Source organism: Rhineura floridana, chromosome 8, assembly GCF_030035675.1.
Source record: "Rhineura floridana isolate rRhiFlo1 chromosome 8, rRhiFlo1.hap2, whole genome shotgun sequence".
NCBI classification, from domain to species: domain Eukaryota; kingdom Metazoa; phylum Chordata; class Lepidosauria; order Squamata; family Rhineuridae; genus Rhineura; species Rhineura floridana.
The window spans coordinates 123154700-123598008 of NC_084487.1; the positions used below are offsets into that span (position 1 = coordinate 123154700).

A 443309-nucleotide genomic window follows, 5' to 3' on the forward strand; every position below is an offset into this window, starting at 1 on the left:
CATGCATGTGCAGTCACTACACATGTGACCCAGCTCACTTGTGATGTAGAGGAATCTTTTACATGGGTCTATCGCACACTGCACTGAGACTATATCTAAGATGTTCAGAACCCAGGAATTGACACCCACAATAACGCAATTTAAATAGTATTTATTACAGCAGAGGTGCAGGGAAGGAGAATTCAATTACAAGCTAATCAATGTTATGCAGCATATAAACAAATTCACAGGTGTATTTAATTCTAATACACTGAGGCACTCATAACCCTAAACTAAAGAATAAAATAAGTTCTTTTAAAAGAATAAAGGAAACAAAGGGATTGTTATACAGTATTAACAAAATGAAAGAAAAGGGATAGGAGCATGCCCATTTGACATTAAAACTCCAGAAGATAGAACAGAAATAAGACAAATCCAGTGCCTGAAAGAGCTCTTGCAGTTGTTAACAATGTCTTGTATATGTGCACGCTGAAGCCAGGACCAGAAGCTGAAAACAAGAATTCTATGCCTTAAGTGTTTCAGCTCTTTTGGGATTCATGAGTCCTGCCTCTGCAATTACTCTGAGTTGCACTGAGGCAACAGGATCCTTTACCTAGAGGCTTCTTTGTGATGTTTCTTGATGTGTAGAGTCTGCAGGGCTGGCACCAGACCACAGCAGGCCCTTGGGTGCCAGCCTGCAGTGGGGCCCCCAACTCCTGTTTGTGCACACTTAAATACACCCAGTTGCACCACCTCTTGCATCATTGTGTCATTGCATCAGTGCACATGCCCACCATCACCCAAGATGGCAGCGGGGACATGTTGGCGCCTCCACTGCCATCTTGGGTGATGGTAGGCATGTGTGCACAGTGCACTGATGCAGCGATGCAAGAGATGGCCTGGCCTGGTGTATCTAAGCACATGTGTGAAGGGATGGTGTCCCTGAGAGAGTGGAGCTTCTGCTCTGTGATCTGCGCCACTGTCCTATTTGCTATCATGCTCTGCGACACAATGCTGGCAAGGAATGCAGAGTGGGAGCTCCACCCTCCCAGCCCCAGCTGCAGGGGCCTCAAGGACCCTCAGCCAATGCCTGACCTGGATACCTGCTGGTGCTGGGCCTGAAAGTCTGGTAGACAGGCAAAGGGTTGTGTGTGTAAGGGACCGAAATCGACTCTTTTTCTAGGATTTTGGTACCTGAGATAGAGGGGGAAGGTGAAGTGAGGGGTAAAGAGGAGTTTTCTCCATCTTTCTAGAAATGAGGAAGAATCTTCACTACAAGTTAAAAGTTAGAATGAACTTAATTAGTACTGTTATGTCTCAATGAGATATTTCTGTGTTGGTTCCTGGTTATCAGGAAGTTTAGGGAAAACAGATATTGTCCTGTTTGCCTAGGAATGTAAAAAGTTTGCATCACAGTGAATTCTGCATTTGGTGAGAAAGAAAATTCATTTCCTGAGGTGATGGCATTACCTACTGGAAGGTCAACCATTGTTTTGCCATTGCATTGTCATTGCAAATTCTTATTTTGGTATAGCAGTCAAATAGTCTGGTTTTAAACTAGAGGTAACGGACAGAAAGGTGAAGGAGGGATGTTTTCCCAGCATGCCTAACTAGTCTTGCCAACTTGTAAATCCAGTATATGGAACCAAAGATTAGGCAATAGTGGGTTTGCCATGTTAAAACCCCAACATCTCCAGTTGAAATTATTTCACGTAGAAGGACCCACCTCTAATATCGTTTGTATTTCACCTTATTCTGGAGGACAGCACATGTTTTGCAGGCCCCAGGTTCAATTTGTCAGACATCTCAGGTAGCAGGCCTAGAAAATCCCTGCCAGCCAGAATAGACAACACTGGGCTAGATGGACCAATGATCTAACTCAGCTTCCTGTATACATGTTTAATAAAATCTATACTGACGTTGAGCGAATTCAGATTACCATTTACCACGTGGTAATGTAGTACTGCTTACATGACCACTTGCTAAAACTGGTCATCCGTATTGGCCTGCCAAATCTTATCACACTTCTGCACCTGTTGAGAAATCCAAGGAAGCACAAGAATGATGTAAAATATCCCCCACGATTTGCAAGGACAATACAGAATATCGAATTAAATTGGTACATGCACACAATGACATGTTACCATTCAGCAGTTACTTTCTGTGTTCACCTTTCTGTGTGGTAATTTTGTAAGTTGTATTCTGAAACTATTAGCATATCTCCACATAAATACATTGCTTGCAGTAACAACTTGACTTTATATTTATTCTCAACACTTAGGTTGCTTCCAGATGCCCTGTTTACTGAGCATTCATCCTCTGATAGTTATCCCACATTTTCCAGTGCTTTCCTCCATCATTTTTCTTACTGCTAAAAGTTTGATTTTTTAAAAGTGGATTTGTTGTGCAAGGGCTCATCCAGACGACTGCAAAATGTGTGACACACCCGCTATGTATGTCCATTATTTTTCGGTCGTCCAAATGATGTCTCGCGCTGTTACGCATTTTCGCGGGTTAAATCTGCTCCTTGCAATACTGGCAAAATGTGATTTGCTCTTTAAAATTGGGAATCATCCGCTGTGCCTTCAGGAGTTAGGATGCAATACCGCAGACTTTACAGCTGATGGGCAGTTCTTGGGCGTTTCCCCTTGCCCCTTCTCCTCATTCCAGCCAATCACGTATCTGCACTTTTGCGCATGTGCGAGAATAAGCCCGGGAAACTTGAACCAATCATCGCAATGGTGGGCTGTTGGGGCGGGTCTGCAACTACTGTGCAGATGCATTTAATTTTTTGCCAGCCTGCAAACTGGGCGGCCGCTCTGAGTGAGATCTGCAATGCACAGCAAGCGAGAAAGGGGGTGGTGGTTTCAGCCTGCCTCCGAAAGCTTTGTCAATTTCATTTAACTTGCTCGGGTTTTTGCTTCAAATCAGAAAAGCATACATTCGTTTAAGTGTAATATCGCAAATACAAACAAGAAACGGGCTTCTGGTTGGTTTCAAGCCTGCTCCGGAAAGCTTTGTCAATTTCATTCTCCGTGGGAAGGAAAGGGAGAAGGAGGGGTGTGTGACACCTTTCTTGCTTTTTTGGAGAAATAAGTGCAGTTGCCAGCGTGTGTATCTCCTTAAATATCAATAAAGGGAGAAAAGCATACATTCATTTAAGCATAATATTGCAAATACAAACAAGGCAGGCGTGAAACCGACCAGCAGCCTTTCCTTCGAGGCGAGAACTCCTTTACAGCCATATTGTGCTTCGTTGCAAAGGGGGAGAGGAGCATACGTAATTTTGTTGCTGACCAATTGGTTGATAGGGGGAGGTTTTAGAGGCAGAGCTTGGAAAAAGCGAAAAGAATGTAGGGGTCTTACCGCTGCGTGTGCGGGTGCAGAAAAGCATTTTTTTTAATTGGGAAAGAACTAAAAGGCAAAGTGAGGACTATCAGATGACAAACCAAATATGGAAACCGTGGATTATCCCGCTCCGTTTGGATAAGCCCCAAGAGTGCTGTAGTGCCATTATTACTTATCAATGTATCCACTTTCTTGGGAATTGGCTAGAAAGGTGCACTTTATTGTGTGAAGGACATATATAGGAATCTACTTGAATAAGTGATCCACACAAAAGTGCTGACAGTCTAGGAGCAACCTTGGTTTCTTGATAACTGTACACCTAATGACTGGCAGCTGAATGTGTGAATATACTCTGCTTTTCAATAAAAGTAAATCGAAGTTTAAGGAATTTCAGAATGTGATCATTGAAGAGTTTCCAAATGAATGAAAATAAATAAATAAAAATAATTTTCAGGTGCTGTGAGGGCATGACATTTTTAACAGTATTATTATATCAGTTATGGTCCATTCATACATGCAAGTCTTCACAATGTTTCATTTCAATCCTAAATCAAATAAATCTGTTGTATTCCAATTAATATGATTAGCTTTGAGTAAATGTGCTGTAAGATGAGAGTTAGTAGCAGAGGAAAACAAATGGTTTTGATGCATGTCGGTAATATAAGAAATGTTAGTTTGATGAAGTCTGGGCCCAAAATGTTATGTTGCTGAGCCATAGGGTAGCCACTGAAAAGTTATTCTCCCGCTATTTGGTTCCATGCTGTCTTGGTAATATACAGGCATACCCCACTTAACGTCGCCTCGCTATAACGTGCATGCTCCATACGCCACCGTACCCCGCTTAACGTACGCACGCTTTGTAATTACGGACACTTAATGGCATGACGCCGCTGCCATCTAGTGGTGATAGCAGTGCAGTACATTGCTTCACTTTAAGTACATTTTCACTTTACATACACGCTCCGGTCCAATTGTGTATGTTAAAGCAGGGTATGCCTGTACAGAAATTCTGTTGGTTTGCTCTGATCATGTTATTGCTTCCTCTGCCAGTGTTTCTGGACCGGATGGAATTAGTATGATCTGGGTGATCAGAATTTCCATAAGTTACCAAGGTGGAGCAAAACCACTCCTGATGAAATGATCGATGCAGTTTTAAAACTGTTTTAAAGCTCAGTTCACAAGCTCAACAGCATGAGCCGCAATTTCAAAACATCCTCCTGTCTACCGATGGGCAAATCTGTCAATTTCTGTTTCTCTCATTTTTCCAAACTTAAGTGTGGATTTCCACATTTCCACAGCAGTTTGCAATTAAAAAAAAAAAAAGCCCTCATGAAAATTCATCAGTATTTTAGTGTGAATTTATCCTACAGCGATCCTAGTCCCCTCCCCCAGCTTTGCTGTTGGAGGGGGGGATCACTTTTTTGCACCTGGCCCAACTCTGATGGGGCAAGATCTCTTGTGCCGGGTACAGATATTTAGTTTGTCTGGGGGCCGTGTGCAAAGCTGCCTGGTTGTCTGGGTTCACGCCTTTCCCCTTTCCCTGCTCATTGCCAGGTTTGGTGGTACCCGCCCAACCATTGGTTTTTAGTGTGGGCTTTGCTGGTTGCAAAGGAATTTTTCCTTCCAGAAGTCTTTTTGACAGGGAGGTTGTTTTGCCCGTGTCACACTGGGGGACAACGATGGGTTGGAGTGATTTTTAAAAAGGTTTGGCAGGGTCAGTGCGGGGTTTGGGTAAAAGGGGGTAAGTGGCAAAACAAATTGGTGAGAACCTTGAGGCACCTTCTAGAAGGTGAAAGGGGGCTTCCTCAGACCTATCCATCAAAGCCTCAAAGCCAGCTGCTGGGGACAGGAGCCCTCCTTGAGGACTGCCCAGATCACAGACTCAATGCCTCAAGGCTGGAGTCGAGGGTGAGATGGACATGACTCCCTCGGCACAGTTAATGTGCTGGCAATGAAAGGCCAGGAGTAGCTAGTTCACTACTCTGTGGCCTGGAGACAAGGTTCTTCGCTCAAACATCTGAGCTGCTGGAATTAAGTTTCATAGCACTCAGATGTACAGAAGCCCGGACTTATCTTTTTAAATGATCTAGGTTCCTCCGTAGATCTCAATTTGGACGATTGGCTTAATTTGGTTTCCAGTTCCTATCTGGTTTAATTGGCTTATTCCTTAAGAAGTTATTGGCTTTAATTGGTTTACTTGGGTTTAATTGGCATTAATAAAATGTTGCCCATTCCTAATCCATATACTTGGGGTCTGCCTCATCATTTTGGGTGGGTCTGGGTGCAAATATGCACATTGTTATATGCAATTTTGCCTAATATACACGTTTTTGCACAGTTGTTTTCCCTAATATAAAGTGAGTTTGTATGATAGTTTCACTAATATATCCATTTATATGAACACTGTACATATATACATTTTTGTAACAAAAGTTTTCTGACTTTTGTAGGTAAACAAGCATTATGAAGCTGCAAACGCCTGTCTATTTGCTCAGTAATAAGCTCCACTGAATGGAAGGCAGGAGTGAATATATTACTTTTAAGAATCTGTGTATGCTATGAGGGAATGTATAGCCTGCCAAAAGTAAGACTGCTTCTAATAACTCTGCATGAGTGTTTTTTTCTGAAACGCAAATTATACAAATAATTATTGGACAATAACACTGGCTTTCAAAGTTTCCAAAATGTTGTATGCACTATCTATTTTTTATGTATGGCTTGGCTTTCAGAAGTTATTACATTCTGAAATGACAAACTATTATTTCCTCTTTTCAGTCACTTTTCCCCATCAGTACAAAATGTACAGTCAAGCATTATTTGCTAGGAAAATGCCAAAGACCGACTATCAGTGAGTGATGTACAATGGGTGCATGTTCTGAGGAACGCGGAAACTGCTTTGAAAAATGTGCAATGAAATGCCTCTAGCTTTCTCTGGCTGGCTAAACAGGCCCACGCATAGACGTGGCTAAATGGCTTGGAGAACATCAGTGGAAGAACTTACGTGTTGAGCTGGTTTGTAAGGACAGGGTAAAAGGAACACAGAATATGTTTTGAAGCTAGGAAAAGGGTGAATGCAGAATCATTTTTCTGCATCTAATCTGGGAGTCATGCAGGGCTGGCCCTACCATAAGGCAGGGCAAAGCACAAGTGGCCACCCATGATCTAGCTGTAGGAGAATGAAACAGGAAATATGGAATCTAGAAGCTGTCTCCTCTTAAGGCAAAGAGAGCTCACTTTGGCTAAAAAGAAAACATCACAGTAGGTCTAGAGAACGATAGGCGGTTAAATGAGAAGAGGTCCCAAGAGAGATGGCAGATAAGTGGCATGAAGCCCAGAGGTAGAGTCAGCAGTGGACCGAGAGATGGAAACTTGAGGAAAGCAGCCCAACTGGCAGGGAAAACAAGGAACTGAGGAAAGGACGAGCTACTAGGAAGACCAAGCTTTCACAGGCCAAAGGAGTGGCAACTGTATGTTGCTGGCAGGCAGGGAGTCAAAGTGGCTGAAGGGAGCAGACTGACTGAGACAATCCCAGACTCACTTAGACTGCCCCAGAAAAGGACCAATCTGTTTCCAAGCAAATTGACTAATTTCCCATGCCAACCTGAAAAGCTCAATAAAGACACACATCCCTCTCGGACAGCAGCAGACAGCAAGATGTGCTTTAATTTATTTAATTGTATGTTTCCCAAAGAAGCTAGCTTATGGTGCAACACTAACAAATATAAACAAAGAAACAATGAGTGATAGAAGCAAGGTATTGAATAAAGTGGAGAGCAAGAGCCTTTAACGTGGTGAGGGGGGTTGAGTGTGTTGAAGAAGCTGAGAGCAATGCCGTCAGGAGTCCAGACCAAGAGGCTAGACTCCTAGCAGGGGCACCCAAGGCGGAATGGTCCAAGCTGAAACACCAAAGATGCATCCAAACTCAGAGGAAGGCAATGGTAAACCACCTCTGAATATCTCTCACCACGAAAACCCTATGAACAGAGTATCCAAAATGCAACACGAGATAGTGATGGAAGATGAGACCCCCAGGTCAGAAGGCATTCACTGAGCTACTGGGGAAGAACAAAGGACAAGTACGAGTAGTGCTGTGACTAATGACACAGCTGGGTCAAAGCCGAAAGGAAGCCGAGAGGTTAATGCACACAGATGTGAAAGGAGAGTCCGGAGTTGTATGATGCACACAATAGGAACATGGAATGTGAGAAGCATGAACCAGGGAAAGTTAGAAATTGTCAAGCAAGAAACGGAACGTCAACATTACAATACTTGGTGTGAGTGAATTAAAATGCACGGGAATGGGACATTTCCAATTAGGCAACTACAAAATATTTTATGCAGGAAACGAGAAATTAAGAAGAAATGGGGTTGCTTTAATAGTGAGAAGTGATGTAGCAAAAGCAATTAGGAGCTACAACGCAAGGTCTGAGAGAGTGATATCAATGAGATTAAACAGGAAAACTATCAACATAACCATCTTCCAAGTCTGTGCTCCAACGGCAAATGCAGAAGAGGAATTGGAGAGGTTTTATGCAGAAGTACAGTAAGAAATTGATCACACACCAAAACAAGATGTGCTGATAATCATGGGGGATTGGAATGCAAAATTAGGGAACAGAGAAGAATTGGGAATTGTGGGGAAATGGGGTCTAGGAGACAGAAACGAAACAGGAGAAAGACTTACTGAATTCTGTGAAGCCAATAATTTGTTTCTTGTGAACACATTGTTTGAACAACCGAAAAGATGACTATACACGTGGACATCACCAAATGGTCAATATAGGAATCAAATTGATTATATAATTGGTAGCAGAAGGTGGAGAAGTTCCATACTTTCTGCAAAAACAAGACCAGGAGCAGACTGCGGTACAGATCATTAACTGGTCATATCGAAAATCAGAGTAAAGCTAAAGAAGACCAACAAAGCAATCATAATGCCAAAATACAATTTAAATAACATCCCAGAAGCATATAAAGATCAAATAAGGAACAGGTTTAAGGCTTTAAACTTAGTTGACAGAGAACCAGAAGAACTATGGAATGAAGTCAGAGATGTTATCAGAGAAAAATGTAAAAAGACAATACCTCCAGTTAAAAAGAGAGAAAGACCCCAATGGATGACTGAAGAAAGTCTTCAAATGGTTAAAGAGAGAAGGAAAGCAAAAGCAAAAGGAGATAGAAACACAGTCAGAACCCTAAATGGAACAATACAGTGACTAATACGTAGGGACAAAGAGAACTATTACAATAGTTACTGTATAGAAATAGAAGAGGACAACAAAAAGGGTAGAACAAAAGCCCTGTTCCAAAAGATTATAGAAATGAAAGGGAAATTTAAACCAAGAGTAGGGATGTTGAATAATCAACAGGGGAACACACTGACTAACCAAGATGAAATAAAAGGAAGATGGAAGCAATACACTGAAGAACTCTATAAAAGAGATGCCAGGATGACAGATTCATTCACGGAGGAACCATATGATGAAGAACTAGAAATTTTAGAATGCAAGGTGAAAGCTGCTGTTAAAATACTTGGAAGAAACAAATCACCAGGAACAGATGGCATACCAATAGAGTTGCTACAAGCTACTGAGACTGAATCTGTCCAAATTTTGACAAAAATATGTCAAGAAATATGGAAAACTAAACAATGGCCCACAGACTAGAAGCATTCCATATACATCCCAATTCCAAAGAAAGGGGATCCCAGGGAATGCAGTAATTATCGAACTATTGCCTTAATATCCCATGAAGGTAAAGTAATGTTCAAGATTCTACAACAAAGGCTCTTACCATATATGGAGCGAGAAATACCAGACATGCAAGCTGGATTTAGAAACGGAAGAGGCACCAGAGATCATATCACAAACATACGTTGGATAATGGAACGGACCAAGGAATTTCAGAAGAAAACCAACCTGTGCTTTATAGATTACAGCAAAGCCTTTGACTGTGTAGATCATGAAAAACTATGGGATGCTTTAAAAGAAATGGGGTGCCACAGCATCTGATTGTTTTGATGTGCAACCTATACTCTGCACAAGAGGCTACTGTAAGGACAGAATATGGAGAAACCGATTGGTTCCCCATCGGAAAGGGTGTGAGACAGTGGTGTATTTTATCACCCTATTTATTTAATCTATATGCAGAACATATCATACAGAAAGCAGGATTGGACCAAGAAGAAGGAGGTGTGAAAAAAATATAAATAATTTAAGATATGCAGACGATACCATACTACTAGCAGAAACCAGTAATGATTTGAAACGAATGCTGATGAAAGTTAAAGAGGAAAGCGCAACAGCAGGACTGCAGCTGAACGTCAAAAAGACTAAAGTAATGACAACAGAAGATTTATGCAACTTTAAAGTTGACAATGAGGACCCTAGGTTGAAAACAACAGAATGAAATTTAACAGGGATAAGTGCAAAGTTGTACACCTAGGAAAAAGAAACCAAATGCACAGTTATAAGATGGGGGATACTTAGCTCAGCAATACCACACGTGAGAAAGATATTGGTTTGTTATTGATCACAAGCTTAACATGAGCCAACAGTGCGATGTGGCTATAAAAAAAGCAAATGCTATTTTAGGCTGCATTAACAGAAGTATAGTTTCCAAATCAAATGAAGTACCAGTTCCTCTATTTGGCACCGGTTAGGCCTCATCTTGAGTACTGCGTCCATTTCTGGACACCACACTTTAAAAAGGATGAACTGGAACAGGTTCAGAGGAGAGAAACAAGGATGATCAGGGGACTGAAAACAAAGCCCTGTGAGGAGAGAATGAAAGAAGTGGGCATGTTTAGCTTTGAGAAGACTACGAGATATGATAGTCAAGTACTTGAAAGGTTGTCAACAGAGAGCCAGGATCTCTTCTTGATCATCCCAGAGGGCAGGATGTGGAATATACAAAAAGCCTGATTTCAGCCAAACATCAGGAAAGATTTCTTCAAAGCGGTGTGAAAATGGAACCATTTACCTAGTGAAGTGGTGGGCTCTTTAACACTGAAGGCATTCAAGAGGCAGCTGGACAGCCACCTGTCAGGTATGCTTTAAGTTTGATTCCTGCATTGAGTAGGGGTTTGGACTTTATGGCTTTACATGCCTCTTCCAACTTTACTATTCTATGATTCAGCAACAATCACACATGTCCATACCCTCCACCATTTCATGGAAATAGGGACACTTGGGTAGTTGCAATCCCGTTTTCACTTGCAGAACCATTTAGCTCTACTCCAAATGTTGTATTACTTTACTTAAAAAAAGAAAAGCTAAGGATATTAAACAAACCCGTTCATATTAAAAGCAACTAGTATAAGCATCATAATGCATGTGTGAATGTAGGTTACATCCTCATCTCAATAGTTTGGACATGTGGAAATCAGCTTCTGCATGCAGAAAGCTGTTTGCCCGAATCAGATCACTCTTTTAAAATATTTTATTCTTATAATAGTCACTCATTTAGAACCAAAATAGTCAAAAAAATAAACAAGCACGCTATTAACTTACATACCTTGTGATTAAAATTAATCCCTAATTAATAACCGACAGCTTTAGTTGCTTAATCTAAAAATGAATGTTTGAGGCCCAAATTAAGTAGTAATATTTACATTGGTCACATGTTTATTATTTTCTAGAAAATATAGATTAAAAATGTAAACTTGAAGCACAAGCCTATGCACTATATCCACTGGGGCTTACTCTCCGGTAAATGTGCATTGGAAAGTGATTACCTAAAGATACCTTTTGAATAAAGCAAGGCAGTGAAATCAGAGGAGGTAAGTGTGGCATATTCATCATAAATAATGTGACACTATGCTCACTCTACAACAATAAAGAGCCATAATATATCTAACAGTGTAATCCTGTGCAAGCTTACTCAGAAGTAGGTCCATTACGTTCAATGGAAGTTACTTCTGAGAAAGTTTGCAAAGGACTGCAGCCAAAATGATGTAACTGGCATTCAAAATATAATTTTTTTCTGTGAATGTGTTGACCGTAAGAGCTTGATCTTATATTTTCTGAAATTCAGCCTGCTGTTTTCATATTTCTGATGTGCTTAAGACTGCTGCTTAAAAACAACAAGCTGTAAATGTTTGCTAAAGTCATAGGAACTGTTCCATAAAATGGAGTATTTTTAATCATTGTCTGATTAATTTTTTTTCTATCTCCATCTTCTCTTGATTAGGGAATATGGTACCACATATATGCTCAATAATATTAAGAGCTAGACAAAGCATTTGCTTGAGGGAGGAGATGAAGGGATTCAAGAGACAAATATATCATAGACTAACCTCTTTGCTCTGCACATTCAGAGGAAGACTGGCAATTATCACTCTGTGTGCCACAGCCAGGACCAGTAAGTCTGAAAGAGCAGAAGCCCCAAGGACTGTAGAAATTTAAGGTATGCAGTTCTGTTTTATAAAATCATAGTTTATAATTTCCCCTCCTTTACATTTGGTCAGTCCAAGGATGCTGGCTGCCATATTTTTTTTTAATAACAGAGGCCATATATTGAATTGAGCAAGGGCCAATGGCCTGAAACTTGGTTCTAGCTAATTACTGACTCCCACATGAGCTGAGAAATGGGAAAGGGCTCTTTAGCCCGTTGCTCTGCAATGTAAGCAACTTTGGCTGGGTTCTTGCATTATTATCTATCTCAGTCATTCCCAGACCCAGGAATGGCATTTGCTGAACATCTTGTTGTTGAGCTGATCCACACTTTTTTTCTAAACGCTGTCTTGATGAGCAGTATTATTTTGCCGATTCTGCTAAAAATGCCAACAATCTTGCATATCATACGCATTATTACCACTACTTTGATATGTTTAATATTATATGCTTATTATACACATACACACTTCAGGTTTCCTAAAGCGACCAGCATATACATAAACAGATACATACGACAATGTATATATAACTGTAAAAACACTTACGCATTAATACTTATAAAACTAACACTTATTATGGGGCTTAACTCTTTTATACATATTTTAACTCTTTTATACATATTCGGTGTGTAATGTATGTTTTTTTCATAATTAGTCTTTTACCCACAACGCACAAATGGCTCAGAAACAAGCAGACGTAAGTGAGCACTTTATGTGGGCAAAGCATGATCAGGATTGGAACTGCCAAATTCCATGTGTAAATTCATTTGGAAAGGATTCCATCTCTACCCAGACATAAAAAGGTCCTTTTGCGTGTGGCTTGTGTAGAAGAAAGCAGTGGAGGTGCATCAAAAGGGAACAAGGTCTTATGAACTGAGGGCTGTTCCTGGAAGCCAGATGGGAAATCCCTAGGATCTGAACTGAACTGAGGAAATATTTGTGGATTTTCCCCCTTTTCATTCTAAAAGACAGTATAAACCAGGACATCACTGAAAATGAATGTGCATTTTCTGCTTTACCCTGAGATTTCAAAACCACCCTCTTCAATTGTGTAAACTCTACATACAGCTCTGGAAGTATGATAATAACCAGCCATGTGACATACTGTGCACATGGATTAACAAATCCCTTCACCCACATAATAAGAGCACCACAGTTTCACAACACCAGTATTTAGGTTGAGGATGTCAGACAATCCTTTTAAAGCCTTCTGTCAAAGCATGTGAAGGAGTACAGATTGTATAGCTTATTAAGATGTAAATAATTTAAGAAGGTTTTTGGCCAGAGTTAAAATGAAGATCTTTGTATGGCTGAAGTTCATTCAGAACACCCTGCAAAAGCTAAAAAGTCACTTATGTTTACTTGGTGTGAATACCAGATACTAGGGGCAAACAGAAAAAGAGGTCTGTTTTCAAATCATGGTTTTGAACTCTTCAAGGGCATCTAGATCACCACTGTTGGAAGCACAGTGCTGGATTTGGTGTACCATGATCTGATCCTGCAAAGGTCTTATGTTCTTAGTCCTGTGCCATTACCAGCAGCACGACAGTCTTCCATGGCAGGCATACACCTCAAGACTGTATTACTGCAATGTACTCTATGTGGGGATTCCCTTGGGATTAATCCAGAAGCTGCAGTTGCTGCAGAATGCGGCTTGGTCATTGACTGGGATATCTTGTCAACACCATGCTGCGGAAGCTCCACTGGCTGCCAATATGCTACTGGCCACAGTTCAAGGTTTTGTTTTTAAGTATTTAATGGCCTAAACAACTTGGGGCCAGGTTACTTAAGGGACCACTTCACCTCATATATCCCTGCCTGGCAACTGCACTCCTCAGTTGGGGTTTAGTTTGTATTGGAAATCTGACTTTTAGTGTTGCAGCTCTAGCCCTCTGGAATCAACTACAAGCTGGAATTAGATAGACGCTGAACATTTTGATGTTTAGTTGGCTACTGAAAGTGTTCTTAGGGCTTTTCCTGAAGTGTGACCCCATCATTTTATGGAATATTAATTGTACATCTGTAGAATTGGTTTTGTTTTAGAGTTTGTATTTTATCTCATTTTACCTAGTTGTACACCATTCAAAATCTGGACTTATCTGAAAAACAGATGAATTCCATGTTAGGGATCATTACAAAAGGGATTGAAAATAAAACTGCCAATGTCGTAAAACCTTTGTGCAAATCTTTGGTGCAACCATACTTGGAATACTGTGTAGAGTTCCTCACCTCAAAAAGGATCTTGTGGAGCTGGAAAGGGGCAAGCAGAATGATCAGGGAGATGGAGCAACTCCCCTATGAGGAACATTTGGGGACTTTCAGTTTAGAGAAAAGGCAAGTAAGAGGTGACATGATAAAGGTGTATAAAATTATGCATAGTGTTAAGAAAGGGGATAGAGATAAGTTGTTCTCTTTCATAATACTAGGATTCAGGGACATACAATGAAGCTGAAAGCTGGACTATTCAGGACAGACAAAAGAAAGCATTTCTTCACATAGCACATAGTCAGAGCTTGGAAAAGTTACTTTTTTGAACTACAACTCTCATCAGCCCCAGCCAGCATGGCCACTGGATTGGGCTGATGGGAGTTGTAGTTCAAAAAAGTAACTTTTCCAAGCTCTGCACATAGTTAAATATGGAATTGGCTCCCCCAGGAGCCATTGATGGCCACCAACTTGGACTGCTTTATAAGAGGATGAGACAAATTTATGGAGAATTTATTTATTTATTTTATTTATTTATTTATTGCACTTGTATACCACCCCGTAGCCGAAGCTCTCTGGGCGGTTTACAGCAATCAGAAACATGAAAACAAATATACAATTTAAAACACATATTTTAAAAACAATTTAAAACACATATTTTAAAAACAATTTAAAACACATATTTTAAAAACAATTTAAAACACAATTTTAAAATTTAAAGCAATATAAAACAATATAAAAACAATTGCTAAAGAGCTGCAAATTTCCAGGACAGTGCCCTTACATGCTCCACTGGGTTGTGGATGATTGTGTTGCCTCGATGCAGTCATTCAAACTTTTGTACCTGCACTGTCAGAGGCAGCATGCTTCCAAATACCCAGTAATGGGAATTGCTAGTGGCGAGGGTGCTGTTGCACTCAGGTCATGCTTGCGGGCTTCCCATTGACATCTGGTTGGTCACTGTGAGAACAGGATGCTGGACTAGATGGGCCTTTGTCTGATCCAGAATGCTGTTCTTATGACCTTACTACAAGTTTTTATACCCCACCCTTCGGTGGAGCACAGGGCATATTACAACACAACCTACTTTGTGGCTGGGGCTGATGGGAGTCCAACAACATCTAGGTGCGTATAGGGGGCCCAAGCTGTGAATACACTAGTTGCCTACAGCAAAGCATTTCCACCACACCTGGAGGGGGAACGGGTGGATCTGCCAATCAGTTGCAAAATCTCTTTGAAGCTGAATTTTTTAAAAATGCAGTCAAGCTGATCCCACCAGGTTTTACAGTAAAAAAAAGGTGGGGCTTGACTACCATCATGTGCCCCTATTTTCAGAAGAGAGAGATGGAGTCGGCAGAACAGTAAGTGTGTTTGAAGCTATATTATACAGCCACGAGAGTGGCTGTATACTATAGTCAGCACGGATTTTTCACATTCCGCAATGTTAAATGGAAAATATCCCCCATGCCATTCTGAGGCTTCCCATAAGCTCATTTCAAAACAAAATCTTACAAAACTTACAGTTCTGAACTCAGAAACACTTGCTTAACAACCCTGTCAATTTTCATGGCGATACACAAAACAGTCAGAGAGAATCGATAGTTCAAAGTCTAAAGAGAGAAACCTCAGAGCCCTTTTGGACTTTTTTCTGCGAGTTCTCATAATCTGTTGAAATTCATTAAAAGTCAGCCATGTTCACAGAGTACGTGTAATCCTAATACTAACCTTGCCCCATACTCTGACCTTCATCTACTGCAGTTTAAAAGTTAAAAAAATGCCTGGTTGATTTTTAATTAATTTAAGAAATTTTGGCTGGAAGCCTATTATAACGCGGGGCATGCTCAGTAAGGACCAACTGTCAGTGTTCTAAAAGCCTCACAGCTGCTGGGCTTGGCTAATAAGAAGGCCACACCCACACCAGACTTGATTTCACTTGAGACAGTCATGGCTTCCCTCAAAGAATCCTGGGAAGTGTAGTTTGTGAAGGGTGCTGAGAGGAGACTCCTATTCCCCTGAGAGAACGGTTAACAGTCAGCCACTTTGATTGAAGGTCTGTGAGAGGAACAGGGCATCTCCTAGCAACTCTCAGCACCCTTCACTAACTACACTTCCCAGGATTCTTTGAGAGAAGCCGTGATTGGCTTTGAGCCATGGCTTTGAGAGAAACCATGATAAATTGTTTTAAATTGTTTTTAAAAGATGTGTTTTTAAATTTGTATATTTGTTTTTAATGTTTTTAGTTATTGTAAACCGCCCAGAGAGCTTCGGCTATGGGGCGGTATATAAATACACTAAATAAATAGATAAATAAATAATGATTGTCCAAAGTGTAATAGAAGCCTGGTGTGGATGTGGCCAGGGACAGCTTTGTTTTAAATTTTGGTGGGAGGTAGGGTTGCCAGGTTCAGGGCCTGAGACTGATCCTGTATCTTTAGGAGAAGAGAAACTCAGCCAAGTGCCGGTGTTCTTGCAACATTGTAATGGGAAAAACCACAACGTAGAATTGTCCCTTCCCCCTGCCCAACTGTGAAAGATACAGAAGACGTCTTGGTTGGCAGGCCCAGCCTGGTCAGTTTTACCTATCCTAATCATGATTGCATAGGAGTATATCCGATTCAACTCAATAATCATACAAATGATCAGACCTACCTTTTCCCTCCTTCCCCTTTCCTCTCCCTTTCGCCTCCCTTCTTCCGCCTTCCTTGCCCACTCCAGCCCTCCGTCCCTCCCCCCAGTCAGTTTTACCTATCCTAAGCATGATTGCACGGGAGTAAATCCCACTGAACTCAATAAACATGCAAACGACCACATCTGTCCTTCTTCTCCCCTCCCCCTCCTGCCTGCTCCCATCCCAGTCCTTCCCTCTGCCTTTCCACCCCTCCCTCCTCTCCCTCCTCCCATCCCAGTCCTCCCCTCTGCGTTTGCATTTTGACAACTTTGTAGGGCAGTACAATATCTCAGACAGGAGTTCAGGTCTCCTGCTCCCCTGGTGCATTCACTATAGCTGCCCAATTTCCCTGCTTTTTAAAGTTTGGTAGAAATATCTGTGGGCTATAGGTACATTCTTAAACTGCAAGGTTTTTTGCCTATTAGTGAATAATGATTATTAAGGACTTTAGGAGGTGAATGTATAATCTGAATCAGAAGCAGAAATATATTTGTTTCATTTTATTTAACAAGGTTTATAAACTGCTTGATTGTAATAAGTTTCCAAATATATGAAAGGCCTTTTTGTGTGTTAATGCTTGCTTCATGAATTCTGTAGTTTCATTACTTGTACTGTCATAAGGGATGAACTGAACAGCCTATTTCCCTCCTGTTGCAGTCTCACTGGTGTTCAGTCATTGGTCTGTTTCATCCTTTTTTCTGTGGGTTGTTTGAAAGGACACAAAAGTCCACTTTTAAATTGTATGCACTTTTTACAAAACATACATGCTTTTCAATGCATTTACCCGTAAAATATGCATTTTGCATGCATCTTTTATGTAAAATACATAGTTTGGTGTGCACTTTTTGCACACTGAAACGACATGGCAAAATCATTAGAAGTGCATAATCGAACAGGGAATTGTGTTTGATCTGCAAGTTTGGGTAATAGGATTGGGTCGGGCCATTGCAAAAAGTAGACTGAATGAGTTCCTTTCCTATCCTTAATTTTCAAAAGCTCAGTGTGGTTAAAAAGTAGACAGTTGAAAGCTTTTTGCATACAGAATTTATTTTTGATATTTGTACCCTGGCGTTTGGGATAACTCCTTACAAGGCGGTTTACCAAAATTTAAAACAATGAAATATCACATAATCAATGCAATCACATAATAAAACAATATTGCTAAAAAAATGTATATTTCTATAACCTCTCTTCAGGTGATTTTTCTTAATAATTCATAAACTTAGTTATGAGCCAAAAAAGTATGGATAACAAAGACATATCCTGAAATAAGAAAAATGCGCTAATGGCAAAAATTGCTTTTTACATATTTTACTGTGTTGCAAAGGGCAACACGTTCTTTTATAAGGCCAGTGCTTCTACATTACTGAAAAGAAATATGCACAATAAGATTTATGCCTTGCAAAGATACAACATCTTTCTTCATGTTTCTGCACAAATGTTTGGAAACTAAGTAATAAGATACTGTGCAACAAGACTGATGCACAGTTTTCTTGGGATACAGCTGTGGGTAATAGAACTCTGAGTCTAGGCAAATGAACACCACATCTCTTTTTATTGTTAGTAAGGCAAGGTTTTGCTGTTGCTTGTGCTGGTGAAGGAATTATGATGCACTTTATCCTAACTCCTAGGTTTGTTATCTTTATTCACACAACCCTTTCTGTTCTAGTAACTGATTCCCTGTGCTGATAGCAAGTTGCAGCTATCAAATCTAGAAATGGATATGCGAGGAGTAGCAGAACCTACAGAACTCAGTATGCACATATTTTTAAAGCCAAATTGCCTTTCAGAGCAGCTGGGCAGGTTGCGGTGGGGTGGCTGCGAGTTAGATTGGAGCTATGGCATTGGGCATTAGAACACTCTCCCAGAAGAGATTCGGCAAGCTCCATCTGTCGCATGCATAAAACAGAGCATCATGTAAAATGTAAGCCTCCATAAGGGAGCCCGCTGTGACTGTATTTGTTGTCTTGTAGATGATTTTTGGGAGAATGTACAGATACAGACTTTCACCCTAAGGAATGGAGCCAAATAGATAATAAGTGGGAAACTCACACACCGGCTAGCAGGCCAGCTCCAGATGTATTGGCAGCTGCCTTCTGGATTTAGCCTGCCAGGGCTGATTTCAGTTTCTGCAAGTTTCAGCTGACATATCCTTGTCCAGGTTTTTGTATCAGATCAGAACTGATCTCCTAGGGGGTTAGTTCTATTATCTCTCTAAAACAATGGTAGCATCTGATTTATCTTAAAAAGAAAATAGTCTTCACAATAGTGACAGGTAGCCATCTTTTTATTACGTTGCTCATAATACAGTCTTTACAAGACAGCCACCCCTATACCTTTCTACCTAATAAAAATCATACATAGCATCTTTGTAGCAACCAGGGCTATTTTAGTATGCTTTTTGAAATTTTAATTTTGTTGGGTAGGAAAATTATACTTTCAAAGGGAGACAGGTACACAGTTCTAGAACTTCTCAGTCTAAAAACCACTCTATTTGCTTCAGTCTTTCCCCTTTTTCTAACATCACCGCAAAGAGAAGTGGCAAATGTGCAGTTAGAGGAATAATGCTAAAGGGGTTAATTGGAATTGTGTTTGAATAGAAAGAGGAAAAAGTCTGTTTCAAATCCTAACAGTGCCTCATTCATGTTTCTATTTCTATGCTTCTCTCTTTGGATATAGTTTGTTAACTGTTCATTTAAAGGTTTTGCTTTTTAAAGCAAAACAACAATAAAAATGTAACTCCCTTCTCTACAACACCTGGTGTGCAGTGTGATCATAGACTGCTTCCATTCTGGGCCCAATTCAAGATGGTTACACTAGTCTTTAAAGCTCTAAACGCCTTAGGCCCCAAATATCTGTAAGACCACCACTTTCCCTACAGACCCTTTTGGGTGTTCCGCCACCCTCAGAAACTCAGGGGGTGGTGGCCTGTGAAAGGTTATTCTCTGTGTTAGTCACTAAGGCGTGGAACTCCCCACAGAGGTGGAACCTAGACCTTGTGGGGCACCTATGAAATCACACAGGCGAAGCCTATTAGGTCACTCCTTGTGAGTTCTCCACATCCTCCTCCCTTGCAAAAAAAAAACCAGTAAACACTTAAGCAGTACAGCTGTACAAATACATCGCTCCAAAAGGTGTCTTACCTTGACACATCATTCACCAAGGTAAAATTATAGCAGTTATCCCGATGTCATACAATGAGCTTCGTGGCTGAGTGGGGATTATGAACCCTGGTCTCTCAGGTTCTAGTCCAACACTCTACCATTAGACTACACTAGCATATGACATGGTTAGGATTAAGCTAAATGAAACACTACCGGCTGGCAAGATGATCAAAGGCTGCAATGGGTTTAATCAGTTGATTCCCAATGCAAAACACAGTTCCTAGCAGTGAAGTTTTAATCCTATGTACATTTATATTAATAATGATCATTGTTTTTATTACGTGCATAGGCCCTGTGGCAGTGGTAAGCCTGGTTGCGGAGCGGGGACTACTTCTGGGGTTGCCAGAACACAGTATGCCCCCCACCTCTCTGCTGGAAAAAGCCAAAGGTCAATCTAGTACTGCATTTTGCTTCCCACAATGGAAACTAGATGAAGCCCACAAGCAGGGTTTGATGTCAATCATGCTTTTCTGTTGTTTGCTTCCATCAGCATATTCAGAGGCAGACTGCCACTAAACTGGAAAAGGAAAGATATCTGTCAATGTATGGCTTCATGGAGCTTCCAGCTTCAGAGGCAGTCTACCTCTGCATATGCTGAGGTTGGAGAGAATATGCTGAAGTTTGGTAAGGGGGGGTCTGCATGAAGGGGGAGTTTGTCCATGTGTGTGTGTGTGTGTGTGTGTGTGTGTGTTGAGGCCAAAAACACACACACGCATGCATACACACAAAAAAATCCCCCTTCAAGCAGCTCTCCTACTCACCAAACGTCTCTCCACCCCAGCAATACCAAGCAAGAGACACACACACACACATTCTCCCCACCACCACCAATGCCTCCCCTTACAGCTCTCAGACGGCAAGGAAGAACCAAGAAGGAATAATAAATAATAATAATAATTTAATTTCTGTGTCGCCTATCTGGCCAATGGCCACTCTAGGCGACGTACATGTAAACAGTTAAAATACAATGTGATAAAATACAATAATACAATATAAAACAATACAGCAGCAACAACAGCACTAATGCAGGGTAAGAGGCATTACAGTCATAACAGTTAACCCTCCCCGGAAATCCCAAAGGCCTGTTGAAAGAGCCAGGTCTTTAAGGCTTTACGGAATACATTTAGGGAAGAGGCGTGCCGGAGATCTTGTGGGAGGGAGTTCCAAAGAGTGGGGGCCGCCACTGAGAATGCCCTCTCTCTAGTACCCGCCAATCTAGCTGTTTTTGTCGGCGGGATTGAGAGAAGGCCCTGTGTGGCTGATCTTGTCGGGCGGCATAATTGGTGGCGTTGAAGGCACTCCTTTAGATAAACTGGGCCGAGACCGTATAGGGATTTAAAGGTATACCAACACCTTGAATTGGGCCCGGAAGACAACTGGAAGCCAGTGAAGATTGAACAACACTGGAGTGATGTGATCCCGGCGGCGACTAATGGCAGTACTTCCCCAAATCAAGCAAATAAATAGCCTCGCTCTCAGACCCCATGCAGCCAAGGAGGAGAGATGTGCTGTATCTGCATAAATTCGGTAGCCACCATTCTCTCCCCCACCCCAATAAAAACAAGGGCTTACTCCATCCTCATGCAAGGACACCTGCGCTGTCTCTGATCCTCATACACATAAAACAAGTAAACTCAATGACTTCTGCCACACCCAGTTTTTTTAACTCAGCTGCAAGTGTGTGTTGAAAGTGCGGGAAGGAAATTATGCAGAGCTCAGACTGGGAAAGAGTGCAACCGCAGGAAGATTGCACGGTCCTGATTGGCTGGGGGGAGCATTCAAAGGTTCACCCGGTTCCCTCTTTATTTGCCGAGTCTTTTGGTATGGGAATGAGCCTATTAGCTACTAAGAAAAAAGAAGGGGGGGGATGAATGACCACTTTGACTACTGCTCTCCCTAACCAAGCCTTCTGTAACCATGCTTGGTTTTTTTTAACTGATTCCTTCCCAGGAGACAGAAGGTAAGTGCACCCAGCTCAGTCAATGGAAATGTATTAATATTACTGTGGGTGTCAGAGAAAGACTGGCCTATGGCTTTGGAGGTTTTTGAGGGTTCAGAATTTTGGGAGGGCGCCACCCCATTTTGTCTGATAAAGCAGTCTCCTCTAGTGTCTAACAACTTCATTATACAGTTTTTGGCAAATGCTGAGGGCACACCTCTTTACCCTAGTCTTTGACACCTGAGATATATATATTTTAGGACCCTCCTTATTTTTTTTGTGGTGTTGTGATTTTAGGTTTGTTTTGTTTGCTGCACTTATACCCCGCCTTTCTTTCACCATGGAACCCAAGGCGGCATACATGTGGTTCCCCGGCAGTCTTCCATCCAGGCACTGACCAGAGCCAGACTTGCTTAGCTTCAGCAAGGTGGTGGCCTCGTGTGTTTTCAGACCATAGCCTGGGACATAATCAGGTTGTTTTTAACTATGTTTAATGATGTATTTTAAAACTGTTGTAACAACCCACCCTGTGTGAAGGACGGGTAATCAATTTAAATAATAACGGTAACAACAACACCTTCTGATCATACCCATGTCCACCCTCAATCGAGATACTCTCTACAAGAAAACCTAGGATAGTATCTTGTTATAACAACATTAAAAATCAGGCAAATAAATAAGAAGATATGAAAAGGAAAGGAACACCTTTTATTTATCTAGTCACTTTTCCTCTCTGCTGTTAGTGCATCTCCTGTATATGGAAATGGACTGTCTTCAAGTTGATTCCGACTTATGGGGAACCTATGAATAGGATTTTCATGGTAAGCGGTATTCAGAGGTGGCTTACCACTGCCTTCCTCTGAGGCTGAGAGGCAGTGGCTGGCCCAAGGTCACCCAGTGAGCTTCATGGCTGTGTGGGGATTCGAACCCTGGTCTCCCAGGTTGTAGTCCAACACCTTAACCACAATATATATTCCTGCTCAAAATATTAACAACTGCAGCACCCGTATCATCTCCCTTATTGTTCATTCTTTAGCTTGTCACATAACTAAGCAGATAAAGCTTTAAATGGCTGCTATTCCTTGAAATTACCAATGCAGTTCTATAAAGAAAGATCAAATAATCCACTTTCCAAACCAGGGACTCTGTCAAGCCTTAGAAAGGGTCACGTGGTTGGATTCCAAGATGGGGAGAGGGGAACTGAGCCCTGGCCGGAAGTAAGCATGTGGTGCAAAGCATTCCAAAGCAGTAGTAGAAGATCAATGTGGCCAGAAGCAAGCACATTATCAAAACCTGTCTGGGGTTGAGATCCAGTGCAGCAATCAACAAAAAAAGAGAAGGAATGGAGGTAGGCAGTATTGTCACACACGAGACAGACTGGAGAGGACTCTGAGACTGCTGGTCAGACTGGCCCTTGGGATCAGCTGACTGTAGCCTGGATGGCCTCCTTCAAGCACAGAGCTCATTTGGCCAGGCAAGCAATGGAAATGGAACCCAGGGTCAGGGTTGGTACAAGTAACTGTGCCACCAAAGGCAGGTTCTGCTGTCACCCTCCACTTTGTTTATTCCTTTCTCACCCCCTTGTCATTTGCTTCACTGCTGCTAATTTGGCAGCAGCAGTGGCCATACCTTGTCTTTTGGCATAAGAACTAATATTTCCAAGTGAAGCTTAGGTGCAAATAATTGCCCTCATTTCCATCATTTACTGGCAAAGGGCATTTGCCATCATCTAACTGCAAATGTTAAGAACAAGCCTTGTGATTCATTTACTGATATTTACCAGTATACATTTCTAGACCCACCAGATGTCTTTAAGAAATGAAGTGATTTCATTCCCATTTCCGTAATTGCCAGTAATTAGCAATTTTTAGTAGGCTGGCTTTCAGATTCATCAATGAATGTCAACATCTTGGTCAAGAATGTGTCATTGCACTAGCTATGCTTGCTACATAGTATTAATTGTTGTTGATATATGCCTTCAAGTCGATTACCACTTGTCCTTTTTGGATGTATTCTTAGGGTTTTCATGGTAAGAGGTATTCAGAGGTGGTTTACCATTGCCTTCCTTTAAGCCTACAGCACCCTGTATTCTGAGGCGGTCTCCCATCTAAGTACTAACCAGGCCTGACCCTGCTTAGCTTCTAACATCAGACGAGATTGGACTTGTTCAGGGTTGTATGGCTGTAGAGTATTGACTGTATTAGCTTCTAATTTTTTGCTCATTTGACCGACTTATATTTAGCCTTTAACAGTACCAAACTCAACAGACCTTAGCTGTGAGATAATGCAAGGTATGATCAATAACTCTGGAAAAAATCCAAGTTAATCAACCTATATATACAGCCAAATCTTCATCGTATTTATTTGAGGAAAAATCGCACTGATCTCAAAGGATACTTTCATATAATAATAATAATAATAAAATTTTATTTGTTAGTCGCCTATCTGTCCGACTTAACAGACACTCTAGGTGACTTACATAGAATAAAATATACAATATACAATATACAATCAACACATTCAGCAATTTAATCTAACACCAAAAACAATAATTAAAACATCAAGAAAAACTAATCCCCCCAACGTTCTTAAAGGCCTGCCTGAATAGCCAGGTCTTCAAAGCTCGATGGAAACTCATCAGGGAGGAGGCATGTCGGAGATCGTAAGTGAGGGAATTCCAGAGGGTGGGGGCCACAACCGAGAACGCTCTCTCTCTGGTCCGCACCAGCCTAGCTGTTTTGACTGGTGGGACCGAGAGGAGGTCCTGTGTGGCTGATCTTGCAAGGCGGCCTAATTGATGATACTGGAGGCGGTCCTTCAGATACATTGGGCCGAAACCGTATAGGGTTTTAAAGGTCAACACCAACACCTTGAATTGGGCCCGGTAAACCACTGGTAGCCAGTGTAGATCTATCAACACCAGGGTGATGTGATCCCAGCGGCGGCTCTGCTTAATCAAGCGTGCCGCCGCATTCTGTACCAGCTGAAGTTTCCGGACCATTTTCAAGGGTAACCCCACATAGAGCGCATTACAATAGTCTAAGCGAGAGGAGACCAGGGCATGTATCACTCATGGGAGCAGATGTACAGGAAGGTAGGGTCGCAGCCTTTGTATCAGATGAAGTTGATACCAAGCTGCCCGGCTCACTGCCGAAACCTGAGCCTCCATGGACAGCTGGGAGTCAAGAATGACCCCTAGGCTACGGACCTGGTCCTTTAGGGGTAATCTTACCCCATTAAGTATCAAGTCGATGTCTCCCAACCCTCTCTTGTCACCCACGACCAACACCTCGGTCTTGTCGGGGTTCAGCTTCAGCCTATTTTCGCCCATCCATCCACTTACGGACTCCAGGCACTTGGACATGGTCTGCACAGCCAACTCTGGTGAAGATTTAAATAAGAGGTAGAGCTGAGTGTCATCCGCATATTGGTGACACTGCAGCCCAAAACTCCTGATGATGGCACCCAGCGGTTTCACATAGATATTAAATAGCATGGGGGAAAGGATAGAGCCCTGTGGCACTCCACAATTAAGAGGCCAAGGGTCTGAAACCTCATCCCCCAATGCCACCCGTTGGTACCTGCCTGAGAGATAGGAATGGAATCACTGTAGAACAGTGCTCCCTATTCCCAATCCCTCCAGGCAATTTAACAAGATACCGTGGTCAACGGTATCGAAAGCCGCTGAGAGATCTAGGAGGACGAGGAAGGTATATTCTCCCCTATCCAACGCCCTCCTCATATCATCTACCAGAGCGACCAAGGCTGTTTCAGTTCCATGTCCAGTCCTGAAGCCCGATTGGAAAGGATCTAAATAATCTGCTTCATCCAAGTGTGTCTGTAGTTGCTTGGCCACCACTCGCTCTATCACCTTGCCCACGAATGGTAAGTTGGATACTGGGCGAAAGTTGTTCAACTCTTGGGGATCCAAGGAGGACTTTTTCAAGATGGGCTTAATCACTGCCTCCTTGAGGGCTGATGGCATTGCACCCTCTTTCAAGGATGCATTTACCACTGCCTTGATCCCTTCGCCCAGTCTTTCTTTGCAGCTCATAATGAGCCACGAAGGGCAAGGATCCAGCAGACAGGTGGTTGGCTTCACAGTACAGAGCACCTTGTCCACTTCCTCAGCGAGGAGAGGCTGAAACCGATCCCAACAGACCGGACTGCAACTGGCCGTCTCTGGCCCACCTTCTGTATCCACGGCGTGTGGAATCATGCTCTTCAGGCGCTCGATTTCATCAGCAAAGTGTTTAGCAAATGTGCTCCATGGGTTCCTGAGCAACTGGACCGACCAGGCTTCGGACCACTTGGAACAACCTCCTGGGACAACACTCTGCCGACGCAATAGAGGCAGCAAAGAATTGCCTCTTCGTTGCCTTTGTTGCCACCTGGTAGGCCGCTATTGCTGCTCTAACCAGTGTCCGATCATCTTCGGTGCAAGATTTCCGCCACCGGTGCTCTAGTCGTCTCACCTCCTGTCTCAGACCCCGCAACCGTGGTGTGTACCAGGGTGCCGTCTGAGTTCTATTCATGGGGAGAGGATGTTTTGGTGCCACCCGGTCTATTGCCCCAGTGATCTCCCTATTCCATTCCCCCCACCAGGGTTTCGACCAGGTGACCTTCAGTCAGCTCCAAATCCCCCAGCGCATCCAGGAATCCTTTAGATTCCATTAGGCGTCTGGGGCGGACCATCTTAATGGGTCCTTGACCCCTGCGGAGGGTGTGCGGCATTGAGAGGTCTATATTTACCAGATAGTGATCTGACCATGACACGGGGTTAGAAGAAACAGCCCCCATTTTCAGAGCACTTCCCTCACCAGCCGAGACAAACACAAGGTCAAGAGCATGACCGGCTACATGGGTGGGCCCTATATTACTAAGGTGCAGTTCCCAAGAAGTCATGGTTTCAAGGAAATCCTGAGGGGCTCCCGTGAGAACGGCCTCAGCATGCACGTTGAAGTCCCCCAAAACCAATAGGCTTTCATGTTACATATGCATAGGAGAGTAGCCTTAGAAGTATACTGGAGTAAAGTTTTGTGGCTGTAGTGATAAAAGAAGTACAGTTATTAGTGCAACATTGCCCCTTGACCCTTTGTGGTAGAAGAAATTATATTTAAAAGCAAAAGAGTGGCTGAATAAATCTGCATTCTTAGTTCCTATCCACAGAACATGAAGCTACTGCTTATAACTCACCACATCATTCTATGATGTGTTATAATTAAACATCAGTCTTTAATCATTAAATGTTTTTTAAAACTGTTTTTTCCCCAGGGATGAAGCATGCAACTAGAATCAGACAAAAAGGGAATGTGATCAGAAAATGTTTGATAGAAAAACACGATATTCATCAGGACAATTTTGTTTCCAGTCTCACAGCAAAAATGGTTTTTGAAAACTGGAGTAAAGAATTTGACCAAACCTTCTTCTTTTTTAAAATTAACAGTTTATTTCATTTCTCCCCATAGTATAACAAATAATATTTTATCACAAACTTCAGTGCCTCCCTATTCTCCCTGTTTACCTGTTCCTTTACTTATCATCTGTGCCCATTTACAAAGTGGACATGACTTAAAGAACAGTGTCAGTTACATATGCAGTGCCAAAATGTGCATGTACAATGTCAAAAATAGACCTATGGGACATATTATTATACCAAAGCATGTAGATAAGGTAGTAATAATATGTGTAAATAAGAAAACAAAAAAGAAAGGCACAAAACAAAAATGTGCAACGCGTTAACTCTGTGCTGAGCTTCTTTCTTATTCTTTCTTTTTTATTCTTTATTTATTTATTTTATTTATTATTTTATTTGTATTCCGCCCTTCCTCCCAGCAGGAGCCCAGGGTAGCAAACAAAGCACTAAAAACACTTTAAAACATTATAAAAACAGATCTTAAAATACATTAAAACAAAACAGCATTAAAAACATTTTAATAAAAACTTTTAAAAAGAGTTAAAAACATTATTAAAAAACATATTAAGCAATTCTAACACAGATGCAGTCTGGGATAGGTCTCACCTAAAAGGCTTGTTGAAAGAGGATTTTTTACAAATAAAAAGTAAGAAAAAAACAAGCAAATAAATTAAATTGCCATAAGCAAACAAGCAAAAATGTAAGTATATTGATTATTGTTAAATTGTTTCCAATAGTTTTCCTGTGTTTTATTACACCAATCTATGACAAAGCTGCTCTACTTTTCAATAAATAAATAAGTTGCCTACGTTCCTTCACTCTTAGAATATTGATTAATTTTATCAATTAATTCTCAAATTCTTGAAAAAATTAAATGGACTGCCTTCAAGTCAATTCCGACTTATGGTGACCCTATGAACAGGGTTTTCATGGTAAGCGGTATTCAGAGGGGGTTTACCATTGCCTCCCTCTGAGGCTGAGAGGCAGTGACTGGCCCAAGGTCACCCAGTGAGCTTCATGGCTGTGTGGGGATTCGAAGCCTGGTCTCCCAGGTCGTAGTCCAGCACTCAACCCACTACACCACACTGGCTCTCTCTCAGACTCTTACTATCCAATAATTTAATGTAAGAATGCATGTTTTCCCCCCATTATAATGTATTGCTATATGAGAAGCCATCACCAAATGTATTATCAATTCCATGTCACAGAATTTGTACAAAACGTCTGTTGCGGAATATGTTCCTGAATCCATTTCCATACTTTTTCTGCAATATTTTGTCTCAGTTTTCTATCCCAGCAGTTTTGATAGGTATTTTTAATTTTATCCAAACTCATAATAATATATTTTAGTCAAAAGTTGTTTGTGTTCCTTTATCATTTTCAAATTCTGTTACTTCCCTCAAAGGACCAAACTACGTGCTGTTTGAAGAAGTACTTTCTTTTGTGTGTCCTGACTATTCCAACATTCAGCTTCATTGGATATCCACAAGTTCTAATGAAGGCATAGATGCCACTATGCCATGCATAATTTTATACACTTCTGTCATGCTGCCTCCTACTTTCATTTACAGCACTGCCGTTGCCTTCCTATTTTGCTGTGGGAGCACTTTTTCTTTATCCAATAGAATTCAGTTATCTACACAACAAAGAGAACTAAGTATATTGAAATAGTATCTATAGTATCTAATAATGCAAGTTTACAATCACTACAAAATTCCAAATGACAATGCTGTCATGAAATTACGATTTCCTTTGTTAATTATGTAGAAGTGGGGGTGGAGGCAGGCAATTTTAATCAGTGGGACTGCAAGTTAACGTCACACAGTTTGTTTATTTAACAGCTTTTTTGTTTCTAGTGTGTAGACGAAACAGAAGACAGGAAAGATCTTTCCTTCAAACATGAGTAGTAGCGTTTATTATTTCACTGTCATTTACATTACATTTCTCCAGTCTCTCCAAATTGCACCCATATTGAACTTTTGGTAACATGCAAGTTTATTTTATTAATTTATTTAATGAAATCAGTTAACATGGAGCTCTAATGTCTTCCCGATTCAGAATAAGTACTTGGAAGATTGCTGTCTTAGGTTTGTAAGTGTCTAATCCTATTAGTGTTTATTGTGATGTAGGCTCTTAAATAATATAATTCACTTTTGAGAATGGGATTTAGGCAATTGTGAAATTATACCTACTTGAAAATGTACACACACCTCCTTTCTGCTATAACATGTATATTTCACTCATGCATAGCTCCTGAATGTTCTGTATGTGTTATTTTCTCTCCATATTGAGGGCCGGATATGTGCTTATATACTTCTAAGCATATTCTGTGAATTGATAAATATTAGGGACTGTAAAATTTGGACAAAAGCATTCCTTTTACATGAGTAGTGGTGTTCTGGATATTTAAAGGATGCAAAGTGATATATTGCTCTGCTCTTTAATTCCATGCATCTTTGCCTGTTTGGTTTCCCTTTTTACTTTTTTTAAAAATGTGAAGTAAGAAAATGAAAGCAGTAGTGGATCAAGGAGGAATGCAAGATAAATCGGGGTATGTTAGAATGAGCTTACATACAGTCCATCTTTATCTAGATAATAATAATAATAATAAATTTTATTTTTCAGCCGCCTATCTGTCCGGGTTAGGGACACTCTAGGCGACGAACAACAAGAATAAAAACAACACATATAGATCAACATAATCAAATTTTAAGCTAAAAAACCATTCATTAATTCAATTGTAACATAAGTTAATCTGTCCCAATCTTGTAGGCCTGCCTGAACAGCCAGGTCTTCAAGGCTCGGCGATAGCTGGACAGGGAGGGAGCATGTCTGAGATCGAAAGGGAGAGAGTTCCAGAGGGTGGGGGCCACAACAGAGAATGCCCTCTCTCTGGTCCGTACCAGCCTAGCTGTTCTCACCGGTGGGACCGAGAGAAGGTCTTGCGAGGCTGATCTCGTCAGGCGGCACAATCGGTGATTCTGAAGGCGTTCCTTCAGATATACTGGGCCGAAACCGTATAGGGTTTTAAAGGTCAACACCAACACCTTGAATTGGGCCTGGTAGACAACAGGTAGCCAGTGAAGATCTAATAACACTGGGGTGATATGATCCCAGCGACGGCTATGCATAATCAAGCGTGCCGCCGCATTCTGTACCAGCTGTAATTTCCGGACCGTTTTCAAGGGTAACCCCACGTAGAGCACATTGCAGTCTAAGCGAGAGGAGACCAGGGCATGTATCACCTGAGGGAGCAGGTGAACAGGAAGATAGGGACGCAGTCTCCATAATCAGATGTAATTGATACCAAGGTGCCCGGCTCACTGCTGTAATCTGAGCCTCCATGGACAGCTGGGAGTCAAGTATGACCCCAAGACTGCGGACCTGGTCCTTCAGGAGTAAACTTACCCCATCAAGCATCAGGTCAGTAATTCCTAACTTCCTTTTATCTCCCACAAGTAATACCTCAGTCTTGTCGGGGTTCAGCTTCAGCCTATTCTCTCCCATCCATCCACTTACGGATTCTAGGCACTTGGACATGGTATTCACAGCCAACTCCAGTGAGGACTTAAAGGAGAGATAGAGCTGAGTGTCATCTGTGTACTGATGGCACTGCAACCCAAAACTCCTGATGATTGCTCCCAGGGGTTTCACATAGATGTTGAATAGCATGGGAGAGAGGATAGAACCCTGTGGCACTCCACAATGAAGAGGCCAAGGGTCTGAAACCTCATCTCCCAATGCCACCCGTTGCTGCCTATCCGAGAGATAGGAACGGAACCACTGCAAGACAGTGCCTCCTATTCCTAATCCCTCTAGGCGGTTTAAAAGGATACCGTGGTCAACGGTATCAAAAGCCGCTGAGAGGTCCAGGAGGACAAGGAAGGTATATTCACCCCTATCCAATGCCCTCCGCATATCATCTACCAGAGCGACCAAGGCTGTTTCCGTACCATGACCAGTCCTAAAACCCGATTGGTATGGATCTAAATAATCCGTTTCTTCTAAGTGTGTCTGTAATTGCGCAGCCACCACCCTCTCAATCACCTTGCCCAAGAATGGTAAATTAGAGACTGGGCGAAAGTTGTTTAACTCTTGGGGATCCAAGGACGGTTTTTTTAAGATGAGCTTTATTACCGCTTCCTTGAGGGCTGATGGCATTGCACCCTCTTGCAAGGATGCATTCACCACTGCCTTGATCCCTTCGCCCAGTCTCTCTTTACAGCTCATGATGAGCCATGATGGGCAAGGATCAACCAGACAGGTGGTCAGCTTCACAGTACAGAGCACAGACTGTTGTTGCTTGTTATCCCACTTCTGTAGTCCCTTTGGACAGGCCTATAGGCAGAAATTATTTTGTGACAAGTCTAAGCAGCCCCGGGGGTGGGCATTGTAAGTCAACAAGAAACAGTAAAATAAATACAGGAAATCTAATACGTTTATAAATCTAATACGTTTAAGTAGCTCTTTAGGATCCAAAGAGCTATGTTAGGTGTACCCAAGGACTTGAGAGCATACCTATTGAGATGTCCTATGGTTTTTCTTTGAACAGTGGACTACTGCCATATCAGAATTTGCTTTTGTAAGTCCCACTCATTTTTAAACATGGGTTATCCTGCAGCCTATGGACAGGGGGCGCTGCTGTAAAGTGCAAGCCCAAGGTCTTTTTAGGCACACAGAACTAATTGTTATTTTTAATAAGCATTTTAAGTGCTGAATGCTTAACGGTTTGCCAGTCATCCTAGTGCTTTTGGACTCACAGTGTAGAACACTTGAAGGTGGGAGCATGTTCATATCTTACTGAGTCATTGAGTAGAATGCTTCCTTCATATTTCCCTGTGTAGATCAGGGAAGTGGGGCAACCTGTCACTCTTCTGATGTTGTTGGACTCCAACTCTCATCAGCCCAAAGCCAACCTGGCCAGTGGTCAGGAATGATGGGAATTTTAGCTCAACTACTGGAAGGGTTCAGGTTTCCCAACGCCAGTGTAAGTTATCTCTGTAATGGTGTTATTAGTTGTATCCATTTTATGCTGTTATTGTGTTACTGTTTATTTATTATTCATTATTTTGTGGTTGTATTTTCGTTTATGTAACTTACTCTGGGACCTTAGGTGAAAGGCAGGCAAGGAATACCAGAGATAAATAAGTAAAAGTGTTAAGTGAAAGCTTAAAATTCAAGAAAGGGGCCCAGCATATCTCATATAGCAGGGGAGGACAACCTCAGGCCCAAGGCCTGAATAGGCCTCTCCAGACTCCTTTAATTGGCCCTCTGGACTCTTCCTGAGGCCACACTCCCTCACCAGACCCCACCCCACCCCAGTCTGACTCAGCACCCTCCTTGGGCACTTTGACCTGTGAAAATTCATCTTGCTGGCCTGCTTGGGGAGAGAGGTGCGTGCATGCATGTGGGCATCTCTGACTCTTGTGTGGCTGGAATATACCTTACTGTACAAAAGTAAGGGTCATGGGCCGGTGACCCCTGAAACTTTCCCCACCTCTGCCTTCGTGAGGCTGAGTCCTAAAGCTCTTGCCAGTGTCTCCGTGCACCTTGTTGATAGATGGAGCTTCCTCTTCTACTTTAATGTCATTAGGCTTGAAAGAGCACCCCAAGAACGAGGCCATGGGCAACAGAGGGTGCCCTGAATTCACTACAAAACCAGATGGGCAAGAGACAACATGGAATGGCAGATGCGCTTGGGAATGATGGGTGTCACATGTGTGGAATCCCAGCAGAAAGCCTTGAGCAGTTGTATCCTGTCTCTTTATGCCCATTCCCTTCCCTTTTGGCCTCTGTGTTGAAACATACTGGCATGTCCTGTGGCTAACAGCTATTCCCCCCCCCCTTGAGCCGTTGTAGTAATTCCACTGACATGCAATTAAATGTTGTTCTGTGTGTGTGTGTGTGTGTGAAATGCTCTTTGTGACTCGCTGTCCGTCCATAGTTCATGATCCCAGAATTAATCATTAAACACTGCACCAAGTGTGTGGGTGAGAGACTCTCGCCTCAGTGGGAGTGTGTGGTACGGTTCCTTTAAATGCTGGAGAGGGGGTGGAGGATGTTGCTCTGTGTGTGTGTGTGTGTGTGTGTAAGGGGGAGGAGAGGAGACTGCCGGTCTTGAGCATGCGCTCTGTGGGCAGAGATGGGGGGGGAAGCTCTCGGGTCCCTTTTCTCATCTGTACCTTGAGCAGCGGCGGGGGACCTCCCAGCTTCGGAGCCATGAAGGCAGCGGCAGCTGCTGTCGTTGAGGAGGACTAACCCCACCGCCCGCGCCCCCAGGAAAACCGGGGAGGGTGGAGCTGCAGGCTTTCCCTTTCCCGATCCGTTCCTTCCTCCAGTCGAAGGAGAGCTTGCTCGCCTGCAGGAAGCTGTCCTTCCAGCCATGGGCAACGAAGCCAGCCTGGAGGGAGGCGAAGGCTTGGCCGGGCTCCCCGAAGGTGTGGCGGGGGGCGCACCTGGCGCCACGCAAGGCGGGTTGCCACAGGGGCCCCCTTTGCAGGGCGCGATCCCTGCCGCGGTGGAGGCGGATCTGAGCCAGCTCAGCGAGGAGGAGAGGAAGCAGATCGCCGCCGTCATGTCAAGGGCGCAACGGGGGCTGCCCAAGGGGGACCTCGCCGGCCCCACCAGCGCGGAGCCGCTTCCTTCGCAAAGGCACGCACCGAGTAACCGAAACGCCGGTTGGGGTGCTGGGTGGGGAGGAACCGGGAGGTTGGCGGAACCACCTGGGCGTGCTGCTGCACATCGTGGCGGTCTGTGGCATACCATTTGGGGCAGAATGGGTGGGGGTGTGTGCACAAGGATCGTCTTTCCACATTTCTCTCTCCTTTCCCTGCCATGGTTGCTAAATCATAGTAAATACGATATTTCTCCTTAATGGGCTGCTCCCCGTCCCCCATATTTTAACCTCTTCTTCACGCTCTCTGTAGCGGATCTGCTTAGTTTCAGTTTCTAGGGAAGAGGAAAGCTGTGTGCATGCTGTTAACCCCACCTTAAATGTTCTGCAGCTTCCACTCGGGTTACTAAAGCTAAAATGGAAGCCCGCAAAGCTTTATCCGTATCGAATGCTTTCGTAGCATCTGCTGCTCTCGAAAGATTGAGTCTCAAGTTAAAAGACCTTGGATCTCTCAAGCTTGACGGCTCGCTGTATCATTCGGCTCCATTTGATGCCGTGTTGTCGCCTTCACCATTCATTGTTCATCGAATATATATTAGAGCAAGCTAGGGAAATTAGATTTATTGGCAAGTGCCAGCCTGTCTGTGATGTGTGGTGAGGTTACTGCCGACATCGATATCCATATGATTGTTTTCTCCCCGCCTCCACCTTTTTTGTCCTCCTCCTATGCTGCCAGAGAATCACTCTAACGTGGAGTAGTTACTGCTACCTCGTCTGGTGATTATGAGGAACGTAATTTCAGTTCCCCTTGTCCATGGTGCTGAAATTACTCGCCTCTTTTGAGCCTAATCTACAGAGGCTGCCTTGGGGATTTCGAATTCCTTTTCACTGCGGTGCTTGCCCAGGTCCAGTGGTGCAAAATGTATCTTATTTCTTCCTGTTCAAATCATATGGCTTTGTGCGGGTTTTTTGGTGTTTTTTTTTAAAGGACTTACCTCACATTCTTCTTATTCTACACATTTTTACCAGTTATGTTCAGATCTCATCCTATATAACTACCAAATACATTTATATAATGCAATGTTTGTACAAATAAATGCCACAAACAGAATGATTTAATGCTTTAAATTAATTCAGCATAATAGAATTACATCCAGATTGACATTTGCCCCCTCAGTTCTACTTGAAACTGTTTCTTCTTTTTATATCTGGTTGTTTACTGATTTTAGGCATTCCAAAACTTACAAGAGGATGGGTAGAGCTGCCCCAAATGATACATATGGTCGTTTTTATGTCCCATCAAGTACTCTGTTCATCGCTTTTGGAGATTTTCCTAGTGTGTCAAGCTGTGCCTTAAAAAAAACTAATATTAGACCCTTGTACCTTGTGGTGTGACTATTATGGATGCCTATTGGGCATTGCCTTTGATAAGTTAGATATTCCCCTTTGGTTTCTGAAGTTCTTTTTTCTCCATTTCATTTCCTGACTCTTTTTAAAAACTATATTAAAATGTAGATAAACTGTTTTATTGTGTGTGAATAGATGGGCACATTCTCTCTCTCTCTCACTCACACACACACACATACTGCTTCAAAAGAAAAACAAATGCAAAGTGTACAGTGTAATCTTAAACATGTATAGTCAGTAGTCCCATTGAGCTCAGTGGGATTTGTCCTGTAGATTGTTTGACTGCTGTCTTCCCATAATGAAATTGACTAGATTTCAAGCTACTTGTCTTGTGGTTCAGTCAGTGTTCCACTCTGTTGAGTTATATGAGACTATGGAAAGCAGCTGTAGTTAGGAAAACTGACTGATAACCTCAGTGAGGCTCCTTACATATTTGTACAGTTATCGTGCTACTGATGGTGGGTCAGGATTAGTGCCACAGTAACATTTAGAGGGAATCTCCACTATAGCCACTGCCACATTATTAATATAAAACAATAGATATTTTTTCTGTTATTAGTAACAATGATAAAAATTTCATTTATGAATTGCTTCCTATGAAGCATCTTTAAGCAATTTCACAAAACAATTAAAATATATATAAAACAATTGCATATATAAAAACAGCTAATACAATTAAATATATAAAAACAATTTTAAATCCCATACAAATACCAACTGGGATAAAAATTCAATCCTTCACTACCACTGCTGTCAATAGCATAAAATAATTCCTAAATCATATCTATTGGTGGTACTTATTTTACTGAAATCATTTAAAGCTCTATTTTAATATTTTTAATATTTTAATAGATTGCCTATATATCTAGTATAGCAAAATATACAGGATGTGGTGTTTGGAGGTGGGGAGAGTGTTGGTGTTACAGGAAAGAGTCTTGAACTGAGATTGTTTAAAAGTCCATTCCAGTCAGGCACATTGAATAATAGGGATGTTAATTTAAAATAGTTTGTTATTTTAAATTATACCTTGAATCATTGCCAAACTTCTCATATCTATATCTTTCCACTCCCCTCTTCCCGCTCCCACTCAAGTTCTAAGTGGTGGTATGCAACTTGCCCTCCTAGTTAATAGGAATAGATAATTGCCCTCCTAGTTAATGGGAAGTGCACAATTTGAGAAGAAAATTTATTGTATTTGCTGTACCAATATATAATCCAGTTTCATTTCTAAAATCATAGTGTTTTAAACTGGTCCAGATTCCCGTTAGAGCTTGGTGTTTATATTTGTCATATTCCTGCTATTATTCTTGATCTGAAAAATCAATAGGTCCCAACAAAGTCTATAAAACTATGGATCTGTGGAAGTTATCATAGCACTTTATAGCTGACATCTACTTAATCTCATGAATGTTTTGACTTCATTTTAAACCTGGAAGGAAATACATTTTCAAAACTTTAGCTTTTCACCACCTTTTGGTAGGAAGCTATATCAAAGCCTTCCATTCTATGTGAACTAACAAAAGACACAAGTGGGAAAACCACCATTTCACCTGATTTGTGAATTCATTTATTTTTTTCATATTTTTAGATGATGTCCTTCAGCTAAGTAATTTTCAGAACAATTTGCAATGAAAGATAACACAATACTAAGACCATTGTCTTGACTGACGTTTATAGCCAATTTAAAAAACCATCCAGCAAAAATGAGATCAAAACCACAATGTGTAGTGAGGTTTTACCACAATAAGTATCTGGGTACCTAAAAGATAACAGCATAGGCACCAGACAAGCCACCTTCAAGAGTGAATTCTACAGATGAAAGAACCAAGAAAGCCCTCTCTTCAGTCACCTCCTGCCTCACTTCAGATCGCCTGGAATAAGGCCTCCAAGGGAGATCTTAATGCACCTGCCTGTGTTCCTATAAACATGCTTCCTTCACTGGTCTAATTTAAAAATGACCATAGTAGCTGATATTGTAACATTATTTATATTTAAATCTGGCAAGAACTGGTTTTTTAAATTCCCAGGATAACATACACAAGAAAGGAAGAAAAACATATCTTTACAGCTTCACAAGTAATGTATCTTCTGCCATTTTGTGAAAGATTTTCTTAAAAAATGAGACCTGGTGGGTGGGGTCCTGCTTTCTTCTTTTCACCTTTTATCTATTACCTTCAAGCTAGGGACAAAAATGAGTGACCAAGGGGTGATTTAGTTTGCCTCATACCTATGTGAACTATTTAAAGAAAATTATTCTTAGTCTACTCCACAGACCACCATGGCTAGTGGAGTACTTTCTTGTAGTACCCAAGACAAGACGAAAACGATAGAAGAGTATTGTTGGCAAGCAATTCATGACAGATCTTTTCTGAAACTCATGCTTTTTGCTGTACACCTGGGGTTAAGGAAATGGAATGCTGTTGCTAGGCAGCAGGTAGACACTTCTAGGTTTGCAAATACTCCATGACAGCCATAAATAGTGATCTAGAGCACGCACTGTTCACCTGAGTGCATTTGAGTTTTAGTTTAAAAGCCTTCCAAGGGCCTTTTACATGGTAGCTGTAACATTTTTTTTAATGAAAAACAAGGACGTCTAAATGAATTTAAGAATAGCTGGTTGAAGTTGCAATCCAAAGTATACTTGGTAGGGAGTAAATCCTATTGAACTTGTTGGTACTTACCTCTGTGTAAACATGTTTAGGATTGTGCTACACTGCACTCCAGAATTGTAGCAGCCATGCTAGTCTGGCATAGTAAAAACAGCAAAATTGTTTTATGGCACCTTAAACTTTGACATATGTTTTTGTTAGCAAGACCTCTAAGGCGTTTGGCAATAGGAAATTTATTTATTTATTATTAAATTTAAATCCCACCCTTCCTCCCAAAAGAAAATGTTTTTTTGTTAGCAAGACAATAGAAAAACCTTTAAAAAATCAAAATGTTTATAATTGTATTTAAAGCTTATGAAATGCATGATATCACTCAAAACACCTGCTAGTAAAATACCTGAGGACACACTGCTCATCCATCCTTGCATATTTTCAGTGAAGAATGATAGTTAATATCTTCAGTAACTTGCTTCCATTCACTTGACTGAGACTAGAGTTTCTAGAACTGGTGATATTTCAAGGGGCAAGGAAAGCCTGATGCTCTCAAGCAGCAGTATTCTTAAATTTCACTTCTCAGTTGGTTCATAGGATACCCATTCTGTTGACTTGACTTTTATTTGTGCATTTTAGTGGTACTCTACATGAATGCAGTCCTGTTCATGGATGCATGTTTATAAAGTGATTACTTGCAAGTGTGAAATGGATCATGACACATCAGATGCCACAGGAAGAGGCTTTGTATCGCCTCGAATGCTATTCAGTAGATGCTATTCACACGTTGGTTAGTGAGAGATCAAATGCTGCATATGTTTCTTCTGAAGTGGCTGTTAGTAATCTGCTAATTCATTATCTAGGAAAAGAAAACCTGCTATCTTCCAGTTTAAGACATATCCCACAGCTCTAATGTATGGGGATTGACAGTACTGAAGTACCATACCCATTATCTGCAGTGCAGCTTTATAGGGGAATTCAGTGTATGCTGTTCCAAAGGATTAACAGGGTGTGGTGTGGGCTGATGGCTGCAAAGTATTTTAGAGCTATTAGTGTGGGCATATCCCAGTGGAAGAAAACAATCATAGTATTTCCAGGGACACATGCCATTAATTGTACTGTGAGTTACTATGTGAAGTCTCAGACTGTAAGAAACTGCTTTGTGAAAGAATCCTTGTTTAGATGTCATACCCATACTTCTGGTTAGAGTTTAAAATAACAAGAGTTTCGTCCACTGATATTATGGGTTGATACAAGATGAATGTTGTTTACCATTGTCATTTCTGCTAAAATATTACAATTTTTGTCTACTTAGAAGCAATCACATATATAAAGTTTCTGTGGTATGAAAAGATGGTTTTGCCATCCAAAGGTTCTATTTGAAGGCTGATTTTTTTTTTGTAAAAGTATGTGGTTATAAATGAAACTAGGCTTCTCTGGTGGTTTGGGTAATTTCCCTCCTGTTTCTTCAGTGTTTGACATGACCTAAAGGTGATGATTGAAAGTTTAACAATATGTCAATTGCTAGTCTTGTGTGTAGACCTGATTAGAAAAACTTTTTGACATTTTTATGAAATGCAGTATGTAGTTCTTTGAAGAAATCAGATGAAAAGTCCTGGAAGACTGTTTTTCTAGACTGCTGGAAACTTTATAGACTTCAGTAGGCTATTGATTATATAGCCCTTTTGTAACTGAACAGACCATCTTTGCATATGGCAGCTAGTTCTCTGAGCCCACAGATAACTAATAATTGCATCTTCAGTGATGGATTATGTTGTGAGATGGGCTGCAAGGAAGGAGGACCTGATTTTGGAATCTGAGCAGACGTTTCCAGGTGCAAGCAAGGATATAATCTTTGCACAGGAGTTTTCTTGAATATTTACAGAACAAGGCAGACCATTTCCACCCCTCACCCTTCCTTTGGGATGCATTATAACTCTACATTTTGAAGTAAATTTCTCTTTTAGTGGAATTTGTTGACATGTTTATTATTATTTTTATTAAAATATTTTAAAATTGCCTTTCCACGTGCATGGTCCATAACATTCCATAACAAGAACACATTAAAGATAGACTGCATCCCCTTAAAAATGTGCAATCACAATGAATCCATAGCACAGCAACTAATAAAAGCATCTACCTCCAGTCCTGACATTTATTCAAAACTTTTCCCACACACTCCAATGACAATGCAACCCAAACCTCCAGATGACTTCTCCCAATGGTCATAGATGTTGAAAAGCATAGGGAATAAGAGGCCCTCCAAGGGGTAGTGGTCACAGGATGGAACAAAAGCATCCCAGCATAACCTCCTGCTCCCTTTCCTCTAGAAGGGACCAGAGCCACCATGACACTATGCCTCCCAATCTTATCTCAGAGATATGATACGATGGTCAATACTATTTAAATCTACTGAGAAGTCCAGGAGAATTAAACATGTAGTTCTCTCCTTGTCCGTTCTGTGGTTTAAGTCCTCTACCTGGGCAACCAAGATGATTTCCATCCCAGATCCTGGACAAAAACCAGAGTGGAATGGATCTAAATAATTGGTGTGTTCCAAGAATATCTATAGCTGGCAAAACACCACTCTTTCTAAGACTTAAGTATAGTAAATCCAAAACAGGGCAATACTTTTCTAAAGCTGATAGATCAATATTCTGCTTCTTCAACATTGATTTCACTACCACCTCCCTTCTTGCCCCAAATATAATTCTGCTAGTTGTAAAGATAAATATTGAAGAGTAGTTCAATATCTTTGTCAAGATTATTATTTCTAGAATAAAAACTGTGTTGCTGGGTCATGCCAAGGTCTACCTAATCAAGCAGTGTGATTCTTCCAACAGTCTATAACTTTCATGGTCTCCTTGTGAGCAGCCAGAAGGATCTGGCTGACTGCTCACAAGGGGGGCATGAAAGTGATGATATTCTCTTGCGGTTTAATCTTATCATCTGAAATTCTTTATATGCAGGTTGCTTTTAGCTATCATGGCCAGGGCTGTGGAGTCAGTACGTCAAACCTTCGACTCCAACTCCTCTATTTTTCTACTGTCCGACTCCGACTCTGACTCCACCCAAAATTGCTTCCAACTCCACAGCCCTGGAAAGGGCTGTAAATGTCTTTTTAAATTGGAAGCTCTCATAGGAACATTTTTATCGCTGCCTGAATGTGCGCTGATCTTGGCATCACAGCATTTGTCTTCATCTGGGTCCTGTGCCATACACTGACACACAAAATGTTTTCCATCTTGAGTTACGGTGAAATGCTCCACTACAGCTGACTTCATGGGAAGCTTCTTTGACATTTTAAATTTATATTTTAAAAAATGTGTCAATCAAAATTTATTTTGAAGCCGGAGTCGAAGTTGGTACATTTCTACCGACTCCGACTCCACCCAAAATTGCTTCTGACTCCACGACTCTGACTCCACAGCCCTGATCATGGCTAATAGCTATTACCTGGGCTCTGTTGTAGGAATGTGCTTGCTTTGTGTGTGTGTGTTTCAACAAACCAAATAAAGTAATGGCCATCAGAACATCTTGTGGCTGGTAATTTGGGTGGTCCAATCAATGTTTGTGCTTATCTGGCCAATTCCCATCCAATGCATCAGTGTTAATTGGAATCTCTGTTTAGTGTTTGAGTTTGCTAAGTGAGACATAATGCATAATGAGTTATGAAGACCACAGATTCAAGACTGTAAGTGGAACACATCAATCCATTTATTGGTGTACAATGTTTCATTTAAGGCATATTGTTATCTTCATATAGAAGATAATGTTATGAAATGTGAAGAAAATAAAGGAATGCAATACAACGTCATACAGCAATATAGTGCCTTTAGAGAAAAATATATGTAAACATTAAAGATTGCATGAGAATAGCATTATAATTGCATTGACAAAAGGCATCAATCAATATCCAATCCTAATTGAATTTTTTGGCCTAATTTCCTCCAGCCCATCTAATTCTGAAATAGAATTTCTAAGTTCTCTAGCATATCCTAATTTCTAAGTTTCCAAGTATAGTTAGCATTTTGGAATAAAGTTCATAGCTACTCAGCCAGCTGTGGACCAGGATCCTATGGATGGGAGCTTGTGAAAGAGTTAGATAGGCAGCAAGCAACAAGGAAAGGAGAAAGATGGATAGGCAGCAGTATGTGAGCATGAGAGAGAGCATTAACACCTATCATAATGATGAGGAACTGGACCAGGAAGATGGAATTTTACATCAATTTCCTGACTTACATAGGTAAACCTACATAAGACATATGGAATAACTGTGACCCTTCTTTTTCCAGCTTTTCTTTACTCACTTTGACACATTCCAGCACATTCAAATTTCTTCTAAACATTTCAACAAAGTTTATAATTCCACAATTGTGACATGGTTGCTCTTCTCTTTAGGATCTTAATATGCTGCTGTTACTACGTTGTCTTTAATTTTTTCAAAGACTTCAAGTTTTCACATGACTGCCATTGAGAATCAGCAAAAAGTTCCAAGCACTTTTGAGTTGAACTTGCTGTCCATTTTGCTGCATCATGGCTTTACTAGTGTTCACTGAAGTTTGCTGCAGTGGTTGGTTCTACAGGCCTAGCAGGGTGCAGTGGTAATTAAATCCCACAAGCTAATGATGCACTGTGTGGAGAAAGTACTTAATTTGGTGGTTCTGAGTTCTGGTATTAGAAGAGAGGGAGAAAAAAATCCATTGTTGTTGTTATACTGCCTGTATGCCAAAATGACTTCTAAGAGGTTTACAACATAAAACCAATTATAAAATAGGTTGTTGTTGTTGTTGTTGTGTGCCTTCAAGTTGATTACGACTTATGGCGACCCTATGAATCAGTGACCTTCAAGAGCATCTGTCATGAACCACCCAGTTCAGATCTTGGCTAGTGAAGGCTAGTAGGACTGGTACCACCGGCTGGGCTAAGGAAGTGATAAATGCCTCCTTGAGTGAGGGAGTAGTCCCTAGTAGCCTCAAGGAGGCAGTAGTAAGACCTCTTTTAAAGAAACCTTCCTTAGACCCAGATGACCTGAACAACTATAGACCAGTGGCGAATGTCCCCTTTTTGGGCAAGGTTCTAGAGCGGGTGGTTGCCGGTCAGCTCCAGGCGCTCTTGGATGAGACCGATTATCTGGATCCGTTTCAATCCGGTTTTAGGCCTGGTTTTGGCACTGAAACAGCCTTGGTCGCCCTGTACGATGACCTTTGTCGGGAGAGGGACAGAGGGAGTGTGACTCTGTTGATTCTCCTTGATCTCTCAGCGGCATTTGATACCATCGACCATGGTATCCTTCTGGGGAGACTCGCGGAGTTGGGAGTTGGAGGCACTGCTTGGCAGTGGTTCCGCTCCTACTTGGCGGATCGTCACCAGAAGGTAGTACTTGGGGAACATTGCTCGACACCTTGGACTCTCCATTGTGGAGTCCCTCAGGGGTCGGTTTTGTCCCCCATGCTTTTTAACATCTACATGCAGCCTCTGGGTGCCGTCATCAGGAGTTTTGGAGTGCGTTGCCACCAGTACGCTGATGACACACAGCTCTATTTCTCCTTTTCATCCTCTACAGGTGAGTCTGTGGATGTGCTGAACCACTGCCTGACCGCGATAATGGACTGGATGAGAGCTAATAAACTGAGACTCAATCCAGACAAGACCGAGACACTGTTGGTGAATGCCTTCCCTGTTCAGATGGTGGATGTTTACCCTGTTCTAGATGGGGTTACACTCCCCTTGAAGGAACAGGTTCATAGTCTGGGGGTGCTTTTCGATCCTTCCTTGTCTCTTGAGGCGCAAGTGGCCTCGGTGGCAAGGAATGCGTTCTACCACCTTCGGTTGGTAGCCCAGCTACGCCCCTATCTTGACAGGGATGACCTCGCCTCAGTTGTTCATGCTCTGGTAACTTCTAGGTTGGATTACTGTAATGCGCTCTACGTTGGGCTGCCCCTGAAGACAGTTCGGAAACTTCAGCTAGTGCAAAATGCAGCAGCCAGACTGCTGACAAGGACCAGCCGGTCAGCACATATAACACCTGTTCTGGCCCATTTGCACTGGCTACCCATCTGTTTCCGAGCCAGATTCAAGGTGCTGGTCATGACCTATAAAGCCTTACATGGCATGGGACCGCAGTATCTTGTGGAACCCCTCTCCCACTATGAACCTACCCGGTCACTTCGCTCAGCAGCTAAGGCCCTCCTCCGGGTACCAACAGGTCAGGAAGCCCGGAGGACAGTTACACGATCTAGGGCCTTTTCTGTAGTGGCCCCTAAATTGTGGAATAGCCTCCCCAAAGAAATACGCCTGGTGCCTACGCTGCTATCTTTTCGGCGCCAGGTTAAGACCTGGCTATGCTCCCAGGCATTTTAATGTGTTTACTTTTATATTTCTGTGGTTTCTGTTTGTGTTTATTATTGTTCGGCTGTTTTTATTATGATATTTGTATTTTAATCTTTTTGTACACCGCCCAGAGAGCTATTCGCTATGGGCGGTTTAAAAATGGAACAAATAAATAAATAAATAAATCTTGTAAGTTCAGGTCTGTGGCTTCCTTTATGGAATCAATCCATCGCTTGTTTGGCCATAAAATAAGATACATAATTTAAATATCCAATTGCGATTAAATCAGAACAGTAAGATATCCTTAATGAAAACAGGACTGTGGAGTCGGAGTCATGGAGTCGGAGTCGGAAGCAATTTTGGGTGGAGTCGGAGTCGGTAGAAGTGTACCAACTCTGACTCCGGCTACAAAATAAATTTTGACTGACAATTTTTTTAAAATATAAATTCAAAATGTCAAAGAAGCTTCCCATGAAGTCAGCTGTAGTTGAGCATTTCACCATAACTCAAGATGGAAAACATTTTGTGTGTCAGTGTATGACACAGGACCCAGATGAAGACAAGTGCTGTGATGCCAAGATCAGCGCATATTCAGGCAGCGATAAAAATGCTCCTACGAGAGCTTCCAATTTAAAAAGACATTTACAGCCCTTTCCAGGGCTGTGGAATTGGAAGCAATTTTGGGTGGAGTCGGAGTCGGACAGTAGAAAAATAGATGAGTCGGAGTCGAAGGTTTGGCGTACCGACTCCACAGCCCTGAATGAAAACATTAGGGCTGTGCACAGTCCTCCCTATCCATCTCATGGCTCAATCTGTGGGCTCTGAGGAGGGCCAATCTGCCCTGTCCTGAAGATGGGACCACCCACTCCATCCCAGATCCATACCCAAAGTTATTTGGGTGCAGGGCTAAGGGTTTTTAAAATTAAAAATATGGTCGGGAGAGGGAATGTCTCCTTCTCTCCCCCATCCCGACTGAGAGCAGATGGATGCAACCACCGCAGGGTGGAATCATTTTGCTTTCTAGCTGGAAAGCAGGACAATTCCATCCTGTTGCCAGTTGCAGCTGCTTTGTAAGCACCTTCTCTGTATGTGAATGGGCAGCAGTTGGCAGCATGCAGATTGATAGCTGGGGGATGCTTGACTCCATATTCTGGCCTTCGATTGCTGCTGTGCAATGCCAGGTCTGTTGCCCAAAAACATCTCTCATCCATGATCCAATATTGGATGAGGGCGCGGACCTGGCATGTATTACGGAAACCTGGCTGGATGAAGCCACTGCTCCTATCCTTGCTGCCATGTGTCCAGCTGGGTTCTTGTATGCACAGCAGCTGAGGGTCGGTAGTCGGGGAGGGGGAGTGGCATTTATTTACCAAAGGTCCCTGGTTTTCACCAGGCCTCCTCTCCGTGAGACCAAGGTTGTTGACTGCATGTACTGGAGGTTGGGTCCAAAGGGCAGTCTAGGGATTCTGCTCTTGTACCGTCAACCCCGCTGCACGACAGACTCCCTGGCTGAGGTACTGGAGGTGGTCTCTGATGTGTGTGCGAAGTCCCCAAACTTGTTGGTATTGGGAGACTTTAATGTACATTCGGAGGATTTTTATGCTGACTCTATTGCGTCCGCAGAGTGCTGTCCCAGGAGGCTGTTCCAAGTGGTCCGGAGCCTGGTTGGTCCAGTTGCCCCAGAACTCATGGAACATGCTAAGGCCTCCTGTGATGAGTTTGCAAAGCACTTTATGAGAAAATCAATCGTATTAAGAATGCTATTCCGTGCGCTGTGGACACAGTGAGCGAGCCAGAGGCGGCCAGTGGTGCTCCGGTGGTGTGGGATCAGTTCCAGCTTCTTCCCTCTGATGAAGTGGACAAGGTGCTTTCAGCCTTAAAGCCAACCACTTGCTTACTCGATCCTTGCCCGTTGTGGCTCATTATGAGCTGCAAGGACAGACTGGGCGAGGGGATCAAGATGGTGGTAAATACATCCCTGGAAGAGGGAGTAATGCCATCAGCTCTCAAGGAGGCAGTAATAAAACCAATTCTAAAGAAGCCCTCCTTGGATCCCCAAGATCTGAACAACTTTCACCCAGTCTCAAAACTGCCATTCCTGGGCAAGGCGGTTGAGCGGGTGGTGGTGAAGCAGTTGCAAGTGCATTCGGAGGAAGCAGATTATCTGGATCCATTTCAATCAGGCTTCAGGCCTGGACATGGGACTGAAACGGCCTTGGTCGTCAGGAAAAACTTCAGGAAAAACTTCGTAACTGTTAGAGCGGTACGACAGTGGAACCAATTCCAGAGGTGGTGGGCTCTCTGATACTGGAGGCCTACAAGGGACAGCTGGACAGCCACCTGTTGATATGCTTTAATTTGGATTCCTGCATTGAGCAGGGGGCTGGACTCAATAGCCTTATAGGCCCCTTCCAACTCTACTATTCTATGATTCTATGAACTTGGAAGGCCTCCAGGAATAATCAACCATCACATGGAACATGCCACCTGAAAATATTAACCAATTAAAATAACATACTTGGCATTTGGAGAATTACTCTTACTAATTACTCTTAGTATAGAACTCTGGTAGTTCCTTTATGATGAAACTCTTAATGTAAAATTATTGCAGAGTCACTTTATTTTTATTGTTCTCAGAGCGGGGAATTTTTAATAGGTTAAGCGTAATGAGTGCCATTTTTAAAATTAATGTGCAGTAGGGAATAATGTCTCTGGACATGTGGGCTGTATTTTAACTGTAGTTGCTGGAAGGCTCAAAAACATAACTTGCAGCAAGTGGAGATGCTGAAGAGCATTGTGCCCTCTGGAGAGAGAGAAAGACATACATTGCATTTTAACCTTTCAGCAATGACAGAGTGATACTGTATTGAACTGAGTAGAATTTCCCACTGGCATTCTTCCAAGGAGGTAGCAACATACAGAACTCTGTATTCTGCTATACCTAAAGGCCTTTAGATGGGTTCAATATATAATGTTTTTTTTCTTGTTCATTTTATTAAACTTTCCTTAATACATATTATTACAATTTGGAGCTGGCGCTATAGATTATGGCTTTTGGGTGCTTTCCCTGGTTCATAGCTGAGTTTCAAATACACGTATGAATATCATGGGCCTGCACAAATTATGACCCACCAAGCCATTTGCAGTCCACAAACTGAACAGTTATTGACACTGCAAAAATACGAGGGTTGCCCGTCACTGGACAGACCACAACACTTGGTTGGTAGGATTTATTTGACTTGTGGAGGATGGTGGAGTTACAAGTTGATTAGACCTGGTATAGTACCCAAATAGTTACACTGCTGGTTCTTCAAAATGGGTGTATTGTTTAACTTTTCTCAAAAAGAATATGTTTTGATTTTTATCCTTGCACTGCCCAAGGTAACCTGTGTAGAGGTAGTGGGGTGGGGGAAGAGAAACTTGGTTCTTTTCACATAACTTTTTTTGGGAGAGAGCTATGTTCTCATCTTAGATAGCTTATTCTTCCTGTGTTTTATTTGTCACCACGTATAACATATTTAAATGGCATACCTAAAACAGCTTCCTAACCCCCACTTTTAAAGTTATCTCCCGCTAATATTATAGCAAATGTCAGAAATTTGGTGAATGTTCCCACTTTACTGCTAGTAAGGTTTTTAAGAGACTTGGTGGGAAATGCCAGAAATCTTTGTGCAATGTACCTACTTTTTCACATTTAAACTTGTAGTTTGGAAATTTTCTTTTACCTGTAAATGATGGGAAATGAAGTGGACATTTGTTGAAGGCATTCAGTTGCTGTTGGGATTTTAATATTAAATGCCAGAATTTTCTAAGATTTCCTTACGTGGGGCTGCCTTTGAAGACGGTTCGGAAACTGCAGCTTGTGCAAAATGCAGCGGCCAGATTGGTAACAGGGACCAGACAGTTCGAACATATAAAACCGATTCTGGCCCGCTTGCATTGGCTGCCTGTATGTTTCCGAGCTCAATTCAAGGTGCTGTTTTTGACCTATAAAGCCTTACACGGCTTGGGACCACAATACCTGATGGAACGCCTCTCCTGATACGAACCCACCCATACACTACGTTCAAGATCAAAGGCCCTCCTCCAGGTGCCTACTCCAAGGAAAGCTCAGAGGATGGCAACAAGGGAGAGGGCCTTCTCAGTGGTGGCCCCCAAATTATGGAATGATCTCCCTGACGAGGTGCACCTGGCGCCAACACTGTTATATTTTCGGCACCAGGTCAAGACTTTCCTCTTCTCCCAGGCATTTTAGCATGTGTTTTATATTGTTTTAAATTTTTAAATTGTTTTTTAAAAGATGTATTTTAAATTGTATTTGTTTTTGGTTGTTATAAACCGCCCAGAGAGCTTCGGCATACAAGTATAATAAATAAATAAATAGGTCTTTAAACATGTAAGAATTTACCACATTTTAATGCTGACTGAAAGATATATATGTGTGCCATGTTCGTATGAATAACATTTATTTATGTCATATCTTTTTTGCAGACATGCTCAGCTTGATAGCAGCCACCATCCAAGACAACCAGGTAAGCCTCCAGGTCCTGGGCCACCCACTCTTAGCAAAAGCAGAACAGCAGATACATTGAAAACAGAGCTGCGGCCGCCTGGAAAGAGCCTGTCCTCCACGAGTTTGAGACAGTCTAAATCAAAGACTGATTTTAAAGAAGATCAGAAGCCAAGTATGATGCCCAGCTTCCTCTCGGATGCCAATCCATTTGGCGCAGTCACGTCAGTTGTAAACAAATTCAATCCTTTTGATTTGATATCTGACTCAGATACAGCCCAGGAAGATGCCTCAAAGAAGCCGAAGACTATTCAAAAGGAGCAGGATAAGCCTGAGCAACAAAAGGGACCCACTAAGCAAACAGCACAACAATCTCCAAAGCCCACAGGTCCACAACATGGGGCTGCCAAACCAGCTCCGCAGAAAACAGGACCTTCCAAACCGGCGCAGCAGCAACCACCACCACCACAGCAACCTGGGGTACCTAAGCAGGCTCAGAAACCAGGGCCTAGTCAACCAACAGGTCCACAGACAGAAGAAGCAGAACAACAACCAGGGCCACCAAAAACTCAGTCACAACAACCAGAGTCTACAAAACCTGTTCAGCAGCAGAGCTCTGCAAAACCTTCACCACAACAGCCAGGAACAGCTACAGCATCCTCACAGCGACATGATGATGCTAAAACATCTTCTCCAGCACCTTCTCTTGCAAAACGAACTGCCCAGCCAGGGACACCACCCAGTAAGCAGCCATCCCAGCAGTTAGGAGGGCCTGCAAAGGCTGTCCCCCAGCCAGGAGGGCCCACAAAGCAACCATCACAACAGCCAGGAGGGCCTGTAAAGCCAGCTCCCCAACCAGCAGGCCCTGCAAAGCAACCATTGCAGCACCCTGCAGGGTCTGCAAAGCCATCGGTTCAACATGGTGGGCCTGCAAAGCAACCACTGCAGCAGGCAGGACCTACAAAATCTACTGATCAACAGTCTGGACTTGAAAACCCATCCCAACAACGACATGCACCTTCATCTCAGCCTGGCGGATCAGTTCCAAAGAAAACATTTTGCCCACTTTGCACGACCACCGAGTTGCTGCTGCACACTCCTGAAAAGGCCAATTACAATACATGTACTCAGTGTCAAACTATAGTCTGCAGTCTCTGTGGCTTCAATCCTAATCCGCACATAACAGAGGTAAGTAAATATTTAAACCATAAAGTATGGCTGTAGAATTAAAAACAAACGAAAATAATAATAATTTTATTTTGAATGAGTTGAGTTTACTAGTGTATGACATGTATGTGTTTTGTTGTCGTGTTCATTTACGTCAGTGTATTTCTTGGGTCCCTTGGAATCTTACCAGGGGTTCCTCAATGAGAACACCGATAATGACAAATAAACAGCCTAAAAATAGGACACCAGCCGTTATGGTTCATTCCCACTAATACAATGGACCAGAGCTTGGAAAAGTTACTTTTTTGAACTACAACTCCCATCAGCCCAATCCAGTGGCCATGCTGGCTGGGGCTAATGGGAGTTGTAGTTCAAAAAAGTAACTTTTCCAAGCTCTGCAATGGACAATGCACTCTTAGGTTAGGTGAAGTGACAGTTTGGCTTGACATGCTGGACTAGTATCCATGTGAACTGAGACTGCTTCACTGCTATGCCTCAGAATTCTTTGCGGGGTTGTACAGCAGATGTTCAAGAGTTCCTCTGCAGGCAAATCCTTGTGAAACGGCTTCCCTGAGAGATGAGAGAGAAATTTAGTTCAATTTGCATTTAAAGATGAACTTACCTAATTTACACTTTCTGAAATAATACGAGAATCAAAACACAGCCATCCTTTGAAATTCACATCTCTGAATTTTGCAATGCAGTTCTCCAGCTAAATCATGGGTTCTCAACAAGGGGGGAATTCCCCCCCGGGGGGAATTTTAGGGTTCCGGGGGGGGGAATTGGGACCACTATTCAGCAAAGTGTGATGTCCTGTAGATTATGTACAATCTGTAAAATTGTAGTTTGTTTTTAAATTAATCTGCGACATTCAATAAAGTTTATTGAATGTCACAGATTAAAATCGATTCTTGAACATGCAGCATTATTTTCATTTGCAAAATTAAATTATTATTTAAAGACCAGAAAGTGCTCCAAGAAATTCTGTTATAATATAAACTAAGAATTTTTTCTGTCAAGAGAAACACCACCGTCACTCGCGAAACGTCAACTCGCTATGAGAGACTATCTTGGGAAGGGGGGAATTATATTCTGAACAATGGTGAAAGGGGGGAAGGGAGCAAAAAAGGTTGAGAACCACTAAGTCATGTACAAAATCTCATACAGTGTGGTAAAGTACGCATACAAATGCATATATTACTGAAAATAACATGCAAAATGCAACTTCTTAAGTAGAGATCTTTCCTGCTCCTCATCTGTATTGGAATTGTTTTTAAGATGTTTTAAGTGTGTATTATCGCTTGCTGTTCGCCACCCTGGGCTCCTTTGGGAACTGAATACATTCATCAGCATTTTAGTGTGAATTTCTCCTAATATACATTTCTATTCTGTGCCATGGTGAAAGCTATCTCAGTAAGTTTGAGCGTTTGCTTCTTTAAAATTCTGGGTATTTGGTTAAAAGTAATTGTCCTGCTTGGTGTTTTGGTACATGCACAGAGAAGATGAGAAAAACTGGGTCTCCAGATTTTGAAATAACATTAGGGCTGAACTTAAAGTTTTCAGAGGAGAACTTTTTGGCAGAAATTTGGTGGTTAAGGGCTTTGTATGAGGCTTCCCCTGAATCGCCCTCCCCAGGCTACCTTTTCAATGTCACTTGTTTTGCAGCAGCGATGGTGCTGCTCCTGGTGGTGCTCTTCCTGGTGTTTTTGTTTTTATTTTTACCCAGATATCCCTTCATCAGTATGCTACATCTTCATGTAGCATCAAGGCAAGGGGACACCTAAAGAAAGAAACATTCTCCACCTGCCACTAGAAGGACCACCACTGGTATATGTTGGCAAGCTCTGTTTCCCTCTCCACTCCCCATCCAATCATAGGACTTCACCGACTAAGAAAGTGATGGTGAATCTGGGGGGCATTTTGTAAGTTCCCTAAATAGGATATAATTGATTGCCTAAATTATATTAATACACCTTGACTCCCCCCACCCTGAACATTATCTTACAACTAGGATGGTACAGAATATATTGCTTGGTTAATAGATAACATACTATTGGCTTATGTCTTGTGTCTACACCAGGTTAGTCATTAGCCATTAACAACACAAAATATGAAACAAATTGTATTTTATTTCAAAATTTGGGTATCTGCTTGTTTCTCTGTGTATATGTACAGGAATGATGATCAATGTAATTTATTGTAGGGCAAATGCCAAGACGCGTCCAGAACGGAGGAGTGTAATTACTAGGGACATAATCGTTTTTTCCTTATGGGATGGGATGTAGATTTGTTTGGCCAGTGGATGATATAGGCAGTATACAGAATGAAGCAGGACTTAGCGCTGTGCTGACTTGCACATTCCTTGTGGATATTACCAAGCATGTAATACTAAATGTATTACATTATCTAAAGTGCCACATATATAATGTGTAATATATTTGTTTATAGTTGTAAACCATTTTAGGAGACAATATTGCCTAAAAATCAGTCTTAAGGGCTTATTTAAATAACAATAGAAGATCTACATTTCACCCATGCATATGTCATTCTTTACAGAGGAAAGCAGTTTTTAACAGGTTTTCATGCTGGGTCATAAATTCATTTTTAAGATATAATAAGTGTAGGTATCACTCTAAGATGTTTGTACTAAGTACAGCATTTTAAATTAGGCTATTTTTGAAAACAGAATTTTTACTACAGTTGAAATGTTAAAAATGAATCAGGAATTTATTTTTAAATAATCTTGTTGTTTTCAAAGAAATTACCCTTCCAATGTACCGTTGTATCTGGAGTTGCCCTCTTATGTATCATATGGTTACAACTAGGGATGTAGGAGGAATTCCTTCAGCCTGCTTTTTGTAGGAGACCAACCTAATCCAATAATTTTGAACTTCCTTAGTTTTGAACTTCCTTATGGATTGGAACAAAACTCCTAGTTGATTGCACACTTCTCCAGATTTTGCTGGGCAATTTTTGTGTGTAAAGAGTGTGCACAAAATAGTATTGTATGTAAAAGATGCATATTTTATACATGAATGCATTGAAAAGTCCATATTTTGTGTGAAAAGTAAATATAAAATGTGTACAATTTAAATGTGGGCTTTTTGTGCCTTCTTTTAAAAAATCCACACAAAACAGATGAAAAGGGCCTTTGCTTGAGCACAAGTGAGCCTGAAATGGGGCAGAGTTTAGGATGCCCAGTCCATCCTTAGTTGCAACAAATAAAGAAACTGCATTTGCAAACTCTGCACATTTCTAAATAACACTTCATTTCTAGTTTTATTTAGAAGGCACTTAGAAAATGAAAATGAAACAGTGGCTATATAAATCATTGTGTTAAATAGTCTTTCATTTTGTGAGAAATATGTTGACTATCAGGATATTCCATTTTGGAGTTTGGATGAAAAAATACCATCTTCCTATCTCTAGGCAGGAGTATCATTTCACAAGGGAATACATCACATTCAAACCAGAACTAACACTGCAATTTCAAGTTTGCTTGATTACATACATATGTAAGAGGTCATCTGAATTTCATATTAATCCATGCATAAATATAGCCAGTGCATATATGTGCTGTCAAGTAGATGAAATAGTTTCATATAGAGGCCCTCATTTCTCCATAGAATTGATCACAAAGCTACTTCATGCAGAACATTTTTTCTTACCCCCAGATTGGTGTTTAGCTGATGTTTCCTTAAAAATCATGATTCCTCTGGCATGGGAGAAACTTGCACAAGTGGCTCCCTGTGTGTTTATGATGGCTCTAGGCATTGTTCCTGGACAATTTGGCAAGCATGTCCACCTTTGTTTTTGTACTGGACCAGCAGGACAGAGAGCCCTCTGGGATGAAGAATAAATTTATTTATAGGAACATATACAGATGGCTTGTTCATAAAAATATCCCAGTGGCGAAAGGAATACATAACAATTACATTAAAACAATGCAAAACAATATGTAAAATTCCTTCATTATGCCACTGTCAGACACAGAGAAGACTAATAAAAGTAATTCAGTTGACAAAAGCCTGATTAAATAGAATAATCTTCAGTACACATCTAAAACAGGAAATAGATTGTCTAACTGTTAATGGAGCAGAGTTCCCCAATGCACATGCAATCATATTGTAGAATGTAAAGACTGAGCAGAGAAATATGGCGCAAGGTGATCTTGAAGATAAACTGGTCCTGTTGTTCACTTCTTTGTAAGCACAGTTTAAGATTTTAAACTTGGCCTGGTAGTGTACAGGCAGCCGGTCAAATTCTTTCAGCAGTGAGTATATATGCTGATAATAGGTTGATCTGCAAAAGCAACCTAAATGCTGTATTTTGCACTAGCTACAGCCTCTGGACTATCATTAAGGGTAGCCCAACACGGACAGTCTTGAGGTTACGAACCACTGTTGCCAACAGGGCTGTGGAGTCGGTACGCCAGACCTTCGACTCCGATTCCTCTATTTTTCTACTGTCCTACTCTGACTCCTTCATAAATGGCAAACGTATATTAACTAGTAATAACAAATTTACTGTAGTAAAATGGTAGCACAAGGCATTTCATCACCACCACGTGAATCCAGAACTTGGAAAAGTTACTTTTTTAAACTACAACTCCCATCAGCCCCAGGGATTGGGCTTGTGGGAGTTGTAGTTCAAAAAAGTAACGTTTCCAAGTTCTGGATTCACGTGGTGGTGATGAAATGCCTTGTGCTACCATTTTACCACAGTAAATTTGTTATTACTAGTTAATATACATTTGCCATTTATGAAGGAGTCGGAGTCGGAACATTTCTACCGACTCCGACTGCACCCGAAATTGCTCCCGACTCAGACTCCACGACTCTGATTCCACAGCCCTGGTTGCCAATTTAACCCTTTCCAGGAAAGGCCTAAGCTGGCATACCAGCCAAAGGTAGTAGGAGGCACTCCTAGCCACTGCAAATACTTGGTCCTTCCGTGACAACAATGGATCTAGGATCACTCCCAAGCTGTGTACATGTTCCTTCACAGGGACAACCCTGAACAAGTAATTGACCAAGCTTCTGGAATTTCTGTCTTACCAGAAATTAATTCACTAATAGGCAAAAAACATTGTGGTTGAAGAACGTACCTATAGCCAACAGATATTTCTATCAAACTTTAAAAAGCAGGGAAATTGGGCAGCTATAGTGAATGCACCAGGGGAGCAGAAGAGATATTGTACTGCCCTACAAATTTGTCAAAATGCAAACACAATTTGGATTGGTCTTTCACAGTCCAATTCATGTGCTGTGTAGGTTGGAAGAATTTGGTAACATGTTCCTCTGAGCATATGGTGAGGGGTGGCAACATCTGCCATCTCCAAAGATGGAGAATTACATTTTTGTATGTTTATTGATGTCCTTTTTACAGTAGGGCCCCGCTCATAGGGCAGGTTCCGTTCTGGACTGCCGCTGTAAAGCGAAATCTGCCATAAAGCGGAACGCATTGACTAACATTGACTAAAATGGTGCCCGATGCCTGAAAAATGCCCTAAAATGGAACAAGTGCTGTAGGAGTGGGGCCTTTCTGCAGTTGACAACTGCTATATCGGTGGAATGCTGCAAAGTGGAGTGCTGCAAACCGGGCCCTACTGTATTTTGTTTCCTGTGTTACTACTGTTTCTACAGAGAATCTAATCTAGAAAATTATATTTCATTATTCAGCCTAGAAATATGACTCAGATTTATTTTTTATTAATTTCAAAGCCTTTTTATTGGTCAGTGTCATATGATGGTGAAGACAGCTTTTTGTGTTTCAAACTGGAGGTTATGGTCTATTTCTATTTTGGGTGCATTAACAGTTGAATCTGAAACTGCAGTTTGATGTAAAATCAGACTGATTAAAATATGTTGCTACTTCAGCAATGAATCCAGCTGATGGAAAAAACAAACTTGGCCTGCCCAGGATGCATGTTTTCAGCCTGCTATGCTTAAATCACTCCACTTAAGGAAAGGTGGGCATGGTCAATTAAAAACATAGAGCACGCCTAGAATTTTGCTAGAATATATTTCACCTCCCACTGTTTTATCTTGTGCAAACTGAGACACTCCTCATGTCCATTGGAAACTATTCTGCAGAATAGTCAGTGCCATTGATGGGGAAATTTATTTTCAAACAATAAGCAAAATATATTATTTTATAAAACTATAAAAGTTTATAATATTTTAATAAGTTTAGTAGCCAGCCAGAACCATTTTCTTCTTGGAGCTGTATTCCCTGACTGTTTTGGTTTGTATGGAACAACTAGAACTCTACAAGAAAAGATAACACTGAACAGACGCTGAACATCTCTGAACATCTCTGTACTCTCCAAAATGTAGGAAGGCTTGCATTAACTAAAATGCTTAGCTCATTAGCTGCTCAGCTCATGGCTAAAATGTACTGGAATGTGACGTTTTAAACATTGCCAAATTGACTAGAGCATAATATAATGCCAGTGCAATTCTAATGCAATTCCTATGCAATGTCTGTGCAATGCCTAGGTAATACTGATGTATAAGCTCCTGATTCGTTAATGTTAATTTCTTTGTCCTGAAGTATATAAAAAACTCCAGGCAACCAATGCCATGCGGCAGTTCTCCACTCACTCAGAGGGAGACTGACCAAGCATACACTTGTCATCCAATAAAGGCTTACCCTTTTGCTGCAAGTGTCTGTGTCTTCAATTCCCTCAAGGACCCCCAGTCCAACGGACTACAAAATTCCCCATCACCATTATTCCACAATTGCCGTCGAGGGGCGAAATAAAACGCTGACACATCAGCTTGGGTTGAACAAGGGCCACTTTATTAAATTACAGCAGACAAACCCAATTTTAAAGTGACCTGCAGAGGGAAAATCTAGGTGCGGGACTATCTATGAGCAAGTAGCTTGCCATACAGCTCTTGAGCGACCAGCCCCTGCTGGGGCAAGGGCATGCCCATCCGCTTACCCCTTACCCCGACCACACCTTGTAGGTGAGTAGGGGGGCCTTCCCACTTCCCCTTGGGTAGATGAGATAAGTTGGCCCCAGAGGCAGCCCATATCCTGTTCTTGAGCCGCAAAGCTGTGACAGACAGGCCTCCGGAACCGCCAATCACCTCCAAAGGTGCCTAAGGGGGCCACCTAGCTGTCCTTAACTATTTCCCTTCCTGCACCTTCCCACACCCTCGCTATAACAAAACTGCCTGTAGGGCATTAGCCTCCAATATACAAATCCACCTACTAATAACAACACCCCCTAACCCGATTCCCTCCCACTCCCATGGTGTGGAGCAGGAAAAAAACCTGCCTGCCAACGAGGGTGGGCAGGAGAAAAATTCCTACTCGGCCCCAAAGCAACCCCTAGGTACACCATGAAAGAGGGAGGATGGGGTGGGCGTCGCAAATCCAAAGAGGAAGGTGGAAGGGGTGGCTGGGCTTAAATAGGCCCACCAGCTTCGCCCCTCCCTGTCAGCTGAGTTGCGCTCACGTCATAGGCGTGATGCGCAACTTTGCCCATTTCAAAGATGGAGGCGGCTGCTTCGCCCCCATCGGCAATTATGCCCTGCTCGTCAGCTGTGCGGCAAGCTGGGCGTCATTTGTTTTTGGAGTTTTTTTAGTGTTGCAAAATGTTGCTGTACACATATTCGCAGAAACAAGCAAAAGAAAATGATTTACTACAGGAGACTTCACTAAAATTGCAAAGTAAATCAAACATATTTAAAGTGACTGTCTGAACTATATCTTAATATTGTTGCTTCTGCTAACATTAAATCAGCAGAGCAGATGTCTTGTTTCTGGTATTTGGGCTGATTGCAGGTGTTGCCACCACTCACCATATGCTCAGAGGTACATGTTATCAAACTCTTCCAAGCTACCCAGGAAATGGATCGGACTGTAAAAGACCAACCCAAATTGTGTTTGAAGTGGGCAGTACAAAATATCAGAGAGGAAATCAGGTCTCCTGCTCCCCTGGTGCATTCATTATAGCTGCCCAATTTCCCTGCTTTTTAAAGTTTGATAGAAATATATGTTTGGCTATAGGCACATTCTTAAACCACAAAGTTGTTTTGCCTATTAGTGAATCTCTCTGCTTATTAATCCAGGACGTAAGAAATGGGATCCTGTGCAAGTTTGTTGAGAATGGATTGACCATTTGTATGCTTATTGAGTTCAGTGAGATTTACTCCCATGCAGTAATGCTTAGGATATGTAAAACTGACCATGGTGGTGGGGAGGAGGAGATGAGGGAGGGAGGGAGTGCTGGAGTGGGCAGAGAGGGGAGGAAGAAGGAAGGAGGAAGGGAGAGGAGAGGGGAAGGTAAATTTTACTATGCAGAATAGTTTCCCCTCTCCTTACATAGTAAAATTGGTTATAGGTAAAACTGACCATGGGGGGAGGAGGGGAGAGGGGAGGGGGAAGGAGGGAATTGGAAGGGGATGGGGTAGGGGCAAAGGAAGGGGGAGGAGGGAAGGGCAGGTTTGATCATTTTCATGCTTTTTGAGTTCAGTGGGATTCACTTCTGTGCAATCATGCTTAGGATAGGTGAAGTGGACCTGGGACCTGGGCCAGGGAGCAGAGGAGAAGGGCAGGGAGGGGAGGGGAGGGGGAGGAGATTGGATGGGTGGGCACTGGGCAAGGGGAAAGCCCCTTTCCTTTCCAAAAGGACAACTTTGTGAACAGTATCATTCTTTTTCAGTGTTTCCCCCACCTTTTTATTCTACAGCAGGTACATGTAGTCTCCCACTCAAATTTAAACCAAAGCAGTCACTGGTCACATCTACACCAGACCTTTATTTCACTTTAGACAGTCATGGCTTCCTCCAAAGAATCCTGGGAAGTGTAGTTTGTGAAGGGTGCTGAGAGCTGCTAAGAGACACCCTATTCATCTCACAGAGCCACAATTCCCAGAAGAGGGGCTGACTGTTAAACCACTCTGGCCACTGGAGCTCTGTCAGGGGAATAGGAGTCTCCTCTCAGCATTCTTCAGAAATACCATCTATGGAATCCCATGGTATATAGCCTCCCCCCTTCCACTGTGCATACTCCCAGTGGACTATTAGGGCTTTATGATTTAAAGTTTCCTTAGGAAAAGGCCTAGATGTAGTACTTTCACCAATGCCGGCTGTCTCCTGATGACAGAAAGTTGTGGAAGATATTTAGATCCCCCCAATATGTTTGCATAATGCATCCTTTATGGTGGCTCTAGCATGCACTGGGGAAACTATTGCATGATTAATTATTTAAGATGGTTTGTATCCTGAATTGTGAAACCAAATTGACCAAAGAATTACACTGGAAATCCTGCCATAACCTTTCATAAGTGATATGCAGGGTATGAACCACTTGCAAACTTTGCAACATATATGTGTGAGAAGATAGCCTTCCTTTTTGGAGGCAAACTTGTGTTTTTTACAGAAAGTCAGTAAAAACAGCGAAAGTCCCTTTATAGGGAGTCTTTCCACCTATAATGTCTCTATTGTCTATAACAAGATATAAAACCCTGTGACCTGGGAGACCAGGGTTCGAATCCCCACACAGCCATGAAGCTCACTGGGTGACCTTGGGTCAGTCACTGCCTCTCAACCTCATGAAAACCTTATTCATAAGGTCGCTATAAGTCGGAATTGACTTGAAGGCAGTCCATTTCCATTTTTCATCATATCAGCTGTACTGTTACTAATTCCTGTTGCCTGCTTTCTAACACTTTTTTTGCAGTGCTTAAAATCCAGAGCTCAGTCCTAGCACAGAGGGCATACTATCAGCTGCAAGTCTAACTCTCCCTAATCCTAGATTTGTGGCAAATGGATATAGTTATTAACTGATGAAGAAGTTTAAAGACACTCATATCCTGTTGGTCTACAACAGTGATTCTCAAATGGTGCGCGCAGGCACACTGGTGCGCTCTAAGAGGTGGCTAGGTGTGCCTCAAATATTATGAAAGTATATTTTAAAAATGAGAAGACACCCATCTGTATAGGGTAAGTAATAGTTTTCTATAGTTTATTTTTATTCATAATTTAAAATATATTAGTATATTTTTAATTTTGTACACAAAGTGCGCCAGAAAATTTTTTATATGTTTTACAGTGCGCCGCGAACCAAAAAAGTTTGAGAATCATTGGTCTACAAGTACAGGAAAACAAAGTACCAGCTAATGCATGCTATGGAAACTTTAAGCTCTGGTATTGAAAACAAGTTCCAGGGCTAAGGTTTGGGTATCTGGCCAGCTTAGCTCAGTGAAGCCCTGGGTATTCATTACATATTGGAAGAAGCAACAGTCTTTAATTAATACCCACTGTGTTGAGAGAGAAGGAAAGCACTACTTAAAGGATTAATGTATTTATGTCCAGCAAATTAAGTGTCCTTCCTGACTTTAGTTTCTCTTCTTCCTTACCATCTTGCTATAACCAGTCATGGCTGATGGTGTTAAGTAAAGGATCCAGTTTAAAACTTATAGTTGTATCTGTCCTCCTTGGAATGAGATTAAAAATCTACTCTGCAACATTACATATTGTTGTCTGATTTCTGTTTCTGTAAAGGAGATGCATACTAACTTTCCAGGTGTGCATACAGTACAGATGTGTGTCCAATATTTGCATCATAATGCTCATCTATGCCCCTTTGAACCAACTGGCTGCATCTTTTGATGTTCATGTGGTTGCACATCCCAGTCCAGAGTTAACAATTGTTTCAAGTGGCTAGTTGCCCTTGACAAGATGTGAAATTCTTTGAATTGTACTTTTGTAAGTAAATATAGTGTTAACTCTCATATAGATCAACACTTTGATTTCGTCATTCCTTTTGCTTATTCCCTACCTTGTGATTCAAAATGTTTATGAAATAATTTGCTTTGACTGGCTTTCCATGTCATCACTCCCAACTCAGCTTTCTTAATCTGTTGCAAAGCAATCAGTTTGTCTCCTCTGAGATTCCTTTCTGACCAAAGGTATATTGCTTAGGACCTGTAGAGAGCTCCTTGTTGGAATTTTGTCAGGAAGCCTCCCTGGGATCCATGCATGTTGAGGGCCATTTCACACTGCCAATGTTTGGCATATGGTCATGTATTCAAAAAGAAATGTTTGTTTGACCAAGCCTGTGTGTGGAGTGAGTGGATGGGAGCAGCTGTATCTGTAATTGTAGCCTCATTTCACAGGACCTGTGATCAGAGACGACATCATGTTATTTGGAGAAACAGAGCCCCTTACAAAATACTACAACATGATTAGTTATTTCTGCTTGGAGTGCAGGCACCTTTCATTTGGAAGAAACTGTAGCCTCCTTCTTCCATTCAAACCAGGCGTTTTCTAAAGTATGTTGATATTTTGTCATTTCTTCCCATTCAAATCCCCCCCTTATCTCTTCCAAAAGCTAAGGAAGGTATTTCTGTCCAGTGGATAAATAAAATATTTGTCACTTCACATTATTAAACAGACAATAGGGTTCCTATGCAACTTTATCACCCCCCAAATATCCTCACCTTAGTTTTTCATACAAGTAAATGATATATTAAAGCTGTGTTAAAGCTATCAACAGCCATTGTCCAGCATGAGTGTTGCCTAGCAACAATAACTTACTACTACAGTGAGGTCATGTGATTTGGAGTGTTTTCTAGGTAATCACTTGCAGGAAGTGTAGGTGATCCCATTTTAGGTCAGACAGGTTAATCTTGTCTCAGATCCCACTATTGTTCCTCTTGATGGCTGCAGCACAGATGACAAATGTCTATTTAACACTTAGTTCACTGTATTGTTTTGCAATTTTTTCTTTCTGCAGTTTAATAGTTTATGTATGTATTGCTATAAAGTTGCACAGACATTATCAAACTAACATGCATTACAACAAAGGTTACTGTGGCAGTTAGTGATTAATGCAGTATGTGTTTATCAATGGACTTATGCATGCAAATGTGTATGTAATGCTTGGAATGCACTAGAGGTGTTCCCATGTCATTTCTCCCTATTCATAGTTTTTGAATATGTGTTGTGAAGTAGATGGGAGCTTTTTTTAAAAAAAAAAATATTAAAGAACATAATTAACTAAACAGGAAATTCGCATTACACTTAGCCAGTACTGATGGGCGATATCTCAATGGCTATCTCGCTGTGCCACCTTCCCCAGGTAAGACACGAGCTACAATTGGACCCTGAATCGAGTGAGGAAGGAAAACATGATCCAAACACAATAGAACTTTGATCAAAGGTTCTAACTGCCCCAAAGAAGCTCCCAGTCCAACTGAGAGTGCAACCTTGGTCAGAAAGACAACTTTATTCAGGAAACTGCAACAATTTATAGATCAACATGGCATGGCAAGCAGTAAACATTGCAAAAGACAGAGTCATCAAACGAGGATGTAAACAGACGTAATATAGGGAACATACGTATTCAAAAGAAACAGAAGGTGAAGTCTCATCCTTTCTGTCTTCCTGTTCTTGTTAGATCTTGCCCAGAGCTTGGCAAAGTTACTTTTTTGAACTACAACTCCCATCAACCCAATCCAGTGGCCATGCTGGCTGGGGCTGATGGGAGTTGTAGTTCAAAAAATGTTATCACCCCTTCAAACAGACACTTTGTGACCCGTGGTTAAATGCATCTTTGAAATCGTCTCTAAAAGGAACATTCTCTGTCTTTGTTCTAGATAAAGTAAGGCAGATTATAGATGTCATTGCTTTGCCAAGAATTAACACATACTTAGCACAAGCCTAAAAGGTTAGGGAGAGATACATTTTTTTTATAACAGACATAAACCTCAGAAGAGGGAGAATTTTCCACGCCAACAATACAAGATGGTTAAAATATAAGCCACATAATATAATACTCCAATATGATATGACCTCCCCCCCATCTCTTATACCAATAATCTCCCTTCTCACCGCCCCCTAGGAAATCACAGAACTGGACAGTATTGTTATTCCAAGATATAAAGAGGAAACCCCTTTTGACTCAACCATATGTGTTTTGCTGCAACTGACAATTGTCCATGTAAGTGATGTTCCGAAGCATATGTAATAAATCTCCACCATGTGGCACTGAAATTCTCTGTTTTCACCAGTCCTCAGGAAAAGTGGAGTGTGTGAGTAATTTTCTCCAATAAAGCAGTGTTCTATACGTTTCTCAACCAAGCAGAAATATCCAGGTCTTTTCATACTTTCTATTATTGAACCACTGGCGTGCCGCCAGAAGCAACAATGATATTAAATCCTTAAATTTGATATCAGCATTCTGACCTTCATATACAGATAGTAAAAATAATTCAGTTGTACACATAATATTCCATCTTGTGATCTGGAGGATTTCTCTGTGGACCTCCCCCCAAAAGTTTGAATTCAGGGACAGGTCCACCAGAGATGGAAGTATGTGTCTTGGTCTTGGCATCCTGTCCAACAGGTAGAATTTGTTGTGGATGTAATTTATGCTATTTGAATCAGGGTTCGATATCATCTATGGTGTATTTTTAGACTAATTTCTTTCAAATTGGTGGAGACATACTTAAATGGTTTGGCCACCCAGAGAGCATGCCATTTATTATCCTCTATTTTTATTTTTATATCGTCCTCCAATAGTTGTTTCGGAAAATGGGGGGAACCCATTTGAATTTCCAACAAAACCTTATAAAATTGCTTCACAATGCCTTCCCTATTTAAGCCCTGGTTTAAAACAATATGTTCAAACTGTGTAAGTGTCCTTGTGGCATGTATTTTAAAATTAACATTTCTAAGAAGATGTACCACCTGTATTTCTTGTAGCCAATTAACGTTCCAGTTATTTGTTGTAATGTTACTAGCAGTCCTCGTGTGAAAAAAAAAAAATCCCAGAGTCTAAACTTTTCCCATTGTGCAATTTTACCACAGAGAGTTTGATCAGCCAGGCCTGGGCAAGAACTTAGTGGGGTTAACGGTGAGTATGTAGAGGATAACTTAGAGTGCCATTTCTGCCACATGAGAAATGTTGATTGGGAAAGGGGTTGACAATCTGGGATATAACTGATTTCCCATGGGGCAAAAACGGACACCTTTAGCCAGCATCTTTTCTTCAAGTAAGATCCAACTTTTATTTGATTTAGAAGTCATAAAGGCTAATTGTCGAAGCTGAAAAACTTTGTAGTATGTTTGCAAATGTGGTAATCCCCATCCTCCTCCGTCAGGTTTCCTGTAATATATTTTCATTGCCAATGGAGGCTTTTTCGTTTGAAAGATGAATGAATTCAAAAGCCCTTCCCATTTTCAAATAGTATCCTGATGGAGGATGATGGGGAGAGCTTGAAATAAGTACAAAAATCTGGGGATAATTTTCATTTGGGGTGCTGCTATTTTGCCCAGAATTGATAGATTTAGCTTGTTCCATTTAACAATATCTCTTTTCAGGTTCTTAATCAAAGGATAATAATTCAAATGGAATAGTTTAGGAAGCCTCCTGGGAATTTGGATCCCCAAATATCTAAACGATGTTCTGCACATATGCAATTTAAGAGTTGCAAACTTTCAATTGAATCTTAGGAGGACAATTATGGAACATAATCGTAGATTTCTTGAAATTAACTCTCATTTAAGCACTATCCTTACCTGTTTTAGGTATGACTATTATTCATGATTCATGCCAAATATTCAGGATTAGTCTATCAAGTCAAAATCATATGAAATAACTGAACCATTCTAGGGAGTAAAATATCTTTAATTTTTTATAGAATGCACTTCTAAATGCATCAGGTCCTGGTGTTTTATTATTTTTGAGATGTTTTATTGCCATTTTGATTTCCTCAGAAATGGGGAAATTCAAAAGGGTCATTTGATCAGGAATCAGTTTCTTTGGAATGAATCCTGATAGGTAGTCTTTAATGCTAGATTTTGATGGTTTTGTGGAACTATATAATTTACTATATAATTTGGCAAATTCCAAATTTAAATATTCCCAATCATGCATAATTCTACCGGATCCATATTTAAGAGCAAATCTTTTATGAAGGCCTTGTTTCTTTTTCAATGCTAGGGACAGTAATTTAGAATGTTTGTTGTCTGCCTCATAGTAATGCTGTCTAGCATAAAGTAGTGAGGTGGCAATTTTGTTAGTATCCAGGGCTTCTACCCTACACATGGCCTCTAGTATGTGCAAGATCTGCTTAGATCTCTTCTGTTTATAACAATAGTCTAAATTTGTAATATCTTTATTACAATTTATTTAGCCTATTCTGCCCGATTTGTTTATTTCGGTACAAGACCAGCAAATTTAAAAAAATAAGATTGTAAACATTGACCAGAGCAGGTACAAAATAGTTACAACAAGTGTTAAAATGCTTGGGCCAAGCTCTTTCTGCGTGCCATGGCCGCCGCACAAAATTTTGCCACCATATCCGTAATGAGTGGATCACAGTCGTCAAGTAAAACATGCACCTGGGTATCTTCAAAAGGTCTGAATCTTTTTAAAAGACAAGGAGATATAAACAAAGTGCGAAGGTCTGTATAAAAGGAGCAATGTGATATGACATGCTCTACCCCTTCTATCGCTCCAGAACCACAAATACAGACCCGAGCCTATTCTGCTATACCCATTCTCCTTATCATTGCCTTCATGGCATCCCAAATATGCCATGCCCGGAGTTGTATTAAATTCAAAATATTCTTCCAGATGTTATATTTTGGGTGAAAGATTGGGAAATAAGTAAAGTTGGATTTAACCTCCAAATTGGATGAGCGGGAGTAGAATGCAATTGCCGAAGAACCACTTCCACCCCTGAATGATCTCACACTATCCTTGGTAATATATCTGCTGTCAACAGATTCAAAACCAGGGAGGCAGAGATTAAAATGTGATCCAGCCGAGAAAATAATTGGAACCGTGAAGAAAAATAAGAATAATCTCTGACCCGTGGGTTAGCCCATCTCCAAGCATCGATTAGATTGAACTGTGATAATAATTGGGGTAGATGTTTTTGCTCTTGGGATGTTGCTCTCTGACCTCTAATGGACCAATCCATATTTATATCAGAAACTGCATTCAAATATCTTCCTATGATAAGAGTGTTTCCTTTTGCAAAGCGGGGTAATTTTTTCAGTTTTACATAAATGAGGAAGTGGATATACATTTGGCGAATATATTGATACTGATGTAGTTATTTTCCCTTCCAATTGTCCTGTAATAAAAATAAACCTGCCTTCTGGGTCTCTGTGTATATCATGTAGCTGAAAGTCCATTGACCATGCCAATATTATTCCCACCCCACGGGAGTGGGAAGATTCCATCGCAACATATTGCTGTTCAAAATAGGAGTGTGGAAGTAGTCTGGTGTTATGGCATGCTTTATATGTTTCTTGTAGAAAGATTATGGAGGGTCTCCGAGCACATATGTGGTTGGAGACTCTATCTCTTGATGACAACCCCCAGCCCTCTAACATTAAGTGCTATACACCAGAATTCAGTCATATAAATGTAATAAGTTTATCCTAAGGCTTACCATATTTTTTATTCCAGCAATTACTCTCAATCTTAGATTGCAATTTTCCCTCCAGTTTAAAAGTCCAGTTCTTAGTTGCCAAAAATCCGTACCCTTCCATCCCATATCCAATCCAGGTGCCCTCATTGCCCAATTGTAGGCTCCTAAGTATAACCTGGGAGACTGCAGTATAGGCCAATCTTATTCCTGCCAAATTTGAGCCTGACTACCATGGAGATGAAAACACGCGCTGCTGCTATTTCCAAAAAATGGCCGCATCATCTGCAAAATAAGTGGGGCAATGACTCCCCTGCATCCTGCATTATTGCCAGCAATAATGACTGAAAACAGGCCTTAATATCCTCAAATTATGCTTTATATTCCTTTCCCAAAACATTAACCTCAGTTAATATCGCAACTCCTTCCCAAACAAACTACAATATAAAAGAGATGATAGTGTGGTCACATTCTATTACTATATAGTTAAGCATTCCCTCATTTCTTCTTAGTGGCAGTTGACCTGGTGTGTCTCTGCGGGAGAGGGACAGTAGGAGCAGAAAGAGTTACTTTAGGTCAGTGTCTATGTTTTGCCTCTTGAGGAAATTACTTCCAGTTCTCCCCCACAAGGACCATATTTATCAGATCGTCCACTTCCAAATCCTCTTCACTCCATGGTGAGGGAATATTCAGGAGACCGAACAGATAGGATATTCCTTGTTTATTCATCGCTCATTGTAGTGTTCCATCTATCTCCGTTATCAAGGCGAATAGAAATCCCCATCTGCACCTCACTCCTGCTTCCCAAAATAAATCACTGGCTTCAGTTTCTTCCCACCCTCCAAGACTAATGGAAAGCCCAAGATCTATCCTTATGTATGCGGATGACCTGGTAGTATTTTCAAGAACCCCGATAGGTCTAAAGTGATTACTGGCTACCTTGGCGATAGTATGTTCAAAGGAACAACTCATAATAAATAATGAGAAAACAAAAATTATGATTTTTAGATCCAAAAGGAAAAGGTCAAGTCATCTCTGGCGTCTCAATGAACAGTTTATAGAACAAGTTCATGCGTTTAAATATTTGGGGATAACTTTTCAGTCAAATAAATCATGGCAGCTACATACGAAAATGCTAATAATGAATGCGAAGAGAACATCGAAAGCTATTTTATCCTTTTTTTATAATAAAGGTGGTCAGCTCATACCAGCAGCTATTAAATTATTTGTAGCGAAAGTTATACCTCAGTTAATATTCGGTACTCAAATCAGCACATGTGCAAATTTCATAGCTTTTGAGGTGGTTCAAAACACCTTCCTAAGATCGATCTTAGCTATCCCGTCTTGCATACCAAACTGTATTATTAGATTAGAAACGGGATTGCCATCCATTGAATCTCGGATCTGGTGCATACGAATTTCGTATTGGTTAAAGCTAGTATTCAATCCGGTTGGATTAGCACCCCAGATTTTAAAGGATAAATTCGAGTCACCGTGGAAAAAACTAATTCTAGATAAAATTTCAACAATAGGATTTTCACCTGCAACAATATTAGATATGGGTTATGAAAAGGCCAAACAGAGTATTCTCCAGAGAATTAGAGATATTGACCATCAGCATCAATTAATGCTAGTGAAAAAGACAAGATATAATAGTAAACCATCGACACCTATGGCTTATTTATCGAACCTTACGCAACCAAAAAGGCGAAGAGCTTTTACTTTAGCAAGATTTAACGTCATGCCTTCGGCTTTACTTGCAGGCAAATTCAATAAAGTTCCATATCTGGACAGAAAATGTCCATGCGATAAGGAGGAGGTCGAAACAGTTTTACATGTTTTATTATATTGTCCATTTTATTCTGATCTTAGACATCAGATAATTAATCCCATCATAGATCTAATACCAGGTAGAAAGGATATATTTTATGCAGAATTTTTACTCGATGATCATTCCCCTGATGTAACCGAAAAAGTTGCGAAATACTGCGATCTAGCCATTCGACGCAGGAAACAATGTGTCGACAAAAGGGGTACTTAATTAATAATTTTAACTTAAAAGAATTCTTCAAAAGTAATAATTGAAAATAAACAAATAAATAAAACGAATGGTGGTAGCTATAAAAATTTTGATGTCTGATTTTGTCATATGTATGTTGTAACAATGTATGTTTTTTTATTGGTCAATGACCGTAATAAATTATCTATCTATCTATCTATCTATCTATCTATCTATCTATCTATCTATCTATCGGACTGGTTTAAATGTTTTGTGGTGGCAGAGAGTTTTCAAGCCAAGGTTGTGTAAAAGCATAATTCGCTGACTTTCCATCTCCAAAGTCTGTTGTGTTCAGTGGGATTTCACCAGAGCTTCTTCCTTCTCAAAATTATAGAATGCTACCACCACATCTCGTGGAGGAGCATTCTCTTATGCTTTAGAATCTAGACTCCAGTGAGCCCTTTCAATGTGCTCATGGGCTATATTGAAGGCAGGGAGAATGTTCTTCCACCAGTCAATTAAAAATTGCATCATGTCCTCTGGGGATAGATTTTTTCAGGCCACAAATCCTTAAATTCTTTCTTCCTCGATTTTCCTGATCGAGTCAGTTTTGAAGGTCCCTCTGCATCTTTATCAGATGTTTAATGGCATCTGTATGCTGTAGCCCAATATCTAAGGCCTCTCCTGCTGTCCTGGCTACCTCATCAACACGACCATTAAGAGTAGTAGTCTTTTTCCCCAAAGATTTAAATGCTGTATCCCATCTGTTTGAAGGGTGTGTCAGAAGGGAGGCAATTTCTGAGTCAAATAAGCCCTCATCAGTCTCTACTACCACACATTGATGATCTTTAGAGGTTTTGGAGCTCTTTGATGCCATATTGGGAATAATTGCTAAATTCCCTTCTTGGCTGTTTAATTCAGATAGCAGTTTAAAGAAGGTGGTAATCACATTCTCCTTTACTACTGGGGTACCAGACAACATATCACTCTATTCACTTGAGAAATATGGGGGAAGCTCAATCAGTAAAGGAGTATTAGAAGCATAAAATGCAGGATGGGTAGAGCAGCTTCAACACCATTCTGCTGCTCCTCTAAGTGTCCGCATGCGCCCCCTGAAGTAGATGGGAGATGTGCAGGATTTTTTAAAATACAAGTTCAAGTACTCTGTGTCTCTCATGTGTTCAGCTAGATTCTAGCTCCTTAGAAGATTATTTCAGTTGCTACCTAAGATGTATGTCACTCTCAGGTTGAAAACTTCAACTGTTTTTATAGATTAAGTTTTTCTAGATTGCCATTAAGTTGCAACCCTTTACTGACTTACCTGGGAGTAAGCCCCATTTAACTCAGTGGTGGTTACATCTGAGTACACATGTATAGGTTTGTGTTGCTTAAGAATCCCCATTCAGCTCGCGGGGTTGGAGAGCTTCAGGGGCAGCAGGTTTTGCAGCCATGCCAGGAAGAAACCTGGGGTGGCTTCAGCCACATAGCATGCTTAGCATTCATGCTCCTTCATCAGAGAGTGGAGATGGGTGCAAGTTTTTTTAAGCCTGTTCCACCCCTAATCTGGCCTCTTCTGTCTCACAGTGCCCACCTGCCCTCCTTCAGTACATTGTGGGTCTACTGGTTGCCCATAGGGGGGCCAAGTAGGCGTTTCTTGCTGGTTGGCTATGTCTTCGTGATCGGTTTGTTTCGTCTACTCCATACTGCACTTTCAGTTAGGTCTGATTTGGCCCTCTTCGTCTTTCGGTTCTGTTTGGCTCTCTTGCTAATTGGCATGTTGTTGTTGTTGTTATGTGCTTTCAAGTTGATTACGACTTATGGTGACCCTATGAATCGGTGACCTCCAAGAGCATCTGTCATGAACCACCCTGTTCAGATCTTGTAAGTTCAGGTCTTAGGCTTCCTTTATGGAATCAATCCATCTCTTGTTTGGCCTTCCTCTTTTTCTACTCCCTTCTGTTTTTCCCAGCATTATTGTCTTTTCCAGTGAATCATGTCTTCCAAAGTATGATAACCTCAGTTTCATCATTTTAGTTTCTAGTGACAGTTCTGGTTTAATTTGTTCTAACACCCAAGTATTTGTCTTTTTCGCAGTCCATGGTATGCGCAAAGCTCTCCCCCAGCACCACATTTCAAACGAGTTGATTTTTCTCTTACCCCCTTTTTTCACTGTCCAACTTTCACATCCATACCTAGAGATCGGGAATACCATGGTCTGCATGATCCTGACTTTGGTGTTCAGTGGTACATCTTTGCATTTAAGGACCTTTTCTAGTTCTCTCATAGCTGCCCTCCCCAGTCCTAGCTTTCTTCTGATTTCTTGACTATTGTCTCCATTTTGGTTAAGGACTGTGCCGAGGTATTGATAATCCTTGACAAGTTCAATGTCCTCATTGTCAACTTTAAAGTTACATAAATTTTATGTTGTCATTACTTTAGTATTCTTGACATTCAGCTGTAGTCCTGCTTTTGTGCTTGCCTCTTAACTTTATCAGCATTCGTCTCAAATCATTACTGGTTTCTGCTAGTAGTATGGTATCTGCATATCTTAAATTATTGATATTCCTCCAATTTTCACACTTCCTTCCTCTTGGTCCAATGCTGCTTTCCGTATGATATGTTCTGTGTACAGATTAAACAAATAGGGTGATAAAATACTTCCTGTCTCACACCCTTTCCGATGGGGAACCAATTGGTTTCTCCATATTATGTCCTTACAGTAGCCTCTTGTGCAGAGTATAGGTTGCGCATCAGGACGATCAGATGCTGTGGCACCCCCAGTTCTTTTAAAGCATTCCACAGTTTTTAATGATCTACACAGTCAAAGCAGGGGTGTCACTACCGGGGTGCGGAGGGTGTGGCCCGCACCTGGGTGTCACCATGAGGGGGGTGACACCCAGAGCCGCCCCGCCCCACTCCGTTGCCCGGCAAGGCTGCTCCAACTCCTTGGAGGTGTGTGTGCGGGCTGGTGGGTGAGCGCGGGAGCAGCGTCGGCAGGGCAAGGGAGGTGCGCCAGCGTTCCCAGGCCTTCTCCAGCTGGGTGCCCCTCCGGTGCGCGCTCTCCCAGGGGCATGGATGGGGTGGCTGGGTTTGAGTGTGCGCGCAAGCCCAGCCACCTCGTCCATGCCCCTGGGAGGGTGCGCACCGGAGGTCCGCACCCCCCCGCACTTCCGCTAGTTATGCCGCTGAGTCAAAGGCTTTGCTGTAATCTCTAAAGCACAGGGTGATTTTCTTCTGCAATTCCTTGGTCCGTTCCATTATCCAACGTATGCTCACGATATGATCTCTGGTGCCTCTTCCCTTTCTAAATCCAGCTTGGAAGTCTGGAATTTGTCACTCCATATATGGTAAGAGCCTTTGTTGTAGAATCTTGAGCATTATTTTACTTGCATGAGATATTAAGGCGATAGTTCGATAATTACTGCATTCCCTGGGATCCCCTTTCTTTGGATATATATTGAACGCTTCCAGTCTGTGGGCCATTGTTTAGTTTTCCATATTTCTTGACAAATTTTTGTCAAAATTTGGACAGATTCAGTCTCAGTAGCTTGTAGCAACTCTATTGGTATGCCATCTGTTCCTGGTGATTTGTTTCTTCCAAGTATTTTAAGAGCAGCTTTTACCTCACATTCTAAAATTTCTGGTTCTTCATCATACGGTTCCTCCATGAATGAATCTGTCATCTTTCTATCTCTTTTATAGTTCTTCAGTGTATTGCTTCCATCTTCCTTTTATTTCATCTTGGTCAGTCAGTGTGTTCCCATATTGATTATTCAACATCCCTACTTGTGGTTTCACTGCTTTTATTATGTAGAAAAATAATATTGATTTTATTTTTTCAAAAAAAATTCAGAGATCAACTGGTTTTGACAAAAATGTTGGGTGTATGTATTTTTCATCTCCAGTGTGTGTGTGTATATGGAGTCTTTCCAACATCCCTGTGAAGTAGGGTTACCGATTGGAAACCAAGAAGAAATAAATCCCTGTGAAATCAAATAACTGTAAAAACAAGTGAAAAACAGTTGCAAAACAGCTTAAAAAGGAAGGATTCTGAATTTTGGATTGGGTGAGTAAAGTTCCTTGTGCACCCTCCTTGTTTGAGCCCCATCAAATACATTGGAACTTGCTTCTGAGTAAACATGCATAGGATTGCACTATAAATATATTTACTGGTTTGTAAATAATAAACATCTTTGACAGTCATTCTTATATAAATATTTCTTCATACTATGACATACTATGTCCTGATAAGTATCTGATTCAACTATGGTTGTACATTATTATTTCCTCTACATTGTAAGTGTGCCCTTCTTCCTTGGGGTGGTCATGGTTCTCCCCTGTTGTTTTCATCCTGAGGGGCAGATTATACTGGGATGGTGAATAGCCCAGAATCCTGGAAAGTGTAGTTTCCCCCTCACAGTTATAGTTCCCACAACCCTTAACAAACTACGGTTCCCATGATTCTGTGGTGGAATTCATGTGCTTCCAATATGTGTTGAATGTGCTTTAAATGAATGGTGTGGATCTGCTCTAGGTATCCTGTGCATTTATTAGTGAATTGAAAATAACAATTGTAAAAGATACTTTTTTAAACAGGGAAAGGGGCGTAGCTCAGTGGTAGGGCATATGCTTTGCATGCAAAGGTCCAAAATTCAATCTCTGGAAAAGACTATTGTCTGGAATCCTGGAGAACCAGTGCTAGCCTATGTCATCAGTACTGAGCCAGATGGTACTAAATGGACTGAGTCAGTATAAGACAGATTCCTGTGTTCCTAAAATTGGAAAGAGACCAAAGGGCAGTGACTGAAAAATTTATTTGTGTATTTTATTTACAACATTTATATACAGTTTTATTATAAAAAGTGGTTTACAGAAAGAATTAAAACAATAAAATTATTGGCTAAACATTTAAAGACAGGCATTTAAAAACATTCAAAATAATAACACCAACAGTGACTTAAAAACAGATTAAAAATAGCTTCTACGTGCCTGGGTAGGCTTGCCTAAACAATTTTTTTAGCAGGTGCAGAAAAGTACTACGTGGCATCCATAACCTGGAAAATACACCTTGAACTTGGCGTGATAGCAATTCAGCAACCAGTAGAGATTTCAGTGCAGAAGTATTATGTGCTGACAGGTCTCACTCATGTCAGCAATTGTGCCACAGCATTCTGCATTAACTGCAGCCCTGGCTCAGGTTGTGCTGCATGGGGATCTATGTGACCTTGGCTGACTGGCTGTCCGGATTTTTTTTAGTTTTGGTTTTTTGGTTAGGAATCCTGACTGGTTGTGGGATGCTGAGTTTTTTGCCTTACTCATAGGAATCTTGTTGTGTTTGGTATGGTATTGCATTTAGGAAATCATCTTTTTCTATTTGCATTTCATTTACCTTTAACCTCATTCCCTTACATCCATAGAAGCAACAACAGTGGTTCCATGCGTTCAGCTGAACCCCCTTAAACCCACTGATGATGATGTTGGTTGCATGATGGTTTGTTTCTTGCCCAATAGTGGTAAAAGAGAATTCACATACTGGGAAATGTGGCTGCAATTGCTGTTGTTCCCAAGTTACTGCCTGTGAAGGTAGACAAAACCATGTGTGTTTTCTCTCTGTCAATTACTCCTCACTGGATTTGGTTTGGCTGTCAAAGCGAGTTCATAGCAGCCCACAGAGTAGGCAGGAAAGGGTAGAGAATCTTCTTACTGTTACTCATTTCTTAAACCTCTTTCTGAAGTGAAGGGTCAAGTCTGTAAAGAAGTTTGAAGCTGCCATGTTAAAAGGCAGGGGCAGGGCATTCCAGGCAGGGGGCTGCCAATCCTGCTTTGATATGGATATCTTTGCAGAGGATCCTTAGTCAGGTTTTACTAACAGCACAATCCAAACCATATCTACTGAGAAGGAAGTCCTATTGAGTTCTATGGGGCTTAGTCCCTTAGTAAGTGTGCTTAGAATTGCAGCCTTCAGAGACATCCATCTTTACTCCTGAGTGCTCCCATTTAATTAGGCTCCTTTCTTCCTACAATGGCCTTTTGGTGACTGGCCTGGCCTGAGGGCACTTAAACCTTTCTTGCCAGAAGCAAGTAGGCTAGATTAAATGTTCCCTATCCAGGTTCTATCTTTTAGCTAAGATTTCTATCTTAATTTCTAAGCAGAGAAATGTTTTTGTTTGAATTATATGCACCAAGCTACTGTAGTTGATGCTTAATATATCATGCTTGACAACATCACTGGGGCCTGTTGTGTGACATCACTAGCGCCCTCCCCTGAAATCTCAGTGTTTGAGATGCTTCTGACCTAGCAAACCTAAGTGCTTTCCTGGTCATGTGGCTAAAATAGTCACATTGCAAAGGAGAATCTCCTATAATATTGAGGCTGGGGGAGGTGTATGAAGGTGATAGTAAAAATGGTTTTCTCTGGGCAATGCTTATCAAATACAGAAAGCTGTGATTCTAATTCTTTTTTGCTAATGGCCTTAGGCTGCGGTGACAAATGATACATGGCCTCTTGCCCCCCACAAGACAAATAATACTTTCCTATGAAAACAAGAGATTGAGTGTCATACCTGGAGATATATAGTATATTCCTGTTCAAGCAAATGGAAGAACAAGTCAGCTCTAACAAAAGTGTGACCAGATTTGGTTTGCAATGTGTGTTAACTTAAAGCTACATTTAATTGCAGATGATTTTATCTGATGTAGTTCAAGGGCATTAAGAAGCAACATCTTACTTATAGTTATGTTCCTGAAGGTTGTAGTATTTAAATCGTATAGCACAGTGGGGAGGAGAGCCTGGCTGGGAGTCCAGAGTCTGAGAGTTCAAATCCCTGCTTGTGTCTCCTGGGGGTAAAGGGCCAGCTAAAGATCACCCCACAGTGAGTGGCTCAGGGGTTACGTGCCCTGCCACCTGTGCAGCCGTGGGCAAGCTGCATAGTCCCAAGGAGCCCAGTTGCCCCCCAGCTGGCAGTTGTGGACAAGGAAGGGGCTGGCTTGTGCAGCTGTGGCAAGCTGAGCAGGCCCTAGCCAGCTGGGGAGGACTAGCCTCAGAGGGATGCAATGGTAAGCCCCTCTGAATACCGCTTACCATGAACACCCTACTCATAGGGTAGCCATAAGTCGGGATCGACTTGAATGCAGTCCATTTCCATTTTCACTGAAATATTTGGGAGGAATTTTGTGCCCAAAACAGAAACGTTTCAGTGGGATTAATTAAGTCCCAAATACTGAATGAATGTCACATTTTATTTAAAATTGTGAACAAGAAAAACGATTTTATAATAAGCACTTTGAACTTTTAGTTATCAGAGTTGTATGTTCTTTTCTTTTAATACTATCACTTAAAATCAGAAAGGGATATTAATTGTACTGCTAGACTCAGAGTTTCATGGAGCTCTTCATCAGGATGACAAATAACATAAGATATTTAAATCATGCATCTGTGCAAAGCCCATCAACAGAAGTGGGTTACATCTATTTATGCCTGCCCAAGTTGGAGACTTTCTGAGGTGTTGGAAATTTCTGATGTGACTTCTATAATATAGGACTAAAAGTAGAAAGTGGATGCGATCAAGTGAGCCTCTCTTCCCTTTAAAACATGTGAAAAGGTTATTTTTAATATTCATGATGCGATTCTGTCTGGCTATTTAATCTTATTATTATTATGTTCTTATTCTTACAGATTAAAGAATGGCTTTGTTTAAACTGCCAGATGCAAAGAGCTTTAGGTGGTGATTTACCTCCAGTTCATGGTCCACAGCCCTCTGTACCCAAACAAAAGATGTCTGCTCCAACTTCAGCAACCAAACCACTTTCCCAGCCACAGCACTCAACGCTGAAGAAAGATGTTCCTCTAAAACTTGATGTTACCCAGTCACCTGAACACAAAAAGCCACCAACACAAACAAAAAAACCAACCATACCCAGTTCTCCTCCTGCAAAATTCAAACTTCCCTCAGCTGAAATTCAGCCAACAGAATCCATCCCAAAATCTGACCAGCCCAAGCCGACATTGGTTGAAGACAAACAAAAGCAATCTAGTATTCAGAAACCCACAAGTAGTGTGGTGCCTACACCATCGTCAGATTCCAAACAAGATTCACCTGGCCCCAAAGCTTCAGTGGCTCAACAGAAAGTGATACATTCTCAGAGACCAGAGAAGGCCAAATCATCTCAAGACACACCTCCACCTGTGAGTAAAGCTGCTCCTCCAGATTCCAAAGCTTCATCTCAAGTGTCTCGTCAGAAGTCAGATCCCAAACTTATTTCTCAGCCTCGACCTAGTTCAGATACTAAGGCTCAGAAGCAAGCAGATCCAGGTGACGTGAAAGAAGACCCTAAGAAAATGCAACCCCAGATGAATCCCAAACCAGATGCCAAGCAGGCTTCCAAAGGACAACAGCCCACCACAGCCCCCAAACCCATCCAAGTTCAGCCACAAGCTCAGCAACCTCCAAAAACTCCAGAGCAATCTAGATTATTCAGTCTTAATATAGGAGGTATCACAGACACACCTAAACCACAGCCAACAACCCCTCAAGAAACAGTTACTGGAAAGCTCTTTGGATTTGGTGCTTCAATTTTCAGTCAGGCTTCTAATTTAATCTCTACAGCAGGCCAGCCAGGAGCTCATCCACAGGGTCCTCTATCTGGGTCCCCTTCAAAACAACCCCCTCCTCTGGCACAGCCTCCTGCCTCACAAAAAGATACCCGTCAACCTCAACCAACTCCCAAAGCAACACCCATTAAAAAAGAAGCAAAGCCTCCTGGTGCAGAAAAATCAGAGCCACCCAAAACGGAAAGCATCTCCACTGTTAAAGAAACAGACACTAAGAAGAAGGCTTTGCCTGCCAAAGACATCAAGCCTCCAGCTGTTGAAGCTAAGCGAAGTGCTGATGCACCAGAAATGGTGCAACCTTCACCGCCAGTATCATCTTGCCCTCTCTGTAAAACTGAATTAAACATTGGTTCTAAGGATCCTCCCAACTATAATACATGTACAGAATGCAAGAACATAGTGTGCAATCTCTGTGGATTTAACCCAATGCCGCATATAACAGAGGTAGGCAATGTTTTCTTTTAATATTTTTGTGAACCACTATTTCATAAACCATGAACACAAAATAACATTTGATCAGTCTTCATTAAGGCTGCATTCCTGTGCAATCCTGGGGGTAAGCCCCATTGAATTCAGTGGAATTATTTCTGCCTGCAGTTGCCCTATTGAGTTTGCTAGTCACTGAATTATCTTTTACATTGTGTTTTCTTTATCAAACTTTATAAATCTGTAATTGATTTCACTGTGAAGTTTGAATAATTATACATGTACAAAGGTAGAAGAGGGAGAGACTATGGTCAGGGACATTATGATCACCTTTAGTTTGCTGTGCAAATATTTCTGCCAGGGTAGGATAGCAAGGGTTTTTGCTCTTTGCTCACTTATCACATGACAAGATGATGGATGCCCATAGTTAATTGTCTGATGTCTTTCTAGTTTGAGCACAGTGCTTGAAAAATGACATGTAGAAAACCTCAGTGAGTGTGTTCTCACATTTTATGCCCTACATTATTTGTGTTTGGGAAATGTTGCAGATTGTAAGCAAAACACTGGCTTGCAAATTGATCTTCCTTTTCCTGCTGAGGAAGGTTTTGTTGTTTTTTTAATTTGATACATCTTCCTGTATTTTGAAACAAAAAATGACTGACAGCTTTGCAACTATTATTGGTAGTATAACGTTTTCACTGACAGTAGCCATTTTGACAGCCTCCTTTTGTGTCTAGCAGTATGTTAATGCTGTCCTTTATTTTCTTTTGTAACTGTTGTTGCTAATTCCAGCTTGCTCTCTTTGGGTTTGTTATTGTATGGGTTTGGGTTAAGGATTATGTACCTGATATGTTTAATTTCAGTTTTGTGGGAATTGTTTTTCAGAATGTCCATTGTTCTTTAGTTATGCTTGGTTTGGAATGATTTGCAGAGCTTGGAAAAGTTACTTTTTTGAACTTCAACTCCCATCAGCCCCAGCCTGCATGGCCACTGGATTGGGCTGATGGGAGTTGTAGTTCAAAAAAGTAACTTTTCCAAGCTCTGAATTTGCAAAAGACCCAAATCAGGGTGTACCAAAAAAAGTCTTGGATACAGAAGTGTGTGAGCCCCAAGCCAGAAGGTGCTATGACTTGAACAGTGGAGCATATACCTTTTATTCTATTCAGAGCCACTGTACCCATTTTGTTGTTGTTATGTGCCTTCAAGTCAATTACGACTTGAGGCGACCCTATGAATCAGCAACCTCCAGTAGCATCTGTCATGAACCACCCTGTTCAGATCTTGTAAGTTCAGGTCTGTGGCTTCCTTTATGGAATCAATCAATCCATCTCTTGTTTGGCCTTCCTCTTTTTCTGTTCCCTTCTGTTTTTCCCAGCATTATTGTCTTTTCTAGTGAATCATGTCTTCTCATGATGTGTCCAAAGTTTCATCTTTTTAGCTTCTAGTGACAGTTCTGGTTTAATTTGTTCTAACACCCAAGTATTTGTCTTTTTCGCAGCCCATGGTATGCGCAAAGCTCTCCTCCAGCACCACATTTCAAATGAGTTGATTTTTCTCTTATCCCCTTTTCACTGTTCAGCTTTCATATCCATACATAGAGATCAGAAATACCATGGTCTGAATAATCCTGACTTTGATGTTCAGTGGTACATCTTTGCATTTGAGGACCTTTTCTAGTTCTGTCAGAGCTGCCCTCCCCAGTCCTAACCTTTTTCTGATTTCTTGACTATTCTCTCCATTTTGGTTAATGACTGTGCCAAGGTATTGATCATCCTTGACAAGTTCAATGTCCTCATTGTCAACTTTAAAGTTACATAAATTTTATGTTGTCATTACTTTAGTCTTTTTGATGTTCAGCTGTAGTCCTGCTTTTGTGCTTTCCTCTTTAACTTTCATCAGCATTCGTTTCAAATCATTACTGGTTTCTGCTAGTAGTATGGTATTGTCTGCATATCTTAAATTATTGATGTTTCTCCCTCCAATTTTCACACCTCCTTCCTCTTGGTCCAATCCTGCTTTCCGTATGATATGTTCTGCGTACAGATTAAACAAATAGGGTGATAAAATACACCCCTGTCTCACTGTACCCATTACTTGGAAGCAAAGAAATAGGCTGTCTTCTATATATACTTCTACAAACCTTAGGCTGGCGCATGAAAGAGAATCAAAACGCATTCTTCCAGTTAGATGTTATTGTCCATTTTTAGCAGACAGAGAACCTTTTGAAATTGGAATAACCTTATGCAGAAAAATATAATTCTGAACTAATATAAAATGCAAAACAAATGCTGATTTATTTGTCAGCTGGGAGCCTAGTGTTCAATGTATATTTTTAGGACCCACCCTATTTTCTGTGATTTTTTTAGGTTGTTTTTGTTTTAATTATGTTTTAAAATGGTTTTAACCCGCCCTTGGACCTATGGGTAATAAATTGTTAGAATAATAACAACTTCCATAGAGAAGAATAGGTCTTGGCTTTTGATTAACCAAACAATCTAATTTATATTTACCTTACGTCAGGTTGTCTAAAAAGTAAATAGTTGATGGTTAAATAAATTAGACTTGATAGATTTCAAAGGCCCATAGGGCCAGGTGTACTCTGATAGATTATCATGAATGGTAGCCAGTGTTTGTATCTGATGATTTACTCACCGGGGAGGAACATTGTTTACTAACTCTTTAATTAGCCTTCCTGTGGACTTGCAGCTCAGGTAATTCTATTTTTAGCATACAAAAGAAGAAAATACAGCAACAGCAGCAGCAGCAGATGCTCACAAATGAAAGATGTGGCAGTGACCATTTTGTACAGTATCGGATGGCAAGAGAACTATGAACAGAATCAGTCCTGTATGATTTATAAGCTGACTGATTTCAACATTGGGTTGGAAGTATTGGGCTCCATGTTAGGAAGATCTGTGATTTCGAACATGCAATGTTATTTTTTTTCCAAAGGAAAGATTACATCATAGGCTGCTTTCACACATGGGGCTAATAGCGCTAGTTTAACGGATTAAAAAGGTAGTGCTTTGTTCCGGATTTCAAAAATCCCTTTCACACTGCAGTACCTGTTATACCGGCATTTTGCGCAACAGTCTTTCGGACACAGAGCAGAGTTTTTCCCCTCCCTTCATTCGGCCTCATGCGACACCAGATGAGCAGGTCTTCACCTACCTTTGGTTTGAGGCCTGTTCTTTCGGTGCGTGGGGGGGTTTGAAAGAGGCGCAATCGCAATTGCGATCAGCTGAGAGGCGCGGCAGCGCAGCAGCAGAGGCTCTGGTTGAGCACAAGCAGCAGCAGCACAGGCTGAGTGAAGGCTGCATGCTGGGAGGGCTGTTGGTAAGGGCGGGAATGCACTGCATGATGGGAGGGCTGTCACGTGAGCAGCAGCAGCTAGCACAAAACTCCCGCAATCTTCCGGTTTCCCAGCCTGCTATCGGAATTTTTCTGGTATCATTTATTGCGGAAATCAGCACTAAACGTCTACTACATTCCACCAGAATTCCAGAGCTACCCGTTATGTCATGTGAAAGCTCAAATTTAATGCGCAAATTAACAGGAAATAAATCATTAGAATAACGGAATAAAGTGCAGTGTGAAAGCACCCCATAAACTTTCATAGCTGTAGGGAAATCTAACTAGCCTCTGACAGGTTGGTGAGGACATGCTTTATCCCTTAAAACAAAACATACAAAAGCCCCACAGTTTGAAGATGCATCAGTTTGTGTAATGTGTGGTCTGGAAGTGCTGAGGATGTAATCTAAAGAACAAAATTTGAAATCTGTTGTGGGTTGCATCATTTAAAAAGTTACTATATGTGCACATTCTATGAGCTTGTTCAGGTACTACCTCTTCCCCAAACCTCTTGTGACAAGGCAGCAAAGGACACTGCCGGCAAGTCTTCCTCGCGCTTCTGATCCAGCTGTAAGTAAGCATGGTCAAGTCGGAATTGGAGTGGATAGAGCCACCACAGTTCTTTAAGCAGCTGGGTTCATTATTTTGGCTCATAAGCCCTAGAACAGCCTTTCCCAACCAGTGTGCCTCCAGATGTTGTTGGACCACAACTCCCATCAGCTTCAGCCAGCGTTGCCAATGGTCAGGAAAGATGGGAATTGTGGTCCAGTAACATCTGGAGGCACACTGGTTGGGAAAGGTTGCCCTAGAAGAAGCAGGAGGGAGGAGGGGGAAGGGGAAGAGTCAAGCTGGCACTGAACGGCTTAAGTTCATCCTTGTCACTTAGCAGGGAGGAGGCACGCATAAGGACACTGAGGCTCGGTTAAGTTGGTTGGAAGTGGTGTAGGAGACTGCCCTCAGGATTTTGTTTCTGGTTTATTTGTGATGGTTTTGATGAGTTTTTAGATTGTTTTTATTGCTGAGTATCTATTACAGGTTCTCCCTGTTGTAACCCACTATGGGGTTGATTTTTCACGAAGGAAGGGCTAAAAGTGGCTCAAATAAATAGTAAGTGTGGAAAGCATCTGTGCGTTTTGGTTATCTCACGTTCTCATTTTTCCCCAATCTTAAATTGAGCTCTCCACATCATTTCCAGCCATTTGCATTTTTTAAAAATCCTCATGAAAATACTTCAGCTTTTAGTGCAAATTTCTCCTAATGAACACATTTCTGTATGCAGTATGACTAATGCACACATTTTTGCAGGCAATTCCTCCTAATACAATACATTTTTTTCACTTCTATATTCATTTGTATGCACAGTTCCCCTTAGTATATGCATTTTTGTAAATATTGTTTGGTTGGAAAACTGCATGGCAAATTTGGATAAGTGTGAATTTTGAAGGATAGCCATGCTTCAGTACTCATATTTTTGGACAGTGAGGATTTGATAAATTCAGCTTTAAATCCAAACCAAACTGAATTTCTAACCCATCCCTAATAAATAGGGAACAAGTTTCTCACTTTTAGTCCCAAATGCCGTTCCTATGATCAACAGGACTTCTTGAGTCTGGCAGAAGGACTGAAAAGGGAGTTCAGCCTGGTCTCCTGAGGCAAGCAGATAGCAGCTGCACTAAGCACTAAGAGATTGGAGCCAGATGCAGTGTAGCTCCTTATGTCTAGCGAAGTCAGAAGTGATAGTTGAAAGAAAAAGTACTTTCAAATATATATTTCTTATTTTCTAGGACATTCTCATGATTTGGGATATTTATGAGCAGCAGCAAGATCATTTACTTGACCTAGCCACATGGACAGCGGTTGATTGGTTGGGTCGTTTCCATGGAATCAGCACACATGCATCCTCCTGGTATAGCACTGATTCTATGAAACAGGCATATGATTGGACCTTAGCTATGTTCCTGGGTCATTTAAACCATTCTCCCAGCCATGTGGGAGGTGCTTATAAGTAAATGGCCCCTACATAGATAGGAAAACATTAAAATGGCACCTTACACCATGGCAAATGTGGAAAGAATTGGATATTTTTGGAGGCCTCATCTGTATGTAACTGTAAAGTGGAGTCTACTGATATGTCACCTGAGGCCATTAGGTTACTCTTTGTCACACTTATAATGATGCACACATATTAATGTGGTATAGTTACCCACTAAATTTGAGGTAGTTCACCATCATGTAGTGCAATCATACTGATTCAGCAGATTTTCCAGGAACCTCGAAATCTCTACTGCTAATTGACTAAAAGACTTCTGAATATATTCTCCAAATATGGCCCCCAAACTGGTAGCGTACTGCATATGCTAATTGTGTTGCTTTTGGATGAATTCGTATTCATGTTAGTGAGGTATTTTGCTTGCATTGTGATTGCGTGTTTCCAGATCCACATTTGGTAATGACACCATTGACTTAAATTTGAACATTCCCTGTCACTGTATTAAATAATTATATGCAGGAAGGGCCTCTATTTAAGTGCAAAACATTGATGTGATCTGATTTTGAGCTCATAACTGTCCTTCATTTATTTTTCTTTTTAAACGTCCTTTCCTGTTTTGTTTTTTTAAAAAACTGGTCTAGATGTTTTGAAAGAGAAATAGACAAATTTGTGGATGATATTAGCCACATTACCTAGATCAGTCAATATACCATGTTCAGAAGAAGAATGGTTCCAAATACCAGGTCCTGGGACAAACAGTGAGAAACCATTTCTTTCATGCTCTGTTTGGGGGCTGGCTACTGATAGAAATGGGAAGCTAGATATAATCTTAATTTGATTCAGCTAGGTTCTTCTTGTGTGTTTAGAGCAGCAGAAGTGGCTTCTGAATTCGTAGTGGTGTGTTGCAGCTAATGGAGTTGTTGTTTTATTTTGTTCCTTCTTGTTGCTGCTTTTTGCTCAGCCCTTAAATAATTGTCTCCTTTGCTTTTCACAACCCCACATGGTTAAAGGTGAGTAAGTGTTATTTGTGCAGACCGTAAGGCAGATGTCTAAAGCTAGAAAAGCCCAGATGGCTTTTATTAGTGTTGTAATGGGTTGTTGAAAGTCTGACTACTAAAGGATAATTTCTGAAGTAGGTGCCGATGATGTTATTACTTGGCAATCCTCCACAGAGCCCAGTGGAATTCATGTGCATTGAACTTTATACTTACCTATACTATCTCCAAGTCCACTCCTTAGCACCTTCCAAGCATGAGAAAATGCTTGTTGTTAGTGAAGTTTTGAATGCTGGTCTCAAATTTTTGGTATGTCTTCAGGGCCTTGATAACCTGTGGTCTATAAATTTAATGAGGGTTTATTTTATTTATTTATTATTTCTATTTATGGACTGTGTACTGTCTGGAGATCTTGAAGCAGTTTACAACAGATAAAAATACATACATTTATATGAAAACACACAATGTCAAATGATTTACATAAAAAACAAACTACATACCCAGTCTTACTCTCACCATCCATTCTGTCCAAACATTACAATAATTCACTACCTCATACATTATCTTTATCAGTTTGGTTGAATATCAACCATACTCAACCCACATACAAAGAAGTGCTGCCAGGCATACACATGTAAAATACTCTCCCCATCTTTGAAGTACTAATGGGCCCCACACCCACTGGACCACCTAATACTCTTCTCCAGTCTCTCACCTGGGAAGAGCCCCATTCTGTAGCAGAGCAGGCTCTCAGCCTGGAGGATATAAAACTACTTCTGTCCACTCATTCCCAACTGTGTAATCATAACAAATATGATACTACACAATATCTACTACTGATGTAACCAATTGGCACTAGTAGCAGACACAAACATCAACCTTACACACCCAAGATGGCCCTGAAGGTCACCATGAACTCAGGTTATTGAAGTGAGCAGGGTTATCCAATGAAGTCTTTAACTGTAGAAAATTTACTGAGCTATCTTCACTAGCCTGGTACCAGAACAAATATTTTAAAAATGATGTTTGGTACCTTCTCATTTAAAATTCCAAGATTATCTCCTTCAAATAGACATCACACTTAAAAAAAAATCACATAGCATGTAGTTCAACTCACCCCTGCCTATGGAGACTTGTTAGGTAGATTCACTTGTGCTTTTGTGGAGGCTGGTTATTTATTTATTTACATTTGACAGGTGGATGGGACCTCACACCAGTCAATCACCTGAAATCACAATGACACTGGGTGATGCAGTGCTTTGAAGCCCTGACAATCAGCAGCTTGTCAGGATTTCAAAGCACCAAGCAGGGTTCTTTACAAGCTCCTTTGCAAAGAGTTGTGCATGGCATTTTGAAGTGCCAATAATCAGCTGATGGTCAATGCTACAGAAGCCAAGTGTGCCATCGTCAGTATGCTGATGATTCCCAGCTCTATTTCTCCGTAACATCTGAATCAGGAGAGGCCATGCAAGCCCTGGACTGCTGCCTGGACTCGATGGTGGGCTGGGCCAATAAAGTGAGTCTGAATCCTAGCAAGACGGAGGCACTGTGGGTTGGTGGTTCCCGAGTTCAGATAATTGGTCAGTTGCCTGCTTTGTATGGGGTTGTACTCCATCTGAAAGAGCAGGACCGTAGTCTGGGGGTGCTAGAGGCCCAGGAGTGCCTTTTACCAGCTTCTGCTGGTAAGACAGCTGCGGCTGTTTCTGGACCGGGATAGCCTGACCACTGTTGTCCACACGCTGGTAACCTCCAGGCTGGATTACTGTAATGCGCTCTATGTGGGTCTGCCCTTGAGACTGGTCTGGAAGCTACAGCTGGTGGAAAATGCAGGAGCATCACTGCCCACAGGGGCAGGGGATCACCAACATGTCACCCTGCTGCTGAAAGAATTATCCCTTATACACCCAGTTGATCACTGCTCTCTGCAGGTGAGTGCCTCCTGCAGATACCATCTTATCAGGAGATCCATTCTGCACGATGTAGGAAACAGACCTTTAGTGCGACGGGACCTTCCCTGTGGAATTCCCTCCCCTTAAATATTAGACAGGTGCCATCTCGGTTATATTTTTGGTGCCTATTGAAGAACTTTCTCTTTCAACAAGCATTTTAAGTTGAGACCTTATACCAGTCTGCGTCTGTGTGGAATTGTTTTTTATGTTTTTAACCTTTTTTTCTCTTTTTTAAGATGCCTTCAAAGCTTTTTTAAAAATGTTTTGTTTTAATGTATTTTAAAGTTCCCCACTCCTGATTTAAAGATTTAGGGTGCAATCCTAACTTCCCCATCACTGGTAGAGCTTTGCGGAGTGGTGGAGCAACTACTATGTGTGCAGCCCTGCTGTTCAAGGTGGTGGGAGGTGGGAGGCAGAACATTCAGTCCTGTAGTGGGTCTGATTCCATCACGCAATGGCAGCAATGGGATCTGGCGGAGACTGGGCTGATTTAGCCCCTCCCCATCCTCAGAATGCCCCATGTGGGTAGGCAGAACAGGGAAGTCGGCAACAATAGAGTGAATATGCCAGAATGTGTGTTAATAATATTCTGTGTTTTCCTAAATTCCAAGATTCCCTTCTTTCAAATACACTCCTCCTCAAATCAGATCTCAGATGGGAATGTAATTCATATACACATTGAGACAAGATTGTCTATACAAGTCAGCTGGCTTTTACTTGAAAATGCCAAGAGATGATGACTTGCCTAAAGCTACCCAGCAAGCTTCATAGTTGAGCACTGATGCAGCTTGCTGTAATGTTCTTTCAAGGCACAATAAAGGCAATTTCTTTCTATTTGTTTTAACTGTAATCCAAGTGGTTCTATTGCACACATGGCTATTGTTCTCATTAGTTTTGCGCTACATTTTGTTTTTATTCTGAGGTGAGGAAATTTTCTCACTTGAAATTTCAACTTGTGAGAGTGAGCAGCAAGTGGCTGACTTGCCTGGCCCCAAACTTGCCACCCTCCCCCTCCCAGTAAGTGGCACCAAAGCTAGGAAACTAGTGTTCCTGCTCTGCCCAAGCAGCTTCTGACATACATGCTGAAATAGAGTGCCTGAATGTCACCTACATACGTATGCACAGTTCAATGTGAATAGGCAAACATCACATTGTTAATTTTCTATTTTTTTAAAGAAAAGCCAGCCAATGTATTTCATCTGGGACTTTTAGAAAGTAGCTTTTAGAAAGTGAGAAAGAATTTCCTCTGAAAGAGCCTCACATGGGAATACCAATTCCCAACGTTCTTATAAGGAAGTCATGGCAACTAAATCAGTTTAAGGCTGCTTTCACACATGGGGCTAATAGCGCTAGTTTACCGGATTAAAAAGGTAGCGCTTCTTTCCATATTTCAAAAATCCCTTTCACACTGCAGTACCTGTTATACCGGCATTTTGCACAACTGTCTTTCACTCACAGAGCAGTTTTTCTCCCCCTCTTCATTTGGCCTCACGCGAGATGAGCTGGTTTGAGGCCTGTTCTTTCGGTGCGTGGGGGGTTGAAAGAGGCGCGATGGCGATCATGATCAGCTGAGAGGTGCAGCAGCGCAGCAGCAGGGGCTCAGGAGTGGCTGGGAGGCGTGGCTGTGGCAGCGCAGCAGCGCACGAAGGCTGCATGCTGGGAGGGCTGTTGGTAAGGGCAGGAACGCACTGCATGCTGGGAGGGCTGTAACATGAGCAGCGGCAGCTAGCGCAAAACTCCCGCAATCTTCCGGGTTCCCAGCCTGCTATCGGAATTTTTAAGGTATCATTTATTATGGAAATTAGCGCTAAACTTCCAATACATTCCACCAGGATTCCGGAGCTACCCGTTATGTAGTGTGAAAGCTCAAATTTTATGTGCAAATTAACAGGAAATAAATCGTCAGAATAACGGAATAAAGTGCAGTGTGAAAGGGGCCTAAGTCTATAGCATAGATATAGCCTTCATTCTCGTTGGCGCTTCTGGTTCAGCCTAAATTACTTGTCATGATAAGCTGTCAGCTGTTGAGGGAGATAATGATAAAATAGCCATTAAAAGGTGCGATATTGTATACTTGCAGTGACATTTCAATCACATGCTTATTAATGTTGTAATATGTATTGTGATGAATAATGACAGACAAATTGACTAAAATGCAGACTGCTTGATGGACAATCTAGGTAGGGTAATTATTATTGCTTTGGATAGATAACATAATCTGACATGAAGACACAGTGAAATCTGACAATTTCTATGTCTAATGATGCCAAAGGGAGCTGCATTTGTATTGAATTAGACAGAAATAATGGTGTCAAAAAGTACCTTCCAGAAAGCCACAGTGTTATCCTAATGCTTAGGCAGCAGAATGAGTGCTGAGTTGCAGGACAAACCAAGGGCCCGATCAGAGTATATGTTTAACCCTATGTGGCCTATCTCATGGAGGGGAACAAGTGTATGTACTTTCTGCCTGGACATTCAGTACATCAGCTCCACCTTCATTGTTCCTAGATGTATACACAGAAAGATGGAACATCTGAATGCCACAGAATGAAACACGTTCACTATAGAGAAAAGAAGTGTTGCTTGACCACATCTGTTCATGGAAAAGTACTGTGTAGATGTATCTTAAGACTACATTGCATGCTTCACACATTCAAGTTGAACACTTGATGGCTGCCATGAATGAATGAGCCATTGCAGGTTTTTATAAAAAACAAATTTCCTGACACTACCAATACTTTTCAGAGAAGGCCATTTACATGTTCCTTCACCAAGTGCCCCTCGCTGGATCGTCACCTTGCAGTGGTGAGTGGGCTTGCGTGTTCCAATGAATCCTGTGAGCGATGCTGTCAGGAGTCATGTACTCCCAGCAGGGTCACCCATGGCAGTAAGGTCAAGGGAGAGGAACCAGACAAAGAACGATCCAAGAAAGTGCTCAACGGCAGAACAGGCATAGGGTAACAATGCGTATGTTACAACGGCTGTGAAGGCGGATGAAGGCTGCAGCAGATAAAAGACTTTCAACCGTTGTGGTATCCATGCCATTGGATCAAAACCTTTTTCTGTCAAGATTGTGTGTTGATCTTCGTGCACCGATCTCCCCACATAAAACAAATTCACGCACAGGCGTCACCAAGTGCAGAGTAAGCACGGGATGAGAGATTAAGTGATGCATATACTGGTGTGAACAGATCCTATTACACCACAATGGTAGGGACACCTTGTTGACCCATTAGCTGTGCTTCCTATGGTATTTCAGATTCAGTTTGAATGTGAGAAGGTAGCCTGCTTTTCCCTTGGTTGCAGGGAGAGAAGAGGAATGAAACTGAAAGCTTTGATGCCCTGTAGGAAAGCTGTAGGTGGTTTTGTGTAATAGTTTCCAGACATTAAGAGTACATCCTTGGATATCACTTTATGTATGCTGGAAATCAAGATGTGAAGTGCTGTGTTAGGAGAAAAAGAACATCTTTTTTATATTGAGGGAGTGAGTCTCCTCAGATGCTGCTTCTCATGTAAATAGCCCTGGATAGCTGAACAAAAACTGAGCCACGTTTATGTGTTTACATAAGAGATTATACAAGCTTGAATTAGTTGATGGCTGACAGGCATTTCATTTCAACAGTTTTATCTTTGTTGCACCCTTTAAATCAAATGCAGTTAATGCCAGCTTTTCTTTATAAATAGCTTTTCAAATGCCTGCCCGCTTTCTTTACAGCTATTTCAGTCTCTTTGATCAACATTTTCACATAGTTCACACCTACTGACTCACTTGGTTCAGACATTTGACAATACATCTATTTTCTTTTTTTCACCCCACTTTTCATGCTGTCTGTCAATCTTTCTACCCTTCTGAAGTTGCGCCAAACTATTTATTTGCTAAGGATCATATACTGCAGTGTGTGTGCATGTGTTTAAAAAACAACTGAAAAGTAGTAAAGATTTAAGAAACGTAATTGCTCTTTCAAATGTTCCATTTGCCGCTGATAATATGTAACAGATGGGCAAATTCCTTCACCTGTTTTCATGGTAGCGGCCAGCTGTTTCAATGGCAATTAGAATTTATCAGCACAGAATATAGGAAAAGAAGATCCCATGACTTCCAATATTGAAAGTCTTTAGAAACAATGAAAGAAAATTGTTCCTTCCTCACCATTCCTCAGTTCTGCTTTTGTAGTGACGTGAAGCTAATGGGATAATATATTTTATTTATTTATTATTTGATTTATCTCCCACCTTTCCTCCCAGCAGAAGCCCATATATGGGAGACTAGATTGCCCCCCCCTTGATTTTACTGTGCCAACCATAGACAAATACATCAATCATAATCTCTGTTTTGTTCAATGGAAAAGGTAACATAACACGCCTGGAAAACAATGGTTCAGACTTTATGGAACTTTGTAGGGTCAGGATGCAGTATATCATTGTCATGTAACTGTACTCACATGTTAAGTTTCACATATACAGGAGAAATATGTGTTTTCAGGACTTTAGTCATGGTGTGTCATGGGAACAAGACTAATTGTGAATGAACCTCAGTTCTGGTTTGAGTATTCCTTTTTAAGGGTTTGATGTCATAAGGGAAAGGTTTGTCCTAGAATAGGGAGAGCAGATGGGGTTTCCAGGGATGAGGAGTGCACTGGCCTCTGTTGTGTGCAAAAAGGGGTTCTGTGTGGTGGCACATTCTAATTCCAGAGTAATGCTAATGCATGCTAATCTGGTGCTGGCAGCGTCTCAGGTATGGAGCTTCCTCCATCAGGGCTCCAAGTTGGCCCAAACAGGATATGTCTAGGATGGTTTGATTAGGTTAGCAGTCAGGCAAAGAAGACATTTGTGTATTCAGTTTGCCACCACACCTGCAAAGAAGACTCAGAGACTGGCATAATGTTATATTTATTCAAATATAACAAACCTCCTTCGGAGGAACTGCAGTCCACTTGACCAAATTGAGCGAATTAAACCAGATCAAAGCAATTCAAACTGCTCAAGCAGGTGAGTAAACTCTCTCTGGTAGGGCAGAATCCCTCCAGTCCCCTGGGCATGTCAGCAGCCATTGGCTGTGGCTCCCCAGCCAAGGATAGAGAAGCAATTCCATCCCTCCTTGCTGGCTGAGCCTTGGGTGTGCACCCACCTCCACATCATGGCCCCGCTGTCCTGGTGTTCATCCTGCTGCTCAAGTCAGATCACGAGGGCACCCCCCCAGGTCCCCCCTGTGCAGCAAGTAGTGGTGGTTCCCTAAAAGGTGCCCTTTGCCTAATAATGCCTCAGTATACCTGTTGTTTACCCTCCATCTTCCTCACTTGCCCAAACTTCACTCCACAAGAGGTGATCAGCTGCAGCTTGATCACCTCTCACCCCACATAAACAGTTCAGACAGACCCAGCTGCAGGTCCTCCAAAAAGAAATCACAACCCTGTACCGAAAAGTGAACCCTGTCATCCCTAAACAAATGGGGAGAATCATAACGAGTCCAACCGTGCTGTTTGTGGGCCCACCCCATCTCCAAAACCATTTTCTGAACCATCCTATTCACCCAATGTTATTAGGATGAACAGCGCCACAGCAAACCTTATGCTCAAGCCTCTCTGATCACACAATGAACAGGTCAAGAAAACGACTCTTGATCCATTGAAAGTCATGGGTAACCCTATGCAGCAGGTTGATACCCGAATGCTGCACAAAATCATTCTCCCCCAAATGTGCCACTAAAACATGTGGTACTGGACCAACCATCATTATCTTTAACACGGTTGGAATGAATTCTCCCCATAACATTCCACATTTAGCCACCTACCACACCGTAGCCCAAGCCGAAAGGTACAACTGTGTCCACACTGTAGAAGAACTGGCCCTCTTCTGGGCCCAGAAGAGGATAGAGTGGCCACAGAGAACCACATGGGCCGGGTCCAGTAGGCACCCCAAACCTGTAAGAACAGAAAACAACAAATCTACACAGCCGAACGTAAGCCTTAAATGTGGCAGATCGCCTAGGGCTTGAATGTCTTCTGGGGGAAGGTCCACTAGGGCTGTGGCAATAGCCACCCCGATCCAGAAGGAATGCAATCCAAATGCTCCAGAGTCACTAGGACCCACCTCAGGGTCAGTAGGCAACTTGCGCTCCTTCTCCAATGTTTCAATCCTAGACACCAGGGCACACATGGAACCAACATCGTCCTCATCCTCAGAGGAGGGTGGATGCTTGTTTGCCTGCTTGATCACTCTCACCCCCTTTTTTGGCTTCACCTTTCTGGGGGCATCATGAACCTACCCTGTAAAATTGCTGCAGTGAAAGATTGTTATTGTTATTACCTAATCTATTAAACACAACCACCCAGGCTAAACTGCCGTAACTCATATCCACTTGGGTAGACACCCACAACTACTGGTGGGGGGGGGAAAGAGGGAGAATGGAATAAAATAAATAAATCTGCCACCCACACCCCAAGCCACAACAACAATTTGAAAATATATTTTTTGTTCTTACATATTTATTCCCTAATCTGCCTACAGGCAACTGTATGGGAGGGAAGAAAACCCTCCCCAAATGTGCGAGTAATGGACCTATCTTAGTTAAATGAGCTAAGGAGGAACTAAATATGCCTATGAGTGGTTAATGCTCCCAGAATCAACCAAGCTCTCTTGTGAGCCTAAGCCCTCCCTGTATTTGCCCCAACCCACACCCCCTGGAGAACTGATCAACTACTGGGGAGGAGAAAGGCAACAATGAAATGGGAGCTTCCCCCAGAGTCCAAATGTCCAGATCGCTGCCTGCATGAACCGATCAACTGCAGGGAAGGAGGAAGGCAACGATGAAATGGGGGCTTCCCACAGAGCCGGAAGGCCCAGATCACTGCAATCGCGACCCGCTGTGCCACTCGCTATGCAAGTGCAATGAACTGGAAGATCAAAGGCAAGTCACAAGGCAAAGATCAAGATCAAAGAAAAGCCACGAGGCCAGAGCAATAGCACCGCTGCCACAATCTCCTCTTCATGAGGTGACAGCTAAGAGGTTGAGTTAGGGATGGGTCTGGCTTATAAGCCATGCTCAGCCCCTATCCAGGTTGGCCAAAATGGCCTTACACCATGTCTCCACCAACCCCTCCTTCTTCTGAGAAGGGGGGCGTGGAGGCAAATTCAGTCCCGCCAAAAACGGGAACGCCATTTGCATTTTCAGGAGGTATCATGTTATTATGCATAATTGGTGGGAGTCTCCTTTATTTTAGGTCAGCAAATACAAACTACAGCTTTCTTGCCCTAAACTTTTGCTTTGCATGTTTTTCTGGGCAAAATAGGGATATTAGAGTCAAAGAGCAAGGAGCGTATTTGATACACCAGAAAGGCTACAGTCCTTGTTAACAGTAATCAATCTTTTTCTTGTTGCTCCCTCACTCCATATTTACTCCTAAACCTTCTGCTTTTTTATACTTTACTTCCTGCTTTTAACTACTGTGCCTTTCTTGCATCCCACATACTTCTTCTAATTCACCTGCTGTCTTTTCCCTACTTAGGAGTGGCTGGCGGGGTGGGGCGGCAGCAGGCCTGGTTCTAAAGGGTGGCCAGGTGGGGCACTGGCCCGACGGCCCCTGGAGCTACAGGGGGGCCTCAGCTACCCCTCCGCTCCCCTCCTGCGATCCACAGCCCCCCATGCCCCACACCTACCTGTCTGCTGTCTTTTACCATTGCCCTTAACAAAGATGGCGGCCACGGTGTCCCTAGGGTACTGAAGCCCCTGCCGTCATCTTAGTTGATGGCAGAGATGCACGCGCATCATCCCCTTAGGGAAACCGCGGCCGCCATCTTCGTTAAGGGCAATGGTAAAAGACAGCAGACAGGTAGGTGGGGTGGGGATGCAGGCGGGCGCAGGCACACACACACGGCCCCCTGGCACTGGCATTGCTGCAGTTTACCGGGAGTGACAAGGCGGCAGTGAAGTCAGCACGGATGCAGCAGGGGAGCCAATTTGGTGCTCCTGCTGGTACATCCAGACAGTGCTGACTTTCCAGCTGCCTTAACTTGCCCCTCTCCCTCCCAGTAAGCCATAGTGATGCCAGTGCTGGGAGGCCAGATATGCACCTACTCTTGTGCCTACTTCTTTAACACGTATTTCCTTTACACTATGAGATCTCAAAAGAGATGGTTTCACAAAGGTAGTTTCTCCAGAAAATAACTGTCAATTAGCTGGTATGGCAGTATATTTGCTTTTCTCCAGCAATATAGGTCCCTCTTTCATCCTTTCCCTCTTTTCCTTGCAAGACTGGGGTAAAAGGGGAGATTGATTCCTCAGGAGTCAGTGTGGAGTTACCACTGAATTTCCCCAAAAGTAAGATCTGAGACAAATTTGAAGCATTCTGCTTAGACAAAACATCCTTAGGAAGGTGAATAATTTCAATAAGATCAGTGAGATTTCTCAAGGAAGGGGATTTTGAATATCTCTATAATATCATATGTGGCCTGCTGGTACATTAGAGTAATTTATCTATGGTATATTCTAAATCCTATTCTGCTGATGGCTATAGATGTCATTCTAAGGATAATTTAGAGAGTAAAAAAACCTATTAGGGTCTTATAATTAACTCTTGAAACCCCTCTTAGGTCATTGTGGTGCTTTACAGTTCTGTGGCTTTAACTGGAAACTGGTTTTAACTGGAAATGTAGCTGTTCCACAGAAGTTGAATGAGAATAATTTAAAGAGACAGTTTGTTTTGTGTGTCTGCTGTTGGTTTTCATCACTGGAGTTGTGGGTAGTAAATCTCTTTGAAAGCTACAGGCTCTGAGGAGGTATGCAGAAATATCCTCCGTTACATGGTAGTGATGATAATCTCCGTGGTTGAAGGCCTCAAATATAACTTCATGGTTTTTGTCTTTAAGTTGTGGCTTATTAATGATAGCTAATATTTTGCAACATAATTCTGAGTTGCAACAGTGGGGGGGGGCTCCCAGCAGGTACAATAAGAGATTGAGAGATGGTTTATAACAGTACCTCAGAAATGGAAAATGTGTGGTAGTTCGTTTTACCACTATAGAAGTGTGAAGCACTTTTGACACTCAAAAAGTGCTGTATGGATGATTATGATGATCAGCTGTGCCCTTGCATGATCTGCAGAACTGATGATAAGGATTCTCTCCTCTCATACAGCTTTTATTTATAGACTTGTTCAACTAACAGTTGCTGCGGAATCATGAGGAGATATTTTACCTTCCTATATTCTATTTTTGTCTGTCTTTTTGTTGCAGGTCTCCTGGCAGGTTTACTTCATCATACTAAAAAAATAATTTGGTTCATAACTTTCCCCCTAAGATTCAGTGTTGCAGGAGAGAGCTTCTTTCTCAGCATGATAATCCCTGGTGAAAAAGAAATTTATTTATTGAGTAACCATCTAAACCTACAGTATTGTCCAAATGTTGCTGGTACTGCCGCTGGGGTTGCTGGCTTGGCTTTGACCCTTGATAGGGCCTTTTCAGTGGTGGTTCCCCATTTGTGGGATGCCCTTCGTAGTGAGGTGTTTCTTCATCATTATTGGCTTCATCATTATTGGCTTTTAGAAGGAATCTGAAAACATTCCCTGTTTACTCATGCATTTGATGGCTGAAGGAGACTGTTCCTGGCAACCTGGAGATAACTGGATGAAATAATATTTTTAAACATAACTGCTTTTTGAATATTTTTAAGTGTAACTATTTTAATAATGTTTCAAATTGATTTTAGAATGCTTGTTAAAAATTGTAAATGTGTTTGTTGCCCTAGAGACCTTTGGGGGGGGGAAGGACAGAATATAAATTTAATAATAAAATAATAATCATTTGTATTATTGTTGTCCTTCAGTCCCATAACACTTTCTAATATCAAGTTATAAACTATTTAGTTAAGAGTTATACTATCCTTTTTCAGAAGGTCCTCAAAAAAGAAAACTTCTGTTTAAAACTGGCAGTATTTAGAGCTGCAGTTATGTAATTGAATTGATGCCCCCAAGTAAATGACATCAAATCCATTGACCTCTAAGCCAATCTATGTGAATTAGAAGGTTTCTCTCTCTTCTTCTAGCATGCTTTTGCTCAGCAATCACTTCCAAGGCTGGGAGGAAGTTATTGGGTCTTGGTGACTTACTAGCAATGCTGCTCCTGCAGAGCTGGCACCAGAATCTGGCATCTGTGGGCAGGTGCGTGGTCCCACCACTGACCCTTTCCCTTGGCTCCCTTTTAAAAAACTTCCAATCCAGATCAAGGATAGAACATTCCAACAATCTTGATATTGGGCTGGATGGATTTTTTTCTAATTCAATCTTGCTCCTTGATCTCAGTTTGACTGGAGTTTTTTATTATTATTTCTGGTTCCATTAAAGTATACATTTTTTATGAACAATTACAATTGTACACTGACATATTGTACACAATGAAATAATGCAACGTACACATTCTAGCTTTTGTACAATCAGAACAGAGCAAGCAGGTGGGTTTTTATCCCCAAACTATATATTTATTGATGGTGTGTGTTGGTATAATAATGCTTTGAGCTTGGAACAAAAAAATACCTAGCAGCAAGCTGCATTTTTCCTGTCCTATAACATTGCATGTATTTGATGCATATTGGTCAATGGATCATGTTGCTTGGGGACAAACAAGTTGGGCTAATCACAGAGGAGGACCAAACTTCAGTGAGTCTCATAAACAGACAAAGCTTGCGTGCATTGGAATCCACAAATCCGTATCAAGATCCATTTGAACTTGAATCCTCAAGAATCCCTCCCAGGACTCCAAGCAATCCTGGCCTGCTGGTGTGGCATACAGGGCTAGGATCCGCCCTTTCCCATCATTTGCCAATCCTCAAACTGAAATGTTGAGAAGGGGGAGGGTGTAAAAAATAATAATAATAATAATAAAATTTTATTTAATTAGTCGCCCATCTGTCCGCCTAAACGGACACTCTGGGCGACGTACACAATATAAAAACAGTATAAAAACATATACATACAGCAAATTACAATATTAACAGCAATTCATCTAACCATCCTTCAGTAAAACAATATAAAAACCTAACCCACCCCAGAAATCCCATAGGCCTGCCTGAACAGCCAGGTCTTTAAAGCTTGGCGAAAAGCCATCAGGGAGGAGGTGTGACGAAGGTCAAAAGGAAGCAGGTTCCAGAGGGTGGGGGCCACGATCGAAAAGGCCCTCTCTCTGGTCCGCACCAGTCTAGCTGTTTTCACCGGTGGGACCGAGAGAAGGTCTTGCGAGGCTGATCTTGTTTGGCGGCATATTTGGTGATACTGGAGGCGTTCCTTCAGATAGACTGGGCCAGAACCGTATAGGGTTTTAAAGGTTAGTACCAACACCTTGAATTGTGCCCGGTACACAACTGGCAACCAGTGTAACTCCATCAACACTGGGGTAATATGGTCCCGGCGACGGCTCTGCTTTATTAAGCGTGCCGCCGCATTCTGTACCAGTTGTAATATCCGGACCGTCTTCAGGGGTAATCCCACGTAGAGCGCATTACAATAGTCTAATCGAGAGGAGACCAGGGCATGTATCACTCGTGGGAGCAGATGTAAAGGAAGGTAGGGACGCAGCCTTTGTACCAGATGAAGTTGGTACCAAGCTGCCCGGCTCACTGTAGAAACTTGAGCCTCCATAGACAGCTGGGAGTCCAAAATGACCCCTAGGCTGCAGACCTGGTCTTTCAGGGGTAATTTCACCCCATTAAGTACCAGGTCAAAATTTCCCAGCCTTCATTTATCCCCCACTAGTAACACCTCAGTCTTGTCGGGGTTTAGCTTCAGCCTGTTCTCTCCCATCCATCCACTTACGGACTCCAGGCAATTGGCAAGGTATCCACAGCCAACTCTGGTGAGGATTTAAATGAGAGATAGAGCTGCATGTCATCCGCATATTGGTGACACCGCAGCCCAAAACTCCTGATGATGGCTCCCAGCGGTTTCATATAAATGTTGAATAGCATGGGGGAGAGGATAGAGCCCTGTGGCATGCCACAGTCGAGGGGCCAAGGGTCTGAAACCTCATCCCCCAACGCTACCCGTTGGTATCTGCTGGAGAGATAGGAACGGAACCACCGTAAAACAGTGCCTCCTGTTCCCAACCCCTCCAGCCAACTTAACAGGATACCGTGGTCAACGGTATCGAAAGCCGCTGAGAGATCCAGGAGGATGAGGAAAGTGTGTTCTCCCCTATCCAACGCCCTCCTCATATCATCCACCAGAGCGACCAAGGCTGTTTCAGTTCTGTGTCCAGTCCTGAAGCCCGACTGGAAACGATCTAAATAATCTGCTTCCTCCAAGTGTGTCTGTAACTGTGTAGCCACCACACGCTCAATCACCTTGCCCAAAAACGGTAAATTGGAAACTGGGCGAAAGTTGTTTAAATCTTGGGGATCCAAGGAGGACTTTTTCAGAATAGGTCTTATTATTGCCTCCTTGAGGGCTAATGGCATTGCACCCTCCTCCAAGGACGCATTTACCATTGCCTTAATCCCTTTGCCCAGTTCCGCTATACAGCTCATAACGAGCCAAAGACTGTTTTTTTCAGTTAGAAGGGAGGTTGAGATGAGAGAGTGATGAGATCAGATTGAGCTGTGATCTGGTATGCTCACTGACAGGTCAGTTTTGGGTTAGAGAGAGCGAGGGAGGAGGAGGATATAGAGGATTAGGAGACAAATGGGAGTGGCTGGAACATAAGAAGAGCCTGCTGGATCTGGCCAGTGGCCCATCTTGTCCAGCATCCTGTTCTCACAGTGGCCAGCCAGGTGCCTGGGGGAAGCCCGCAAGCAGAACCTGAGTGCAAGAACACTCTCCCCTCCTGAGGCTTCCGGCAACTGGTTTTCAGAAGCATGCTGCCTCTGACTAGGGTGGCAGAGCACAGCCATCACGGCTAGTAGCCATTGATAGCCCTGTCCTCCATGAATTTGTCTAATCTTCTTTTAAAGCCATCCAAGCTGGTGGCCATTACTGCGTCTTGTGGGGTCAAATTCCATAGTTTAACTATGCGCTGAGTAAAGAAGTACTTCCTTTTGTCTGTCCTGAATCTTCCAACATTCAGCTTCTTTGAATGTCCACGAGTTCTAGTATTATGAGAGAGGGAGAAGAACTTTTCTCTATCCACTTTCTCAATGCCATGCATAATTTTATACACTTCTATCATGTCTCCTCTGACCCGCCTTTTCTCTAAACTAAAAAGCCCCAAATGCTGCAACCTTTCCTCATAAGGGAGTCGCTCCATCCTCTTGATCATTCTGGTTGCCCTTTTCTGGAGTGGGAGATGTTATGAGGTACTAGGAAAGGAAAGGGTTAAGGAATAAACATTGAGAGAATTAGTTTAGGTAAAGGCTATGACTGTAATCCAATACATGTCTGCTCAGAAGTAAGCTCAGTGGGACTTACTCCCAGGAAAGTGTGAATTGGATTGCTGCCTACATCTGTTACAGTGCAACACTCATGCTAATGAGCCGGCTATACACGCTTGTCTTGAAGAAGTTCTTGGTTTAGAAATAAAAGTTTTCTTTTTGCTTTATCCTGCATCCTGGCTCTAGTTAATATTGGGTTTTGGAATAACTGTGGAACCCAAACAGGCCTGGTCACGTATCTGGAGTCCTATTGGGATATACATTCTCACTCTTACTGCTCCTATTTTGGACAGTTACCTCATGGACTCTCAGTGACCTAGGAGAGGTCATAAAATGCAGGTGAGATGGGATAGCTGGTTCTGGTGAGGGGGGAGAACTGAACTAGGGGAGAGGACCTGGTTTCCCTCCTCTGCGGTTTTTAGTGGACTGTCACAGCTGGGTCTGCCATTTCAATTTCCCACAGTGCCCCAGAGTGACACTACATCAGAGCCATTGTGTGAGAAATCTAAGCCTTTCAAAACTGGACTGACCCTATGGCACTGCTAGTTCCATTGGAACCATTTTCTAGCAGCATGCTTGGTAGGCACCAAACCCCAGCAATTTCCTTTCTCTTTCCAGGCGTAGAAGGGCTGAACAAGGAAAGGTTGGAGTTTTAATAACTCTCCACATTCAGTCTGTTTGGTACATTAGGTCCAGTTTTGGTGGACGAGGAAGACACCTTCACCTCTGAATTTTGCTGCTGAACAATTGTGAACACAGTTTTATTCCCAAGCAAGGCTGTTTATTTTATCATTTGCACTTATTAAAATGGTAGCACTTCTCTCCCAATTTCTAACATTCCTTTCACCCTGCAGCACCGGTTCATTATGGAACGGTGGCTTTTTGACTGATATACTGCCATGTCATCCTAATTTTTGTTCACACCTTTGGGCATGGTATGACACAACAATGGACATAATTGGACTTGTTGCTACTCCCCTACTCTTTCTGCACACGCATACTTCTGTTCCCCCATGATTTCCACTGAATGCAACGGGAAACAATTGTATGCTGGTATACTGCCCCAAATTTTGTCACTTTATTCCCCATGATTTTCTGGGTTAGCGGAGTTGCAAACAGATTTTTCCGGAAGCAATTAACATGGAAATGAGCACTAAACTTCGGCTATATTCAGCTAGATTTCCAGAAGTGGTTTTTACGTTGTGTGAAAGATCAAATAAAATGTAGAAATTAACTGGTAAGGAAATGTCAGGAAAATGGAATAAAGTGCTGTCTGAATTAGGGATTGGTGAGAATTTCAATTCAGTTCACATTTCAAGCAAACAATATGAGAACTGAAACACAGCTGTCCTTTGAAATTTGCATTTATTAGAATTTTGGGATGCAGTTTGCCAACTAAACAATATTTACAAAATGCCTATATTAGGGGAAAGTGTGCATAAAAATGAATATATGAGTGAAATAGCATGCAAAAGGCATGATATAAGGAGAAACGGCTTGCAAAAATGTGTACCTTTATCAAAATTGACTACAAAAATGTGTTTATTTGGAGAAATTTGCACTAAAATGGTGGAGAATTTTCATGAGATTTTTTTTTAAAAAAATTGCAGATTGCTACAGAATGTAGAAGACTTAATTTAACATTAGAAATGTGAGAAACTGAGAGAACCAAAAGTGACAGATCTTTCCATCCCTAGTCTGAATGCAGCCTATACATATGATTACAATGCAGAGAACAGTTGGTGAGCTTTAGCTTACCAGTACATCAGTTAGAGCCTTTGCCTCTTCCTTCCATTGGCAGCACAGTCCATAAGTTAAGGGGATACTTGTTTATTTGGGGATGGGGTTTGGTGTGCTGTTATAATAGTGAAACAAAACATTAAGGATTTCCTTTTTTTCCTTTTGGTAAATAATTTATTATTACATGATTACCCAGAGTTCATTCCTAATTACTATGATTTAAAAAAAAAAATATCCGTACAAGAATTCCGTGTATATGAGTATTTTCTTGCGCTTTGCTATTCTAAAGTAAAGTCCATTTTGAGGGGGTGGGAAGACTACATTTTATATTTGTCTCCCTTAAAAATATATATACAAAATTAATTTGATAATAGACACTGTTCCATTGTTTGGGTTACAGGTATGATGCTTGTACAATTGTTATTCTGGCAGCTCTTAATAATATTAACTAAAACCACTTAAGCAATTTCAAGATGCAACCAAAGAGAACAGGGAGTGGTTCTAGTGAGATTTTGAATATTATGTAATATTAAAGTTGTCCTTCTCTTCTAAGCTTTTATTTATTGTACATTATCAAAGTCACCTACATTGGAGTTCTGACAAAATGCACATTTATTTGAACTAATCAACCATAAGGCAGCTGCTTCATTGACTAAACAATCAGTTGACAGCCTTATTAAAAAGTAAGATATGATAATAAATAGATTTTAATTCACTTTTCTTATCTTGAAGGACTGTGATCGGAAAGAATGCTACATAACTGAAACTCTTGCATTTCGCAAGAAAAATGTTTACAAATATGAGTAATAGAGAAGAATCTAGTTTTAAGCATAAAAAAATATTTTATGGCATGATACTGGTTTTAAAGAAGAGTCCAAATATCCTGTTACATATATGTCTAAAACCATTGTATGTTCACAAGTTCTGTGCCTCAGTGAATGACTATTTCTTTAAGTAAAAAAAAACACTTCTGGGAGCTGTCATAGAAAATGTCACTTGATTGTACCTATTGTCTCTATATTATTTTAGCTTGACTTTATGAAGCAGCTTTATGATCATAAAAAGGAATTTCTATTACGTTCTCTCATGAAATCCTTTTGCAATCCTTGTATGTTTTATGGAGTCACAGAAAATGAGAGCCCGAAAGAACACAGACATCTTGGCTGTCTTTGGACAATGGCATGTTTCCAAGGTTTTTTTATACTGAAAAGTCATCCATTAATTAACCATTCTACTGGTTTATTATTGTGTAAAATACACAATGTTAAAATATACCTGAAAATGTTTCCCTTTTAACAATGGTGACAGTATGCTGGGGAATATTTTTCCTCCGGTCTTTTGAATGTTCAGCAGATGCAATCCTGCTTGCTCCATGTATGGACATATAAAGGGAGACCTCTCATTGGAATATTAATTTGCCACAGGTGTTGGGAACCTTTGGACCTCCAGGTGTTGCTGAACTACAACTTCCTGGTCATGACTTTCCATCGTCCTTGGTCATCCATTGTCCTTGGCCATTGGTCATGCTTGCTGGGACTGATGGAAGTTGTAGTTCAGCAACATCTAGAGTGCCAAATGTTCCCTTCCCCCTGTTTTACCATCTCCTTCAGATTTGCAGAAGCAAGAGTAGTGCTGTATGTAGGAGCCCAGAGAGGAAGGAGCAGAGAGGAGAGGTCACCGCAGTGTGAGATACAGAAAGGCCCCTTTAAAGTGAATGTCCTGGCTGGGATGCAGAGTATGGCCAAGTACTGAGGCAGAATTGTGGGATGAAATTCATATATAAATCAAATTGACAGCTTTTTAGATTTGTGCCATTTAAAAACTTTTTTTTTAAAAAAAAACAACTTTATTTCATTTAAGAATTGCTTCTCATTAAACATCCCAAAGTGATTTAACAATAAAAACATTTTAAAAAACCAATTCCAAGTCCATTACAGATTCAGACTGGGATAAAAACCTTCACTTAAAATGCTTGTTGAAAAAGGAAGGTCTTTAATACGTGCTAAAAAGAGACACAGTCTGCCTGATATGTAACAGGAGGGATTTCCAAAGGGTAAGTGCCACCACTCGGAAGGCCTGATTCCTACATCATAAGAAACAGACCTCCTGATGAGATGGTATCTGCAGGAGGCCCTTTCCTGCAGAGTACAGTGATTGGTTGGGTGTATAAAGGGTGAGATTATCTTTTACATATCTTGATCCTGGTAGCTAATTAGGAGTCTATAGTTTTTGAAGCATTAGAGCAAGCATGGGGAACCTTTGGTGCTCTTGGTGTTGTTGAGCTACAACTCCCGTCATCTCAGGGGATGCTTGTTGGGACTGATGGGCTTGTAGTCCAGCAACATTATATCTCACTGATACAGGATTTTATAGCGTTTTGTCTTATATTCATGCATGACCACTGCTTTCACATTTATAACAAGATGATTATAAAAGCTTCATGCTGTATCAAGCGATGTTAGAATCTCTGGTGGCTTCTGTAATATCAGAATTCCTTTACCTTTCTAGAGGCTCTTCCTAGCCAAAATAAGAAGTACTTTAGAGTGAGCTGTTTAAAAGCAGCGATTTTGTAACTTGATAGCAGTGATTTTCAAAATATGTGCGCATTTCTCTGGAGGCAGAGAGGGAAAATGAGAGAACTGGGAAGATTTGAACCTTCCCCTATGTTGAGATCACTGGGGAAGTTGGAGCAAAGCTGTTTCAGGTACCTTCTTGGGCAGAAGTTAAGTGTGACAATCCACCTTTTCTGTGGAACTGGAACCTTAACTGTAGTGGGCTTTTGTTTCTGGAATGTGCTGCTTCTTCCAGTGTGTAGAGCTAATTTCCTTCTAATGTTTAGGAAGCAAGTCAAAGATATTTGAAGTCTATTGCACTACGGTTATCATTTTAGATTCTGGTTCATGTCAAGAGCCTTATTTTTAAAGACACTAAGATATTTTACTCTTTTGTAGGCCACCTTGACGCTGTTTGGATGGAAAGATGTGATAAACATAATAATGAAATGAATAAATATTTATTCATTCTTTTCTCTCCTTTTCAAACACACAGCAAAGAGCTGCTGCTGATCCATTTTGCCATGGTCTACAATGAAGCTGATTCAATCTGGAACAGAAAAATGCAATCTAAACAAGTGTGCCTCAGCAAAATTTGTAATGATTCAATCAGCTTCTTTTACCAGAGTTTATAGACTTGCATAGCTGCTGAAGTTTTGGAATATTGTATTTGGGTTGCTGATTCACTCTGTGACAGCCACAGATGTGCTTGTAAAGAGAATGCCAGCAGCTTCACTAGCATTTACATTTAGTTGACACCTTTTTGCAGACAAACTTCTGTGTCTTTAACAGCACTTGAAAAGCTGATTTTCAACAGGTGAACCTTTTTATCACCCCTGGAAAATTTCCACCTGCTGAATTTCTGCTTGCCATGTAGCTGTTAAAGGAACAAACATTCTGCCAGAAAAGAGTGCCATTCTTATTCATAGCTTGAGCATCTTAAACGGGCCACCTGCAGCCTGCATCAGCCATTACAGACTTTCTGTTAAATGTGATATCTTCTGAGTTGATTGAGAAATCAGAAACTGTATTCTCAAACAAAGGGAGAGACCATAATTTCATTGTAGAGCCACCCTAGTATTTTTAGGACCCACCCTATTTTCTGTGATGCTGTTTTGGTTGTTTTTAACTGTTGTAATTTAATTTGCCAGAGACCTTGGAGAATGCTGCCGGTCAGAGTAGACCTTTCTGGGCTACATAGTCAAACATTGTGAACTGACATAAGGCAGTTTCCTCTGAGCCTTTTCTAACTAAAAACTGATGCCTGGGATCATCTTTAAATTCGACCACTTTGTCTGGTTGTACTGGCTTTCTTGTTCACATTTGGTCAGTTGCTCCCTTGCCCACTTTTATTTTATTCATTCATTCATTCTTTTTGTATGCCACTTTCCCACACAAATGTGTCCAAAGTGGCTCACAACATAAAATATTTTTTTATTTAACTTTTGCATATTATTTATTTTATTTTTATTTATTACATTTGTCACTTTTCTACAAATTAAAAGTAGATTAATATATTAATGTATATATATGTTTAAACAACAGTATATAAAGCGGTGAAGCAACCCTTCTTAGGAAGGCTACACAACAGAAGCCCTCCAAAAACCTTCCAAAGTTAAGAAGCACGTGCCTGGGATAAGAGAAATGTGGTGGCACCAGATGTAGCTCCCTGGGGAACTTGTTCCACAAATGGGGGCCACCATTGAGAAGGCCTGTTCTTGTGTTGCCAGTCTGTGCACTTCCTTTGGAGGGGGGCACACAAAGAAGGGCCTCTGAAACTGAGCGCAAGGTCTGGATTGGTACATATAGTGAGAGGCTTACTTTTGTTGCTTGCTTGCTTGTAGGGAGATTGCTTTTGTTGTCAAACAACATTTGACACCTTTCAAATGTTATTTTAATGTTATTTTAGTTCAGTATGTTTTAATTGTTCAAGTTTTTTAAGCTACCTTGAGAAGCTAGTTTTTTACACTTTAAAGGTGACATTAAAATATTTTAAATAAAGAAGTAAATTGTAAGTCCTGCTAGCCTTTACTGCTGAGGTAGGGATCATCAATAACAGTGCCCAACATTATTCATTCAGTTTTTTTGAGTTGACTGTTTTCCCCAATGCAGTTTAATTTGGGGAGGTTCTGGAGAGTCATATTACTATTGGGTAGGGGGCTGCATCTACACTGGTTTTAATTTGGGATGTACGTTGAGAACATTTCTTTTCTCTTTACTGGCTGATATATATTATACAGAGAATGTTCAGCCAGACTGAGGAGCAGTGAGTTTGACATCTGTTTGCAATATGAATCTTCTTAAACTTTACTCCAGTACTCTACCTGCCTCCTGGCATGTTTTCGTTCAGGTTATTGCAGAAAGCTTGACCTATCTGGGATTAGTAAAAGGGATTATTGGGGTAAAGGATGTGTCTTCTAGGTTGACTGGAGCTGCAGCATGTTTTCGTTACAAATTAAGAATTAGCTGTAATACTTGTCACTAGCAGAAAGACTGGGTGTTGTTGTTTGAGAGCTGTAATCACTCAAGATGAACTCTATCCTAATATGTTCCAATTGTATATCTATATTGTAGCATGGATTAATAAACAATTATAAAAATAATGCATCAGAAGATAAATTCTTGTTATATCAAAGGATTTGAAGCCTGTCAAACTGAGTTAGAATGGGAAATACAACCACCAAATCATTATATGAAATATAACTTCCTGACTAATTCAAGTAGGTGTTGCTTAGATGTTTTTGTACATCATGACTTGAAGGTCAATAATCAGAATAAAAGTGCAAATGAGGCATCTTCCACTGCGGTATTACTAATGGGCTAATAAAGACCTGTGTTAGAACAGCGATGAAGTTACTGGGGGGGGGGAAACGATTACCAAAATGTGGAGTCCCAGCTGTTAATGAGAAACCACACGTTAGAGCTGAGATGTATTACCCTGTTTATTGAAGAAAAGTAAACTGGGAACACTTGCCGCTATTGATATATGAGAACTGGATAGCAATGCTTGGCTTCAGCAACTGCTCATTGGACTTTTCAGACTGACTTTTTATGACTGTTTTAGAATTGAATTGCTGTGAGGGTCCAATCTATGTGATTCATAGATGCATCATAAAGAATTAATTGTTCTTTAAATCAAGAAGAGACATTGAGCTGCTGTGCTGCACCATACTTTGGCACTAGTATGGCAATGGGATGAGGTGCATGGAGGAGAAGAGAATATTTTCCACATGCCCAATGTGGTCCACCCTGGCTAAATGGTAAATTATGCTTGAGTGAATTTAATCAAACTTATTTCCCTGTATCTATATATGAGGTGTCCAGATCTTGTAAGATCTTCTGCTGTATGCTAGACCCAATCAGAACCAGTGTTAGTACTGAATGAGCAACATTCTGATGAGTAAGCTGCTGGCCCAGGCCCTCCAGAGAGAGAAAAAGAGGGCCTGCTTTTGAAGTTCTAGGACATGTAGTCTGTGATGAAGAAAACTGTGCCATCCTATGCGGCATTTTCTGCCAATGTTCCATCAGACTGTGGGAATTAAGTTCTGGATAAAATTACACGGACTTTGTTTTTTGAACAGGGAAGATACCAAATAAAGATGTTTGAAAAGGAATTGCTGCCTTTCAGAGACTTTTGGAATAACAAATGAACATGGATGAGTAACTGTTTTATTTTGTTGTAATTTATTAGAAAACACAGGAGAGTATTCCTTTCTGTTTGCTTTGTCTATGTTTTGTTCAGGGCTGTGGAGTCGGTACACCAAACCTTCGACTCCGACTCCTCTATTTTTCTACTGTCCGACTCCGACTCCACCCAAAATTGCTTCTTGTCAATCAAAATTTATTTGGAAGTTGGAGTCGGTACATTTCTACCGACTCCGACTTCGACTCTGACTCCTCCCAAAATTGCTCCCGACTCCGACTCCACCCAAAATTGCTCCCAACTCCGACTCCACCCAAAATTGCTCCCAACTCCGACTCCACGACTCCGACTCCGCAGCCGTGGTTTTGTTTTGCATTGTCTTATTCAGTTGTTTTTAAGATCAGGCATTTGTTTAAATATTGCTTTGATTTATTGTATTTCAATGCCGCTTTCCATGCAAATGAATCCCAGAGCAGTTTACAAACAAACAATTACAAAGCAACTTAAAAAAATCATATAGCACAAGTTATACAATATAATTAACAAATCATCCAATAAAACAATTATAAATTATAAGTGGTAATGCTAATAAAACAGCAGCTAAAAAGCAAGCTAAACTTTATTACATTCACCCCCTCACACACATATTAGCTCAATAGTAATTCTCTCTATTCAATCCATTAAAATACAGAGTCAGCATACAAGAAAACCCTGATCCAACAGAAATTCTCACAACAGAACCATGCTATAACAAGCACCCAGACTCTCTCATACCACTCATATAGATGTGTGTTCATGGACAGCAGCCCTACTCCCACCCAAGCTGCTGTTCCTCATGCTTAAGCTCTTGCCAAGAGATTGGGATAAATTCCACACTCCCTCTCTTGGGACTCCATACTCTAACCGAGAGGTACCACCATTTGGCCCCCACAAACAGTTTCAACATAAAACAACAAACAAAGGTGGTAATAATCTTGCATAGATAGATGGGCTGGATGTCCAACAAATTGTCACACCCCATTTCTTTTCTGCTACAGCTGTTGATATTGTACCTTAATGTTTGGTTCAAATGAAGTATATTTTAGAATTTATTGGAGTATAACAAGAGACTTAAAATGTAAGATTAGTTAAAATGTGAACTATATAATTGTATAAAAATGATGAATCGTTGTATTGTATATTTATATTATAATCTGTATTTATAAGCCCTAGAAGAGGAATGTGGAACCTTTTCTGGCTGGAATGCCAAACCTTTATTTCCCCAACCCATGGCAGGCCAGCAAATGAACATGGACTAGTAACTGTTTTATTTTGTTGTCGTTTAAAAGTCATAGTGATGTCAGGTGATACTTCCCTTTGAAGCCCTGATTTTCGAGACTTCAAAGCGAATCTGAAGGCACACTCCAATCTGCCCTCCAAACGCCCCCCTTCCACATGGAGAATTGTGAAGGGCAAGTTTTGGTTCTCCTCAGAGTGACTGGAAGTTCTATATGAAATTCCACTTATAATTCCACTGCTATAGAGAAAGATTAATTTTAAATCACCATATTATAGCTGAAAATCACACAACATAAAGAATGATTAGGGAACACAGTAAAGGAAAAGTGGTAACTCTGAGCCAGCCACTCTCCATCGTCAGGTGATACTTCCCTTTGAAGCCCTGATTTTCGAGACTTCAAAGCGAATCTGAAGGCACACTCCAATCTGCCCTCCAAACGCCCCCCTTCCACATGGAGAATTGTGAAGGGGGTTGAAGGCATGTTCCCATCCATCTTCAGCTAATGGGCAGATGCGAGTGTGCCTTCAAATGCCTCCCTCCATGCTTTTTCTCCAGGCCTCTGTGGTCTGAAGGAGAAGGGTGGAGTGGATTGAAGATGTGGTCCAGTCCATCTTCCGTCTTCCAAAGCAGCTACTTTACTCCCAACCTAAGGATGGAAAATGGAATATCGGTGGACAGCAAAAGAAGTTTAAAGATGTTCTTAAAAATAACCTAAAAAAATGTAACTTGAGCATTGAGAACTGGGAAGTCTTGGCCCATGAGCATCCGAAATGGAGGTCAGCTATTATTAAAGGTACTATGGACTTAGAAGAAGCATGGATACAGAGCAAAAGAGACAAACGACCCAAGCGGAAGGCATGTCAAACAAATCCTCATTGCAACCGTCTTCCATCTGGAAACTATGTCCTCACTGTGGCAGGCTGTGTAGATCTAGGATTGGCCTCCACAGTCACTTACAGACCCACTGGTGTGGTTTTGGGGAAATGGCCTCGGGGACCAAATTGGACATCTTGGAATGCATGATTGGCCCAAAGGCGAGAGTCTTCCTACCCCTGTCCTAGTAAAACCTAAAATGGTTTGTATTTATAAAAGTTTAGTGTTTTCTATGGTACTTTAGGTATTATATATTGTTATGGGTTTGGGGGTATAGATAAATAATTTCTGTGAGTCCTCTTCCAGCCTCTGATTTGGAACCCTGCACTTGGCCACTGGTCAGATGAGTCTCTTTTGTTAATCAAAAAGAGTGGGCTAATGGGTCTATCAAGTGCCATTAACTGGCGAATGGGCCAAGGAGATCCTATCATTATTGCAACTTTTCAGGAGAGCCCCCCTCCCCGAGGCCAAAAGAGAGGCTTGTGTTTTTAATTGGGTCTGTGAAAGGCTGGGAACTGGAGACACGCAGAGAGGCTGGCTCCCTGCACCATGGCTTTAGTGTGCTTCCTGTAAGCCTGATGGATAGGCAAAATCTATTGGACTGCTGATGCCTTGAATTCCTCCATCTTAAGCTCAGGTTGGAATGTGTGTAAATAAACAAACCATATTTCATAAAGACACCACAGTCTCCACTGACCTTCTTTCCAAGGAAACGAAACCCTGGGTAAGCGCAGGGACCTCTGGACATTCAGTGGCGTGCAACACTATGTTCCACTTAGATCTAATAATTTAATAATGTAAAGTTGATCCCCCCTGGCCCAATTTTATTCCTGACAATTTCTGTCAGGGGCAGGGAGAGCAATGGGATCTAACAGCAGGTAGAAGGATAGGCACCATAATAATGAGAAACACTGATATGTCACAGACAATGGGAGCCCAGTGTTACTAACAGAATCTAAAGGCTCCAGAACATATGTGAGTCAGTAAGTTAGGCTTCTGGTCACCTGAATGCATAGAGGAATTTGAGACTTGATCTCAGGGACTGTTTTTCAAGGTGCTAATTTTAGTGTTGTTTCTCATTGCCCCAAGAGTTTTGTATAGGTGGGCTTTCTCTTCTACCAGCCATTTTCAGAGGTGTAGCTCCCCCCCATGCAAGTTAATGGAGACATCACTCCAATAACTTGCATAGGGGAGAAAAAGTGCCCCCTGCCCCCAAATATGGTCTGTAGCAGAGAAAAAAAGGGCCAGAAGAAACTGCAATTACTACAAAACAGCATTTATTTGGAACCAAACACATTTCAGAAAAACACATTAATCAAGGGTGTGTTTTAGCAACAGTTTTGATATACCAGGGATACTTCAATAACTTCTGCTGGCAAAACGAAATGATTTTTTTCCCGAAACATGCTTAGCTCCAAATAAACATTTTGTAGTACCTGGAGTTTCCTCCCTCCCCCTTCTATGCCTGGGAGTGGCAACCCCATTCTTTGGGTGTTTTTGCCCTTTGCTTTGGGATTCACTGGTGGCATAGAAATTCCACACCCCAACCAAGGACCTTGTTTCCTGAAGAACCCATATCAGCCGGGTGGTGGAGTCTGTCTCTCCCATTAGCCATTTTTCTCGTTCGTTCGTTCGTTCGTGTGTGTGTGTGTGTGTGTGTGTGTGAGAGAGAGAGAGAGTGAGTGAGTGAGTGAGTGAGTGAGTGAGTGTGTGTGTGTGTGTGTGTGAGAGTGAGTGAGTGAGTGAGTGAGTGTGTGAGTGAGTGAGTGAGTGAGTGAGTGAGACATAACTTGATGCAACCAGTCACTCTACTGTAGACCTTTCTTACCAGTGGTGTGCCGCGATGGAACTGTGAAAGCTGACCCATACCAGTAGGGCATGCTTTGAAGGCACATATCAAGATAGCTCTCAAACGCCCTGATGCGTGTCTTGTGGAGTAGTCCTTTTCGAAGGCACACATATGGGCAGCAGTCAAAGCCAAATCCTTGTTTCATCCCACTTTGAACCAATTTTGTCCAAAAGTTAAAAAGATCTACAAAATAGAGAAACCCCAGACCAGCCACAGAAAACAAAGGTACAATTTCGAACGGGTAATAACCAAGCATCCTTAAAGTGTCAGCTGTCGCCATCTGACATCTTCAGCATGAATAACTTTGAAGATTGTCAATACGTTTCAAACTCTGAGTTACCTCTGAGTTATAGAAGCTTTCTGTAAGGGCTACATTGATCAAGCTTTTTTATGTTGTCCTAAGTCATGATTCATTAGGAAAGATAATGCTGGGAAAAACAGAAAGGAGTAGAAAAAGAAGAAGGCCAAACAAGAGATGGATTGATTCCATAAAGGAAGCCACAGACCTGAATTTACAAGATCTGGAGGTTCATGACAGATGCTCTTAAAGGTCACTGATTCATAGGGTCGCCTTACGTCGTAATCGACTTGGGGGCACATAACAAACATCTATGTCCATATAATTCCCTTGACTTTAAATTGCAAGGAGGAGACTATATTGAGGGGCAGGCAAGCTTACCTCAAAATATATTTAAATATTGTGAGCTAGAGGTGTACTCACACTGCAAGTTTTATATTACCAAAGTCATCAATACCATCACTAGACATTGCCCATGTATATAGCAAGAGGAATGAGTGGACAGCTCCATTGAGTGGACAAATCATGCTAGATATCATTGGTATTAATCTTCCAGCTCCTGATTTGGATGGCAATAAGACCAAATGTCTCCTCTCCTTCAACAAGTGTCCCCCCTAGGACCTGCCATTCAAATAAGCAAGGTGTTAATAAGGTGTTTTTTAATATAATGATTGCAGCCTCTATTTGTAATTGTCACTGACAACAATTTAATTGTAATGATTTTCTCTCCTGGTTCAGTTAGGTTTTCTTGTTTATGCTCTAGAGGCAGTTATGGAAGATTGGATAGTTTGTGTATTAATATGACTGCTTCTTTGGGCAGTTGCCACGGAGAAAGCACTAGTATATCTTCAAGCATTTGAATTTGAACATAAGAACATAAGAACATAAGAAGAGCCTGCTAGATCAGGCCAGTGGCCCATCTAGTCCAGCATCCTGTTCTCACAGTGGCCAACCAGGTGCCTGGGGGAAGCCCGCAAGCAGGACCCGAGTGCAAGAACACTCTCCCCTCCTGAGGCTTCCGGCAACTGGTTTTCAGAAGCATGCTGCCTCTGACTAGGGTGGCACAGCACAGCCATCACGGCTAGTAGCCATTGATAGCCCTGTCGTCCATGAATTTGTCTAATCTTCTTTTAAAGCCGTCCAAGCTGGTGGCCATTACTGCATCTTGTGGAAGCAAATTCCATAGTTTAACTGTGCGCTGAGTAAAGAAGTACTTCCTTTTGTCTGTCCTGAATCTTCCAACATTCAGCTTCTTTGAATGTCCACGAGTTCTAGTATTATGAGAGAGGGAGAAGAACTTTTCTCTATCCACTTTCTCAATGCCATGCATCATTTTATACACTTCTATCATGTCTCCTCTGACCCGCCTTTTATCTAAACTAAAAAGCCCCAAATGCTGCAACCTTTCCTCGTAAGGGAGTCGCTCCATCCCCTTGATCATTCTGGTTGCCCTCTTCTGAACCTTTTCCAACTCTAGAATATCCTTTTTGAGATGAGGCGACCAGCACTGTACACAGTATTCCAAATGCGGCTGCACCATAGATTTATACAACGGCATTATGATATCGGCTGTTTTATTTTCAATACCTTTCCTAATTATCGCTAGCATGGAATTTGCCTTTTTCACAGCTGCCGCACACTGGGTCGACATTTTCATCGTGCTGTCCACTACAACCCCGAGGTCTCTCTCCTGGTCGGTCACCGCCAGTTCAGACCCCATGAGCGTATATGTGAACTTCAGATTTTTTGCTCCAATATGCATAATTTTACACTTGTTTATATTGAATTGCATTTGCCATTTTTCCGCCCATTCACTCAGTTTGGAGAGATCTTTTTGGAGCTCTTCACAATCCCTTTTTGTTTTAACAACCCTGAACAATTTAGTGTCGTCAGCAAACGAAATATATGACAATTTTGTTCTGTGACTCCACTGATGTAAACATCAAGAGATGTCTGAAAGTCATACTTGGAAGACTTTTTTTATGCCAACAGGCCTACACAGTTGTTTAAAATGTCTCTGGAGTAGCCAGAATTTTTTATTTTCTCCTGTGGGATCTTTGCTGGGGGTCCTTTAAGTAATCAATGACACAGGCTTAAAGCAAAAAGGTAGGCCTTTATTACTTACAAGCATATGCAGGGTCAGTCCTCCAGAAAGTCTGGAGAGGACTGCAGTGAGGTACATGCTGCACAGATCCTTTATACCTTATTGAATACACATGTGACATTACCAATCGCATAAGATTTCTTCCCTCTTGAAATATTTCCAACCAACCAGATAGCTTTATTTTAATGAATACATGCATATTCATAATTTTACAGATACCTCCCATCTTATTGTGTCGTTGTTGTCTTAGATTGATGTCAATCTGTCCCCTTGACTGATATTATCCCTATTCTACTGTCATAGTTACTGATGATTTTGTATTATACATTCCATTCTGTCATGGCTCCTGATCAGTCAAGCTGGTCAGGAACATCTCTAGGATGTTACAACATGTTCCTTTGAGTGATACCATGAGGCAAGGCCAAGTTTTGGTTCTCCTCAGAGTGACTGGAAGTTCTATATGAAATTCCACTTATAATTCCACTGCTATAGAGAAAGATTAATTTTAGATCACCATATTATAGCTGAAAATCACACAACATAAAGAATGATTAGGGAACACAGTAAAGGAAAAGTGGTAACTCTGAGCCAGCCACTCTCCATCAATGATGAAGGAGGCAGCCCACCTCAGAATACCTCTCACCTTGAGAACACACTTATATTTATGAAATAAGATTATACACATCATGCTATTATAAAATCAGTATCAAATTCAAACTTTTTCTCCCTTCCATTTTGATTCTGTTATGAAGACTTTTCCATACGAAACCAGGAATCTCTAATAATCTGCTTCCCAAGATCAAATAGTGAAGAGTGCATTAATCAAAAGATTGTACGCACTTTTGTTTGGGACAGAACTCTCATTAAGGGTAGTCATAGTGAGGTGAACGTGACCCTGGCCAGTTAACTGATTTTCATTCCCAAGTTTCTAGGATATTATGATCCTCTGGGTATATTTCTTAATTTTATATATTTATATTAAGCAAACATATAAACAAAAAGGATATATGAATTCTCCAAAATCTTAACTAAACTCCTCATTTTTACCATGGAAATCTAACCAGCTTTCCCAGAAAGTTGCTTTCCCTACTAAGCATGCATGCTTGCTCATCAACGGTATGTCATCAATCATAAGCTAAACATACACCCAGGCCTACCCGCTTCTCATGAGCTGTGAACTTCAAGCTGAATTTGCTTTTTCTTATGATCCCAAGGCCTGTGGCCTTTTGCTTAATTTTATTATATATATGTGTGTATGAATTATAGGGAAAAAATCCATTTTTTCTCCATCACAGTCATTTTAATAATTGTTTTAAGTTGCTTTTAAATGTTTTTATGTTGCTGTACACCATCCTGATGTTTTGTGAGAGGGCAGTGTGTTGTTGTTGTTGTTGTTGTCTTTATTTATACCCTTCCAAAACTGGAACTTGCGGCGGCTTCCTGATAAAAAACACATATAATTAAAACATACAGAGTCTAGATTAAAATAAAATTAAACTAATTCCAATATTAAAACTATTCATACTTATAGCTAAAAGAGAATCAAAAAACCAGTTTAAAAATGGAGGAATTAGGCATTAGTAATGCAGTTCCCATCAAGCCCTATCTTTAGCAGCCGTCAATACCAAAGGCTTGTTGGAATAGAAAGGTCTTTGCTTGACGCCGGAAGGACTGCAAGGAGGGGGTCATTCTTACATCCCTAGGAAGGGAATTCCAAAGCCTAGGGGCAGCCACCGAGAAGGCCCTATCACACGTCCCCACCAGTCGTACTTGAGAGGGCGTGGGTATTGAGAGAAGGGCCTCTCCTGAAGATCTCAGGGCCTGGGCAGGTTCATACAGGGAGATACGGTCTGATAGATAGCCTGGACCTAAGCCGTATAGGGCTTTATAGGTCATCACCAGCACTTTGAATTGTGTAGAAATAGTTCGCTAAATAAAGTATGAAATTTTTAAACCGACTAGAAGAAACTTGGATGCCAACTTCCTGTTCAGGAATATTAACTTTGCAAAGTACTTTGTGAATGTTTTTGTTTTTAAAAGGTTGTATAGAACTGTATAGAACTGCAACTAAATAAAAGCAAAATAAATAGCTTTCAAAAATATCTGGCATTCTAAAAAACAAACAAAAAATCTTGACAATGTGGTTATACATACTGGCTTTGCAAAATCCCAGTTTCTAATCATGGAATTGGCAGTGCCAAAACACTGGCATCATCACTATTTTAGGAGCTGGTAACAAAAATGGAAAAACATTTTGTGGTGTTGAATAACGTTACTGTTGGCCTTCTCTGAGGAGCCTCTTAGTTGGTCACTTATCAGACTGCAGTTCCAGTACAGATGCATAGAATATTGGTCTATTACAGAGAACTAAGGCTGCCATCCAACACGCACTTACCTGGAAGTATGTCCAGCTGAACCCAATGGAGCTTACTTCTGAGTAGATATGTATTGGATTGCAGCCTAAAACACTTAGGCTGCAATCTTATATAAACTGTGAGTAAGCCTGATGGTATTAAATAGGGCTTACTTCTGAGGAGACATGAATATGATTGAACGTCAGTTTACAGCTTACTTTGACTGTTCTTTGGAAGGCTCAGTTCAGACATAATGATTACAGTGGACTGGTGTTGTTATATCCGCACCAAGGTGAAATAGGTAGTATGTGGTCTTTCCTAGGCCATGGAATAGTGTTTCAGTCCAATGGCCAAGAACTCATAAATCACTGCATTTGACTGGAGATTTATATCCATTTCCAGCACAACATATAAGGAATGCAAAAATTCCTGCTTAATCTCAGTTATTCTGGTTACACCTTGCTCCTTAATTGCAACAATTGTTTTACCTTCCAGAAGGGTTGCTGTGCTAGTTTGTTGCAGCAAAAAACAGTATTCTGGTAGCTCAAAATAATGTTATGGAAGATCAGCAGAAAGGCCATTCACATCAGGAACTGATGATCATGCATTCATGTTAGGTTTACTTTGTTAATTAATCCCAGTAGAGGAAGAAGAATCTGTTTCTTGATACAGGCCTAAACAAAATCAAACTTCCTGCTAAGTTCTCATTTAGTAGCTTTTCACGGGAGTTTCCCTTTTGATGTTCCTTTGCTGACGAATGGCAACTTTTAAGAATGCGTTAGTGTGTTTTTGGTTCTATATATGTAAGCTGAAGTTCAGTTTTATATTGCTTCTCAGCCCAAAGCAGTGTACAAGAATTAAAATACAGAAAGGGTTTTTGCAAAGCTCCAAGGTGACTTCCACAGCTGAGGATGATATTTATTTATTGTTTATTTATTTATTTATTGTACTTATATACCGCCCCATAGCCAAAGCTCTCTGGGCGGTTTACAGTAACTAAAAACATTAAAACAAATATACAAATTTAAAAACACATCTTTTAAAAACAATTTAAAACACAATTTAAAACAATTTAAACATTTAAAACAATTCCTTTATTTTCTTATTACCAATTTACAAGCAAAGTTAAGATAATAGTTAAAAGATGAAACTCAAGATATGGACTTCTTGTTCAGTGGATGCTCTGATGCCCCTAACCAATCTATTACACTCTAGAGAAGCTTGTATGTTTCTCTGTATGGTAATCCTAAGTCTCTGTCTGTCAACAGCTTTCTCCCCTTCCCAGAGTATTTGTTCCAGAGCTTCAACCCACTCATTAACAGCCTGTTCCTCCTACCAATCTGTTCTTTTGACAGTTGCCACCTACCCTACACAAAACCCTTATATTTTTTCTGCTGTTTTTGGATTGCAGTTGGTTTCTGTGATAACTGCATTGCAAAACATAGGCTGCATACAAATATACACTGAAATAGCTGTTGCTGCCACTTTTTCTCCTTCACGGTGAGCCTGACTTGCTATACCATACCAATCCGTCTGACAAGATAAGTTTACCAGCAATTCCAACACTGACTGAATTGATAGTCTTGCCCCACCCCCATACCTCTCTCTCTCTGTGTGTGTGTGTGTGTGTGCACGCGCGTGTGTGTGTTTAAAGCAACATTTAATCAATTAAACATTTTTGTTTCCTTTTAAAGAGAACAATTTAAATAAGATACAAAACGGCTACAAGCAAGATAAGGCAAAAACCTTAACGATGCTTTGGAGATGAGCTATTCTCTATTTTGGGTGCACCATGGTCTCTACTATCATATTATCATATATTTACTTGAACTTTAGGTAAGGAAGCCAGAGCACAAATTGCATTCATTGTCTAAGTATGAAGGACACATGATTTTAGGGAGGCATTTCCCTTTAAAATAGTTGCAAGGGGTGATCTTTTACCACTTGTATGTATTTTGAAAGGTTTGAAAACAACATACATTCATCTTCTCTGCTCAGAAACCCATATGAAGGAGAAAAAGAAAATACTAGGAGAAGCAGCCCCGAATGGCCTAGGATGTGTTGTACAAAGAAATCCTAGCACTCTTACCAAACTGCAGTATCCAGTGTTCTTTAGATAAGCTTTGGGGGCTATAGTTTGGTGGTACAGATTCCATATTGGGCATCTTCAGATAGCAGTCTTTGGAGAGCTGCTGCCAGTTAATGTAGACTGCATTGGACTAAATGAACTAATGATCTCATGCTATATAAAGCAGCTTCATACAGTTTTAAACTGTGCGTCTTGCTGAATGGTTCAGCTTGGTATCAGAATGATCCATCCCAATTTTTTTCCATCTTGGGAATGATCTTGCATTCACCTATTCTCACATGTTGTTTTCTTTATAAATATGCTTGCTTTTGTTATCCATTTTTATTCCTTGTCCTACTCATGGACAGGTGGAAGATACTCCATCTACTTATTTTGGTGGAACCAAGGGCTGACTGTTAGAATGGCTGTCCCCCTCACCCATGCAATGTGATACAGAGTTTGTCCAGAGGAGATCATATAAGCTGGAACTAAAAGTCTAAAAGAGTTATCAGGAGAAAAATATGACAATATTTTAACCTGCATTTCTCTGCTCTAAATACCCTGATTCCTATACAAATGTGGACAGCCCTCCTAGCTGTCTAGCTAACTATCAAAATGAAGATAAATATATGAGACATACACAGTATAATGCAGTTCTTTCTCAACATCAGTCCTGAGAATAGGGGATATGTTACTAGTATCTTGGGAGGCAATGACAACAAAAGAGGCAATTGGCAAAATATTTTGATAGGGTAGAAATCTCATAGTTACAATGTAGCATATAAGGAAATGTCACAAAGGGTTTCCCAAGTTTACTGCTATGCACCTTATTAAAATTTCATAACATCTCATGACCTTTCTTATACAATCAGTCTTATACAATAATGTGCAACATGGGGCTTGAGCTTTGTAATAAGCATAAAGAGAATATTCCCATCGTATGTGTCAAAGAAGGAGCAAAGTGGATCCTTTCTATAAAATTTGTAAAGTATTTATGGTATAAATAATAGTGAACAAATAGCATCTAGCAACAAAGGGAAAGAGAGAAAAACGTAAATTCATTTAACATGTTTCTGTCGCTCAGAATATTGTATGTGAGATTATGAATTGTTCCCAGAACAAGGCAGTGTTCAAAAGGGACATCAACATGGTGCCCTCTAGATGCTGTTGGACTATAACTTCCTTCATCAGTGGCAGCGGGTCCCCATTGAAACTAGTGGGGTGGAAAGCAGGAAGCCCAACTGTAGGTGGAGGCAGAGCTAATGAGCGGCAGAGCCAATTAATTCTTGTGTTATCGCCATCTTCTTCCTTGCTGAGTTCTATAAAGGCAACACAAGACTAACGAGGAGGAGGAAGCTATAGGCAGTTTTATCACTGGACTGGATATAAGTAAGAGGGCAGGCAGGTGGGGCTGGCTGAGGGCAGGCTGAGGTTAGTGGGCAGTGCCTATTTTTGCCCTAATAGATCAGCCTCCGCTGACCATCATCCTTGACCATTGGCCATGCTAGCTGGGATGATAGGAGCTGTAGTCCATCAACCCATGAAGGGCACAATGTTGACCAGTCCTGATTTACATTCAGAGTAGAGATATGATTAAGCAAGCAAATAATATTTATATTAATTTAGCCATATAGGCCAATACAGCTTACCGAGGCTATAATATTAGTAGTGTTCTTTTTAGTTTTGAGGCAGTAGCAGGGGGAGGGGCGGGAGCATACCTGACCTCCCATTGCTGACGTTGCTGCAGCTTACCAGGAGGGGGGTGAGGTGGTGGCAAGGGTAGTGTGATGCAAAAGCATTGGTGGAGCACAATTTGCATTGCACTGACCTTGACAAAGCCTTGTCCCTTTCCCTACCGATAAGCTGCAGTGATGCCCTGCCGACCGCTACTGGGCACAACAGAAGGCCAGTTCTGCTGAACATCATCACTACCATCACCACCACTACTTTTCCACCTTGGTATGGTGCTTGCCCGCACCCATAATCATGTTGAGATAAAAGAAGGTGAAAGGGTTACGATGCAGTTTTTTTATGGGAGCAATTTTAAATTTCCCAAAGCATTTTGAATGTAAATGTATATCTTTTGAATACATCCATAATATAGATTTTTTTCAAGTCTTCTTCCAGTTTGTTTCAAAGTATCTACTTGCCCAGTTGTATGGTTGTAAATACTATGCACATTTCCTGAATGTGAAGCTGCTTATTCAGCATATGTTAGTTGCAGATGCATTAACCCCCAAGAAAAACAAAGCTCCCATATCTTGTAAAATCTTGCTGTTCTCATGATTCAAGAGAACATGTTCATTTTTTATTGAGTATGCTACAGACCAGACACCCACAAACTCACTTTGTTTATTTGCATAAATATGATCTGGGGATGTATTATGCACTAAAAACAAAATTTAGTCTGGACCCCAGTTCATAGCTTCAGAAAACAGCCTATCTAGCTCTGAGGCACTGCAGATTCTGCTTGGGTTCCATCTGAATCTGCTTCATTTCTCCCCTTCCACTAGGGAAATTTAAAAAAGTTTTTTGTTTTACACATGTGGATGAAATTTGCCGGCAAAGTCATATATCTAGAGTGAATAAAGCCTGCCAAATTGCAGGCAAATAGGTCCAGGGGCTGGCTGTTCTTGTTGGGCAACTTTGGATTAAATTTGCGGGAGAGATGGTCCCTTCTGAGGGCATGAAACTTGCCAAATTTCAGAAAAATAAGTGTAATGGTTTTCCTGCAAGGGCACCTGTTGCAGTTTTAGGGTTGCTAAGAAAGGAATCAAGCTGTTTGGTAGACAATTGTTTGGAACACTGCAGACATGAAAAAGATGCCCCTGAGTAAGAAATTTGTCATAAGTCAAAGAAATAGGTCCAAGGCCTTTTGCGCTTGGTACCTTTTAAAGTTGATATCCATGGGGAAAGATTGCTTTCTGGGTAAAATCATTCTCTCTGATTACAAACTTGACTTGCCAGACACAATGGAGCTTGGTGTTTGCTTTCTCTCATCACCCTATCTTGACAATATTGCTTATACAGTAAACTTAGAGACATTACTTTTGCTTTTAGTAGATGCTTGCTGCAGTATTTTTTGATGTCTAAATTGCCAAGGTTCTCCAAAACACTTCACGATTCCCCTTTGATTCCTGCTGCCTTCTACAGATCTTGTTTTGCCTCACTTACCAGTGATTAAACTCCATGAATTCATTTGGATTGTCAGCGTAAACATGTATAGGATTGGACTGTTAATATTTTATTACATTATCTTTTTTAGATGTAACCTGGCCTGGGACTGTAAGGTGAAGGGCAGATAACAAATATCATAAATGTTAGATCATCCTTCCCCAACCTGATGCCTTCCAGCGGTTTTTGAGTACAATTCCCATAATTTATTTATTATTTATTTTATTTATTTATTACAGTTATGTTCCACCCTTCCTCCCAGTAGGAGCCCAAGGTGGCAAACAAAAACACTAAAAACACTCTAAAACATCATAAAAATAGACTTTAAAATATATTAAAACAAAACTTCTTTAAAAACATATTAAAACAAAATATCTTTAAAACATCTTTTTTAAAAGAAAAACTGACTGACCATTTACCATCCTGGCTGGGGAAGATGGAAGTTTTGGAGAGCATCAGGTTGCGGAAGGTTATGTTAGACTTTAACAAGGTGCCATAATACATTGTTGTTTTATGATAATAGAGAGAGAGAATGATGAGTACTTACCATAAAGGTCAAATATGGAGAAAGGAACAGCAATCTAGACAAATGTAGAATTCAAGAGAAGAGTGAGCTTTCTGACTATTTATTTCCCTTCAGACCGCCACAAATCAAGGTAGAATTTGAAGTTAGCAAAACTTTGGCATGTCAGTGGCCGAGATATTTATGGGCAGCATAAATCTTCATGTGTGCAACAATATTAAAAGGGGGGCACCCATTGTTCTTTAGTTCTTGGAAGACAATTATATTTTTCTAATCAGCCTTGATTCATCCTGTATCACTTGACTAGAATGTGTGGGATCACAATCTAAACATTTGCAAATTTGTGTTGAGGAGGCAGAAAGAACAGCTTTCTTTCTCAGCTGTGAGCAATGCTAATAGCTCTGATTGTGGAAGATTAGTTCACTGTGAGTAATATAAGCACATGACAGGATGAAGGCACAGTGCTTGATTGGGAAAAAGGTTTATTCTCTCTGTGTGTGTCTTTCAAGACTTCATTTGATTTTCAAATAACTTCAGAATCCTACATATGTAACCCTTTCTATTTACTATATTTGTTACACCCCCCTGATAATATATGCTCCCTAGATGGCTAACAATATTTAAAGAATAAAATACAACATTGATACACAGTATCAAAGCAGTTAAAGCAATACAAAATGTTATTTCTGGCAGGGGAGGAAGTAAAGGAATAATGTGAATGTATAATAAAATGCAAATCGTTAACTGAAAAGTCCAGGTTTAAAAACACAAGTTGTTTAAAAAGCCTTGGGGAATTAACAAAAAGCCTTCATCTTTTTTATTGTTGCAAGTAACGGTTCCCCTTTCCTAGCAAAATCCAGCAGATAAAATAACAAGTTGGGCTAGATCAGTTGTTCAGTAGATCAACTGGTGGGTCATGACCACACAAGTCCCACTACCATTGATATCGTTACTATTTTCTTTTAATTCAACTAATTTGAGGGAGAAAAGAGAAAAATAGAAATGGGGGGATACATCATGTTACATACTTGAACTGGTTCAGCGCCCTAGGAGATGTAGTTTGTTTATTTTAATTTGGCAATTTTATACAGCTTAATTACAACTGTCTCCAAGAGGTGTACAAAAAATCGGTACAATGATAGTTAAAATTATAAAATCAGCATTCAGTTAATATTTATTTCAATGAGAAGTGTGAGGGAGGGGGCTGTGAATCTATTAACAGAGACTTCTTAAAACCTCACCAAACTACAGGATTCTTTGAGGGAAGACTACTTATTTATTGCATTTCTATCCCACCTTTCTTCCAAGGAGGTCAAGGTGGCATACATATTTCTTCCCCTCCCCATTTTACCCTCAGTCACAGCAACCCTGTTCGGTTGAGAGGCAGTGGCTGGCCCAAGGTCACCCAAGTGAGCTTCATGGCTGAGTGGGGATTTCAACCCTGGTCTCCCAGTGCAACACTCTAACCACTTCACCACTTTGGCTCTCTCATGGCAGGTGATCGTATTCCTGTCTTGCTTTTTAAAAAATGGTATATATGGAGATCCTAAGTGGGTTTGGAACTGCAGTGCATGAAAAGGGGGCATAATTTTCCCTCTCTGTTGATGAAAATAACTCTCTTCTCACCCAGTCAAATAGCAAATTCAGGGAAATGTTCATTACGTACATGGCTCAGGGGAAGGGCTATCCACCAATTCCTGCATGCTGTAGTCCCTATCCTGATCACTCGCCTATCCATTCAAAGTAGATTTTAATTAGATTATAAACCAGCGAGCGGAGCCTTTGTGTCTCACTTTTTCTCATTGCTTAGTTGCAGGCATTATATTAATAGAAATAATGATTTTTTTTTTTATTACTAAGCTACGAAGAGAAATTTACTTGCTTTTCACATAGTACTGTTGATCTTGTTGGGTGGGTGGGAACCTTTTGGGCTTCTGTTTTTATATTTTGCAAAATGCAAAGGGGATTTTTCCCCTAGGCCTTGCATAGGGAAATAAACGTTCTAATCTAAACCCTTCACACATTTTTGCTGTGATCCCTTGTCATAAAAGAAATGTACTGTACAAAAAGTCTTAGACACAGATGGCTGCAGCTTTCACAGATGGTGATTGCCTTGAGCTGATGTTAAAAATTTGAGCCACTTGGCTGATGAATCTACTCTTTGACTGGCTAGCCCAAACCACTTATTGAGCTGCAGAAAACTCAAAATGTGTATAGTTAGTGTAGGGAACCTATGTATGTACAGGAAAATATGTATGGGTGGTTTTACAGAGGCACTGAAGGGACATTATCTCTTTTGGAAAATCTATATAGTTGAGTATAATGACATTAGTCTCATCTACTAGTGAAGTGAGTAAAATAGAATGACTTATGACAGAGTACTGAAAGGAGGTGGAATGTACATTCAGCCCACTTGCATTGGAGTTGTGTGTACTCATGCTTAAAAATAATTAAAATCCAATACCCAGACAAGCAGATACTATGCCAAGAAAATCTTAAATTCTGGGTACCTGTATAGATTTCAATATTTTTCTTGTTTTAAATGATTTATTCTGACTTTTATAGTAATGGGAAGGGGCAAAGCCTTATGCAGGCAGGGCACTGTCTGTCCCCAGTCACTGAAAATCTGTCCCTCTGACTTTGAGATTGAAGCAGGCTCGTTGCCTATTCATGTTCGAGTAGATCTTTGCAGCCATAAGGCCTCAACACTGCTCTTTTTTTTAAATAAAAGCTGAAATAGCCTAAAATCTGTGCTGCCTATGTCGTATTCTGCCTTGTTTTCTGCACTTCATGAAACTGCAGCATACACACCTTGGCCTGCTTAACTGTCCACAGGAGATAGGGCTTCTGCCATCAGCGCTCCATCCTGATAGGTACTAGGCACAATGCAAGACCAGGGCAATCTGTGCTACCATCACAACTGATTTTGCACTGTGTCCATGGGGCTGTCCTGGAAAAATACTAGTGACCTATCCCGTTTATTCTCTACTAAAGAATAACCCTTGTTGAAGCTCATTTAGTCCTATTCATCAGCTCAGCTCATAGTCTGTTACAGGCTGTGAATATAGACTTCATTTAGGAGATTCATCTCAGCTTTTCCAACTTAAAATAACTAAGCCCTAGTACTTAATAGAGAGCCAGTGTGGTGTAGTGGTTAAGGTGTTGGACTACGACCTGGGAGACCAGGGTCCGAATCCCCACACAGCCATGAAGCTGACTGGGTGACCTTGGGCCAGTCACTGCCTCTCAGCCTCAGAGGAAGGCAATGGTAAAACCACCTCTGAATACCGCTTACCATAAAAACCCTATTCATAGGGTTGCTATAAGTTGGAATTGACTTGAAGGCAGTCCATTTCATCTTCAGTACTTAACTAGAAAAAAGAGATTCTGCTGCTCAAATCTGTCTGGGAACAGAGATCTAAAAGCTAATTCTCATAATCCCTGCTATGTGTGGGGATTCCCTCTAGTTGCTTTTGGGTGCACTGTACGTATACTGATAGGCACTTTCTTCTGTATGTACTTAATGTACTCCAGGATTAAGCCCTGCCATTGAAGACTGATGCTGCTGGAGCACAACCTAGTTACAAACTGAGCCTCATTTTTTTATATTACTAGTATAGCTATAATACTGAATAATTCCCCTTGTCCACTGTTGGGAATGAAAATATTTGCATGTAATTATACAATCAGCTCTTTTGTTCTCATCTTCAGTATGAATAAAGCTTTCTCACTTCTCCCTATCTGCAATCTTTCCAGCTGTGCATAACCACCATCTTTTTAAAATGGCAAAAGACAACAGCGAGTTGGAGAATTTTATTCCTAATAAAACAATGTAGAACTTGTGCATTACGTCCCCAAAGGAATTGGAGGGAAGGGGGATGGAGGCAGTTGTTTTGGGTGTATTTCATTACGCTTCCAGTGTTATCTACAGAAAACACAGTGGTATTTATTATTTATAATGCTGCCCAGAAGCCAGGCGCTGTGCACTGTGTCATTTCATGTTCTGGATCATTGCTAGACCTTGTCACTTACAAATGTACAGTATTGCCCTGTGGCCTCTTTCTGACTACCAGTTTCTGGAGACAAGCAACAGGGAAATATTGTTGCTTTTGCATCCTGCTTACAAGCTTCAGAGGCCTTTGGCTTGCTACTTTTGCAAATAGGGTGCTAGGCTAGATGGATACAAGTGGCTTCCCAAGGCCACAAATGAATAAAAGGCAAAAATCAGATCTGAGCCCCCAAATGATAAATGAATCTTTTGAACCAATAATTGCTACAATACAAAACACAAAACAAAAAAGCAACTCATTTGCCACCTTGCTCTTCTCTGAAATTAGTTTTTCTTAAATCCCCCCCATTTATTTTCACACAAATTATACTCTGTGCAATTGCATACTCCTTCTGTTAATAGTGAATCAAATTAGATTCTATCAAGCAGTGCAGGCCAGGTGCTTCAGGGAGAGTCAGGCAGCTAGCTCCTGCAGGAAGCAAGAGTCAGGCAGTAGGGTGGTCTCCCAAATAAGCCCTACCTAGGCTTGACCCATTGAAATTAATGGAGTGAAGTTAGTCATATTTATTAATTTTAATGGGTCTCCTCTAAGTAGAACTAGCATTGAATGCCAACCCAAGTTCCTTCCACTCAATACAAGCTGCTTACAGTAGACATCCAAAATATAAATATATGCTACAGAAGAAATCTTTGGAAACAGGTCTAGCAACTCTAGGGAGCTGCATGTGATGAAATACGATGGACGACAGCCTGCGCACCGATGACGTAGAACTCACTCTGAGGCTGACTGAACACTGGTTAGAGAGCATAATCTCACCTACCATGTGGCAATGGGGCAGCAAAGGTGGTTTACTTCACAGCCTCCATTGCATCCTCACATAATCATCCGGCAGAGCTCTTCTGGGTTGTCTGGAATCTGGTTGTGCCTGCTGGTGGGGATGGGCCTCTGGAAGCAATGGAAAACTGCTATGACCGTTTGGCCCATCATTGTGAGGATAAAGTTGCTCGACTCCATAGCAGTTTAGATGCTACCATTATGACTACAGTTCCAGTTGAGGTATCCAATGCTACGTCTTCTATGACGTTGTGGGGTCACTTTCAGTTTATAAGGCCTGATGACACGGACAAGATACTTGCAGGAATGTGTCCAACTGCATGCCCTCTCAATCCCTGCCCATCATGGCTACTGAAATCGAGTTAAGGAGGCTGATCAGGTGGGTCCAAGGAGTGGTAAATGCCAGTTTGTATGAGAGTGTGGTGCCTGTCACTTTAAAAGAGGAAGCAGAGCAGCCACTACTGAAAAAAACAGCACTGGACTCTATTGCCCTGTCACAAATACTCTCTTCCTGGGAAAATGATTGACAGGGTTGTGGCAGAACGCCTGCAGACATTCCTTGATGAGACTGAGTATCTGGATCCATTTCAGTCTGGGTTCAGGCCTAAGTTTGGGACCGAATCAGCCTTTGTCTCCCTGATGGATGGCCTTTGTAAAGAGAAGGACAGGGGGAGTGAAGTCCTGTTGGATCTCTCAGAGGCTTTCGATACCATTGACCATAGTATCCTTCTGGACTGGCTTTGTGGGATGGACATTGGTGGCACTGTACTGCGGTGGCTCTGTTCATACCTACAGGGTCCAGAGAGTAGTATTGGGAGAGTACTCCTTGGCCCCCTAGTATTTACAATATGGAGTGCCACATGGTACTATCTTGTGCTCAGTACTTTTCAACATCTACATGAAGCCACTGAGAACAGTCATCAGGAGCTTTGGAGCAAGGCATCAGTACGCTGATTATACCAGGCTCTATTTCTCCATTACATCTGAATCAGGAGAGGCTGTGCAAGCCCTGGACTGGTGCCTGGATGCAGTGGTGGACTGCATGAGAGTCAATAAACTGAGCTTGAATCCTGGAAAGATGGAGGCCTTATGGGTGGGTGGTTCACGTGTCCAGGAGATAAGACAATTGCCTGTCTTGGATGGGGTTGCATTCCCTCTGAGGGAGCACGTACACATTGATCCATCCTTGCCACTAGAGGCTCAAGTGAGCTCTGTGGCCAGGAGTGCTTTCTGCCAGCTTCAGCTGGTACACCAACTGTGACTGTTCCTGGACCGTGTTACTCTGACCACAGTGGTCCACGCATTGATAACCTCAAGACTCGATTATTGTAATGCACTTTATGTGGGGCTGCCCTTGTGTCTTGTATAGAAGTTGCATCTAGTGCAGAATGCAGTAGCCAGGCTGCTCATAGGAGCAGAATGGTGCCAACATTACCCTGCTGCTAAAAGAACTGCACTGGTTGTCAATTTGCTACTGAGCCAGGTTCATGGTACTTGTGTTAATTCACAAAGCCCTAAACAACTTGGGTACAAAGTACCTTGAGGACTGCTTGACTCCCTATGTTCCATCTCGATAACTGATATCTTCTGATGTGGTACTCTTAGTGGTTTCTCACACCCTGAGGTTTGGTTGGCTTCTGCCAGGGACCGAGCCTTTAGTGTGGCAGGCCCTGCCCTGTGGAACTGCTTACCAACAGAGGTTCAGCAGGAACCATCCCTTCTTTCTTTCAGACATCTCCTGAAAACTGAACTTTTTAAACAGGCTTTTTAATATGAATTTTCTTTCCCAACCAATACAGTACTTACGGATGCCTTTATTACTGTTTTTAACAATGTTTTTAGTGATTTTTAATTCTATCATTTTTTGTATGTTGCAATACCACCTTGATATACTTTTATGAAAGCTGTGGCTTATAAATACTTTGATAAAGAAAGAAAAATAAAAACCTAAGTGAAACATTATAATGCATAATAATTCTCGTTCTATCAATTCTATAATGCTATAATTCATGGTTAATAGCCATTGATAGATCTCTCCTCCATGAACGTATCTAATCCTCTCTGAATACCATCTAAGCCAGTGGCCAGTTCCACATCTTGTGACAATAAATCCTGTAAATGATGTTTTGTGTGAACAAGTAGTTGCTTATGTTTGTACTGAGTCTATTGTCACTCAATTTTCCTCTCTTCATTTTTCCACATGATTCCTAATTTTATAAACTTCTGTTGTGGGTCTCTACCTGCCCCAAATCCCATACACAGGCAAATCTATTAAAGAAGCAGATTATTATAATTAGGTTCGTGTTTGTTTAACTGAAGTAAAAAGTACAGTACACAGTGATTAATGCCTTAGTGAGTTTTTACTTCAAATATTCCAAATAAAATCAATTTCTGTAAAGCTTAAGGCTGCAATCCTTTGCACAGTTATTAGTGTCTTTATCACTGGGCACATTATTTAAAAAGAAAAGAAATATCCTCCCTTCTCCTGAGCAGCTTAGCATGTCAAAAGTCCAGGAATTGAGCTCACCCCTGGCAAGAAGGCAAAACACTGCAATCAGTCAGAAATGTTGAGACTGCACTCTTATGCATGCACACTTACCTAGAGGTAAGATCCTTTTGACTAAGTGTGACTTGCTTCTGAGTAAACATGTATATGAAAAATCTGCAGCCTGCAAGTCTTGCCAGTTTCCATCAAATGAGATTATGAGTCTTCACTTCAGATCTCTGTTTCCTTCCTCTTTCCATTTATTTCTCTTTCTCCCGTTCATTAAAATCCATTACTCTTCCTACATCCAAATTGATTGAACTTTACTCTTCCCCCTTCCCAATTTGTTCCTCCTGCTTTTCACAATTTTTGCAATAATGTTTTATTGGGCCCCAAGGGTAATTCAGTGCTGGGGACATTCTGTCATCCCCCTGATCAAAATGCTCAGGGAGATCTTGAGATGAAAAATAAAATCGAGGAAACATCCAGACCAGGAACTGTTGTAGTAATGGGGGGATTACACTACCCTGACACAGAATGGCTACATATGAGTTCTAGTCATGACAAAGAGAAAAAAAATTCTAGATAACACTAAATGATTGTGCCCTAGAACCAGTTGGTCATCGAACTGACCAAAAGGGAGGCAACCCTGGTCTTAATCTGAAGTGGCACCCAGGACCTGGTGTAAGATGTAAGTGTTGTTGATCCAATTTGGAGCAGTGACCATAGTGCTATTAAATTAAACATACATGTAAATGAACAATTGCAAAGAAAATCCAGCACAGTCACATTTGACTTCAAAAGGGGAAAATTCACAAAAATGAGGTAAAAAGGAAGTTGAAAGGCAAAGTCAAGGTCAAATCACTCCAAAATGCTTGGGAGTTGTTTAAAAACACAATATTAGAAGCTCAACTGGAGCATATAATGCAGATCAGGAAAGGTGCTACCAGGGCCAAAAGGATCCCTGCATGGTTAACAAACAGAGTCAAATATGCTATTAGAGGCCAGAAGGCTTCCTTCAAAAAATGGAAATCTTGTCTGAAAGAAGAGAATAAAAAGGAACACAAACTTTGGCAAATGAAATGCAAGCAGACAATAAGGGATGCTAAAAAAGAATTTGAGAAGCACATTCTTAAAAACATAAAGGCCACCGACAAAACATTTCTTAAAACACATTAAAAGCATGAGACTGTCTAGAGAGGCTGTTGGATCCTTTGATGACAAGGGAGACAAAAGGGTGCTAAAGCAGGTTAAGGAGGCTGCAGAAAAGCGAAATGAATTATTTGCATCTTTCTTCACACCATAGGGCAGATCCCTGTACCTGAACTAACTTTCACAGAAAGAGAGTCTGTGGAACTGAGACAAACAGCAGTGACAAGAGATGACATTCTAGACTTAATAGACAAAATAAAAACTGACAAATTGCTGGGTCCAGCATCCACCCGAGAGTTCTCAAAGAACTCAAATGTGAAATTGCTGACCTTCTAACAAAAATATGTAACTTGTCCCAAAGGATCAGTGAGAAATTTGATTCAGTTCGCATTTTAAGCTGTATTAAATTCACACTTTCCGAAACAATATAAGAACCAAAACACAGCCATTCTTTGAAATTCACACTTACTCAATTTTGCAGTGCAGTTTGCCAATTAAACAATGTTTACAGAAATGCATATGTTAGAGGAAAGTGTGCATAAAAATGAATATATGAGTGAAAATAACATTAAAATGCATTATATGATGAGAAATTGCTTGCAGGAATGTGTACATTAATTAAAACTGCCTACAAAAATGTGTATTAGGAGAAAGTCACACTAAAATGCTGGATAATTTTCATGAGGATTTTTTTTTAAAAAAAGCAAATTGCTGCAGAAATGTGGAGAACTGAATTTAAGACTGGAAAAATGAGAAACTGAGAGAATCAAAATTGACAGACCTTTCCATCCCTACTTGACTCTCAGATCCACTTCCATACCTGAGGACTAGAAAGCAGCCAGTGTAACACCATACTTTAAAAAGAGATCCAAGGGGGATCCCGGAAATTACAGGTCTGTTATCTTAACATCTGTCCTAGGAAAACTGGTGGAAAGTATTGTTAAAGATAAAGTAACCTAGCATATAGAAGAACAAACCTTGCTGAAGCAGAGCCAGCATGGCTTCTGCAAGGGTAAGTCTTGACTCACTGACTTATTGGAGTTCTTTGAGAGTGTCAGCAAGCCTACAGATAGAGGTGATCTGGTTGACATAGTGTACTTGGACTTTTGACAAGATACCTCACCAAAGACTCCTGAGTAAGTTAATGGTCATGGAATAAGAGGATTTATTCCTCTTGTGGATCAGGAGTTGGTTAAGCAGCATGAACCAGAGCGTAGGAATGAATTGACAGTTCTCTTAATGGAGGAACGTAGAAAGTGGAGTCCCCCAATGATCAGTATTGGGACTTGTGTTTTTAAACTTGTTCATAAACAACCTAGAGTTAGGGGTGAGCAGTAAGGTGGCCAAGTTTTCTGATGATACTAAGTTGTTCAGGGTTGTTAAAACAGTAGAGCTCCAAAAGGACCTCGCAAAACTGAGTGAATAAGCAGTAAAATGGCAAATGCTGTGTAGTGGGTACATATGAATGATGAGTGATGAATGTAGGGGCAAAAATATCTTAATTTCACATATATCCTCGTGGGATCTGAACTGGTAGTGACTGACCAGGAACAAGACCTTGGGGTTGTAGCAGATTGCTCAATAAACATGTCAGCCAGTGTGCAGCAGCTGTGAAAAAGACAAATTCCATACTAAGGATCATTAGGAAAGGTATTGAAAATAAAATTGCTGATATCATAATGCCGTTGTATAAATCTATGGTGCAGCTGCATTTGGAATACTGTGTACACCTCACCTTAAACAGAATATTGTAGAGTTGAAAAAGGTTCAGAAAAGAGCAACCAGAATGATCAAGGGGATGGAGTGACTCCCCTATGAAGAAGGGTTGGAAATTTGGGGCTTTTTAGTCGCCTACAGCAAAGTGTTTCCATTGGCCACACCTAAAGAGGCAATGGGTTGTGATCAGTTGCAACATTTGTTTGAAGCTGATTTTTTAAAGAATTCTCTCGAGCTGATCCTACCAGGTTTTACAGTAAAAAGCGATGTGTGCCCCCATTTTCAGAAAAGAGTGGTAGAGACACATTGGAACTGGCAGAACAGTAAGTGTGTCTCTACCTTAGTTTAGAGAAAACGAGAATCAGAGGCAACATGATAGAAGTATATACAGTTATGCATGGCATGGAAAAAGTGGAGAGAGATAAGTTTTTCTCCATCTCTCATAACACTAGAACTCATTGATATTCAAGGAAGCTGAATGCTGGAAAATTCAAGACAGACAAAAGAAGGTACTTAATGCAGTGCATAGTTAAACTGTGGAATTCACTCCCACAAGAGGCAGTGATGGCCACCAACTTGGATGGCTTTAAAAGAAGATTAGACAATTTCATGGAGGATAAGACTATCAGTGGCTACTAGCCATGATGGCTGTACTCTGCCTCCATCGTCAGAGGCTGTATGCTTCTGAAAACTAGTTGCCGGAAGCTGCAGATGAGGAGAGTGCTCTTGCACTCAGGTCTTGCTTACAGGCTTCCCATGGGCATCTGGTTGGCCACTGTGAGGTGAGGGAAGGGAGGGGGGAAGCCCCAAGATGCCGGAAGGAGAGGAACGCAGATGATAAAATTCCAAATGAATTTATTGAGAAAATATAATAAGCCCAACGCATTTCGGCCACACAAAAGTCGGCCTTCATCAAGTGATTTATTTCATTGTGCAGAATTAAGCTTATCTGCAGTATTTATACATTTTGATTATTAAGACAACTTTGTATACAGATTCCACATTCGCCCCTGACAAATGCCGAGTGATGCATGCTGGGATGCCTGTCACGTGAGCAACTGTAACTAGTGAAAAAACCCCGCAATGTTTCATGTTCCCAGCCTTGTTAATGGATTATTTCTGGTATCATTTGTCACGGAAATTAGCGCTAAACTTCCACTACATTCCACCAGAATTCCAGAGCTACTTGGTATGTCGTGTGAAAGGTCAAATATAATGTGGAAATTAACTGGTAAGAAACTGTCAAAATAACGGAATAAAGTGCAGTGTGAAAGCACTCTCAGTAAGAACTAATTGTCAGTGTTCTAAAAGCCAGACTCACAGCGTTTGGCTTGCCTAATCAGGGGGCCACACCCACACCAGACTTTTATTTCACTTTAGACAGTCATGGCTTCCCCCAAAGAATACTGGGAAATGTAGTTTGTGAAGGATGCTTGGAGACTCCTATTCCCCTGACAGAGCTCCAGTGACTAGAGTAGTTTAACAGTCAGCCCCTTTTCTGGAATTGTAGCTCTGTGAGAGGAATAGGACATCTCCTGGCAACTCTCAGCACCCTTCACAAGCTACACTTCCTGGATTCTTTGGGGAAAGCCATGACTGTCTAAAGCGAAATAAAGGTCTGGTGTGGATGTGGCCAGCGGCAGCTTTAGTTTAAATTTGGGCGGGAGACTGCATGTGCCTGCTGTAGAACAAAAAGGTGGGGAAAACCCTGAAAAACAGTGATATTGTGCACAGTGTTTTTCTTTTGGAAAGGAAAGGGGCTTTTCCTCTGCCCAGTGTCCACCCACCCAATCTCCTCCCCTCCCCCTTCTTCCCTACCGCTCCCCTTCCTTCCCTTCTCTCTCCCTTCCCCCTCCCTGCCCATCTCCCAGTCAGTTTCACCTATCCTAAGCATGATTATGTAGGAGTAAATCCCACTGAACTAAAAAAGCATGCCGATGATAAAACCTGCCCTCCCCTCCTCCTCCCTCCTATACCCTCCCTCTTGTCCCTTCCTTCCCCGTTCCTTCACTCCTCCCTCCCCCATCCCTTTCCAATCCCCTCTGTCCTTTTCCCTCCTCATCCCCTCTCCCATCCCAGAGGCACATGTTACCAAATTCTTCCAAGCTACACAAGGATTGGACTGTGAAAGACCAACCCAAATTATGTTTGCATTTTGACAAATTTGTAGGACAGTACAATATCTCAGAGAGGAGGTCAGGTCTCCTGCTCTCCTGGTGCATTCACTGTAGCTGCCCAATATCCCTGGTTTTTAAAGTTTGATAGAAATATCTGTTGGCTATAGGTACGTTCTTAAACCACACGTTTTTTTTTTTTGGCCTATTAGTGAATTTAAATAGTCACAATATGTTCTAGAAAATCAGGATTTTCACCTGAAGATGTTTATCTGAGCAAAATATCATTGATCTTATGATATGCTAGTAATGAGATATGGCAATTTTGCATTATGTCATTATTAGACCTTTGAAACGTATTAAATAATGACTTATATTGCATATACTAAAATATTCATCTTTCATTGCTATCCTTTTTTTCTGTTTTCAACAAAAATATAGTCATAACACTTCTTCCAGCTTCTTATTTTGATTATTTCTTGGGATCATGAATTTGACAGTTCTGTAAGAAATTTAAGATCTGCTTACCAGTTGGCTGCCAGCTAAGTTGAATTGACATAATGTAAGTTACCATATCATTTCCATTAGGAAGAACAATGGTTCTTCCATCTGTTCAACGTGCTTTTGCAAAAAAGATTCCTTGACCCTACCAAATAATGCAAAATGGACTTGTAGGGGAAGTACCTTTCATTAAGTCATAACTCAAACATATGTGTTAGAATTTATTACAGGAGATGGGAAGACAAATCAAATACTTATCTCCGTTTGTGTTCTAAATGACTAAACAGAAATGTTTCTGTGTTCTGCATGCAAAACAAGGTTTAGGTAAATGCAATGTGTTCCAGGACCAGACAATTAAATGTAGGTGATTGCCTAAGAAACCAGCATTTGTTTGCTTGGTGGAATATAGTTTCAGCATCTTTCAGTCTAGTCAACCTTTGTAAATTCAGTTAAACGTCATGAGCTAATGTGACATACCAGCTATATTGAATTCAGGATACAACTGCACCTTACTTGTCCAAGCCACGTGCTTTGATGTCCCCCTGTTAATTTTCTAACTGGTATCTGTACAGAGACATAAATTATACAGTGTCATGTTAAAACTGTTAAAAATAAAGGAGACTGCAAGACTTCCTAAATATTTTACATGCTGTAAATGATATCTCTTGGGTTTTAAGTAACTAAACAGCTTTTTTTTTTTAAGGAACTCTACTGTGTATTTTTGTAATTGCAGTATCTACCTGTCATTATCAAAATGGAGGTGGAAATTTGAATCTGGCTTTTTGCTCTGTATTGCCAAATTACTTCAGATATTATAAAAAATATTCACAAATAGTGGAAGGGGTTATTTTTAAATTATGTGATAAATGCCATATATTTTAAAAGGTGATGACCATAGGAGATTGCTGTTGTAGCTGCAGTCCTAAACACATTTACCAGGATGTAAGCTTCACTAAGCACTGTGGAACTTCTGAGTAAGCATGTGTGGGATTGCTCAAAGTTTTGCTTTTATCTAATAATTTGTTTAATGTATGAAATGGTCCATATTGGTATATTCATTGAAAGGTAGACCAAATAAAAATGTTTTAAAGAAAAACTTGAAGCCCTAAGAACTTTTCTGATATAATTTTGATCGTTGGGATTTATACGTACATACATAGATGAAAACTCTCTCTCTCTCTCTCTGTCCCATTGAGTGCAAGTTAGTCCCTTCTTAAGACCTTGTAGCCACCCTGCAATCCTGTGCAGACTTAGTTGATGTTAATGTGTCCCAAACAAGCTAGTCACCATTTGATCATTCAAACACATTTCTGAAATGTATTATGAATCCCATATTTAGACAGATTGACATCCCCCACTACTTATCCTAAGGAGACTTAATGACAGATTGTTTTTCAGCTGTCAGGAGAATCTGATAGTCTTTCAAAATAACATTTTAAAATATATATTTTTCTAACTTGCTTTTGATTTCTGGCCTCTCTCTTTTCAAGTGCTCAGGATAGGCAAGTTTCACTGAAGGTCACTTTCAAAGAAGCCATCAATATCCGTCATCTCCACTGGAGTTCCATGAATGAAATAACCCTATGGGATGTGAAGGCCTCAAAATGATTGCTCCAAAAGTCATTAAAAAGTTATTGTATTAATACCTTATGTTTCCTCAACTTAGGGTGTTTTCTGCAAATTCAATTTTTGTTTTGCTACCTGCTGTAGGCATTTGGGGTAGGGCACTGCTATGTTATTGAAAATGCAAGGATATAAGCAAGTAAGGAATTCAGGCTAGGTTGATTCTGTGAAACCTTACTCTGGTAAAGTTTCCTTCTTGGAACATAACGTTCAGCACTGCAAGTCATGAGACCTTTGAAATATGTTTTTCTCAAGCAAAGAATTCTAATGGTTTTTCTGATTTCCAAATGAATTCCAGCCTCATCTGACTACTGACTACTTCATTGTATCTAGGGGAAATGAATAAAACACAATCACAATCTAGTTCTGGAAATTAAACAAGGCCTGTGTGCATGGCATACGGGCCAATCTATACGTTCTAGCTACCACATATAGCAACCAATCACCAGTATTTTTCTTGAAGAGATAGAAGAAGGAGCCTACAAATTTTGGCTAATCTTGCTTCTCAATCAGAATTTGTGGTGGCCACTAGTCTTGCTGCCCCCACAAATGGGAAAGGGATTGTGTCCTGACTCTGACATAATGCTTGACGCACCTTCTAAGTGCCTCCTGAGGTTGGGGGCTTATTCTTCCTCCCCTCATCCCAGCTCCAAGCTGTCCTCTTGTTTCGGTCTCCAAAGCGCAGCTTGATATAGATGAGGTTCTCCCCTCACAAGGAGGTTTGGGCCCATCATGCATCACAGGGAACACTCACTGTGAGAATCAGTTTATGACCCATTGAAAATTAGGAGTAGATGTTCACAGTGCATTCGTAAGTCTGCACAGTCCTTAGTAGAAACTGCTTTACTTTTTAAAAAAGAGAAAAAAGAGGACTTTAAAAGAAAAGAAACCAAAGAACCTCCGTATCCCTCTGGAGACAGTCTCACGTCTCAGAATAAACTGGTATGTATAGATACTGTACATCTAGGAATGATACCCTCAATATGTTCTCCTATGAAATCGCAACATCCCTCAAGAATTTCCTTACGAGTGTAACACACACACAATGTTCCAGGACCAGCAGATTGTCACTTGGTGGTAACACAGAAGCAGACCTTCTTGGTGACAGCTCCAGCGCTCTGGAATGCATCTCCTCTGGTAATTCATGAGGTGGATGCAGGAAAGACTCTTAAATGCCCATATTGATTCACGTTTTCCTGGGTTCTGACTCCTAATTATTAATTCTATGTTTTGTACACTGCATAGTTTTATTGGTGATATATACGTTTGTTTTATTTTGTTCTTATCTTGTTTTTAGGAAATTTTATTGAATGTTATTATTGTATTTGTCTTGCTTTTATGTACACTATGTAGAGATTTTTAATATATCAAGCAGTATAATTTTTTTTATAAAGAAATGTTTTGTCTTATTCTTCCTTTCCTTTTCTCAACTGTTTCCTCCAATCATAATGGGAGTACATGATACACTAGGATAATCTACTGCACGTTGAAAGGAACTACATGCAAAGAAATCTCTTTCCCATTTCAAAATGATAGAAAAAACCCTCTCTTAGAAGCACCTTTGTGAGGAGGGTACTGTTACCCTGGAGAACTTTCACATCAAAAATAACTTGCAACTATACGAAAGAACGTATGCCCAACACCAAAGTTACCCTTTCTTCCATGCCCCCATCTCCTTGTTCACTCTCCTTATCCACTGATAAGTGTCACCATCTATCCTGTTGATCTGACATGAAGCCTTGGTTTTGTCTTTGTCACTCTTTTTTCTTTTGCCCCCAAATGCAGACAGTTGCCAAGTCATGTTGCTTCTCCTTTTACAACATTACAGATATATGACCCTTCCTCTCTGTTGGTATTACCTCCCAGAATGCCTACATATGATAACTTCCTTATTTCCTTCCATTCCCTTCTCAAAGCTCACCTTTTGTCAGGTCTCAACCAGGAGAGTCCTCATCAGAGGAGTCCTCATCAAAGGAAGACCAGGAGGCTCAGGTCTTGGACCCAGCCCTGACTGAGGTTCCATCTGAGGATAAGGAGCCAGGGTCCTATGACAAGGCCCAGAACGGGCCATCTGTACCTGGGAGTAGTTTGGTTTCTGACATCGAGGCTGAATGGGTCCCGAGCCCAAGGGTGAGGCATTGCCTTAAAACACTAGCTAGAGACCCGAACTCCTCAAGAGTAAAGGACCCCTCAGGAGTAAAGGTCTGGCAGCATGTGGTCAGTGGGAGTCAGCCGAGGTTTGGGGTGTGTTTCCAGCTTCTCCAGCATAAAATCCAAGTGCCAGCCTGGATGATCTGCTGGAACAATGTCTATACACCAGTTCTGACCTGTCTGCCAATCACCTGTTGCCTCCAGACCTGACCTGACCTGGGATTACTCTGGGCCTGCCCCTTGCCTTTCTTCATTGCCCACGGACTGCTTGGCTCCTGACCTTGGACTGCTGTGACTTCACTTCTTGCCTGACCCTTTTGCTGTTGTGGACTTTAATTTTGACCTGGCCCTGGATACTGTTTTGGTGTTGCCCTCAATTGCATTAGTGCTGGGAAGTCTCTTGCCTCCTGGGAGAACAGGACACCTTTTCTGTCAAGCCTTTGGATCATTCCCCTATTCTCTGCAGCATATTGTAACTTAACATATGCATAATTGAAATAGTCACATGTTCTTCTCCTGCCTACCAATCCTTATCTCCCCCCCTCTATTGTTTCCTTACATATATTTTAGTTTATAAGCCCCCGGGTATCTGTTATAGCTTTTATTTGTAGAGCACCATACACATAGATTGTGCAACACTAAATAAGTAAGTAGTGAAGTATTAGAGCCTCCCCACATTTTCTAAGTCTTGGAATCTAAGATAACAACAGTATGAGGGTAAGTTCTTTCACATATATTGTTCTTTTTTAACATTAATAAATGTCCCTTGTAAGATTTTCTGCCTACTTGGAAAGTATATGAACCTAGGGTTTTGATCTTCTAAATATTCTTTAAACTCCTCTTTTGTAAATCCAGTAAACTGAGCTAAAGGTAAACTAACATATTCCGCTACAGATATCTAAGATACTTCAGGGATTCTGTTCATATTATTTTTCATTGTTTTTTGTAGTGAGAATAAGTAAGCAATGTAGTTAAGTACTAGAACCTCAGCATGCCTGTAATTGTAGGCTATGTCATTCTCATATTTTAGGAATATCTTGCTTTTGAGTATATTTATTTTGAAGCCTGAAATATTCTACTTACTTTTGTAGCTCATATTCTATTTATTTATTTTATTTATTTATTATTTGATTTACATCCCGACCTTCCTCCCAGCAGGAGCCCAGGGCAGCATATATTCTGATAAAGTAACCACATATTAAGAAATTGTGCTTGGTCTTACTGGCCGTAACAAGCAAAGCTGTCTAGAATTCCTATGTGTAAATAGTTGAGCACACATCTGAGTCCCTAAAGTCTGTTTCTTGATTTGAAGGCATAAAATCAATTGGCACCAAGGCAAACATAATTCTTCCTAGATAATTGGCACCCCAGCATAATTCACTCCCAAATCACCCCTTTCATGAAGGCACACACAGCACTCTAATGTGCAATGAAAACAAACACCCTGCAGCTTGGTTTTCTCCTAGCCAAGCAGAAGCTGCATTTTTTTAATACCAGTGCAAATTTCTTTCAACAAAGAATTGGTGGTGATAGGTGAAATTGCTGTTTCTATTAGGGATTGGGAGTTTATGTGTTATCTGGAGCCATGTGGCTGCAGCTGCCTTTGGAGGTGCCCAGAATCATGTCTCCCTCTTTCACCCAGATAGTTAAAGTCAATTCCATGCTCTCCAGACTGACAACGCATTGACGAATAGGTCAGGCATAACCAGCAAGGTATGTTACCATGGAATCCACCCAGATCATATAAATATAAGGTGTAGACCTAAAAGTAAACCTGAAATAACATAGGAGCAGCCTCAAAGAAGTTGACAAGCACCCAACTGCAAAACCAAGCCTTTGATTATTTGTTTGCAATTAGTGCTGACCACCAAGTCTTCTCCCTGCTGTGCGGCCACTCTGCAATGCACTGATTAGCCTTTAAACCTCTTTCCCCAGCAGCACCCATGTGCATTCCACTACTCTCTTATTCACCAGCCTCCAAACATACTTCTTGCTTCTCTTACATTATAGCAGCTGCGGCTGTGGCTATGGATGTAGCAGTGGGTGGTCTGTCTTTCTCTACTCTCCCACTACCTGATGTTTGGCACTGCTACAGCAGTCAGCCAGGCTGTAGAGGTTCTGGAAAACATAGTTGAAAATAAGCAGGTAGGTGGCAGCTACGGAGGGAAGACCTTCTTTAAAAAGGTGTCCCCGCACTTATAGTGTGAGTCGTTTCTGACTCTTAGGGTGACGTCTTGCGACGTTTACTAGGCAGACCGTATATATGCAGTGGTTTTGCCAGTTCCTTCCCCGGTCTTTCTTTACCCCCCAGCATATGCCAGGTACTCATTTTACCGACCACGGATGGATGGAAGGCTGAGTGGACCTCGACCCCTTTTACCGGAAATTCGACTTCCTCCTTCCGTTGGAATCGAACTTCGGCCGTGAGCAGAGCTTCGGCTGCGTTACTGCCGCTTACCACTCTGCGCCATGGGGGTCTTTAGCTTGGATTAAAATCTGAGCTGGTGAAGAATTTGGGGAGGGGGGGAATAGTCATAATCTCATATTTGAGGTGAGGTGGGTTTATGGGCACCAATAATGAAGCACTAAAAGGAAGAGTTGGCTTCATGTGCCGACACTACTTAAGATTGAAGCAAGGCTTTATTATTCCAACAATCTGTACACAAACATTTATAACTCTCTGCCATGTCTCAGCATTGAAAAGACTTACTCTGGAGCCTTGTATTATCCACCTGCATACCATATATGCTGTGCCATATTCTCTTCCCATTTGTTCTCCTATCTACTATGTACACCCACCCACCCACACCGGTATTTCTGGCCTCCCTCTTTCTGCTCAAGAAATATACACAGCCTGCCCTGGCCCTTTAAAGTTAAGATGGGTAGGTATTATAGCACTGTATTTTTTCAGTTAGAGAAACATAGCACTCTGGTAGTTGCCACATTTGACTTGCATTGGAGATGCTAGAAAGATTTTGGTTATATTTGAGGAGACAGTACAGTGCTGTGACACCTATCAGTCCCGGCTTTAAAGGACTTTAAAAGACTGTGATGTAAGTGAATAGGTAGAGGTTTCAGGAACAAAGAGTTATGACAGTTTCCCACTCACTTGCACACAAATGTCAATTTGTACAGTTATTTGTACAATTTTGTACAGTTTTTATATTCCTCTGCTGTAGGAAGGGAACAGTGTTGTGTTGATTATGGAAGTTTCCTGCACCCTTATGAAAATGTTGCGTATCATTCAGGTGCCAGTCACTATTACATAGCCATGTTCTTTGTGCTTAGAGTCTTATGAGAGTCACAAGATTAATTTTCAGAGCAACAGGAAGGTTTGGCATGAATGTCTCTAAGTCAGAAATTAATAAGAACGTAGAGTTTAAGGCTGGAGGAATAAGCTAGAAAACCAGTATGATTTAAGGTAGGAGTGGGGAAGGTGTGGTCCTTCCGTTGTTGTTGGACTAGAGCTCCCTTCACATATGATCACTGGCCATGCTGTCTAGGACTGATGGGAGTTGGAGTCCAACAACATCAGGAGGGCCACTAGTTCTCCATCCCTGATTAGATGCTGCATTGTCTTCACCAATGCTACCTCCATCTGGATATCTAGTTTGGCTGGATTTCATGGCATGATTTCAGAGCTCACGCCACTAGTATAAATTGGGACTGTTATGAAAGGAAGACTAATGCAACAAAAACAACACACAGTAATTATGTAGCCATGTCACTGGGAGAGAGGGACAGAATGTGTAAACACTGTTTCTAGGTTCCAGTTTGTAATTCATTTTGAAGCAAAAAATTTAGTCTTAATACACTGGTGATGTTGTTGTATGCCAGGGCTTAGAGACAACTGAACATGTTGTGGCCTTTTCCAATAGGATTGGGCTCTTCCTACCACTACTACTGACCCAGCAGTCATTTGAAGAGGCAGGGCTGGTCTGATCCCTGCTGTGAGATCCTGGATACTTCTGGGTTCATAATAACATATGCACATTATTTCCCAAAATGCTGCCATCCTTAATCTTAACCAAGGCCTCTGAACAGACTGAGGTCAGCACAGAAGATTTCAATCCTTCCTCGGTGTTCCTGGATAATCAGTTCCTACTGTGCAGGCATACACTGCTTGGCAGTGTATCCTTGGTGTACATCAGGGCCAATAGATGTCTTAACACTTGTAGACCCAATCTGGATCACATTTTACCCTCTAGTAGACTCTGCAAGTATCAGTCTAGATCCTGAATGGAACCTTTGGGAAGACCAGATTCCTAACTCCACTAGCTAAATAATCTGGGTGGACTGGGATTTCAGTGGCATTCATAATTACTAGTGCTGAGTAAAGCAGTAGATTTGAGATCAGAGTAAGAAGATTAAAATGTCAAAATATATTCCTTGGATACATTTTTTTTTTTGCTAATCAACCCACATGCTGACATTCAGTATGCAAACTGTCAGTTTTCTGTACTGAATACTTCACTGATTTAATACATGGCATGCACTTTTCTAATTATTGACAATAGGCTTATAGATGTGTAGTTCATTGCGTCTCATTTGAAACCATTTTTATACATTGCCATTTTTATACACTGCTTTGAGCTGAGGGGGATATGACCAGATTTATCAAATGTAAATCATTAGGCAAGAGGTGTCACCCACCAAGCAACATTAGATTTGAAGTTATTCAGATGGGATAAAATCTAAACCTGGAACTTTTCTGGGTTTTAATTGTGCTGTAAGACTAAATACCTCTGCTTCCAATAAAGGTTGCTAGTCTTGCAAACTCTTCATGAAGCACATCACGTAGGTATTCTGTAGATCCTGAGCTGCATCACTGAAAATTGGAGGAAAATGTTCCCAAGTAATTCCAGGGATACAGCTCCTGTTATGATACACCAGAATAGTTTACAGTCTTTTATTTATTGTAACCATGATCAGAGTTTCCCAGCTGTTCTTTTCTGCCTAGTAGTTTTTCCTAGGTAGAAAGTTTTTCTAACTTTTTTTTTCAGCTGAACATAAACATAAGATAGTTCCAGAGGCTCTATATCACGTATAAGATTCTTGCAGATTTTTTCTTTAATTCGATTCAATCTCTTTTGAGCCATTTGATCTTGTTTAAAGGGGAAGGTTCTCTGCTAATGCAACTGGTAGCCAGATAATGATGAAAGATACAATTGTCATCAACTTGCTTTCCACTGCACTCTTCAGGTGCAAGATCTCAGACAAAGGAAGCAGGCTACAAAGTCTGGCCTCCAAATTAAGTGATCATTTAAGCCTCCCAAGTAGTGCATTCCACAGCTCTAGGTTCACAGAACTTTATATGTAATGTAAAAGACTGTTAAAACCTAAGAGCCTATCATGAATTTTGCAACTAGTTTCTATGGAAAGATCTGTAGATAGTCGTTAGTACTACTGCCAGTTAGAGAATTATATGTATATTCCAGAGCTTGGACAATTTACTTTTTTGAACTACAACTCCCATCAGTCCAATCCAGTGGCCATGCTGGCTGGGGCTGATGGGAGTTGTAGTTCAAAAAAGTAACTTTTCCAAGCTCTGGTATATTCACCAGAGACGCTATGTACAGAGCTGTTGAAAAGCTTCAGTCCTATTCTCAGCTTCAATTTGTTGAATTTGGCCCAGGCAGTATTAATATCTGTGTCTTTGGAATTTCTCATATTATTTTCAAAGTCCTCTTCATTGCTTCCTAATTGGTTATGCTTGGAAGATATGATATCTCCTGTTCAATTTGGCCATTAAAATCACCCACCATGATGATGAAGACTGAAGAATATTGGATTTCTAGCTTAGTTATTCCAGCAATACTCAATAGAATTGTAGGAATTAGTGAGTAGAATGTATATGTTCAGGACAATCAGGCTATGCTGCCTAAAATATATGAGGAAGGCTATCACCATTATTGGTAGATTATTGATAGTGAAAGAGGTATTACTGCAGAATTTAAAGTGGAGGTGATAAAGTCGGCAACTCCTCACTAGGTTCACTATCCTTGCTTTTATTAGCCCAGCCTGGGATTTTCCACAAAAGAATACTACACAAAGAATTGTTCCAAGTCCCTAAGTGTCAGTTAGCAGACTCTGTAGCGTCTAATTCCTCTACCATATTGACATAGATACAGCCATTCTGTGTACCACAGTATCTTATAGAAAGTTTAGTTTCAATATCTGATTCCTGCGGAATTACCCATTTGAGATGATGCCAATAAAATCCTTTGCTGCCATTCCGGGGGGGGGGCATTGTTTTGGATTAGCTAATACAAATGTAAATTATTTTAGAGGAGAATTTGGGCTAAGTTCTGTTTTTCTGGATTATTAGGCAGCATCTTTTGTGGGAGGGTTCCAACAAAGGTATACATTGTTTCAGAGAAATCAATCCAGTCATTCTCAACTGTGTGATCCATTTCATGCATAATACTCATTGAAGACATTCCATTTTACTTATGGGTTACAGACATGAAAGCCTCAAGCAACTCTCTATCTTCGGCTTTATTAGTCAATTTTCCTGTTAACAATGTTCTTTCATTTGTTTCCTTTATAAGCAGAGCTTGCTTCAGAACTAGGGACTGCCTTGTTTCTGGCTTGGCAAATATCATCCCCCTGGGTATTTTGATGTCCCCTTTAGCTGTAAATTTAACAGCATCAGACTGAAGTGGGGTTATGTACAAGAATAACTAAAGGTTTTAAACACCTGTCTTTACAAACCTGAGAACGTTCAACCCCCTAGCTAAACAGGAACATTTTTCAACCTGGTATCAGTGAAGAGATCCTAGAACTTTCAAAAATCAACAGTATCTTTTAATATATGATTTCTAAAGACTTTAAATTGATAGTCTGTGGGTGAATACACCGAAGAGAACATAGATGATAGATCACACAGGAATGAGTGTTCCTTGAAGAGATATGTCTACTCCAAGGAAGAATAGTTACAAGGAATCCAAAATGGCTGGAAAATTAGATTACTATTCAGGTTATTCGCTGACAAAATTTTAATTTTTTTTTTTAAAAAAAATTGGGCAAAAATGGGTCTCTTCCTCTTAGCACGCTGAGCTTTGTTACTAGTGCTTCCCCCCCCCATAGTACTCTCCACCATCCTCTGAATTGGAATGATTACCTTATATGAGCACCCTCTTTTCATACAGTTAAATGCTAACAATCTAATTTCTCTCTTATTACTCCTAACTGCTCATAGATAAATTGTTGAGTTTTTGCAATCAGGAGAGTCTGGTCCCACACAATTTATCAAATTTATCACTTTGCTTATGGGAAAGTATGTTTGGATTTCTATGATTCTATTAGAGCCATATGGCAATGGAACCAATTACCTAGAGAGGTAGTGGGCTCTCCGACACTGGAGGCATTCAAGAGGCAGCTGGACAGCCATCTGTCAGGAATGCTTTGATGTGGATTCCTGCATTGAGCAGGGGGTTGGGCTTGATGGCCTTATAGGCCCCTTCCAACTCTACTATTCTATGATTCTATGATTTAATTGGGGAGGGGCAGGAGGCTGAACTACATTGCCAGTAGTTGTATCCAGGTCCAAACCATAGGACCTTAAGGATAGAGATATACTTCTTGTTCTGCTGGTTCCAGTACATCTCCACCTCTCTTTTCTGAAAACAGCAGCACACAGTGCTAGTCTCTCTTTTCTTTTAAAACTCTAGTTGCATCAGTTTGAGTGAGTTTTTTTAAAATTCAGCTTCAGGGAGGGTTCACAACTGATTGGTAGATCAACCCATTTGTTTTCCAGGTGTTGCCAACAGCAATGCTTTACTGCAGGCTCAGTCAGAGACAAGTGATTGGCCCAACACTTTGGTCCTGAAAAGTCTGAAGTCAGCAGTGGGGATGGGAGGTGTGGCTAGCAGAAGGCAGAGTCTCAACCATTTTGGCTGCTGTTGAAGCAACTAGTGCCCACAGCCCAATATAGCAGATCTGTTTGAAACTGGGATGTATTACTGATGATGCTCTGCTTGCCCACAGGGAAATCAGTGGGGCTAAGCCCTTCCATAGGTTGCTTTTTATCACCCGCTTAGGGTACCATAAGGTAGCGGATATAAGTAAAAATGGTTATTATAACCAGCAGTATAAAATAACCAGCTGCCTAAAGCTGTCAGTCAGTCAGAGTCCATCTTAAGATGTCCTCTGTTTGATTGCATCTTGTCTTGTTCTTTTTCCAACAGGCTGGTAGAATAAAAGGCTCCCAAGCTCTTCAGTGTGAAGTCCTTTGTAACACGCTGCCTGTGGCTGCTCTGCTCTTTTGTACGTAAGAGAAAAGGAGTAACTTTTCAGAAGTTGATAGAGGGAAGGGAAGTAGACAGCAACTACCCCCAAACATGCTTCCAGGAATACCAGTTGCTCTTTACCAAGCAATATGATTTTACTGTGTCCTGTTTTTAGAGGTGCCAACAGCGCTGCTACTACTGGAAATGCTCAAGTAGCCATTTTCTTAAGGATGGGTATAGAGTAGCAGAGAAACTGTTAATATAGCAGATAAGGATGTTAACTGGGGTAGAAAGCTGACAATGTAAATCCCACAGAGTTCAATGGGATTTTCTCCCAAGCTAATGTATGTAAGATTCCAGACTCATATGTTATATTTTAAAGGTGTGACAAATGCTAAAAACCAGAAAAGTTGATTATGCTGGAGAAAATTTATATGGGAGAGAAAAACAAAAATTATAATATTATTAAGATTTGTTTTTGTTTTGTGCAAAGCCCGTAAGTATCATTCATTTCCTTTAACTTCAAAATGGAACTGCAGTTCCAAGCCCCTCACTGTGCTGAAGGATTTCACAGAACTAGAGGGTAGGCCTCTACATGTAATTATTCTATTAATTATGCTTGGATGTTCAGCTATTCAGTTAATGAGAAAATTGTGCCTTGTTTTTGTGCTGACACACTAACTGACCCATCACCACCTTGTGGGTGTAGGATTTGACTATATTACATAGGAAGAAAGCTGCCTGCAGCCAAGAATTGAATAGTTGATTCTGGCCATACCTTTTATTTGTAAAGCACCATGCACATAGACTGCTATTTAATATTTGTGTGTGTCAGGATAATGTTTAAAGGCACAGGAGCAGCAACCCACAGAGGTAGCATGTTTAATTGATACTGATGGGTGTTTTGGTCTGTGGTAACTAGTGAAAGTGGGTTTCCCACATTATATAGCCATGGTCATGACTGTAGTGTGGCCAGTATAGATTTTTTGTGTTCCACCATGTTAAATTAAAAATACCGCGCACACACCGCTGCCATTCTGCTGCTTCCTGTAACCACTTTTCAAAACAAAATCTTACAAAACTTGGAAGGAAATCCCTTTGCATTCAATGGGTGGGGAAGGAGTAAAATCCCGTGGAAAGGAGAGGGATTTACTTTCAAGCCATGGAGATTAGTGGCTCCAATGTTAGTGGGGCAGTGAATTTGCTCTGGGTTTCAGTCTAAACTTTCAAGGAGCTGTCAAAGGTGCTGAAGCCTATTCCCATTTAAGGTTGCAGCTTGCTCCAAAGCATGTTTGCTTGGAAGTAAATCTTACTGAGTTCAACTGGCCACTCCCAATTGACTAGATATAAAATTTCAGCCTTATCTATTATTATGGTTGCTGTTCTGATTAGGAAGTAAGACCCACTGAATGAAGTAGCACTTCTGAATAAACATAGGACAGAGCTATTAATGCAATAATGTAATTAAACCTTATTTCATAGCATTCCTCAATGTATGGCAATCACTATAGATCATTTAAAAGTGAAGTCTATCTCTGTGTATCTCTTGATTTTTTTCCCGGCTTGTGGTTTATTGTACACTTGCTGACTGTCAACTGAATGTGTGAAACTGACTCCACTGAAAAGGGTTGCACCTGAGGAGATATAAATAATCTATTATTCATGTTACCAAATTCTTCCAAGTTACACAGGAAGTGGATTGGATTGTGAAAGACCTACCCAAATTGTGTTTGCATTTTTACCAAGTTGTAGGCGAGTACAATATCTCACAGAGGAGGTCAGGTCTCCCGTTCCCCTGTGCATTCACTATAGCTACTCAGTTTCCCTGTTTTTTAATGTTGGATAGAAATATCTGTGATTATAGGTATATTCTTTAATCACAAGCCTTTTGCCTATTAGTGAAAGAAACTAATAGGACTAAAACTAAAATTAATCAGGAAAGAAATAGAATTCATAAGAGGATGTCTTTTTAAAATATTAATTGATGAATGCATCCCATGGCTAATAATTCAAGGGGCCAAGATACAGTGATTCATGCTTGCAAGAGCTCAGAGTATTGTGAGGTCTTGGAAGCCCTTCTGCTCGTCCAGTGTATCTGAGGTGCTGGACATAATAGGAACTTTTATAATTCCCAATCTTTTTGGTGTTCCCATATGTGTTAAATAATTTCACAGCAGAGGTAAGGAAAGCCCCAATCAAGGACCCAAAGGTACGTATGGTAAGACATGGAAACCTCTAATGTACCTGATGCTTTTTATCAGATGCATGAATCGGCTCTAGAGATGTCAAGATTTTTTCACCTCATTTCAGACATAAGGAAATTTAAGCTACAAATCTGAAATGGAGCCTACCAAAAATCCATTTTCCAGTACCAGTATTTCAAGATTCTAAAAACAACCTGACCCAGCCATCGTACACACAAATGGTTGGAAAATTTTAACAAGACTCAATGAACTAACTGAATGTGTATTATGTACCATGCTTCTTTCAGCTGGCATTGCAGAATCTCTTTAAATGTCAACTGCCCTAACGTGTTTGCTTAATGAGATGTTTTAAATTACTTCTGCCTTTTATGGGTGGACCATTCTTTAAAATAATATCGCAGCTGTTATCGATTAGTGCTGATAACTCCCATTTATCTGCAGTTAACGGAGAACGTGTTTTCAGCACCAGTGAAATCCAAATGATGGAGTGATTGAATTAGAATTTTTTCTCTTTCCTCATAATAATGACTTCTCAGTTGTAATTACAGATAGAAAGGAAAATGGTAGCTATTTCTGTATTTCTCTGCCACCAGCCCATGAAATGCTATTTATCAAAGATAAGTTCAGTTCAGTTAATTCTGAATTGTGTGATTTCTCTATAATGGGTCCTGCAGAGTATTTCTCAGGCCCATTTCTCACTGATGTGGTAAACCTGTGCCTGGGCTACTCCATATGCACTTCAGATTGCATATGGAAGCTCACATGACTGAATATTCATTACAAAGAAATTCTTGCACATAGAAAGTGAGCATCAAGCCTACCTTCTTCTAGACGTGCTGTTTTTGTGTGTGTGTTTTCTGGGAATTTCTTTGTATGAGAGGAATACATTCTCGATATCTATGTGCCAATAGAAAATATTAGCAGATGAACACATGGAGTGCTGGATTGAAATCCTTACTCCATCTCCCCAGGTTCCACCTTGGCTGGCAGAGAAGGAGGTAGAGGTAGGCTAAGATAAGGTTTATGCCCCTCAAAGTTGCCTGGGGATGAAAAACACTGAGACATGAAATAATTGACCCAAAGGAGGGAAATGACCCACTGCTGACTCTAAGGGCCACCTTGGAGGAAATGGTGGAGTAGGGAAAAGGGAAGGGACAGTCTTTATGTGGGATCTCTACCTTGAGAAAGGCATAGCTATTTCTTCTCTCATCTAGCCATCATCCTTTTCCCAGCATATGTGTGAACAGAAACTGGCTGCCACTTGTCTTTTGAGGTAGAGGGAACTAATGGGAAATCAACTGCTTGTTCTCTTTGTGTGTGTCTGTCTCTCACCCGCCCTCTTCCTTCCTTGCTTTCCTTTATTAGAAAGTGCATGCTGTGCCAGGTTCTCCATTAGGGAGAAGTTTCCAATCTTTTTCATGTGATTACATATAGCCAGTCCACTTTAGTTTTAATTATAACATGACCCTCCACTAGCCATCCCTTTCAGCAGTATCCTTGGATGGCTCTATGCTCTGAATAAGCAGGCTTTCTTGAGGCGGGTGGACAGGAAAGAACTGCCTATGAGTTTCTATCCTCAGGTCCTCTGTGACTTGCTGGCAGAACTTCTTTGGCACAGTGGTGTGTGTTACAGCTAACATACACATGTGTTGCCCACATATATCTATGCATAACAAATACATATGACCACACCTACAGAGGTAGAGGGCAGGTTAGCTTCCATCCCAATGGTGTGCCCCTTTACTTTCTGCTTTCATTTAACAATGCTAACTCTGGTTGGCAATGAGGAGGAGATCATAATGAGCAGGAGCAGCCGAGGGTCGGTAGTCGGGGAGTGGGAGTGGCGGTTATCTATTGAGGGTCCCTGGTTCTCACCAGTCCCCCCCCTCTGGGAGACCAAGGTTGTTGACTGCATGTGTTGGAGGTTGGGCCTGAAGGGCAGTCTAGGGATTCTGCTCGTGTACCATCCACGCTGCTACTCAACGGACTCCCTGGCCGAGGTGCTGGAGGTGGTCTCAGATGTGCGTGTGCAGTCCCCAAACTTGTTGGTGTTGGGGGACTTCAATGTACATTCGGAGGCCATCCTCACAGGGGCGCCTCAGGACTTCATGGAAACCATGGCTTCCTGGGAGCTGCACCTTATTCCAACAGGGCCTATCCATGTAGCTGGTCATGCACTCGACCTTGTGTTTGTCTCGGGAGAGGAGGGGAGTGATCTGAAAATGGGGGGTACATCCACTACCCCCTTGTCATGGTCAGATCACTACTTGGTGAGAGTGGACTTTTCAATACCACGAACCCTCCACGGGGGTAGAGGACCCATTAGGATGGTCTGCCCCAGCTGTCTGATGGATCCAGATGGATTCCTGAATGCGCTTGTGGATTCTTTGGAGCATGCTCATGGGCACTCGGTTGAGACCCTGGTGGAGAGGTGGAATGCTGCAATCACTGGGGCATTAGACTGGGTGGCTCCAAAACGCCCTCTCCCCTTGAATAGAGCTCAGACAGCGCTGTGGTATACTCCATGGCTACGAACTCTGAGGCAGGAGGTGAGACGGCTAGAGCACTGGTGGCAAAAATCCTGCTCTGAGGACGATCGGACACGGGATAGAGCAGCTGCGGCAGCCTACCATGTGGTGATAAGGGCAGCAAAAAAAGGAGTTTTAAGCTGCCTCTATTGCATTCGCAGAGTGCTGTCCCAGGAGGCTGTTCCAAGTGGTCCGGAGCCTGGTCGGTCCAGTTGCCCCGGAACCGATGGAACATTTTAAGACCTCCTGTGATGAATTTGCAAAGCACTTTGCGGATAAAATTGATCGTATAAAGAGTGCTATTCTGTGCGCTGTGGACACAGTGAGCGAGCCAGAGTCAGCCAGTGGCGCCTTGGTGGTTTGGCATCGGTTCCAGCTTCTTCCCTCTGATGAAATGGACAAGGTCCTTTCGACCTTAAAGCCAACCCTTACCCATTGTGGCTCATTATGAGCTGCAAGGATAGACTGAGCGAGGGGATCAAGGCGGTGATAAATACATCCCTGGAATGGAGTAATGCCATCAGCCCTCAAGGAGGCAGTAATAAAACCAATTCTAAAGAAGCCCTCCTTGGATCCCCAAGATTTGAACAACTTTCACCCACTCTTGAATCTACCATTTCTGGGCAAGGCAGTTGAGTGGGTGGTGGCTAAGCAGTTGCAAGCGCACTTGGAGGAAGCGGATTATCTGGATCCATTTCAGTCAGGCTTCAGGCCTGGACACAGGACTGAAACGGCCTTGGTCGCCTTGGTGGATGATATGAGGAGGGCGCTGGATAGGGGCAAATGTACCTTCCTTGTCCTCCTGGATCTCTCAGCGGCTTTTGATACCATTGACCACGATATCCTTCTGGACCACCTGGAGAGGTTGGGTATAGGGGGCACTGTATTGCAGTGGTTCCGTTCCTTCATCTGTGGTAGGTACCAGAGAGTGGCTTTGGGGGATGAGGTTTGGGATCCTTGGCCTCTCATTTGTGGGGTGCCACAGGGCTCCATCCTCTCCCCAATGCTGTTTAACATCTATATAAAGCCACTGGGGGCTATCATCAGGAGATTTGGGCTGCAATGCCAACAGTATGCGGATGACACGCAGCTCTGTCTCTCATTTAAATCTTCACTGAGGTTGGCTGTAGAAACCCTGTCCAAGTGCCTAGAGTCAGTGAGTAGCTGGATGGGAAGGAATAAGCTGAAGCTGAACCCTGACAAAACTGAGGCACTGCTCGTGGGAGACAAAAGGAAGCTGGGGGATGTTGACCTGGTGTTCAGTGGGGTACAACTGCCCCTGAAAGACCAGGTCCACAGCCTGGGGGTCATTTTTGACTCCCAGCTGTCCATGGAGACTCAGGTCTCGGCTGTGAGCCGGGCGGCGCTGTATCAACTCCATCTGATATGCAGGCTGCACCCCTATCTTCCTAACCACCTGCTCCCAGTGGTGGTACATGCCCTGGTGTCCTCTCACCTTACTGTAATGCGCTCTACATGGGGTTACCCTTGAAAACGGTCCAGAAGCTGCAACTGGTACAGAATGCGGTGGCCCGCCTGATTAAGGGCAGCCGCCGGCGAGATCAAATCACTCCAGTGCTGAAGGAGTTGCACTGGTTACCAGTTGCTTTCCGGGCCCAATGCAAGGTGTTGGTTTTAACCTTTAAAACCCTGTCTATCTCAAAGAGCACCTCCATCATCATCAGTGATGCCACTCAACAAGATCAGCCTCAAAAGGCCTTCTCTCTATCTCACCAGTTAAAACAGCTAGACTGATGAGGACTAGGGAGAGGGCTTTTTCAATTGTGGCCCCCACTCTGTGGAATTCCTTCCCAAATGATCTCCGCCATGCCCCCTCTATGATGAGCTTCCGCCGGGCCTTGAAGACCTGGCTCTTCAGGCAGGCTTTTGGGGTGGGTTAGGTTTTATTATCATTTTTTGAGATTTTTAATGTTCTAATGTAAGGTATGTTTTTATGTTGTACGTCGCCCAGAGTGGCTGGATAACCAGCCAGATGGGTGACTAATAAATCTAATAAATAAATAAATAAATAAATAAAATAATTGTTCACTTTTTATTTTAATTAATTATTGTTTAGCATTGTGTTGGAGCCCAAAACTGTCTAATATTAATTATAGTTAGTTGAAATGAGCCAGTTTCTTAAACCAAGGTTTGAAGTAGGCTTGTTTCAGCAAACCACTGTTTGTCCAGGTTCAGACATAATGCTGAGCTGTAGTTAGTCTAATGTGGAAGTGGAAGCTTCTGAACTCTTCCTTCTAGCTGCACTGGAGGAGGGGTGGAGAGTGTGTGATCCTGAAGCTTGCTTGGCTTATTCTTGTAACAATAAAACATTGCATATTGATATATCTGAGAGAGAGGGCTCTGGTTATGACGGGCCACTTGCTAGAAATCATAATAAAACAACAAAATGAAAGTGAGACATTTTAGTTTACTGGAGGAGGGAGAGAAGTCATCCTTAAATTTAGGGGTCGTATTCAACTAACTCGTACTCAGAGTACACCCCATTGAAATTAATGAACCTAGGTTAGTTGTGTCAATTTCAGTGGGTACTCTGAGTAGGATTAGCATTGAATACTACCCCAGGTTCCTTCTGCTCCAAGTGGGAGGTCTGTATGATAATTAGCCAATGCAGTTATGCTAGCATCTAACTTATTTTGGTGCAGTCAACTAAATGTGTTGTCTGTTGCTGTATGGCAAAATAGTCTTAATGGTTTTGCTTGTTCAGCACCTTTTAAAATATATTAGAATATATGACTTAGTTCTTTGGGATTACTTGCAGCAGGGCCAGGACTTCTTTACAATCTCATTCCAAATACGGACATATACTTTACACCATGCTTACTTTCCACTTGCAGTAATAAAAACCCAAACCACATTTGGGAGACGCAGTGTAGTACAACCTGTTTCAGGTCTTATTTACACTCTGCAGAAACTTCCTGAGGGGGACTATAAATGACAAAAGAAGAGCCCTGGTTAATCAGAATGAGGACTCATTGAGTCCAACATCATATTTCCAGTAGTGGCCAGCTGGATGCTTCTGAGATAAAGGCAACAGCTCTCCCTTGTTTGTAACCTAGCAAGTGTTATACCTCCTCTGAGCACGGAGTGTAGTAAAGAAAACTATTTCCTTGGCTATGTCTAGTCCATAGTTTCACTAAATACTGATGTATTGGTTAAAAGGAGGATGTGACTGTTGTCTTAAATCTATTCATTTAGCATTTTCCAGCTTGGGGTGAGGTATTTGAGTTATACAGCCAATGGAGCCTGATTCTTCATGTTTCACCTAGTTTATGCTTCTGATTGGTTACAAGCAGAAAGCCACTACAGAAGAAAAAAATTAAAGCCATTGGCTTTGCTGTTTCACCACTAATTCCTTTGTGACATGAAACACACAATCTCACATGTGATGTTTCTGTTGTTAGACTGTATTACGTTAGGCTGCAAGGTCTACATGCTTCCCCACATTAAAAAAACCAACACACCTTCCTGCACATATAAAACTGGTGTGACAGGGAGAAGAGTTCTAGCCTATGAAATTAGACATTTTTATATGGGACAGCATGCAAGCAGTTTGAAACTGTATAGGCCAGCAAAATGGCACTTTTTGAGCTTAGATTATGAGATTTAACTATGTAATTTGTATTTAGGAGGATGGATACTAATGAATAAATATTGTACTTTCACAGTTATGTATTTTATATTAGAAAAAATTGTTATCTTAGACCAGTGGTGGGAAACCCCTGGCCTCCAGACCAATCATGGCCCTTTATGAGCTCCAATTTGGACCCTGAGGCCACTTTCCCCAAACTACACCCACCCACCCATCTGCTGATGTCTATAGTGATGTTGGTGGGTGGGAGGACACGGTTTAATCCTGTCATCACACAGCCAAGTTAGCAGGATTTAATCACTGCTTAACAGTGCAGCGGGGATTAAACCCTTGGGTTAAAGCATCCTTTGAAGCAGTTCACACATGCACTATTTCAAAGAGACTTTTTGCAAAGCCTTCAAGACAGCTCAAATGGGAGAGTGGGCATTGTCTTAAAGCCTTTTACAAGTCTTCCTGTGCTTCCCTTTTAATTCTCTGTGATTGGGGAATTAAAGGTGGGACACTTGGAAGAGGCTTTTCCATGTTTCTCCCCTCCCCTTTTAAGTCCCCAATCACTGAGATTTAAGGGAAGCATGAGGGATTTTGACAGATGGGCACGACTGCCCATCTGCCAATCATGTGATGTCATAATGTCAACATCTGATTGACAGGTAGGCAGCCATGTCAGGTTTAGCCTGCAATGTTCCCTACCTCTGTCTTAGAGTGAAGAGATCCAAGGCAGTATTTTTTTAAAAAAATTAATATAGCATAGTTAAGAACTGAATTCCCTGCGGTTCAAAATTAAACCTAGTTGACATATTTCTGCTTCTGAAATGTACAGGGCATATTATTCTGACAATTTTCTTATAATCATCCTTTGTTGATATCACCCTTTGTTTATGTCATTTCAGAACGCTAGGTGGGAATACAGATACAGCTGTTCAGCCATCTTCAGGTTTTGGTTATGAAACAGTGTGAACTACCACAAACTACAATTCTGTTTAGGGTTTCAGAATTTAGAACTGGCTTGTCTATAATTATAGCTTTGACATGCTGTGTCTGTTGACCCCCAAAGGCATGCAAAAACTGGTATTGTGTTTTGCACATTTGGGTTAAAGCATCAAATCTGTTACAAAGCATGCAGTTTGCATGCAAGCCTTCAGTTCTCACATGCATTCCAAACACCCTCTTTTGAGGATCTTTGGACCTTGAGAGACTTTGATACACTCCACAATTTGTCACCCCAAGGGTTAATAAGGACAAGAAATATTGGTCAAAAGTCAGTTTTATTGTATCCAAAATGGAATAGGCAGCACACTTACAATAGGCTAAGTTTAGAAGAGTTAGTAATTGAGAGGATGGGAGGGAAGAAAGGTATGACGCTGTAGGTGACAATATCTTGGGTTAACAGTTTCAGAAGGAGTCTGATGCTCTCTCTTTTTTTCACTTTTAATTTACAAATGGTATAGCAGGATGGCTGAGATTTTCAAGTGAAGGAGACGGCAATCAACGGATTTGCCAGGTGGTGTTGCAATCCAGTGTTTTGTAACAAATCTCAGTGTTGCGCCATCAGGGGGAAAATGTCACCTCAAATTACACAGCCCTTTTTTCATGCTATGTTTAAGACCCGTTCTTATAGAGAACACCCAAAATTTTAAATAGCTTTTTGAAGGGAGCTGTTGAAATTGGGGGGGGGGCTGGTAGTGAATGAGTATAGGGAGGTGGGATTTGCACCACCTGCCTCCCTGCCTATCCTTGGTACCGCTGGATACTCTACCACTATGCCCAACAGTAGTGTTGCTGTTAAAAACTAGGTAGGTTTGCTATAAAACCATGCTGATCCATGATCTAATAGTTGATGAGCAGGCTGACCAGATGTGTTTGCTGAGACCTTGGGGCAGTAGGAGCTAGGGGAGGGCAGACTTCACTCAGTGCAGTACCAAGCTAGACTGGGTGTGGGAAGTTGCTGTGGTCTACCAAAGCTCATTCTCCCATTCCCAGGAAACCCCTCCTCCTTGCAGTGGGACTGGTTGACCTGCATATTGTACTGGAACAAAGAGGCAGGTGTGTGTGCAAATGAGTTTTGAAACACAAGCAGTTGGGAGGAAGCAACAGGAGGAAGCCTTCCCCTTCATTCCCTTCTTAGGAACTTTCAGAGTATTACCTGGCTGTCTACCGTTATAAACAGATTACTGGCCTTGATGGACCTTTGGTGTGATCCATCAAGGCAATTCATATTATCTTGCAGAAAAACCATACTTAGGGTGCAATCCTATGGCCCCATTCTGCCTCCACTGGACTCCTCTTCCATATAAAAATAGCACAGGCTTCATATGATAGGAATAGATAGGAACAGTCTTGTTCTAGTCAATGTCAGTTTCTCATGCACTCATTAAGTTAATTCATTCCATTTCTGTATTAATATATTTTATATAAATATCCACATGAAAAATGGTTAAGTATGCATTTTGATGTATTCTCTTACAAAATATGAAACAATTTTGTCCTAAAATACACATTTTAGTATGCATTTTGTACCTTTTTTGAATCTGAAGTGTCTGTCTTGTTCCTTATGTATTTCAGTCCTTTCCTTCCCTCTATGTTCCCTTTTTATTTTTAGTTAGATTGTATGGCTTTGTGGTAGGGACATGGTTTTATTCTTTTTAATTCATTTATTTTTTCTGTACAGTGCCATGTGCATTGATGGTGCTATATAAATAAACAATAATAATAACAACAACAAACAAGAACAATATTTTAAAATCTGGAGATATGCAGAATCCAAAAGATAACTGTATTCCGGTCTGCATGTTAATTTGGAAGGTTCATATCAGGTCAGTTCATATTGGAATTTGCAAAGACTGAATTCCTCAAGGAACCCTATCATACAGGCCTCTGGCTTCAACCGTAGAGCTATGCTGGCAGCGAACCTTCTTAATGAACCTGCATATTGGCACTGTTACCCCTTGGAGCCTAAAAAAAAATAGTTGCCATCATAGGGATTTTTTTAAGGAAATCTAAAGACGAAAGCCCTTTAAGATGTCAGTCAGCCAATGTTTATTTTGCTCTTACGGTGTGCTGCGTCTTCTTAATAATGTATGCCCACTAGATGTAGTTGCTAAAAGCAAGCCCAAACAAGTGTTACAGCAATTCTGGAAGGCATAGTGGCTTGGACTGTTGGACCTCAATTTGACTCTGCCAAACTATCTGGAGTTAAAAGGAAGTAGGGAATTATGCCACTATTTTCAAAGAAAATTCTAATTAAAAGGAGAAATTACATTGAAATGTCACCTCTTCCAAAGTGGGATATTTCTCTTCTTTTCCAGGTTAGGTATTGTTCAAAGTTCTGCCAGATTCTGATACTAGTAAGAAAACAGTAAACATTTATAAGATTGTGCTTCTTCATAGCCATTCTGCTCACCTGTTCTTTGGGGAAAGAGTAAAAAGTTATGCGAATATTTGATTATATTAAGGAACTTGGCACAGCTTATTGAGTCAGTTTTGCAGATTAAAATGGTAGTGTTTCTGTCCCAATTTCTAAAATTCCTTGCACACTGCAGTACTAGTTGTGTTACGGAACTGTGGCTTTTTTGGCCAAGACACCGGCACTTTGTGCCAAGTCTTTCACACTACTGCAGCAAACATCTCATTTTTGTCCCTCACCCATTATACACATGTACACTATAGTTCCCCCATAATTCAGGTTAGTATCTGGACACAGGGATGTGTGTGGAAAAAAGGAAGGAGAAGCTGTTACCAGTGCCCACACCGGAATACTAGTACAATTTTTATCAGGTAAAAACAAAGACACGAGAACACATTGCATGCCCTGATATCTGTCACGTGAGCAGCTGCAGTCAGCACAAAACTCTTGCCATTTTCTGGGTTCCCAAGCTTGCAAATGGATTTTTTTCTGGAACCATTTATCACAGCTTTTATGTTGTGTGAAAGATCAAATAAAATGCATAAATTACCAGATAGGAAATCACTGGAATTACAGAATAACATACAGGGTGAAAGTAGCAAGTGTCTGTCATTCCCTACCCCCCTACAATGCACCAAAATGCATAGGTCCAGGGCATTGTGGAGAATGCAGAATGATGTCCAGGTTGCCAACTCAGTTGCTGCTGCTGTCACTTGCAGTTGTAGCAAAAAACCAACCAACCAACCAAGCCTTAAACACAGAGGAAAGCTGTGCTACTCCCAATGCTAGCGATGAGCCTGTCCCCCATAAACTAGTGAAGAATTTTTCCTCTCCCACCAGGAATTTGGTGAAATGGACTTTCCACTTTCTTTGCCTACAAATAGGGGGAGGAATTTCAGTAGGCCATTTATGATAACACTATGAGAGATACTGAATATATAGATTTTTGTTATGCAAATGAAAATAAGTATCTTCCAGATAGTAGGTCATTATTAAATGAGGTGTGTTAGTTTTTAGACTTTCAGAAGAAGCTTGACTATGCCACTAAGCTTGACTATGCCACTGTCTCACTACTTCGTTGTGAAAAACAATACAAAAGATATGTTTGTTTTCATTGTGCCAGTGTTGAAAGATACGGTATTACATTTATCACTCATTTGCATCAGGAATATCGCACAATATTGGTGGCACGTGTTAAATAGTTGAAGCAGCACACCACAACCAAATGTGTTAATTAGGAAGGATGTTATATTAAAACAACAGCCTGCAATTCACATACAAGATGATGGCTTTAAACCTCAGAAAGAAACAAAGTTTTTGTTTGTTTTTTAACATTTCTTTTAATTGGCCAGACTATAATAGACCTGCCATTATCCAGAGGAAGAAAATTGCTACAAAAATGTGCATCCCTTGTAAAAAACAGTAATTTGAGAACCGAGAGTGAAATGAAGCTTTAATTGACACTTCAAATATGATTTTCAAAAAGTACATGGTTTCAATAAACATATACACAAAACTGGACAACACATTTTTGATGTGTGCTATACATCAGATAAAAAGGCCTGTTTAAAAAAACCTCTTCTGGAAATGTCAGTGTGCTATTAATCAGGGGGCCCAAAAGCTGTTAGCCCACTGATGTGAAAGTGATAGATTTATTCATCGGATTTTGATTTATCAATTAATTATTGCCCATGTGCCATTGCAATATATGGCTTTGTAGTTCAAACTGGAATGGAAAAATGTTCACTTAGTCATACAGAACAGAGATACTCATGCTAGATTTGAGGAGGAAAATATAACTTTCAAAATGCTTAAGTCTATTTTTGAGGGCTTTTTAGAGTTTAGTGAGTTTTTCCCCCAAGGTTGCACAGAAATAATTAGTCTCTTGGGTGGGTTAGAGAGTGGGGAATGGCTGCTTAATGGGAATATAGCAGCACATATAAAATGGTGCTGATGGAACATACTGTGATTAGACTTTCCATGTCTAACTACAAGATTTCTTGTAAGACATGAAAATAACAAATGTTAGATCTACTTTTATGTACAGTATATAGGTCTGCTGGCTCTGTACAAATGTGAAATAAAAGCTGTTTTAAAATCAAATAAACAGCAAAACAGTTATCCCCCCCCCGCAGTAAAGCACTTTCTTCTTGCAATACTTCCATCTCACTACATAATTAGATTGGTTTTCCTAACCTTTCATGGAAAATTTGCAGGGAAAAGTAGAATAATGTTTTCTTGGAGAGGGCTCAGAAAGAACAAGACGAGGGGATCTTGTTCAGTCGTTCCCCAGTGAAGTAAAGGGGACAATGACAGGAAGGATTTGTTTGGAGGTCTTCAGTAGTTATGCACGTTTCATTTTAAAGAACTATTCCTGGATTCTTCTGAGCATGCTCAAAACAGTCCGTTGTTGCCAGAGAGTCTGGGAAGTGGTATTTCCAATGTTCTGCTTAACAGTCTGAACCAGGAGGTATTAACAACTCCATTTCCCAGGATTCCTGGCCACAATGGATTCTCCTGAATTATACTCTGATGACTTCAGGAGTAACCAGACATATACAGCTGCTGACACGCTCTTGCTGTCTCCCTGCCCCCCCCCGACATATGGGTGCCAGGACAGAAGAGCCAAAAACTAAACTTTAGCATGGTTTGGGCTCAACACAAATGGAGTGATGTTATCCAAATAAAAGTTTGATTCCAGAACATCATCAAACCAATTTCAGAATGTTGCCACCATCTCAACTCTTTTCTCAGAACTTTCACTTTCTTGCCCTCACTTTAACCTTTTGCGTATTAGTGTACTGCTGAATATAACTGTTGGAACTTGCTGTAAAGTTGAAAAGTTGGGATATTTTAGTTAGCCACTTCTTGCTAACTACTACTTGGGAGAATTGTCATCTCCCATGATCTCATTCAATTTCATGAGCAACCAGAAATCATTTAGCAGCTTTTAAAGCTCCGAATACCAGTTTCATTGGTAACATTGTATTTAAATGAAGATACTACCTAAGAATCACTGTTTATTCAATTGTCCAGCTGTAAAATTGAACAGTATTTAATGAAATATTATGTCCTGAAACAGAAATAGTCCTTATTTTTCTATAGATAGTATTATTTATAGAAGACGTGTGTGTGTGTGTGTTGTGTATTCCAAAATCCCTTTAAAAGAGGACAGAATGAATGTAAATAATATAACTCATTAAAATTTGAGAACATTTAATCTTAAAATATTAAATTCTACTCAGAATTACTTTTTCCTGATCCAACACCTCCAGTCTCTGTCAGATCAGATTCCATGCCAAATTTTCACATTGACTTTTGCAAAGTCTTTCACAGAAGACTTTCACATGGGTCTTTTTATTTAGATGAATGTGATGAGGACTGCAGTCCTGCATAAAATATTGTAGCCAATATGAAGTTTTTTTTCAAAATGAGCTAAGTGAATCCTATAAAAAGCCCTAAGGCATGCTGATCATTTTCTTCCATCACAGTCCAGTTCAGGCATGGCCCATAAAAGAGGAAGTGCATATCCGTTCTGCTTTGACTTTTGTTGCTTTGTTGTATAATGTGTGAGGTGGCTCTTTGAAGTTGTTGCTTGTATATCTGCCGTCAAAAGATGGGGGGCTTTTTAACCTGATTCGTGTAATACCTGCATCCCCCACAAGGCAATGTGTTCACCTGCATGATTCACCACATGAGCTGAGGAATTTTCTTCACACCATCATAATCCTTTTTAGGAAACCATTTAAAGCAAACTCCATCTATAGGGTGGGATGACATTTTGAAACTACACATAAACATGTCCTTTAGAACACATTAACCAGTCAGCAAAGACCAGAGCAGTAGTGGTGAGGGCTAATATCAGTAACAATGTGGATGGCAGGGAAGACTTCCAGAAAGAGCTGGAGTCTTAGGCTTAATTCTTACAAATAGCAGATTATGTAGTAAGCATATGCCTCGAATGTTCCACTTCAGACTGCAGATGGAATATTATATAGGATCATAGAATAGTAGAGCTGGAAGGGGCCTATAAGGCCATCGAGTCCAACCCCCTGCTCAATGCAGGAATCCAAATCAAAGCATTCCCGACAGATGGCTGTCCAGCTGCCTCTTGAATGCCTCCAGTGTCAGAGAGCCCACTACCTCTCTAGGTAATTGGTTCCATTGTCGTATGGCTCTAACAGTTAGGACGTTTTTTCTGATGTCCAGTCAAAATCTGGCTTCCTGCAACTTGAGCCCATTATTCCATGTCCTGCACTCTGGGACGATCGAGAAGAGATCCCGGCCCTCCTCTATGTGACAACCTTTCATGTACTTGAAGAGTGCTATCATATCTCCCCTCAGTCTTCTCTTCTCCAGGCTAAACATGCCCAGTTCTTTCAGTCTCTCCTCATAGGGCTTTGTTTCCAGTCCCCTGAACAACTTTGTTGCCCTCCTCTGAACCCGTTCCAGTTTGTCTGCATCCTTCTTGAAGTGCGGAGACCAGAACTGGATACAGTATTCAAGATGAGGCCTAACCAGTGCTGAATAGAAGGGAACTAGTACTTCATGCGATTTGGAAACTATACTTCTGTTAATGCAGCCTAATATAGCATTTGACTTTTTTGCAGCCACATCACACTGTTGGCTCATATTCAGCTTGTGATCACCGACAATTCCAAGATCCTTCTCACATGTTGTATTGCTGAGCCAAGTATCCCTCATCTTATAACTGTGCATTTGGTTTCTTTTTCCTAAGTGTAGAACTTTGCATTTATCCCTGTTGAATGTCATTCTGTTGTTTTCAGCCCAATGCTCCAGCCTATCAAGGTCCCTTTGAATTTTGTTTCTGTCTTCCACGGTATTAGCTATGCCCCCCAATTGTATATCATCTGCAAATTTGATAAGCATGCTTTATACCTCCTCATCCAAGTTGTTAATAAAAATGTTGAAGAGAACTGGGCCCAGGACCGAGCCCTATGGTACCCCACTCATTACTTCTGCCCAGTTTGAGAAGGAACCATTAATAAACACTCTTTGAGTACGATTCTGGAGCCAACTGTGGATCCATCTGATAGTTGTTTCATCCAGCCCAAATTTAGCTAGCTTGCTAATCAGAATATCGTGGGGTACTTTGTCAAAAGCTTTGCTGAAGTCGAGATATATTATGTCCACAGCATTCCCACAGTCTACAAGGGAGATTACCCGATCAAAAAATGAGATGAGATTAGTTTGGCAGGATTTGTTCTTCATAAATCCATGTTGACTCCTAGTAATCACTGCATTGTTTTCAAGGTGCTTACAGATTGACTGCTTTATAATCTGCTCCAGAATTTTTCCAGGGATTGATGTTAGGCTGACTGTTCTGTAGTTCCCCGGTTCCTCCTTCTTGCCCTTTTTGAAGATAGGGACAACATTAGCTCTCATCCAGTCATCCGGCACTTCACCAGTCCTCCATGATTTTGCAAAGATAGTAGACAGCGGTTCTGAGAGTTCTTCAGCCAGTTCCTTCAATTCTCGAGTTTATCAGGCCCTGGAGATTTGAATTCGGTCAAAGTGATTAGGTATTCCTTGACCATGTATCTATCAATCTCAAACTCCAATCCTGCCCCTTGTACTTAATGTTTCCCAGGAGGGTCATAGACCCTTTTTTGGGAGAAGACTGAGCCAAAGCAGGAATTGAGCACGTCTGCCTTTTCTTTGTCATCTGTTATCATTTTGGCATCCTCATTGAGTAGCTGTGGCACCATTTCTTTTCTCTGTCTTTTACTATGGGCATACCTGAAGAAAGCTTTTTTGTTGCTTTTAGCATCCCTCGCTAGCCTCGGCTCATTCTCAGCTTTAGCCTTCCTGACACCATCCCAGCAATTCCGTGATACCTGCCTGTACTCTTCCTTTGTGGCCTGGCCTTCTTTACACTTCCTGTATGTGTCCTTTTTTGTTTTCAGGTCATCTCTAAGCTTTTTGTGAAGCCACATTGGCTTCTTCTGCTGTTTCCCTCCTTTTTTCCTTGTTGGAATTGCTTGCCATTGTGCTTTTAGAATTTCCTTTTTTAGAAACTCCCACCCATCTTGGACTCCTTTTCTCATTAGGGTGGCTTGCCATGGAACCGTACTTATAATTGTTCTGAGTTTATAAAGATCAGCTGTCCTGAAGTCCAGGGTGCACGTATGGCTACTCTCAACTTTTGCTTCTGTTGAAATCAAGAATTCAAGTATGGTGTGGCCACTTTCCCCCAGAGTTCCCGTAATTGCCACTTCATCCACCAAATCATCTCTATTGGTTAGAATCAAGTCCAGGATAGCTGATCCTCTGGTTGCTTCCTCCACTTTCTGTAGGAGAAAGTTACCTCCAACACAAGTGAGAAATTTCTTGGAGGGGCCGTGTTTGGCAGAATTTGTCTCCCAACAGATATCGGGATAATTGAAACCCCCCATTTCTACTACATTATGCCTCCTTGAGACATTGGCAATTCGCTTTTCAAAAGTTACATTCTCATCTTCTCCTTGATTGGGTGGTCGGTAGTAGACTCCAAGCACCACATTCCTTTTGTTACTTGCCCCATTAATTTTAATCCAGATACTTTTGGTGGAGCTACCAAGCTCATCTTCCTGTATTTCTGTGCAGGGATATATATATTTAACATATAGCACAACTCCACCTCTCTTTTTATTCCTTCTGTTCTTCTTGAACAAGTTGTATCCTTCAATTGCTGTATTGCAGTCATGGGAGTCATCCCACCAAGTTTCAGTTATACCTATCAAGTCGTAATTGCCCTCCTGTATTAAGAGTTCAAGTTCGTCCTGCTTGTTTCCCATGCTCTGCGCATTAGTATAGAGACATTGAAGACCATGTGATTTATGGCTTGGCTTCCTTACTACATTTTTCTGAGGGCTGTTACTGGGCCCTATTAAAGCCGATCTCTCTGGTCCCGCTACTGTGCATAAGCCTTCATCAGTCGTTACCACCAAGTTTACGTCTCTCTCCCCTTTGGGATTCAGTTTAAAGCTCTCTTGATGAACTTCTTCATGCTGTGGCCAAACACATTCTTCCCAGTCCTTGTGAGATGCAACCCATCACTTGTCAGCAGTCCATCTTCCAGGAACCATAGCCCATGGTCCCAGAATCCAAATCTCTCACGTCTGCACCACCTTCATAGCCATTCATTCACACAGAGTATTTTTCTTTCCCTTTCTACTCCTCTTCTAAGTACTGGAAGGATGGATGAAAAGTCTATCTGGGCCCCAAAGTCCTTGAGTTTCCTTCCCAGAGCTTCAAAGTCTGATGTGATTTCTTCATAGCTCCGTTTGGCAGTATCATTTGTTCCCACATGGATGAGGAGAAAGGGATACCTGTCGGTGGGCTTGATGAGTGATGGCAACCTTTCCGTCGCATCTCTAATCCGTCCTTCTGGTAGACAGCATACCTGGTGAGTCCACGGATCTTCTCGGCATACTTGGGTTTCGATCCCACGCAGTAGGGAGTCTCCCACTACTAGTACTCTTCTCTTCTTGTTGTGGGGCGTGGTTTCATTGACTGAGATTACAGTCTGAACCACACTTACCTGGGAGTAAATGCCACTGAATTTGACAGGACTTACTTCTGAGCAGAGATGGTTAGGAAAACACAAAGGTTTTTTTTAATCCAAATATAGAAAACTACCATCAGAGAGATCGATTTGAGGCTGACCATCTCCCTGACATGATAGTTGTTTTCTGCATGGAGTCCCCCCCTTTCTGTGGAAACATTATATCATTTGAGCTTCCACCTGCAAAATGAAGTGGTAGAGGCCGTTCACAGTTCTGCCACCTCAGTTGCTGTCTGTGAGAAGAGATATAAATCTGAAAATCTGATTTAGGTCTGATCAAAACCCTCTTCAGGCATTATGTTAGCATAATAGTAAACACATGCATGGGGGCAACAAGGATTAGCATATTAGCTCTGCCACAGCACCTTTCCCATCACCTTCTACCTAGTGGATGGTGACTGTCTAAAACAGGGAGCCTTTCATATCTGTGGAGGTTTCACAGATTTCTGATTTTCCAGAGTTCTAACCTGCACAGGAAGCTTCCATAGAATAGAGAAGGTTTCCTGCTGCAAACAGTCAGCTTCCATCAGTTGGAAGGTGACTGAAGCGGTGTCAGGGGTCAGAGCTAGCACACATATCCCCACTGCCCCGTCATGTGTTTACTATTTGGCTAATATAATGGTTGAATATGGCTTGGGTGTTACTGGAATGTGGTGGATGGAATGGTTCTACCAGAGTCAGTGAATGTCTATATACAGGGACTGATGTGCATGAGTGAATGGTGTGGTTCTCACACTCCCTGTATCACATGGCACAGAAGCCATGCAGTTGATCTAGCCAGCCATTATTGGAGAAATGTGTACATCACAGCATGTATGGTTTATCCTTCTGGTAGGTTTCTCATTTCATTTTTCTATATAAGTGCAGTAAGTTGATGCAGCTATCCCACAGTAATCACCCTAAGGAGAATTATAGTCTTTCAGTGACTGCATAAATAACCGAATTTCATTTGGGACTGGTGCTATATAATTTATGTATAAATGATCTGGAGTCAGGATAAGGAGTGAGATAGCAAAATTTGGGATGATACCAAATTATTCAGAATACTCAATACCCAAACTGGCATAATTAGCAAAATGACAATTGAGCTTCAGTGTAATTGTAAAGCAACCTTTTTGGTACTCTCCAGATGTTTTGGACCACAGCTCCCATTAGCTTCAGCCGGCATGGTCAATCATTCATCATTGGCGATCACTCGTGGCCAAGTAAGATTGTCTTCTAGGATAAGGTCTTTAACAGTGGGTCCGTAAGTGGCTGTGGAGGCCAATTTTGGATCCACACAGCCTCCCACAATGAGGACATAGGTTTCCAGATGGAAGATGGTCATGATGAGGATTTGCTTGATGTGTCTTCCGCTTAGCTTGTTTGTCCCTTTCGCCCTGTACTCGTGCTTCTTCAAACTCCATAGCACCTTTGATAATAGCCGACCTCCAACTGGGACGCTCATGGGCCAAGGCTTCCCAGTTCTCAATGCTTATGTTACACCTTTAAACCTCTTGCTATCCACCAATATTCCGTTTTCCATCCTTACGTTGGTAGTAAAGTAGCTGCTTTGGAAGGCATTTGAGAAACATGGCCGGTCCAGCGAAGTTGATGTTGGAGGATCATTGTTTCAACACTGGTGGTCTTTGCTTCCAATATGCTAACATTAGTCCGCCTATCTTCCCAAATAATTTGCAGAATTTTCCGGAGGCAGCATTGGTAGAATCTTTCAAGAAGTTGGGAGTGGTGTTTATAGATGGTCCGTGTTTCACAGGCATACAGTAAGGTCGGTAGTCCAATGGCTTTGTAAATAAGCATTTTGGGTCTCCCTGCGAATATCCCAATCCTCGAACACCTCTACGCTTCATTCGGGAGAATGTGGCACTCGCAGAGCTCAGACGATGCTGAATTTCAGCGTCGATGTCAGCTTTTACAGAGAGATGGCTGTCAAGATAAGAAAAGTGATCGACATTTTCCAGCGCCGCACCATTAAGCTGGATTGATGGTGCTAACAGAGGCATTGGTTCACACTTGCTGATGAAGCACTTTCGTTTTTTTTATTTTAAGCGAAAGGCCAAGCTTTTCATATGCTTCTGCAAAGACATTTAGGATAGTTTGAAGATCTTCCTCTGAATGTGCGGAGACTACGTTATCATCGGCATATTGAAGTTCTGTGACAGAGGTTGTAATTACCTTACTTTTTGCTTTCAGCTACTGAGATTAAAAAGCTTTCCATCTGTTCGATATGTATTTCCACGCCAATGGGAAGTTTCCCCTCAACAAGGTGTAGAATCATGGCGATGAAAGAATAGCTAGGGACTGACAGAAGTTGTAGTCTAAAACAACTGGAGAGCACCAAGTTGGGGAGGACTGTTTAAAGTGATGCACACTAGGGGAAAGGTTTGTTTTAACTGATTTTAATATTGTATATTTAAATTGTTGTGACCCACCCTGGAACTTCATGGTGAAGGGCAAGTAAGAAATAACAACAACAACAATAATTTATCTCTCTACTAATGCTAGAGTTATAATGAGATTCTAGAACCTGCAGGTCACCCAATGAAATTGATTGGCAGTAGACACATGGCAGAATAAATAAATATTTATTCACACAGCACACAGTTAACTTATGGAATTCACTCACACATTATGAATATATATGTAGTTAATTTGCTTACTGCATCCATATACCATCTTTCTACCAAGGCGTTTGATATATGCTGATGGATGCTAGCTGAGATGTTTTTGAAAAGCATTAGACTGTCCTACATGAATTTAGCTGTGACAGCTAAATGGAACTTTCATCTTTAAAGGCAGTGTGCTACTAAATAATAGTTGGTGGGTGTGGAGTAGAAAACTGCAGGGGAAGATTGCTGCCCTCATGTCCTGCTTGCTGCCGTCATGCCCTGCTTCTTTGAAACACCTGGTTGATGACTGTGGGGAAACAGGATTCTGTACTAGATAGGACTGTGGTTTGATCCAACAAGATTCCTTATGTTCTTAAGTATATACTAAAAAGAGTAGTTTACTCTGGATTTACATCTTGCTGTAGTACATTTCTCACTCTTGACACCTCTTTTGTATTACAGCAGTTGGAAAGAGAGTTTGGCCTTGAAGGCCATCCATCACTTTAAATTACATTCCCTGAAAGAACAGTACTGTAGATAATTCATTTTCCAGCTCTAACAATAATGGGAAACTGGTGTTATCCCAACTGAACCGAGTCCAGAGCCAATCACTCGTACTCATAAAATGCAAATAGTTCAAAACACATCTTTTAGCTGTTCTAGTTTCCTTTTTGAGTATTCTTCTGTAAACGAGGAAGCAAAAATGAGTAGAAATTAAAAAATGTATGTGATTGTTTTAGGGTTAATATGAATTTGTTCTTGCTCTACTTTGATTTATTAACTAATACAAAATGTCTGTCAAACAGTGAGTTTGGATTTGGTAATTTCTTATTTTTTTCCTGTTCCATCAAATAGAATGCTAAGAATCCCTGCATTGCTTTTAAAAGTTAACTGTCTTTAACTAAAAGTATTTGAACTATTCTAAGGTGGTCTCTGGGATTGTTTTGGAGAATCCCAGGAATATTTATTTATTTATTTATTTATTTAATTCAATTTCTATACCGCCCATAGCAAGCTCTCTGGGCGGTGCACATCAAGTAAAAACACAGCAAATACAATTAAAAAAAAACGACCTGGTCATCAGATTACAATTTAACTGTCTGTTAGAACATTAAGTACAAAATACTAAAATATTAAAAAATGTTTTAAAATGTTAAAATGCCTGGGCAAAGAGGAAGGTTTTCACCTGGCGCCGAAAGGATAGTAGTGTAGGCGCCAGGCGAACCTCGTCAGGAAGGGTGTTCCAAAGTTCGGGGGCCACCACCGAGAAGGCCCTCTTTCTTGTAATCGCCTTCCGGGCATCTCTATGGTCTTGAATATGGTCTTGGGGGGCTTCCACACAGCGGCACTTTCCCCCTGCATGGGAGGGGAATCCATTAAGATGGCCCGCTCCCAGAGACTTAAGGAGTCCAAAGGATTCCTCAATGCTTTGGAATATTTTCTGAAGGATAGGGCTGATGATCCTGCCAAGGCCTTTGTCTCACTTTAGAATGGTGAGATTTGATGGGCCATCAACACAATCACTTTCTGATCCTGCAGAATCTGCTCAACTCCCTGCAAGCAATGAAGCAGATTAGACAACAGCTATAGTGCAAATGGTTTAAAATTATTGTGAAGGTGACTGAACAGCATCTTGAGTACAGAATTGTGCCTACTGTGTAGCAATAAATGCAGCTAAGAGGGCTTACTTCTGCTTGTCCATTACTTCCTTGCGTAGCCATCTCGCAGAGCTTTTCCAAGTGGTGCAGGACTTATCAACATCTGCAGCTGTAAATGGTACTGGAACCCTGGGAAGCCTGCTATGATGAGTTTACAATGCACTTTGAGGATAAAGTCACCCTCCATGACAACTTACATTCTGTTAATGGTACAGGCCCAGCTGTGGGATCAGTTTCAGCTTTTGAGGTGATGGGAACAAACTGCTTTTAACTGTGTGACCAGAGTGAGGCGGGGGGAGTTGTCTGGGTAGATCCAGGGTGTGGTGAGGAGGTGGTACCTTCCCCTCGAAAGACCTGGTAGTGCAGCCACTCCTAAAATAAAAATGTCCTGAACCTGCACATTTATGATAACTAATGCCCAGTTGTGGATACCCATTTTGAGGGAAGATTCTTGAGAAGGTGGATTCTGGACTAAATCTGCCTTATATAGCCTTTATTGGATTCTTGTTTGTAAAGAGGAAATGTATAGGCCACACTGAGGCCAAATACTTTTTAAAAAATGCAACTGCCTTTTAATACATGAAAACATACAATTGGATATTATCACTATTTCCTCTAATACTAATCCTGGGCGGTCCCATGGCCCGGGGTTTTTGCTGCGGCCTAGGGCTGCTGCTGCGCTCTCTGCTGTGGCTCGCCGTCCCTCTGTCGCTTGCTGCTGTGGTCAGGACGCCGTTGCCGTTGCGTGTGACCTACGTCATCCTATGTCGCCGCGGCCCCTGCTTACTTGCTTGTTGTTGGGGGTTGTGCTGCCCCGGGGCCTGTTCTTCCTCTTTCACCGCGGCTGTGCCCTGCCTGCCTGCTTGCCTGGACTTCCTGCTCGCGCGCTGTGGCTGCCGTTGCGGGCTGGTCGCTGCTGGGGCATCGGGGCGTTGCGGCCCTGTGTTGCTGTCGTCGTGCCGCTTGCCGCTTGCCTGTTGCCTGGCGCCATCGTTGCTGCTGTGGGCCGTCCTGATCGCGGGGTGCGCTGTTGGTGGGACGCTGTTTACATCGCCATCGTGCTGTCGTCGTTGCCGTTACTTGCCCGCCCATGTTGGCTAGGACCTTATCACCGTGACCCGGACCAAATATTCCACAGACCTGTTACTACAGCTTCAATGCTTTTGCTTTGATCTATCATTGTGGCCGGCTGCGACTACCATTCTGGCCGGCTATCACAACCTGGTTTCTGTTTTAAATTGGTGTATGTATGGATGTATAGTTGTATGAATGTGTGAATGTGTATGAATGTGAATTGGATTGAATTGTATTGATTTAGTTAATTAATTTCATTTAATGTAATTTAATTAGTTTAATTAATTAATTAATTGGTTTAATTAATTTAATTTAAATTAGTAAATACTGCTGCTATAGGGTACGGAGGCGGGTCTCTGGACTAATTTTATTAGGGTGGGTGGCCTGTTGATAAGCAGATAGGGATAGAGGCATGTGCAAACCGGAGAGGGAGGTGGGGGGCCAAGTTATAGGAAGTTTGGGCGGCAGGCGCTGGAAGGGTGCTGCTAGCAGACCATGCCGGAATAGGGGAACACGGGACAGATGCATTATATCCATCCCATGTTCCGGGTCTGCTCAGAACCAGATGAAAACTGGGGGATGCAAGGTTCCTACCGACCTTCGACTACTGTTATGTAATGCCAGGTCTGTGGCTCAGAAAACCTCGCTCATCCATGATATGATCTTGGATGGGCACGCAGACCTGGCATGTATTACGGAGACTTGGCTGGACGAAGCCTCTGCTCCAATTCTTGAGGCCATGTGTCCGCCAGGTTTCCGTTATGCACCGCAGCCGAGGGTGGGAAGGCGGGGAGGGGGTGTGGCAGTCATCTATCGAGAGTCCTTGGTTTTTGCCAGACCTCCTCTCCATAGGACTCAAATTGTTGATTGTATGTACTGGAGGTTGGGCCTGAAGGGCAGTTTAGGGATCTTGCTGGTGTACCGCCCACCCCGCTGCACAGCAGATTCCCTGGCCGAGGTGCTGGAGGTGGTCTCGGCTGTACGGGCATTGTCCCCAGAGCTGTTAGTGCTGGGTGACTTTAACGTGCGTGCCGAGGCCGCTCTCATAGGAGCCCCTCGGGATTTCCTGGAAACCATGGCTTCCTGGGAACTGTACCTAAGTAATACTGGGCCCACCCATGTAGCCGGTCATGCTCTCGACCTAGTATTTGTCCTGGGAGAGGAGAGAAGTGGTCTGAAGTTGGGAGTGATTCACGCCACTCCTGTGTCATGGTCAGACCACTACCTGGTAAATATGGACTTCTCGTTGCCATGCCCCCTCCGCAGGGGTGAAGGACCTATTAAAATGGTCCGCCCCAGACGCCTGATGGATCCGGATGGATTCCTGACTGTGCTTGGGGAATTGGAACCTGCTGAAGGTTGCCCGGTCGAAACCCTGGTGAAGGAGTGGAACGTGGGGATCACCAGGGCATTAGACCGGGTGGCTCTGAAACGTCCTCTCCCCCTGAATAGAACTCAGCTAGCACCATGGTATACACCGCGGTTGCATAGCCTGAGACAGGAGGTGAGACGACTAGAGCACCGGTGGCGGAAATCCCGCTCCGAAGATGTCCGGACACAGGTTAGAGCAGCAGTAGCTGCCTACCAAGTGGCAATAAAGGTAGGAAAGAAGGCTTTCTTTGCTGCCTCTATTGCGTCTGAGGAGTGCTGTTCCAGGAGGCTGTTCCAGGTGGTCCGAAGCCTGGTCGGTCCAGTTGCTCAGGAACCCTTGGAACAGTCAAAGGCCTCCTGTGACTTATTAGCAAAACACTTCGCTGATAAAATCGAACACTTACGGAGCTCGATCCCGTGCGCCGTGGACACAGTGGATGAACCAGAGTTGGCCAGTTGCATGCCGGTAAATTGGGATCGGTTTCGGCTTCTCCCTTCTGAGGAAGTGGCCAAGGTGCTTTCATCTGTGAAGCCAACCACTTGTCTTACTGATCCTTGCCCTTCGTGGCTCCTTGTGAGCTGCAGAGAGAAATTGGGCAAGGGGATCAAAGCGGTGGTAAACGCATCCTTGAAAGAGGGTGTGATGCCATCAGCCTTCAAGGAGGCAATTGTAAAGCCCATCTTAAAGAAGCCCTCCTTGGATCCCCAAGTGTTCGATAACTTCCGCCCAATTTCGAATTTACCATTTCTGGGCAAGGTCATTGAGCGAGTGGTGGCCAACCAGTTGTCAGCACACTTGGATGAAACGGATTATTTGGATCCATACCAATCGGGTTTCAGGACTGGTCACGGAACTGAAACAGCCTTGGTCGCTCTGGTAGATGATTTGAGGAGGGCATTAGATAGGGGAGAATCCACCTTTCTTGTCCTCCTCGATCTCTCAGCGGCTTTTGATACTGTCGACCACAGTATCCTTCTGCTTCGCCTGGAGGGATTAGGAATTGGAGGCACTGTATTACATTGGTTCCATTCCTTTCTCTCCGACAGGTACCAACAGGTAGCGTTGGGGGAGGAGGTATCAGACCCTTGGCCTCTCAATTGTGGTGTGCCACAGGGCTCTATCCTCTCTCCTATGCTATTTAACATCTATATGAAGCCGCTGGGGGCAATCATCAGGAGATTTGGGCTGCAGTGTCATCAATATGCGGATGACACTCAGCTCTATCTCTCGTTTAAATCTTCACCAGAGTTGGCTGTGGAGACCTTGTCCAAGTGCCTGGAATCCGTGAGTGGATGGATGGGAAGGAACAAGCTGAAGTTGAACCCTGATATAACCGAGGTACTACTTGTGGGGGACAAGAGAAGGTTGGGTGACATTGACCTGAAGTTCAATGGGGTGAGTTTACCCCTAAAGGACCAGGTCCGCAGCCTTGGGGTTGTGCTTGATTCCAGGCTGTCCATGGAGGCTCAGATTTCGGCAGTGAGCCGGGCAGCCTGGTACCAACTACACCTCATACGAAGGCTGCAACCCTACCTTCCTGTTCATCAGCTCCCACTAGTGGTACATGCCCTGGTCTCCTCTCGTTTGGACTACTGTAATGCGCTCTACTTGGGGTTACCCTTGAAAACAGTCCGGAAATTACAACTGATACAAAATGCGGCGGCTCGACTACTTACGAATAGTTGCCGCCGAGATCACATCACACCAGTGTTGTTCGACCTACACTGGCTTCCAGTTGTTTTCCGGGCCCAATTCAAGGTGTTGGTATTGACCTTTAAATCCCTACACGGTTTCGGCCCAGTTTATCTCACGGAGCGCCTTCAACGCCACCAATTATGCCGCCCGACAAGATCGGCCACACAGGGCCTTCTCTCAATCCCGCCAACAAAAACAGCCAGATTGGCGGGTACAAGAGAGAGGGCATTCTCAGTGGCGGCCCCCACTCTTTGGAACTCCCTCCCACAAGATCTCCGGCATGCCTCTTCCCTAAATGTATTTCGGAAAGCCTTAAAGACCTGGCTTTTTCAGCAGGCCTTCGGGGTATGCGGGGAGGGTTAATCGATATAATTGCAATGCCTCCTACCCAGTTTTAATATTGTTGTTGTAGATCTATTGTTTTTATTGTATTACTGTATTTTATTAATTGTATTTTAATAATTTTGTAAGTCGCCTAGAGTGGCCATTGGCCAGATAGGCGACAAAGAAATTAAATTTATTATTATTATTTATTATTATATCAGTTTGGAAATAAGACGAGGCCACCAAAAATAAGGTACTTGTTTCTGCATACCTGGGGCACTTCCCAGAAACACAGAAGTATATTTATTTGTAAAATAAAAAAGAAAGAACATTTCAACACATGCACACACAGCCTGCCAAAAGCCTAGCTTTCAGAACCAACAAAATGTTGAGGGTGTCAGCAGGGAGGAGTGTGGGGGGGGTATTGAGCTTAATGTATGCCATGACGTAAAGAAAACACAAGATATCTCTTCTCCAATTACTATATGGGGAAGTCAGAAGAAGCACATCTTCCTTTTTGCTCTCTATTTCTATATAGCAATAAAGCACTTGGATTCAAGGGTGGCAATCAGCCCCAAATATGAGCACTTTAGCATAATATAGCTTGGGGGGGCAGGGGGAGTTTCAGGAAGGTGAGAAAGAAAAAAAATTAAGAGGTGCAAGTCATTTTTCCTTTTCCCCTCCTGAACATTTCCCATCTACCTCTGCAAGCCCAAAGCAGTAACTCCAAGCTTACTGAAGTCGTGAAGAGGCACACTCCTGTTGTGGCTGGGGATACACTGCAACAAATGTGTTGCAGGCCTTCACTTGTTCTTTTAATATTGAACTTGGTGGACCAGGCCGTGAAAATGAGCCATTCAGACAGAAAGTAGTGTCTGCCTCTGAGAAATTCCCAAGTACACAGAAGTATACAGTCTGACAAGGACCTATGTTCAGTGACTTTCAGGACCTACACAATATTGGAAATGTCTGTGGCAATTGACGGTGAAGAAAAACAGCCAGATGCATCATGCACAGGACCGGCGCCAGAGGGTGGCCAGGCTGGGTCTTGGCCGAGGATCCCTGTGGCCCAGAGGGATCCCTGAAGGGCCCCTCCTAAGAGTGGGAGGATAGCACTCCCGTTCTGTGGACTGTGGCAGCTTCGACTTCCAACCCTGCCACAGATTGCACAGAGGGATGTCCCAGGCACCCCCCCATACAGACTGCGTAGGCTTCAATAAGTCTGCATGACTGCATGCCCCAACTACCTCTCCCGTTGCTGTGAATGCTGTGTGTGCTGCACATGAATCCCTGCCATCAACCAAGATGGTGGCGGAGGCTTCCCTAAGGGGCTCACTCCCCTGCTGCCATCTTGGTTGATAGCAGACATGCACGTGGAGCAGACATGACATTCATGTGAGGCGACGGGAGATGTAGGTGGGGCGTGCAGGCAGGTGCTGCAGGCCCAGGGTAGGCTGGTGCCAGCCCTGATCATGCAACTCCAATGTAATGCTTTCATAAAACAGATTTAAAATGTAATTTAATAATTAAAACAAACACTTTTCTTTCATGACAGTTAAGATTGTATGTATAGGATGGGGTCATGGTATGTATATGTGGGGGCCTGGATTACAAGTGTGCACTGGGACACACACAGAAATGGTACTTGGACCCTGATCATAGTGGGATTAAACATTAGATTATCAAGAGTGCCTTGCTTTGCTTTCAGCCTGCTACAACCTGTAATTAATTCTGCTACAAACTGGTGTTAGTGTATGTTAGGATAACTAATAATGTACAAACAATATACTAGAGTTCACTTTGTCTATCTGATGAAGTGGTCTCTATCCCTCTGAAGTAGCAATGGAGAACCTCCAGCCCTCAGGCCTAATTAGGCCCACCAGATTTCTCGATTCAGCCCAGGAGGCCATTTGGACAAAACACACCCACCTGTTCGTCAGCCAACATAATATGACATCAAGTGCGGAGATCCATTATCTCCAATCTAAGCACCAAATGCCATTATGGAAAATAAGGGGCCTCTTATTGTCAAACCTAGCACTGAACACCACAGCACTAAGACTGAAGATAAGCCTCTGCCTGCATTTTGCTAGTCACTGTCAAAGAGCAGGCAGCATTTCTCTTATCTCTACTGTTAGTGCTGTGGGACTACAGCATTCATTTTATACTGCATACTGTTAAAAAACAAACTTCTTACAAGTCTTGGTCAAATATTGGGGGGAAATTATCTTCAGATCACCACTCCCATCCTACGTTTCCTATTTTCTATCTACAAATTCCGTAAAAGGTAGTTATGTTAGCCTGCAACAGCAAAAAAACACCTTAAGCTCTCTGTGGGCTATAATCCACTTTGTCAGATACAGTAAGCTGTAGTCCACAAAACCTTATACCACAATAATTTAGTCTGTCTTCCAGATTATTTCATTAATATATATATATATATATATAACTAATTATTTTCACTTTATGGATTAAATTTATAAAAGTAGTTCTATAAGTTAAAGAAAAATAAAATGAATACTGCTTTCATAACGGCACCACTCTTTTCAAGTGGGTACTCCAGCGACCCTCCCTCTGAGTCAAATGATGAAGTGAAGTTATTTTAGTGGAGGAGTAAACTGAGTATTGAGCCATGCTTCAGTAAATGTGTATGTGGGTGTAAGGAGTTGTGATGTGGGTGTATGACTGCTAGCTTGTGTACATGCTTAAAAAGGGTTGTCAGCTCTGAATCTGAGTTAATGCAGACTCATGAGATTTCTCTTTTTTATTTGGTTTTATAACTCCTTATTATGGGTATTTAGAGTCTTAACATTGATGAAGTAGGCTGTCGAAGAAGGAAGTGCATAATTAAACTATGGAATTTGCTGTCACAAGATCTAATGATGGCCAGCTAACTTGAAATGCTTTGAAAAGGGACTAGACAAATTTGTAGAGGATAAGGGTATCAAAGGCTATATGTTTCCTCTAGTATCAGAGTCAGTATGCCTTTGAAATCTAGTTGCTGGGGATCATGAGTAGATCATGAGCTTTTGTGTTTATATCCCAGTTGTGGAACTCCCAGAGGCATCTAGTTGACTACTGTGAGAACAGTATGATGGACTAGTTAAGCCCCTGGTCTGATTCAGCAGGTCTGTTCTTATGTCTACCCCCTTCTTCCCCCATGCACTTGATGTGGCTCTCACTCCTGTCCTCCCTTTCTTTCTCAGTTTCCTTCCTTCCTTTCCTTCTCTTTCCTTCTTCCATCCATCTCCTTTTCACATCCTCTGTACTTCTTGCCTCGTCTGTTTCCCTCCCCGCTCAACTCACCTGCCAGCTGATTTGTAGCATGTTGAAGCCATTTGGACTGCTATGTCTACTAGAGATGGGTGAGAAATTCAACACATTTAAAGGTGGATCTATCAAATTTGCCATTTTGAAACAATATGACAACTAAAACATAGCAAACCTTTGAAATTCATATTTATTTATTTATCTATCTATCTATTTATTTATTAAATTTATTAGTCGCCCATCTGGCTGGTTATCCAGCGAATCTGGGCGACGTACAAAATACATTAAAACGTACAAATACATTAAACATTAAAAATCTGAAGCAATAATAGTAAAACCTAGCCCACCCCAAAAGCCTGCCTAAAGAGCCAGGTCTTCAAGGCTCGGCGGAAACTCATCATAGAAGGGGCATGGCGGAGATCATTTGGGAGGGAGTTCCACAGGGTGGGGCCATAATTGAAAAACCCCTCTCCCTAGTCCTCACCAGTCTAGCTGTTTTAACTGGTGGGATGGAGAGAAGGTCTTTTGAGGCTGATTTTGTTGGGCAGCATCACTGATGATGCTGGAGGCGCTCCTCCAGATAGACTGGACTGTGTAGGGATTTAAAGGTCAAAACCAACACCTTGAATTGGGCCCGGCAAGCAACTGGTAACCAGTGCAACTCTTTCAGCACTGGAGTGATATGATCTCAACGGCGGCTGCCTTTAATCAGGTGCGCTGCCGCATTCTGTACCAGTTGCAACTTCCAGACCATTTTCAAGGGTAGCCCCACATAGAGCACATTGCAGTAGTCTCGGCAAGTGAAAATAACATACAGAATGCTTTATATTAGGGGAAATTGCTTGCAAAAATGTTTATTAGTCAACTCTGCATAAAAATGCATTTATTAGGAGAAATTTGCCCTACAACACTGATGAATTTTCAGGAAGGTTTAAAAAAGAACTGCTGCAGAGAACCACAATTGACAGCTTCTTCCGTCTCTAGTGGTAATACTCCTTCCTTGCTGCCCAAGGCTGAGTCTCATCCTAGCATCCTTGATGGCCTCTGGCTTCCTGGCACTGATGGACAACATCAGGAGTGGACACCAATGAATGCCAGCCTAATGTTAATAAACAGTATGTGAGAGGAGGGGAGCTTCCTCCAGCTGAACCTCTAAACCTCTTCATAAGATATCTGCCTAATGAGTACAGGCATGTCAGGGGTTGGCAGCGGGGTCAGCAGTGGGCCCTCCTGAAGGAATGGGTGGTTTGCAGCTTGCCTACAGTGTCAATTGCCTGGCATCAGTCTTAAGTATTGATACCATTGACCACGGTATCATCCTGGATCAAATGTGTGGGATTGGTATTGGAGGCACTGTACTACTTGTTCTGTTCTGTTACTACCTGTGTGGTTTCAGAGAGGGAGTGCTCTTCAACTCCCTGGCACCTGTGCTGTGGGGTTCCACAGGGTACTATTTTGTCTCCAGTGCGATTTGACAACTATATGAAGCTATCAGAAGCAGTCATTAGGAGTTGTGTAGCACCATGTTATTGGCATATATCTGGAATATATCCAAATATCAACCGATATAACCATCAATGTTGTGAGAAACCAAATATTACGTGACAAACACCAATATGATAGACGAAACACATTTCAGCCCTTAAGTGGGTCTTCTTCAGTGGGTTAATATAGATATACGATTCAATTTTGTCACTACATAAACAGTTTGCTGTTGTATCAAGACACTATGTAGAGAGAGAGAGAAATTGAATAAATGAGCCCACCAAAACCAAATAACTTAATCTGTTTTATATTTATATACTATTTTCTTTACTCTTTATTATTTGATTTCTATCCCGCCCTTCCTCCCAGCAGGAGCCCAGGGCGGCATGAGGGACTACTCAGGTATCTTCTCCTAAAGATATATTTATGTTCTTTGATGGATCATGAATTTTTGTGTGGGTTGCCCAATTGGAAAAAAATAGGTATTACCTCATTCAGAATTGTCCAAATTTAATGTGAGATAATATCTCCAAGTATCTTACCAGTAGGTACTCACCATTCCTACTTGCAGGGCTTGTTCCAAATACTAATTCTCTCACAGGTCAGCCAGCAAACAGTATGTTGGGTGGCACAAGTTTTAATTAATATAGAGTCCAGCCCAGGTGTTATACTAGATTTTGCCCTGTCATACTTAAGGGCTATATCATTGGTCAATTATATTAGTGTTTGTTATGTAATATTTGGTTTGTCACAACACTGTTGGTTATATCAGTTAATATTTGGATATATTCCAGACAAATAATAATAATAATAATAATAATAATAATAATTTTATTATTATTATTATTAACAATATTTCTATCCTGCTCTTCTACCCTATAATAGGGCACTCAGGGCGGCTTACAATAAAATTGCACACATACATAATAAAATTGTACACAATAAAAGCACAAAAATATTAAAGTAAATTAAAATACATAAATACAACACACACACACATATATAGGGGAGTGGTACTAAAGAGACTAAAAAAGTAAAAAGTAAAATAAAAAGCATAAAAACAGTCTCAGACTCTCCTATCAGTCCCTCCCAAAGGCTCTCTGGAACCAGATCATTTTCAGAAGTATCTGGAAAACCATTAGAGAGGGAGCAAAGTGGGCTTCTTCGGGTAGGGTATTCCAAAGTTTGGGGGCCACAGCTGAAAAGGCTCTCTCCCGTGTGCCTGTCAGTCTAACATCTTTCATTCCAGGCATGCAGAGAAGACCAGAGGTAGACGATCTTAAATCCCGGGCAGATACATATGGGCTTAAGCGGTCCCTCAGGTACATTGGTCCAAGGGCATTTAGGGTTTTAAAGGTCTAAACCAGCACTTTGAATTGGGCCTGGAAACGAATTGGGAGCCAGTGGAATCGATAAAGCACAGGGGTGATATGCTCCCTGCACCGTGCTCCAGTTAACATTCTGGCTACTGCATTTTGAACCAACTGTAATTTCTGAACCTTTTTCAAAGGCAGCCCCACATAGAGTGTGTTACAGTAGTCAAGCTTTGATGTCACCAATGCATGTGTCACTGTGGCCAAGCCAACTGCTTCCAGGAACGGATGCAGCTGGTACACCAGTTTGAGTTGGCCGAAAGCACTCCTGGCTACTGCAGCCACCTGATATTCAAGCAGCAGGGCAGGATCCAGGAAGATTCCCAAACTACAAACCTGCTCCTTCAAGGGGAGTGCAACCCCATCCAGAATAGGTTGCAACCCTATCCCTGATGCAGTTTTCCCCTTGACCAACAACACTTCCGTCTTGTCTGGATTAAGTTTCAGTTTGTTAGCCCACATACAGCCCTTCACAGCCTCCAGGCGCTGGTTTAGAATGAGCACTCCCTCCCTGCAATCAGATGGTAGCGATAGATAGAGTTGAGTGTCATCAGCATATTGATGACATTGTGCTCCAAATCTCTGGATGACCTCTCCCAGCAGTTTCATTTAAATGTTAAACAGCATGGGAGACAGAATGGAACGCTGCGGGACCCCATAGGCCAATGGCCAGGGGGTCGAGCAGTAGTCTCCCAGATCCACTTTCTGGGTCCTATCTATCAGGTAGGACCGGAGCCACCATAAAACAGTGCCTCCCAATCCCATCCCAGCTAGACGGCCCAGAAAGATACCATGGTTGATGGTATTGAAAACCGCCAAGAGGTCCAGCAGCACCAACAGGGACGCCCTCCCCCTGTCTGATGCCTGGCATAGGTCATCAAGCAGGGCAACCAAGGCAATCTCTGTCCCATGACCAGGTCTGAAGCCTGATTTAAAAGGGTCTGGGTAGTCCGATTCATCCAAGAAAACTTGGGCTGAGCAGCATCACCTTCTCAATCACCTTGTCCAGAAAGGGGAGATCAGAGACTCTAATATATAGTTTTTAGACATTTTATTTTTTCCCCTGTATTGTTTTATACATATTGATTGCTTGAGATTAAAGTTGGAGATTTTTTTTACTATTTTATTAACTTTGGCATTTATTCAGATTTAGACATACAGACCCAATTCTCTATTGCTATTTATTTTTATAGATAGGGTTTATATTTCTTTGTTCTTTTATCTCATTGTGGAGCACAGTGCCATCAGTACATTGATGACACACAGCTCTACTTCTCCATAACATCTGAATCAGGAGAGGTGCTACAAGCTCTGGACCAGTGTCTTGATGCAGTGGTGGACTGGATGAGGGTCAATAAACTGTGTTTGAATCCCAGGAAGAAGGACGCTCTCTGTGTAACTGGTTCCCATGGCCAGTTGCTTGTTCTGGATGGGGTTGAACTCCCTCTGAAGAAGCAGGCACATAGCTTGGAAGTACCCCTGGATACATCTTTGTCATTAGAGGCCTAACAAGCCTTTCCTTTTGAAAATGTGGTCTTTTGTGGTTAAGAACTGGTATTACACCATCAGAGCGCAGTCAGTTTTTGCGCTGAGTGAATTCAAATAGTGCAACGCCTGACTAAAATATCCTTTGTGCTGGGCTCCTGTCGTGTAATAATTCAGACATTGGTTATTTGTTTAACGTAACGAAGGTGGCTATATTGGAACATGAAATTTAAATCTTCATGTTAGAAGATCTTCCTTTCTTGTTGAACCTTTGCCATGGTAAATAAATACAAATTGTGCCATCTTGGTCTATTTTACTCTATTTAACTCGCTCAAATTCAGGTCAGGATGATTGTCTGTACCACAGTCAGATGTAGCGAACTGACAGTAACAAGAAAAATGAGTCCCAGAGCAGTTCCTGCTTCTTGAAAGCCTCTTGAAAGCCTCAATCCAGTTGGCAGTATTACCATAGATTTTCCTGTAATAGAGCTCTAGGGATGAAACTGGGAGATGATAAGCTATAACCTGGTATCTACCATTTCTGGAGTTAGATTATCTGGTTGTCTTCGTTACTCTAATCTATAGTGCATCTTGAACAATGTGCTGTTTTATAATTATTAGTGGTGGGCTTGAGCATGAAAGCGTGTTCTTAGTTGTGCAGCTGCAGAATTAAAAAATACAAAGCAGTGCATTGGAATGTTGAATATAAATGTTTCACAGCATTCATGTATATTTTCAGTCATGCAATTTCCAGATGTCTTTTTGCCAAGTCATTCTTGTCCAGTATCATTCTTCCCTCTTTTACTTGGTTGTCTTGTGAGCAGATAGCATGGTGGGGTGGTGATGCTCACCTGACCTCCCTACAGCTCCAGGACAGGAGCTATTGGTGAAGCCAATCTGGTGCTCCTGCACCATATCAACCTCCTAACCACCTCACCTCTTCCCTTCTCCCCAGTAAGCAGCAGTGATTCAGGTGTCAGGAGGTCAAGTGAGTGCTGCTGCCCATCACATGGTCCACTATTGGGTAATCCTGCAACTCTTTGCAGGAAAAGAAAGAAAGTTACTGAGATGAAGAGAGAAAAGTGTGTTTGTGTTTCTCCTGGGGAGTGATGTTAGATGTACAAGAAAATATATTTATATTACTGTACCACATTCCCCCTTAGCATCAATATAAAGTCACTTTATTAAATCAGATTCATGGCATGAGACCTGACAGGTCTCTGGAGATATTCTATTTTTAGCGCCATCAGGCTCTTTGTCATACTTTGACATCTCACCTGTGTGCAGAGCACAAAAATAATCTGGGTGTTTTTGTAGGTGACGGATACATTTAGGATTCAATTCTGAACAAACTGACATGAGAGACAAGGAATATGCCCTTTAAAAAATCAAACAAGGCTTCTAATTTTATATGTTTGGGCAGGCTAGTTTAAAGACTACCTTGTGGCCCAGTCTGCAATCTGAATATTATATAGATTTGTGACAAATTCCTTGTCCGAAGATGGAGAGAAAGAAAATACTATCCAAATAGTAAATACTTTTAGCCAGGAGACACACCGAAAGAAGGTATTGCCTTCAGTCAAGATCTACAGCTATAAAAAAGGAAGTGAAAACAAGTGATTCTGCGATGCTTGCTGCTTCTTTGGATCATTTGAGTTATAGTAATCTTTTGAGGCTTACTCCAGATACTAGTTCATTCTAGCTGAATCTGTGTAACCACTTAGCTACAAGTGTCTGTGTTTGTTTCTATGATGGATCCATGTGTGCAGTTTGCATGATAACGATATTGGCTGAGTACATGTGCATAAGCACATGTATGTGTAAACCAATTCATTTTATTACACATTACACCCTCTAGGGCAGGGGAACCTTTTTAGGCTGGTGGGCCAGATCTTTGTCTCACCGACCCTGGTGGGTGAAATTTACAGATGGGTGGTAATTCTGATGTCAGGAGATAATCAACTTTATCTTGGGGCAATAAAGGTCTGCAGCACATCGGGCCTTTAGAGCACCATGTAGGGCTTGCAAATAGGGACCAGCTATTCTGCAGGGATCAGCTGTTTGTGTAAGTTTTCCCAGTTATTCAGCTGATCCAGCGGGTTTGGAGTTACCGCCTCTCAGCATATCAGCTATCCAAACCTGCTGTCTTTTTAAAAATGGAGCACTTCTTTTCTTTCCAAAGGAGCTTGCAGAGCCCCTTACACAGCACTTTGGGAAGATCTGAGCACAGGACTTGGAAAGCACTTTCTACAGTGCTTCGAAAGCATCCAACAACCAGCTGATTGTCAAGGGCTTAGGAAGTGCTTCAGAAGGGGCTTTGCAAGCACCACTGATTGGTGATGTCTCACAGCCCTTTTTGGCCAAGCCCTACTTTTGCCTACCCCTCACTTGGCATAATACATGGTGTCATGTATAGGTGGGTGTGGCGTGCCTAAAATGGCCTCATCAACAAAATGGAGAAGCCTGGTGAACCAGACCCCTGTGGGCTGGAGGTTCCTGACTCCGACTGTATGGTGTTCAGAGCAACTTAAATGTGGTTCCCAGGAGATTCAGAATTGGACTGTGTGTTGCTTGTCCTACTTGTTATAAAGCAAATATATCATTAATAGTCTTTTCTCCAAATAGTTTAGCAAATGAAATAATGTAATGCCTTTTCTTTTTGACAGTATATATAACTTTGTTTACCACAGTCTTAAACAGGTAATAATGTAAAGGTAATAAACATGTAAGGCATAAAAAGCTGAGACTTAAGGCCAAAGTGTGTGCCAATCAAGCTGCCTTTAGGTAATGCTAAGTATTTACACAAAGTGGATGAATTGTTATGCAGTCCATTATCCTATTTGATTGACCCTTATTTTTGTACTCTCTTTAAATATTTATTTATTCATTTGTTTATTTCTGCAGATAAGTACATATATGTAAATAACCTATGTTCCTTTTTCAAAACTCTCAAAGTGGTGTACAAAAACTAAAAATACAAATTAACACAAACCCAGAACAATATTTTGCGGAGTAATCAACTAAATGTAGCGAAAATCAGACAAAAATGAGTCAAAGTTAAAACGGACTTCCAACCCTTATGAAAAGCAGACAGAAAAATAACTCTGAACTTCCACAAAAAAAAGCTATTCAAAGCTTTGGGACCCAAAGCCAGGAGGGCAGCACAGTTGGTGTATTAGACTGAGTTGATATTCACTAATAGGCAAAAAACCTTGCAGTTTAAGAATGTACCTATAGCCAACAGATACGTCTATCAAACTTTAAAAAACAGGGAAATTGGGCAGCTAGACCTGACCTCCTCTCTGAGATATTGGACTGCCTTACAAATTTGTCAAAATGCAAACACAATTTGGGTTGGTCTTTCACAGCCCAATCCACTGCCTGTGTAGCTTGGAAGAATTTGGTAACAATTTGGTAATTTGCTCAGAGGCACATTCTTAAACTGCAAAGTTTTCTGCTTATTAGTGAATATCAACCCATGCATTTTTTAACTTTTAAACTGCAGAAGATGAAGGTCAACGTATGGAGCAAGGTCAGTAATAAGATTACAGGTACTCTGTGAATATGGCTGATTTTTAATTAATTTCAACAAATTATGAGAAATCTGACAGATAAAAATCCAAAAGGGGTCTGGTTTCTCTCTCTCTCTTTTTAGACTTTGAACTCTCTATATTCCCTTGACAGTTTTGTGTATTGTCATGAAAATTTAGAGGGTTGTTAAGCAAGTGTTTCTGACTTCAGGACAATAGGTTTTGTTTTGAAATGAGCTTAGGGGAAGGATCAGAATGGCATGGGGGTATTTTCAATTTAACATTGCGGAATGAGAAAACTCCATGCTAACTCTTGTGGCTGTATAAAAAAAAGCACTGGAGGCCTGGTTCCAGTAGTACTACCAGTATTCTGGGTACTGTTGCTTCAGAAGGGGTGCAAACCCATCTAGAAGTGCATAAAACCTTAGTCCAGAACTTCTAATCAACAATACTTCAATCTTGTCTGAATTACGTTTCATTTTGTTTATCCTCATCCTCAGGCTCCAGGAATGCTGGGGCCCTTGGGCATCAGCTTGCCCTGGGCCCCGGTGTGTGTGTGTGTGTGTGTGCGCGCACGCATGTGTGCACGCAAGCACACACTCAGCCCCCCTCGCCCCCCCACCTGTCTGCTGTCTTTTATCATTGCCCTTAATGAAGATGGCGGCCACGGTTTCCCTAAGGAGATGACGCCTCCACTGCCATCTTTATTGATGGCACATGTGCGTGCTACGCGCTTGCATCGCCGCCATCAACTAAGATGGCGGCAGGGGCTTCAGTACCTTAGGGAAACCGCAGCCACCATCTTCGTTAAGGGCAATGGTAAAAGACAGCAGACAGGTAGGTGGGAGGTGTGGGGGGCTGCAGATTGTGGAAGGGGAGTGGAGGGGTGGCTGAGGGGCCCCCTGTAGCTCCAGGGGCCATCGGGCCAGTGCCCCACCTGGCCGCCCTTTAGAACCAGCCCTGCTCATCCTATCCAAAACAGTCACCAGACACTGATTTGAAATGTTTGCCCACTGCTTCCCTGAGACAGGAAAATGGATTTGAGGCTGTTATCTGTTTACAGATTTCCAAAGGGTTATCTGTTTTAATCTGCTATAGCAAAACAACAGAGAGTCGTGAGACATCTTAAAGACTAAGAAAAAATTTTTACGGCATAAACTTTCATGAATTAGAGTATACTGCATATTGATGATACCCTAGCTGATATCTCTGGATAATCTCTTCCAGACGTTTCAAGTAGTCATTAAAACTGTTTTAACGCACATTCCATTTTAGCTCTGCAATTTTATTTTAGTTATATTTTGTTGTGCTATTTTGTTTTTGGATTGCATTATTTTATTTTTCTGTAAGCTGCTGGGGTGCTTTTAACAGAAAAGCAGGGCACAAATAATCAGCTGATAAATAAATTATGACCATAGGCAGGCTATTTTCCGCCACAGCCTTTCACCTATAGCATGGAACATTAATACTGACCTGCATTCCAGAGGTGTTATGATTACTGAGGTAATATAAATTATAAGGAGAGGACCAGAAGTGCCCCATGCTTCTTAAATCTAATTTTCAGTGGCAGTTTTTTTACTTGCTGTGTCCTTTGATTTTGTTGAATTTGTGTCATGCTAACATGGTGGGCAAGGTTGAGATGACTGGAGGCACAAGCTGCTTTTATATAAGCCTGTTAGGTAAATTGATGCAAATTGCACCTAGAAGGTTGCCCTTTAAAGGTGTCGCTACCTTTTAGATACATACAACTGTCATAAGATCTCTGTGTCAACAAGACTCCCCTTTTCACAAATAAACTGTTAAAGCGCCATTTTTCTGTAATTCTCAAAGCTTGACCTCAAGCTCTCTCTGGGCTTTGATCACTAAAATGGCCCTGCAGCTATCTGTAAAAAGCCTGTTGCTTTCCTGCTGCTGAAAATCAGTGGCAACCTGATTATATAATTGCAAAAAGGTGACTGATACTTAATTAAGGAGATGGTAAAGGAAGATGTGCAGATCTTTTTTCACACAGCAATTGTGCTAACTTTCAAGATCTCTTCAAGTCATCCCCACCCCTAACTTTTAAATGTGTGTAAAAAGTAGGAGTGTGCATTGGCTGTGTAGTGGGCCAAATAACAAGTGAACTGGGATGATTCAGAGGTCTCCCCCCCCAAAATTGAAGTGTGATGTGAGTACCCCCTCAGTTGGATCATCCCTTCCAGGCCCCCAAGCCTTGTGTCACTCCTCCTGTGCCATATTTCCTATATATCTCCATGGGCTTTGCAAGAGCTTAGGCTGTCCAAAATGTTACCTGTGGAGCACTGAAGAGCACTGAATTGTATTTTACTTAAAGCACAGCAGCGGAGAATTTTCTTTTTTAAAAAAAAATGTTGACGGCTTCATTTATATTTTTTGAAAAAATCTTTGTATTACTCTTCTTTAACCAAAAAAATACAGCAACAAGAATCCGGACTTCTGAACTGCGTAGGCAGCATTCTATACAGCCTCACATTGTAAGGTGTATCAAAGACTTGTAAAGGCCTAGTGAGAGGCTGTTAAAGGCCTAGATCTGTAAGGGCTATCATGGGACACAACATCAACTAGAAAGAAAGGCCAGTGTGAAGCTGCTGTGCCTGTAATTGTCATCTGCTTTGGTCAAAAGCCAGGAAAGTTGTAACCATTTTTAGATTGCCAGTCATAGTGAATGGGACAACACATAGCATCATTTTATACAGAATGGCTCAGATCCCAAAACAAATTGAAGTGGAGACATCACAGAAGAACTTGGAAACAGACTGGATCTTTCAAAATGCACAGATACAAGGCAGATATGGCCTGCACACAGCCCTAGTAAAAAGTGCCTGTTGTGTTGTGTGTTCCTGATTCTTAAACTCTAGGGCAGCCTTTCCCAACCAGTGTGCCTCCAGATGTTGTTGGACTACAACTCCCATCAGCCTCAGCCAGCATGGCCAATGGTCAGGAAAGATGGGAATTGTTGTCCAACAACATCTGGAGGTACACTGGTTGGGAAAGGCTGCTCTAGGGACTCTAGTAAACTTAAGTCATTTACACATTGTTGTGTTGTGCTATGACAACTAAAACATTTTTTAATTTCCTTAGGTTGTGTTTTTGTCTCATTTTCTTATAGCTAAGTAAAAATGTATTTTCACTCAGCCAGTGATTAATTACTTCACAGTTCTGAGAATGTCTTTAAAGAGAAAATTTGCTTAAGCTACTTCAAAGCAGTATTCTATTTATTTTAAAAAATCAATATTTTGTTGGCTTTATAGAGGTCCTCTTATGGATCATATTGTCTAAGTTAGGAATTATTTTTACCTACACTGATGCAGATGTGGATATATAAAATACATTCCTGTCAGTTGTGAATGAATTTTGTAAATCATTATATTATTCATCATTTTATTTATAGATTTCTCATCTAGTTTTCAAGTTAAGAGCCATCACAAAGCAGATGACAACTTACAGAGTAAATAATCAAACCATAGAAACAATAAGCAATATTCAATACATGAGTGATTAAAATAATAAATAAAACAGCAAGAGCAGATAATACCTTAGTTAATGGTATAAAATGTAAATGTACTGCCTTCAAGTCAATTCTGACTTATGGCGACCCTATGAATAGGGTTTTCATGAGGCTGAGAGGCAGTGACTGGCTCAAGGTCACCCAGTGAGTTTCATGGCTGTGTGGGGATTCGAACCATGGTCTCCCAGGTTGTAGTCTAACACCTTAACCACTACACTACACTGGCTCTTTCTAGTGGTATAGTGTGCTGAAATTAACCAGTGGAACCTGGAATAAATAAGTCTTGAAAATCCTCCTAAACACCACCCAAAAGTGGGTCATATGTATTTTCCAGGGGAGGTTATTCCAGAGATGTGGAATAGAAGAAGCCCCGTCTCTCGTAGTAACAAAGTCCTCACAGTTCTCATTGGCTGACCAGAAAGCATGGCCTCAGATGCTGATGTTAAATCTACCCCCTTGCCATTCTGTTCCATCCCATTTTTTTCCATACTGATTTTCACCCATCCCTAACTTTTGGCTTCCAGATATACTGGGAGAAATTGGATGTGGAAATTGGGTATGGAAGCTTAACTATTTTCTATCACTCATGTGATGTAGACTTATTCTGAACCAGCAAGGCTTCCATATTCTTATCCACAATTTCAGTATTGGAGTTTTTGGAGTGGCTACTTCCATGTTATAAAAACTATGGTTTTACCTGTACGTCAATAAAATAAAGTTGTGAGGAGGCAGCAGTGATGGTGTCATACCTCCATGAGTCCATGCAGGAGGCCTCAACACCTATAAGCAAGGTCATGTTGGAGTTACTTTCCTTTCAGCATACCGAGATAAAGCAGAAACGCTGAGAGAAAGGCATGGGCTTGATGAGAAAGCAGAAAGAGGAAAACTGAGAGAAGCAGGAGAATGGAAAGAGGCAGAAGAATTGTTGGGATACTTTCCATCCTGCTTGTCGAGTGAACAATTTAAGGGAACAGAGATAAGAGGATGGTGCCTTATAAAGCAGCATCCAAAGGTAAGAGGTAAAAGGGGATTTGGAGGGGAGAGCTCTCACACTTAGAGCAAATAAGAAGAAACTATAAATATAGACATCAGAGTCATGTTCGGGGTTGAAAAGTCCCAGTGATGAGCCTATAACAGGATATTAGTGGACCATAAGAAAGGTAGGGTAGGAAACAATATAGAGTACAAGTTTAGCAGAGGAATGCAGTAATGAAAAGAGTGCTTGAGCTCTTGTAGAACGACCCCACCCAATAACAGTATATTGGAGCTCTGATGATCTTCTGGGTGGTGGTGGTGGGTAAACAGGAGGAATACAACAAAGTAAAAAGAAAAAGAGGTGTTGAGGTTAGAAAATTAGTATAGCAATGTGATTGCTTGTTATGACCCCAAATAGATCAGGGGATATTATTCCTAATGTATCATCATCGTCATCATCACCATCACCCACCCTTCCTAACAACGGCCCAGGGCAGGTTACAACAGTGTAAAAATACAATATCGAAGTCAGTTATAAATCATCTTGAAGACTGTAAAGACATCTGGATTCATTTCAGTTTAGCTTCAGGGCTGGGTTCAGCACTGAAACAGCCTCGGGTGCCTTGATAGATTACTGGAATGGCCCTGCTAATTCCCCTGGAGCTCTTGGTGTGGGTTTTTTTCCTAATGAATATTCTACCTCATAGCACTTACACTGTTTCCCATGCTTTTCAACATCTACATGAAATTGCTGGGTGGGGACATCTGGGAATTTGGAATGAGGTGCCCTCAGTATGCTGATGATACCAAAGTCTAATCCTCCATTTCATCTGATTCATAGTAAGTTCAATGGGAATTGTTCCCAGTAAGTATGTAGAGGATTGCAGCTTCACTGAATTAGGGCTGAATTGATATCTAATCAGTAATACTCATGTGTAAAGAGGGGGGGAAAGTAGAGAGAGATTGGAGGATTAGGCGGGATTCCAGAATCTGGGGAAACCTCCATTTAAAAAGCTGTGTGCAAACACTTCCCTACCTCAGACAGCCACACTAATGCCTGAATGGCAGGGACAGGGCTGGTTTGGAGCTGCAAGCCATGGCCCATGGCAAATAGTGTGGCCCCGTAGGCCCTCTCTACTCTTTCCCTCGTGTGTAAGTAATACATGAAGAGGGCTATTGTGTTAAACATGTGAAGATGTCTCAGGAACTTTAGTTAGTCAAAAAACAGCTGCTGCATTACTTACTAGAAACTAGAACTTAAAAGAGAGAAAAACCTCAATGGATGACTGAAGAAACTCTTAAAATGGTTAAAGAGAGAAGAAAAGCAAAAGGAGATAGGAACATGGTCAGAACCCTAAATGCAACAATACAGTGACTAGTACGTAGAGACAAAGAGAACTATTATAATAGTTATTGTATAGAAATAGAAAAGGACAACAAAAAGGGAAAAACAAGAACCCTATTCCAAAAGATGAGAAAAATGCAAGGGAAATTTAAACCAAGACTAGGGATGTTGAATAATCAACAGGGGAACACACTGGCTGACCGAGATGAAATAAAAGGGAAGGATCCCAGGGAATGTAGTAATTATCAAACTGTTGCCTTAATATCCCATGCAAGTAAAGGGATGCTCAAGGTTCTACAACAAAGGCTCTTACCATATATGGAGCAAGAAATGCCAGACATCCAAACTGGATTTAGAAAGGGAAGAGGCACCAGAGATCATATTGCAAACATATGTTGGACAATAGAATGGACCAAGGAATTTCAGAAGAAAATCACCCTGTGTTTTATAGATTACAGCAAAGCCTTTGACTGTGTAGATCGTGAAAAACTAACAAACACTTTAAAAGAAATGGAGGTGCCACAGCATCTGATTGTCCTGATGCGCAACCTATAGTCTGGACAAGAAGCTACCATAAGGACAGACTATGGAGAAACTTATTGGTTCCCCATCGGAAAGGGTGTGAGACAAGGGTGTATTCCATCACCCTATTCATTTAATCTATATGCAGAACATATCATACGGAAAATGGGATTGGACCAAGATGAAGGAGGTGTGAAAATTGGAGAGAGAAGTATCAATTTAAGATATGCAGACGATACCATACTACTAGCAGAAACCAGTAATGATTTGAAAGGAATGCTGATGAAAGTTAAAGAGGAAAGCACAAAGGCAAGACTACAGCTGAACATCAAAAAGACTAAAGTAATGACAACAGAAGAGTTATGTAACTTTAAAGTTGACATTGAGGACATTGAACTTGTCAAGGATTGTCAATACCTTGGCACAGTCATTAACCAAAATGGAGACAATAGTCAAGAAATCAGAACATGGCTAGGACTGAGGAGGGCAGCTATGAGAGCACTAGAAAAGGTCCTCAAATGCAAAGATGTATCACTGAACACTGAAGTCAGGATCATTCAGACCATGGTATTTCCTATCTCTATGTATGGATATGAAAGTTGGACAGTGAAAAAAGCAGGTAAGAGAAAAATCAACTCATTTGAAGTGTGCTGGAGGAGAGCTTTGTGCATACCATGACTGCGAAAAAGACAAATAATTGGGTGTCAGAACAAATTAAACCAGAACTGTCACTAGAAGCTAAAATGATGAAACTGAAATTATCATACTTTGGACACATCATGAGAAGACATGATTCACTAGAAAAGACAATAATGTTGGGAAAAACAAAAGGGAGCAGAAAAAGAGGAAGGGCAAACAAGAGATTGATTCCATAAGGAAGCCACAGACCTGAACTTACAAGATCTGACCGAGGTGGTTCATGACAGATGCTATTGGAGGTCACTGATTCATAGGGTCGCCATAAGTAGTGATCAACTTGAAGGCACTTAACAACAACAAAAGGTTATCAACTGGGGAAGGCTGAAGGGAAAACATCTCTCCGTTCTCATACGACGACACTGGCTGTTAGTCCATTTCCATGCACAATTTAAAATGCTGGTGCTTACCTTTAAAGTCCTGTAAAACGCAAGTAGATGAAGGACTGTCTTCTCCCACATGAACCCATGTGTACATTGAGGTCACCTTTGGTGGCCCTTCTCCACATGACCCCACCTCCTAAGGTTAGGCAGGCAGCAAATGAGGGAAAAGTGATTGTGGTGGCCCATCTTTGGGTTGCTCTTCCTAGGGGAGCTTGCCCAGTGCCTACTAACTTGCCTGGAAAGAACTCTTACGTCTTTTCAGTGCCAGATACCTGCTGAAAGCTTTTTTATTTCCACAACCCTATATAATTATATTTCTAATTTTATCTGTGTTTTATTGATAATTTGTATTATGTACACAACTTAAGAGTTTTCTGATTAAGTGGCCTATGCATTTTTCAAAATAAATAAAATGTAGAGATAAGTGGTGGCATCAATAGGTGAAACTCCAGCTATGGGCCTCCCCCAAACATGCCCCAAACACTATTTTCTATTCAAATGAATGCTAGAACAGGACTCAGGCTGCCAACTTTCCAGTGTCCATTATGGACCATTGTGTGTATGTGTGCACGTGCATTGTGTGTATGTATGTTGTGATAGGTACCTCCCTCCCTGTTGCTGTTACAAGCGTGAATTTTAATTTCAAATATATCATTAAGGTTACATAATACCAATAAGTTCAAAGCTATGATGATCAAGATGTTCAAAATTGGTCCTGAAGGTAAGTTTCTAGACATTAATTAGGCTTCCGATGCTTCATTAATTGGGCAAGAAAAATTCAGCAGTCATTTAGCTAACTATATGGAAGGCACGATAAGCTCTTACCCAAGGAATAAAAACAAACTTTGTTTTGATTGCCGGTATTAGCTCAACATGTTTTATGAAATCAGTATTGATGTCTGAGGAGATGCCTGATCAATTTCAGAATGCTTGATTTATTGAGAAACACTGTAGAGTTTTATGCAGCTTGCTTGGTTATGGGTGCAGAGTTGAAGAGAGAAATACAACATAGAGTATTAGAGAGGGGAATACTTATAAAAAGTAATTAGTAGAGGGAAGAAGGAATGAGAAATACACAAACCAGGATGATTTAAGCCTTATATGGGTGTTCCATGTTCTCACATGTAAACACTCGCACCAGGGAGAGCAAACGCTCTTTGCCAAGCCACGTCTCCTCTGGCACATAATCTTTGCCCTCTTTATAGCCTTCCACACAGTCAAGGATGAAGTCTGAAGCAGGACACCTCCTCTACACGTGGAGGCTCCCCACACAATTTAAAACCCTTCACAAGCACCGTTCTAAAATGAACAAGGAACTTCCAAAGGTAGAAGAGGCTCCTGCTTCAGAGCTTTGCCCTCAATCTCCTGAAGAGCTGTAAATAAGCCACAGGTGATCGCCTACAGGGGGCAGAGGTTGACAACACACCTTGGCTGTCCCTTACATGAATGTTTAAGTAAGAGGAATCGAAATGCCCAAATAGCACAGATTGTTAGATGGCTAACTAACCTGTTCTCCATAACCAATTAGGACAATGAGATGCCCCACCAGCCTCAGTCTGCCCCCCTCAGCCAGCACCCACCTGCCTGCCTTCCTACTTCCAGCCAGTACAGAGGGTGGCCTTGGCTGTCTGCTTCCTCCTCCTTAGTCTCAGTGTTGCCTCTTGTAGAACTCAGCTCAGAGGAAGATAGGGACAAAACTAGAATTAGCTGGCTTGCCTGTCATTGGCTCTGGTTCCACCAGATCTTCCTGGAACCAGCCACCACTTTATAGTTGCAAACCATATGGTTTTCTGCAATGCGGCACACAGGATGATGCTTTCATGTCTTACGGTATCTGTTTTCTCTGCTGTGGTGATTGCAGAAGTTCACTTTGCAATATTGAAGCATCAGCTGTAGAAAAAACGTTTCAGGGTAGAAGATCCTTAAACATGACAATTTATTTCAGCAGGTTCTTGTCCTACAAAATATTGATAAGCTAGACACTTCTACATGGCTGCTCTGCACTTGTTTCTTATAGTACATGAATGTACGGACTAAAGTACATAATGTGAGAACCAAAGGGAAATAACGTCTCTAATCCTTTATTTACATGTTTACATGTTTAGCCTATCCCTTCTCCTCTGAGAAGGAACTGCCATAGGTCGATTGAGAGTAAGTTGTGCAATGCCACTCCAATTACTTCACCCCACAAGGCTGCGTGGGAATTAAAGAGATGATGGCCTGGGAAAAAATTGGAAAAATTCAGGGGGGAAACAGTGGTGGGTTGTTTTTGATTTTTCCAAATTTCCTCTTTTTCCCCGGGCCTTTACATCTCTAGGGGATCTGAACCTTGTTTCCCCACTTCCAAACTCAATACTCAATACTACACAGATCTTAACAGGGACCATTGGTTGCTCTTCCACCACAGCTGTTAAATTGATATAGCAGTTAGAAAGATAGCATTATCACCAATTACTGCTGCAGACAGCCCCTGTTTTCTTATCAACATTTGAGCTTTACATACAAATAGTCAGAGCTTGGAAAAGTTACTTTTTTTGAACTACAACTCCCATCAGCCCCAGCCAGCATGGCCACTGGATTGGGCTGATGGGAGTTGTAGTTCAAAAAAGTAACTTTTCCAGGCTCTGCAAATAGTCCTGCTTTTTACTTCCCACCACCATTCTGCAACAGTCTCTTCTGTATGTACAGTATGTTCTTTATTGATTCTTACTGCAGCGCAACTACAATTCTGGAATTGTACTCCATTAAGGACCTTATACACAAAACCAGGAGGTTTTCTGGCATTACCCCTGTCTTTGGAGATATGAGACAACCTGTATGCACTGCCAGAAATGTTTGGCCAGCCCACTAACTCTTATTTATTTATTTTATTTTATTTTATTTTATTTTATTTTATTATATTATATTATATTATATTATATTATATTATATTATATTATATTATAACATTTGTGCTGATTTCCCATGTAACAGATGAAACTGGCAATTGGCACACCTGAACACAAGATATGGAACAGCCTCAACTATAGAACTGTGGTACAATAGGGCTACTTATAACAAATTTGAAGGTGCAGGCAAGAATACTTTCATATGTCATTTGATAGACAGTTCCTTGACCTCTTTTTTTTGTATGTGACACTGAAGCAGAAGTATAGTAATAATTACAGAATTTCACAATAGGCATGCATTATGCGTGAACGGTTCCCTGGCAAAACTACTGATGTTGAAAACACATTGCACCAAAAACTATTTGACATGCTCATAAACAAATGCTGCCATGTCATGGAATAATTGAGCGTCTATTAAACTCTTGGATTTTTCTGTATTTGTCACAGTCAAATTTGCACAGTTTGCACATCATGGTAAGCTACAATAAGAAATAAACTGTGGCTTACCCTGAATGAGCAGTGTGCTAATGTATACTTCTCAGTCCTTTCCTGGAGCCCGAAGATACAAACCATGAGGCTTGGTGTAGCATTACATGCAAGCCAGCACTCATGGGTGGTTTCTGTCAAACAAACCACAAGTGGTGAGGCAAGAAGCATTTTCCCCTTGGTTCCATCAAAGACTTATTATTGTGGTTTCTCAAGTCAGCAGTTGACCTTTAAGCCTGGTTACATGAGAAAGAATTCCCAGGTTGTTAACCAGTCACACATTTTGGGCCACTCCGTGTTTGCAATGAACTGTAATTTAACCTGTCAAAAGGAGACATGAGTAATCTACGGTTTATGTTACAGTAATACATGATTTATATAATTCCTGAAACAATGAATGTATTAATCAGCCTACATGTTAGATGTATGACTGGAAAGTGCTGATGAATGTAGGTTTATTTGTATCTCTTCTGTTCAGTCATGCAGAAGTTTGTGTATAATAGTAAATTAATTAATTATCAATTTAAAGTAGATAAGTAACCACACTACCGCTAATCCTTCAGCTCCAAAAATCTACCATGATCATCACTGTCAAATTTTTATTTACTCCTTAAAAAATCTTCTACAGCTATTTGTCTTGTTACAGTTGTGCAGTTTAAGTTTTTGAGAAGAGCTCTCTTCTACTAGCTAGGAACAAATCTACTCCACAGGTACAAATGCAAATAAAATATTCACTTCTTAAAAATGGCAACAGTGTCTTGGCCAAATTGGCAGTAGATTTTTGTTTTGATTTTTGCGTACTCTGTTCACTGTCTCCGCCGCCGCCGCCTTCTCTGGTCCCACTCCTCTCCAGCTGTTTGTTCTTCACCTTCTGCAGATTTTGTGTCTGGAACAAATGTTCTGTCTATCCAGTAATAAACATTCTAGCCTTGATAAGCTGTTTTTCAGTTTGGTTTTTCAGTGTGCTGTGAGTGGGAGCAGAATGTTCGACTTGCAAAAACGATAAAGGTTTTAGAATTCTTTATATACTTCTAAAATGTTTGATGGAACTGCATATATTTAGCTAAGAGAAAAGAAGATTAAGCTGGAGGACACAACAGCCATTTTTCAAAGCTGCAGTGGAGAACAGAATTCCCGAGGGATGAAAACGGTTAATTCAAATTACCGTAGAACACATTTAGACCTGAATGTAAGGGAAAAACTTACCAGTAGTAAGAACAATTGAATACATTATATTGAGAAGCTGTGGAGGTTCGTTTGCTGTGGATAATAGAAGGAAGGCTGTGAAAATGCATACCAGGGAATGGCTTGGCATACGGTGACATGAAACGGTTCCTTCAGCAGGCAGATTTGGTGGGGGGATTTCCCTGCTTTCTATTCCCATCACTATGCATCATTCAAAACAAAAAGATTTGGGGAGGGGTATCATTTTGGCTTAGTTTTCTGAGGCAGAGGCCATGCTTCCTAGGTGGTGGACTGAGCAGTAACTCCAAAGGAAACTTGCTGTGTTAGACCAAAGGCTTATGAAGTCCAGCATCCTATTTCCCACATTGGCCAGCCATATGCCCTAGGAAGCCCACAAGAAGGACATGAGACCAGTAACCTTCTCCTACTGTTGTTCTTCAGTGAATGGTATTCAGGTGCCTTTGATCTCAGAGGTAATATATGCAGACATCACGAGTAGTATGCATTGATAGCCTCCATCAATTTGTCTAATCTGATTTTAAGCATGCCTAAGCTCTTAACCAACAACAACAACAATGGTTTATTACGGTCGATGACCAGAAGAAAAAAAACATAAAAGTAACATGTATATTACATATCTAAAATATAAAATTGGCTATACAGACAATATTTAAAAGGGGCAAATATAAAATGATTTAACAAATATCATAAAATGTGACCATCCCTAGACTGATGTTATAATTGTATTTATATGTGTATTTAATTTTATGTACGCCGCCTAGAGTGGCCGTTCACTCGGCCAGATAGGCGGCCTAAAAATAAAATTTTATTATTATTATTATTTACAAATATTTTACGCTGATCCATAGCAGCGGCAAAGAATTGTGCGACTCTGTATGTGATAGAAAGATCTAAGTCTGCAAATAAAAAACGCATATAGGAAGTTACATCCCTACCTGGCAATTTCTGAAGCAAAGGGGAAATAAAGCGACTGCGAAGCTCATTGTAGAATATGCAGTCTAACAATACATGCGTTGCCGTCTCAATGGCACCAGAGTCACAAGGGCAATAACAATCAGATTGTGGGATTTTATGATATCTACCCTCCAAAAGGGAAGATGGAAGAACATTGTATTTAGCCAGTGTAAATGCCTTTCTCAATCTTGGATATTGAAGAGAGATTAAATACTGCGCTAAGGAGAAAGGCTTTAAACTTAAAGTGCAAACAGAATTATTATCAGCAAGAGATAAATGCTGTTGGAATTCCATATCAAGGATTCTCTGCTTGATATCCGTCATGGCCTTTGTTGGACCCGAGGCTAGGATAGATGGGGGGGAAAAACCTAGGCGTGCCAGAGATCTCTTCCATTTTGATTGGTGAGAATCCAGCAGCACAAGGGGGGGGGCAATCCTACTGGAGCATAAACCAATTTAAACCAGTACCTGAATTTAAGTATCCAGATATGAGCCTCAATAGAAGGGAGGCCAGCCTCTAAACGGAGCTTCACATTAGAAACACATGGGGGAGTACCAAAAATGCTCCTAAGAAATTTAGACTGCACGGTTTCTAGGGGAGCATAGGAGCCATAAGTGCTGACCTGTGCGCCATATAATAGTTGGGAAATCACCTTGGCAGTGAACACTTGAAGCGCAGAAGGCACGTATTGGCCCCCATTCGAATAAAAAAATGATAAGAGGGCCTTGGTAGTCCTGTTGGCAGTCGCACTGGCCTTTTCTGCCTGACGGTGCCAAACACCAGAGGAATGAAAGGTGATTCCCAAATATCTATATGAGAGGACCTGTTCGATGGGTGTACCATTTACTGCCCACCGATGATGGAATCACTTCCTGCCAAAGACTACAACCTTAGATTTGCTATAGTTTATCGTCAGCATATCCTTGGTGCAGTGTGTAGCAAGAGCTTTCAATAAACGGTGGAGGCCAATACTTGACAACGATAGTAAGACCACATCATCGGCATATAATAATATCGATAAGGGTCTATTAGCTAAAGAGGGGTAATGCGAGGGAATCAACATCAGGCTGTTGGTTAGAGAGTTTATATAAAAATTAAAAAGAGTTGGAGCCAATATACAGCCCTGGTTGACTCCCTTAAAGGTAGAAATGGGATTACAAAGATTACCTGCCTGATTGCATCTGATCCTAATTTGTGAATTATGATGGAGACCTCGGATCAGGGCAAGTAGGCGCCTATCTGTAGAGGAGGATTCTAGTTTAGACCAAAGCTTGTCTCTCAAGATGGAATCAAATGCAGCCTTAAAATCAATAAAGGCGGCAAAGAGAGATCCACCAGGTTTGGCAGTGTATTTGTCTATAAGGTGTTGTAACACAAAGACATGATCCAGGGCGGAGCGACCCAACCTGAAACCCGCTTGTTCCTCCTCAAGGATGTTTTCCTGCTCCATCCATGATTGTAACTTGCTCAGAAGGTGGCTAGCATATAACTTGCTCAGGACGTTCAGAAGAGTGATTGGCCTGTAATTTGCAGGGTCCGACCGGCTGCCCTTCTTATAAATTGGGATGACAGTAGCATAGCTCCAATCTTCGGGGATACAAAGAGTTTGATTGATGCTTGTAAAGAGAGAGGCTAGGATCGGTGCCCACCATTCGGCATTTGCTTTATTTACTTCGGGGATGATACTATCGGGCCCAGGTGCTTTATTCGGTTTTAAACTAGCAATTAGAGAATTGATTTCGGTGACCGAAACCGGAAGCCAGGATGGTAGAGTTGATGGAGTAAGCTCTGCCCTTTCGGCTCTTAATAGGCAGGATGAAAAAATATCATGGAAATATGACTCTCATGTATTAGCCGAAATATGGTAAGTCACTCTTAACCAACAGCACATCTTGTGGGAGCAACTTCCATAGTTTAACTATGCATAGTTAACTATGTGAAAAAGTACTTTGTCATCTCTGTCCTGAATCTTCTACCTTTCAGGTTCATTGAATGACCCTGGATTCTAGCATTACAAGAGAGAGAAAACCTCCTCTCAGTCCACTTTCTCTTCACCAGCCTTTATTAACCTGGTGTCCTCCAGATGTTATTGGACTACAACTCCCATCATCCCTAACCATTGGCCATGATGGCTGGGGTGATGGGAGCTGATGCCCAACAACATCTGAAGGGCGCAAGGTTGGCAAAGAATGCTCTACATCAACACATAGCATTATACACATCTGTCATGTTAGCCTTTACTCACATTTTCTAAAATAGACACAGATGGTGTAACCTTTACTTGTAGAGATGTTGGTTCAGCCCCTTGGTTATTTTGTTTGCCCTTTTATGCCATTTTTATAGCTTTACAATGTACTTTTTGAGGTGCAGCAATCAGAACTGTAACAATATTCAAAATATTGTCACAGTACAACCAGTTTTATTTTTGATCACTTTCTTAATGGTTCCTTACATGGAGTTACACTTTTTCACAGTTGTTATGGTTTTCACAAACCCAACATCTACGGATGTGCTAGAATTCCCCTCAATTTTCCATTAATTTGCTTATTTTCAATTGCTGAGGATCAAATTTTAATATAGCGAATTTCCACAGCTATTTTTGAAAACTGGCTTCTAAAAAATCCACCTCTAAAACATCAACTGTAAGAATAATTTTATTGATGTGTCATTCAAAATATCAATATTTCCTTCAAAATATTGATATTATCAGTATTTTTTCTGAACCTACCCAAAACCATGGATCAGTAAAAGCAGCAGCTAACGGATACAGAACGAACTTGAATCAACTCTGACTCTGACTCCTTCGTAAATGGCAAATGTATATTAACTAGTAATAACAAATTTACTGTAGTAAAATGGTAGCACAAGGCATTTCATCACCACCACGTGAATCATCAGGCTAGATTGATAGAACATAAAATGTATTTATTTGATTAAAATTTCTGTACAAGAAAACTTTCCTAAATTCCTATGAAAGTTTTTATTTTGAAGTCGGAGTCGGTACATTTCTTCCGACTCCACCCAAAATTACTTCTGACTCCATGACTCCGACTCCACAGCCCTGTCCGCCAACAGATCCCACCCATACCAAGAACCCATTCTGGTGAGTCACAGTCAGCTCAGACTCCATTAGTCTATATGTAAAGTTAGGATTTTTTCCCTCGACTTTACACTTACATTAAAATTTGCCATTTTAATGGCCATTCACCTAATTTGGAGTGATCCTTTGGGAGGTCTTCACAATTCCTTTCTGTTTTTACTACCCTTAATACTTTGATTTTATCTTGGCCACCTCACTGCTCACCCATAACTCTGGAAGAAGCTACAAAGCATTAGTCCAAATCCCAATACAAACCCTTGGGGGAACCCACTTTTTCCATCCCTCAATTATGAAAACTGTCCATTTACTCCTATTCCCTGCTCCCTTTTAGTTAACCAGTTGTCAGACTAATAAGAGGACCTGTCCCCTTATGCTGTGTCTACTATATTTACTCAGGCGCTTTTGCTGAGGAACTTGGTTAAAAACCTTTTGAAGACCAAGTCTCCCAAATAGGCATGGGAGCAGTGAAGAAAAACTGAAGATTTAAGAGATGCTGTGTCATTTTCCTGAAGAGCCATGTAAAATTAAATGCAAAGTGGATTAAACCTCTCAGGTCACAGCAGTATTTATGAAGATAGAGTAAATGGTTTCTCAAAGCGAACATCCCACAAATTATCACAAATTGTTACAAGATCTTAGTGGGAACTGTACATTATGTTGTAGTGAAGAAAAGGCCAGTGTGCAGACTTTCTTATATGAATCTTGCAATAATATATTACATCTCTGTACATGTAAGTGGTACTGTGTGATGCTTAATACAGTGACAGGAAAATGTCCATCATATGTTAAATCAATTGTACATGGTTCTGTTTTCCCCCCCTCTAATGTTCCAAAATTTGAACGTCTTAAGCATATTTGATGTTGGTTAAGTAGGATTACCAGGTCTCAAGATTTGACCTGAAGATTCAATTTTAGCTTCCTCCTCAGGTCTTCAGTGAAGAAAAATCTCTCTATGAGGGACCAAAATACAAGAGCAAACAATTTTGTGTTTGGTTTGAAAGGTCAGCTTCACTCATCTCCCATTGTCTATCAGGCTTTACCCTGAGATGCTGGGCACCATGCTTTCTTCCTGACCAGTTAGATGCCATCCACTGCCCCATCAGGCATCATAAAAGTCGCCGCGCAGCTGACAAGCGGGGCATGGTTGCAGATGGGAGCGAAGCTGCCACCTCCATCTTAGTATGGGGCAAAGTCACATGTCGTGCCTTATTACGCATGCATGACGTGCAGCATGGAGGGGAGGGGCTTCTGCGACTATTTAAGTCCAGCCGCCCCTCCTACCTTCCTCTTTGCAGCGCAATGAGAGACCACGAGGGAGAGCGAGTGTAGAGAAGAACAGTGGCGGCCATTTTAAGGCGGCCGCAAGATCGGCGCCGTTTGGAGGCGATGATCTTTGGCAGCACAGGCTGAGTTGGTGGCCTCCGCACCATTAAGCGCTGGTTTGCTGCGGCTCAGGCTGCTTCCAGTGGGCCTTTTAGGCCTATTCTATTGCCCGAAGGAAGTGGTGATTGCGGCCGAGCGCCGAGGGGCTTGAGCAGCGGCTGCAGCTGGAGTAGGCCTTTTAAAAGGCTTGCGAGCCAAATGCTGTGCCCCCCCCCGGCGGGAGGGGGAGGGAGGTACACCACCTCTAAGGCTATTACTATAGCCGGTCAAAGCAAGATCACACGTGGGGGCTTTGGTTTTCAAGTCTTTGAATATACAAGGCTTTTCCTGCAGCCAGTTAAGCAAGATCACACATTGCTTACAACGTTGGCTTTAAAATACTCAAGGCTGTTTCTGCAGCCAGTAAAGCGAGATCACATTGCTCCAATATTGACGTTAAAATAGAATCAGTAATTAAAATACCTCTTGTTATAAGCTAAGGACTGGGCATAAGTGCATTACTCCATACAGTCAGTGGCTTGTAATAATAATAATTTGGACTTATTGTTATAGACTGAGGTCTGGGAATAAGTGAATTACACCATATAGTCAGTGGCTTATAATAATATAATAATAATAATAATTTTCTCATAATTATTATTACAGGCCAGGGAGGATTTGAGTAATCTTGCCAATTGAGAAAAGAAAGGGGGGGTTAAAGGTGACATGCATGTGTGACATGCAGCAGAGAGGCTACGACGGCCTTGGTTACTCAGGGCAAGACCCTCAGTTGGCAAGCATGGATGACGTGCAGCGGAGAGGCTGCGCCGGCCTCAGTTACTTAAGGGCAAGACCCTCAGTTGGCAAGCATGTGTGACATGCAATTGGCAAGGCAACGATAGCCTTCGGTACGTCTGCTGTGGTCGGACATGCTCACATGCAGGGTTTAGCGAAGGAAGGTTAACCAGCTGATTCGGTTGGCTCTTCTTGGGCATGGGGGTTAGTCATTCTGCATCCCCACGTTCAGCATTGGAAGAGTGAACTATACAGGGCCGATGACGTTCACCTGTAAGATGCAGGTAACAACATATTTGGGGGACCTGCAGAGGTGTCTGTGAGAGGTGCTTCTCGGCAGTGGGGTAAAGGGGGACTAAATAGAGATTTGTCCCCCTTTTGTGGCGGGAAGGTGCGAGAGGGGAAATAAGTAAGGACAGCTAGGTGCCCCCCTTAGGCACCTTTGGAGGTGATTGGTGGTTTCGGAGGCCTGTCTGTCAGGGCTTTTCTGGCTCGAGGACAGGATATGGGCTGCCTCTGGGGCCAACTTATCTCATCTACCCAAGGGTTATCCGGCCCCGGGTGGGGATGATGTAGGAAGGCCCCCCTACTCACCTACAAGGTGTGGCCGGGGTAAGAGGTAAGCACATGGGCTTGCCCTTGCCCCAGTAGGGGCTGGTCGCCCGAGAGCTGTATGGCAAGCTACTTGCTTAAAGTCAGTTCCCGCACCTAGGTTTCCCTCTGCAGGTCACTTTAAATTGGGTTTTCTGTTTGCTGTAATTTAATAAAGTGGCCCTTGTTCAACCCAAGCTGATGTCTCTGTGTTTTATTTCGCCCCTCAACTGCAATAGCCTACAATTGTTTCCCCAGACCACACCCAGATTTAGCAAACTGATAGAAAATATAGATCAATACCCTCTCAATCCTCCATACAGAGTGACTCTGTGAACTGAGGATCTAACACACAAGCCAGCCTGATCACATTGTCAGATGCTACTTCTCAGAGGCAAATGGGAGCAGAAACATATATGCTGTGCTCATGTATATTGCCACAGGGAAGTGGTACCTTTCAGTGTAGTCACACTGGCTCATAGAGGTTATTGTATCCAACACTTCTGTTCTACTTGTGCAACAGACTTGGCCAATGGGCCTGCTCCCTCCTCTCCTCTGCAACCCCCTATGCACCTTCAAAATCCACTCCAGAGGTTTTTTGAGGACCCTCTAGAGCAGATTTTAGGGGTGCAATAGGAGAAGAGAGGAAGGAAAGTCCTGCTGTGCAAACAGAATGTTGGTCAAGAAGTGTTGGATACATCCCTTTGTTACTTCTTTCACTTGGTTGTACCCATGCAACATGGAGGATCTTGCAACTTAGCCTCAGGGACTGGTTTTCACATTGATTACTGAGCTGGAAAAGTCTTAATGGTATTATTTTGCCATAACAATTTTACATGGACATTATTAAATCTACTCGCAGATGGTGATTGCTGGTATGTACTGCATCTGGACACCTCTGACTTCTTAAGGTTTTCCTCTGGTGTGGTAAATTGTCCACACGTAGGCACTTTTATGAGTATTAGTCACCCTGAGATAAATACTATTTTTACTAAATCTAAGGGCCAAGATAGATAGCCCTATGGAAAAATGTGTGATTGGATTTTGCAACATTTCCTTTAGTAAAAGTTTTAAAAGAAAAAAAGCAGCCATGGGGTGGGAGGTGGGGTTAATTAGATCAGGGCTGTAGCATTCAGGAAGGTGGGTGAACCCTTTTCTTGCCATTTTCTTGGATTTGATATTTGCCGCATTGGAAAACACCTATATGTTTTCCTCAATGGAGCAAATAGCAACTTCAGGTAGACAGTTTAGATGAGGATGATAGCACAGGGGAAAGGGATGAGCATCCTCCCCGTTGCCACACCTCTGATCCAATTTGAGAACTTCCAATGTCTGCCTTTATTATTTTTTAAAGGAAAGTCAGGCAATCTCATCATAAATCTCCCAAATTGCCTGAGAGCTGTTCTAATGCATGTTATAAATTACCAATAATGTTGTTCAAATTATATTTTACTTGCATCTTGTTAAGAATGGATTCACCATGTCATTTGTGAGAGAGTTTCTTCCTAATTGTCCACTTTATTTAAGTGCTCTTTTATTCTGATAATTATAGCAGAAAGTATAACACCCTGCAGGCCTACAGATTGATCTTCATTGTTTTATTTACTTCAAAAAGATTTCCTGTGCGGCATCAGGCCTAATAATTAGGGTTGTGCATAGTCCTCCCCTCCCACAGATACACTTAGTTGGACCTTTCTTTTCAACAAAGTGGGATATGTGTGTGTTGTTGTTACTGTGGAATTCAGTAATGCCCATGAGTAGTGACAGAAGAATGGATTAGGCTCAATTCACTCTAGGGTTACCAGACCGCTGGCATTCGGCCAGAGACTCTGGTTTTTGGGGTTCTCTCCAGGTCTCTGGGTAACTCACAATCTCCAGACTTTCAGCTTTCTAAAAAAAATTAAGTTTGTAGGTGGTCTGGTTCCTGAGATATACACCAAAATGTCAGCCGCCACACCCCACAACTTCAGTTAACTCACTCGTAGCTTCCTGCTCGAATTCTGTCCTTTCAGGTTTGTAGCCAGTTAGTGAAGTCAGGGTTGTGATTGACAAGGCAGTAACTGTAGTGCCAAAAAACTACAGTAAAAAAACTTCCTTTTTCCTTGCAACTCAGAAAACTTGCTTTTTCCTGCTTTTCTGAAAATCTCACAAATCAAGTAAGTATATAGCTTTTAGTCTTTTACTCTCTTGTGTGTAGGAGTCAGACAGGTTTAAATTTTGAAGAGGGCAGTGTTTTGAAAACCTTCCCAATATGAAGCTTTAATCCAGTACTTGCTTTTCTGGGAGTAAAAGTGCAATACTGATCCCATATACCCAGAGTAAACCCCATTTAATTCAATAGGACTTCCTTTTGAGTAGACATGGTTAGGATTGTGTTTGAGTGAACATAGCAAAGAATTGTGTTTGTGTTGTACATCTTTCCCCCTCCAATCCTATTTTTAAAGCAATTAGCCAGGGCTTACATAGGTATCACAGTTTTTATTGTGTAGGAAACTAATACTGATTTTATTTTTAAAAAATGTTCTGCAATGATCAACTGGTTTTGACAATAAACTATTATATGGGATGTATGTATTTTTACATCTCCAGTATGTGTGTGTATATGGGCATCTTTCCAACAACCCTGTGAGGTAGGGTTGCAGTCTGGAAACCAAGGAATAAATCCCTTTAAAATCCAATAACCATAAAAACAAGTATAAACAGTTGCAAAACAGCATAAAGTGTCATGATTCTGAATTTTGGGTTGGGTGAATGAAGTTATGTATCACTTGAGGTTGCAGTTCTGTCCCTGTTTGAGTAAACCCCACTGAATACATTGGGGCTTGCTTCTGAGTAAACATGCATAGGATTGTACTATAAATATTGTTGTGCGCCTCTCCAATCTCTGAGCAGTGACATTTCAGGGGTCCTTGCGCTCGTCCTGGGCTTGGTTTCCTTGAGAAGAAGGCCAGTGGAGACTATGGTGTCTTTATGAAATATGGTTTGTTTATTTACACACATTCCAACCTGAGCTTAGGATGGAGGGGTTCAAGGCATCAGCAGTTTGATATCTAGCTTTCCCATCAGTGTTACAAGAGGCATCCTAAAGCCATGGTGCAGAGAGACAGCCTCTCTGCCTGCCTCCAGTTCCCAGCCTTTCTCGAGACACACTCTCTACACAAGCCTCTCCTAGGCACCAGAGGGGGGGCTCTCCTGAAGGGTTTCAATGACAAAAGGGTCTTCCTGGCCCATTCACCAGTTGCTGGGCACCTGAAAGACCCATTAGCAAACTGGCTAACTCATCTGGCCAGCAGAACCAGCCCCTCACCCCAAGGCACAGGGTTCCAAATCAGAGGCTGGAAAGGGACCCTCAGGAATCATCCATTCCAACCCCCAAACTCTACAGTTCCCATGATTCTGTGGTGTGATTCATATGCTTCCAATATGTGTTGAATGCACTTTAAATGAATGGTATGGATCTGCACTAGGTAAGATGTGCATTCATTAATGAATTGAAAAGAACAATGTTAAAAGATACTTTTTTAAACAGGGAAAGGGCTGTAACTCAGCGGCAGGGCATATGTTTTGCATGGAAAGGTCCAAAATTCAATCTCTGGAAAAGAATATTGCCTGGAATCCTGGAGAGCCAATGCTAGTCCATATCATCACTACTCAGCTAGATGGCACCAAATGGCCATATATATAGCATTTTATAGCATATATAGCATTTTATTGTAAAAAAAAGTCTCAAAGCAGTTTACAGAAAGAATTAAAACAATAAAATTATTGGCAAAAACAGTTAAGGATGGGTATTTAAAATTATTCAAAATAATAAAACCAACAGTGAGTTAAAAATAAATAAAAACATAATAGCTTCTGCATGCCTGGGTAGGCTTCCCTAAACAATAATGTTTTAACAGCTGCCAAAAAAGTACAATGAAGGCATCTGCTAATGTTAATAGGCAGAGTTCCAAAGCATAGATGCTGCCACAGTAAAGGTCATGGAAAGCACACGTTGAACTTGGCCTGGTAGCAAATCAGCAACCACTGCAGATTTAAGAGCAGAGCTATTATGTGCTGATACAGTCTCACTCATGTCAGCAATTGTGCCACAGCATTCTGCACTAACAGCAGCCCCTGGGTCAGGTTGTACTGCATGGGGATTTCTGTGACCTTGGCTGACTGGCTGCCAGGAATTTTTTAGTTTGGGTTTTCGGTTAGGAATCGTGACTGTGGGATGCTGAGTTTTCTGACTTACTCATAGAAATCTTGTTGTGGTAGGTATGGGATTGCATTTAGGAAATCATCACTGTCTTTTTTTTTATTACTATTTGCATTTCTTTTACCTTTAACCTCACTCCCTTACAGTCATAGAATCAACAACAGTGGTTCCATGTGCTCAGCTCAATCTCCTTAAACCCACTGATGATGCAACTTGTTGGTTGCATGTTGGTTTGTTTCTTGCCCAATAGTGGTAAAAGAGAGTTCACATACTTTGCCGCATGGCTGAAATTGTTGTTCCTAAGCTGCTGCCTATATGAAGGTAGACCATGTGTGTTTTCTCTGTGTCAATTATATTCACTGGAATTGTGTTGGCTGATGAAGTGAGTTTATAGCAGCCCACAGGGGAGACAGAAAAGGGTAGAGAATCTTCTTACTCATTTCTCAGACCTCTTTCTGAAGTGAAGGGTCAAATCTGTAAAGAAATTTGGATGTTAAAAGGTAGGGGCAGGGCATTCCAGGCAAGGGGTTGCCAACCTTACTTGTATATGGATATCTTTGCAGAGGATCCCTAGTCAAGCTTTACCAACAACACAATCCAAACCATATCTTCTGAGAAGTAAGTCCTATTGAGTTCTATGGGGCTTAGTCCCTTAGTAAGTGTGTTTAAAATTGCAGCCCTTCGGGGGCATCCATCTTTACTCCTGAGTGCTCCCATCTAACATCTCCACAACACTAGGCTCCTTTCTTCCAACAATGGCCTTCTGGTGACTGGCCTGGCCTGAAGGCACTTAATCCCTTTTTACTAGAAGCGAGTTGCCTAGATTAAATGTTCCCTACCCAGGCTTCATCTTTTAGCTAAGATTTCTGTCTTAATTTCCGATCAGAGAAATGTTTTTGTTTTAATTGTATGCTCCAAGCAACTGTGGTTGATGCTTAATGTCTCAGGCTTAATGGCATCACTCGGACCTGCCCCAGGATGTCACCTGGATCTGCCCCATGATGTCACTCAGACCCGTCCCATGACATCACTCGGGCCCACCCCCAAAATCTCAGGGTTTGGGATGCTTCTGACTAGGCAACCCTAGTTCAGTCTGTTCTGATTTCACAGATGACCAATGTTCTGTCCCATTTCAGCCAGCATGTGCAGGGTTTTAAAAAAATCTATACAAAATTATTTGGGGGGGGGGACAAAGAAACACAAGGTACTTACAAGTACAACAAGTTCACAAGGTGGTCCAAGGATTACCTTTTCAATTTTTCATTTAAAAAAAAAACCCTAGCAGTTTGGAGCTGTTAGAAAATGTAGCAGCTGCCACACAGATTGAAATGTAGCCAAAAATGCCCCTGTGAAGGACAGTATACCCCAGGGTCAGTCTTTTTTTTCTTCCGAGGAGGAGCATTATCCATTTGGTGGCTTCAGTAATCCAAATGCTGGTTTTGTTTTGTTATTTTTCTTCTTTTAACCACTTCTATGGGCATTTTTGCTCATGAAAGTGGAACTGACTTTATATTGCTTAAAATCTTCCTTAGGACAAGCTTTTAATGTTACTGTTGAGACTCTTAAAGACTGCAAGCGTTTTGTAACTGATAGACTCTGTCACAGTTTGCATTTTGGCCTCTTTCTATACAGAGAAACTGCACAGCCTAATTGTCAGATTAGATGTTGCATTAATTGCATGGTTAAGCAGCCAAATATTATCCTAGGCCCAGACAGGGCTCCCCAATTTTTATTTGGGTTGTAACAAATGGAAGGGAAGGTTTAACTATTTCTTCCCCAGCTGTGATCTCATTGAGGATTGCCCCCTTTTGCACTACAATTAACCTTAGTTAAATAAGGCCCATTGGGATTTAAAAAATGATTTGAAAAATCCATGGTTTAATACAATTCCCTATTCCAACCCAAAGATTGTTTGAGCACCTACAGTCAAAATGGGATATATAAATGTGTGACTTTAATGTTAATCACAGCAAAAACTGAATTAACTTGGACATCTCATCTTGGCTTACAGAGACATATGCCTTTTTGGATGGCCTGCACAACACAGATAATTCCTGGCCAGATTTCTGAATTCTCAGCAAACACCCTAGATGATAGTACACATGGCCTTTTGCTGCCTACACTAAAGGCCCATCTGTTCTCATGGCATTATTTCTGTTAGCAAGTTAATCAGATCATCTCACTTGAACCACAGGAGCCAGGACAGTGTGGGTTGCAATGGACAACAATGAAAGACAAGTACTATTTATTATCTAAGAGGTCTGTCTACTAAAACATTACAGCCACACTGATGCCATGTGCTGCATTATTGGATGAAATTCATCAGTGTTACAATGCCAAAGAAAGCTTCCTAAACAGGGAGGCAAATGAGTTGCAGTTGAATGCTGATATGGAAATATTGCTTCACTCTGGAACTTAAAGATACATCTTTTTCAAAATAAATAACTTTAAGCTTGCATCAGCTTGAGCTATTTAAATGGCAAGTCAGCTGATGAAGGTTAGTTCAGAAGTTTAGTTCACACCTTCCATGTGAGTTTTGGCATTCACCTACTTAAGTGATAATACCCAGTGCAGATGTGATGCTAAACCATAGTTTAATGTTCTGTGAATGATACTGCTCCCTCCCAGCATGCACCAGAAGAACACATAGGAAGCAACCATGTTATAGTTTAAACTGGCCACATTTTTATGTCCAGAGTGGGAAATATGGTTAGTTTAAACTATGTTTTATTGTAACAAGCCAGGATCGGAAACCACAGTTTCCTTAAAAAGGGGGTATTTGTGACTGGACAGTAGTTGTTGCAAACCAATGGGTCCAGGGTAGGCTTTTTCCAGAGCAGTTGAATCATCGCCTCTTTCAGGTTGGCTGGAACCACTCCCTCCCGCAACGATGCGTTGACCACACCCTGTATCCACTTAATCAAATCTCCTTGGCAAGCTTTAATAAGCCAAAAAGGGCAAGGGTCGAGAGGATATGTTGCGACCACCTTGTACACATCATCAGGCAGCATCAACTGAAACCGTTCCCAAGAAGTTGCAGCAGATGTTGCACTGGACACCTCACTGGGGAGTACAGTAGATGTGAATGAGGCATCAAGATTGCTATGGAGGCAGTGGTTGTAGTGCGGTGAATTCCAGCGTATACCCAGCACCCGGTTGTACCCGGTTGCAACCCAGTCCCAGAAAGCCAGCAGATAGAGAGACACAGACCGTTATAGGTTTAAGAGTCTTTACTGACTTGAAGGTACAGACATGAACACATTCCCGGCTCCTAACTTCTAACAACATCCCCCACACAGTGTGCTTTCACTTCAAGGATATATAGCTATCCAGCTCTGTACAGCTGAAGTCTCTGGCCTTGGACTGCCAGTACAGTTTTAACCCATAACTGGACTTTTCTGCCCTCTGTCTTTGTGGAAAACAAGACACATACATCTTAGCAGCCTACAGTGGTGTCACTAGGGTTGGTGACACCTGGTGCGGTAACTCATGGTGTCACCCCCATGGACCTCCTCCCATACCAGACCATACAGAATCGTTAGTAATGTTTTTTGTACTAATGTTACTCGTAAATCGTAATTCCCGTATATCACTGAATGTAATGGCAATAGTAGTGACATAAACAACTAGCAAAATTAAAATTACACCTTTAAATTACAATATCATATGCACAGCTCAAATTCTTGCTCTTATTACTAATGGGAGTTAATTATCTTGCATATGTCCATAGTAAATTTTCAGATATTTTCAGACCCTCAGCAATTTTCAAGTGGTCTATGTAGAAGAAAGGTTTGGGAACCCCTGGAATAAGACACCTGCTTATGTCCCTATGCTGCTCTCTCCCCTCATTTAGGTGCCTGGGATGCATGCGTGTGGACACACCTCCTTAAAATTATGGAAAGTGATTCTTAATAATAAGTCTCCAGACACAAAGTTACATAGGTATTTATCAGTTGTTTAGTAGAAAATTCAGAGCTGCAGGGTCCCTTCATGATAGTTACAGCCACGTACACCCTGTTTTGCTCCTGGATTAAGAATGAGATCTTTGTTAATGCATTCTCTCACAACAACAAACATCTCTACGAGCCAATCAGCATGAAAGTGGAGAGCGTTAGCAACTGAGAAGAGTCTTCTCAGTGGCTGACTCACCTCCTTTCACTCTGATTGGCTCCAATCTGCAGAAAAGGCAAGGAAGCATATTAGAAGACTCTTCTCAGTGATTAACACACTCCCTTTTCATGCTGACTGTAGGATGCTTGGAGACATAGGGACCCTGCTCCCAAAAAAGCAGAGGGACTAAGATCCCCTGGGCGACTACCCTCCTGGTGCTTATGGACATGACCGTAATATATTTTGTGACATGCAAGTTCGACATTATTTATTAAGTGTGTTTAGGATTACACTGATGGCATTCCCAAATATGTACTTTCACACAGACTTTGGTTTTCCATAACACAATGTTTGTCCAAGCCTCCACACTTGGGGGGGGCACTACTTGCACACCCTTTCCATAAGCACATCAAAGTTGGATACACACCTGAACCAGACAACAGGGAACTCAAAACAAAAGGTAATTACAGTGGCTGAATAGATCTTGTACAGTGGTTATACTGACTGGGCAGCCACTGTCCTTCACATTTTACAAAATACTTTTTCCTATACAAAGATTAAATTTCTGTGTATGAAAAAGTAATATATGAAGTGGTCTCAATAGCGAGAAAAGTAAACAAGTGAATGGTGATCCAGATGTTTTTCATTCTCACGTTATGAAGCTAGCTGCCAGATGATGTATCACCTTTGCTACGCATGCAGAGTAGACTGAAAAAAACAGCACCCAAGCCACCATTCAATATGTGCACGTGTTCTTTCCAACATGAATCTACAGGTCTCAAAAAGTAATGTGTGACAAATTCCTCAAACACCTTATAACATGCCTCAAACATGGTCTCTTGTTCTACCAGCATGCCTTCACACCATCACTTTGCCAAAACATAAGGATAGGTAAATTGCTTTTAGGAAGGTTCACAATTATGATTTCCTATTTATTTAATCTAAAAATATTTAAAATACGTAAAAACAGCCAGGGGAAGATATTGGAGAAATATAAAATAAATACAAATAAAAAAAGGGGGGGGAGGTGAAGAGACCTTAAATGTGCTACTCACCATCTCTCAGCCTATCCTCCCCTCAGGATGAAAACAATGGAGAACCATGACCACCCCCAGGAAGAAGGGCCAGAGCTTGGAAGATTACTTTTAAAAAGTAATAAATTACAGTTACAATTACTTGGCCCAAAAAAGTAGTAATTACCGTTACAATTGCAATTGCTCTGAAAGTAACTGATTACTTTACTTTTTCTCAAAAGTAATCACTACAATTACATTTCAGTTACTTTTTAAAAAAAAACTCCTACAAGGTGCTGGCCTTGGCTGCTGCACATCTAAGAAGCCTAAAACAATATTAAAAATAAACACACACACACACACAGAGGGGGTAGTAGAATAAAAACTTTTATCCATAAGATTAACATAATGGCATAACAGAATCTCACATCCCCCCAAGCAATGAAGATACTCCAACTCTTGAAATCAAATTTTACACTTGAAATGCTTTTATAATATGTTTCTGTTATGTCTCAAAAGAACAAGATGCTCAAAGAGCATGTCAGACAAGGAATGTCTTTTTACAGTCATTACGTTGCCACCAGTACTGAACAGGCGTTCTACTGCGGCGCTTGAAGGCATGCCTGTGTTGTGCTGCAAAAAACACCGCAGCACACGTGGAAAGCCATGGAGTGATGCCACTTCCCTGCTGGGAGACCTCAGGTACCTCACCAGTTCCTCCTCAGCAGTGTCCGCTGCTGACTTCTTGCCCTGGGGCAGAAAGTTAAAGAAGTCATCTTCTAAGTCATCTCCTTCCTGGTCTTTATCTGAAGACTGATCACTGTCCTCATTAAGTACACCCATCTTTATTTCAGCTTTCAACAAGGCTTCCATTGTGTATCTAAGAAAGAGAGAGGATATGTTAACACATATATGTTAGGAAACCATCATCTGCTCTTCATTTCCTGATGCTTGTCATGTCCCCTGGTTCAGGGTCCAGCCTGAGCCTGTGGATGATGACATGGAAGGTAGGAAGGTGACCAAGTCACCACACTCATGGGGCAGCACAGCAGACCCTTAAGGATTACCTGCAGCAACCCAAGGTTGTGATGAGGAGCCCCAGGAAGAAAAGGTCCAGCCCCTGCCTACCACCTTAAGCCCTCTGATGCCTCCCTTGAGACAACATTTCCCTTGGAGTAATCCACCCAAAGGGCTTCCCTAATGTTCTTACTTGTTGGTATGGGTGGTGGCCTGACACGATTCCAGCCGATCTAGTTTGAAGCGAGGGTGTACGCAGGCTGCCAGAAGAAGCAGATCCCTGCCAGATCCCCACCTCTCAAGGGTTGTCTGCTGCTGCTTCAGCATTTTGGGAGGAGGGGTGTCATGCATTGGTTCAGGAAGGCCACGTCTCCTTGCCTTTATTGCTTCCTCAATTGCTCTCAGCTTCTCAGGGTGTGCCCTCTGAGGAAGAAGAACAAAGCATGAATCCAAGAAAAAATGGAAGAGGAACTTCACAATTTAAACATAAATAGACAATGAACACTCTTTGAGGACCAGCATGACAAAGACTTACCTCAAAATGTTTCTTCACATTGGATGAGGAGGAAACAGCTGATCTCAGATTTTTGATGCTTGGAAGGCAGTAATTGCATCGTACAACAACATTTTTCCCACTCTGGCTCACAAATGTACAAGCTTTCTCAAAGCCAAACCATGGTACTTGCTGTTCTGCAGATGTGGCTGTGGGCAACTGGCACTGCTTCATGCCCTCCTCCTCCTCGTGCACAGGGCCTCCTTTCTGAACCTCACTTTCTAGTTTTGCCTCCTCAGGATCAACAAGCTGTGACTCAAGTGGCCGCACTAACTGACTGCTGCTCTCAGCAGCAAAACCTGCAACAGGCGTCTCTGTAATAAACAAGAGATAATGCTCCTATATGGGTGAACTTCAGCTGTGATGTGCCCCCATCTCTTCCCCATGCTGCAAGATCCCCCAGTCAGAGTGGAAGTAAGCAGGTCGATAGCACAATTAAAAGAGATCCTATTTGCTCACTGAATAACCCTGCCTGGGCCAGTCTAACCTACTATCTCACAGGGTTGTTGTGAGAACAAAATGAGACTAGGGTTCAAATCCCCACATAGCCATGAAGCTCACTGAGTGACCTTGGGCCAGTCACTGCCTCTCAGCCTCATGAAAACCCTATTCATAGGGTCACCATAAGTTGGAATCAACTTGAAGGCGGTACATATATTTTTTATTTTGAATATGATGATTATGATAATAAATATGCAGCATTTCAAATTAATTCTGTATGAGAAGCATTCCATGCCAAGCTTGGAAAACCAAGGATGAGGTATAAAATGTAGACAAAAATACTTTTGACAAAATGCCGTTTATATTTTATATATATGAGCCTGGGTAGGGAACATTTAATCTAGCCTACTTGCTTTCAGCAAGAAGGGTTAAGTGCCTTCAGGCTAGGGCAGTCACCAGAAGGCCACAGCAGAGACAAAGGAGCCTAGTGTTGTGGAGATGTTAGATGGGAGCTTTGGGGAGTAAAGATGGAGGCTCATGAAGGCTGCAATTCTAAACACACTTACTAAGGGATTAAGCCCCATAGAACTCAACAGGACTGACTTCTAAGTAGATATAGTTTGGACTGTGCTGTTGGTAAACCTTGACTAGGGTTCTTCTGCAAAGACATCCATATCCAAGCAGGGTTGGCAACCCCCTGCCTGGAATACCCTGCCCTTATCTTTTAATGTGGCTGCTCCAAATGTTTTTACAGATTTGACCCTTTACTTCAGAAAGAGGTCTGAAAAATGAGTAAGAGTAAGAAGTATCTTTTAAAATTGTTCTTTTCAATTCACTCTTGAATGAACATCATACCTAGGGCAGATCCACACCATTCCTTTAAAGCACATTCAACACCCATTTGAAGCACATGAATCCCACCACAGAATCATGGGAACTGCAGTTTGTTAAGAGTGGTGAGAACTATAACTGTGAGGGGGAAATGACACTTCCCAGAATTCTTTAGGGGAAGTCATGCGCTTTAAATGCTAGTTGGATGTGCTTTACACATATTGTGTGAATCTGCTTAATAAATTTTGCCTGCATGTAAATTGTTTTAATTAATTTTTCAAAATGGAAATAAGCTATAAAGTGTAGTGGGTGACCATGGGCTACTCACCATTTCTCAGCCTATCTGCCCCTCAGGATGAAAACAATGGAGAACCATGACTACCCCAAGGCATACTTAAAATGTAAAGGAAGTATTGTACAACCATAGTATGCAATTGGATACTTATAGGGACACAGCATGACAAAACTGGGTGGAAGTAAAAGTTCTACACTTAGGAAAAAGAAACCAAATGCACAGTTGTAAGATGGGGTATACTTGGCTCAGCAGTACGACATGCAAGAAGGATCTTGGAATTGTTGTTGATCACAAGCTGAATATGAGCCAACAGTGTGATGTGGCTGCAAAAAAGGCAAATGCTATATCAGGCTGCATTAACAGAAGTATAGTTTCGAAATCATGTGAAGTATTAGTTCCCCTCTATTCAGCACTGGTTAGGCCTCATCTTGAGTGCTGTGTCCAGTTCTGGTCTCTGCACTTCAAGAAGGATGCAGACAAACTGGAACAGGTTCAAAAGAGGGCAACAAGGATGATCAGGGGACTGGAAACAACGCCCTATGAGGAGAGACTGAAGGAACTGGGCATATTTAACCTGGAGAAGAGAAGACTGAGGGGAGATATGATAGCACTCTTCAAGTATTTGAAAGGTTGCCACACAGAGGAGGGCCAGGATCTCTTCTCAATGATCCCAGAGTACAGGACACAGAATAATGGGCTCAAGTTGCAAGAAGCCAGATTTCGACTGGACATCAGGAAAAGCTTCCTAACTGTTAGAGCCATACAACAATGGAACTAATTACTAGAGAGGTAGTGGGATCTCCGACACTGGAGGCATTCAAGAGGCAGCTGGACAGCCATCTGTCGGGAATGCTTTGATTTGGATTCCTGCATTGAGCAGGGGGTTGGACTCGATGGCCTTATAGGCCCCTTCCAACTCTACTATTCTATGATTCTATGAAAATATTTATATAAGCATGACTATCAAATATGTTTATTTATATAACCTGTAAAGATATTTATAGTGCAATCCTATGTTTGTTTACTCAGAAGCAAGTCCCAATGTATTCAATGGGGCTTAATCAACCAGGGAAAACTGCAGCCTCAAGTGATAAGGAACTTGTTCTTTTAACAAGTCCTTTAAGTTGAGAGCTTATCCCAGTCTGCATCTGTGTTGAAATTGCTTTTTAATATGTTTTTAAATTTTTTATTAAAAAAAATGTTTTTAAAGCTTTTCAAAATGTTTTTAAAGATGTTTTGTTTTAATATATTTTAAAGTCTGTTTTTATGATTTTTAAAGTGTTTTTAGTGCTTTTGTTTGCTGCCCTGGGCTCCTACTGGGAGGAAGGGTGGGATATAAATAAAATAATAAAAATAAATAAATAAACTTCATTCATTTTTTTAAAAAATGAGTATTAGTTTCCTACATAATAAAAACTGTGATAAACCCTGCCTAATTTCTTTAAAAATAGGGTTGGAGGGAGAGAGATTTACAACACAAACACAAGTCTGCACTTTACTCACAGTCATGAAAGGGCGGGGTTGCAGCCAGAGCTTTGAAAAATTACTTTAAACTACAACTCCCATCAGCCCCAGCCAGCATGGCCACTGGATTGGGCTGATGGGAGTTGTAGCTAGAGCATGATCTGTTTAAAAAAAAGTTGTGCAGGGGGGTTTTACGTTTTGGTGTATATCTTGGGAAATAGACCACCTAGAAACTTTTTTTTTAATTGAAGCGGAGAGTCCAGAGAGTAAGGTGTGGTAGCCAGAGAGCCAGAGCCCCCCCACAAAACCAGAGACTCCAGCCGAAAACACACACACCGGAGCACACACACACACAAATAATCGTCACTCACCTCCACAGCTCTTTGCCATTCTGCCTTCCTTGCCCTGGCTTTTTCCTCTGGCGTCCATTTTTTCCTCTCAGAGTCAGACGCTAGCAGGCTCCCCCTGCCTATTCATCTCTTTCCTCGTGCCTCCTAACACAGATCACGAAGGAAGAGACAGTCTGCGCAGAGGTCCAATCAGTGTGAGGCACATGTCTTGTGTTAACCAATCACAGCCAGGAGCTGACTTCCCCTTGTTCCCGCCCCCAAGTAACGTCCAACCTAACGTGGAAACATTAAAGTTGAAGCTGAAAAGTAGGGAAATTACTATTTGTTCCGTTACTTGCCAAATGTAATGGAATTACCCACTCATTATTTAAAATTGTAACGAATTAAAAGTAACTCGTTAAAAATAACGAGTTACTTCCAAGCTCTGAGAAGGGCACACTTAAAATGTAGAGGGGAAAATCATCTACAACCATAGTGTGAAATCAAATACTTATTGGGACACAGTATGAAGAAATATTTATATAAACATGACTCTCAAATATGTTTATGAATTACACAATCTTTAAATATATTTATAGTGCAATCCGATGTTTGTTTACTCAGAAGCAAGTCCCAATGTATTCAATGGGGCTTACTCAAATTGGGAAGTGTGCAGAGAACTACAGCCTCAAGTGATAAGGTTCTTTCAACTTGTTCTTTTAAGTTGAGACCTTATCCAAGTCTGAGTCTGTGTTGGAATTGCTTTTTAATATGTTTTTAAGCCTTTTCTTTTTTTAAAAAAAATGTTTTTTTAAAGCTTTTAAAAATATTTTCAAATATGTTTTATTTTAAAGTCAGTTTTTATGATGTTTTAAAGTGCTTTTAGTGCTTTTGTTTGCCGCCCTGGGCTCCTACTGGGAGGAAGGGCGGGATATAAATCAAATAATAAATAAATAAACTTCATTCACCCAACCCAAAATTCAGAATCATGCCTCTTTAGGCCATTTTCCAACTGTTTATTTTTGCTTTATGGTTATTGGATTTTAAATGGCCTTATTTCTTGTTGTGAGCTACCTTGGTTTCCAACCCTACCTCACAGGGTTGTTGGAAAGACTACACACACACACTGCAGATGTATAAATACATACAGGCCATATAATAGTTTATTGTCAAACCAGTTGGTCATTGCAGAAAAATCAGTATTAGTTTTTAAAAAATCAGTATTCGTTTCCTACAGAATAAAAACTGTAATGCCTAAGTAAGCCCTGCCTACTTGCTTTAAAATAGGACTGGAGGGGGGGGGACAGAAAGACAACACAAACACAATTGTTTTTTACATTCACTCCAAAGTCCCATTGATTTTCAGCACATTCATAACCATGTCTACTCAAAAGTAAATCCTATTGAATTCAATGGGATTTACTGTGGAGATATGGGATTAGCAATGCTTTTACCCCCACAAAAGCAAGTATCGGGAAGGTTTTGAAAACACTGCCCATGATCTGACTCCTACACACAAGAGGGGAAAAAACTGAAATATATATACTTACCCAATTTATGAGATTTTCAGATAAACGGGGGGGGGAACCACCATTTTCTGGCCTCGCAATGAGGTTTACTAGACACTGCCACAGGTCAAACAAACACTTCACTGATTGGCTGCAATCCTGAATGGGTGGGGTTAAAGCTACGAAGTGCTATACAGTAGTTTAAAAAAAGATTTAACAGGGCGGCTGACGTTTTTATGTATATCTCGAGACCCAGACCACCTAGAAACTTTTTTTTAAAATTAAAGCTGAGAATCACCCCCTCTGATGGTGTCACCTGGTGTGGTCTGCACCCCCCGCACCTCCCTAGTGATGCCACTGGGGGGCGGCTGACATTTTTATGTATATCTCGAGAACCGGACCACCTAGAAACTTAATTTTTTAAAAAAATTAAAGCTGAGAGTCACCCCCCTCTGATGGTGTCACCTGGTGCAGTCCGCACCCCCCCCAGTGACGCCACTGTACGGAGGTGACACAACTTTACCCTCAAAGTGCCTTGTAAACAATTCACAGTGGGCCTCCAAAGGGTCTAAAACTTCATTTCCTGGAGTTGATGACCCCTGACAATACGGAAAAGCTCCACTGGATGGCTACTTGAGGATACAATGGTGGCAGCGAAGTGGGCCTTCTTCATTGCCCTCACCGCCGCACAGCAGGCACAGTTATATTTCACTTGTGCCCAATCAGCCTCACACCACTTGCACTCTATCGTCCAGCCTGTTTCATTGCCCTTAGCTCACTGGTGTACCAGGGTGCAAACCGGGCACCACAATGCCGGAGAGGGCGCTCAGGGGCAACCGTGTCAAGAGCCTGACTGCCTCACTGTTCCACAGTGTGACAAGGGCTTCAACAGAGTCACCTTCTCTATCAACTGGGAACTCCCCCAGGGCATTCAGAAATCCAGTGGATTCCATTAGTCTCTGGGGGCAGGCTATCTTAATCTGCCCATCACTCCTGCAGGGGAGGATCGGAGCCATAAGTCTAAACTTCACCAGGAAGTGATCTGACCATGACAATGGAGTGACATCCCACCCATCTCTAGACCACTCTTCCTCCATCTGGAGCAAAAACCAAGTCTAGGATGTGCCCTGATCTATGTGTTGGGCCAGTGACAACTTGAGACAGCCCTATGGTCATCACTGAGGCCATGAAGTCCTGAGCCAGAACACTTGAGGCAGCCTCAGCATGACAAATACCACAGCCAAGACGCCCTCCGCCAGCTCTGTCAGAGAAGCTGCCAGGCAGCAGGGTGGGTGGTACACCAGCAGCAACTCTAGTTTACTGTCTCCTTGGCCCAACACCAGGTGCAGGCCCTCACAGCCAGCTCCAGACAGAGTTGTTTCCTGGTGAAAGAGATGGAAGTTCTGTAGACCACAGCAACTCCTCCCTGCAGCCTGTGCTGGTGTTGCACTGAGTATCCAGGTGGGCAAAGCTGGGTCAGATCAACTCCTCCCAGCTCACCCACCCAGGTTTCGGTAATGCTCACCAAATTGTCACCTTCATCCACGATCAAATAATGGATGAGTGTGGTCTTATTGTGTACTGATCTGGCATTAAACAACACGCACAGGCCAGTGGGCACAGGAGATGAGCCTCGAGGAACCCATCCATGAGAGGAGTGGGAGAGAGGAACAAGGCGTAGATAGACTTGCCCTCTTCTTCTTTGGTAGTTCACCACCTCCCCATGGCTATACCTCCCTCTACCCATGATCACTGAAATTGGGGTGGCATCACCCATGTTCCTCCTTACTAAGACTCCTCCTAGACACCTGATATGGCCCCAATAAGAGCTCACCCACAAAACCTACCTGAATCGGTTTTCCCAGTAGGCCTCTGAGAGAATTGGGAACAGTCATACCCACTCAATATTCTTCACACAGGGCATATCTACTGCCCCCCCCATCTCACACCCAGGAAGGACCAGCCTTCTGCCATTTACAGACTCTCACTCTGAAGGCATCTGGCAACTTTCTGCTATCGTTCAGTTCACTGCACAGGCTCTCACCCTGCACAGGAACTACACATGTGCCATACACCCTCCCCACTATCAAAGTCCTCCAGATTTGTTTTTTTTTTTAAGTAGAAAGGGTAGTGCCCTCCCCTCCCTAATGGACTCCCCAAGGGCAGCCAGGCTTTTATGCCCACTGACCCAGCCAGGAGCTGATGCAAGAGTCTGCGAGATTGACTGCATCAGATGTCGGATTGGTGAGCATGGCTTTCTCAAATTAGCCTGGTGGGCCAGGTTTGGCTCATGGGCCAGAGTTTCCCCATTGCTGCACTAATCCATGGTTTGGCATGGTGCATGAAACAGCTTCCCCTTTCTTTCTGCCGCTTCATTCTCTCTCTCCCTGTTCCTCCCTGTCAGTTGAGCTGCTTTGGGAGGGGCTCTTGTTTCTTGCCAAAAGTCAGCACATCACGGTGAATACATGTGAAAGTCACATGGACCAGAAATAAACTGATTCTTCCATCTCTAAGGCTGATGCTATAGTCATTTTATTGTGAAGGGAATTACCCAAATCAAGTCAGAGAATACATAGAAGGATAATATGGAAAACATTGGACTGCAACCATTTGACAATGATGCAATCTGGATTATCTGTAAAGAGTGAGTGGGGGAGGGAGGAAGGAGTGGTAACCTATAGGGGGAGGGAGCAGGAAGGGCTGGTGACCCATGGAGGGAGGGAGCAGGGAGGGTTGCTGACCCATGTGAGGGGAGGGAAGGAGGGCTGTGACTAGGGGGATGGAGGAGGAGTGATGCAACACCTGCCATCTACAAAGATGGAAAATTACATTTTTGTATGTTTGTTGGTGTTCTTACTTTGCTTCTTTCCTGTGTTACTAATGTTTCTACAGAGAATCTAAACTAGAAAATTTTATTTCCCTCATTATTCATCCTAGAAACCTGTGTCAAATTTATTTTTATTAATTTCAAAGCGTATTTATTGGTCAATGTCATATGATGGCGAAGACAGCCTTTTGTGTTTCAGATTGGAGGTTATGTTCTATTTCTATTTTGGGTGCATCAACAGTTGAATCTGAAACTGCAGTTTGATGTAAAATCAGACTGATTACAATATGTTGCTACATAAGCAATGACTCTAGCCATTGGAAAAAACAAACTTGGCCTGCCCAAGATGATTGTTTTCAGCCTGCTATGTTTAAACCACTTCATTTAAGGCAATGTGGGCTCGGTAAATTAAAAACATAGAGCACACCTAGAATTTTGCTAGAACATATTTCACCTCCCACTGCTTTGCATCTTGTGCAAACTGAGACACTCCTGATGTCCACTGGAGACTATTCTACAGAATAGTCAGTGCCGTTATTCCACAAATATTTTGGGGTTTTTTTTAGTGTATATTTTGCAAAGTGTTGCTGTACTTCATATATTCACAGAAATAGAAGCAAACATTGGAAAGTAAATCAGACATATTTAAAGTGACTATCTGAACTATATCAACTGTCTTAATAATGTTGCTTCTTCCTGCTAAAACAAGTTCAGCACAGCACATGTCGTCTTTCTATTTTTTGGGCTGTTTGCAGGTGTTGCCACCACTCACCATATGCTCAGAGGTACATGTTACCAAATTCTTCCAAGCTACATAGCAAGTCGATTGGATTGTGAAAGACCAACCCAAATCGTGTTTTCATTTTGACAAATTTGTAGAGCAGTCCAATATCTCAGAGAGGAGGTCAGGTGTCCTGCTCCCCTGGTGCATTCACTATAGCTGCCCAATTTCCCTGCTTTTTAAAGTTTGATAGAAATATCTGTGGGGTATAGGTACGTTCTTAAACCACAAGGTTTTTTTCCTAATTTCTCTGCTTTTTAATCTGGGAGGTAAGAAATGGGATCCTGTGCAAGTTTGCTGAGAATGGATTGATTATTTGCATGGTTATTGAGTTCAGTGGGATTTACTCCCATGCAATCATGGTTAGGATAGGTAAAACTGACCAGGAGGAGGAGGAGGGGAGGGGAGGGGAGGGGAGAGGAGAGGGAAGGAGAAGGGGAGGGGAGAGGGGAGCAGGAGGGAGAGGGGAAAGAAAGGTATTGGAGGGGGAAGGGGTAAAGAAAGGCGAAGGGGGCACAGGTTTGATCATTTACGTACTTACTGAGTTCAATGGGATTTACTCCCATGCAAAACTGACCATGGGGAAGGGAAGGAGGGGGAGGGGAGGTAGAAGGAGAGGATTGGAAGGGGAGAGGGAGAGGGAGGGTGGGGCAAGGAAGGGAAAGGGAAAGGCCAAGAGGGAGGAGAAGGGAGGGTGGGTTTGATCATTTGCATACTTTTTTTAGTTCAGTGGGATTTATTTCTGTGCAATCATGTTTAGGATAGGTGAAACTGACCTGGGGGAGGGGCAGGGAGGGGAGGGGAGGGGAGGGGAGGAGATTGGGTGGGAGGGCACTGGACAGAGAGGAAGACCCTTTCCAACAGGAATACATTGTGAACAGTATCATTGCTTTTCAGTGTTTTCCCCACCTTTTTATTCTACAGCTGGCACATGTAGCCTCCTACCCAAATTTAAACCAAAGCTGTCCCTGGCCACATCCACATCAGACCTTTCTTTCACTTTAGACAGTCATAGCTTCTCCCAAAGAATCCTAGGAAATGTAGTTAGTGAAGGGTGCGGAGAGTTGCTAGGAGAAGCCCTATTCCCCTCACAGACCTTCAATCAGAGCAGCTGACTGTGAAACCACTCTGGCCACTGGAACTCTGTCAGGGGAATAGGAATCTCCTCCCAGCACCCTTCACAAATTCCGCTTCCCAGGATTCTTTGGGGGAAGCCACGACTGTCTAAAGTGACATCAAAGTCTGGTGTGGGTGTGGCCCCCTGATTAGGCAAGCCCAGCAGCTATGAGTCTGGCTTTTAGAACACTGACGGTTCTTACTGAACATTCCCGATGTTGTCATCCAGTTCCATGTAAAATTTCTTAAGTTAATTAAAAATCAGCCACACTTTTTTTTTTAACTTTTAAACTGTAGAAGATGAAGGTTAGAGTATGGGAAGATCAGTAACAGAATTACAGGTACTCTGTGAACATGGCTGATTTTCAATTAATTTTAACAAATTATGAGAACCCTGACAGAAAAAAGTCCAAAAGGGGTCTGTTTTTTTCTCTCTTTTTAGACTTTGAACTCTCTATTGTCTCTGACTGTTTTGTGTATCTCCATGAAAATTTAGAGGGTTGTTAAGCAAGCATTTCTGAGTTCAGAATTATAAGTTTTGTAAGGTTTTGTTTTGAAAGGAGCTTATGGGAAGCATCAAAATGACATAGGGGTATTTTCAATTTAACATTGCGGAATGTGAAAAATCCACGCTGATTATAGTATATAACCACTCTCACAGCTGTATAATTAGCTGTCTTATGCAACCACTATGCAAACTCTTAAATCTTATATTCCTTCTTAAATAAAATCTTAATGCATCCCAGTTAAATTCTGAGTTTGTTGTAATGTTTGTACCCTATTTAGACCTAGCTGGAGTGCTTTGAACTCAGAGAAGCAAAGATTTTATAACTGATAACTGGGCTACTCAGGAGCAAATATACAGTGCAGTTCTGGAATAATAATAATAATAATAAATAATAAATTTAATTTCTTCGTCGCCTATCTGGCCAATGGCCACTCTAGGCGACTTACAAAATTATTAAAATACAATTAATAAAATACAGTAATACAATAAAAACAATAGATCTACAACAACAATATTAAAACTGGGTAGGAGGCATTGCAATTATATCGATTAACCCTCCCCGCATACCCCGAAGGCCTGCTGAAAAAGCCAGGTCTTTAAGGCTTTCCGAAATACATTTAGGGAAGAGGCATGCCGGAGATCTTGTGGGAGGGAGTTCCAAAGAGTGGGGGCCGCCACTGAGAATGCCCTCTCTCTTGTACCCGCCAATCTGGCTGTTTTTGTTGGCGGGATTGAGAGAAGGCCCTGTGTGGCTGATCTTGTCGGGCGGCATAATTGGTGGCGTTGAAGGTGCTCCGTGAGATAAACTGGGCCGAAACCATATAGGGATTTAAAGGTCAATACCAACACCTTGAATTGGGCTCGGAAAACAACTGGAAGCCAGTGTAGGTCGAACAACACTGGTGTGATGTGATCTCGGCGGCGACTATTCGTAAGTAGTCGAGCCGCCGCATTTTGTATCAGTTGTAATTTCCGGACCGTTTTCAAGGGTAACCCCACGTAGAGCGCATTACAGTAGTCCAAACGAGAGGTGATCAGGGCGTGTACCACCAGTGGGAGCTGATGAACAGGAAGGTAGGGTTGCAGCCTTCGTATGAGGTGTAGTTGGTACCAGGCTGCCCGGCTCACTGCCGAAATCTGAGCCTCCATGGACAGCCTGGAATCAAGCACAACCCCAAGGCTGTGGACCTGGTCCTTTAGGGGTAAACTCACCCCATTGAACTTCAGGTCAAAGTCGCCCAACCTTCTCTTGTCCCCTACAAGTAGTACCTCGGTTTTATCAGGGTTCAACTTCAGCTTGTTCCTTCCCATCCATCCACTCACGGATTCCAGGCACTTGGACAAGGTCTCCACAGCCAACTCTGGTGAAGATTTAAACGAGAGATAGAGCTGAGTGTCATCCGCATATTGATGACACTGCAGCCCAAATCTCCTGATGATTGTCCCCAGCGGTTTCATATAGATGTTAAATAGCATGGGAGAGACGATAGAGCCCTGTGGCACACCACAATTGAGAGGCCAAGGGTCTGATACCTCCTCCCCCAACGCTACCTGTTGGTACCTGTCGGAGAGAAAGGAATAGAACCACTGTAATACAGTGCCTCCAATTCCCAATCCCTCCAGGCGAAGCAGAAGGATACTGTGGTCGACAGTATCAAAAGCCGCTGAGAGATCGAGGAGGACAAGAAAGGTGGATTCTCCCCTATCTAATGCCCTCCTCAAATCATCTACCAGAGCGACCAAGGCTGTTTCAGTTCCGTGACCAGTCCTGAAACCCGATTGGTATGGATCCAAATAATCCGTTTCATCCAAGTGTGCTGACAACTGGTTGGCCACCACTCGCTCAATGACCTTGCCCAGAAATGGTAAATTCGAAATTGGGCGGAAGTTATCGAACACTTGGGGATCCAAGGAGGGCTTCTTTAAGATGGGCTTTACGGACTTTCGGGAAGGGTGACTTAGCCTGTGCCTGCTCTTGAGACGGGCTCCTGCCTCAAAAGAAGCTTATTCAGATATATCAGTCAGATTTTTTCTTTTTTTGACTGATTAAACTTCTCCCGGGTAGGGAGAAACGAAGAGATTAACCTCAAAGCCTATTTTTGTTGGGACGACCAGATCTCATTAATTTATGGGACGAGGTCCAGCCGACGAAGGTGGGACGGATTTTTAACAACAAGCTCTATCTGGAAAAGCGAACGTTCATCTTATCTTCTAAGAGAGAACGCACTAACAGGCAAGCACCCTTCTTTCTATATTTTTCTTTTACTTGACTTTAATTGTTGCTGTTTAAAAGAGATTTGCCAGATTGATCGGTTTTTGACATCTCACTGGGGAGCCATAACTTCTCTCTGCTACTCACTAATTAATAGCTTATCTCTGTTTTTGTTGCAAAAAGCTGTCCTGGATTTGCATTCTAAAGATATACACAGAAGAGGGATTTCTATTCCAGATTTTCATTTTGAAGAATATTATATTGTCTGAGACTACTCTCTTTTTGGTCTATTTTATTTTGACGAATCTGTTTTCTGACGATCGCCATTAATTGTTTCGATCCTGGGAACTGCATTTTGTTTACTTAAACATGGAGAGATAAGGCTGTCTGCTCTGTTTATACTGTGATGTCACCAAGTTTGGAGTATTAACCCAATTGTTGCTGAAATAAGAAGTGGTTTTCCTATATTTTTCTTTTAAAATGGCAATTAAGAAAGTGGCTGAGAAGCTGGAAATAACTATGTTTCAGAAAATAATGGATGAGATTGAGATAACGAAACAAAACCTGCGACAGGGTTGTAAGGAGCTGAAAATTGAATTGAGTAAAATGAAGCAGGAGATTAAAGATATAGGGGTCCCTGTGAGAGAGGTGACCCTGGAAGGGGTCCCTGTGAGAGAGGAGACCCCGGAGATTGGAACAAACGTGGAACAGGAAAAAGATTTGGAGTCTATGGACTTTAGAAACAAAATTTATTGTTTGGAGACACAGGAGATTAAAGACATAGGGGTCCTTGTGAGAGAGGAGACCCTGGAGACTGGAACAGGGGTCCCTGTGAGAGAGGAGACCCTGGAGACTGGAACAGGGGTCCCTGTGAGAGAGGAGATCCCGGAGATTGGAACAAACGTGGAACAGGAACAAGATTTGGAGTCTATGGACTTTAGAAATAAAATCTATTGTTTGGAACTCAATGTTATCTCTGAAGAAATTAATGAAGATTCTAGAGATAAAGTTATCAATGGCATGGATAATCTTCTGGACTGGAATGATGTGATGGAGCCCAATATAGAGAAAATGTATGGAATTAACTGCAGCCATGTGACAATGGAAAAACTTTCAAGAGATGACCCAGTGTATTTTGAAAAAAAGAACAGAGATATGATTTTACAGCAGTATTTCAGCAACTTATTCAGAATGGATGGCAAGAAAATATTTGGGATAGAGGTAATTCCCATCAGACTCTTACTATATGACTATGGCTTTGACAGCAAGATTATTATGGAATACTGATAATGGAAGATTGGATACTGAAATTACTGGACTTAACAAGACTACTGAAGATGGAAGATGGAAAATGGAACTAATAGGGATAATAGAACAATGGCTACTGAAATTACTGAACCTAACAGATTCTGATGTGATGGATTAATTGAAATGTTTATTTTGACTATGGTTATGACAACAAGATTATCATAATTAGTAATGAGATGGATTAATCGATATGCTTATCTGGAAAAAAAAAATTGATAGATATATTTCTTAAAGAATTGAAACCTCTCTTTGACTTTTTGTGGAAAGAATAAAGTAATGTTTATGAGATTTGATGATTAAGTAAGATAACTATTGGAGGAAAGTGATTTTATAATATGACTTAAGAGACAGGATTGTTATATATTATAGACTTATAACTGATTTGATCTTTGACAAATGGGAAGTCAATATTTTACTCTTTATTTTTTATTTTTGTTTTTTTTTTCTTTTTTTCTTTTTGTTTAACTATTTTTGATTTTGTTTTTTGTCTTTGAATGTTTTATGATTTTGTCTTGTATGTTTTATGAAAACCTGAATAAAAATTATTGAAAAAAAAAAAAAGATGGGCTTTACAATTGCCTCCTTGAAGGCTGATGGCATCACACCCTCTTTCAAGGATGCGTTTACCACCACTTTGATCCCCTCGCCCAATTTCTCTCTGCAGCTCACAAGGAGCCACGAAGGGCAACGATCAGTAAGACAAGTGGTTGGCTTCACAGATGAAAGCACCTTGGCCACTTCCTCAGAAGGGAGAAGCCGAAACCGATCCCAATTTACCGGCTTGCAACTGGCCAACTCTGGTTCATCGACTGTGTCCACGGCGCGCGGGATCGAGCTCCGTAAGTGTTCGATTTTATCAGCGAAGTGTTTTGCTAATAAGTCACAGGAGGCCTTTGACTGTTCCAAGGGTTCCTGAGCAACTGGACCGACCAGGCTTCAGACCACCTGGAACAGCCTCCTGGACAACACTCCGCAGACGCAATAGAGGCAGCAAAGAAAGCCTTCTTTCCTACCTTTATTGCCACTTGGTAGGCAGCTACTGCTGCTCTAACCTGTGTCCGGACATCTTCGGAGCGGGATTTCCGCCACCGGCGCTCTAGTCGTCTCACCTCCTGTCTCAAGCTACGCAACCGCGGTATATACCATGGAGCTAGCTGAGTTCTATTCAGGGGGAGAGGACGTTTCGGAGCCACCTGGTCTAATGCCCTGGTGATCCCCACATTCCACTCCTTCACCAGGGTTTCGACCGGGCGACCTTCAGCAGGTTCCAATTCCCCAAGCGCAGTCAGGAATCCATCCAGATCCATCAGGCGTCTGGGGCGGACCATTTTAGTAGGTCCTTCACCCCTGCGGAGGGGGCATGGCAACGAGAAGTCCATATTTACCAGGTAGTGGTCTGACCATGACACAGGAGTGGCATGAATCACTCCCAACTTCAGACCACTTCTCTCCTCTCCCAGGACAAATACTAGGTCGAGAGCATGACCGGCTACATGGGTGGGCCCAGTATTACTTAGGTACAGTTCCCAGGAAGCCATGGTTTCCAGGAAATCCTGAGGGGCTCCTATGAGAGCGGCCTCGGCATGCACGTTAAAGTCACCCAGCACTACCAGCTCTGGGGACAATGCCCGTACAGCCCAGACCACCTCTAGCACCTCGGCCAGGGAATCTGCCGTGCAGTGGGGTGGGCGGTACACCAGCAAGATCCCTAAACTGCCCTTCGGGCCCAACCTCCAGTACATGCAATCAACAATTTGAGTCCTATGGAGGGGAGGTCTGGCAAAAACCAAGGACTCTCGATAGATGACTGCCACACCCCCTCCCCGCCTTCCCACCCTCGGCTGCTGTGCATAACGGAAACCTGGCGGACACATGGCCTCAAGAATTGGAGCAGAGGCTTCATCCAGCCAAGTCTCCGTAATACATGCCAGGTCTGCGCGCCCATCCAAGATCATATCATGGATGAGCGAGGTTTTCTGAGCCACAGACCTGGCATTACATAACAGCAGTCGAAGGTCGGTAGGAACCTTGCGTCCCCCAGTTTCCGTCTGGTTCTGAGCAGACCCGGAACATGGGATGGATATAATGCATCTGTCCCGTGTTCCCCTATTCCGGTGTGGTCTGCTAGCAGCACCCTTCCAGCGCCTGCCGCCCACACTTCCTATAACTTGGCCCCCCACCTCCCTCTCCGGCTTGCACATGCCTCTATCCCTATCTGCTTCTCAGCAGGCCACCCACCCTAATAAAATTAGTCCGGAGACCCGCCTCCGTACCCTGTAGCAGCGGTATTACTAATTTAAATTGAATTAATTAAACCAATAATTAATTAATTAAACTAATTAAATTACATTAAATTAAATTAAATTAACTAAGTCAATACAAATCAATCCAATTCACATTCATACACATTCACACATTCATACATGGAAGGGCTATAACATATTATTTTCCTGAATTTTTGTACTGCCTCCCAGTAATGCACAAAGAAGTTGAGAGCAGTCTTCCACCCAATATTGTCCAGTAGTTCAGACCATTCTATGAGTTCATGAAACCCCTCTGGAGTAAGAACCAGGAAACTTCAGCTCTAGGCAAAAACGGTCACTATGTAAGTCCAGCTGTATATCAAAAGTACACGAAGAAAGCTCTTGATCGACATATTGTGTGATTCATATAAAGCATGAACCATGTGAGGCATGAAATGATGTAATAATTTTGTCCCATATTAATGATTTTAATAGGGAATAGAAGATGGCAAAGTAACATATTGGTACCACTGGCATTAGCCATACTGGCTTTGCTAGAAAAAAAAAAGTAATACTGTAATTTAGAAGGGGGAGGAATTGAATGATTTCTCTAAGTTCTGCAATGTTCCCCCCAATTTGAATTGCATTTCCTTGCCATTAAAATGGTGTTCCTTGTGGCAACAACTTTTGTAAGGCAGGTCTCAAAGTTGAGGGTGCTATCCTTGGACCCACAGCTTTTTATTTATTTTTCATTTAGGCAAGGTAGTGCTTAGGCCAGACCCCCTCCTTTCTCTGGTCAAAATAAACTCATTTCACCATTGGTCCCAGGAGGTATTGTTGCCCTCCTGCCTAAATCCATCCTGTTGTCAGAAGCACTGATAGCACCAGTTGGATGTGTGTGGAGAGCCTTACACTTTTATTTGGATAGGACTTTGGCTTTCAGGAAGTCGGAAGCATTGTTTGTGGCTTTCAGTGGGTCTACTACAGGGAGGAAGTTTCCAGAACTTTGATTTCAAAGTGGCTTAGGGGTGGCATAGTTTAGGCCTCCTTGGCACTGGGAAAGCAACCACTGGGTTGGGTGGGGATTACGCCGCACTCGTGGCCAGGGGCTGTGACTTTAGCAACTTGCAGGGGTAATATGCTGATGTGGGAAATTTGCAGAGCAGCCACTTGGGTGTTTCCACAAATATTCACCGATGTTTTACGTTTGATGTTTTCTTTTCAGCCAATGCCACCTTTGGTAGAAAGGTTCTACAGAGGGTTCTCTGGTCACCATGAGCTGGACTGGGTTGTGGGAGCATTTGGCTGGGATAGAGGTTTAGAGAAATTGGGCTGAAGTAAAAGCCACTTGAAGGCTGATATCAGCAACTGTGTCTCTAGAGTCTTCAGAAACTCGCTACAAGCATCTTAAAGGCCTAATATAAGTATTAGCATTCTTTTATGTAAATAGTATTCCTTTAATAGACATACAACAAAGATTTAGCCTGTCTCTCAGTGTTGGTGTTTATCTCAAAGCTAAAGCCTGATGTGCACTTCAGGTTGGAGGTAGGGCTGACCTCAGTCTATTATTAAATATTTCAAGAAGCTTGATAGCCTCTCCAACTACAGGAAGGAAACCAATGGGCACACATGTTGCCCCATATCTTGCAAATGTATTCTTTGCCCTCGTTAGCAGATGTTAAGTCTTGGGACACAAATAAATTTTGTGACTGGCTCCTTGAGCAGGATGCCTATTGAGATGTCACCCGGGTTTGGTACTGGAAATTCTGCCTGTGGTACCCTCATTTTAAGAAAGATAAATTTATTTCATGATATCTAGCCGATCCCACTAGTGCACCGTTAAGGAAAGCATTGACTAGTTTACATTTTCAAACCATGCTTTCTGCGTATCTTGAGGGTAGATTCTGTAAAGTCGCCATGGAGCAGCACGTCTGTCCCTGTGGTCAGGGCCAAGTTGAGGACATTATGTCCTACACCGTCCCGTTTATGAAGCACTAAAAGGCAGATTGCTGGGTCACATTATTGTTAACTTCTCAGGTTCGGAAGTGGAATGCATCAGCTACCTATTGGCAGATGCACTTCCTTCTGTTAGTTATCAAGTGACCATTTTTACACTTTTATCTCTTAAAATTAGAAAGAGATCTATACCTGCTAATACTGTTAGACATCTGGCTAAATTGTAGTGTTAGGCTTAATATCTGGATTGTTTCTATTAATGTTGTAACTATTATTTATTGTTTTGGATTTTGTAGTTTTATTTTTATTTTGTTTTAATGTTTATGATGTTGTATTAATGTTTTTGTGCATGTTTTGATCTGTTATGATATGACCTGTGGTTACAACATTAAACAAAAATTGACACCTGTTTATACAGGCGTTCCCTTGATCTCTTGACTTGTGTCTCCTGTTTTAATTGTTGTGTTTTAATGGGTTTGTTTTATTTCATATTTTAATTATGGACATTTATATTTTAATGTTTTAATGGTGCATTGCTTTATTGTATATTTTAATTATGGTGTATTTTTATTGTTGTGTATTTTAACAATGTTGTGTAACTGGTTTTTATACTTTGAAAACCTCTTAGAAGCCTGTTTGGGCATTAAGTGATATATATATATAAGTAAATAAATAATCCTATTCATAAGATGTGGAGAGCTTTGTGCAAGCACGCCAAGCCCGTTCACTTCAGAGGTATTCCTATACTCAGCAAATGAGCTTTCTGAGACAGAGCAGCCCCTGTTTGTGCAAAGCTCCATGTACTCACTGGAGTTCTGGATCAGGGCTAGAACATTTTGGAATTATCTCAGGTGGTTGTAAGTGATATCACTTACAGGAGACTGTTAAATGTTTCTTTTAGAGCATATGGTTTCCCTGGCTCTACGAGTAAGGATACACATTCTTACTCAGTAATGATTTCTAAGGACTAGTTCACATTAGCTGCAAGTCTCTTGTAAATGATGGGAGTGCATGGAAGTTCTGAAGAACTCACATTTGTAAGAACCAGTGTCTCCACATGTGTAAGCAGGCCTAATGAATTATGCAGTTGTAACAGTCCATTTCTTTTCCAGCAGTCCATTTTGTCAGCCACCACAGTTGTAGAAATTGCATGTACAAGCCACATATGGAGGCATTTGGTACATACAAATGGTGCTCCTGCACGTGTACCTCCTATCTATTGGCTAAGGGATAGACTTGCATGCTTCCAGGGTATCACAAGAGGCCCACTGGCTAGAATGAACTGGTTGCTTATTGAAATGGCACACCTAAACTCTGCCCAAAAAACCAAATGGAACTTGTCAACAATTTCATACTTTGGAAAGTTCATCTGATTTCTGAGAGAAAGCTTTAACAGTAGATTAGGCACTGCAGCAGATGTGTATTTTCTTAAACTACTTTGTTACCATAGCTACATTTGACAAGTTATATAAAACAAATTGCTTATTGCAGCTCAAAGGTATGACATTGTTTTGTTCCCTTTTTAATCCTCATTTCTTGCAGCAAATTCTTTCCAGTCACTTTTAAACACTGCATTTTGTTAAGACTGAAGACCTAATAATGCCTTCTAAGTGACAGTTTAAAAACAGAGTCTAAGGACAATCTAGCTTCTTTTTGTACTTGTTACTTTTATTCTTTGAATATATGGAATTGCTTCACCCTAGCAAGTCATTAGACACTGGCAAATCATAGACCCTAGCACGTGATTAGATTGCAGAGGACCAAAGGAGGGTTAAATGGGAATGGAGAACATATACTAATGAAAGTCATATTGTTACAATAAAATGTGTGCAAAAGACTTTTTAACTTGCTTTGGAATTTGACACTTTTGTAGACTTCATCAGGTAGATCTGTATGCCAAGTTTCAAGTTATAAGCCCAAGATGCCATTTATATAAACTATAGATGGAAGCTTGTTTTTGCTACTTGCCTTGACTATTGGACTATTCCTGAGCTCCTTTAATCTATCGGTTAGCATTAATAGTGTATTTCATAACATTCCTTTAATGGACAATCCATGGGTGTTTCCAGACAGGGGCTTCATATTGCAAACACCTTTTTAAAAAAACACCAGATTTTCAGTGGAAAGGGTACATCCGGATTCAACAGGGGGAAGCAATAAGAGCAAGCATTTTGATACCAATGACATTGTATGATGCTGCAAAAAACTTGCATGCATGAGGAACAGCAATGCCACAAGAAACGCCCATCTGGAAGAACTCCCTGTATCTTCGGTAGACCCATTGGCTACTCTGGACTTTGCCTCCCAGACTTCTTTGGTCTACTAATAGGTGGTAACTGATGATATCCATGATGGACATGAGCTGCAGGAACAGCTGACTTTTATATCCATTGTGTTGCCTACTCCAGGCAGTTTTCAAAGACTCTACTGCAGCATTCAGGGATCAGGTCTCTCTAATGCAGCCTATAGCTTTTTCTGCAGTTAGTCTCTAGCAGCTCTAATCTACTGGGAGCAGCCCCTTCCCTCTGTGAATTTGTGTGCCTCTTGAAAAAGGTATAGTTACACAGAGAGTATATGAAGGATTCTGGAGGATCATATACTAATGAAAGCCATATCATTATGATGAAATGTATGCAAAAGAGCAAATGGCTAGTTGAAAGATGAAGACTAGGATAATGGACGATTGTTCAAATTTGGTGTAGCATTTATAGCTGGAATAAATGATAATTGAAAATTACTTCCCAAATGAACGCACCCTGCGGTTTCTTCATCCTATACGGCTTAAATGAGACAGGCAAAATGATGACTATCAGTTCAAGGCAATAATAATCTGAATGGGAGGTCATATATTGCCATTTAATTAACCCTGCCTGGCATGTTCATTTGTCACAGACATAAGAAAATGTAAATTGTTTCATTCAGCTATTGGGAGCCTGCTTAAAAGAACCTGGGAAAGGTAATGCCATAAGAACAGGTCATGTGATCATGTTGCTGTCATATATATACCAAATACGATGATTACTGAGATTTTCTTCCTGTTTTGGTAGCACAAACCAGACAACATACTTTTTACTACTTATTTATTTATTGCATTTGTATACCGCTCCATAGCCAAAGCCCTCTGGGCGGTTTACAACAATTAAAAACATTGAAAACAAATATACAAATTTAAAAACACATTTTTAAAAAGCACTTTAAAAACTTGTGATAGATGCTTTTCAGAGAAAGGACATATTAAGACTCCATGAATACAGAATGGAGCTCATTATACACAGAACCTAAAGTGTGAGGATCCGAGACATGAATGATTGATTTTCATGATGGAAGTCCCATCATCTTTTTGATCTGTTACCAAAACTGTGTCACATCCTAACTTGGTTTCAGTACTAACAGAGTACAGAGAAAACTTTCAGACATATTTTTCATAATATTTGGCACTTATATTTTAATCTTATGCTGGAGCAAATGAATCACAACTTTCACTTTTAGAAACCACTGCCTTGGTTTAGACAACACAGTGGCCAGTTGACTTACCAAGGCTCCACAAATGTCTAGGCTCCCAGAGAGGGGACCTTGCAGCTTCTTTGCTCCTCCCCATTCTTTTTTACTGCTGCACCACGCTGAGCTAAGCCAAAGTTTGGCTTTGTATGTCATCTGAACTAATTAAGCTCTCTCTTTGCTAATCATGAGCTGTCACTAAGAACAAACATTGGTATGGCTTTTGATCAGTGAGGAGGAAGCTTAACTACAAATCCTAGTTTGGACAACATTCGAATCTGAACTTTTAAGCTAACTGAACACAGCGCCGCAGTAAAAAAGGACCAGGGAGGAGAGAAGCAGATGCAAAAATCCACACAAATCATACTTTGGCTTACTGTATTGTGCAAACCAGGCTACTTTGCACATTGCAAAAAGTATTCCTGGTGACAAAAAGTGCTGCTGTTGTTTTAAATTGATCCCAGTTGTGCACCATCAACCCTTCCTCCCTGTCCATTTCCTTTGTCTTCTGAAATTGTTGCAACTTTTGTAAAACTCTGTGTCTGCGTCTGTGTTGGAATTGCTTTTTAATACGTTTTTAGACATTCTTTTTTAATGTTTTTAACATTTTTAAAAAAAAAGATATTGTGAAAGCTTGTTTAAAATGTTTTTAAAGATGTTTTGTTTTAATGTATCTTAAAGCTTGTTTTTATGATGTTTGAAAGTGTTTTTAGTGCTTTTGTTGGCCGCCGTGGGCTGTTGCTGGGAGGAAGGGTGGGATATAAATCAAATAAATAAATAAAAATTCATATTAATTTGCTAAACCTCTTAATTTGAGTGCTAATTTCATTCACTTAATGCCTCAATGTGTGAAGCTACCCTGATTAGAATTGTAGCATCGCTATCAATTTGAACAATCGTATAGTCAGAACTTGCCTAAAACATTCTGGGTAACTTAAAAGCATTAACTCAGATGGCTTCTCATTAAATACTGGTGCTCAGATACAGATAAAGAGACAACATTATGGATTGCACACCAAATGGATTGTGAAGTTCACACACACACACACAATTTCCTACTAATCTATTTAAAATATACAAAAGCAGCAGTTGGAAAAGAATCAGGCTCCCACTTCTGTGTGTTTTAAGAGGATAAGATGTGAGTGATGCAGGTGTAAGCCTTCACAACTGGTACAGAAGCATTCATGGTTTTGTACTTGGATATTAATACTCATATACAAACCTTGCATGAGAACCTCCACGTGCATTATTGGTACATAGGGATGGAAAGATCTGTCAACTTTGGTTCTCTCAGTTTCTCATTTTTGCCGAACATAAATCCAATTCTCCACATTTCTTCAGCAGTTTGCAATTAAAAGAAAAGTCCTCATGAAAATACTCCAGCATTTTAGTGCATTTCCTAATAAACACATTTTTGTAAGCAATTCTGACTAGGCAGTTTCTTGTCATATAATGCATTTTTGTATGTTGTTTTCACTCATATATTCATTTTATGCACATTTCCCCCTATGCATTTTGTAAACATCGTTTGGTTAGCAAACTGCATTGCAAAATTTGAACAAGTGTGAATTTCGAAGGCTAACTGTGTTTCAGTTCTCATAGAGTTCCAGAAAGTGTGAATTTGAGGAATTCATCTTTAAATGTGTACTGAATCGAATTTCTCGCCTATGCCTCCTATTGCAGCTGTATTTCTAAAACCTAAAATGCAAAATAATAACACAAAATCTGCAAACAGCAATGTGTATGGGTTAACTTAATTTGCATATGCATATACATCACGTAATTGCTCCTATAAGTATGACTTGCATGGGTAAGTAGATAGTCACTTATTTAAACTACAGAACCTTCATAGCACCTAAAATGCAATACTTTTCAATGGAGTCAGTTCATACATTCAGCTGACAGTCATCAAATGTAAAGGAGGGAAAGAGGAGCCTGTGGCACTCATGTTTTTGGACTGTAACTCCCATGATGCTAACCATTGGCGAGGCTGGCGAGGCTGATGGGAGTTGAAGTCTAGCTACATCTGGAGGGCCACAGGTTCTACATCGCTGGTGCAGAGTAATCAAGTGTGTAGGGTTACATGAACCAGTCCAGTGCAGAAATAGCCCAGTATTCAGTCTGAAGTGTTTAGTATACTAGCCACAGTTTTGGTAGCCATAGTTAGACCAAAGCATAGCCTAACCCTAAGAATGCATGTTGTTAAGCATTTCACAGCTGAAAAATAGGGATGGCTCTTGTTGTTATTATTATTGTTTTATTTATTATTTATTAAATTTATTAGTCGCCCATCTGGCTGGTTGTCCAGCCACTCTGGGCGACGTACATAATAAAAACATATAATTACATTAGAACATTAAAATCAACAGTAAGTAAAACCTAGCCCACCCCAAAAGCTTTCTCCTGTATATTTCCAAATACAGGAGTAGATGCATTCACTAATGTGCAGCCAAGGCCCAACATTACAGTTCACCAGAAAAATCGGCAGGCAGAACCTTGGAAATGCTGAGCACCCTTCGTAAGTAGGAAGTTAGCAGCACACAACAGACTGTACCAAAAGAAGGAAGAAGGCAGCTTCCACCATTTTGTTGCCATTCAGAAAGTGAATGGAAGCAGAGTGAAAAAACAAATGCATGGAGCAGCCTTTCCCAACCTTGTATAATTGTAGCACTTATATACTCACATCCAGGATTGTTGCCTGACCATCTTCTTCATTATTAGTCATTGCCAAAGTCTCAGCCTTGCCTGTTTGTTTGTTGTGTGCTTGTCTGACCTGCACTGATTTTATAGCAAAGAGATTGTTCTTTTCATTACAAATGTATTAGGGGGGGAGATGATCATCCTCTACGGTAGTAGGGTTGCCAGGTTCATGGCCTGAGATTGATCCTGTAACTTTAAGAGAAGAGCAAGTCAGCCAAGTGCAGGTGTTCTTGCAACACTGTAATGGGAAAAACCACAAGGTGGGATTCTCCCTTCCCCCTGCGCAACTTTTAAAGATACAGAAGACCTCTTGGTTTCCAGGCCCGGCCTCCAAGAGGTCTTCTGTATCTTTAAAACTTGTGCAGGGGGAAGGGAGAATCCCACCTTGTGGTTTTTCCCATTACAGTGTTGCAAGAACACCTGCACTTGGCTGACTTGCTCTTCTCCTAAAGATACAGGATCAGTCTCAGGCCATGAACCTGGCAACCCTATACAGTAGTATATCACAGGTCTGTGCCCAAGAGCAATATCCAAATGTGTACTTGGGGTTTAAGTTTCAGGAGCTTGCTTCTGAGTAAACGTACATAGGATTGCAGTGTTAATTATTATAATATTATCAAGTTTCTTACTCCATAAGACCCTCCGTGGCGCAGAGTGGTAAGCGGCTGTAACGCAGCCGAAGCTCTGCTCACGGCTGGAGTTCGATTCCAAAGGAAGGAGGAAGTCGAATCTCCGGTAAAAGGGGTCGAGGTTCACTCAGCCTTTCATCCATCTGTGGTCGGTAAAATGAGTACCTGGCATATGCTGGGGGGTAAAGAAAGGCCGGGGAAGGAACTCGCAATCCCACCCCATATATACCGTCTGCCTAGTAAACATTGCAAGACGTCACCCTAAGAGTCGGAAATTACTCGCACTATAAGTGCGGGGACATCTTTACCTTTCTTACTTAGGTTTCACTTAGATAGATAACTTCATTCATTGGCGATCGCTCGTGGCCGAGTAAGATTATCTTCCAAGATAAGGTCTTTAACGGTGGGTCCGTAAGTGACTGTGGAGGCCAATTCTAGATCCACACAACCTCCCACAGTGAGGACATAGGTTTCCAGATGGAAGATGGTCATGATGAGAATTTGCTTGACGTGCCTTCCGCTAAGCTCGTTTGTCCCTTTCGCCCTGTACTCGTGCGTCTTCAAAGTCCATAGCACCTTTGATAATGGCCTACCGCCAATTGGGACACTCATGGGCCAAGGCTTCCCAGTTCTCGATGCTTATGTTACATTTTTTTAGATTAGCTTTAAGAACATCTTTAAACCTCTTTTGCTGTCCACCGATATTCCATTTTCCATCCTTAAGTTAGGAGTAAAGTAGCTGCTTTGGAAGATGGTGATCAGGCATTCGAACAACATGGCCGGTCCAGCGAAGTTGATGTTGGAGGATCATTGTTTCAACAATGGTGGTCTTTGCTTCTTCCAATATGCTAACATTAGTCCGCCTACCTTCCCAAGTAATTTGCAGAATTTTCCAGAGGCAGCGTTGGTGGAATGTTTCAAGAAGTTGGGAGTGGCGTTTATAGATGGTCCATGTTTCAAAGGCATACAGTTAGGTCAGTAGTAGAATGGCTTTATAAATAAGCATTTTGGTCTCCCTGCGAATATCCCAATCCTCAAACACTCTACGCTTTATTCGGGAGGATGCCGCACACGCAGAGCTCAGACGATGCTGAATTTCAGCGTCGATGTCAGCTTTTACAGAGAGATGGCTGCCAAGATAAGAAAAGTGATCGACATTCTCCAGCGTTGCACCATTAAGCTGGATTGATGGTGCTACAGAGGGATTGGTTCGCACTTGCTGATGAAGCACTTTGGGTTTTTTTTATTTTAAGCGAGAGGCCAAGCTTTTCATATGCTTCTGCAAAGACATTTAGGATAGTTTGAAGATCTTCCTCTGAATGTGCGGAGACTGCATTATCATCGGCATATTGAAGTTCTATGACAGAGGTTGTAATTACCTTTCTTTTTGCTTTCAGCCTACTGAGATTAAAAAGCTTTCTATCTGTTTGATATGTGATTTCCACGCCAGTGGGAAGTTTCCCCTCAACAAGGTGTAGAATCATGGCGATGAAAATAGCAAATAAGGTCGGAGCAATTACACATCCCTGTTTGATGCCTGATCCCACTTTGAATGGATCACTTTGAGAGCCATTATTATCCAAAATTGTTGCCATCATGTTGTCATGGAGGAGTCACAAAATATTCACAAATTTATCAAGGCATCCAATTTTCAGAAGGATGGTCCAGAGAGCAGTTTGATTTACAGTATCAAAGGCCTTAGTCAGATCAATAAACGCCATATACAGAGGTTAGTTCTGCTCCCTGCATTTTTCTTGAAGCTGTTGTGCAGTGAAAATCATGTCCACCGTTCCCCTGGAAGGACGGAAACCATTTTGGGATTCAGGGAGGATGTCTTCTGAGATAGGTAGGAGGCAATTTGCGAGGATCCTTGCAAGGATTTTACTTGTGGTAGCTAGAAGAGAGATGCCTTGGTAGTTCCCACAATCTGTTCTATCACCCTTCTTGAAAAGAGTGATAATTATGGCATCCCTAAAGTCTTCTGGGATCTCCTCCCTCTAGCCCGTAGATGTCACTTTCTATTTAGATTTTTAAAGACTATAACAACTTCCAACCTCTGCGGATAATGGAGTCTGCGGATAATGCAGCAAAGTGGTGAGGAATCCATCTTAAAATTGCCTGTTACTGAAGTGCATTGTGTGGCTGTGGGTGTTTTAAAGTGTGCTGTGAAGTTTTGCTGGGTACCATCTATTGCCACACCCACTACTAACAATGGTGAGGTGCTCTGAGTATTGGGGATGTAAACACTTTAAAAAATATTTGGAATAGTATATTGATCCGATAGATAGATAGATAGATAGATAGATAGATAGATAGATAGATAGATAGATAGATAGATAGATAGATAGATAGATAGATAGATAGATAGATAGATAGATAGATAGATAGATAGATAGATAGATAGATAGATAGATAGATAGATAGATAGATAGATAGATAGATAGATAGATAGATAGGTGACTGTCTTTGGAAGAAGGGGAAGAACATAAGACAATTCTTGAAATAGAATAAGTGATGGGCTTAAAATGAAAAATGTGGATTAACACACCTAGGGCTGTCTTGAAGTGGACGAGCTGGCAAAATTACCTCCAGTGGCAACAGGTCACCCTAACTTCTTGGCAGTTGGTTGCCACCATTTTTCTTTGTCTGGGATTCTCAGAGTAAGAATCTGGTTTCAGGACACGGCTGTGTGTTGATGTTTGTTGATCATTCTGAAGCCAATCAGGTTCCAGACTATGTACCTGGGCTTTCTTCTCAGTGAACTTCCTGGAAAAATCAGAGCACTAGGAGGGCTAACAGCAATGTGAATAATACAGAAAGTTCAATTCTCATGGAAGAAAAGGGAAAATGTAGTCAGAAAAAGGATAATTTAGTCATTTTGATCATGCAGGTCTTTATGTATGATAATGTATTTCAGGGACAAACTGGACACGATGCTGTTCACACAATTAGCAATTGTGTTTTTTTTAAAAAAAGAGTCAGTTGGAGATATAGACCCCCCCATCTAGATTGGTGGCCTAGAAGGGAGTAGGGAGCTTTCACCCTCTGCCCCTCATTGCAGTCCCAATCTGTATCACATGCCCAATGTCTGCTATAGACATTGGGAGAAAAACAGCAAGAGAGAGGGTGGAGGGCATTCAGATTTTGGACCATAACCGGGGCAAAGAGTTAAAGCTAACTATTTCCCTAGCAAGGTCACAATCTGGATAAGGACCCCAGTACTGGAATTTAATTTTTTTAAAAACCGCATTCACCCAATTGGTAATTGTGTGAATAGGATCACTTGTAGTCTAGCCCTCATACAAAAGTCTGGGAATTTAGTGCTCTGTGCCTTGTTAGAACTGTAAAGAATTGGTTCTTTAAAGCCCTATTCTGTCTTTCCCATGTTTTGCCAGCTGCAATATGGACAACTGGTGTAGGTTTATCTTATTTTGAAGCTAGGAACTGATGAAAAAAAGTAAATGCTTTTCTGCTAAAAACATTATGGTGCCAAGAGACAATATAGCAATGTGTATTGATACAAACAGCTCCACTGTCTACGTAGTTCGATAAGCTAATGCTAGAGCACAACTTAACCCCACAGCTGGCATGATCATCTGCAAAACGGAGCTCAAAGAGAGGATCTTTAAATGTCATGTTAACCTGACAAAACAGCAAAATAATGGTTTCTCAGAGTAATACCATTGCTAGAATTATATAATCACTAGTTTATCTGCTTCCATTTCAGTCTGACTTCAGGCCCAGTCATGGCACTGAAACTGCTTTGATGGCCCTAGTTGATGACGTTTGTTGAGAGAGGGAAGGGAGGAGTGCCCTGTTCCTTCTTGATGTCTTAGTGACTTTCAGTGTCATTGGCCACAGTATCCTTCTGGAGCAGCTCAGGGAGATGGGGTCGGCGCACTATACTTCCGTGTGCTGCTACCCATTTCCAGAAAATAGTTGGAGGAGCACTTGAAAGCACCATGGCAGCTGTCCTGTGGTGTCCTGCAGGCTTCTATCCTAATCACCATGCTGTTTAGGATCTATCTGAAGCCACTAGGATCCGTCATCAAGATATTTGGAGCGAGGTGTTGCCAGTGTGTGGACACCCTGCTCTAGCTTTCTGTTCCATCTGAATTGGAGGGAAAGTTGAGATGGTAAACCAGTGATGGAGGCAATGATGAACTGGATGTGGGTCAGTAAATTGAAGCTGAATCCTGAAAAGACAGAGGTGTTTTGTGTTCCACATTCTTGAATCCAGGAGGTGGAAAGTCAGTCTGTTCTGAATTGGGATGCACTCCCCTGGAAGTACCTGGTTCATTTTTTGGAGGTATTCCTTGACCTAACATTGTCAATGGTTGCTCAGGTGCCTCAGGGCCCAGGAGTAACTATTTCCAGCTAAGGCTGCCTCACCAGGTTAACTGAGAAGACAAGGCTAAAGCTGAGGCATATGACTTCATGGTACAAAACTTGATTTTACAGAGAGCCATTCTGACAGGGAACCAACAGCCTAGAGGCTGATGACATAATAAAGTTCATAGACGCTTTATTTTACTTTACAGGCTTCAAAAACGTACACTGTTCTAAAAACGTAACATGCATTGACAGGGCACTTCTTAAAAACCTGCCCATATTTGAAAATGAGTTTCTTCACTGAAAACCCTGCTATAGAAAACTGGACAACAGAGGCTCTGTAAGTAGAAATATATAAGCAGATGAACTTCACTGAAAAATAGTGCTTATAAATGATCTGTGAAATGGAGTTCTACGTATTTGGATTACTGAAGAGCTACATCTTCTTATCTATACTTGTGTAACCACTTGTGAGACAGCACCTCTGTGAGACAGTACCTCTGTAGGAACATAGCCTGTCAACTGGGGGAAGTTAACATCATTTTCCATCTTAAACACACAGTAATGGTGGAGTGAAGATCCTCCTGCAGAACCAGTTAGAAAGATGGGGAAAACACATGATAGGCTCTGGAAATGAATCTGTAATTGGTACGCTTTGGAATCTGGACATGTGCAAGTGAAGGAAACCTAGTATGGTATAGGGATGGGTGAAAATTTTGATTCAATTAGCATTTCACGGTGAATCTATCAAATTCACACTTTCCAAAATATGAGAACTGAAATATAGCCATCCTTCAAAATTTGCACTTACTTGAATTTTGCAGTGCAGTTCACTGACCAACCAAAGTTTACAAAAATGTACATGTTAGGGGAAAGAATGCATAAAAATGAATATGTGAGTGAAAGTAACATACAAAATGCATTATATAGTGATAAATTGTTTGCAAAAATGTGTACAGTAGTCAAAAATTCTCATTATTAGAAAGTTGCACTAAAATGATGGAGAATTTTCATGAGGATTTTTTTTAAAAAAAAGTCACAAATTACTGAGGTGATGAGTATGGCTATTTGGAGTGGAACTGCTGGGCTTAGTTTAATGCTTCCCCTAGTGGATTTTGAATACTATTATATAAATGTCCTTTGTCAAGGGGAAAGAAATTCAAGCCTACATGTGGAAGGGAGCTCGTAGGGGACTGGTGCATAGCTATAGCAAGCGTGGCAGGATTAAAGCCCCTTCCCTCAACTCTCACCCACCCCCTCACTGGTTCTTTTTGTGTTAGAAAAAACAACTAGGCAACACCAAACAATATGACATATTGCATGCCTTGTTTGTCCCTGTGCAACTGAACATTCTGTGTTACAACATCGGCTCATCCAAAGACTCAGATGTTTTACTGCCAGAAGCAAGTGTGGTAGAATGAGATGAGAAAGATTCATTTTGGGGGGGATCCTTTTCTGACAATTTTTCTGTGCATTCCCCTTTGAAGGGGAATCTGTTTTGATGTTGCTCTCATTCCTTTCCTCACTATGTAGCTTCATAAGCCACCTTTCAGTAAGAGAGAGGCAGCTATTTTTTCTATAGTATGCAAGCTCTAGTTCTGCTATTAAAAAGGCAGTATTGTTTGGTATCCCTTTCCTTCGGAGCACTACGTATTTCTGAGGACAGCTATATTTATGGCCTGCAATATATGTTATATAGTGATAGGTAGTATTCCCTGCTCTAGTACGCACTGGAAATCACCTGGAAGAACTGGTTTATATTCCTGGATGTCCTACAGACTTTTGACTCACCACGACTGTAAGCAGTGGGAAGAGGTTTTGTTGGTGGTGTGGAAGAATCTTCATTAGGTCTTTGATATTGTCACAGCATGTACAAGGCTGCTAAGAACCGTGGGAAATGTCTATAGATACTGCTATGACATGATAGAGGCTTACCAAAGAAATCAGGGCACTACCCACTCAAAGTTAAACTCTTTTAGCTCCCATGTATTTCAGTGGAGAGAATTATGTGCATCTGTTGACTTTTGAACACCCTCTTAGATTGTATCAATAAATAACAGATGTGCATAATCCTTGCATTGAAATAAATGGCACATCCAACAAGGTGAAAATTGGTATAAACAGGTATCCCCAAATCAGTGAGATCTTTCAAAAAGTAATCATCATTTTTCTCTTTAACTTTATTCAACAAATTGAAATGTAAAAAGAAGTTTTCTTCTGCAAACAATATATTTTTTGAAATTGCAGACCTTGATTATTTATGTGAAAGTGTACAGTCTGCAGTACAACAACACCCAAAGTGCACACGTTTCACTTTTCTGGTGTCTCTCTCCTTACCTATTTGATCCTTGCAAAAAGAGTTCTTATCCCTAATTATTTTAGGCAGAGTTCATCTTGTGAATATCCATTAGTACCTGGATTTTTTTTGTAGGCATTAAAGGAATGACACAGCTTATTGCAAGAAGATTTCTGCATAGAACTATGCTTTGCCTAGTGTGGCCACTTTTACAGCTCCGCCTTTGGCGTTTCCAAATAATGTATACCATGTCTGTTCAGCAGATGTTACAGTAACTTAAAAAAACAGAGTGAATTGGATATTCGTAATAGTATTCAGGATGTCATAGATTTAACTGGTAGATCAATCTGCTAAAGGTGTAGCTGATTAATTAGCAGAGCTAATTTTAATCAGCAAAGCAGAGATTAAATGGCATCCTTGTTTATTTTTGAAGCCATTTTGAACCAAGTAAGGAAAATGAAACTAATAAATAGTTTTTGCCCTAACAAACAGGTGTCGTTTTCGTTCTTCAATTATAAGTTGTTTCACACTGCTTTCAATCTCTTCAGTCTCAATATGAGGCTCTGCCAGTATGCAAATATATTTTACAGTTCTGCAATATATTTCAATCCAGATAATTAAACAACTCCAGCTCTTTAATCAGCGGACAGTCCTAATTTATGCTACTAACATGATAACCATGATATGGTGGGCAATATTTCTACTTATTTACAAAATTTATCAATTTTATCCAACTAACAGTGCATTCCTAACTGTGTCTATGCAGAAGTAAATTCTGTTGAACTCAATGGTGCTTACTTCCAGGTAAGTGAGATTAGGACTGCAGTCTAACTCATGCTTGGAATAGACCCATTTAAATCAATCAACTTAAGTTACTCATGACTAATTTAAGTCATTGATTTCAATAAGTCTCCTCTAAGTATGTCTTACACTTAGTATCTATATTTAGTATCAGAAATTAACAAATTGCAAATATTTGTAGTCAGGATGCTGGTTACAGCCATTAGTACAACTTTGGGTTTTTTTAACATAAAATGTATACTTTATTAATGTAATGCTATTTGTTATATTGTAGGTACGTGAATGGCTGTGCTTAAACTGCCAAACACAAAGAGCATTATCAGGACAACTTGGGGACATGGACAAAACGACACCTCCTATACTTTCAAAACCATCACCTCAAAGCCAAGCTAAATCTGTTGAGTCACCTCACCAGCAGAAGGCTTCAGCCCAAATGCTGGAAAAACCAAAAGGAGGAGCACAAATTCAGAAGGAACTTTCAAAGCTTCAGCAGGGCAAATCACTAAAGGCAATTTCAGCTGAAATCCAGGGGGATATTCAAAAGGAAGATTCAAAAGTACAGCAAGAAAAATTGGCATCAATTGATAAAATCACTCAAAGCGTTTCAAAGAAAGATTCAAAAATTCAGCAGGAAAAATGGGCAAAATCACCATCTGCTTATCAAATTCCCAAGGAAGAGCCAAAACTGTCCATGAAGCCATCTGCTGATGAGATCTCAGAAGACATTCAAAAGGAAGAGCCAAAGGAGCTGGCAAAAATATCTGATAAATTTCAGAAGGAAGATCCAGAGTTTCAGCAGACAAAATTGGCCAAGACTCCATCAGCTGACCAAATTCAGAAGGAAGATCCAAAGATCCAGCAAGTGAAATTGACAAAAACACCATCAGCTGATCAGATTCGAAAGGAAGATCCAAAGATCCAGCAAGTGAAAATGGCAAAAACATCATCGGCTGATCGGATTCGAAAGGATGATCCAAAAATCCAGCAAGTGAAAATAGCAAAAACACTTTCAGCTGATCAGATTCGGAAAGAGGAGCCAAAGATCCAGCAGACGAAGTTAGCAAAAACACCTTCTGCTGATCAGATTCGGAAGGAGGAGCCAAAGATCCAGCAGGTGAAGTTGTCAAAAATGGCATCTGCTGATCAAATTCGAAAGGAGGATCCAAAGATTCAGCAGGTGAAATTGGCAAAAACACAATCTGCCAATAAGATTCTACCAGAAGTTCAAAAGGAAGTTCCAAAACTTCTACAAGAAAAAATGACAAAAATACCTTCAGATGGTGAGATTAAAAGGGTTGATCCAAAATTTCAGCAGGCAAAACTGCCCAAAATTCCATCTGCTGATCATATTCAGGAGGAAGACTCAAAATTACCTCAGGGAAATATGATAAAGACAACCTTTGCTGATCAGCTTCAAAGGGATGATCTGAAACCTCAGCAGGTAAAACTGGTAAAAACACCTTTAATAGATCCATTTCCTTCCAAGACAAGTAGTGACCAGACGCAAGTGACAGCAACACTGGAGGGTGTCACCAAGTTTCCACTTTCAGAGGAGAAACCCCATTTCCCCAAGACCAAGCGTAAAACAGACATGGCTGTGGTAGAAGAGCGATTTACTGAAAGACAACTAGAAACCAAAGAAATTCCAGAAACGAAGAAGCAGGAAGAGGTTAAAAAAGAGGATTTAATTCTAGGCATTCCAGACACCATCCCTAAAGATCAGAAATCTCAGAGAGAAAGCTCTGCTCAGCCAGTACCTTTGCCAAAACCTGATCATGCACTAAGGGAAAAAGCAGTAAGTGCTTTACTTTTGTCCCCTTCTCATGTTCTTTCATTGAATGACATAAATCCTAGGAACAGTGGCCATAGTCCAGCCCAATTTAAGCATTTAAATGTTAAGCATATGTTTTGTTTTCTAACTGAAATAAATATAAATGTTAAATGCTTTAACTTTGGCTGCAGTGCAGCCAATTTGTTTGAATAAATAGCTTAATCCACCCCAGGTTTTCCATTGGCACAGAATGAAATAAATCTTGTAAATTGATTTTGGTAGGTTTATACATTCGCTTGAAAAGTTCAAAACATGCTCAACTCTGTAGTTATTAGGTTTGTGCATTCATTTGTCCACTTATTTTCAAGACTGTTGTTCCCTACAAATAATCAAATACTAAGATAAAGGAATGAGAAGACTGTCAATGAAGTTAATAACACTGCTGGCCCACAGGCCAAACTTGGCCCACCAGATCTCCCCGTTTGGCCTGCAAAGCCATGGGGTGGGTAAGCTTCTAAGGAACAATTGGGAGACTAATGAAGCTCCTAGTTTTTCTTTTGTTGGAGCAAGGAGTACTCCCAACTGTCCCCAGCTGGTAGGCAGTAGGCATATGCCTTACTTAAGGAGGGGAAAGCAGTTTCCATTCAGTGGAAACTGCCTCTCCCTCCCAGCGCTGCTCTTTGGAGCTGTCCCATGCAGCTCCTTTCCACTTCTGACATTGGAGATGGAATGGAGAAATACGTGGAGGCTCGTAAAGAGCGTTGCAAGCATCTCCATGCTTTCCCTTTCCGTCTCTGATGTTGACACTATTTTCTACAGTGTTGCAAGATTTTTTTTAAAATAACTGTTCCAGGTACCCCAAATGCTGATAAATATTGTTTAAATCCTCCAAATGCAGTAAATATTAGTGTCTCGCTGCAACCATGATGATCAAAATCCTAGTCTATAAAAAGCAACATAATAAGAAAAATAGGATTTTTTAAGAAGATGCCTGTAATCATAGGAAACATTAATAAATCATCTTGAATTACTGCTTCAGTGTTTTACATTTTCTCTCACCAAGTAGGTATTTAAAAATGTTTATTTTTATGTAGTTTTATGTTTAATATTGTATTTTATATTGTTGTGATTCATCCTGGGAGCTTCTAGTGAAGGGCAGGTAATTTATTATTACTATTAATCATAATCATAATGTACTTTGCATTTATATCAAGTACTGTCAACATATGGAAGACTTAGGACAGGCATTCTTTGGGAGGAAATCCCAACATTAGCACAAAGCACAGAAGGAGCATTAGACATTGTTCCAAAAATCAGGAAAAGGTCTACAGATGTCATCCATGCGGATCTCTTTCGTATCACCTCATTTTCTGCCATTTCTCATAAAGCAGGACATGGTTCACAGAGGGATGGGGAAAGTGTAAAAGAAATCTGCCTTTATGTGCGATCACTTAGAGGGATTTGCCATTATCTTAATTTTCCCTGTCCAGATATGATAGAGCGTATATTATAAAAAAAGTACTTGTTCTTTTCCAAAGAAGTTTCAGTGGAGGCATTGCTGTTAATTACATGATTTCCATGGGTAAATATGTATTAATTATTTATTTGAAATATTATTTCTACCTTTCACCTGAAATCACAAAACAACGTACAGTGAAAAAATACATTAAAATTTCAAAATAAAATAAAACAGCAGCCAGGAGGCCAGGGCAAAGATAAACGAGCAACTGGCACTAAAGCTACCAAAAGGTCTGAGAAAATAAATGAGACTTAGGAAGAAAATAAAGACGTTTTTAGAGTTGTCAGTGTTAGCCCTTACCTTAGTTTCGGAGAGGAGGTGATTCCAGTGGGAAGGTGCCACAACTAAGAAGGCCTTCCCTGTGGTCACAGTGAAAGGCATCTCTGCAAGTAGTGGTGTGCCACATGGGCCTCATCACATGACCTTAGTGACTGGGCAGGGTCAATACAAACAAAGGCACTCCCTCAGGTAGCCTGGTTCCAAGTTGTTTAGGGCTTTATAAGTCAGATGTTTAACCTAGCCTAGTAGCATATAGGATGTCAGTGCAGTTTTTCAAGCATGGCGTACCACCACCCTGTGCAGGGTGCAGGGTAGGATATCCCAATTAGCCACATAGCCACTACACTAGCTGCAACTTCCAGACTAGCCTTGAGGACAGCTCCACATAGAGCACATTACAATAGTCCAGTCTTGAGGTTACCAGTGCATGAGTCACAGTGGCAAGGCTATCCCAGTCCAGGAATGCTCAGCGCTAGTGTATGAGGTGAAGCTGGTAAAAGGTACTTCTTGCCACTGTGACAAAGGTGGGTGAAGGAGCTCTCCCAGACTACATGCCTACTCCTTTTTGGGGGGGAGTGCAACCACAAGCATATTATTATTATTATTATTATTATTATTATTATTATTATTATTATTATTATTATTATTATTATTATTATTATTATTATTAACTTACCCCTCACCAAAAGGTCCCAGGGCAAGTTACAATTTAAAATACGACTAAAAGCAATTTGTTCCTAGTACCAGAACCAAAATGAGGGAACCCATCCTCAGCAGCTGTTTCCACAGCAACACGAAACTCTCCACTTGTTATCACACAGCGCTTAAACATGTCCCGCATCTCACTCTCCTTGCAGCCACTGATGTTAACTGGGTTGTTAGAGTTCCTAGGAGCTGAGAGGGTAGATGCACAGAGGTTCCACTCTTGGGCTCCTCTACCCACTAGTCCTGGTTGCTGTACCTGAGGAGCTGCAGTGAGCATCTCCTCATACACAGCTTCTCTATGCAGAGGTAGAGCTTTGCATCCAGAAGGTCCCAGGTTCAGTCCCTGCAGCTGATTTTAATTGTAATTGAACAAGCATATGACAGGCACAGTGGTGAGTATGTGGCAGCTGTTGACAGAGCACTGAGTGTGGCATACAACCAGGTTAGGAGGACAGAGCTGTATGTGACATATGGCCAAGTGCAGTGGAGGATACTATTCCATCACTATTGCTGAAGTAAGACTCAACTACCAGTCCAGTTGGCATCTGTACATGGAATGAGGGAGGGTTGCCATCTTGTCCTTTGCCTCAGGCAGCAAAACATCTTGGCCCTGAATCTATCTGCTATGGAACCACTGTGCATGTGAAATGAATTCCAAGTACATTGCACACTCTAAGTCTGTATTGAGTGCCAGAGAGACGTTATAATAATAATAATAAAATTTTATTTTTAGGCCGCCTATCTGGCCGAATGAACGGCCACTCTAGGCGGTGTACATAGTTAAAAAACAACATATAATACAGTTTTAACATATAAAACAATGTCAATCCACCACCTACATCTATACACTGTAAACTAAAACTATCTAGGAGACCTGTATGCCCGCTGAAACAACCAAGTTTTCAGTCCTTGGTGGAAACTAACCAGGGAGGGGGCATGGCGAAGATCGTATGGCAGAGAGTTCCAGAGGGTGGGTGCCACAACTGAGAATGCCCTCTCTCTGGTCCGCACCAGCCCAGCTGTCTTAACTGGTGGGACCGAGAGAAGGTCTTGTGAGGCAGATCTCGTCAGGCGGCATATTTGGTGATGCTGGAGGCGCTCCTTTAGATAAGCTGGACCGAAACCATATAGGGCTTTAAAGGTTAACACCAACACCTTGAATTGGGCTCGGTACACAACTGGTAGCCAGTGCAGATCTTCCAGCACTGGGGTGATATGATCCCGGCGGTGGCTGTTTTTAATCAGCTGTGCCGCCACATTCTGTACCAGTTGTAATTTCCAGACCGTCTTCAAGGGTGGCCCCACATAGAGCGCATTACAGTAGTCTAAGCGAGAGGAGACCAGGGCATGTACCACCTGTGGGAGCAGATGAGCCGGAAGGTAGGGTTGCAGCCTCTGTATCAGACGTAATTGATACCAAGCTGCCCGGCTCACCGCCGATACCTGAGCCTCCATGGACAGCTGGGAGTCAAGAATGACCCCGAGGCTGCGAACCTGGTCCTTCAGGGGCAATCTAACCCCATTCAGCATCAGGTCAATATCCCCTATCCTTCTCTTATCTCCCACAAGCAGTACTTCGGTCTTGTCGGGGTTCAGTTTCAGCCTGTTTCCTCCCATCCATTCACTTACAGACTCCAGACACTTGGAAATGGTCTCCACAGCCAACACCAGTGAGAACTTAAATGAGAGATAGAGCTGAGTGTCATCCGCATATTGGTGACACTGCAACCCAAATCTCCTGATGATGGCCCCCAGCGGTTTTACATAGATGTTAAACAGCATGGGAGAGAGGATAGAACCCTGTGGCACACCACAATTGAGAGGCCAAGGGTCTGAAACCTCCTCTCCCAATGCCACCCTCTGGTGCCTGTCAGAGAGATAGGAACAGAACCACCATAAAACAGTGCCCCCAATTCCCATTCCCTCCAGGCGATCCAGGAGGATACCGTGGTCGACGGTATCGAAAGCCGCTGAGAGATCCAGGAGGACGAGGAAGGAGTGTTCTCCCCTGTCCAACGCCCTCCTTAAATCATCCACCAGAGCGACCAAGGCTGTTTCAGTTCCATATCCAGTCCTGAAGCCCGACTGGAATGGATCTAAGTAATCTGTTTCCTCCAAGTGTGTCTGTAACTGTTTGGCCACCACACGTTCGATCACCTTGCCCAAGAATGGTAAATTAGAGACTGGGCGAAAGTTGTTAAATCTTGAGGATCCAAGGAGGGTTTTTTCAAGATGGGTTTTATTACCGCCTCCTTGAGGGCAGATGGCAATGAACCCTCTTCCAAGGAAGCATTTACCACCGCCATGATCCCTTCGCTCAGTCTCTCTTTGCAGCCCACAATGAGCCACGTGGGGCAAGGGTCAAACAAACAAGTGGTCGGCCTCACAGTAGAGAGCACCTTGTCCACTTCCTCAGAGGGAAGAGGCTGAAACCGATCCCACCAGACCGGATGGCAACTGATCACCTCTGGCCTGCTTCCTGTGTCCACGGCGCGCGGAATTGAGCTCTTCAGGTGATCGATTTTATCAGCAAAATGTTTTGCAAATGCATCACAGGAGGCTTTAAAGTGCTCCATGGGTTCCTGGGCAACTGGACCGACCGGGCTTCGGACCACTTGGAACAACCTCCTGGGACAACATTCTGTGGATGCAATAGAGGCAGGAAAGAAGCCCTTCTTTGCTGCCTTTGTTGCCACTTGGTAGGCAGCTATTGCTGCTCTAACCAGTGTCCGATTGTCCTCGGAGCGGGATTTCCGCCACCGGCGTTCTAGCCGTCTCACCTCCTGCCTCAAGCCCCGCAACCGTGGTGTATACCACGGTGCGGTCTGAGTTCTATTCAGGGGGAGAGGGCATTTCGGAGCCACCCGGTCTATTGCCCTGGTGAGCTCCCTATTCCACTCTGTCACCAGGGTTTTGACCGGGTGGCCTTCAGACAGCTCCAAATCTCCCAGCGCATTCAGGAATCCAATTGGCTCCATCAGGCGTCTGGGGCTGACCATCCAAATCGGTCCCTGTCCCCTGCGGAGGGAGCATGGCACTAAGAGGTCCATTTTCACCAGATAGTGATCTGACCATGACACGGGGTTCGAAGAAATAGCCCCCATTTTCAGAGCACTACCAGAGACAAATACAAGGTTGAGAGTATGACCAGCTACATGGGTGGGCCCACAATTACTAAGGTGCAGTTCCCAGGAAGTCATGGCTTCCATGAAATCCCGAGGGGCTCCTATGTGATCCGTCCCGGCATGCAGGTTAAAATCCCCCAGAACCAAAAGGTTGGGGGAGAGAACCCGCACAGCCGAGATGACCCCCAGCACCTTGGTCAGGGAGTCAGCTGTGCAGCAGGGTGGGCGGTACACAAGAAGAATCCCTAAACTGCCCTTAGGACCCAACCTCCAGTACATGCAATCAACAAACTTGGTCTCATGGAGAGGAGGTCTGGCAAAAATCAAGGACCCCCGATAGATAACTGCCACTCCCCCTCCCTGCCTACCAATCCTCGGCTGCTGCGCATACTGGAAACCGGCTGGACACATGGCCCCAAGCACAGGAGCTGAGGCCCTGTCCAGCTATGTCTCTGTAATGCATACCAGGTCTGCGTTCTCATCCATGATCATGTCATGGATGAGAGATGTTTTCTGTACCACAGACCTGGCATTGCACAACAGCAGTCGAAGATTGGTTGGAGCTGTACATCCCCCAGTTATCTTCGGGTCTTGGGCAGGCCTGGAACAAGGGATGAATATTATGCATCTATCCCTTGTTCCCCGAAACTGGCCTGGCCTGCCCCTAGCACCTTTCTGGCGTCTGCCGCCTAGCCTCTGGATGTCGTGGCCTCCCACCCTCCCTACCGGAACTCTCTCTGCTATGCACATGACCCCCTCCCTTTCGGGCTTCAACAGAATACCCCAGCCCTAATGGCCCACACAGAATCTGTTATTGACCCCTCCCCTAACAGCTCCGTTCCACCAGGCGCTCCAATCGAGCGCACCGGCGGCTCTCCTTCCCTCACCTTCCCCTCACACAAGCCCCAATGGGCCGGCAGGCAACAGCAATCCGGCGGCAGATCAACCACTGCTGCTGGGAGTCGTAGGTCCAGGCCCACTGAGCCAAAATGCCCTTACAAGATCCCCCTCAATGGCCCAGGGCCATGCCCACACCTCAACCTACCAACAGCACCCCCACCACCTTCAACCCACCGTCCTGCACCAGGGCAGGGAGGCAGGCCACACCCAATGCCAGCCGCCCCCCTCAACACCTCCTAACTACCGCCGGTTTAGCACTTTCCATGGCCTTTCCAGCCCCAGTCGTCTTCCGCGTTTTTCCGCCGCTGCTGGGCCGTTTCTCCGCAGCGCTGTCCGGTTGCCGCTGGGCCGCTCCCCCTCGGGCCACACCTTGGCGGCATTCTCTGGGCTGCCCCTCCTCGGTGGCCTCCTGCCACCATTAGATCACTTCTTCAATTCCGCCGCCGCCGGCTGTTTCTCGTGGCGCTCTCACCGCCGCTTCTCAGCTGCCGTCGGCTTGCTGTTCCTCAACTCGGCCTTCTGTTGTTTGGTCACTCCTCGGCGGCGCATCCACAACTCCGCCGTTGCCGCCACTGCCGTTGGCCGTTTCTCGCGGCGCTCTCACCGCCGCTACTCAACTGCCGTCGGCTTACTGTTCTCTCGGCAGCGTTCTCTGGGCTGCTCCTCTTTGGCGGCCTCCCACCGTTGGATCACTCCTCAGCGGCACTTCTACAACTCCGCCGCCGCAACCACTGCTGTCGGCTGTCTCCCGCGGCGCTCCCACCCCCGCTTCCCAACTGCCGTCGGCTTACTGCTCTCTCGGCTCAGTCATCCCCCATGGCTCTCTCACCGCCGCTGGGCGCTCCTCACGCTCTCTCGCTGCACTCTCTCTCCAAGGGCTGGCCGCACCAGCTCCGGTCTCTCCTCACAACGCCCACCTCCACACACTCCTCCACAGCCTCACCTGACGCCCGATGCCCAGCGCCGGGAAGTAGGGAAGGTAAAACAATTTAAAAAAAGGGGGTGAGGGCTGCTCCACTTCACACATGTGGCCCCCAACAGATGTAAAAAGATGCAAAAGGTGATGGAACAATATAAAAGATGTTAAAACTGGTAAAAACCTTGGCTTACGGAGCTTAACTTGCAGAGCTCCTGCTCTTGCATCCTCTCAAGCCGCCATCTTATCCATTACTTAGCCTCATTGTTAACCCAACTGAACTGGGAGTGGTCTAGGACTTGCCCAACAATTTCCTGTGCCTGCATGTTGAAAGAGAACATCAGTAAGTATGGAGATGCTATAACTTAGAAAGCTATCATTCAGAAAGTTTGTCATTCTTTACTGACCTCGTCATCAATCCCTGACCAGTTTTGGAGGAAAACCACTGCATCACATGAAACCTTAGTTAGTGTGAAGTGACCACCCGAAGCACTGTCTGTGCTTATTTTAATCTTTCCCAGCAACTGTTCTCATGTTGTCAAGAAAACTTCTGCATCCATCAGTACAAGAACCTTGGTACTTGAAAGGAGATTCTACCTTTAAAATGGTCTAAATATTAGATTAGGTTATAGTACATATCCTTATCTCACTTTATTGTTACAACCAACTTTTTAGGTAGGGTAAGTTACAAGGCAATAAGTTGCCCACAGCCACCCAGTGTATTTCATGGTTGAAGTGTATTTGACCACAGGTTTTCAATGTCCAGCCTGTCTTTACTGCACCGTGCCAGGCCTAACAGATTTTCCTATAAAGCTACAATATTTCTATTGCCTCTAAAATTCATACAAAAATCCTTGCACTGACCATATCCAGATGGATCTAGTTACGGTTTTAATCTCAAATACACTTACTAGGGAGTAAGCCCCATTGGATATAGTGGGGCTTATTTCCAAGAAAACATGCAATATTACAGTTTCAAAAGTAAGAATATAAAAATAGCCCTGCTGGATCAGACCGCAGGCCCATCTAGTCCAGACTCCTGTTCTCACCGTGGCGTACCAGATGCCTATGGGAAGACCACAAGCAGGGCATGAGCGCAACAGCACTCTTCTCACTTGTGATTCCCAGCAACTAGTATTTAAAGGCATACTGCCTCCGACACTGGAAGTAGTAGTATATGGCCGTCTCCACGAACTTGTCTAAACCCCTTTTAAAGCTATCCAAGTTAGTGGCCATCACCAAGTATTTTGGAAAAATCTTGAAACTAAATTATTTTCCTATTTTCACTACATAAAATCATGTCAAAATAAGTTTCAGTTGAGTTATTAAACAAAGCATAATACATTTAATTGGAAAAGTCAATTGGCATTTTTGTGTTTGAATATAGTTAGATAACAACAGTAGTGTTCTGTACCCATTTTTAGTTTAATACTTTAACCTAACTGTTTTTGTTAATAGAATGTTTTTATCATAATCCTCATAGATATCAGTAATGCTCTTGATGAGTAATATTATTTTTAATTACCTGAATCTGAATCTTAACATGTGTCTGTATGCATTTCAGGAAAAAGAAGATGACAAATCAGACACATCAAGCTCACAACAACAAAAAAGTCCACAAGGTCTAAGTGACACTGGATACTCATCTGATGGGATCTCAAGTTCACTTGGTGAAATTCCCAGTCTTATTCAAAGTGATGAAAAGGATATACTGAAAGAAACATGCAAAAAAGAAACTGTTTCTCAGGAAAGCACCCCAACCAGTCCTTCTGATCTTGCTAAGCTGGAAAGCACTGTCTTGTCAATTTTGGAAGCTCAAGCAAGTTCCCTTGTTGAAGAGAAGTCTGGAAAGACCAAAGATCTTTACAGTGTTTATAGTGAACAGGCAAAAGATCCACATAAAACAAAGCCTCCACCTATTACACCAGAATACAGTTCTGATGAGGATTTAGCAAAACCAAATATTCAAGAAAAAGGTGGAGGAGATCCTGCAGAAGGCAGTAAACAAAGCGTACCTTCTCGGAGGGCGTACAAACAGAAGGCAGAGGCAACAGAAGATGCAACATCAAGAAGGCAGTGCTATGACTCTGTCGAAGATAGCAGTGAAAGTGAGAATTCGCCTGTTCCACGGAGAAAAAGGCGGACTAGTGTTGGGTCTTCAAGCAGCGATGAATATAAACCAGAAGACAGCGCAGGCTCAGGTGATGATGAAGACTTCATTCGAAAACAGATCATGGAGATGAGTGCTGATGAAGATGCTTCAGGTTCTGAAGATGATGAATTCATTAGGAATCAGCTGAAAGAAATCAATACAAACGAAAATCACAAGAAGGAAGAAGTGAAGAGTAAAAAAGCAATAGCTGGAAAACATAAGAGGATGACACGCAAAAGTAGCACAGGTTATGAAGAGGATCCTGGCAGACGCCATTCCTGGCATGATGACGATGACGAGACCTTTGATGAAAGTCCAGAACCAAAATACAGGGAAACAAAAAGTCAAGACAGTGAAGAAATCAACGTAAGTGGAGGAGGAGGAGGTCTTCGGCGTTTCAAAACAATAGAACTTAACAGCACAATAACAAATAAATATTCTGAAGAATCTGAAGAACCAAAGAGAAGTCTATATTTTGATGAAGAACCGGAATTAGAGATGGAAAGCCTTACAGATTCACCAGAGGACAGGTCAAGAGGAGAAGGATCTTCTAGTTTGCATGCCTCCAGTTTCACTCCAGGCACATCTCCTACATCAGTGTCATCCCTTGATGAAGACAGTGACAGCAGTCCCAGTCACAAAAAAATGGGTGGAGAAAGTAAACAGCATCGCAAAGCCAGACATCGTACACATGGTCCTCTTCTTCCAACTATTGAAGATTCTTCTGAAGAAGAGGAGCTTAGAGAGGAGGAGGAACTGCTAAAAGAGCAGGAGAAACAGCGTGAGCTCGAGCAACGGAAGAGCTCCAGCAAAAAATCTAAAAAAGACAAGGATGAACTCAGAGCGCAGAGGAGACGAGAGCGGCCAAAGACACCACCAAGTAATCTTTCTCCCATTGAGGACGCTTCTCCAACAGAAGAATTGCGTCAGGCAGCAGAAATGGAAGAACTGCATCGATCTTCCTGTTCTGAATATTCACCAAGCATTGAATCAGACCCTGAAGCTTTTGAAATCAGTCCAGAAAAGATAATAGAAGTGCAGAAGGTTTACAAATTGCCTACCGCTGTCTCTTTATATTCTCCTACAGAAGAGCAGCCAGTTGGGTTTGTCCAAGAAGAGAGCGGTCAAAAGACTTTAAGAAGTGCTGAAGAAGTATATGAAGAAATTCTGCACACGTCCCACAAAACGAAGCCACTTCAAGATGAAAATGAAAAAGACGAAGTGTTTGAGAAAGAGCCCTTATATGGTGGCATGCTAATAGAGGACTATATTTATGAATCTTTGGTAGAAGATGCTTACAATGGGGCTATGGAGGCTAGCCTCTTGACAAGACAGGATGAGTGTGATGAATTTAGTCGAATGAAAGACAAAGAGAAAACAACAAAGCCTCCAGAACAGATATATGGAGAACCTATGCAAAAACCTATCAATTTACAAAAAGATTATTATAGGATAGAGTCTTTGTGTTCAGTTATGCATCAAGAAGACATTGTGACTAGCTCTTATATCATGCCAGAAAGTCATGAGATAATTGTGCTGGACAGTGTGGCACCTACTTCAAGTGATGAAAAAGATCTATTGGATGCAGATGCTGCTTATGAAGAACTTATGAAGCGACAAAAAATGCAGTTGACCCCAGGCTCCAGTCCTACCCAGCCATCTCCTGAATTAATTTCTGTCTCAGATACAAAAACAAGTACATCCGGAGAGGCAATAGATAGCACATCAATGACATCAAGCACTGGTTCACCGAGTTCAGACATACCTTCAGTAACCTCTTCAGTGCTTCCTATTCCAGATGTTAAAATTACTCAGCACTTTACAACTGAAGAAATAGAAGATGAGTATCTTACAGATTATGCCCGGGAGATCAAAGAAATAATTTCCCATGAGACATCCATATTGACATACTCAGAGGACTTAGAAAGTGCCACATCCATTATACCATCTGATACATCTTCCCTTACATCGTCCACATCTTCAATTTACACCACTGGTAGTTCTTCACCTGTGACTGGAGCAGATGGCATAGTTTCAGGTTACATAGAAACAGTGGATGCTATTAGCAAATTACCAGATTCAGAAGGGACCAGCTCAGTGACCCAAGTTCCTGTAAGTTCCACAAAAGGGTACTCTGATGTTGTGTTACCTGCTAAGGAGACCCTTGTAGCCAAAGATATAATGCATGTAGATCAGGTTGTGGTTTCCATGCCTGAAATCGACTCCTTTGTATCGGCATCTGTAGAAACAAAACCCAAGCCCCTTGTTTATGGTGCCTTGGACATCTTCCTACCAGAAGAAGAAAAAGCTATAAAAGATGCAGCAAAGTTTGATGTTGTGAAGGGGCATTATGAAGACAACCAGGCAAGAGCTCCTATTATCATAACAAGAAAAGCTTTAGCAGATGCTACATCTGAACAGACATTTGCTTGTACAGCTCCAGTTAAAGAGCCAGCACCAGTATCATCCTCTGTTACTGCATCCATGTTGCCATCTTCAGTTTCTCCAATTCCTGCTGTTACATCCCGAACATTCTTATTTTACAAAAGCTCTTCTTTTGACTCTGCTGCTCAGCCATCTCTGCCACCTCCCCCTCCTCCTCCCCCACCTCCCCCACCTATTCTGCCCAAGCCAGCTATTTATCCTAAAAAGAAACCACTGGCTAAGGCTCCAGAAACAACTCCCACCCTAGTACTATCTGTCAACAGTGTCAAAACAGCAGAGGCAGCAACTGCTATAAAAACCACTGGGCCACGTGTCACAAAAACATACACATCAACACCTCCTCCTGTTCCTCCCAAACCAGCTTCAATTCCAGCAGGACTTGTGTTCACTCACAGACCTGCTGAACTAATAAAGCCTCCTATTGCTCCCAAACCATCCGTTCCTCAGCTACCAACAACTGTTCATAAACCAGCAGAAACACAACCAAAACCAGCAGGTTTGTCTTTAACCAGCAGTATGACTTTAAACTTGGTTTCCCCTGCAGAGTATAAGTTGGCATCCCCTACTTCCCCATTGTCTCCACATTCTAATAAATCTTCCCCAAGATTGTCCAAATCTTCAGGGGAAACCTATGTTGTTATCACATTGCCCTCTGAGCCTGGAACTCCAACAGAATCTACTGCAAGCCAGGCAATTACCAGTTGGCCTTCAGGATCACCCCCTAAAGAACAGGGTCTGCAGAGCGCGCAATCATTCTTCACTCCATCTTTGACTGCACTGCAAATGCAAAGCATAAGTGATCAAAGCAAATGTGTCCCACATGCTTTGCAAACTATTTCATCCATTCCTGTCACTGCACGATCCATTTATGAGATAGTCCCTAGTTCAGCAACAGAATTAATAACAACGCAGGTTGCCAGGACTACTGTGTCTTTGGTAAAAAATGCTGGATTGGGTTGTGTTTCCATAACTATACCCCCAGAGCCAGCACATATAATAGAACCACCAGTATATAGAGAGAATGGGAGATTCCATGTCTTTGGTGATGTTATTGATCTTCGCACCTTGACCAAAATGGACACTGAAAGGACAGATAGCTGTATGGACCTATCTGCTCCTGCCACAGATGTGAGAAGGCAAATTGTGGCAAGTGACACATCTGGTCAGCCAGTAAGCTCTGTTCAACCAGCTATCATAAATCTCAGCACTGCATCAACAGCTGGTACCTCTTTAGCTTCAGTCACTGAAACAATTACAGTAGTGACCTGCACAGCTACTGTAAGTTATAGTACAAGTACAGAAAGTCTTGCAGATCTGGGGCATGCATTGGCAACTCCACTGCAGCTAACATCATCAAAACATTTTGAGCCTGGACCTAGAGTAACTGGCATCCAGGCACTCTCTGCAGATAGAGATGAGGTGCCAATAAATTTATCCTTGGGTACTCCGGCACATGCAGTCACATGGGCCTCTGCAAAGCTTGTTCCTACATCTCCTGTGGGTGTAACCAATGGTTGGACTGATGTGTCCACTACTCATGAACTAATGGAGAGTGGAGTAGTTGATCTCAGCACCACAAAATCCCACAGAACCATGGTGACAGTGGATGAAGCAACTTCAGGAATTGTCACCACTGTAATAGAAGACGATGAAAAACCTGTGGACCTGACTCCAGGCAGAAGGGCTGTTTGTTGTGATGTTATTTACAAGTTACCATTTGGCAGGAGCTGCACAGCTCAAGCTCCTGCTACAACACTACCTGAAGATCGTTTTGGTTACAGAGATGATCACTATCAGTATGACCGTTCAGGGCCCTATGGTTATAAAGGAATTGGCGGTATGAAGCCTTCTATGTCAGATACTAATTTATCAGAAGCTGGACTTTTTCTGTACAAAAGCAAGAATACCTTTGAGTATCAAGTTGAGGCAACTGATGTAGCAGTAGACTTAACTTCTGGCAGAGTAACAACAGGTCAGTATGACAAGGCATCAGATCTCTCATTGAAATATAGTAATGGTGTTGCTCATCTCATTTCAGGATGAATTATTTTTATTTTCTATTTTTTCTTCCACATTTTGTTAAACTTTCTGTTGGACGGTATGGCAAACTCTTCTGGAATTTCTACATGTATTTTTTGTTTCTTCATTTTACATAATTGTTTTGCACTAAGAGGTACCTGCATGTGCCTGCATGTTCAGAAAATGCTTTTTTCCCCTCCCCCTGCACAGCTAAAGTAGATCATTAAAATGAAGATTTGCATGCAGTTCTCCCCTGCTCTTCTGCTCATTTAACTCATCTTTATTGGATGGCTTTCAGAATCCACAAAAACAGCTTTGTTTTGAAAGACTGGACTGTAACTCTGCCCTGTAATTTCAGGTGAAATTGTGGATTACTCAAGCAAGATTACTGGTCCTTACCCAGAGACTCGGCACGTGATTTCTGGCATTGGAATCAATGCACCTCAGTATTCCCAAGCAAGAATGGTACCATCTATAGGATCCTCTTATGGCATTGGGAGCGTTTTAAGATCATGTAATGGGGTTGTTTATTCATCAGTTGCAACTCCAATCCCATCTACATTTGCTATCACCACACAGCCTGGCTCTATTTTTAGTACTTCAGTTAGAGACCTAAATGCTCTTCAGACAGTTGACACAATGCCCTCTTTGTCAAACTTACAACATAGCCAGGCACTTCCAAGGTCATATAATTTCTTGACAACTGTAGCCGCTGAAAAAGATGGTGCAATTACTGGCATTGACATTGACCCAGTGTTACAACCTCTTTCTATGGAAGCCATTGCTAGTGAACCAGCCAACTTGATGCCTGTCTTCACTGCAGCTTCTGAAGCTTTTGTGGACGTAATTGAGGATGAAGCTACACCCCTAATTGCCCCTGAAGAAGGCAAACAGCAGCACCTTGACTTAGAACGTGAGCTTCTGGAGCTTGAAAAACTGCAGCAGCAGCGTTTTGCAGAGGAGCTAGAGTGGGAACGTCAAGAAATTCAAAGGTTCAGAGAACAAGAGCAGTTCATGGTGCAAAAAAAGCTTGAGGAATTGCATTCTATGAAGCACCACCTCCTATATCAGCAAGAAGAAGAGAGGCAGGCTCAATTCATGATGAGACAAGAAACATTAGCCCAGCAGCAACTGCATATTGAACAAATCCAGCAACTTCAGCAGCAGCTCCACCAGCACTTGGAAGAGCAAAAAATCCACCAGATCTATCAGTATAATTATGATCCTTCTGGAACTGTGTCCCCACAGACAACCGCAGATCAAGTCATTCTTGAAGGTCAGTATGCTGCTGCTGCTGCTGCTGCTGCTGCTGCCAATGGCCAGTTTTGGGCTGGTGATGAAGCCACTACCACTGCTTCTGCTGTACTGGGAATTGAAATTCCACAAAGCCAAGCCTGGTACACAGTTCAATCAGATGGTGCATCTCAGTACATTCCCAGGCCTGGCCTGCTAAGTTCAGTTTCAGAGATGTCTCTTAAAGACATTGATGTCAGAGAGGAAAAACAGTTGAAAAAGAGGAGCTCCATGCCAAAGCTGCGTGGCCCATATGAGGAACTTGATGAAACCTTGGAAGAAGAGCCTAGGTGTCTTAAAAAAATAGTGGAGAGTGGTGTTCAAACTGATGAAGAGGACAGTGCAGATGTGGGCTACACAGACAGGAGGAGGAGAACTAAAAAGAGTGTTGATACAAGTGTTCAGACAGATGATGAGGACCAAGATGAATGGGGTCCTATCAACAGATCAAGAAGAAAAACCCGTGTTGGGAAATATGAAGGTACCACTGAGGTGGACAAGGCTAAGCCATTTCCCCAAGTATCCAGTATTGCAGTGCAGACAGTGGCAGAGATTTCTGTACAAACAGAGCCAGTAGGGACAATACGGACCCCTTCAGTAAGGGCCCAGGTAGATGCAAAGATAGAAATCATAAAACATATTTCAGCTCCAGAAAAGACGTACAAAGGAGGAAGTTTGGGATGTCAGACAGAAACAGATTCAGACACCCAAAGCCCCCAATACCTGACAGCCACCTCTCCTCAGAAAGATAAAAAGCGCCCAACACCATTAGAAATAGGTTATTCTTCACATCTCCGACCAGAACCCACGCTTCAAGTGGCCCCTTCCCCTCCCAAATCACCCAAAGTCCTTTATTCCCCCATCTCACCTGTATCTCCAGCTGCAGTTATAGAGTCAGCCTTTGTACCATATGAAAAACCTATTCCTGAAGACATTAGTCCTCAGAAGATTCTGCATACTGATGTCACCAAGATTCCTCAGCTGAGCCCAAAGTCCACCAAGCTGATGCAGCGCTCTTTGTCTGACCCTAAGCCTCTGAGCCCAACAGCCGAAGACCCCACCAGAGCCCATTTCCAGTACACTGATGGTTTTTTGGTAAGAGCTCTTCTTTCTTCAAGATATATGCTTGCTTTGGGTGACCTTCTGCATATTACAACCAGCATTGTTTCATTTACATGATCAGAGTATGTGAACAGTTTAATGGGCATTTCTGGAAATGAAGCTCTGGTTTGTTTAAAATCTGATAGGAGATGTTCATGTTTTAAAAAAATTGGAACAGCAAAGAAGGTACAGCATGGTGCTGCTTCAAAATAGAAAGGGGTGCTTAAATGAGAGTTTATTGCAATGTTTATAGTGTTTAATGCTGGAAAAGGATTTACTAGTGTATTTATGTTATTTTCATGTATTTTCTTTCAGAAATCCAGACTGTACTTTAGTAGCCTGGAGTGCACACAAATCCATGACTTCCATCAAGGAAGGGTGGTTATTTGCTAGGGAATTGAATTCTTTCATGACCTTTTTTCTGCTTATGTGCATGTGATGATAGGGCCAGTAATTAAGTGCAGTCTCTAAACATTTGTTAGGTCAGGGATTTTCAATCTGTGGTCCATGGACCATCAGTGGTCCACCAGCTTAATTCAGGCGGTCCACAGCGTGCCTGTATTAAAATTACAATTAAAAATCATACAACCTCTAACACAGCACACATTACAATCACTACAACAGGCAGAAGAATCATTAAGTGGTCTACCAAGATCCTCAGCAGTTTTCAAGTGGTCCATGGGGGGAAGGTAGGGAACTGCTGTGTTAGGAAATGAGTGCTTGTGTGGGTTTTGTGACCTTCCACTTTGTTTTTGACCTTCAGATGGCTAATCCCTTATGTTACTGTTCTCTTTATCTTGTTATGTCATAACTAGAAAGGGTAGACCACATGTTTAGTACTTCACATCAAGCCATTTATAAAGGTATACAAAGATGTAGTGTATTCAGATGACCACATATGTATCAGTAATACTTTACGCTATTATTGGTCATCTTTACATATGGTCACCTGTCTCTCCAGAGTAGTCATATATATTCCTACCACCTCTTTGAAAAATCTGGCTACTTTGACAGTTATAAACAGATTGTTCCTGTCTAATGAAAATTAAGCTGAAAAATATGCATCATTTTCAGAAAGGTGCCTAGACTGATGACTCAATAAATGCTATGTAATGGGCAGTACAGCAAATAATGAGCTAATCTTCAATCTTCCAGATACACATTTATTTTTTACTTATTATATAGCCAGCATGGATTTTTTGCATTCTGCCATGTTAAATTGAAAATACCCCCATGCCATTCTGCTGCTTCCTACAAGCTAATTTCAAAACAAACTCTTACAAAACTTACAGTCCAGAATTCAGAAACGCTTGCTTAACAACCCTCTAAGTTTTCATGGGGATACACAAAACATTCAGAGAGAATCCAGTCTTGACAGTCTGAAACATGAGTAAAAAAAATCCAGACCCCTGTTGGACTTTTTTCTGTCTGTGGTCTCCTGATTTGTTGAAATTAATTAAAAATCAGCCATGTTCACAAAGTACTTGTAATCCTGCTTCTCGCCTCATACTCTGACTTCCATCTTCTGCAGTTTAAAAGTTAAAAAAAAATGCATGGCTGATTTTTAATTAATTTAAGAAAATCAATGGAGTCTATGACAGCACAAGCATGTTTAGTAAGAACCAACTGTCGGTGTTCTAAAAGGCAGACTAACAGCTGTTTAGCTTGGCTAATTAGGAGGCCACACCCATACCAGCCATTTATTCCACTTTAAACAGTTAGGGCTTCCCTTAAAGAATCCTGGGAAATGTAGTTTGTGCTGAGAGTTTTTAAGAGACTCCTATTCCCCTGACAGAGCTCCAGTGGCCAGAGTGGTTTAATAATCAGCTCCTCTTCCCAGTGAATTCTGGTGATTGTAGCTCTGTGAGGAAAATAAGGCATCTCCTAACAACTCTGTGTTTGTGTTTGTATTTTTGTGTTTGTATTTTTACAAATTTGTAGGGCAATGCAATGTCTCAGAGTGGTCAGGTCTCCTGCTCCCCGGTGCATTCACTATAGCTGCCCGGTTTCCCCACTTTTTAATGTTTGGTAGAAATATGTTGGCTATACATATGTTCTTAAACTGCAAATTTTTTTTTTTGCCTATTAGTGAATCTAATATATACAGTTAACGTGAAAGTTGAATAGGAAAGGTATGAGGATAGACTTGCATAACTTCCCTTTTTTGTGCAATGTTGTGATTTTAAATTGTTGTTGATTGCTTTAATGATGTATTTTATGATGTGTTAAAACCCATCGTGGGACCATAGGGTGAAGAGTAGGTAAATAATCATAAAAACAACAACAATAATAATCTCTGTCAATTTAGTAGAAGTATCAAGAGGCTTGATCAAGAACAAGCCTCTATAGTTAATATTATTCAGTTATATCTAAGCCACAATACTTACCTTTGTGATTCTATTAAAGACAACATACAAGTCTTTATACACTAAATACAAGCAATGGCCTCTGTCTAAGGAATATTTACACAAAAGAACCCAGCAGTTGTCAATAGTGGATGTCTCTGCTTCCTTCCTGCAGCTGCAAACACTGTATTTTCTGTTCTCCAGTCCTTTAGTTTAAACAATAAAAGTGTTCTGTAAATCTTTGTTAACAATCTGATTGAATAGTAAATTTTCAGGGAATGTTTTTTCCCCCTTTTGTAAGGATAGTTTCTCAATCACGGAGGTCACATGGAAGGAATTCACACCACATCTTTCCACACCAGTGTTGCTCAAGTTCCCAGAAGGAGCAACACTGGTGTGAGAAGCAATCACAGCATGGACTTTTACTAGGTGACCCCATGTATTTCCTCTGTTATAGTGTGTTCAGAGAAAGAGCCCCGTTGTTGTGTCCCCCACACCACTCCTTAGGGGGAAAAAATGTTGTCAGGTCTGTATCCCAACCCAACAGACAGAAATAGAAAAGCTTCTTTAATCATGTTTCAAACAGCGTTTGACAGCAAACATGACTTATAGATAGTCATGTAGTGGCCAATTCAGAAGTGTGGGGTCTCTTCATGATAGTCACAGCCACACACCCTCCCCCCTTTTTCTTTTGCTGCTGTGTTGAGAATGAGATCCTTGTTAATGCCTTCCTCCACAGCAACAAGAGCCAGTTAGCATGAAAAGGCAGAGTGTTAGCTACTGAAAAGAGTCTTCTCCGTGGCTGCTCACCTTCTTTCCAATCAGCAGGAAAGGACAAGGAAGCAAGTTAGAAAACTCTTCTCAGTGGCTAGCATATTCCTCTTTCATGCTGATGCTCTGAAGGAATCTGGAGACATAGGTACCCTGCTGGGACCTTGCTCCAAAAAAGTAAGACTCCCAAGACCCTCGATGGCTACACCCCTGCCTATAGAATTGGAGTAAAATTATTCATGCCTTATATCATTAACATAAATATTATGAGAGTGTCACTGAGACCACAGATTCTAATATCAAAATTGTATAAACCATAGCTCCATTGTAATACAGAGATGCCACTGGCCTGATAGTGACCACACATCTAGAGATCCACATGCATTGCCCAGTTTTGTGAGTGTTTTAAAATGTTAAAAGCTCAATCCAACCAAAGTTAATTATTTTTAGGTCTCATTGATTTCAGTGTGGAAGACGTGAGCATTTTCTTAACTCTCCCAGTGAAATGAAGAAATGAATAGGACTTCAGTGTACCTAAGTATGACCTGATTGTCACATATTATTATTAGGTTTGTTTCCCTGGTCATCCTGAAAACATTTGGCACACTGAAATGTTTACAAAGCCAAAACTTTAAAATCAAACTAAACAAAATCATTCAAATATATCCCTTCCTGACTAATTCAGAGCAATAAGGCACAAACTAAACACAATTTTAACTGTGGAAGCAACTCACGTGCACATACAGAATCAGAACCTCTGCATATGGGGAGAGAATTTTAATCCTTATTCTATGATGTCAATGAAAATCTTCCCCCATCCTTGGAACTGCTAATTGCCCCAGGAGAGAAGCCTCCACAAGTGCCATTAGCAGCTGGAGAGGGGGGTTGTCATCAGGATCCTACCATAGAGAGAACAGGTTAAGCCTCCGTTTGCTGCCATTGTGATCCTCTACCATATCCCACTCTACAATGGCTATTTACATTTGGGAAAAATGCATTTCATTGCTTTCACACAATTAGCATCACATCTGTTGGGAGTTTATGTTATTGTCCTTTTGTTTTCCTGGTTGTTTTTTAGAACCAATACATCAGCCATTCGTTTTGAAGGTAGGTAGGAATAGTAGGGTTCCCAGGTCAGAAGTATCCCAAACCCTGAGATTTCAGGGGAGGGCCTTATAATGTCACAGGGGAGGGCCCTAGTCATGTCATTAAACATGATACATTAAGCATCAACCACAGTTGCTTGGAGCATATAATTCAAACAAAAACATTTCTCTGAATGGAAATTAAGATAGAAAATCTTACCTAAAAGATGGAGCCTGGGTAAGGAGTATTTAATCTAGCCTATTTGCTTCTGGCAAGAAGGGTTTAAGTGCCCTCAGGCCAGGCCAGTTACCAGAAGGCCACTGTAGGAAGAAGGGAGCCTAGCGTGATGGAGATGTTAGATGGGAGCACTCACGAGTAAAGATGGATGCCCCTGAAGGGCTGCAATTTTAAACACACTTACTAAGGAACTAAGCCCCATAGAACTCGATAGGACTTACTTCTGATATAGATATAGTTTGGATTGTGCTGTTGACTGGGAATCCTCTGCAAAGATATCCCTAACCAAGCAGGGTTGGCAACCCCCTGCCTGGAATGTCCTGCCCCAATCTTTTAACATGGTTGCTCCAAACTTCTTCACAGATTTGATCCTTCACTTCAGAAAGAGGTATGAGAAATGATACCAAGAGTTTCTCTACCCCTTTCTCTTTACCATGTGGGCCACTATAAACTCACTTTGACAGCCAACCCAATTCTAGTGAGTAATAATTGACAGAGAGAAAACACACATGGTTTGGTCTACCTTCACAGACAGCAGCTTGGGAACAACAACAATTACAACCACACTTCCAAATATGTGAATTCTCTTTTACCACTATTGGGCAAGAAACAAACCATCATGCAACCAACAAGGTGCATTATTAGTGGGTTTAAGGGGATTTTGCTGGGCGCATGGAACCACTGTTGTTGCTTCTATGGATGTAAGGGAGTGAGGTTAAAGGTAAATGAAATGCAGATAGAAAAATAAAAGACAGTGATGATTTCCTAAATGCAATCACATACCAACTACAACAAGATTCCTTTGACTAAGGCAAAAAAACTCAGCATCCCACAACCAGTCAGGATTCGTAACCAAAAGCCAAAACTAACAAATCCTGGCAGCCAGTCAGCCAAGGTCACAGAAATCCCCATGCAGCACAACCTGTCCCGGGCGCTGCTGTTAGTGCAGAATGTCATTGCACAATTGCTGACATGAGTGAGACCCTATCAGCACATAATACCTCTGCACTGGTTGCTGATTTGCTACCAGGCCAAGTTCAAGGTGTGCTTTCCATGCTATGGGTTCCACATAGTACTTGTTCTGCTGTTGTAAGAAATCAGTCCTTTAGTGTGGCAGCACCTATGCTTTGGAACTCCCTGCCTATTGACGTTAGGCAGACACCTTCATTGTACTCTTTTCAGCACCTGCTAAAAGCATTTTGTTTAGGCAAGCCTACCCAGGCATGTAGAATCTATTGTGTTCTTTTATCTGTTTTTAACTCGTTGGTTTTATTAATTTGAATGTTTAAAAAAGTATCTTTTAAAATTGTTCTTTTCAATTCACAAATGAATGCACATCATACCTAGTGCAGATCCACACCATTCATTTAAAGCACATTCAACACACATATGAAGCACATGATTCACACCACAGAATCATGAGAACTGTAGTTCAAGTGATAAGAAACTTCACTCACCCATCCCAAAATTCGGAATCCTGTTTAAGCTGTTTTGCAACTGTTTATACTTGTTTTTATGGTTATTGGACTTTAAAGAGATTTATTTCTTATTGTGAGTTGCCTTCATGTCCAGTCGGCAACCCTGCCTCACAGGGTTGTTGGAAAGCCTTCATATATACACACACACTGGAGATGTAAATATACATACACCCCATATAATAGTTTATTGTCAAAACCGGTTGATCATTGCAGAATCTTTTTTTAAAGAAACAAAATCAGTATTAGTTTCCTACATAATAAAAGCAGTGATACCTATGTAAGACCTGCCTAATTGCTTTAAAAATAGGATTGGAGAGGAAGAGAAAGTTTTACAACACAAACACAGTTCTTTGCTATGTTCACTCAGAAGTCCCATTAATTTACAGCACAGTCCTAACCATATCTACTCAAAAGTAAGTCCTACTGAATTCAATGGGATTTACTCCGAGTATGTGGGATTAGCATTGCTGTTTTATTCCCTGAAAAGCGAGTATTGCATTAAAGCTTCATATTGGAAAGGTGTTCAAAACACTGCCCTCTTCAGTAGCCCAGGAAAATTTAAACTTATTGGACTCCTGCATACAAGAGAAAAAAAGACTGAAAGCTATTTACTTACTCAATTTATGAGATTTTCAGATAAGCAGGAAAAAACAGTTTTCTGGCCTTGCAATAGGGTCTAGCTACTGCCTGGAGTTCAACAAATGCCTTGTCAATCACAACACTGACTTCAGTTATTGGTTACAAACCTGAAAGTGTGGGATTAGATCAGCCAGCTACGAGCTCATTTAACAGAAGTTGGGGGAGGGGACTGCCATTTTAGTGTATCTCTCTTAAACCAGACCACCTAGAAACTGAATTTTTAAAAAAATGAAAGCTGAAAGTTTGGAGATTATGGTGACACACTCAGAGACCCAGAGAGCATCCCAAAAATCTGGAGTCTCTGGGCAAAAACTGGAGACCTGGCTACCCTAAGGAACAGGGAAGTGGGTTACTGTTAAGTTTGTGCCATAGTGGGCTGCTTGTAGACTCATCCAGGATTCAGTGTAATTTGGTGATATGAGACAACTTGGGGGGGGTCTTGCAGAAAAAAGTGAGTGAAATAGAAAAGGAGTGCATTGTAAATTAAAGGGGCTATGTGTTAAAATTGCAGTTCATGTGATAAATGTTTGTAGTATGTCTATATCAGAAACACTATCTTCCAGCACAGTAAAATGCACAATCACACAACCACAGAATTTTTTGAAACACAGTAGGGGGGGTTAAGCCCAACTACATAAATCCAGTGGGGACAGCTAGATGACCCCCATCTCTCCTTGGGGGGTCATGGGAATGGAATAATGCTGAGAGAAAGGCTTTCCTAAGTCCTCCTGTCCTTATAAGCTCATAGCAGAGGTGAACTTTGAACTAGAGTCACCCAGAGTTGTAGGTGGTTGCCTGTGGCCATAAACTTATCATGCCTTATTTCCCCATAGTTCCACATCCCTGTGGAAGTGTAGTAACATGTAGTTTACTACATGGCTGGAGAATATGTGGCATGTTTTTAAGTGGTTTCTGCACTGAATCTTCCTTTTATTCCTATTAATTTATTGCAGCATTCATAGCCTGACAAGAACAATACATTGTGAGTCACAGAGTGATACCAGAAGGGTCTGTTGTTCACAGTGCATAATATCATGAAATAAAACATTTTATAGGGTGTGTTGATAGACAGTTGGTAATTATTTAATGATGAAAATATGTTTGTACATGTAAGAAAAGTATTAAGAGCAAGTCTTAATTGTTCTTGTGAAAATTTAGTCATCCCTTGGCAAGTTTCTGCTGAAATGTACAATATCTATGGTGACACAGATAGCTAAACAATGAATAATTACTGAACAATGTTTTGATGGGCCATGTAGTAGATCTAGTAAAAAAGAAAAGAAAAGATGTTCAGGTGTTGAATTCCATCTGTAAAAAAAGGGAGTGGTAAAAGGGTTTCACATTCTCAAGAACTATTCAAATTAAAATTTCTCTGAAATTGTGATTTTTTTAAATCAGGGGTAACTAAACTGTGGTCCTCCAGATGTTGTTAGATTGCCAACTCCCATCAGCCCCATCCAGCATGGCCAATGGCCAAGGCTGATGGGGGTTGTAGTGCAGCAACATCTAGAGAACCACCAATTCCCCACCCCATTTACTATAAATAGTAAATATTTGGTGTTAAATAGGAAATTGTAATATTAATTTATCTTATTGCACTGTACACAACACAAAAGAACATTTTGGAGCGACACCTGATCCAGCTTGTATTCTCATATTACCGTGGATTTGTAGTATATAAATCTGTTGCATCCATGGGAGTCACAGAATAGTGTTTTCTACAAGGGTCTTGATGAAACTTAGGAGCAGGTCATGCTCGCATGAGTATATTGCTTGATTTCTCATAACTAGATAATTGGAAGCTGAATGGGTGAACTACCTCCATTGAAAAGGATTACACAGGAACCTACCCTTAGTTTTCTAAATGAGCCTGTGTTGTCAGATAACTTGGGATGCTGGTGTTATAGGATATGAGGATGGAATCCCCATAAGCAGTGTTGGAGAAAATGGTCTGCCCTGGGATTACTCAGTTTGTATAATTTAGAAAGCAGGAAGAAGACCCCTGGCCATGGCTCATGGGATTGAAAGTGCCCATCTGTGGGAAGTGTCCCTTCACTAAGATGACATTGTTCTTTCTGGTCCCATTCCATGGCATAACCAGAGAGTGACTTATAATACTGTAGTACTGAAAAGTTTTCCCTTAGCTTTCCATCTGTAACCAATTCCCTTTATATGGCAACGGCCCTTGATTTACCAGCATCTTTGACTACTATTTTGAAATTGGAGGTGGGTGGGTAAGAATAAGTAAAAAAAAAAAAAGGCTCCTTAACAGATGCAAAAGCTAGATGGACTGAGAATAGAAGAACAATAAAGAGGAAGTATATGGACAGGTGGCTAAAATCAAATCAGCAACTCAGTTTGAAAAATTCCAAAATCCATTATGAGTTATTCTGCACTCCATATTAAAGCTTGGCTGTTACACACATAAGAAGCAATGGGATGTGTGGGCATTTCCGACTGCATGGCTGGTTCTTGTAATTGAGAAGATGCCTGCTGGCCTCATCAATTAGTTCCATCAAATTGGAAAAGACAAAATAAGCAAAATTGAGTTTCTCTAGGGAGACTGCAAAGAATATATGTCAAAGGGTTGAAAAGAGTTGAAAATGTATGTATTTCCATCATTAGTATATGTTCTTATAAGTTGATTTTAGACTGGTAAACTCAAAGCAGTTCCACTCTCCATTTTCAGAAGATTGTCAAAGCGTTACTATATCATTAAGGCCAAAAGAAAGCCATGTTGGTGCCAAAGGAAAAGAAACAGACAATAGAGTCAAAATAATATTTAATTGGACCAAATATTCTTGTCTAAATACGCAAGTTCAGAGACAAAATGGTTAAGAAAGAGGAGTTAATTGGATTAGAGTTCAGTTAACCCAGAGATGAGAGCTCAGATTTCAGAACATTTGGGAATCGTCATTTATACAATGCTTCTTTTTCAGTGTTTAAACTGTTTCACATACATTATGTCAGTAATCTTCACAGCATTAGTGGGGAGCTCGTGGCCTAACAACAACAACATGGCCTATGAGTTTCATGTGACCTGCAGCAGGTCTTCCACCCCTCTGGGACAATCAGTTAGGCATCACTTCTTAAAGGCTCACCCACATGAAAGACCAGCAAATGAGAGCATTGGGCTCTTTCACTGTGTCTGTGCCTGCCAGAGGGTTGAAGCTATAGATGCTCAGCATGCAGAGGGATAAGCTTCTGCCATTCCCCTCCAGCTTACATTCAAAGCACATTTAAAACACATTGCTTCCCCCCCAAAATCCTGGGCACTGTATTTTGCCTCTCACAGAGCTACATTTCCCAGCAATCTTAATAAACCTCAGTTCCCAGAATTCTTTGGGGCAAGTCATGTGCTTCATATGTATGGTGTGTATGCAGCCTGAGCTAGAGAAAGTTGGTGGAGGCACAGAGGTGGGTCTCTATGAATGGTGGCAGGGTGAAACAGCAACCATCAGGCAGATTAAGAGAGAAGGAAATGGGAGTGGCAGAGAGAGGGGGGTCAGAAACAAGAGACAGATTGGCTCTGACTGCATTTGGCTCTGGCCCGCCACTGTTTGTGTGCGGTCCTTGATAGATTTTTTTTCGCTGTGTCACTGGCCCTTCATAGAAAAAAAGATTCCTCACCCTTGCTTTACAACAGTGCTTAAGGCTGGTCAGCATTGTTACCCCCATCTTGCAGAAGTGGGTCTGAGGCAGAGACAAAATGATTTAATGAGTTCGTGGCCAAGATGATATATGAATGTGAAAAATTCAGATCCATCCCAGATATAAATGGCCTTGGGGTAGTTTGTGTGTGTGTGGGGGGGGGGTTGTGAATGAAGGGATATCTTATTGATCACTTGATACTTATACTGCTATAAAAATTGCATAACAGTTTTGTTTCACAGATCTTTAATTAATATTTTTTCCACAGTATCAGTCAGCATCTGTGACTATTCTTTCAAACCAGAATACAAACTCCTGAACTTCCAGTATAAATTGGCCAACTAGACCCGATGAACAATTTGCTTTGATTATAGATGCCCACTGAGAGAAAATTAGTTTCTTTGAATAGTTGGTATAACACTATAACAATATTCTTTATTGGATGAGTTTCAGTTGGTGCAGCTTGAGGAAGTGGACAAGGTGCTTGGAATGGTTCGGGCAACCACGTCTGTTCTGGATCCTTGCCCATCTTGGCTAGTGAAAGCTAGCAGGGCTGGGACCACCGGTTGGGCCAAGGAAGTGGTTAATGCCTCCTTGAGGGAGGGAGTAGTCCCTGGTAGCCTCAAGGAGGCAGTAGTGAGACCTCTTTTAAAGAAACCCTCCTTGGACCCAGATAATTTGAACAACTATAGACTGGTGGCGAATGTCCCTTTTTTGGGCAAGGTTTTGGAACGGGTGGTTGCCAGCCAGCTCCAGGCACTCTTGGATGAAACCGATTATCTAGATCCGTTTCAATCCGGTTTTAGGCCCGGTTTTGGCACTGAAACAGCCTTGGTCGCCCTGTATGATGACCTTTGTCGGGAGAGGGACAGGGGGAGTGTGACTCTGTTGATTCTCCTTGATCTCTCAGCGGCGTTTGATACCATCGACCATGGTATCCTTCTGGGGAGACTCGCGGAGTTGGGTGTTGGGGGCACTGCTTGGCAGTGGTTCCGCTCCTATTTCGCGGATCGTCACCAGAAGGTAGTGCTTGGGGAACATCACTCGACACCATGGACTCTCCATTGTGGAGTCCCCCAAGGGTCGGTCTTGTCCCCCATGCTTTTCAACATCTAAATGCAGCTGCTGGGTGTGGTCATCAGGAGTTTTGGAGTGCGTTGCCATCAATATGCTGATGACACGCAGCTCTATTTCTCCTTTTCATCTTCTTCAGGTGAGTCTGTTGATGTGCTGAACCGTTGCCTGACCGCAATAATGGACTGGATGAGAGCTAATAAACTGAGACTCAATCCAGACAAGACCGAGACACTGTTGGTGAGCGCCTTCCCTGCTCAGATGGTGGATGTTCACCCTGTTCTGGATGGGGTTACACTCCCCCTGAAAGAACAGGTACGTAGTTTGGGGGTTCTTTTCGACTCTTCCTTGTCTCTCAAGGCCCAAGTGGCCTCGGTGGCACGGAATGCATTTTACCATCTTCGTCTGGTAGCCCAGCTACACCCCTATCTGGACAGGGACGACCTCGCCTCCGTTGTTCATGCTCTGGTAACTTCAAGATTAGATTACTGTAATGCGCTCTACGTAGGGCTGCCCTTGAAGACAGTTCGGAAGCTTCAGCTGGTGCAGAACGCGGCTGCCAGACTATTGACGAGGACCAGTCGGTCTTCGCATATAACACCTATTCTGGCGCGTCTGCACTGGCTTCCTATTTGCTTCCGGGCGAGATTCAAGGTGCTGGTTTTGACCTATAAAGCCTTACATGGCGTGGGACCTCAATACCTTGTGGAACGCCTCTCTCGCTACGAACCTACCCATTCACTTCGTTCAGAATCTAAGGCCCTCCTCCGGGTACCAACCCATCGGGAGGCCCGGAGGGTAGTAACAAGATCTAGGGCCTTTTCTGTGGTGGCCCCTGAGTTGTGGAACAGCCTCCCCGAAGAGGTACGCCTGGCGCCTACACTCCTATCCTTTCGGCGCCAGGTAAAGACCTTTTTATGCTCCCAGGCATTTTAATCTTTTAATCTTCTTAACCTTTCTAATCTTTTAATCTGTATTTTCTTTAATGTGTGCTGTATTTTGTTTTTGTCGTGTTTTTTGTTGTTTGTTTGTATATGTTTTTGTGGTCTTTTATTATGATATATTGTATTTTACTTTGTTTGTTCACCACCCTGAGAGCTATTTTTGCTAAGGGCGGTATATAAATCGAAATAATAATAATAATAATAATGAGGTTGGGCAAGGGCAATGACAATTTAAAAACAAGACTAAATGGCATTTCTTAAAATATAAAACATACAGAAGTTGATGGTGTCATGCCCGCCCGACCCTCAGGGTCCCGGGAACATGCATCAGGCTCAGACCCCCACCCTTAGGGAAATGAGACTGGAACCGAAAAGCTATTACTTCACCCTTGCCAAGGCTGTGTACGCTCACAACAACCCTGCAAGGTAGAAGGTAGGCTGCCACCACCCCTGTATACTGGTCCACTCAGAGCCAGGGGATCTCTGAGCCCAGAAGGTATATAAAACCAAGGTCCTAAAAGGCAAGAGTCACAGTTACACTCCTTGCCAGGCACCTCTGGTTTAACACTTAAAATCCAAGCTTTTAACTTCTTAACCCTCTTTGGTAGTGAGTGACTGAGATTGGGTCAAAACACTGAATTTAGAGCCACCCCTTCTCTCAAATGAACACACCAGGTTAAATAGAAGTAGCTTTATTAAAATATATAAGTGCACATATCATATAGCAGCAAGTAATCCTTTAAGACCATTCACCCAACAGGGGTTTAGGTTCTTACAAGAGAATTCATACACACAACAAGAAAATAATAAACTAGCTCACCTAACTACTTACATACGAGGTAGTTGGTTGCGTGGCACCTCTCCTAAGAGAGATGGATGTTCAACATAAAGCAATGGAACCAGACATAGGTTGCCTTCCCATAAGCAACCCCAGGAACCATAAGGCAGAAAAGGTTTGGAACTCTGGTGCCAGTCAGCATAGGCAGAGAACAGAGAACAAAGGCTATGGGTCCCTAGCCCTATACTTAAGGGAAAAGGATCCTAACGGTCCAAGATTAATTGACCAATCAGGAATTGACTGATGTAACTTTCTTCTCGATGTTTCTCACATTTTCGCGCCTTCAGGCCCCCCTCCCAACGGTGTTTTCCAACTGCATAGGCCAAGGATGACCTTGGGTGCCAGGCACTTGCTAATCAGCAAAGATAAACAGGTGCAGCTTGTTAAGGCTTCTTCTAACCGTCTTCAGCTGGAAAAATGAAACTTAACTTTACAAATTGGCAAGGCTTGTCTTTTCTGACTGTAACCATCTCCCAGAGTCCCTTACTGGAGCCAAAGTGTTGTCAGCAGATTTTTAATAACTCATGACCATTACAGGTTCATGACACGCCCCTTTTTGGGAAGATGATGTCAGAACTCTGGATAGTTCTGCGTCATCGCCACAGCAACCAGGGATAAGAGAACAATAAAAAAAAAAAAAAATTCCACCAACATTACACTATATACAACATATATTTAAAAAAAAAGAAAGAGAGAAAAGAAAAAAAAAAAAAGAACAAGTTAATACATTTTTAAGCAAGTGAGCTACTTCTTGACTTATGCCTTCTTAATATATACTAAATTACAAAATAACAACAAAAGGGGAAAAAAAATTAAGGGACCCCTAAAGCACCCAAGAAAAGAAGACTTTATTAAAAAATAAAGAGATAGAATAAAAAATGGGGTGATCCAAAAGCTGGTCCGGGTTCAAAAAAGGTCATAAGCCATAAATCTTATAAAAGTCCATAAAACATATTAAAAGCGTAAAAGAGTAAAACAAGGTCTAAAAACAATCCAGAGGTCATCAGAGCCGGGAAATCAGTCCGTGGAATGGGCATGAATCAAATGTCAGTCAACTGGAACAGGTAACCGAGATAAAGCATCTTCAGCAACCTCCACAGCAGGAGTGCAAGTCAAAACCAGGTATTTCCTAGAAATCGGGGACACTTGTAAGGGTGCCTTGGGGTGATCACGTGCATCCCCAAGTTGTTGACAAATATCACAGGACTTTACATATTCTTTAACAGTCTTAGCCACTAAGGGCCAATAAAATTGTTGGGTAACAAAAAACAAAGTCCGTTCCACACCTAGGTGCCCCGCAGTCACAGCATCATGGGCCAGCTGCAATACATCCAGGCGAAAAGATTTTGGCACGACTAATTGTCTGACTGGTTGCCAGTCCGTGAAATTCCCCCCAGGAACATGTTCTCGATAAAGCAAGCCTTTGTCCCAATAAAATCTCACTTTCACAGTCTCTGATAAGGCAGGAGGGCTTCTCCCGGCTTCTTCCCTGCAGTTTTGCAAACTCTCATCCTTCAATAAAGCTGCCCTAAAGGCTTGAGAGCTGGCTGCCGGTAATTTACATTCCTCTGTCTCCCCCACACTGGGTTGCAAGGAGTTTTTTTCCTGTTGTTCGGGCAGGCTCTCAGCTCTCCCCTCTGCAAAGTCACACACTTTAGCACAAGCCACAATTAAATGTCCATTAAGAGAATCAGATTTCTCCGCTTGTAACAAAACGGCCGAATTGGCTTCCTTTTTGCTTTTACAACTGTGGAGGCTTCCCTTCTTTATTAGAGCTGTCTTAGTTCTTTGAGAGCCAACAGGCGGCACTTTGCATTCCATCAGCCCCCCTCTCTGGGCTGCAAAGGCAAACTTTTTTTCCTGTGGTTCAGACAAGCGCACGGCCCGTTCCTTTGAAGCCTTGGCTTCTCTCCCACTACATTTCAAGGTGTCTAACAAAACTTGAGACCTAGCAAGGGCATCCCTCTCCGCCTTACGTTCAGTCTCTTTATGGTGCAGAAAAAGCAGGTCTGTTCCTATTAAAACCTCCCACAAACTAGTGGTTGAATGAACTAGAACTCTATGGCGTCCAGTCCAGCCTCTGTATGAAAGCACCACTTCAGCTACGGGCACTTGCACTGTCTGTTGTCCATACGCCGTGACAGTCACTTGTAAGTCAGGGACATATTGCTCTGGCTTCACCAAGTGTTCAGCAACACTGGAGAGCTCTGCGCCCGAATCCACCCATCCCATGGCCTGAATACAGTTAACATATATGGGTTCTGAAAACTGCGTTTGAACCCATTCCTTGCATTCCGATGAAAGAGGTTCTGGACAATCCCTCCCTAGCAGCAAACCATCCTTTTCTTCTCCCTCTTTGCCCCCGGATATATTTTGTACAACACTCACCGACAGGGCTTTAACAACTGGTCCACGAGGGGTCTCAGGACGGTCGTGTGAATTTGGGGCAGAAAATACAAAATCCGATTCTGCTCCTTCATTCTCCTCGGCTGACGACCATGAAGAAAGTTCAGGAGGTTCCGCTCCAGGGGACGTTAAGTCTCTCACACGTGCAACTGGAGCAACCTTTGGGTTCTTCCTTCCAGCAGGAGTGGGCTTAGACAAGGTTTTAGAACAGGAATTAGCCTTATGACCAATTTGCCCACATTTAAAACAAATTATTTCTCCACGGGGCTTCTCTTGCAATGCAGCCTCGGGCCGGGCGGAAGACACTTTGAAGTAGCCAGCAGGCCCCCCTTTCTCTTCCTTCGCCGGTTGCCCTGGTTTCTGCATACCTGCGGTCTCTCGCCTCGGCAGTTTCACAGGAACGTACTCCGGTCTCCGAAACAAAGTATACTTTTCTCCAGCTCTGTTTTTAAACATACGATCTGCTAGCATGCCTGCTTCAGTCAGAGAACGGGGCTGCTGGTCTCTGACCAGAGCCATCAAATCTCGAGGGAGGCGTCTGTAAAACAGTTCTTTTGCAAACAGATCTAAAACCTCCTCTCGGGTTACAGCCTCGGCTGTGTCAGCCCAACGTTCCACATTTCTGCCCATCCGTGCAGCAAAGGCTGAGAAGCTTTCCCGAGACTTCTTCTGGTCTGCTTCTAAGTGCCGAAAACAATCCTCTGATGTTAGCGCAAAGTGAGACTTGGCTAAGGCATAAAAGTAGTCAAAATCATCTGCATACTCCAGTGGCAAAGAGTTCAACAGTTCTCTCAGCTCGCCTTCAGCATTAATGCGTAAAGCACTCATCCAGTACTTTTTAGGCACACCTTGATCTCTACAAGAGTGAGCAAAAACTTGGAAGAAGGTAAAGATGTCATCTGTCTCACGAAAGGTCGGAAAGGATTTTTTATGGAGGTCTGGTCTTCCTCCTCGCAGTTGTTGCATCTCACGAGCAAAGCTTTCCCTACTCCGGCGATCTTCCTCCATAGCCTTGAACTGCAGGGACAACAGCTTCATTTGCTTAGCCAGGTAGCGCTGCATGCTCCTAGGCAGCTCTTCCTCATCCAAATCTGATTCCTCCTCATCTTCGCTATCCTCAGTTTGCTTAGACACGAACTCCTTGTCATCCACAGAAGGCTGAAGTATAAACGACAGAGCAGCAGCGCCTTCTTCCAGCTGAACAAGCTGACTAGGCAACGCAGTGTCTGCCAGGAGCACATCCTCGGCTCCATTCTTTTGAGATCTGGTTTTTATCTTTTGCGACATTCTGCACTAACCTTACTACCCAAAGTAACAAACAATTGTGTCAGAAGTCTCTTTAAAATTTACAACTTGCTGCAATGCACTTATCTCACACAGCGTGTTCACTTAAGAGCAGGAATGGCTTCGATCCCACCGCTGCCACCATGTCATGCCCGCCCGACCCTCAGGGTCCCGGGAACATGCATCAGGCTCAGACCCCCACCCTTAGGGAAATGAGACTGGAACCGAAAAGCTATTACTTCACCCTTGCCAAGGCTGTGTACGCTCACAACAACCCTGCAAGGTAGAAGGTAGGCTGCCACCACCCCTGTATACTGGTCCACTCAGAGCCAGGGGATCTCTGAGCCCAGAAGGTATATAAAACCAAGGTCCTAAAAGGCAAGAGTCACAGTTACACTCCTTGCCAGGCACCTCTGGTTTAACACTTAAAATCCAAGCTTTTAACTTCTTAACCCTCTTTGGTAGTGAGTGACTGAGATTGGGTCAAAACACTGAATTTAGAGCCACCCCTTCTCTCAAATGAACACACCAGGTTAAATAGAAGTAGCTTTATTAAAATATATAAGTGCACATATCATATAGCAGCAAGTAATCCTTTAAGACCATTCACCCAACAGGGGTTTAGGTTCTTACAAGAGAATTCATACACACAACAAGAAAATAATAAACTAGCTCACCTAACTACTTACATACGAGGTAGTTGGTTGCGTGGCACCTCTCCTAAGAGAGATGGATGTTCAACATAAAGCAATGGAACCAGACATAGGTTGCCTTCCCATAAGCAACCCCAGGAACCATAAGGCAGAAAAGGTTTGGAACTCTGGTGCCAGTCAGCATAGGCAGAGAACAGAGAACAAAGGCTATGGGTCCCTAGCCCTATACTTAAGGGAAAAGGATCCTAACGGTCCAAGATTAATTGACCAATCAGGAATTGACTGATGTAACTTTCTTCTCGATGTTTCTCACATTTTCGCGCCTTCAGGCCCCCCTCCCAACGGTGTTTTCCAACTGCATAGGCCAAGGATGACCTTGGGTGCCAGGCACTTGCTAATCAGCAAAGATAAACAGGTGCAGCTTGTTAAGGCTTCTTCTAACCGTCTTCAGCTGGAAAAATGAAACTTAACTTTACAAATTGGCAAGGCTTGTCTTTTCTGACTGTAACCATCTCCCAGAGTCCCTTACTGGAGCCAAAGTGTTGTCAGCAGATTTTTAATAACTCATGACCATTACAGGTTCATGACAGATGGAACTTAGATGTAAGGGATAAATAGAATGAAAAATGGCATTTCAGAGATAGAAGCTAATATGAAGATCTGTGATAAATGGCATTGCATTAAGTATGCTGAACTGGTAAAGTTAACGAATGGAAGCAGAGCAAGAAGGTCAAGTTAGCTGGGGGGGTAAACATAATCATTTTATTTACTGTGATGTTTAATTATTTTTCAGAATTCTATATACAATTAATATGTTTATTTATTTATTTATTTATTTTTATTAGATTTATATTCCGCCCTTCCAGTAGGAGCCCAGGGTGGGAATTACTGATTATTTTATTATTATATTAATAATTACTATATTAACTATTTACCATTTCATTACAAAGTGGTAATAATGGCCATCTGGTTGGCCACTGTGAAAACAGGATGTTGGACTAGATGGGCCACTGGCCTGATCTAGCAGGCTCTGCTTATGTTCTTAATGTTTCTAGAATGAGGTAATGGTAGGATCACAAGTCCAAGATAGCCATAGTGTTTTCTGTATTTAAGTGTTGCCAGTGTGTGAGCACAAGGTGTAGCTGTCTACTATTTTCTTGGTCAAACCACATATATGTTTGAGGCTGCAGTCTTTGACCTACTTTCCTGGAAGTAGACATGTTTGGAACTCTCAAGTAGATGTGCATGGGATTACTCAGTAAAGCAACAATATGAAGCATATTGTAGTGAAAAATAGAACTTGCAAGGAACCTGGTGCCAGGCTCATGTCCTGGGTTTCTTAGGAAGATAAAATCCTGTTTGAATGAGCAATCTAAGCACTAAATGAGCATTCCAATGAGCAGTCGGAAGTTCAGTACTCTCAGTTTTGTCCTGCCTTTTACTGTGAAGAAGTATGTCCAGATTTGTTTCTAGTTATTAGAAGAGATTCAACAAGATACAATGTTGAGCCTTATCATTACAAAATTCTCAGACTAGTTTGTTGTGTCTAATGTCAGCAAAGACTTTGTTTATTTTTTAACAAAAGGAGTTTTTTATTTGTCAACAGAAAACTTGATAGTTTATGTTTAGAGTCATGTCATATTGAAAACTGTCACATGCTACCTCCCTTGTCCAATTGCTAATGAATCTTCCGCACTCAGCTTATTTTTGCAATTTTTGAAATAAACTTTCTGAAAGTGTTAGTTGAGGTCTGCATGGCCTGTGACTCACCAAATCAAATACAACTCATGTATAGCAGCCTCCTAAGACCTTGATAAACTTGCTATTATATAGGAACAGTCCTGCTGGGTTACACAGAGGGTCCATCTAGCCTATCATTTTGTTCCTAACTGTGGGAAGGTATATACTTGTGGGAAATCAACAGGCAGACATAAAAGCGCTATCCCTCTGCTGCTGTTTGCCCCCAACTATTGGTATTTAACAATATACTGTCTCTGGACATGGAGGATCTATTTAGGTATCATGACTTATAGTCATTGATAGGTCTGTCCACCATGGATTTGTCTAATCTTCTGTAAAGCCATCTAAGATAGTGATGAACATACCCTGTGGGAATGGATTCCATAAGTGAATTATGTCTTGTATGAAGAAGTACTTTATTTTGTCTCTCCTGAATCTGATGCCACGCAGTTTCACTGGGTGACCCTGGCTTCTGTTTTTATGTGTGTAAGAAAACATGATCTCTATTCACTTTTTGCAAACCATGCATCATTATATAAAATTTGTCATCTGCCCCCTTAATCATCTTGTTTTCTAAACTATAAAGCCCCAAGTACTTTAGACTTCATTATAGGAAAGGTGGTTCAGGCCTTTTATCATTTTGTTTGTCTCTTTCTGCTCTTTTTCTACCGCTGTGCTTTTTTTTTTTTTTTGAGATGGGGTGACTAGAAGCGTACATGTTCCTGTGGTGCTACCTACTTGCAGAGCTTGGAAAAGTTACTTTTTTGAACTACAGCTCCCATCAGCCTCAGCCAGCATGGCCACTGGATTGGGCTGATGGGAGCTGTAGTTCAAAAAAGTAACTTTTCCAAGCTCTGCCTACTTGGGACCACAAAACATGAGGACTGTCAAACACCTAGCAGTAGATGTGGGTGGGTTGTCTTCAGCTTGTGCTGGCCTGTATTTGCCCATTTCTCCAGAATAATTATCCTGTATTGTTTCTTGTGCTTCAGACTAAAGGATCTTCAAGTGTAGCACCATCAGGAATGCAAAAGAAGGTCAAGAGGACTCTCCCCAACCCACCTCCAGAAGATGTTGCAGTAGGAACACAATCAGCCTTCACCACTGTGGGGTCAGTTTCACGCCGAAGGATCTGTAGGAGCAGTACCATGGCTAGAGCTAAAATCCTCCAGGATATTGACAGAGAGCTGGATCTGGTAGAGCGAGAGTCAGCCAAGCTCCGTAAAAAGCAAGCAGAGTTAGATGAGGAAGAGAAAGAAATAGATGCAAAACTTCGGTATTTAGAAATGGGCATAAATCGACGAAAAGAAGCATTGCTAAAAGAAAGAGAAAAGAGGGAACGTGCCTATCTTCAAGGGGTAGCAGAGGAACGTGATTATATGTCTGACAGTGAAGTTAGCAGCACCAGGCCTACTAGAATAGAATCTCAGCATGGTTTGGAAAGACCACGGACGGCACCCCAAGCAGAATTTGACCAATTTATACCCCCACCGACCCAACCAGAAAGTCAGTTTGCAACTCCTACAAGCCCTTATACTCAGTATCAGTACTCTTCACCTGCCCTTCCTACTCAAGCACCAACTCAGTACACCCAGCAATCTCATTACCAGCAACAGCAGCCTTTATATCAACAGCAGGTTTCTCCTTATCAGACCCAGTCAGCATTCCAAACTGTGGCAACCATGTCCTTTACACCCCAAGCTCAGCCACCACCAACCCCACAGCCTGCCTATCAGCTCTCGTCACAATTAATGGTTATTCCACAAAAAACAAGGCAAACTTCATTATATCTGGAACCTAAGATAACAACAAACTATGATGTGATTCGCAATCAGCCTCTCATGATAGCCCCTGCATCATCAGATGCCACGTATGCAGTGTCCCATTTGGGTAGTAAATACAGCACCTTGGACTTAAGAATGGGGCTGGATGAGAGGAGTAGTATGGCCAGTAGTCCTGTCTCAAGCATATCTGGTGACTCATTCTATGCAGATATTGACCATCACACACCACGTAATTATGTGCTGATTGATGACATTGGAGAGCTCACTAAAGGAACATCAGCTCTGAGCTCTGCTTATGGTCTACATGAGAAAGATCTAACTAAAACTGATCGGCTCCTTCGAACAACTGAGGCCCGGAGGGTGCAAGAAGTCTCAGATTTCCTTGCACCACTGCAGACTTCTTCACGGTTGCCCAGCTACATGAAAACTGATGAAGACCCAATGGAAGACCCTTATGAGCTGAAACTTCTAAAGCATCAGATCAAGCAGGAATTCCGAAGGGGTGCTGAAAGCTTAGACCACCTGGCAGGCCTTTCACAGTATTATCATGCAGATACTAGCTACAGACATTTCCCCAAATCTGAGAAATATAGTATCAGCAGGCTCACCTTAGAGAAACAAGCTGCCAAACAGCTTCCAGCAGCGCTCCTTTACCAGAAGCAGTCAAAGCATAAGAAAGCCTTGATAGATCCCAAATTGTCTAAATTTTCACCCATTCAGGAAAGCAGGGACCTTGAGCTTGATTATTCAACCTACTTGACTTCCAGCACATCATCTCTTGGGGGCATTACTTCCAGAGCGAGGCTTCTCCAGGATGATATAACATTTGGCCTTCGAAAAAATATAACCGATCAACAAAAGTATATGGCACCAACCCTAACACATTCTCTTGGTACCAGCCTCGGGGCTGCACTGAGTGCAACAATGAGATCTACATTGCATGATGATTCTGACAAATCCTACAGCAGTGGCAGTAGATCCAGACCTTCTTCTCGACCATCATCAGTCTATGGGCTTGACTTATCACTAAAAAGAGATTCATCAAGCTCTTCTTTAAGACTGAAAGCCCAAGAGGCTGAACCATTAGACATTTCTTTCAGCCACGCAACCCCTTCTGGAAGAACTAAACCCACAAGTCTACCTATAAGTCAGAGTAGGGGCCGAATCCCAATAGTAGCACAGAATTCAGAAGAAGAGAGTCCTTTAAGTCCTGTGGGCCAGCCAATGGGAATGGCAAGAGCAGCAGCTGGGCCATTGCCACCTATATCTGCAGACACTAGGGACCAGTTTGGATCAAGCCATTCATTGCCCGAAGTTCAACAGCACATGAGGGAAGAATCACGAGCTCGGGGCTATGACCGGGATATAGCGTTCATCATGGATGACTTCCAGCATGCCATGTCAGACAGTGAAGGTAAACGAGACTTCAGACTGCTTTATCGCTCTTACGACACAAATCCTCATTTCTATGCATGTGTCTAATTTCATAATTTTGGGGGGACTACTACTTTTTTTCCTTTCTGCATTTTGTGTGTGTATATATGTATGTATGTGTGTCTGTATATATATACACATACATAGATAGGTATTCTTTTCATTGGTTGGCCAATTTAACTGTATGCTCAGATACTGCAAGGGTACATAGATAGACTTGCATGTTCAAGTTGTATTATTTTGTTGTTGCTTTCTTTTAATTTGCCCGTGCATTTTTCTTGCTCTCTACTTTTGTTATAAACATTTTGGCTGGGATTTTCAGAAGCATTAATTCAGGATTGGTCTGTTTTGTCCCATTAAGTTCTGTGTGATAAAACTCCACTAAATTCAACAAAGACTGAAAACACCACCCAAAATAAATGTAGTTTTCATAAAAATATGACCCATTCATTTGTTAATTTATCTTTATACGAGATGATATTCCGTGGAATAAGCTTGTTGCAAATCGTCAGCAGTCCAAAATTTTCCAAGAGCCATAGAGTACAGTTTACAAACAAAAGCTTTATAAAAGTCATTCCCTTATATATCTCAATGATAAATCATTGTTTTAAACCCTGATGGAACCATGAGTCGAAGCAATATTATTATTATGAGGTATTGTACTTGTAGAGATTTCATTATTACACCTTTATCATCACACCTTCATACAGTGTATACAATTGTGTATGGATTTTGTTTGTACATTAAATATCTATGATATAACTATGTTTATTGTTCAGATGCTGGGGCAATTAATTTCCTCAGTAAACCTTGACAGATAACTGTAATCCTAATCTTATAAATAATCCTATATAAACCAATCAATACTTCTGCCATAGAATCATATTTGTATAAAGTATTTGTAAAGTTTATGAAGATTGTTACATCTGTTCTTCCAAGTATTGAGAGGAGTCTGAGAGGTAGAAGTAGGTAGGACTTTGGAAACCAAGTAAAAGAAGAGCTTTTTTTAAAAAAAAAAAATCCTAAGTAAATGTTTAAGTACTTGGTAAATTGGGAAGTCTACAGTGCACAAGCTTATCTCACACAGAAGCGCATAAAGGTGTTTTTTAAAATTTACTAAAATGTTATGCTGATGTTAAGTATTAACATGTAAGTTATTGTATCAACAGTGTTGGAATTGAGTAACTTTTTAATATGTTTTAATACTGTTACAGAAGCCAGGTCAAAAAGATATTTTGAAAGTTAATGAATTTTATATGATTTCTTTGTATGTGCTCTGTTGAGTTTTTGTGCATATCGTCCAATAAAAATACCCTGCATGCACTGTTGTGTTTGCCAATAGCAGTGATTGCTGTGAAACACTTATTTAACTTACTTCCCTGTCACTCTCTTATCTACTTGAATGCCATTACTTCAGAAAAAATGGTTCCTTTCTATTATATTCACTCTGAAGGCAAACCCAGAGTGGAATATGTAAAGCTGCTCCCCGCTCCTGTAACCTGACCTTTGCCCCATCTCACAGAAGCGTAAACAGATAATGCTCGATCCAGAGAAAATTAGCTGCATTGAGATCCCATTGAAATCAACATGAGTTAAGAGCCATTACCAAGTTTTTGAACTGATTTCAATGGAACCTAAATTTGATTTACACTGAAATCTGATATTAACTTACTTGGGAGTAAGTTGCATTGTACTCAGTGGGGCTTACTTTTGAGTAGATCTATTTAGGATCACGTTGAAAGTTGCCCTGGATCCAATTAATGTTCTTTAGATTTACATGCTGGTTTTGTTTCTACTTTTCATGGTTATTTAAAAACCTATTTTATAAGCTCTTATTTTAAAATGCATAAAACTCCCAGTAAGGGAATGGAGGGTGCACTCCAAGCTCTTGGTTTATTGCAAAGATTTTTACATGCCCTGTTGAAACCATGCCTAAGCATCTTAAAGTCCAAAAGTGTGTCTGGGATTTCAGTTTGCTGCACTGGACATTTTAGTTTTCTTTCATTCCTAAGGTCTTCAAGCCTTGGATCCATGTGTTCTTCACAAATGGTGTCATATCTGCAGGTAGTCCTGAGAAAACAAAGAAATGGGATAACAGACTTGCTGAAGAAAGAGGGCAATTAAATCCATTTTTATTATCCCCCTCAAAAACAATTACTCTAGCCATCCATACCTAAATATCCTTGATTTTCACATTGTGTAACTTACCAATTTGTGCTATCTCTGTATAAGGTCAATAAGAAGCATAGCACCCACATAATACAAAAACGATACACTTTTTCTGAAATAAAAGGTGGCTCTTTGACTATTGTCCTTACTCACATTTATCAAATATACCAGCATGTTGTACCCACTGGAATTTTAAGGCACCTTTGCTCCAGCAATCCTTTCCATGAAACAATGAATATTTGCATCTGCCACATTGACACCATGACTTGTTTTGTATGAAAACTGCAACTCCACAGTTAGTTCTGTGGAATCCAGCTTTTATTCTGTGGTGAAGTTTATGGGTCAATTTTATAGCAGGAAGTGGAAACAGTATTCATACTGTACCAGGAGCAGCACCAGAACTTCAGGATGAATGATAGGATCATCCAATAGTAAAGTCAAACTCGCTATGTGAAGGCATTCTTACAAGTCTCACATAAATGATATATACATAATTGTGATTAACAAAACAGAGGTTTTTATTATTCATTTCCTAGCAGTTGGAAATGAAATGCTTAACTACAGAATTATTGGACTAACATATTAATAATGTTACATTGTATTTATTCATTGTGATCTTCTAGGTAAATGATGCATTTAAGCAGATTAGAATTTGTGGGTTCATGCACATTCATAGAAAACAAAGGTATTTGGAAATCATCAAAAATATAGCATGCAGAAATACTAATTTACTACTAAGCCTTTGCACAAAGAGCTAGTTATTGCTGGCTAGTAGTTACACATTCCCCACCTCTCAAAGTGACAAGTTTCAGAGGCAGGCTTTTGTAGAGTTGGTTCGCTTGTGAGACCACTACTGGAGGCTTTGGGTATTGTAATATTTTTTTATTTACAAGTATACAGAAGCAATGAGGATCAGGCATGCAACCAAGACACATAAAGCTAGTTTTTAAAGCAGCATCAGTTCCACCAAAAGCAAAGAGCATGCACTTGGTACCTTCAAGACTGTTATTTGCCAGCTGCTGCAACTCCAATTTCTCATTTACTGGCTGTATTCCAACTTCCAAATTGTTTCATTGCAGTCCCTACCCAATCAGATGAGGTATATACAATAGCTAGTAAGCATCAGCCATTAAAAACATTAAGTATCAAGTAAGGCTGTTTTAGAAAGATGAGAGGTGGAAGTCTCTTTCCTCGTCACAACAATTGGTGTTTCACATTGTATATGTTTTATTGAAGGCTGTGTTACTCGATGAATGGCTAACAATTTGAGGTGTTCAGAGAGATTGTTGTAATTGTCACATAACAGTGGTTATCACTCATGTTTATTTTTACACAAGAGCTCCATACTAGGGAAAAGCCTGACCTGTGCCACAGTCAGACGGCCCTCTCTTTTAAGTAGCCCCAAATGGTCAAATGTTGTACATTACAGCAGCCAATGGAAGGTGGACTGACCATTGCAGGGAAGGAGAGGTGATTGGTTAGATCTTCTGAGCATCTCCTGAGCATGGAACTCTTAAAGACAGTGGATTTTCATGTGAGTGAAAATTTGGCAATACTGGAGTTCTTGTAAGGTTTAATTGGGAAGGATCTACCAGAATGATTCTCTGTGTGCCATTATTTCTTTTATATATATCCCCAAGCATTTTTAGAGAATTAATGTGATTCAGTGTTGGATCATTTATTATATATTTTATTATTATTTTATGTTGTTTTATTGTACATTACTTTGGTATTTTTCTATAAGTTGACAGTTTTTAAATAAATTAAATTTACTTTTATAAATAAAGAAATAATATAAGATAGTGACCATGGTGGAACTAAGAGCAGGGGATAGTCCATAAAGAGTAATTCAAAGTGTTTTGTGAAAGCACCTACTAAGATGAAGCATCTCAGAAACCTATTCTAACAATATTTAAGGGGCCAGACATGGTCAAATAAATTGTTATGACATTCTGACATATCTGCTGTTTACGTGTCCACAGTCAACAAGGCTGTGTCTTTGCTTATCACTTCCTACTTACCTGAGTTTGTCTGCTTCCCCTTTTGCCTGCTACTTTTGCTTTAAAATGCATGGCCATTTATTAACTGTCATATGCATGTTGACTGCGCACACCAGACTATTGCTCTTTTCACATCTCTGGCTCAGAACCTATGACGTGTCCTTGGTTTTCAAAGCCTATCACCTGCGCCGGGAAGAAACAGATTGGTTCGACAAACCCCGGGAATCTCGTCTGGAGAATGGACATGGTTATGACAGAAGACTACCAGACAAACTAGCTCACTCGAGACCACCAAGTCAACATCAAGATCAAGTAAGAAGGCTATCTTTTTAAGTATTGATATTCTTTAAGAAGATTCATGGTTCATACCATCTCTTATAGCTCATTGTACACAGGCCACTCTTCGTCCAAATGAGATTTAAAGAAATTCCACTCTCCCGGTCTAATACTAATGCTCATTGTAAAGATAAAGGCAAATATTGTTATGTGTACCTCAGTTCTCTGAAAAATGAAAATTCTAGGGGTGCAGCATGTACTGAGATTCAATTTCCTTTGTAATGAAGTCACTGGAGACTTATTGTCACTTTCTGATACAAATGTTTATTTGCACAATATATATATATAGGTTGGATACAGTTTAATTCCAAGTGATGTCCCAAAGCTCACTACTTCATCATTGGATATTTAGGGGGCAACCAGACCCCAAAATGCTATCTAAAACTCAATCCCCTTCTCTGACTCTTTCACATACAAACACACACCTCAGTGACACTGTACTACAGCCAGGGGATGGCAAGAAAGGAGTGGCCTCTTTTGCCATACTAGCTCTTATCTTTCAGAAGTGTCTCCAACTATTTAGTTGCTATGGCAACTATTTCCCCTTGCTCACATGACAAAGAGGATGCTTAGCAGACCTGGCCAAGGCTATTTTCTTAACAAAAGACACTGGATTTAACATTTTAACAGTCCTCTTCTCAAGACTCCTATCTCACATCTATAGAATCATAGGTTGGAATGGATCCTGAGAAGATGTCCTGTCCTATAACAATGTTAGAGGTTTCTCCGGCTTTTTAGAGTAATTTTAGGGGTTCTCTCAAAGACCTACAGCTGCAGCAGAACAAGCTAAACCAGAAATTCAAATGGCTTCAAAATTCCCCATGGTAAATTGCTAATTAACTAATCTGTTTATAATTTGCTACCCTTTACAGGCAACCCAAATCTGCCACCTGAGGCAGCCACCATTCTCCGCCTTGTAGCGTGGCTGGCCCTGAACCACTGAACAGTTCTCACAATCATTGTGGAAGATGATGCATTTTACATGGTGGAGTAAACGTCACTGCTGTTCTGCCAGCTCATTGATGAGCTCATGAACATCCAGGGACTACATAAACAACCCAAGCAGTTACTTGGGGTTAGCGATGCACCAGATTTTCATGAGGTAAAAATGAAAATTCTGGGGTGGGTGAATGAGAGAAAAGTGTCACCACCTACCCTTGTGCAGCATCTGTTTGCTGTTATTGGTCCACAGTATGAAACAAACTATGGGTTAATGTGAATAAGCCCCGTGTTCGTGCGTACAGCTCAAAAGTGCTCTTCCCCCCTCCTGCTGCTGCCACACCACAGACAAAACAAGCTAGAATGTTATGTCACTGATTTCAGGCTTGTGGTTGGTTTGGCCCAAGCAAACCATGAATGGTAAGCCAAGAGCAAACCTTGAGGGAAACAAGCCACACTCCTGACACAAGCCAGACTGGTTTATTTTGTCCACAGGGAGTCAAGGGGGAGCTCCAGGAGAACTTTTGAGCAGGGTGCATCAGCACGTTGCTTGTTCACATTAGGCTATTGTTTGTTTTAAACCATGGTTTATTGCAATATGTGAACCAGACCATTGTTTTCCCCATTGTTACTGAGATGGAAGAGAACATGTCCCCGTTACCATGGCAAGTGAAATGTTTCTGGAAAAGGAAGGGTTCATTTCACGAAGCTGAAAATATTGATGAAACGTCCCCCACACACCTTTTTGCTCGACACTGCCTGGAGTGGCAGTATCTTTAGGAGTGACAAAGACGCAGCAATGTAATCTTAAAAGTATGTGCCAGAAGGTCCCTTTTCAATATCCATACGTGACCTGAGAATTGTTTCCAACATCCTATCTGACATTGTAAGGGATTCTCTGGTAGAATTCTTGGATTATTTCATGAAATAGCTTTAGGCTAGCTCTGATTCCAAACTACATTTCTTGAGGGTTCAGAGTTTGCAAGTTACATTGTCCAGACATGGACCAGCTGCTGTGCAATATTCTCATACATAAACAATGTATTACATAAATGCATCATGTGTGTGTTTTGTATGGAATCTATGTCTTGCAACATAGGTACGCTATTCACTTTACAGATCCATTATTATAAAGCAAGCCACATACGTAGTACATTCACACATTAAATTTGCGTGACATCCCAGGGTTGGAAATTAAAACATAATCTGGTTTTGAGGCAGTGGTTTTTACACAATGTTATGCCCTGTACCTACTGCTACAGTGCAGTGATGTGATATGCCTCACAATTCCTCGTAAATTGAATTGTGGGATTGCAGTCTATACCTTTCAGATGGGGACAGATGGAATTAACCCCCAGTTCTAGGGTCAGCTAGGCAATTATCTTCCTTGAAAGAGATTAAAACTCTCCCAGGATTTGCCATAGCAGCCTCATCTCAAATTGATTCAAGAGTAGGAAATGTAGGCTGCAATCCTATGCACATTTACCCTGGAGTAAGTTGCACTGAATTTCATAGAATATACCTCTGAGTAAAAATGTGCGATTGCACTGTTGATCATTTTAAGAATGGCTGCTTGCACAGTGAGTTTTGACATTTGTAAGTAGAGTTTTCAACATAGACAATAACTGAACACATATTTGTTATACATATGGAAGTGGGGGCCCACCATGTATGTGTTGACTGAGCCTGTTGCTGTTGGAAAATAGTGTCAAAGCGACATCAGTTCTAACTTGCAAAATGTTATTAATTTAGGTGGTTTTTTTGAATATTTAAAAGGGCATCCAGTCTACATGCAGTGGAGGAAGAAGCTTCTGTGTGCAACTGAGGGCTGGATTTGGCCTGGGAGGAGGTCTGAGGGGACAACTTAAGCAGATTAACTTTTATTGTAACCCGAGATGTTGGGGGAAGTTTCGACTGGAAATCCAAACCCCATCTCTGATCTGTAATATTCTCTAAGCACAGCTCCCAACCTGCAATAGGGGTATAAATATGAAGCACACTGCAAGGTTGTTGTGTGCTGCTCCCTCGGCTTTGGCTAAACCAATCCCAAGCCTCCAGTAGGGAGTCTCTTTGGACAACATGGAATGGTTGTAAACCACTAAGAGCTTGACTTCTGTAGCCAATGTCAAAGTACTATCGTACTGTCTTCTAACCACAACCCTGTATGAGGACAATAAATTGTGCTTGTTTTAGAATTTGCATTGGCTAGACTATTTATAAAAAGTTTCACATGAAATGAGATACGAGTAAGAGCAGGAATCCTCCTCTTTGCTGCTATGTTTTGAGGACTGGGTGGTTGGTCACACTGGTGTCCAGTCCCAGCTACATTAAGATCTTGGATTTCTCCACTGATTTCTGTGGGAAGGGTCTTGCTTCTGTTCCTGGAGACGTGAAAAAATATTTCTCAGTATGAATCAGAAAATGTCATATCTCGACATGATATGCTTTTATCTGCTCTTGTTTCTCTGAGAAAAGAGGAAGAGAGAAAATGGAGGGAAAGACATCTTATACTCTCCTCTGTGCTCTTTGCCTTCTCTCAGCTGGCTTTTCCTGCCCACGTGGCTCAGCAGTGCTTTGGAGTCTCCAAGGCTGCTGCAGCCCCTCTTTATCACTTCCAGGCAGCAAACCGACTCTATTCTCCCCTTCCCTAAGTTTTATTTTCCAAATAACTTGGGTGTTACACTGCTGCTGAACATGCTTAGTCCTTATTAGGCTGAGTGATTGGGGAGGGGGAGGAGGAGCTTAAAAATCCATAAAGATGTTTTTTGACTCCTCCAAATTTGGAGTTTCCTCAGATTGCTGATACCACCCTGTTTTCTTAACAGTTGCCTTCCACATCATTCTTACATACACATCTTTGTTGGCATTTGTCAGTTTCTTTTGCAATACTTTGGCAAGTCAGATTTTGAAAGGTGGCTTACCGTTGCCTTCCTCTGAAGCTGACTGGCCCAAGGTCACTCAGTGAGCTTCATTGCTATGTGGGGATTTGAACCCTGGTCTCCCAGGCCGTAGTCCAACACTCTAACCACTGTGCCACACTGGCAGTCTTTGCCACTATAGGGGTATTTCTTTCCTAGCAGGTTGCACCTTTAGACAAGTGCAAAGGCCAAAGCACCACAAGGGACCATCGCATCAGACCAGTGCTGAGAGGAGTGTCAGGTCAAGTGGCTGAATCTGCCACTATCTAGCTTCAACCAGAATACCTCTCGGCCCAAATAAGAATTGGGGTCCAGAGGCATTCTAGGCTAAGATGGCAGCAGCTCCGTACACACTGCCTGGCCCTCCTCCTCTAAGGGTCATGCAGTATTGAGAGGAGATGCCACCACTCCCGCCACCATTCTCAGCAGTGCTGCTCTTGCCACCAGCATCCACTCTGCTTCTGGGATGCCAATCTATGAACGCTAGAGTGACAGCTGCCAACTCTTTTTATTGGTGTGTCTCCTGTGCATTGACCACAGTCTGACAATGTATCTAGCAAACAAAGCTTTTCTCACCACCACCCCTTACTTTTGTGGCAGGAAATCTTTTCCCTGCTGCATTTCCCAAGGGGCATGTTGCTGTTCAGGGCCAATAAAATTTTTATTTATTTATTTATTAGATTTCTATCCCACCCTTCCTCCCACTAGGAGCCCAGGGCGGCAAACAGAAGCATTAAAAACACTCTAAAACATCATAAAAACAGACTTTAAAATATATTAAGGCAAAACATCCTTAAAAATATTAAAACAAAACATCTTTAAAAAAACCTTTAAAAACATCTTTTTAAAAAGAAGCTCTAAAAACATATTAAAAAGTAATTCCAACACAGACACAGACTGAGATAAGATCTCTACTTAAAATGCTTGTTGAAAGAGGAAGGTCTTCAATATGTGCCAAAAAGATAACAGGGAAGGGAATTCCAAAGGGTAGGAGCCACTACACTGAAGGTCCACTTCCTATGTTGTGCAGAACGGGTCTCCTGATAAGATGGTATCTGCAGTAAGCCCTCACCTGCAGAACGCAGTGATCGACTGGGTATATAAATGTAAGTAACTTCACTGGAAACTCATTCATTTAGATCCTGCATCGATATCTCATATTCACTAATAGGCAAAAAACCTTGCAGTTTAAGAATGTACCTGCAGCCCACAAATATTTCTATCAAACTTTAAAAAGCACGGAAATTGGGCAGCTATAGTGCATGCACCAGGGGAGCAGGAGACCTGACCTCTCTGAGACACTGCCCTACAAATTTGTCAAAATGCAAACACAATTTAGGTTGGTCTTTCACAGTCCAATCCACTTCCTGTGTAGCTTGGAAGAATTTGGTAACGTGCCTCTGAGCATATGGTGATTGGTGGCAACACTTGCCATCTCCAAAGATGGAGAATTAGTTTTTATAGGTTTGTTGGTGTCCTTTGTACTTTGCTTCTTTTCTGTGTTACTACTGTTTCTACAGAGAATCTAACCTAGAAAATTATATTTCTCTCATTATTCATCCTAGAAAGGAGGGGATTGAAAGGGCATGGGGAAGGGGAAGGGAGGAGTGATGGAAAGGGGAGGGAAAGGTCAGGAGGGAGGAGATAGGAGGGAGGAGGAGGGGAGGGCAGGTTTGATCATTTGCATGCTTATTTACTTCAGTGGGATTTACTCCAGTGCAACCATGCTTAGGATAGGTAAAACTGACCTGGGGGAGGGGTGGGGGGAAGAGGAGGGCAGGAAGGGGAGGGGGAGAGGAGGAGATTGGGTGGGTGAGCACTGGGCAAAGAGGAAGCCCCTTTCCTTTCAAAAAGGAAAACTTTGTGAACAGTATCATTCTTTTTCAGGGTTTGCCCCACCTTTTTACAGCAGGCACATGTAACCTGCCACCCAAATTTAAACCAAAGCTGTCCCTGGCCACATCCACACCAGACTGTTATTTCACTTTAGGCAGTCATGGCTTCTCCCAAAGAATCCTGAGAAGTGTAGTTAGTGAAGGGTGCTGAGAGTTGCTAGGAGATGCCCTGGTCCCCTCACAGAGCTTCAGTCAGAGCAACTGACCGTTAAATCATTCTGACCACTGGAGCTGTGTCAGGAGAATAGGAGTCTCCTCTCAGCACTCTTCACAACCTACACTTCCCAGGATTCTTTGGGGGAAGCCATGACTGTCTCAATTGTAATTAAAGTGTGGTGTGGGTGTGGCCCCCTGATTAGGCAAGCCCAGTGGCTGGGAGTCTGGCTTTTAGAACACTGACAGTTGGTTCTTACTGAGCATGCCCGACATTATCATTTAGTTCAAGCCAAACTTTCTTAAATTAATTGCAACTCAGCCAGGTATTTTTTTAACTTTTAAACTGCAGAAGATGAAGGGCAGAGTATGGGGCAAGGTCAGTAATAGGATTACAGGTACTCTGTGAAAATGGCTGATTTTTAATTAATTTCAACAGATTATAAGAACTCTGATAGAAAAAAGTCAAAAAGGTGTCTGGGTTTCTTTTGTCTTTCATTTTAGACTTTGAACTCTCTATTCTCTCTGACTGTTTTGTGTATTGTCATGAAAATTTACAGGGTTGTTAAGCAAGTCGTTCTGAGTTCAGGACTATTAAGTTTTGTAAGGTTTTGTTTTGAAATGAGCTTATGGGAAGGATCAGAATGGCATGGGGGTATTTTCAATTTAACATCGCGGAATGCAAAAAATCCATGCTGACTATAGTATACAGCCACTCTTGTGGCTGTATAATAAATAAATGAATAGATTAAGCCACTGTTTCTGAAACTTTTAACATTCAAACCCACTTATAGACTTTCTCTGTGTTCCAAGCCACCCAACCCATCAGTCAACAGACAAGCCCACAGAATCCTGTTTGCATCCCATGACTACATTCATAAGCTGTTATTGAATGAATGAATGAATGAATCTTTATTTTTACCCCGCCCTTTTTCCAAAGCTGGAACTCAGGGCGGCTTACAGATAAAAACTACGTATGGTTAAAAGCATACAAAAATATACAATTAAAATACAATTAAACTATTCACGACATTAAAACCATGAAGCATACACCTAAAATACAAAAAAAATATTTAAAATAATACAGGTAAAACCATGGGACAATACAACCAACCTTATAGAGTCCTATCTTAAATACCTTCTATACTAAAAGCCTGTTGGAATAAAAAAGTCTTTGTCTGCCGACGAAAGGATAGCAAGAAAGGGGCCATTTGTACCTCCCTAGGAAGGGAGTTCCAGAACTTAGGGGCAGCCACCAAAAAGGCCCTATCTCGTGTCCCCACCAAACATGCTTGCGAAGGTGTTGGGACTGAGAGAAGGGCCTCTCCTGAAGATCTCAGGTCCCAGGCAGGCTCATATAGGGAGATACGGTCTGACAAATAGCCTAGACCTAAGCCATGTATGGCTTTATAGGTCAAAACCAGCACTTTGAATTGTGCCCAGAAAAAAACTGGCAGCCAGTGGAGCTATTGTAACAAGGGAGTCGTATGGTCCCTATAACCAGCCCCACTTAGCACTCTGGCTGCAGCTCTTTGTACCAGTTTAAGTTTCCAAACAGTCTTCAAAGGGAGTCCCACGTAGAGCGTGTTACAGTAATCTAAACGGGATGTAACTAAGGCATGCATCACCGTAGTCAAATCAGGCATCTCCAGAAATGTGCACAGCTGGTGCACCAATCTTAATTGGGCAAAAGCACTCCTGGCCACTGCAGAGACCTGGGCCTCCAAGTTCAGAGCTGTGTCCAGGAGCACAGCCATACTGCGAACCTGTGTCTTCAGGGGGAGTGTAACCCCATCCAGCACAGGCTGAATCCCTATTCCCTGATCTGCCTTTCGACTGACCAGGAGCACCTCTGTCTTGTCTGGATTTAATTTCAACTTGTTCGCCCTCATCCAGTCCATCACTGATGCCAGGCACCGGTTCAGGACCAGGACAGCTTCCTTGGCTTTAGGTGGAAAGGAAAAATAGAGTTGGGTGTCATCTGCATACTGATGACACCGAACCCCAAACCCCCGGACAACCTCACCCAGCAGTTTCATGTAGATGTTAAATAACATGGGGGACAAAACTGAGCCCTGAGGGACCCCATATGTCAATGGCCAAGGAGTCGAACAGGAATCCCCCAGCACCACCTTCTGGGTTCGTCCCTCCAGGAAGGAGCCGAGCCACTGCAACACAGTGCCCCCAAGTCCCATCCCAGCAAGGCGGCCCAGAAGGATACCATGGTCGATGGTATCGAAAGCCGCTGAGAAGTCCAGTAAAACCAACATGGACACCCTCCCCCTGTCCAGCTCTCTACGTAGGTCACCCACCAAGGCAACCAAAGCTGTCTCTGTCCCATAGCCAGGCCTGAAACCAGACTGAAATGGGTCCAGATAATCCATTTCATGGAGCCTAACAATATCTTGAGGACTAAAGTTTAGCTTGTATTTTGTAGCCTCCTTTGCTTTGTGAAAACACTAGAGTGCTCCATCAACATTTTCCTGTCTTCAAACAGTGGTTTCCAAAATTTTTGTTTGCTACAGACCACTTGAAAATTACGGAAGGTCTTGGAGGACCACCTAATGATTTTTCTGTCTGTTGTAGCAATTGTAATGCGCTGGGCTAGATACTGTTTGAATTTTTATTGGATTTGTATTGCATCTTGTATTTTATTGTATTACAATTTGCATTCCATAAAATTTAAACTGTAATAAAAATACAGTATAAAATATAAAAGATGCAATACAAATATAATTAAAAATCATTATGAATATTTAATGCAGATATGCCACGGGCCACTTGCGGTTCAAAAGCCACCGTTTGGGAACCCTTGTCTTAAAACATAGTGTGGGACAGCAACCCCTGAACCAAGTTAACGCACATCTCCTCCCCAGAGGGAAATTGTGTGTTGCAACTTGCTATGGTCTTATAAACAAACACATTTTTTCTGAGTTACATATATGTGTTACATTTTTTCATATGATGTTTCTGGATAGAGGAGTGAATTGCATGAGCACTCTGGTTTGTAATATATAAGAAGAAATCTGTTCACGGAAACATACTACGGAAACATAATGAAGTGTATGTTCACTTCATAATACCAACCACAGTTTAAGCACAGTTTCCTACAAGCAATAAGAAGGATATTATTGATCTCTGGATACCAATAAATCTATGTTTATAAGGCTATTTATCACAACATTTATATTGATTGTAAAACACTGCATGTGGGAATCAATAGACTAAGGGACCAATCCTATACACATTTACTTGGGAGAAAGACCCAATGTACTGAATGGGACTTACTTCTGAGTAGATATGTATATAATGAGATAGACAAGTTTCCATTATTTCCTCAGCTATGCATTCTCCACAAGTATGTATACTCTAGCAATGTTTTTAAATGGCCTGACCATGCCAAAATAAATTAGTCCATAAATTAATGTCAACAGATATATAGATATAGATATGAAAATGAAAATGGGCTGCTTTCAAGTCAATTCCGACTTATGGTGACCCTGTGAATAGGGTTTTCATGGTAAGCGGTATTCCCTTGTTTGGTAATGCAGATTCCAATAAAGAATAACATGTATCCATTTTCTAAAAATATTTCTAGAGTTGATTCTTCCATCCCATAATTGTTTATATCATGTTGTTTTATTCAATACCATTAAGTCCCAGATTTTCCTCTTCCATTGGTCTATTGAGGGTATTTTATCCATTTTCCATGACATTGCAATCAATATGTGAACAGTTATAAGCGCATGAGTAACCAAAATCCATGTACTGCTTGGTACCTAATGTTTTATGTATCCCAAGAGCATTGCTACAAGATTCAGTTGCAATATCTACTTAGGGCTTCTCCAGAAGACCTGTTCATTGAGCATTCATTCTGATTTGCTTGCACAAAGCTTATGCTGAAGTTAGACTATCCCCAGTATTTACTGAGCATTTGTTCTGATTTGTTTGCAGTTATACAACGAGCATTCACCCAGATTTGCTTGTGGGTGTTTATAAGTCATCCTGTTAATTGTTCATTCATCTTACACTCTCAATGTATTTCCCTGACACTTTCCTAACTGCAAAAAATCCATTGTCTTTTTATGTGGATTTGTTGGCAACAGGGCATTTTAATCCTGTTTTACTGAGCAAACTTCAATTTCCAGTATGCACTTGAATCCCTCCAACAAAATAGTGAGTCTGTAGGCACCCATAATCCCCCCAAAAAAACTTTAATTAAACAAGCCCAATGTGAGAAAAGATTCCTTTGAACTTCCTGCATCTCCAACAAAGATCTGATATATTTTAGCCAGGAATGGAAAAGAATATTCACTGAATCGGATTTAGTGCTGGATTTTAACTCAATCTGACAATCCACTGTCTTTTCAGACCGCCGCTGATTTCTTGTGGCAGGTCACAACTGTCATCAGCATGGATTTTTAAATTCACTCCGAATTTTATGTTGTCTTTGTAATTGGATGTCCTCTAAGTTGATGCATTTTTAACGGCTGGCTAGGTGATAATGACTGCCATTTACATTCATTAACCTTCCTCGAATTTTCTCTTTTGTTTTGTTAGCTCTCAGAAACTGCCATTAACACTCACGTTAATTTTTTTTCTTAGTCTGTTTTCTAATTCTTCTGTTCCTTAAATAATGTTTAGGTTAAGTAATCATTTCAGTCATTATTCATTACCAAATTAAATTGCAGAAGAAAATGTAGTTTTTGCAATCTACCAAATGATGTTTCAATGCAATGCATTTTTTTCCTTTTCATCTATGAAAGACTATGTAAAAAAAAATTCTAAGTGGCAACAACATTATGGATACCACACAGCACAGCAGACACTCTGTGTAGGTGTTCTGTGGAGGACCTTAGATAACGCTTTGTTGCAGAGTGTGCGGATTGCACCGACTTATTTAGATGCTATTTTACATATATATGAAAAAAATTGACTGCTTCTCCTTACTTACTACTACTATATGAATTGGTCAGGTCTGCCCATTATGCTAACTACAATTTTTTTTTGCTGCAATACAGCAAAGGACTCTACTTTTTGAATGCAATAGGAGGAGCTCACTTCATTCATCCTACTCAGCATTTTGGGGTTTTTTGGCTTTGGCTTTCTCTTATAAATTATATAAGTAAGCCCCTGAGAGCTGCTGCCAGAGGGAGGAGAGTCACAACTTCAATTATATAAATACATAGAATAAATAAAACGCAATTATTGGTAAAAAGTATTTGTTACTTTATTTTTTTTAAAAGAAAGATTAAAATTTAGCAGGAAAAAAAGAAGTTAAAATAAGCAATGATGGTCGACTTTTAAACAGTAAAAACAAGAGTACTGCAACACAGTAAGAATAGCAAAGGGGGGAATCATTAAGCAGCACATCAGTTAGCCTGAGGCAAGAGACAGACTCAATGGGCGATTATCTGCCTAATTGATATGTAAATAGGGGAAAAAAAACATTTTTGTTAAAAAAAATTCACTAAAATTTGGATTGGCAAGTGTGAAAGCAAACAGGAACAAAAGAAGGGCAGATCAGGGCAAAAGATGGACTCGCGGAATCCAAGTGAATCAGAACTAGGCAGTGAAGCCCATCCCTAATTTTAGCTAATCTATCTGGCATATAATACCATTTATATATTATTTTATAAAGGTCTCTATCATAGAATCATAGGATAGAATTGGAAGGGGCCTGTAAGGAATGCAGGAATCCAACTTAAAGGATACCTATCCAGCTGCCTTTTAAATGCCTCCAGTGTTGGAGAGCCCACCACCTCCCTAGGTAATTGGTTCCATTGTCATACCGCTCTGACAGTTAGGAAGTTTTTCCTGATGTTCAACTGAAATCTGGCTTCCTATAAATTCAGCCCATTATTCCGGGCCCTGCAGTCTGAGATGATCAAGAAGAGATCTCAGCCCTCCTCTGTGTGACAACCTCTCAAGTACTTGAAGAGTGAGATCGTGTCTCCCCTCAATCCTTTCTTCTCAAGGCTAAAATGCCTGGTTCTTTCAGTCTCTCCCAGGGATGGAAAGATCTGCCCATTTTGGTTCTCTCAGTTTCTCATTTTTCCAATCTTTAATTCAGTTCTCCACATTTCTGCAGCAATTTGCAATTTTTTTAGAAAAAAATTCTCATGAAAATTCTCCAGCATTTTAGTACGAATTTCTCTTAATGAACACATTTTTGTAGGGAGTTTTGAGTAATGTATGCATTTTTGCAAGCCATATCTCATCATGTAATGAATTTTTGCATGTGATTTTCACTCATATTAATTTTTGTGCACACTTTCCCCAATACATGTATTTTTGTAAATATTGGTTGGTTGGCAAACTGTATGGCAAAATTCAAATCAGTGCAAATTTCAAAGGATGGCTGTATTTAGGTTCTCATAGTGTTTCAGAAAGTGTGAATTTGATAAATTCGGCTTGAAATGCAAAATGAATCTAAATTCTCATCCATCCCTAGTCTCTCCTCACAAGGCTTTGTTTCCATACTCTGATCATCCTTGTTGCCCTCCTCTGAACCCATTCCAGTTTATCTGCATCCTTCTTAAAGTGCAATGTCGAGAACTGAACACAGCACTCAAGATGAGACCTAAGCAATGCCGAATAGGTTTATTTCCATCTGTCTACATGCATAGCCTGATTTTTTACCCCAAATTGCCACATTAAATTATTTCTCCCAATTCTGTTTTAATTATTTAGATCTTTCTGTACAATCCCCCAGGTACCTGGTTGGCCACTGTGAGAACAGGATGCTGGACTAGATGGGCCACTGGCCTGATCCAACAGGCTCTTCTTATGTTCTTATCAATTAAGCTTTTGTACAACTTTCCTCTCTTTTTTTGTCCAGCTGGTAAAAGATTTTCAAATACTATTAAATTTCTGCTTATATCTGCTCCTCTCACAACATGCTGCTTATAAAAATTCAAAGCTGAATTGGCATAGGAATGAATATATTCAGCTGGTTCAGGTTACTGAGATGATAAAATATCTTTAATGGGTAGAGGTTTAGCAAACCAGTGCAGTCCTAATTATCTCAGTTGTAAGATCAACAGTAGGTACTCATGGACCCGATGGCACAACCTAAACTCAGTTTTATACATTTTAAACCATAGCAGGGAGGGTGAAAGTGAGATTGTAGAGTTCAGCACTCCAAATTTGCTCCCATAAGTGGCAGTGGTGGCCACCAATTTGGATGTATTTAAAGGAGGATTAGACAAATTCATGGAGGAAAAGGCTATCAGTGGCTACTAGCTATGATGGCTATGCTCTGCCTCCACAGGTGAAGGCAGCATGCTTCTGAATACCAGGTGCTGGAAACCACAGGAGGGGAGAGTGCTGTTGTGTTCAGGTCCTGCTTTGGGGTATCCTATGGGCATCTCCTTGTTCCCTGTGAGAACAGGATGCTGGACTAGATGGGCCATTGACCTGATCCAGTAGGCTATTCTTATGTTCTTAAGTCAGGAGATAGCAACTCTCATTACAAATAGTTTTCCTGTGCTGGACACAATGGCCTTTAAGCCCTTTCCAACTCTATTATTCTATGACTCTATATTGGAGTACTTTCAGACATTATGATGTTAGCTACCAAGTTTGGCAATGAACTCTCACAATACCAATCATATTTTAGAAGATCTCAGAGTAGTCTCTATAATGCTTAGACAACAGCTATTCCTTTTACACTTAAGTCCAGTTGAAACCATCCAGATTTCATTGGTTTAAATTGCAAATATCATGATTTAAATATTTGCTATCACTTAGTAAAAGAGGTTTGTCATTTGCAACTTGGATATGGCAAAAGAAAAGGCCATGTCCCACATACCCACCTGCTCCAAAAGCAGGATGACTCTGAGGGTGGGGAGATTCACATGGGAAGAGGTAATCCTTCAGATACCATGGTCGTAGGCCACTTACGGTTTTAAAAATCAACCCTAGAATTTTGAATTAAATCCAGAAGCAAATAGAAAACCAGTGAAATTGACATGGTTAAAATGTTACATGTCCTTTATGGACTACAAGTTTGGAAGGATCTCAGTTTGGGGTGATTACAAAAATCATCATGTGATAGCAGAATATGGTTTATTGAATTTACTTTGATTGGTCCAACAATGCAAAAGAACTGAAAGAGCTGTCTGTATCACATTGGCTTGTGGTGCTTGGAGCATTACTGTGGCACTGTAAGTATCTTACGTTCCTTGCCTCATCACCATGGGAGCAGCTATGATGCAATGTTTCCCATATTCTTACAAGTAATGACGGAACAAATTGAAAGTATGGTTTTTAAATCAGGATTGCAGGGATGTGTGTGTGTGTGTGTGACAGAGAGAGAGAGATTCCAAATATAATGTGTTTACAAGAGTATTGTTGACTAATGGCACTATGAAAATAGGCACGTTCTGTCTTTAATCACCATGTACATTTTATATTCCATAGATTAATGGGAAGCCTATCCAATACATCTTTCCCCATGCAAGGCTGAAATTACCGAGGGACCCAAAGGATCACTCAGTTTCAGGTAAAGCAAACAGGAGCATCTGGCTTTATTAGAATATTTATTATATGGCTTGCAAATGAAATATGGTAAGGAATTGGTCTTCTTGGATAAGTGACAACATTCACTGACAGCAGAACATACACGTTAAATGCAACAACACTTTTTTAAAAATAAGATAAATACTAGATAAATAAATATAGATAAAATAAATACTGAAGAAGAATGGATGTTTCATGTGTGTGTGTGTGTCCCTATTCCCACTTTTTCATTGATTGGAAAATCAGTGATTGCCTTATTCGCATTTCCTGAAATAATACAAGAACTGAACATTCACACTTTTCTGAATTTTGTGATGTAGTTGTCCAACCCAAAAATGTATATAGTATGGGAAAGTGTGCATACAATACATATAATGGTGAAAATAAAATAGAAAAATGTATTAAATCCCAGGGAATTACTTGCAAAAATGTGTATATCAGGCAAATAGAAAATTTTTGAAATTAGAATAAATGTGCACTAAAATGCTGATGAATTTTCATGATGACATTGTTTTTTAAAAAAATCACAAACTGAATGCAGAGATGTGGCAAATTAAATTTAAGATTGGAAAAATGAGAAACTGAGAGAAACCTACATTGACAGATTATTGTTGTCCCTAAATATAATCTAGTCCTTAGGGTTTTTTTAATTGTTTTTTCCATACCTCCATGTTACTATGAAAATGGGTTGAGGTTCCTTGGATATTTAAGTGCTTTGGAAATTAACCTGTTACCTGGGCAGCAGTCCTATGTACACATACTGGGAGTAAGCACAGTGGCAATTACTTCCAAATAAACTTATAGAAAATTGCACTACTGTTCCACTGTTTAGTAAGCAAGGACCTTGTTAAAATATACCTACCTAGGGTTTTAAAGCATAGACCTGCATCAGGGTTTCTCTTTGGTCCAAACTGCATGTTATCTTAATTTGTAGCATACAACTAAGATCCTTGTTCTTAACTACAGGTGTGGAGGGGATTTTTTTGACACCAATAGGAACTAGAGTCTTGTAGCTCCATGGGCAGGATGGTATTTTCAAGGAGGGTTGGCTGGGGAGGGATGGGATAAACCTCACTTTCCAACATGCTGCAATCCCAACAACGGTCCGTCCCCCCCGGTGCCTGTAATTAAAGAGATATGTAGCTGAATGCTACATATTATATATGTGCAGTTTGGTTCCTAGCCTAAACAATTAGGCTTACTCTAGCCAACTGAAATCAGTTGATCTAGATTTGCCTTACTCTATCCTGGACTGTAGAATTAGACTTTGTTTGCATTAGTCTTAAGGGGTCATTCAAAAACTTCACAGAGGTAATTGGATTTGAATCAGGGTTTTAAGAAAGAGGTACCACATAGATGTTCTGGAAGGGAGTTCCAGGTATATGGAGGCAGCAAGAGAGAGTGGGGAGTGGCATATTCATATTTGTGTTGTACAATGCATGCATAAGAAAGGGTAGAGCTGTTTGTGTTGGTAGGACACACTGGAAAAATGTTTGGTTAACAGCAGATGTTAACAAATCTGATGCTTCACAACACAGTCTCATTTTTTCCTTGCTTTCATGTGAAAAGACTCTAATTGATTTTGAATAAAATGTTTTTTGTCTTTGGCTGTGTACCCTATTTGTCTTGTGCCAGAGGCATCTAGTTCAAACACTGACAGTGTTCTGGCAGCACAAGTGGTGAATGTCCAAACACATTCCTATGCAGAAGTAATTACTGCTGCCAGCCACCACATTCCCTCCAGCATTAAATGGAAAGCAGCATTATGTTTCCTTGCCTTACTAAATGTTGTATTTGTACCCAAGATTTGCTGAGAGAAAACGTTGGTCATCCCTTCTTCTTACCCCACTCCAGAACCAGCTCAGTGGGATGGAAAGGCAGCAATAGCCTCCTGGAAGCGACGCCACTGCTGCTTGCCAGGATGAGGAGAGGACAGTGAGGTCAGGGCTGCACAGGTTCATTGGCAGAGCCAATCCAAAGCTGTTCTGACCTCACTACCGCCTCACTCCTCCCCCTCCTGGTAAGCGGCAGTGGGAACATTGATGGGAGGCTATTGCTCCATCTCCATCTCACTGGGTGAACGGTTTTTGCCACACTCATACCCTTCCACATATCCTAAAAGCATTCACAACCTTTTCTCTCTTTATATTTCATGGGGATTGTCAATTTTGCGTGCTTTTTAATGTATGCAAATAAGTAAAAATGAATAAACCTATGCTCTAGTTCAAGTGTTTAGTCATCCTAACCAGGACCCTAGCCAGATTTTTATTTTTATTTTTTTAACGCAAGTCTTATGTGGCATGGGGAGAAACTCCTATAAGTAATGTACTGTATTTAAATCAAAGTTATTTGTTTATTTTAATTGAGTTATAAAAATAAAAGTGCTCATTGGTCAGAATAGCAGGAGCTACATGCAGGTCAATTTCTTCTGAAATAAAAGGACTACAAAACAAACTTTTAAAAATGAAAATTCAGATAATTTGCTATGCAGTTTAGGAAACATAGCTCCTAACCCCAGGGTTGCTGACAAGGGGATACAGGGGAAGTATATAGACAAGGCTCCTTTTTTAAAAAAAGTAAGTCAGTCAGACATGGAACCATGCAAGGAGGGAGCTGGGAGGGGAATATTTCAGGGGGGAAGCAGCCACTATGGAAAGGATTATGCACCTTTTTCACATTCACACATGTGCTGCAAAGTGCCTTTTCTGAATGTACAGAGAAGGGTTTGGTGGGCTAAAGTTACCATGCCTTTAGCAGTTCCATAATCATTTTATTTGTTTAGCAATATGCCATTACAAACATAGATCATTCAAAGCTGAGACACAAATTTAGCTCTTAAATTCCTAGCTGTCAGGGCAAATAAGGAAACACACAAAGAGATATATATTTCTTTATCTGATAACAAAAAAACAGAGCTTGGAAAAGTTACTTTTTTGAACTACAACTACCATCAGCCCAATCCAGTGGCCATGCTGGCTGGGGCTGATGGGAAATGTAGTTAAAAAAAGTAACTTTTCCAAGCTTGCAAAAAACCCCACAAACTCACTTGGTGAAACAAATTTTTTCCTACGACTAAATTCAGACAGATATTTCTGATGAGGATCTTTATATAAAGGACACTGGGTAACATAATGAATAACATCCTCTATAGCTGTTTTACAAAACACACAAAACCAGTGTTCTAAGGGAAGTTTTTTATAATGACCATCGAGAAAGGCAGAGGGCATGACATTAAACCTTAACTCGTAAAAGCGATTCTGCGTGGAGCTAAAGTAATTACCTCTAAGTAAGTAGCTTTCTGTTGGTCTGTTTTAAAGCATGGATACAGCCTGGAGAATCTTGAAGAGTGGATAGTTAGTATATCAGCTAAAGAAGCTCTCCTGTACACAAACAGCTTTAACTGTACTTTAGACAGTAACTGAATCTCATACAACAAGCGTATGTAAATCAGCAACTCCCTTTTGGACATTTAAGGGTGAGCCATAAGCTATGGAGGCCAGGAGGGAGGGTGGCAAAGCTAATATTCTGTTGTGAAAATTTAGGAGATGAACCTCTATTCTGGCCTGGACTGAAGGCCAACCCACTTCTGCACGAACATGCACAGCAGGAGTGCCAACAGGTAGCCCCAAAACCTTCTTTAAAAAAGAGCTTTGAACCTTCTCCAACTCACAAATTAGTGAGTGGCTAAGACCCCAAAGCTCTATACCATATAACATAGAAGGGACAACCTTTGCCCCCAAAATATTAAGGGCTGGAACAATCAATTTCCCACCCTTGACGTAAAAGAATTTCAGAATAAAGCCGGCAAGACGTCTAGCTTTAGCAGCAATAGCATTCATGTCAACCGTCCAACAGGAGTTTGCTGCAAAATGGACTCCTAAATAGCAAAATGATTTAGTCTGTTGGATAGGATTATTAAAAATTGACCAATTTAATATCTCTTACCAAACACAACCATTTTAGTTTTTGAGAAGTTGATAATGAGCTGTTCCTGCTGACAATATTTAGCCAACAGATCCATGTGCTTGTTCAGGCCACCCCTTGTTAAGGATAATATAACCATGTTATCTGCATATAAGAGAATACTGACCTTCCTATTTCCTATAGCTGGAAGACATGCATCCAAATTCCCAAGCAGTTTGACCTGATCATTTATATAAAAGCTAAAGGGGGGGGCAGAACACATCCCTGTTTGACACCCTTCTTAATTGGGATAGGGTGATAAAAGGCCAGTCCTACCAACTCTGATTTTAGCTATGGTATCTAGATACAAACTTTGGAGCAGCATCAACAGCCTAGGATCTGTATCAAGAGCATGCAGTATGGACCACAAGCAGTTTCTGTCAATTGAGTCAAAAGCTGATGAGAGGTCCACAAAAACTGCATAAAGTCTTGAATTGTTTTTCAAGGTTTTCTCAGTAAGATGGAACAAAATATAGCAATGATCAATGGTGGAGTAAGAGTTCCAAAACCAGCTTGCTCTTCACACAAAATAGAATTGGAAGAGACCCAGTCCTGTAGCTTGTTAAGTAAAAAGGAAGCATATATTTTATTTTATTTTTATCATTAATTTTTATTCAAATTTTCAAAGACAAAAAACAAAACAAAACAAAACAAAAATAATTAAACAATAAAATAAAATGTTGACTTCCGATTTGTCGCAGATCAGTTGTAGGTCTACAATATATAACAATCCTGTCTCTTAAATTATATTATAAAATCACTTTCCTCCAGTAGTTATCTTAATTAATCATCAAATCTCATAAACATTACTTTATTCTTTCCACAAAAAGTCAAAGAGAGGTTTCAATTCTTTGAGAAATATATCTATCAATTTTTCTCCAAATAAGCATGTCGATTAATCCATCTCGTTCAAATCTGTTAGGTCCAATAATTTCAATAGCCATTCTTCCATTATCAATATTAATTCCATCTTCCATCTTCAATAATCCTGTTAAGTCCAGTAATTTCAGTATCCATTCTTCCATTATCAGTATCCCATAATAATCTTGCTGTCATAGCCATAGTCCATTATCAGTATCCCATAATAATCTTGCTGTCATAGCCATAGTCATATAATAAGAGTCTGATGGGAATTTCCTTTATCACAAATATTTCCTTGCCATCAATTCTGAATATGTTGCTGAAATATTGTTGTAAAGTCATATCTCTGTTCTTCTTTTTTACAAAATGCACTGGCTCATCTCTTAAGAGTTTTTCCATTGTCACATATCTGTAGTTAATTCCATAGATTTTTTCTATGTCAAGCTCCATCACATCATTCCCGTCCCGAAAATTATCCAAGACATTGATAACTTTATCTCTAATATCTTCATTAATTTCTTCAGAGACAACGTTGAATTCCAAACAGTAAACTTTGTTTCTAATATCCATAAACTCCAGATCTTTTTCCAGTTCCACATTTGTTCCAGTCTCCAGAGCTTGTATCTTCCCTTTAATTTTTCTTTTCTCATCTCTAATCTCATCAATCTCCTCTCTCATAAGATCCCCTATTTCTTTAAGCTTCTGCGTCATTTTGCCAAATTCAATCTTCATCTCCTGTCTACCCTGTCTCAGGGTTTGTTTCGTTATCTCAATCTCATCCATTATTTTCTGAAACATACTTACTTCCAGAATCTCAGCCACTTTCTTGATTGCCATTCTTAAAACCACGAAAACAAAACAAAACAAAAAAAACCCACTTCTTATTTCAGCAACAATTGGGTTAATATTCCAGGCTTGATGACATCACAGTGTAGACAGTACAGCCTGCCTTATATCTTATATGTTCAGGAATACAAAACAAATTTAGTTCCCAGCATCAAAACAGTTAGTGGCGTCGTGAACAAGCAGATTCGTCAAAATGAAATAGACCAAAAAGAAAATAGTCCCGGACATATAATATTCCATAGTTCATAAATCAAATTTATTTATTTTCCTCTTCGGAATAGAAATCCCTCTTCCGTTTGTATCTTTAGAATGCACTTCCAGGCCAGCTTTTTGCAATAGAAACAAAGATAAGCTTTTTCAATTTCTTTCTTCCTTAATTTCGTGAATAAAAGAGAAGAGTTATAACTCACCCAGAAATTCTTTATAGCTGATTCATTGACAAATCTCTTTTTGCTGCAACAGTTTAAACCAAGTGAAAAAAAAAATAGAAAGAAGGATGCTTGCCTGTTAAAGTCCGTTTTTCTTTGAAGAAAAGATAAACGTGTCGCTTAATCAGTTAGAGCTTGTTGGAAGTCCGTCCGGCATTGCTGGCTGAACCTTCTCTCATAAATTAATGAAATCCAGTCCTCCCAACAAAAACAGGCTTTTGTGGTTAATCTCTACGTTTCTCCCTGCCTGGGAGAAAATCTTTACCAGTCAAAAAGAACGTTCTGACTGATTTTAAAACTGAAAAAGCTTCTTCTGAGACGAGAGCTCGTCTCAAAAAGCAGGCACAAGCGAAGTCACCCTTCCCGGAAGTGAGGAAGCATATATTTTAGAAGAGATATCCAGCAGACTAATCAGTCTGTAATTCTGGGGAAAAGAAGGGTTACCCTTTTTGAAAATAGGATAAACTATAGATAGTTTCCAACCAGGAGGAATTAGACTAGTCAGATTAATCTCAGTAAACAATTTAGCAAGAACAGGGGTCCACCAATTAGGAAATGATTAAAAACGTTCTGGTGGCAAAAAATCTTCACCCGTGGCCTTATTGAGCTTAATCAAATCAATCAGGGAATTTAACTGTATAAGGGGTTACTGGGTCCCAATCGGGTAGAGTTCTATGATCTACAAAAGGGAAGGAAACTGATAAAGAGTTATATAATTTAGTAAAATAATTGGTCCAGCCATCAACTGGAATCTGAGCCTCAATAATCCCTCTTGCCTCAACCAGGCCATGTGCAGCAACATCCCAGAACTTACGCTCGTTGGTTTCTATAGCAGCTTGGCCCAATGCCTCCCATTGAGTTCTGTTATGTTCATGCTTTTTTGAACGTATGAGGTGTTTGTAAAATGATCTAAATTCAATAAGTTGTTGGGTAACTACTTCTGTTTTCAATGTTAAGTGTCACCTGGAGAGTTTAGCCAAAGTTATTTTAGCACTCTGACAGTCCTTATCAAACCACGAGGAGAATGATTTGAAATTCTGGTATGGTGTACAAGATGAAGTTAAAAAAGGTTTTAGGTAGTCTGCAATCAGTTGATACATACATAAGGGAGTGTATTCTCCCCAAAGGCAATAAGAATGTAATGAATAGCTCTTTGGCAGTCAAAAGATTAGTCAAAGACTGAGAGAGAGACTGAGACCATCTCAGTCTTCTAGACCCCAGAACTTTTCTATTCCAATTATGATGGGGAGCTGACTGAGGACCAACAATGTTAAAATCTAACAAAAGTACAAGGGGATAATAGTCACTTTCTGTGCGGTCTAGAATATCCATTTCTTTTATAGAGACAAGGAGAAAATGGCTAACAATAAAATAATCAATAATGATTGCCCCCCAAGTTACTGACGTAAGTAAAATTGCCTCTAGACTTGTCCCCAAAACTGCCATTAATTATAACAAGATTATGATTGAAAGTAAGCTTAAGTAGATGCTTCCCACAATGACTGAGGTGCCTATCCCTAGAGAGATGTCCCAAAGGGAAAAAAATCTTCCCAATCCATCTGTCCTGGTAATGGAAACTTAATAGAAGCATTCCCAATCCTAGCTTTCAGATCACCCACGATAAGAAGGCTCTCTGTAGGATGATTGAAGCTAATTAAGCTCAAGAAATTATCAAACTGAGCCCACAGATCTAAAGGGTTAGGTAAGTTGGAGGGAGGAAAATATATATTAAGACAGACTAAAGTTGTCCTATTGGAAAGGTCTATCAGGACTGGAAGAAAGGCATCTCTACAATAGGAGCCAGGTAATACTGATATAGAACCTCTGATGTCAACAGAGATCAAAGTAGCTAGCCCACCCATACCTCATCTGAAATTGTGTTTCTTGGTGGCAGGATAGAAAAAGGATTTATAGCCATGAATCTGGTGAAAACTCTCCAATAGCCATGTGTTTTGTAAACAAATTATTTTAAATTTAGTTTAAAAGGTTAAAAAATCAGTATCATTACACTTACTATGCCAGCCTGCCACATTCCAAGATAAAAGGTTTAGTCATGGGCAAGGAATAATACAATCAAGAGTCTGCTCCGAATCAACAAAAATGCAAAGGTTGTCCTTTGGCAACTCCAAAGAATGTAAGTCAGGCATAGCTGGATTGACAACCCCATCAGAATTGGGTGAACCAAGTTCATGTGGTTCCACATACCGCATAGCCATCCAATTCCTAGTAGTTGGAGAATTCAAAGGTTTCCTAATCCAGTCTATCTCAAAGGGATGGGTGTTCGTAGGGGATTGGTTTAACAGTTTGGCCTTTAAAGTCCCAGAAGATAGAATACTTGGATTACTTGATTAGTGACCTCTGCTTGTAAAATGGAAATTGACTGCCTTCAAGTCGATTCCGACTTATGGTGACCCTATGAATAGGGCTTTCATGGCAAGCGGTATTCAGAGGTGGTTTACCATTGCCTTCCTCTGAGGCTGAGAGGCAGTGACTGGCCCAAGGTCACCCAGTGAGCTTCATGGCTGTGTGGGGATTTGAACCCTGGTCTCCCAGGTCATAGTCCAACACCTTAACCACTACACCACACTGGCTCTTTACCTCTAATGGTATGCATTCCAAAATATCTAGATATGGCTACTACTGGAGAAACTAAAGGTATTGTAGAAACTCACACAAAAGTCAGAGGGTTCTATAACACACAAACACCTTTCCATTCCCCATCTGGGCAAGCAAGAGGCATTATTCAGGGACACATTCCAGTCAGGCAAAGCATTTTGATAGGTACGTGGTGCTGGTGAGAGGTGTGGCCTGCAGAAGGACAGAAGAGTCCTGAGAGCCAGATAGAGAGGCCTGGAGGGCCTCATTTGATCCCTTGGATCCCTACCCCTGCTCTAGTGTAAGCGTTCTTATGATGGCATTGTTAAGAAATTGTAGCCAAGATTTTTCATCAAGTGAACACAGGGAGCTGCCTAATACTGAGTCAGACCCAGATTACCATTATCATTATTATTATTAAGATTTATTACCCGCCCTTCACCCAAAGGCCCCAGGGCAGGTTACAACAATTTAAAAACATAATTAAAACAGGTAAAAACAACCTAAATGAGAGCCAGTGTAGCGTAGCGGCTAAGGTGCTGGACTACAACCTGGGAGGCCAGATTGAATCCCCACAGCCATGAAGCTCACTGGGTGACCTTGGGCCAGCCACTGCCTCTCAGCCTCAGAGGGGGGCAATGGTAAACTTCCTCTGAATACCGCTTACCATGAAAACCCTATTCAAGTCGGGATCGACTTGAAGGCAGTCCATTTTCCATTTTCCAAAAACAACTTAAACAACATCATGGAACATAGGGTGGGTCCTAAAAATAAACATCTCAGGTGTCGAAGGCCAGGGTAAAGAGGTATGTCTTCAACATTTGCCGAAAGTAGTACAGTGAAGTTTCTAGTTGCACCTCGGTGGGGAGGGAGTTCCACAGCTTAGGGGCTGCCACAGAGAATGCCCTCTCCCAGGCCACCCGCTGAACTTCTGAAGGTGGCGGAACTACCAAAAGGGCCCCCTCTGATGATCTCAACACCCGAGAGGTCTGTAGGGACGGAGGCTGCCTTTCCCACTAGGCCACATGGCTCAGAACCATCTACACTGACTAGCAGCACCTGTCCAGGGTTTCCAGCAGGGAACATGCCCAGCTCTACCTGTGTTTCTGTATCCATCGAACACAAAGAATGCTCTCTATTTAGCATTAGGAAACAGGAATTTGGGCCAGGATAAAAGATGACAATTCTGGGCTGGTAATGTCATCGAAGTCTCCATAGGCTAAGGTTATCCTCAGTCTTGTCTGGAAGTGGATAGGTTAGGCGGCGAGGAGATGTTCCTTGGTTGCTCCTCTAATGCACTGTGCTTTAGTGTATGTAATGAATTATTGATACTTATTTCAAAGAGCCTTATAATTCTTTAGACACTGGAAGAGGTCCATTAGAACTGGGTTGTCTGTTACGGACCATTTCTCTCTCTTGACTACTAACATGGCTGAATACTTTCTTGCTAACTGCCTCAACCAATAAAAGTGCCAGTTGTCAAAAGATATCTTACAAAAGGATATTAAACATTCCCCTATTCTGTTAAGCATACCTTAAGCTTGAAGAAATGGGAGAAAACAAATATTAATATTAAGGACATCAGCACAGAATTTTGCATGAGACTTGGCATGTGATGTATCTATTCTGTTTGATGGGCTGGTCCCTTACTAAACTGCACACAATTAGGGAAATGGTTCCTGTCTCAGGCTTATATTCCTAGGGGGGGACAAAGCAGTGCATTATGTTAGTAACACTTTTTTCCAATGTGCTAAGACCTGGGTATGTTCTGTCTTCACGGGAAGCAGTCATGAGGGTAATGGGGGTAATAGATGCTCTTTGTATGACTTCCCCACTGAAAATGTCTCCTCCAGTACTGCTCTTTGCTCCTGATGGTGCTCTTTGCTATAAATAACAGCTTCAGGAATCATTTTCAGAGGGGAAATGTTACAGGGTTAAATCCCACTCCCCATATGCCTTTGAAGCCACATCTGTACCCACCTCACACTTGACATCACGCATGATGTCAGGTGCATGGCAGGTGTGTGTGGTTTGGAGAAAATCGGCTGGGGGGGCAATTTAGTACCCCTGGTGGGCCAGGTTTGCCCCATGAGCTAGAGGTTCCCCATCCCTGCCAAATGCCATGGGTTTGATTTGGATTGGACCCTCCCTAGCTGCTTTTTGTCAAGAAAGCCTGCTAATAAAATCCCACTCTACTAATGTAATGTGTGGTTTGACCCTAACATTTCCTATATAGGTGGGTTGGTACTAAAACACACAGCTGAGAGCTTAATATTCAGAGACATAGTGCCTCCAACAGTGGATGTGTATGATTGTACCCCATAAAAATGGAAGTTAACTTAAACAGCTGCACACATATGACAGCTAGTGCTGGAAGAAGGCACTGAGCAATTAGTCTTTTATGACTTGTGACTGCAATCGCTCTGCTGGGATTGGGCTGTTAATACATAAATTGAAACTTAATCATTTTAACTATTATAATAAGGGTTGGGAAAGCAGCCTTTAGTGTCCCTAGATAAGTGACTGAGTCATCACATTTGCGATTCTGGCTTCTGGAATTTAAAGGCTGATTCCTCCTACCCACCTCCCATCTTGGGAGTATTTAAATTATAGATATTGTAGGCTAAATTAAGTGTGCATATTACTATCATATTGATACTTAGATTTCTTAAAGTCTTTAGTGGAACAAAACTACCATTAGCAATTTTATGTAAATGAGAGGTCTGTGAAATTTCCTTTTGCTTCCTGGGAATATTCAGAGATTTTACGCTCTTCCTTGCCCCTATGCAAGTTGAGAGAGCAATCCCTCTATTAACTTTCATAGGGTGGAAGAAGAGCCTGAATCTCCAGAAAAGGCAGGGGGAGGATGTCACCCTCCCCAGTGGTTCCTGTTATCCCAAGAGCCTTGATGGGGGTGGGGGGCTCCATCCTTCAGCCATTTTCAGGAATCCAGCCTCTTCTTTTTCCCTTTGCAAGTTTTTTATTTTATTTATTTATTATTTGATTTATATCCCACCTTCCTCCCAGTAGGAGCCCAGGGAGGCAAACAGAAGCACTAAAAACACTTTAAAACATCATAAAAACAGAGTTTAAAATATATTAAAAGAAAACATCTTTAAAACATTTTTTAAAAGCTTTAAAAACATTTTTAAAGGGTTTAAAAACATCTTAAAAAGCAATTCCAACACAGATGCAGACTGGGATAAGGTCTCAACTTAAAAGGCTTGTTGAAAGAGAAAAGTCTTCAGTAGGTACCAAAAAGATATGGCGCCTGTTTAATATTTAAGGGGAGGGAATTCTAAAGGGTAGGTGCCACTACACTAAAGGTCCGTTTCCTATGTTGTGCAGAATGGAATCCTGATAAGATGGTATCTGCAGGAGGCCCTCACCTGCAGAGCACAGTGATCGACTGGGTATATAAAGGGTAAGGCAGTCTTTCAGGTATCCTGGTCCCAAGCTGTATAGGGCTTTGTACACCAAAACTAAAAACTTGAACTTGGCCTTCTAGCAAATGGGCAGCCAGTACAATTCTTTCCACAGCGGGGTGACATGTTGGTGATACCCTGCCCCAGTAAGCAGTCTCACCACTGCATTTTGCACCAGCTGCAGCTTCCAGACCAACCTCAAGGGCAGCCCCACATAGAGTGCATTACAGTAATCCAGCCTGGAGGTTACCAGTGTGTGGACAACAGTGGTCAGGCTATCCCTGTCCAGAAACAGCTGCAGCTGTCTTACCAGCCGAAAACTGGTAAAAGGCACTCCTAGGTCACCTGGGCCTCTAGCAACAAAGATGAATCCAGGAACACCCCCAGACTATGGACCTTCGCTTTCAGAGGAAGTACGACCCCATCCACAGCAGGCAACTGACCAATTATCTGAACTTGGGAACCACCAACCCACAGCACCTCCGTCTTGCTAGTATTCAGACTCAGTTTATTGGCCCTCATCCAGCCCACCACCGAGTCCAGGCAGCTGTCCAGGGCTTGCACGGCCTCTCCCGATTCAGATGTTACAGAGAACTAGAGCTGGGTATCCTCAGCGTACTGCTGACACCTCACCCCAGATCTCCTGATTACCACTCCCAAGAGCTTCATATAGATGTTAAACAGCATGGCAGACAAGATGTTAACGTAATCGTATGCTGTCTCCATCCACTTGCATACAAGGAAGCAAGAGGCTGCATCCCCCAAAACGGCCTTGGTGTAGCAGGGTCCTTGCTCCCTCCTTCCCTCAGCCTTTTCTGGGAAGCTGGCTTCCTTCTGCCTATGCAAGTTCATGGAAGAATCACTCTCTCAGTTAACCATCAACTATGTGCAGAGATGGGGAGGTTCACACGAGAGTATCAGAGTAAAAAGAAAAAAGCACCATCTACATTCCACCTTGCATGATAAAGATGATAAAGCATGCATGACTTAAGACCTACTTGAGAGCCAGTGTGGCATAGTGGTTAAGGTGTTGGACTACGACCTTGGAGACCATGGTTCAAATCCCCACACAGTCATGAAGACTCACTGGGTGACCTTGGGCCAGTCACTGCCTCTCAGCCTCATGAAAACCCTATTCATAGGATCACCATAAGTAGGAATCGACTTGAAGGCAGTACATTTACAGTTTTTATTTGTTAATGCACTTCATAGTATCATGTAGCACAGAATGGTATTATAAACAAGAGAGATACAGCACTGTATATCAGATTGTGCCCTGGGAAAGTCAATTGCATTTGCGAAAAATATCAGTACACTGATTCCTCACACACAAAAGGGGCTTCAGTGTGGATTGTATAAGTCCTTAGTGCTAGCTATCCTGGCACCACATTTATAAGAGTCCAGTCAGAGAAGTGTTGAATTTATGAACCAAAACACACTTCTAGCTTCTTTCAGGAGATTAGTAAAAATACAGAAGTCGGTTATTTCTATTGTAAGAGCTTATATGTGGAAGGAACTGCATTTGCACAACATCCCACCCCTGCTTCTTGGGAGCCCTGGTGGCAACAGTTCCAGATTAATCCATCATTACTTTAGGGTGCAAAACAAAAGTGTAACCATTTGAACTGTTTGCTGCGGAGTGCCACTTGTCTAAGGAGCCCTATTAATACTCAACACCAGCATTGGACACTGTGTGCCAATGTAAAGTGGATTCTAAGGAACATAACTTTAATGTTGACAGTGACTTAAGGCTACAAGCCTATCCCCATTTACCTGGGACTAAGCCCCATTGAACTCAATGGAGATTATTTCTGAGTAGACAAGGAGAAAGAAACTTTGGTTTCTTTCCTGTAAGAAACTTTGGTTTTCTTATAATGGTCAGTTCACTGGTAATATTAATTCTTATACATAATAGAAAAAAACTGGTTATGTAAGTGTATTTACTATTTTGCTACAGTGTTTAAATCACTGTGTGTTTTACATGAATTTTGGTACTTTTGGTAGAAAGGCAGCAAAACACTGCAATAAATAAATGTCAGCTTCTGTTTATTTTTTTCTATACATTTTTCACATGTGCACGTTTCTTTTCCCTCCTGAATGCAGGCAATGGACTTGGGATCCGAATTGTAGGTGGAAAAGAAATTCCTGGAACCAATGGAGAAATTGGAGCTTACGTTGCTAAGATCCTACCTGGTGGAAGTACTGAGCAAATTGGGAAACTTGTGGAAGGTAAAGTGCTTTCCTTGACTTGTTCAAGGTTACTCAGTAGATTTGCACAGAGTTCACTTATCCTTGCGGCAAAACAGACGGGGACCTGGGAAATGGTAATAGAGTAAAACAAGAGAGGGGGCTTTGTCAGTAGTAATTCCCCAGCTGTAGAATGGAATTCTCTACCCAGAGAGGCCTGCCTGGCATCAACATGACTATTTTTTGACACCAGGCAGAGGCATTTGATTGTTAAGTTTAATTTTCTCTTGCTGAATCCCAAGACATAGATCCTGTGGGTGAGTGGTTCTTGGTTCCAGGAAACTGGTCAGTCGCCTTTTCTGGATGGGGTTGCACTCCCTCCTAAAGTATATAACTTGGGGTACTCCTTCATCCCATGTTGTCACTGGATGCTGATGTGTCTTCAGTGTCTAGGAGTGCCATTTACCTGCTTTGGCTACTACACCAACTACAACCATTCCTTGAAAGGGATCGCTGATTAACAGTGGTCCATGCATTGCAACCTCTAGACTTAATTACTGTAATACACAGCACTTTATGTGGAGCTGCCCTTGAATTTGATCTGGAAGCTGTAGCTCAGCCTTTCCCAACCGGTGTGGCTCCAGATGTGTTGGACCACAACTCCCATCAGCCTCAGCCAGCATTGCCAATGGCTGAGGCTGATGGGAGTTGTGGTCCAACAACATCTGGAGGCACACCGGTTGGGAAAGGCCACTGTACCTAATGCAAAACACTTTTGCATGGTTGCTCTCTGGGGCAGCTTATCGACAACATGTGACACTTCTACTGAAAGCATTGCACTGGCTGCCAATCTGCTACTGAACTAGAGTTTCAATATTTATTTATTTATTTATTGAATTTATTAGTCGCCCATCTGGCTGGCTGTCCAGCCACTCTGGGCGACGTACAAAATAGGCATACAATACATAGACATTAAAAATCTAAAAACAATGAGGATAAAATCTAGCCCACCCCAAAAGCCTGCCTGAAGAGCCAGGTCTTCAAGGCCCGGCGGAAACTCATCATAGAAGGGGCATGGTGGAGATCATTTATTGGCTATGATGCTGCCTTATGTTCACTCAAAGCTCCTTTATATCCCAGGTAATGAGAGACCCCTTTGAGCCATCCTGGACAAAGGTGGTGGTGAAAAAAGTTGTCTCAGTTGGCCTCTCTCCTTCTGATTTGCTCTCTATGGAGCTTGGAAGTGCCAAGGCAATTGTTAAACAGCAGCTAGTGGATATTGATACTCATGAGCTCCTTGCAGCTGCTTCGGGTCCCTGTCCCCCTCAGTCACTGGGTCTATCAGGTCTTCCTTGCAAAGATGGGATGCCCTATCTAAGCTGGTTATCTGTCCCCAAGTAGAGGAGGGCATTCTCTCTGGCTCGATTTAATGTCTTACCTTCTAAACTTCTGGAGGGCAGATACGATAAAACTCCAAGTAACAACTGATGCTGTCCTTGTGATAGCAATGAAGTGGAGTCTATTTTACATGTTTTGTTCAATTGTAGGTATTATGAAGGGGCCAGAAAAGATCTAATATTCCCTTATTATGCAGTCTTTCCCAGGCCGCCCTTCTGAGTTTCTTCTGACTGTTCTACTTGAGGGTTCTGATAAGGCAACCACTGTGCAAGTGGCCAAATATTTGAACTTGGCCATTTTGACCAGACCCTGTAAGATTGTGAATGGCAATTAATTCCACTGAACTGCTTTGCTGTCTGCCATAGCTTCTGTTAGCAAGTAGTCTTATTTTTAATACTTAATACTATGCTTGTAATTGTGGTCAGTTGACTGAAAATAAAGATTGTCTGACTGAGCTGAGTTTAGGTTTTACTACTGGTGTATAAAGGCCTATACAGTTCTGGACCAGGATTTTTGAGCAGCCACCTCTCTCCTTCCACATCCCACCTCAGATCCACGTAGATCTGTTGAGGGTGCCACTGATCCCTAAAGGAAAGCATATTGTGACTTGAGCACATGCTTTTAGCATTGCGGCACCAGTTCTCTGGGATTCTCTTTGGAAAGGAATTAAGTCCCAACATGGTTATGTTTTCAATGTTTGTTGATAAATTTTCTCCCAAGCCTACACAAATTAGCCTATTTTATTTCTGCAGTTTTTAATTCTTGTCAGTTTTTATGCCTTAATGCTGTTTTTATCACCCATGTTGTTTTATATTCTATTTTTGTACTCCAGTTCTTATGCTAGTTTATGGTTTAGTTGGCACCGTATCTTGTACTTTTATTCACTAATAGGCAGAAAACCTTGTGCTTTAAGGTACCTATAGTCCACAGATATTTCTGTCAAACTTTAAAAAGCAGGGGAATTGGACAGCTATAGTGAATGCACCAGGGGAGCAGGAGACCTGACCTCCTCCCTGAGATATTGGACTGCCCTACAAATTTGTCAAAATGCAAACACAATTTGGGTTGGTCTTTCACAGTCCAATCCACTTGCTGTGTAGCTTGGAAGAATTTGGTAATGTGCCTCTGAGCATATGGTGAGTGATGGCAACACCTGCCTTCTCCAAAGATGGAGAATTATATTTTTATATGTTTGCTTCTTACTTTGCTTCTTTCCTGTGTTACTAATGTTTCTACAGAGAATCTAATCTAGAAAATTTTATTTCTCTCATTTTTCAGCCTAGAAATCTGTGTCAAATTTATTGTTATTAATTTCTAAGCCTTTTTATTGGTCAGTGTCATATGATGGTGAAGACAGCCTTTTGTGTTTCAAATTGGAGGTTATGTTCTATTTCTATTTTGGGTGCATTAACAGTTGAATCTGAAACTGCAGTTTGATGTAAAATCAGTCTGATTCCAATATGTTGCTACTTCAGGAATGACTCTAGCTGTTGGAAAAAAGAGGATGCATGTTTTCAGCCTGCTATGTTTAAACCACTTCATTTAAGGCAAGGTAGGCACGGTCAATTAAAAACATAGAGCACACCTAGAATTTCGCTAGAATATATTTCATCTCCCACCGTTTTTTCTTGTGCAAATTGAGACACTCCTGAGGTCCACTGGAGACTATTCTGCGGAATAGTCAGTGCCATTATTCCACAATTATTTTTGGAGTTTTTTTAGTATAAATGTTGCAGTGTTGCTGTACGCATATTCACAGAAAGAGGAACAAAAGAAAATGATTTCCTATAGGAAACTTATCTAAAATTGCAAAGTAAATCAAACATATTTAAAGTGACTATCTGAACTATATCAGCTGTCTTAATAATGTTGCTTCCTCCCTGCTAAAAAAAGATCAGCACAGCACCTGTCTTCTTTCTATTTTTTGGGCTGATTGCAGGTGTTGCCACCATTCACCATATGCTCAGAGGCACATGTTACAAAATTCTTCCAAGCTACACAGGAAATGGATTGGACTGTGAAAGACCAACCCAAATTGTGTTTGCATTTTGACAACTGTGTAGGGCAGTCCAATATCTCAGAGAGGAGGTCAGATGACCTGGTCCCCTGGTGCATTCACTATAGTTGCCCAATTTCCCTGCTTTTTAAAGTTTGATAGAAATATCTGTGGGCTATAGGTACATTCTTAAACCGCAAGGATTTTTGCCTATTAATGCATTTCTCTGCTTTTTAATCTGGGAGGTAAGAAATGGGATCATGTGCAAGTTTGCTAAGAATGCATTGATTGTTTGCATGCTCATTGAGTTCAGTGGGATTTACTCCCCTGCAATCATGCTTAGGATAGCTGAAACGGACCACAGGGGTTGGGGAGGGGGGAAGAGGAGGAGGAGGGAGGGGAGGGAGGGCAGAGGGGAGGATGGGGATTGGAGCAGGCAGGAGGGGGAGGGAAGGAGAAGGACATGTTTGATCATTTGCATGTTTATTGGGTTCAGTGGGGTTTACTCCCATGCAATCATGCTTAGGATAAGTAAAACTGACCGGGGGAGAGGGAGGGCTGGAGTGGCCAGGGGTGGAGGAAGAAGGAAGAGGAGAGGGGAAGAGGAAGGGAGAAGAGAGGGGAAGGAGGGGAAAGGCAGGTCTGATCATTTGCATGTTTATTGAGTTCAATTGGATTTACTCCTATGTAATCATGGTTAGGATAGGTAAAACTGGCCATGGAGGTGGGGGCAAGGGGAAGGAGCGGATTGGAGGGGGCAAAGGAAGGGGGAGGGGAAGGTAGGTTTGATCATTTGCATGCTTATAGAGTTCAAAGAATCCTGAGAAGTGTAGTTAGTGAAGGGTTGCTAGGAGATGCCCTGTTCCCCTCACAGACCTTCAATCAGAGTGGATGACTGGTAAACCACTTTGGCCACTGAAGCTCTCTCAGTGGAATAAGAGTCTCCTCTCAGCACCCTTCACAAACTAAATTTCCCAGGATTCTCTGAGGGAAGCAATGACTGTCTCAAGTGAAATCAGTCTGAAGTGGGTGTGGCCCCCTGATTAGGCAAGCCCAGCAGCTGTGAGTCTGGCTTTTAGAACATCGACAGTTGGTTCTTACTGAGCATGCCCGACACTATCATTGGGTTCAAGCCAAAATTTCTTAAATTAATTAAAAATCAGCCAGGCATTTTTTTAACTTTTAAATTGCAGAAGATGAAGGTCAGAGTATGGGGCAAGGTCAGTAATAGGATTACAGGTACTCTGTGAACATGGCTGATTTTTAATGAATTTCAACAGATTATGAGAACTCTGACAGAAAAAAGTCCAAAAGGGCTCTGGGGGTTTTTCCTCTCTTTTTACACTTTGAACTCTCTATTCCCTCTGTCTGTTTTGTGTATTGCCATGAAAATTGAGAGGGTTGTTAAGCAAGCGTTTCTGAGTTCAAGACTATACATTTTGTAAGGTTTTGTTTTGAAATGAGCTTATGGGGTATTTTCAATTTAACATTGTGGAATGTGAAAAATCCACGCTGACTATAGTATACAGCCACTCTTGTGGCTGCATAATACCTCACAGGTGGAGTCAGTTTTTATTGGAGATTGTAAGCTGCTTTGTGTAAAATATGTGTATTATGTGCCTTCAAGTCGATTACAACTTATGGTGACCGCAGAACCTTTCGACTCCATGGGCCAGATCCTTATCAGGATTGGCCTCATGGACCAAATTTGGAAGATGGGGCGGGGTAATCAGTGACCTGCTGTCACAATGACGTCAGGCACAAGCTACTGCTAAAATGTTTTTTTCCCCTTTCATTTTAGCAGGGCATTCTGATGTAACACCCTGCCTGATTAGGGGTTTGCACTGGGGTTCGTGATGGGGAAAGAGTGAGAAACGCACACCCTTGAAGGGGGGATGAGGTCCGTGCCACATTAGGGCCACTTCTCCTTATCCTTGGTGCCAGCCCCATTCAGGTCTGCCACCAATTGCTCCACCTTGCCGCCACCTGACATGTCTGTTTCTCCTCCCCTCACTCACTGGTACACCACACAAGACCTGGCTATGCTTTGCTAAATCAGGTTCTCCAGTGCAACCCTCCTTTTTACTCTGGGTAGCAGCAGAGCAAGAGGAATAGCAATGCCTCTCCTGCCCTCAGAAAAATCGAGCGACTGTACTGCTGCAGCTTGGTCTGCACTTCCCTTCCCCGCCACACAGTCTGATACACGCAAGAAGGGGCAGACTTGGATCCCCAGGGAGAAGGTTGACAGTGGATGATGTAGAAAGGGGACAACAAATCCTCTTTTAGAGTGCAAATTCTAAGCCCCCTTACTCAGAAATAAGTTTAAGATTCCTAAGTGTGTTGAGGACAAGCATTATTTATTTGTTTATTTTATCACTGATATGCCAAAATGGCTTCTAAGTGGTGTACAACATAAAAGCAATTATAAAATGCATGCATCATTAAAACACCAAATTACAATTCAATTAAAACAGTAAATCATCATTAATATACAGTCAAACAAACCAATTAAAACACGATGACAAAACAGCAAAAAACGAACAATCGAACCAGAAATTCAAGTGCTAAGGAATCCTTAGCTCCACTCTAATCTGCCACTCTAATTTGCCTTTGTGATTTATAGCACTGCCTGTGCTCACTTTCCATCTTCTCACTCCCTGTGTACAACCAGGAAAATATCAAACTATCCCTGAAATGCAGGCATGTGCATGAGTCCCAGCAGAATTTGATGATATCAAAAGAAGCCCCCAACCCAAAAGAAGATTATACTATAGTGGCTGGGAAGATGGTTTTCTCTCTCTCTAACCCCCCCCAACACACACACACCAGAAGGAGTCTGAAAACAGCTCTTGCATCCACCTGTAACTTTTAATTAATTGTTGCAGTTGTTAAGCGGCACAATATTAACATTCTAGTACAGTAGCATTTATTCTTTGGTCCTAATTATTACCTTGTTTTCATTTTTCAAAAGCAGAATGACTAACATTAAGGCAATATATTCTGTCCATGTTTAGGTTTAGAAATAAGGAAGCATACCTCTTTCCTTCTCTAATAGCTATCCAGCAAAGAGAGAGAGTTGCGCTAAACTGGGCATGCTCAGGGGGGCTGGCCTTTTCTTTCCAGAGTTTATAAGGAGAAGAGAGGGGAGCAACTTTTCATATCCAGAGCAACATGCAAGCAGGTACTGAGGGGTCAAGTGTTGTCCTCTACAGAAGACAGTCCTCTGTCTGAAGAACTGTTAGAGATTAATCCTGCATATGAAACAGGATCCTCTATTTGAAGGGCTCATTGGTTTAAAGATAAAGATAAAGAAGCATAAGAAGGAGGAGCAAGGGCCTTGAAGTAGTGCCTGGACAGCAGACTAAGCAGGCACAGAGGTCACCTGTTCATCAATTTAGGGATGTTTCAGATTTTGGGAGTTCTGTCCATAGTAAGGAAAAAACCTAGGCAGAGTTATTTCTCATAAGAAATGAAATCCTAATGGGCAGCAATTAATTTCAAATGAATGACTAATCAGAAATTATATATTTGTCTCATTGTCGGTCTAAAATAATCTGCTGTAGTGCAATCAGGATCACCATCAACCTTGCCAAAGAGGAAAATCTCTGACAGTGCAATGGAATATGTATATGTACAAAGGAAAAAAGGCATCAGGGACCTGTGTTCCAACTTTATATTTCATAATTAAATAAATAATATTTATGTGACTGAAGTTGCAAACCTTTGGACATTTACACATAACATGAGAATAAATGCCATTTGACACAGTATCGGATTGTGCTGTGTCAATATTGTAGAAAATGTGATACATCGACAAAATGTGATGATGGTACAGTTAGGAAATTTTAGAGCCTGGATTTCATGGGTCAGCAACAACAAGCCAGCCCTGCTGTGTTTGGAGAGCCTTCTACTGAGTATGGCCTGAAACTTCTGTCCCAAAGTCCTGCTGTGACAGCATCACTGCAACTTGTGAAAGAACTTGAAATGGAAATACTCTGAGTTATTTTTGAACTCTTTCTCAGTTGAGGTTGTCCATATTATACATTTTAAAGGTTATTTTTTATAAAAAATCTTTAAAAAACTGGAACTGAAGATCTTCTTGCAGCCTTCTTTGGAGCATATGAAAGTTCCTTACAAAAGATGGAGTCATGGCTGCACTGATGCAATATTTCTTTTCTTTCTAGATGTCTGGTCCTTGAGAGATGGAACTAAAAAATCTGAATTTTTTCAATATATATTAAAAGCTATTGAAGTATACTGTGAAATGAACAGCTTATATAAATTAATGTATTAACAAATATATTAAATTTCAGATTAAAATTGGTTTTTTTATTTAATGCCTTCAGCTGTGTTCTGTTAAGAATCCTATTGTTATCTCAGATGCAGTTTTGGTAAGGAAAATTAGTTCCACAGAAACAGATTAAGTATATCTCAAGCAGATGGAGGAAAAAATCAAAGTCACATCATATTTCTGTTTGAAACATATTCTCTAAGTATAACAACCCACTAGATGACATGGGTGTGTGTTTTGATCTGAAACGGACTTAAAGCCAATTGAACCCTGGTTTATCATCTTTGTTTTCAAGTTGCCATACCATTAAGTAGAGTGAGGTGGCCACCTCAGGCAGATGATGCTGTGGGGGGGGGCATAGGGAACAGTGGCAAAGAGGAGAGACCTATGTATGCCACTTGGCCCTGCTACCCTGATGTGCAGTGGGGGACATTGTCCCATCACCAGTGTTGAAGTAAGAGTCAACTGCAAGTCCAGTTAGTTTCTATTGTCCTTTGCCTCAGTCACCAAAATGAGCAGAAACTATAATTTGATGTATCGGATGTAATGGCAAACCATGGTTTCTCACAATTAAATGGGTGTTTAAGGAGAGGAGCAAGGGCTCACATAAGTCCATGAGTTCATTCAACTCAGGGCTAGACCCAATGTTAGTTCTACTCAGAGTAGACCTGCTGATATTAATGGGCATGACTAAGTTAGGTCCATAATTTTCAGTGGATCTACTCTTAATATCTTAATTGGATAAAATACTTGTTAGTAAAATTCAAAAAGGTGCTCTATCTTTACAATTCACTGCCTTTTCTCAAAGCACCCTCCCCCAAACATTGATGATATTCTCAAAACTGGCACATACTCTTTTCTGCAAACATCAGATGTGCAGCGTTCCCATGAGTCTGCAGATCATAGATATTTGTCTCATCCCCATTCCTGATACATAAAATCCTTCATCCCAAATCCTCTAACATCTCATAGTTGTCCTAATGAGGATGGATGGAAAATGTGTTATCGTTGGACCTGACCATAGCATAGCTTCTGTAGAAATAAAGAACAGAGCATCCTAGACACTTATTCTGAAAGACAGTGGAGCTTTAATGGGAGGATATATAGTTAATGCATTCAGCTGGAGCCTTTTGGTCTTCATGACGCACAAGGGCAAAGAAATTCTGAGTAAAATAAACTGCCATTATCCAAAAGACATGAACAGCAATCTTTTGCATCAGCTGCCACAACACTGTCACTTTTTTCATAAATCAACAACTGTTTTGCATTTTCAAATTGCTTCAAGACATCCATGTCAAATACCAGAGTCTCATCTTCTTTAAATAGGGCCTGGTTTTTGTGTCTTGTGCAATTTTTAAAACAAATGACTCACAGGAGACATTCTGCCAAATATGGTAGGTAGGAGATGCTTAACTTTTTTTTTAAGGTGGAGGAAATGAATTGAAGTGGTGATTGGAAGAGAATCCCAGAGAGAATAATGATTAATTCTTATTTTCTATTCTGATTAAAACTGTAGACTTCTCAGAAGCACTCCAAGAGACAACAAAATTATTTCTGCTGAGAGTTTTATGATGATATGCTCAAGGAACAGCATGTAGCCACTTGACTCAAATAGATGTTGAAAGATCTACAGAGAAATCTGGATTTATGATGCTCCTGAATAAAATATTACAACTTTTTCCTAAGGAAATATTTATTAGACCTGAGATGCATATTCTCAGTGGCCCTTCTACCAATCCATGTTGTAAATTTCAGTGCTGTGCAACCTAATTTGTTTCAGTGACATGGGGAAAAGCCTAAATGTTAACTTTGAGTAGGTGGAAGCAATGTTTAAAGATATTTATATTAACCAGGAGATGCATGGAGGATATCTTTATCATTCACTCTATTTCTGATGTTCAGACTGTAAGTGTCATTCCTTGTATAGCTATAATGGCACCACACATGCACAAGAGGGAGGTATTAGCAGGCTCAGGCAAAACCTGAAGTACAAAAAATCTTTGGTGGTGGTGAGGAATCGTAAGGGGAAAGGGAAATTGCAAAACCAGAACTGAGTGTGCTCAGTAACCACAGAATGCTGACTCATGGGCAGGGGGGATGACAGAAAACTTGGGGGGGGGAGATGGAGTGTCTAGAATTTTGAACAAGGGGCACTCCATACTGTAATGTTTTGTTGCAAGACTCACTTGTTATTGACTATTAATCAGGACAGGTAAAAATGAAAATGTCATGTTCACTGGGTATACCTCTGATAACAGATGCTGTGGAAACAAAAATGGGATGCATTTCTTCATCATGCCCCTCTAATAAGCTTCTCTGGGCAGCTAGTTAACCGCCGTTTGGGCATATCCACACCACAAATCTAAATGGGTTTAAGGTTTAGCCCCTCCTTCCAGGAAATCCTGGGAATTGTAGTCTGGGGGGGAGGGGCTAAGGATCTCTTATTTGTGTGTGTGTGTGTGTGTGTGTGTGTGTGTGTGTGTGTGTGTGTGTGTGTGTGTTGCTTTATTGTACAGCCGGCGGTTGACAATGATCCACATTTTGTTTTCGTATGTGTTTACCAGTTTCTTACTTAAAGGAAATTGTCTATAGAGATGGAGTTTTGGTGCAAAACTGAGAATGCCGACTGTAAATATTGAATTAGGTTGACTCTGCTTTAAATAATATCAATGTAATAGATGGGGGAGGTGTGAAAAAAGCATTTGAGGGTAGAAACAGGTTGACATGGCTTGCTAATAAGCAGGCTGCAGTGTTTTTGTGATATGGCCTATACATTTTCAGTTTGCTAACTAAATATAAATAACAGATGTGAGGAATTAGGGACTATTGTGATGTCTCCCTTTAATTGGACTCCTATTTACTTATGTTTGTTTTGGTTCTTCAGGGGTATCCATGCATTGGTTTGAATTTCTATGTCACTCTACATTATCATGCATCACATTGTTGTTTTGCATTTTTTAAAGTAACCTGATAGTGTACAAACTGAGCATATGCATATATCTATAAAAGGTAAAGGTGTCCCCACACTTATAGTGCGAGTCGTTTTCGACTCTTAGGGTGACGTCTTGTGACGTTTACTAGGCAGACCGTATATATGGGGTTATATACTGGGATTGCCAGTTCCTTCCCCGGCCTTTCCTTACCCCCCAGCATATGCCGGGTACTCATTTTACCGACCACAGATGGATGGAAGGCTGAGTGGACCTCGACCCCTTTTACCGGAGATTTGACTTCCTTCTTCCGTTGGAATCGAACTCTGGCCATGAGCAGAGCTTCGGCTGCGTTACCGCTGCTTACCTCTCTACGCCACGGAGGATCTTGCATATATCTATAAGTATCCACTAATTTAAAACCATTGAGTGTTTTGAGTGGAGTACATAGATGAGTGTTATGATGTGAACTTGGCTTGCAATTAGGATCAGGAGGATTTAGGAAGGGACTTGTCCCAAAATGTCCCACTGTTGTACATGAGCTTACATATCCAGTGCAAAAAAATTTGATTGCTGGTAAACAGCATTGATAACCTGGATTTTCACCAAAGGAAAATGTGGCATATGCATCAGAATCTACAAATCATTTGCAGTGCTTCTAATGAGCAAGTTGTTTCCCAGACCAATCAGATTTTAAAGTTTCCTTTAAAGGTAATGGGATTTCTGTTTAGGCTTTAGCCAGATGACCCTCCTGGTAGCCTATATTAAGAAATCAAGTAGTGATTATTTGTTTCTGCTTATAGACAAAGCCTATGTATGCTTATTCAGAATTAATTTCAGTTGAGTTCAATGGGACATTCTTCGAAGTAAGTAGGCTTGGGATTACAGGCTTGGCTTTTCACTTCTAAAATATCAGCAAAACTGGAAATTAAATATAAGGACCAAGACAAATTTCACTGGAGTGAATTTGATAGATGGCCTTCAAACAGTTTTTCATGTTTCACATCAGATTACATTAAAAGCCTGATCACCAAGTCAATGTAAACTGTAGATGGTGAATATATGTTTGGATTTAAGTTTGTTTGTGATCCAATGTAATTTGTAATGTGTAATTACATACTTAGGGTGTAATCCTATGAATGCTGACATAGGAGAAAATCTCATTGACTACACATCTGTTAGCTGACATATCTAGACATGCGTTTCAAGAGGCATCTGGCTGGACAGAACGCTGGGCTAGATGGACTCTTGATCTGATCCAGCAGATCTCCTCTTATGTTCTTAGATGCTTTTGGTATATTTGGTTGGTTGATTTGTTTATTTCAATTTATGCCTTGTCTTTCCAGAAACTGAAGAACTAACACTAGTACATTTAATTATTATATTTATAATTCAACTTGTGTAATACGCCTCTGTGCAACATACAATATTACTATAGAACAAGAGATAATTACACATCAAAATACAAGCAATAAGCAATCTAAACCATCATCAAGCCTAGCAACAACGAAAAATCAGTACCAACACAACCACTGATCAAAACTAATCACCATTTGAGCAAAGCCTAAAATTAAATAGCATTAAGATAACATTAAAAAATTAAAAAATATCAAAAGACCTTTGAGAACAGAAAGGTCTTTGCCTGTCACCAAAAAGACATCAGGTTGTATCCAGTTAGTCCTTACTTAGAATAGGTCCATTGAAATCAGTGAACTTAACTTAATCATGACAATTTATTTGAATGGGTCTACTCTAAGTATGATTTAGTTGAATTCAACCCATTAATGTAGGCTGTCTAAGGACAGCATCCCACAAAGGTCCTCTTTCTCATTGCTACCCTCATTGCTTCATAATGAGAAGGCACTTAGAAAAGGGTCTCTGTAGATTATCTTAGGCATGGGTGGATGTATATGGGAAGAGGCATTCCATTAGCTACAGGGGTACCAAACCAATTAGAGGTTTGTAGGTAAAAACCAGCACTTTGAATTGGAAATAGCTTAGAAGTCAATGAAGTTGTGCAAAATGCCTATTTCCAGTTAACAACCTTGACACCGTGTTCCGCACCAGCTGACATTTCTGGACCATCTTCAAAGGCATTTCCACATACAATGCATTACAGTAATCAAAATGGACATGGACCACAGAAACCAGGTTGTTATTGTTTTGATATCAGCCTAAGGTGGTAAAAGGCATTCTGCACAACAGATTGGACATCATTCATCCAGGCACTCATCTAGTGTCTCTGTCTTGTCTGGATTGAGCCTCAGTTCACTTGCTCTCATCCAGTTCATTATTACAGCCACTATATATTTAATCCTTTTTTAGTGTTCAAAGGGGCTGATGTGCATTATCCTCTTGTAATACCTGACAACAATCCTGTAAGTTACACCAGTATTAATGTTGCATGTCTCCTTTTTTTAAACTGCAAATAAAGCCCATTCTAACTGGGACCGATGGGAGTGGGCAGTTTAACTGCACGGGAGGAAAGGGAGCTCCCATTTGAACCATTCAGCATGAAAAGCCTCTAATAACCAGCAAGAAAAGTCTACTCCACCCTAGAAGTATTTTTTAAAAAAGCCTTTGTGAACACTGGGCATCAGAAAGTGCCTCTTTCAAACTGGTGCCAGCCTGTATCTTGCTTTGGGATACAGTGAATAGAATGGAAGGAGGGGATGCTACAGATAAAACACATGCACGTACATACACACACTGTCTGACACATACTCTGTCCATATGCTCTGGAAAAGGGATGCATTTTGCCTCCGTGGGGTAGAAAGTGCGAAAGCTGAGCAGAACCCATATTTGGCTACCACCAAGCCCTGCCAGAATAACTGACTTTGGGCCCACATAAATAACCTGCTTTGCTTTTTATGAGCAATTTTACTTTTGCAAATGCTCTCCTTTTCTTTTAATGCATACCTACGCTCCTGCTGACATTAATTACAATGTGTCGTTGCTATTTTATCACTGTAGCATAGCCTAATATCTTGCTTGCAACAGAATATTAAATGAAAAGAAAGTATTTTCCTTGAGTTTGAAATAAAAGAAAAATCTACACTCCTCTCTCAAATAAAAATGCCTGTCTTTTGCCAGCTAAAGAAGCAGGAATTTAAAATTAGCTTCTGTAAATAGTTGACTGGTGCAATAGTTAGAACGCTGATTTTTGTTATGAGATACTATCTGTAGTCACACCTGAAGATATGAAGTTGCACCTTCAAATTTCAGTCTGTATTCAAAGTTTTCCTTTCAGAACCTGAACTGACAAATGGATACTTCCCCTTTAGTTCTTAGGGCTAAGTGGATAAATACTCTGACCTGATATGAAGCAGCTTCCTATGTGCCTACCGTTTGGGGGCTGAAACAGATGTGATGATAGCCTTCACATATATGTGCACTTGCCATTCAAGTTCGCCCATGCGAATGGGAGTAAGGGTGGGATATAAATTAAATAAATAGATTCACTAATAGGCAAAAAAACCTTGCTGCTTAAGAACGTACCTATAGCCCACAGATATTTCTATCAAACTTGAAAAAGCAAGGTAATTGGGCAGCTATGATGAATGCACCAGGGGAGCAGGACACCTGACCTCCTCTCTGAGATATTGTACTGCCCTACAAATTTGTTAGAATGCAAACACAATTTGGGTTGGTCTTTCACAGTCCAATCCACTTCCTGTGGAGTTGGGAAGAATTTGGTAACATGTGCCTCTGAGCATATGGTGAATGGTGGCAATACCTGCCATCTCCAAAGATGGAAAATTACATTTTTGTATGTTTGTTGGTGTTCTTACTTTGCTTCTTTCCTGTGTTACTATTACTTCTGCGAAGAATTTTTATTTATTTTTATTTATTTAATTTAATTTATATACCGCCCTAAGCCCGAAGGCTCTCTGGACGGTGTACATAAAAGATAAAACAAGCACAGTGTATAAGTACAATAAATACAATAAATCAAGAACCAAAAACAAACAAACAATAAAAGAACCAAACAACGTCCAAAATACAAGATAATCGTGAAATACTGTTAAAATACACTTTAAAATGCCTGGGAGTATAAAAAGGTTTTCACCTGGCGCCGAAAAGATAGTAGCGTCGGCGCCAGGTGCACCTCATCGGGGAGACTGTTCCACAGTTCGGGGGCCACCACTGAAAAGGCCCTAGTTCTAGTCACCACCCTCTGAGCTTCTCGATGGGATGGCACTCGGAGGAGGGCCTTAGATGTTGAGTGCAGTGTACGGGTAGGTTCATATTGGGAGAGGCGTTCCACCAGGTATTGCAGTCCCATGCCGTGTAGGGCTTTATAGGTCAAAACCAGCACTTTGAATCTAGCCCAGAAACAAACAGGAAGCCAGTGCAGATGGGCCAGAACAGGTGTTATATGAGCGGACAGGAATCTGGCCGCTGCATTCTGGACTAGCTGTAGTTTCCGAACAGTCTTCAAGGGCAGCCCAATGTAGAGCGCATTGCAGTAGTCCAATCTAGAAGTTACCAGAGCATGAACAACTAGAATATAATCTAGAAAGTTTTATTTCCTTCATTATTCATCCTAGAAACCTGTGTCAAATTTATTTTTATTAATTTCAAAGCGTATTTATTGGTCAATGTCATATGATGGCGAAGACAGCCTTTTGTGTTTCAGATTGGAGGTTATGTTCTGTTTCTATTTTGGGTGCATTAACAGTTGAATCTGAAACTGTAGTCTGATGTAAAATCAGACTGATTACAATATGTTGCTACTGCATGAATGACTCTAGCTGTTGGAAAAAAGAGGATGCACGTTTTCAGCTTGCTGTGTTTAAACCACATGGCATGGCATGGGGGGTATTTTCAATTTAACATTTTGGAATGTGAAAAATCCATGCCGGCTATAGTATACAGCCACTCTCGTGACTGTATAATAAATGTGCATGTCAAGTCAACTGATAGCTTGAGTCAGTGCATCATTGACTTATTAACTCTACCTATGAATGAGCTGGCTCACATTGTAACTCTATATGTGATGTGACATGCATGGAATTCTTACACATACACATGCTTTACTCATGACAACTGTAGTGTCTGGTTTGGCCCTTGGAAAAGGCAGCCCATTTTCTTACACAGAGAACGGAATACTTCTTCCAAGATGATACTTTGTCTGCTTTAATGAACCAGATTTTTTAAATTGGATACCAGTCCTCTTATTTGGTCCCATTTGCTCATATTCCCAGTGATGGGGACCACTGTAATTTGGTATTAAGAGCTTTTCTGTGAGGAACCCTAGGGGCATGTGGGAACCCATTCTGGGGCAATGGGATGGACAACATAACCTTTGGATCCCTCTCAGCTGTCTGATTTTCCAGTTCTTTCATTGTGATGCAGCACAAAATGTCCATACAGCAGTGTCTGATCAAAGCAGGCAATTTGTTTTACAGGGAACAGATTGTCCATTTTAACAAGAATGCATACCATGCTTTCGTTAATTGTTGTAATAATGGGAAGCGTTCATTGTCGCCACAAATGATGAATTGGAGATGAAGTTAAGGGGTCTGCAGCAATAATGAGCTCTTGTGTGATTCATGCCCAAGAAGTAGCCAAAAATAATATTAACACATTGACTTCCATTGGTTTACTTTAGCTAACAAAAAGGTTCAGAGGTAGAAAAAATCTGGGTCGAAGAAACACACATGAAACACACTCCTGGCAAAGTTACATGCTTTTAAGTCCCATTGATTTCAATAGGAGGCCATGTGTTTCACTTTTTTTTTGTTGAAATCAGCAGGGCTTAAAAGAGCCTAACTTTGACTGTTCCATGCCCTGACTTGCTATTTTAAATTCCCAGTAGCACTCTTTCAGATTGCAGTGATGTGAAGCAGTGGAAATGTGGGGAAGCCTATTCACGGTCAAAAAACTGAGTGTATTTAAACAGCATTTGTTGAGGTTACTGTTTTTGTATCCCATAATAGCAGTTTCTTATTTTGTTCCTTTGAGAAACCTTCCCCCACTCGACCAGCATGTTTGACAAGGAATCCCTTTGACATTACACCCTGTTCCTATCTTTGATGTATATGCATATTTTAAATAAATCATGGTATTTTAAAATGGTACTTTTAACAGAGCTTGGAAAAGTTACTTTTTTTGAACTACAACTCCCATCAGCCCCAGCCAGCATGGCCACTAGTTTGGGCTGATGGGAGTTGTAGTTCAAAAAAGTAACTTTTCCAAGCTCTGACTTTTAACTATAAATATATTTTGTTTATACAGTTTTTAATAGATTTTGGTAATCTATTAGTTAATAAATAAACGGAAACTTATTTCAGAAGCTGGGTAACCAGCCTTATTTATTTATTTTTATTTATTTTATTAAGCTTATATACCGCCCGACTAGCAAACAGCTCTCTGGGAGGTGAACATAAAAACATATACAATAATAAAATTACAGGATCTAATACAAGAAGTATATAAAAGTACACCATCTAAAATAAAATTACAACATTTACTCAAATTAACTTAGATTAAAATGCCTCAGAGAAGAGAAAGGTTTTAACCTGGCGCCGAAAGGATAATAGTGTCGGTGCCAGGCGTACCTCCTCGGGGAGACTATTCCAGAATTCGGGGGCCACCACTGAGAAGGCCCTAGATCTTGTTACTACCCTCTGGGCCTCCCTATGGGTCGGGACCCAGAGGAGGGCCTTCGTAGTAGACCGTAGTGTACGAGCCGGTTCGTATCGGGAGAGGCGTTCCAGCAGATATCATGGTCCCATGCCGTATAAGGCTTTATAGATTAGTACCAACACTTTGAATCTGGCCCGGAAGCATATTGGAAGCCAGTGCAGGCGAGCCAGAACAGGTGTTATATGCTCAAACCGCTTGGTTCTTGTTAGCAGTCTGGCCGCCGCATTTTGCACTAGCTGTAGCTTCCGAACCGTCTTCAGAGGTAGCCCTACGTAGAGCGTGTTGCAGTAGTCCAAACGTGAGGTTACCAGAGCATGTACCACTGATGTAAGGTCCTCCTTACTCAGATAGGGACGTAGCTGGGCTACCAACCGAAGTTGGTAGAACGCATTCTGTGCCACCGAGGCTACATGAGCCTCGAGTGATAGGGAAGAATCTAAAACGACTCCCAGACTATGAACCTGCTCCTTTAGGGGGAGTGTAACCCCGTTCAGGACAGGGTATGTATCCACCGTCTGATCAGAGAAACCATCCACCAGCAGCATCTCAGTCTTATCAGAATTGAGTCTCAGCTTGTTCGTTCTCATCCAGTCCATTGTCGCGTCCAGGCAACGGTTCAGCACATCGACCGCCTCACCTGAAGAAGATAAAAAGGAGAAGTAGAGCTGCGTGTCATCAGCGTACTGATGACAACGCACTCCAAAACTCCGGATGACCGCACCCAATGGCTTCATATAGATGTTAAAAAGCATGGGAGACAGAACCGAACCCTGCGGGACCCCATATTGGAGAACCCACGGTGTCGAGCAATGTACCACAAGTATTATCTTCTGGAGACGGCCCGCCAAGTAGGAGCGGAACCACTGCCAAGCAGTGCCTCCAACACCCAACTCCGCAAACCTCTCCAGAAGGATACCATGGTCGATGGTATCAAAAGCCGCTGAGAGATCAAGGAGAATCAACAGAGTTACACTCCCTCTGTCTCTCTCCCGACATAGGTCATCAAACAGGGCGACAAGGCCGTCTCAGTGCCAAAAACCGGGTCTGAAACCCGACTGAAATGGATCTAGATAAATCTAAATAGATCTTCTTCATTAGGTGGGGCAGCTACATTTCTAGGTGGGGCATTTGGGGGGAGTACATAGACCAGCCAATCCCCCCCAAACTGGTGGAGAGGATGTGAGGTCGAGGCCAGGGAAAAGGAAAGCAGTGACCTTCCCCCTTACTCCTCCTCCATGCAGACTGTGTGCTAACTTACATTAGAAGCCCAGAATCTGAGCTTTCAATTTTTTTAAAAAAATAAGTCTCTAGCCCTCCTAGAAAGAACATTATGAAGCAAAATGTGCAGGTACTTTTCTAAGAAATTTATGTGCAATGAGACAGTGTGGCTGCTCCTGCCTGTCAGTGTTATTAGCTAATGAGTGAAATCAGAGCTGTGATTGATAAGTAAGTTTTTTAGACACCAAGCAATAGGAATCTCTGGGTTCCTAAAGAGCTACTATTTTGCCCTCCATTTTAGTGTACTTTTCTTGCTGTGTGTGTGTGTGTGTAGTCCTCAAACTCTATATAGTTTGTCCTTTTCCCCTAGCAATCAGGATGCATTTTTCCTGTGCTGGGTTTGCCTGAGATCAGGTAGCGACTAGAAATTATTTTCTGCAGATACTTCTACTCATTAAGTGTGGATGAATGTTAAAGAATCCCTCTCCCCCTCCAAAAAACAGGTAAATGTGAAAACTTTGCGAAGAGGCAGTCATTAAGGATTCAGTGTATAATTAACTTACAGTACAATGGCATACATCTACTCAGATGTAAATCTGTTTAATGGGGCTTATTTCCAGGTAAGTGGATACAGGATGGCAGTCTAGCTTTGTTTTCTGGTTGGCATTGGGGAAAAACAGGGTTCTTGTATCTTTAATAGTTGTAGAGCAGTCAGAAATTTAACAGGTCAAGCCTTTTCTAATATGGAAATACAATTATAGGAAAAAGTTACCATTACTACTCTCTAATTTTGTGTTATGCCATGCCCTATGGCAGCCATTTTGTGTTATGCCATGACTCCATGGCAGCCATTTGTAACTAGTGCTCCCTGCCCTCTCTCAAAATTTGAAATGCGCCCTTTGGTCCAAAATTGGTTGATGATCACTGCCTTACATAATGGGTTATGTAAAGGTCAAGTTAACAGGAAAACCTAGTATGAACACTAGGAATTAAATGCCTGGCATATTTTTTTGTTTCATAAGGAAAAATGTTGTTAAGGATCCATTGACCAAGGGGATACCAAAAGGTGTAAAACATACAGAATAGTTTATGCTATAACTAAGTTAACTAAGAAGTAAAAACTAGTATGGAGCTTAGAATACTGTAACAGTTCATATTTCTGGAACCATTCTTGTCGGAAATTACAGCCCTCACTGTTCTTCGGGTATGAATGAAGTTTCACCTGTTGAATTGTCTTTCCCTTTTTTGATAGATCCCCAGGAATACCAGACTCAAAACCTTGACTATGCCTATAGCTAAAGTTCTCTTTCACCTGTGGTCTGTTCCAGTAGTCAGTAAGCTGTTGAGCTTGGCTTTGATGCTGGATTAGGTATCTCAGTTTTAAATTCCACCTGAGAAAAATGTGTCCATACTACAAGTTTAGAAAAGGGCAGAGAAAAAACAAATACTTGTTAACTCCTCCTTGAGGGTCCCTCGTTCTGGTCTTGTTCTTGACCTTTACATTGTCCTTCCTGTTGGACAATCAAGCACATTTTTAACTGGTTGCTATATAAAGGACTAACTAAGTGATTGGAAACTAATTGTGGAAAGCAATTGAATTATTTTTTTAAATTAAACTGGTTGCTGGGTTTATTTTTCTGTCTGGAAACCATGAAAAGACCTCATGATTTTCTCACACTCAGAAAATCAGAAATTAGGCTTGAGTTACAGCCTAGGTGGACAATCAGTTAATTGTACCATGCACAGCAGTGTTTATATTCCTCTAGATCTGTTTTCATTCTTTGTCATCAAGCCACTATGATTGTGAGTATACTGAGTGTTCAAAAAGAGTAAAGGATAATTCAGTGTAGATATTTTTTCAGATCACTTAAAGTTATCTCTTTATTTCACAAACTAAATTAAACTGAAAAGGAGAGCAAAGGAAAATCCAAGGGGCTGGGGCAGAGTCTAACTCTCACCCATAATACAAATTAACTCTTCAAGGGTCATGTTGCTATACAGTTTGGAGTTTTTTTTCCAGGATTGCTTAAGTAATTACAGGGTGATTGTGATCATGAAAAATCCACCCTCAATCAGGGAAAATCTTGAGTGAGCAGAGTTTTGGGGGTTCTTCCAAATGAGGCTATTGTTATGCATTCACCCTGCCTTAGGCTGCAATCTAATACATGTCTACTCAGAAGTAAGCTCCATTGAGTTCAATGGGACCTACTCCCAGGTAAGTGTGTGTTGGATTGCAGCCTTATTCACTTATTGTTTCAGACAGTCCTATTCTTAAATTGCTCCTTAAAACAAATGGTCATTCTTTAAATGGAGGCTGTCTTTGTCTGTCATGTCACAAATTAAAAATACATTTTTCAAAAAAATCTGGGGGGCAGGAAACAGCTCTAGGGGGAATAGTGCATCCATTTGCTCCATCCTGGCTACAGGACTGTGGGTCCTGTGGGACATACAATAATCCATGAAACTGTGGTGTATGGAGAATGCTGAAGCATGCTCCAGGATGCACAGTCAGCTCATACACAGCACTGCTCAAAAGCATATTGGGCCTCATTGTTGCCTGGCAAAACATAAGAGTACAGGAGTACAGGAGAAGCCAACAGACCTCATTGCCCTCTATGTGCCTGCCCGGGCCCTGAGATCTTCAGGGGAGGCCCTTCTTTCAATACCTTCATCCGCACAAGTACAACTGGTGAGGATACGAGATAGGGCCTTCTCGGTGGTTGCCCCAAGGCTTTGGAATTCCCTCCCTAAGGAGATAAGAATGGCCTCTTCCCTGCAGTCCTTTCGTCGAAAGGTAAAAACTTTCTTATTTCAGCAAGCCTTTGATTCCGAAGGCGGCTAAGGATAGGCCGAAAAGGAGGTTATATTGTTCTTGCTTGTTTATTTTTTAATTATTCTGATTTTATGAGTATAGTTTTTAATATCAGAAACAGTTTAATGCTATTTTAAATTAGAGTTCATTTTTTAATTATATCTGTCTATATTTATTTACTTATGTATTATATGCTTTTAACTTTGGTAGGTTTTAATTGTATCTGTTTTTTATCTGGAAGCCGCCGTGAGTTCCAATTTGGAAAAACAGCAGGGTATAAATAAAGTTAATAAATAAATAATAAACATGAGAGTGCAGGAGAAGCCATCAGATGTTGTTTGAACCCCAACTCCCATCAGCTCTAGTTGGTATGGCCAATTGTTGGTGATGTTGGAAACTAGTTCAACAACATCTGGGGGGCACTATGTTGGCTACACAGGAATATAGGAAACTGTCTTATACCTCATCAGACCAATAGTATTGTTGAAAATGGTCAGTGGTTCTAATGTTTTAGGCAGGTGTCTCTCCCAACCCCACCTGGATATGCCAAGGATTTTGCATGCAAACTTGGGACATTTTGTGTGCCAATCATGTGCTCTACTACTGAGCTATGGCCCTTTCCCCATAGGCTTCATAGAGCTACTCTTTGGTTGCTGTGAATTGTATAGAATGGTCGTTATTCCCCACAACTGATCTTCTAATTGAGGAACCCTAGGATTCGCTGGAGCATAGTGTGAAAACTATTTCTTCTTAACAACTGTTTGTTTGTTTTTATTTAAAAGTGTGTAGAAACCACAAAGCAGTATCTATAAAATCTATAATAATGTTATCAACATCAGCTAAACTGCCTCTCCTCCATTTTTAAAAGGGATTTGTGCCTTTGGCATTGTGCATAGCTAGCACACTGTCCCATTTAATCATGAGCAGCCCATAGTCACTTATGGCATAGAACCAAGGAGCTGTCCAAAAACACAGGTATTGCTGGAAAATAGTCATATGTGGTTCAACACACAGGGAGGAGACATGACAGACTCCTCTATCCTCCTCAAACTGTTCAAAGTTGTGTGCTGTAATCAGGGCCTCTTTTTGTTTTAGTGATATACTCACTGATATGGACTACTGTTACCTCTTTTTTTGCTCCACTTTTTGCTGGCACCCACAGTGCTTTTTTCAATATCTGAGTACTGGGATCTCAAAAAACAAAAAGAAATGGCTATAACTGTGATCTCCAATCCTTTTAACAAACATACCACAAACAAGGCTGGCAAGAGTGCAGCTGTTAATCTACTGTGTCATAGCCAGGTTCACCTGTCTTGTCCAAGATTGTCATAAGCAATCACTGTCAGAGCTACCTGACTCACAGATTGGACATCCATGTGTTATAATGTGGTTTTCAAATCCCAATAACCGTTTCCTTTCTAAGAAAGACAAAATGAAGGTGTGTGGGGCATACAACATGAAGTGTGCCCATAAGCCAGCCCTGTATTTATGATGTAAAAAATTAACAACAGTTGTAATAAAATGATAAACAAGTACTTAATACTTAAATATTTATCTCAGTTGTAGTAAAATGATAGCAATTAAAACAGAAACATGAAAAGAATCACAATTATTCTAAAGTTTATTACATCAGCAATGTTACACGTTACTATTTTTGTTGCAACTGCGTCTCACCCCACCCCCAATAACATTCAATACTGTGTTATCTCACCTAACACATTATTCAAATAAATTTTATTTTTGTAAACAATATGTATATGTATAATATATATGTGTGTGTTATACACATACACACACATATAACAATCATGATTTTGGCACCCGCTTGGATCAGGCACCCAGGGCAAGGGCCCTGCTCGCCCCACCCTAGTTCTATCCCTGGAACTTACAGTGATAGAGGTGAAAGCTTCTTGTGGTGAATATCGTCAGTGGCAAAAGGTCCACTGTTTTCAGACTACAGATGTGCTAGAATTCCGCCCAATTCAGATTTGGTACCGAATTTTCAGTAACTGGATTGGTAAAAGCAGCAGCTAGTGGATAAAGAACAAACTCGAATTGATACCAATCTGCTAGGTCAATGGATTGCTTTGGAACCGGCACTAGCCAATGGATCCCATCCCTACTTCAGGCAATGCAGATTTTAGCAGTTGATTTTCATAGACGAAATAGCCGTCATCTTTGCAACAGGTGTTGCTTAAGAAGTAATGCAGACTGGATGAACTTACAGCCAGTTGGTATACTAGCAGAACTATCTGAATGTTCTCATTCCTACCTTTCCAAACAGCAATAGTTCCCTTCTACAATGTAAAAACAGTGGGAGTTAAACTACTCTTTTCTGTTTTGTCTTAGGCTGGAAATAAGATTGATTATTATGTATTTCTTCCAATGCTTCCAAGTTAGTTGCTAGCATTATTCTACATAACACAATAACACAAATATATTTTAGCTTCCCAAACACAACCTCACTTAGTTTCCCAAACACTATCCCACAAGAGGATGTAAAGAACCCGCTCATCAGTTCCTCAGTAATAAGTGACATTCTATCTGCTACAACAGCTTTTCTGATTGTCTCCTGCATAAAAGAGTTCATTCTAGTATATTGACTCTTCCAAATGTTCTGCTTGCCTCCATTTTGATTATGAAATGATCACATAATTTTATTTTATTTGTGTTCTCTCATTTTGTTATGTGCACAGGTGCTCAAACTTAACGCAGGATCCATTAGGTGATTTTGTTTTATCTGTGTAAGTGGAAGCAGATCAAGGCATTGTGACTTTCTTGCTGTGAAAATGCAGTGGGGTTTGATGTTGCATGGTGACTTTGATTAACTAGTTAAGGTACAATTTACCAGGAAAGTCCTCCTGCACAAGTCCTAAGGACGTGATTGGGAACTGTAGAAGAACCTGGTATTAGTATGCCCTACATAAGTTGGCCTGTAATGGACCTTTTATATTTGTAGCCTCAAGGATTATAACATGATTCATTGACTCATGATGGTGAGTAACTGTTCAAACAACAGTAGGTCTGCATTAAAATCATAGCTTATGATGTGTTTCCATAGCCAAGCAAAATATGTCATTCAATTAAAAAAATAGTCTTGATGAGGCTTGACTCAGAAAATGCCTTCCAAAACAAAATGGCCCAATATGTCCAGTTTTAGGATACACAAATTGGACAGAAGTGGCCAGTTGTTTTGGCAAGGGTGCCACAAGTTAAGTCCAAAGTATAAGACATGACTACCACAGTGTGCACCAGTAGCAATGCAACTCTTCCCCAATTCCTTAGTGTACTTTTTCCAATAATAATAATATAAACATTTGTATAACACTTCCAAGTGTTGAAAGCATTTCACATTTATTATCTAACTGTAATCCTTAAAACAAATTGGGGAGAAGGCAAAGCTGATTTTTTTAAATCCCTGACATATCAGTTTTCTATATGCGAAATGTTCTGTCCAAGGAGGGCATTTGAATAGTGTAGCATAAAGTGGTGTGCTGCAGTCCAGCATAAAGTGTTACCACTGGATTCTGCTGAATTTATACATAGAGCCTTGGAGAGCCAAGGAAATCCTTGCCTGAACAAAGTGACATCAAAAGCCATTGCAAAAGTTGACTGACTACTGTCTTTAAGAGACTGGTTTGCAGGGGATTGCAGAAGATGTTTTTGCTGTTATGTTGCCGTTTAATTTTAAAAAATGTTAATAAGGTGCATGTACCATCAATCAGTTACTGACCATTTCACTGGTATGATCTGGATGTCAAATTTATGACATGTCAGAAGTCCACATCATAGTCACTGATGATGCAAGCCATACCCATGTGTTTCTTTCTATCTCTCTGAATCTCATATCATTATCATCTTCATATATCTATAACTTGGCTTTCTCTTATGGACACATCCTTTTCTGTCTCACATATGTCTCACTCAATATATTAAGCTCTGGGCTACACAATCTGTTGAATCATGTAGTCCAGCTCCTGGTGGCTTGTACCGCCCTTACAGTACAGGTGGGAGGACCACGTGTCGCAATGTTCCTCCATATAAAAACTTGGCATGTAAAACTAGTCTGAAAAGGAGAAAGTTGTACCAGCATTTGCTGTACTAGTTTTTAATGAGGCAAAGTTTTCTTATGAAAGTATCAGAAACATGCAAATATGTAATCTCTCACCTGCATTCTAAGTAGAGTTGTGTGCACCATATAATTCTGCTGATTGTGAAGCTCAGTTCTGTCACAATTTTATCCTCCACCTGTCTGCCTCCTCCCAGCTTCTTCCCAAATTGCTCTTATCCCACCTGTGATTCTCATGCCCCATGCTCCTTTATGCCCCTTCACTTTTCATTCAGTTTGTTTGTTGGGGAGAAATGCTCAACAGATTACCGGTTGGATCATTCTGTTAACTTGTACAGGTACGTTGGTCATGGGTTTTGCTTTTTTCGTGAAGTGGAAAGAAAGGCTTTAATACTTCAATTAAGTATCAAAGACCCTTTGAAACTGGATTATACTGAACTTCTGTCCAAGCTTTTTACTTTATATATCTTTTAACATTCTGCACATAATCCAGGCCATAGAACAACTATGTATCACCATGTTCTGTTCTGCCACCCTAGGGATGCAGGTGCTGGAATGGAATGGCATTCCCTTGACTGCCAAAACATACGAAGAAGTCCAGAGTATCATCAGCCAACAGAGTGGGGAAGCAGAAATATGTGTAAGACTGTGAGTTTTTCCCCATCTTTCTGTTTCCATTATTTCTGGCTTTTCATGGCTTTTTTATTCACAGTTGTTAAGGTGGAACCTTTGAAATACCTTGTGCCTCTTTTTTATATAAAAAGGAAAGGAGCTTGGTGCATATATTAGAGGATTCCTTTGTTCCTTTCTATAAACTGAACAGTTCATACAGACTTCAGGTACAATCCACATCCTATTGAAGTTTATGGCCAAGTTCCCATGGATTTTAACAGGTCCAGATTATACCTTTTGCATTTCCTTTGATGTCTTCTGGGTGTGTGTGTGTGTGTGTGTGTCAAATTTCTCTTTGTGACTGGAAAAGGTTAATAGAAATGAGTTTGGGAGAGTGATTAAAACAAGCAAACTCTTAATCCTTTCCTGAAGGGACAGTGTGATATTGTATTGTATTAGAATAAGGGAGTTCTGAGTTCAAATTTCAACACAGTCATAGCTTTCTTGAGCAGTTTTCAGTAAGTTGCTATGATTCAGACTTAATGATCTGCAGGAAGGCAAGAATTATGCATAGGACTGCTGTGAAGATGAAATGTAATTGGTTGCAAAGCTCTTTGTGAGTGAAAGTGCTGTAAACATGTTAGATAAATAATACATAGAAACTCTTAACTCATCTAAGCATCATGGAAAGTGTATGTATTTCGATGTAAACCTGTATTTCTTCCATTTAAAAAATCACCACAGAAGTGCCATTTTTCTCAGCTTTTTGACTTTAATAGCATCATAAACATGTATCAGCTAAAAAGGGGCCATGCTTGGGAGCTGCTTTTTGCCATAATTCATGTCTCATTTATTTACCATAATAAAGCAATGAGGGTATATCAAAATATTTCCTTTTGTCTCAGGCTTCTTATTGCTTTCTTTAGGGATCTCAATATGCTGTCAGATGGCGAGAATCTACAACATCTGGAATTGCTTGAGCCAGGAAAGACTGGTAGGTGAAAACAATTTGCTTTTCTGAGACACAGGCCACAGTTTTTGATTCCAATGCATTGAGAGCACACAGCCTGATAAGGAAATTCCTCCAATACGTATCCTTGAATATGCAGGGGGGGGTATCTAAGGATTTCTCTCCTTTCTTCCTGGGGGGGGGAAATGGAAACACATCTGAACTATCTCTTTTCGGTGGATAAAAACTTTGGTTGAATTTTCAGATAGCTAAATATTAGTTTGGTAATGCTAACAGGAGAATGACACAACAAGAAGGACCTAGATACTGTTGGCCATCATTATGTCCCATGAGAATTCAGAAAGAACCATAACATATGACCAGGATTTGAAAAATAAAGAGTTTGTGTCATACCTTTTGACAAGAGCCGAACCACGATATCCAAGTTCTGAAAGACTTTTGTGCTGAAGGGATCCTAACTGGGTGGGTGGGAAAGAGGAAAATGGCAGCAAATGGCAACATGAAATGGCAAACACCTCAATATAAGTAGTCTAAAAAGGTTATTCAGTCTATCACAGGCTTGTAATGGCTTGGATCAAAAGAGCCCCGATACACATAGAAGGGCCATAGCTCAGTGGTAGAGCACATGTTCTGCATGTACAAGGTCCCAGCTTCCACGTCTGGCATCTCTAGGTAGGGCTGGGAAAGACTCCTGCCTAAACCCCTGGGGAGCCACTGTCTATCAGTTTTTGCAATAAGCTAGATGGACCAATTGTCTGACTCGGTATAAGACAGCTTCCTCTCTCCTTATGAACTTCCACCGCTGCAGCCCCTCATGACCTTGTTACTCTGAAGGGTCCTCCGATACGCAGGGATGGCTTTTCAGAAGGTGGAGAGGGAATGCCTAATGAAAGAGGAGAGGAAGCCTGTTGCCCAGTTAGATTTCTCCCTGCGCTACTTTTGATAAAGTTTGATCAAATAAAAGTTTAATATTAAAAAAGTCAAAAGTGCCAAGCTCCCACATGTTTGTCAGTAATCCCAGTGCCTTTGCACTCATTGGCCAGAATGCCAGAAGACAGGAGTAGTTTTCTTATTGAACAATTGAGTGGAACAGTGCTTTCACATTTTTTATATATAAGTGACATTTTTGAAAGCTCAGGGGAGTGGGCAAACTCCTTCCGCCATCCTCGCACACACACACACACACACACACACACACATACACACACACACTCTGATGGGGTTAAAAGCCTAGTTGAAAATTTCAAGCTTCACAGTTTAGTTATTTGACGCTCAAGGTTACTGTTTAACCTTTTCTTGGTTATTTGGTTCCTTTTTGCCGTAATTTGTCAGAATGAACTGCCTTTTTTTTTTATCCCAAGCTGTGATAGTTGCAGAACTGAATACAAAACCTTTTGCTTGCAGTGGAGAAAACAAAGTCCCCAGGGGTTGATCCTAAGCAACTGGCTGCAGAGCTGCAAAAGGTTTCTCTGCAACAGGCCCCGTTGATTGCCTCCTCAGGAATGGAAAAGGGTCCCCATGCTCATTCTGGAACAACATCAGCCAACTCTAGCTCTGTTCCCAGCCCTGGTCAGCCTGGGTCTCCCTCAGTCAGCAAGAAGCGGCACAGTAGCAAGGTATGGATTTATTTATTTTAGCTATTTTTTTGGAACAGGGGATGGAGAGAGAGAGAGAGAGAGAGAGGGAGAGAGGGAGAGAGGGAGAGGGAGAGGGAGAGGGAGAGGGGGAGGGGGGAGGGGGGGAGAGGGGGGAGGGGGGAGGGGGGAGAGGGGAGAGGGGGGGAGAGAGAGAGGGGGGAGAGGGGGGGAGAGAGAGAGCAAGAGGGGAGAGGGGGGGAGAGAGAGGGGGGAGAGAGGGGGGGGAGAGAGAGAGGGGGGGAGAGAGAGAGGGGGGGAGGGGAGAGAGGGGGGAGGGGGAGGGGGAGGGGGAGGGGAGGGGGGAGAGGGGGGGAGAGGGGGGGAAGAGGGGGAGAGGGGGAGAGGGAGAGAGAGAGAGAGATGTACTAAAGAGCTTCCAGGGTTCCAGTTTTACCAACAGTTGTATGGCTCCTTTCCGAGTTGCTCAGTAACATTGGAAGTCTGAAATCACATGGAAGGCATGTCTACATGTCAGATAAGAGGCACGTGACCCTGGGACCTGGTTGGCATCTCTTTGGGGTTTCCTTGTGCTTTTGATTTTGAGTATCACAGCAGGGCTATCACTTCTATCCACCAAATTTATTCAGATGTTATTCATGATGGCATTAAGCCCTCAAAACTTTCAGAGGATACTGTTTGCACTTGATTGTATTTCACGTAAATAAATCGTATCTTAAATTGGATTCAAAGGATTGTTTATGTAACATTTGAAGCAGGCATATGTCTGTTGCAGAAATCACTTAGAAATGATTTAATTTAGATTTCCTCTTGCTTTAATACTTTGTCCTATTACCATAGTGATATAGCATAAAATCAGTCCTTAGCATTACAGAGGTTTGCCATCATAGTAATGACAGCCATCTCTGGTGAGTCCTCTAAGATTAATTCGACAAAGCTTCAATGTCTACAAAAAGGAACCGAACAAAAGAAAGCAAATTACATGGCACAGAAGGGAGCCGACCTTTTAGTGCAAAGTACCGACCACATTCTGTGTTTGCCTATTTCTTCTTTTATCATTTGATGGATGATCATGTTGAAACCTACATTATATTAGGTGTCTACTTATAAATGTCCTTTGAGAGTAATTAGTTGCTCTTTGCGCTTGCAAAAGAACAGGTTGCACTTTTAATTAAAGCAGAAATCTTCAAACTACTTCCTCTGGAGTGGCCTCATTGATGCCAGCCATTTTGGGTTCTGCAGCTCTGAAGTCACAATCAGTCCCACAACTGGAATCACAGTCATATCCCACTCTCCAGAATAAAATGTTTTTCTGTCTCTATTGCAGTTACAAATTTTGAAATGTATGTTTTGATAAGCTCTACACAGAATGTGAAGCCTGTTGCGATCCAGCAGTTCTTTGACTTATGTTTGGCTTAGAATGAGATTTCCAGTTGATGAAAACGAAAGACACAAATAAGTTACAGGGATCACTAGTCATTTGGCCTAAACTTGTCTAGGAACAGTTCAGGGGCGTCACTACCGGGGTGCGAAGGATGCGGCCCGCACCCGGGTGTCACCATGAGGGGGGTGACACCCAGAGCCGCCCTGCCCCGTGCCGTTGCCCGGCAAGCCTCCAACTCCTCCTTGAAAGCGGGTGGGCGGACGAGACCAGGAGCAGCGTCGGCGGGGCGAGGGAGGTGCGCCGGTGTTCCCAGGCCTTCTCCAGCTGGGTTCCCCTCTGGTGCGCGCCCTCCCAGGGGCATGGATGGGGTGGCTGGCCTCAAATGCGCACGCATGCACGCATGCAAGCCCAGCCACCACATCCATGCCTCTGGGAGGGCGCGCACTGGAGGTCCGCACCCCCCCGCACTCCCACTAGTGATGCCGCTGGAACAGTTAAGACATCATATATGTATAACTTAAACCTAGAGTGAAGGTGAATACACCTGGTACATCATGCTAACCGATTGTATGTCATGTACAATTGATATGTAACTATAGTTAGTAAGTAGTTGATAGATGTTGTGCAATGATATTAAGGCTGGGATCCAGAGATCCTTGTACAACTAGTTCTTCACACCTAACAAGCTTTTGGGATGTCTTTGTTAACCATCAACTGTCCATTGCCACTTACCAAACTACTTTTGAATCTGAAGAGACTTTCAAAAACAGTGTAATATTACATGAGCAGGAGGGGCCGCTATGCAAGGGAGGTAATTAAAAAATCTCACTTGGCACCTTCAAGCTCTTGAGTGTATATAAAGTAACTTTCTGCCTTAGTATTTTACAGTATTTCAATATGCAATTAAGCATTTAGGGTTTATCTTGATTTGGGCATGTGTCATTCCTGTGATGCCAATAAGCCTACAGAAGGTACATTTTGAGGTAAAGTGTCACATTCAAAATGAATTGCACATTTTTGAAAGTTTCGTTTTAGTTGTTATTTTTGTAACACTGAAAGCCTTACCATGTAGGTATACGAATAGTAGCAATAACTATCATAATCCTAGAAATATTCATAGTGAGAGACACCATTCAAATGAAATGAAATTCTCTCTACTGATTGCATATACCTGTGTTTCTGTGTTATTTTCTTTCTTTTTTGGACATGGCAGCCCACTGAAGCTGCAAAGGCTGGTTCCCATCCAATTACTGGAGAGATACAGGTAACAATCTATATTAAGATATGGCATTTATTTTTCTATAAATGGATATGTGGAACAGGATTCTGTGTCTAATATCATTGTTCATTTCAGACTGTCTTAGGCTATGTAGAAGTGCACCAAAGGTAACAGCTAACATTGCACAAATTATAAGTCAATGCTAAAAATATTTTTAAACTTTTCAGTTTTGTGAAATGCATGCAGTGTTCACTAATAATACAATTGCTGCTTCATGAGGAAGGGAAGAGCGATGAATTACTTTCAATTTGTGTTATGTATCTGAGTAATCGGACAGTGTGCATGTACACAAATTCCTGTCTGGATTTTCTGTGTGAAAGTTCTAATTTTCCTGTGCCATGATGCAAAACTAGAACTATAGGGCTGTATTCAGTGATGTCGCTCAGGTGCTGGTAAGACTTCTATCAGCAAAATGGGGAGTGGAGCAAATTTTAATGATTCACCCTCCCCCTGTGCAAACCCCCTAAATCTGCTGTGGGGGAGAGGGAATAACTGATAATTGCTTCCCACCTCATTCTGTGTATGAAAGCCTTATCATCAGCTGTGACACCCTTGGATACTACCCCTGGTCAGCTCATGGGAAAGAATAGATATCCACTGGTTTGAATCCAGAGTTTCTGTGAGCACAACTCCACTCATGAGACTCACCTTCTGGAGGAAAGGGGGGGAGGTGATATTTGCCAATTCCTTCTTATTCTTCAGCTCACTCTACTCTCAGAGAAGCTACTCCAGAACACTGTGTGAGTGGTGTGGAGCACTGCAGGGGAAATCAGTGAAAATTGTGTCATCCCCTTCCTCCACTGGACCTCAGTCCCTTCTGCAATCAGAAGGAGCCCTTCCATTCACAGAAGGGACACTCTGGACCGAGCTCGCTGTTCTTCACGATTCCAGTGATATAGTTTCATTCTGCTTCTTTCATTCAAATTCTGTTGCTGTATTTACAGTGCAAATAGATCAATTGTTTTTAGGGGCTGGATCCAAATAAATGCAGAACTCAACTTCTTGTAAACAGAATAAACATAGGGAGAGGAGACAGATGAGGAGTTCTAAAGAAACAGAGAAATGTAATAAACTTGGAATGAAGAAAACACAAATCATATAGATTAATATGATGTAGTGTCAGAAAAATGATAAATGTTGAAATTTACCGGAGGTTGTTAAGATTTTAGGAGGGTCCATTCTACATACACACACACCCAAGTGTAGTGCAAAAAGTGTTTGTATTGCAGCCTTAATTCACTTTGATGATGAGTGGTAAATGTCAGAATTTTATGAGAGGTCCTTCTAGGCCTCTTCATAACTTAAAAATAACCAGTAACCAGTAAAAATAACCAGTATTATTTCCCACCTCCCCAATATTGCAGATTGGGTGAATGGAGACTGAGTGGCTTGCCTAAGACTATCTAGTGAGTTCATGACAAATGAGAGGTTTGAATTGCCTGATTTGTAGCTTAGTCTGTTTGCCACCACACTAGGCCAGTTCTTCTATTTAACTTTGCTACTCTTCTGCAACCTGAAAAGGAATGGCTGGCTAATCTCAATGGCTGCAACCTCAAAAGGAATGGCTGGTTAAATGATCAGGAAGCCCTGCCCCATCTCTTAAGGAAAATCTTAGAGCTCAGGGAAACCACCTGTAGTTCCTTCAGTCACCACATGAAAGAGAGATAGATAAGCATCGGGGATTTTCTGAGGAAGCATTAGAATGACAATAGACAGAGTGTAATATCTTGTCACATAATCTGCACATTTGAGAAAAATGTTGCAGAGCATTAAGGGGAGAGCCTGTCAGGGGTGGACTGCAAGCAGCTGTCTGAGGTGAGCCAGAAGCCAGACTAGTGGTCAGAAGAAAGCAGGATCAAAGGGCAAACCAAGAAGGAGAAACAAGGAACATTCCAGGAATCAGAACCAAAGAGCAAGGCAGAGCTGGAGGACAAATCCGAAAGCAGGTCTAATGAACACGCCAAGAACGTGCCAAAGTTTTAAAAAATCTTGTTGCTCAAGCAAGACTCAGCCACAAAAGGAAGTCCTTTCCTGCTTAGAAAAATCCTGTGATTGGCCTGCTCAGTGGGTGGAGTCAGTCTCTGGAAAGCTGCCATGTGCAGTTTAGTGGTTTACCACATGGGGAGCTGGTACCAGTTGCTCCTGATAGGCCTTTCTGTGGTCACTTAGAAAGGCTATGACGATGAATTGCTGAATTTTAGTGTCAGAGAATGGTTAAAACTGAAGTAAAAAAACCAGTTTTAAATGGTATTGTTTTGATCAGTGGGGGGGAAATGATTAATGGCAACCAATGTTTTCCTTAGCTTCAAATCAACTATGACAAGCACCTTGGTAATTTGATCATTCACATTCTTCAAGCAAGGAACCTTGCTCCCCGTGACAACAATGGCTATTCTGACCCATTCGTCAAAGTTTATCTTCTACCAGGAAGAGGGTAAGTGGAGGCGTTATTTCCACTGTTACCAATGGCTAAGGCAACAGGTTTCAGATTTTTTTACTTTCAAGAAACCCGTTCTATATCAGCTAATCTGCACACTCATTTCATGTGGGTCCCACTGTCACCCAATGCAAACTATAAGAACAGTACTAGTGTGCAAGTTGTCTTTCAGGAAAGCTTGTTCACCACTATTTACTAATCTCAGGAAGCTGCCTTATATTGCTGTCCTGTCAATGCAGGAAAAGGCCGCTGTCAACCTCACTTAAGAGAGAGAAGCTCTTTGCATCTTTCCTAAGTCAAGCCATTGATCCATCTAGCTCAGCATTGCCTACACTGACTGGCAGCAACTCTCCACAGTTTGAGACAGGAGGTTTTTGTCAACTAAGAGGTATATCTTGTCAAATAAATGAATCAAATAAACCCCGCCTGGAGATGCCAAGGATTGAACCTGGGACATTTTACATGTAAACGTGGCTTTATCACTGAGCCCCACCCTTTCCTACTAGAGGGGTCCATTGGAAAATGGCTTGAAAACTGCTGCTTTAGTGTAAAGCCTCTAAGAATTAAGCTATGAATTTAAATATAGCCAGGATCTAGACGACTGTGAAAGAAAAAACCTACACAAATATTTCAGGAATTTTTTGTTAGATGTATCTTCTGGATTTAGTTATCACTAATGATTATACCTCAACTTGGGGTGGGGTATAAAACTGTGATTTAGCATTATGAGGATGAGGAGGAATGAACCTCAGGCTTAAGCACCCTCCTTTTCTCCTCCTTCATATACGTGGGAAGGAAGTTTAAATCTTCTGTTTGCGGTTTTAAAGAAGCCACTGTTTCATCTGATGTCTGAATGTGGAGTATGATGGCTTATTCAAACCTCAGTTAGTTCATGCAAACTAGGATCAAACCATGGTTTAATATTCTGGTTTGTGAACTCTTTGTGGTTTGAACAACCTACACTTCTCTACTTGTGGACACGACTGGAAACTACAGTTTGTTCAAAACCAAGAACTGAAGCTTTAAGCTTCCTCTACATATGAAAGACAGGAAAAAGAGAGGGGAATGTGTGAGCCCAAGGATCACACCTGCTTGTCTTTATAATACTAAATGATGCTTTAGCCTTATGTCTAATCAGTCTGCTAATAAACTATCTTTGAGGAATCTTCCATGTTAAGCTTCCTTGGCTGCTTAATGTTTCTGTTTCTCATTCTTCTGGTATATAACACATCATTTCTTGTTTGCATAAACAAATCTCTTCTTTTTCCTGGTTTTCTCTTGTTCTGCTTCCTGTTTCCCCCTATCGTTTTCAATGCATTTTTATCCACTGGGTCCTTGCAGCCAAGTCATGGTTGTCCAGAATGCAAGGTAGGGTGCACTATTTTTAACTGATTGTCTGATGAATGAAATACCTAATATCCTGTACATGTAACCATAGTTGCCTAGAATTTCAGTGGCTAGGGTAGTAGCTGGTAAAACTGCATTTCCCTTGGGGATGGCTTTGTTCCTCATGTCTAAATTTTTATAATAGGCAACCAATTGTTGGTATAGCTTCTTAGGTGGGGGGGTCAGTTGGTTAATTATTATTTCAAGGATTGCTGATGGTGCTCCTTGTTTTGATATATATAGAAATAATACTGTAAGAGTGCAATCCAATACATGTCTACTCAGAAGTAAGCCTCATTGGATTCAATGGGACTTACTCCCAAGTAAGTGTACATTGGATTGCAGCCTTACTATTTTCTTGAAATGATGAATAAACTTCTCTCTGATGTTTTGCCTAAGGAGGAAACCCCACATTCTCTTTGGTTTTGGTGGAATTTTAGTAGCACCTCTTGTCCTGTTTTCTGATGTTTTGTTGTTGTTATCGTTACCTACCCTTCACCTGCAAAGTCCCAGGGCAGGTCACAACAAATACAGCATTAAAAACAGTTTAAAACAGATTATAGTCACTACAGTAGTGGGTCCCAAAAAACTACCTCTCAAGTGTCAAAGTCCAGGATAATGAGGTGTGTCTTCAGCATAGGACAAAGCTGTATAACATTCACTGCAGTCCCTTATATACCTGCTAGCAAGTGCACAAATGCAAATCATAGTCTGCAGAGAAGAGAGTTCTCACTTTTAAAATTGTACAGCACTTAAAACATAGCTTTCAGTACTGTATCAGTCTCTCAGGAATTTAACTAATATTTTTTTCTTACTGCTTTGTTTATCCTATAACATTGCCATCATGCTGCTAATTAAATTGTAGTTTTTAAAAGCTGACAGTGGTTGTAACTTCATACACTATATTTGAACAGGCATTGGTTGCATTGATGGCACCATTTGGCTTTAATTGCAAACCATATAAATCTGGTGAAATGCAATTTAGTGTATCACTGCAAATGCTTTATGTTTCTCCTCTCAATGCAATAATGACATACTCCTAAACAGAGTGCTATTTCTGAACCAGGGCTGTTTTATCAGAGGTCACAGTATTTGCCAAAGGAAGAGAGACAAGTCAGATTCAGAATTATGAAATTTCCAATTTCACCCTTATTAAAGAACATTCTTGAAAACAATATAATTCTCCAAGAGATATGTAAAATCTCTCTTAAAATCTGACTATGGTAAATATGGGGCCTGGGGAGGTGAGGGAGTCTACAAACATTCAGCTTTCCTTTCCTCAAAATGATTCAGCACTAAGTGTAGCCTATTTGAGCTCAGAGAATGGCATCACCTCTTGGCATTGTCTTGCCTTTCATTATATTATAATTATTTTATTGTATGATACCTGATTGGGTTAAATGGTGGTAAAATGCAGTGTGTGGTCTAGTATCAGCATCTTATGGTAGTAAAGGATTCCATACAGCTTTGTCATTTTCTCAGACTTCATGAAACACAACACAATAAAATACATTACAAATCAGATAATTCAGCAAAACCTTTGAAATGCCCTATTGAAAAAGCAGCTTCCAGGCCTCCTTTAAAGGATCAATATTGAATTAGTGTTGCTATTATTAACAGGATATCACTTGCATTAGAGCTTCCCCTTTCTTGTTTTTCAGGAATGACTCTCCTATGATTAAAGTCTAGGAAATAATACAATTAAACCCATCTCAGCCTGATAGCCAGAAGGAAGTTGTTGAAGAAAACCAATTCATCACTATTTACTCTTATAACGAGATCTGCTGTTGTAAACAGACAGAAGCATTTTGTAAATGCAACAAAGATATTTGCTTTGTTGTCAGTCATAGGCTAGAGGTTGGGAAGTTTCTTAGTAGGCAGGCTGAGGATTCAGAAGTTTCATTTTAAAGACTGAATTGGGAGAACGTTCAGCAGAAAATTATCTTTTACAGCAGGTCAACTGGCATTATACTGCTGGCCTGAATGACTGATTGATTTATTTTTATCTTTTGCATTGAAATTGTTTCTGTATTGGAGCAGGTGGATACAAGTAATGACATGTTCTCTTCTTTTGTTCTACTTCAGTGTCGAGAACAAGAGGAGGACTAAATATGTGCAGAAAAGCTTGAATCCTGAATGGAACCAGACAGTCATTTATAAAAATATCTCCATGGAGCAGGTGTGTGACTATAAGGGATATTCCGTTACAGCTGTGGCCTAATTCTGCTCCTGGTTTTTCTTTTATAATGCCCAACACTTCTGTACTGCCCTGTCTCTACCTTGTGCTTAGGCAAGAGCCTGCTAAACTTCTCTTAGGAACTGCCTAAAGAAATAGCCCTGATTTCCCTTGCTTGAAGGAGGCATTAAAGCCTTTTGTGATACCTGCCGTCATTGCTGCCATTCCTACCTGCATCTATAGTGAGCAACGAGCAGACCTCACTGTAAGGAGAAAAGATTTCCTTGTTTAACAGGATTGGAAGCAAAGGGGCTAACATTAATACAGATATCCAGGGGGAACATACATACACACAACTATTTTCAAATTTTCGTTTTAGGTGAATTTTCACTAGCCACTCTAGCACTGACCATCCTTGTCTCAGGGTAGGTGTTTGATTAGATGGAGACAATCATGAAAATTCACATTCTTGACCTAAAGAACCAAAGGAGAAGTACCATAGCTTTGGGTCATCCTTTCTATGTTTAAGAATCCTGGTGCAGTTCAGATACAGGCTTGAGAAAGTCCCTCTGCCTAAGTTTTTGGAGAAATGCTGCCATGCCCAGGACAGTGGCCCATAAATAGTGGGCTAGATGGACCAATGGTCTGAATTAGAATAGGAAACATAAGAATCTTACTGGATAATACCAAAAGTCCTCTTTCTCACAGGCGCCCATGTAAATAAGTAGACCACATGCAGGATTTCAAGGCCCTGCTAACTGGTATTCTTTGGCCTACTGCCTCTGAACTCGAAGCAGCTTCATTCGGATGCCCAAACGACCTGTGTTAGCAAGCATATTTGCATGGATCCATATTACTTATGCAATCCTGTCTGTGAGGGCAAAGGAAGAGAGAGAGAGACCTTTCTCAAGATCTGTGAGCTGTGGTAATAGTGAATAAATTATTTTCAAGTTTTCTGATTTGTGGATTGAGCTTGAATATCCTGTTGGTTAGAACATTTGTTTGGTGTCATTCACGCTTACCCACTTTCTGTTCCCTGATTTATTTATTTTTAAAGTTACTGAAAATGTGTACTCCTTGGAAAGAAAATTTTTGTATTCAGACCCTGTTTAGCATGATTAACATTTTTCAAACCACACCAGTTAGCTCTGTTTAGGTTTTCAGTCTTCCTGATTCTGGATTTATTTATAATATATATATTTAAAGTAGAAAACCACCATCGCTGGAAGATACTATAATAATATTTGTTTCCTTTGGGGAAATGTTTTTGTGTTCAATTCATACCTCCTGATTCATCAAGCCAGCCCAGGGTTACTCTTCCCTTAAATTAAGAGTACAAAAGTTAAATTATGAGTAAAAAAACCAAACAGGTACAACTGCTCTGTCCATTGTGAGGCAGGCAGAAGGGGGGAATGACACTTTGCACCATCAATATAATCAAGTTTTTACCTGAGCGGTGGGGCAGTGACTGGATGAAGGAGAATGTTGTTTTCTAGCAATACCTCTTTAGTCCTAAGGAGATCCTCTCCTGTCCTTCCTTAGCAGCCAGAGCTTGTCTCACAGAGGCAAGTCCTCCAGTAGAGACTACTTAGGCATACCATTTGTCCTCTCTGATTCTTCCATTGCCTTACGTCCTATGGATTGCCTACCTATCCTGCCCAGAGTCTGAGAGACAAGACTGAGACGAGACTGGAATTAATTCTTGCTTTATTAGAGTAACAGTTATATCAGGAGCAGTGCTGTTCATAGACCTGTCTATGCTGACTCACTACTGAACCTGACTAAGCTACCTAGTCATTCTCTGCAGCGTATGGAGTAAGTTGAGTCTGCACCCCAGTCAGGGGGGCGCTAACATAAGTAGGAAAGGCCTTCGCCCTTAATCTTTGACTCCTTCGAAGGTCCACCTTCTGACCAACCTGCTTCTCACGGCGTCTCACACGGGGCGAGGGGGGTGAGCCTCCGCCTGCTCATCTGACAGTACAGGCTCAATAGGTGCGAGCTCAACTTCAGGGGGTGAGGCTGTGATGCTTCCTTCCCTGGCTCTCCCTGTCAGGTTCCTACCTGCTCGTGGTTACTGCCTGTCTCTAGGCACCACCAGGGACTCCACCAGTCCGGACCGCACTCTCTTATGGTTTACCTATCCGCTCTAGCACAGATCTCAACAGATCTCCCTGCTAGGCAACCACCAGTAACGTCCCAATACTAGTATTCCCAGAGACTCTGAATACTGGTATTGTTATTCTCTTCACCGCTGCCACCATTTGTTACAGTTCCCCTTCAGCCTTGGTCATTACCTTACCCTCCCTTCTGGTCTGTGAAACCCCAGCCAAGGATCAGGCCTTTGGTAAACCAAATTAAGTATTTATTAAAGATAACAAAGCTAACAAGATTAACAAGATTTCTTCTTAAGGCACATAAGCATATGGTTTTACTCAATACTAATCCGAACTCCACCTCCCTCCTGGCAAACAACTCTCTAAACCGCACCAAGCAATCCACTCTTTCTCTTCTCCCCCCCGATTCCACTCTCACTCTTCCTTTTATACATTCAGCCATTTTAAAGACTCAGCCAATCATCTCGCATTCTACTGCCCATTCACTCCCCCTCCTCTTTCACTCCACTTACCATGTATCTTCTAAAACAACCAGCACTTACCATATATACACTAATATATAGGAACATCACATTTCCCCCCCCCCTTAAACAACAGCAGAGTATTATTCCTGTTCCAGGATTTATACGTCGCGTTAACAAATAAAAGTCTCTATGGGGAAAATGTCTTTCTTTGTTCCTCTGTCTGGACACGTCACTGCAGTCCCAGCCACTTGCCTGGAAAGTCCATCGGCCAGTACATTGTCCTTGCCTTTTATGAACTGGAAGTCCACTTGATAGTCCTGTAAGGCCCAGGACCACCTCTGCAGCATAGTGTTATGGTTTTTCATAGTCTGCCACCATAACAAGGCCCGATGATCCGTAGTCACTGTGAATCTTCGTCCCCACATGTATGGGCGCAACTTGTTTAGTCCCCACACGACCGCTAGGCACTCCTTCTGGACCGACGAATAGTTTTTCTCCCTCGGCGTCAGCTTGTGACTCAGGTACGCCACTGGATGTCTGGTGCCTTCTCTCTCCTGTAGCAAGACGACTCCCAGCGCCAGGTCCGACACATCTGTAGCCACGATGAATGGTTTCTCATAGTCTGGTGCTATTAATATGGGTCCTTGGCACAAGGCTTGCTTCAGTAGATAAAAAGCCTTCTGACATTCATCCGTCCATACCACACGCTCAGAACACTTCTTCTTTGTTAATTCATGCAAGGGGGTTGCTATTTCCCCAAAGTTTCTCACAAACTTCCTATAAAATCCAGCCACACCCAGAAATGCCCTTACTTGTTTTTTGGTTAAGGGGATCGGCCACGCTTGTATTGCCTCCACCTTGCTCCATAAGGGGGTGATTTTCCCGCTCCATAAGGGGGTGATTTTCCCACTCCCCACCTTATGTCCTAAATAGATTACTTCCTTTAGTCCAAACTGGCATTTCTTAGCTTTTATTGTGAGGCCTGCTTTTCTTAAGGCCTCCAATACTGTTGTCAGGTGTTGGACATGCTCAGGCACCGACTTGCTAAAAATGGCCACGTCATCGATATAGGCCACTGCAAAATCTGACATGCCTCGCAACACAGTATTGATTAGCCTCTGAAATGAACTTGGTGAGTTCCTTAGTCCCATGGGTAAGGTCACAAACTCATATAACCCATCTGGTGTACTGAAGGCAGTTTTGGCTCTGGATTGCTCGTCTAGTTCCATTTGCCAAAATCCTTTACAGAGATCTAGTGTAGAGATAATGGTTGCTGCCCCCAATAACTCTAACACTGCGTCTACCCTAGGCATAGGAGTCCTGGTGGGGTGGAGTTGGGGCATGCATGAGGTCTTCCTCAACGGCTCTGTTGGGGCACTTGTAGGTGGAGTGAGCTCTGTGTTGGCGGGAGGACTGCCCGTGGGAACTGGCGGGCTGTCGACATCACCCCCTCCCTCAATGCCCTCAAAAGCCTCATCCACCTCAGGCTCCTCTCCCTGATCTATCCGGAGAAGCTGGAGCTCAACCAACTCCCCTCCCTGCTCCTCCTGGGGGGGCTGGGGCTCAACACTACCTGAATTGTTTATTTTAAAAATATTTGACCCATCTTATTATTTAAATAATATTCAAAGTAGCTTACACAGATTAGCATCAAACCAACACTGGCCACTCCGCCCCAAATCCTCCCTGCAACTAGAATATTGGCATGTCAGGAAGAATGGTTAACCTGTCCTGCTCTCTGAAATGCCTTTATTCTGCATGCAGGGAAGGGTTTATTTTATGGGGGAACATTGTTGTTGTTGTTGTTATTGTTGTTATTATTATCATTATTAGATTTATATCCCGCCTTTCCTCCCAGCAGGAGCCCAGAGCGGCAAACAAAAGCGCTAAAAACACATCAGAACATCATAAAAACAGACCTTAAAATACACCAAAACAACTTTAAAAACATTTTTTTAAAAAGCTTTAAAAACGTCTTTTAAAAAGGGTTGAAAAACATATTTAAATGTATTATGGCTGCAAATTTTCTAAAATGTAATTATTTATTAGATTAACCAACTAAAGGTTTCATTGATTCATCAATGGGGCAAATTCTAATTGCAGTCGAGGGTGAAATAAAACACAGACACATCATCTTGGGTTGAACAAGGGCCACTTTATTAAAATCATAGCAAACAAAAACCCCTTTAAAGTGACCAGCAGAGGGAAAACCTAGGTGTGGGAACTGTATATAAGCAAGCAGCTTGCCATCCAACTCTCGGGCGACCAGCCCCTGCTGGGGCAAAGGCAAGACCTTCTGCTTACCCCTTACCCTGCCACACGCTGTAGGTGAGCAGGGGGGCCTTCCCACGTCACCCCCCGGGGCCGTGAAACTCCAGGTGGATGAGGTAAGTTGGCCCCAGAAGCAGCCCATATCCTGCCCTCTAGCCGTAAAGCCCTGACAGACAGGCCTCCAGAACTGCCAATCACCTCCAAAGGTGTCAAAGGGGGCCACCCAGCTGTCCTTACCTATATCCCTTCCCGCACCTTCCCGCACCAGTGCCATAATAAACTGCCCCTTTGGGGCATTAACATTTTGAATATGTCGAATTAGCCGAATCAGCCAAAACCACCTATTAATTACAATGCCCCCTAACCTGATTCCCTCCCACTCTCACAGTGTGGAGCAGGCAAAAACCCTGCCCGCCAACCAGGGTGGGCAGGATAAAAATTCCTACTTGGCCCCGAAGCGACCCATAGACACACCATAAAAGAGGGAGGGTGGGGTGGGCGTTGTGCTGGCAAAGAGGGGGATAGGAGGGGTGGCTTGGACTTAAATAAGCCCAGAGGCTCCACCCCTCCATGCTGCATGCTGCGCTCGCATAATGTCTGCGACACGTGATGTTGCCCCATCTAAAGATGGCAGCGGCAGCTTCACCCCCATCTGCAACTATGCCCCACTTGTCCAGGCTGCTTGGGAGAGCGGGGCGTTATTTAATAAGATGAAAGTTAGGACAAGCACACTTTATATTTTGGAGCCATCTGTTCTGGGACTGGTGTGTTATCCATAATAGATAATGAAAAAGAAAATATTGAGATGGCCTAACAAGTGGTCACTTTTAGTTTGTAAATTATCTCATATTTTTTTCAGTATTTCATGAAGCCATCAGTACTGGAATTTTGATAATACAGTGGGGCCCCACTTATATGGCAGGTTAGGTTCCAGACCCCCGCCGAAAACTGCAGAAAAGCAGATCAGCTGTAGCATGGGGGTCTGGAACCTAATCCACTGATTGCGCCAGAGGAGGAGAAGATCAGCTGTTACAGCTGATCTTCCCCTCCTCCGGCGCGATCAGCTGGAGTATGGGAGTCTGACCACCCCTCCTCCGGCACCATCAGCAAGCGAGGGAGTCTGATCACCCCCGAGGAGGAGATCAGCTGTAGTGTGCTTCAGCTGATCTTCCCCTCCTCCAGCGAGATCAGGTGGAGCACAGGGAGCTCTAGCCCCTCCTCCAGCTGATTGCCCCGCTGGCGCCGTATTAGCGGAATGCCGAAAAGCGGGGCCCTACTGTATACACATTTATTTAGTGCATTAATTAGTAGAAACAGTCAATTAAAACTTATTAAATTGCTTTACAGCCCTGAGACTTATGTTTTTATTTATATAGACCCACTGTTTTTTGTTAAAAAGTCATAGGTATTTTGAAGTAAGGTATAGTTTGGTTTTACAGACTATTTAGTTTGAGGAAACTGTTGGAAGTGGGAATTTGAATATAGTCTAGTTCCTATTGATGGGGTAAACTTACGTAGTAGTCACCTGAAACTGCAGTTGTGGGCTGAATACTGACTGGACTAAAAATACCAAAAATAAATCTCTACACAGAAAACTAAAGGAGAAGGATTCCAACTTCACCTCCTCCCTGACATACTGGTTTTCTGTGCTTTTGTGTAGACGAAAATCAAATCATGTATGTAGCCGTCTGTGGTTTGAAGCTGAATAGTCTAGACACAGGTTTGCTACCTCATTGAGAAAACGGGCTTATTCACATGAGAACATACCTTCGTACTAAAGACGCTCCTTTTACCATCATGATAGATTTGCAAGGTCCACACTTCATTCTCAATGGTATCTTCAAATCCACTGTTTTCCATTCACACTAGCAGGCGTTCCTCTGGGAAGGATGTGTCGCTGTTTCCGTGTGCCCCCCCCCTCTAATTTTACATGTTTACTCCCTCTGGTTCAAAGCTGAAGCCGGGAGAGCACCTCAGACCCCATCTCCCCTTCTCCATTGTCCAAGCCTGAGTGAAAGGCACACGGGGGGGTGAGCGAAAGGCAAAGTAGGCAGTGGCTGCGGCAGCTTTTGCGCATGGCAGAGAAAGAGGGAGCGTGATGGGGCATAAGAGAGCTAGCCCACTAAAAATCATTGAAGCAAAGCACCTACAAGGAAGAGTGCAGCTCAGCTGAGATGGTTTTTCCTTTCCTTTTCGCATTATCAGAGGATTGGATTAATACGGATTTAAAGGGGAAAACTGTGTGATAGCTTCTGCTCACCTGCAACATCATGTGAACCATGCAAATTACAAGGGGATGCAAGTAGCACCAGATACACACTAAACTGCCGTGTGGGTGAGCCCAAAGACCACTATGGTATGGGCCTAGCTACATGTTATGCTTAATGTGTAGTTTATAGTTTTTACTCTTATTATTTACAGATGAATGATGGGCATCCATGTCAGAAATGAAGTATAGAGGGAGTGGAGATTTCCCTCTCAAGTATGGCTAGAAACCTTTTTTTAAAAAAAAACCTTCTCATTGGTGCCAATTGGAAGGATCTTTTCTAAGCATTTTAGCCATGTTGAGGCCAGAATTAGAACCAGGTCCAGTCATACTGGTGAGGGAAAAGATAAGCCTCCCCTGCCCATGTTCTGCATTCCTGGTAGGGATGCATTCCCCATGCCTGTAGTGCCTAAAAGTGAAATGGGAGAGATAATGGCGCTGTGATTTATACTTACGTGCTCACCTAATACACAGAGATCTGGCTTCTTTGCACCAAATCTGCACGGAAGTAGAGGATTCACAGTGCAATCATATGCTATGTACTCAGAAGTAAGCCCCACTAAGCTCAATAAGGCTTGCTATCTACCTGTATGTATAGGATTGCAGCCTAAGTCTGCACTTAACTGGGACTAAATTCTATTGAGTACATAGAATTCAATAGAAACCCAAGTTTCAAAATAGCTATCTAATCATTGGCACATTAGTCTATGTCCCTAAAAATAGGCATACCCCGCTTAAGGTCGCTTCCTTAACGTCACCTCACTATAACATACATGCTCCATATGTCCCCATACCCCGCTTATCATTCGCGCGCTTCGCAATAATGTACACTTTATTGGCATGATGCCGCTGCCATCTAGTGGTGATTGCGTGCAGTACAAGTGAAGACAATTGCTTCACTTAAAGTTTATTTTCACTTAAAGTATACTCTCCGCTCCCATTGCGAACGTTAAAGCGGGGTATGCCTGTAGTTTGAATGAAATCCAGCCAGAGGTAAGTACTTTTACATCCCATGAGGAGAAATGTAAGCATGGGCTTATCTTTTTAAAAGAAATCAACAGAACTTTACAAGTCCAATGTTAGTCATACTCAGAGTAGACCCATTGAAATGATTGTCTGCTCTGAGTATGACTTAGTTGGATATCATGCTTTGGTTGGATGACTTGCTTAGTTTCCTGATTTCTCTATACAAAAGCACTTTATGCAAAGTAAATCTCTATCAGTCTCATAAATTATTCAATATCTGGTTGTAAATGAATGATAGTACAGGGCACTGTAAAATCCTACCCATCTATGTGTAGAGATAAAGTGACTGCCCAAGTTATTTGTCAAGGCAAGTTATCTTTCTGATTTCCATTTTAAGAGTATCTGAGGATTGTACCAGATAAAAATTTCATTCAGCCAATGAAACCAGTTTTACATGCAATTTCCAAAGGACGCTCAAAAATTTAGTTCAAAATGCTTGCTTCTATCTTTTCTCTCCAGACACTGCTTTTTTACTTTCTTTTGGGAGCAATGAAGATAAAAAATTATCACACTTTTCAAAATATAGCAGGAAATAATGTATGCATTGAGCCTGATGTAAGAAATTCACTCATAATGCCAGCTATTATAACGAAAGGAAATTCACTGAAATGTCAGAATCATAAAACTAAGTTTTGGCCTCTTAATTGTGGAGTGCCACAGGGTTCTATCCTCTCCCCCATGCTGTTCAACATCTATGTGAAACCGCTGGGGGCCATCATCAGGAGTTTTGGGCTGCAGTGTCACCAATATGCGGATGACACTCAGCTCTATCTCTCATTTAAATCCTCACCAGAGTTGGCTGTGGATACCATGTCCAAGTGCCTGGAATCCGTAAGTGGATGGATGAGAGAGAATAGGCTGAAACTGAACCCCGATAAGACCGAGGTGTTACTCGTGGGAGACAAAAAGAAGTTGGGAATTACAGACCTGGTGCTTAATGGGGTGAGTTTACCCCTGAAGGACCAGGTCCGCAGTCTCGGGGTCATTCTTGACTCCCAGCTGTCTATGGAGGCTCAGGTTTCAGCAGTGAGCCGGGCAGCTTGGTATCAATTGCATGTAATACAGAGACTGCGACTCTACCTTCCTGTTCATCTGCTCCCACGGGTAATACATGCCCTGGTCTCCTCTCGCTTAGACTACTGTAATGCGCTCTACGTGGGGTTACCCTTGAAGACAGTCCAGAAATTACAGCTGGTACAAAATGCGGTGGCACGCTTGATCAAGCATAGCCGTCGCTGTGATCATATCACCCCAGTGTTAATAGATCTTCACTGGTTACCAGTTGTCTACCGGGCTCAATTCAAGGTGTTGGTGCTGACCTTTAAAACCCTATACGGTTTCGGTCCAGTTTATCTGAAGGAGTGCCTCCAGAATCACCAGTTATGCCGCCTGACAAGATCTGCCTCACAGGACCTTCTCTCAGTCCCACCAGCCAAAACAGCTAGGCCCAGAGAGAGGGCTTTCTCGGTTGTGGCCCCCACCCTCTGGAACTCTCTTCCCCTTGATCTTCGACATGCTTCCTCCTTGATAAGCTTTCGCCGAGCCTTAAAGACCTGGCTCTTCAGGCAGGCCTATAAGATTGAGATGGATTAGTTTTTTTTGTTGTATTAACTGAAGTTGATTTTAAATTGATTGTGATTGTTGTTGTTGTATATTATGTTTTTATGATATTGTAAGTCGCCTAGAGTGTCTGCTAACCCTGACAGATAGGCGACTCAAAAAATAAAATTTATTATTATTATTTATTATTATTATTAAAGTATTCAAAACGGGATTCAAGTATTTCAGTCAAAGTTTGCACATTTTTGAAAATATGTATGTAGCACCATTTGGTGAAAATTCCTAGGAACTATCTAATAATGAATTCATTTGTATATGATATGCAGTGCTCTGGATTTTCTGAACTAAGTTCATGCAGATGTGGCAGCCCTATCAATTTCCATTTTCGTTTCTTTTCTGTGTGTGATTAATAACTAACTTGGTTGTAATTAAAGTTTTTCTGGCCTCAGAACATATTTTAGCAGACCTCAAATTCTCATAAAAGGCCAGCATTGCCTGCTGCCAGTGTAGAAATTCTCTTTATTCCTTTGTAAATTCAGAGATAACAGTAGGCTATGCCTCCCCCCCCAACTCTACCACCTCCTTCCCATACCTCTACTGCAGGGACAGGAAAACCTTTTTGAGCCCGAGAACTGCATTCCCTTATGGACAACCTTATTAGGGCTGCATGCCAGTGGTGGGCAGGACCAGAGGCAAAACTGGGTGGATCAACAAATGTAAATTTTACCTTTGTACCGTATGCTTGTTTCTACACACATGCACACATAACCTCTCTATTCTCTATTTGACAAACAAGAGGCATTATCAGAGTGTGAAGACACACACCAGCCAGGCAAAAACACTGGAGTGTGAAGCAGGACAAGTGAGGGGAGCGGTCTGGGGAGAATCCCAGGGGCCAGATAGTGAGGTCTGGAGGGCTGCATTTGGCCCCCAGGTTTGAGGTTTCCCATCCCTGCTGTCCTGATTCTTTTCTCACCCTCCTTGCCCATCTTCTGTGGGATAAAACTAGAATCTAATTAGTTTAGTTAGAAGTAAAGGGACAAGCAGGGGGCAGGGCAGCTACAGACCCTTCTGGTACCTTCGGCTGTTTAAAGAGGCTTTCTGCATCATACTCTATAGGTCAGGGGTGGATGAACATCAGATGTTACTGGACTCCAGGTTCTGTTAGCCCCAGCCAATATGGCCCACCTTACCACACTTCCCTGCTTCTTTGCATTTCTGACCAGGTACAAAAGTGTGGTAAGTTTTTACTCCGCATTTGACAGGACAATAAAGATGGCTGGCTTACCAAATATTATGCACAGTGTGTTAAGTTATCAGTTGGCAAATGGGTGAATACATAAACCCATACTTTTGTTTGAACAGGTATAGCATGAAGTACTAGGAGCGTCCAAGATTGCTAATCTTTTGTTTATTGAATTGTTATGTATATGGTTAGGAACAACTGGGTCAGTCAATGAATCAGTACTTGGGAACAGGTCAAATCACAATTGTTACCTTTTTGGCAAGTGCTACATAATGCAGACAAATGCTACATTATGCCAGTTCACTTTGAACGTGCATGGCTTTCTAAGGAATCCTCTTAATGTCAGTAAAGCCTAATAGGTGTTCATATGCTGTCCTCAAACCTAAAATAAAGGAGGGAGAAGCTCTGTAAAGCACTATCTGGAATGTTCACTTGAACTTACTCAGCCATGTCTTACTGTGAATACCAGTGCATTTTAACTTTGCCCAGAACACAGTAAAACCTACTCACTGGTGCTGAGCACTGCAGGAAGATAGATAAATGCTATCAACTTTTTAAAAGTCACACTGTGGATTTGTATTGGGAGCACAGCCAAGCTTGGCAAAATAACTCCTCTAAGTTCACAGAATAGACTGAGCTCATCTGTCTTGATATCAAATTTCGGCTTTACCTGAAATGAATTTTCCAAATCCAAGGTTGATGTGAGGACAATAATTGCCTGGCTGTCGTATTGAAAAAGTACAGGGTGCGCAGGCAGGGGGCAACAAGTAGAGCATGTTTTATGGATTGGATGCCAGATTCATAATGGGGATTAAAAATATATTTTGATTTTAACTGCAGCTAAAGAAGAAAACCCTGGAAGTTACTGTCTGGGACTATGATAGATTTTCCTCCAATGACTTCCTTGGTGAGGCGAGTATCCCATTTTTCTTGCTTTGTCTTCCTTTGCCCAACATGGTAGTCAACTAAGGATAAATTCTCATGATACATTTTTCATCCAGATGAGCAATTCTGATACATATTTCTGTGGAGAAAGGTGGGAAAGCACAGATATATTGAGCAGCAATAGCTATGGCATTTCTCCAGACACTGCCATTGTGGTAACTGGTGCTGACTCTGGCTCAGTTAAACATCATGCTAAACCAAGCTTAACTATAATTTAGTGTGATGTCTGAATTGGAAGACCTTGGTTTGTGATTGTCTGGCAAACAAAAGCCAGAAACTATGGTTTAGTGGGTTTGCAAATCGTTGTTTGAAATAACCATGGTTTAGTTGGCAAACCATGATTGTAACTATAATTCCCCTTTCAGAGGATGCTGTACCATGAATGATGCCAAGATCGAAAAGAAAGACAAGCAGTTATGAACTTGACTTGCATGTTGTTTGGAAGCTCCAAATTACCATTTATGGTGGAAAGCCATGGTTTGGCATAAAATCAGAGCTGAATCTACCTTTTATTTCCCAACTCATGCATTACACTTCTGCATAGGAGTGAGCCAATTTCCTATTATATATCCTTTATAAACCCTCCCAAAGTCTATGGGAGTTTGACATTGCTAAATAACAAGATTTTCATGAACACTCAAATATTTTCTGAATATTCAGGGGAAACATATATATAGAAAAATATAATTTGGTTGTTAAGTGATACAATGATGGTTTAAGCATTAGAAGGCTAGACAGCTTTAGATGACTAAGTCACCTTTGCTACATTTCAGAAAATACCCATATCTCCGTTTTGTTTTTAATTGATTTAATTAATTTGTAATTGGAAATTGCCATCAACCTTCAGAAACTGTTATCATTGTAATAATAATGAAGAAATGTTTCTATATTATCTATATTTACATGTACAGTAGGGCCCTGCTTTCTGGCGTTCCACTGATGCGCCGGCTTTCAATCGGGAAATTTCCCATTTTAAAGCCGATTTTGCCGTTTTGCGGCATTTTCGCATCATTTTTGCGGGACGCGACCCATTAAAGTCAGTGGGTTCTGCTTTACGCAATTTCCGCTTTATGGCGGGGGCCTGGTCCCTAACTCGCCGTATAAGCTGGGCCCTACTGTATACTCTCAGGCCAGGAAAAGTGTTCAAGGCACTTAGAAAATGCTTTTTTTAAAAAGGCATCAGTGCAGATTTGTAAAACAGATACAATATAAATTTCAATGTAAAACTGCAGAAACACTTTACCACAAGTTTTCATTCTATACCAAAATGATAACCAAATCTGAGAAGGAACATAATTATTTGACAGTATAAAAATATTTTATCTGTCAGTTATATTGTTGTTGTAGTTATTTACCATCATCATTATACCACTTTAGAAAGGTGAAGGTTGTGAAGAAAAAAAGCCCAGGCATTTTCAGGAGAGACAAAATCCTTGAATCTTTCTATTCAGTTTTGTTTCCAACACAAACTCATTGCTCTTACTTGCGAAGGCCTACATTGCCTCTTTATTTCTGTGCCCACATCTGCTCCTCAAGTTGTACCACCCTCAGGACCTAAAGGTTTCCTGCTCTCTTGGACATCTTCTCCCTTCCTCCCCTTCACACGGTGACTCTATCCAGGATCTGGAATTCCTTGCTAAGGGAAGCCCAGCCAGATCTGGCTCTAACGACCTTCTGCTAGCAGGCAAATACCTTTTTAGCTAGACAGGCCCTCCTCAGCCTGTACGTTGAACTGTAAATGTGTTGAAATTGGTTTTAACTGATTGCTTTTTATTGATGCCTTGTTTTTGTGGTTTTTAAATGTATATTATTGTACTTTATCATACTGCATTGTATTTTGTGTTATTGTTGTTATCCATATTGAGCACCATCTGGTGGAAAGATTGAATACCAATACAACAAATAATGAATGAATGAATAAACTCTTGTCTCTCAGAGCACCTACATGATGCCACCTCTCTCTCTCCCTTCCGCCACAAACTGTCCTCAAAATCCACCTCTCCTGTGATCTTTTTGGCTGAACCCTTTATAGTCCACTTATGCAACTGCATCCTCTGTTTCCATTTCCTCTGTCTTTCTTCTCCCACCCCACTGTTCCCTTCACTCAACAACTTACTCTGGGTGCATCCACACCACAAACTCAAATCACTTGTAAACCATTATTGCTGTTTAATTTACACTAAAGTACCCTGGGCACTGTAGGGTTATTGAGAGAGTTTAGATTTTTCTGCTAAGAGACAGATACCTTTACAGGACTATCATCCCCAAGGTTTAAGTTTGTAGTGTGGTTGAACCCTTCATTAAGTGTGTCAGAATAGGAACATGTCTTTTGCTTATTTTATCCTGTAAAGTGTCATGTACATTAATGGTGCAGTAATATTGATCGTGATAGTAACAACAAAGAAAATAACACTAATAACACAGATTTGTTTCCCAAGGCCAAATATGGGAACGTTGGAAAGAAAGAAAAAATAGAAGCAATTTTAGCTCTCTGCCTTTTTTTTTCTCATGTCACATCTCATGCCAGATATATTTCTGGGAGCCTGTTTAGTCTTCTTCGCTGTGTCGACTGGAGAAACTCTCGAGCTAACATGCACATTAGTCAGATCAGAGTCAGACACCTTACACCACTGGAAAGTGTTAAATAATTAAACAATTTACTCTCTGTATCCTCACACAGGTATTAATTGAGCTATCTGGTGCCTCTCAGTTGGACAATACTCCTCGGTGGTACACTCTGAAGGAACAGAGTGAAAGTATTGACCATGGGAAATCCCATTCTGGACAGAGCAGCCAGCAGTCCCCCAAACCATCTGTCATCAAGAGCAGAAGTCACGGGATTTTCCCTGACCCGTCAAAGGGTAGGAAATATTTTCTTTTGTGGGAGATGCATGTGCCTTTCTTCACAAGAGACTGCCACTCTCGTTTCTTTCTTTCTCTTCCTTTAATGACTTGTATAGCACAACACAATGTGACATCATCATGGTGTGCATTGCGTCCCTACTTGCCTGCCTACCTGCCGTATGAAGGGGGGCAGGGTTCATGATAATATGCCATGCACTGTGTTAAACTGGGAAAGGGGGGATGGAGAGAGAGAGTAGTGGTAGCTCTATGCCTCTTGTAATTTCTAGTTGTGCCCTCAAAGTAAAATTAGTTCTTTCTCCCCTACCTAAATATGTGCTTTCTCAGAAGACAGCTGTAACAATTACATGTCATTCTCAGGGCTGTATCTACCACTAAAGGTTTAGAAAATTCTTAGTCTTCTTGAGTGTCAGTTCACCTGCAGGTAATGTTAGGATTAAGGATGATAACTTTAAACAGAAATAGGCAAAAATTGCCCCCTCTTTCAGAACATAGAGAAAGAAGAGAAGGAATAATGTCTTGGGGCCTGGTTCTTTCTCCTGGAAACTGCATGCTGTGAGACTGGGAGCAAGCTGTGGCTTCTCAAATTGGTCAGGGGAATCTGACATATAATTCGACACTATCCCTTTCCAGCTATTTATACTATAGTTCCAGAGAATGTGTGAGTGAGGAGTGGGAATGTGTTGAATAGCCCCTCCCTAGCTAATGTCTGAAGGGACAGAGAGAGTAGTTCCTCAGAGCAGATATTGGAAGGGAGCCCTCGCATATACATGTAACCTATATTGTACATATGAAATTGTCAGTCTCTGCCAGCTGCACTGAGGTGATATATGGTGCTGTAAAACGATTAGCCGGCAGCTGCCTAAGCAGGGGGTTGGTTGGAAAATAGATAAGCAAGGAAGAGGGTCAAGGGGTCTCAGTGCATATACCAGGTCATCTTCCAAAAGACAAAGTCAGTTAACAAAACAAGGTTCAATATTCTAACAAGGTTTCAAGGCATGACTGGTGAGGGTCTGACACTGGTATCTTGATGTTGCTTCCAGCAAAGGGCATCTCATTCCCTTTTAAGCTCTCCTCCCTGGTTCAGGTGCTAGCAGTCAGCGTCCTGACTCCCAGGAGCTTATAGCCTTAAATGGCCAGAATGCCTGTGTTACTCTGCTATTCACAGGCGTCTTCTCTCTGCAGGGAGTGGAGGGGCCTCCTGTTCACTCCCTGACTGAGGGGCTCCAGTATACTGAATATCTTCGGATGGTGGGAGGTCTGGAGCTGCTTCTGGGGTTGGTCTGCTTGTTCTCTCTCCTCGGTCTGCTGTACCGATCCCCTGCTCCTTATCCTCCTCTGAGGACTCATCCAATGGAGGCATGACAGAAATTTCCCTCTTTTCCAGCATTTCTTTTGTACACACCATCGCCAGTGGAAAGGGCTTCTCAGCCCAGCTCTACTCCTCACTAGCTTTCTCTATAACACCTAAAGGGGGGTGTTCTGTCTCCAACTTCTGATGTTACATTCTGCTTGTGGTGAAGGGAGGAGGCTCATGAGCTACACGCCTGCTTCCAGTTTCACCACAAGTTCTTGATTCTAAAGAATAAGTATAATCTGAATAGGTGTTAAATCACAAGAACTTTCAAGATGATGATAGAGTTGGTGTAGCATAAGAAAATGAGCTAAGAATCAGAAAGCCCCTGGTCCAAAACTCACTCATGCCATGAACTCACTGAGTGGGCTTAAACAAGCCACTTTTTTTCTGCCTCAGTCTTCCCTTCTGCAACACAGGGATAATATCTTACAGGGCTGTAAGATAGGGCTGTTGTAAGGATCACAGTAGAGTGCTTTGAACACTTGAAAGCTCTTTTTAAATGCAAGATATTATGACTACCATTCAGGGGGCCCTGAAGCAGAAAAACATGAGAATTAGACCTGTTCCCATTAGGTACAACCATTACATTTTCTAATTTCCCTCACCTACCAGATATGCAGGTGCCCACCATTGAGAAGTCCCACAGCAGTCCAGGAAGCTCCAAATCTTCCTCGGAAGGACACCTGCGCTCTCATGGACCATCCCGCAGCCAAAGCAAAACCAGTGTCACTCAAACTCACCTTGAAGATGCTGGGGCAGCCATCGCCGCTGCTGAAGCAGCTGTCCAACAGCTTCGCCTTCAACCAAGTAAAAGACGCAAATAAAATTCCTCAGCATGGCAGCTTAATGTTCATCTGTTGCCTTCCTCCTCCCCCTTTCTGTGCTGTCCTTTCTCTGCTGGGCTTTTCCTTCTGCTCGTAGCACAATGTGTGTTCCACCTATTAAATGTTCTCTCTACATATAAATACAATATCTTCCTCCTATTTAGAAATCCTCTTTTATTTGCATAGAATCCAGTGCAACTGGCTGTTTCTCTAAAAAGTGTCTCATTTGTTCACTGTTTCACAGCTTGACACATCTTGTGGTAAAATTCTGTTGTACGTTGCTTTGGTGCCACTAAATACCTCAACCATAATTCAAACTTCATATACTTGGTTTACAAGCTCCCTGTAAGATTATTTGGTTTACCAAGAAATACAGATTGCTAACATTAGTAAGGAAATGAGAAAACTATTGTTGGGCAGTGTCACTTTTGGGCTCAAAAACCTTAAAAGGATCACAAGACTTTACTGGAAATGGTTCAGTTTGTACTGGTAAATGATGGTAGTTCTAATCTTTTGGCAGGATTATTAAAAGCAACATCCTTGAGATGTATTTCTTAAATCAATAGCATTATTGTGGAGCATATAAATAATAAAATATAGGTAATTACCAAGGAAATTAGATATTGTTAATGTTAACAACCATATCATTAGTTCTGCTGCGTCAACATTATACAGTATAGGAGGTTTTTTTTATTATTGTTGTTTGATTGCAGTAAGGTTGCATAGTTACAACTCTTCTATAACCCACCTCCCCTTTCACAGAATTACAGGTTGAGGATTTAGTCACTGACAAATTATTATAATCCAACTGTAGCATCATTGTGTTTGTCTCCATGATTATTTGATGCGCCATACAGTCACCGGTGCATAATGAAAAAGCAGGAAATAAAATTCCCTCCATCTTCTTCATTTTTTTTAATTAAAAAGAAACAGCCAGTTTAATTACCCTTTAATGCTGTGCATGTGGTGTCTCTTTGGTGTTCGAAGACACTTAACCTATTTAAATCCAGAAAAGAAAATTCCCCACTTTTGTTTGCATGACTAACATTTAAGCTGGTTCCATCTGAGGATACATACTCTGGGTTTCCATTTCACCCACACTGCCACAGCAGCACATAAGAGCGGTCAGTCTAATCATGCAAGGAAGCAGCACAGACACAGCATAGCAGGAGTCCTCCCAATTCAGAGAACTCAGTCTGACAATCTGCCTTCACCAGCCAGTGACAACAAAGACCAAAGCCAACTAGCCCTCAGAAAAGTGATGTCTGATGGACCGGTCAAGCCTGAAGGAGGTGAGCACAAAGGCATGGCCAAGAAGTTGACCTTAACCAAATGCCTTCTTGCCATGTCTGCTAATTCATTATGCATTGAAATTATTTCTTCAGCCCTGTCTGCAATGTTCAGTTTGGTTGAAAAATCCTTTCCCAATCTTACTACTAATTTGCAAGCCCCATTTTGAAAGGCTGTGCTAAGTCTAAATTATAAAGCATTCTGATACAGGGAAACTCCAGCATCTCTCAAAAACTGGACTAACTGTGCTCACATTGCCTTCTGAATGGCATGCATTTAACCTGAACTGCTTGGGCATGATTAAACCATTATTTTTATATGATTAAAGCATATCATGGCGCACTGGAATTTCAACTTGGATTCAGCATTTGTTTTGGGTTTTTTTGTTGCCATTTGCACATTTATTGTGTTTTCATATGTAAAAAATCCAATTTAGGGACAATGGAAGTTCACAGCAAAAAATAAAGAAGAAATTATTTTCATGTTGACATGGCACAGAGAGCTCTGTCTACACTCAAGAGTCTTCTAGTTTGTCTCGAAAAGAGTCTAGGCCCTTACCATAGGTTTGGAAGTATGTTCAGGACAAAATTGCTTATTGAAGGAGAGGACATAGACCTAGACTCAATGGATCTAAATACTGAAAAGGATAATATTCATTTCTGTGTTCATTTTTTATGAGAACCTTTTTAGGTAGCAAACAAGAGGTGTAGAAGGACTAGAAGCACAGGTATGTTCTTCCTCAGCTCTCCTCAGTCATGCCTGAAAGGGAAGTTCACATCTCTTCACCCCAGGAATGGGATGACAACTCCAGAACAGGAGACATAAAAGTTCCCCTTTGGACATGACCAAGAAACCTTGGGCACCAAAAGCCTTGAACTGGGGAGTGGAGTGGGCACATGCATACCTGCTCCACTCTCAGCCTTTCTGCATTGATCAGGAAGGTCTGAAGTGGGCTTGTCAGCATATTCATCTGAGCATGCGTACAAACCTCCCTACAATCAAGAACCCTGAATTATCAGGGTTTTTGATCGTGAGGAAGCTTATGTGTTCAGCCAAACATGTTTAAGAGGCCCCTTCAGACTTTTCAACTCAACGTAGAGAACTCGGGTGCAGTGAGTACTTCCAGAGTGTGCGGTGACATTTGGGGTGGAGGAAGCAAGCATGCACCCACCTGTTCCCCCACACCAGTTTAACCCCCATGTATTCTTTTGAACATATAAAAAGGCTATGGTGATACACTGATTCACATTAAACCTTCCTCCTATTGGTGGCTCTTACAGTCCCACAAGCTGAAGGGGTTAACTTGTGATAGGAGCTTCAGATCATTAGGCTATCCTGTACTGACTGCAATCATATTGGGAAAAGCTTGGTTATGTGGATCTAGTCTCAGTTTCAAGCTAAAGCAATGTGTTTGAAGACAATATCTCTTTGAAATGGTATTAAGGAAAAGGCCAGGGCTTCTCAACCATTTATTTTAGCCACCAAAGTTACTCCTGCTGTGAAGATGAAGAGAGGCAATTAAGCTAACTGTGCCATGACAAGTATTCTAAATCACAGAGATTCAATATCTGTGGCATAAAGTGGCTGGCTCTCTCTAAGTCAACATGCTTTGACTACCAAATTCAGCAACTCACAAACTCTGGATTTGTATACAAACAAATTTCAAAATTAAAGTAGAAGAATATTGATTCTTTGAACAGTTTTTTCCATGTTGTTCATGCCCAGCTGTGGAAGAGCATAATTAGCCTCAAATGTATAGATTAATTAATTCTAATAACTGAGATCTGTTTTATTTTTATATCCTAGGTCAGTACCCTTCTTGGGTATCAGTGTGAAATGAAGTCTGATTCTCAAGTTACTTCTCACAAGGGGATTATACCAGTTTCATGTGGTGAATATTCCATGTGACTGACCCTACATATGATGACAGTGTGTGTTTCCCACAACAGGAACCCACCCAAACCTAGCATGTGCCCTGATGTCATAAATATCAGCTCTCACTATGTGAGGTTATTTTACATTAAAAATTCATCATGTGAAACTGGTGCATTAAAATGATGTCAAACTGTAATATGAGAATCGGGCATAATAAAGCATTTTATAGGTAACATCACTGCAGAAAAATGGAATTTTGAGATCATGCTTTAGGTTGCAAATATATTTCGATATGGCGTGAGGAGCCTACACAACTAGAAAAGTCCACTGCAGAAGTTACATCTGAGCACACAGAAAAACAGCACAAGCCTTGCAAAGACGGAGGGGGGGAGGGTCCTATAGGTGCTGCCTGGCAATTCCTTTGTAGTTGTGTTGCCTCTTTATGTGAATAATAGGCACTGAAAGTGATTTGCCAAAGGCTTTCCAGTGAGCTTCACAGCTATATGGAGATTTGAACACAGGTCTTCCCTATCCGTTATATCATCCTGTCTCAATGTTACCTCACTCGTAATTGAGTATAGGAATTGTTCTTTTTTCTACTTCCTTGCATTTTTGATAGTTCAATCTTACTAGTTTTATGCTTTAACTCTGCATTTAGATTTTTTGCTACTGAATTGCTTTTAGAGCAGGCATGACAATTTTGCAGAAAAAAAGTTAATATCAATTTGGTCCTTTCCTATGCAGAGCCATTTTAATAACCAGAGCCTCTCTGTCATATTCTGTCATTGCTTTGCAACGACCTTTCACACTAAATAAATTTACTGTTCAATAAACACTCTTTATAATAGTCTTCTCAGTACCTAATTCCCAGAAAAATTTAATGGGCTTTGTAGTTGCCAAAAAGGAAACAATTTTCAAAGATCTGACAGTCCCTCCTCCCATTACTCAATCTATAGACACCCATAATCTTTAGCTGTCTATGAGTTCTGCTTTTCCTTTTTGAGTGCTGCCACATTTCAGTTCTCTTCCTTTTACTATTAACTGTCCCACCTTTCTAAGTTGACATGCAATTTCATGAAATTGCACAGATGCTATATCTGATGACTCCCATTTGGCAAATGTATCAGGCTGTGACCTGAATCTCTGAAGTATGTGGAAGAGAGTTGTTTGCAAAGCTTTGGAGCATCATAGCACTTACCAGTGATATACTATCACACATGTATAAAGCATAGCTGGAGCACTTTAAAAACACACACTACCTTTTAATTTTTTAAAAAGGTAATCATGGTGAAAGATGCCATGGAGTAGATATCTTTTCTAAATAATTCCATGTTTGTTTTAGTCTTTGGTGGTGGTGTATTGTCCTGGACAATTGTGTTGTTCAAATGTATGCTGCTGCAGTGAATCATTGACAAGAATTATTTTGTAGGATATTGAAGTGTTGCATATTTCTCAATTTGCCCCATTTGGGAAAACATTTCCATGGAGCGTGGAGACATTAAAAAAATGAATATAAATTGAGGGGGGGTACTTTCCAATATTTTGGTTGAGGATAAGGTGCAATTGTCACATGAATTCAGTATGACTGGGCTGGTATTGTTTCCTTAGGTCAATTTTTAGAATTAAACAGAGACTATAAGATTGTCTAAATGTTTAACTAGCGGTTGAGAAATATATTGAAGTAGTTATGTAGTGACTGGAGAACATGTTGCCTGTCTAGTATCTGTGCTATTGATTCAGCCTTTGTTGTTGTTGTTGTTGTTGTTGTTAACTATATACACTTTCTCAAAAACTCTTCAATAATGTAATCTTTGAGCCCTTGACCAGAATTAGTAAGGCTTGGTTCTACAATGGCCCTGTAGATGAATATTGTTTATGGGCCATATCCAGTGATCTCTGTCCACTAATGCAAGAGCCCTTGTGCTAGTGGATGACAGAGTTTAAAAGTTGTGCAACAAAGGAATCCAATGCAACAGTTGCACTAGCAGAAGCATGTAGTGCAACAGCTGGTTCTTGTTGTGCAATCTGTTGCACAACAATCTTTGGTAATGCTCTTGTGTTTTCCCTTGCACAACAGCTGATTCTTGTTGTGCAACAGTTGACTTTTATTATGCAATCTGTGGTGCAACAATCTTTGGTAATGTAGTTCTGTTTTCCTTTATACAATAATGTTCCTCCAATGTAACAAGTATACCACCATGTGACTTTAACTGAGAACTACATTGTATACTGCCCTAAATTTCCAAACCATTGTGAGGAAATTAGATTTGTAAATTCTAATAATGAGTTAGACGTGATGCATATTGTTGAATAGGTTGCCCAGAACATAACAAAATAGCAAAATCTGAGAGCAATTTTTTGTGAGAATTTTTAATTCTTACCTCCTGTAATAGCTAGGTGCTATTTATGTCTCTATGGCTTACACTGATGTCTCCGTAGCCTGTTTGGTAACCCATCATTCCTGCCCTGCACAGCAAAGCCTACCAACCACCGACCGGGAGAAAGTTCAGTCTCCTCCACTGGTTCATCAGCCAGTACCTTTGGCAGCGGATACAGTATGGATAGTGAAGGAAGCAGCAGCAGCACCACCACTGGGGACAGCAATCTGTTTCCTATTCCAAGAATGTAAGGGTTTTAAAAAATATCATAAGTTTTTGGTTTTTTTACTAACTACGGAGAGACAAATGAGAGATTAGGACCTTATCCCCCAAGGAAATATCTTGTGTCCTTCCCCCCACCCCGCCCTGCATACATACTTACATTTAGCTCAATCCTATACATGTTTACTAAGCTGCAAGTCGATGAGACTAAAACTGCAATCCCATTGAACACAGTGGGACTTCCAAATAAACACATATATAATTGCAAAGGTAAGTGTGCATAGGATTGCCACCTATATTTCTTTACTTATTAACATATGTTTTGAACTTGTGTATAATTTTCCAATATTAAAAGTCACAAAACCAACACAAATTACAGCAGTAATATATATTTAAAAAAACTGAGGCACCATAGCAGCTGTTAACAAAACACATCTGAGTCTAGAATTTCCCCCAAAAGAGTGGTGAAACACAAGGGTTTTATCTAGGAGTTTGCATCAAGCACAAGATTCATTTCAGACCCTAATTTGCTGTTTCAGGAAATGGCCTGCCTCAGCCTAAAGCACTTTAGAGATGCCCAGTTTGGCTTAAGATTCTCAGCCAAGTCCACTTAGGAAAAAACAGAAGGCTTCATCCCCTCCCCAATTCACTATTGGAAATTGTAAAAATGGTTATAACTTTTTTCTTCTTGACAGAAGTGGATTAAGCCTGAGAAACAACAGGAAAATAGGTTCAGGGTTTTTTTGTGTACTGGATGCCTTTAAAGTTTAATTTATTCATTTTTAGAAAAGGAAACATCTCTAACTTTTTCCATTTTTGGCAGAATTGGATGAGATATGCCTATATGGGAGCTCATTATTTGGGAATGAATTCTGCTACATTTCAGAAAGACAGCTATAGTGGTTTTCCTGCACGGGCAGTAAAAAGGATTCACTTAATCTCTAGGGCAACTGAAATAAAAATAGAGCCCCCTCCCCACAAAAAAACCCAAACCTTGCCAAACTACAGACAAATGGGTCCAGGGTTTTTGTTTTAGACTTCTTAAAATTGATTGGGGGGAACGATTAAAAGGGTTTTCCTCCACCACCACCACCCAAAAGCACTGGGATTGGAGATTCTGGGTAAAACCATTCCCTCTGATTATAAGTTTGACCTGCCAATCAGTATATGGTAAGATTAGGGAATTCTTATTTTATTTTAGCAGTTGTTTGTAGTGGGCTTTTTTAGCATCTGAGTTGCTGAGGAAACATGAGGCACTTCAGGGGGGAGGGTGCTTTGAGTCAGGGTACCTTGTACAGATCCCACTTTGCCTTAGACAAGCACAGGGTCTTCTGATGGAAAAAATATTTATTTATTTACTTATTTATTTATTGGATTTATTAGATGCCCATCTGGCCGGTTGTCCTGCCACTCTGCGTGACGTACAGAAAAATATATATAATACATTGAATATAAAAACATATAATACAAGAAGTTGCAATTCCTTTAAGTTATACTAGGCCCAAGCCTTTAATGGAGAACAGAATGGGGAAATGACATATTTTTTTAAAATGTGTAGGTTTTACATTTAGCGATTGACCCAGGAAACAACAAACCAACCCACCTATTTAAGTGTCAGTTTTGAAAATGACCTTGTTCTGATACTGTTGGAAGCAACATTAATTATTTTTCTTTTCTCCTTCATGGGGGGGAGGGGCAGGAAAGGCAGCAGGAAGGTAGACCAAAGCCAAGATGTCCCAAGGAGAAGAGGGCCCTTTCCTCCTATTGCTGGTGTAGAAGAAGGAAGACAGCATTTGAAGGAGTGGTGACTGATTTCAGGCAGGCCAGTAGTTAAGGGAGCTTGCCACTCCCAATCTCCCATTGAAAAACTAGTTATCAGCTAAATTTATTATGATGATTAGTTGAATAAAAAAGGCAATATCTGACAAATATTTTCTTCTCAACTGACTAATAAATATAAAGCTATTTGGGCACCACAAGGAGTTCCAAGGCATCATTTTGTTCCTAAAGCAACCTGGTTGAGATGTCTAGATTAAACCATGGCCACTAAAAGAAATATTGCCTATATACAATATGAGGCAATCATAGAATATGTTGTTCTTCTCCCCACCTCCCCAGTTTGGATAATCTTGCAAAGTCTTTCTCTTCTATTGTTCAGTTCAATCACCACAATAAACCATAGTTTATAGTTTACCATGAACACACCATTCTGGTCTGTTTGTTCATTTCACAGTAGAAAATCCCTGGCTCAGCGTCAAAACAGAGATTGATGAATAAGCCAAGAACAAACCTATGCTAAAGGCTGTAGTTTAATGGAAGCAAAACAAACTACAATCCATGGTTCCGATACATATTACTCTAAGCCAGGGCTTGTTGTCTGTTTCTTCCATGTGCTAGGAGGAATGAACAAAACAGACCAGAAAGTTGCAATCATGACAAACCATTAACAAACAAAGCTGATGTGTGTTTTTTCAGGTATCAGTGAAGAATAGTCAAGTTTCTACTCTATTTTATTTGGTTACAACAAAACTGGCTCTAACCTAATATTGTTAAAGTCTATAAAAGGAACAAAGTCAAAACTAGGCCTCAGGAAATTGTCTTCCAGAAGCACTTACATGCATTGTCTTCCCTGATTTGCTATAGGAAAGGAATGTTTTAGTAGGCTAAGGAAGTAGGAGATAAGAGAATAAGATGAATGATTTCTTTTTAAGTTTGCTCTTCAGTAGTGCTATGAGAAAAGTCAATTCGTGCTGCAAAGTTCATGTGATTAAGAATTTTATTTAATCTTTCTGCCCATGGATGAAAACATATTATTCCCTGAAGTTAAATTTTAAAAAATTAATCATATTGTACAACTTTAGGTTTGTAATTATTTTATACTAGTCCCCGATAATATAATACAGCTTCAGGAAGTGCTAGAGGATGGATGTCTTAAAATATTTAGAGGAAGTTATTCTGAAAGATGCCTGTAGAAAGATACCTGTGCCTCACATACTGATGGAATAAGTACACTGGTGAGGTAGTTCTCCGGTACATAATAAATCATCTACATAGTACCACAGCTTGTCTCCTTTTGTTTCAACAGCTACTTCCCCAACAGATACGCTGCAGCTTTGGTAGACCTCTAGTCAAAGCATCCTGATTATTAGTAAAATCTGAGACAGGAAATATTTATACCACTGACCCGAAACTTGTGAGATGAAGAGTCAGCTCAGACATTAAGTGAGGAGCAGTCTTAAGCCATCAGAGCAAGCATTCCTAGCTGAACTGAAATTTCTCAGAAGACATTTTTCTGAGGAAAAACTCTCTTCTTTCTCAGTCCCCTAGAAAAAGAAGGCCACTCTGCAGAATGTTCTTTATATAGTCTCCACCATTTTTATGTGGTGATCACCATCCCCTCCTCAAATGTCCCTGGTTGATGCTAGAGCCAGGACATTGTGGAAGATGTAAAATGTTAGCAAGGCTGTCAACACACATGGTGTCATGCAAAGGCCTGGCCCCACTCTCCACCATATCAACAACATAACTGCATGTCTTAAACAACTCAGTCTACTTGTAGCCAGCACTGAGGAGATATCAAGCCAAGTGACACCTCCAATAGAATACAGGATGTTAAATATCCCCATCTCTCTTCACTGGGCAGCTGTTTTCCTAGCATTCAAAGAATCAAGCTGCAAGCAGAGGATCTCTTCTTTATGTGAAAGCTTATTTCATGGAAATGAACAAGCAGATATGGGGGGGGTTTCTTCTGGTTACAGCCACTGCCTTTTTCAAATTTTAAAACTTTCATTATGGGTTATGGAGGCTAAAAATGTTCATATTGAGTTAACCTGCAAACATCTTTATTCTCCAGTATATCTGTATGTTGCAGCATTGACAGTGAAGGGCTTTGTTAACAGCTGCTCAACTGTATTTTTCAACAGAGGAAAGATGAGCCAGAATGGACAAGAACCAGTGAAGCAAACAGGAGTGGGATTAACAGAGACTGAAGGTAAAATGAATATGCTAACATCGGAATGATACATCTTAGAAGTTCATAGCAATTACTTGTCGGCTTTTCTGTTTTATGTAGAAGCACCTAAAAGTGCTACATTCCTTATGACACTAAGATTGCTTCCAGATGTTGTTCTGAAGAGTGACATTAGTGAAAATTACAAACCTCTGAAGAAAGCAAGTACTTAATTAAAAATGTACTTCATGTTGTGAATTTTACACTAACTTTGCTGTCTAGGCTCTATCCAGAGACACATATACACTCCTTTTGAGGTCTCTGCCAGAGAAGGCTGGGCTACCCAGTGTTAAGAGAGGTGGACTCATTTTACCCTGACTGCAAGGCAACAGTTTCTTTGCCCCACAGGAATGCATGGCAGCCATCCACCTAGATGAAAAAAGGTGATAGCAGTCATTTAGGAGTACTCTAGGATGGGCGATTAAACCTGTTTCCTGTCCCAGGTGATCCAAGTATCTGGAACAACAAGAAAGTGGGAGAGCACACTTTTTACATGCAGAAGATCAATCCTTGCCACTTTCAGCACAAAGGTTCTCAGGCAGCAGACCTTTGATTGTGACCTTCAGAGCCACTGCCAGTCTGAATAAATAGCCCTGGGCATAGCGGTCTGCCTGGGTATAAGGTGCATTCATATGTTCATATGTTTGCTGCTTCTCAGCTGTGTCCCAGGTTGCAGTCTGTTGACTTTGCTCCTAGGGAATCAATGAAAACTGAATCAGACTCTGTTTCCACAAGACATGCCTACCTCTTCAGTAACACGGCACACACTTATTTCTTAATCATGACTGAGTATGACACTAGAGAGTGCAATGAAATGTTGAGAATTGGCTTCTCAAAGATCATTATGCAGAAATTATAATACAGAGACAATAATTTAAGGTGTATATTTGCATTTGCAATCATTCTGTGTGTGTGTTTGAGCACAATTGTACTTTGAAGTGGTAGCCATTTGCTATATAATGCCTACAAAAATGAAGGCAAAGTTAAGGTTGGTATCAGTTCTATAGTGAGAGGTGGGTGGTAAATAACATGGTGTCAGCTTTTGAATTATTATTCCTAGAGGCGTATTTGATTTATTTTAACCCTGCAGAGTTAATGATGCTTAAGAGCATTGGTTCCACTAACCAGGGAGAAATAACGCCCCGCTCGCTGCGCAGCTGATGGGAGGGGCATAGTTGCAGATGGGGGTGAAGCTGCTGCCCCATCTTTAAAAAGGGGCAAAAGTCACACGTCGCGCCTGTGACGTGAGCATGACTTGGTGAAGGGAGGGGGGAGGCTGGAGGGCTTATTTAAGCCCAGCGGCCCCTCCTACCTTCCTCTTTCAATCACGACGCCCACCCCACCCTCCCTCTTTTATGGTGTGCCTAGGGGTCGCTTCGGGGCCAAGTAGGAATTTTTATCCTGCCCACCCTCGTTGGCGGGCAGGTTTTTTGCCTGCTTCACACTCTGGGAGTGGGAGGGAATCGGGTTTGGGGGTGTTGTTGTTAATAGGTGGTTTTGGCTGATTTGGCACATTTATATATTGAAGGCTAATGCCCTATGGGGCACTTTCGTTATAGCACTGGTGCGGGAAGGTGCGGGAAGGGGAATAGTTAAGGACAGCTAGGTGCCCCCCTTAAGCACCTTTGGAGGTGATTGGCAGTTCCAGAGGCCTGTCCTGCAAGGCTTTGCGGCTCAAGGACAGGATATGGGCTGCCTCTGGGGCTAACTTATCTCATCTACCCAAGGGTTATTCAACCCTGGGTGGGGATGATGTGGGAAGGCCCCCCTACTCACCTACAAGGTGTGGCCAGGGTAAGGGGTAAGCAGATGGGCTTGCCCTTGCCCCAGCAGGGGCTGGTCACCCAAGAGCTGTATGGCAAGCTACTTGCTTAGAGATAGTCCCGCACCTAGATTTTCCCTCTGCCCGTCACTTTAATTGGGTTTGTATGTTGTAATTTAATATAGTGGCCCTTGTTCAACCCAAGCTGAAGTGTCAGTGTCTTATTTTGCTCCTCAACTGCATATAGAGGACAGCAAGCAGTGTATGTTGGGAAACCATGTGGATCAAACTTGTTTGTTCTCACCTACTCTGAATACGAGCAGGATCAGTTGCTCCTGGGACTAAAATAGGGTTTTGAATAAATTTCAGCAGTTACTGCAACAGTGTCTACTGGATTTTTTCCCCTCTTAAATAAACGATTACCCCACCAGTCCATACTACCATAATGGCCAGGAATGAATCCATGTGATTCATGTGGGCTAGACCATTTCTTTTTGTATTTATTTATTTATTTATTTATTAAACTTATATACCGCCCGACTAGCAATAGCTCTCTGGGCGGTTAACATAAAATACAATAAAATTACAGAATCTGATACAACAAGCATATAAAAACTACACAATCTAAAACCAAGTTACAAACATTTAACTAAGATTAAAATGCCTCAGAGAAGAGAAAGGTTTTAACTTGGCGCCGAAAAGATGATAGTGTCGGCACCAAGCATACCTCCTCGGGGAGACTGTTCCACAATCTGGGGGCCGCCACTGAGAAGGCCCTAGATCTCGTCACCACCCTCCGGGCCTCCCTATGTGTCGGGACCCGGAGGAGGGCCTTCGTAGTAGACCATAGTGTACGAGCCGGTTCGTATCGGGAGAGGCGTTCCGACAGATATCGTGGTCCCGCACCATATAAGGCTTTATAGGTTAACACCAACACTTTGAATCTGGCCCGGAAGCATATTGGAAGCCAGTGCAGGCGAGCCAGAACAGGTGTTATATGCTCAGACCGCTTAGTTCTTGTTACCAGTCTGGCCGCCATATTTTGCACTAGCTGTAGCTTCCAAACTGTCTTCAAAGGTAGCCCTACGTAAAGCGTGTTGCAGTAGTCCAAACGCGAGGTTACCAGAGCATGTACTACTGATGTAAGGTCCTCCTTACTCAGATAGGGACGTAGCTGGGCTACCAACCGAAGTTGGTAGAATGCATTCCGTGCCACCGAGGCTACATGAGCCTCAAATGAGAGGGAAGAGTCTAAAACGACTCCCGGACTACGAACCTGTTCCTTTAGGGGGAGTGTAACCCCGTCCAGGACAGGGTATATATCCACCACCTGATCAGAGAAACCATCCACCAACAGCATCTCAGTCTTATCAGGATTGGGTCTCAGCTTGTTAGTTCTCATCCAGTCCATTGTCATGGCCAGGCAACGGTTCAGCACATCGACCGCCTCACCTGAAGAAGATTGAAAGAAGTAGAGCTGCGTGTCATCAGCGTACTGATGACAACACACTCCAAAACTCCTGATGACCGCACCCAACGGCTTCATATAGATGTTAAAGAGCATGGAAGACAAAACCGAACCCTGCGGGACCCCACATTGGAGAACCCACGGTGTCGAGCAATGTTCCCCAAGCACTATCTTTTGGAGACGGCCCACCAAGTAGGAGCGGAACCACTGCAAAGCAGTGCCTCCAACACCCAACTCCGCAAGCCTCTCCAGAAGGATACCATGGTCGATGGTATCAAAAGCCGCTGAGAGATCAAGGAGAATCAACAGAGTTACACTCCCTCTGTCTCTCTCCCGACATAGGTCATCAAACAGGGCGACCAAGGCTGTCTCAGTGCCAAAACCAGGCCTGAAGTCCAATTGAAATGGATCTAGATAATCGGTTTCATCCAAAAGCGTCTGGAGCTGGTCGGCAACCACTCGTTCCAAGATCTTGCCCAGGAATGGAACGTTCGCTACCGGTCTGTAGCTGCTGAAATCTTCTGGGTCCAAGGAAGGTTTTTTCAGGAGTGGTCTCACAGCTGCCTCTTTCAGACAGCCGGGGACCACTCCCTCTCGCAAGGAGGCATTTATCACTTCCTTGGCCCAGCCAACTGTTCCCTCCTTGCTAGTTTTTATTAGCCAAGAGGGGCAAGGATCTAGTACCGAAGTGGTTGCACGTACCTGTCCAAGCACCTTGTCCACGTCCTCGAACTGAACCGACTGAAACTCATCCAACAAAACATGACAAGACTGTGCTCCAGACACCTCGCTAGGGTTAACTGCTATAAAATGGGAGTCTAGGTCCCGGCGAATGCATAAGATCTTATGCTGGAAGTGCTCAGCGAACTCATTACAGCGGGCCACCGATGTATCTACTGTGTCCTGTAGGCCTAGATGGAGTAGCCCTCGGACGACTCTAAAAAGCTCCGCTGGGCGGGAGAGAGATGACTTAATAGTGGCGGCGAAATGTTGTTTTTTCGCCGCCCTCACCGCTCCTGCATACAGCTTAGTGGAAGCGCGAACCAGCGCATAATTGCATTCATTGGGAGTTCATCTCCATCTCCGCTCAAGCCGCCTCCTATCTTGTTTCATTGCTCTCAGCTCTGGAGTATACCAAGGAGCTGAATGAGCTCTACAGAGGAGAGGGCGTGCAGGAGCGATCGTGTCCACAGCCCGGGTCATCTCTGTATTCCACAGATTAGCCAGGGCTTTGACAGGAGCGCCAGTCCTATCAGCCGGAAAATCCCCCAGAGCCCTTTGAAAACCTTCAGGATTCATTAGTCTCCGGGGGCAGACCAATTTAATAGGTCCCCCACCCTTGCAGAGGGGAAAGGCCACTAAAAGTCTAAACTTCAGCAAGCAGTGATCTGTCCATGACAAAGGGAGAGATGTAAAACTCCCCACATCCAGATTACTATCCCCATGTCCAGTAGCAAAGATAAGGTCGAGAGTATGCCCCGATGTATGTGTTGGGCCACTAACATATTGGGACAGCCCCATGGTTGTCATGGCGTCCATGAAGTCCTGAGCTGCCCCGGACAAAGTAGCCTCAGAGTGGATGTTGACATCCCCCAATACTAATAGTCTGGGGGATCTCAACAATACCTCCGAGACCACTTCCGTCAGCTCAGTTAGGGAAGCCATTGGGCAGCAAGGTGGGCGGTACACCAAAAGGATTCCCAGTCTGTCCCTCTGGCCCAACACAAGGTGCAAACACTGCAGACCAGTAACTGCATGGACATGGTGCTTGGTGAGTGAGATGGAACTCTTATAGACCACAGCAACCCCGCCTCCCCGACCCTCAGATCTACCATGATGCTGAACCAAATACCCCGGTGGGCAGCGCTGGGAGAGACTAACTCCTCCCTGTTCGTCCACCCAGGTCTCGGTTATGCATGCCAGATCGGCTGCCTTGTCCATAATCAAATCATGGACGAGGGAGGCTTTATTGTGTACCGATCTGGCATTAAAAAGCAGCAACTGGAGATCTGAGAGTTGGCTGAGAGGACAACCAACAACCCTGCGGATATGAGAAGGACCGGAACGAGGTACAGCCACTACATGTCTGGGCCGCATTCCCCTTACCTGGCACGTCCTTCTCATAACACCATACCTCCCTCTGCCTGTCACTACGGCAATTGGGGCCCCCTCAATTCTCCCCGCTTGATGGAAAAACCTCTTCCCCAGGCACATTGTAAACTATAAATGCAAAAAACTCATATACTTAAAAATACACACTCACTCATAACATACATTCATACAAATACCCACACATCCAATTCAAATCCGCACAGTAAACATAGTCCCGCACTCTGTACGAACGAACGCCAACTCTGGACCTCTCTTCTTCCACGATGTTATTGTGGCTCCGCAGAAGGTTGCAACTCAGTTCTAATTGTTACTTAGATTTTTTGTACACGTCACAGCTTGCCCAGCATCCTCTAGGTCAGCCTTTCCGAACCAGTGTGCCTCCAGATGCTGTTGGACCACAACTCCCATCTCTAGGTGCTGGTGCCAAAGTAGCTAGAGAACTTTGGACAGCCTAAAATGGCATGTAGATCCTGGCAGACCTGCCAAACATTTGTTGATTTCAGCAAGGCCCTCCAGTGTTCTGTAGGAAAATCCATCCTTACAAAACCCAAAAGCTTCTTGTAAGTTTAGACAACAGCCCTAGAATCTGAACTCATTTCTAAAGATAGAACCAAATGAATTTTGCAGCCCACCTGAACGATGTTCTTCAGTTGTACCTTACCCTATGAGATGAACCCCAAATTTACTGAAATCTTAACAGATAATGTTAACTATTAACAAATAAATAGACTTATAAAGACAGGCTCTGAAACCAGGACAACTTGTTCAGAAAAAGTTTTTTTTTCCAATAATTGCAGCTTCAGTAATGTTTTGTTTCTTTTATTTACTTAGCCTGCAATCTTAAGCACATTTACCTGGGAGTAAGTCCCCTTGAACTCAATAGGACTTACTTTTGAGTAGACATCTCTAGGATGGCATTGTTATGCAGCTTTCCTTTGTTAAAATGGAAGGAGTATATTAAAGGATATTTCAATCTAGTGTGAAGTCACTTTTAAAAAAATCTATGCCACCTCTACCTTTTACCCACCCCACTGCCTATCTCTCAACTTCATTATCGCAACTGCTTTATTGTGTTTTTTTTCCATCTTATCTTTATATAGGCAAGTGATCACTTCTATCACCTCTCCCATTTTGCATTGCCATTGCCTCTCCTTCATTCCATTTAAAATCAGTTACTGGAAACCCTTTCAGCTGTTCATAAGCCATCCCTCAAGTTTCTCTTCTTGCAAATATGGATCTGTTCTTACACACACACAAATGTGGGGTGCCAGCTCTCAGGGGTATGTCCTCCCACTACCAGGCATAGCAGGAGTGGTAAGGAGGAGTGTAGCCCTCCAGATGTTGTTGGATTCCAACTCCTGTCAGCCCAGCCAGCATGGCCAGTGGTCAGGGATAATGGGAGGTATAGTCCAACAACATCTGGAGGACTACAGGTTTCCATCCCTGAGGTATGGAATTTGAAATAATTCAAAGTATAAGAACACTTATACCAGTGCTGGGTATATGAAAAAATGGAAATGGACTGCCCTCAAGTCGATCCCGACTTATGGTGACCCTATGAATAGGGTTTTCATGGTAAGCAGTATTCAGAGGTGGTTTACCATTGCCTTCCTCTGAGGCTGAGAGGTAGTGACTGGCCCAAGGTCACCTAGTGAGCTTCATGGCTGTGTGGGGATTCAAACCCTGGTCTCCCAGGTCATAGTCCAACACTCTAATCACTACACCACATTGGCTATATGGGTATATAAATCTATTCTTATCTGGTTTTCATATTGGAAATGCTCCATTCTGCTCTTTACCTCTACGTTGGTTATCGATGCTAGATGTTATTCCATGCCATGTAAACACATTGTGCATGCTATTCAAACTCCTGACTCTACCATTCTTAGGCTGCTGGCTGGTAAACTACAATACAATCTACTGACTCTAAAATTAATCTGGTATAACAAAAGATCAAATTTCCTTTTAAATCGTGGTCTACCCTATAAGTATCATTTTAATCAATATAACATTATAGTTACTAGCTATATGAGTGTTTATCTGAGGGAAATGGATATTGATCCAAGATTTTGCAGAGAAAGCTGGCCATCATGAACTCCCTAACAGCAGAAAATTCAACGTTGATTGAATATCTATTTTTAGTTTTCAAAGTCATGGCCAAAAGTGCAGAAAGCTGTAGATTGCAAAACCCTTGAAAGTCCTGCTTTAGATGCCTTATAAATCAATACATCATGCCCTTTAATATAGTAGATTACACTTGTAATCTACTATAGCCCCATTGTTACCTGTTTTTAGACTTGCTCATGATTGAGAACATAGACATCACAACTTCTGTATCACCATCTAATAAAGATAAATAATGTTGGGGAAAATTTTAAGATACCTAGCACACAAACTATGACATGACACATTGTCCACAACTATAGCATGGCACAAAGTTTGGTTGGGAGCATAGATTAGTGTACTTAGCCTAATGGTTAGTCCAGCTCTGATATTAACTAAATACAACAGCTATGAAGTAGTTGTTAGGAAACAGAGGCACACTATTCTTTCAGGTGCCCCCTGTCTCGCTGCATCATAGCTACATAAAACACTTCATTTGTCATCTTAAAGGCATATTTGGTGCTGCTCTGTGCAGGATCACGTCTGCTGTCTAGGTCTCTTAGCAGCCTAAGATTAATCAATGCCAAAATATTTAAAGGAGAAAATATCAGTGAGATTGATCTCTGTCACTGAATAATTGCTGCTGTGCTGAGAGAGAGTGGTGCAGAGCAATCGAAAGCCTGTCTTCAGGTGGTCCTCTGTGTGCATGGGTCTGTACCAGCTGTCGTCTTTGTTTTCTGGCATGTTGCTTTTTATTTCAAAGACATACTCGAGATATGTTTAAAAATAACTGATGAGGAGTCATCCCCAGGATAATGGAGTGTGTCTTAATAGATCTAAAGGCCATTATGTAAGAATATGTCAGCCATCTGTCTGGAATGCTTTGATTTGGATTCCTGCATTGAGCAGGGGGTTGGACTCAATGGCCTTACAGGCCCCTTCCAACTCTACTATTCTATGATTCTATGTAAAATCTATTTTTAAAAAAACTCTTCTGCTTTTACCCATAGTTCTTAGTTGTCTTCCTAGTCTCAAATCAATCTCTACAAACTTCCTACCCTGGGAAACTTGGCAATTCTTTTGCCAAATATGATACAGCCTTCACAATTCAGGGAACATTTTGCTTCAAGAGCTTTCACCAGCAAATCACTGGAAAAATCATGCTATTTTTAGGACCAACTGATGATGTTTGCAAGGCAGTATACAAGCTTCCAAGTTGCACAGAACTCTTAGTGCAAGTCCATACTTTCAAATCCATTTTGCAGAGCAGTCTCATGGAATCCAGGTCCATGGAGGAAGTAACGTATGATGTGTTCAGCATCGTATTTTTCTTGTGTATCGTTATTGGGTCCTGTATTTGTAGAATTATTAGCTGCCAAGGAAGGAGCAGCCTTGGTAAGATGCAGTAGTGGGGGGGAGGTTGGGGTTTAATAATGTTTTAAGATTAGATATCTCCTATCTTGGTTCCTCCATGTGTCATGCACTACGGCCACCACACTGGCTTCCCATGCAGTTCCAGGACCCAATTCCCCATCCTGGGCAATTGATCCTTGCAAACTATCTCCCCTTGCCAAGGTTGAGCAATCCAACAGCAACCCTCCAATGTAGGTAGACTGCCACCACCCCTTAATCTGATTATCCACTCTGAGTCAGGGGAAACCCAGAGCCCAGAAGTAACTCTGCCAGGGATTCCAAAAGACAAGAGCTAAACAGGCACTCCTCGTCCTGGAGCCCCAGGCAAACCCAACGCCCAATAGTCAGTGGTCAGTGGCCAAGGTACCAGATTCAGAGTCAAATTTCCCTTCCTGCAAAGAACACACATGGGTAAATAAGAAGTAGCTTTATTGAATATAATTATAAGTGCACAATTAATAGCAGCAAAATGGTTCCTTAAAACCCACACCCAAAACAGGGCCAGGTAGAATACAAACAGACAGAGAGTTCTATCACATAACAAAATAACAAAACTGACTAACCTATTCTACTTACTGAAGAGGTAGTTGTTGCAAAGTCTCCCCTCTCCCCAGAGAGACATAGTATGGGTAGTGAATGGCAGTGGAACCCACATGGACATCCACCTATAGGCAAGATGGATTCCAGGGGAACCTCTATACTTAAAGAAAAATCCCTAGTAACAGACCACACTAATTAGCCAATCAGGGGGCTTTCTCATGATGTAACTCTTCTTCAGGTCTTGGTGCCTAACAAGCACATCCATCTCTCCCTTCTCAGGCCAAGCTGACATTGGTACTAGTCTCCCAGAAGATAAGCAGGTGCTCTTCAAAGATCTGCTAATTAGCTTTAGCTGAGGAATGAAACTGCAAATTTTTCCACTCACACAGAAGCCTAATTTTAAGCAAGATGAAACCCCACAATTCTTTGCATGAGAGCCATGTTACATTCAGACTTTCTAACAAGCTCTTGACAACGTGCTTCCTTCTGTTCATGAAATCATAAAAAGTTCCCTGGTGGATCAAGTCAAGGGCCTATCTAGTCCAACACTCTCTTCCTGCAGTGGCCAGTTAGATGCCTAGGGATAGCCTACACACATGGCACAAGTGCAAAAGTACTCTCCCCACTTGCAATTCCCAACTATTGGTGTTCTTTCTGAGGCAATACTGCCTCCAACATAGAAGTAGAGCATAACTATTGTGGCTAGTAACCATTGATAGCTTTGGGTGGAAATGGACTGCCTTCAAGTCAATTCCAACTTATGGTGACCCCAGAGCTTGGAAAAGTTACTTTTTTGAACTACAACTTCCATCAGCCCAATCCAGTGGCCATGCTGGCTGGGGCTGAAGGGAGTTGTAGTTCAAAAAAGTAACTTTTCCATGCTCTGGGTGACCCTATGAATAGGGTTTTCATGGTAAGTGGTATTCAGAGGTGGCTTACCACTCCCTTCCTCTGAGGCTGAGAGGCAGTGGCTGGCCCAAGGTCACCCAGTGAGCTTCATGGCTATGTGGGGATTCAAACGCTGGTCTCCCAGGTCATAGTCCAACACTCTAACCAGCTGTATCCTCCATGAATTTGTCTAATCCTATTTTAAAGCCACTCAAGTAGACAGCTATCACTACCTCCTGTGAGAGTGAATTCCATGGTTTTAACTATGCTCTGTGTGAAGAAGTACTTTCTGTTCATACACAGATGTAACAAAAATATCATACTTCCCCATAATTCTGCTCCCAGGGAAAGTGATCCTATAAAATGCTGCTCTGGAACTTGGTACCAGTCAGGAATAGGAGAGTATGAAACAATATATAGCTTGTGAATGCCCTGTTCCTTTGTACTTTATCCCATATTGGAATGTTCTGTGTTCCCCTTAGTGACCTCCTTCTCCAGAACTGTCAGTGGAACATGGTTTTAAGATCAAGACTAACCAAATCAAAATAACCAGATCAAAATAACCAGCATTCCCTTGGTTCCTGACAACTGCTTGTACAAATAAAGGAAAGCTCTTGAATTGCTCTGTCATGGGTATTCTGATCATCCATCTTGCCTCCCCGACTTCTCTAGGCAATTCTATATATATTGTTCAGATCCTCCTCCACCGCCCTTTCTTCTCTTGCACATTCACTTCAAATCCACTTTTGCTTCTCTTAGCATTTCAGTAAAAGAGGAATCAGACGACAGACTTTATTGACTATTTGAACTCGCTGCGTGTGGCATTGTCTCTTTTTTGTGTTTTTATCTTTTAACCTCATCTGTCTAGATCTGAGCTTGAGAATTAACTTACTTAGCAAGCTGATACTCTGGGCTGAATTACATTGTGTTTCAATAGTTTAAGGTCTTGGGATTCAATTCACACCAAGACATCAATTTATAGTTGGTGTTCTGAGTGCTATAATAAAGCCTTTGCAGTTGATTGAGCAGCCTGCTGGGTCTGGCCAGTGGCCTATCTAGTCCAGCATCCTGTTCTTGCAATGGCCAACCAGATACCCATGGGAAGCCCGCAAGCAGGATCTGAGTGCAAGAGCACTCTGCCCTCCTGTGGCTTCCAGTGACCAGTATTCAGAACCTCCGACCGCATGTTTAACATGTAGGGAGAAAAGATTTCTTTAAATAATTAGATAAAAACAAGACTAAGGCTGAAATCTTAACCCCTCTTACCTAGGATAAAAGATCCTCCGTGGCGCAGAGTGGTAAGCGGCAGTAAGGCAGCCGAAGCTCTGCTCACGGCCAGAGTTCGATTCCAACAGAAGGAGGAAGTCGAATCTCCGGTAAAAGGGGTCGAGGTCCACTCAGCCTTCCATCCATCCGTGGTCGGTAAAATGAGTACCCAGCATATGCTGGGGGGTAAAGAAAGGCCGGGGACGGAACTGGCAATCCCACTCCATATATACGGTCTGCCTAGTAAACGTCGCAAGACATCGCCCTAAGAGTCAGAAACAACTCGCACTGCAAGTGCGGGGACACCTTTACCTTTTTTTACCTAGGATAAAGCTCCATTGGATTCAGTGGTGCTTCCTTCTGAATAGAGATGGTTAGGATTGCATGGCAATCTCATCTCCCCTCTGCCACTTAAGCGGCTTTAGACAAGCCCTGCTCTCTCAGCCAAAGTGTCAGGCTCCAGATAGAAGGTCTCCTAGTGTCCTTTATACTGCACTTTTATAGTGTTGGTGTTTTAATGTTTTTGTTTTAATTTAACAATACACAATGTAAGAAATGTTCCTAGGGCCATTTAATGACCTGCATTGCCAGAGTCCACAAAATTAGATGCCAAAAAAAGCACCAATGATGATTTTGAACTTTTAATTCTAGGGCCATAATCCTACAAAAACAACTGCTGTCTCCACTAATGTCATATTTAAGATGTTAAGAGCCAATATATATGTAAGGCGTAATGTATGTTGAATGTCTAATGTGCATAATAACCAGCCATTGTACACATTCATTAGGCTTCATTGAGATGCTGAAACTAAGCAGGTCTGGGTCTGGTCAATGCCTTGATGGGAGACCGCCTGGGAACCACATGTATGCCACCTTGGGTTCCATGGTGAAAGGGTATAAATGTAATTAATTAATTAAGTGCACATCACCTGTCCATTAAGAGGGAAATGTGTACATTTCCAGGCCAGTTTGCATAACCTCCAGCAGCCCTTGAGGAATGTGCATATCTCAATTATATTTTGTACATTCTCTGGGAAATATGCATATTCTCTGGTATATTAGCTGGAGAATGTACAAAATGCAGTTGAGATACGCACATTCTCCAAGGTCAGTTGGAGTTTATTGACCAGGAATTGTACACTTCCCTGTTCACTATTAGAGATTATGCTTAATGCTTGGGGAATGTACAAAATGTGGTTGATATGTGCATGTTTCCCAAGGCCAGTTGGAGTTTATTGACCTGTTCACTATTGGCTTCTTGTTAATTGAATCTTTCCCCTCGAAGGGAGGGAGTGATGTGGGAAAGATCTAGATCAGGTCTATTTTTTAAAAAAAAGAAAGAAAAAAATGCTGGTTGCCATGATCTAGTTTTAATCATGGTTTTTAAAAAATGTTTAAAAAATGAATTTGCATTAGAATATACAGTTACTGAAAGCATTGCAATGCAGATGGAAACCATATCACTTGACTGTTCGTTCCAATTCTTATTTGGATGTGCATCCAATTTACACCAATAGTTCTTGATCCAGCAAGTGATATGCATATGTGAACTTGTTTAGACCCTGATATCCTTAGCCGGAACAGGGCAGATGTCCAGTCAATCCTGGAGTCAAAGATAAGTATATAACAGTCCTAATGGCGGCACTAATAATCTGGAGCAGAACAGCTAATCATTTGTAGCTTCCACAGCAGTTTCTCTCTAATAATCTGTATTGCGGGGAGGGATGCAAGGTGGGTGACACCTGCAAAGAAATGCTCTCCCACATACATATATGCAGTGTTAACATGCTAGTGAAAAATTGTAACACCTGCTACATTAGGAACAGATTTCAGAAGGAAAGGAAATTATGTTCTTCAATATATGCCATTTTAGACTTAAATTAGTGATTATTTTATACCTTTTTATTTTTGAATAGTCTGTTCCCCTCTTTCTCCAGCTCTTGGAATCAAATGGGTTAGAAAACAATGTAAATGAATAGAAGATATAGGATCCCTTATCAAACTGCAACAAACACAGGTTAGTTACTGCATTCACACACATGGCAGGTAATTCCAACTCCACTGAAAATGTGTATCCAGGTGATACACAAACTGGCTGCACAACCAATCCAAGAAAATAGAGAACATCCCATTCCAAAGCCCCTGGTATACATAAGCAATATTAGGAATTTGAGCCCACCCTGACACTTATCTGAAAGGTAAAGAAACATGATTAACCATTCGAGAGAGAGAGCACTTTTCCTTGCCCCTGTGGCAAAACTTCAGACTAGATCCTGCTTTCATGCAGCAGTGCTAAGTTGTTGATACTGCTTCTGGTATATATAAAGCTTTTCCCGAAAAGCACACTTTTTTCCTTGGTTGACAGTAAAATGGATGGTCTTCTGAAAGGAGCTTTTTGTTCCCATTGTTTTTGTTTCCAAACAGTGGGGGAGATTGCAGGACAATTTAATCTCCTTTTGAGTTCACCTGGATATAGGAGTTAAAAATGTACTAACAGGAAGCCTAAAGCAGTGGAAAGGAAGAGTACAGGAAGAACGTAACAAAAGCACTATCTTTGTGAGCCATAAATAAAGAACTTTGACCATCAAGCAGTCACATTATTTTAAAAAAATCAGTAATGTTTGGTAGCCTTTGGTAGCCTTTGTGTCCGGATGTTGTAGGATAAGGATTCAAGTGAAAAAATTAGGTACATATAATCCAGTCGATAATCTGCAGGCAAAAATGGATGTACAACACAGCCCTCGTGCAAATGCAGCTCTTTGTAAAGGGGGGGAGAGGGGTTAATGATGGGAGGGAAGAGAAGGAAGCAGTGGTGGACTGGATTACCTTCCTTATCAGCAGATTGATTAGTATTCATTAGCAAAAACTTGTCATTGCATTTGGGCTTAATAGCTATTGGGGGTAACTTTCTCACTGCAGAAGCTGATACTCACACTTTAGATCTATTAATACTCTTTCTTTCTATGCAGATCTGTTGCTTGTGGTTAGGGATGAGTGAGAATTTCAGTTCAGTTCATAATTTCAAGTCAAATCTATCAAATTCACAGTTTCTGAAACAATATGAGAACTGAAACCCAGCCATCCTTCGAAATTCTCATTTATTTGAATGTTGTGATGCAGTTCGTCAAACAATGTTTACAAAAATGCAATTGTTAGGGGAAAGTGTGCATAAAATGAATATATGAGTGAAACCAGCATGCAAAGATGCATTATATGACAAGACATGGCTTGCAAAAATGTGTACATTTGTCAAAACTGGGTACAAATGTGTTTGGTAGCAGAAATTTGCACTAAAATGCTGGAGAATTTTCATGATTTTTTTTAAAATCGCAAACTGCTGCAGAAATGTGGAGAACTTGATTTAAGCCTGGAAAAATGAGAAACTGAGAGAACTGGAATTGACAGATCTTTCCATCCCTGCTTGTAACCACTGCCTGGATGCACTCTGTTACCCTTATACCTATGGTGGGTGTGAGAAACACCTACTCTCATTGGATCTGTGTAGTCTGTACTGAGCCACCTCCTACTTCTTGCATTTTCTTGGTGTTTTTGCCCCATGGATGATGCAAAACTCCCCCCCAATGTACACATACATATACTGAAGATGTTTTATGTGGTTAGATTTTAAATTTCTTTGTAAGCTGGCCTGAGCCATGAAAAGGCTGGGATGGGAATATTTTAAATAAATTTTAAAAATCTAGTCAACTTCACATAGCTGATGTGAAGGGAGCTCTAACTTACACTGCCATTGATTTGTTTATCTTATTCTGCAGAATTATTTGCTGGGTTTGCTGCAGCAGACCAAAAGGGATGCCCTTCTGGAATTTGTACTACTTAGTGTCTTCCTCTGCCACAGCAATGTCATCATTTCCCCCAGTAATACTGTTGCCTACTCCCTCTCTTCCCTGCCAGGAGCACAGCTGTTCAGCCTCATATTGAATGGATGTGGCATTTCTTCTGAATGCAAAGGTTGATGAGTAGTCAGCTGCAGATCTCCACACCACTGCTTTTCCCCCTCCCTCCCTCCCTCCCTCCCTCCCTCCCCACTGCAAACTATGGTGAGCAGCTGATATAGATCTAGAAGAAAAAGCAAGCTCACTGGTTCAACAATGTAAAAATTACCACACATACAGTCCACCGTACAATCTCATTTATTGTCAATTTAAAGCAAATGTGAGGAAATTTTGATCATCCAGATGTTTTCAGACTACAACTGCCTTCAGCCCCAGGGAGCATGGCCAATGGCCAGGGATGCTGGGAGTTGTAATTCAGCGACATCTGGAGCACCAAAAGTTCCCCACACCTGCTTTAAAGAATATTAGGTAACAGGGCTGGGAAAGACCCTTTGCCAGAGATCTTAGACCAAGGGTGGAGAACTTGATGCCTTCCAGATCTTGTTGGACTCCAACTCCCAACATCCCTGATCATTGGGCATGGTGGCTGGGTCTGATGGGAGTTGGAGTCCAAGAAGTTCAGGAGGGCTATGGGCTCCCCATTCCTGCCTCTGATGGTGGCCAGTCAGAGCTTGAAGAAACAATAGTCTGATATGGTATACGGGAGCTCCTTGTAAAAGTGGGAGAAACACAACAGATACCTGTGAGGGGTAGCAGAAGATCAACCCTCACTGAAAATCTGGAAGAATCTATTTGGCCCGTCTTCTCACAATAGGTCAGATGGAACAGATGCAACATCTTAAACTTATTTAACGTATTGAACTAAAAGAAGATTATTGAAACATTAATGGTGTAACGGTTAAGGTGTTGGACTACGACCAGGGTTCAAATCCCCACACAGCCATGAAGCACACTGGGTGACGTTGGGCCAGTTACCGCCTCTCAGCCTCCTGAAAACCCTATTCATAGGGTCGCCATAGGTCAGAATCGACTTGAAGGCAGTACATTTACATTTTTTAAAATACCATTTTCTCTGTAGGTGTGCGATTTACTTCAAAATATCTGTCCTGCCCAGAATCAAAGGAACCAAACTGAGGTGAGGTTGGTTCTGTTTCTCATTACTGTGATGGTCACATGCAAAGCAGTGAGCTTCATAAACATATCTTTCCTGACTCGCTACTTCCCCTATCTATTCTATCTATGCAGTTCTCTGCAGCGTGTGGGGAGAGTTGACTCAACACTAGAGTCTGGGAAGGCACCTGCTTAAGTAGGGAAAGTCTTCTCATGTAAACGATGGCTCTGATGGAGTTCCATCCGCTGAAAGTCTTCTCATGCCTCCTCATGCAGGGCAAGTGGGGGCGAGCCTCTGACGGCCCATCCGACAGCGAGCCTTCACTAGGTGACAGTGCAGGCTGTGGAAGCAAGATGCTGGTTGGTGGGGAAATGTTTGAAGTGCCAGGCAGGGATTCCTGTGCTGGCAGCATTGGCGGACACAAAGGGTAGCTTCCCAATGATTCAGGTGGGAACTTGCAGGCGGAGATGGACGTGCCTCAATGGGAGTGCCAGCCGGGGAAGTCTGTGGGCTGTCAGAGCCACCCCCTCCTCCAATGCCTCTGGGAACCTCGTCCTCATCTGACTCCTGTCCCTGATCTAACTCTCCCTGTGCCTGGGTCACAACATAATTCCCCCCTCCATGCTCCATCTCCCCCCACCCCCCGGGCTTGGGCTAGTCCAGGTAGGTGTTGTGAAACTCTCTCACCAAATCCGGCGTGTGGACGTCATCGCCTGACTCCCATGAACGCTCTGCCTGGTCGTATCCCTTCCAGTGGATCAAGTATTGAAGTTGCCCTCAACGCTTCCGTGAGTCCAAAATCTGCTCCACTTCATACTCCTCTTGCCCATTCACAGCTATGGGGGGGATGGAGGCACCTCTGGTACCCTGTGGGGATCAGGGGGATGCTCTAGGGTAAGCAGGAAATGATGAAACACCAGATGTATCTTGAGGGTAGGAGGCAACCTCAGATGAAAGACCACTGGATTGACCTGAGCCTCAACTTCAAAAGGACCCACCTTTCTGTCTTCCAGTTTATGACATCTTGCCCGAGTAGGCAAATAATGCATGGACAGCCACACCTTGTCTCCTACATGGATTTCAGGCCCCTCCTATCAGTGTTGATTGGTAACTCTCTTATAGTTGGTCTTTGCCCTCTTTAGCTGTTCCTTCAGCAACTGCTGCATAGCCCGAAGCTCTTGCACAAAGTCCTCGGCAGTAGCGTGCACTGCATTGTTCTAAGCAAATTCTGCTAGAGGCAAAAAGGACATCCAGTTGTCTTGCTGGTAGTTGACATAACAATGAAGGTATTGCTCCAATGTGGCATTCATTCTCTCAGTCTGACCGTCTGTTTGTGGGTGATGGGACGATGACAGTCTCAGTTCACTCTGTAGAAGTTGCCACAAAGTGTGCCAAAACCGAGCCGTAAATTGTGGGCCTAATCCAAAACCAAACTGTCTGAAAGACCATGCAAATGGTAATTGTGCTGCACATACAGTTGAGCCGTTTCTTGTGCATTTGGAAGTCCTGAGCACGGAATGAAAAGAGCCATTTTAGTAAAAGCATCCACCACCAAAACCACCGGCGTCTTCCACTGGAAGAAGGGGAGGTCAGTGACGAAGTCCATAGTCACCATCTGCCAAGGATCCTCTGGCGTAGGGAGTGGTTCTAAGAGTCCTGCTGACCTTCCCATGACGTGTTTGGCTCTGGCACAGGTGGGACAGGACTGAACATAGCTCTCCACCTCCTGCTTCATCTGTGGCCACCAAAACTCCCTGGCAATTGCTTGAAAGGTTTTAAAAACTCCAAAATGCCCAGCAGTGGGAGAATCATGACACTGATTCAGGACCTTGGCTCTCACATCCCCAGGGGGCACGTACATAATGTCATAATGATACAGCACCTCCCCTTCAGTGTAAAGTCCTCTACACTTCCAGGAGGCTGCCCCTCTAGTTCTGAACGCTTCTCCTTGACAAATGGATCTCGTTCTTGTGCTGAATGCAGTTCCTCCACCCAGGAATCCTGGCACACCCCCGCCACCATCTTCTTGAGGGGTATAATAAGTTGTGGCGGTGTTGGGGTCGGGTTCTCCAGATATTCTGGTTTGTTGGACAAAGCATCTGCCCGCTTATTCTGCAACTGGGGAATGTAGTGGATTTTGAAATGGAAGTGAGTGAAGAATTGAACCCAGCGCACATGTCTCTGGTTTAACTTACGGGAGGTGTGGAGGCTCTCCAGGTTCTGATGATTGGTGCTCACATCTGTCTCATGCTACGCCCCTTCTAAAAGATGTCACCAAGTTTCAAAAGCATCCCGAATGGCCAACAACTGGATCCATTTCAGTCGGGTTTCGGGCCTAATTTTGGCACGGAAACAGCCTTGGTCGCCCTGTACAATGACCTCAGTTGGGAGAGAGACGGGGGGAGTGTGACTCTGTTGATTCTCCTTGCTCTCTCAGCAGCTTTCAATACCATCAACCATGGTATCCTTCTGGGAAGACTGGCTGAGTTGGGAGTAGGAGGGACTGCATGGCGGTGGTTCTACTCCTACTTGGTGGGTTGGCTCCAGAAGGTGGTGCTTGGGGAACATTGCTCAGCACCCTGGACTCTCCAGTATGGGGTTCCACAGGGGTCAGTTCTGTCCCCCATGCTGTTCAACATCTACATGAAACCGTTGGGTGCATTCATCCAGAGCTTTGGAGTGCATTGCCATCAGTCTGCTGATGACATGCAGCTCTATTTCTCCTTTTCATCTTCTTCAGGTGAGACTGTTAATGTGATGAACCAGTGGCTGGCTGCGACACTGGACTGGATGAGGGCTAATAAACTGAGGCTTAATCCAGACAAGACTGAGATGCTGCTAGTGGGTGGTTCTTCTGACCAGATGGTGGATGTCCAACCTGTTCTGGATGGGGTTGCACTCCCCATGAAGGAGCAGGTTCATCGCTTAGGGGTTCTCCTAGAACCATCTCTGTCACTTGAGGCTCAGGAAGCCTTGGTGGCACTGAGTGCCTTCTATCAATTTCGGTTGGTGGCCCAGGTATTCCCCTATCTGGACAGGGATAATCTCGCTTCAGTTGTCCATGCTCTGGTAACCTCCAAGCTAGATTACTGCAATGTGGTCTATGTGGGGCTGCCGCGGCCAGATTGGTAACGGGCCAGATGGTTCAAACATATAAAACCAATTCTGGCCCACTTGCATTGGCTGCCTGTATGTGTCCAAGCTCGATTCAAGGTGCTGGTTTTAACCTATAAAGCCCTACAGGGCTTAGGACCACAATCCCTCTGAATTTTGCGATGCAATTCTCCAACCAAGCAATGTTTACAAAAATGCATATATTAGAGGGAAATGTGCACAGAAATGAATATATTAGTGAACATAATACAAAAATACACAAAAATTAGCAGAAAGTATTTGCAGAAATATGCGCATTAGTAGAAAAGTTAGGAGAAATTTGCACTAAAATGCTTAAGAATTTTCATTGGGATTATAAAACTAGAAAAATGAGATGCTGAGAGAACTGAAATTTACAGATCCTGCTAGTCCTAGTGTGGGTACATGGGTGAAATTTACACTCAAAGAATGTGAGTTTAAGAAACTGTTCTCCAGCTGTTTCTCTTTGGCGTTAAATTAATTCCTAAGCACAATCAAATCCATACAACATAGCTATCATAGCCCTTTCATGACAAGCCCTCAGGATAGATATAAAATGCCATTTTGTTCTAGATGTAAAAAAGAAGCAGAGGTAAAAAAATAAATAGTCTCGACAAAAGGTTAGCAACTTCATAACGGTTTTTTCTGTAGACTAACCAGATCATGATCAGATCCCTCATAAGTCTCCATGATCTGAAGCCAAGATGTATACAAAGTGCAATTTCAAAATACACATTCACCAACAAATGGCAGAGTACATTTTGATCTTACATATTTCACATTTTAAGTAAAAAAAAAAAACCCAGTTCACTTCTCAGATATAATAATTACCAGTTTTTCAAGATTCTACACGTTAGCAAAGTTTTGACACTAAGTTCCCAAATATGGATCAATTCATGTGACCATTTTGAAATGTAACTATTAGAGCTCATCCATGGCATCCATTCAAAACATGGAAAATAGTGAAACTGTTTAGTTCTTGATGAGAGACAAAATATACATGGGAAGCTGCCTTTCACCAAGTCAGACCATCCAAACATCTCACTCAGTATTATCAACGATGGCAGCAGTTCTCCAGGGTTTCAGACAGTGATTTTTCCCAGCCCTACTTGAAGATGTTGGTGATTGAACCTGGAACTTTCTGAATGCACATCAGATGTTCAACCACTGAGCTCCAGCTTCTAAATAAATAAAGTGCTGTTTGTTTATTTTATTTTTAAAACTTGTTCTTTAAAAAGGACAAAATAAATACTTTGGATAAATGGTTAGCAACTTTAGAATGTGTTTACTAAGGGAATATATTAAAAGTTATGGCGTTTTATCAGGGAAGCAAAACCAAGATGCAGGGTAAAGTTTCAGCAAGTTAATTTTTATTTTATTTATTTATTTTATTTATTTAATTACATTTCTAGACCGCCCTATAGCAGAAAGCTCTCAGGGCGGTATACAACAAATAAAATCACAATTAAAATATGAGCAAGTGTGAAAAATATAGTACAATTATAAAAACATTAAACATGATAAAAATCTGAAATAGAGTTGCCATTGAGTTTATAAATTAAGATCCATATTAGGTTTAAAATATTAAATTTAAAATGTTTAAAATGCCTGGGCTTAATGTGGCTGCCCTAGTTGTGATTAAGTATCATAACTATGTGCTTTGTGATGTTACTTTGCTCCCCCAAGTGTACAAATTGAAAATTGCAAGTAAGTTTTACATTTGTTTCTAGATGAATTTGCTGAGACAGTAATATTGAAAAACTTGTGGTATATTTATCAATGAGTTTGCATATACTTGGGGTTGTAAATCCTTCAGAACACATCCACATCATATTACATTCAGCACACCAATGATGACACCTCACTCCACATCCCTGGTTCAACCGCTCAGCAGTTTCATGTACATGTGAAATAGCATGGAGGACAAAATGGAACCCTACAGAATTCTATAGTTGTCATGTAGATAAGCTATGATCCCTTAACACAACTTCTAGAATCAGCTTTTCAGGCAGGAACAGAATCTCGGAAATAGTGTGATACCAGAAAGATGCTGTGGTTGAACTGGAAGGAAATTCAGATTAGTTCCAGGAGAGGAAATGAAATTAGATTATCTACAATTTACACTCAGTGTGATTACACTCAGTGTGATAAATGAGGTTTGTGTGTCACCTGATTGCAGATAATATAGTTGCAGAGCTCTCGCATAGTCTCTATAGTGTAGCAAAAGCGTTTCAATTTAGCTTGTACTTTTTGTCTATGTGAAGTTTCCTGATGCTGAAATTCCAATGGCAAGCTTAATTCAAGAGGGAAGTAGCGGCCAGATTGGTAACAGGGACCAGACGGTCCAAACATATAAAACCGATTCTGGCCCGCTTGCATTGGCTGCCTGTATGTTTCTGAGCTCAATTCAAGGTGCTGGTTTTGACCTATAAAGCCTTACATGGCTTGGGACCACAACAAAATTACCACAGGCCTAACCACAAGTGCCAAAGACACTTGAAGAGAGACACTGCTTACAAGTGCCTGTACGCTAATGCTAGGAGCCTGCGAACCAAGATGGGAGAACTGGAGTGCTTGGTCTTAGAGGAGAGCATTGATATAGTGAGCATAACGGAGACCTGGTGGAATGGAGAAAACCAGTGGGATACAGTTATCCCTGGATATAAACTATATCGGAAGGACAGGGAAGGACGTATTGGTGGCGGAGTCGCTCTATACGTGAAAGAAGGCATTGAATCCAGCAAGCTCGAAACCCCAAAAGAGGCAGACTCCTCCACAGAATCGTTGTGGGTGGTGATACCATGCCCCAGGAGGGACTTAATACTGGGAACAATCTATCGTCCCCCTGATCAAAATGCTCAGGGAGACCTTGAGATGAGATATGAAATTGAGGAAGCATCCAAACTAGGAAATATGGTAGTAATGGGTGACTTCAACTACCCGGACATAGACTGGCTGCATATGTGTTCCAGTCATGACAAAGAAGCAAAGTTTCTAGATATTCTAAATGACTATTCCCTAGACCAGTTGGTCATGGAACCGACCAGAGGGACGGCAACCCTGGACTTAATCCTCAGTGGGGACCGGGACCTGGTGCAAGATGTAAGTGTTGTTGAACCGATTGGGAGCAGTGACCACAGTGCTATTAAATTAAACATACATGTAACTGGCCAATTGCCAAGAAAATCCAACACGGTCACATTTGACTTCAAAAGAGGAAACTTCACAAAAATGAGGGGATTGGTAAAAAGAAAGCTGAAAAACAAAGTCCAGAGGGTCACATCACTCGAAAATGCTTGGAAGTTGTTTAAAAACACTATATTAGAAGCTCAACTGGAGTGCATACCGCAGATCAGAAAAGGTACCGCCAGGGCCAAGAAGATGCCAGCATGGTTAACGAGCAAAATCAAGGAAGCTCTTAGAGGCAAAAAGTCTTCCTTCAGAAAATGGAAGTCTTGTCCAAATGAAGAAAATACAAAAGAACACAAACTCTGGCAAAAGAAATGCAAGAAGACAATAAGGATGCTAAAAAAGAATTTGAGGAGCACATTGCTAAGAACATAAAAACCAACAACAAAAAATTCTATAAATACATTCAAAGCAGGAGACCATCTAGGGAGACAATTGGACCCTTGGATGATAAGGGAGTCAAAGGTGTACTAAAGAACGATAAGGAGATTGCAGAGAAGCTAAATGAATTCTTTGCATCTGTCTTCACAGTGGAAGATATAGGGCAGATCCCTGAACCTGGACTAACATTTGCAGGAAGGGATTCTGAGGAACTGAGACAAATAGTGGTAACGAGAGAGGAAGTTCTAAGCTTAATGGACAATATAAAAACTGACAAATCACCGGGCCCGGATGGCATCCACCTGAGAGTTCTCAAAGAACTCAAAGGTGAAATTGCTGATCTGCTAACTAAAATATGTAACTTGTCCCTTGGGTCCTCCTCCGTGCCTGAGGACTGGAAAGTGGCAAATGTAACGCCAATCTTCAAAAAGGGATCCAGAGGGGATCCCAGAAATTACAGGCCAGTTAGCTTAACTTCTGTCCCTGGAAAACTGGTAGAAAGTATTATTAAAGCTAGATTAACTAAGCACATAGAAGAACAAGCCTTGCTGAAGCAGAGCCAGCATGGCTTCTGCAAGGGAAAGTCCTGTCTCAGTAACCTATTAGAATTCTTTGAGAGTGTCAACAAGCATATAGATAGAGGTGATCCAGTGGACATAGTGTACTTAGACTTTCAAAAAGCGTTTGACAAGGTACCTCACCAAAGGCTTCTGAGGAAGCTTAGCAGTCATGGAATAAGAGGAGAGGTCCTCTTGTGGATAAGGAATTGGTTAAGAAGCAGAAAGCAGAGAGTAGGAATCAACGGACAGTTCTCCCAATGGAGGGCTGTAGAAAGTGGAGTCCCTCAAGGATCGGTATTGGGACCTGTACTTTTCAACTTGTTCATTAATGACCTAGAATTAGGAGTGAGCAGTGAAGTGGCCAAGTTTGCTGATGACACTAAATTGTTCAGGGTTGTTAAAACAAAAAGGGATCGCGAAGAGCTCCAAAAAGACCTCTCCAAACTGAGTGAATGGGCAGAAAAATGGCAAATGCAATTCAATATAAACAAGTGTAAAATTATGCATATTGGAGCAAAAAATCTTAATTTCACATATACGCTCATGGGGTCTGAACTGGCGGTGACCGACCAGGAGAGAGACCTCGGGGTTGTAGTGGACAGCACAATGAAAATGTCGACCCAGTGTGTGGCAGCTGTGAAAAAGGCAAATTCCATGCTAGTGATAATTAGGAAAGGTATTGAAAATAAAACAGCCGATATCATAATGCCGTTGTATAAATCTATGGTGCGGCCGCATTTGGAATACTGTGTACAGTTCTGGTCGCCTCATCTCAAAAAGGATATTATAGAGTTGGAAAAGGTTCAGAAGAGGGCAACCAGAATGATCAAGGGGATGGAGCGACTCCCTTACGAGGAAAGGTTGCAGCATTTGGGGCTTTTTAGTTTAGAGAAAAGGCGGGTCAGAGGAGCCATGATAGAAGTGTATAAAATTATGCATGGCATTGAGAAAGTGGATAGAGAAAAGTTCTTCTCCCTCTCTCATAATACTAGAACTCGTGGACATTCAAAGAAGCTGAATGTTGGAAGATTCAGGACAGACAAAAGGAAGTACTTCTTTACTCAGCGCATAGTTAAACTATGGAATTTGTTCCCACAAGATGCAGTAATGGCCACCAGCTTGGACGGCTTTAAAAGAAGATTAGACAAATTCATGGAGGACAGGGCTATCTTTTTTTCAATAATTTTTATTCAGATTTTCATAAAACATACAAGACGAAATCTTAAAACATTCAAAGACAAAAAACAAAATCAAAAATAGTTAAACAAAAAAAAAAAAAAGAAAAAGAAAAAAAAAAGAAACAAAAATAAAAAATAAAGAGTAAAATATTGACTTCCCATTTGTCAAAGATCAAATCAGTTATAAGTCTATAATATATAACAATCCTGTCTCTTAAGTCATATTATAAAATCACTTTCCTCCAGTAGTTATCTTACTTAATCATCAAATCTCATAAACATTACTTTATTCTTTCCACAAAAAGTCAAAGAGAGGTTTCAATTCTTTAAGAAATATATCTATCAATTTTTTTTTCCAGATAAGCATATCGATTAATCCATCTCATTACTAATTATGATAATCTTATTGTCATAACCATAGTCAAAATAAACATTTCAATTAATCCATCACATCAGAATCTGTTAGGTTCAGTAATTTCAGTAGCCATTGTTCTATTATCCCTATTAGTTCCATTTTCCATCTTCCATCTTCAGTAGTCTTGTTAAGTCCAGTAATTTCAGTATCCAATCTTCCATTATCAGTATTCCATAATAATCTTGCTGTCAAAGCCATAGTCATATAGTAAGAGTCTGATGGGAATTACCTCTATCCCAAATATTTTCTTGCCATCCATTCTGAATAGGTTGCTGAAATACTGCTGTAAAATCATATCTCTGTTCTTTTTTTCAAAATACACTGGGTCATCTCTTGAAAGTTTTTCCATTGTCACATGGCTGCAGTTAATTCCATAGATTTTCTCTATATTGGGCTCCATCACATCATTCCAGTCCAGAAGATTATCCATGCCATTGATAACTTTATCTCTAGAATCTTCATTAATTTCTTCAGAGATAACATTGAGTTCCAAACAATAAATTTTATTTCTAAAGTCCATAGACTCCAAATCTTGTTCCTGTTCCACGTTTGTTCCAATCTCCGGGATCTCCTCTCTCACAGGGACCCCTGTTCCAGTCTCCAGGGTCTCCTCTCTCACAGGGACCCCTGTTCCAGTCTCCAGGGTCTCCTCTCTCACAAGGACCCCTATGTCTTTAATCTCCTGTGTCTCCAAACAATAGATTTTGTTTCTAAAGTCCATAGACTCCAAATCTTTTTCCTGTTCCACGTTTGTTCCAATCTCCGGGGTCTCCTCTCTCACAGGGACCCCTTCCAGGGTCACCTCTCTCACAGGGACCCCTATATCTTTAATCTCCTGCTTCATTTTACTCAATTCAATTTTCAGCTCCTTACAACCCTGTCGCAGGTTTTGTTTCGTTATCTCAATCTCATCCATTATTTTCTGAAACATAGTTATTTCCAGATTCTCAGCCACTTTCTTAATTGCCATTTTAAAAGAAAAATATAGGAAAACCACTTCTTATTTCAGCAACAATTGGGTTAATACTCCAAACTTGGTGACATCACAGTATAAACAGAGCAGACAGCCTTATCTCTCCATGCTTAAGTAAACAAAATGCAGTTCCCAGGATCGAAACAATTAATGGCGGTCGTCAGGAAACAGATTCGTCAAAATAAAATAGACCAAAAAGAGAGTAGTCTCAGACAATATAATATTCTTCAAAATAAAAATCTGGAATAGAAATCCCTCTTCTGTGTATATCTTTAGAATGCAAATCCAGGACAGCTTTTTGCAACAAAAACAGAGATAAGCTATTAATTAGTGAGTAGCAGAGAGAAGTTATGGCTCCCCAGTGAGATGTCAAAAACCGATCAATCTGGCAAATCTCTTTTAAACAGCAACAATTTAAGTCAAGTAAAAGAAAAATATAGAAAGAAGGGTGCTTGCCTGTTAGTGCGTTCTCTCTTAGAAGATAAGATGAACGTTCGCTTTATCAGATAGAGCTTGTTGTTGAAAATCCGTCCCACCTTCGTCGGCTGGACCTCGTCCCATAAATTAATGAGATCTGGTCGTCCCAACAAAAATAGGCTTTGAGGTTAATCTCTTCGTTTCTCCCTACCCGGGAGAAGTTTAATCAGTCAAAAAAAAAAAAATCTGACTGATATATCTGAATAAGCTTCTTTTGAGGCAGGAGCCCGTCTCAAAAGCAGGCACAGGCTAAGTCACCCTTCCCGGAAGTCCCGGAGGACAGGGCTATCAATGGCTACTAGCCATGATGGCTGTGCTCTGCCACCCTAGTCAGAGGCAGCATGCTTCTGAAAACCAGTTGCCGGAAGCCTCAGGAGGGGAGAGTGTTCTTGCACTCGGGTCCTGCTTGCGGGCTTCCCCCAGGCACCTGGTTGGCCACTGTGAGAACAGGATGCTGGACTAGATGGGCCACTGGCCTGATCCAGCAGGCTCTTCTTATGTTCTTATGTTCTTAAGATCAATGGCCCTCCTCCGGGTGCCTACTCCAAGGGAAGCTTGGAGGGTGGCAACAAGGGAGAGGGACTTATCAGTGGTGGCCCCCAAATTATGGAATGATCACTGTGACGAGGTGTGCCTGGCGCCAACACTGTTTTCTTTTTGGCGCCAGGTCAAGACTTTCCTCTTCCCCTTTTAGCATGTGTTTTAAATTGTTTTTATATTGTTTTAAATTTTAAAATTGTGTTTTAAATTGTTTTTAAAATATGTTTTAAATTGTTTATTTGTTTTAATGTTTTTGATTGCTGTAAACCGCCCAGAGAGCTTCGGCTATGGGGCAGTATACAAGTGCAATCAATCAATCAATAAAATAAGTAATATACCAAAGCAGTCATTGAGTTGTATGAATTATGCTCAGAAAGAGTCTGTCAGTATTTTGCAGGGGGGTGGGGAATTCATGCACATACTTGAACTTTAGATTTGCACATTTTAAGTGGATTAAAGCACTCTGACTATAGCACAACAAACCCATTTAATAAAAATTGTTGTTTGGAAAGTGACGGGAAAATCCATGGAAAGTGTGGGATAAACGAATGACAGGAAGACGTGCAAGCTTAGGCCCAGGATACCTTAAGTTCCCTCTTATCCCGTATATCCCAGGTTGATCACTGAGATCATCAGGGAAAGCACTATTTGTGGTCCTCCATGGACCAAACGCATTACTCATGTCAATGAGGTGTCATGCCTTAAGTGTAATGGGCTCAACTCTATGGAAATCCTTCCCATGAGAAATCAGGTAAACACTCCCTGCTAAGTTTCAGACCCCAGGTTAAAATGGTTTTATTTCACCTTGAATGCTGTTCTGATGTTTTATTCTCCATTTATCTTTTAAATTTTCTGAGGAGTGCAGTTTCTGGGCAGGAATATATGGTACCACTTAGTACTTCTGATCAGTGGGATTTACTCCCAAATGTGTATGGTTAGGTTTCCATCTTTATAGCTTTCTTTATAAAAGACACACGAGGTAAAATAAATAGCAGGCATAGGAAGAATGTAAGCAAGAACTCTTGAATGCTTGACAACCCCTTTGCTTTTGAAATCCCAGGCAAAAAGATGATCAGTCCCTAAACTTGATACATGGCTTACCGGAAAAATTAATTTCTCCTAGCAAATTTCTGGTAATTTAAGAGTTTATATTTAGTTAATAACAGAAGTAGTAGTAAGAATCAAAAGCAGAAGTAGTGCAATTCTGGGGAAGGACATGGGCGCCAGCCTTACAACAGCACTTGTTCAAGATACATTTGGGGGGAGGGGCCTATGGAGAAGGCGCAAATGTCAGACATCTTATTTGTACAGACCCACTCCCTGAACTACACAGAAGAAACAAAAGCCATAGCATAAATATCAGATGGTTTCTATTTATTAAATTATTGCATTATAGGAAAACATTAAAAAGAGACAGAAAATTGAAGCAATGTAAAAAGTGTAATGTCTACTCAGATGTAAGCCACATCTTGTACATTGCTTTGATGGCTTCGGGCAGTGAAACAGTTTATAAACTTGTAGAAGAAGACACAACAGGGAAACCAGCAAGTCCATGCTTGTCCCATGCCATCTTACTGAGAGAGACTGAATCACTCTGTCAACCTGAATTTGGAGGCAGATGTACTTTGTAAGCACAATCATCCCCTTAAATTTGCATAGGGAGTCTTAGTGAGTTCAGTTTGAAGTTAGAGGTGCAAGAAAGTATGTAGAAATCTAGCCCTTCTCTCCATCTTCTGGTAATCTTTGTCATTTAACTCTTATAGTTGAGTATGGTATTTACTAGAATTGTTGTTGTTATGTGCCTTCAAGTCGATTACGACTTATGGCGACCCTATGAATCAGCGACCTCCAAGAGCATCTGTCATGAACCACCCTGTTCAGATCTTGTAAGTTCAGGTCTGTGGCTTCCTTTATGGAATCAATCCATCTCTTGTTTGACCTTCCCCTTTTTCTGTTCTGTTTTTCCCAGCATTATTGTCTTTTCTAGGGAATCATGTCTTCTCATGATGTGTCCAAAGTATGATAACCTCAGTTTCATCATTTTAGCTTCTCATCATAGTTCTGGTTTAATTTGTTCTAACACTCAGTTATTTGTCTTTTTCGCAGTCCATGGTATGCGCAAAACTCTCCTCCAACACCACATTTCAAATGAGTTGATTTTTCTCTTATCAGCTTTTTTCACTGTCCAACTTTCACATCCATACATAGAGATCGGGAATACCATGGACTGAATGATCCTGACTTTGGTGTTCAGTGATACATCTTTGCATTTGAGGACCTTTTCTAGTTCTCTCATAGCTGCCTTCCCCAGTCCTAGCCTTCTTCTGATTTCTTGACTATTGTCTCTATTTTGGTTAATGACTGTGCCGAGGTATTGATAATCCTTGACAAGTTCAGTGTCCTCGTTGTCAACTTTAAGGTTACATAAATCTTCTGTTGTCATTACTTTAGTCTTTTTGACGTTCAGCTGTAGTCCTGCTTTTGTGCTTTCCTCTTTAACTTTCATCAGCGTTTGTTTCAAATCATTACGGGTTTCTGGTAGTAGTATGGTATTGTCTGCGTATCTTAGATTATTGATATTTCTCCCTCCAATTTTCACACCTCCTTCCCCTTGGTCCAATCCCGCTTTCCGTATGATATGTTCTGCGTGTAGATTAAACAAATAAGGTGATAAAATACACCCCTGTCTCACACCCTTTCCGATGGGGAACCAGTCAGTTTCTCCATATTCTGTCCTTACAGTAGCGTCCAGAGTATAGGTTGTGCATCAGGACAATCAGATGCTGTGGCACCCCCATTTCTTTTAAAGCATTCCATAGTTTTTCATGATCTATACAGTCAAAGGCTTTTCTTCTGAAATTCCTTGCTCCATTCCATTATCCAACGTATGTTTGCCGTATGATCTCTGGTGCCTCTTCCCTTTCTAAATCCAGCTTGGACATCTGGCATTTCTCGCTCCATATATGGTAAGAGCCTTTGTTGTAGAATCTTGAGCATTACTTTACTTCCATGGGATATTAAGGCAATAGTTCAATAATTACTGCATTTTCTGGGATCCCCTTTTTTTGGAATTGGAATATATATTGAATGCTTCCAGTCTGTGGGCCATTGGTTAGTTTTCCATATTTCTTGACAAATGTTTGTCAAAATTTGGACAGATTCAATCACAGTAGCTTGTAGCAACTCTATTGGTATGCCATCTGTTCCTGGTGATTTGTTTCTTCCAAGTATTTTAAGAGCAGCTTTTACCTCACATTCTAAAATTTCTGGTTCTTCATCATATGGTTCCTCCATGAATGAATCTGTCATCCTTGCATCTCTTTTATAGAGTTCTTCAGTGTATTGCTTCCAACTTCCTTTTATTTCATCTCGGTCAGTCAGTGTGTTCCCCTGTTGATTATTCAACATCCCTACTCGTGGTTTAAATTTCCCTTTCATTTCTTTAGTCTTTTGGAATAGGGCTCTTGTTCTTCCCTTTTATTGTCCTCTTCTATTTCTATACAATAACTATTGTAATAGTTCTCTTTGTCCCTACGTACTAGTCGCTGTATTGTTGCATTTAGGGTTCTGATCATGTTTCTATGCTTTTGCTTTCCTTCTTTCCTGAACCATTTTAAGAGTTTCATCAGTCATCCATTGAGGTCTTTCTGTATTTTTAACTAGAGGTATTGTCTTTTTGCATTCTTCCCTGATAATGTATTTGACTTCACTCGATAGTTCTTCTGGTTCTCTGTCAACTAATTTTAAAGCCTCAAATCTGTTCCTTATCTGATCTTTATATTTTTCTGGGATGTTATTTAAATTGTATTTGGGCATTATGATTGCTTTATTGTTCTTCTTTAGCTTTACTCTGATTTTCGATACGACCAGTTCATGATCTGTACCGCAGTCTGCTCCTGGTCTTGTTTTTGCAGAAAGTATGGAACTTCTCCATCTTCTGCTACCAAGTATATAATCAATTTGATCCCTATATTGACCAATTGGTGATGTCCATGTGTACAGTCTTCTTTTCGGTTGTTCAAAAAATGTGTTCGCAAGAAACAAATTATTGGCTTCACAGAATTCAATAAGTCTTTCTCCTGCTTCATTTCTGTCTCCTAAGTCCCATTTCCCCACAATTCCTAGTTCTTCTCTGTTCCCTACTTTTGCATTCCAGTCCCCCATGATTATCAGCACATCTTGTTTTGGTGTGTGATCAATTTCCTTCTGTACTTCTGTGTAAAATCTCTCCAATTCCTCTTCTTCTGCATTTGCCGTTGGAGCATAGACTTGGATGATGGTTATGTTAATAGTTTCCCATTTAATCTCATTGATATCACTCTCTCAGACCTTGCATTATAGCTCCTAATTGCTTTTGCTACTTCACTTCTCACTGTTAAAGCCACCCAGTTTCTTCTTAATTTCTCATTTCCTGCATAAAATATTTTGTAGTTGCCTGATTGGAAATGTCCCATTCCTGTCCATTTTAATTCACTCATGCCAAGTATTGTAATGTTGATACGTTCCATTTCTTGCTTGACAATTTCTAACTTCCCCTGGTTCATGCTTCTCACATTTCATGTTCCTATTGTGTGCATTGTACAACTCTGGACTCTCCTTTCGCATCTGTGTGCATCAGCCTCTGGGCTTCCTTTCGGCTTTGACCCAGCTGCGTCATTAGTCACAGTGCTACTCATACTTGTCCTTTGTTCTTCCCCAGTAGCTCAATGAGTGTCTTCTGACCTGGGGGTCTCATCTTCCAGCACTATCTCGTGTTGCATTTTGGATACTCTGTTCATACGGTTTTGTGGTAAGAGGTATTCAGAGGTGATTTACCATTGCCTTCCTCTGAGTTTGGATGCATCTTAGTCTGGTGTCTCAGCTTTGACCATTCCGCATGGGTGCCCCGGCTAGGAGTCTAGCCTCTTGGTCTTGACTCCTGACGGCATTGCTCTCAGCTTCTTCAACACTCTCAAACCCACTCACCATGTTAAGGTGTTCATCTTAAAGGGGATTACTAGAATAGCTTTCCTAATCACCTTGTATTAACTAAGGATGCAATCCACAAAGGATGTTTTGTTCCATCACAGAGTTGCTTCCTTGTGGTAGGCATTTAATAGTTTCCCACACAGAATTCCGTGGTATTCCATAACCTCCAATCAGGTGGTTACACCCAACATTGCCACCTATCCATTTTCCAGGATTTCCAATTGGCTACTTAAAATGGTAATACTTGACGTAACCAAGCATGGCTACTGCATGGGTCTCAGTTATGTGAATCATCCTGCAGTACTGCTTGGTTGGGGATCAAATAAACTCTCTCTGTGGTGTTTGTGCGTATGTTACCTTTTTGCATACACAGTGTGAAAGTCACTTCTATGTTAGGCCATGCCAAGTTGCAGGGAAGTGCATGTGAATAGCACAACAGAACTGTGGGCAGGTTCAATTGCGCTGGTCTTTCCCATGCAATAAGCACCCCATCAGAAATGAAGGTTCCAATGGGGTATGAAAGATCCAAGCAATTGGCTCATGTGATAACATACACACACACCTCTGCAGCCTGAGATTGTACTATGAGGAAATGGGTCCCACATACTACTTTGATAGTGAAGATATGAAAAGTATTTTTCAGTCAATTGGGCAGTTACTGCCAATTCCCAGTGGAGTTCCCATGTTTGTCCTGAAGTTACTATGGCCACATCTTGTGCCCATTTATACACAACAGACCTAAGTACATAAGACTAGGTGCTAGTTTATAGCTTGTATTATTGCTTAACATGGGAATTGCTCTTTCAGTTGAAATACTAGCTTTGTCTAATCTCCTAAAACAGCAGTACCGTGCTAATGATTTTTCCCCTTTACTGTACATGATTTGAATTTTTTTCCTTTCCTCTTTCACAGGTAAAACCCAGGTGATGGGTGAAATCAAGATTGCTTTAAAGAAGGAAATGAAGACTGATGGAGAACAGCTCATAGTGGAGATCCTTCAGTGCAGAAACATCACCTACAAGTTTAAATCTCCAGATCACTTACCAGGTATCAATAATATTACCAGCATTTTAATACAGAAATAAAAAGAATCAGTTGTAACCACATGACAACAGTAAGTTTTAAATTTATTTTCACAATTAATTACAAACAAGTATTCATCATTGACTTCAGCATTCATGTATTCTCGACAGCTGGTCAGGAGGGCATGACAAGGATGATGATGATAGAGGTGGTAGTTGTAGTAGTAAAATGTCCTTACAGCAAAAAAGAAAATTTCACAAAAATATTGTGGTTGCTCAGGGACGAACTGAATGTTACGCCAGAGCAATGTTGTAGCCTGACTGCTCCTTCTGCCTAACAATGTATCTTCTGGAGAGGGAGATTTATCATGGGGGGAAATGCAGGATGGATGCAGGTACATAAAAAATGTCCCTGAAACTCCCCTCCCCCCATTGCTTTTCCCTTGGAGGGTTCCCGATCCATGGATTGGGAACATTGTCATGGGGGAGCAGCTTGAGGAGGGTTTTCTGGGGAAAGCAGCAAGCACATCTCCTCCTGAAGTTCAAATGGCTTCCTCCCAAGAGTGCATTGCAAGGAAGACTGGGTCTATTATAATCTGTGGCTGGTTTTATTTATCTATATGTGCTAAACACAGTGCAATGGGGCGATGATGACTCACCAGCCTACTATCTACTGGCCATCTAGAATGGTCATATACATAAAGCATGGGGTGTTGCTTTGTTAAAGGGCTCTGAAACAACTGAACTGATGTGCATCACCAATGCGTCAATGTGTCAGTCTCATCAAGTACTGACATTGATGAGGAGGGTCAGTTTGCGATGGGCAGCCCTTGGCCCTCTAGATGTTGTGGACTCCCAACTCTTATCAGTCCCAGTCAGCATGACTAATGATCAGGCATGATGGGAGTTGTACTACAAAAAATATGGAGACCCATAGCTCCCCACCCCAGGTCTAAACTGACTGGCAGCAGTTCTTTAGAGTTTCAGAGTGGAGTTTTTCCCAGGCAAATCTGGAGATTCCAGTGACTGAACCTGAGACCTTTTGTGTGCAAAACATGCACTCAGGGGGTCTCGTCCAAATCATACATTTGAAGCACACTGAATACACATTTAAAGGACATGGCTTCCCCCCAAATAATCCTGGCATCTGGTATTTACCCTTTACAGAGCTACAATTCCCAAAATCTACAGTTCCCAAGATTCTTTGGAGGAAGCCATGCACTTTAAATATGCTTTAAATGTATGCGTGGATGTGGCTGAGTTACAGCCCTTTCTGAAGGGGATGAGAAAAGTGTTGCCTAATGCAGGCAATAGGCACTGTTCCTGTATATTCAGCCATCTGGCTTTTTACATTGTTAGACCTGCTTAGGAAATGAGGCATTACAGGGCTGCTGTCATTGGGCTGTAAATAGTGATTCATTTCTTATAGGTCTCAACAGGGCCGGCTCCAGGCATGCTGGGGCCCTTGGGCATCAGCTTGCCCTGGGCCCCGGCATGTGCACACATACGTGCATGTGCATGCATGCACGCGGCCCCCCATGTTCCCCCACCTACCTGTCTCCTGTCTTTTACCATTGTCCTTAATGAAGATGGTAGCCACGGTTTCCCTAAGGGGATGACATCTCCGCTGCCATCTTTGTTGATGGCATGCGTGCGTGCTATGCACACACATCTCTGCCATCAACTAAGATGGCGGCAGGGGCTTCAGTACCTTAGGGAAACCGAGGCCGCCATCTTCATTAAGGGCAATGGTAAAAGACAGGACAGGTAGGTGGGGGGCATGGGGGCGTGGATTGTGGAAGGGGAGCAGAGGGGCAACTGAGGGGGGCCCCTAGCTCCAGGGGCCTTCAGGCCAGTGCCTTGCTGCCCTTTAGAACCGGCCCTGGGTTTAAAAATCCAAACTTTCAAGTCTCACTCCTCTCCACACTTAAAAGTGTTCCAGGTCAAGGGTGGCAAACTTCTTTATGGCAGGAAAGCTTCTCCTTCCCAAGATAGTGTAAGCCAAATAAAATTAGAATAGCATAGAGTAAATTTCTGTGGAATCTTTGTTTCAGGTTGAAGTACCTCTAATTTATTTTGTTTTCTGAAAAATACATGGTTTTCCTCATCTCAGCTTCATCTCTTACATGCAAGATTTCTAAACAATTTCATTTGATGAATTTCTGTACTCACCAAGACAGATTTTGTTTTCGGGGTTCTAAAATGAAAAGTGCTACATCAACTCTGCTGGAATTACCTTGTATAAAGGGATTGAACTAAGTATTCATAAACTAATTTTATGCTAAACTAGTTAACAGCAAAGGTACCTAACAGGTTTCTGTATGATAGGTTGAACTGCTTATTTTAACAGATCTGTATGTGAAGCTGTATGTTGTCAACCTTGCAACTCAAAAGCGAGTAATTAAGAAGAAAACAAGAGTATGCAGACATGACCGAGAACCTTCATTCAATGAAACATTTCGATTCAGTTTGAGTCCCACTGGACATTCTCTCCAGGTAACCATCCATCTTAATGCAAACTGAATGTTATGCTTTCTGTGTTAAGCATTTTTTCTCTTATGTACATAACACAAATTATTTGCTATTTGCTGAGGAACAAACTAGATGTTAAAGTATAACAGTTTTATATTTTAACACTCCCAGTGTTGTTGTGTTTGTTTTTCTGAAAAGCAGCTGCCTGAGACTGCCAGTTTCACCAGAGAAAGGCAGCAGGAGGGTGCTTAACCCTTTGCCTTTCCACTGCTTGTCTGCTCAAAATCATGTTTGCGAAGATCCTTTTCCCACAGAGCTTATTCCACGAGGAGAATCACATGTTTATACAAGGGGAAAGAGCTGAAGGGGCATTCTAACTAGAAAATGGCAGGAAGTGAAAAGGTCAAGCAGCCTTTTTACTCTGTTCTTGCAGTCCCAATTACAGCCTTCAGTGATGTTTTTCAAAGGTGGGAGATTGTTTACAGTTTTCCTGCAGATCATCCTTAGCTAAGAACATTGCAAAGTAAGCAACATAGTTATCTCTCTTCTGTTGACTTTTTCTGTTACGGTGCTTTAGGACTTCAGAGAAAGACTGGGCTTGTAGATGGAAACCTAGAATAATTGGGTCTGGGTTTTGTCTCTTCATCAGTCAAAGCCTTGATTGAAACCTGTCTCTGTGCGTGTAAGAAACCCTTATTCATTTGGTCTGTCTGATTGATGTCATGTTTAAACTGGATTACTGACAACAATGCAGAGAGCATTAGGACACCAGGGATCCATGGCCTAAGTTAATCCTGCACTGCCAAGCTAATGTTGCATGACCCAGTTTAAATATAACACTCGTTGAGTGGAACCTACACAGGTCTGGATTTTTTTTCTCCTATAAGTCAGCAATCATCCTGTTTAACCCAGGACACTATTCTTCAATGTACAGAACATTCTTACCTTGGCAAAATATCAGCTGCTTTAAATATCAAAAGGTAGTGTGGACTGTAAGTAGAATTTGCAGAGAGAATAAATTAACTGTTATGATTTTCGAAACTGAAGCCCATGGCAGGATATTCCCCATAACCTGGAACAAGGAAGGGTAATTGTTCCATCAACACCACAAAGCCCAGTTGTGGTCGTCTAATGAAGGGCTTTTTCTTGACTATGGGCAACTCAGGTTCCCATTCCTGCTTAGTCATGACAGGCTCTGGGCAACCCTAACGTAGTATGCAGCTTAAAAAAGTCAAATTTAGCTGATCAGGACGGAGAGATAAATGTAACATAACAAATACCACTTCACCTTTACTTAGTTAACTAGAGAAGGTGAGTACATACATACAAAGAGAATATAACAGACACACATTCCAATAGATTATATGCATATTGGCAAAATTATTCTTTCCTATTCTGTAAGGCAGTAGATTTCAAGCTACATTCTGGAGAATCCTGGGGTTCCTTGGAAACTTGTCAGGAGATTTCAAGGAGATAGACAATTTCCCCATGGCTATTCATTGTCCCATGGAATATGCAGCCACAATAAGTGTTGGATTGGTAAAACCTTTCAGAACCATGTTCCAAGCATTTAGATCTTTCTGAGACATAAAGAAGTAGATCCTCTTGCAGAGTTCACTTTCATTTCAGGGCATGGCAGCAGTGTGGTGGATTATGTGTTGATATCTCTTCCTTTATTCACACATATTCAAAACTTCTTAGTCGGAGATAGGCTAGAAAGCGACCATCTCCCTTTAATATTCGAGCTCTCTATAGATAGGAGAAATTGTCTGACCATAAACCATTTGCAAACCAATATATCATCCAACTGTATTTATAGGAGAGTCAGTTGGAACAAATATACCATGGCTAAATTGGAAAAATTTCTAACTTCACCGAGAGGTCTTCTTTTCAAATCTTGCATAACTGAGTCAAAGGAGATTCTGGAAGTTTTATTTGAATATTCCTCCTTGTCCTCTGCTCTAGTTGAGATTTTAAAAGTACCAAATCATCCTCGTCAAAAAACCAACAGATATCCAAGCTGGTTTGATAAGGAATGTAGGAAGTCCAAACATCATTTAAAAAATATTTACTTAAACTATCGGAAAACCAAAGAAAAAGTTCTTCCCTCTGAATATTATTTAGCCAAAAAAAGTTATAAACAATTACTTAATTATAAAAAGAAACAAGCACTTCGGAAAGATTGGTTGCTATTAATCAACGCTTCTCTACATAACGACTCAAAACTCTTTTGGGCACTAGTCACAAACGCCCTTGGTACAGCCGTACCCGTGCAATGTACCATCCCCTCTGATATTTGGGAGAACCATTTTTCACGACAGTTTGCAAGAAATGATAATTCTTGCTGGTCTTCTTTTTCTCTCGATCTAAACATTTTACCAAAATGGCCACCAGTGACACAAACAGAGGTTTCCGTCCTAATAAATACTCTTAAAAATGGAAAGGCCCCAGGGTCCGACTCGATAATATCAGAAATGCTAAAAATCAATATAGCATGGTGGGCACCGTTGTTAGCCTCTCTTTTCACTCTCATAAATTTATCTGGAAAAATTCCCGTCTCTTGGTTAGAGGCGGTGGTTATTCCATTCTACAAAAAGGGTGATAGAGGTGACCCGGAAAATTATAGGCCCATCAGCCTTCTTTCAGTTGTGGGCAAAACCTATGCAAGCCATTTAAATTCCAGATTACAATCCTGGTTAGAAGAAGAAAAAATTTTGGGACAAGAACAGGCTGGCTTCTGCAAAAATAGATCTACCATCGATCACTGCCTAATACTAAGGTATCTGGCAGAAAAATATATGAGTGGAAAAAAGAGGGGCCTATTTGTAGCCTTCATGGATCTTAAGACGGCATTTGATACAGTCCCGAGAGATCTGCTATGGGCCAAATTAAGCAAAACCTCAATAGACAAATGCCTTTTATTTTTAATTAGTAGGCTGTATCAATCTACATCAATTCGGGTCCATCACGGGTTAAATGGCGACCTGACGCACTCTATTCCAGTAGACATTGGAGTTAGACAGGGGTGTGTTTTGGCCCCCACTTTATTCAATCTTTTTATTAATGTCTTAAGTTCAAACTGCTGCTCAAACAAATTCCACTCGCCAAAAATTGCAAATGTAAGATGTCCCATTCTGCTATATGCGGATGACACGGCCTTGTTGTCCTTCTCAGAAATTGGATTAAAGCGCCTTCTTCATGTATTCACAAGTTATTGCGAAAAAAACCTTCTTAACATAAATTTCACAAAATCTAAAATAATGATCTTTTCCCATAGGTTAACAAAACTTAATTGGAAACTTAAAGGCCAAAAAATTGAACAAGTAAAGAAATTTAAATATCTTGGAATTTCTTTCTGTTCCTCTCTTTCTTTCTTTTTTTCATTAATTTTTATTCAAATTTTTAAAGACAAAAAACAAAACAAAACAAAACAAAAATTATTAAACAATAAAATAAAATGTTGACTTCCAATTTATCGCAGATCAGCTATAAGTCTACAATATATAACAATCCTGTCTCCTAAATTATGTTATAAAATCACTTTCCTCCAGTAGCTATCTTAACTATTCATCAAATCTCATAAACATTACTTTATTCTTCCCACAAAAAGTCAAAGAGAGATTTCAATTCCTTGAAAGATATATCTTTCAATTTTTCTCCAGATAAACATGTCGACCAATCCATCTCATTCAAATCCACTAGGTCCAATAATTTCAATACCCATTTTTCCATTATCAATATTAATTCCATCTTCCATCTTCAATAATCCTGTTAAGTCCAATAATTTCAGTAACCATTCTTCCATTATCGATAATCCTGTTAAGTCCAATAATTTCAATAGCCATTCTTCCATTATCAGTATCCCATAATAATCTTGTTATCATAGCCATAGTCCAAATAAACATATAGATTAATCCATCTCGTCAAACCAGTTTGATCCAATGATTTCAATAGCCATTCTTCCAATATCAATATTGATTCCATCTTCCATCTTCAATAGTCTTGTTCAGTCCAGTATTTTCAGTATCCATTCTTCCATTATCAGTATCCCATATTAATCTTGCTGTCATAGCCATAGTCATATAATAAGAGTCTGATGGGAATCTCCCTCATCACAAATCTTTTCTTGCCATCAATTCTGAATATGTTGCTGAGATATTGTTGTAAAGTCACATCTCTGCTCTTCTTTTTTACAAAATGCACTAGCTCATCTCTTAAGAATTTTTCCATTGTCCCATATCTGTAGCCAATTCCATAGATTTTTTCTATGTCAAACTCCATCACATCATTCCAGTCCAAAAAATTATCCAAGGCATTGATAACTTTATCTCTATTATCTTCATTAATTTCTTCAGAGACGACATTAAGTTCCAAGCAGTAAGCTTTGTTTCTTGTATCCATAGACTCCAGATCTTTTTCCAATACTACATTTGTTCCAGTCTCCAGAGCCTCCTCTCTCACAGAATCCACTATTTCTTTAAACTCCTGCGTCATTTTGCTAAATTCATTTTTCATCTTCTGTCTACCCTGTCTCCAGATTTGTTTCGTTATCTCAATCTCATCCATTATTTTCTGAAACATGATTTCTTCCATGGTCTCAGCCCCTTTCCTGATTGCCATTCTTAGAACCACAGAAACAAAAATTATTTCAGTCACAATTGGGTTAATATTCCAGGCTCGATGAAGTCACAATGTAGACAGTACAGCCTGCCTTATCTCTCATGTTCAGGAATACTAAACAAATCCAGTTCCCAGCTTCAAAAGGGTTAGTGGCATTGTGAACAAGCAGATTCGTCAAAAAGAAATAGACCAAAAAGAAAATAATCCCAAACGTATAATGCTCCAAAGTTCATAAATCAAATTTATTTATTTATTTTTTTCCCTCCTCGAAATAGAAATCCCTCCTCCGTTTATATCTTCAAAATGCACCTCCAGGCCAGCTTTTTGCAATAAAAACTAAGATAGGCTTTTTTCAATTTTTCTCCTCCTTAGTTTCGTGAATAAAGGAGAAAATTTTTAACTCACCCAGAAGATCTTTATAGCTGATTCATTGACAAATCTCTTTTTGCAGCAACGATTAACCAAATAAAAAAAAATGTAGAAAGAAGGGTGCTTGCTTGTTTAAGTCCGTTCTTCTTTAAAGAAAAGATAAACGTGTCATTTATTCAGCTAGAGCGTGATGGACGTCCTCCGGCATTGCTGGCTGAACCTTCTCTCATAAATTAATGAGATCCAGTCCTCCCAACAAAAACAGGCTTTTGTTCCTCTCTTTCATGGTCTTCCCACATAGGGGCTGCAATCTTGGCAGCACAAAATACCTTGAAAGCTATCATCAGATTTTTTTACACTAGGGGAGGTCGCTATATTCCTGCTGCACTAAAAATTCTAAGAGTCAAGCTACTCCCGCAACTTTTGTATGGTTCCCCAATATGGATAACCAATTTTAATGCAAAAGTTGAATCGGTGCTCTCAGGTTTCTTGAGGGCTATTTTTGGTTTGCCTCGATGTGCCTCCCCAGCAGGTCTTTGTCTTGAGGCCGGAATTTCCTCAGTTGAGTGCACGGCATGGTTACAAGCTTTCAGATTCTGGATCAAGATGGCTTACTCAGAACCCTCTCTGGGTTATGCTCATTTAATTTGGAAAGATCCTTTTAAAAGTTCTTGGTCTAAAATCTTTGATGAAAAATTAAATTACCTAGGCCTGTCTAAAGAACTTTTGGCTACCTGGGACTCCAGGATAGCCAAACAAAATATTGACCAGTGGATAAAGGACCTAGATCGCCAGTACTTAATGTCTAAGGCACACTCCTCTAGCTCCCCTCTTTATTTTGGTTTAAGTTTTCGTTTTCCTTATCATGCAGCATATATAGAAGAGTTGAGTTTCCCGCATTATAGATTCTTGTTTTCTTGGGCTAGATTTAACTGTTTGCCCTCTGCAATGTTGTCGGGTCGCTTCTATGGTATTCCTCTGGAAAATCGTTACTGTATATATAAGGCGAACTTGCCTGAAACCATTGGACATGTACTTTTGGAATGTGAATTGTACTTGGAGATAAGGAAAAAATTTATTGAGCCACTTATTGCCAGATTTCCCGGTAGAAATATAGAATGGACAACAAAATTTCTTCTAACAGATAATCTTAAAGATAAAACTGAACAAGTAGCAAAATTCTTGTATATAGCACAATCCATACATAAAAGATTGGTTTCTGACAACTTGTAAAATCTAATTTTTTCAATAACATAGTACAATATTTTAATTTGTAGCTTGTTTTTGCAACACGGGTCTATGATTGTAAAATAAACGATTGATTGATTGATTGGTATTTAGATCTTCTTAACATAGCAGAAAACATTTTTCTAACCCTCTATTCTTTTCCCAGATACTCCTTGTTTCTAATGGAGGAAAGTTTATGAAGAAGACCTTGATTGGTGAGGCATATATCTGGCTTGACAAAGTGGACCTCAGGAAAAGGATAGTAAACTGGCACAAACTTTTGGTCAGCTCAACACAAACACATTGAGGAAGAATTTCTTCTTGGGGCAGCGAGCCTTTGCAAACTCTGCTTGTGTGATTCCAAGACTCTACTTTGATATTGTGTTTAGCTAGGCTTTCAGAATATGAAGTAGGAGGAGCAAGTACTGGGCTACTTAGCACACTTTCATGAGGGCTAGTCAACTTGTTTTGCTGTGTTTTTTAAAAACAAAACAGCAAAGCAAAATAAACCACCCACCTTAGGCCCAGAAATTAAAACAAGTCTGCTTGAAAAAGAAGACTTATGTGAGGATTCTGTGATGTTAGAATCTTTGTGGCTATGAAAAAAAAGAATAACACCCATGCAATTGAAGGCTGGTGTTAATGCACAGAATTAGGGTGTAGCCGTAAGCAGAGTCTCTGAGAGAGCAATCTGGCTCACAGTGCAATCAGATAGGAGATCGTGTTATGCAAAAGCACCAAGGTGACTGCCTTTCCAGGTCTCACTTATCAGAAGATTCTACCATGTTCTTCTGCATCTCAGAATATATTTACTAAAATGAGATGATGCCCAAGGAGGCAAATGTCAGGATATTTTATTTTATTTAAATGGTGACAATGTTTCTCTTTCATGTTATTTTTTTCTTTGCTAATTATATGCTTTGCAGTATAAATTGAGAATGATATCCTGTGTTTTCCCATGTTAGTCATGTAGAATTACCATGTTGGAAGTACGGAAAACACACAAATAATTGTCAGTTTGGAAGGGTAAAAGAATTTGAGGGCAATTGGGACCATATCATGAAAAGAGAAATTATATTTATTATGTGGAAGAAAATGCAGTTCAGCCTACCATAAACTACTATTTTCAGTAGTTTACCAGAATGAAATTGATTCTAAGGGCTTTTGAGCACTTCAATGATTATTGTTGCTTCAGTCTGTCTTACTTTTGTGAACGTCATAAGGTTGATGTTTCAGTCTAGTATGAAGTAGTCCACATGTTAGAACAAGTTATACCATTTATGTGATTATATATTACTAACCTCATCCACATGAAATAGCATACATTCTGTTCACAAGCAGGATTCCACTTAGGAAGATAACATCACTGAAAGAAAGACTTTGCATTTTAAGATCAAACTTTGTGTATAAAATTAAGTATCCATTCCCAGTGATTTCTAACCCTGCAACATTCACTGCCATGTGCCACAAGCTTTCTAAAAGGCATGAAAAATAAAACTAAGTTTATGGCTTCCCTATGGGTTTTGTGGGCTAGTGGTTAAGGTGTTGGACTATGACCCCGGAGACCCCGGTTCGAATCCTCACACAGCCATGAAGCTCACTGGGTGACCTTGAGCCGGTCACTGCCTCTCAGCCTCAGAGCAAGGCAATGGTAAACCACCTCTGAATACCACTTATCATGAAAATCCTATTCATAGTGTCATCATAAGTTGGAATCGACATGAAGGCAGTCCATTTCCATTTTCATGGGCTTTCTAAAACAAAAATGGATACACAGTAAGACCCTTATTGTGTTGATTGGCTTTATATTCTTGGTAATAGAAAATGGGCACATAATTGCCACCCTGGGCTCCTACAGAGGGGCAGGATACAAATCAAATCAATCAATCAATTACACTTTGCCAAACTATTCCTTGAAGCAGAAATGGCTAAACAAGTATCTGATTCTAAACAAAGCAGTGCTCATCTGCATAACTTTTTCATTGGAAAATGAAACAAAACAAGGAAGTCAAAGAAATGATTATTTCCTTTTATCCCTACTGTAAAATGTATAATTGGGAGGAGGGAGAGCATATGAGCATAATTAGTTGTTCTTACTCAGATTTGATTCTCTCCGTCTTCCAGAAATGATATCAATTTCAGTCCAATTCTTGGGAACAATAATACTGCCCTCCAATCAATATGCTGTGTCATGTGAAAATTGTATGCTACTTCATACCACATCTACGTTACTCAAAGTCAAAGCACATGAAAAAAATCTCACATCAGGTCTGGATCTGTATTTTCTGAAACAGCCAGTTTCAATGACTAAGCAGAGGTGTTTTTTTTTTTAAAGGATGATAATGATAATGGCGAGATGTGCAGTTTTGTGTGAATGGCTGGCAATTTTGTTCTTGCTAAGATTTACAACAAAGACAGTGAATCTTACAATGGTTGCCATGGAGATTTCCAGAAACAGCAAGAGGAAGGCTTGCTAGTAATCCTGTAATTATCACTATTAATTGATAAAGCAAGATTGCTGTTGCCACATGCTGTTGTGTGGATTGGGTGACAAATTCAGGAGCAAGGGGACAGCTTCACGTTAATAGTAGATACTTATTTGCAATTATTTATACAGTTTTTCACAGTAGCTGTTGTGGTTTCAACTGCCCCTCATTCACCAACTCCTTCAGCCACCAGGCATCAGTTCCATGGCAGAACAATAGTGTCCTAATTCTTTGGAACCATGCTAGCTACAACACAAATGTGCAAATGAATGTATGATGTTTGTGGGAATTTGTGCTTGTTAGGAAAGGCAGCTTCTATTTGCAATGGCATGTTCAACCTCAGTAGGGTCAGAATCTCTTTTCATTGTATCATATATCACAAAGAGCTAGTGAAAGTGTGTTCCATCTGCTAAGCCATGTTTGCATCAGTACTGAGACTACAAGATGCCTCCAAACTGTGCCAAGGTTTTTTTTGACCAAATGTCTGGGTTGTACTGGAATCATTCTATGCAATGATGAATCACGTTTAAATGCAGGTTTCTTTTTATGAATGAAGGTAACAAAACCCTTCTTGTGGCAATTATTTTTTTAAAGGAAAAAATCTCACAGGGACTTTGGGTGTTTAAGAAAATGTATAAATATTTCAACGTATTTGTTTTCCTGCTTTATTTTTTGAAAAAGATCTCCTTTTTTGTTTCTTCTTGTCAGGCAGAAATGCTTAAATGTGGCAAGGCCTCTTAACTCGGAATGAATGAATGTTATCCAATTGTTTCCTTGGAAGTATGGATTGTTAGTGGCACAATGCGCTTTATTTACTATATAGATATATATAGATATATATATTGCCCACAAGTCTGCCGAGCTGGAGAGATAAGTTGTATTGTACAAAAGCCTTGTACAGAGGAAACGAGCTTGAAATATGAGCTAAAGCACAGGATGTGTGTATGTGTGTGTGTGTGTATGTGTATTAACAAATGATGGGTTGTTTCTCTAAATGGGTTACTTCTCTTCTTCATTCTTGTGACCAATAGCCAGATCTTGCTTTATTTCCCTTGATCCAAACAACGTGTGTGAGTTCCTCTAATGAACACTGAGCTGTTTTGTTGTTATAATCCTTTAAAGGGATAGTATCCAGGAGCAATATAAATGCTGTGTTTTTAATTGGTGCCCACTCCCCCCCCATTTATAACGCTGTCTTTTAATACATATAAGAAGAAAAAGGGTATCTCATTGCGAGCACAGGGGAGACATTTCCAGGAACCTCATTGTCAGTTGAGTTACTTTTCTAGATGTCGAACTGTTGAACTAGTTTGATTGTTTAGGGCAGTGTGGGGGGAGGTGAGTTCTGTAGCTGGTAACCAGCTGATATTGCTTCTTTCTATCAGGATGAAGAAGTAAAATGTAAACACTTCTTATACTGTATGTAAGCTAACATGCTCAATATAGAATTATTTAATTAGCATTTAGTTTCCTGGAGATTGCACACAGATGTTAATAGTGTATTTTTTATCTTTTTTATTTAAATCATGCCTGTTGCTGTATCAAGTGCTTTATTTTCTTTGCAGCAGGAGCCTGCTCCAGCATACCTGAGTGTCTATATATGTACATACATATATGTATATGCGAGGAAAAAATAATCTGAACAATCAATTCTTTTAAGTGGTGAAGAAACGGAAAGGAAATTAAGTGTATTATTTATTTATTTATTTATTTATTTATTATACTTGTATACCGCCCCATAGCCGAAGCTCTCTGGGCAGTTTACAGTAACTAAAAACAAATACAATTTAAGATACATCTTGTAAAAAACAATTTAAAACACAATTTAAAAATTTAAAACAATATAAAACAAGCTAAAATGCCTGTATGTATCCACTGACATCACATACGGAGTCTGTTCATGCATTCCTGGATAATTTTTAGTGCAGTACCAAGCTCTTCTGTTAGAAGATGCTACTAGACTAAAATAATCAAATCTGGATACTATCTCTTTAAACCATAAGTTGCAGTTTGATGTTTTCTCTGTATTCTCTGATTAATTCTTTTGACAAAATAACGAACACACTAATGGGTTTTAAAATATGTGTGTTATATATAACATATATCATGACAAGGTGATCTGAAGAAAGCTGTTTTCTTAATTTGTTACCTTCTTGTAAATATGCATTTTTGTATTGAGAAACAAAACGAGTTTGGATTCCAAATTCCATCTGGCATTCCAAGCATGTCAGTGTCAATACAAGTTGACTGTATCTTGTATAGATGTTAAGTGGCATGCCCAGGTGCTCAGCAGTCACTGACTAGCATGTGTGCCATCATTCTATCAAACAACATGTACAGCATACCTGATATTTGACTGGGGAGTGGGTGGATGGAGAGGAAAGAACAACTACCCTGAGAATAAAATTTTAAATGCAACAACCACCATTAGTAGTCTTCGGAGAGATGTAATATTTCCACAATGAATGTTGCATGTATCAATGGTGGTTTGTTAATATTTCTTTTTCACTTGGATGAATATTTTGGCCTTCCAATCCTCCAAGAAAAAAAATACAAAACTTGTTTTCAAAGTTGCACAAAATGAAGCAAACAAAACTAACCTAACAAAGTGTATACAGAGACAAATGTTTGTAAATCAGTCTTGATTTTCACTCTGTGTATAAAATCCATGTCATGGTTTTGTGACTGTATACAGGACGTATGTTGAGAACTTATGCAAACTGTGTTGTATAAAGGCTGTTAAATCCAGTCTGGCTAATAAATATTTAAAATACCTGATCTGGGGTTCTTTCCCACCACTGAATGCTCACTCTAAAGCTGGGAAAATATGCCAGTAACTAGGACAAAAATTGAGAAGAATCTATGAAGTAATTAGATCAAATTTGTTTATAACTGAAAGAATTTCTGTTTGATCTACCTGGCTGTGTGAAATAGGCAGAAACCCTACATCTGACAAACATATAAAACATTTCTAAGGATGAAAATGAAAAGGGGGAAAAACCCCCCTCAAACAAACCTCTGTCAGTGCTGGATGTGTTCAGTGTCCATGGAATTATTTTATTTATTTATAATTTTATTTATTTATTTTATTTTATTAGATTTATATACCGCCCGACTAGCATTAGCTCTCTGGGCGGTGAACAACAGAATATAAAAATACAAAACATCTCAGATCTCATAATAAATACAGCATAAACATACATTAAACAAGAAATCAAAAACAATTACAACAAAATTTTAAACTAAAACGAGTTACATATTAAAATGCCATAGCAAAGAGGCAAGTCTTAACCTGGCGCCGAAAGGAGAGCAATGTCAGCGCCATACGCACCTCTTTGGGGAGACTGTTCCACAATTCGGGGGCCACCACTGAGAAGGCCCAAGATCTTGTCACCGTCCTCCGAGCCTCCCTATGAGACGGAACTCGGAGGAGGGCCTTCGATGTGGAGCGTAGTGTACGAGCAGGTTCATATCGGGAGAGGCGTTCCGATAGGTATTGTGGTCCCGTACCGTATAGGGCTTTATAGGTCAAAACCAACACTTTGAATCTAGCCCGGAAGCATATTGGCAGCCAGTGCAACCGAGCCAGAACAGGTGTTATGTGTTCCGACTGCCTGGTCCCCGTTATTAATCTGGCCGCCGCATTTTGGACAAGCTGTAGTTTCCAAACTGTCTTCAAAGGCAGCCCTACATAGAGCACATTGCAGTAGTCCAGTCGTGAGGTTACCAGAGCATGTACGACTGATGTTAGGTCCTCCCTGCTCAGATAGGGACGTAGCTGGGCTACCAGCCGAAGCTGGTAGAAAGCATTCCGTGCCACCGATGCCACTTGGGCCTCAAGTGACAGGGAAGGATCTAAAAGAACCCCCAGATTATGAACCCGGTCCTTTAGGGGGAGTGTAACCCCATCCAGGACAGGGTATATCCACCATCCGATCCGGGAGACCGTTCACCAGCAGCATCTCAGTCTTGTCTGGATTGAGCCTCAGTTTGTTAGCTCTCATCCAGTCCATACTGGCTGAATCTTGGAGGAGGTGGTGGAATAGAGTATGCTGGAAAGGTATCCTGGCTGGCTGGACCTCTGAACAGGAGCGCTTTGAACTAAAACATTTTGTTGCAAGTCGCAGTTATGTTAATGAATTTCTCAGGTTAATAAATGAAAGCTCATCCTTTGGTAGCTGAGTTACAAATGCAATGTTACAATCTTCAACAAACATTCTTGGCATATACCACCCCTCTCTCCGCGCAGCTGGCAAGCGGGGCATAGTTGCTGATGGGGGCGATACTGCTGGTGCCATCTTGGAAGAGGGCAACATCGCGCGTTGCAGTAGTTATGTGCGCGCGATGTACAGTGTGGAGGGGCGGAGCTATGGGGCTTATTTAAGTCCCGGCTGCCCCTCCTAGCTTCCTCTTTGGCGTGCGACAGCTGAGAGGACGGAGCAGCACAAGGCAGAGCACTGCGGCCACCATTTTACTGTGGCTGTGTGGTCGGCGCCATTTTGCGGCACTTGGAAGTTGCGGCGGCTTGCAAGGCTGCGTCAGTTGGGCCGAGCAGGCCCAGTTTTCATTTCCCCGGTGGGGGTGGAGGGCAATGAGGCTGCCACATGGGCAGTGCCACTGGGGATGCTGTGGAATGGCGACAGCTGGAGCAGACCTCGTTAAAGGGGCCTAGCCAGTGACAGTGGAGGCCTAGTCGGCCTACTTTTCACGCCTGCCCACCCCACAGGTGGTTGGGGGTGCGACAGAGGAGGCCCAGTTTTCACGCTGGCCTGGTTTTGCCCAAGCTGGGTGTGAGTTCTGCCTAGGCAGAGTGCACAGAACAGAGAGGGATGTGGGTGAGGCCCTGGCAGCCTCTATTGGACATTGTGCGGGACATCTTACAGCCTCTTGCTAGACCCGGGCCTGTAGTGGGTTAAGGTACTTTATTCTATTCATTTTATTACATGGTGGCTGCATTGTTGCGGGGGACAGAGCCCTTTGGTTAGACTCAAGACTTCTTGCTAGGCCCAGGTATATATTAGGTTGAGGTGATTAATTCTATTAGTACATTGTGGCCTTTTGTGGGGCCTGGAGGGCCTTTGTGCCTTTTTCATATTTGGATACTGGTGCACAGAGGTTACTTGTTAACTCTGAGACATAAGATGCATGATATGAATTAGGTCTCATATCAAAACAAAGCATATGGCATTTTATAGTTAAAGAAAAGCATGCAAACTTCTGCAAGGAATAGAAGGTCTAACAAATGATAATGTGGCTTAATTAGGGAACAGGAATAAAGAGGAAAGCCTGCTTTACTTAACAGGCTCTCATCCTCATTTTATAGGATCTTAGACTCTTACTGATACAGAGGCTGCCTTGACAGGATCTTAGAATCTTATGGACACAGAGGCTGCCTTTTAAGGTCCAGACAGTATCTTAACCCTTTTTCTGATGATTTCACAGCAACAACATCAACAAAACCTGCTTGGTTAGCACTTTAGATATCATTTACCTGAAATCATATATAATATGCAACTTTTGCATTGGAAAACCCACAAGTACTCCGCTACAGTGAGCCGCATAGGGGTGACAGCAACATATCTTCAGCATCTGTTGCTCTAGGAATGATGATGTTACTTACTTGAAATTAATATAGTATGCAAATTTACATGTTGAACATCTGTTCTGATAGGTGTTGGGACACCCACTGGGAGAAAGCTGCTGCAGTGGGGCCCAATATTGGTGACAGCAGCATATCCTCAGTCTCTGCGCTTTAGGGGAACTGGGTTAGCTGCAATGAAATAGTAGTTGGTAAAGTGTACTTACTCATAAATGATTTCCTTCCTTTCTTTTCAGAAGGATATGTGTAACAGTGAGATATGAGGCCAGAGGCCCTCCAAGGGGTAAGAAGAAGCTCCCAGCATGAGCTGCTCAAGGACAGGTGTCCCTCCCCAGTTAGACTCGAGGTACTACGAACTTCGCTTGCAGGCTACCCGGTTTATGGGGACGTTTGTCTGTGTTATGGTGTTTTCCTTTTGGTTCCCGATCCCATACTCTAACTCCTGGCTGGCCTTCATGGCCTACAATCTTACATCTCTCTTAGTTATGGCAGTAATTGCCAGGGAATGATTGCAAAGATGTACAGTTGGGCAAGGTTCTTGTCCCCTTCCTGGATGCCTCAGTGGTATAGGGCCTCTAAGAGGCAGCGGGCAAATTACACCTGCTTACCACCAGTCTTATTTACGGGGTCCGGTAGTAAGGGTTTCATACCAGATAGTCTAGGAACAGTGTGCTATACACTTCATTCAACATGGTGCGCGCCTGTGGCAGAGGTGCCTTATGCATTTTTATGTGGCGGAACATTACCTATGGACTGCTTTATTTCTCGCATTGAGTGCTTCAGCTCCTTCTGGGAGGGGGCAGTCAGGAGACAAGTGGGCTCAGAAGCTGTGGGGCACTATCTGTATGAGTGGCTGTTCATAGGTCTGGCAGATTTTGGGGTGCATGTTAGCGCCTGAGGTCACAGTTTATAATATGGCTATGTAACTGGGGGTTTCCCTTGCAAGCACGGAATAGGGAGGATTCTGCCCCAGTGTTCACCTTTCTGGGTATCAAGATTGACTCTGGGACCCAGGGCTGCAGGCTGCCCTGGGACAAGTTTGAACTGTTGCAGATTAGGATCCTAGAGTTTTCAGGGGCCATGAAAGTGTTTCCTTTCTGCCGTCCAGGTGTTAAGGGTCTTTTACGGTGGGTTATGATGCCACAGCAGGACTTTCACAGCCTTACTACAGGTTCAGGGTTATGGCTGCCTTATGCGCCGACCTGGCTGTGTGGCCTTCTTTCCTGTGGCTGCAGGCCTGAATTTGGGAGGGGTTAACTAGGGATTTCACCTTTCATTACCTCTTTTCCAGTGTGTTGGAGGTTGACTTATGGGCAGAAAGGCTCATGGCCATGGGCCAGGTTTCATAATTCCCTTATATTTAGGAACACTAGAGTTAGGGCCCTTCTTTGTTCCTTTGTTCTTGGAGAGGTTTCAGCAGTGCTGTACAAACCGCACACTGGGAGGTTGGGGAACAGAGTCAGAGATGGCCATAAGCCTATATGTTCCCCTAGCATGATCACCAACTATCAGAATGCAGAAAGGGATTACTGGGAGTTCAGCAGGTAGGGAAATCCAGGAATTCTGGGTCGGCAAGGGCTATGCGCCAGAGTGACCTATTCCGGTGAGTCACCTGCTGGAATTCCTAGCGGACAGCAGGAGAAGGGGCCTGTCAGCCCAAGCACTTCAAAGTAAGCTGGCAGGACTTTCCTTCCTAGCAAAGGCTGGTGGTTTTTCCCAATCATTCCGGGGACTTTAGAGTCCGCCATATGTTAGCTCCTCCAGCTACGAAGCAAGCCTATTTCAGGCAGTAGTCCTTACGCTGGTTTTTGGAGCTTTTAGGATAGGGGAAGTGGTGGCTGGATCCAAGCAAGACCTGTCTCAATGTGCCCTCCAGGTATCAGATGTCACCATGGAGGGGGGTTGTGCTCCATAAAATTGAGGAGGTCTAGGACAGATCAGGGATGCAAGGTGCAGACCGGGCATTTAGCCCCTTCCTCGGTATTGAACCTCTGCCCTGTGCGGGCTTTGCGAGCTTTTCTGGGGGCCAGGGGATCTGGAGAAGGATATTTATCCACCCATGCAAGTGAGGATCCCCTCACAAAATACCAGTTTTGGGCACTCACAAAGTGGGCCTTGCAGGGGCTATGGCAGGCCCCCTCAGAGTTGGAACACACTCTTTTAGAATTTGAGCTGCTTCTACGGCAGCAGGTCTTTGTTTTTCACAGGCAAAGGTGCGGGCATTTGGACGCTGGTCCTCTGGTGCTTATAAGGGCTATATTCACCCCTTTTAGAGGGCCTGAGAATTTGGAAGCCTAACAAGTTGTAATTTGTTTTGACAGGTTGCTGGACAGGGATTGAGCAGATGCATGATCTTCTGGGCAGCCCGGAGGGCCGTGAAATCGAGCATGGGCTCACAGTTGGGCCTCAATCAATGGGCTGCAGTGTAGTGGCTTCACCACCGAGGAATGCGTTGGGATGGGCTCCTATCCGCTTGTTCTAGCATGGTTCAGTGCGGACGGTTCCACATGTGGTGGTCATTCCCCTGGGTGGGAATGACCTTGGTTACTTGAGGCAGGGCCCTCAGATTGCTGGCATGTGATGACATGCAGTTTGGGAGGCAACGATGGCCTTGGTACTTAAGGGCAAGGCCCTCAATTGGCAGGCATGTGAGGACATGCAGTTAACAAGGCAATGCTGGCCTTTGGTACGTCTGCTGTGGTCAGACATTCTCCCACACAGGGATGGCATGGTGAATGGAACCCTAAGGGGATTGATCAGGCAAGGAAGAAAGTCAACCAGCTGATTTGGTTGACTCTTCTTGGGTACGGGGGGTTGGTTGTTCTGCATCCCTGCATACAGCATTCAAGTGTTGAGCTTTATAGGGCCGATGCATTCACCTGACGGATGCAGGGAACGACATCTTCTGCGGAGACCTGCAGAGGTGTCTGCAAGAGTTGCTTCTCGGCAGTAGGGTAAAGGGGGACTAAATAGAGATTTGTCCCCCTTTTGTGGCGGGTAGGTGCAGGAAGGGAAGTAGGTAAGGACAGCTAGGTGGCCCCCTCAGGCACCTTTGGAGGTGATTGGCGGTTCTGGAGGCCTGTCTGTCAGGGCTTTACGGCTTGAGGGCAGGATATGGGCTGCTTCTGGGGCCAGCTTACCTCATCCACCCGATGTGAGAAGGCTCCCCTACTCACCTACTGGGTGTGGCTGGAGTAAGGAGTAAGCAGATGGGCTTGCGCTTGCCCCAGTAGGGGCTGGTCGCCTGAGAGCTGTATGGCAAGATGCTTCCTTATAAGTTCCTGTACCTAGGTTTTCCCTCTGCAGGTCACTTTAAAATGGGTTTTGTTATAATTTAATAAAGTGGCCCTTGTTCAACCCAAGCTGATGTGTCTGTGTTTTATTTCACCCCTCAGCTGCAAAATAAGATTCTGAAATATCTTTAATATTTGTCAGTCTGATGTTTATAATATTGTGTTCTTTTACAACCCTGTCCATAATGATGTCATGTGTTATGATGCAACCTTCTCTGACTAGTTATTTTTGTGTGTGCTTTGTTTAGCCAATCATCTTGCAACAATCAGAGGCTGAAGCTGTGGAACCAGCAGAAGCAGCAGCAACAACAAAAAGCCTGTTTGCTGATGGACTGCATATATCCAACCCATTAAGGACCACACAGGCACTCAATAATCAATCTCAGTTTGCATTAGGAAAATATTAATGTTCATTGGAAGTCATTATATGTATTAGGGATGGAATCCTCTCCTTTTTTACATTTTGTTTTTAAGTGTGGCCCCCTAGTGGTTGTTAATGATCCAATTCCTTTTTCCTCCCATATCTTTTCATTCTTCCAATCTCCTCTGGTTTTTTGTTTTTTGTTTTTGCGTTGCAGAGAATTATCAATCTTATAATCACTATTTATTCACAAGTCTCCACTGGTACATTCTGAACTCTGTAATTATTGCCTGTTTACATTCCTTTTCATGTGCACTGCAGAGCAGATTAAGGCATAAATTCAAAATTATCTCTACAAATATAAAGAATATTAAAGATAATAATTAATTCAATGGCAAATCCAATTATTGCAGAAACTGAGCCCATCGCTAATTTGTATGCATTTGAGACTTACAAACCTCCTAGATTTGATTTATTTACCAACTAATTATGAGTTCTGGTGGCATCACTAATAATGAATAAGAATATCCTAAAACATGTGCCATGCTTGTTTGATGTAGGCTCTGATTATACACTAGCAAATGCCAGTTCCTGTAGCACTGAGGTGTCAGGCATTTTGGGGAACTTGAATCTGGAACTCTAGCAGTAAGTCCCAGCCACCTTATTTGCTGCAGCACTATAGTTGCTTGCTTGAGGAAGGATCTGCGTTGCTGATTGCCAGACAGTAGTTTTACAGCTACTAACTCAACAGGGATCAGGTGACATATGGAGCCAATAGGGTTGTACTTGGTTCCACAAAGCTGCTAGCTGTGGCCTGACTCCTCAGTCTGAACAACATGTCTAAGACTGTTCTTCCCCAGTTTTCCAACCACCAGCCTTTGCATAGGATCCTTCAGGTCCAGAAAGCAGAGGCCTGAATCTGTATAGGAAGTTCACTGAAGTTAGTATGTCTTCCTCCTGAGTGCAGATGGAGAGGATGGGTCATACTCTAAATGCTACTCCCTCTGTTAGGTTCTCTTTTGGCTTGTGCAACTCCCTATTATCAGAAAAGAAGTGGACTGTTAGGATGTTAGGGTCCTCAGGTTGTGACACTGTGTTGCTGCAGCTGGCTTTGCATCCAGGCTTGTTCTTGATTTGCTAGTGCAGAGGTTTATAGGACTGAGTGTTTCATCAGAGTTAGTGACTCCCAATTGCCATACTAGGGCCTGCAAGTGGATCAAAACTGACTAGTGGAAGGTGCTGTAAACAGCTCAGGACAAAATGATGAGAAAGTTTTATTAGTTGGCTCAGTGATGGGAAATTGAGTACTTGTGAGCTTTGTTTTGCATTAAACATTGAGTATTGCAATACACTTAAATTCTACACCCTCTTCAGTATGTGTGGGTACCTGTAGGTACTGAATGCATGAAGGCTTCTGAGAACATGCTGATTAGACCCTCCCCTAAGACACCAATGCATGATGAACTTCAGTCTACAGGGCATGCAACATGTGTATGAATATAGATGTGTAGAGCTCATTTTACAGGGACAGGAACCCCATCAGACCAGGCTCTCATTCCTGTGGAGAAAGAGTTATGCCAATCAAAAGTCAGCTGATCACACAATCAAACCAGTCATCCGGTCTAAGTGTAGAGTTATCTGGCACACTCTTGGAAGCCCTTTTGAATGTTCATTATGAAATGCCTGAAGAAGGTTCTACTATAATGCCCTGGTCCAGTAGACATGGGAAACCTCAGAACCAGGAGGCCAAATAGACCAGCCTTTCCCAACTAGTGGGCCTCCAGATGTTGTTGGACCACAATTCCCATCTTTCCTGACCATTGGCAATGCTGGCTGAGGCTGATGGGAGTTGTGGTCCAGCAACACCTGGTGGTCCACTAGTTGGGAAAGGCTGCTCTAGGCTCTGTCTGGGCCAAACCTCCCCAGCCCCACTCTGCACATTCCTCAAGTGTTTTTGCATGGCTGAAATGTGTATATGAATTAAAATAATATATTTTGCTTTCCTAGTTGGAGAATAGAGGTGTGTGAAAGAGAGCATGCAGAAACCACAGACTTTTGTGTGGCTGGAATGCAGCCCACTGTACAAAATAAGTGTCACATCTGTTGCACATCTGCCTCTGGCCCCATCCTCCACAGGCATGTGGCTCCTGGAATGTTGTCTATCAGAGAATGCAGCCCTTGGGCAGAAGGTTTCCCCATGCCCACCCAAGTCTTTAGAATGTTAGAGCAGGAGTTGCTTTAGAGTGAGTAGTATTCTAAAGGTAAAGGTGTCCCCGCACTTGTAGTGCGAGTCGTTTCCTACTCTTAGGGTGACATCTTGCGACGTTTACTAGGCAAACCATATATATGGGGTGGGATTGCCAGTTCCTTCCCCGGCCTTTCTTTACTCCCCAGCATATGCCGGGTACTCATTTTACCGACCGCAGATGGATGGAAGTCTGAATGGACCTCAGCCATTCTAGGTGGGAGAAAATCTATTGCGCTAAGATGAGGGGAGGGCGATTGAGTTACAGCAGGTGTGGGCAACATTTAGCCCTCCAGATGTTGCTGAACTCCAACTCCAATCAGCCTCAGCAAGCATGGCCAATGGCCTGGGATGGTGGGAATTGGGAGTCCAGCAACACAATATTCCCACACTTCAGTTACAGGGAGCTGAGGGGTTTTGAGTGAGGGTGAAAAGTAAGTAAAGAGTGTCATTTTGTCCTCTCCCTTTGATTATATCTCTAAGGTTGCAGTCCTCTCCATGGTGCCCTCCAGATATTGCTAGATTCCCAACTCCTATCATACCCACTACTGGACATGCTGCCTGGGCCTGATGGGAATTGTAGACCAAATTCTGGAAGGCCACAGGTTTCCCATCCATGCTATACATCCCTAACTGGAAGTAAATTCCATTGAATTCAATGGTTCCTACTTCTCAGTAGACATGCCTAGAACTTCTTTGTCAGAATTTTATAGAAGGAGAATTATGGCACCTTAAGGGAGCAATGGTTCAATATCAGGAAAAAAGAGGAGGGACTAACTTGAACTTGTTTGTGGAATATATGTTTTAACCAGAATTTTCCTTTGATGATATATGTTTTTTGAATTATAGTACAGTATTTGATAATGGAATGTGAATGGAACTATATAATGTATATGGAAAACACCACCACCCCTGAATACAGACATGAACTGTTGCTCATAAGTGTTGACTTCAGAGTTCTTTAAAGAACTCCTGATCTGAGAGCAAACTTCAAGATGTACATCTCCATCTGCAATGGACCTACCAGTCTCCTTTCCAGGAGTTGTTTCTTCATGTCCTGAGGTGGGAAGACCAGATAACCAGAGGCATTCAAGAGGCAGCTGGACAGCCATATGTCGGGTATGCTTTAACTTGGATTCCTGCATTGAGCAGGGGGTTGGCCTTGGTGGCCTTATAAGTCCCTTCCAACTATGATTCTATGCTCTATGAACCCAATGACCACTGTCTCAAAAAATTCTGAATCCTTGGAAGGCAGCCTTGCACTGGGAGAGATGTAAAGCACCCTATCAGAGGGATTGGGTGACAGGTATTGCTAGGGGATCTTGATGGAAGCTTGGCTTTCTAGGAGTATTGATAGGCACAAGCTGGGCCTTCTGTGGGAAGTTGAGAGATGGGAGCTGATGCCTTTCTACAGGTGATGGCTGGTAATTTTCCTCTTCCACACATTGCTCCAAGACTTGGTGCCCTACCAATTGAACAATACTTTACTTTTTGTCTGGAATTTTTTGAAACTACTCTTCCAGTTATGAATTTCTACATTTCAACAATCTTGAATAGCAGTATCTTTCCCCCAGAGTCCCTTACCCTCAATTTCAGCAGGGGAAATGAAAAAGCATACGGGCATTTTCCTCTCCTGTAACAATGAAATTAACTCTGGATAAAAACAAAAAACAAATCTGGAAGCAATGTGCACGCTCCGCCTCTCAATTATATTAGCCACCCCTGAGATTCGTTGAGATTTATTATATGGACAATCACCAAAAAATGGCTGCTTCATGTTCAGTAGTCTTTGTCCAGGTCTGCAATGGAATATACTTTTTCCTTATCCTGACCTCATTGTGCCATGTATTTCTTTGTCCCTGCTATGTATCATTGGTTGTTGCTGGAGTGGGGTATGAAACGTACAGTGTCATTGTAAGGATGGGTGAGAAATTCAAATCAGTTCGCATTTCAAGCTGAATCTATCACATTTGCACTTTGCAAAACAACATGAGAACTGAAACACAGCCATCCTTCAAAATTTGCACTTAGGCTAATTTTGCAATGCAGTTTGCCAACCAACAGTCGTGTAGTGGCAAATTCAGAAGCACGGGGTCCCTTCATGTTAGCAACAGCCGCGCTTCTCCCTTTTATGCTGTTATATTGAGACTAACATCCTTGTTAACGCCTTCTCGCACAACAACAGACATCCCTAGGAGCCAATAAACATGAAAGGGAAGAATATTAGCTACAGAGAAGAGTTTTCTCAGTGGCTGACTCTCCTCCTTTCACTCTGATTGGCTCCAATCAGCAGGAAAGGACAAAGAAGCATGTTAGACTCTTTTTAGTGACAAACATACTCCCCTTTCATGATGATTAGCTCATAGAATCCTGGAGACACAGACCCTGCTCCCAAAAACGTAAGGTGTCTAAGACCCTCTGAGACCCTGGACTACACCCCTCCCAACCGATGTTGACAAAAATGCCT

The 443309-nt window shown here is 41.6% G+C and overlaps 1 protein-coding gene and 1 pseudogene across 1 annotated transcript; one reads left to right on the top strand and one right to left on the bottom strand.

Annotated features, from left to right (window-relative positions):
* Positions 1–23768: 23768 nt before the first annotated feature.
* LOC133363506 (5S ribosomal RNA) lies at positions 23769–23887 on the bottom strand (annotated as a pseudogene).
* Positions 23888–33417: 9530 nt separating this feature from the next.
* PCLO (piccolo presynaptic cytomatrix protein) lies at positions 33418–428319 on the top strand. The gene is made up of 25 exons (XM_061582318.1): positions 33418–33765; positions 48559–49765; positions 75821–77200; positions 247353–248873; positions 257858–262862; positions 263268–265297; positions 285442–287647; positions 292012–292148; positions 306502–306583; positions 320822–320947; positions 346810–346918; positions 347809–347876; positions 349257–349468; positions 352045–352095; positions 354414–354544; positions 355889–355915; positions 358019–358112; positions 369897–369968; positions 372682–372862; positions 374833–375027; positions 380684–380834; positions 384733–384800; positions 418061–418195; positions 420521–420666; positions 427025–428319. Exons 1-25 carry the CDS (start codon positions 33497–33499, stop codon positions 427163–427165), a joined length of 15744 nt encoding a protein of 5247 aa, XP_061438302.1. The 5' UTR covers positions 33418–33496; the 3' UTR covers positions 427166–428319.
* The last annotated feature ends 14990 nt before the right edge of the window (positions 428320–443309 follow it).

Bases quoted from the DNA above. Each gene is read 5' to 3' on its own strand.
- PCLO (XM_061582318.1), top strand. From the start codon at position 33,497: ATGGGCAACGAAGCCAGCCTGGAGGGAGGCGAAGGCTTGGCCGGGCTC. The intron at 346,919-347,808 runs GTGAGTTTTTCC...TGCTTTCTTTAG, and splicing joins GCAGAAATATGTGTAAGACT to GGATCTCAATATGCTGTCAG. The intron at 418,196-420,520 runs GTATCAATAATA...TTATTTTAACAG, and splicing joins ATCTCCAGATCACTTACCAG to ATCTGTATGTGAAGCTGTAT.